General features: G+C 39.9%; 1 protein-coding gene and 1 long non-coding RNA gene across 10 annotated transcripts; one reads left to right on the forward strand and one right to left on the reverse strand.

Moving 5' to 3' along the window:
• Positions 1–8726: 8726 nt before the first annotated feature.
• On the reverse strand, positions 8727–406564 carry raraa (retinoic acid receptor, alpha a). 9 transcript variants are annotated; one of them, XM_073071422.1, is made up of 10 exons: positions 406412–406564; positions 316996–317055; positions 202158–202692; positions 88238–88386; positions 60007–60148; positions 38450–38610; positions 29337–29513; positions 26994–27198; positions 14967–15125; positions 8727–13495 (listed from the first exon to the last, which is right to left on the reverse strand). In XM_073071422.1, the coding sequence occupies exons 3-10, from the start codon at positions 202330–202332 to the stop codon at positions 13299–13301; spliced, it is 1365 nt and encodes a 454-aa protein (XP_072927523.1). In that variant the 5' UTR covers positions 202333–202692; positions 316996–317055; positions 406412–406564; the 3' UTR covers positions 8727–13298. The 9 variants fall into 9 exon arrangements, with proteins under 9 accessions (XP_072927523.1, XP_072927525.1, XP_072927522.1 ...); XM_073071424.1 differs by lacking the exons at positions 316996–317055; positions 406412–406564 and adding an exon at positions 311350–311632; XM_073071421.1 differs by lacking the exons at positions 316996–317055; positions 406412–406564 and adding an exon at positions 311143–311632.
• LOC140741335 (uncharacterized) lies at positions 316235–321883 on the forward strand. The gene is made up of 3 exons (XR_012102051.1): positions 316235–316337; positions 320119–320289; positions 321768–321883. It is a non-coding gene; the product is annotated as an uncharacterized lncRNA (long non-coding RNA).
• Positions 406565–443232: the final 36668 nt, after the last annotated feature.

Genomic DNA, 443232 nt, shown 5'->3' on the forward strand with positions numbered 1-443232 from the left:
TACTGGGAACATGAGTTGTAGAGTTCTTGAAAGTAAGTCTATAGGTTCAACTTGGATTTTTAAAAATGTTGCTTTAGTTCAACGTTCTAATCAGAGTCCGTTTGCCTTACAGAGGGAGTGAGGGAATAGGCTATTTGTTCCTGTTCTTGGGGGGGGGGGGGGTGGAGAGAGCATTTTGCAATGCTGGGAAGCATGTTATCTTTGTTATCTAAAGAAAACTATAAGACTGGAAAAGACTAGCATGTGGAATGAAAATAGATTTAACTTGTTAGCTATAAACCTCGGTACATCAGCCTGCCTGTAGCTTTCTAAAGACCATCATTAATTTCAGTGTTAAGCACAGTTCAACTGGAAAATCTCAAAATTCAAAGGAAATTTATTATCAAAGTACGTATATGTCACCATATACAACCCTGAGATTCATTCTCTTGCAGGCATTCACAGTAGAACAAAGAAATACCATAGTATCACTGAAAAACTACACACAAAGATGGACAATCAACCAATGTGCAGAAGAAGGCAAACAGTACAAATAGATAAATAATCTGTAACAGGACCAGCTGAACCAAGAACTCAATCTCATGCATCCAGTTTTGACCCTATTATGTGAATGGAAAATGAAACTTTTTTCCCAACACCTCTACCCTTCCCTCCATCATGCAACCATCTGTTCATCTCCTATTATTATCAAAATAGTGCAGATGCAAATCTATAAATCTCAATTAACTCTAGAAAAGGTGATTGACTTGAAATATTAACTCTGATTTTCTCTCCAAAGATGCTGTCTGATCTGCTGACTATTTCTAACATTTTCTGCTTTCAGCTCTTTTTACTACCTCAGAAATCCGAGGGTGCTCATCCTGTCTTTCTCCGAGTATGAAATTATCCGAGCTACAACTTGTGATCTTCCTTCTTCTGGGCAGTGTGGCCAAGATGATAAACACACCCAGTATTGAAGCTTGGCTTTTTAAAGTCAAAGTAAATTTATTATCAAAGTATGTGTACAGTATGTCACCATATACTACCTTGAGATTTATTTACAGGAAAATAAATAATACAATAGAATTTCGATAGATAGATAGATACTTTATTGATCCCAAAGGAAATAACAGTGTCACATGTCACATTTATGAAAAACTATATATTAATAAAGACTGACAAGGGTTTCAGCACAATGACCCGTCCTCACAATTTGGTTCATTTCATATCTATTTTGAAGTGTCACTAAATTGTTAAGAGATGATACTTCTTTAATATACAGAATAGACCTTCCAGGGGAATCCTAGAGAACTGATAGGAACTGTGACACTGAATTGACGTGTCCATTATTGTGATCACTATTTCATATACTCAATATTTTATGATGTAGGTAATTATCATACTACATTTTAGAATAGTTATATATATATGTGTGTGTATTTTATAATACTGTAATGTTTATGTAAGTTGCTTAACTAAAGTTGTGTGCCTTTAAAATTAAAAATAAAATTCTTGTAACTTGGGACTACCTTTATTTCATTCATTGTGCTTTCTGACCAGGATGTTTTTATAGATGTAAACAATCTTACTACACACTCATTAAGATAGTTACCTTATATCTCTCTCTCAAAGATATTTTAATGATTTACATTATTTAAAACAATGTTGAGAAGTAATTGAGGATAATTCACCATCAGCATTTAATTATCCACCAGTTCTTCTTTCCCTTGCACGTGTCAAGTCTCATTCAGGGAACAATTTGATATTTTCTACTTGACTCTGTCAGGGTTGCCATCTGACAGCATCTGCTTCAGCTGACAAGCCCTGGAAATCCCACTTTTATCTTCCTTTTTGACAGGGCTTGAAACACACTTCTTGCATCAAATATTTAGTCCTCTCTCCTACAAAGTCAAGGTTATTGCCATATGGCCAGGTACATGTCTGCTCAGGCTCAATAAGAACCATACCTACAGCAGCATCACAGATACACAGCATTCACAAGAACATAAATTATACACAATTTTTACAAGAAAATGCTATGCGATAATTGGCTCTTTATGTGGCTTTCTATCAAGCTGCCCAGAAAACATCTTGGGACATTTTACCATGCTAAAGGTGATATATTAATGAAAACTGTTGCCCTTGCACTCAGGAATACAGTCTTCCCTTTGGGTACTTCCTGATGTCAATCCCAAGAAGGTGAATGGGTATTTACTCTTTGGTTAACACTTGCAAAACCGAATATCTGATCATTATCTCAATGCCGCTGTGCGATGGTGCGAGTGTGGAATTAGCTGCCTGCGATAGTGGTCGATGAGAGTTCAATTGCAAAATTTGAGAAGTTTCGATAGGTACATGGATGGAAGGCATTTGCAGAGATATGGTCCAGGTCAGGTAGATTGGTCTAGGCAGAAGATCAGGTTGTCATGGACTAGATGGGCCTAATGGCCTGTTTCTGCACTGTAGCATTCTATGATTCCATGAGGGAATTTACAGATCCCTGAGTTGTGACTCTATTCTGAGCTCTGTAAAGGGAGATTACCAAGCAGACAGGAAAAAAATTTCAAGGATGTCCTCATATCCTTCTTGAGGAAATGTCAGTATCTCCATTTACTACTGGGAATCTGTGGCCCTGACCTCTTACTTACTGACTTAGTAGTAGATAGTCCATTTGGCCAATACCCATTAGCTCCACAGAGCCAGCAGGTGTTAACCTGATGAAGGGTCTTGGCCTGAAATGTTGACTGTTCACTTCCCTCCATTGGGGCTGCATGACCTGCTGAGTTCCCCCAACATTTCGTAGGTGTTAGTCTGTGATTGGAATTCATACCTTCACAATGTTACCCCATCAATTTAAAGACTAAGGCCTGTGGTTGGTGGATTGAAACGTGCAAGGTGGCAGATACAATTCCATCTCAGAAACAGATTATAGTTTACTTGTGGGAGTCCACCACTTGCTTCCAGCCACACTTTAATTCCTGTATCGCTGGTGCTCTCTGCTGCAGGGAGGTAAGGATTACAGTTTCTACAGTAGAAACAAAGCAGTGGCAAGTGGCATTCAGACAATGTTGCTCAACCAAAATAGCAAGTCTCTACATGTAGAAGACACAAGAGGTGCCGATGTGAGAAAATGGGGTAAAAAAAAAGCTGCTGGAGGAACTCGGGGGGGGGGGGGGGGGGGTGGAATCAAGTAGCATCTGCGGAGGCAAAGGGGTGATTGATATTTCAGTTTGAGACTGCAATGGGACTTCCTTAATACAAACCATTACAATGCGGAAGAAAACGAAACATAATAACCTTGTTCAAAAGTTAAAAGTCACACAATGCTGGAAGACTGGAAAAACTCAACCATCAAACTGAATATGAAACAAGGAAAAACAAGTTAACATTTTTCACCAACTTTCGATGAAGGTCCCCAATCAAATGTCGTTCAGGTTCTGAGCAATCTGAGAGAGTGTTTCCAAATACCGAGCCTGGAGATTTACCAGGGTGCTGCCTGCATTAGAGAACGTCTTATCAGGAAAGGCTGAGTGAGTGAGAGCTTTTCTCTTTGAAATGAAGGAGGATGAGGCAATTTGATAGTGATAATAAGAGACATTGATAGGGCGGATAGTCATTGCCATTTTCCCCAGAGTGGAAAGGGCATAATTTTAAGGTGGGTGGAGAAAAATAGATGTCAGCAGTATGCTTTTTATGCAGAGGCAGGTGCATGGAATGTGCTACCAGAGGTGATAGTAGAGACATAGATTGGGGACATTTAAGAGACTCTTAGACAGGTACATCCATGAAAGCAAATTTGGGGTCTATGTGGGAGGGAAGGGTTAGGCTGATCTCAGAGTAGGTTATAAGTTTGGCACAACACATAGGCTAAAGGGCCTATTGTGCTGTACAATTTTACGATCTATATCAGAACTGGATATTCCTGTTGCAGGTCTTCCATCTGTAACATTGGATCAGTTTGTTTTTCTCAATTGACGTGACCTGACGTGCTTAGCATTCTCTACAACTCGTGCCTTAAACAGGTTATTACATTCCTTCATTTGTGTTTTTTCCAGTTGTCCTCATTAATAAAGGTTCAAGTGTTCATTTATTATCAAAGTATAGAACTCTGAAATTATTCTTCTCCAGATAGCCAAGAAACCAAGAACGGCAGCACAATCATTAACCCTCAAATCTCCCCTCCCCACACAAAAAAATGAACAAAAATAGAACAGGCACATTGACTCCCAAATCCTCCTCCCACTCACACAAAAGAACGAGAAAGATCAGGTGAAAAGCACAGTATAGTATAGTCCATATCCAAAGTGCAGAAAACCTGGGTAACATTCTCTTGCACAGCTGCTGGCCTTTCCCTCTCCAGCAGCAGAGCGATCCCATCAGTGATCAAAAGGCAGCCTCCCCTCTCTGGCAGCAGAGCGATCCCATCAGTGATCAAAAGGCGGGCAGCCGGCGCTCATCTTCCACATTCGCCTCAATGTTTCAATCTCCCTCATCGCTTTAATCAGCGAAATGGAGTCGGGCAGCAGCTCGTGCTCTTGCCATGAGGTTTGCGCTAGCTGCCTCTGCCTTCTGGAATCCTCTCTGAGACACCCAAACGATCTCCACAGTGCTAATCACAGGCTCCAACAGTTCCAGATTCACATTCAAGACAAAAAAATGAAAAAGATATAAAAGAAGTGAAATATGTGGTTTCATAATCTATCCAGAAGATGTCGACTGAAGGATTGCTGTACACAGGTGCCATCTTGGCCAGAATTTTTCACCAGGAGACTTGGGTTCATAGAGCCGTACGACGAGGAAACAGGCTCTTCTCAAACTCATCCATACTGACCAAGATGCACATCAAAGTCAGGAAAGGGAAAGGGAAAGGGAAAGGGGTAAAGCAGCCAGTGCAGAGTAAACCCTGCGGCCAACAGATATACAGCTTTGGGTAACATTCCAACCGAGCAGAGGAAAGCTACAGTGGTCAGGTTTCTGGCATGGAGTCTAGTTCCGTGGCTCCGAAGGGAAGAGAGGAGAAGAAGTGAGCTGTGGTGATAAGGGATTCGTTAGTTAGGGGAACAGGAAGCAGATTTAGTGGATGAGAACAAGATTCCTGGATGGTATGTTGCTTCCTGGGTGCCATGGTCTGGGACCTCTCGGATTGAGTTCTCAGCATTCTTAAGTGGGAGGGTGTACAGTTGTGGTCCATGAGTTCAGGGTGTTAGGTGCTAAGCTGAAGGGCAGGACCTCCAGGGTTGTGATCTCAGGATTACTACCCGTGCCATGTGCTAGTGAGGCCAGAACTAGGAAGATCACACAGTCGTTCACATGGTGAAGGAGTTGGTGTAGGAGGGGCAGCGTCAGATTTTTGGATCATTGGGCTCTCTTCCAGGGAAGGTGGGACCTGTACTGCAGAGACAGTTTGCACCTGAACTGGAAGGGGACTAATACCCTAGCAGGAACGTTTGCTAGTGCTGCACCGGAGGTGGGGTGGGGGTCTGGTTAAACTAGAGTTGCAGGGGGATGGGAAGCAGAGTGCCAGAACAGTTAGTGGGAGGTTGTGGAGACAGATGCTGTTAAGACCTCAGACAAAGTCAGGAATCAAAAGGTTGAACATGCTGTGACTAGTGCCCTGAGCTGTGTATATTTCAATGCAAGAAGTATTGTAGGAAAGGCAGACAAATTCAAGGCATGGATCAACATATGGAATTCTGATATTGTAGCTATTAGTGAGATTTACTTGCAGGAGTGGCAGGACTGGCAGCTCAATATTCCCGGGTTCCTTTGTTTTAGATGCGACAAGTGGGAGGGATTAAAGGAGGAGGAGTGGTGTTACTAGTCAAGGAAAATGTCACGGCAGTGCTCAGTCATCACAGACTGGAGAACTCATCTGGTGAGACGTTATGGATGGAACTGAGGAATAAGAAAGTTAATGGGGCTATCTTATAGCCCACCTGACAGTCCATGGGATTGAGAGGATCAGATTTGTAGAGAGATCACAGACTGCTGCAAGAAACATAAGGTTGTTATAGGAGAAGAGTTTGACTTTCCACATATTGACTGGGACTGCCATACTGTAAAAGGGCTAGATGGAATAGAGTTTGTCAAATGAATTCAGGAAAGTTTCCTAAAACAGTACTTAGAAGACAACAAGAGTGTGTGCAATACTTGATCTACTATTAGGGAATGAGACTGGGAATGCTACAGACATTTATGCAGCGGAACACTTAACATCGAGTGATCATAATGCCATCAGTTTCAAAGTAAATATGGAAAAAAGATAGTTCTGGTCCTTGTGTTGAGATTCTGAATTGGAGAAAGACCAATTTTGATGGTATCAGAAAGGATCTGGCAAGTGTGGATTGGGACTGGCTGTTTTCTGGTAAAGGTGTACTTGGTAAGTGGGAGGCCTTCAAGAGTAAAATTTTGAGAGTACAAAGCTTGTATGTGCCTGTCAGAATAAAAGGTAAAGATAACATGTTTAGTTAACCTTGATTTTCCAAAGATATTGAGGCCCTGGTTAAGAGGGGAAAAAACGAGGTGCATAGCAGGTATTGGCAAGTGGGAACAAATGAGGTGCTTATGGAGTATAAGAAATGCAAGAGAACACTTAAGAAAGAAATCAGGAAGGCATGATATTGTCCTAGCAGACAAGGTGAAGGTGAATCCTAAGGGATTCTACAGATATGTTGAGAGCAAAAGGATTGCAAGGGACAAAATTGGTCCTCTGGAAGATCAAAATGGCAGTCCATGCATGGAGCAAAAAGAGATGGTGGAGATCTTAAGTAAATTTTTTGCATCTGTATTTACTTAGGAGAGGGATGCAAAGTCAATTTAAAGTGAGGCAAAGCAGCAGCAAGGTCATGGACCTGATACAGATTACAGATGCTTGCTGTCTTGAGGCAAATTAGAGTGGATAGTTCCTTAGGGTCTAACAAGGTGTTCCCTTGGACCCTGCGGGAGGCTAGTGCAAAAGTTGCCAGGGCCCTAGCAGAGATATTTAAATCATCCTTAGCAGCAGGTGAAGTGCCAGAGGACTGGAGGATAGCTAATGTTATTCCGCTGTTTAAGAAAGGATCCAAAAATAAACCAGGCCTGTGAGCCTGACATCAGTATTCTCAGGGACCGGATATATGGATACACCTGGACTAATTAAGGATAGTCGGCATGGCTTCTTGCATGGTTGGCCGTGTCTAACCAATCTTATAGAGTTTTTCCTGGAAGTTACCAGGAAAGTTGATGAAGGCAAGGCAGTGGATGTTGTCGAGATGGACTTTAGCAAGGCATTGACAAGGCCCCACATGGGAGGTTGGTCAAGGAGGTTCAGTCGCTCGGCATTCAGGATGAGGTAGTAAATTGGATTAAACATTGGCTTTGTGGGAGAGTCCAGAGAGTGGTAGGAGATGGTTGCCTCTCTGACCCGAGGCCTTTGATTAGTGGAGTGCCGCAGGGATTAGTGCTGGGTCCGTTGTTGTTTGTCATATATATCAACAATCTGGATGATAATGTGGCTAACTGGATCAGCAAATTTGCGGATGATACCAAGATGGGGGTGTAGTGGATAGCGAGATCTGGACCAGCTGGAAAAATGGGCTGAGAAATGGCAGATGGAATTTAATGGAGACAAGTGTGAGGTTTTGCACTTCAGTAGGACAAACCAGGGTAGGTCTTACACAGTGAGTAGTAGAGCACTGAGGAGTGTGGTAGAACAGAGGGATCTGGGAATACAGGCGCATAATTCATTGAAAGTGGCATCACAGGTAGATAGACTCAAAGAAAGCTTTTGGCACATTGGCCTTAATAAATCAAAGAATTGAGTACAGGAGATGGTATATTCTGTTGAAGTTGTACAAGACGCTGGTGAGGCCTAATTTGGAATATTGTGTGGAGTTTTGGTCACCCACCTACAGGAAAGGTAAATAAGGATGAAAGAGTAGAGAAATTTTACAAGGATGTTGCCAAGTCTGGAGGACCTGAGTTATAAGGAAAAATTGAATAGGTTAGGATTTATTCCATGGGAGATAGAAGACTGATAGGAGATTTGACAGAGGTATATAAAATTATGAGGGGTATAGATAGAGTAAATGCAAGCAGGCTTTTTCCACTGAGGTTGGGTGTGACTATGACTAGAGGTCATGTGTTAAGGGTGAAAGGTGAAATGTTTAAGGGGGACATGAAGGGAACAAGCTGCCAGCACAAGTGGTGCATGCAAGCTTGATTTCAACATTTAAGAGAAGTTTGGATAGGTACATGGACGGGAGGGATATGGAGGGCTATGGTCCTGGTGCAGGTCAATGGGACTAGGCAGTTTGAATGGTTCAGCATGAATTAGATAGGCCAAAAGGGCTTGTTTCTGTGCCCTTTGATACTATGATACTTTAATGAATTACATACTTCTCAAGAATTTACCATAATCACTGAAAAATAAGGCTGAATAATCCTATTTGCTCAGTTGATTGTCTCACACGTCTCTATGATCATCTGGTTACCAAAACAATTCTGTCGAAAAGCTGTAATGTGAAATTAGATCGATCCTCCTCTTTCTTGAGATTGACAGGTTCTTGGTTGGTGGTGGGGTTAAGGGTTATGGGGGAAGAAAGGATAATAATCAGCCATGATGGTATGGTGGAGCAGACTCAATGGGCTGAACGGCCTAACTCCGCTTCTGTGTCTCATGGTCTTCTGATCCTAGACGATTCTGTGGTGGCAAAGACATGTTATTGCAAGAGAAGTGTAATTACCATTTCAGAAAAGATTATACATAATTGTAGAATAAATATAACTTTATTCTTTTGCCAGTAGACTTCATGAAAAGTTTAACAGTAACATCTGCACAGAGAAAGCCTTGTTACAGGAAGTCTTACTGTACAGTCTGACCCAGTACACTAACACATCCATGAACAGAACAAGAACTCATTAACAGTGGAAGTGTCAGGTTATTGACTTAACAAAATGTGTAACTGTACCTTATCATTGTGTAAAATAGGACACTGAATTCATCCACATTGCCACTTACAGAGACAGGGATGTGCTGTCACTGGGCTGGGAGGAAGGTGGGAGAGGGGCGTGCCAGGAGAAGTTCACTCACAAAATAGAGCAGTAAGATACATCTGTGAATAAGGGGTAAATACACTGCACCCAGGGAGGGGGAAAAAAATTCATCACGACCTATAACTCACAACGACCCAAACACTTGTGCCCTATCAGCTCTGGATCACAAACAGGAATACAAGTCTTTCTCCTCTTATGCACTTCAAAAAAAAAGAGCAAGATACTACTTCCCGGTGTGCCTGTGTGGAGCAGTTTTAGGCGTTTGGTCACCCAGCCACGCACTGAAAATTAATCTGCAGTAATAACAATGACCAGCAAGTGGCAGCATTTGCTCGTTCTTGTGGCCATGTATTTACACAGCGTTTTCGGCAACAGGCGTAAGGACTGCATCAGTCAAATTGACAGCTAAAATTCAAATAAATACTATATATATATATATAAAATTATAATTTGCTGCAAATTCTCCTTAAATGAAAACTGGCGCAATGAGGGGGAGAATTTGCTTTAAAAATCTGCTCAGACTTTTAAAACTGCGAAAGAATTATCTCTGCACCACCTCCAGGCTAGCTTCCCAATAGAGGTACAGAACTGGAAGCTGGGTTTCTGCTGCATTTTTCAGAGATTATAGAACATGTAAACTGCAGAAATGGCATCAATCATAGGTAGCTTTTAAGGTGCCTTCACTGGGAACCCCAAATGAGATTGTCCAAACATTTGTCTCCAATCTGTCTCATGTAAGGTCGGCTGTATTGTGTAACATTCTTTTACCAATCTATGTGAACCTCTGAATTTGCACCAGGTTGTATCACAGCAGCAATGTGCTGGTATTCTTTGATGCATGTATGAGGAATGAATGAGCTGAATTTCAGGAGTCTGTTTATGGACAAGAGATCTAAGATGGAGATTTTTGGGAATTCTGCCAATTGCACAGACACTGGGCTTCCAAATTGCATGCTGCTGGTGATTAAGGGCCACTGAGAGACCAATGCTGCAGGGAAAGCATCTAATTCACATAAATTAATCCACTTGTGGCGGTAGCCCCCAAAAGATTACTGGCCTGAGGAGGATTGCAAAGGAAATCTGGACCAGTTGGGGACAGACAGGCGACAGAGGCTGACTGACGTCTGCGCAGGGAACCAGGGATCTGACAAGAACCTAGGCCTCAGGCAGGCTTCCAAGCCTATGAAGTGGAGCTGCTGAGCCCAGTGATGAGACCAAGGCCTTGTGCTATCTTCAGACTCTGCCTCAGAACCCTGCCCATCTTCAGATCTTCACCACTTATAAACTGGTGAAAGCTGATGGTACGCAGGCTTGCTCGGGGCAACAATTAGCTGGCTAAACAGATTGGGTCAGCTGCTGTGGTGAAAGAGCTTCTCTTCCAGTGTATTTCTGTGCCTGGCAGGTGCTGCCCTCTTCTTCCATATCAAGCACAAGATTCTTTAATCATTTTAAAGATGGAGGTTCGTCTAAATCTCAACCCAAACAGCGCATCCTGACAGCTCAGTTAGACAATGCTTAACCTTCACAACTGAACTGAAAACCTTGGTTCCTCACCCTCCTAGTTTTTCACCTTGTCAAAGTGATTTACATTCTGTCAACAACTGAAAAATCCCATATCTCCGGCCCCAACAGCTGCAGAATAAAAGACTGCTGGTGGCGAAGCAGACTTGGACCTATGAGTGGATTTCTAATTTTGATGACGGGTTGAAGGTCAAAATAATTCCTTCAAAGCTGATATTATAAAACCCATCAATAACAGCCCCCACCCCCAGCACTGGGTCCAATCTTCTTTCAGAGGAACCCAGATCGATTGAAAACGGTTTCAGTTTGCCCTTCCCTTTCAATGTCACACTTGCTTAAGGCCTTGTCTGAACTGTTTTGAAAATTTGAAAGGGGTGTTTTTTGAGCTGCATCCATTCTGACATCAGACAGACACAAGCTTTGGGAAGAAGTCATGTTACCGGACTCATCAGGGAATTTGAGTTCGACTCATGTAAAAGAATGGACATAAACATTGGTGCCAATGAAGGGCATTGTGGCCTGGCTCGAGGAAGCTCACTCAGCTCCTCTAGGGAAGCAAAGCCATCAGCCTTGCCTGGTCTGTGATTCTAATCCACCAGCAACTGAGCTAGTGGGTGGCATAGTGGAGAAACGGGCGAGCCGCTGCCTCATGATGCCAGGGACCCAAGTTTGACCCTGACTCTGGTGCTGGCTGTGAGGAGTCTGCACGCTCTCTCTATAACCAGGTGGGATTTGTCCGGGTGCTCTGGTTTCCTACCACATCCCAAAGACATGCTGGTCGAGAGGTTAACCGCCCACAGCAACTTGCCCCTAGAGTGCAGTCGAAGGAAAATAAGGCAAAAAAGTGGGAATCATAAAACTGTGGGGTAAGTGGGTTGCTAACAGCCAGGGCAGACTTGGGCTGCATCTCTCTGCGACCAGTTAGCTGTACTAAACTGCTCCCATTAATTCCAGATGGGAACATACCAATCTAGTGGTGGTCAATAAATGCTAACTTCATTGTGCAAAGCCCACACCCTCCTAAATAGATATCAAGGAATCCAGATCTGTGGAAAAGCAGCTTGCCTGACCTTAGTTCAGATCTGCAGGGAGGGTGAAGGATTAGAGTTTAGCGGAGAGGTGCTGAGCCCAGCCTGTGGCAGTGCACAAACCCAGTTACGCCTGTTTCACTCTGAAAACTGTGTGTGACTTCAAACTCGGCAGTCTCAACATTATCAAAAAACTCCAACGCAGTTTAAAGCTTAACTATAACAAGATAACTGAGAGTCGAACCAGCTGAGGTCGAAAGGCGACTAGTCATTCCTTTGAATGAACAATCGGAACATCCTGAGCACTGTGCAGGTCCACGTTCACGGTCAAATCCTGAGAAGCTCAAACCCTTTTTCTTTTTGTCTCTGGACGTGACTGACCCCTCTTGTGCAAGCTGCGGTTAAATTAATCCACTGATAGCTTCTTAAATTGGTATACGTGAGGGAGATGATTGCTTCAGTGAAGACTTTAAAAGGTTTGTTTTTAAAAAAACATTCTCTTCCCTCCCACTGACAGAATTCATGAAGGACAATTACAGTCCAAGTTGGCACACAACCTCATCATCCAGCCAATTAAAACCCAAGGATAAGGGATCCTTATCCGTCAGCAAGCCTGACCTGGAATTGTGACCCTCTCAGATGCCAGGCAGGGCAGCACCACCCAATCACAACAAGGGGTATGAAGTATGATCCCACATACATACTTTCACAACTCCCTTATCAAGCATTGTCCTGGGTGGGATATTTGAGACCTACACAGTACTTCAGAACCATGCCTTCTCTCAGAATAAATGTGCTTAAAATGAACATCCCACCAACAAACGCATAAAAGAACTTCTTGTGAGTACATTAAACTGAACAGCATATTTACAGACATCCCTAGTGTAACCTAGCTATCTTCTTTATCTTCCAGTTCGTATGGACCTCATTTCAAAAATGTAATGACATCATCATAGCTTTGTTTCTTCCTCTGGTAAATCCAATTTAAACAGTTCAACAAAAATAATCCATTAAATGTTTCATTCATATAAACTTTTCTTTGTTCAAATTCTTCATTTTTTTTGGGATACTACTGGATTTTGCGCTGGTGATCCAGTCTATCAACTAGTATTATATGAGATTATGATAGATAAACAAAAGGAGAGAAAAAATATTTTTTAAAAAACACAAAATGGTCTTCATAGTTCTCTCCTAGCAGTAAATCAAAGCATGTTCTAAAACCAGAAGCTAAAGGCTTGCAAACGGGAGTGCAGTCTGATTTAAGAACTGCTAATTCCTATCTTGGAGGGTGGATGTATTTCTGAATGTTTGTGTGTGTGATGCATGCGTACATGCCTGTATGTGCTTATATGTGATATGTATGTACTGTATATACATATGTGTGTTGCGTGTGTGAGAGAGTGCGCACATGTGCATGTGTGAGAGACAGTGTGCCTGTGTGTGTGTGTGGGCGTGTTATAGGGTGTGTTTTGGGGGTGTGTTATGTGTGTGCACATTTCATATCTGCTGGTCAGCACAGCCCCGAATTCGATGTCCACCATAGTTAAGGACTTGAACTCCAGCGTGGCTTAGTACAAGGTACAAGTTCCAACCCAGTCGCAACTGCCTTCCACAAGCTGCAGAGTATGTGGCAAACAATACTGTGGTTCTCCTGTGAACACTTCATCTTTTAAAAACACTTCAAACATCCAGGTGAGCGAAAGTCCGACCCACTTGTTCCTTGGTGTTCTCGGGAAGCTACGGTGACTGGGTGTTGGGGCTGCTGCTGGCAGAGCTTGGGGACAGACTGGGGCTGCTACACGGCCGGGCTGCACCACTCTTGCTGCAAGGCGAGGACGACGGATCGATGCCGTCGGAATTCTCCAGCATTTCCTGAATGAGCGGAGGCATGGACCCGGGAATCTCCATTTTGAGGGTAATGACCCGCTCAGCTCCTGGGGACAAAGGAACACAACCGTGAGACAGACTGGCAGAAGGGGAGCTCTTTCTGGCTCACTCTCGCTGTAATAACCAAACTGGCAGAAACCACTAACATTTTATATACAGGTCACAATTAGCTGGTTATCATTTTTAATTGTTTCTTCAGACATTGTTTGGCAAAATCGAGTATTTTTAATTATTACAAATACTTCAGGCAAATGCACTATATTTCAGTTTAAGAACACAGGAAGTGGTCCTTTGATCCATGATGTCTGTGCCGACCATGTTAAATTAAACTAATCCTGTCTGCCTGTACATGATCCATATCCCTCAATTCCCTGCCTGTTCATGTGTCTGTTACATTCCTCTTACGTGCCACTGTTGTGTCTGTTTTCACCTCAACCGCACATCTATCATTCTGTGCAAACAAAACAATACCCTTGCCCAACACATCTCCTTTAAACACAGCCTCTCTCATCTTAAAGCAATGCACTCTTGTATTTGACATTTCTTCCTTAGGGAGAAGACCATCTCCCCTATCCATGCCTTTCATAATTTGTTTCGAGATACAGCAGAGTAACAGGCCCTACCAGCCCAATGAACCCACACCACCCAACTACACCCATGTGACCAGCTAGCCTACTGACCCTGTACATCTTTAGAATGTGGGAGGAAACTGACACAGTCACGGGATGAACACAAACAGCAGCACAATGGAACCCAGGCCACCGGCGCTGTAATAGCATTATGCTAACTGCTACGCTGCTGTGCCATTCTATTTTACAAACTATTCTATAATCTTCTTTCAGGTCTCCCCATAGTGTTTTCTCTGGTGTGTTGAAGTCTAAGCTCTTCTTATAACTAATACTCTATTCCAGGTAGCATCCTGGTAAACCTCTTCCGTACCCTCGCCAAAGTCCCGACACCCTTCCTACTGAGAAATGCAAACAATACTCCAAATACCCAAGTTTTATACAGCTGCAAGAAATTGCCACTGAAACAGTACGGCCAATAATAACGCCAGCACATTTTGAGATTTTCACTGCCAGCTGACTTTCTATTTCTCTGAAAAGAAAATTACACATCCTAGATTTCTCAATTAAAAATGGAAAGTACTGGAAAAATTCCACAGCATCTACGGAAAGAAGATTCTTCACTCAAAGTGAGTATGAAAGGAAGTTGGTCTAAGTAATGGTGAAAATGACAAAAATAATTTAACTGTCCATTGGTAAGTCACGTCATGCCACCCTATTTCAGGCATTCCTTTGTTCCACTCGTTGTCCTCCCCCGCTTCTTCACAGCTTACATTGCCTGCTACAGTTTCCCTGTGAAGCTGCTCTTGGACTATAGGTTATGTTTTCTAATTTAGATTAGATTAGATAAAATTAGTTTTATTTGTCACAGGCATGTAGATTCACGCAACACGCAAAACATAAATTATACAAGACAGGAAAGAAACAGTAGGTGGATCAGCCCACCGCTCACCTTTGGCACTGATGCTGCGCAGATCTGTGATCTTCATCAACATTTTGGGGAACATGTGTGGCTTGTTTGGCCGCCTCTTCCTCACGTAAACCTTCAGAGCTTCCAACAATGGTTCCTGTAGCTTATCCACTTTCTCAGGCTCTTCCAGATCCTGCCGATCTGCAAAATAAAAATTTTATCCCTTACTTTTCTCCCACATTCCTCAGTTCACTCGTTCTCCCTGTTTGCCACTGAAAATTTAAATCAGAGTGGTGGATTGGGAAGTGTGTGTGTGAGAGTGAGGGTGAGGACATGTTGGATTTCAAAACTAAAATAACACAAATGCAGAAAATTGTAAAGAAAACCTATAATGTTGGAGTTTAAAAAAAAATCAGCAGGTCAGGCCATGTCTGCGGAGAGAGAGAAAAAGAGGTTTAATGGTTCACCAGGATTGAAGCTTCGTGTCTGACAAAGCCTCGGTTTAAGTCTCATCCTCCATTGCCTTTTTGGAATTTTCTCCAGCCTTTTGCCTTCGGGGGTCTCTGTACCTCTCCAACTCTAGTCATCTGACCATCCTCAGCCAAAACTTCTGGAGGTGCATCCCTGAAGCTCTCATCACGTTTCTGATCAGCTATCTCAATATTCTCCTCAACTGCATCAGAGTCGACAACTCTGCTGTGAAGTAGTGTTTGTTTTATAGCAGCAAAGATGAAATCTAAACAAAAGGTATGCTGTTGTGGAAGATAATAGGAATAGTTTGCATATTTAGTAATTTTCACCTAATTGGGCGCAGTTCAAGTTCAAGTGGTGAGTCACACCTATCCAAGTGATCATTTTTCACTTGTTAAACTCCGATCAGTCAGCATCATATGACCATTTAACTTGTCAAGTTTATTTCACGCACATGGCAGCAGGTAACCTCACAACGATCAAGGCGAGAAGCCTGGAATGAAGTTTGTTTTCATAGTCATATGACATGGAAAAAGGCCCTTTGCCCCAACTTAACCATGGAAACTATTATCCAGCGAGCTCGTCCCATCTGCCTGCATTTGGCCCGTAGCCCTTCAAACCTCTTCTATTTATGAACTTATCTAGATGGCTTTTAAAATGTTATTAATGTACCCACCTCAATCACTATTTCTCATGGCTCATTCCAAATATGCATCACTTTTTGCATGAAGAAGCTGCCCACAACGTCCCTTTAAAATCTTTCGCTTCTGATCTTAAACCTATTCCCTCTTGTTTTTCCTACCCTCTCCCAAGGAAGAAGTACCTCCTCCCCTGTCTTCCTTATCCTTGGATGACCAATCAACTATACTTCCAGGGGTCAACTTCAACACAGAATAGGCATTGAAGAAGAATCACTACTTTGCATAAGTTAACTATGTTCAGACAGACATCAGTAAGTCAAAGTCTAAACAACTTCAGATACTGAAAATATAAAATTAAAGCAAAATATGCTGGAAACACTCAGCAAGACAGTCAGCGTCTGTGGAAAGAGAAATAGAGCTAACTTTTCACATCTGGGACCTGGTGTCAGAACTGGGGAGAAAGAGGAAAAAAAAGCTAACTTCCTCTCTTCCCAGATCTATTCCTCTCACTGCAAATGCAGCCTGACCTGCTGAGTGTTTCTGGAACTTTCTTTTTTTTTGCAGAAACATCTACTTATAAAAGATTTACATTTTTGGAAATGTTTATAGGTAGAATCTTGAACAAAATTTGCATTTATTCAAAAGACGTTCTAAGGTATTTCATCACAATTTTGTCAAATAAAATTTGAATCTGACACAAACATCTCGTCAGTAGACTGGGAATAAAGATTAGACAGATCTTGCCACCTCACCCCCAGCCATAAACCCTTGATGGGCAACCCATCCCTTAAATTTCTGCAAGTTCCACAACCCCATGTTAAGCTTTGTTGACTTCCTAAAAGGCATAACCTAACAATATAAATGGCAGCGAGGAGCTCAACACCTTTCATGCACACTTAGAAAGTGACAATAACCCTATCCCTGTGCAAATCCTCACAGCATGTTGTCAGCGTAGGAAGCCAACATCAGAACATCCTTTAAGAGGGTGAACCCTCACAAGTCATCAGGCCCTGATGTATGGAGGCCCAAATGCATAGAATCGCAAGAGGCTGCAGAAGGTTGCAGGCTCGGCTAGTTCCATCATGGGCACAACCTTCTCTGCCACAAAGGACATTTCCAGGAGGTAGTGCCTCAAGAAGGCAGCATCCATCATTAGAGATCCTCACATTTGGGAACTATCTGCTTCCAATAACGACCATTGAGGAGGAGGCACAGAAGCCTGAAGACCCACACACAGTGATTTAGGAGTACCTTTTCCCCCTCCGCCATCAATTTCTGAACCGTTTATGAACCCATGAACACTACCTTGCTATTCCTCTTTTATACTTATTTTTCTACTGTAACTTAACAGTACTTATTTTAGGTCTTGCACTGTACTGTTGCTGCAAAACAAATTTCATTATATATGTTAATGATAATAAATCTGATTCTGATTCTCTAAAAGCTATAAGCAATTTTTAAAAGTTCTTAAACGTTTCTGACATTAAGAACATCTAAAAGTTGCTGTAAGCAATTATTTACTTAAGCAAGCAACTAAATAAATCTTATTAAAACATGTTTTAGAAAGTTAGGCTGCCAGGGCTGCAGGGCTCCATTCCTGTGAACCGTTCTTCACCCAAACAGTCTGCAAACCACAAACTGAGTTCCCTCCTGGCAGGAGATGCCTACAGTGCTGCAGCAGCCAGCAAATCAATCCCACCAATCTCCCAAACACTCGCTCATGTAAATGGGGTGTACCTAAGTCAGGAGTTCATAAGCTGGGAATCAATCATCTAAGATGAGTACTGTGTTCAGGAGTGAGAAAAGATTGAGTACTGTTTAGTTCTGCACATCTCATTATAGGAAGGATGTGGAAGCTTTAGAGAGGGTGCAGAGGAGATTTACCAGGATGCTGCCTGGATTGGAGAGCATGTCTTATGAGCTAGGGTTTTTCTCTTTGGAGTGAAGGAGGATGAGGTGTGCAAGATTATGAGAGGCACAGATAGAGTGCACAGCTAGCATTTCTCTCCCAAGGCAGAAACGGCTAATACCAGAGGACATCTCTGGCAAAGGAGGAGGAGCTTAGGATTAATGGCACCTAATGGCGACTCCTCTGGTTGCATCTTCAGAAAGAGCTCTATTTCCATCTTTACTATCTCTATTTTTCCCTATCGGGGTTCTTTTGAAGACCCTGACCTGGAGTTACACACTGACTATGGTCCTTTGCAGGAATGGGACCCGCTCTCAGGGCTATTCGGCACGACAAGGGCTCAGCCTAAGAGCTTCACTTGCCTTCGGAGGGCCAAGAATTCATGGCTCTGGAGACGGGGGGATCGGAGGTCAGTGTCCGGGCAGAAGATTGGTGAGTCGTGGGAGATGTCAGATCTAAGGCTCTGTGCCCAGAGACCCGACATCTTTGGGTACAGAGCTTGGATACAGCAATGCAATGGACTTTTAACATCGTAAACCAGCGAGTTGTTTGTTATGACTCCAACTCTCGCTGTGAAATGGAGACACCTTTTTCTCCCTTATTAGGGAGGGAGAGAGAGAGCCTGTGGTATGTTGAATTACCGGGTGAACGAGTAGTCTTTGGGGTACTGCAAGTCTGTGTTTTTATTGATGCTTTGCTGCACGTTGAGGGCTCGGTGATGGGTTCCGATGCTTTTGGCTGGTGGGGGGGGGGGGGAGGGGTGTCGTCGCTTTGCTGCTGCTTACGCATGGGGGAGGTGGAGCTGGGGGTGAACTTTGGGGTTCTAACATTTAACTGTCAGTCATTCTTTGGGGCACTCCTGTGTTTTCGTGGATGTTTGCAAAGAAAAAGCATTTCAGGATGTATATTGTATACATTCCTCTGACATTAAATGTACCTTTGAAACCATCTGTTTAAGGTGAGCGGAGAAAAGTATTGTGGTATGTTAAAGGTAAACAGAGTGGTCAGTGCCCAAAACCGACTGCCAGAAGTGGTGATAGAAGCAAATATATTAAGGACATTTAAGGGACTCTTAGATGTCCCTAATGTCTCTAGGTATCTTAGATAGCCACATGGATAAAAGAAAACTGGAAGCCTATCGGCTACGTAGAAGGGAAGAGTTAGATTGATTGTAGAGTAGGCTAAAAAGTTGGTACAACATTGTGGGCAGAAGGGCCCATACTGTGTTGTACTGTTCTATGTCCCACGATTTAATAATTAAAAATGATTGACATAAACCACAACCATTTTAAAAAATAACTTATATTCTTACTCTGCAGCCATCCCATCCCACCTGAAACCAAAGGGGTCATGGATCACCCACAAGAACTGATATCTAACTCCAAAACATAATGAGGCTGAGTGGGTTGAAAGGGATAATACATCGGCTACGATGGAATAGCAGAACAGATTCGATGGGCTGAATAACCGAATTCTGCTCCTAAGTCTTATGGTCTTATAAACCTAGGGAATGGATATGGAGCTGCACTCCACAGGTTCATCCTTCTGAATATGTCAGTAACCCCTGTAATTCTGTGGCTGACAGTGCATGTCTGGGGCTTAATAGCATTTAAACAGGCACTGGATAACAAAAGCTGGTCCATTGTACTTCTCTTAAACATTTATATCATCAACAGTAATGCTTACAAGCAGCAGCCGATGACAATGACCTTGCAGCGTCTGTGCTGCGGTCAGTCTCTGATGAAGAGACATACCCACTGGGAATTGAATGGAGAATGTGCTAAAGCTCATTTCACTCGTGACCCTAAATAGCCAGCAGTCAGAAAGGACAGTTCACCACATCCATCTGGGTGTGTTTGAACCTAATCCCAGGAGTTAAAAGGACAGCATTTGGAGCTGATCCTTCTTGTAGGTTTCAAAATTATGCACAACTCAATTTATCTGCCAACAATTAATTTCATACTTTACATTAACAGAGGGACGTGATCATCAGATTCTATATAAACGTTACACGTAGGTACAAAAGATCAAGATACACCTTCAATCCTTGTGTGACTGTTACACAGAGATCAGAAAAAAAACTCTATAGACAAAGACACATTCAAATACAACAATTTTTCCTCCTTTATCTTTCTAATTTTCTTTCTTTCTGGAGGTCGACTTTGTTTTGGGTATGTTGCACACGTAGCAGGGATTTTTAACATCTTTACCTGGATGCCACTTTTTCCAACCTTTTTCACTTGATCATGTTACAATATAGTAAGATTACTGGACCAGCACTAGTATTAATTAACTTGGAGACAAGTGCTTGAATTCCATCACAGCAGTGGAGGAACTTGAGTTTAAGTACTTAAATAAAGTTGGAATAAAAAGCTAGTTTCCGTGATTGTGACCACAAAACTACTGGAATGTCATAAAAGTTTGCTCTCTAAAGATCTTCAAAAAAGAACAAATACCATCTTAGAGACACAAGCGACTCCAGACGCTGGAATCTGGAGAAATAACAAACTGAATTGGGTTTATTATCACTGACCTATGCCATGAAATTTGTTGTTTACCGGCAGCAGTACAGTGCAATACATATGTTACAATAATATATAAAAACAATTAGAGCAAAAAAGAGCAAAATAGTGAAGTTATGTTCATGAACTGCTCAGAAATCTGACGGCAGAGGGGAAGAAGCTGTTCCAAAAATGTTGAGTGTGCATCTTTAGGCTCCTGTACCTCCTCCCCAATGGTGGTAATGAGTAGAGGGCATGTCTCAGATGGGGAGGGTACTTAATTATGGACGTTACCTTCTTGAGGCAATACATTTTAAAGATGTCCTCAATGGTGAGGAGGCTTGTGCCCATGATGGAGCTGGCTGAATCTACAACCCTCTGCTGCTTTATCCAATTCTGTGTACTGGAGCTTCCATGCCAAGCAGTGATAAATGAACCAGCACCAGTATTAACTTGGAGACAAGTGCTTGAATTCCATCATGACAGCAGAGGAACTTGAGTTTAAGTACTTAAATAAAGTTGGAATAAAAAGCTAGTTTCAGTGATTGTGACCACAAAACTACTGGAATGTCATAAAAAAGTTTGCTCTCTAAAGATCTTCAGAAAAGAACAAATACCATCTTAGAGAAACCAAATGCTCTCCACAGTACGTCTGCAGAAACTTGCTAGAGTCTTTGGTGACTTATCAAATCTCCTCAAACTCCTAATGAAGTAGAGCCTTCTTCGTGACTGCATCAATATGTTGGACCAAGGATAGATCCTCTAAGATGTCAGAGGAACTCAGTGGGTCGAGCAGGGTGAGGATGCAGGTGTTGTGGCCCTCTACCGGACAGCACCAACTTGGTTTGCTCTTCGCTGCCCTCTCAATCATTGAAGTTACTGCCCCGACTGAAATGAACTCCTGGAGACAACAGAACAAACTTCAAATCTTTCTGTTCTGCATGGTTTACTTCTTAACCTGCAAGGACAGCGTTACCCTGGTCTACAATAACAACAAATTAACGGGCATTTTATAATAATCGATAATTAGATGACTAATCTGTTATTGAAGCAATACAATGGGAAGATGTTTTCTAAAGACACTGGGAGAATTTCTTGTCTGTTCTTCAACTATCTCCCTAGAATCTGATAATCTCATATGAGACACACAGTGAAACCCTGTCCTCTGACAGGAGTCACTTCCACTAATATGGCAATCACAGGAAATGTCAGGTTAGATTACATTCTCAGATTCTGGAGTGGGACGTGAACCCTCACCGAAGAATGTAACTGATTAAACTAATACTACTGCAAGTGAGGGGAATTGATGAATACATGTCATCTTGTGCTGTGCTATTTTATGTGCCATTCACAAAGTACTGCAAATCCTTCACTAGGCTTCGTTCAAATAAAGTTAATATTATTATAGAGCCTTGAAAGGAAGCATGTTCGGCCCAAGCAAAGATGTACTACAGATGGACACTAGAGGGTGATATCAGCACACACAAGGCTGGTCTATAGAAAACAAGTAAAACTGGCCACTGTTCGACTAACACGCACAAAATGCTAGAGGAACTCAGCAGGCCAGGCAGCAATAGAAAAAAGTACAGTCGAAGTTATCACACCATCAATTAATGGATTCAAATGACCAGTGGGGAGACAAGACATTTTCTCATTGCTAATCACAGGTTGGCCCAAATTGGGCAGAGTTTTAAAAAAAACTGACAGAATCTTCATTTAAATTAGGACATTCAAAAACACTTGTGTTTTTTCACAGGGCAATTCAGGTGTAGTGAAGCAAATTTAACATAAAGCCCGTAGGGATCAAATTAAAAACCAAGTCAGTTTTATTTCTGTCAATGAACTGGCTTTGCCAGCAAAAGCATTATACCATCTTTCTCTTGCTCGCACAAGTGAGTTTCTCCATCTGACCATCACTACTCCTCACCTGGATCCAACTCTTGCTCCACCCTTTTCCTCCACTTTTTTATGCTGGCTATCACCCCTCCATCATTCAGTCCAAGTGAAGGGTCTCAACTTGAAATATCAATTAGCTGCTTGACCTGCCGAATTCCTCCAGCATCTTGTGTGCTACTCCAGACTCCAGTATCTGATGAAGTCTCTTGCGCTCTGACTGAGAGACCGCAGACTCCTGCATCTGCAATCACTCAATCAGCAACAACAGTACAAAATTCTGATATTTCATTCCCCTGCCACCCCACACGGAATTAAAGAGGGCAAAAATAATGTGTCCTTAACTCAGCTCCGATCAAAATCAGTTATGTCAGTACATACACAGATTATAACACCATTGAATTAACAAGGCCACCATTTTTAAAGCAATGTCATATCTGGCCATTGCTATCTAGAGCTTGGGGGATTGTAGGCTATTAAAGTAATAAATTTATATTATTAAATTAATATTAAATTAGTAGCCCATTAAATCAATACACCTTCCTTCACAAGGTTTACTGAAACATAATGAATTATTCAAGCCATTAATCGATGTATACTGTCATATTACTGTGACTGTAATACTATTAAACAATAGTGACATTATTTTATATAGTGCTCATGCTTTCTTAATAATTAGATTTAATAGTAATCTAATTATTATGATTTGACTTAAGAATAATAACTGTACCAATTAGACGGGATACAAAGTTGGTCACTTTTACTATAAACAGCATACTAGTCACAAACTGGTTACAATCACTACAATAGTCACATCTGTTCTTTCATTATTTTATCGGCAGCTAAACATTTTCCCACATTTTGAACTGATGAACAGTATTAAATATTATGATTCAAGTTCACTGACCAGAAGAACTAATTCTTGCGTTCCTCTTGCTACTGACATTGTCTGACCTTCTGAACATTACCCATGTTTTCAGTTTCAACTTAAACATTCTAAGATTAAAGTGGATAATTAGATAAATACTGGACACTTCTCTGATTGAAGGGTCAATGATCAGGGAGGTATCAGCTGAAAATTATCACTGATTATGAAAATAGTGAACTCTTTGAAATTGTGATAGGACTGAGTGAACTGAATGTTGGCAGATATTTCCTCTGCTTGGGCTGTCTAGAATGAGGGGCTACAGATTTGAGCAAAAGAACAAGAGATTTAGGACAGCAGCGAGGAACAATTCCGTCTCTCAAAAAGTGGTGAACCTGTGAAACTTAGTAGCACAGAGGACTGTGCAAGCCAAGTTGGTGAGTATATCAAAGTTTGAAGTAAATTTATTATCAAAGTACATAGGTATATGTCATCATATACTTCCCTGAAATTCATTTTCTTGCAGGCATACTCAATAAATTCTCAAAATAATAACCATGACAGATTAATTGAAAAAACACACCAACCTGGGTGTTCAATTAATGTGTAAAAGACAACAAACTACAAATACAAAAAAAAGAAATAATCATTTATCTGCAAACCAATGCAGATAAATGCACTGAGAGAAAGTGGGAAGGTAGTATTAACACAAGAGATTCTGCAAATGCTGGAAATCCGGAGCAACACGCGAATGCTGAAGGAACTCAGAAGGTCTGAGTCCACTTACCCACCAAAAATTCACCCGATGCTAAACAGTGATGATGAGGCACAGAGGCCAAAGCAAATTTATACCACCATCACAGCAACTAGAAATGGTGAGTATAGTTGGCATAGTAAAAGTGGTGACAATGGCATTAATTAAATATGCAATTAAAATTACAATTAACAAATTGAAGTATGTGATTGCAAGATTAATTATAACTTTTTATTCCCCCAAGTAGACTAACAGCTCTAATTCAATGTGATCTTTCCGAACCGGTCACGTTCCAGATGACAGCAGTTACATTTTATCCTCAGCAGGTCAGACAGCGTTTGTGGAAAGAGGAACAGTTAATGTTTTGTGTATGTGAATTGAGAAAGAGTGAATCAAATGCTCTAATGATTACGGCACTGCCAGCACAGCCTATGTGTTTTGTTGCCTAGTATTTCAGCTTCTACAATCCAAGAAGTCAACATCAGATTCAGATTTGTTTATTTATCACATGTACATCGAAATACTTGAGTTAACAATCTAAGGACGTGCTGGGGGCAGCCAGCAAGTGTCGCCATTCATTCCTGCGCCATCATAGCATGCCCAGAATTTACAGCAAAACAACACAGAACACAATAAGCAACAAAACAACAGCAGCAAAATAAGCCCTTTTCCTCCCTCCCACATAGACAGTCCTCCAGCCCCAAGACAGGCCTCTGGCAGACTCGTGGACTTCCCCAGAGTGGACATTGTAGAATCATCTGCTGTACAATGCAAGGTGAGGAATAGGACTCAAATTTTAGTGTGGATTTATCCTTGGCAGAAAAAGTAAAGTCCAGAGCTAACATGAATTAATATTTATTTAGGGGAATCTATCCGTGTCCTTGATAATCTTATCAATAATCAATTAGCTCTGCAGCCTGGGGATTCTTTTTATTTCTCTTCAGAAAACTTGCCACTGCTTTCAGTTGATAAAAGGGAAAGTATGTTCTTCATCTATTACCCATGAATGCACAAGACAAGACAAGATTATCTCATCTTCTACAAACTTAGTGCAAAGAAATAATATGTACATCACTTTTTTATAATATACTTAAGGCATTAGTTGTTACTGTATCCAGTGTGTTAAATGATGGGGAGAGCTGCTTAAGTGACACTGATTGATTTCCAATGTTATGACGACATTACCACTTACACTCAGTGGCCATTTTATTAGGTACAGGAGGTATGTTTGTAGTCTTCTGCTGCAGTAGCCCATCCAATTTAAGGTTCAACATGCCATGCAGAGATGCTCTTCTGCACACCACAGTTATAACATATGGTTAGTTGAGTATCTGTCGCCATCCTGTCAATCTAGCCATTCTCCTCTGACCTCTCTCATTAACAAGGCATTTTTGCCCACAGAACTGCTGCTCACTGGATGTTCTTTGTTTTCCACACCACTCTCTGTAAACTCTGACACTGTTATGCGTGAATATCATAGGAGATCAGCAGTTTCTGAGATACTCAAACCACCCCATCTGGCACCAACAATCATTTTCTTCCCCCGTTCTGATGTTTGGCTGAGCAACAAATGAACCTCTTGACCATGTCTGCATGCTTTTGGGCATTGAGTTGCTGCCACATGATTTGCCGATTAGATATTTATATTAACGAGCAGGTGTACCTAATTAAGCGAGCACTGAGTGTATTTCTCAACATGTTCCAATTTTCAAGAGGCCATTACTGAGGAAATCCAATGAGCAAATCTCAATGTATGCAGATTTTACTGATATACACTGTGTATTCATTGTTATAATAGATTTTTATTGCAGCATGTGTAGCTTCAGATCAGATGGTGTTCCTGAGCAGATAAGGGCTCCATGCCATGATTGAAGATCGGTGTTTTTTTCCCTCATCTTCTTCACCATTGCTCCACTCCTTTTCTCATACGATACTGCTGCTCTAATTTCTACACTTCTGTTCCATGTGTATGTAACATTCTATTCTTGCAACTGCTCAAAACAACCTTCCACATTAAGGGCAGCTTCTAAAGCATAAACTAACCCAAATCCATTTTATACAACATTTCTGCAGTTTACAACACTAATTTACAGGACTTAAGGGATCTATCCATTGTGATTCTTGACAAGTTTCTTATTTCAGACTGTCTTTGCTCCAACAGAATTATAACTATTAGCCAAGAATAAGTCAGCTCAGTTGGAATCACTTTTGTCTCTCAAGTAGAACTCCCCCTTGTAAGCCTAATAATCCTGCAAGTTATTTTCCAGGTCTAAATTTCAGCAACAATAAAAACAAATGAATTGGTCATTCATCTTATTTCTGCTTTTTGGGATCCAACTAGAATAATTCATCATGTCAATAATTCATGGTATCATGGTAAAGCACCTACAGAGCCTTACAAAAGCATTTTGTCCTTTCTTTTAATTACATTCTGTTATCATTGCCCAGCCACAGTATCTCATTCCCAGCCACTTTGCTCTTATATTTTAATAGAACATATACTCAGTGGTCACTTCATTAGGTACACCTACTCGTTATTGCAAGTATCTAATCAACCAATCACGCGGCAGCAACTCAATGCATAAAAGCACGCAGACATGGTCAAGAGATTCAGTTGTTGTTCAGACTAAACATCAGAATGGGGAAGAAATGTGATCTGAGTGACTTTGACCATGAAATGATTGTTAATGCCAGACTGATGGTTTAAGTGTATATTTCAATTGACAGTTCCCGAATATACTGCCCTCTGCTGTCTAGTATCTGTTCCTACTGTTCTGTTTACCTCTGTTCCACCCTCATCGGTCGCCTTCTCACTCCACATATTGTACTTATTTCAATTTCCTATTATGGTTGTCACTGTCAATCATTAACTTAAACATTATACAGTTTTACTGATACCTAAATAGTCTTTATTTGCTCTCATCACAATAATCAGCAGAAAACATCTGTATTCATATAAAAGTATTTTGTAATTTCAGTCTATAACTCCAGTTGTAAAGGAAAAAGGCGAGGTTATAGCATTTCTCTTTCCTTACCTCCACAAATGAGGCAGATAGCACTAAGAAGGCCAGTCTCTGCATCATCCATCTCCAGCGGCAGTAATTGATTGGCAAATGCAAAAACCAGATCAGTAAGGGGACCAAAGCCTGCATTATGCATCTGTGTCCTGTTCAAGGTAAGGCCATCCGAAAAAGTCATGGTATCCTGATCAGGTGTGTACCTGGTGCAGATTCGCAGAATCTGAGAAAGCAAAGAAAGAATGTCAAAGCGCCCTTCAGTAGCACACACAAAATGAGCAGGTCAGGCAGCACTTACGGAATAGAGTAAGCAGTCGATGTTTCGGGCCGAGACCCTTCATTAAGACTGGAAAGGAAGGGGGGGGGGCCAGAAGCCAGAATAAGAATGTGGGGGGATGGGAAGGGGTACAAGCTGGCAGTTTGCGCGCGCGTGCACACATACACGGTACAAAAGATTAACTCTTGATCTCTAAATCTACCTTTCCATGGTCTTTGCGCCTAATTTCTACCTGCACTGTACTTTCACTCCAAATGTAACACCATATTCTGTATCTGATTATTGCTTTTCCCTTTGTATTACTTCAAGTGCTTATGTCTGGAATGACCTGGCATGCATAAAAGGCTTTCACTGTATCCCGTTATATGGCTTATATGCGACAATATTAAACCAATTGCCAAATGGTCCATTGGTTTGCTAGCTCAGACGTCTTTAAGTATATTGACAAGCAGAGATGGCTATACTGGTGCTAATATTATTGGGGTATGGTTTTGGAGGTGCTTTCCAAGTTGTTGTTGTTCCTTTTCGCACCTTGTGGCACATCGGGCGGCATTTCTTTTTACCATTTCCTTAGCATTTGCCTGGTTTCTTTTTACGAAGCTGAGTTGCTAGCTTGGTGCTTAACACAGCATGCAAGGAGTCGACTGGATTCCAACCTGTGACCATTAGCCTCGAAGTCTGGTGCTGATGCCACTACACCATCGGCTGGCAATACTGCATATTGTCAAACAGGGATGACTATAGTGGCACTAATATTATTGGGGTATGGTTGTGGAGGTGCTTTCTAGCTTTCTCAGTTTCTTGCCCAAATTACCAAATGTTAAACCATGAAGGCTTCACATTCGAAAGGCTGAGAACTAATATTTATTTGTACTTTGTGAGGGATATCAATGGGCAGCAATTAGAGCACTGGCTTCCCTTAGTTCTCTCTCCAGCTTAGGAGCGAAGGTGAGGATGGCTCTACTTAAGACTTAAATAATATAAATATAATTTTGATGTTGCCTGCAGATACTATCAGCTTATTAGCAACCTTGGATAGGGTACTTCGTGGAAGATACAGGAAGATACGAGGAGCAAACTGTAAGTCATACCTAATGACGGACCATCTCAGCTCTGTTGATACTTCCTTTAGTTGTGATTTGGTAACATAAGATCTCAGTATTGGTTACTTTAGTGTAAACTCTCTGAATATCAGCTTTAGAGAGTGTGCAATGGAGTTTTACCAGGATGCAATGTGGATTAGAGAGCATGCCATCTGAGGAAAGTTTGAGCAACCTCGGGTTTTTCCCTTTAGAACAAAGGAGGATGAAAGGTGACTTGACAGAACAATATAAGATGATAAGAGGCATAGATAGAATGGACAGCCAGAGACTTTTTCCCCATGGTGAAAATAGCTAATATGAGGGAGCATCATTTTAAAGTGTTTGGAGAAAAGCAAAGGGGGGCGTGATGTAGTTCTTTGTAAACACAGGGAGTGGCAGATGCATGAAATGTGCTGCAGGAGTAGTGATAAAGACAGATACATTAGGGACATTTAAGAAACTCTTAGATAGGAACATGGATGAAAGAAAAATGGAGGGCTATGCAGAAGGAAAGGGTTAGATTGACCTGAGAGTAGGTTTAAAGGTTGGCACAACATTGTGGGCCGAGTGACCTGTCGTGTGCTGTATTTTTCTATGTATACTACCTAATTCAAGCAAAGAGCAGCCCGAGTTTAGCCCAACAGGGCATTCTCTGTGGGGTTTTAATGTTTTGGCAACTTTTCCCAATTAAAATTGGCAATTTTTCATCTGGATAAAGACTAGAGGATGACCATAGATACCTCAGTAACTCAGCTGTTAAAGGCAACATGGAATAGAACTTGGAAGAGCAGAAGGTTGCAAGTTGAGTTCCCAGCTTGAACTGAGTTAAATTCATTCCTTTGGGTAGGGAGAGGAAAATCAGCCCTACGGTCAAAATGCTGCAACCGTATGTGGAGAATAATCAAATTCTTGGACTATCTCCACAATATCAGTATCTATGAAAGAGGAAAAAAGAAAGAAATTTGAAGGAAGTACATTATGAAATGGGAATGTAGTACTCACCAAGATGTCTAGGCAGGCAGCTTTGAGGAGGGTAATTTGGTCAGCGATGGTAAGAGTGGTAAATCCAGGAAGATGTTTGGCAAACTCAACTGTCTTGATAATGCATTTAGTTGAGAGTTCGCTAAATTTGTCCCAGAGATCAATGTCTAATGTTACTCGCTGTTCAGCGCTGTTATTCTGAAAAAGGAGCAGTTTACATTAGAACAGGAAAGGTGCTTATCCTATCAGATTAATTTCCAAACTTGTGTTTTCATGTCCTCTAGAGCAAAGCTGCAACTAGATTTTGAAATTTTGGCATTAAGTCTTTTCATCCTGCATTGGAAATTCAGCTCCGCTCCTCCTTTTTTCTTCCCCCTCTGCCTTTTGCTGTGACACTATGAAACTGGATACTGAAATCAATCTACACATTGTTATTGAGTTATATTCATTCCCATTGACTCAGTTTATGCTTATACTTCTTCCTGTTTACTCAACAAAACAATGGAGCAGAGATTTCCTTTGCTTGACTTGGCCATGTACTTTCCTGGTGCTCTCCACACTTGGACCTTCAAAGCTTCCAACAGAATAGATGTAAATGATCGAAGTGCCAAGGCTTATTTGTAATGGAAAGTGCAGGAGTAGTTATCTTCTCAAATTGAAGACAAGCTGATATAATTGTTTGGAATATTCAATACTTAGCAATAGGGTCATATTGCAAGATTATTTATTAAAGAAAAGACAAACAGTCTGTTTTGCAATGAAAAACATTGTCCAGTAAACCTGGACAGTGATGATGTGCATTCATTAGAACTGAACCTGAAACTTCCAGCAAAATATCAGAAACTTCCTTCACATACCAACTTCCTTTGGATCAAAAAATTTAATTATTAAACTTACATATTTAATAATCATTTTTGAATTTTTGGATAAATGAAGACGAATGAAATCATTAAGTGAATAAAAATCCAAAATACACACACACACAAATAAACATACACGCACGTATTTTCTTTAAAGGGATCACACACACACAGTCTTTTCACAGAGTGCATAAGGTGTAATTTTACAAATTCTTGCTCCAGCAACACATTTTTGTGTGAAGTGTGTACTGTCTGGCTTGGGCTGCTGTATGACTAGAATGGATGGCCTTCCTCCTTGTAATCACAAAATGGAGTGCAAGCATACACCAGGAGAACAAATTTGGTGACTGAAGCAATCAATCTGTCCCATGTTCTAATAAAATCACAATCATTCAAATGCTGGGAAAAGTTGTCATCATTTTTAGAACCAAAGGGGAAAGGGCACCTTATCTTAAATATATAAATAACATAGAATTGAAAGAAGAATCCTGTGGTCTTCAGCTGGAAGTGGATTATTTCAAAAAAATCCACTCTGCATGGCTGTATGCCATATTATGTTCAAACATCTGCCCCATACCTCCATATCCTCCATATACCTTCAAGAGAAATATAGAGATATTTTACCATAGAAAGTGTATCCATTCCTGTTGAAAAAAAGGCTATTCACAGTAAAACCACATTTCAGCTCTAGGTCTCATAGGATTAGACCATAAGATATAGGAGCAGAATACATTCTGCCTATTGTCTGCCCCACCATTCAATCATGGCTGATTTATTACCCCTCTCAACCCCATTATCCTGCCTTTGTCCATTAACCTTTGATGCCCTCACTAATCAAGAACCTATCAACATTTGTTTTAAATATACCAAATGACTGCCACAGCTGTCTGTGGCAATGAATTCCAGAGTTTCACCAACCTCTGGATAAAGAAATTTCTCCTCCTTTCTGTTCTACAGGAACACTCTTGTATTTTGAGGCTGTGCCCTCTGGTCCAAGACTCCCCTACTAAGGAAACATCCTCTTCATGTCCATTCTATCTAGGCCTTCAGTATTTGATAGGTTTCAATGAGACCCCCTTTCATTCTTCTAAACCAGGGGCCCACGGACACCTCAGTTAATGGTAGTGGCTTATGGCATTAAAAAGGTTGTGACGCCATGTTCTAAACTCCAGCGAATACATCAGATGCTCAGAGTCATCAAATGCTCCTCATGCATTAACCTTCTTCATTCCTGGGTATTGCACAAGATATATGGCACGGAAACAGGGCATTCGTTCTAATCATTCCATTCCTGAATTGATTTCAACCCCTTCTAAACCCAACAAAAACCTTGCATTTCTATAAATGAAAAATCTCAATTCCATCCATAACCCAAGACGGTGCTAAGTTAACTGATTTCATCGAAGCATTACCGAATTCTGTTTCAATGTTTCCAGGTTATCTTTAGATGGCCATCCTTCTTCTCATCTTTTGGTCTCAGTTATTAAATTCTGAGTTAAGGATAGCTTCAGGTTCTGCTCTAATGAATGCACGCAATCACTGACCTGGTTCTCTTAAGAGAAGTGAAGAAATGCAGGTGTTCAAGAAACAAAATCCTCTAATATTTATGTATTTTCCTCAGAATAGGGAAAGATAAAACTAGGATCATTCTTTTGAGTTGCAGTATCAGGAATTAAGTATAGAACCATTAGCAAATAACTAATACCAAATGGCAGCTCTTTCTAATAAGCAGACCAGAAAATATTCACCGTATTGGAGACAAGGACAGTGAGTGTAACTGGTTTCATTCTTTTAACCACTTTCAGTCGGTGAAAGATTATGGCACATTACTTCAGGAAACTCCATCGCAGTTACTTTTTCTTCCTCTAAAAGCCCTTTGCTGTCACTTCTGCCCTTGCACATGTGATCAAGGACAGAACAACTTAATAGATGCCACATCGTTTAAGGATCAGTTTTAATGGAATGCTCGTTTCTGCTTGGTTTGGCAGTAACTGCGTGCAAGCAAGAAAATAAAGTGCTTAATGCAGTTTGTTCCATGCGTGAGACACTGACCTTCACAACTGTCATCCTGGGATGACAGTCTAGGACAGGAGAATGGCACAGGGAGTGGAAAGCAAAAGATTGTAGCAGGCACTCACTTGACACACAAGATTAAGAAATAAAATGAATGGTTGCAGCTGCTGCCAAAGCACAATGTAATTATTACAGCCAAAGGACAAATGATTATTTTGAACTAACCCACCCTGAACATATTGTTTGTATAAACACAGCATCTGATTTTTGATCTTCCTTCCTTTTCCTCACAATGCTGAGACAGTGTGGCTACAATCTTATCTGTGAATAGCATTGGAACAACTTCAGTGACTGACTTAATTTCATTCCAAAATGCTGCCCACCTTGATTAAAAAGTAATGACACTTGCTGGAATGACGGCACTCAGCAGCATCTGATCAGTTTTCATTTCCGAGCTAAGGTAAAAAACTCGTGATCATTGAGAAAACCACAGCTTGAGGTGAAATGGTTCGATTCTAATGTAATTTCTTAATATTTACACACACACACACCAGTGATTGGCAGTGTGAGATATAGGACAGGGCATACTATCTAAGAAGCTTAAATAATTACTTTCCAGCATAACCAAAGGTATTTCTTTTTCAGCACAGTATAGCATTGCTGCACTGAAAGTAATTCGTCGCAGTATGGTGTTGCTGTACAGATAGTAATCCTTAGGAATGTGGTATTGTTGCGCAGACAGTAATTCATCGCAGTGTGGTATTGCTGCACGGACAGTAATTCAGCACAGTGTGGTATTGTTGCAGACAGCAATTCAGCACAGTATAGCACTATTGTATAGACAGTAATTCGGTGCAGTGTGGTGTTACTGCATGGATAGTAATTCAGCACAGTATAGCATTGCTGCACAGACAGTAATTCATTGCAGTACGGACAGTAATTTAGCGCAGTGTGGTATTGCTGCACAGACAGTGACTCAGCGCACTGTGGTATTGCAGTACGAACACTAATTTAGCGCAGTGTGATATTGTTGCACAGACAGTAATTTAGCGCAGTGTGGTATTGCTTCACAGACAGTAATTTACTGCAGTGTGGTGTTGCTGCAGACGGTAATTTAGCGCAGTGTGGTATTGCTTCACAGACAGTAATTTACTGCAGTGTGGTGTTGCTGCAGACAGTAATTTACCGCAGTGTGGTGTTGCTGCAGACAGTAACTTAGCGCCGTGTGGCTTGGCTGAAGAGTAATTCATCACAGTGCAGTATTGCTACAAAGACAATAATTCATCGTGGTAATGTGTCGCTGCACAGACAGTCATTTAGCGCAGTATGGTATTCTTGCACAGACAGTAATTTAGCGTAGTGTAGTATTGCTGCACAGACAGTAATTTAGCGCAGTATGGTTTTGCTGCACGAACAGTAATTTAGCGTAGTGTAGTATTGCTGCACAGACAGTAATTTAGTGCAGTATGGTTTTGCTGCACAGACAGTAATTTAGTGCAGTATGGTTTTGCTGCACGAACAGTAATTTAGCGCAGTGTGGTATTGTTGCATAGACAGTAATTTACCACAGTATAGTATTCTTGCACAGACAGTAACTTAGCGTAGTGTAGTATTACTGCACAGATAGTAATTTAGCGCAGTATGGTTTTGCTGCACAGACAGTAATTTAGCGCAGTGTGGTATTGTTGCATAGACAGTAATTTACCACAGTATGGTATTCTTGCACAGACAGTAACTTAGCGTAGTGTAGTATTACTGCACAGATAGTAATTTAGCGCAGTATGGTTTTGCTGCACAGACAGTAATTTAGCGTAGTGTAGTATTGCTGCATAGACAGTAATTCAGCGCAGTGTGGTATTGTTGCACAGACAGTAATTTAGTGCCGTGTAGTATTACTGCACAGAAAGTTATTCATCATAGTATTGTGTTGCTGCACAGACAGTAATTTAGCACAGTATGGTATTACTGCACAGACTGTAATTCAGCACAGTATAGTGTTGCTGCACAGAAAGTAATTCAAAGCTCCAGAATATGTGAGGGATTAAACCCAGGGCAAATCTCTGTGACATCTCACCAGAAAGGAGATATTCCTTTTTGAAAACAACCATCTCACATTGACGGCAGGAAAACAGCAACAAGAAAAATCAAGACCCACATATCTGTGGACTGACCTTTCTGTCAACAATCGTCTGTGGTGTCTGACAGAAAGCCTATGGTTCAAGGATCAGACCTTCCATCCATCAATGCACTCAACAACAGCCCTCTAACAATCATGGAGGAGACTGGCCGCAGCCATGAGGAATTGTAGACAATGATGGCAATGATCATATTACAACACTTCAACTAAGTACTTCTTACTCAAGACCAATCCTTCCATAGTGCTTATTCAACTGCAGGGCTCATTTTCTACTAAAATTCTTTTAAAAGGAACAGAAAAAGAAATATGTCCTCTTTTTTTTCTCCTTGCCATTTTGGATTAGTATTCCAATTGCAGCACAATTAATTGAGCAAAATCTGAGAGCAGCTGTCTTATTACAAGAGATGAGTCACAGAATGCTGTCGCACAGATACAGGCCCTTTGGCCCATCTTGTCTGTGCTGAACTGTTATTCAGCCTAGTCCCACAGACTCGTACCTGCACCAAAGTTCTCCATATCTTTTCTCATCCATGTACTTATCCAAATAAGTACATAGTAGATCTTCTGAATTGCCTGAATTTATCTGCCCTCAAATCTGTTCTTTCTTCACCAATCCCCTGGTTGTAGTCGTCCATTGGAAAGTCAGCTCCCTGATATTGGTGCAAGCTTTACTTCAGTATATAACAGGCTCTCCTCAACAATCCCCAGTTACTTTGCCTGTTGTTGACGCACTGTCATCACGTTTACCAGCAGGCAGAGATCATTGAGATTGAGTATTCAGAAACTATTTAAAACTACCACTAAAATGTTGAAATGGTTAAACTCCAAATCAAAACTAAAACACTAAATAGACCAAAGCACAAAATTTTAAAATTTCAGAATGTATTTAATCAACTGAACTAAATTGAATAATAAGGAAGCAGTAACACACAATTTAAGACTATTAAATACTGTACATTTCATCAACAAATTTAGATCAAAATTCATTTGTGTATGCAGTTCACCCCTCAGCCATTCTTCCCCATTTTAATAAATGGGCCACTGGACACGAGCCAGGCAGTGGACAGACCTCCCTGCCTGAGTGTGCTGGGAAATCCATACAAGTTCATGCCTCTCTGCTGGACTTTATGAGAGTCCGACAGTGTAGTGCAAGTGCCCAACAACATTGAACAGCTGAGTGGAAGTGGGGATCCTTGCCTGTGCTTGGAACCCTTGCCCAGGTAAGTTAGTAAGGATCTAGCCCCAGAACTGTATGATGCTACTACTTACTGAATAAGATCACTGCAATTAGCAATATTTCTTTTAAATTTATACTGACATGACTGCATCATAATACTTTCATCAATTTAATAAAACTGCGATAATTACCAGTGTTTAAAATTAATTTCGACTGCCTCAATTCCCCATAACCATTCTGCAAATAAAAATTGGTCTTTGAGATTACACCACAGGCTCTTTGTGTATGAATAATTAAGACATTTTATTCTCTTTCCTTGCAGACATAATTTCATTTCATTTAAACTTACTTGAAATGCTTTAAATTCTCTAAAATAATGGTGAAATAAATTTCAGATTATGGCTTACATGCTTGAACAGTACTATCCTGAGTCATGGGTTTGGGGTGGCTGTAACAGAATGGATAACATGCTCAAACCTCTCATGACTGGTTCCTTCATTTGTTACACAGTAGAACTTGGTAATTTACAAGTCTAGTGAAACTAAGGTACATTCTACAGCAGTATATGGCAATAGAGCATCAGTTTGGAGAGTTACTTCCAGAGATCTTAGAAACTAATTTACTGTCTATTAAAGGTTTTGTTCGCACCACTGAAAAATAAATCTCAAGTTGCTGAATTGCACTGAAGGTCAACTCACTGCTTTTCAAAGATGACTCATACTTGGTAGATTCTCTTCTTGCTGCTGCCATCAGGAAGGAGGTACAGGAGCCTTAAGTCTGACAGTATCAGGCCTAGGAACAGTTATTACCCTTCAACCATCGGGACCCTGAACCAGTGTGGATAACTTCACTCACCTCAACTCTGAAATGATTCTATAACCTATGGACACACTTACAAGCACTCTACAGCTCATGTTCTCAGTATTAATTAACTATCCTTGTTTTTGTATTTGCACAGTTTGTCTTCTTTTGCACACTGGTTGTTTGTGTGCAGTTTTTCATTGATTCCATTGTATTTCTTTGTTCTACTGTGAACGCTCACAAAAAAATAGGAATCGCAGAGTAGTATCTGGTGACATATACCTACTTTGATAATAAATTTACTTTGAACTTTGATTTCACTGTAAAATGTGCCTAACGTTGATACTCAAAGCAAAATCCTTATACTTCTGTTAAACTGCCTATTCGTTTATGGTACCACCACACCTCCAAATGTTTCTTGCAATGGTTACACTACAAGCCTAGTACAGGAAATAATAAAGATTGAGCAGGGTAATGACAGCTTAGAATTTGCACTTGTGCAGGTGGCCTTCTCACCTGTGCCCACAGTGCTCCAGAACAAGTTGAAAAGCCCCAGAATGGTGACTTAATCCATTTCTCATACTACTGTGGAACCTGTTCACTAGATTTAGATACATTATACAGTCATATAGCACAGAAACAAGTCCTTCTGCTCAACTGCTCCATGCTGACCAAGATTTCCATCAAAGCTAGACCTATTTACCTGCGGTTGGCCCGTATCCCTCTACACCTTCCCTATCCATATACTCGTCTCAGTGCCTTTGAAATGTTGCAATGTGCCCGCTTCAACCACTTCCTCTGGGAGCTGGTTCCATATACTGTCCACCTTCTGGTGAAAAGGTTGCCCTCAGCTTCATTTTGTGGGTTGTATTCTTATTAAGTTATCAAACCCATTTTTAGCTGGTCTTTTCATGAAATGCTTCTGCATCTGACCACAAAAAGGTGGCATCCAACTACTACAGGGTCTCCTTCATCAATTCCTTCTCTATTTGGTAATGCAGTTGAGGTTAATGGAATTCCATCACATGGAAATGCTAAACTTGGGAGTGCTTCTTACCCATTTTCACCTCCCAAGCTCCTCTTCCCTCTGCTTGGCATTGACACATGCTGTGTCTTTTCATGTTAAACAACCGCTTGTGCCTTATTCAAAGCACCCACTGTTCTAACATTAGTTCTACACCAGGTGGGTTGCTAGGCCTACACCCCACTGGGATTCTCTGTTCAGATCACATCTCACCTCCACATCACTGAGGGGGCGCGTTCCTAGAAGAACAGTCTGTCACAGTCAAAGTAAATGTATGCCACCATATAGTACCTTAACATTCATTTTCTTGCCAGCGTTCACAGGAAAATAAAGAAATAGAACAGAATTTACAATAAACTATATATAAACCAAGACTGACAAACAACCAATGTGGAAATGTTCAATGTGTCTGTATCTCGATCATCATCACCTGCGATGCTGTCAAAAAATAAGTTTAAAAAAACGTGTATTTATTTTCATAAAATTCCAAGAGAGGGAAATTTTCTTCTGCATCTCAGATTTTTGAATATTCAATCTTTCAGAGCAAAGATCCATTATCCAAACTGCTGCAACACAGGGGTGGTCTGTACTAAATTTGCAAAGGATGTGCAACTTCTATTGATGTGAGACAGCATATTGTTTGCCACCAGGTCCAGTATATTTATCAGTTGTACTAACATTCTGTTCAGACTAAATCTACTAATATTAACAGTGGAGCAGTACAGTATCTAAGTAGTGACCTTAATATAGGTCATAGAGTACGACAGCACAGAAACAGGCCCTTCAGCCCATCTAGTCCACGACAAACTATAACTCTGCCTAGTCCCGTCAACCAGCAACTGGGCCACAGCCCATGCATCTATGTACTTATCCAAATCAATTAAGTATCAAAATTGAACCCACATCCACCACTTTCGCTGACGGCTCGTTCCACACTCTCACAACTCTCTGAGTGAAGAAGCTCCCCCATCGTATTCCCTTTAAACATTTCACTTTTCACTCTCAATCTATGACTAATTCTAGTCTAGAGGTCCTTGCAGTAGATATTTAAAGTAGCAAATGAAGTCTGTTTAACAGTGATGCTTGGTGTAATTAGTGTGTATGGTTAACATCAATACTTACAGTAGTGTATTTGCCAAGCTGACACAGTGCTGGGAAGGTTTCCTGATGGGCTTTGCGGACTTTCTCAATTAAATCCTCAGTCTCAGGTGTGATTGTATAGCTTTCTGAGCACTCCTGCTTGGGAGTCTCCTTCTTCTTCTTGTTCCTGTCGTTTCGCACAGCTGAGAAAGGCAGAAAGACAGCTGTGGTTAAGATGCCAAGATAGGGTTTTTATTTCTAAGCAGAATGTTAACATGCTGGTTCCAGCTTCGCAAGACTCTCCATTTGAACAGTCTTGACCTTGCAACCCCTGCGACTAACAATAATACGGTCTAGGATTGGGTCATAAACACAAGAAATTCTACAAATGCTGGAAATTCAGAGTAACAGTGCAAAATGCTGGAGGAACTCAGCAGGCCCTGATGAAGGGTTTTGACCCAAAATGTTTTTTCTTTATTCCTTTCCATTGATGCTACATGATTTGCTGAATTCCTCCAGCATTTTGTGTGTGTTGTTAGGATTGGGTCAGCCATCCTCCTCTTGTAAATGGAAAGCTATGTGAGGCAATTCCATGAAAAGGGACGGGACTGAGGGAAGAAATATTATGGTTTCAAATATTAATTCATGTTGGAATGCCAGCACAGGACAAAACTTTGTTCACATGTACACACGTAAAAGATATTTGCTTAAAGGCCACAAAATAACATTTATGGAGAGCCAAGGAAAAAGAGACAGGAAAACAGACAAAATCATGAAATTTACATCCAAAAATAACAGAAGGAATCCTAATTAATAAAATCCAATTGACTCAGTTGTTGTTGTAAAGCAACACTGCTGCCAATGAAGTGGGAGTACCCATTTTCCTTTGGAAGTTTTCCATCACAGGCTTATTGAAAGCTGTGTGCAGACTCCTGACTTATAATGACGTGGGGCCCACTAAACTTTGAGTCATGGCAGGCAGGCAGGCAGGCAGAGTGCTTGATTCTGTGCAACAAAATATACCTACAGTGGCAAGAGTACACCAGGACGCCACTGAGAGAATGGGGCTGAAGTGAAGGGACAATTAATTCACAAGGGCGGTCAATAAGAGGTCCAGGAATGGGAAAATGCAATGAAACAGGGAGGTGAGCCGGCTGTAACGTCTCCAACATCTAATTATTATTGTAACTGAAAAACGACAGCCAGTACCCAAAGCTGTGCAGCCTGATCCACAAAGGAATGAGCTCATTACTAAACTATTAGACTGCACATATAATCACTCATGTCTGCTGTGTGAATTCAATAACAGGGTAGAGAAAAAGGAAAAAAAAGAGAACAGAAAATTTAGGAAGAGAAATTTGCAGCTGCACCATGTCGTCAATCATTGCAAAGATCAAATTAAATTGACCCATAATGAGTACAGCCTGATCTTAGATCTTTGAGGATAAAACTCGACAGAGGGATATATCATCTTGTAGTAATGCAGTAAATCCTCTTAAGTAAATAACCTCTTTGCAATATTTTTTTTTGCTCTTCAGAGTGTCAATGGTTCTAGGCATGTATAATTTTTTTTTAAATTGTAGGGAGCTGAATACCTCAAACCTTTGAAAAAGGGTCTAATGTTACACCTGGCTAAAATGTCAGCAAGAAAGTATATTCCAGACACCAGGTTTATGCCATTTCACTAATTGGGCAACTTGGAAGAATTAATCTGGAGGACATCAATCAGGTGGCAATATTCCTTTACTATGGGGAGGAATCATTTCACAAAAGAGCTCCATAACTGGAATGTAAACTGGTCTTACTCTTTTCTTGTAAGCATGATCTTATTGGCTTATTATCCTGGCTATACCCCCGTTCTATAACATAAGAACATTTCCTGGCTCAATATTGCTAATGTTGGCATTGATGCTGCAGTATCTTGCGTTGACGGTGGTATGGTAATGTAGAGGCTAGCTTTACAGTGCCAGCTGTAAGATCGGTGTTCGATTCCTGCCACTGTCTGTAAGGATGATGTACATTCTTCCTGTGACTACATGGGTTTCCTCCACAACTCCACAGGCATACAGGTTAGGGTTAGTAAGTTAGCATGCTAGTGCTAGAAGCATGGCAACACTTGCGGGCTGCCCCCCGCACACATTTCACTCTATGATTCTACGTACATATGACAAGTAAAGCTAATCTTTAAGCTTACTGGGGGTAGTGAATGCTAACTTGCACCATTTTCATGAACACAGCAGACAACATCAGTCCTGTACCACACAGTGTTTGGTCAGCAATAAATAAGCTCTCAACTTGGTATCGTGGGATGTGTCCCCAAAATAAAGCCAGCAATTGAGACAGAGGCATGGCCCAGGGAGAAGATTTTTAATTAAGAAATTCTCTTAAGCTGGACTGGTTGAGAATTACCTTGTAAGAAAATGCAGGTATGGTATATCTATTTGGTGACTTGAAGGAAAGTTAGGATTTGACTTACTCTTTATGTAATTCCAGTGCCTTGGATCAAAGCAGCTAATGGAAACCAAGAAAAACATATCTGAAGAAAGGACATCCCGGAAACTATAAGAAGCAGTACATTCTAGTCCAGTTTGTTGACCTGTAGTTAGGCAAGCAACTAACATCGTTAGTGCCCACTTGCTTTATCCAATCCAGCAAACAATGAGTTGAAGCAGTGGAATTTTGGTTCAATAGTCTGACTCTGTCAGGATACATTACTTGGTATCAAATACAGACTGAGTGGGAACATATAATTAGCTGTAATATGACTACAGTAGACAGACCATCAGTCCTCAATGCCAATGGACTTGTACTCTAAAATGATGGTGAAGGTAGTTAGTGGCACATATTTCTACCATTAACATGAAAGTGCTACTTAGTCAAAACTACAATAGCATGTTGCAAGTTCAAATAATCCAATAACTAATTAGAAGTAAATACAGTATAGTAATCATCAACTTAGATCGTAAGTGCTCCATAATTATTCATGTCACTACCACATAACTATAGTAATAAGTGCAAACGTTGATTTCTGCACAGGGCTCTAGGTCCATAGCATGCACAGAAAAATTTTGTTGCAAAAGCCTTTCGTGCAAAGGTCAATTAAGACTGACCCACAGTCACAAGGGCTTAGCAAATTACGCAGCAACCTTACTGAGATGTCTAAGATCTTGGCGGGCACTGCTTCTCCGTGAGTGAGAAAGAGAGTACAATAGAGAGACAGAGCGAGGCAGAGAGAGTGAGGGGGTGTGAAGGGGGGAGGAGAGAGTGGAGGGTGGGAAAGGGGAGGTGAGTGAAGGAGTAGGGGGAGAGGAGGAAAGGATGGGGGAAGGGGGGGAGGAGCCAGATGAGGGGGAGGAGGAGCTGGGGAGAGGAGATGGGAGGGGAGAGAGGAGAGGAGACGGAGAGGAGAGGACAGGAGACGGGGGGAGAGGGGGAGAGGAGACGGGGAGGGGGACAGGAGACGGAGGGGGAGAGGAGAGGAGACGGGGAAAAGAAGAGACGGGGAGGGGTGGGAGTGGAGGAGCAGATGGGGAGGAGGGGTGGGAGTGGGAGGAGGGGTGGGAGTGAGAGGCGGGAGATGAGTGGGGGAGAAGGGGGGGGGGGGGAGGAGAGGAGGAGACTACCCAGGGATTACGGGACAGTCATTTAGGACCAATCAAGGTCAGCTGGCATTGTTGGTCATGCCAAAAACATGTCATGAAATAAGCTTGGAAATGTTTGGTGTCTGTAGAGGGGTTTGGGCCACTTACCCAGAGAAATACATAGCTGCAAGTGTTAACAGGGAAAACTAACATTTTCACAGGCAATTACTTCCCAATTGCTGAGATACAACAACACCCCAAATGTAATTCTGTGCAGGCTAAAAAGGTCACTAATGTTTAATGGAGTAAGCAATAACAATCAGTGATTATATGTAAAGTTAGAATTATTTATGTCATCAATTTCTAATAGTCAGCAATAATAAAAATAATCAGCTCTAAAATGACACGTGTATTTAATTGTAGCATTAATGGGTTATTAAAATAAGTCATATTTCAAACCGCAATTTGTTCAATTAGAAGACAAATCATTTAAATATTGTAAAATTTGTTGCTAGAACTATCTCATTTAACTTCTTGCATGCCCACTTCTCAACCCATTCAACAAACATGAATGTTTGTGCATGTTCTGTGTCCATGTTGTGCATTGAGATATGGTTGTAATATTTTAGCAATAATGAGCAGCCCTTTTATGTTAATACCAAAATGAAATTCAACAGAGTACCATACACACGCAGTACCTTTGTCAAATCCAAATGTGCTTTTATTCTGGTGACAGAAGAGAGTCCACATGCTATAAAGCAGCAACCAATCTGCTGGGTTGAGCAGCATCTGTGGATCACAGGTAAAGCCCTCCCCACCGCTGAGCACATCTACAACGAGTGCTGCCACAAGAAAGCAGCATCCACCATCAGGGACCCTCACCATCCAGGCCATGCTCTCTTCTCGCTGCCACCATCAGGAAGGAGGTACAGGAGCCTTTGGCCTCATGACACCAGGTTCAACAAAAGTTACTACTCTTCAACCATCAGGCTCCTGAACCAGTATGGATAACTTCACTCACCTCAACAATGAATTGATTCCACAACCTGTGGGCTCAATTTCAAGAAATCAACAACTCAAGTTATCAGTATTATTACTTTGATTGTTTATTTATTTAGTATTGGCACAGTTTATCTTATTTGGCACATTGGATTTTTGACAGTGTTTGTGTCGTTTTTCATTGATTCTATAGTATTTCTTTGTTCTTCTGTGAATGTGCACAGGGTAGTATATGGTGACATATATTGTATGTACTTTGAAAACAAATTTACTTTGAACCTTGATCTGTGGGAGGAAAAGTATAGTTGATGTTTCCAGTTGAGACACTGCATCAAATCCTGAAATGTCAACTGTTCCTTTCTGCCTGGCCCACTGAGTTCCTCCAGCAGATGAGTTAATGTTTGCCTTGATTCTGCCTTCCTACTGAGGCACGATCACAGGATACAAGCAGGAATTCAGATGCATCTTTCCTTCCTTGGCCCTGGTCTTGTGCAGCTCTCTAATGCACTTCCTTTGCCATCTGAGCTGTCAGGCAGTTGAAGGCTTGCTGCTGAACCCATCTTCATGAAGTGCTGCTCTCACAGGCAGCTGCTTACACTCATCAGTTAATTTTACTTGACAAAGTCCACTAGCAAAAACGTTTTCTATTGAAAAAGGAAATGAGGAGGTGACTATTGTGTATGTTGGTAGCCAAACATCACAACTTCCAGCTGTGCTGGGCTCCAACACAGGGCCAAAATCCAACAGAATTAATACTGTTCACGGTTTTAAATTCCAGACTCCAATCCATCCAGTCTTTTGCCAAGCAATTCATGGGTTTTTTTTTCACACACTAGCATTTTCCATGTTCATAAAAAAAATGAAACATCAGATTGTGCTGTGTTTTGAATGCTTGCTTTCCTGTCATTACAAGTCTCTCGTTTTTTTCATTATTCATACTAAATTGAATGCCACCACCTCTGCTTCCACAGTTCAATAAATGTGCAAAAATGATCATGCAAAGGTGACCAAACCCATCGAGGATGCTGCATGACCTGCTGAGTGCTTCAGGATGTTTGTTTCTGTTTCAGGAGGCAGCATCTGCATGCTCTTGCATCTCCACCTAACCTTTCTTATCTTGCGATCTCAAAGCCCTCTTCCACCACTTATCCTCCTCCATCCAATTGGGTTGGGACTGCACCCAGCCACTTCCACTTTTATCCATCCCAAAGTAACCAGCAATGGCTTCTCCTCCTCTATTTTCACAGTAACATTTTGTGGCCCAAAAGGTTCTATCCTTGGTCCTTTCTATTAGCTATCACATATTCTCCTGAGCAACCACATCTGAAAACACAGCATCAGCTTCCAAATATAAACTGGAAACAAACAAATCTACCTCACAATTATTCTCTTTGAAACCTCCACCATCTACAAGTTATCAGATGTCTTGTCTGACATCTGGTATGGATCGAGCAGATAGTTCCACTGACCACTGGGAAGACAGAAGCTAGAAGCTCAGGAGGCCGGAATGCAACCTTTCACCAGATGCTTTCAATATAATCTATTTTCATATAATGAATTTACCACTTCTAAATTCATCTTTTCTTTCCTGCCCCACTACCACTCCTCTTTGCCTTGGACCGTCTTCCCTTTTGCTATCTTGTCACATCTACCTTGCACCCTGTCCTCCCTCCTCGCATTGCTGAACCTTATAACTTAATTTCCAATTTTCTCTAGTTCAGATGCAACCTGAACAGTTAACTTTGTCCCTTTCTCCACAGGTGGCACTTGATCAGCTGAGTATTTCTTTGTCTTTATTTCAGTTTTCTACCAGCCACAGTATTTTGCCTTTTTTTTAAAAAAAACAGAGCCTCAATACCAATGTCATCATTGCTTTCCAAAACTGTGTCCTGTCACTTATATTCTGCAAGGATGCCTGTCAAAATCTTCGCATCCATTTTGTAACATACATAAGAGATTGATAAGGGCAACAGTCTTTTAACTTTCAGTTCAGTGATAGCCTTAATTTTATATTGAGTATGAAGAGAGCTAGATGGACTATCAAAGGAGATATTTGCACTTTGTGCAATTGTACCACTTCCTCATCAATGCCATCAACGTGTCAAGTTAAGTAAATTCTTTAATTATATTCTAATATAACTGATAGTTGTCAGTGTCAATATATGACTTCCCAAGAAATCACAATAATGATGGAAAAATAGAGAGCTATGTGGGAGGGAGAAGTTAGATGGATGTTGGAGTGGATTAAAAGGACAGCACAAAATCGTGGGCTGAAGGGCCCGTACTGTGCTGTGCATCATTTTGGCGTCAATGACCAACACAACCCAAGGATTATGCTGGGGGTAGCCCAGAAATGTCGCCATGCTTCAAGTGCCAACAGAGTATGTCCAACAATCACTAACCCTAACCAAACGTCTTTGGAATATGGGAGGAAACAGGAATACCACTACCGTCATGGGGAGAATGTACAAACTCCTTAAAGACAGCCGTGGGAATTGAACCTTGATCAATGAGCTCTGGTGCTGTAAAAAGTGGTGCACTAACTGCTATGCTACCGTGTCACCCACATACGAGTTAACTTATCTAGGTAATGGCTTACCTTATCCAGAACTGCTGGCCTTAGGAGAGTAAAAACTAATCACATCTTGCTCTTCTGATCTCTATCAGTGATCACTGATGGAAAATATGTGCGTGAACATGTATCCTTTTTGAGCCAGGAAAAGATGGGCCCCACAACGAAGTCCTTTCTGGTTTTGTAGCTTCTGCTTGCTCATTTCCTGAGCTCACTCATGAAAAATAACTTGGAGTGAACTACCCGGGGTAAAATGTTCCAAAATATACAGACTCATCAAGAAAGATCAGCTCTAACAGCAGCTGAGAGGAAGTTGGGAAAGGTGAGTAGAAATAACGTAGATCCTCTACAACTCACTCAAAATGATAAGTGCAGTAGTGCCTTTCCTTTTGTGGCCTTACATTGCCTACAATCCTGTACTAAGTTTAATTGATCTCAACTGAAGAATGATCCTAACTGCAAATACACCAATTAAATTTTAAAAACGTATGAAGTATTGAATAGTTAATGTCCCAAAATATGCTAGCTACATAAAACACTAATTCAAATGCCTACTCAACTCTTCCCTTGCATTGAATGATATCAGATGAATCTCTAGGATTGTGTTCAGTTTACAGCTTTTGTCAACTGCTGTTGTGTAAGTATCAAGCAAGTGCTGGCAGTTATATAATCTCACCAGGAGTTAATGCATTCTGCTTTCAGTTGAGATTAGTTTACAAACCAGGTGAAGAACATAAAGCACAAATACTTGTGCCAAAAAAAACTCCAATTTACCTGCAAAGCTGGTATGGACAAGTATTTTGAGTGAATAACATTTACTGGAAAAAACTCAATTGGACCACTTGAAGAGTGAAGTATTTAACTTTTATTGCAGTGCAAATGACTAGCTAATTAGTTAAATAAATGTCATCTTCAGCATGCAAACAAATGGCTGGCTAATTAGTTAAGCAAATATCATTTTCTGTAGGCAAACAAAGGTTGAAGCTTTCATCCAAAAGCAAACAGTGCCACTACCATTTTTAGTTCAACAACACCTGGAGGGAGCATTGCCCAGGCTGGACATAAATGCCATTTCATTCGCAGCCCATCATTTTGTTTTTAAATCCAAACAAAAAAAAATGCTGTCATAACATTCTGCACTAAAGATAAGTCAGGGATAACAAATAGCCAAGAATATGCTACCAAGGAATTTTTTGTTCTTAATCACAGGGTGGCTGACACCACCAGAAATCCATCAGTTTGTTTAAGAGACTCCAAAGCAAGTTATTCAGAATCGACACACATTGAATTTCCCAACTTATTAATTCAGTTATTTGAAGAGCCAATAACAAACTGAACCAACTTAATGTAGGTTCAGTGCTGATGTTTATGACTTAAGTCTGTGAGGGTGGTAATTACCTTAGAACCATGCAGCTCCGTGTGCTCCCACTTACCTGTCCAGGTCCATTCTGGTCTTTGGGGCATTCAGCTTAAAGTTATCCAGAGCTGAAAGCGAACAACTGCTTCCCTCAGCTCCATGTTCCACGAATGCAATGGATGATCGCAGAATAAAATTACCAAGTCATTGAGAACTCACCTCAGTTCCATCCTTGTGTCACCAAGTCTGTCATTTGGATTCAACTCTAAAAATATTCCTGATATTTTTACTCTGTCAAGCCCCCAAGACCATAAGATACAGGAACAGAATTAGCCCCTGCAGCCCATCAAGTCTACACTGCCATTCAATCATGGCTGATTTTTTTTCCAACCCATTCTCCTGTCTTCTCCCTGTAACCCTTGACCCTCTTACCCATCAAGAACCTGTCAACCTCTGCCTTTAATACACCCAATGACTTGGCCTCCACAACTCTTTGTGGCAACAAATTCCACACATTCACCACTATCTGGCTGAAGAAATTCCTCCTCAAGTCAGTTTTAAAGGGACATTCTTTTAATCTGAGGCGGTGACGAGAACAAACAGAAAATTTATGACTGTGTTGCATTTTGAATGTGAGGAAGTCAAAAGCATGTGATAAATTGATATAGTATTAGTATACTATATATCAATACTATATATATACACACTATATATCAATACTATATATATACACTATATATCAATACTATAAATGATACAGTGTGTAGACCAAGGAATCTGCACACTCACAATAACTTTCTCCTCCACTGGTCATAGGAAAGGAGTTTACTAACTTTTCTTGAAGCTGGTAACAGCAGCCTATTTTGCTCTTTTTTAAAAATAAAATCGTGGAAGTATATATTTTTTTAGAAATATCTATTTTCTGAGAGCAAAAGTTTATTAGCAGATTGAGGAAACAAAATGCAGGCAGGCACAGCACATCAGCAATGAAGATCTTTTAAACAATTAACATGCCACATAAGTATGTTAAATACCTGAAAGTTTATTAACTCATCCATGTGAGCACGTAATATGTGTGACAAATGAATCCCCAGAAATGGAGATAATGCCTAATTACACAACATGCACTATACATCCAGGCACATTTGCTGTTTATAAGATGAAGGTCATGAGAGTTGCTGAGCACTCCTTCATGATGAATAATGCAATCCTCCCCGCAGACTCATGGTAGAATGAATTTCCCTTTTTTATTATTTTAATAGTAATATTAGGGTAAAGCAAACCCCGAAAATGATTTTTTTTCAGGATAGATACCACACGACTGCAATATTTGACACATTTCTTAAGATTATTATTAGGGATAAAGACCACATTCTCATTCTATTGTACGGTATCTTAATAAATGTGTTTATTGTATATGCACTTCTCACAGTGGCAATCCTTAAGGGTAAATCTTATGAATTTTCACTTCTGGCACTGAGCTTTGTATAGTGAGGATGCACAATGGGAATTCAGAGACAGAGGTCAACATGCCTTGCAGGATTTTCTGTCCGTTAAAATTAATGGATGGAAAATCTCTCAGGGAGTGCTGACCTCTGCACCCAGATTCCTGACATGTGATTCCAGTGTGCACAGTTCTGTGTCAGAAGCAAAAATCCTTAAACTATATTTTAAGAATTCTCAGAGAATAACTACTCTCTTTGGTGAAACATATCATTGATTTTTTTTGTTTACTGTAAAATATGAGTTATAGATAATACAGAAATTTGCAATATTGCAGGACAAGCATGGAATGGATATATATATATGTATGTATAGAAATGCTTTCAAATAATATATCAATTACTCTTGCTAGGATATGCTGCTTTCCTCTTAAACCTTTCTTCTCACTACTCTCTTTACCATATCTTATATTTCCAGTTAGTTTATTTCTTTCTTCCATTTCAATTTCTTTTTGAGCTTGTTCCCCATTTCTTCTTAGATCCTTTGTTTGCATTAGCAATGAATAACCACAATCCAACTGAAGCTATTTGCCCTGCAGAACTTGCTTCTTCAACCAAATTCCCTACATAAAGACAGAACATTAGAACGTGTATCCCTGTGATACTTCACACACAAGATAAAAGTCAGGTGTTTACACTTAATTAAAAATATTTTAGTCTCATTGAGGCAGCAAGTTCAATTAATATTTAATAAGAATCAGAATCAGGTTTATTATCACCGGCATGTGATGTGAAATTTGTTAACTTAGCAGCAGCAGTTCAATGCAATACATAATATAGAAGAAGCAAAAGAAAAAAATATAATAAATAAGTCGATTACTGTATACATATATTGAATAGGTTAAAAATAGTGCAAAAAACAGAAATAATATATATTAAAAAGTGAAGTAGTGTTCATGGGTTCAATGTCCATTTAGGAATCGAATGGCAGAGGGGAAGAACCTGTTCCTGAATCACTGAGTGCGTATCTTCAGGCTTCTGTACCTCCTACCTGTTGATGACAGTGAGAAAAGGGCATTCTCTGGGTGCTGGAGGTCCTTAATAATGGACACTGCCTTTCTGAGACACCACTCCTTGAAGATGTCCAGGGTACTTTGTAGGCTAGTACCCAAGATGGAGCCGACTAGATTCACAACCCTCTGCAGCTTCTTTCGGTCCTGTGCAGTAGCACCCCTCCCCCATTCTGACAGTGATGCAGCCTGTCAGAATGCTCTCCACAGTACATCTATAGAAGTTTTTGAGAGTATTGAGTGAATAGAGGCGCTCTATTCAATGAATATCTACATTAAGCTTGGAGAGACCCAACATTCCACATGTAATGAATCTTAATACCACTGCTTTGTGGTAGTTTTATTAACCACAGTATTTTTTGGGTCACTCAGTGTTATAGTCTACTTGCCTTGATTTAATGGTTTGTGTGCTAATTAAAAGACAGTTTAATTTTATTTTTTTAAGAAACGATAAACTAGAAATTGTTCTGCACCTTGGGTAGATCATCAAACTACTGGGATGCCTGGGACTGAGGAGGGTGATGGGAAATTTCTACTAGTTCTGCATGTGGACAAACACAGAAATATCCTGTTAAGCATATGATGGTCCAACCCATTGTGTGCAACAGGATTAGCTGTGCACACAAAGAAAGCAAAGACCCTTCCACCACTTATTCCATAGGGTGCAACAGAAGGTAGGTCATGATTGAGAGTCATGAGTGAGATTAAAGATTAGGTTTATTTGTCACATGTTCTGTACATCAAGCCATACAGTGAAATGAGTCATTTGCGTCAAAGACCGATGCAGTCCGAGGATTGTGCTGGGGATAGCCCGCAAGTGTCGCAAGCTTCTGGCAGCAACATGGCGTGCCTAAAACTCACTAACCCTAACTGTACATCAGAGGAATGTGTGAGGAAATGCACGCAGTCATGGGGAGAACGTACAGACCGTGGCGGGGATTAAACCTTGATCGGTGCTTGCTGGCACTATAAAGCGTTGCGCTAACTACTATGCTACCATGGTCGTGTGGAAGGCGAGGAAAGGATGGCAGGGAAAAATAAGAAGCTTGGAGCTTAAGTTAATTTGTCAGGAAGAAGGGGGCATTGTGATCAGCTGGTTGCGGCAGTCGGGATTGCAATGGATGGGTTATGCCAGTGAAGAAGCTGGGAAGTTGGGGACAGCATAGTGCAAGGATCCAGTGGTGGGGAACCAAAGGACTTCTATATCGTGCCAAGTGTGGGTGGATCTGTGGTGGATTTCAGAGCCAAGGACCAGGTCACGGTGTTCCCTTTGAGCTGCACAGCAGATCTCAGCCATCCTGGGAAAGCTTGAGTGACATATCTGAGTGGCCTGGGTATTCATGATCAACAAGACATAGAGCAGAATTAGGTCATTCAGCCCATCAAGTCTGCTCCACCATTCAATCATGGTTGTTTTTTCCCAACCCCATTCTCCCCATAACACTGAAACCCCTTACCAATTAGGAACCCATCAATCTCTGTCGTAACTACACCCAGTAATTTGGATTCCACAGTCCTCCGTGGCAGCAAATTCCACATTCATCATCCTCTGGCTGAAGAAATTTCTTTTCATCTCAGTTTTAAAGAGCTATCCCTTTATTCGAAGGGTGTGCCCTTGGATCCTTGACCCTTTTACTAATGGAAACATCCTCTCACCATGTACTGTATCCAGTCATTTCAGAATCCAGAAGGTCTTAATCATATCCCCCTGTCATTCTTCTGAACTCCACTGATTATGAACCCAAAGGAATCAAACGCTCCTCATACACTTAATTCTGATCATTCTTGAGAACCTCCAGTGGACCTTCTCCAGGACATGCAATCTTTTCTTAGATGTGGGGCCCAAAATTGCTCACAATACCCATGCAGACAGTTCTGCAGTTCTATGGGATCTACGTAGATTGGCTTTTTGATGAAATTCCTCTGAGTTGCACACAAAGGCACTGTATTATGCTGAAGAATTTCAGTTCTTTAACCTCTCCTTTAAGTACAGAATGCAGAGCTCTTTCTAAACTGATTTTAAGAACCAGAAATAGGCATTTGAAACAAGCAACACTAAAGGTTTCATATTTTTTTATTTAAATCTCATCCATATTAATGACTATTGATATAGCAGGGTTTAAATTACTCAGTTGTAATAAGAGTATAATCCAAAAATGTGTATGGAAATAGGATATTGTTTCCAGAAAAAAAACTACATCTTCTGTGTGATTTAAGAAGGAGAATATGAGTGTTTTTTCTGACAGCTGGATCTCAACCACTCCTTGAAGAGAAACTGCATGGTTAAGTACAGAATGGGAAACCACTTACTTGATAATAATGAGTTGTAAGTCAAATCTCATGTTTACTTTCTACCTAATGAAATAAAACAGCTAATTTCAAAAGAGAGCATTTGTTAAATGTTGCTGACTTTCTGCAAAATGAAGCTAACTTCACTCCGCACATTAAAACTGCAGACAGTAACTGCTTTAGTCAACTCAATCCAGTCATACTATGCTTTCGACACCTTACACCAACCAGCACCAGACACAATCCTGTTCAGTCATGCCTACCACACCCAAATGACTGTCTAGATTTTGTCTTGAAAATGCTTGTGTCTGCAGCAGTTATTTGCTTTGACATTTTCGAGAACAAAACACCTACCAGACACTCCCAGCTAAGATATAAATATGATCGATGACACCAAGTGAGACATTAAAGATTTGAAGTAATGGGAAATGTAGTAAAGAACAGAATTATAGGAAGATTGTTGACTTCATTAATGAGACCTTTGTCCTATGTGAGAATTTTATGTCAATCATGACTAAAGTTGTTAGGTTTGGAATATTTCTGCTTCAGACTCCTGTGGTTAGATGCAGTTAAAAAAAAATCCTCCCTTTACTTTGGACCAATAATGTGTCAATGCAGGACACCATTCTTCATCAACTGAAGAATGCATGATATATTTTTGTTTTATGTATATATTTTTATTTGCCCTCGCTTTACAGCGCCAGATGATCACTGACCAGGATTCAATTCCCGTTGTTGCCTGTAAGGAGTTTATACACATGGGTTACCTCTGGATGCTCTAGCTTCCTTCCACATTCTAAGTTGGTACCAGAAGCGTGGTAACATATGGGTCGCACAGCACAATCCTCATTGATTTGATTTGACACAAAACAATGCATTTTACTGTATGTTTCTATGTACATGTGACAGATAAATACGCTAAATGTGTTACGCAGTAATATATAGATGTTCAACTGCACTATGCATAAATTATTACTCTATGTGCCTGATGTGGACATCACACAATGAACCTTGACCTCTCAAATTTCTAGCAAATGATTAATTGATTAAAATACAGGTGATATCCTATTAAACGTTACTCAAGTTGGCTTTCACTGAAATTAGAAAGCTTAAACTCTTGATCTCTTCTGGACTCTAAATGGGATTTAGCATTACCACTGATGAAATGGGAGCACTGGAACACGGTGTGACCATCTCCACTTTAAAATGAATTCAGAGTGACTATATTAATTTCACATAGACCGGCCAGCCAGCATTTCAATAGTACCTTTCAGGACCTGAGGACAAGGTAGACAATAAACTACTACTGAAGTTAAGTGATGCAGAAATACATTTGTACACAGTAAGTTCCTATAAAATGCAAGGCAGAAAAAACATCTATCACTTTGTAATGGTGATTAAGATATGATTGTTGGCCACTGCATAGGAGTTACTCCACTGCTCTTTTGCTCAAAATTGCAAGGAATTTTAAAATTTACCTGAAGATACAGATGTGCGTGTGGGGTGGTGGGGTTACAATGATGGAATAATGTGAATGAAGAAACAAGAGGCAAGGAGTTTTTTTTGTGTATTTTGAAGTCACACATCAAACTTTCAGATACCACCCCTATAGAACACACCTTCATTGTTACATGGAAGCTGGACTGGTGGTATTATTTCTGATGTATCATTAAGAAGCAGAAACTAGATAAGAAACAGAAAAGGGTCACGCCTAGAAAGGCTCCAACAGTAATGACATTGAAGTTGGAAGAGTAACCATTCATTTTCTTGCTAAAATACCACAGACTCTGGCATGGTTCTGGAGGAGTGGATGGTCGCAAATGTAGTTCCGCTGTTTAAGAAAGGAGGGAGGCACCAAAAAGAAAATTACAGACCTATTAGTCTGACATCAGTAGTTGGAAAGTTATTGGAGTCGATCCTCAAGGACGAGGTTATGAAATACCTCGAGGTGCATGACAAGATAGGCCCAAGCCAGTATGGTTTCATGAAGGGAAGATCCTGCCTCACCAACCTATTAGAATTTTTTGAGGTAATCTCAAATAAGATTGACAAGGGAGATGTGGATTTGGATTTTTTCAAAAAGACCTTCGATAAGAGGCTGCTTAATAAGATGAGAGCCCATGGAATTACAGAAAAGATATTGGAATGGGTGGAGCATTGGCTGATAGGCAGAAAGCAAAGGGTGGGAATAATGGGATCCTATTCTGGTTGGTTGCCGGTTACTAGTGGTGTTCCGCAGGGGTCAGTGTTGGGGCCTCTTCTTTTTACACTGTATATCGATGATTTAGATTATGGATTAAATGGTTTTGTGGCTAATTTTGTGGATGACACCAAGATAGGTGGAGGAGCAGGAAGTGTTGAAGAAACAGAAAGGTTGCAGAGAGACTTGGTTAGTTTCGGAGAGTGGGCAAAGAAATGGCAGATGAGATACAATGTTGAAAAATGTACAGTTGTACATTTTGGAAGAAGAAATAATCGGGCAGATTATTATTTAGATGGGGAGAAAATTCAAAAATTGAAAGTGCAAAGGGACTTGGGGGTCCTCGTGCAGGATACCCTAAAGGTTAACCTAAAGGTTAACCACCAGGTTGGATCGGCAGTAAGGAAAGCAAATGCTATGTTGGCATTCATTTCAAGAGGAATAGTGTATAAGAGTAAGGAGGTGTTGATGAAGCTCTATGGGGCACTGGTGAGACCTCATTTGGAATACTGTATGCAGTTTTGGGCCCCCTATCTTAGAAGGGATGTACTGATGTTGGAGAGAGTTCAGAGAAGATTTACGAGGATGATTCCTGGAATGCAGGGGCTAACATATGAGGAGTGTTTGTCAGCTCTTGGACTGTATTCATTAGAGTATAGAAGAATGAGAGGGGATCTCAGAAACATTTCAAATGTTGAAAGGGTTGGACAGAGTAGATGTGGAAAGGCTGTTTCCCTTGGTGGGTGAGTCCAGGACAAGAGGCCACAGTCTTAGAATTAAAGGGTACCCATTTAAAACAGATGAGGAGAAATTTTTTTTAGCCAGAGGGTCGTAGATTTATGGAATTTGTTGCCACATGCAGCTGTGGAGGCCCGAGCATTGAGGGTGTTTAAGGAGGAGATTGATAGGCATCTAATTAGTCAGGGTATCAAGGGATAAGGGGAAAAAGCCGGAAATTGTAACTAGATGGGAGAATAGTTTAGCTCATGGTGGAGTGGCGGAGCAGACTCGATGGGCCAAATGGCCTGCTTCTGCTCCTTTGTCTTGTGAGATAAGAGAACCAGGTATGGGCAATTCCACACAGCTCAATGATAGAGAAGTGCTAAAGATGGTGCAGTCAACTGGGAAGAAGCGAGCAAATGGATCAGAAAGGACTGATAAGTTTACCATTCCACAATTACAACTGGTGGTATTCGAGACTTTGATAAGGGTCATTTCTTGAGTTTGAAACATGGGCACACACACAATTAAGAGATGGACATTGAAGAGAAAAGAAAGTGGGAGAGAGGACAATTTCTAAACATATGTAAATTAAACAACTCCTCATGGTAGGGTCAAGGAATTACTGCTCAAAATGGCTTATACTCCTCCATAAGCTGTGCTATGCCATTATCCCACCAAGAGCCTTATCACTGAGGTATACGTAATCGAAAGATATTGCTGTAACTTACCAGAAAACGTTATGGACTGCCTAGTAACTTTTCAATAGCTGCACTTAGCTTTATCAGCAAATTAGTTTCCACTTTGCAACTTATTAATCTGCAGAATCTTACTGCTTCATTCTTTAATTGGTGGAGATTACTTTCAAAATTAAAAATAATTTATTTTTCATCACTCTTGAATCAACCTTTCTCAATTTCATATCCCGGTGAGTTATAATGAAATACTTACTGACTGACTAGTGTAGTACAGTATACAGTTGCCTGACCTGTTCACATAGGGCTCTCTGTAGAGGGTGCTGTTGTGTTCAATGGTTGGATGACAAGCACTTTCACAGCTCTCGCCCCTGGAAAGTCTATGGACAAGTAGGAGCTGAATGAATGACTGGCACTGTTAGTTTGCCAGTGACCAAGAAATCCAATATGCGTAATCTCCAAAATTTAGGATCCATTCCAGATCACAGGGTGGTAATATCAGTTCGTCACAAGAGGGGACTGTGCGATTGCCTCATCTTGGCATGAACGGGTTCACGTTACAGAGCTTAGCACTTGCAGCTGTGTTAAGGAAACCCAATGGACAGAGTTAATTTGCTCTTTGCAGTGCTTCATTATTTGGTGATGTGGGCTGCTACTACCAAACACCATCTGGCTTGACATCCAACTGCTCTCTGACCTGCCTGGAGCTAGGCAGGGGCCAGTGAAACAGAAATTTGTTTGTTTCCTAACAGCACTAACTTTTTTTAAAAGAAAGCATTCTCCTTTTCCAGCTAATCATGAACAGTCAAGAGCTGGACCATCAGAATAAGGTTTATTATCACTTACATATGTCATTAAATTTGCTGTTACGTGGCAGGAGTACAGTGCAATATGCAAAATAAAATTATAAATTATTTTCACACTCTCTCTCTCTCTCTCTCATATATATATAGTAAGTAGTACAGAAAGAGCAAAATTGTGAGGTACTATTCATGGGTTGGTTCATTGACGATGGAAGGGAAGAAGCTGTTCCTAAAATGTTGAGTGTGTGTCCTCAGGCTCCTGTACCTCCTCGCTGACGGTAGCAATGAGAAGAGAGCATGTTTTGGGTGATGGGGGTTTTAATGATGGATGCCACTTTTTTGAGACATTGCCTTTTGAAGTCCTTCATACTCATGAGGCTAGTGCCTGTGATGGAGTTGGCTGTGTTTGCAAACCTCTGCAGTTTTTTCCAATACTGTACAGTGGTGATAATCCATACCAGACGATAATGCAAAACCTTGCAAAGCTTCAGGTTCTCAAGTCCAAAATTATTTAACAAATTGCTGCACGCTAAGAAATCTACACTGCACTTTTCGCCAATTTAAGCACTACAGAAGTAAATATGTTGGCCAGAATGCTAACATATATAGTAACAGGATTTTTAATTGCATTATTTCCTCCCCCTCCCCACCACAATCCATTTAACTTATCTATAACAAACATGGATACCTACCCAAAAATATCACTTCATGCATCAGGTTTCATGCATTTCAGGCATCAACACAAAAGTAAATAATTTATTTACACACATCCCAACCATGTACCAGGATGAAGATCAGGAGAAGTAACGATTATTGATTATTCTTCTCCTCCTTAACTTAGGGTTGTCTAAGACAACAACTGCATCTGTGCCATTTGCCCTCAGATCAAATAATTCAGCACAAAGTAGATATAAACTCAATCTGGAGAAAAGAGATTTCATTATATTGGTGCTAGAAGACAGATTGGATGTTATGATGCTGGCAGCATCTGGCGCCTGGTTTTCATACTTCAACTAAATGCTGAAATCCACACTGCCTTCTCTGCAATTTAAGTCAGTGAGGTGCTTTTGCAGCTCTTAATTTGTGCAGTAATTGAGTCATACAATAAGATCACTGCTTGACATGGAGTTGGGACTAGCAGGTATGAGGGCAAGCAAGCTATGGCTCCCGATGGAAAGGAAATGGCTGATGTTGAATCAGTAGGTCGGGCAGCATCCGTTGAAACGAGCAGTCAACGTTTCGGGCTGAGACGTTGACTGCTCGTTTCAACGGATGCTGCCCGACCTGCTAAGTTCATCCAGCTTTTGTACATGTTGATTTGACCACAGCATCTGCAGTGTACTTCGTGTTTGATGTTGAATCAGGACAGGACGGTTTGCTCCTACACTTTTTGTAATGCAAGAATTCAGTCCACCCACTGTCCAAGCTGATGCAGAAGGAACTGCTGAACACAGCATCACTGCCAGTAGGTCAAGGACAGAGAAAATAAATGAGAGACCTGGAACACAATGCTAAAAACATAAAGAATGGGTATTCTGAAAAGGTTTTTAAAAATGATTAGCTTTATTGTCACATGTACATTGAAACATACAGTGAAAAGTATCATTTGTGTCAATGACCAATACGTTCAAGGATATGCTGGGGGCACCCCACAAGTGTCACCATCCTTCCAGTGCCAACACAGCAAGCATGCCCACAACTTAAAGTACAGATTAAAGTACTATAAATTATCAGCCTTTTCCTCAAATTGGCCACCTTTGAGAAAATTCAAATAACTATATGATAGATGGAGCTGACAAATTAGCTTCTTTAGAATTCTGACAAATGTTAAGTACCTGTAGGCAAAGCTCAATATGTACAAGACCATTTTAGGCTTCTTTAGGCAGAACTCATTTAATTTCCGTCATGGTTCAGTTAAGCAAGAATCTGACTGGAAGCTGCTTTGCAAAATGCCTAAAACTATTAGGCTTTCGTTCAGCAACACATTGCAACCTGTCACAAATTAGTGTTCTACTAAGTAGGAAAGGGGATTCTATGTATGGCTATGGGCATAAATTGGGAATACCAGCATTGCTGAAGATGGATCATTTGGGTCTCGTGACTAATCCTTTACAGTTCTTAACAAGATGAATTCCTTTCATGGTTAGCGCTATGATCTCAACTTCATTACAGCATTTCTTATTACGAGGCTACTGCAGTGTAGCTGGTAGAGCTGCTGTCTTATGGCTACAGTGACTTGAGTTCAGTCTTGATCTACAGCGTGGATTCCACACAAAAACACATGGGTTCTCGTCCACATCCCAAACATATGACAGTTGGTAGGATAATAAACCATTCCTCCCTGTCTGGGTGCTAGAAAGGAACGGTTAGGTCTTGAAGTGACAAAGGCATAAAGGAGTCTTCAGGAACAGGATTATCTTGCAGACAAAACCAAGTGGTCTTTATGATGGAGAATAAATAGATTATAAAGATAAATAGTAAAGATTACCTTTATTTATCACATGTACATTTGACAATGTACACGTACTCACTGGAGTTTGAACAATGAGAGGGGGATCTCATTGAAACCTAGCAAATATTGAAAGTCCAACGTAGAGTGGACATGAAGAGGATTAGCGGGCGAGTCTATGACCGGGGGACACAGCCTCAGGATACAAGGACATCCATTTAGAACAGAGATGAAAAGGAATTTCTTTAGCCAGAGGGTGCTGAAACTGTGGAATTTTTTTTTGCCACAGGTATCAAAGGTTCTGGGGAACAGACAGGATAATTGGGTTGAGAGGGTTAATAAATCAGCCATAATGGAATGGCAGAATAGACTCGATGGATCAAATGGCCTATATTCTGCTGCTACATCTTATGCTCTTATAGATTGCCCCAGGTATGTGGGTGAGTGGTAAACTCTGGAGGAGGGCTGAAAATTCACTTCAGAATGAAATACAATAAACGTCTTGTAGATTGACTCTCTTTGGGAGCACGACAATACTTCTAGGAGACAGAACCAGTTACGTCAGGGATCTCCAGAACAATGTGAATTCACAATGGATATGAGGGGTTCCTTGAAAAAAGAGAGTCTGGAGGTAAGCTTGGGAAGAAGTCTGAGTTGGATGGATTGGCAAAGTGGGAAGAAAGACATGAGCTCCTCAAACTGGTTTGAGATAAGGATAAAGAGAGCAGGAGTAAGGGCCTAGTGGAAAGTTTGAGAGCTTTGAAAGGAATCTGAGGGTTCCCTTGCTCTCTAGAAGGAACCTAAAACACAGTTCGTTTGGAAAGACAGTAAATGTTTTCCTGGCTGGCAAAGGAGACTTCAGAAAGTGTAATAAAGGAATGATTAGAACAAAGAAACTAAGGCATTAGAATACAAGAAGTAGGAGCAGCAGTAGGGCTAATGTCCTACCTCAATACCATTTTCCTGTACTATTTCCCTCAATTCCCTTCATCTCCAGAAAACTATCACAATCTATAAATTGCAGACTGAACCACTGCAGGAATTTAGGATAGATAATTCCACAAGTCCCCCACCATCTGAGAGAAGACGTTTCTCCTCACCACAGTCCTGAGCAGCCTAATCCTCTTTTCAGGACTGTGACCCCAGGTTCTAGATTCTTCATCCAGGAGAAACAACATCCCCAACTCCAGCCTGCCAAGCCCCGTAATAATTCCAATGAAGCCTTCTTCTCATTCCTCTAAGCCTTACAGAAAACTTGGTGAAAAGGCATAATGAAGCATTTCACAAAATGCTTGCAATTTGGTGAACATCCGATTACTGCAAATCTCGCTGGTTCACTCTGTATTCCATCACTTTCACGCGACAGCAAAATCAAAATGTTAAGTGTAAGTTTGTCAAGTCAGATGGAGCACAGAAACTTACATTCCTTGGACATGCCAACTTCCAGGCACTTCTGCAGACGGCAGTACTGACACCGATTGCGGGTGACTTTGTTGATGATGCAGTTCTTATCTCTGTGGCAAGTGTATACCATGTTCTTTTGGATGCTTCTTCTGAAAAAACCCTGTAAGTAAACATAGAAAGAGAATAATATATTACTGCAGAGATGACAGACTAAATCACTAGGCAACTAGACAGTAGCATAGCGGTTAGTGCAACACTATCATAGCTCGGGGCGTTGGGAGTTCGGGGTTCAATTCCAACGTCATCTGTAAGGAGTCTGTACATCGACCCCATGGAATTTGTGGGCTTTCGCTAGGTGCTCCAGTCCAAAGACTGGTTAGCAGGTTAATTGCTCACTGTAAATTGTAACATGATTAGTCTGGGGTTAAATTGGGGGTTGCTGAGCAGCACAGCTTGAAGGGCCAAAAGGATCTATTCCACAATGTATCTCCATAAACAAACAAGCAACACCAAATCACTATTCCAAGGTGGGAAAATATTTCCTTTAAAGGTTCAGCTAGAAAGACAGCAGAAACTACATTTCATATGCAGGGTTTACCTCTTTGTGGTGTAAAAGCTATCAGTGAACTTTCACTGCTGATATGACAAAACCCACACCTAAAGCATGATATAATCCTTCACCTGCTTCATATAAAGGGTCAACCTGCCTTAAAAGAAATTTACATGTAACAGATGGGACACTGCCTGCAGACTGCTTGTGCATCAGCCAGAGCATGGGCTACTTTGATCCCAATGAAAGGACTTTGTGCAGATGACAGCAATTCAAACAAACTCGCGGAAGGCATAACTTGTAATTTGCTCTTCATAGTATAAGCTTCTCATGCAACACACACAAAATGCTGGAGGAACTCAGCAGGTCAGGCAGCATCTACGGAAATGAATAAACAGTCGATGTTTTGAACCGAGACCCTTCATCAGGACTGGGGAAAGAGAATATGTCAGAATAAAAAAGGTGAGCGGAGGGGGAAAGAGGATTAGCTAGGTGTTAGGTGAAGCCAGGTGGGTAGAAAAGGGAAAGGACTGGAGAAGAAGGAAGCTGATAGGAGAGAAGAGTGGACCATGGGAGAAAGGGAGAAAGACCAGGCACCAGAGGGAGGTGATAGGCAAGTGAGGAGAAGAGGTAAGATGCCAGAGTGGAGAATAAAAGAGGGATGGGGATGGAAATAAAAATACATTACTGGAAGGAGAAATCGACATTGATGCCATCAGGTTGGAGGCTACCTAGACAGAATATAAGGTGTTGCTCCACCACCTTGAGAGTGGCCTCATTGTGGCAAAAGAGGCCATGGACCAACGTGTTGGAATGGGAATGCAGATAGAAATTAAAATGGTTGGCCACTGGGAAATTCCACTTTCGGAGGATGGAATGAAGCTGCTTGACAAAGCAGTCCCCCAATTTTAGTCTGGTTTCACCAATGTAGAGGAGGTTACAGCAGGAGCACTGGATACAGTAGATGACCCCAACAGATTTGCAGGTAAGTGTTGCCTGGTAAGACTGTTTGGGGCCCTGAATGGAGGTAAGCAAGGTAGTGAATGGGCAGGTGCATCATTTCTGTTGTTTGCAGGAGTATGGGCCAGGAGGGAATTAGTGGAGATACAAATGGTCAAAGGAATCACAGAGCAAAGCAGAGGGGGGGAGTGGGAGACAAAGATGGGTTTGGCGGTAGGATCCTGTTGAAGATGGCAAAAGTTACAGATAATGATGTGTTGGATGCGGAGGCTCATACCCATGGTAATTGTTAGGTTTATAAAAGATGTCAGTAAACAGTTTGTTTCCAGAGATGGAGACAGAAAAGTTGAGAAAGGGGAGAGAGGCGTCAGAAATGGACCAAGGGCAGGGTGGAAGTTGGGGGCAGCGATAATGAAATTGACGAGCTCAGCGTGGGTGCATGCAACAGCACCAATGAATGCAGTTGTCAATGTAGCAGAGGAAGAGTTGGGGTGCATTACCAGGGAAGGCTTGGAACATGGACTGTTCTATGTAGCCAACGAAAAGGTGGGCATAGCTAGGGCCCATGTAGGTACTCATGGCTACTCTGAGTCTGGAGAAAGTGGGAGGAGCCGAAGGAGAAATTGTTGAGGGCGAGGATCAGTTCCACCAGATGGAGGAGGGTGGTGTTGGAGGGGAACTGGTTGGGTCTTTTGTTGAGAAAGAAGCTGAGAGCTTAAGGACTTATTGATGGGGGATAGAAGTGTATATGAAAATGAGGTGGTCAGGGCCAGGGAGCTGAAAGTTATTGAGGAGATCGAGAGCATGTTAAATGTAATGGATATAAGTGGGAAGGGACTGAACCAAAGGGAGAGAACAGGGTCGTGGAATATGGACACGAGTTCAGTGGAGCGGGAGTAAGTAGAGACAATGGGCTTACCCGACCAGTCATGTTTGTGGATCTTGCGTAAGAGGTAGAAACGAGCAGCATGGGGGAAAGGAACTATAAGTTTGGTGGCAGTGTTCATGTATCCGAATTAATGCTTTTCACTGATACATCAACAGGTTATATTCTGTATGTAGGCAAATTTCTTCAATAATAAACTGCAAATAAAAAATATCAATATCTCTATAAAATATCCCTAATAAGGCAACATAGAATTGCCCTTCATTATTTAGCTTTAGAGTTAGTTGCTAACCCTTATGAATGTCAATCAATGTATGAGTGAGATGCTGTCACCAACCTCTCAGGACCAGGATGGGAAAGTCAACAATAGCTCTAAAGAAAAAGATTATCTTTGTCATATGTACATCAAAACATACAGTGAAACGTATTGTTTGCACCAACTACTGACACTGTTCGAGGATGTGTTGGGTCAGCCCACAAGTGTCGCCATGCTTCCTGTGCCAACATAGCATGCCCACAACTTACTAAGCCTAACCCAGATGTTTTTTTGGAATGTGGGAGGAAATCAGAGTACCTGGAGATAAATCCACTTGGTTACAGAGAGAATGTACAAATCACTTGCAAAAACTGAACTCCAATCTTCCAGTTGCTAACACTGTAAAGCATTGCGCTAACTACTACGCTACTGTGCCACCCCATTCTTTACTCTTGATACCGAGTCAGTGAGCATAAATGGAAGAGCTCACACACAAATACTTGGTGCGGGCAATATCAGACTTTGCCCTGAGATTTCTGTTTGTTACTAGCTCAATACCAATAGAAAGCTGACTGATTATCAGTACGGCACACAGCATCAACATCAATTCTACAAAGCAACATGATGGTTTTCCCTAATATATTCTCAAATTCTTCCACCTATGGTATTGTGAACAAGCGGAAAATCCGACAAGGAAATTTAACTTTTATTATGTGTGCCAACGGGAAAGAGAAATAGACAAAAAACAGATGCTAAATCAAATTAGTCCATAATCATGGAACTACATGTGGTTAACATCAGCTGCTCTGAAACTCCATCTCACTGGTATTTGTTTTTGCCTTAACAATGAAATGAAACAAAATAAAGATTTATAAGTCAGAGATTATAAAATAAATTGAATATTTTTATATTTGGTAAGTCATTCAGGAATATAATAGCATTCATCCATGTTACCTCCCAGTCAAGCAAAGTTAACACTCTTTAGCAGTTTCTCATGTGAAGACAAACCACCTGGGTAAGGCATTCAACAACGACCAGTGAAACTAAACATTTACCCCACGCATAATGTTATTTTCTTACAGTTTTACTTTCTTGTACATTCTTGATTTCAGTTTCCATACTTTGCCAGGGAGTCTAACAGTACAGCCACAGGCCATTTGGCCCACCATGTCAACCGCTGCACATATCTAGCAATATTCTGGGCCAGTAGTGCTCAGTAGTGGTTTCTGTCTTGGCTAGCATGACATGATGGGCCAAATACTCTCCTGTTCTGCAGAAACAGAAAATAGCAGTAGCTCTATTCCATCATTCACGATAATTATAACTGATGGCCCATATCAGCGTCACGTTCCTTCCTTCACCACTTTGCTTGGCCTCTTTAGCATTAATAAATAGATTTACTGCCTTCGTGAATATGCTTAATGACTCAGCATTTCCAATAAAGACATTTTTGATCATGGTTCTAAATCAGGCGTTTCCAATCTGGGGTCCACAGACTCCTTGCCTAATGGTATTGGTCCATGGCATAAAAAAGGTTGGGAACCCCTGTTCTAGAATGTACACCCCATATGCCAGGGTTGTGTCCTCAAGTTCTGGACTCGCCAGCCATTGACAAATTTATCCTACAACTTGTTTGTCTAGCTTTGTTAACATTTTAGATATTTGCATGAGATCCCTTGTTATTCCTCCAGACTCAAATGGACACAGGCCAAATGAACCCGATTTCTCTTCATGTGCCAGTTATATCATTCTAAGAATCGATCTATTTACCCTCATTGCATTCTCTCCATGGAAAAAAAAAAGCTTCCTTAGAGGAGACCAAAACTGCTCACAAAACTCCAGATGTGGGTCCCCACAGCTGCAAGATATCCTTGCTCCTGAACTCAAAACCTCTTACAACAATGGCCTCGTGAAGGGTCTTTGACCTGAAATGTTAACTCAGGTTTCTCTTCTCACAAATATGGTCTCACTTGCTAAACATTTCCAATATTTTCTGGTTTTTATCCAGCACACCATTTGCCTTCCCAGCTGCTTATTACACCTGAAAGCTGCTTTTAGCCATGTCTTTAAGGACATACCTATATGCAGATCTTTGTTGCACCTTTTGTTTTCCCAATTTACTCAACTTGTCTATGTCATATTGGAGCCCCTCTGCATCCTCCTTACAGCGCCCACCGCCCCCCATCTCCATCAGCTTTATGCTGTCAGAAACAATGGAAATGTCACATTTAACACCCTCATCCAAATCACTTGCAAATAGGTGAGACCCAAGCACCTGATCTCTGTGGAACCTGATTAGTCACTGCTTGCCAGCTGGAAAAAGACCCATTTATATCAACTGCCCATTTCTGAAAGTCAATCAATGGCGTATAATGCCCCAAATCCATGTACTTTAATTCTGCACACTAATATATTGAACAGGGCCTTCTCAAAGGCCTTCTGAAAGCCAAAACACACCATGCCAGGCAAAATTCAGCACAGATTAGATGGGATGTAGGGGCTGTTTCTGTGCTTTAGAGCTCTATGGCTGACATCCACTGGAACTCCCTCATCTATTTTACTTGCTACATCCTCAAAACCTCCAGTAGACTTAATAGGTATGTTTTCCCCTTCATAGACTCATGCTGAATTTCTCCAATCCTGATAATGCTATCCAAGACTTCTGCTAGGATGTCTTTTATAATAGATTCTAGCATTATGGTGGCCTTGTATAGAGATGAATATGAAGGGCGTAGATAAGGAGAATGCCCAGTCAAAAAAAAATTAAAACTGAGGGCACAGGGTTAAGGTAAGGCGGAGAGATTTAAAAACATGGATAGGGAAGGTTGGAGGGTTATGGGCTAAATTCAGGCAAATGAGACTAGCTTAGATGGGCACATTGGTCAGCATGGCAACTTGGGTTGAAGGGCCTGCTTCTGTACTATATTTATCGATGACTCTATCACAGTCCTTGTCCCACACTTGGCTCTCTGGAAGCTAATGCATCTGTCCTCGGTGGTGCAGCAAAAACAAAGTGTCTGTTGATGTGCTTTGAAAATGTCTTGACATGTGTTACCATGATGATTAGACTATCAGTCATATGTGCATCAAAACATATAGTGAAACGTGTCACAGGAACCATGCGGCCACAGGGAGAACATCCTTACAGACAGCAGCAGGAATTGATCTATGCTACTGTGCCGCTTGACGTGTGATATAAATGTAAGTTACTTTTACCTCTTTGCAAGGCTATCATGTGCAAAACACAAGATATTTTTCTTCTCCACACTGCAGTATAACTGAATACAACAAGACTGACCCTCAGAGCCTGTGTAGCTAGGAAGTTTTCCCAAAGGGCTGCAAATATTTGGCAGTTGTGGTCACCATACCCAATTTGTGTCACTGGCAGGCAATAACCCCACCAGCAGCACGAACTTGGAAAATTGGCTCAAATATTTGTGCATTCCTGCCTCTACTTCCCAAGTAGGCTGACCTCATTGCAGACAGCTGTTTTCAGTGGGCTGTCGATAGGACCAGATTCTTGCAAATCCGTTAGGCAGCTGTCTGTAGCCAGTGCTGAATATTTTCTTTAACAAATACATTGAATATGGTTACTGATAATTTACATTCCCAATTCATCCAGAAAGCTTCTGATAATTACACACCTGGCCTAATTTAATTCCCATTGAGGCAAAGAGCTTTTCTGCAGCAAATAACTTCCCCTTAATTCCTCTGCCTAGATCCGAATCCAATATTCAAATCCAAAATCGACATCTAAACAGACAAAAGATGCTGCCAAGAGTGCTAATTTTTCAACTACTCGGCGCATTATATATGGTTAGCTCAGTCCGCTGCCAAATTTCCTCTACACACTTTAGCATATTTTTAAGATATATTGCCAATCTTCTGGGAGCTTTCAAATGGGCAGTTCAAAACAACATCTGCTGCTACCCATCAACTGTAATATAATTTTAGGTTGCAGGTGTTTTATCCTTTTATTCTCCCTTCCAACCTATTCTAAAGCCACATACATTTTCCCATGAAACAGCCTACACAGTGAGCTTCCAAGGGGCTAATTGACAAAAATCTCTATCAAAACTGGTCCTGCTCTCAACAAACATCCAAACAGTGGCTTTCTTGTAAAGTCAAGACAAAACTGGGTACCTGGATTAATTCAGCACAGCCCTGGATAATTGATAATTAAGTAAATTATCTGAGACTACAGGATTGTTTTAGTGCGCACTTCTATATCAACTTTACTAACTGGACAATGAGGGCAAAATATGGCTCATGCTATTGTCTCATTTTGCTGATTCAAGATTCACAGCATATAGCCTTCTAAAGAATTTTAAAAATCAACTTTAACATGAAATTTACTTCAAATTGAGCTTGGTTGGAAAGGCCAAGCCAAGAGCCCCACTGCCTCTCCCAGGAAACCTCAAGAGGGACTTTTTAGCTAGCTATCTGGCACAGTCAGCAGATGACAACTTCCCGAAACTTTCAAGTGGGTTGGCGAGGCCCAGTACACAATTTGTCAGCAATGGAGTGGAATTTATCCTGTAGAAGCATCTCATTCATCACTGACCCTAATCTTTGTCTTCAAAACTGTTTTCTTTTAACTCTTAGGACCCCTTCCACGCGGTCCTGCCTTTAATGACGTTGTATGGGTTGAACTAAGGAGCAAACAGATTAGTGGGATTATATTACAAATCTGCAAATAGTCCAACGTAGATTAACCAGTGGTGGAGAGGGAAAAACGTGTGTGTGAGTATGAGTGCAAGTGTGTGTATAGTTGTGAGAGTGAAACTATCAAAGACAAATGCAGCCGTATGTTCCAGACAGGGTCTCCAGAAGACAGCCAGTGAAATAAAGCAAGGAATCGATATACTTGGCCGTGTCTGCAGCCATCTACCTTTGGCAGAAGAATCTGTCCACAATAACTTTGAGAAAAGTGAGCACTGCGCTGTCCTTGTCGAGAAAAAGTCCCATCTTCACAAAGTTGTGTTATGCTGCACCATAATTATGCTGATGGGACAGATGCAGAATAGAATTGCCAGCTCAAGACTGGGTATCTCGAGATGCTATAGACCATGTAGAAGCAACAGAAATGTACACTACCACAATCTGCAGGCTCAAGTAGTATATCATTCACTCTACCATTGGTATCAAGTCAAGGTTAATCACTCCGGTCCCCTTAATCTACCAGAATAGCCATGCAGAAGTTATTTCCCCAAATTATTTCTCTGCATATGAAAACAAAAGTCACAGGCTGAGCTCTGAATCAAAGCCTTCAGTGCTGGCATAACATGATCCAATGAAATGAGGCTACGTACTGCTGAAGAAAGCTGCCAAGCCACAAGCTTTACGGACTACTTGTTTCAGCTCGAACACCTGTATCAGCATGAAAAGTTCACAAAGTGCAGACGTTGCTCTTCCCATACTTTATCAGAAGGTAGCTATTTACAATCTCTTTCAACATAATGTGGCTGCTTCAAATACCTGACGTAATGTCAATGGTGTAATCAGACTGTTGCAGAATTAACTTTCCAGGTTCTTTGCTTCACTCATTCTCGTAATTCAGATATAAATGTAATTATTTCTGTAACTCTTAATAGTGGAGTTATCTGCAGTGGAGAGTAGTGGGAAACATTGAATGGCAAATTAATCAAAACATTTGTCATTAGAGATCGTCAGCTTTTGTAAATTTTGATTTTGCAGAATATCAAATATAAACCTTTGTATTATAATAATTAATTAGTTGCAGCAAAAGTCAAGGAATAAGTAGTCTAATCCGGTATCTGGGTGACTGCCCATGTTTGCTAACTTGACCTTGACTCGAAATGCGAGTGTCATTTGTACAAATGAACATACAAGTGAGCAGCAGGAATAGAACACTTGGCCCTTTACATTTGCTCTATTTAATCAGATCACAGCTGATCTGATTGCAATCTCAATTTCACATCAGTAACCTTTCACCTTTTTCCTTATCTATCTCACTCTGCCTCAAAAACTCTTCCACCACACTGAATAACTCACAATGCTCGGAGGAAAAAATACAATTTCAACTCTGCCTTAAATTGGCCACCCCTTATACTTAAGTGATGATTCTTGGATTTGCATTTTTCCTTCAGAGGGAACGCCCTTTCCACACCAATCACCAGGAACTTCCATGTTTCAATAAAGCCACCTCTCACTCTACTTAAGTCCAGTAGATACAAGCCTAGTCTGCCCAACCTTCCTTCATAAGATAACCCACCTGTTCGAGCTATTAGTGTAGTAAACGTTCTCTGGACTATTTGTACAATTTATATGCTTCCTTCACCAGAGTAGGAAAAAAGTACAATAAGGGACTAGCACAACAGAACATTTTAAAATTATATTGCACCTACAGATGGAGGAAACATTCACCCAACTAGTTTAACAAGTGTATTCAAAGTATTTGGTAACCTAACTACTGAACAAAAAGAAACTTCCCTTGGGCATTATAATTTACCTGGGGCTATTACAATATTTATATTTGCAAGACATTTTTTTTTCTTGTCAGTTCCAGATATGGAGTATATGGGGTTGGACCTTTTACTCTAATGTCAAGGTCAACCACTTGACAGGTGATCACTTTTACAAGACTCAGCCTATTAGCTTTTCCTCACTGTCAAAACACAGCACTCCATTGCTGTCAAGAGCAATTTAAGTCTAAGCAACTGCAATGAAACCAGGAAAGCTAACACAATCAAGTCTAAATAATAGTCACAGCTGGCTATTGAACATGGGCCTGAAGAATAAACATGTTCAGCACTACTGGTAAGGTTAACCAATAGCAACTGACAAACAAAAGTCACTTTGCTTTAATAGGTTTAGCAGCACTTCAGCTGATGTGTATAGATACAATCAAGGAGCTTAATTTACTACGCTTCAGAATCTTCTGGTTTAAAATTTATCAACATACTGAATTAAGACTGACAATGAAAAAGCAACCAATATATAAATATTCAGAAATGTTCTTGAGTGTAGTATCAGATGTGGAACTGTCAAACAGTGGTGAAGAACTGATTACAGAAATGAAAAAAGGTCACGCTGTCTTGCCCCCAATAATGCAAACTTTAAGGACTTCAATTGACTTAGGAACATCAGCTTTGTTCCTCCAGCATGGCTAAGCTTCCATACGGTTTCTAAATATACACAGCTTAAGCCCGTGACACATTTGACCTGTGGCACGGAATAGCAGAAAAGCCAATTACTCTGTATTTTCCATTTAAAGTACAAACACGTCTTTAAACAGATCGCAGTCCTTATAACAGAGTTAATTATAAACCACTCACCAGAATCTCTACCTTCTTCTCTTCCAATTACCTGATGAAAACATAAGGACAGAAACAGGCAAAGGAACCTGGCCCTTTCAGACACACTGCTGCTCAAAAGACCATGCCTGATCTTTCATTCAGGTCCGCCTTCTGGCAGTTATTGCTGATTTACTCAATATCTAAACTGTAATCTAAGCTTGACTTGAGTACATCCATGGCCAAGTACCAACAGTGTCTGGGATTTAGAAATCTAAAGATTCATAACAACAGCAACAAAAGCATTTCCCGTCAGCTTGATACAAAATGGCCACGTCCCTCTTCAAGTTTTAATCACTCCACTGAATCTTCCCTTCATTGATAAATTATCCATTTCTTCATACAGCTGTGAAGTACCTTATAATATTTTTCTGTGATAAGGGCACTAAATAAGTACTACTTGTTTTTTTGGCTGGTCTTGCCACCTCTTAAGGATTGGTAGGTTTACGAGCAATCTTAAGAGATATTCCCTTTAACTGTATGGTGAAACTTGGAGTGGGCAGCAAATTGTTTGCAAGGGGGATACCACTCGTATCCAGTTCTTGGATCAATTAAGTAGCAACACTGATAGTAGAACAGATATGCAAAAATTAGTGTTGCCATCGCATGGCTTCAGCTACATAGGTTCAATCCTGACCTTGGATGTTGTCTACAGGGAGTTCACATATTTCCTCCGTGACTTTGTGGATTTCCTCAAGGTGTTCAGGTTTTCTCCTACATCCCACAGATGTGCTGGTTAATTGGACATGGTCAATTATCCCTTTGGGTAGGTTAATAGCAAAGTAGGTTCAAAGGGAAGCTGATAAAAATGAGTGAGAGGGAATGACCTACAGGTGTATAGGGAAGTAAGCAGAGATGGAATGAGACAAAAGGGATTGCTCCACTGTGAGCCAGTGTAGACTTGATGGACAGAATGCTTTGCTCCCATATTATTATTAGTATAAGACTGTCACAAAATTGACAAGGATATTGTGGACTGTAGGCAAAAATAGTGAAAATCAAAGAAAAAATCATTACTAATAGTTTATATATATTATAGATCTTGAAAAATTCTCTATCAAGCTAACTTACAATACCAATTGATTAACTCTGTAATGATATTCATACTTTGTGCCTGGGAAAATGCATTACAAACAGCCTTAAAAGGATCATCCTTTTGTAACGCTACACTACAGAAAAGTGCAAAGTATGGAACCAAATGTATTGATGGATATATCAGAAATGTATAAAAGTCAGACTCTAGACACCAAAAAAGTTCACCTAACTTGCCATCTAAAGTCAGGGGTTAAGAACTACAAAAGACTCAAGAATATTCACCTTGTATCTCTATCACTTCCTGAACAAGACTCCATTAACAGTTGCTTGTTTGGATCTTAATGTCTTGAGAAACACAAAAACACTGCAGTTGACTTAGGGTAAACACATCTGCAATTCCAGTGCAGTAAACCACTTCCATTCCCTTCCCTTACACTAAACAAAGTATTTTTAACATGACTGCTTCCCACTGATCCAAGATGTCTCATGGGATTCCTTGCTTAATTGTATATGTCCCATATATTTTTGTTTCTCCCTGACACTTCCCTTTCGCACATGGTGTACTCAGAAGGCATCAATTCTGTTTCACTGTTATCATGTTGGACGTGACTGAGACAAAAACATTAAGATCCAATTTAAATGAATTCATATCAAAGGAGGAAAAAGATACAAATAACACTTTGGAGTTAGATTTATGAGAGCTTTGCCTTCAAAGTATTCTATATTTCATTACATAGTCTTCATTCCTGTTTTTTTTAATTACTCAATTTATACATTTGCTTTAAAATGCATGGATTTTATACTGATGTGCATGATATAAAGCACACACACTTGGGCCCAAATGACACAGTTCAATCCATGCTAAGATATTCAGTTTTCTTAGATCTCTACTCCTCCCGCTCATAATTTCACCCTGACTAGCAGTGAAATCTGAAATGCTATTTCTAGCATAAATAAGAGAAATTTGGATAGGTACATGGATGGGAGAGGTATGGAGAGAGCTATGGACGTGGTGCAGGTCAATGGGACTAGACAGATTAATTGTTCAGCATGGATTAGATGGGCCGATGGGCCTGTTTCTGTGCTGTATGACTCTATGACTATGACATCTTCAAAAACAGTGATCTTTCTGTAAAATATTCTACCCATATTGCATTTTCAACAGGCACTTTACCTTCATATTTGTATAAAGTTGCTGAAATGACCATTTCATTAATTTTTCAGGTAATGGTTTCTTGGTCTAAAACAGGGGTTCCCAACCTGGAGTCCACAGACCCCTTGGCTAATGGCATTGGTCCACGGCATAAAAAAAGGTTGGGAACCCTAGCCTAAGAGATAATGCCACATGAGAGTCATAAACAAATACAGATCCACTGACTGCAGGTGTCATCAAAGCCACACAAAACGGACATTTCTGATAATGAATCACACAATGAGGATCACAAGACCCATAAGACATAGGAGCAGAATTGGGCCATTTGGCCCACTGAATCTGCTCCGCCATTCCATCGTGGCTGATTCTGTTATCCCTTTCGACACCATTCTCCTGAGTCCTCTTGTCTTAGATTTCCTCACCATTAAAAACACCCTCTTCACATTCTTTCTATCTAGGCCATTCAATGTTTCAATGAGACCCCCCCCCTCACTCATTCTTCTAAACTCTAGCGAGTAAAATCAATGACAGAAATCATTAGTTTGCTTTTCTTCCTTTCACTACCAGTTCTGAGTAAACCTTGAAAACACCAAGTTCAAATCCATTAGATCAACTAATTTAATACTGTACATCAAACCTAGAATATTCCGTGTCTGTCTGGCTCTCAAGGGGCAATTTAGTTTGCTATTGAAGGAAAAATTGTACTGAGAGCTCTCAGCCCCAAAATGTTAGCTTGTTGAAACTACTACTGTCAGCCATAACTTAGCGGTAGCGTTTTTACATGCCAGAAATAGAGAAAACAAAATAGAATTAGGATAAATAAATCTCCAGAGTTTGAAGCCTTCCACGCCAAAATATTAAAAATGGTAGCTGAAGAAACTGTAAATACTTTCCACTTATTTTTAAAAGCTCTTTGTGTGGGAATTCAGCTATCAGAAAGGTAAATTGCTTCTCCAATGAAGAAGGGAGAAAGGAAACAACAGAACTACAGGTTTGTTTACTGCAGAATTACTAAAATCCATACTTGGCTTGGGTTCCCATGAGTATCAAAGGCTGACAGGTGATTTGTTCATGAGAGTACTTAAGTTAAAAGACTCTTTGGTGGAAAGCTCAAGAATAAGTGGCATGACCTTAAAGTTAAAGGCAAGCTCTTAGTAGTAATCAGAAAGTACTTAATACAAAGAGACAAATAAAAACCTCGAATTTTCATCATAATAGGATAACATAGCAGTTAGTGTAATGATATTACAGTGCCAACTGAAAGATCGGGTGTCAATTCCCGCCACTGTCTGGAGAGAGTTTGCACGTTCTCCCTGTAACTGTGTGGGTTAGCTCTGGGTGCTCCAGTTTCCACCCACATTCCAAAGAAGTGCAATGTTGGGGTTAGTAAGCTGTGAGCATGCTACACTGTGCCCCAGCACATCTTGGACTGTGTTGACCCAAACTACACATTTCACTGTATTCTTTGATGCACAAGTGACAAAGCTAATCATACCTTAATCTGAATTGTAGAGTGTATCAGTCACAATACAAGTAAATGATGGAACAGACTCAAGAGGCTGTCTAAGTTATTCCCTTTCTTAACATTCATATGTTCTCACTTCAGTGGCTTTAAACACAGAAGCTGATATCTGATCGCAACACAGAAATTGTATTGCTCTGTCTAAAGCCTTTTGGATGAAATATTAGATGATGTTTGGTTTCTCAGATGCTAACAAGAAATCCCATGCTTTGAAGAAGAGCAAGAGCATTATCCCACTGTGCTGTCAATATTTATCCTTCAACTGATGAAACCGATTATTTGGTTATTGTTTGTAATTTTGTTGGTTGGGCTCTTACAGTTGTGCATGTATAGGTCATATCTAAAAAAGTACTGCATTTACAGCCAAGTGATTTGGCTACTCTGAACAAAAACAAAATGGCCTTGTACTAATACAAGCCTGTAGTCTTCTATTGGTATTGAATTATTATTTCCACATGTAATGAGACACAGTGAAAAACTTTTGTCTTGCAAGCCATTCATTCAGAAGTACAAATCCTTTGAGGTAATATAAAGTTGAAAGATCGAATTTATTATCAAAGTACATATATTTCACCTTACACAACCCTGAGATTCATTTTCTTGCAAGAATTCACAGTAGATACAAAGAAATACAATGGAATCAAAGGAAAACTACATACAAAGACAGACACCCAGTGTGCAAAAGATGACAAACAGTGCAAATACACACAAAAAACCACAAATAATAAATAATACCCAGAACATAAGTTGTAGAGCCCTTATAAGTGAGCCCATATGTTGTGAAATCAGTTCAGTGTTGAGGTGAGTGAATCTGTCCACACTGGTTCAGGAACGTGATGGTTGGGGGGTAATAATTGTTCCTGAACTCTGGTCAAGAGGAAGGCAATAACAGAAAGCAGAATATAAAGTGAAAATGCAGTGCAGGTAGACAAAAAGGTGCAAGGGCTATGACAAGGTAGATTATGAGGTCCAGAGTTCACCTTTAACATACAAGAGTCTTGTTCCAGAGACTTGAACAGATAGATTCTAAAAGTAAAACTTAGAGAGATATAAAACTTATGCATGCCACAAGCAGCCATAATATCCACACTTGCAGAAGACAATGGAGAACATTCAAGAGGAGAAAATGTGATTTACTCTCTTCCCTTCCATATCCAGGGATGTGTACCCAGTGCATCACCCAACCGCTATCCTTGTTACAATCAACCTTCACATCTGTATGACCTAGCACATATGCACGAAAGAAATTGTGAAAAATAAAGGATCTGCCATGATAAGAAGACTGCGAGTTAAACAAAGAAGCCAAATCACAATATAAGATACTGCTGGAACACAATATAAAATACGGTAGGAAGATGCTAATAAGCTTTAACCTCAAGGACAGGCATGTGAGCAGACTGTAGAATATCACATGATAGCAAAGGTTTTCCTTATTTGGAAATAATTCAAGCTACCAATGAAAGGGTATGATTGTGGAACTAGGAGTCTCCAAAAAGCATTTACAGAGGATATAAGGACACGCTGTTCTATATTTCTATATGTGTATGTGTTGTTTTGCACTACTGAGTCCCTCAGTTTGAGGCTATATTTCATTAAAATCATGGTACAAAATGATCTGAGTTAACAGACAGATCAAATTCTTTAATTATGAATACTGGCTTTCTGCGGCTGGCGACCGTAAACAAATAATCTAATGATCGAAAATGCCTCTGCCTAAAGATGTGGAACTCTACTGTTAATTGGTAACTCCAATGCATAACAGAAAATCAATAACTTTATCAGATATGAAAATAGTGAATTGTTGATTACAAAGAGAGTGATTGAAGTTATTATATTTAGTTTTGGACTACTCAATTATAATTCAAATCTAAAGTAGTCTAGGTAAATGTTTGTCATCAGTGAAAGCCAGCTAAGATTGTGCCCCTTTAACTCTTGATAGATTTAATGTTGTGGCATTTTGACTCATGCAATTTGTCTCCTTTTAAAGAAATTGGATAAACTCATTTGCACTAAATGTATTGGATTAGTCAGTAATAAAGCTTTGGAGTTTGGTGATTGATTAGTGAAAAAAGGATCTCCAAGTTCCTGGGTTTTTCTGCTATCCTCAGTAAGTAACCAGAGATTGTGTGATTGTGTCAAACTGACTGCACCAAACACCAGGTTTATTCCAAAGAATTAATGAAATAAGAGTTACTGGATTGTTCCTAAGCACAAAACAAGAATAAATACTTGAGCAGAACTTAGAGATGAATTTTAAACAGATTACAATATAGGCAATTGCTTGTATTTACATGAAATATGCTTCGATTTCTTTAGTCATAGAACACTACAGCACAGAAACACTATCAGTGCCTCATCTAATCTGCGCTGAACCATTAATCCGCCTGGTCCCATCCATCGACCTGCAACCAGACCATAGCCCTCCATACTCCTCTCATCTACGTGTCTATCCAAATTTCTCTTGTAATCATTAATGTAAACAAAACTTTTGTCTTCTTCAACAAGATTTGCTTTCACAAATATACAAAAGTTAAAATAGTAAAGCTGACAATCAACTATTAGCTTCTAGTATTTTGAAGAGATTTGCACTTCTTAAGAATTGCTGTTGTTGTTGTTGAAGGTACCGATAGCAAATACTTCCTTGGCAAATGGTGGAGGAATCTTAATCATTTTAGGCTGGAAATTATTTTAACAAAGTTCATGTGCATTTGATTCAGCAAATCACATGATTTAAATGTGCAATTTTCAGTTAAATTGTTGCTGTAAGTTTTATATAACTCAGGAAGATACACTGTACTACTTTTAAAACACAAGGAGATAAAAGTTAAAAGGATAATTGGGAGAGCAGAGAGAGGCTGATGCCTTGGTGTGAATCAATTCACACTCTCTCTAATCACTCCTTCTTTGTTTGCATAAAGCAAATACAAAGCTGATGTTGTGGTGATTGACTGCACCATCCCACTCCCAAAGGTCTTCAAAGTTTGTTTTGCTAAGAGATAATTAATTGGTTACTTCTCCTAAGATTTGAATAACTATAAATCAGTATTTTACTCAGGTGTAATGCTGAATGTGAAGACATCATACTGCATTAGCAATATTTTTTATAGAAGCTAAATCTAAGCTAAATTTACGTAGGTATTTCATGTTACAGCTTCTTCCCCCAGCTATATATATTTCTTATTGCAATTCACAGATTTTATGTATTGCAGCAAAACAACAAATTTCACAATATGTACCAGCAATATTAAACCTGATTCTGATTAAATAAAACACTTGAAGGGCAAAATACATAAATTGGTAAATTAGTTTTATTATTGTCACATATACTGAAGTAGTGAGACTGTTTTACAAGCCATCCATACAGATTGTTTCACTGAGGTGTTACAAGGGAGAAGAAATAACAATGTAGAATAAAATGTTACAGTTACAGAGGAAGTACAGAGTAGGATAAGGAGCAAGAGCCATGACGAGGTAGATCGTGAGCTCAAGAATCCATCTTATTACACTGTAGAAAGGTGCCCTGATCTTAGGAGTAGAAGCTGTCCTCGAGGTTGGTGGTACACGCTTTCAGTCTTTTGTATCAAATGCTTAATGAGAGGGAAAAGAGAATGTCCGGAGAGATGGGATCTTTGATTCTGTTGGCTGCATTACTGAGGTGAGAAATGCTTCAAGGGGAGGCTAGTTTCTACGATCTGCTGAGCTGTGACAACTCTACAGTTTCTGGTAGTCCTGGGTAGAGACACAGGGAGAGGTTCTTCCCCATTTGATCAGCCACAAAAGAACTATTATGGCTAATATTAATCCCTTCTAAGACCAGTTTTATGTCGGGTAAGACTTTTACCAGGCTTATTATAAATCTATATTGACCATTGTGCTTAGATCAGGTAATTATTTAGAGTTGGTTGAAGAACAAACCTTAGGTATGCAATGGTTAAAGTGGTTGAAGGGAATAAATTCAGATTTAAGTTGCCTCAGGCTGAAAGAGTTAGATAAATGTTTCCCTCTTGCAATATTTCTGTTGGGTGTGGTCACTGATAATTGAATGTTTTATTGGGTGTGAGGTGTTAACCAAATTGTCTTGGGTACAGGCACCCTGGCATCCATGTTCCAATACATCAGTCTAGAATAACCTTTGCTTGAAATAATATGCCTTTGTTAACGCAAGCTGTGTGCAAAACTTGAGAGGAAACAACCTTTGGCTGCAGTAAGTATTGAACACATGGTGCCACTTTCTAAATAATAGAACATTATGTGGTGAAATACAGTGCTTTTGATTTTATCTGATTCAGAATGCACAACTTGCCAATGACTTTGGATCTAAGCACTATTAAAAAAATCAAAAATAACAACATTGCCTGCAACTGTCACTTGGACATAGTCGCAAGAGACTATAATGAAGACAGATGTCTTGAAGAAAGTTTACTGAGATATCAAGAGCCAAATTGCTGACTCCCCATACCCTGAAAGAATGCTCTTGGACAAGTGATTAACCGAAAATCTAGATCAATAAAAGGAAAATTAGGCAGCTTTAAGGGGAAAAAAACTTTTAGAATGTTTCCAAGCAGTGGGTAAAAGGGAACAGAATAAATACTTGTAAGGGAAGACAATGAAGGCACGTAAGAACAAAACAAGAAAACAGCTTTAGAATGGAGTGGGAAACATTTATTTTATTTAGAGGGACTGCATGGTAGCTAGACACTAGAACACTACAGCACAGTACAGGCCCTTTGGCCCTCGATGTTGTGCCGACCCATATATTCCGTAAAAAAGTACTAAACCCACACTACCCTGTAATGCTCTATTTTTCTTTCATCCATGTGCCTGTCCAAGAGGCTCTTAAATACCCCTAATCTTTTAGCCTCCACCACCATCCCTGGCAAATTATTCCAGGCAACCACAACCCTCTGTGTAAAAAACTTAACCCTGATGTCTCCCCTAAACTTCCCTCCCTTAACTTTGTACATATGCCCTCTGGTGTTTGCTATTGGTGCCCTGGGAAACAGGTACTGACTATCCACCCTATCTATGCCTCTCATAATCTTGTAGACCTCTATCAAGTCCCCTCTCATCCTTCTATGCTCCAAAGAGAAAAATCCCAGCTCTGCTAACCTTGCCTCATAAGACTTGTTTTCCAATCCAGGCAATATCCTGGTAAATCTCCTCTGCACCCTCTCCATAGTTTCCACATCCTTCCTATAATGAGGTGACCAGAACTGAACACAATACTCTAAGTGTGGTCTCACCAGAGATTTGGAGAATTGCAACATGTCCTCTGTAGGCTTGAACTCAATCCCCCTATTAATGAGGCCTAGCATCCCATAAGGTGTTCTTAACTATCCTATCAACCTGTGCAGCGACCTTGAGGGATGTATGGATTTGAACCCCAAGGTCCCTCTGTTCATCCACACTCTTAAGTAACCGACCATTAACCCTGTACTCAGCCTTCTGGTTTGTCCTTCCAAAATGCATTACCTCACACTTACCCGGATTGAACTCCATCTGCCACTTTTCTGCCCAATTCTGCATCCTGTCTATACAGTATACTCTTGTAACCTTCGACAACCTACAGCTCCATCCACAACTCCCCCAATCTTCGTGTCATCTGCAAACTTACTCACCCATCCTTCTGCCTCTTCATCCAGGTCATTTATAAAATTCACAAAGAGCAGGGGGTCCCAGGACAGATCCTTGTGGGACTCCACTAGTCACCGACCTCCAGGCAGAATACTCTCCTTCCACTACTACCCTCTGCTTTCTTCCTGTAAGCCAATTTTTTATCCAAACAGCCAAGGTTCCACTGATCCCATGCCTCATGACTTTCTGGATGAGTCTCTCGTGGGGAACCTTGTCAAATGCCTTGCTAAAATCCATGTAGACCACATCTACCGCCCTACCCTCATCAATTTCTTTTGTTACCTCTTCAAAAAACTCAATTAGGCTCGTGAGGCACAACCTTCCCTTCCAGCTCAAAGAGCCTGCACTGCCCAATTACACCCATGTGACCAATTAACCTACTAACCTGTACAACTTGGGAGGAAACCGAAGCGCACAGTAGAAACCCATGCAGTCGTACAAACCCCTTACAGACAGTGGCGGGAATAGAATCCAGGTTGCTGGTGCTTTAATAGCGATACACTAACCACTATGCCATCTCACCGCCCTTAATTTGAAAGGCAAACACTGACAAATTAATGCTAGAAAATAAATAGTCAGCTCCTAAATTGTAACTTCTATGATTCTCCAGATTCAGGTGTTTTCCTTTTGGGCATGCAAGGTAAATGTGCTGATCAACCTTGGGGTTGGAAAGCAGATTGCACCAAGAGCTACAGCTGATGAAACATGAGAAAATGGCCAACTCTGCGATCAGAGAAATCAGTGATTCCGCAATTCCAAAGTCTATTGAATACTTGACCCAGGTTTAACAGAGCTTCAATTAATGTAGGCACGAGATGATGATGAGCTAATTCAGTTTCAAGATGAACATCTGGTTTCTATTTGGTATCTTGCCTGGTGGTCTAGCTGAGGACTCACAGCCTGGATATAAATATATATCCAAATCTTTGGGCAAAAGGAAGGTGTGAGGAGTTTTTTTTATATGATGAGAATAGTTACGATCTGAAATTCACTGTGTGTAAAGACATTGTAAGCTGAATCAATTAACGTTATCAAGAAATAACCTGACAGATACTTTAGGGAAAATAATTTTGCTGGGCGAGGGGGAAAAGACTGAGGAACAGGACTGATAAGCTTGCAAACAAGGAGCCACAAAAACTCAGAGCCATTTAGCCTCATTCAATGCTGTAAAATTTTTCTATTCAATTATTGTTGCTGAACAGTGCAAGAGCTGGACGCTTTACAGCGCCAGCAATCAGGGTTTAATTCACGCCACTGTCTGTAAAGAGTTTGCATTTTCTTCCTGTGACCACATGGGCTTCCTCCAGGTGCTCTGGTTTCCTCCCACATTCCAAAGATGCATGCATTAGTTAGCTGCAGGCATGCTACGTTGGCGCTGGTCATGGTGACACTTGCGGGCTGCCTGCAGCCTGTCCTCGGACTGTGTTTGTCATTGACGCAAATGATGTATTTCACTGTATGTTTCGACGTACATGTAACAAAGAAAGCTAATCTTTATTTTTAAAGACAGTATACCTACAAGCTTTCGAGAAAACTTCAATGTTATCACGCTTGAATATACCATAAGAATCGTTGTCCAGGTATTCGTGTGATGTAACGTGCACAGAGGACAAGATACCAAAAGGAATAAAAATTGTGACACATATCAATGATCAAAGAGTGGAAAATTCACAACATGAAACTGGCCAATATCAGGAGATAATGCAATAACTCTTTCCGTTTACCAGTAACACAAAAAATAGGCTTCATCACCCACTTTTTAAGGCTAAGTAACCATTTAAGTTTTGGGAAAGTGTGACTTTATGTCAAATATTCAGCTTGAGAACAGAGCACTAGGTTTGCCACAAGGTTCCGAAGATAATTGTGCAGTTTTATATCATTTTGAGAAGGTTCCATTTTAATGATTTAGTTGGCCATTGCTGATGCTAGCGACCTGCCAGGTTGACCAGAAAGAACCCAATCTCTATGGTTATGAAATGGAATATCAAGCAAGGAAGATGGTGATCTGTTTCATTACTGTTAGTTTGGACATGCTCTGTGGGCAGCAAAGAGTGGTCATTATTCACAGGAGCATTACCACTGAGCAAAAGCAGGGTTTTCAGTAATTCAAAAGTAGGAAGGGGTACTGGCCGAGTCTAATATTATCTTTCAAACCCCAGCCTTTTAGGTCAAAAATAGTAACTACCATTTACACAAAACATTTCACCTACAAATAACATTCCCAGATACTTCACGGGAGTATACAAAAACTGATAAAGTTTAATAACAAAATACTTTTAAACACCTCTTTCAGAGGAGGGAAGTACAGAGAATAATAATAAGGGATATAGTTCAAGAGCATTGGGCTATGAGGGCTAGGGCCACCAATGGGAGAACAAAAGAAATGAGGAAGCACTATCAACTACAAGTGTTTTGTAGGAAAGGGTAAGGTCCTTTTCAGCACAGAAGACCAGAAATGGCTTTCTCCAATTATATAAAGCCCTGGTGACACCACATTTGGAATATACTGTACCTACCTAAGAAAACTTGCACTGGAGGGAATGCAGCAAAGATTCTTTTTTGGAATGGTAGATTTGTTGTATGAGGGGACATAAAGGAGACTAGGCCTGTACACACTTCTGTTTTTAAGTTTAAGAGATGAGCACCTTTACTCTGCCTGCAACAGGCAGGATTTCCCAGTGGTGATCCAGTTTAATTTAACTTAACATTCCAACATGTTGGTCCTTGGCCTCTTCTACTGCCGCGATGAGGCCACATTCATATTGGAGGACCAACACCTCATATTCCAACTGGGTAGCTTCCAACCTGACAGCATGAACATCGATTTCTCTAACTTCCAGTAATTTCTCTCTCCGCTCCCTTCTCTCTTCTTCCATTCCTCATTTTGGCTCCCCTCTTACCCCTCTGTCTTCTCCTTAACTGGCTATTACCTCCCTCTGGTGCCCCAATTCCTTCCCTTTCTCCCACTGTCCACTTCCCTCTCTGATCAGATTCCTTCTTCAGCCCTTAACCTTTTCCACCCATCACCACCCCCACCCCACCCAACCACTTCCCCCCTCTTCTGGCTTCACCTATCACCTGCCAGCTTGTACTCATTCCCCTCCCGCTCCTCCTTATTCTGGTTTCTTCAACCACCCTTCTCTTTCTAGTCCTGATGAAGGATCTCGGCCTGAAATGTCAACAGTTTATTCCCCTCCATAGATGCTGCCTGACCTGCTGAGTTGCTCCAGCATTTTGTGTGTGTTACTCAGCATCCGCAGAATCTCGTGTTGTGTGTATGTTGAAATGGGACCTTTGTTAGACCATTGGAGAAACACAAACCTGCTATATGTACTAACCAATCTTATTTTAAAACAATTAGTGGCTTAAATAGATTACCAGTAAAGCCAAGATTTATTGTCCATCTCTAATTACCCCTAAACTGATAGGCAATTTCAGAAGGTAGTTAAGAATCAACTCCAATGATAGGTCTAGAGCAACCTTTCACAACCGTTTTGCCCTGGAGCAAACCTTGAAATAATTTTCAGGTCTCATGAAACCCCTGCATAAAAATGATCATATCTACAGCTCACAGTACATTAGTGTGATCAGTAAGCTCTAGACATAATAATCCAAAAATAATTGTCAATGCTTTTTTGAGTAGAGAATGAATTTTTAGCAAACCCTTCTTGAGAAAAAAAGATGTTAAGCTTAGCTTACCTTTCTTGAAACTACTCTTTCTCTTTCATAAATTTAAAAAACTCATAAGGTAAACATAATAAATTTCCCAACTCTGGGTCAAACTTGAGATAAGCACACATGGATTTCACCTTCAACTGAAGTGAGACGTTTTCTATCCTTGCTCTTGATGTTTGTTAAACAAGCAAAAGCTTGCTCACACATGTAAGAAGTTGGAAACTGCAGCAAAACATTCATTGCCTTCATATGAATGGCAGGATACTCGTCTTTCACAGAAATCCAGATCTTATCCAGGGGCAGGTCAGTAAATCTCATCTTGAGTGCATGATCAGAGTGAAGCTCACAAAGTTCTTGAACTTCTCTCAAAGTCAAGTTCTCAGGCTGAGCAGAAGGTTCAGAGAAAGGGTCCCTCACCCAGTCATACACTTGTGTTGAAAGGGAGAAAAAAATACTGATCAATTTTGTTCTGCAGTTCTTCCGGGTGGTTTTCAATAAGACTCGAGACTTTCTGATATCCTTCCTCACTCTCAAGCCCAAACAGCAGTGGAAACATTTCAAGATTTCCTAATGTAACATGATTTTTCCAAAGATTCAGTTTGCTTTTAAATCCAAGAATCTTGTCACTTGAAGTTAAACCATTTTCTCCAGGACCTTGCAGAGACTTGTTCAACTGGTTCATATGATGAAAAATGTCTGCTAAGTAGGCTGGTTTCTGCAGCCATTCTTTATTTTCAAAGCACTCAGCAAAATCTGGCCTACTATTTTCTTTTCAGTTTTGCTGGAACCATTGCTGTATTTGTAGGTTGTTTGCCACAGATGAGGCACAATGGAATCAGACAAGTGGGATCACCCGTCCATGTGAAACCCATCGATAAGTAGCTTTCATTGTAAAGATATGGTACCAGCTGATTACTTTAGTCCCACCCACTCACTGCTTTTGTCTCCAGGACCCAGGAGAGGCTGGCAGACTTCCGGGGCAACAGGAGGCATTGGGTCTCTGCTGTGGTCCTGAGTCTTCCAATTGCAGAGGGTAGTCAGTCACTGGCATGTGCACTCAGCTGTGGCTCCCCGCCTCAGGACCCTGCAGATATATCTGCATAGCGACCACACCCCGAGATGGCACGCGCTGGTGACACACTTTCTCCGCCGGGGACACTGCCTGCAGGAGGGCACGCGGCTTCCAGCGAACAGCATCGGCCACGTCGCTTTGAGGGAACTGCCTCGCTCTTACCGAGAGTTGTTGAGAGTATGGGGTGTATGGGGTGAGAGTATGGAGTATGTCTCATCTAGACAGGGTGCTCCCGCGCTGGTGGGGGACGTGCTCTAGCTTCGAGGGGGACTAGTCTCCATCCTGACACGGTGGGTGTTGAGGGGGTTCAGGGAAGTGGAGGGGTTCCAGCTGCACCACCACAATCTGATGGGCTGGGAGTGCTCGTTGGACCCAGGCCTCGGGATACCACACGGGAGAGGGTCCTGCACAACGTGAGCTCTCTCACGGGAATGCCTGCCGTGCCCTTCCTTGATGCTCCAAAGAGCTTCTTGTACGGGCTGCTCTTGCCCACCCTTCACTTCCTTGCCTTCGTCTGTCGAGCAGACTCACCTTGGCGATCTGTTTTACCACCTGGCGGCAGAGAAGGTCCCTAGTGGAAACCTCTTTATGCAGGAGTCCTTCCCCTGTACACTGGGGACCTGGTGTGGAAGGTGTTGCATTGGGCAATAGGCTTTTAAGCAGGTTCACTGACACCCGGTCCACCTGTCCATTCTGTGGCCGGGAGGAGTCGGTGTACCACGCTGATATGGAGTGTGAGAGGTTGCAGCCCCTGTTTGAGTATCTGAAGCAGCTGCCGCTCAGGCTCTGGTCGCACTTCAGCCCTGCGCTCCTTATATACGGACACCCAGTACAGAAGGGAGCGGGTCGCTAGCAAGATGGGCAGAAAGTCAAGGGCTCGGCCAGGGCCAAGTGCCTGCCCCTCTTTCGAGGATATACTGGTGCCCGGCTCTCCTTGGAGAGGGCGCATGTGGTCATGGTGGATACAGTGGGGGATTTCCAGGAGTTGTGGGCTCCCCCAGGGAACTGACTGTTTTATAGAAAGTAGTAATCATATTTTAATTTGAATTTATTCACTGTCTTGTAAATACTTAATGTTTGTACTTTCGTATATTTGTTGTAGTTTTGTAAAAGAAAGACTGACTTTTTTCTGTCTGTTGTTGCACTAGTGCAGTGAAATGATTCAAAAGATTGTAATTCTTCATCATTAACCTCATCAGAGCTGTCCGTAGACCTAGACCTGGAATCCTCTTCCATCTCACAAGGCCTCTTCAAAAATCACCACACAGGACTGTCTTTAGAATGAAAATTTCCCTCCAATCTTCTGCAGAGTTTGTTCTTTCCCATAAATTAGTCGGTGGCAGGTGAGGGGAGGTAACTCGGGAGGGACAGGCTGACATCACAGCCCAAGTTGGGCGAGTCCATTCTATGCTTGGAAAACACACTTCATGTTCAACAGCCTACCATCCACCCCTCCGTGCAATACAGTGCTCACCAATTATCAACCTACTGTCCTCCCCTCCTTGCATCACAGCGCTCATCAATTATCAACGGCCTCTCCTATCTTGCGTCAAAAAATGAGAATGAACATGGTTCTACTGCCCACTGCGATACTTGGCTGAGAGACCTTTAATGAGATTGCTAGGGGGGCTGCTCGGTCACTGCCCACCACTGTGAGCACTAGCGTTGCGCAAGTTCAAAAAACAGTATCTTTAAATCACAATCTGTCGCAAAACCCCTAGCGACCTCTCACAGAACCCCGGTTAAGAAGCCCTGGTCTAGAGTCTCATATGCAAGACTGGGTAAGGATAGTGGATTTGTTCCCCTGAAAGACATTAGTGTGCCAGACAGCATTAACAAAACAGTGAATAAAATAAATTCCTATCCTATAAACACTGGAAGTTTGGCATAAATCTTCCCATTAACCAGTTAAGATTATAAAGCATAAAGTTAACACTTGAATATGTGGAATGGTGTTATTTGTTAAAAGAGTCCAATATACTTAAATTTTCAACTACATAACTCTTACTCAAACATTCTGGCAGTATTGTTTGTGAAATGCGCCACAATGAAACTCAGATAAATTGTTCTCTGAAGTCATGCCAAATGACTTAGGAAAATACAAATAACTTCTTAACATTTTTATTTTGAAACTCTTTCAGTCACACTTTTCCCCAAGTAAATGCATCACTTGGCACATTTCAGATCAAAAATTCAAAATTAATTTAAGAACATGCTTAATATGATTTGAAATAAGTCTCTGCTCTTCTACTCAAACCACATTGTTGCTGGGGCACTCGCCAAGAACCAAAGGTTCTTGGCAAATGCCTCAATAATCCGCCAATAGCAGCTTAAAAGCAATTTTGCCCCAAAAGAAAATTACTGAAAGACTCTCTAAATCAAAAGGAATGTCTCCCTTTCAGCTCCACAAGAGATTAAGTCGCTGAAAGAAATCTTATTTTTTACGTTTTCATTCAACAAAACATGTTGCTGCAGTTTTGCAAACCCACCAAAACAATTCCTCTACAGGCTGATTATAATGATCGTGTTTCTTTTCTCAATTCCTTTGCCAAAGAACTTTACTTTTTCCACACTCATCTTGGCACATGCAACAAAGACATGGATATATTAATCCTTTGTCACAAAGGGAAGGGACTAACAGCTTTTCCTGGCAAATAAATCAAATAATAGGTTAATTCTTGACAGACAAGCAACTTTTCTTTTAAATGTTTCAAGACACAGAATTTGAGGTCGCCCTATACTACATTAAGCCTCATCTACATCATATACAAATAATTATTGACTTTGTGCTTCACTGCATTACATGCAGACATGGCAGCCATTTTGCAGATGGTAAAATTCCACAAATAGCAAAAGCTAATGCACACAAAGTGCTGGAGAAACTCAGCAGGTCAGGCAGCACCTACGGAGAGTTACAAAGAGTCGACGTTTCAGGCCGAGATTTCATTGCATTTAGCTACACCCTCCATTTGAAATGGTCACTGCTTGGGACATTTGTGGCACAAAATGCTACTTGCTGCTTATCTTGTTGGATTTTGTCATGTTGCACTCAGACTCTGACCACTTAAGTTGATAAAACTGAATATTGTGCAATCATCAGAACCTTTCCCACTTCTGATTGCATGTTGTAAGAAAACCGTAAGTGATGCAGCTGAACATGGCTGGGACTAGGGTTCTGCCAAGTATTTCCCGCAGTGTTGCCCTGAGGCTAGGATGAATGACCTTTGCAACCATTCGCCTTTGAAGTATGACTTCATCTAAAGGAGCATTCCCCCCACCCCCAATAAATATTTGCTCTGATCAAGGACAGTGGTGAATGTATGGATTTTTATGACAATCCAGTAATAAAGGAGGTAATCAAATTGAGACATTTTTGAAACATTCCAGATTTTTTTTAAACTGAGTTTAAATTCAGCAGCTGCTAAAATAGGATTTGAACTAGCATCACTGGATTATTAACCCTAGACTTGGATTACTAGTCTGGAAATTTAACCATGGTGCCATCACTAAAAACAGTTTTTTTAAAATTTATTGAGATACAGTGTGGAATAGGACCTTCCAGGACTTTGAGCCATTCTGCCCAGCAGATTTAATCCTAGCCTAATCACAAGACAATTTATAATGGCCAATTAACCTACTGACTGGCATGTCTTTGGACTGAGGGAGGAAACTAGAGCACCCAGAGGAAACCCATGCAGTCATGGGGAGAATGTACAAACTCCTTACAGGCAGCATTAGGAATTAAACCCAGGTTGCCTATACCGTAAAGCGTTGTGCTTAAATCTACGCAAATGTGCCAATATTAGGGTGGGGTTGAATTTTACGCTTCTGTCAGGTATGTGTTTGGGTTTTTTTCTTGGAACAGATGATATTTAAGTGTTGGGGTAGTATTTATTAAGATACAGTAATGTATAGTATGATTCAAAAATATTGCTGGTGCAAAACAATATTTTTCATGTTAAGCACATTTTAGAGAAATAAGACAATTCGTTTTCTTCTCATGGTGAGAGGCCACTATTATGTTCCAGGTTTCAGGATTTGTATCTGGCTGTTCCGTTTGCAGTCTTCATTGAAACGGCACAGGTTAGGAAAGTAAAACAGTGTGTTACAAGAGCAGATGGCATCACATTTAGCACCACTCCCTTGAAACTGGCATAACGAAGTAAAAGTAACTGAGGTTTATCTCATACCTTGCATCCTTCACAAGCGCTGACTCCATAGTGGTAACCTGATGACTTGTCTTGGCAGACAAAGCAGGGTTTGTATACACGTGGAGGAGGGGGTGGAGAAGGTGGACTGGGCACAATCTCCTCTGAGCTGGTACTCTGCGTTTCTATGGCTGAAATACAAAATAATATTCTCTTTAAAAATCAGTCCAATTTTAAAGTAAAAAGAGGCATTCAATAAAATAACCAAGTTTTCAATTCAATTACTGTAGAAAAGGGGAATGAGAACAGAAATGGCAAATTTAGACTCTGACTCTGTAATCTACGGAACAATGGTATGTAGAAGGTGTCATTGAAATGACACAGTTTGGTATATTTAGAGATAATGGAAACCCTTGCAGAACTGTACTCAAAGGTACAGCACACTAGGAATTGGATTAAATATTGTTGTCCTTCCCCAAGCGTCATTTAATTTCCTTCTTGAAGATGTTAACTAAATGTTTGCAAACATTATTGCGTGCAATGTACGAATCATGATGCTTTTTCCTGCTTAACTTTACTTTCTTCACTATTTCAATTTTATCTTGCTTTTCACAACAGAAAAGGAAGAAAACGCCCACATTATTTTCAATATGTTGTGTACTTCTTCTTGACATCTGCAAAAGCAGATGATCGTAAATGTTTTCACTTGTGAGAGGTTCTATTACTCTTTACTTGGAACAGATCAATGGCACAATTCTTCTGCAGCCATCAACTTGTTTAATTTACCCATCTTTGCACTGACTGCACTTGTCCCTTGATTCTTACCTTGTCTCCCAATAAGGCCCCCCATTTTGATTTTAATGGATACAGTGCTAAATTAGTTCAGATGTCCATTGTCAGATCTTCCTGAATGTCAAGAGCAGAAATCTCCTGCTTTCCTCTCAAAATTACTCATTATCCTTACACCATCCAGAAGTGTGAATACAACAACTTTCCTAGTCTTATCCTGCTGCAGTTCTGCATTTTTAACAGTCTCCTCAAACCTCTCTCCCTTCCTTCCTGGACAACATGCGCAAGAAGCTCAAGAGAATTGAGATGATCCATTCAGCAGCTACACCTTGCCCACCCACCAAGTCAAGCAACCATGGACATTCCCCTGGATCTGGTCGGTCTCTCTGGCACCACCTCATCTAAAAGTTGCAAGGCTGCAATCTGTCAATCTTTAAGTGGGAGCAATGCTGGAGTTATTGAAAGCTGAAAATATTACGCCACTGGAGAAGAATAAACCACTAATTACTGACAGCAAGGCAGAAGTCAACCAACACCTCAGACTTTGTTTGCATTGTCTTGAAATACTTTTTAAAAATAAGCTTTATTTGTCACACTTATGTCGAAACATACACTGAAATGCATCATTTGCGTCAACAACCAACACAGACCATGGGTGTGCTGCGGGAAGTCCCCAAGAGTCACCACGCTTCCACCATTCCCACAACTCATTAACCCTAACCGCATGACTATGGAACGTGGGTGGGAACGTATAGACGCCTCACAGGGAGTGGCAGAAACTGAACTGCAATCGAGGACTGCTGACACGGTAAAGTGTTGCTACCGTGCCATCCTCAAATCCCTCCACGATCTCAACCCCTCATTTCTATAAGGCCTTCCTAACCTCCATGTTAAATATACCCCCTTTCATAGGAAAGCATACATGGGTAAAATGTGTCAGAAGGATGGAAATACACATTGTTTGCACACCTTTGTCTGAATTCTGTACATGCCTGCACCGCAGGCTCCGATTAATACCTTGTGACTCTCATTTTCCAATTATAAGTCAACATAATCTTTGAAAAATCTCTTGCCTCAATCGTTTAATTATGGTCTTTAAAGTAATTGGCAGAGTACAGAATCATAGAAAAACCTAGTCACTCAAAATTACCATAGGGAGGATAGACAAGAGCTGTTATAACACATTCTTCTACAATCCTGCTAAGAATGTGGGAAGAAACATGAGAATAAAACGTACAGTGCAACATTCACGAGCATTTTGCAATCCCGTGACTTTGAGACTAAGAACAGGCAATATCAAAACATCCACCAAAAATGCTTGCTGCTTTACAACAGGAAAAGCCAATCAGCCAAAGAGCAGTGAATGAAATAACTGGGAATATATTGTATTTAATTACTAATACTTACAGCACATTCATAAATCCCTGTAAAGAACATATATACAATTTTCCATCAATGGCAAAACAAAATAATCCTCCATATTTACATAAATTAGCGCCAGACTTGGTGGACTGGTCGTGATCTCACTTCTGAGTCACAAATCAATGGTACGTATCACCCTACCTCCAAAAACAGTCAAGGAAGGTCTGTGGATGCGCATCACCGTCTGAAGTAGCAAATCTTAAAGATGTAACATTAAACTGTTATATCTTTAAACTGACCTGTACAAAGTCCAGTAATGTGCATTAAAAGCACATTTTTCTTTGTTTCAATTATCTGGCCAACTTTATTCTCCAACCAGAACAACAACAAAAAAAGGATTTAATATCTCACTAATGTTCCAAGTAGTTTGCCCAGTTCCCCTATATTAAAACACAAATACACTTCAAAATTATTTAATTAGCTGTCGAACAGCTGGGATTGGGAAAATAAAAGATAAGAAAACAAATTTGTCTGTGATTGTCAGCAATAAATGTGTACTTGAGCTTCTCGTTTGTTATAGTTACCTCTGGATTCACAGAGAAGTCTAATTTGTGGGGATAGTATATACGGCAATTGATATTCACACTTGTCTTTGGGTGCTAATGCTAAGTACAAATGACCCTTCTTTATATAAGAAAAAGTAGTTCAATCCTCCTTCAGGGACATGGTGGAGTTAGAGGATAAAATGTCACAAATACTTCACCTTCACTGTTAATAACTTAAATAGATGATGGGAAGAGAGCAGGGACATTCATGGGGGTGGACAAAAGAATAAATCTTTCTGTTCGAGCAAGGAGGGAAAAATTGAGACGCTCTACAGTCAAAACTGCAGCTTGAAAACCACAATCCATAATCATATACATCATTCACTTAGATGATGTTTTAGCAGCTTGTCATTTACAATCCACTTTTGCCTGTACTATTTTAATCTGTGCGTCACAGCATTACACAGAACTGCGCAGAAAACTTGAAACTGTTCTACCAATAAAGCCAGCATTCTGCCCAAGCACTGACTGACGTTCCAATTGCTTTCAATGTGATGAAAGCTCAGACACGTAGATTGCTTTAAAACTACCCAAGTATCTTTCGATATTCTGTTTTCCCAGTCTCTCCTGCAACTTGCCCATGTCAAGGGTACACTGTGCATATGATTACTTTCACGTGCAAGCCAATGAAGTGAGATGCAACAGGCTATTCACCTATCATCATCAACATTTATTAAGATCACTAGACGGTGTAGCAGCTAAACCTTGATTTTATTCTTTGTAAGTCAGAGCTGCTGAGGCACGATAACATCACCCCATAGCTGTGCCAAACTATACTGAATAACTCTATGTTGTCCAGGTAACTCTACTGAAACATATGGCATGTGGCTTCTGCACTGCAAACCTTTTCAAAGTAAGAAAACTGTGTTGAACTTAAAAATAACACCTCTCTACATTGTCAATGTGACTGGATTGAAAAAGTATCTTAACCTAAATATATGGATGCTACAAATCTGAAATTAAAATGTTGGAAATACTCAGCAAGCCAGGTATTAACAGCAAAAATAAATTATAATGTAAATAAATACTGGGCAAAGCTTTCCCTGGGTCAGATAAAGTGGGTCGCTCAAATTTGAGCTGCAATTTTTTTTAATGCCAGCAGAAATATCTGAAGATGTCTACCAAAGCAAAGATGCCAGGGGACACAAAATCTCTGGAAACAGTAGCTTCAGAAATTTTCAGACAAATAAATAAACAGAGACTAAAAATAACTCACCAACTGAAGCCTGATCAGCATCTGGTTTGACTTTCATTATCAACTGAAGTTTGCTGTTTTTTTGCAAGATGATAGGAGGGAACAAAAACTTCAATAGTGCAGTGTGTGCTGTAAATTTAACTTTCCATCAAGCCACAAGTCTCTAAAGGCTTGATTGCACAGCATTCGGCTAATGAAGCTTATTCTTCACATATCAGGAAACCGAAGGGTTTGCTCAGGTATTTGAAAATCCAAAGCATCAGCTCCCTGATAGCTCAATGAGGTTATTCAGCAAGAAGGTAAGCCAGCAGGAATGTCCAAGGCTTAACAATGATTACAGAATCTCAGAGGTTACAGCAGCAAAGTCATTCGGCCCATTGAGCTAAACCTGCTCTATGCAGTAATAATCTAACTAGTCCCACTTTCTCTCCATAGTCCAGCATTGTTTAGTTGCTTTTGAAGTACTTACCCAACTCCCTTTTCAAAGCTACAATCACATCCCCTTGCAGTCGAACATTCCAGATCTTCAACAGTTGTTCCATAATTTAGAACAGAGATGAGGAGGAATTTCTTTAGCTAGAGGGTGGTGAATTTGTAGAATTCATTGCCATAGACGGCTGTCCAGGCCAAGTCATTGGGTATATTTAAAGCGGAGGTTGATAGATTCTTCTGATTTGTCAGGGTATCAAAGGTTATGTATGGGGAGAAGGCAGGAGAATGGGGTTGAGAAGGATGATGAAATGCTGGAGCAGACTCGATGGGCCAAATACTCCAAGAAATGAGATAAATTTAGATAACTTATATTTCTTGATTTAATTTAAATATATACACACTTGCTACTTCAAATATATTCAAAGACTCTGTGTTCTATTATAGTTAAACTGTATAACAACTATCGAATTGCATCTTTCAGTTCGCTCAGGATACCAACTGCACAGGAAAATAATTGATCTGGCTTTCCTTATCAATCTAAAGTTGTGGTTTGCATCATGAAATTGGAAATCGCATCAGTGTCACATAGATTGCCAGCCATCGTACACTTTGTCCCTTCCTAAATTACCGGTATAATGATTCCTGGGTGCACTGCAATGTAGCAGTTAGCGCAATGCTATTACAGCTCGGGGCAGAGTTCGGAGTTCAATTCCAGCGGCCTCTGTAAGCAGGTTTGTAATTTCTTCCCCTGTGCGCGTGGGGTTCCTCTGGGTGTCCCGTTTTCTCCCACAATCCAAAGATGTATACCTTAATATGTTAACTGGTCATTGTAAATTGTCCCGTGATTAGGCTAGGGTTAAATTGGTGGGTTGCTGGGCAGCACAGCTCAAAGGGCTGGAAGGGCCTATTCCACGCTGTATCCCTAAATAAAAATAAAACTAAAATAAACTTTCAATGCCCTACATCAAGCTACAGTTTTCTTAAAATAGGCTTCTGACTTCCAGCATAACTTCACACACCACAACTCTGAACTGATTCTACGACCTGCACACTCACTTTCAAGGATTCTTTACAACATGACCTCGGTATTACTTTTTATTTGCACAATTTGTCCACCCTTTTGCACGCTGGCCATTGTCAGCCTTTGTTAATGTATCGTTTTCTATAAATTCTATTTTCTTTCTTTATCTTCCTGTGAATGACTCTAAGGAAATGAATCTCAAGTAACAAATACGCACTAATAGGGTAGTTTTCTAAGAGTATGCAAATAACGTGCTCAATGCACACAACAACTTGATCAAACGTAGCTAAGCATCTCTTAATGTAATGGAAGTCTGCAGTAAAGGTGCAGAGACACATTCAAAATGCTGTGACATAATATCGGATTGATTTCACGAGTAGCCCAATTAATACTTCTAGCTAAAACATTTTGAATTTTTATTTTGCAATAGAATTATATCATGTAACACAAAGTTACCCTTTACAGCTTTGTTTTTCTGCCAACAGATGTAACAATGCATGGCAAAAGGAATCTTTCAGATTTCACCTCTGTTCTTTGCAAACTTTTCCAACTACCCCAGCAGTGAGTGATGAGAATAAAGACAGCAGGATTGTTATGGGATCACTAACCCATAAACTGGGCTGCAAATGTCCTTGTGTGGACAACCAATGGCAGTTATACTTGAGTAATATTGTGAATATATTATTTGATTAAGAATTCTTTTTGTTTGTTTAATAATTCATTACAGGTTACATGTAAAAGTACGTGAAAGGCATGTGTCGTTATGCCACCAGGACATATGTGCACACGTTGCTTAAAGTAAAAATGAAACTAGACATGTTATCTCTTGTCACCCCATGTTTTTCTTTCCATTAGTTTCACATTTTGGAATTACAGAACATAACAGTATGACAAGTATGGGATTGGAAAACTCAAAACACATCAACGGTAAAAGTGTTAAATGAAAATGCCACACCAAAGTTTTACAAAGTCCATCATTGATTAAGTAGCCAGTAAGCTTGATTGCCTGGAGGCAGAGGAGTTCTTTCCAAGGTTGAGTCGAGCTCATGGGTACCGCCAGTGGCCTCAGTAGCAAAGAAGAATAAGTCTATCAGGATCTGTGGTGATTTTAAGGTCTCCATCAACCCAGTACTGAAAGGAGATCAATACCCTCTGCCCAGGATAGAGAATATATTTGCAAACCTTTCTGGAGGGAAACACTTTAGCAAAGTGGACTTAGCTGAGGCATACCTACAGATGGAGGTGGAAGAAGAGTCCAAAGTGTTTCTCATCATAAACTCTCACTAAGTGTTTTATTGTTATAATAGGCTTATTTTTGGAGTAGCATCTGCACCTGTAATCTGGGAGAAAGCTCTGGACCAGGTACTGCTAGGCTGCTCAGGGATTTTGTTATCTGTATGACATCATTATTACCAGTAAGGATGACAAGGAACATCTCCAAAATCTCAAGACAGTGTTAAAATGATTAGAAGATTATGTACTCAGAGCATGATGCAACAAGTATGAATTCTTTAAATCAAGCATCACTTACTGTGGTCACACCATTGATGCACAAGAATTACACAAGTGTGCTAAGAAAATTCAAGCAGTGGTGAATGCCCCAAGGTCAAAGGACGAGTCGCAGTTACAGTCATTTTAAGGATTTGTCAATTACTACAACAGGTTCCTGCCAAACCTGGCTACTGTGCTCCACCCCTTGAACTCATTACTACAGATCAGGAAGAAATAGCAATGGACAAAAGCAGTGTGAGGTGTCTTTCCAAAAGGTAAAGGAAATGGTGATGTCAGATATTATACTCACACATTATAATCCACATAGTCCAGTGAAGCTTGCCTGTGACACCTCACCTAATGGTATAGGTGCAGTCATGTCACATGATATGAGTGATGGAAGTGAGCACCCTATAGCCTTTGCATCATGTTCCCTTACTGCTACAGAGAAAAATTATGCTCAGATTGACTGAGAGGCCTTGAGTCTGGTTTGGGTGTAAAATATTTCAACAGTACCTGTATGGGAGAGAGTTTACCCTCATTACTGACCATTAACCACTAGTGTCCATTTTCAATCCACAGAAGGGTGTTCCACCAACAGCAGCAGCACAAATACAGAGATGGGCTGTTTCTTGGAGAACACAATTACAAGATCAAATTCATTCGGTCAACTAATCTGGAAATGCTGATGGATTATCCTGTTTATCTTTGGGAAAAGAAAAATCACTGAACACTGCAGAAGAGGACACTCCTCTTGACGTATTCTCCCTAAATAAAATTGGAAGTCTCCCTACTAAGGCAGAGGTGATCCAAAGGGACACCAGAAAAGACCGCACACTGTCTCTAGTCTACATGGCCATCCAAAATAGCTGGAATGTGCAGCAGAAATCCCAGTTAACCCACTTTTACCAGCACCAGAATGAGCTCACCCTTGAATTATATGGGTTTTGAGAGGTGTTAGAGGAACTACAGTATAGGTCGGTCATCTAGGCATGGTCAAAATGAAAGCATTGGCTTGAAGCTTTGCTGGTGGCCTGGAATAGATCAGCAGATCGAGCAGCTTGTCATGTACTATTCAGGATGCCAACATGTCCAGAAAATGCCAAGAGCCCCGCCTTTACATCCCTGGGAATGGCCCGTATTTCCCTGTCAGAGTCAATTGTTTTTTTTCCTCACTTTTCTTTGAAAAATATTTTTTAAAAACCCTACTAATGCAATCTTTAAAACAATGTTTTTTTTTCCTTTGAGACATTGTAAGTGTTACCTACTTCAATGTACTCTTATTATTTTGGATAATAATAATAATAATTTGAAAAGAAAGAAAGAGAAAAAAGGTATCCAGGGCTGTCGAACCACTTCCCGTAGTTCCAGAGACAATTCCTACACCCACCACCGAGTAGGCCCCAGAACCTGAGACTATTTCACAGCCACAAGTCTCATCTGCCAAGCAGAGTGCCCCCCGCCCTTGTCAGGAAAGACATTATCCCACAAGAGTAAGAAATCCTCCACAGTGATTAAATCTTTAGGCCTGAATGGAACAATTTAAAATTTACTATGCTAGATACGTTATCTCCAGTATCCCTGTGTTTTTCTTTCAATTAGTTTTATGTTTTAGAGTTACAAAACATAATATTAGTCAGCCCAAGGATTTCCTCTCTGTGCTAAATAATGAAGTGGCTGAGGGTAGGGGTATAAAGACAGTGGACAAAATTGAAAAACCAAACTATGAAGGGTTAGAAAATTATGACTACCATAAAAGTATATTTTTCATAACACATTACTTGAAAGAGCCAGGTTAGGTAACAGTGCATATGGCAAAAAAACTTGACTCCGATTTTGTCCATCTATATTTAAATTTATTTTTAAAAATGAGGAAAAACATTTTGGTCTTTTTTTATTTTGTGCTGCAATGTTATTATCCTGTGTGAAATAGATGGTTAAAATGCAAAATTACTTATGACCTTGAAGAAAATGACATCATAAAAATCCATCTATTAGTTTACTACTGGCTCAGCACTATTGCATTACTGTCAAATTTTTGAATATGCTCTTGAGAAGTTGTCCCAGGAGAAATGCTTGTTCACTTAGTGAAGATACAGGTCAGGCATTAATAATCGGTCTAAATTTGTTAGTAGGATTTTGGCTCCAGCTGCTGTGGCCTTCCCATAGGGATTAAGAGCTACGTGACTTGTGCGTGATGTCTGGTAAACATCAGCATGTAATAGATGAGGGAAGGGTGGTGATGAACTCGGAGCAGAGCTGCAGAGTGCTTTCCTGAATGCTTATCTCTGCAGAATGCTAGAACATCATGTGCCAGTTAAAGAAATGTACACCAGTCCTAAACCAGTGTGCATTCATCAACCCTTTATAGACTTCAAAAATCAGCACATTTCAGAGAGGTACTCTCCTTCAGAAACAATCAGACTTTCTTAACATTAGCATTAATGTTTTCCCTTCCTCTTGATTCCAAACATTCTAGCTAAGTGACCTGCTTTGCACGGTTTCCCCTCTAGGACTGAGACTAGTTTCTTGTGTGGACTTGAGGTCTGTCGACCATCAACGATAATTCAATTGATTGTCAGAGTGTACAAGCCAAGCAGTGGATATTGACTTGTTTATCAGCTTTTTCTTCAAAGTACATTTAAATATCAATAAATTACCATTTAATACAGCCGTGAAATTCATCTTCTTCCAGGCAGCCACATAAACAAAGAAACCCAATAGAATTCATTAAAAAAAACCATTGAACACCCAATGTGCAACTAAAAAAATAAAAGAACAAATCATGCAAACAATTAAAAAGTAAACAAATAACAGTGCATGCAGAGATGAGTAAACCTTGCAGAGCAGCAAGCTGACCACCAGCCCATCCCTCGCCTCCGACCCAACTCCATGACCTTTTCGATCAGGCCACGCAGTTAAAATCAGCCAAACACTGGCTCGTTCCTTGCTCGCTGGACTGGGCCCTGCCTCTTCAAACGGCCCCAAGTCTACTCCAGGAAAGGCCAAACATTTTCTTGTCCTTGTACTTGGACAGTTTATTTACGGAGCAAGTTGGAAGTTCCAGGAATTTACCCAAAAATGCAAAGGTGGCAGGGCTAATAGATTCAGATTCATTTAAGTATCGTGTACAGTACATCGAATCATACAGTGAAGAGTGCGACGTGTTAACAACCAACACAACACAAGCATGTGCTGGGGGCTGCCTGTAAGTGTCACCACACGTTCTAGCACAAACGTAGCATGTCCATCAGAGAGCTAATCACTAACTAAATGCAGCACTAAGTGTTACTGTGTTTCCAAGCAGGTAACGCCAAGGATTAACCCCTAACACTGAGCTCACCAAGGCTGAATGCAGGGAACACTCACCTCTTGGTTAGAAAAGAGAGAATCTCCACAGCTCATTGTATTGAAGTGCCTTATGCACTGAAATACATACGCTTAGGCATGAGACAATTGCACGGTTAGGTTTAGATGTAACATACCCACAGCTAATTACTCTAACGACACTCAGTTCCAAGATTTATAGGTGCAATGTGACTACTTTAGTAAAGTCATGAAGTGCTGCCAGCTCTGGAAATGTATCACAATGAGATGGGGATGATTTCAGTGCACGGCAGATTGAGTGCCTGAATGGCATACTCTTGCTCCTTTACTTCTACAACCAGCCCAAAGATACCAATCAACACGTTCTTGAATATGGAGCATCCATAGCCCAATCATTTTGAAGCCATAAACATTCAGAGTGTTTGTAACTGCAAACACAAGGTGGAGATTAATGGTAAATAAAATGTGCAATAAACTTCACTCACTGAAATCTTTGGTTGGTTCTTGTCTGACACTGTACACCTCATTCACAGTCTTTCAGTGCAGACTTTGAAACCAAGTTCGTCTGATCCTTCAGGGTGAAAAGATGCCACAGCAGAAGAACAAGCGAGATCTCTGGTGTTTTGGTTAACGTTACCCAACTAAAACAGATTATCTGGCCATTATCATCTTGCTATGCAAAAAATTATGCTTTCATTATTACAACGGCTGCACTGGCTGTTATGTGACAAACATCAAACAAAAGTCATGCAATCTCTTATCTTTTTGACTATCATGGCAAAACACATTAACTCTTCATAATACCATTTTCCATTCTTCTTGCTCTCTCCTTTTTCGTCAGCAGTTTGTGTAGCAACAGTGCTCAAGTAAGAAGAGCCTAGAGTGCCATGGGTTTAGATTTAATTTTCAGCTTGGCATTAACTGGCAATCTCCTGGCTAGAATCTGAAAAGCTGCTTCACAGATTACAGTACACAACAAATTTCCAGTGCATTGAAGTTCTGTAAGAGGCATTGGATCTATGTAATGAGTATTAACCACAGGCAATGGGGTCAGCAATCCTGTTGGGATTTTACTGTAGCAGTAAAAGAAACAGAGAGGGAAAATAAATTAATTTTGTAAAAGCAAGTCTTATTAACTGTCCTTAACTTGAATAAAGTATCCCAAATGATGCAATAAAATAGCATGACTAAAGATGGGTTTCTATCCAACATTGGGTAAAATAACTCAAGGTTCAAATAAAATGTTTTATTGACATGCTTTACAGGCCATTGTCACTGTGTACTGTAGCAACAGACGGGATACAGAATACGAAAGCAGTCGGTGAAATATTGAACACACATTTGCCATGGCAGATTAAGGAACCAGATGCCATAGGTTTGAATTGTGTAAGTGCTGTAATGAAACAACAGCTGAGTGTACAGTCTCTTCAGTGGAACATTTTTTTTTATTAAAGAGATCCGCTCAGAAAGCCAAAAGCAGACTAATGCTCTGGCGACACGTAAAGCCTAAGAAACTGAGCAAACAGGTTCATATTTTTCCTGGGGTTCTCAAAATACCCACTAGAAACATGGAAAACACCAGACTGCTTCCCATTGGATCTCCAATGACCTCAAAAGAAGCTGATAAATGGAGAAAGGAAATGGCAGTGCTTAGGGTGCTCCAGTTTTCTCCCACATTCCAAAAATATACACCAGTTAGTAGGCTAATTGGTCACATGGGTGTAATTGGGCAGAGTGAGCTCATGGGGCTGGAATGGCCTGTTACCATACTGTATCACTGAATAAGATTAAAAACAGAAGAAGAAAAATTTGTAAGATGGTCAAACATAAAAGAGAGTGACAGATGGAATGTAATGCCAGTCAGTATAAAACTGCATTTTGCTAAACTAAAATAATTATTTTGGGACAGGTTCAGGTTGACTGATAGGAAAAACAGACAGGCTTGGAACAAAAAATAAGTTGCTGGAGGAACTCAACAGGTCAAGCAGCATCTAGGGAGGGGAATAGACAGTCAATGCTTGAGGTCAAGAGCCATTTCAGGACTGTTTGCATACATTGAAAGCTCACGTACATAAAAATCATTAAAAATGTTAAGCTAGATTTTATAAGTATAAAAAAATAAAAACAGAGATACAGAGGAGTATCTACAGGAAACCCAAAGATAAGATGGATTGTAATACTGTCTGAGGCTTTGGGCTCCATGTTACCACTGAATTATTATTGGGTTCCATTTGATTGTTGAAGCAATACGGTTGTGCAAGATATAACAATAAAGAAAGGGATTATTGAGTGAGTTTATACAGATGTGTACGGAAAAGCAGGTGTTTTTTGCATATTGATAGCAAATGTATGACATCACTAAATGTTGATTAAATTGCTAATTTAAAGAATAGGTCAGATGTATGGTAGAAAGAAGGGATATAGGAACTCAACAGACATACAGTGGCATGCAAAAGTTTGGGCACCCCTGGTCAAAATTTCTGTTACATACTGTGAATAGCTAAATGAGTAAAAGATGACCTGATTTCCAAAAGGCATAAAGTTAAAATGACATATTTCTTTAATATTTTAAGCAAGATTACTTTTTTATTTCCATCTTTTACAGTTTCAAAATAACAAAAAAGGAAAAGGGCCCGAAGCAAAAGTTTGGGCACCCTGCATGGTTGGTACTTAGTAACACCCCCTTTGGCAAGTATCACAGATTGTGAACTCTTTCTGTAGCCAGCTAAGAGTCTTTTAATTCTTGTTTGGGGGATTTTCACCCATTCCTCCTTGCAAAAGGCTTCTAGTTCTGTGAGATCCTTGGGCCATCTTGCATGCACTGCTCTTTTGAGGTCTATCCACAGATTTTTGATGATGTTTAGGTCGGGGGACTGTGAGGGCCATGGCAAAACCTTCAGCTTCTGCCTCCTGAGGTAGTCCATTGTGGATTTTGAGGTGTGTTTAGGATCGTTATCCTGTTGTAGAAGCCATCCTCTTTTCACAGACGGTGTGACGTTTGCTTCCAGAATTTGCTGGTACTATATTTAATTGAATTCATTCTTCCCTCTACCAGTGAAATGTTCCCCGTGCCACTGGCTGCAACACAAGCCCAAAGCATGATCGATCCACCCCCGTGCTTAACAGTTGGAGAGGTGTTATTTTCATGAAATTCTGCACCCTTTTTGCTCCAAAAATACCTTTGCTCAGGGAGGCCAAAAAGTTCTATTTTAACTTCATCAGTCCACAGGACTTGTTTCCAAAATGCATCAGGCTTGTTTAGATGTTCCTTTGCAAACTTCTTACGCTGAATATTGTGGTGAGGACACAAGAAAGGTTTTCTTCTGATGACTCTTCCATGAAGGTCATATTTGTGTAGGTGTCGCTGCACAGTAGAACAGTGCACCACCACTCCAGAGTCTGCTAAATCTTCCTGAAGGTCTTTTGCAGTCAAACGGGGGTTTTGATTTGCCTTTCTAGTAATCCTACGAGCTGTTCTCTCGGAAAGTTTTCTTGGTCTTCCAGACCACAACTTGACTTCCACCGTTCCTGCTAACTGCCATTTCTTAATTACATTACGAACTGAGGAAATGGCTACCTGAAAACACTTTGCTATCTTCTTATAGCCTTGTCTTGCTTTGTGGGCATCATTTATTTTAATTTTTAGAGTGCTAGGCAGCTGCTTAGAGGAGCCCATGGCAGCTGATTGTTGAGACAAGGTTTGAGGAGTCAGGGTATTTATAAAGCTTTGAAATTTGCATCACCTGGCCTTTCCTAATGATGACTGTGAACAAGCCATAGCCCTAACAAGCTAATTAAGGTCTGAGACCTTGGTAAATGTTATCTGAGAACTCACATCTCTTGGGGTGCCCAAACTTTTGCATGGTGCTCCTTTCCTTTTTTTTCCCCACTCTAAAATTGTACAAAACAAAAATTAATACACTACTCTTGCTTAAAATGTTGAAAAGAATATTTCATCTTTAACTTTATGACTTTTGGAGATCAGTTCATCTTCTACTCACTTCACAGTAACAAAAATTTTGACCAGAGGTACCCAACTTTTGCATGCCACTATATGGGATCAGGTTTAAATAAGAACACAGAAAATCAAGGCAGGAATAGTCAATTTATTTCCTTGTGCCTGACCTTTCACTGCAATATCACTTTTCTGCACTGGCCACATACAGCCTGGTTCCTTTAAAAATATATCCATTTCGTCCTTGATTATCCTTTGCAATTGAACCTTGCTAACCCCTCCAGCATGGAGATTTCCGAAGTTCATTGCCTTCTGGGCTAAGAAACCGAGTCGGGAAGTCAGAGTCTTGGTGGCCCACAAGACCAGGGCAGAACTGGAGGTTGGAAGCCTGATGTATGCAAGTCTGAGAGCCCGAGGCCCAGGGGTGGTCTCAGTGAGTCTGTTTGAGTGAATGGGTGGGTAGGGGAAGGTGGGAAAGGGGCTTGATTTGCTGTTTTTGTTGTTTTGTTTTCTTGTTATATTGCTGTCCTGCTGACCATTGTAGGCATGCTACGTTGGCACTGGAATGATTGTTCATGCAAACAACACATTTCACTGCATGTTAAATGTATATGTGATAAACAAAGGAATTTGAAATTTCTTCATCTACCCTTGAGTTAACTTTCAGTGATTTGTGTGTAAAGACACTTAGGTTCTTCTGAACAGCAAGACCTTGAAAATTCTCACTGTTTAAGACACGAATATGGACTGCTTGGACCAATCAGCTTGATTCTACATTAAAATTGTGTGAATTCTACTTGAACAAATTAAGACAAGATCTCTTCCCTCAGAGGACTTCTTGTGGAGTAATTTTTTTTTAAATCGGCATCATAGGGATAGCTGCTGTACAAACAGCTGGAAAAATCACTTCCAGAACTGTTGTTGACATTATCAGAATTAAATCTATAACTCTTAAACATGCTTTTCAAGTGGAAGTGATAAGAACTGCACATCCTGGTATTGTTAAGCAATTAAATAATTTGATTAGGTTGTTTTTGTTTTACTATTTTTAAACAGACCCCACACATCCAAGTACATTTAGCTATTCTGGTTTATTTAGAATATGGGAACAAGCCTAAATAGATTACAACCACAACAGATAGAAGTGCCAAGGCCAACTATGTTCTACAGCTAACACAAGTATCAAACAGCACTGCTCAACCAATATAGTTGCCTGCTCAGAGGGCCCATCTATGTTAAAAGCTTTAGACAGTGCAAGGATTTAAACTATGAATTTCAGCATATAAGACTTACTGACGAAACCTCATGTGAATTACAAGACAGTACATATTATTTCCTCTGTGAATTTACTATCTTTTACGCATACTTTATAATACAAGTTGCTTAAAATAGCATCTATGTTATACACATAGGAGAACATAGAAAAGTAATTGAACATAAGGATGCAATAGCCAATATTATTTCAGTACCTTACGCATTATCAGCTCATTCTAGCTTGGGGACCAAATTCTATATATAACCTGTGGCTTTTTTTGTATTTTTAAGAGTCCAAAGTATTACTGAAGTTATAAAATTTATCCCCTTTATACTGCAAGGTGGTGCTTCCTGTGACATCCAATTGCTGCTGTACAATTTATCTTCCTACGAAAGCAAACCAGTAACAAGTCTCTCGATGGGTACGGGATTCAAGAATCCAGGATCAATGAAAAACTACGCACAAACCAAGACCAACAGACAACCAAAGGGCAAAAGTCATCAAACTGTGCAAATACAAAAAAAACCCAAATAAAAATAAATAAGTACAGGGAAAATGTATTGTAGAGTCCTTGAAAGTGAGTCAGTAGGTTGTGGAATAAGTTCAGTGTTGAGGTGAGTGTAGCTGTCCACGCTGGTTCAGGAACCTAAGACTCTTGTACCTCCTTGCTGATGGCAGCGGTGAGAAGAGAGCATGGCCTGATGGGTGGCACTGGAATGGTAACAGATTTTATGTTTTGACCATTTAAAACATGCAGATTAAAGAAATCTAGAGAGACTGTTACTTTATTTACTGAGAAGCACATTTATCTACAGTGGCATTCACTTGGTTTCCAATTTCAGGTCCAAGTATGTCAGTTTCTGTAATATGAGGGTAAATGGCTGTAACTTCCTCCTGACAGCCATCTCTTGTTGTAGATATAAACAGAAGAGATTCAGAGTAACACACACAAAATGTTACAGAATAAGCGATCAGAAAGAAAACTAACAAACCTGATGGCCTTCTGATCACTGGTGGGATCGCTCTGCTGTCGAAGAGAAAGACTGTGTGGCCTTCCGCTGTGCCCAAAGTCTCTTTCTCTCGATAATGCTGGCGAATGTTACTGAGGTTTCTACATATGGATTTTGGACTATGGACTTTTTTCCCCAGTCTTATGGTTTTTATATTGTGTTTTCGCCGTGCTTTCTCATTTTTTGTGCAGGGGAGAGGAATTTGGGGGTCAATGTTTTTCTTGTGTTTCGTGAGGAGGAGGGTGTACATGTTCTTGTTGTGCTTCGTGTGGGAGGGGGGTTGGGCGTCGATGGTCTTGTGTTTCGTGCAAGAGGAAAGGAGTTTGGTGGGTTTGCTGTTTCTCTCTGAACTGACTTCCATGACTCCTCTTTGTTTTGTGGCTATCTGGAGAAGAAGAATCTCAGAATTGTAAACTGCAGACATACTTTGAAACTTTGAAATTGACAGAACTAGTCCAAGGATAAAAGGGCAGCAGCCCTATTTAGAACAATGACCAGGGCTCAATTTATAGAGACAAGCAGCAAGATCAGAATGCAAGCAGCTCTTATTTATATGATAACAAAAACTAGCACTAGATTGCTCAAGGCATTTTTACACTGACAGTGTGTTGTACATCTATCATCAAAACTTTCTAAAGGGCAGAGATTTCAGAGGCAGAATCCCACATTTTTTATGGTTTCTTGAAACCAAATCATGATCCATTTTTTCTGTACCTGTCAGAATTTGACCACAAGTGCAGTGATATGTGTAATAACTGCTCTGCCACAATATCAGGCTCCCTACATAGGTGGTGTAGTGGTGGTGTGGTTACATTACTGGACTTGTAATCCAGATAATATGGTCACAAAGGAATTTTAAAATTTGGATTCAGTTCAAGAATATCTGGAAATAAAAAGTTGGTATCAATTAATGTTGGAATCTCATATAGCACAATTTTTTTCACAATCATTCACTGGGGATAGAAACACGCCATAGTTTGGCTGGAGTACAAATCTGGACTGACTTTGAATTGTCCTTTGAAATGGCAGCTAACCAGCTTTTGAGGGCAAGGAAATGTCCCCATGGGTCTGAGTTTATCTGGAGGAAGATTTTGGAGAGAACCATACAGTTTACAGTTTTTTACTTACCCACCAGGACAACTGCAATTCAGAGGGCCCTTCACAAAGGGGGCATCCAACTATACAGGTGGCACTCGTGCATAGTAAAGTCGACAATGTGAAATACTCAACAATTGAGCAACGTTGAAAATATGATGATGTGTAGTCAGGATTTTTAAATTTCTTGCCAGTATATTAAAGGATTTGTCCTGGGATAAGTGCCATCACAAAGAAGGCACAACAGTGCATCTAATTTCTTAGCGGCTTGTATAGAATAACTTAAAACCTTTATCTAAAACTTCACACAGCCAAGAGTATCCTAACTAGTTGCATCATGGTCTGGTATGGGAGCACCAGTGCGCAGGAATGGAAGAGTCTACAGAAAATGGTGGATACAGCCCAGTGCCTCACAGGCAAAGCCCTCCAAATCATTAAGCACATTTACATGGAGCGCTGTCACAGAAAGCAGCATCCACCATCAAGGACCCCCACCATCCAGGCCATGTTCTCTTCTCACTACTACCAATGGGAATGAGGTACAGGAGCCTTAGGGTCGGCTCAGGAACAGTTATTACCCTTCAACCATCAGGCTCCTGAACCACTGTGGATACCACAACTCTGAACGGACTTCCACAACCTGCAGACTCACTTTCATGGCCTCTGCAACTTGTGTTCTCAGTATATGTCTTCTTTTGCACATTGGTTATTTGTCAGTCTTTATGTATAGCTTTCTACCGTGTTGGCGCATGGCCAAATGGTTAAGGTGTTCGTCTAGTTATCTGAAGGTCACTAGTTCGAGCCTTGGCTGAGGCAGCGTGTTGTGTCCTTGAGCAAGGCACTGAACCACACATTGCTCTGTGACGACACCGGTGCCAAGCTGTATGAGTCCTAATGTCCTTCCCTTGGACAACATCGGTGGTGTGGAGAGGGGAGACTGGCAGCTTGGGCAACTGCCGGTCTTCCATTAAAAAAACCTTGCCCAGGCTTGCGCCCTGGAAACTTTCTAAGGTGCAAATCCATGGTCTATCGAGACTAACAGAGGCCTACACTACACAATAGCTTTCCAAAAATTCTATTGTACTTTTTTTTAAAAGATCGCCAATTTGGGCACACACTCCCAAAAATATTCGCCATCGCTGGTATATAGTTTCAATCTACAACAAGTTACTGTAGTCAGCCAGTTCTGGCTTGGTTGGATTGATGCACAGTGGAGATCTTTGAGATATAGCCATTGTTTTAAAAGCATCTTTCATCATCTACAGGCTGTATCCATCAGTATCTATTTACCTTTCCAGATTAAAATCAGAGCAAATACAGCTGTTCTGTCAACACATCATTACCCAAGGGATTGGGACTCTTCTTTGTTTCCACTTGAGAATACTTCAAGAACCTGAGAATTCTTTATCTTTTTTAAAGTCCACTCCAAAGTTAAATACTGATACTAGGTAGCTGATAGCTTTCTGAAATAGCAAAGTGTACATTTTAAGTGTTTTACACCTGGTTCATCACACCAGCTCAGAGTTTTCAGCTTTTGAATGTACTAATCCTCCTTTTGGATTGCCTCCCAAACTGTGGCAAAGGATCAAAAATGCCATTCCCAGATGCAGGATAGAATCAGAATCAAACTCCAGTCCATTATCACTGACGCGCATCATGAATTTTATTGTTTTGTCGTAGCAGTGGAGTGCAAGGCTTTTCTCTTTGGAGTGAAGGAAAATGATAGATGACTTGATAGAGGTGTTTGAGAGGCATTTATAGAGTGGATAACGAGCGCCCTTTTCCTAGGGTGGAAATGGCTAATACGAGAGGGCATAATTTTAAGGTGATTGGAGGAAAGTATAGCAGGATGTCAAAGGTAGCAGTTTTATTTTACGCAGAGAGTGGTAGGTGTGTGGAACACACTGCCGGGGGTTATGGTAGAGGCAGGTACATTAGGGATATTTAAGACACTCATTGATAAACACATGGATCAAAGAAAAATGGAGGACTATGTGAGAGGAAAGGGTTAGAAAGGTTGGCACAACATTATAGGCCAAGGGGCCTCTACTGTGGCTTATGCCTGTAACGGATAGCTGAAGGTCCAACAGAAATGTGAATACCATTCTTGCCCTTTTCTAAATTCCAGTCCATTCAAAGTTTTTCCGCAACTCATGGGTACTTGAAGTCATATTAGCATGCAGGTTTCATTTTGTTTTGGGATCACCTGTTCCGATTCCTTCTTCTGGAATATGGCAGTTGGGAGTGGCTGGGAATGGAGAAACTTTAAGATAGTGACTATAGTCCTATAGTTCACCAAAGCAAATGACATATTAACACCATTGCAATTTGTAGTCATTAAGGACCCTCACCATCCCGGACATGCCCTCTTCTCATTACTACCATCAGGGAGGAGGTACAGGAACCAAAAGAAACACACAGATTTTAGGAACAGCTTCTTCCCCTCTGTCATCAGATTTCTGAACGGGTAATGACCACCACCTCACTTTTTGCACTACTTATTTTTTATATGTCTTAGTTGTAACTTACAGTAATTTATGTTTTATACTGTACTGCTGCCGCAAAACAACAAATTTCACAACCTACGTCAGTGATAACAAACCTGATTCTAATTACTGGTGTTGGTGAGGCTACTCCCAGATCTTTCATCCTGCTAACAGGTTCAATAATGAACGAATTGTGAATAAAAGAACCAGACCTAGCACTTTGGGTATTGAGAACTAGCTTTGTTTTTTATAGTTCATTTCAGGCAAGCAAGAGGGAGAGTAGCTACAATGACTGCTACTGGACAATTAAACAAGAGGTTGCCAATTTAAACCATGTCCTATTGAGCAAGCAGGCTCATTGAGTCAGATTTTGCCAGCCGCTTGGCTGTTCAAACAGCAGTAAGTCCAGGACTTGCACACAAAATGCCAACGTCCTAGACTCATGACAGATTAGGACGAATATATCAGCTTGTTCTATTGATGGACATCATATGGAATCCAGTGGCAGAGCCTTGCCTTGCTGTGATTCTGCAGCATTTATTCTCGTAAAGGTAGCAAGCAGGAAGAGAAAAACAAATGCCTCCCAATCCTTTGCTAGCATCTGAGAATTTATTGATTTGAATGGGGATTATAGGGTTGCAGATTAGGAGGCAAAGAGGAAAGCATTACTGTTAAAAATAATTTTGCTGTAGTTGTCTGTCTCAATTGTTTATTATCTTCCAATTAACTTTTTTAATTCAACAGTTGTTACTTCTATTTAATTACCTGTATTTACTTCAATTTAAATCATTTTCAAGAGACGTTTGAAGACTTTAAAACAAAACAAACAAGCATGGGGGCAGGTCTTTGCTTACTTCAAAGATGGAGCCTCCTCACTGCATCACTGGAGGGATCTTGCCACTGCTTAGGCCACACAGCTAGATTAACCGGAGAAACTCGCTCTCTACAGCTGAAGCAGCTAAGTATGAATGTAGTGGGGGAGGAAGGCAGGCTCTAGATAGAAACTCCAGGCAGTAGGTCTTACAACATTCACTGACTAGCACCAGGAATCAGAATCAGGTTTAATATCACCAGCAAATATCGTGAAATTTGTTTACTTTACAGCAGTAGTTTAATGAAATATATGGATAAATAAGTAAAGAGAAAAAAACTGAAATATAGTAAATATATACATGTTTATTAAACAGTTAAGTTAAAATAAGTAATGCAAAAAAAAAGACATAAAAATGTAGTGAGGTAGTGTTCATGGGTTCAACGTCCATTTAGAAATCAGATGGCAGAGGTGAAGAAGCTGTTCCTGAATCACTAAATGTGTGCCTTCAGGCTTCTGTACCTCCTTCCCAATGGGAACAATGAGAAGAGGGCACGTCCTGGGTGGTGGGGATTCTTAATGACAGATACCGACTTCCAAAGGCACCGCTCCTGGAAGATGTCTTGGATACTAGAGAGGCTAGTATCCATGATAGAGCTGACTGATTTTACAAGTTTCTGCAACTTACTTTCATCTTGTGCCGTAGCCGCCACCCCCCCATACCAGACAGAGATGCAGCCAGTTAGAAACATTCCCATAAACTGTCATTGAGGTCATTCACTTATGCTGTTTTGGGAAAATAGCTTGCTAGCCATTCTCAGTTTCACAACAGTGCACAATGCAGTCTCAGATTATGTAGTTAGTCTTGAACTCTCTCCAAGGTGGTCTCATTGGACTAATCATTGACAAACAACAAACGTGGATATCCATGCATCAAATGCACCCAAACAGCAAGTATTTTTTGAGGATTCTTTTAAATACTAATAAAGACCCTTGATCAGCATGGATGAGTTGAGCCAAAGGGTCTGTTTCTATCTAATTCTATGGCACTGTTTTAATACTTGCTCAGTTTACCCTTAACATCTCAAATTGGTATAAGATGATTTGCACAGTGCTGTGATCAGAATGCAATTTCTTCATAAAGCTGTCAAACATTCCATTAAATTTATATAAAACACTGTGCTAAATCCTAAATTAACTGCGTAATTCTATGATCAACCATGACAAATGAAAGGACAGTTTAGAGAACAACCCCCCCCACCCCCCCAGCTTTCTACTTATGCTATTACTTTGCACAATATGTTCTTAAATCTCAAAGAAGTAGAGATGCTGAATGCAATGTTGGCTGCAACTCTGCCTGTCTGTACACAGACAAAGCGACAGTTTAGTTGTTGTTTTCAGTCCTGAGCCTGGAGGTGCTCAAGATGTTAATCAGTACCTCAGGGAAGGCGGGAAGCCTGATTTCGGAATAAAATGACAAGCCTGCTCTTCTCATCAAGCATGCATCTTTAGCGCCCTTGTGACAGTTGTTCTAAAGTTTCCAGAACCTTGAAAACACAACGGTCCATTGTCGAGTCAGTAGATGTTCAATAATACCTAGATTAGTTGTTTGAATTTTAAATTGTTTTAATATCTGTGATTAAATTAATTCCTGAAATCCCTTTTGCAAGTTACTCATTTTCAAGCAGAAAAAAGATTGTTTCGCTCACATGAAACCCATGGCTTCTGTTTAAATAGCTATGTTGTAAACCCCTTGAGGTACAGCACAGCAAGATAAAATAAAGAATTTTTTAAACAACCAGTACGTTGTTTGTCAGCATTCTCAGCAAACAGGGGCTCAAAGATTATGCAGAAGACTTGCACCTAAAAGAATTTTAAATGATGTCAAATTTTCACAATTTTAAAATGAAAAGAAGATGTTAAGAAATTAAGGATGCACCTGGCTTCCTAAGGGAACTAGAATCTCTGTAAGTGTAAAATACTGTTAAGAACTTAATTAGCAATTGAAGAGATTACAACTAATCTATCTTTGCACTGCAGAGCTCTGAAAACCATGAGGACACCTCATTTACTTTACAGTGGTTGTTGCTTTTGATTTCAAGAATTTGGCTGGAAGAAAAACTGCAGAGTAAACAAAGTGACATTTGCATCACCAAGACTTCCTGAGGGACCACAAAGTTTTGCTCCCAATGCCAGAATTGAATGGCCAACATAAACAGAGGTTGCTTAGCTCAGTTTGTCAAGTTTGGCCTGGCTGCAGCCTGGCCCCACCAGAGCATGCAAGTAATGTGGTCTTGATCATCACTGGACTCAGCAGTTCAGCAATGTTGACAAAGTCTTCACCACAGCTTTGGGCCGTCTGTACTAGTTCCACATAACACTTACAACCGTGGCTCCTGAGCTACTGAATACACACAAATATCCTGTATGTAGTATTGCTTTTGCATGATAATAAGTCAACTATTTTCCCAAGTGGTGTCCCGGATAAAGACAGTTTACAACAAAGTCTTGTTGTGACGCAGCTGTTCCTTCAAAATTTTCCCGGCATCTTGTTGTGCTGTGGGGATACATTCCCAAGAATGACAACACTGAAATGCTAAACACTAAAAGGATGACATGGTAGCATAGTGGTTAGTGCAACACTACTATGGTGCCAGCAACCCGGGTTCAATTTTGTTGTTGTCTGGAAGGAGTTTGTACATTCTCCCTGTGACAGGTTTGTAGGTTAATTAGTCACATGGGTACAATTGGGTGGCGTGGGCTCGTTGGGCTGGAAGGGAACATTAGTGTGCTGTCTCTCCAAATAAATAAAAATAATTAATGGAAACAGAATAAGAATCAGGTTTATACCATTGACATACACTCAGTGGCCACTTTATTAGATACACCTGCTTATTAATGCAAATATCTAATCAGCCAATCATGTGGCAGCAACTCAATGCATAAAAGCATGCAGACGTGGTCAAGAGGATCAGTTGTTGATCAGACCAGACATCACAATGGGGAAGAAATATGATTTAAGTGAGTTTGGTCTGTGGAATGATTGTTGGTGCCAGACGGGGTGGATTGAGTATCTCAGAAGCTGCTGATCTCTTGAGATTTTCAGGCACAGCAATCTCTAGAGTTAACGGAGAATAGCATAAGAAGCAAAAAACATCAGCGAGCAGCAGTTTGGTGGGCAAAAACACCTTGTTAATGAGAGAGGTCAGAGGATGGCCAAGCTGAAAGGAAGGCAACAGTAACTCAAATAACCACACGTTATAACAGTGGTGTGCAGAAGAGCATCTCCTGAACACACAACACATCAAACCTTGAAGTGGATGGACGACTGCAGCAGAAGACCACTCTGGGTTCATTACTATCAGCTAAGAACAGGAAACTACTCCTGAAAAATTAGGATTCATGAGGGTAGCTGAGGTCTGTGGAACCATACCTCAGTACGAGTCTGAATATTCTTATGTATGAAGTAGCAGGTTTAACCCTTGATATCCGACTGCCTTCTTTTTAGTTCACTAAAAATCATGGCTGATCATCTGCCCCAGTTCCATTTTCCAGTACTAACATCTCATTCTTAGTTTCTACGGCTATCAGATTCATCAGAAGAATGCGAGAAAAATTAGAAGGCCTGGTTTTGATGCCTAAGGTATGGTAAAGGAACGCAAATAGAAAATTGATAAAGCCAGTGCCTTCCTGGAGTAATTCTGCTTTGATCAATACAGTTGACATCAGTTAACTGCTTTGTGGTTAACTACAGCTGCCTTCTGTCACAAAAATCATTTAGACAAGAAAAAACAATTTGCAGAGAATTTAAAATCACTACTTGAGGAACCTATGGTTCTGATAAAGAAAATGTTTGCATTGAAGTCTCTCAGTCCACTTTTACACTGTATCAGCACAAAGGGTTAAAATGGTCAGGAAAAAATATCCTGAGAATGCTGGGGCACCGAAAGCAACGTGATGTTTTGATAGTTCTTCCATACAGGAAGCCCAAACGGATGTTGCTGTTTTAATGTCTAGGTGTTGAAGTCTGGTCTTATTCTTTAATATCCTGTTGTACAGCTTCACTTTGATTTTATTTTCTAAAAACATTTAAACGCTCCTCCCAACAAAGAGATTAACAGGCCATATTTGGAAATTAAAGTGGTCTGTTTTATATGAAGACATTTCCTGGGCCGCCCAGAGCAGTACAAATAGTGTTCTATGCCCCCCGTGACACAAACTCATTTAATCCAATTAAACTGTATTGGACAGATGTTAGCTACAACAATATCTCATTTATGTTGGCAGAAGCTACGAGACCAAAAAAAAAGCAATTTCCAATTTTTCACTGAGGCACAAGAGAGAGCGTTTCCGGAGCTGGAGAGAAAGGAAGCAAGAACAGCGAAACATGAGGACAGAAAAACATTCAGTCAGGCCTCATTATATGAATGCACAAAGCTAGCCAAGTAGCATTATTTTTTTCTGTTCATGTAAAACCCCTGCACAAAAACTAAGTTTAGTTTTCAATTTATGTCAAGTTTGAACATAGAACACTACAGGTCAGTAATGGCCCTTCGACACAAAGTGCTGTACCAACCTTTTAACTTAGTCAAAGATCAATCTAACTCTTCCCTCCTACACAGTCCTCCAGTTTCCTATCATCCATGTGCTATGTAAGAGCTTTTTTAAAAAAACAAAATAAACTTAGATCCTTTTTTAAAATAAACTTTAATCATAATAAAAAATTATTTACAAGAACAGCTTTTCATTCTTTACATTCATAGTCAGTGCCTTCCATACTGTCCTATTGCATTTGTACACATGAACAGCACTACTGCTGCTCATGTGACACTCTGGGGTGGTATGATGCTACAATAATAATTGAGGGGCTTACTCCCCCCAACCCAGTCCTTCACTCTACAGTAGGAGAAGCACTCTACATTGTGGTCCTTACCCTTAAATGCCCCTAATGTATCTGCCCCTACCACTACCCCTGGCAGAGGGTTCCATGCACTCACCACTCCCTGTATAAAGAACTTACCTCTGGCATCTCCCCAATACTTTTCCTCCAAATAGCATTAACAAAACTGCTCCACAATTCCGGTTACTATCTCCAGAAGTGGTGAGGCATGCATTCAAAGTGAATTTATTATCAAGGTATGTATATGTCACCATGTATCCATTTTCTTGCAGGCATTCATGGCAGAACAAAGAAATGCAATGGAATCAATGAAAAGCTGCACACAGACTGACAAACAACCAAAGTGCAAAGGTCAAACTGTGCAAATACAATAAACAAATAAACAAACAACAAACATGATATCAGTTCAGAGTTCAGGTGAGTGAAGCTATCCACGACTTTGAGTGGAGGAAAACTGAGATTTTAGCTCATCAACTTTATAAGGGCTCAGCTTTCAAATTGATAACACATGTGATTTACGATACACTTTCCAGGTGTGAAACACAAGGGATATGTCCGCTATTCACCAGAAATTATTAGCTGCTCAACTGTGGCATTAAAGATGTTTTTTTTTAACATACTAAGGTATTTCATGCTCCCAATTTCCTCACACATAAGGAACACAAAACACCTCCCTCTATCTGTAACTTCCTGGAACCTTGCACCCCTCCGATATATTTGCGCTCCTTTAATTCTAGCTTCATCATCTTAATCACTGCATTAGAAGCAGTTACATCTTCAGTTGCCAGGATAAATTCTGGAATACTCTTCCTCAAGCTTATCCACCTTCCCCCTAACACTTATTCCACTCCGAACTCTAGTCATTAAGCGTTCTGTCTTTGCTCAAGCTTTTGCTATTTGTCTTAATATCTCCATATGGGGCTTAGTGTTAAAATTTGTTTGATCAAGGCCTTGTGATGGTATTTCGGACATATGTGAAGTTAAATGAATACAAGATGTTGTTGCTGTTGTGTGGCTAATTGGTCATTTACTCTTCTCCATGTCCATTTCTGGAATCTTTCCCACTCACTCAGATCCAATGCACAGTTAATCAAAAGACCATAAGCTGATATTTATTTCCTTTTCATATCTCTTGGTTAATGAGATTCCATTTTCCTACATTTCCATTTTGATTTCAGACCCGCAAGTTTTTTTTAGTTTATTGATAGCTAACACTTACAACTGTCCCTGTGGGCACTTGACAATTCAGCATGACCTAGAAATCGAAACTGAGACCCGAATTATAGATAGAGTTCCATGATTGGGCAAATTTATTGAGCTGAAAGGATGACCCAATATTACTTTGCTTGAAAGTTCATTTTCAGCTGCAATTTCAGATTGATTTTCTCTGCTTACCCTTGGAAAGATGAGTGTAATTTTGGCTGCAAAGCAAGATAATAAAGGGCAAAAAATACATATTTCTTAAAACTCGTCCACTTTACCACCATCTACTGTACATCAGCGCCAGTCTTATCCGAATGATTACTTGCTATCAATAAATCATCTGAATCCTTAGTCTCATTTTAAACACACTGAGACGGTACATCAATAATTGATTTCATGTCAGAATTAATGCACGACTGAACAAATGTATAAAAATATGGTACTGCTCACTCACTGACTTTGAATTACTTAATCATGTCAAGCAATCTTTTTATAAAACAGGTTTTTCTTCACAATCTGACACCTACGCTGTTGACATTGTCCCATGGACAGAGGTCCTTAAGGCTCAAATTAACAGGAAGTAAGAGCAAGCTACTAGACAAATAATGGGAATCAACTGTACTTTAGTAACTTGACATCAGAAGGCACTAACTGATCTTCATGGAGATATCAATGAGAAAGAGGATTTGCTTGCAGTGACATATTATTTCACATTGATCCTCTTTCAATAAAGGTAGCATCGGGTACTGATTTTCCCCCCTTCTCTACCCATTTGGAGTGCCCTGTTTGAAATTAGCCAATCTGGAGTATGTCAGGAATCAAACTTGATCTGCAGGACACAATGATCCATAAAGACACCAAAAACTACAAATATTTACTTATGTTCCGAATATTGATATTAATATTATGCTCCATTAATAGTAATATAAAAATCAAAGTTGATTTCTGGAATATCCCATTACTTTCGCCCGATGCAATTCCAGCTACTTGGCAAATTTTGAGGCACAATTTTTTAACACTCAGATTCAGTTAAAAAAAATACATCCAAGCAAAAACAACAAGGGGAAAAAGACTGATAGACCTTCATTTCATAATGCAGGTATTAAACTGTCTTAACAATAATGCTGCTGAGTTGTTGAAATCTCACTGTCCCTGGATATAAGATTGACTCTCTTCTGCTAGATTTGTTCTGGAAATATTTAGCTCTCGTCTCCAATGGGTAATGCCAGTCTGCCAGAGAAGGAACCCCGACCAACCTCTCGATGGCTCCTGCCAAAAACTATCAATTCGGCTCAATTTGCTGTGTGCAAACAGGGTGTCCTGTGCATGCCTTATAGCAACAGTGATCGTACTTCAAAGTAATGCATTGCCTTTGAAGCATTTTGAGATGTCCTGAGGATCTAAATAACAATGTTTTTTTAAATTCAAATTCCTTTTGTTCCCCTTTCCATTGAAATTGACTTAAGGTTCTTAAAGAGCTATCAGATGACTGAATAACAATGGAAATATGTCAAATCAGAAGAACAATGACAAATGTATCACAGATGGTTATCAACACTTAGTTCCACTGGAAGAGATTATGTGAGTTTTGACAATTACTCCATTTTTTTTACATGACTTATTCTATTCACAAAAGGATAGCTTTTCAAACCCTTTCAGGATAGATTTTCCAAGTTTGTGCCCAATACAAGGAAGTATGTAGAATGCTTTGGATTAAAGCAGAAGAACATCTTTAGAACAATGCACTCAGAATATCTTATACAAATAACACAAGCCAGTATCATGGGACGTGACTATTTTTATCTGAATAGTGGCATAATCTCTTCCCCTTTTGTATTCCAGGGTCACAATGCTTTTGTGGAACTATTGTAGCTTTGATGACTTGTGTTGATTAAATCTCTTGGATTTGAGGCTAATGAGTTAATTTGTCATTTTATGATTCACATCAAAGGTCCTAGGTTAACATACTATTCCAGAGATTTGACCACAACAATCTGGTGTGATACCTCACTGCAAGTCTGATGACGTCACAAAAGATTCTACACACACACACAAAATTTTGGAGGAACTCCAGATCAGGCAGCATTCAGGGAGGAAAATGAACAGTCGCTATTTCCAGCAGAGTCCTGATAAAAGGTCTCAGAAAAGGGCAGACAATGCTTTGGACCAACACACTTCGTAGATACTCCCCTGTCTATCTTATTAGTGACATCTTAACAATGCCTTGATTAAATTACTCAGAAATGAACCACCTTTTCAAAATCTATATTGATTATCTGTGGTCACCTCACACTTGCTCAAGTGTTCAGTCATTGTCCTTGATGGTCGACCCAGTAACCTCCCCACAACTGATGTTAACTGGTCAAGAGTTAACTGATTTCTCTTTCCTTCTTTCATTCCCAAAAATATGTGACACTTATACTTTGCAATGACCTCTTGACACAGTAGAATAGGGAAAGATCTACAGTGAGATAACACTATATACCTCTCCCGATTCCACTGTGCAACGATTGGGAAGACTCGTGGAACAAATGAAAGTGAGTAGCAGGATTTCCTTTTACATGGAACAGATACCTACAGTCTCTTTGTCACCCAACCCGACCCCCTCACATTCCAGTAGCAAAAGAATCCGATTGTGTGGTCCTTCCCCACCAAACCCTTGCAACTAACTTCAGTGTGTTCCTGATGCACATACTCCTGCAGCCTGGAATGTGCCAGTCAGCAGCATTGCTCCATGAAATTTATTTTAGGCAGTCTCTTGGGTTCGAGGAAGATTTTCCAGCTCTTCAGTCAGTGGGAGGATGTGGATGAGGAGGACCAAGGCAATCTGTGGTAGCTGTGGACGTGAGAGTTTGACTGTAGTAACTACAGAAGGATCTCACCGTGAGATAAACATTTTGCAAATCTCTCAGAAATGTGGAATGCAGATGAAACGGTAACAAATAAACCCTAAGACAGAAAATGTCACAACATGCTGAAAGAGCTGGCTCGTATATCTGGAATGTGAAAATGGATAAAGGAAAAAAACAGCTATTTTGTGAGATCAAAATGGTGCAATGGGAGCAACTGGCCACATAGATTAAACAACATATACCACATCAGGTCCAGGGACTGACTATAAAACTTCAACCAATGTTAGTCAAATCAAAAACAATTCAATCAGAAACATTTTCTTCCCTTCCACCATCAGATTTCTGAATGGCCGTTGAACACTACTTCATTATTTTTTTCACCATTTATTTTTGTAATTTATAGAAATTTTATATCTTTGCACTGTACTACTGCTACAAAACAACAAATTTCATGCCATATAAGGCAGTGATAATAAATCTGATTCTGATTCTGCAAGAGCAAACAGAGAACTAGTTCACAAAGAAGCTTTGTTATATAACTCCTCAGGATTACTGCACAGTAACGAGAAGATTGAACAACACATTGAATAAACGGGGTATAATCTGCAAACCAATCCAATCATAATTTGGAAAAAGTATCAGAAATCTTTGTAAACTCTGCCACAATAATAATACAAGAACTGACAGAGTTATTGGAAGGTGCGTACACCTAGATGCTGAAAGGCATCTTAAAAAGATTCCTCATCAAGTGTAAAATAGTCCATAATATACTATGCATTTATACTCTTTACTGAACTAGATCTTATCCCTCATACACTGAAGCAACTACAAAAATTGCTTCTAATGTTTTCATTTCACAATGGCCAGAAGTACGATAATGAAATGCAATTCAGAAAGATACAGGCCCCGGTATACCCCTGTCGTTAAAGACTGGATACAAGGGCTCAGTGTTCTGCTGTCAACGCTGGAGGAAACATTTTTTTCTTTTGATATCAGTCCTGCGCACGTGTTCACATTGATTTTTCCAAATGCTTTTTGTCAGTCCCACTTGGCAGTGTGGCTGTTCATAAACGAGGATGTTGTTGGCTGCAGAACAATATCAATGGACTGCTTATGTGAAGACAAAGAAACAAATGGAATTCAATCCAAGGAAATGGAAGTTAATGTATTTGAGAGAGCAAACAAGACAAGGCAAACAAGGCTCGAGTGGCTGTAAACACAAGAGATTCTGCAGATGCTGGAAATCCAGAGCAAACATGCACAAAATGCTGGAGGAACTCGGCAAGTCAGGTAGAGTCTATGAAAATGTATAAACAGTCAATGTTTCTGTGCTGACGAAGGGTCTCGACCCGAAATGTCAGCTATTTATTCATTTCCATAGATGCTGTCTGACCTGCTGAGTTCCTCCAGCATTTTGTGTGTTTTGCTTTAGTGGCCGTGCCACTTTGCCACTCAAACAAGCTAGGTGAGCAGCTAGCAGCTGCTGCCTCACAGTACCAGGGATCCAGGTTCAATCCTGACCTCAGGTGCTGTCTGTTTGGAGATCGTATGTTCTCTTTAGATATCCTCCCACATCCCAAAGGCATGCACGTTGGTAGCTTAATTGGCTGTTGTAGATTGCCCCTTGGTCGTAGCTGAGTGGTACAATCTGGGGGAAGTTGATTACAATGAGGGGAATTAATAACTGGGATTAACGGATGGTTAAAAGGCCTGCTTCTGTGCTGTATGACTCCGCTATTGCATCAATACACAATAATGGGATGGTAGGTAATAGATAGAAACAGAGGTGCTATTGTATTGCACGAGGAGTTTGAGAATATTTGGTATGTCAGGCAAATTTCTACAGCTGCACCGTGGAGAGCATTCTGACTGGTTGCACCACCACCTGAAAAGGAGGCGTCAATGAGGCTGCACAGGAGCATACACTCATCCAGCTCCATTACGGGCACAAACTGCCTTACCATCAAGGCCATCTTCAAGAGGCGAGTCCCTCAGGAAGGCAGTATCCATCACTGAAGACTCTCACCATCTGAGACATGCCTTCTTCTCATTAGTACCATCAGAGAGGAGTGACAGGAGCCTGAAAACATACACTCAATGCTGTAGGAACAGCTTCTTCCTCTCTACCATCAGATTTCTGAATGCTCCATGAACACTACCTCACTATCCCGCTTTCATACTATTTATTTATTATTGTAATTTTTACCTGTTGCACTGTACTGCTGCTACAAAAGAACAAATTTCACAACATATGGCAGTGGTAATAAATCTGATACGATTTCTGAAAACAGCTGGTAAATAAGGTGTTTAAGACATACAATAACCATATAACAATTACAGCACGGAAACAGGCCATCTTGGCCCTTCTAGTCCGTGCCGAATGCTTACTCTCACCTAGTCCCACCGACCCGCACTCAGCCCATAACACAGGCCTTTTATCAGCTGGACCACAAGATGATGGAGGTCACCCCAACTGTACAAAATATCCTGGCTAGGCCAGAGTTAGAAAACTGTCTGCAGTTTTGGTTACAATTCTATAGGAAGGATGTGACAGCATCAACAGGGTACAAAGATCTACAGGCATGTTAGCAACAAACAATCTGCAGGATCAAGCAGCATCCGTGGGAGGAAAGGAATTGTCGACATTTCGGGTCAAAAGCATGCATCAGGACTGAGCATGTTGTCAGGGTCAGAAATTTTTATTTTCCACTGCAGATTGGGCTGTTTTCCTTGGAAGAAAGTACAATGAAGGAAGATTTAATTAAGGATCACAATGAGAAGCCTAAACAGGATGAAGTGGACCTTTAGCAGAAAGACCAATTAGCAGGAGACACATGCTGAGAATCTATGGCTCTTTCTTGTATATAAATTGTGCACAAATTTGCCACATTAGAAATGTTTAGGTCCATTACTGGCAAATGTCTCACCCACTGGAATATTGGACTGGGCACATTTATGCTTTCTTTTATCCTAATGGAGATTTCATTTATTTGCTGTATTTCCTAAGTCGATGTCATAAAATTGTGCAGCTTATTTTAATTATTTAACAAGATAAACTGGATAATTTCTGGGTTAACTCAGAACAAAATAAGAACCTCATTCTAAAGTAATAAGCATGATTTAAGGTGCTTCCCAAGTTAAGATATCAATTTTCTATTTAAAAGACAGTCTGAGTCATACAACATGGAAGCAGTTCCTTTGGACTATCAGCCAATGTTGGGTAGATGAGGAAAATATGTTACAGGGGAAATTAATAGGTGAATTGAATAACTCTGAGCTGGCACAGATTTAATGGGCTAAACAGGCTCTATGTGGAGAGGGAAAATATGTATTTTTGAAATATACATATTTCTAAATTTATAGTAGAGGATGTCAGTGGGGATAACCTTCTCAATTAAGCTTTGTGAAACACATCCATGTTACTGACCAATCGCTCAGATACAGTAGGATTGTTACAATGAGAGGTTCAAAATGCAGCTCACGTTTGTTGTTATCGCACTGTCAACCAATGCACTATGAACTCAGCCCAGTGGCACAGCAGGTAGAGATGCTGCTTCACAGCCCTGGTGAACCTGGTTCAATCCTGACCTTCGGTACTGTCCGTGTGGAGTTTTTAGATTCTGCCTATGAATGCCTGGGTTTCCTAGGGCAGCACAGTAGTGTAGCCATTAGCTTAACACTATTACAGCACCAGTGACCTGAGTTCAATCCCCGCCACTGTCTGTAAGGAGTTTGTACATGAATGCATGGGTTTCTTTCAAGTGCTCCAGTTTCCTCCTAGGTTAGCAGGTTAACTGGGTCACTTGCGGCAACTTGGGCAGTATGGGCTAGTTGGACCAGAAGGACCTGTTACTGCGCTGTAACTCTAAATAAAAAATAAATAAAAAATACAATAAAAATAAAATAGCTTAGCAAAGTAAAGGAATTCCAGATGGAGCAAAGCAGAGAGACAGCATTGTTTCATCAGCCCGTCCTTGTCTCTTGCATCAGAACAATCTGTGGAGAAAAGCATCACTCCAGACCCAATACGCATTCTTCCAACATGAGGGAAGATCTTTGTAAAGGTTTGCCAGAATTACGTTCGACAGGGATCTTGAAAAATGTTTCAATCTGAGATTTTTTGGGCTTGGCAAAAAAAAAAGAAAAATAACAGCAAATGAATGAAAAGCAAAAAAGGTGTAGATGCTGGAAATCTAAAATAAAATGGTAAATGTTAAAACTACTCATGAGCTCCCATTCACTCATTGGACAAATAACATTGCTTACAGCTTATCTCTATGATCACCCCTAGTTTAACCCTATCCTGCTTCACCCTCATTGCAGCTCAAGAACATTTTTTATCCTTTCCTCCCCAATCCAAAGGATCTTTCACCTGAAACATTAATTCTGTTTCTCTCCTCACAGATGCAACCTAGTCTGCTGACTATCTCCAATATTCTTTGTTTTTAAAATAACACAGCAATCTGAAGTGACTAGCCAAGAAACAAGCAGGAAATTCTGGGGTCAGTTTGATTAGCATCATGAAGTGAACTTCCAGTGTCAGGAATGTGTTTCTCCAACATTGGCAGTATACCAGAGAATAAGACTTGGCATAGCTTAACTTTTGTGTTTTCACATAATCCTGATGTGTTTAAAAGCCAAAATGAATTTGAATTGGTGGCAGATCTGGCTTTGTATTGCTACTGGGAATTCTGAATATTTTACTGGTAGATTTCAACCAGTAGTCGATAACTTGCAAGAGTAAACAGTTAGGGTATATAGCAAATTATTAACTTCAGCAACCATCTTTAGACTGAATGTGGATTGTAGATTAAATTTTAAATGCAGCTCTGGACGACAGCTTTCTGGAGCTGGAGCTGTGGACACCAGTTAATTGAAAACCAGGGAATGCTGATTATCACTCATTATGAGTGTCTGGAATGTGGGTGTGATGGAGGTGGTGTGAAAATTGGATGTAATTCAAAGGAAGCATTGTAGATACATTGTAACTATAGAATTGTCCTGCCACTACCTTTGTTCTTTAGCATATAAAATGTCATGTAATATTGGGTCAAACAGGTCTCTTCCTCTGAGAGTACCACATTTTGTTGAATTAACCACTTCTGTATCCACTAGCTCAGTGTCTCTCCCGTGCCTTTGTTCATGATACAACAAGCACATTAAATAGACCTGTCTATCCATGCTGACCACAGATGTACACCCGTAGTTTTTAAACACAGAAAAGCTCCCAGTCAAGTTTCCTCTCCAACTATTGCAAAGCCAACTTTAGCAATCGATCAAAGAACAAATAAAAACATATAGTAAGAGACAAGTCACAAAAACGCAGCACCAGAGGGTGTGTGCCCATCATGTTCTTACTGTAGCATTGGTAGAAATGCTCAATAAGTCCTACTCTGATGGTCCTGTACATTCTCCTCCTTTCAAGTACCTGTATTTACCATTTCCCTTTAGGATATTACAACTGAACCTGTTATAATTATATGACTAAGGGGCTCAGATTGAAATTGTAGCTGCTAAAATCACCTGGAATATGCAGGTACCAGTTTTAGTTTACATTTTTTGCAAATGGAGTGGGGAGTGGGGAGGGTCTATCAACAGAACTGCATTTAGTATCGTTGAGATCCACTGGCAAGGAATAAGAGAATCACTCTCACCACCAGAGACAGGCCTGCTTCTAATCACTCCCATCAGGGAAGAGGTACAAGAGCCTGAAGACACACACTCAACGTTTCAGTAACAACTTCTTTACCTCTGCTGTAGATTTCTCTATGGTCCACAAACACTACCTTGCCATTCTTCTTCTGCTCTATTTATTGTTTTCTTGCACCTATACTTTTTTTTCATGTCTTGGGCTGTACTGCTACCACAAAACAACAAATTCTACAACACATTCTCAGTGGCTATTTTATTAGGTACACCTGCTCATTAATGTAAATATCTAATCAGCCAATCATGTGGCAGCTACTCAATGCATAGAAGCATGCAGACATGGTCAAGAGGTTCAGTTGTTGTTCAGACCAAACATCAGAATGGGGAAGAAATGTGACCTAAGTGACTTTGACTGTGGAATGGTTGTTCGTACCAGACAGGGTGGTTTGAGTATCTGAGAAACTGATCTCCTGGGATTTTCATGCACAACAGTCTCTAGTTTACAGAGAATGGTGTAAAAAACATAAAACATCCAGTGAGTGGCAATTCAGTGGGTAAAAACACCTTGCTAATGAGAGGTCAGAGGAGAATGGCCAGACTGGTCCAAGCTGGCAGGAAAGTGACAGTAACTGAAATAACCACACGTTACAACAGTGGTGTGCAAAAGAGCATCTCTGAATGGATAACATGTTGGGCTACAGCAGCAGCATGCTATGACATAGATACAGTGTATGTCAGTGCTAATAAACCTGATTCTGAACTAAGAAAGGTAATTCTAAAGTGCAATGAAGATCAATGTTCAAAGTAAATATTATCAAAGTACATATATGTTACCTATAAAATTCATTTCTTGCAGGCATTTTGGGTAAAAATTGATTCTACTGTATTTCTGTGCATCTACCTTGAATGCCTGCAAGAAAATGAATCACAGGGTAGCATATGGTGACATATACCTACTTTGAACTTTGAATTTTACATGAATAGACAAAGACTGACAAACACTAATTATGCAGTTTAATACGCTTGCCACAAATCTGATCATTAATTATAATTTTTTTTGCTTTACTCAAGGGATTAGGTTCAAAAGACAGCCATTAAGCCCATCAAGTCTCTGCTAGCACCCTGCAGAGCAACCTATTCAATACCATTCTTCCACTCGTTCTGCACTGTCCTGTTAATTATGTTTCCTGAAATACCTATTCAATTTCCCTTTGAAAACGCTGCCACATGTACGAGATGCTGGTGTTCCCATGGCAAGAAAGAAGTGATAAAGAAGCCATTCTGAGTATACTGAACTACTTTTACGCAGTTTCATATGGTACCATGCTGTTGATTCTAAAGATAGGCTTCAAAAATGTAACTGTAAACAATTCTAACTTCCACTTGTGTTCAGTAAACACTTATATGACTTTCTAAGTAACAGTGTAAAAAGTTTAAATGGGCAAAACCAGTAGGAAGTCCCTGCTAAAAGTGCAAATTCCACTTGCCAGCATTTTCTGTGACCTTCAGTCTACATCGATGTCTTGGAGTTTGTGTCAAAATAAAGGGCCATTCATCTCTTGTTAAAATGCCACAATGTTTTCATTGAATTTTGACTGCAGTAATCCACTTATTCATGGTGCTTCTCCCAATCCAGTACATAAAGATCATTGCCTGGGTCACCGAAGCAAATTTAAAATTGACAACCAGGCTTTTAGATAAAGGGTGGTAGAGATCATGGCATAAATTTTTTTTTAAATCAGAACTACTGAGGGGTCAGTTTTCCAATTTCCCAAAGTCAGAAGCGCAGTACAGGTAAAAGCAGGGAACAGGCATCAATTTATATAGACATCTTTCCCTTTACACAACTCTCCAATGAACTGTGCACGTGTATGCACACACAAGTATGCGTGTTTAAGGCATTTACAAGAGGGCCATTCTTAAGATGAACAAAGGGTTTAATCGAAGCTTAGACTATCAATGAGCCTACCATTAGGTCTTAATTTCCTAAACTCGATTGTTGGATCCTGGAAGTTATTTAACCATTGCTTAAAAATAAATCACACTGAATTCCAAGTTTTCCAATTCTGATCACATAGGTGCTTGGTCCTAAAAATGGAACAGTGGAGTCTCTCAGTGACTTCACAGTTAATTTATTCTCAATGACAAGCTTTCACAAAGACCACGATTTCTCCAGCTATGTTGTCAGAACAGCCTAACAGAGAGATGCATTTGAAGTGATACTCATACCCACAAACAATATACAGAATGCTACTGGTGATAAAATACTGTTATTATGAAGGTGTTAGCCAGATAAGTAAAGAGGGTAGTTTTAGGATGACAATTCGATTGAGTTCATATGGGGCATCAATTTTACATGAACAAAGACTGAGCAGCTTTTATACCTCACCAGAAACAGTTGGCCCCATCCTGAAACTTTTCCTTTATAAAACAAACACACAACAGCTGAGTGGGTTCCAGGCTCTGACGGCTGGTCATTTGAATAAATATAACATCCGAAGCAGAACTCCATTCAAAACCACAGCAACAATTATAAATTATATCTGAGGCTTCTAAAAGGGAATGGATGGCAAAGTAACAGACCTGGAATAGTCCTTAATATTTGTACACTGACTCAGTGAACCTACCTTAAAGAATACTGAGACTTAAAGAGCTCAAAAGAGAATCAAAATCAGGTTTATTTTCACCAGCATGTGACATGAAATTTGTTAACTTAGCAGCAGTTCAATGCAATACGTAATATAGAAGAGAAAAAATAAAAATAAATGAATAAAATAATAAATAAACAAGTAAATCAATTACAGTATATGTATTTTGAATAGGTTAAAAACATGCGAAAGTCAGAAATACTGTATATTTTTTAAAAAGTGAGGCAGTGTCCAGGTTCAATGTCCATTAGGAATCGGATGGCAGAGGGGAAGAAGCTGTTCCTGAATCACTGAGTGTGTGCCTTCAGGCTTCTGTATCTCCTACCTGATGGTAACAGTGAGAAAAGGGCATGTCCTGGGTGCTGGAGGTACTTAATAATGGAAGCTGCCTTTCTGAGACACCACTCCCTTAAGATGTCCTGGGTACTTTGTAGGCTAGTACCCAAAATGGAGCTGACTAGATTTACAACCTTCTGCAGCTTCTTTCAGTCCTGTGCAGTAGCCCATCCATACCAGACAGTGATGCAGCCTGTCAGAATGCTCTCCACGGTACATCTATAGAAGTTTTTGAGTGTATTTGTTGACATCCCAAATCTCTTCAAACTCCTAATAAAGTATCTTTATTAAAAAAAGATATGTTTAATGCCATACTATGATCGGAGATACAGAAGCCCGAAGGTGCAGGAACAGCTACTGTACTTTCTTGCAACCATCATGTTCTTGAACTGAGAGTAACACACACAAAATACTGGAGGAACTCAGCAGGTCAGGCAGCATCTATGTAAAGCAATACAGAGTCAACATTTCGGGCTAAGACACTTCATTAGGACTGCCCGAAACGTTGACTCTTTATTCCTTTCCACAGATGCTGCCTGACCTACTGCTTTTCTCCAGTGTGTTGCTCTGTATTTCCAGTATCTCGTGTTTAGGTTCCTAAATCAACCTGCACAACCCTAATCTAACCTCACTATGGACCACCTCTTGCACTAAGATGGACTTATCTCTGATTGTGCTGCATTTTCTGCAGGTTGTTTTCTTTCACTTTCATTGTAACTATACCCACTATACTTGTGTACATAATAAACTCGACTTGACTTGTTCTGGTTAATCAGGGCAGTAATTGGGACAAATCTTAAAGAATAAAAACTAATCAAGAAAATAGTTGGGATTCCCTTCGTTTACTTGGAGCACAATGCAGCTAAATTCGAACAGGGGACTGTTGCCGACCAGTTTCTAACTAGCATCAGTCATATGCATTTTGTGTTGTTGTTAGGTGCTACACTGTACTTAGAGCAGTTTTTTAAAAAAGGGTCAGTTACATGTGTTCGTCAGCAGTGATTTTTGTCATTGATAGTGGACAAGAAATAAGCAGCAAGACAGTTTGTAACTGTTCTGCTCACTGAAGTTTCAAGCATTCAGGCTTGGAAATGCCAAAAACAGACAGAAGTGAAATGGCTGTTGGGCAATAACTTTTCCTGAACCTTGTGGTGTGGGACCAAAGGCTCCTGTATCTCCTTCCCAGTGGTGACTAAGTCAGGCTGGTAACTTGTCTATTGCATTTGGCTTAGTCCATCACAGTCACCACAACAATCCAGAGCTTGCCTACTGCATCACATTTTGGTGGGGCTTTGCCATTCTCAGAACCTTACCAAAGTCAGACTGTCCTGATGCTGTTGGACTGTGGCTCAGTACCTAAACGCTGCCACTGATTTGAGAGCTAGAGCAATGATTTTTCAACTGTTGAACAGGTTTGTAAAACACGTGATTCATTATGAATCTAGCATTTAATGGGTGTCTTCAATGAAGTGTAGAACCTTTATTTTAGCTCGATTCTTTTCTTTTTTCCTGAAAGGGGCAACTCGTACTGAATATCAGTTTTAGTGTTTTAGTGTGATCCTTCTGAATGCCAGGAGGCTCTCTGCCTGTGAGGTTATCAAGCCCTGCCCCACTCATGATCCAGTATCCATGTTATGTGCTTCCTAACTGGGCAGTAACCAGTGCGAATTCCAGTTGTGTTTTGCTCTCTCCGTTTCCAGTGATACTGAGACAAATTTAAGTACAGTAGATTCCTGTTAATTGGGACACATCATACATCTTGGCCCAATTAAGTGGCTGTCCCAATTAGCCGAAGTTTCATGGAAATAGTTAAAAAGTTATAAAAAGTCAACATGAGTAACAAATTATGTATTTAAATGAAATACAAACAAATAGAACATCATCAATAGTACTACACTACTATAAAGCGGTGTATTAATTCCTAATAGTTATAGATGGAGTGTGCACTACTGTGATCTTTTGATTGACTGTAAATGAACAAATTTAGCGCAGACACCTAGTGCAGGAAAATGGAATGGACAGCCTTCATACAATGCTAATGACGACTGTATCCTCCAAATCTTCATTTTCATTGTAACATTCTAGATGATTGCGGATACCGTCAAATTATTTGTAATTCCTAACTTGTTAAAGTAGTGAAATACTCTACAATCACGTTCTCAGTAGTATTTATTTATTGTAATTATACATTGGTTGTTTGTCAGAATTTGTATGTAGTTTTTCATTGATTATATTATATTTCTTTATTCTACTATGAATACCCTGCAAGGACATAAATCTCAAGGTAGTAATGTATGGTGACACGTACTTTGATAATAAACTTACTTTGTACTTTGAACCTAGAACCTGGTTGGTTACCAACCCTGTGTTCAATGGGACCCATCTACGCACACCAGGGTTGAGTTAGGACTGGTGGACACTCTGCCTAGACATTTGAGTTTCTCAGAACTTCAATCAGGTCACCTTGACCCAATACCTGGGATTGGTGGTGATGTCAGCTGGACACTGGCCAGGAAATGAGTAAGGTATTTGAGATGGCATTGAAAAAGTTATTTTCAGGTGTTTTCAAATTTGACTCAGTGTTAGGAACCATATGTAATACCCAGTGAGAAAGTGGACAGGTAGATTTGCCCAGAGTGAGGGACTGCTCATGGGTGTCAGCCTCCAGTTTGTTTTGATGCCACAGCCTCATGGAGCCTCATGGAGACGGCATGGAGGTCACCAAAGCCTGAACCACCTTTTTATTTTGGGTGTGAATCTCATTTCTGACTACATGTCAGTGCCTGAGCACTGTATTCTGCAAATGCTTCCAGGTGAGCTTATGCTGGCTAAGGAAAAAGAAAAGGACTCAGACTGCTCAGGTTATGCTCAGGTTTTAACTTTACAACCAAGCAGCTCTTTACAAAGGCGGGGATCACACTCAGGATCTTTACATCTCAGTCACTTGCTGAATAAACTTTCTGATCCACTGAGGGAAGTGCATGAATATTGACCATAATAAAACATGTACGAGTTGAGAAAAAAAATAGCTAGTTCACTACACGCGGCACAGTAGTGTAGCAGTTAGCATAATGGCTTATGGCACCAGTGATCGGAAGTTCAGGGTTCAATTCTCATCATTATTTGTAAAGAGTTTGTACATTCCCCCCTGACTGAGTGGGTTTCCTCCGAGCGTTCCAGTTTCCTCTCACATTCCAAAGATGTTCTTGTTAGGGTTAGTACAACGTTTGTAAATCATGGGCCTGCTACGTTGGCACTGGAAGTGTGGCAACACTTGTGGGCTACTCCCAGCACATTTGGATTGTATTGCTCATTAACACAAAAAGATGCATTTCACTGTATGCTTCGATGTACATGTGACAAATAAAGCTAATAAAGATCAGGCTAATAAATACAGCCAATCTTTAACACATAAACAAACTGTATCCCTATATACAATGTATAGACATCCTAATACATTTATAGGCATACTTTCAAATTAATGTCACTTTTCACTTAAAAATGGACATAGTGGAGGTATGACCATAAGCTGATGACAGATTTGGCAGTGAGAATAATAATTTCCCTGATTGTGCAGGGTTGTGAGCCGCCTGCTTTGTTTCGATTGGCCTGTGCTGCTGTCAGCACAGACTCTCGAGCAAGACTTACAGAGGGCACGGAAATGAAGGCAGGGTTTCCTCACTCTATGTGGTTTGCTCTAACATCAAAACATCATCACCAATAGCCAGTATAAACAGGCACATTTTCACATTTACTTCCTGGTCACCAGCACCGCCTTCTTAAAGCTGCGTGCAGCTCTTTTCTGAGAGGGTGTGAGACTTCTGCTTGTTGTACAAGTTCTCCCCAGATTATGGCAGAATTCCATTCCGATGAACTGTTTGTAACTCAGATAGATCACAAATCAGAAAAGCGGCCACAAACCGAGTCTATGTACAAGGCACCATTGTCACTCATTACTTCTTTGGACGATACACACTTCAAGTATTTGAGCGGCTCTTCAACAGGGATGAGCCCCTCAAAGTATAGTGGCAGAATAACCTTAGTTTGGAGTCCTTCCCCACAAAGCTCTGCACCTCAGTGCATCCCTTAGCAAGTACTCCTTACAATGGAGTTGTCATATTAGCAAATAGTTATCTGCAATATGCAAATATAACAATGAAAAATCTCCCTCTCCACAGTCCTAAAGCAGTAATAAAAGTTGTTGTGTGCCCTTCATATCCTTGTGTGAAGATCCTGTTTTTCAATCCTATTATCATACTAGTTTACTGTTTGGATTATTTATTATCTTGATTACCTATGACACGAATTAGCTGACTAGGATCAGTCGGCATTGTGGAAAATGGGCTAATTTATGTCTTCATTGACCTGATAGCGGTGCAAGGAGTAAGGAGGAGTGGACGGCTAAGGAATGGTTATAGGAGAAGAATATTTTTTTAAAAAACAAAAACCTAATAACAAAAACATAATTTTTAAAGACAAGAATTCTACCAAAGAAACTAGTCACATTTACACCAGGTCAGCATCTGAAAAAGGAGGCTGTATAAGTGCTTTATGTCTGTTCTGCTATTCGAAGATCTTTTACCGATACACCCCTTTCCTGTATTAATTCCATATGCCTCAAGTTCCTTAGTATCTAAATATCTAACATGAGCACAAGAACCTCAACAGCACAATCTTAGCAGCAAGTTCCTCAACCATATTGTCCTACAAAAATGCAAATGCTTAATTCATACAGATTAGCACAAAGGCATCACAGTTCTGCTACTGGCAGAATACTTCTGCCCAATTTCCAAACATTTCAGCTACTCAAACATTTTTCAATGCATCTTCTGACGAGTGTCAAATCAAAAGCCAAAAACATAACACCATGTTGACTCAATAATTGAAGCTAACTGGTTATGCATTTGAAACTTTGTAGCTGTCATCTATTTGCCACAAATGTCAGCAAAAGTGTGTATTTTTCTGGGAATAAAGAGCATGGAATATTCAAGCAAGAAGGCACTTTTGCTTAGCAACATTATTTTAAAAAAAGAATAAAGTGAAAAAGTGCTTTGTTCAGATAGAAATCAGTGGTTAAACAGTCGCATGCTGAAATGCCAGGCCTGCAGGCCTGATCAGCCACAGACACGTTTTTTTCACTGCACCACAAACAACAAATGGTCCTTGAGGAGTGGGGGATAACAATCTGTAGTTTAGGTCAAATTTCAAAAAAAGTAAACACAGTTTTAACAATTACAAGCCTTTGTTCTTTATAGAAATATCCTGAAGTCCCTTAACTATCACCTGCTCAAGTGAACAATTGAAAGCAGAAGCCCATGCTCTAAAGTTTACACTATTGTGGGGTGCAATGCTGAAATTACTTAACTGTGTTTGGATTTTATCTTTACTAAAACAGATAAGGTTTAATTGAGAAAGCGTAGCATACTCAAGAATCAAATTTGATGGAGTGAAGTTAAATTATGTAATCTTGACAACCTTTATTTGAAAATATTTTTCTTTGCTTCTTTTTTGCCATTTCTTTACAGTAACTTCTCAATTTGTCCATACTAACCAACTTCTGAATAGCTACAGAGCTAACCAAAAATGGAACTATGAGATATCTTTAACAGTAAAACCATTACCAGGTGAAAGAGCTGCACAAAAGGAACCAACATAAGCACTATTATAACTCTGGCAAGGCTCTGATTTCAGAGATACAGGGCTAGGGAGGTGGGGTGAGAAGAGTGGAGATGGTGGTTGGCTGACAAAATTATACTGTTGCTGCTTCTGATCATTGTGAAGCAGCAACTTACAAAGCAAACAGGAGAAAACGCGAATTACATTGTTAAAATGGTACAGTACCAATCTGATCGTTGTGCTCTGGAAGGATGCAGTCAAACACAGACTCTTAACTGATAAGCAAGAGATAGTTAGCTTCTGAGAACAATTTGATGAACAGTCACCAAGACAGATCTCCAGTACTGAGAAGATTTGAGTTATGAGCGAAGACTAGATATACTTTGCAAACTTAAAAGCATATGTACAATAGAAATATATACCAAAAGTACAGAAAAGATAGACTTCTAAATAAAGCTAAAACATAGCTCAGAGGTTACATGTTTAAGAAGTGTTGGTTTCACAGAAAAAGTCTTGTTAAAATACATGGGCCTCAAGATGGATTTGTGGAATTTAAAAAGCCTGACATTGAAAGAGGAAATGCCTCAAGCTATAACTGAGTATACAAAGCACAGTCTGCATTCTTTACTTATGAAGTCCACTTATGGCCTGAGAGACCACTCTTTATAACTATGTCTGGTTTACTTATTTCAGCAGAATATTCCAGAAGACATCACACCAAGCACAATTATATTCCTCAAAATGATCAAAAAGGATTCTTCCCTTGTGTTGCTTGGATTTCCAGCATCTGCAGATTTTCTCGTTTGTGATTGGGTCTTCCCTCTAGGATTTTTAAAAATATATAAACCGTATCCAGCTTGGAAACCTTAAGGCACTCATTGCTACTCTGAGTCCAGCCAACTCAAGAAAGATAAAAAGCCAAGGCTATCTTGATGTGAATAGCTAACGATTTGCTGACTGAAACATCTGTGTAGCAGAAACGAACTTTCAAAATATTGCAACAGGGAGTCTACTGCAAAAGACAACCATTTGAATGTGACTGAATCATCATTGGGAGACTATTCATTCCATGTTGGTTTCTAGAAATTTCATATGCAATTTCAGATTCAATTTAAACCTGTGACAAATTTCAAATTGTTGCCTCAGATCTGAACCTTCAATGGGTCTGTTGTCTGTCTGCTGATTGCTTCCAGCATTGTTTCAGACTGCTAGCATCAGCAGTTCTTTTGCTCATACGGCAATTAAATGTCTATAGATGCACAATGGAGAGTATCCTGACTGGCTGCATCACGACCTGGCATGGAAGCACCAATGCCCATGAATGGAAAAGCCTACATAAAGTAGTGGATATGGTCCAGTCCATCACAGGAAAAGCCCTCCCCACCATTGAGTACATCTACAAAGAGCCCTGCCACAGAAAGCAGTGTCCATCATCAAGGACTCCCCCCCCCCCCCCCCCCACCATCCAGGCTATGCTCTCTTCTCACTGCTGCCATCAGGAAGGGGTTACAGCTTTAGATTGCACCCCACTGGGTTCAGTGCAATTACTACCCTTCCACTATCAGGCTCCTAAACCAGCATGTATAACTTCACTCACCGCAACCCTGAACTGTTCCACAACCTATGTACTCACTTTCAAGGACTCTACAACTTATGTTCTCAGTATTATTTATTATTACTTGCTTTTTTGTAATTGCACAGTTTGTCTTCTTATGCACATTGCTTGTTTTTCCGCCTTTGTGTAGTTTTAAAATTGATTCTATTGTGCTCCTTGCGTCTACTATGATTGCCTGCAAGGAAATAAATCTCAGGGTAGTATATGGTGATATATACATATTTTAAAAATAAATTCACTTTGAACTATCTAGTCAAATGACAGTCACTAATTTTTATGGGTTAACCAGGCATTACAACAGAAACCCCAAGTAAACATCTAGATTTGCCAAGGCCCACTTTACCTGATGATTCCAGCTGCTGACAATAACTAATCTGTACAATCTACTTTTAGATACACCGATGGCTAGCCTCACAAGCCCTGTGTATTGTGAGCTAGCCTCTCCTAACACCCAGCACAAGCTAAGCAACCAACAGCAGCATGACACAGAAATGCTTTGCTTATTGTAAAGCATGGTGTTGGGCTACATAATTTGCATGGAATTGATTTGACCAATCAACCATTAGAATTTCAGTATGGGGCAACATTTGCAGTACACGTATGTGAATTCATCTCCAATTTTTTTAAACCATAGTGTGGCAAAAGAGGAATGGGAACAAGGGGGAGTTACTTGTAATCTCCATCCAGAACTTTCTTATATAAAATAGTAGGAATAGATGCTGGATGAGACTAAGCTTCACTGACTAGGCTTGCTTATGAGGATGTACCAACAAAGGAGTACTGGGTCTTGTGGAACACTACCCCCAAGCAGGGAGCCAATATGCTTGGAAAAGTAAATTGGAAAATGAGAGAAGAAAAATTAATTGATGCTTGTGTTTTATTTCAGCAAGGCTACAGAGTCAAACACGACAGCCTTTTGTCTACAGATAGATAATACCAGGAGGCCAGCCTGGGAGATTTTTGCATCCTGCTGCACATAGTGAACTACACAGCAGATAGTTCTTGCTGAATGAAACTTGAAAATCTAGCCCACATCAAAAGGGCAACGAACAGAAATAGAAACTCTGTATACACCAACAACAACAACAAACAATGCCCCCCCCCCACCCCCCAGCACCATCCTGGCTACAGTAAACAGTAGAAATCAAGAAAAATAAATCTGTTAATATGGTCTGGTGTCCTAGTAAGTTTAAATTTATTGTAGAAAAGTAATCAATTGAAAAAAACAATATTTTTATTCTAAAAAAACATGGTGCATGAATATGGTTTTATGAAAGTACCCAATCAAATCTCAGAAGATATTCTAATGCATATGGCATCCAACAAAATACCCATATTCAATCCTTGCTATGGAAGTAAATACAGCACAACCTGTACATGGTAAAATCCTATAAATAGCAAATGAGGTTGGTAACTAGTTCATCTTTCATTTGGTTGTGTTGGCCGATGGAGGAGATATTTTCAAGAGGTAGCCCTGTTTCTTCACTTTGTGGTATTTAGCATCTCAAGCCTGTCCTATCATTCAAGAGGTCATTACTGATTTGTATCTACACTCTATTTGCCCCACAGTGCCCACTAAGCTGGTAGCTATAAAAACAATGTTGTGTGCATTTAAAATTATTAACTGGCTTGGCATCCATTGCTTTTTATGTGAGTAAGTCTGATACTTCTACCAGAATTGTGAAGAATTGTTTCCTAACTTCCCTCAGAATAGTTTGCATCCAATTTTAAGGTTGCAATCCTTTCATGCAGGCTCTCTATAAGAGGATAAAAAGTCCTATGTTCTTAATTCTTTTCAAACTTCTATAAACCTCATTGCTGTTTCCATTTATGGCTCTATATTCAGGAATAAAAAGCATTGTCCGGGGCTGCTCCAGATGTAGATCATCCAGGGCTTTGTACAGTTGCCAAAAAATCCTTTCTTTGATACTCCGGCCTCTGTGTAATGATTTACATCCCAAACCAGCAGATGGGGCCTTGGCTTTAACTACTCTTCCAAAGGACAGCATGCCTGACGAAGTAGCACTACTCGAGACTGGTCTACAAGTCATACAGCACCATTCAGTCCTTGCTGCACGAAAGGGAACTATTTAGACTAATGCCACATCTGAAATTTGAACCCTTAATTTTTTATGCTTTGGTGCGTAGTAACTGAGCAAAGATATGCTAGAATGAAATGTAACCTAGCTAACACAAGAGTACCCAATTGTATGCTAGGCCCTCAAGTATTTCAAGAAATGCTTTGGTAGTTTTGAATAACTTTCTCAGAAAAGCAGATGAATATTTAATTTAAAACCTAACAACTGTGTTTGCTCTGCATTGTATGTACTTCCGAGGTAGCATTAAGAATACTAATGTGTAGTTAAATTCATAAAGGAAATCAATACTCTGAAGCAAAATATTTTCAAACATCAAACTGCATTCTCATACATCATTTCACTTTGCTCTTTCCTCTGATTCAGATTTATTACACGTACGTTGAAACAGACAGTGAAATGCGTCGTTTACGTTAAATAACCAACACACCCGAGGGTGTGCTGCAGGCAGCCCACAAATGTCACAACACATTGCAGCACCAACAGAGCATGCCCACAATGCTCAGCAGAACACACACAACAAAACAGCAGCAGCAAAACAAGCCCCATTCCTCTCTCCCACCCATGAGGACACAAAGTCCTCCCAGCCATGAAGACACATAGTCCTCCAACCCCAATTCAAGGCGTCTCCAGTGGACTCAAGGATTTGCAGACATTGGGCCTTCAGCTTCCCCAGTGGACCCACAGACTTAGGGTTCCGGTTCGTTAGAAGTTCTATCTCTACCAAACTACTAAGTCTGCCAATTCTTTAGTAAGTCCCAAGTAGTATCCTACACTCACTGTAAATTGAAGTTTATTGGCTAATGGGCAGGAGTTACAAAGGTAAAGTAAATGGGAGATGTTTGAAGTTTAAAGAAAAATAATGGTATTAATACCTCTGCCTCCAACTGTCAACCCCAAACCTGGCTCCTTCTGACCCCTTTCTTTCCTCTCTCCTAATCTGTTGCTACGTTATCACCCACAAAGCCATGAACTGCCGCCTTCCTCTCCTCGAATTGACTATCATTTCCCTCTTCACCTGGCTGCACCTAACACCTACCAGCCCCCGCCTCACTCTTCCTTCTCCTGCCCACCTCTACCTTCTCAGCCCTAATGCAAGGTCTCAACAGGAAGTGCAAACTGTCCCTCTGCATCCATAGATGCTGACTGGCCTGCCAAGTCCTCCAGTATTTTTTTTTGCTCAATAGTAACAATATTTCAAATTGGTTTACCAGTTCAGACTATTCCAGCCAGTGAAAGATGTTAGAACAATAGCAGCTTTCAACACAACTTTTGAATAAATAAAATATTTTCAAATATTACGTGTCAAATTCCACTCTCAAACGAAGGACATGAAACTATTGGCAACATCAGCCTGGTAAGCATTTCCGTAGTTTAGATCTTAGGAGGGTTCAGCGATGTACCAATTCTGCATGTTTATACTTTTACAATTCACTTCCTTTTGATGACAACGGAAAGTGGATTTATGATTCTCCCGTCAGAATAAGGAAACTGGGCTTGGCAAAATAAATCTGTAGAGCTAGCATACTAAACGGGCTCTCGCGTGATCTGAAACACAGGTCCAAACAAGCAAGAATTCGCCGTATAGAATAAAGATGCAGCTTCCAACAACCCTGCGTCATTTTAGTCATGATGTTTTGTTACGTGAAAGTAATCCAATGAGAGATTTATGACGTTGCAATGTTTCCACAATACAACTAATAGAATTCTCTGTGTGTGCTTTTAAACAAGAGAGAGAAGTTTTTCAAAAGACTTACAATAGCTGCAAGGAGTGTATTAAACAAGATAAGGCTTGCTGTAGTAAACTACAATACAAAAACCTGAAACTATAAAAATGTTAAAAGCATACACCGTTGCTACGCCTTCACTTAAAACATCAATTATCGCGCAAAGCATTCGTATTTACACTGGCACGAATTACAAAGCGTCTCTTACTGTGCATTTTCTATTTTAATTTATTTATTAAAATTCAGGTCGGGAGAACGAGGGACATCGCTGATCATCACTATGAAAGTGGTTAGCATAACTGCACGAAATTCACAAACTCGGGAAAATAATGGCAACTGCACCGATCACAAACAGTGGGGCGGATATTATTACATTCTAGTCAAGAACACGTTTAAACTGTTCTAATTTTCTGCAGCCAAGATACTTCTTACAAATTAGATCGAAGTTTATTACTGTCTGTAGTGCAGGAATGTGCAGGCTCTGCATTGAGATGAAAAAAAAGCGGGTGGAGCAAAGGGGAGCTTTGTAATATCTTTAATCCTGTCGATGTTCTCTTTTTTTAGTCAAGAATTCGTGCCTTCACTACACTGCAACTATCGGTTTCCAAAGACTCTGAATATGCACGCCGACAGTATGAATATTCTATCGACTCTTACAAAACCTTGATCACTTCTTTCGAAACTGGCGTTCACGGCTTTGTTTAAACTTACATTGTTGACTCTTAACCGCAAACAACTGCTAATCCTCATTTACTTCAAAAACTTGTGCAGTTTGGTGACTTTTTATCGCCGAAAATCTAAAATAGTTTTCAGCATCCTTCGCTAACGTGTTTTAAACAAGTTTAAATAACTGAAGGGCTCAAAATCGAAGAAATCTACTGCACGATACACGCTGCTCAAAAAATCCCTTAAAATCAATACCAGTTCCTGGAAAAAGAATGGTGTGGATGAAGTGAGTTTGTGGTACCTACACTGAGGGTTGGGCAGCCTCTGCCATTCTTTGTGTCTGATCCCAATGAAGCAGTGTGGGCTCGATCCTTTTCCCTGGAGCATGCAGGAGGGACTTTGGGAGTAAAAATCCACCAGCTGTCCTGGATTTACTGTCAACACATCCATGCAGTCAAACATTGCGGAACAGGACAGAAATCAAAACGGAACAGAATAAACGGCAACAATCCACCGTGCTCTTTTCTCTCTCCCTCTTTCTTTGCTTCAGTCAAACAAGGGTCGGTAGATTGCAAATTAGCATCACGCTTCACAGCAAGACCACTGAGTCAGAAGAGGACAAGGTGGCCAGAATTAGAAACAGGGATCATGTTTGAGTTCTGCTCCTGTTGTTGTGACTGGGACCCAGAATCATGGTCAGTCCCAGCTGCTGAAGTCGTGATCCTGTAATCAATCCAATAGTTCATTTACTATTTAAATATCTCGACACGACCAAGCCCAAAAAGGGAGGCGCAGCCTTGCTTAATCAGAATAATATCACCGATTCCACAGCTTCGCTTCTCTCGACGGCCTCGGAGTCTCAATGCAACTTTTTTAAATGCTTCTTCAAATGCCTGGGTTAGTCTTGACGAAGTAAAACACTCAAGTTTAAACCGTATTTGCAGTCGTGTCCCCTTCCCTCCGATGTTAGGTAAGATGCCTTGGTGCTCTCTGCTGGTATCTCTCCTCCCTCCCTCTCTGTCACTGGGTTAAAAGGATTCATTTGCTTAATATATGCGCCTGAACTCTCACTGAACCCTTTCCCTGGCAGCTAACCTTCAAATGACCCTTCGCCATTCTGACATCACATTCAGCCCCTCTCAATCTCTTCCTTTTCTCTCTCTCAGCGCTGCAAATATTCCTGTCAATCAAACCAGAGACAGCGAGGACTCCTGCAGCCAGCAACGGGGGGAGCGCAGAAACAAGGATAACAAGAAGCTGATGGGACTTTACACTTTGGACAATCCATACAAAAGATAATAAATAGCTTTTCTGATGGGTCATTTATAATTTTCACGCAGCAGTTTAAAAAAAATAAAATTAACACAAGGTCTGGAAAGGAATATTGGAGACTGGAACTGCTTTGTTAATGTGGGAGCACAAACTGGGAGGTTTATAAAGTTATTTTCTTTTAAACAATATATGGAGAACTAAAGCTCCCCCCCCCCTGCATCTCACACACCTCCTAGCATTTCTACATTCAGAATTAAAATTTTGCAGTAAAATAACCTGATTTTATCAAGAAGTATTAAATGGCTGCATAAAATATAGAGAACATAAAATATTACTACTACTCTTTGCACTATTCTGGGAATGCAATTGGCACAGTTGTGATTGAAGATGCATGTGGTTCTGTTTTCAACTGTACCTGTTTGTGTTTGACTAGTTAGGTCTGCTGATGCAGTGGTAAGGTACTGAGTTGAGAGTTTAAATTGAATGCAGTGTCAAAGTTGATAGCATGTTGGTTGTGTTTAAAGTTAAAGGTTCTTCAGGCAGAATATATCATACATTACAGTAACTTTTTACAGAAAGCTGACAAAACTAAATGGAAAGCCAAAGTTCAAAACTGAAGACATCATGATTGCATTAGTGAGAAACTAGAGATCAAGGTGAATGAACAGTTATTACATTTTCCATTATTCACATGAAAGCTTTAAGATTTTAAGAGGACACAATGACAGAGGCATGCAAAGAATGAAATCAAAGGTACAGGGATAAACATGCATTTGAATCCTTTCAGAACCCCAGGGCATCCCAATGGTGCATTCACAATTGTAATGCATCCAACTTAAGCTAATATCTTGCACAGCAAGATTGTTCAAATGTCAATGAAACATGGTGAAGATCTTATCCACTGTTCTTCAAAATTTTCAAGGAGTTTACGTACATCTGTCTCTGTTAACAATGCGGTGCACTGTGATATTGTTTGTTAAACCTGAACCCAAAATCTTCTGATTCAGAAAAAAGTGTAACTGTCACACAGAATGTGAGTAGGTTGGATGATGTATTTGCACCTTGGGAGAAAAATACTAATATATTGACTTATGATAATTTTGTAGAATGATCGTACTGTTATTAGAGACTATGTTACATGTCTGGGAGTGGGAGTAAACCCTTAAGTGTAAAAATAGAAGTCAATACAGCCTTATAAATTTTTAAGTTCCTTCTATAGGGTAAACACTGCATTGGATATTTGTCCACAGAGACTCTGACCACCATATCTAAAATAAAAACAGGAGCACAAGAAAGATGAAAACTCTAATTTGCTTGCAGACATTCAGATAATAGCCACAAGATATTTGTAGTTTTCCTTTTCAAAATGGTACTGTAATTTAACCATCCTTGGGATATTTGTTATTCTCAACTAAGAACGCCTTATTGAATTTCCTAAAACAAAGCAGAGTAACATTCTTTAATTATTCGTTTTTGAAATCACTTCAACATTGCTTAGCTTTGACCACTTCAGTCAGTAAAATATAAGTTGTAAAAGGTGTTTACAACTTTTACGTCGTGAGTGTAACGACAAGTTGATATTACTATCTGGAGTGACTGACTCTATGAAACCTCTGAAGAGAGCGGTCACCTGTTCCTGACTGCATCATGTCAAAGGCATTCATCATATGGCTGAATCTTTTATTTTTGTATCTCCCCGGAATTTACATACTTGCAGGCGTAGGAGAGTCTGAGCATCCTGCTTCACCCATGGTCTACCAACACTACCTTGCTATTCCTCTTTCGCACTATTTTTTATTTTTTGCAGCTTATAGTAATTTTTATGAATTGCACTGTACTGCTGCCACAAAACAACACATTTCCCAACATATGTCAGTGATAATAAAACCTGATTCTGATGGTTGATATGCCAACTATATCTACTAAGGAGCTCAATCTAATTTAAGATGAAGTGTGAAACAACCACTTCCTTGCAATTAATAATATCAATCTGAAAGAAATGTTGCACCGAATGAAATTGGGTTTGTGCAAACTGCCAAGATTGCTTTCCCTCAAGTTTTCTTCATAATCATTTTTCCTTTTTTTTTTGATATGGGATACACTCATCAGCCTGTAGCATTCTTTCGGAAAAACGTGTCCTTTCCCCCCAGCCACAATAGCAGTGAGCTGCTCTGCAGCCATGTCCAGGGCCATGGACTGCAGGCCCACAGTCTGTATATGTGTGAGGGGTTTGGTGGGTCAGAGGGTGGGAAAAAGGCTTCTTTTGTTCTGTTCTGCTGAACATTGTGGGCATGCTACACTGGCACTGAAATACGTGGCGACACTTGCGGGCTGCCCCCAGCAAATCCTTGAGTGTGTTGATTGTTAATGCAAATGATGCATTCACTGTATGTTTTGATGTATATGTGATAAATAAATGAATCTGAATCTAGTGCAACGTAACAAGACCAGAATAATGGGACAGCAATCACCTCTGGTATTCAGTCAAGACACTGAGAAGCTACAAGCTAAATTTCAAGTGCTCCTAATAGAAATAGAAAGATAACAGTTATCTCAGATAATGAGTAGATTCTAATTGTATAGCAGTATTGCCGAAAGACCATTTCCACCCTTAACATGGAGTTAAATGCAGTTAATGGAAATGAGTGCTGCATTTACAACTGCATTTGGAAGGTGCCTCATCTTCATTAAAAACTTGCTAGCTTAAAGATTTACCACTCCCTAAGATGACACAAGGCATGTCTCAAAGGATGGTTCTTCACCATGTTGCTGTCAACAAAAATATCACAGTAAGAAAGAAATAGTGGCAAGGGCTGCTATTTGAAGCTAATTCTTTTGGCAATGGGGAATTTGTGCTTCCATACTGTTTGTCAAATAGAGAAGCGGTACTTTCACTGTTTTTCTACATGGACTAATATCACAAAAATTCTGTGTTCAGAAGATGAAACAGAATCATTTTGCAGCTGTATTCTGTCTTGGCATAAATCGTCTGAATCAGATTTGGAATACAATCAAGTTAATGGCTAGGTGTCCAAAACAAGAACACAGTAAGCAAAATTACAGAAGAAATAAAAAAACGTTCTTGGCATTAACTTGAGGACAATGTAAGAAACTAATCATTGATTTACATAGTTTATGCAGTAAAGGAGTGCAAACATCCCACTGATATCAGAGGGATTGTCATGTTCACTGCTGAGAAGAGCGATTAGCATGTTTTCTGTTTAAAAGGTGCTCGTCAGGCAGAAGCTGTGACTTTAAATTACCATTTGAACAGGGTCTATGGGGTTCCTAATGTATTTGCAAGCTGGGGGAAAGAAAATCTCCCACCGCTTGCCACAGTTTCTTCAGAATTGGCTGGCCTTGTGAATGGGAGGCCTGTGATGGGTAATCGTCCTTCAGCTCTTTATATCTCAATAGCAAATGCCCAGATGAAAAATACTCTTTGAAAATCTCATTATGGAACTTGTGAACATACAAAATTAATAGTGACATTAAAAATAATATGGGGCTAAAGACTGTCAAAATTTCATCCTTCGTTTTTTTAAATGAAGGCTTTTTTTATTTGTGTAACTGTTCTCTTACTGAAGAGGGATGTGGAGTGGTGAAGAATAGAGAAAATCCTAAATCACCCAGAACAGGTATGCTGAAAACAAGCTATCATTTTGATTCAAATTAAACTGGATTAAAAGATCCAGTACACCTCTATATTAAACATATATGGTAGAAATTATGGAACTGGCAAATTCCTGCTAGGAACAATGGTGCTTCTCATGTGGCCTAGAAATAGCAATATTCATACATACGTCAAAAACACAGGAGAGTACAGCACAGGAACAGACCTTTTGGCCCATGATGTTGTGCTGAACTAATTAAGTTAATTAGATTCACTCAGCTCTCTCCAGAGAAGTTACTTTGCAATGCAATTCTGTATTTGAATGAAACATGACTATTGAGTATTGGTGGGGGAAGGGGATAAATAAATTGCTCAAGAAACTTTGATTAACTCTTTAAGAAGAATGTAAAATAGTAACCACAGCAATTGCCGGTACTCCCATTTACGCTGATTTATCAATCATACAATGAAAGATTTTGCTAGATACAGCATCTTTGACTTTGGAAACCAAATAAATTTCTAGACCACAAAGGACTAGAAATTAAATATAACTGAACAGATTGGACAAAACTTACTTTTGTTTGCTTTCTCTTCCAACAAACCACAAACTTAACAGCAATGGAATGGAGACAACAACAGTTGAAACTGCACGATATCATATTATTGGGGACTAGGAGTAGGGATACAAATTTGAAATGGCCATGTGTGCAACATGTTTATATTTCATTTTTCTGCAAACAATATACTCTAGGTGTTAGCCACACACTTGCAGTAGCACAACACTTTCTGTCCCAACCAAATGGATAACTCCACTCATACTCTAACAACAATGCTGCCCCTGCCTTCAATACAAGAAATAAAAACATAATCACTGACAATTGATAAATATATAAATTTTAAGAGCCATAACCACTTTCAGAGTAGATGCACGACTTAAATTGATGCTCATGGAATATTACAGAGGTATAGGTACATGGGATTCAGTAACATACCAATAAATTAAAGTTTCCCATTGTATTCACCAATCAGTCACAGGTAGTTTTTGGGTCAAGAAGGGAGAATACAACAGTTACCAAAAGGTAATTAAAAATGATGATATAAGTTATGAAATAAATCACTATCTTAAGTAAATCAGATTACTAAAGTTGTCTGTCAAAACTTCAGCTCCTGCACCATAGAATTTTCCATTTGTTTGTGCAGTTTATCCTAAGTTAAAATTGCTAAACAATTATTTATTTTAAGAATGAAATAAAATAAAGGACTATTCTAGATAAAAATATACAGATACAGCCAGCTTGGCTAAAATCTGGGATTGCCACTCCCAATGTTGTGAAGGTCAAATAACACAGGCTGTGTCGGTAAACGATACCTCAGTGTGTGCGAGATCACCAATGGGGCTATTTCACTGCTCATCAACAAGGCTGAAGAAAGCTTCAATATTGTTTGTTATCAAAACCCACAGGAAAATGAGTAATCCTTCAGGGCACCATTAAAGGCATAATGTGATCAGCAGAATTAGTCCACCACTGCAGCTTTACTCAGTTTCCCAGACAACAGTGGGTTCAGTATCACGCGCAATAGGGTCACTCCAGTGTTTGGCACTGAGGTTGACCTAAGATTGCAACGCAGGCTTCCCCATCTATTGGGATGCACAACCAAGATGGTTTACACACACAAAGTCCAACAGCCTAAAAATTCTGGTTAAATATGACGGGAATCATTTGAAACTAATTACAAAATTTGACATACACACTAATTATTAGCATTTCTTAGTTAAAAAGAAAATAAGAACAAGAAAAAATTTCAACTTCAGTTGGTCATTGTTGACGAAATACTTTAGCAGTAAATCTTGCTTATCCAAATCCTCCTTACCCCCTTTCTCATTACTCATACAGGCCCAACGCAAGGGACAGTGCAGTGACAACAATGAATAGTGGCCATTAATCATACAAAGAAAGAAAAAAATAAAGCTAAACCAGTTTACCATTCATCATGGGGATGGACAAAAGCATGGAGACGATGACTTTTATCCTCAAACACATCCCAGATTTTTCATAAAATATAAAAGAGAGAAAAGAAAAGAATTTGAAGGGGAAAAGACTGAAATTCTTTGTTGGATCAATGTTTTTTAAATCTTTCTTTTTAACTTGAAATGTCCTGAATAATATTTAACTTGATTCTCTGTTCCACTGCTTTCTCATCAATCTACCTTTCACCCCTTCCTTTTATGTATTTCATACTATTGTAATGCACTATTCAATCAGTACCCCAATCAAATATTTAGGCCTTTGTGCTTCTCACTATCTGTGCCCTTTGGTTCAAAGGATGTCATTAATCCAACTCATCGTGAACTATACAAAGGAGTTTCAGAAGAAATATTCAACGTATCCAGAACCCACTAATAACAAAAGGATAAAACCCAGTGGCCTTCCTGTCACCACTCTACTACAGGGGACTGACGGAGGCCATTGGGCAAAAGAGCTAAATGTTGCCACTGGGCTAATCTTGCATTCTGTTACCAATACATAATCATGAGGGGAAGGTATTTCCCTAGTTGCTTCATACTGATGCCCTGCCCAACTATACGTACAAAAGCAAACACAAAAGTGCAGCCTTAAAGCCTCCCTACAAATTTAACTCAAATGTGACAAAACAATGACTTTTACTAGTATGTGTATCATACCAGCAGAAATGATTTATGAAAATTTCCAAATTTCACTTCACTGACACTAGTTCACAGAAAGAATCCGAATCAGGTTTATTATCTCTGGCATAAGTTGTGAATTGTTGTTTTGTGGCAGCAAAACAGTGCAAAACATAAAAATAGCCATAAGTCACAAAAAAGGTAAGATAATACAACGTGCATTGTTTTTCATTTTGTTTTATTTAGAGGTACAGTGCAGAATAGGCCCTTCCAGCCCAAGCTGCCCAGCATCCCCTAATTTGACCTTAGCCTAATCATAGGACAAGTTAAAATGAACAATTAACCTAATAACTGGTACATCTTTGGGCTGTGGGAGGAAACCGAAGCACCCGGAGAAAACCCACGCATTCCACAGGGAGGACATAACAGACTCCATACAGAAGACTGTGGAATTGAACTCCAAATTTTGGAACACTCTGCTGTAATAGCACACGATGTTACTATGGTGCCTAATTATTTCATAATGCCTGGTTGTTCCAAATTATTTCACAGTACAGTTTGAATTGCAGTCAATATTCTGGTGTAGGCAGCCAATTTGCAAACAGCAAGTCTCACAAAAGAGAACTGAAATAAATGACCACGATCTTGTGTTTAAGGTGCTGGTTGAGGGTTAAGTGTTATCTAGGAAATCATTAAAAAGTGCCTTCTTCTCTAATGCTGTAGTGGGACCTTGTAGTGGGAAGGCAGTCTGGACCTTGGGTTAATGACTTACCCTGAAGGAGACAATTCCTCAGTACTGCATTGAAGTGCCAGACTAGCCTCTGCACTGATGCCCAGACCAATGACTGCTTTTAAAACCGATCCAAAATCGATAAGTTATGAAAACTTTCTTGATCTGTAGCACAAAAGGGTGATTCCACAATATATTCAGTCTGATGACTGCAAGAAATAAATTAAAACTATCTGTTGATATTTCACACCTTTCTAATATTAAGTGCATGAAAGCCAATAGTACAGCAGAGAAGAATCTGTATCAATAAGAATAATTCAGTTAATCCCAGTGGCCCTACTCTCTCCTAGTATGGCTGCAATCTTTTTCTCTTCAGGTATTTATCCAAATTCTTTCCAAGTCTATTTTCATCATAATAACTCAGTGCATAAGAACATTTTCCTTCAAAGTTGTTAAACCCTTCAGCCATTGGAAACAGTTTATTTATTCTAACTTGTTTAAGGCAAACATGATCAAGGGCAACATTAATACAATCCTCAGGATGCAGCTGTATATGCAACACAACTTTGGAAAACAGATTCCCTACTCCCTGTACCATAATAGCAGTCTTGGCAACATATGGGATGCCCTTTTCAAACACTATTCTAGACAACAGAATACTTAATGCACATTTTTATTAATCACTTTCTATTAACAACCCTGTCAGGTGACAGGCCATTCCTTTTTGGTCAATCACATGGACAGATAGAGTTCACATGACCAGGGTAAGTGCAGATATAATTGAATAAGTTTTAAATAGTCTCAATCACTCTTAATTATTTCACTAACTCTCCCTTCAGTCCACTAACTTGCTGTCAGCTGTATAACATCTATTTAACATCCTCAGTGGTAGCTTTCATTTACCAGAAATCCTCTGCAGTGTGACTGAAAATTGAATTATACCGCTCAGGCAAAGGCATATCTGAGCATAGTGATACTCACCAGTGTTTTATTCTTCCACATATTCATCAAAGAAGATAACAAGTCATGTCATGCACAGTAATTAGAATCTCACTTTAAGCAAGATCAGTTGTCTCACTCCTATCCTTATATAAATCATAGATGTCTCAGCATGCCATATTGATGTAAATAACCTGATACAGAGAACAGATATCTGGGAATGAGGTAACAGAGGACAACCCCAGTTGTGTAAGGGCGTCAGCATCAGATCAGTTGAAGCTCAAGGATACAAGCAAAATATAACAGAATCTGAATCTGGTTATATCTTCAAAGTGCCCTGTGAGCATAGTGCTTGACTTAGGTGGGCAGGATTCTGCACTATGTAAGTGGAGGGACAAGGATAGGACAAGATAATGGGAGGCACCACTGGAAGTTACAGCATCACCAGCCACAACAAAGATTAGGATTAGCTTTATTTGCCACATGTGCATCGAAACATGCAGTGAAATGCATCAAGGGCCAATGCGATCTGAAGATGTGGTGGGGGGGAGCCCACAAGTGCCACCACGCTTCAGATGCCAACATACAGAGTATTGAGAAAGTATTCAGCTCCCACAACTATTTTCACATTTTACCATCTCATTTTCTAAATTTTAAATATAGTGAAGTAGAACTTTTTTGAGCTAATCTACAAAACATTGTGCATCACGTCAAATCAAACGAAAATTTCCAAAACTTGTCAACAATTTACGAAAAATTAAAAACCAAAATTGTGAAGTTGAAGAAGTATTCATGCCCTTTGTAATTACTATGCTAACTTTCCTCAGGTGCAGTAGTGTATATTAACTTACCAACTCACACAATTTGTTGATGTAGAAAATTGGAGAATCACCTGTTTTCAATTAATTCATAAGAATAAACACCCCTCCCTCTGTAAAGTTCAACAGCATGGCAGATTTTCAACAGCCCAAACCAAAATGAAGACAAAAGAGCATTCAAGACAAGTCAGAGAAATGGTAATAGATCTGGGGGAGGATACAAGACCATCTCAAAGGCACAGGATAGGCTCAGTGCAGTCCACAGTGAAACTGCCTCGATCAGGCTACCTCTCTAAACTTATTCACTGGAGAAGAATGGCACATGTAAGAGAGGCTACTGTGACACCAACAGTCACTCTGAGTGAGCTACAGAAGTCAGTGGCTGCAACTGGAGATGGAGTTCACAGCTCCACAATCTCTTAAGGCCTTGCACAAAAAGGGTATTTATGGCAAAGTGGCAAGGTAGAAGCCCTAGCTTAAAAAAAACACATCTTTGCCTGTAAAGACTTTGCAAAGTGTCCTTAGAAGGTACTGCAAAGATGTCGACTGATGAGAATAAAATGGAACTTATTGGTCTCAACATTAAGTGGTGTGTGTGGCATAAATCTAATACTGAGCATCAGCAAGATAACACCATCTCTTCTGTAAGCTATGGTGGAGGTAGTATCACACTGTGGGGATGCTTTTCAGCAGCAAGGACTGGAAATCTGGTCAGGATTGATGGGAAGATGAATGCTGCTAAATACAGGGAGATCCTGGATAAAAAACCTTCTAGCCTCTGCCAGAAAGTTTTAACTAGGGAGGAAATTAAGACTTTCAGCAGGATAGTGACCCAATGCACACTGCACTGCCAGAGCAACCATGGAGCGGCTTCAAATGAAGAAAACTGATGTCCTTGAGTGGCCCAGTCAGAGTCCTGACCTTAACCCAATCGAACATCTCTGGCAAGACCTCAAGATTACTGTCCACCCAACCAACCTGGCACAGCTTAAGCAATTTTGCAAGGAGAAATGGGCAAATCTTGCTCCATCAAGTTGTGGAAAGCTAATAGAGACTTATCCAAAAAGACTACTGGCTGTAATAACTGCAAGAGGTAGTTCAACTAAGTATGAGCAAAAGGGGATGAATACTTTTGAACTGCTTACATTTCAGTATTTTAATTTGTAGTTTCTCTGGCTTTACAATTTTCTGTTTTTGGGCTCTACTGTGAAAAAAGAGAGCATGTGATTCACAAATAGAGTTTCTCAGTTAAATTGATCAATATCCCTGGTTATAATACTCATTGATGTGAACTACAGGTTGGGGGCTGAATACTTTTACAAGGCACTGTAGCATGCCCATGAATTACTGAACCCAACCTGTACATCTTCGGCATGTGGGAGGAAATCAGAGCACCCAGAGGAAACCCATGCGGTCATGGAGAGAACATCCAACCTCCTTACAGACAACGGCAGGAATTGAACCCCAATTGCTGATCGCTGGCGTTGTGAAGTGCTGTGCATGAACTATTTTGTGGACATGTTACACTTTTTTTTTCTCCTGACTCATGCTCAAGCACTAACATAAAGCCAGAAGCAGGCCTTGTGGTCTAAGCAATTGGCATCAGTGGTCCAGACTAGAATGAGCAATAAAATTGATCACTGCCCATGAATACATTTGGTCTATTCCTCATAAGTCAAATAAAACACAGCACTTAAAACCTTTCTGGCACAAGAATGAGTAAATTGCATTGGAAAGTAATACCAATATGACAAAAGTGATATAGCAAAACACAGCTACACAAATATTTAATTATAAGATTTTTCAAAATGCAGGCAGAATAAATAATGGTAAGCAGTTTCTGAAATAATATTAAACAAAATGCTTGTATCTTTCTTCTCCATATTCCAACGTCTGCAGTCTCATCCATCTCCATTTGAAAATAATGTTTCTAGTTTATTCATTCATACGTGCAGTGGAAATGAAGAACCATGTCTTCTTGAACTGAAGTTCTAGCTTAGTATTAGAACCCATGATGTCCTATTCCAGGGACTGATACCTCATTGCAGCAGTGAGGAATGGAACTGTCAGGGGTGTCTTTTGGATGTTAAATTGAGTCCCTGTATTCCCTCCCATATTAATGCAAGGTGTTCCATGACATTATTTTGAAAAAGATCAGGGGAGAACTCCCACTGTCCTAATCAACATTTTTCCATCAACCAACATCACTAAATTATCTGCTCATTTATTTAGCTATTTATGGGAGCTTACAACTAGTCTCCTTTCACATACGAAGCAACACTTTGGGAAAGTGAAGAGACTTGTTAAAATACAAGAAATTTTTCTACACACAGGAATAAACTATACTGCACATCAATGTTTTTCATACAGTCATGCCCTGGATTGGTATTGCCTTGCAATTTTACATACACCTTTAGATGATCTGCCAGTTACAATACACATATACACAGCAAATTGGGTTGACTATTATTGAGTGTTTGACCCCTGTCTTATTCACTTAACTCTGAACACTGATAGGTTTTTTCAGCTACTATAGTATGAGTATGTACCAAGCCTTCAAAGCACTCCAAGGATGAATATTGAAACTAAATGAGGAATCTAGATTTTGATTTTGTTTAAATGATACTGCAACACTGGGGAAGCAACAAATTATTGAATTCACAATCAACTAGCTCTGCTCTCATCATTTCTGTTTGGCAGCATTTAGCTAAACTAACTGGGGTTGAGGGGGAAAAAAGCTACATAGTTTATGTTACTCTGAAAGCAGCTCAAAATTCTAACCCCTTTTACATTGTTAAAATGGTAAAATATCCTCACAAAGATACAACTGTAAAAGAGCACTCTTCAGACCTAATCCATGTAATCCATGCATGACAAACCAGAGCCTGTAAATCACCTTTTGGACCTTTGGCAAAGGAGAGAAGACAAAACCAAGGAGTAATAGGAGAGGATTCACAATACAGAAGAAATCAACTTTAAAACTTTGTGATGTTTGTCTGTAACAGCTTATTTAAAGCTGACCTGCACACCACTCAGTTTGCATCATCTGTTCAGACAATGCCAACGAATTAAAAGTAAATGGTTTGAGATTCCAAACACATTCTACTCGGAGTCAGGATTACACACGTGGGTTAATTCTGTAATACTGACATGTACAGAGCATGTCTGAGTGAGAAACTATCAGTGCTGAGGGAGTAGTCAACCACCTTCCCTGAACACCTTGCCAATTCAACAATAAATCATTCTGAGCATGTGCATCAAATTGAAGTCACATACCCTTTCCCCAGTACACATTTGGATTCTGGAAAAGATCATGCCTAGTTGTTTTTAATTTATTACTTTTTCCCAGTATTTCCACTGCAATTGATTTCTTTTCCACTCTTGAAGACAGACATTAAAAGTCTTTCAATCAAGAAAAAGACATTCCCCTCTCTTCAAGAAAGAGATCCTCGCAGAAGGATCTTGTGGATATTTCAATGATCAAGAATTTCCAAGATCCACTGTTCTTAACTTGACGGATACTGATTCAAGCTAAGATGTGGACTGGTAAAGACAGTTTACAGTGCTTGTTCATCACTGCTCCTGAGAAGGAGGGGGGTGACAAATCACCTTCTTGGACTGCTTGTTATCTTTCTAGAGAAGGTGTTCACACTATTTTGATGGCGGGGGGGAATACAAGGATTTAAACCAGGAATTAATAGAAAACATTTCCAAATGAGGAAGGTTTCTGATTTAGAGAGGAATTTCAGGTGCTTTTGCTTCCTTATCCTTCTTGGCAGAAGTGGTTGCAGATTTTGGAGGTGCTGTTGGAATAATCTATGTGAGCAATAGTAGTGCATTCTGTAAACACGCAGCCACAATGTACCAGTAACAAAGAAAGCGTATATCCAAGGCGTGAATTGGATGCCAATCAAACAGGCTTTGACCTGGAAGCTATTGAGCTCTATAATGGCTTTTCTTTACATTTGAACCTCGAACAGCATGTGGGCAACCTATTTAACAGTGGTGGGCTTTACATTTAAACTTGAAGTGCTCTTATTTGAGGCTTGCCAACAGGAGTCAGCAGGTTAGAAGCTGAGAGTGGAAACTGCATTTGATATATCTCCCTCTCCAGCCTCCTACAACAGTCCTTCTCCCCAGGGGACAGGGGTCCTCTGCTCTGGGCAAATTAAATCTGGTGCCATAAAAAACAAACAGAAAATTGTTGGTGTAGAGATTAGAAGAACAAAATAGCCTTTGTACTTGAAAGTGTTGTACAAGTGTGTAAATCACCGTTACAAACAAAATATTCATTTGATTTCTTAAAAGGGTGGCGTGGCCTGTGATTTTTTTCTTTCTGATTCACATAGCTTAAGGGTTTAAAAGAAATGAAAGAGCTTAAGTATAATAAATATTTCACCAAGCTCAGTGGAATATAGAGAACCCCTGCCATAGCAGGGGGCCTCAATCTGATTCTGGGCTGTCGAAGGTCATGTATAAAATAACATATAAATATCCACAGACACACAGGCTGACCCTTCTTTTTTCCTTAAATTGATAGTAATATTAAGGTCAGTTAAACCTATCATCAACCCCTCAGCTGGCCCAACAAATTCTTTGTTCGGGGTGAACCATCCACAAGGTTCTTCAGTAAGATCGCTCATTTGCTCCTGTGAAGAATGGGGAATTTCTTATTGTGTGACGGAGCAGTGAGTGCAGACATCCAGGCTCACTAATGACTGCCTTCAATAAGCCTGACAAGTCTCATTACATCAATTACTGAATCCATCTACAGCCCGAGGCACCGAATGTTTGATTTTATTTCAACATTATCTCAGTTCCAGAAGCAGAGAAAATGACTGGAATACTGAATCAGAGAACGGAGGCACCAGGAGGAAGAAAGGATCACTTGCCACTTTGCATTAGGCATATTGGATTCATTCTTTTCCACTATGTAGCCACAGTATGAACATTCAAAATATTTCATTCAAAAGGCTTTTGGCTGGCTGCAAATTCTCTTTACCTTGTGCAACATCCACCTCTACATGTAAAAAGCCTATTTTTCTCAGTGCTTTCATCAGGTTATGTCTTTTAGTTTACTTGGACATAATTATCTCAATATACAGTGCCTTGTAAAAGCATTCAGCCCCCAACCCTTTGTTCACATAAATGAATGTTACAACCCAGGATTTTGATCAATTTAATTGAGAATTTTAGTTCAAAAGTATTCATCCCTCTTTGCTCAGTACTTAGTTGAACCACCTCTCACAACTACTACAGCCAGTAGTCTTTTTAGATGTCTCTATTACCTTTGCACAACATGATGGTGCACGATTTACCCATTCTGCCTTGTGAAATTGCTCTAACTGTGCCAGATTAGTTGGAGAACAGCTGTGGACAGCAATCTTGAGATCTTGTCAAAGATGTTTGATCAGGTTAAGGTCAGGACTCTGACTGGACCACTCAAGGACATCAATTTTCTTCATTTGAAGCCACTCCATGGTTGCTCTGGCAGTGTGCTTTGGGTCACTGACCTGCTGAAAGACAAACTTCCTCCCCAGTTTAAGCTTTCTGGTAGAGGCTAGCAAGTTTTTATCCTGGATCTCTCTGTATTTAGCAGCATTCATCTTCCCATCAATGCTGACCAGATTTCCATTTCCTGATACTGAAAAGTATCCCTATGGTATGATGCTACCTCCACCGTACTTTACAGGGGTGGTGTTACCTGGCTGGTGTGCAGTAGTAGCTTTACATTACACGTACCACTTAGTGGAGGCCAAAAAGTTCCACTTTAGTCTCATCCGACCACAAGACCTTCTTCCACATCTTTACTGAATCTTCTGATTGGCACTTTGCAAAGTCATAACGAGCAAAAATATTTTTTTTAGCTAGAGCTTCTTCTTTGCCATTCTTACATAAATACACTGTTTGTGCAAGGCCTTGGAGATTTTGGAGCTGTGAACTCCATCTCCAGTTGCAGTCACTGACTTCTGCAGCTCACTCAGAGTGACTGTTGGTGTCACAGTAGCCTCTCTTACATGCGCCATTCTTCTCCAGTGAATATGTTTAGAGGGGTGGCCTGACCTAAGCAGTGTGGTTTAATATTTTTTCCACTTTTTCATGATAGACTGCACTGAGCTCCGAAGGTATGTTCAGTGTCTTTGAGATGGTCTTGTACCCTTTCCCAGATTTGTGCTTCTCTATTATCATTTCTCTGACTTGTCTTGAATGCTCTTTTGTCTTCATTTTAGTTTAGGCTGTTGAAAATCTACCATATTGTTGGATCTTACAGAAGGAAGGGGTATTTATTCTTATGAATTAATTGAAAACAGGTGATTGTCCAATTTTCTACATCAACAAATTGGGTGAGTTGGTACGGTAATATACAGTATAGCACCTCAGGAAAGTTAGCGTACTAATTACAAACGGGATGAATACTTTTTCAGCCTCATAATTTTGGCTTTTAATTTTTAGTAAATTGTTGACAGGTTTTAGAGCTTTTCTTTTGATTTTACATGATACACAATGTTTTGTAAATTAGCTCAAAAAAGTCCTACTTCAATACATTTTAAATTTAGAAAACAAGACAGTAAAAAGTGAAAATAGTTGTGGGGACTGAATACTTCTTCAAGGCACTGTATGCATGTTAAGAATGCTGCCAATTGTTTTTCTGCTACGGCACAGCCACGCTTTCACTAAATGAGTCTTTTGCTGGGAAACAGGGTAGACAGGCAGGCAGTCATGTTTGAGCACCCATCCCAATGCCCTCAAATTGCTGATCAGCAACGGTAGGGTAGCAGTTAGCACCACGCTTTACAGCGCCAGTGATCTAGATTCAATCCTGCTGCTATCTGTAAAGAGTTTGTACGTTCTGCCATTGACCATGTGGGTTTCCCCTGGGTGCTCCAGTTTCCTTTCACATTCTAAAGACACATGGATTAGGGTTAGTGAGTTGTGGGCATGCTATGTTGTCACAGGAAGTACAGCTGCCCTCAGCACATCCTTCAGACTTTACTGGTCATTGAAGCAAATGATACATTTCTCAATATGTTTTGATGTACCTGCAACAAAGCAAAGCTAATCTTTATTTTTATGTTTTGGAAAGGGTTGTTTAAAACTGGGTGAGGAGGGGGAGAAATACTGCCCTACCTCCCCTATCATTGTGATTCCGGTGAGATAGTAGTACTGGGATCAGATACAAAGATTTCTGAAAGGCAAGAAACGTGTCAATATTTAAGGCTATTGTCACTTGGGGTAGCTCAATGGCATAGTTTGTAGAGCCATGACTTACACGTTCTCTTTGTGATTACATGTGTTTCCTCCTACATCTCAAAGATGTGTGTATGTTGTTGGTCAATTGGCCACTGAAGTCCAGTGCTAGTGTATAAATGAGTGGGAGAATGTTGGGGGAATTGATGGGAATATGGGGAGAATAAAATGAGATGAATATACAGTACAATAAAAGTAAACAACTATTTGATAGCCAGCGGAAGCTTGGTGGCATGAAGGGGATCCTGATATACAGTATACTTTTATCTGACCAAGAAACAAAATTTCACGAGGGAAATCTGGAGGGTTAAGATTTACCCCAGCAAAAGAGAAAAACTTGTAATAAATATACTTCCAATGAAATAAAATTCAATCAATGCTGAGCAAATACTGAATGCAGAGCTGTCCCTTTCTCTTCCACTCTCTTCGATAACACATTAAAAAGTTAACAAGGTATGGCTTTTACAGGGTATTCACTTCGGTAAGGACAATAGTATAGATGAGTTTAATTAGCAATGCAGCAGCTTTCCTGCTTTGTGTGACCACACAACACACTGGTATGCTTGGGAGTCAATAGACAAGTCAATCTATTCATGAAGGTTGCACAGCAAAGTATATATGTTTAATAACCCTGTCGGCATCAATAATTAATTATACCAGTACATGATCACAGGCAAATTGGAAAGATACCCCTTGCACAGTTGTTGGACTGCTCATTTTCCACTTTCTAATTCTCGCCACATTTCTTCTTTTATTAAAAATAGCTTGATTCATCTGTCAAGAAAGTGACAGAATCAAACATTTTGTCCAATTTTCCATGGGAACTTTTATTTTTATACTTGAATGGGCAGATGGAGGTACATCTTGTAGATGACTCCACCAACACTGTAAAACGTCCTCAGTACTACACAAAATTGTCAATTAAGTGCTTAAGTCTTTGGACTGGGGTTCAGGCTGAAAACCTGTTGATTCAAGTGCAAGCATGTTATCAACCAAACTTACGTTGACTTGTTTACATGGACCTACAGTATTAGTGTACAATAACTTCATAAAAGTGTATATTTATATGTGTAAAAGCTTAATGAAATGTAAAGATTTACATTTTTGAAAATGCAATAAAAAGAAGTAGCTTGACAAATATGGAGTCTTTCAACTTGCGGCTAAACTCACTAGTTTATGCTTTTGGTAGGAAATTGTAAACTTCTATTGAGTATGTTTTTTTGTGTAACTTGATCTGCATGTGCCAAGCTGTACAAATCCAGGGTTGCTCTTAATGTGTATAGTGAGGGTTGCTACAACAACAGAAAGGGTTGGTCTTACAAAGGTTCCTAACTGTGCATTTGAGGTAACTTAGCCAAAACTACAAGTCCATGCACAAGATAATTGTGATTGAAAAAGGAAAAGGAAAGTATATATCTATATGGTTTGCACTTTTGTTTTGACAATGAAAAATGTCTGTAATATAGGAAACATGGAAATCATGAGCAACAAATTCACACAAATGATGATTTTTTAAATGTCCAAATAGAGTTAAAGAGCATTACAACACTGAAACAGGCCATTTGACCCACCTAGTCTGTGCCAAACTATTATTCTGCCTAGCACCTACACCATAGCCCTCCCAACCATGTACCAATCCAAATTTCTCTTAAATTTTGAAATTAAATCTGCATCCACTACTTCTGATGGCAGCTCGTTCTCTGAGTGAAGAATCATATTCTGTTTTAGTGATGTGGTGAAATAAACCTTGGCTTTACTACTCTCCTTCAAATTTCTGTCTTTGAGAAGTTTCCATTGATTCAAAGCCTCATTTGACATGCATTGTCTGAGAGTACAACACCAAATTAATACTCCACCTGAGCAACATAACAGATTTTTGTACTGAAGTATTTGGAAATGGGGCGTGAAGCCACAGCTATCTGACTCAGAGAAAGACCTGGGCACTATCAACTGAGTCACAGCTGGACTTATATGCAAAGATGTGTGTATAGGATTAACTCACATGGCATTGGACAGGAACCTCAAAAGCTGAGTGGAAGAAAGAATAAATTAATTTATTAAATAGTCCTGAAACAAAGTCTACTCCTGTAAATCTGCCACTGCAGTGCATAAAGGCTGACAGACAGTGTCTTATCATTATTTAATAATTCAGATCCACTCAGAACTCTGGCCTTTTAATAAAAAATATGACAGCTTCAGTATTAATCCCTACTAGATTGGAGAAAATTTGATCTCCTGGCACAGAAAAAAAAGAGTAACTCAGGAATTTTAATGGGACTGTATAGTTCATATATTTATATTCCCCCAGGCAAATGATTGGTTGAGCTTTTATGTAACAGACTAATGAATGGATTTATCAACATGTTAAATTATGCCCAAGATTAGCTAACAGGGGTTTCCCTTTCCTCTTATCTCCCTGGAACAGTGTGTACTTAAGGTAGCCCATTTATAACAGGGCCTGAAAATAAAACTGACCAAATCCCCATAAACAAACACCTCCTGATATTTTTGACTTGGTTTCTAGTTGTACTGTTTGATTCCACAAATCCCTGGATTTATAGAAAGGATAACTGTAATCCTGAATCAAAGCAGGTGTCCTGCATGGGAGGTAGATGTTGTCAGTGCTTGCTTCTTTCTTGATTTCATGCCCTGGCTTTAAATTCAAATTAATGATCAAATATCTCGATTCTACTGTCAAAAAATTCTAATGGTAGCAAATTCAGAATTGGAAAAATATATTTAATCTTTAAGGAATGTAGAAAACTAAACTGAAATAGAACATATTAACCTGAAGCCTTTACGTCTGGTCAAAAATCACCCAATTCAAATTATGAGGTGTTTAGTCAAAATGCAGATTAACAAATATTTAACTCCCCTCTTTTTCCTCTCTTTCTTCTGCTCCACCAGAGTCTTCCAATTTTTGTTCTCTTTTCCGCACCGTTACCATTATCCCCAACTCCCTGCAGTTTATCTCCCATTTTTGTACCCTTCCCACCTCCCTTGTTGCATCCACCTATTATCCACACACTTCACTAATCAGACCCTGTCCCCCATTTGGTTCAGATTCCAGCATTTGTGTTCCTGCTAATCACCCTCCACCTGCATCCTTTCCCACATCCCCCCCTCCCCCCCGGTGGTCTCACCACTGAAACCCTGTCCGATCTGCCCATTACTCACCTCTCCACCTATTGGTCCTTATTGCATCCATCCCCCTCCTTCCCTCTTCACTCTCAATCCAGATGCACAGTCTCAACCCAAAGTCAACAATTCCTTCAGCTCCACAGATGCTACTGAACTCGCTAACTTCCTCTAACAGTCTGCTTGTTGCTATTGACTGATACTTCTCTGCACAGCAGCAATTAATTCATTTCAAAAAAAAGTACTTTGTGATATATGAAAATAAACACTGAAGTTGTCATCAATAGGGAGCTTGTTACTGAAGACTTATAAACATTATTCAATTAAAATTCTGAGCACTTTTGAAAATTATTTTAACACCAGTTAATGGGTGGTAAAAAAAAGGTTTATAATGTGCATGTGTTCCAGAAATTACTCATGATCTATATTTCAAAATTAGATAATTTAACGTATTTTACAATAAAAAGATCAAGATAGAAATCTCTTAAAGTTCTAATCATAAATTATTTGAACTCTCTTTAACTTCCATTTTTCTCCCAACTCTTCTGAAGCTGATAATTGATCTCAAAAATCTGCTCTGAGGAAATCAAATAGAACTTACATTTAGTAATGTTGGTCATTATATGATGGATACAAGCTGACAACCCACAAAAATTTTTTGACAAGTTTTTAGTAATGCATATGAATTCCACAAAGTACCACAAAGCCGGAGGCACAGAGGCGTAGTGGGTAGCGCAATCACTTTACAGTGCCAGCGATCACTAATCAGTGCTTGATTCCCTCAGCTATCTGCAAGGAGTTTGTATGTTCTCCCCGTGACTGCATGGGTTTCCTCTGGGTGCTCCAGTTTCCCCCCACATTCCAAAGACCTATGGTTAGGGATAGGCTCAGTAAGTTGTGGGTAGGTTATGTTGGTGGCAGAAGCAGGGCAACGCTTGCAGGCTGCCCTTGGACTATCCTTGCTGATTTGATTTGACGCAAACGATGCATTTCATTGCATGTTTCGATGTACATGTGACAAACAAAGTTAATTTCTTCAATCTTTTATCTTATTAATAGTTAGCTAAACCATATGCAGTTCAAGGCTCAGGTAGACAATAGAAAAACTGTCATATAAAAGCAAGGAACACCCCTAAATGCTCATATAAAGCTTCCTTCAAGATGGTTTGAAATTGGTGAAAGGATACAGGTTCCCCCAGGCAATCAAAAACCAGCACCATGAACAAACAATGTAATAGTTCCTAAGAACTACTCCCTCAACTCTCTCCACTTTGTTAGCAAATTATTATGCCTGGATAAGAATTTTTGAAAACTATCAAGAAAAATAGCCAATTAAACATGCTGATTAATCACACAATTCAGTCCAGTTGGAAAGTAACCACAGAAAGCAGAAATTTATTTTGTCCCAAGGGTGACCAAATTAACATTTGCTATGATTCTCTGGATAAAACTTGGCAAACAGGTTTGTAGAACATTTATTCAAAACAGTTGTAAATATTCTGTGCTCTGATTACAAATGCAAGTTTATTTTTCCTGCATTGCAAGTCATACAACAAAGGGGAACAGGAAGTGAATTGCTAAATTCAGGCCAGACGGCTAATTATTTCTTCAAAAGGAGCAGTAATATTTATAGTGAGCCCCAACTTCACTCATGCATTTAATGTTAGGTCATGCATTCACTGCAGAACTTGTAAAAGATGCCTGTTCTTTTCGCAATATATGCATGACATTTCTTTTGGAGCAGGGGTGTCAAACTCATTTTAGGTCACGGGCCGGATTGAGCAAAATGCAGCTTCATGCAGGCCGGATCAGTCGGACGCGTGCGAACGCAGCTTTCGTTGCCTCCATTTTTTCAGCCTGCTCTCATGTGTCTCAGTCTCTGCTATAACTACAAAGTGTTTCACTTTACAAATTCCGTTTCTTATGAAGAAGACTGCCGAGCAAGACTGCCGAATAAACACTAAAAACCCTGAAAACCTGGTACCTGAATAAACTCAGCATTAGCCATATCATACGCCATAGGCGCTTCGATTACTGGGGCCAGCTTTAATAGTAATTAGATATTATCTCGCGGGCCAAAGATAATTCCACCGCGGGCCTTGAGTTTGACATATATGTTTTGGAGGTAAACAGGTTATCAGACATAAGTACAATTTTGCTTGGATTCCCTCTAGTACTTGTTTGGGGGGGGGGGCATTTTGTGTAATGTGTTTACGAATGGCTGAGCCCAACATCCAAGTATACACATACCTTCTTGCCATGATTGTTGTTGTCAATGGCTTTGTGGATAGCACTCTTACCCAAGTAAGAAAGTTATGATAGCCCTGTAGATCAGAGTTTATGGTATTGGTCCATGGCGTAAAAAAGGTTGGAAACCCCTGCTCTAGATACTTAAACGCTTCATCAAGATAGTACTGTAGGAAAGCAGTGTTGTTAGAGGTGCTGTTATTTGGGTAAAAGATTCCACAGTACTATCTGGAAAAGGAAGGGAGTTCTCCACAAACTTCCTCAGAGTCAGACTTATTTATCATGTGTACATCAAAACATACAGTGAAATGTATCGTGTGGTAACAACCAAGTTGCGGGGCAGCCAGCAAGTGTCACCACACATTCCGGTTCCAACACAGGATGCTCCCAATGCTCAGCGGAACAATACGAACACAACAAGCAACAACAGTGATAAAAGCTCCATTCCTCTCTCCCAATCCACGTGCATACACAGTCCTCTAAACCCAGGACAAGCTATCTTTGGCCTCCAGTGGACTCGTTGATTCACAGACACCATTTACTCTTGAACACAAGTACAAATCACCTGACCATTACCTCGTATTGTCGATAAAGCAAACAGACTTGAGAGGAGCTGCATAGGTGCAAAGCCAATTTTATAAAACAGATATCAAGGTTGCACGTTCCAATATAATTCTATGTACAGTGCTTGGAGACATTGCAAGACTGTAAAAGGCACAATATGAAGTGCAAGTCTTTTTATTATTGGATTGTGAAGAACAGCAGGAGCCCTTGCTAATTTAGTTCTCTCGAGCCCAGGAACATTAAACTTAATTAGAAAGTCCCAATTGTTGCAATTGCTTCACGGGTGCTCAGGAATTAAACCTGAGATCCTCTGGCCTGTACAAATTGCAGACTTGTAAGCTCACTCCCTGCCATCCATCTCCTGGAAATTTTTGCACCTGCTACATCTAACAGACATCAATATTGAATCCAAGCAGTCCCTCAGCAGCAAGCTTTCTGTTTTTATCTTGATGTAATAGTTCATTTGAATTCCATCAGAGAATCAATTCATTCCATCAACTGGCAGTCAGCTTGTGCATTGACAAAAAATTGATCAGTTCATTAAGCATCTCACTGTGGAGCAACAGTAATGTTATTTTAGCAAATTACTCATAAAAGCTTATATTGAGGCCATTTTCCTTGAATACATGATTCTAAACATGAAAAGCTAGCAATTCTATTGCACAGTGGAACATTTTTATATAGTGCATAACTGAATTACCTTTGAAAACTGAATTGCCAACTCCACGTGCACATGTTGTGCATTGGAAAATACCAAAATTGTGTTTATTCACAGGGACATCAAGCCATCAGTATGATAGTCAATCAGTGTGCAAGCATGATTGATGTCATGGCTCCAATATTTTATTAAATGGTGCAGGCTTTGAAAGTAGGAGCAGGCTTTCATTAAGGTTTCAAGGCCTACTCTAGCATTGCTTAAATGCATCATCCCTTCCTGCCCACTGTTGGACAGTTTGGTTGCTTGAAATAGTGGCACACGTTCTTAGAATTTCTGCACCAGAATTTGTAATTCTGATGCCATTTTTTGTCCTAATGCACATTTAGGAATAATTTGATACAGAATGCCCAGATTAGATTTACTTATCACATGTACAGTGAATGGCCTCATTTTGTGATATCCTTGGCCATGTGCTGGGGGCAGCCTGCAAGTGTCGCCACACTTCCGGTGCCAACACACTAAGCCTAACCCATACGTTTTTTTGGAATGTGGAATGTGGACCAAGTAGAAATCCCACAGTCACAGGGAGAACAGACAAACTCGTTATGGCGGTGAGAATTGAACCCGAATCGAATTTCTAAAGCAATACACTAATAACTATGCTGCAGTGCCCTCTGTGTGCTAGTACTACGTACCTTGTCTATATCACTTATCTAGATGACACACATAAGGTACTGTACTAAAATATTTGTCTCTACTCTGGGCATGCATAACCTGAATCGGCAGTTGTTGGCATTAGGCTCCAGGAAATAGGATTGAGCATTCTGAAACTGAGAACGAGCAGCAAGTCATTCTTAGTGTTACTGCCTTACTTGTATAAAATTTCAAAGACTCTCTCATTTGATATAACTTGCAACTCTATTCGGGTACAAGGGATATGGCTACACACCGCCCTCAAATTCTACTCACCATTTCTCTTTGTGCTTACAGAAGCTGCACTTAAAGCTTGGTGGAACACATGCATTTGGTCTGCAATTGTGACCTTGACTTTCACATTGCCTATCACTTGAATTCTCCATTCCACTATGACAGATCAGAGCCTCTTGTACTGTTATAATGAGACCGAATGCAAGCTTGAGGAAGAGCACTTCATCTTCTGTCTAAGCATATTACAGCCTTCCAGTCTCAATATTAAATTCTCAAACTCAAGTAACTTAACTTTTCTCTCTCTCTTTGTACAGCCGTATTGACTCAGCTTGTTTGTTTTTGTCCACCTTTTATGCTTTATTATTGCCTCTAGGAGTGAAGAACATGCCCAAAGACCTGCCAGGCATGTCTGTTCTGCATTTTGCAACTCATAGAACTTAGAACATAGAACAGTACAGCACATTACAGGCCCTTTGGCCCACAATGTTGTGCCAACCTTCAAACCCAACATTCTTTTGTCTATGTTCTTACTCTCTTATTTGCAGGTTGAGTCTGTGGTGAGGAAGGCAAATGCAATGTTGGCATTCATTTCAAGAGGGCAAGAATATAAAAGGATGTAATGCTCAGGCATTATAGGGCATTATTCATGTGGAGTATTGTGAGCAGTTTTGGGCTCCATATCTAAGAAAGGATGTGCTGGGATTGGAGGGTCCAGAGGGGGTTGATGAGAACGATCCCAGGAATGAAAGGGTTGACTAATGAGGCACACTTGATGGGTCCAGGCATGTACTTGCTGGAGTTTAGAAGAATAAGGGAGGAACTCAGTGAAACCTATTGAATATTGAAAGGCCTACATAGATTGGACATGGAGAAGAGGTTTCTGATAGTGGCAGAGTCTAGGACCAGTCTCATTATTCAAGAACATCCCTTTAGAATAGAGATGAGGAGGAATTTCTTTAGCCAGAGGGTGGTGAATCTTGGAATTCTTTACCACAAATAGCTGTGGAGGCGGGCAACAAAGTCATTAGGTTCTTGATTAATAAGGGCATCAATTGTTACACAGAAAAGGCAAGAAAATACGGTTGAGAGGGATTGTAAATCAGCTATGATTGAATGATGGGCTAAATGGCTTAAATCTGCTCCTATGTCTTATGATTATATGGTCTTGAATTCTCCACCCCACTCTCACCTGTCAACCTGTAGCCACCTGTGGAAGGAAAATATGAGAAAGATCTTTGAGTCGGTGATAAGGTCAGCACAACATCATGGGCTTAAGGGCTTGTACTGTAAAATGCTCTTTAATGCAACAATGTTAATAAATAAAATGTACCACCAATGTGGCTGCAGTTTCCTTAGGCTATAGTTTCTTATCAGCATGACTGGGGAAGGCACTTTGGGGTGGTGGTGACATTTAATGCTACTAACACATTTTAAAGCAGCATGTGCAATTTTGGATAAGCCTGCCTGGTCCTCATGCAAACAGTACCAAGCTGAACTGCAATAGTTGCAAACCCTGTGCAAAGTGGCTTAGTGAATTTGGCACATGATAAATTCCACTGATACAGAGTAGAGATGGATTCTGCAATATAAATTGCACACACAAAAGACAGCAATCTAACTGATGCAAAGCACCTCAAATTCTCCTGCAGATGAGGGTGGTAAATGGAACCGGTCTAACAAATATTGTTTTTCTTGATAGCAGGTAGAGCGCTGACATCTGCTGAAGTCTAGTCTGCAGCTACGCATACAGATGGAGGAGTTTCTGCCATTCACATTGTTCTCAACATAAAATAAATATCAGCTTCTTGCAAGGACAGGCAGTTAAAACTGCCTCTAAACTTGCTGCAAGCACTATCATGCAATAACTATTAAGCTTTATCTCAATTTTTTTTTATCTCTTTTCCCATCAGAGATTCTACTTGATATTGGGAACCCTCCAATCACTTTGACCGAAGTAACTACTGTGTACAAAACAGTCAATGTCAAAAGCATACTCCTCCACAGAAGGTATCAATGCCGAGTCCAATCTTGGCCTCGCATGACATCCCAACATAACCACTTTCCAGCTGGATTCATTGGATGATGCTGAAGCTCAAACCTAAAGTTAGAAAGTCAGAAAGTCAAGGCCCGTTGGACGGAGCTGAGTCGGTGAATCCTCTGGAGAGGTCAAAGCCCAACGCCTGCAGGTCCAAGTCCACTGCAGACTGGAGGCCAGAGGCCAGTGCTGGAGTTAAAGGTCTGTGTATGTGCTTGTGTAGGAGGGAGGAAAGGGGGTGTTCTGCTGTTGTTGTTTTGTTGCTTGTTGTGTTCTGTGGGCACGGTGGGCATGCTGTGTTGGGAGTCAGGATGTGTGACTACACTTGCAGGCTGCACCCAGCACATCTTTGTTGGTTGTTTATGCAAACCAACACATTTCACTGTATGTTTCAATATACACATGACAAATAATATTGATTCTTGAATCCTGGTGAATGCTTCACTCTCTCGCTAACCCAGGAGTTTGAAGGGTTGTCTTACTTCTTGTGCCTGGGATAAATGTAAACACACTGTGGGATGTAACCTTAGATGCTGCTGGTCTGAACGAATCAATATGAAATCACTTGCTAAACCCATCGAGTGAAGGAACTGGAGTATATTTACACCTGAACATATTGGGAACAGATTTTGAAAATATTGACTGGAAGCCTCGCAGTTTACCCTACCTGTGACTGCCTGAGTTCTTTTCAGCCAATAAGTATTTACTTGAAACGTATTCACTGTTGCAATGAAGTATGGCAATAAATGGCACGTTGCAAACTCCCACAAACTGCTTTTTTTTTCCCCCACTAATGTTGAATGAGGGTTAAAAGTTGGATAAGACTCCCTGCTCCTCTCAGGAAAAGTGCCATTTATGTCCCTGTAATGACATCTGCAAACAGGCACTAAACCCTTGGTACTGTACTGGAGTCTCACGGTAGATTTTTATAGATCCATAACCTTCAGAGGCAGAAGCAAAAGGTGCATCCAATGAGTCGCAGCTGCAACTAAGCCTGTGGTAAATGATCACGATTTAGTTGTGCAAAAGGAGGCAACTAACTGGTTCAGGGGAACTACTCTCCAGGAATCCAAAAAAAACCCACTAGGAAGGCACTTCAGTTAGCACATTTTATTTGTGTTATTTGCATTCTGGGTTGTTTCATTCTCCACCTCCTCAATAAAGTGATTCGCCTTTTGTGTTGGGATAGCGAACCAGACAGACAGTTAACAGGCCTATATCCCCAGCCCACCATAAAGCAATTGACAGGAATGTGCAGAGATTAAGGAATTCACACAGCACTCACGTTACCCATACAATAGTAGCTCACAGAATCATTTACCAGTCCCATATAATATTTGGTCATCAGTAAAGCTGGTCAATGCAATTTACACCACAAAATGTGACTTGATATCAAAGGAAGAATAAAATAGTTCATCATATATAAAGCACATATCCAGGCTTGTAGATTCATAGTTGGCTTTATATCCGGTATTTAACTAAAAGCACTGTTAACCTATTTTCTTCCATTTATATTTACATCTACAGACTCCCACCTTTTGACCTCCTGGGGTAGTTTAGGCTGAAATGCAAGAGGTTTGGATCAGACTCCTATAAGTAAGTGCCTTGTTCGTCATCAGCAAAGATCAGAAAACCACTAAGATGGTTGTTTAAAATCACCCTCCAATTGCAAAACTCTCCTCTGTGAGTTGGCTGTCTGGGAGATTTTCAAATTTAAATTATACATCAAAGGACAATATTGAAACCTTATATGGTGCCAATATCTGTGGCATTTGTATCTGTAGATGAATTTGACTGACATTGCTTGACAATTTACAACTGCATCACTACTTCACCCGTCCTGCACAATGTGCTGAAGACAACGGAGCTGCATTTTTTAAGTGCCAAAGCCTAATGAAGGGTCTTGGTCCGAAATATCAACTGTTTATTCCTCTCCATAGATGCTGCCTGACCTGCTGAGTTCCTCCAGCATTTTGTGTGTGTTACCCCTGTAAACAGTTCTGGTTTTCCTAAGTACATTCCCTGCCTGTGAAGCCATCAATTTGTTGAGAAAGTGAGGGTTGAGCAACTGAAGTAGTGGAATCTCCATTCCAGTTTTTAAACTCATGGGCTACTTAGATACTCCAGCCGTATTATGGGGTAGATACTGCTTTTAAAAAGGAAACTCAAAAATGTAATGAATTTACTTCCCAATTTATGAACTGGCTCTAAATTGACTATTGTCTCATTAAATGGAATTAGGAAGCCTCTGTTCTATTAACACCACAACATGTGGATTTAAAAATAATCTTTTTAAAAATTTCTTCTCCCTGTGGGTCGGCAAGCTGTTGTATTGTCCAATAAATTTTCATCCTAACCAAAATTAGGCCATTCGACCCATCGAGTCTACACAATTCCATCATGGCTGGTTTATTATCCCTCTCAACCCCTTTCTCCTGCCTCCTCTAGGGTTAACCTTTGATACCCTGACTTATCAAAAGCCTATCAACCTCCACTTTAAATTTACTCAATGACTTGTCCTCCACAATGAAATTCCTCCTCATCCCCATTCTAAACGAATGCCCTGCTATTCTGAGGCTGTGCACTCTGATCCTTCTCCACGTCCACTCTAACGCCTTTCAATATTATACAAGTTTCAATGAGATCCCCTCCCCCTCATTCTTCTAAACTTAATCTTAGAATTCAATTTGTGAATTCATTCGCATCTCTGCTGCTTCACTATTGTAATTGTAATCTGGTTTCTGAATTGCAAAATACATTCAGTGGCAACTTTATTAGGTACACCTTACACCTGATCATTAATGCAAATATCTAATCAGCCAATCATATGGCAGCAACTCAATGCATAAAAGCATGCGGACATGGTCAAGACATTCAGTTATCGTTCAGACCAAACATCAGAATGGGGGAGAAATGTGATCTAAATGATTTTGACTGTGGAATGATTGTTGGTGTCAGACAGGGTGTTTTGAGTATCTCAGAAATTGCTGAGCTCCTGCGATTTTCCAGTCTCTAGAGTTTACAGAGAATGGGGTGAGAAACAAAAAAACTTCACAGTTCCGTGGGCTAGAGTGCCTTGTTAATGAGAGAGGTCAGAGGAATGGCGAGATTGGTTAAAGCTGACAGGAAGGTGACAATAACTCAAATAGCCAGAAGTTACAGCAGGTGTGTGCAGAAGAGCATCTCTGAATGCACAGCACATTGAACCTTGAAGTGGATGGGGTATAGCAGCAAAAGACCACACTGGGTTCCACTACTGTATCTAATAAAGTGGCCACTCAGTGTATATAACCTTGGGATATCTACTGCCTTCATGTATTTTCACAGTCGTGAAGTTTTATTACACCAACATAATTTGTAAAGTGCTATTGCAAATGCTATTTAGATATTGACTTCACTTGAACTCTTATAGATTTTGTGGCAGTGTATGCAAGGAAAGAAAGGAGGTGAAGCATTGTAAATTCTAAAAAGATAGAGCTAGAGCACAGAATACAGTAACAAACACAATATGCCAACAAAAGGAAGAGGAAATATATAATGTTGAGAAGATCAGAAAGCATTGATGAACAAACTAAAAGAAAATAGTATTTCAAGTATGTTTATAATTGGAAAAAATTTCTAATAAATCAGACAAACAATTTGACCTATCATGAATCCAGTTGCTGAAAGGGTGAAGGAATAAAGAAAAAAAGGTGGGGGCCTGTAGAAATCCAGGGATAAAATGACAATAAAGACAATAGCATAATGCATTTGGTAAAATATGAGCTTAGCTTTATTTGTCACATGTACGTCAAAACATACGGTGAAATGTATCATTTGTTTCAAACCAAATCGGCGAGGATTGTTCAGGGGTTAGCCTGCAAGTTTTGCCATACTTCTGATGCCAATATAGCATGCTCACAACTTACTAACCCTAACTGTATGTCTTTGGAACTTAGGAGGAAACCCACATGTACAAGCTCCTTTCCAAACAGTGGTGGGAATTGAACCCCGATCGGTAATCACTGGCGCTGTAAAGCAATTGCACTAACCGCTACACTAAAAGGGGCTGGCTATGACAGCTAAAGGGGACAGCAAGAAACTGACCCACAAGAAGTTAAAAGAGAAATCTATGTCTACATCTGAGGACCCCAAAAATGGGAGGCAAATGATCAAACTCTGTACCTAATTTGAATGGAACTGAAGTTTGATTCATCTACAAAAGATGCGTGGTGAGGGACAGTAAAGATAACAGCTTACTTATTGCAAAAATAGACTCTGTTGGCAATCAATCATTAACTGTGGAACTAGAATCTGTACAGTAAATAGATACAAACTAACAGAATGATAAGGGAATTAGATAATTATTTACACTTATGTCAACAAAACAGTGCATATTTGCTTAGAGGTGGAGATTAAGGAAGTATTCCAACACATATGATTATGACAAATTTATTTCGGAAGATTGCGCTAAGTTCAAAATTAGCAAATTGTAATTATCCCTCTAAATGAGAGAGCTCCTGTGCTGCTTGCAAATGCATTCGCTTTCCACAAACAGAACATGCTCTTTCTAGCTAGGGTCACTGCATGGTTATTATTAACTTACCCCCCCTCCCTCCATATGTGCATATTGGCCCAGAAAGTTACCCCAGTTCAGATCAACAGTTCACTTGCAAAGGGATGTTGAGTTTAAAATCAATATTCAATGGCTTAGATCAGAGTCGCTTCACAAGAAAGGAAAATCCAGTCCAATAAAGTCCTTTCATTAAAGCAACATCACAACAGAGCTGCAAACTCCTTAAAATACATAAGTACATTGAATACTGCTATTGTGTAGTGACTTTGGGATGATACCAGTTGTAATTACTATCGGGACAATGTATACCCTGTTCGTGTTCCATAGTCATTCAATTTCCTCTTTTAATTCAGCGTATTTCTGGAGTTTCTCACTTAATGATTTCTGTGTGCTTGGAATGGTTATATCTATTAAGTCAACAGCTCTTGCTTATTTGTCTTGTAATATTATATCTGGACAGTTATTATTGATTGTCCTAGCTGTAATAATGGACTGGTCATAATATAATCTAAAACTGCATCAGGCTTGTATTTAAAGTAAGTTATGGTATCTTTTATGAGTTTGTATCTTAAAGCAAGATTTTGGTGAATGATGTTTGCCAATTGATTGTGCCGGTCTAAATAATTAGATTGAGTTAAACTGCTTCAGGATCTGTCTAACGTGTTGGATTGTTTCTGGTTTCTTTTGGCATTTTCTATATTTATCTTGAATTTGTTGGTATTTTATTATGTACTTTTGATAATGTTTTTGTGTTCACCACCTGATCCTGTATTGCCACAAGGAAGCCCTGTTTCTGGGAAGAGGTCTCCAACTCTGAACCAGGCATTTGACGCTTTCTCGACATCTAGTCTGCTCCAGTCGTGGGGATGTCTTCCATTGGCTAACTTTTTCTTCTATAGTGATATGCCCAAAGTTCATTTTTCTGTGTTGTGCTTTCCTTTACGTTTAGTGGTGTACTTTTTATCAGTATTGCATACACTCACATGGAGTACTGAATCCTGTTTTTATTGATGAAAATATATCTTTAGAAGTTTTATCTGACTGTTGTATAAATTTTTTATATCTATTATTCCTCTTCCACCTTCTGTCTTAGGTAGTGTTAATCTAAGTGCATTTGAGTGTATATCTGTCATTTTAGTTCTTGCTTTTCTTTGTAAATTTTCCAGATTGGTTTCAGACTAAGATAGTATGCCAAAAGAATACATTAATATGGATATGGCAAAAGCGTTTATATTTTTTTACTATTGAGCTCTGTTCGGCAGATTTTCTGAAGCCTTGAAGTAAATTCTGCCAAAAGTTTTCACTTTATCGCACTATGATCTATTTTCTTTGCTTGTGATTATCCCAAACACACATTACATATTCATCCTTCGGTGGTATTGTATCCTGCTGCTGTTTTATATTCTACTAGCTCTATTCCACTTTTCTTTATGTTTAGTATTCTGCACTTACCTTGTCCAAAGTTAATGTTTATATCTTTAGAAAACAGTTCTACAATTTGAATTAAATGCTTTAACTTTACTAATGATGGAGCAAATAATTTCAAATTGTCCATGTATAATAGGTGCGCTAGGGTATAATTCATCTGGTTTTCTCTGATTTGATACCTTATTTTCATCCAATTCAGCAAATTAGAGAGTGGGTTTAAAGCTAGACAAAACCATAGTGGGCTCAGAGAGTCACACTGGAAAATGCCTTGTTTTGTTTTAATAACAGTGGTTGTTCTTTTTTGGTTGTTAACAGCTAGGGAGATTATAGTATACCAGTGCTTCATCAGATGTTGTAGGAATTTCTCAGGTATTGGGTGTAGGTTATGCATATTAGGAGCGTCTATTAGCCGTGAGTGTGGGACAGAATCCAATGATTTTTGTTAGTCAATATAACACATAAAAGATTTCTAATTTTCTGCCAGGCTCGATTTAGAATTACAAAATCTATCAGTTGCTCTTTACATCCTTTCATATCATTACAGCACCCTTTCTGCTCTTCTGTAAGCAGATTGTGGTTAGCTAAATGAGTGATGATCAGTTGTGAAATGCATGATGTTACAATTTTTATATATAATTTGTAGACAAGTAATAGGACGATATTTTGACAGGTCATTTGTGATTGTTCCTTTTGGTAAGAGATATGTTTTACCTTCTGTCAAAAAATTTCGGTACTTTCTCAGGACTTGTAAGAAAATTGTTGATATGTATTAATAGGTATGAATGAAAGCAAGTAAATTTTTAATACCAATGATTATGAATATTATCACTGTTGGTACTTTTCAAGTTATGGGTATTTTTTATATAACCACTTTTAGCAAATCCATCATAACTTCAGGTGTTTGCATGTCTTCAATTGTATGAGTACATTCTTTTTCGTCCCTAATCCATCTTGCTTCTTGATTGTGCGTCACCCTGATTGACCAGATATTAGACCAAAAGTTAATTATCTCAGTGCCCGTTGGTAATTCTGTGCTAGGGTTGGTGACATTTTGGTGTGTCAAATTTAGTTTCAATGTCCTGTATAAACTTTTTTCATTGTTTCAGAACTGATAATTCTGTTTTCTTTGTCTGGCGCATTTCCTGTGTCTATTTAGTCTGGCTTTGTATGCACCAAGCTTTTGTTTAAGCCTGAGGTACAGGAAAAGCCAAGCATGCTCATTTCTCAGCTGCTAGAAACTTTCAGATTATTCTAGTGGTGTTTAGTATTGTGGCTTTCTAAAGATGTACATAGATATTGTTGTGTAGGTCCTATTGAAAAATGCTATTGTGCAGTGCCTTTGGGATAATGCCAGTTGTAAATCGGGACAATATGTGCCCTGTTCATGTTCCATAGTCTTTTAATTTCCTCTTTTAATTCAGCATATTTCTGGCATTTTTCACATAGATTTTTGTAATTTATTTATTTCGTTATTGTTATTGAGTTAATGACATGTGTATTTGGAATGGCTATATCTATTTTGTAAATTGTTCTTGCTCGTTTATATCCAGATGATTATTATGGATTGTCCTATCCATAATAACGGATCGGCCGTAATATAATTTGTAGGATTCTGACTCTAAAGCTGGATCAGGCTTGTGTTTATAGTAAGGTGTGATTTCTTTTATGAATTTGTATTTTAAAGCAAGATTTTGGTGAATGATGTTTGCCACTTAATTGTACCTGTGTAAGTAATCAGATTGCGCTAAACTGCTACCATATCCTGTCATCTATTGGAGTGTTTCTGGTTTATCTTGGCATTTTCTACATTTATCATCTTGAATTTGTTGGCCTTTAATTATGTATTTTGATAATTTATCATTAATGGAGAAAATTTTAAGGGATAGGGGTCATGTACATTTGGAAAGGTAGAAATTGATATGGGGTAGGCTTTATGGAGGAGTAATTGTGCTTCACTAATTTGAATGTGTTTTTTGAGAAGGTAACACAGAGAGTGATGAAGGCAGGACAGCAGATGTGTTCAAATCACTTTCAGTAAGAAATTTGACAGTTTCAGCATGATAGGATCATCCAGAAGGTTAAATCACCCAGGACTCAAAGGTGAACTGGTAGTGGAAGGATGCTCTTTTGAGTGAAAATGTTTTTTTTACACACAGAGGCCAGTCTTGATGAAGGGTCTCCGCCCAAAATGTCAACTCTATTCCTTTCCATAGATGTTGCGTTCCTCCAGCATTTTGTGTGACACCTGTCTCTCACAACATTAGACATTGAGCATCTGTTACTTGGAGTATGCGGCATTCCAAAACAGCAATCTTTACAGAAAAACAAGCAAAACTGCAACCCGTGCTTTGAATCAGCATTATTGTCCAGCTGATATTTATTTCAGATTTCCTTTGTTACAAATTTAATACTGACTAGAGTTCATGCAACATTGCTTATGAACTGTCTGCTCTGAAAGTCTTGACAAAATGCTGTTCAAAATGCAAAAGTGCTTAATCTAGTCTAGCCCTTCAAAGTCACAGGTCTGACACTTTGTAGGGAAATATCAAGGAGGTAATTAGAAGCAAGTTGTCAGGCCAGGTTTCTCAAGATTGGCAATGCTTATAAATTTGTACAGAGTCAAGCTATTAAAGATGTGTAAAAAACAAGCAGTTCTTATTTTTTAAAGTACTCATGTAAAGATACTTTCAATGCAACTATTTTACTCCTTATATTTGTAACAAAGTGTGATCCTGTGTGACTGATGTGTAATAACTGTATAAATACAATAGTGAACATCGACTTAGAAAATATTAAATTGTGGTATGGAATTTATTTTCGGATAAAGGGAAGAGAGGAAGCCTCCATCAAAATCTTTTCAAGCATCCGCACTGCAAAAACCTCCATGTATTTGAAAGAAATAATTTTTTTTTGAATAATCCTCCTTCGGGGATATGCTTTTTAAATAAACTGGTGCACATTATCCAGACTATTAAAATTTGACTGCAGGGAGTTTCAAATATGCAGTTACACTGCTTGATAATTGCTTTCCATTTGAAAACATATTTGATAATGATACCTTTTACACACTACCAAAAATCCCTGCTGGTTTTTATGTAAAGCAGCACTGGCTCAATTAAGACCTTTCAGCACTATAAACTTAATCTGAAAGTTATCAATTACAAATTTCTACCATTTCTAATAGTGTTATCAAATTAAGCTCCAGCACAGTGTAACTGGAAGAAACAAAAATGGTTGTATCTTTGATTTAGAAATATGAAACTATCAGCTAAACTTCCAAAATTTGTTTTTTTAAATAAAACCGCTTCTGAAAGTGAGAGAATTTATGGATTTGGCAAATTAGAATTACTTGAAAATTCATTAACTGCTACCTACCCACACACCCTCTCCAAACCTGCAGTTTGCTTAACTGATGCTGGTGTTGCCTATTATAGTTTGAAAGGGATAGGAAAAGGAGTGAACGGATTTATATAAGTAACCGCGACCGAATATTTTTTCTAAAAATAATTTAGAAGTTTTTGTTCTTAATATCATACTGAGACTGAAAGTATTTGGAGTAACATGCATTCAGGCTTTGCCCTTTGTCCACGCAAATTCCCAACCTCATACACAAAGGGGGAAAATTGGTGGGATGACAATGGCTGCCAGTTAGTTTAAATGTGATTGTCAGTATGCAAATCTTAGAGCTATAATAAAACACGAGGTTCAATTGTTCTATTTGCCATTTGTCCAAAAGTCATTGTGAATGCCATTAAACTAACCATTGTTCTCATCCCTTACCACTTCCCAGTCTTTACCACGCTCAGTCAAGTTCCTTATGTCTAGCTCAGTCAGTACTCTTTCTTTCACTCACACACTCACTCATATACTTTCAAAACAAATAATACCACATTTGTTAATTTCAGGGGTAGAAATAATGATAAGTGAGAAGGCACTTATCTCTAATAACCTTGGTTTCCCTGTTCAACTGGACAACCTCAATTTTTCCCTGTGCCTACTATGAAAACAAGAGAAAATCTGCAGATGCTGGAAATCAAAGTAATACATAAAATGCTGGAGGAACTCAGTAGGCCATGGAGCATCTATGGAAAAGTACTGTAAATGTTTCGGGCTGAGATTCTTCATCAGGACTGGAAAAAAAGAGATGGAAAATCAGAGGATGGGGGTGGGAGGAGGGGAGGAAGAGGCACAAGGTAGTAGGTGATAGTTGAAACCGGGAGAGGGGGAGGGAGTGAAGTAAAGAGCTGGGAAGTTGATTGATGAAAGAGATAAAGGGCTGGAGAAGGGGGTATCTGATAGGAGAGGACCTTAGGCCATGGAAGAAAGGGAAGGTGGAGGAGCACCAGAGGGAGGTAATGGGCAGGCAGGGAGACAAGGTGAGAGGGAGAAATGGGAATGGGGAATGGTGATGGAGAGGAGGGTGGTCAATTACCGAAGTTCAAAAAATTGATGCTTGTGCCATCAGGTTGGGCACTATCCAGGTGGAAAATAAGGTGTTGCTCCTCCAACCTGAATGTGGCCTCATCACGGCAGTAGGGAAGGCCATGGACTGACATTTTGGTATGGGAATGGGAAGTAGAATTTAAATTGGTGACCTTCGGGAGATCCCCACTTTTTCTGGTGTAGGTGCTCAGTGAAGTGGTCTTCCAATCTACGTCGGGTCTCATCAATATACAGGATGTCACACCAGGAGGACCAGACACAGTATATGATGCCCCACAGACTGACATGTGAAGTGTTACCTCAACTGGAAGGACTGTTTGGGGTCCTGAATGGTAGTGAGGGTCGAGGTGTAGGGGCAGGTGTGGCACTAGCTCCACTTGCAAGGATATGTACAAGGGAGTTAAGTTGGGAGTGATCTCTGCGGAAAGCGGAAAGTGGGGGAGAAGGAAAGATGTGCTTGGTAGTGGCATCCCATTGGAGATGGGGGAAGTTATGGAGAATTACGTGCTGGATGTGGCGGAAAGAGAATCCCAGAGTTGTGGAAGTGACTAGGATAAGGTCCCCAGGTACCTCCTCATGGCATGTAGAACGCGGCAGAAGAAGCAGTTGATTGAACGTGAGTACCTAGGGTCCTCAGAGACCTCAAAGGCTGCAACTATACAGAGTATGGTTCCATGGAATCTGGATGCCCTTCAGTAATATTGGTCAATATATGCTGAAGTTATTGTATCTTCCGTGTTGAATACAAATTGTTTGATGGTGCGGATGGCAACCCTGGCTGGCTTTTCGGCAAACTGACTCTACACAGGTTAGACCATCCTGGACTTGATGGATTAAAGATGGTGAATTTCCCTCAGAACTGTCAGAGATCAGCAGTTTACCTTCAAATAAAAACCACTACTTCTTAATAAAATCATCATGGATCCCTGTAAGTACCCAAAATTGCATGTTGTAAATTATGACTGCATAAAGCCAACTTACAAGAAATTAAAAATCCATGCATTATTTTATTATAGGCACTAGTGGATGTTAAATACTGTTGATCATCCTTTACTTAGTTTTTCCATTCTAAGAAACAAATTATTGTTTCAGTGCAATAAATCACTACCTGCACCAAAATAACTTTATGTTCTCTTGTTTATGTATTCTCTCTCTTGCTCTCTCACTCGCTCACACTCACGCATGTGCACAAACAGTCTGGGTTTCAGCAAAGAGGTAAAAACAAACTGTCCCATATGTGGGTTTCAAAAACTGGAGTTGAGGCAACAGATGAATTAGATTTTAATAAAGCTAGTCATAGGTGAGAGAGTGATCTGAATGCTGAATACATTTAGATGTAGAATTGAGGCTGGTGAGCTCAATTAATTTTTAGAGACTTGAATTTGTGTACAGGTAATGAGCAAGTTCTGTTTTACAAACATTCATAAGTCCATTTTGTCAGTAAGTTGGAAAATACACAAAAATTACTCCATATAGTAACCACACCACCATCAAAAAGCTTAAAAGACTATTAAGAAAGAACAATGAGAGAGGGGGAAGAGAGAGAGAGAACGAACGAGAACTAGTTCAACCATTTGTAGGAATGAATATATGTATGCATGTCAGATTTTTGAATTTAATAATAATATGGGAGCTCATTTGTATGCAAGGGTGCCTGTAAGTTGGCTGTTCATAATCTGCAGATGACTTGCATTTAGATATTAGAAGTATCTGTATAAAATGTCATTACTTGGAGGGTTGAGATATTTTTTCGGCTAACAATGAGAAAAATATTGAGAGGAGGAAAATAAAATAAACAGTCAATTTGCCCCCTTGATGTGTAAGCCTGCATTTTATCAGAATCAGAATCGGGTTTAATATCACAGGCATATGTCGTGAAATTTTAGTGCATTTAATATAAATAGCATGATGCGGATCAAAGGCTAATCGGTGGAATATTGCAAATCCAGATGCAATACAGGCTTTTAAATCAAGGAGATAAAAGGCCAAAATGTAATAATTGAAGTTCGGGCTTTTCTGTGTATTAAAATTAATGGATGGATACTCCTGAGCGGCTGATGCCCAATCTTTCTATTATGTCATAAATTATTGCATCCTAGAACTGAGAAAACAGTTGTACAAATTTCACAAGTTTATCAGCATCCAAAACAAGAAAAAATTCCCAGACAAGGCTGTTCTTTAGTAAAAGACAATTTAGTGAAATGGTAACTTTGGAGGAGTTTCATGCTCTTGTCTATTGCCTTTCCTGTAGCTGTAAATTGATATTAATTATCAGGAGCAAATATCCTCCATCTACTCCAATAAGACAAGCATATTCAGAGTTAGTGATGCACAATAAAATAATCAAGTTTATTCCACTAAACAATTAGAATTATAATTTGACAATGACATGCTTTACGACGTATGCATAAGTGTAACTGTTTTAGTTAATAACACATGAAATCTCATTACTACTTCATTACTAGTTCTCCATCACATTAAGGGCAGGCTGCTCAATTAAATATAGAGGAACAACACACACTGAAATGCCTTTTGTGGAAAGTGCATACCTTTTAATGGTTGTATTGGCAGAGAAGGATTTAAGTGGATATATGATGCCTCTACAGACTCTCATGCTATTAAATGTCCTATAGCAACCTGTTCCATGCATTGGAAACTTGAGTATTAATCCTTCAGGAATGTTATGTATCTGATATTCAAAAGTCTCCACAAGACTTTGTTTAATGTAATTGTCATGGGTGGCATGGTAGTGTGGTGTTTAGCACATTTGCTTTACAGGATCAGTGATCACCAATCAGGACTTGATTCCTGCCGCTGTCTGTAAGGAGTTCTCTCCAAAGCTGAGTGGGTTTCCTTCAAGTGCTTTGGATTCTTCTCTCATTCAAAGATGTACATTTAAGGTGAAGGTTAGTAAACTGTAGGCATGCTATATTAGTGCCAGAAGTGTGATGACACTTGCAGGCTGCCCCCTGATGCAGGCTGATTTGACTTGACACAAACATTACATTTCACTGTATATGTTGATGTTTCAATGTACACATAACAGATAAGCTAATTTCTCTCTTCAGCATTAATCCTGCTGATGTATGATCTGTTATGATGTTCCTCTTGACCAGTATTTTTATGTTAAATATGTACATTTATTGAAGATGAGTGGAAGGAGGTTGTGCCCTCCTTCAAAGTATTGACTAATTCAATCATCACTTGAATCACAACTGGAGCCCTCCACCACTTATCTGACAGATATATTTTAGCATCCTCAAGTGTTGTCCTTCGTGCCAGAGTTATGCAGCACATACACAGGCCCTTAAGCCCACCTAGTTTTTGCCTGCTAATGAAGTTTGCCTGCATTTCACTCACATCCCTCTAAACTTTTCCTATCTACTGTATATTTGTGTCCAAGTGTCTATTATATACTGTCATTGGTTCAATGGCTCCATTTAATATCAGAGATGGGTTAAAGTTTGTACCCACCTCTACAGCTTTCTCTGGCAGCTTGTTCTGTATACCCACCACACACTATGTGACAAAAAAAAAGTTGCCTCTCAGGCAACTTTTAACTATTTCCTCTCTCACCTTAAATCTGTGTCCATTCGTTTTAGACAATGACCATCCAGCTTATCCCCTTGTGACTTTACATACCTCTGCAAGGTCACCCCTCAAGCCTCCTGCAATCCAAAGAACAAAGTCACAACCTATCCAGCTTCTCCTTATAACTCAAGCCCTCCAGTCCCAGTAACATCTCTGTGAATCTGTTCTGCACCCTTTACAGCTTAATAACATTCCTCTCATAGCTGGTGACCAGAATGATATACAATACTCCAAGTATGGTCTCACCAAAACCTACTATAATTGAAATATGACATCCCAACTCCTGTACTTAATGTCCTGACCAAAAAAGGCAAGTGTGTCACCAACCTGTCTTCCTATGTTGCCACTTGACATGAAGTAGTAATTCTACAGGGGCTTAAAGCAGGGCTTACTGCTAAAGCCCTGCCCTTGTTCAAATTAAAGTTGAACGCAGTGATGATTATATGGCCAACTATTTATTAGATAAACTCAGTCTGACATCTCTTATATTCAGTTTTCCATCCTAAAGGCTGTCTATGATAAATATCACCACTGGGCTCCATTACTACGACTGAAAGCAAACACAATTATACAATAAAGTTCAGACATTTCAAATAGCAATGACTAAAAAATGAATTTTATGGAATAGCAAACAAGAGATTCTGCAGATGTGGCGCTATGGTAGGGTAGCAGTTTGCACGACATACTATAGCTTGGGATATTGGAGCTTGGAGTTCAATTCCAGCATCCTCTGCAAGGAATATCTGTATGTCCTCCCTGTGAAATGCATGGGTTTTCTCCGGGTGCTCCGGTTTCCTCCCACAGTTCAAAGACATACTGGGTAGTTTAAATGGTCATTGTAGATTGTCCCGTGATTGAAGTAGGGTTGTCGGGGGTTACCGGGGCACCGTGGCTCAAAGGGCTGGAAGGGTCTGTACTGTATTTCTAAATAAAATGCTGGAAGTTCAGAGTAATACACACAAAATGCTGGAAGAACACAGCAGGTAAGCAGCATCTAGGGAAAGGAATAAAGAGTCAATGACTGAGACCCTTCATCAGAACTGTTTTAATGAAAGAGGTATGGAATGATATTTCATCTTATGGGACTTGAGAATCACTCAGTGACCAACCAGCCAAGCCAAGTCCAATTGACCTAGATGTCCTTAGTTCTCCGCTCTTTTGGTAATGGGAGCAGTTTTATCCTTGTTGCAACCCTTCATAATTTTATATTCACTGTTGACTTCCACTGTTCCAAAAACGATTATCATTTTTTTCCAGTTTACCGGAACAAAGAGCCTCATTCCTGGAGTCACTGTAGCGAATGAAACAAGTTATGAATGGGAACATTCTGCTTCTTTAGGTTAAAGCTGTCTCTGAAATTAATTGATTTTTCTCCCTTGATATGCAATATAAATGTTCTGTTAGTACTCATAAAAACAAGTTTCAGATCTCTCTCAATTCAGTGTACCTGATTATCTGTTATAAAATTAGCAACCACGTTAATCATAAATCATACATTTTTTAAACAACAAGTAGTTCACAAGTGAAAATTTCTGCTCATAGATCTCAGACCTCTGTTCCTACACAGCAGCCAAAATATCAATGGCACAAGGCCTAAATATCTGTAGCCTCCTCATAACATTAGCCCAGCATTCCAGCATTTTCACTTGTGCCTCCTTCATTGCAAAAGAAATAAATGTACAAAAACTAGTGGAAAAATGTAAGTTCCACTCCCTCCTTAGTGGAAGAAGCAGCAAAGATATTTTCAAAGAAAATACTTCATGTTCGCAAGTTTGCACTGCATCCATTGGGACAGTTCTGGAAACTAACTACTTTTAGTGGCATTCCAAATGTGTTCTGGAATATCTCCTCTCACCAGCAGTGATCAAAGTGTTTTTTCTGAATATTTGAGAACAAATAGAATAATACTTTTCCTTTGTATCAGTGATATTGAAATGCGGGGCTGATATCTGCCATGATTCCTACAGACAGACAGAAGTCTTCCAGCCACTCAGATTAACAGGATGACAGCAAAAATCAACATCCTATTCAATTTAGAGCCCTTTAAGAGATAATTAGTGCAGCATGACATTAAACTCATCCCACAGTAATTTCATCACACACAATGATTTCCTTTCCTCCCGACTGATATTGGGGAGGGGGAGAGGTGGTGTCAGGGGTGATGTACTGATGCTAGCTGCCTTTGCCAATTAAAGGGTACTTCAAATCTGGGACCCAATAATTATTGCAAGGAACTGCTTCAAAAAGGCAGCGTGCTCCAGAATACAAATAAACGAATCCTGAAAATACAGAAAAGCAAAAGGAACCCAATGCTAAAAATGAGAAAATAATGAAAAAATTCAAGTGAATAGTCAGTATCTGTGTAAGGTGAGTTAATGGTGACAAACTGAAATGTCACCTGTTTTCCCCTTCACAGGTGCTATCTGACTGAAAGTACTTATTTATTCTAAAACTCATATTTAACTTGTGATAATCTCACTCTCAATTTGACAAGTTCATTCTTACACATTCTATTTGGGGGACCCGACTGCATCCAAATTAACTACCTTGTATATGTGAATGTTGTGTAGGCAGAAGGGATTAATTTAGTTAGGTGTTTAATTACTACTTTAATTAATTCGACACGGCATCATGAGCTAAAGAGCGCGTTCCTGAGCTGTACTACTCTATAGGGTGGCACAGAAGTTTTGCGGTTAGCGCAACCCATCACAGTGGCAGCCGTAAGATCGGGGTTCAATTTCTACCACTGTCTGCAAGGGGTTTGCACGTTCTCCCTGTGACTGTGTGGGTTTCCTTGCACATTCCAAAGACGCATGGTTAGGGTTAGCGAATTGTGGGCATGCTATGTTGGAAGCATGGTGACACTTATGGGCTGCCCAGATTTGGTTTGACGCAAACAATGCATTTCGCTATATGTTTTGATGTACGTGTGATAAATAAAGCTAATCTTTAATCTTCAATGACAGCATCTTGCAATTCATTGCTTATATATACCGTAGATTCCGGATTTTAAGCCGCTACTTTTTTCCCACATTTTGAACAGCTTTGAACTTTGCGGCCAATAATCCGAAGCGGCTAATGCATGATTTTTTTCATGCCGCCTCGTAAACATTTTGCCTCGTAACAGTAGACCAATAAAATTGATGAGTAGTTCACAGAGGTCCAATGAAATTGTACGATAAATCAAGCGCACTTTCACAATTAAATTATTGTAAATCAGTCATTTGTACTCACCCTCATCAACATGGAAAACACTCGAAGCATTGTGCTGCCTACTTAGTTTAAACTATATTTGTTTTCTGTACTACATCGCGGGATGCTATGACGTCACACCCGGTTTCGCGGTGTCTTGTGGGAAAATGCCGGTTTGCGATGAAACGGGACGGAGGGAGGGAGCGCATTACGCGAGCGGCTTTGGATCTGAGCGAACTCTGCTTTTAAGTTAAAGGTATCAATAACTTTTCCTGGTAGGCTGCAATATATATATTTTTTTACCAGTCGTTAGGAGATATTGGAATGTTGTTCAGTAAAGAAGTATACGCAACGTATATTTAAAAGTAGCCGCGTACGGGCACGGTTCGAAAAAAAGCATTTGCAATATGTATTTGTTTTTGTTACCATATGGATTTAATTAAAAGTTAAAAAAATCCTCACGTGTAATATCTTTCTGTGTAAATATCTCATATTACAACGTGGGACACCTGCGGCCGAAAATCCGGTGCGGCCTAAAATCCGATGCGGCCTTTACAATTAAAAAAATGATTTTATTTCTAAAATTAGAGCCAGCGGCTTAAAATCAGGTGCGCTCTGTAGTCCGGAATCTACGGTATATATAGATATTAGCTCAGTTTCTCTCTCCATGGATGCTGTCTGACCTGGTGAGCATTTCCTGTATTTTCCAGTTTTTTCTCTCTCTTACAAGATACACTTTGGTCTACTAAATCTACTTCCACTAACCCCACCAAAAAACAGTTTCACTGGTCATTTGCCTTTTTGCTGCTCGTTAAATCTGTGCGTGCATTTACCAACTTTGTCTGAATCTACTGTGCAGCAAAATAACCCAATTAGTTGCATAAAGCTCAGCTGTTAATGCTATGTGAGAAGGTGCAGCAAGTCTTTTGGCTTTCCTGCTTTACCCCCTAATTTCTTAAATCCCCGAACATCAATAGTTTAAAGTGGTGCAATGTCTTTCTGGTATTCCAAAAATATAATTTGCTTTTCCTTAAACACCTGCTACAAAGTTGCGCACAATTTGCCATCTGCTACTTTTAGCATGTCATTGTACAATTCCCAATATTAAATTTTTATACGGGATTTCACTCATTGTAGTGCTGATTTTTTTTTGTGTGTCACATCTTGGTTTTCCAAATAATTCAGTGGTGTTGGCACAGTGGCATAGTAGCTAGCATAATGCTATTCGAGCACCAGCCGTAAGATTGGGGCTCAGTTCCACCGTTGTTTGTCAGGAGTTTGTGTGTTCTCTCTGTGACCACATGGGTTTCCTCTCACATTCCAAACGTGTGGGTTAGTAAGGCTAATTGGTCACATGGGTGTAATTGGGTGGCGCAGGCTCCTTGGGCCAGAAGGGCCTGTTACCATGCTGTATCTCTAAACAGAAATAGATCTGCCAAATAAGGTAGTAAAACCCCCTTGGCTTCCTCCCCTCTTCCCCCCACCCCTTACTGAAATAGTTTACAAGCCTGGCAAAGACAGTCTGCTTCCAAATAATTGCCAATATTACATATCAGTTGACTAGATAAAGTGCTCTTGGGAGTTTCTATTCAAACTTCCCTCATGGCAACTCATCCTGTACATCACAGTTCAGATTAGAAATGGTGGAAACCAGATGAATTGAATCCGCATGCATGGGCTGTGCCCACGCTATCCACAAACTTAAGCAGCTTTTAAGTAGACTCACCAATTTGTCTGTAAGTAGTATCAGTCATAAAATCACAGATGCTGGCGTGCCTACTTCTCATTTTCATCATGACTGATGGTAATATTAGACCCTAGAACATTGCACTTCAAAGAACTCCACTATACATGGATCACTTTGAAACTTCTCTGAGAAATATTAACCATACCCTGAAAATCCAAAATAGACATAATTTCTAAAATCATATTGATTATCCACTGACATTAGAACATCAAAGAAATGAAATAATTCCAACAAGAGGGCATCACTAGCTTTTCAGAAAGAGGGAGTCATTGCTCTGTTAAATATGTTTAGACAACTTCCTGTAATGGATCCAGCTGCATCAAATTATTCTCTGGCTAATTTGCTCCTGCAATATGTAAATATTCACATTTGTTCACTCCTTGCCCTGTTGCGTTTGATCACGTCTGCAGCTTCTAATGTGTACTAGATTCCCAATGCTTTGTTTGATTTATTTTTCTCTGCCGCTTTTAAGAATCTGACCTCCAGAGTTATTCTCCTTCACATTCTTCTGTTCACCTGAAATATGACCAATTGAGATCAAATCTAATTGCTTCACTATTGGTCTGAACGTGGCTCATGCCCTTTGCTCATCCCCATTTGAATACAAATTAAATGCAACTGCACACCAGTGTAGTGGTTAGTAAAACATTTTACAGTGTTAGCAGTGATTCCTGCTGCTGTCTGTAAGGAGTTTATATGTTCTCCCTGTGACCACGCTGTTTTCCTCCAGCTGCTCCAGTTTCCTACTAGGGTTAGTGAGTTGTGGACATGATACATTGGGGCCAGAAGCGTGGTAACACTTATAGGCTGCCCAGCACAATCCTTGCTGATTTGATTTGACACAAATGGCACATTTCACTGTATGTTTTGATGTACATGTGACAAGTAAAACTAATCATTCATCTTTTAATCAATGATATCCCTCAACTCCAGCTACAGAAGAGTATATTGAAGACACAAGAAAGGTTGCAGATGAAGAAAATCTGGAGCAACGCACACAAAATATAGGAGGAACTCAGCAGGTCAGGCAGCATTGACAGAGGGAAATGTGAAGTTAACTTTCAGGTCAAGGCTTTTCATCAAGACCTCTAATTTTGGGTTATACTTCTGATAACCCGTGACTCTCCGACTGGGAACAGCAATTTTGTGTTTTTGGCCATATGCTTTGCAGGTCCATGGGTTCAAACTTCTCCTAGTCTTGCTGTGGTAGTGATCTGCATTTGGCATTAGGCCTGAGGTGGGGGGCTCAATTTTGAGTATAGTGATGTGGTGAGAGGTTACACGTACAGCCATCGGACTCCAGGTCATTCTACACTTGTACTTTGCAATGCATAACAGCGGTTGACCTACAAAATGAAGTTAGCTCCTCATTCTTTATATAACCATTACTATACAAGTAACACAATCTGATCCACAGTGTCATTACAGAAGGGAACTAGTTACTCCCATGTGGGCTGGCCAATACATACACAACACCATTACATAATCACCCTTTAATGCCCTAAAAAGTGACCCGGTAAGCAGTGAAGTAGTTTAAAAATAAATTGCTACCTAAGAATTACTGTTCAGGGCAACTTACTTGCAGTGCCTTTTCTGGGGAAACAATTCAATGTCAAGTGCACGTAGCAATAAAATACTTAACATAGACCCCCGCTTGCCCATTTCCAATCCTAAGTTTGATGTTACTATAAGTCCATGTGTTATGCAGTACATCTAAAAATCATCCATGCTGCTTTATGTACTTGGGAGTACAAAAGTTCAATGCACAGCTTTTATTTTAAGCGCAGTCACTTTGTACTTCTAAAATACAATATTCCTCAATATTAATACTTCATCATAAAAGTTAATAACCTTCCCCACAGGTACATACATGTCAAATTTTTGACCTTCATAACGTGTAGTGCTGCTGTCTTGACAGTGCTGCCATTTTGAACATGGAGAGGCTGGACAAGGTGTAGATGCAAAGACTCACCAACTTATAGCCAGGAGCAATTTCCCAGACATGCTATGTGATAAAGTGTCAGGTGTGATAGGTTGTTATGGCATTTGCTACAGAGGCAGCATAAAGGGATGTGGGACCAGCTGGGATGAAGGATCAATTTCCTAACCCTCTTAAGAAATGCACCCTTGGGAGCCATGTGGGTACATTAAATAAAAATGAACGGCGGTTCTTCAAGCAAGTTATAGCAAACGCTTGAGCATAATGACAGTGGTGTACATATTATTTGTCAACGTTTTGCCTAGAAAGACTTCAAACATTGTGGCAGATTTTACATCTTGAAACTGCAAAACAGATTAATTTGACAACCTACTGCTAAAGGTCTACAAGTTCACATAACCTATCCCTGTAAGTACAAACCCAGCTGCATATGTAATGGTATACATATTCTGAAACATGTACTGCAGAAGACTTCTCTTCCATTCCAGATTTTTAAAACTACACTAAATTCAAATAAAGCAGGAATCAAACGGCCACGATCTACATAACTTAGCACATCAGGCAGCAACTTTGAAAGATTTATCTTCCCCTAGGGAAGTCCTGATGAAGAGTCTCAGCCAGAAGCATCGGCTCTTTACTCCTCTCCATAGATGCTGCCTGACATGCTGAGAACCTCCAACATCTGTGAGAGTTACTCTGGATTTCCAGCATCTGTAGCATCTCTATCTCCAGGTCCAGCAATGCAAGACACTTTCAAAGTGAATCAGACACCTTATCTCACATGCTAACTTCTTTTAGTCTGTGAGGCATTTTTATCCTGCAGATATAATGATAAGTTTCCAAGTAACAGAAAGCAAAATTTCAGTTGCAGTGTGTTCTGAGATCATGAAGAAAAATTCCAAAGGGATATGGAACTAATAATCACATAGATCTACACCAATATCGATTGAATATAAACGTAGAGTTGTTTTCTCCATTGGTAAGAACTCATGTACCCCTGCACATATAGCTTCTTTAATTGAGGAAATACTAGCAAAGGGGATTCGCATTAGAGCAATAGTTCTAGTGCTGTGCACCTTGACTTCATCCACATGGTGTAACAGTAGCATGAATCAAGCTTCACAAGGTATCAGAAAGGAGGTGTTCTAATTCAACTTTGCTCAATACCTTGCCTCCCCACTTAACACCCCCACTGGGAGAATATCAATATGACCTTTGCTAACACAAAAAGAAAAATGGTATGCTCACAAAAGTTTAAAGGTTTGATATTATGTTTATATTACAGCCACATCTAAAAAAAATAGTTACAGCGCAGTACTTGAGGCTTCTGGTGTGGTGGAAACTGTTCCATTTACCCTGGTTACACGTGCACTTGCCCAAAAGCCACAAGGAATGAGAGTTTTTAATGTACTTAATATGTACAAGAGGAGACAGCCCTGTGATCAGAAGAAATAGTAATTGTTGCCTTCAAAGTCAGCAATTACTGTGATTACATGAAGTCAGGGCTGCCAAAGCACAAGCAAAAAGTATGCAAGTGTGTGTGCATGTGTGCAAGCGTCTTAACCTTCCAGAGGTAAAAGGACATCATTTTGGCATTTTGATCGTTGCTGAAGCTCATCTAAGTTGCCTTTCTTCATATATGAGTCAAACTGCTATTTTGGCTCACATCATTGTCTGTTCAACTGACCCAGAGAATGGTGCTAAGTGGTTTGAAATCATGAGCTATTGAGACTGGTGGGCAAAATTTTGGAGCGAGGTAGTTTTTAATGAGCACCACAAAAGAAGAAGCAGTTAAAGAGGCAAAGTGGCTTGGGGAATGAGTTTGAAATTAGATATGCAAAATCAGAATCAGAATTAGGTTTATCACTGATGTATGTTGTGAAATTTGTTGTTTTGCATCAGCAGTACAGTGCAATATATAAAAATAAGTAACCAAATTTTTTTTTTAAATTAGACTAAAATTTAAAGAGGACAGATTTTGCAGGGGTATAAATTTCAACAATCCTACAAAGACAGTGTGAAGCAAGGCCACACAGAGGACTTGAAGACAAGAATGAGAATTTTAAGTTGAGGCTTTGTTAGCTGCAGAGTCAATAAGCCCTGAGGGTGAGCAGTACTTTGCACAAGTTAGGGCAAAATGGAACAACATTAGAGATAGCTAAATCCTCTGTTCCCATAAACACTGGAGAGTGCATAGGGCAAGAATCTTGGCTGATTTCATATTTTTTATTTCCTTGTTCTACAGACTCGCTTGCAAGGACTCCACAACAAGTCTACAACTCATGTTCTCAGCATTATTTTTCTTGTTTGCAGAAATTGTCTTCTATTGCACATTGGTTGTTTGTCAGTCTTAGTTACATATAGTTTTACACAAATTCCATTGTTTTTCTTTATTTTCCTGTAAATGCCTGCAAGAAAATGAATCTCAAGATAGTATATGGTGACATGTATGTACTTTGATAATAAATTTACCTTGACTTTGATTTTTCCTTTCCTTGCCCAACGGCACCAATCTCCATTTGGTGTCTTAGCTGAAATCAGTTTATGGATCTCAAATCAGTAAGCTTATTTAATTTCATGTAATAATATAAGGCATTAATCCCTCAAGAGAGGCAACTCTTCAAAATTCTAAGCATTCCCCACAGTCAATATCCATATTCCAGTTTCATCTGCCAGGAGAGAAAAGTGGTGCAGAATTACTGGCCTGCTTGACGAAGATTAATGTTGCTTGGGTTCTGATATTATTCATTTCTTCCAGACGCCGGTTTCCTTATATTGTTTATTCATAAATAAATTGTGACAAGGTGATGGATCAGTTTCATTGCCTGTTGCTAATGATGTATGAACCTAGTTTGAAAATGCTCCAAAATAAATAAAAAGAAAGTAAGTTTTTGCCATGATTATGTGAAGTCAAGAAAGTTTCTCCTGAATGGACTGAGTTGCTTAACTAAAATGTCATTAAGCATTAACATCCAGGACAAAGCGTTCAAATTGTTTGTTTATACTGTGGAGTTCTTCTGGCAATAAAAGTACTGTGGAAGCTCTGTGATTCAAAACCCCCATACACAACTCTAAAGTATGTGCACATGTGGAAATCTTCAGCTGTGGCATTTATGCTTCCATCAATTTGTTCTGGCCATGCAAAATGACTAACACTCAGATCAGTGGTGTAAATACCACCAAATTCATCACCAGAGGTCCACAACCAAAGCCCATTCAGAGAGTCATTTATTGACAACCAAAGGCTCCAAGTATAAATTCTGACATATCTCTGCTCCAATCACATTCTAAAAACATTATCAAAAAAGATCCCCCGGCCAATTCAAAATGCTCTGTCCATCACTTCAAGTGCACTGGCTTGGAGCTTGTGACTTTATAATGCACAAGGAGTACTCCATAGGAATTTTTACTGAAGCTGTGAACTAAGGCTGTACTCTTGTTAAGTGGCATCTATGTTAACTAGTTCGTTTTGCCTTTCCTGTAGACATTTTGACTGAAAAGGTGAAGTCATGGCTTTCTACAGTTGAATACTGAATACTAAACCTTCCAGTTTTTATTGTGATTCATAAACAGAGTGCAAGTCCATTTTAACATAAACCACTCTCCACCTGAACTGGATGAAATAATGCAAGGTTTCTTCCTGCTGTGAGCATATGCCAAAAATATTCAACACTATTGACTAAATTAAATAATTTACATTTTCAAGAATTTGCATTGGCCTGAGAGTGGCTATTTGGACAGGGCAGGCACAGCAAATGGAAAACTCTCCAAGGTTCTCCAGTTCCTAGATCTGACAGATCTGCTCAAGAAATCATCTTTATTCCACCTGTTAATATAAGTTAGGTTCTCTGGACTTGCTATCATAACACAGTATAATGCATTTGGATAGGGTACAATTGCTCTGTTTGCTTTGTTCACAATATTGAAACAGATAGAATTTGTCTGTGGCCCAAACAAAACTGAATCCCAACCTACCTAAGGAGATGTTAGGACAGATGACCAAGAGTCAAAGAAGTGGATATTAAGAAGTGCCTTCACGTAGAGTATTACGGAGCTAGAGATGTTTGGGCAGCAAATTCCAAAGCTGAAAGCTTTCAATGTCAAAACTATCCACATTAAAAGTTGCCTTAATGCTAGAAAGAGGGATGGGGGGGGGGGGGGGGGGGAGAGAGAGCAGGGAGCACCTGTTGGCAGAATTTCAGATGGTGACGAGGGGGCGTACAGGAGCGAGATAGATCAGCTGGTTGAGTGGTATCGCAGCAACAACCTTGCACTCAACTTCAGCAAGACCAAAGTGTTGATTATGGTAAGACGAAGGAACACACATTGAGGGATCAGAAGTGGAAAGGGTGAACAATTTCAAGTTCCTAGGTGACAATATCTGAGGATTAATCCTGAGCCCAAAATATTGATGCAATTACAGAGAAGGCATGACAGCGGCTATATTTCATTAGGAGCTTGAGGAGATTTGTTATGTCATCAAAGACACTCAGATTTCTACAAATGTAGCATGGAGAGCACTCTAACTGGCTGCCTCAACTTCTGGTATTGGGGGTGGGGAGGGCTACTGCAGAGGATCGAAATAAGCTGCACCCCAGCATCCAGGACATCTTCAAGGAGTGGTGCCTCAAAAAGGCAGTGTCCATCATTAAGGACCCCTATCACCCAGGACATACCCTCTTCTCATTTACAGCTGTTTATGTATTGCAATGTACTGCTGCCACAAAACGACAAATTTCACAACACATGCCAGTGATATTAAACCCAGTTCTGACCTGTTCTATTATGCATAACTCAGATGGTGTTGATTTAGCTGACACCAAAAGCTTGCAAGTCACCATGTACACAAGCTTGTGGGCAGCTCAGGGACATTAGAGAAACCAGCAATGTTGAGCATTCTCACATACTTCCTGCATACACACATGTAGATTTCCAACCATCCTCAGCAGCTGGGCATGCGGCTGCTGAAACTCCTCGGAGCGAAACAATACCACTCCACCATTCATGTAGATAACCACACAGATTTAACTCGGATGAGACGCCCTGACCTGAAACACAGATGCTGCAAGACCTGCTGAGTATTTCCAGCATATGCAATTTTGTTTGGATTTTAGAAAGTAGTTTTCATCATGGTTGCCTGTAATTATTTTAAAATTATTCACCCCACATTCCCAAATCACTTGTCTCTAGCAGCCTCTTCTAAATTCAGAGATTGAACACCCAGCCACTAACCACAGCCAACACTTACCCACAATGCATCATAATATGTGATCCCAGATCGGCCTCTACAGCCATCTGAGGATCCACCAATAGACAACCCTGTTAGGAGAACATCATACGCAATTCGAGTGATCACATTAGTACCAAATCAAATATAAAGTTACAGGTTTATTCAAGCAATTTTGACATGTGCAAACTGACTGTAGGAACGTCCTTCCTTTTCTTTGAATTTTAAAGAACACATTTGGAACACCAACAGTCTTATCAGTCTTGCTGTGAGTGTATCATTACAGCTTTGGCCTTTAGACTCCTTTGCAACTTAATGCTTCCAGTATTTTGCTGAGGAACTACTTTAAATGCCTGAGCAATGGAATGACATGAACCCAAAAGAACAATAGGGTTTGAAACCTTCAATCCCATTGCAAACAGAGATAAAGTATTAAATAAACAAACAGTTAAAACGTGTGCACAGATCATTTGCTCAGCATCTCCCTCCCTCCCTCCTTCTCTCTCTCTCTCTTCCCCCCCTTCCTGCCCATGAAGCTAAAAAGCTGTAAGATATTTACAAAGCACAATCAGGAACAATGTTCCCTGGAGGAAGGGTTGCCATGCCAGAAGATAAACACAATAATGGCTCCACACACCTTTCCTCTCTCTAGGGCCAAGGCAGATAAACAGGCTTGCACTGTTTTTAATCCTTGGGGGTTTACCAAAGAGATTAGACTGACAGAGCATTTCCCGGGTCTTTACTCATGCTGTTTCTACTCAACTATGTAAAAGCTTTGCAGAAACCAAAGGCACATCTTTCCTGTGCAAGGTTATGAAGATGTTAACTTTTGAATTCTAGTCACTGCTTACAGGATGTGGATATGAGAACAGACCACAGTTGGAAAACCTTCCAAACTTTTCTAAATTGTAATTCTGCGGGCAAAACTAATCCGCGCAGATCAGCTGTGTAATTTCAGAATTGCAAAGTCATTTGAGCCAAGAAGTTTTCTTCATGCTGAGGCTATGACAGCACCATTAATTTGAATTTTTAAACAATGGTGGAGCTGGTCTGGATCCCTTTCAATATTCTGAAATGGCCGTTGGTGTTTCACAGCTGGCAAGGCTCTAGAATGGCAGAACCACCAGGCAAACTGGCCACCAACCTTAAAACTGCACAGCAATATGCCAGAATGCTGTGGGGAAATGTAGTAAGAGTACAGAAACAAACACCGTATTGCCAACCAAGGCAGGACTTGTCACAGTGACGTCTCAACCCAATCTTAAATTATAATATTGGCTCACAATAGTAAAAAGGGAATTTACTGTGTATCCGCATGACTCTTCCAATCTTCTCCTCTTTATTCTCAAAAGTAAAACACAATTACCCAGTAATTACCTTCACTTCAGAGTGTTTTTGCATAATATAATCGAGTCTCCTTTTTTCCCATTTTTAAAAAATTGGACCTTTTTTCCCAGGCACGTTTTGTATTTTTTGTGATTGATGCAAAAAACGTTTGTTTCCAGCAAGGTCACCAGAGGTTTGGTTTCTGGGTAAGTACCAATGGTGCTCTGTGATCAACTGTAGGGACTTGGAGCTGCAGCACAGCACTTGATAATTACTCATACTGTATTGTCTTCCCTCTGGCCAGGGGCTGAGTTTACACTGAACCTCCAAAACAGGAATCCTGGGATCAGTAATCCGAGTCTAAATCCTTACCGCCTTGACATGTGTCAACATCCGTGATATATGCTGACATCAAACTGAGAATTTGCAAAAGTGATCTTTTGGTGAATTTGCCTCTCATCAGTTTCAAAGTATTTCTTGGTATGTGACAATCCTCCTTCATAATCTTGATCAGAGGAGTCACAGTCAAAATAAAGCCATTTCATCCTGAGCCACTTACAGTCTCTGAAAAAGATGATTATTTAAAAATTCTCACACTTATTTTCAAATCCCTCCATGACCTATCCTTTTCCTATCTCTGTAGCTTTCACACGTTGTCGCCATTCAATTTGGGCCTCGCTCGCATCTAACAATTTCTACTGTCACCAACTATGTTTTCAGTTTACTTGGCCCTTTGCACTGGGAAGTCCTTCCCTAATCCTCAGTGCCTCTCTGGTCTCCTTCCAATGTGCTCTTTAAAAGCTACCTTTATCAAACTTTCCGTCACCTGCCTGGCATCCTTCCAGTGGCTCACCGGTAAATGGTACTTACCGACCGGGCAATGCTCCTGCGAAAAACCTTAAATCACTTAGCCTACGTTAAAGGTGTTTTAAAGAGGTAAGCTGTAGTTGACCTAGTGAAATACAAGGAGCTTTAAAGAAAAGGCAGAAAACAAATAAATGTGCTTTACTAAGTAGGAATACTGTCATTACCATAAATACAGAAAACCTAGAATATTTGCAAAAAAAATCATGGACCTGCCAAGATAAAGATTCTTATTATGGAAACTTCCCCAAACTAAAGACATTATTCTGCCAAATAACGTACAGTGCCTGGATCATAGCAAAACCCATGAAGGAATATGTCTTAGGAAATAGAATCTCAGTTGGCTGTGTATGTGTTCGATGTTCTCCATGGACTGAGTGCTCTTGGCAATTTTCAGAACAGGAATGTCTCCAGTCACATACACCAGCATAGCAAACATGATTTTCTGCACATTTTATTTTCACTGAAGATTAGAGTACAATAGCAACAGCTAGTTGCCCGATAATTTGATGGGCGCCCTAAGTTATTTCCTCTATCATGCTACCTAGGAAGGCACCAAATTCAAACCTGAACTTATCCAGAGTTTGCTAATCCACAATTAGGATAGATGGCAGTGAGTCTCAAGGTGGTAACATCCATCATCAAGGATCCCCACCACCCAGGCCATGCTTTCTTCTCACAGCTGCAACTGGGCAGAAGGTACAGAAGCCTGAAGTCCCACATCAGGGATGCTACCTCCCTTCAACCATTAGGTTCTTCAACCAAACAGCACAACACTAATCACTATAGTATGGCATCACCATAACCACTTTGCAATCAAATGGACTTCTTTCTGCTTTGTGTTCTTTCTTGTAAAAATTGTGTCTAATTTACGTTTAAGTGATTACCACACAGGAAAGGCATTATGGGATGATGCAAAGGAACACACTATGCTGGCTAAACCGAGACACAAGAGATTCTGCAGATGCTGGAAAGCGGGTCTATGAAGGGAAATGTACAGTCAGCGTTTTGTGCCGAGACCCTTCATCAGAATTCTGAATTCCTCCAGCGATTTGTGTGCGATGCCGGAAAAACATTTTTCATATTGCAATTGAAGCAAATAGTCGTGGTATTTAAGGGGAAGCTAGTTAAGAGTATTAATAAGAAGAAACAAGCAATAATAATGACATGGTTTGATATAGGCTGGATCTACCTTTTGTGCATCTCTCCTGACATTTGCTAACTGGACTTTACATGAAAGTGTCCCATTGAGGAAAATCTACAGGCTCAAAACCTTAGTCATGTTACATTATAGCAATGACTACACTTCAAAAACAATTTGCCAGCTGTGAAGAGCATTGAGTGCATCACTGTGAAATCTCCAGGCCCCTTGTAAATGTGGTCAGATAATGAAATCTTTATCAACATTTATCCCTTAACCAGCATGTTTAGTTACATCTCTTATTCTCTGTGACACCACGCTGCCCAGATATTAGCTCCTGAATTTCCGCACACAAAATTACATACTTCAAACGTACTTCACTTGTCTACCCTGTCTTCACTTCATGTCCACAGACACAACACATTGACAAGAAACTACTAGAATAGCAAGTAGGAGCAGGAATCCTGCTCAGTTCTCTCCATTGTAAGCTAGGATGTTAAACACGGCTGCAATGCTTATTCATTGTTCTAGCTAATCAGCAACAAAATATAGATTGACGATATTTTTGCACCTTGAGGGTTCCCAGTCTGTATGGGTCAGTAGCATGCTCTGTAAACAGTTACATTATCAAGGGAAATCTACTTACTTACAAAATTTGTGCTCCGATTTAAAACTGAATTAATTACTGTCCAAATAACCCTTTGTAAGTATTGGCACAGAGTTGTGTTGATTACATTTTGATTTAATCATCAGATCTCATTCTCCTGCAAACAGCTGACAGAATTGTGATAACATGACAAAGAGCGAAATGTGATTTAGCTTTTCAGCTGTCACCTCAGTTTGCATAATGGTTGAAAGCAGACACTTCAAATAACAGAGGACTCACTCAAACCTGTGATAAGGAGACATTAGTGTTCAAAATTGAAATCAAGCTTTCAACCAACTAGCTTTTTTTTGTGTAGAAGTTCAGTTTTAGTTAAACCTATAATAATTTATTCAGCACATTCCCCTGGCTTCTTATTAGTCATATTTGTCATTTTGAGAGCCAAAGAAAATGGCAATATTTAGAAAACTTACATCTGGACCAATGCAGTTAATTAATCATTTTACACTATACTAGCAAACACACTTCACAAATACTTCCTTGGGTAGAAAGTGATCAGGGATGTTCAGAGGATGTAAAGGGTTCTAGATACATGTGGGTCCTCTTCTTCCAAGTTGCTCCAATTACCGGTAATACCTTTAACCCACAGTACTGCAGCCTTTATGTTTAAACAGATCGCGTGCTCAGGCAGACACCTGTGGTCTGCAAACAGGCCAATCTCAGGTAATAAAGGAGTTCCATTTTTACAGTTGACTAAGTCAATTTTGTGCATGACCTACACTGCATTCCATCTGCCACTTCTCCCTATCTGTCCAAGTTCTTCTACAGACACCCTGCTTCCTCAACATTATCTGCTCCCTATCTTTGTATCGCCTGCAAACTTGGCTACAAAGCCATCAAATTTGTCATCCACATCATTGACATGTAACATGAAAAATTACTAATAATAGAGAGGGAGAAGAAAAACTGGTTCTGCTGCTCAAAGGAATGAAGGTATGCCTGTTGGGCTTTTACATTTAATAGTATCATGGGAGTTGGTTCAAATGAAAGGGGTGACAAGGAGTCAGGCATTCTCAACCTGGTGACAGCCGATCTATTTGCTCTTACCTTTCGCCATCTCCTTGTCAGTTCCATTCCCAATCCAGCACCTAACTATAAAGGTTAAATGGCAATGGTTTACCTGGAACCAAAAGAGTCAACTGGTACTTCATTCCAAATCACTGTGTCCAGATGAAACCCAAATTCAGAAAAACTAAGATCTATTTAAAAAACATGAATTTCACATGCAATCTATTTCAGAAATCTTAATTGGAAAACTGCCATCTCACTCCCTACTGAAGAGATCAGAAATTGGAAATATATGTAGGTGGTGAGTAAAGAAAATGGGGAACAGCATTAGCAACAATCTAACTCCTTAAGTGGTCAAAGCAGTAAGCTTTGGGATACTGCCTACTTATACAGAGGGCAGCCATTACATAGGCTTGCTGCCCATTAACTGGATGGCATGTCTGTAAAGTGTAATCTTTATGATCTCATAGCTTACTATTATTAAACTGCCCACATCATTAAAAAAAATCTCTAAATATAAAGATTTGACAGAAATCTAAAATTAACAGCACTAAAAAATAATCATTGGTGCCATTCCAAAATGCCGAAATAATAAGGCTCTCAAACTCTGTCTGCAGGGAACTGTAAAGTACATGTCACCAGGAAAAGGGGATGCCTTGTCCCTTGACCTTTAAGAAATCACTGCTGCACTGAGAGACATTACTGTAATTGTGTTAGCACTGCAACCTGAGCTGACAGGCATTCTGTAGCTCTTAATGGTACCTTTAATTTTAATCAGACTGAAGAGGACAAGTGGGACCCTGGAGATGTCTCATTTTATAACGAGCTGCTTGTCATATTACAATGCGGCATAACACCAAACTGAACATTGAATTTTTGACATGCAACGTGGTCTCTTGAAGACATATTATACATTTAAAAGATATACCCAAGCATTAAGTAAGACTCAGATAGAAATCCTTCAAAGCAAGACTAACAACTTGTTTTTACATCAGATTAAATTAGGCCTTTGTTGTAGACTTTTGTAAACACAAGGGATTCTGCAAATGCTGGAAATCTTGAATAACACACAACAAAATGCTGGAGGAACTCAATATGTCAGGCAGCATTTATGGAGAGGAATAAAGAGCCAACTTTTCAGGCCGAGACCCTTCATCACGACCAGGGTTCTTTATTCCTCTCCATAGATGCTGCTTGACCTGCTGAGTCTAGATTTTTATATTGTTATATAGTACGCTTCTCCTTCCTCAACCCAATACAAAGCTCAGCTTTCACTATACATAATGCATCAGTTTTAATGAACTGTGTCTATACACATTTTCTTTAGTCATTGAATGTGAGGGCAAATATTCAGCACCAAGAGGTGGCTATATCATTTTAACAAATAAATGGAAGTTTCAACTTCCAAGGAGGTTAAAATCTATTCAGGCTTTGTAGGTAAAAATGCAGATTGGACAATCCTTGACAGGGGTTTGATTAACATATGAAAGTAGAAACAATGTGATTGGGTTGAGTTCCTCTGGACCTCTGGAGTGAGCAACAATTAACTGAAAATGATCAAAAGTAACTGTAGACTCAAGGGTGAAGTAACTGATTATCTCACTAAGACGATGAAATCACTAATATCGCTGTCTTAACCTATTTGTACTGATTGCATCAGCCACTTTCTTACCAGTATGACATCCTGGACAGCAGAAGCCTACTTTCACCTTTATTAGGTGTTCCCAACTTAGGGGTCCACAGACCCCTTGCTTAAAGGTATTGGTCCATGGCATAACAAAGGTTGGGAACCCCTGCTCTAGTTCAACATCAGCTAAAGCAACAGAATCTAATTTAGCTATAATTCACCCCATAGCTATATGTCCATATGCTTATTTTAAGGGTTATGAAGACCACTATACTAATATGCATTTTGTGGAAACAGCTATAAGTATTAAATACACTATAACTAAATACAGTTTCTAAACTCAGGAAAATAAAGTGCAATAGTGATAAAATCTGAATATTTCTGTGAATTCACATTATTTGGGGATCTGCCCCATATGGCTTTGTCTTTTGTTAATCATTTGGTTGGTAATAACACTCACTGGGATTTCAATGGTGTGTGCCCATAATGTGGGCACTCCACCAACTTTAACCAACAGATGTATTTACAGCCCATTACTGGTGTCAGAGAGAATGTATTTTGTTGACCACTAGGATTCATTCTGACTTTAGGAGCGTTAATGAAGATATGTAAAGATAGTAGTCTTGCAAAAGAACATTGATACAATATCATATCTCCCTGTGAGAATGTAAAATTAAGGAGGCACTGAAATAGCTTTTAAATTGTTCCAAAATGAACTTTAAAGGAGGAAAATTGTTTTCCCCTTTGGAGACAGCCAGGGAGAAGTGAAGGAGCACAGCTGACATACTGACAGAAAAAGAGCATAATTCTGTTTCCTTGGACTTTGAACCATGCTGAGTTAACTATAAAGCTGAAATGCTTACTGATGAATGGATTTATGCAAAGGAGAAAACTAACACAAATTGTAAGCAATGTGGTCCCTCTTCCCAATAGGTTGGCACAGCTGGCATAACTATACTCCAGCTGGCAACACTCTCACCAATGCAGTGATTGTAAGCTCATATTGTACTCTACAAACCTATTTGACAGTCCAATGCAGTACTGAGAGAGTGCTGCTCTGCTGAAGGTTGTGACTTTTGAACAATACATTAAATGGAGGTCTGTCCAGTTTCTCAGGTAGGTATGAAAGATCATAATTTGGGAATAGTCCCAGGGTTCTGGGCAATATTCATCCTGCAGTCAGTGTCACTCAAGAACAGACTACCTGATCTATATCACATTACTGTTTGTGAGAGCTTGTTCTTCCTTTGATTGCAGCTATGCCCTCACTAATAAACAGGAGCTTCAAAACATTTACTACACAGAAACAAGAATAACTTTTACAACCTTTGAGCCTGTTCCATAATTCAATTAACTTTATTTACTTGAACTAGTTTAGATTCATAGAGTACAAGAGTACAGAAACAGGCTCTTCATCTCATCTAGTCCATGCCAACCTGATTTTCTACCTTGTCCTAAATACCTGCACCAGACTATATCCCTCCAAACACCTTCTAATCATGTACCTTAAAATAACTTTAAAACAATCTATTTAAAGTTTACATTGAAACAGCTACTCTAGGAGAACGTGTCAGATTTCCACAACTCATAAAAGCAGCAAAATGTTTCAATATACTGTTAACCTTTTCAACAGAAATCACACAGTTTGAAATAGGCCACTGTCCCTCAGATCCAGAATGCCTTGCTTGCACCAGGGATTTGTGGGTTCTGGGGTGGCCGATGAGGTCAACATGGAAACCGTGGATTCTTCCACAGACGAGGCAGATGACTAATAGGGTAGCTAATTTTAGAGGTGGTGCACTCTTCTGCTGCTTAGGTAGGGCTTCTGTGTGCTCTTGAAGCATGTCCTTGAGATCCTTAATACCATTCAAATGCTTCTTTGCCATGGAGCAGTCAAGGGCCAGATAGTCATAGGTGTCAATAATTTTTTTTAAGGAAGCTTTATTTTGAATCATTTTCTCTATTTGTCTGTTAATTCCCCTACATGGGAGAAACTGCAATGAAGTGTGTGCTCCGGGAAACTGGGGTTGAGCATTCGAATGACATGGCCAGCCTAGGGTTGCTGACCAAGAATAACTAGTGTTTCAAAGCTGGGAAGGGGATGGATGTTGGCAGTGAATTTGTGATGACAACACTGGTGATATTTCTCCAATGTCTTGATATGCCTGGTGTAGATGGTCACGTTCTCAGAGGCAAGTAGGAGGGCAGTGACCACTACCACTTGGCAGGCTTATACAGTGAAGTTGCTTGAACTCATAAACTTGCATGTTAAACACATGCACTCATTTCAGAATTTCCCTCACTATTGTTGTCGGAATAAAGCTCGAGGCCACAGTACAGATGATAAAGCTTATGTTTATGTTTGCATGCTCCTTTAGTTGGAGCAATGCTAGCTTTAGCAAGTAAAATGGCTGCAGTTTAATGGCAATTGACAAACACAGCGTTCAAAACATGCCACACAAAATTCAAACGTAGCATTAATTGGGCAGGGTCTGCGTGATAAAGATTAAATAGCACTGTTAGCTGCCAAAAGAAATATCACACCAAAAATATCAAAGTCAGGGATATCTTCCTTATCCAATATCCTTCCATTTATTACACAATGCATTCCATGTTAGCTGTCTTGATTTGATGGCAGCAGGCAAGGTAAATATGACAGCATTACTGATTCCAGAAATGCAAAGAACCTCACAGACAAGATGATTTTCTCCATGACTCAGGTGGCAGCAATGTAAACACTACCTTTGAGCTTTCCAAGCATGTAAATACTCAGTTCCTACATTACTATACTGGCCACACTTCAAAAGATCTTTCAATTACTGTAAAGGACTTTGGGATATCCTGAACAGCACTAAATAAATGCTCGTCTTTCTTTCTTCATGAAGGAGCCATCCTACAGTTACCAATGGTGTTTTCTCTTATCTATCATGCCAGACTGTTTTCGGGAATCAGGAAAACATTATTCAGCAATTCAGCCAGACTGGGTCATTACACAAGAACTCTTTTTTCATAACAAGGTTCTGCTGTATAAATTCAGCTCAAAGCAGTCCTCCAGTTTCTCTGCCTCTTCTAGGTCCCCAGGGCAAACAGAGGTGCAGTTGCACTGTGCTAACAACAGGACTGATGAAATACCTTGAAAGATAAACAAACAAACAAAGTGCACACTCCATTTCCTGTTGAAATGGGCATGAAATAGGTCTGATTTCAAACTATTCATGTCTGTTTGTGATCCAGGCTACAGCTTTAACTCTGAAACTACCCAGGTCAAACAACTATATCTTTAACATTATTATTTAGAAATCTCACCCACCTCCGAAGAAATTCACCATCCATGAGGGATTCACCAACAAATGAGTTGTAATCATGCAAAATATTGGTTAAAATATTAACATTGTTAAGGAATAACAGTAATAAGTTTATGGCCCTAATTACTGAGAGATTAATGCACTAATCAACATAATGGAATTGATTTCACCTTGAGTTTGCGCCATGTTAATATGAACAATTGCCAATGAGTCGTCTTCAAAACCAGCAGAAATCCCAGAGATGTTGGGCAGTAAGGAAGCGCAGTGGTTAGCACAACGCTTTACAGTACCGGTGACTGGGGTTCAATTCATGCCGGTAAGGAGTTTGTACGTTCTCTCCACGACTGCATGGGTTTCCTCCGGGTGCTCTGGTTTCCTCCCACAGTCCCAAACTTGGTAGGTTAGTTGGCCATTGTCCCATGATTAGGCTAGGATGAAATCGAGGGAACTGCTGGGCGGCATGGCTCAAAGAGCGTATTCCATGCCGCATCCCAATATAAACAAACAAATAAATAAATGCTGGGCGATTTCGATCAATTTTAGTTATAATTAGCTGCACAAAATCCGAATGCTAGTAAAAGAACACAAGAGCAACATAACAAGTATCTTTTTTTTCATTTAGGATTAGATGGTCAACTTTCTCACGAATTTCAGAAACATAGTTTCATCGCACCTCCAATTTTCTATCTGCAAACTAATACATAGTAAAATGTTTCAAATTAAAATAAAATGAAAACCAATGCACAGGTAATTCACTAAGAATGGAAAAATAACCTTGTACATTATTACAGAGGTGATTTATCAGGTCAAATACTCTGCAGTTATAATCCAAACATTACAAACCCTGTGTACTTATTAACAACAGGTGCAAACTATTTACCCCCACCCCCAAACACAGAGAGGAAAAACATATGATGTTATGTTACTTACTTGCAGGTGAAGGAGTACTGTAGCCACTGACTGGAAGCTGGTGTTGCAATCCATTTATAGATGGTGGTGAAAGGCCCCCGAGGACCGGTGGGAAGAAGAATGGATAATGGGGCACTGGATAGCCATTTACATGTCCATTACCAGGTGGCGTGCACGAACTGCTGTTGGTTGACATGATGACGCAAGGCGCGTTGGGTCGTTCTTTATAAGTGCACAATGAACAATCAGCGCATCAAACAGGAGAAACGCCCAGAGAAACTCAAGGCAAAGCTAGCCTTTCTTGCAAAACTGTTCTCGGAAACACAGTGTTCACATCAAGAAGTGTATAAACCAGTAATTCAAATATAAAAAACTTTAAAAAGGCAGTCTGTAATCCTTATGGATAGCAAGCTTGATAGTCCGTAAAATCTATCCAAGTGCTGTCTTAGCGCGCATTGCAGCTGAACTCTGTAGGAAACCGCTCTTCAAGATTTCGGAGATTTCTTGAGCAGGCCGCCTTCTCCACTAAATCTGGGCCAGATCGAGTGTGCTGGCACTGGAAAAGAGCACAACTGTAAGTCCAGAGGAAAACAGGAAATAGCCACAGCTTTAAAGTTAAATCAAATGGTAGAAAAGGCAGGCAGAATCATCTGGGGCATCGAGTTAGGGAGGAGAGCAGCTCTTGTATGTGCATAAATGTGTGGGCCTTGTGAAGTTGCGTTACAGCATTTAGAATAATTGCGCCTTTTGTTCTGAAACATTTGAGTTCCAGACCTACCGCATGCAAATTAAAAATGTGCGTAAGTTGAATGGGGATGCTTGAAATAGTAGAAATTCATATTAACCACTCCCCTCCATGAACTTATTGTTGGTATGATATACAAGCAGCAATATTTTTCTTGCAGCATGCAGAATGCATAATTGTTTTCTAAAGCAATTTAATGTCCAGTGGCATTAAATTGTGGGACATTTTTAAATCTTACTAAACTGATTCAATATATGCTATATTTTCCCTTGTTTAAAGGAACTTTTCTTTTAAAAAAAATAGATTACAGAAATACCCAATTTGTGTAACAACTTAAATTCTAGTAATGAATATAGGAGCTTATACCCAAGCCATTAGCTATATAAACTTACTTGTGATTATTGATCAATTTCTAACAGAAGAGAAAACCAGCATTTCCATGCCAGAGTCCCTCTTCCACTAGCTGCTCACACACAGATCAAAGGTGTCCGTAACTGAAATATGAAGCTCTCTCACAGTTCACAATGACCAGTATTGCTAGTAATTGAGGGGAAGTGCAACAAAAGCTGTTCAACAGCAGGGTTGACAGGATCTGAAGTGGCCAGACCAAGGTAACCTATCCTTGTCAGGCAGTCAAATAGAATGACAAAGGCAGAGAATGCTGCCACTTGACCCATTGAGCTTACATTGACTCTTTAAAAGTGCAATCAAGTTCTTCTCTGTAACCCTACAATATTCTTCAAGTATTCTCCTACACGCTTCTCAAATTTACTAATGGATTTGCATCCACCATCCTTTAGTTAGTACATGTCAGATCAGAACTTGCTGTATGAGAAGACTTCAAAATCAATTGCTCTTTTGGCAATTATCTTAAGCCCTACACTTTTGATTACTGATCCTTCAACAGGTGGAAACACTTATCTTAAATCTCCATTTAGCCATTCCTGTTTGAGAGAAGAGCTAATTGACTGCCTTGTTCCACAGCCTGGAGACACAAGAGGCTGAAGATACTGGAATACAGAACAGAAAAAAACAACAAATTCTTGGGGAACTCAGCATCTATGGAGGGAAATGTTTGAGGTTAGAGTGCAACATGGTAGCATAGCGGTTAGTGTAACATTATTACAGTGCCAACTGTACAATCGGGGTTCAATTCCCACTGATGTCTGTAAGGAGTTTGTAACTTCTCCCTGTGGCAGTGTGGGTTTCCTCCGAGTGCTCCCGTCTCCTCCCATGAGTTAGGGTTATTAAGTTGTAGGCATGCTGTGTTGGCACCAGAAGCATGGCAACACTTGTGGGCTACCCCCAGCAGTGTGTTGGTCCTTGACGTAACCAATACATTTCTCTGTATGTTTCAATGTACATGTAACAAATAAAGATAATCTTTTTAAAAATCTTCATCTTCATCTGGACTGGCAAAGTGTCTCTACCCAAAACATCATTTTCCTCTATGGCTACTGCTTGGCCTGCTGTCTGTTTTTGCTCTACAGGCTGGTCATTTTCTCTTTACATTAATCATGAGAACACATATATGGCATAAAACAGTTCATTTCACACAAGATTTTAATGCTTTTTCTAATTAATAATGGAGTGAGCCACGGTTTTAAAAGATGAATTACATGGAATATCAGCTTAAAATCACATAAGAACAAAAGAAGAATTTGACCAGTACCCAATATAGGGTGCCTCCATATCATTCAAACATTCTTTATTCCACGTTGAAGTAGGTCACATTTGCAAATATGGCTATAAAATTTCCATTCCAATTAATTCCTGACCACTAAATTCAGAACCAATGCAAGGTGACTCCCATGACAAGAGATTTTGCAGATGCTGGAAATCTTGAGTAACACATACAAAATGCTGGAGGAACTCAGCAAGTCAGACAGCATCAATGGAGAGGAATAAACAGTCAATGTTTTGAGCCAGTCCTGACGAAAGGTCTCAACCCAAAACATTTAATGTTTATTCCCCTCCATAGATGCTGCCTGACCTGCTAAGTTCCTCCAGCATTTTGTGTGTGTTGATTTATATTCTGCACTCTACTGAATGTCCATTTTCATTGGAAGTTTATAAAGCAAATTGATTTACAAATGTAACCCATAGGAGATTAAAGGCATGCATGAATAGTTGCTGGAAATTTAGCATAAAAGAGAATGTTGTAAATAGATCAGAGAACATAGGCCACTTCTGATATGAACTGGAAAGGCTGAATATCTGAAATAGTTTTCAGCCTATTGTGTTTCGCTCTGATCATCTCATTATAGGAAGGATACGGAAGCTTTAGAGAGGGTGCAGAGGAGATTTAACAGGATGCTTCTTGGATTGAGAACATGTCTCATGAGGATAGGTTGTGTGAGCTAAGGCTTTTCTCTCTGGAGCATAGGAAGATGAGAGGTGATTTGACAGAGGTGTACAAGATGATAAGAGGTATAGAGTGGAGAGCCAGCGTCTTTTTCCCAGGGTGGCAATGGCTGATATGAGAAGGCATCATTTTAAGGCGATTGGAAAAAAGTACAGGGTGGATGCCAGAGGCAGGTTTTCAGTATAACTTTGGCAGAGCAGTGGAAGAGGCCAAAAACAAAGAGCTAAGGGAGTAAGTGGGAAGAAGAATTAGTGAGAGCAACTGTAAACTCAGGGTCGCTACTGCAGATGGAATGGAAGAATTCTGAAAATCAGTCAGCCAATTTGATGTCTCCATTGTAGAGAAGGCCACATCATGCGTACTGACAGGAGTACACTAAACGAGAAGGGAAACAAGTGACTTGCTGCTTCACCCAGGAGGAGTGACTGGGTGCTTGGATGGTGAAAAAGGTGAACAGGTGAAGCATCTCCTGTGGTTGTATGGGAAAGTTTTGTGAGAAGAGGAGTGGGCGATAGTGGTGATGAATGATCCAGGGAGTTAAGGGGTGAACAGTCCATTTGGAATGCAGAAGGGGAAAGGGAGTTGAAAATATGTCTGGTGATAGGATATGTTGTGGAGGATAACCTCCTGAATGCAGAGGCAGGGGTATAGGGATGGTGTGCTGCTGTGGAAAATAAAGGCAAGGGCAACTCTTACTTTGCTTTGGGTGGGAGGAAAGGTGGTGAGAGTCTACATGCAGAAAATGTTTTATGAGAGTCCTGACAACTATGGTGGACCAGAAAAGACAGTTAAGGAAGAATTATGACATACAGAACTGTATGGAAGTATCTTCATCAGAATAGATTCAAGGGACCCACAGAAACTGGGATAAAGGCATGCAGTTCATTTCAGAAGGATGGGAAGTAGTATGGTCACAACTGCTGTGGGAATCTATGGGCACAAAATGAATATTTGTACTTAAAACCTATGCCCTGAGGAGAAACAGCAGTCAAAGGGATGAAGAAGAATCATGTGAAAAAGAAAGCAGAGGCTAAATTGGCAGCAAAGGTGGTGAAATGCTCAAGTTTGTGTGAAGCTAGAAAGTAATCATCAGTGTATTGGAAAAAGAGGTGATGGAGAGAGCCAGAGGGCAATTGAAACAAGGACTATCAAATCGATTGCAAAAATGTGGTGAGTGCACATGTGGCCAATTGATCGCATGGTAAATTGATTGGGTCTCCTATGTGCAAAGGACTCTGTTTTGGGTGCCAGGTTTCGAGCGTGTACACGCCTTTCATCTCAGCAGGCCTGGTTTGTAGCTCCCACACTGTAAATTGCCCTGCGGGTCTGTTACTAACATGACTCAGTAGTCATTGTTCTTGCCCCACAGATACGTCACGTGTTCCAAATAGCCACAAAGAGATAGGCATACTTTTTTATTGCAGGTTATGTTTGTGTGCAGCCTGTCTAGTCATGGGCATAAAGCTATAGCAAGAACAATAGAGGGAACAATTTCCTATCACATCTTCTTGTTGTTCGTTTTTGTACCTTGTGGCGCATCGGGTGGCATTTTTTGCTGTATCCTTAGCATTTGTGTTTTTTACGAGGAGTTGCTAGCTCAATGCTCAACCCAGCACGGATGGAAAGTGTGCAAGAAGCAGACCGGACCATTTGCCTCGAAGTCCGGTGCTGATGCCACTACACCACCAGCAGGATCACATATCACATCTTGAGGATAATCAAAAATATACAATGAAAAATCAATCAGTATTATCAGCAATGAGATGGGTAATTTCTTTTTAAAAAAATTTCTATAAAGCCATGTGTAGTTCTATGCGAACCTTACAGGCATAAATGTGCTTGATTCTCTCAAATGCCACACAAAATAATAACCAGGTTGTTGAATGACATGTTCCCATTTTCAACATGATTATCATGTACTCTAAAAATGGCAGATTTGTAATTTTCAAATTGGGGGTATAAAACCTGTCAATGGCTCACTTTCAAAACATTTTACTATATTCACTTAATCTAAACTCTTTATTTTTCTACTTGAAATACAGTGGATTCTAGTTAATTGGGACATATCAGGATAAGTACATTCTGGCTCAATTAGCTGAAGTTTCATGGAAATAGTTAAAGAGTATAAGGAAGGCAAACTATTGTTTAACTAAGTGACAATTTATGTATTTAAATGAAATACAGAACAAATTAGAACACTACCAATACAATGACAGTACGACAAAACTGTATATTAGTTCCAAATAGTTATCAACATTGGAATTCATCCAGTGTACACTGCCGTGGTCTTTTGATTGATTTTAAATGAACAAAATTAGCAAAGACACCTATTGCAGATAGTGGACAGCCTTCATACAATGCTTTAGATGACTGCATCCTTCAAATCTTCATTTCCATTGTAACATTCTAGATGATTGTTGATACCTTAAAATTCTTTGTAGTTGTGAACTTGCTGAAGTAATGAAATCATTTCATTTTTAGTCCCAGACATTTCTCTCAACTCCAAGCCTGAAGGCTTGAAACCGCAATGAGCAAAACAATTCTAAATTATCTTACTGCTTATTTCTCACCAACTATCAGTGACAACAATCACTGCTTTTTGAACACAAACATCAGCAACTGATGCTATTTAAAAACTGATCGCTCTAAGCACGGTGTAGTGTCTAACGGCCACGCAAGTGCACACGACCGACACCTATTGGAAACTGTTCGGCAACAGTTTGCTGCCCTATTTAAGCGACATAGTGTCCCAAATAAACAAAAGGAATCCAGGCTATTTTGCGTTGCCCCAAATAAACAGCTGCCCTGATTAACTGATGGCCAAATTAACCATAATCCACTGTATTTTTTTCTTGATTTTTGACAAATCATGGAACACATTTAGCCACTTTTAAAGATGTTTCTTTAAAAAAAAAAATTGAATATAAGCTTCTCTTGTGTTCAATTTCAATATGAAGTGCAGTGGTTCTCACTGGGGGTTATTTTGCCATTCTATCATCCACAGTGCTGTAGAGGACCATAAGACATAAGAAGCAGAATTAGGCCATTTGGTATTATCAATTATAACTGCTGTTGATTTGTTTAGAATACTAAAGTGCTTTCATGCTGACTAAGGCTGCATTGGACTCCATCATAGGGATATGCACGCATAATTTGATAATGTCCTGCGTTGGGATGTTACATTTTGTTTCAATTCAGTGACCACTTTATCAGGTACACCTGTACACCTGCTTGTTAATGCAAATATTTAATCAGCCAATATCGTGGCAGGAACTCAATGCATAAAAGCATGCAGACATGATCAAGAGGCTTAGTTGTTGTTCAGACCAAACATCTGAATGGGGAAGATGTGTGACTTTAACTGTGGAATGATTGTTGGTGCCAGATTGTTGGTTTGAGTATCTCAGAAACTGCTGATCTCCTGGGATTTTCACACACAACAGTCTCTAGAGTTTACAGAGAATGGTGCATAAAACAAAAAAAAAATCTAGTGAGCTGCATTTCTCAGTGAGTGAAAATTTAATGAGAGAGGTCAAAGGAGAATGACCAGGCTGGTTCAAGCTAACAGGAAGGCAATAGTAACTCATATAACCACACGTTACAACAGTGGTGTGCAGAAGAGCATCTCTGAACACACAACACATTAAAACTTGAAGTGAATGGAATACAGCAGCAGAAGACCATGAAGTACCCCATAAAGTGGCCAGAGAGTAGAATAAAGTGGTGACAGATGGGATCATGCCTTAGGACCACTGAACATTAGCCAATCAACTGCTTAATTAAGCTAGCTGCTGATGTTAATAGGACAATGTTGTATCTTATATCCACTCCACTTCAATACTATCTCAATATTAAACAGCAATGATAAGAGAAGCAGCACCAATGTAAAAAAATAATTCTTAAACTGCATCTCTGACATAATCATTTAGCCTTAAACACAGTGGAACCAGTCATGAGGCTGGACAGGTTGAATCACCTGGACTGAGGACATAGAGGGAAATCAGGTGGGGATGACTGTACTATGTGGCAGAAAAATTAGGCTCGCTCCATTATGAGAATGCATTTCTCTCCATTCAGTTGCCTCTAAAACCTAGTATACAACACAGTTGTAGAAAATTCTATCCTTGTACTTGATATGTTCACATGTTGCTCAGTCATCCCTCTTTAATTCCAAAGCAACATACCATGTGCTGGAGGGACTCACTGGGTTGGATAGTATCTATACAGGGAAATGGAAGTTGATGTTTCCAGTTGAAACTGTTCCATTTGCCTCCATAGATGCTGCCTGGCCCGTTGAGGGTTGCTCCAAATTCCAGCATCAGCAGTCATTTAAATCCCTGTTTATCCAAAAATATTTATACAACTTGGCTGACTCTGTGGTTAAGAAGGGGTACAGTGTATTGGCCTGCATCAATCGTGGAAATGAATTTAGGAACCGAGAGGTAATGTTGCAGTTATACAGGACCCTGGAGTACTGTGCTCAGTTCTGGTCACCTCACTACAGGAAGGATGTGGAAACCATAGAAAGGGTGCAGAGGAGATTTGTAAGGATGTTGCCTGGATTGGGGAGCATGACTTATGAGAATAAGTTGAGTGAGCTCAGCCTTTTTTCCTTGGAGTGAAGGAGGATGAGACCTGATAGAGGTGTACAAGATGATGAGAGGCATTGATCATGTGGATAGTCAGAGGCTATTTCCCCAGGGCTGAAATGGTTGCCACAAGAGAACACAGGTTTAAGTTGCTGGGGAGTAGGTACAGAGATGTCAGGGGTAAGTTTTTTTTTACGCAGAGAGTGGTGGAGTGCGTGAAATGGGCTGCCGGCAATAGTGGTGGAGGCGGATACGATGGGGTCTTTTAAGAGACTTTTAGATAGGTACATGGAGCTTAGTAAAATAGAGGGCTATAGGTAAGCCTAGTAATTTCTAAGGTAGGGACATGATTGCCACAACTTTGTGGGCCAAAGGGCCTGTATTGTGCTGTAGGCTTTCTATGTTTCTAACTATAAAAAGGTGGATATACAGTCCTGTGCAAAGGCCTGAAGTTTAAAACTTTTGCACAGTACTGCAGTAATTTTATGTATTGCACTGTACAGCTGCCACAGAAAAAAAATTTCATGACATATATGAGTGATGATAAACCTGATTCTGATATGGGTCTCTGTTGTGGACTGAGAGTGGGAAGGGGGCAGGGAGAGGGGAATCATGGTTAGAATATTTTCGCAATGTCCTATTATTTTAGAACTAAGATTAGGCACAAAAACAAAAAGTTAACCCAATCTGCAGTTGGTTTAGAAGCAAGTGGATCATGAGATAATCCAATGTGTTCCCCAACTGGACGCAGCCAGATTCAGTTCTCAATGTTGACTAGCTGACTGATCTCATCTGGAATATTGGCTGGTATATTGCAACCAATTTCGATGTTGCAGAACAAAGGGGAGGATTTTTAAAATTTCATTTAGAGATACAGTCCAGCCCAACAAGCCTGTGCTGCCAAATTACACGCATGTGGCCAATGAACGTTTTTGGAACACGGGAAGAAACCAGACCATCTGAAGGAAAGCCATGTGGTCAAAGGGAGAATGTACAAACTCCCTACAGACAGAAACAGGAATTCAAATTGGGTCACTGGAGCTGTAAAAGCATAACACCGACCGCTACATTACCATGCTGCTCATCAACCAAGATTTCCATTCCTCTCCAGTGATTTGGACAAAACAATAGCTATATTCAGTGGGGTAAAATATCGTGCTCTTACTGTAATTTCACAAACAGTGTATGTTGATCCACTTGAAGAAAGGCTCCAGCAGGTAAACGATGCCTGTAAAATCTCATTCTAGAATAAAGTCATTGCCTTCAGGGCAGCAAGAGTGCAGGAAAAGAAATGGCAAGCAGAAAAAAAAGCGAGTAGTGTTTCATTTTTTTGTACTATATTAAATCTGATTCCCAGACCAGTCACACAGGAATTACATCAGAGAATATTGCAGACATTACAGTAATTGGCCAAAACAAAACCATAATGAGCATAGTTAAAAATATTCTTACAAACAAATGTTAATACAGTTATCATTATACGTGACCTTCCTTCCCTAAATAATTCAATTTTCTTTCCCATTTTGGCCTTCTTGATCTGTCCTAGAGCAGCATTCTTTCCCATGATTTGATTTAACAGTTTGGGAGATCGTGTGCACAAATGGTTGCTAAGTTTCCTCCATAGAAAATGAGCTGATGTTATGGAGCTACATAACTGTTGCTGGTTAAATTACTTGCCTGAAACAGCTGGATATTGCAAAGGTTAACTCACCATTCAGGTCCCACAGAATAATATTAATACAGGTTAAACACACAAGACTATTACTTTACTACACTACAGAACAATGTTGCCATATACGAAGGAAAAAGCTTCTCAGTGTACACGACTGACAGGCCAAGGTCTTCAAAGTTCAAAGTAAATTTATTATCAAAATACATATATGTCACTATATACAATCCTGACATTCATTTTCTCGCAGGTATACTCAATAAATCCAATAACCATAATAGAATCAATGAAAGGCCGCTTCAACAGGGCAGACAACCTGTGTGCAAAAGACAATAAACTGTGCAAATAAAAAAAAGGAAAAAATAAATAAGTAATAAGTATTGAGAACATGAGATGAAGTGTCCTTGAAAGCGAGTCCATTGGCTGTGGGAACAGTTCAGTGATGGGGCAAGTGAAGTTGAGTTAAGTTATCCGCTCTGGTTGATGATTGAAGGGTAATAACTGTTCCTGAACCTGGTGTGGGTTCAGAGGCTCCTGTACCTTCTTCCTGATGGCAGCAGTGTGAAAAGAGCACGGCCTAGATGGTGGGGGTCCTTAATGATGGATGCTGCTTTCTGTGACAGCGCTCCATACAGATGTGCTCAATGGTGGGGAGGGCTTTACCCATGATGGACTTTGCCATATCCACTACTTCTTGTAGGATTTTCCATTCAAGAGCATTAGTGTTTCCATACCAGGCTGTGATGCAGCCAGTCAATGTACTCTCCACCACACATCTATAGAAGTTTGTCAAAGTTTTAGATGTCATGCCGAATCTTCGCAAACTTCTATGAAAGCAGAGGCGCTGCCAGGCTTTCTGTGTAATTGCACTTACATGCTGGGCCCAAGACAGGTCCTCTGAAATGATAACACTGAGGAATTTAAATTTGTGACCCTCTCCACCTCTGATCGGTCTCTGATAACTTTTTATTGAAAAACACCAACCTGAACAGGTCGTGGTATTAAACATTTCTTATGCAAAGAAATCAAACTGAATGAGTCCCAAGCTCAGAAAGCCTTTCTCAAAGTGCAATCTGTGCATTAGGCAGTGAGGGGATCGGGTTCCAGACAGCAAGGCCAAAATAAAAAAGTTACTCTTTTTGTTCATCAGATGCCAAGCAATCCTTCTCAGTGCACGTACATACACAAGCAGCAATATATTCCTCACATCATTCCAACCCTGCAAGTAACTTGTATACAGATCAGAGAAAGACCACACAGACAGAAATGTTTCTCCAAGTATTCTGTTACTTGTCTTTCTTCTCCTCCCCTTCCTACCTCACACTGTTCTTAAGAGTTTCAGCCTCTCCTCCCTTTTGCTGCCCTCACATGATGGAGGCTTTTAATCAAAACCGTCAGAAGAATTACAGCAAAGTAAATCCTTTCAAGGTCATGTGGCTGAGCATGTCTTTAGTGTGGGAGTTAAATTGTTAGAGGATTGAAATATGCTGTATAATGTTAACATTAATAAATGTGACCTATAATCGGGCATTATATTAACATTAAAACTTCACAGGAACGTTGTAGTCTTATTTTCAACCTTGCTTCATGAAGACACTAACTTTGCGTGATCACCAATATCATATGCAAACAAGCAGACTGAACATCAGAAAGCTATTCAACTGTGAAAGAGATTAACTTACAAGCCTGGACCATCAGTTCACTGCCTTGTCTACTGCCAAGCACTTATTGAAAACTGGGAATTTGATTACCACAATTTCTATCCTTTAATTTTGGTGACCAAGGATGAGGTGCTTTGTTGGTATTCCAGACTCCAAGAATTTGGTGCACATAATTTCCTTGTTTAAAACAAAAGTTAAGAAACCGCAAGGGTAAAAAGACGCTGATGCCAAAGTATGATATATTATCAAAGTGCGTTGCTTGTTATCTTCAGATTCATTTTTTTGCAGGCGTTTACTTGAAAATTAAGTAATGCAATTGAATTTATGAAAAAAATATACATTAAGGCTGATAAACAATGTGCAAAAGACAAATAGTGCAAAGAAATAAAAAAGTACTGAGAATGAGTTGTAAAGGGTCATTGAGAGTGAGTCTGTAGGTTGTAGAAACAGTTCAGCTTGTTAAATGAGTTATATACAGACCCCCGAACAGCAGCTAGTTTGTAACAATGGGAAATAGAAAAGGCATGTAAAAGGGCAATGATACAATAGTCATGGGGGATTTCAATATGCAGGTAGACTAGGAAAATCAATTTGGTGCTAGATCCCAAAAGAAGTAGTTTATAGAATGCCTATAAAATGGCATTTTAGAGCAGCTTGTGGTCAAGCCCACTAGGGAAAAGGCAACTCTGGATTGGGTGTCATGTAATGAACCAGACTTGATTAGGGAGTGTGTGGAAAGGAACCCTTAGGTAGCAGTGATCATAATATGACAGCATTCGCCTTGTAGTTTAACAGGGAGAAACTAAATTCCGATGTATCGGTACTACGGTTAAGCAAAGGTAACAACAGAAGCAAGAGAGAGGAGCTGGCCACAGTTGATTGGAAAGGGACACTAGCAGAGATGATGGCAGAGTGGCAATGGCTGGAGTTTCTAGGTGCAATGTGGAAGGCACAGGATAGATACATCCCAAAGAAGAAGTAGTATTCTAAAGGGAAGATGAGGTAACTGCGGCTGACAAGTCAAAGACCGCATAAAAAGAAAAGAATAGCAAGATAGCAAAAATATGTGGAAGCTAGAGGATTAGGGAGCTTTTAAAAAGCAACAGAAAACAACTAAAAAAGCAATTAGGAGTATAAAGAAATTAGGTAAGCTAGCCAATAATATAAAAGAGGATACCAAAAGTTTTTTTCCAGATACATATAAAGAGTAAAAGGGAGGCAAAGAGTGGTTATCAGACCACTGAAAAGGTGGTAATGGGGAACAAAAAGGCAATTCAGCCATAATCTTGAATGGCAGGGTAGGGTCCAAGTGGCCTAACCACACTTCTTATGCCCTAAATGTGAGGTCAGAAGACCCACTAATATAGTTTGTATGCATAGTTGTTGTAAATTAGATAGTCAGGACTATAATTATTTGAAGGATACACCAGTCACCAGCAAGTTTATGCAAAATGCTGTTACTTCGTTTGAAACTGACACAACACCAGTGAAAGAGCTAACAAAATGAAGGGCAATTTTCAAGGTTTTGCTCCTGATTGTAATCCATACTCTCACAGAAAGTATATATGTATGTTTATTAAAGGAACACAATTGGTGTAGGCATAGAAATCCCATGGATGTGTAATAGCGAGTACCCAGCATCTACAGAACCATTTCTGAGCAAACATTAATGCCTTGAAGACAGAGATGAAGTAAACAGAATTTGAATAGAAAGTTCAGGATTATAGACACTAACCAACCAGATGAGATATTCCACATACCATAACCAATGACAGTAATGCAAATTGAAAAGTTTACAAATAATTTGGGAAGCATTTGTGTAACAAGATGCAAATTTTTACAGATATTTGTGTCATAAAGGATACCATTCTTGCAAAAATTGCTAAATTTTACTCCTACACAATAATGGGCTGGTCCTGGAGGCATAAACAGGGAGATGTAATGTGGCTTGTATCTTGTTTGAAGTTATTTCCCCTCCTCCTCTCCTGGGGAAGCTGGCTCCAGCTGGAGTCTATTTCCATAGGGCTGGGTGGGTTTTTTTGAACCACATCCAACTACTCATTCTTCATGAGTGAATCTGGACAACAAACATTCTTCTCCAGCATCACATCTCTGAAGGCATATTTTCCACCAGGGGTTACTGGATGTCTAGCAGGAAGCCTTCATCTCTCTGGCCAAACTGTCAGTTACATCATACACCTATTGTCACCCAGTCAAGCCAATTCTTGCTGACATATATTTCCGTAGGTTGTCAATGTATTTCTCTCAGGACCAGCATGAGATGCAATTATATTAAATTACCACATTTCTTTGTGATACAGCTAATAATTTACTCTATACAAAGCTATAATATGAAACATGATTACAGACACTCCACAAGCAATGTGCAGCTTCTTTCTAACTAATGCAAAGCATATTACTTTGTTACTATTAATAATACAATTTCTAAAGCAGACCTGCCCCAACAGCTCAGGAATTACCTTTCATTATGTTTTGGTATGTATGTTCTGCAACAAAAGGATGCAAAACCACAGCTAAAGGAATATTTCAAATCTTACTAGTGGGCAGCACGACAACAGTAGTTCAGGAATGGAGAATACAAGAGGATGCAACTGCTTGTCATTTCTCAGTTCAACAGAAGAAGGACAGATTCTCTAGTGCGTGGAGCACTGCAGAGTGGTGAAGTTTTAATTTTTTCCCCTAAATTCCTCCTGACATTGAATAGGTAAATCTCACAATCAGACACACTGGTTAAACTACTACCTGTCGCAACAGGCAGTGGCCTATTTCAAAGGAGTAAGCCAGAAATGTCCCACAGCGCACAGGAGATAATAAGAGCTCAATTTGAAATAAATATCGCTGCTAAAGTGACTGAGGCAGGAGTTTCTAATTACATCCATTACCACGATGTATGGACACCATGGGATAGCTACGAGGAACAACGCAGTAACACTGTATCAGCTCTGATGGATTTTATATCGTAGATTGAAAAATTGAACAGTGTGATTCGAAAGGATCTATAAACCCCACCAACTCCAGTCTAAGCATTTTAACTCAGCATAGAATATCCCTGGCCTTCCTCACAAGCCAGGAAATTAAAATTCCTCGTCATTGGGTTCTGGATTAAATGTACGATTTCATTAAAACATCATAGATCATTGTCATGGCTATTGCAAAGAAAAAAAGCGCACATGCCAAAATCTCTTAATGAGTGCCAATGTGATTCTGAATTCATCATCTGAAGCTGTTCCCACCGTATCTACCACCAGTTACAGATCGGCAACCAATACTTCCAGAGCCTCCAGTCACAACACAAGCAATATTCTCAAAGCTAACTGCATTGCTCAGTAGTTTCAGTTTAAGTGTGAACGTACTAAGACATCCATCATTATTTCTTAATATCTCTTTCTCAGACACACTTATGTGTGCGCGCACGTATACACACACACACGTAAAATACTACTGCTCTGCTCAACTTAACCAGTGCAGATGTACTGAAAATCAAACTGAAGGAAACAAAAGCCACACTCGAGGTGCCAAATGATACATTTTCTGAATCTTCTTTTCTAAGAGAAAAATCAATAACTTCATGTTTCTGCTGATTAAAGGGGTTAAGTCCAAACCCTTAATCAAATGTGACCTTTCTGAGTGGAGGAAGAGATTCATCAAACCCATCTGTTACAACAACAAAGGGAATGAGATGTGACAAGCAGCGCAAAGTAACAGAGAAGATAAATGGCATAGACTGAAGAGACAAGAGACAATCCTTACTACAGACTCCTTTCATTTAAAGGAAAATTCTTAACCTCCTGAAACTAAATAGGTATTAGCATGTCCTTGAGCTCCTTACCACAACTCCTAAAATGAAACCTCAATTTTTGAATGAAATGTTGACATCTGCAAATAACCTTTAACCTCCCTTAGAGGATACTTCCAGCAAAATTCAACAGACAAGGCATAACCATGGAATACTACCAGTTAAAAGCTTCATTAGTCTGGAGCCATTTGCAGGCAAGCACTTCCTGTTGACAAACGTTCAAATAAACCATTTATTTTGTTGATCACACTCTAATAAAATGCAAAATCGCTCAAGAAGCATCCCTACAGTGCTCCCATAGCAACACAAGGGCAATAATTATTACATCCAATGCAGACCACCCTGCCGCCTTCCCCTCATCACACCACCCCCCACAATGACCCTTCCTCCTGCAAGTTAATAGCACTTGAGACCTGCCAATTTCATCCATTATCTGATCTCAATGCTGGTACCAAATTGCTTTGCCTGCTAAGTCAAACATTTAACTGAACAATCACATAATGCATTTTCAGCTAAAATATCTTTCAGAGCCAATAGGAACACTGCTGAATTCTTTGTTAACGGTTCTAAAACCAATCTCTGACTCATAGTTTTCACGTATTACTTGTTTAGTTGTTTGTCGTTCTACATCTAATAATACAATGGAAGATCTTCTGTTTGAATATCCTCAATCTAAAAATAACCAAAATGCAAATGCTCGCATTTAGAATTTCAACTAAAAGGGATTCGATGTTTCTGTGGATTGCCAGAACTCTGGTATTTAGATAAATGCAATAAAATCACACATTGAACATTTTACACTGCATACAATAATTTGAATTAGCAACCAATGACAATTTAAAAGTATGTGGATATACAAAAATGTCACTGTCAAAAATCAATGTTTATAGCATGAATCAACCTATACTTTAAATGCTGCTTAGTCCCAAAGATTTCAGACATACACCCTGTAATCTTTCCCACTGCATATTCCCATATCCACATTTATAGTAGCAACTGCTTAAGTTTACGCTATGCCATAAATGTGTCTCGTATCAAGTAACAAACAGTGCTGCAATGCCTCAGTTGCAGTTTTTTCTAACATTTGCTTTTAACTTGAGTATAACTTTTTTAACTTGACCCTCACCAATTTTTATCAATACACCACAGAAAGCATCCTCTCCTGGTGCATTACACCTTGGTACGGCAACTGTGCTGCCTGAGACCACAAGAAACTGCAGAGAATTGTGGACATATCCCGACACATCAGAGAAACCAGCTTTCCCTCCATGGACTCTGTCTACACTTCTCGATGCCTTGGTAAAGCAGCCAGCTTCATCAAATACCCCATCCACCCCAGACATTCTCTCTTCTTCCCTCTCCCATAAAAGCCTGAAAGCACATAATATCAGGCTCAAGGACAGATTCTACCCCACTGTTATAATGGACTCATGAATTCGCAACCTACCTTGTTATGGCCTTGCATCTATTTGTCTGCACTGCACTTCCTCTGTAACTTTGACACATTATTTTGCATTCTGTTCTTGTTTTCCCTTGTACTATGTCAATGCACTGATGTGATGAAATAATCTGTATGAATGTCATGCAGAACAAAGTTTTTCACTGTACCTTGCTACATGTGACACAGATAAACCAATGAATAAACTAGTGATAACACCACACTTCTAGGTATTATGCCTCGTGTTTATCCAGCTTCCCGTTTAATACACTAATGTAATTTTTTTAACTGTATCCTGCGGTAGTCAGCTTCACATTCCAACAATGTTCTATTAATGCAATGATACATTCCGAGTAGGAAACAACTTGTACAATAACCACAAATATGTAAGATGCTTAGCTTTTTAAACTACATTGACATGTTTCCATTTCTGCACCAGAATAGATGGCTAAACTGTTTGGCAAACAACTTCTACCCATCTGTAACCTGTAACTAGCAACTAACAACCAGTTCCATTTCAACAGTATGAAGGTACATCACAGCAGTATTAGCAAATAAGGTTTGACACCATACACCAAAGGAAAAAAAAAGGACATGAACTAAACACTTAGTAAAAGAAAATAATTTGGCCCTGTAGGAGGAATTAGCAATTTCGAGTAAGGAGGAAATTCCAGTGAAGGAATGACAATTAAGTGAAAGGGGTGAAGTGTGGCATGGTAGAACAGTGGTCACAACATTGCTTTACAGTGCCAGCTATAAGATTGGTTTGATTCCTGCTGCTGTCTGTTAAGGATTTTGTACATTCTCCTTGTGACTGCATGGGTTTCCTCCGAGTGCTCCAGCTTTCTCCCACATTCCAAATGTATGATTAGGGTTAGTAAATTGTGGCATGCTATGTTGGTCCTGGAAGCATGACGACTTTTGCAGGCTGCCCCAGCACGAATCCTAGCAGATTTGATTTTATGCAAACAATGCATTTCACTCTATGCTTTGTACATGTGACAAATAAAGCAAATTTTTAAACCTTAACTAAAATCCACTATTTAATACTGGAGATGTACAAGGAACTACCTGGAGGTACTCAGACTTTGCTTCTTTCCTTCCCGCCACCTGTGTTCTTTAATAACTAAGGTACACTCACTTTCTTCAGAACATACCAAGGGTGATTGATAAGTATGTGGCCTAAGGTAAGAGGAGTCACTTTTAGAAAACCTAGCACGTTTATTTTTCCTACATTTACACACTTAGTCCAGCGGTCGTGGAGCATACGGATCCCTTCTTTGTAGAAGTCGGCATTTTGGACCTCCAGAAGTGGTCCACAGCAGGGGTGATTGATTAGTTCATGGCCTAAGGTAGAAGGAGATGTTATTAACTTCAAACTTTCTGCATTTTCACTCAAAGAGTTGAACTGCACGTGCATGTAACAAGCGCTGTATAACTCATCTCCCTCTACCCTAGGCCATGAACTTATCAATCACCCCTGCTGTGGACCACTTCTACAAAGAAGGGATCCGTATGCTCCAGGACCACTGGACTAAGTGTGTAAATGTAGGAGGGGCTATGTTGAAAAATAAATGTGCTAGGTTTTCTAAAATTGACTCCTTCTACCTTAGGTCACGAACTTATCAATCACCCCTCGTAAAGACTGGCATTGACCTTCTGGGTGAATGGCCTATTTCTGTGCTGTAAACAGATGACAAGGTTAGATGGTGAAAGTTAATTGTTTGTGGAATTTCGGACAGCAAGTTTACTTCTAGCACTTAAGTGCAAAAGCTTCAATATTCCAAAGTCAGAAGAAGAAAAAGATTGCATTTTGCCAAGTCAGTACTCAGCAAAGTTAAATTGAGCATCTGACACACCCTTTTTAGGCACAGAACAATACAGCAATTAGATTTCATCTGACCCTCGATGAAACTACAAGGTTCCATCCATTTCACTTCCAAATATACTTTAATCATATTTATTATGTTGTAACTACACATGAAGTACCTCAAGTAATGGTTGATAATAATGTATGTGAAGAACTTTTTAAAACTTTTCCAGTTTTGCTCCAGACTAAACACCAGTAGCACCCTCAGTACCTGAAGGCCTCTATCTAGAATAAACATTGTGAACAATGCAGCACCGTGTTGGATCATTGTTACAACAATACAAACTGATAAATCCCAATTATTCTGGATCCCAGCATCGGCAGATTTTCTCTTGTTAACTGTAGATCCCTGCTGACTTCAAAGGATTGAATTACAGTACGGTATATCAAAAATGCTTTTATTCAGAAGATTGAAATGAGTTGGAAATTATTAATAAAATAATAGACTGATCTGAATAAAAGCACAGAAAATGCAGTGTCTGCTTGGAACAATAGTCCCCCCACTTCCCTTTCTCCTATGGTCCACTCTCCTCTCCTATCAGATTCCTTCTTCCCCAACCCTTTACCTTTCCCATCCACTCAACTTCACCGATCACCTTCTAGCTAGCCTCCTTCCCCTCCCCCCACCTTTTTTTATTCTGGCATCCTCCCCATTTCTTTTCAATCCTGAGGAAGGGCTTTGGCCCAAAACGTTGACTGTTTATTAATTTCCATAGATGCTGACTGACCTGCTGAGTTCCTCCAGCATTTTGCGTGTGTTGCTTGGATTTATAGTATCTACAGACATACTCGTCCCTGGATAAGTCTGATTTTTTAATATATATTAGTTGGTTATTCTGATGATTCAGTGAGTTTCCCTAATGAACAAAGGTGATTCCAGGATAACTACCTTGCTTATCCTAATTCAGCAAAATAAATTCAGTTGAAACATTAAGGATTGACCATTGTGCAAAGCTAATGGAAGGAACAACACCATTCCTATTACTGATTAAATATTTAGAATGGTCCATACAATATTGAATGGAAATAGGTCTGGATTATGCCATAATCTCTCAGATGTGAGCTCCTTACCCTCTCCATTGCCCCTTGACTCAATGGCTTGGCAAGATGCACTAGTATGCCCATCAGATTAATACTAGCCACTTGGGTGAAGTGAAAAAGCCTGCACAGGAGCAGTGGAACAGTGGCTGGTAAGGAGTTATGAAAGCAAAGAATTGTTGTCTTCAAGAAATGAGGAGAGAACAAGGAATTTGAAATCAAATTGTCCAAGAAACTTGGATTAAATATTAATGTGCTGAATTGTAACCGGGGAAACATTCCCCCAAAATGGAGTGCAGCTGTGCACAAATAGGGAGCCTAAGACTTTTACGTAGTACTGTAGTAATTTTATGTATTGTACTGCAGGGCTGTCAAGCCAAGGAGTGCTAATGGGGACAAGCTCCCACTACCTAAAAGTGCTCCTCACGGCATGCGCCTCAAATAGCCTCTGACAACCAAGTCCAACTCTTGGCCTTCTCATGTGGCTTAGCCACTAAGCCCGGCAGAACCGTTTCTACTGACAGGAGAAGGGGCAAAGGCGGGTTCTGGCGCCTTAAAGCCAGTGCTTCGGGTAGATGGAGCTTGTCAGCCTGGGAAGGCAGTCCATCTAAGAGAGGGAAAACTCTGATTTCAAACCTCCGCTGCCTTGCGGCCATACCCACTCATGGGAAAGGCTTCAGGAGTAAACCCGGAGGACAAATCCGGAGCTGGAGTCCCTAAGGCAGTCCAACATTGCCTTCAATCTCATTCTGGCAACTCCTGCGACAACAGTGGTGTCAAGCTGTATCGGCCCTTGCCCTTCCCTTCCCTTGGACAACATTGGTGGTGTGGAGAGGGGAGACCTGCAGCTTGGGCAACTGCCAGTCTTCCATTCAACCTTGTCCAGGCCTGCGCCCTGGAGAGGATACTCCAGTGTTGCCTCACTGCGACAGCACAACATGGAAAGCAGCAGTCTACCGGTTATAAGCCTGCGCTTGATTGGCGTAGAGCAAGGTCCCTTGTGGGCCTCTACAGCCACAACAGACGCTGCTCTACCAACACAGACTGAAGCAAGACTTTCCAGGCGCAGATCCATGGTCTCACGAGACTAACGGATGCCATCATCACTGCAGTGCTGCCGCCGCAAAAAAATTACAAATTTCATGACATAGGAGAGTGCTGATAAACTTGATTCTGATATGGGTCTCTATTGTGGATTGAGAGCGGGAGAGGGGGCAGGGAGAGGGGAAATAATGGTTGGGAAAGAGAGAAGGGAGAAGGGAGGGAGCGGGAACCACCAGAAAGACTTTCTATAATGATCAATAAACCAATTGTTTGGAATCAAATGTGCCTAAGACTTTTGCACAGTACTATACATCATTAATGACAGAAGTACCTTAACCTCTGCCATTTGGTCCCCTGTGATGCATCTTGTTTTTCATAAAATACCTTTTACAAGTTTCATTGTTCATATCTGATTTGAATGTATTAGTTTTACAACCAAATTCGTTTACTGTAATCATAGATGTCAAGACATTTCTAATATATAATATGTAGAAGGGAGGCACAGTAGTGCAGCAGTTTGTGCTGTTGTGTTGCAACTCCAAATCTCCAAGTACCATCCCCACTTTGGGTACCGTCTGTTCTTCCTGTGACTACACGAGTTTCCACTTGGTCGATGGCTCCCTCTCAAGGGCATGCAATGGGATTAACTGGCTCACCTTCTGTACAAGTGAGTGGCAAAATAATTAAAAGGAATTTGATGGGCATGTCATAGAGAATAAACTGAGGGCATTAGAGAAATAAGACTGAGAATGGAATTGATGGGATTGCTCCACTGAGTGCTGGCATGGACAAGATGTGTCAAATGGCTTCCAATCATGAAATATTTCACAACCCAGTTCATATGAAAGATAAATCTTGGGAAGGCTATGGGAAAGCCAAATAAATTTAGCTGTAAAATGAAAGTTAGGAACAAGTCACTCTTCATTTAACAAAATTGTTTTTTTGATCTCATTCCAACTAGTGAAAAATTGTGAGGCAATGAAAAGGAGTGATGGTGAAAAGGCACCTTGCTTCACCCTTGTGAAATGTCTTGGAAGGTATTACTATATTGCAGAATTATGTCATAGAAATTATTTTTGTGAAATTGAAATTCATGTGAATAATTGTATTAATTATAATGTGAGCATGGTGTGAAAGAGATGAGGTGAACATTCGTGATCATTCTGGAGGAATTCCAGTTTTTCTTCTGGGGAACTGGATCTGGAATAAGCTGATACTCATTATCAAAAAACTGTACACCTGCCCAAGTCTAGCTTCAACCAAGCATACTAAACAGAAGTATCATAGCTAACTCTATTTACATTACAATATAGAGACAACATACAAGATAACAGACGGCTTGTAATATATTACATACTGGGTAATAAATAACCTGGATAAGTGAGTGGCATTATTACCTACTCAAATATCTTGGTCCATGTGAATGAAATACACAGATATACAAATGGTTCAAAATTAGAGGCTCTTGTGGTTACATAATTCAAATTGCAGTGATAAAACTGCTAACTGATTGGCATGGCATGCTTGTTTTGTGTCACATATAAATTCTGCACTTGGAAATATTAGTTCTTATTTTATCTTTGCACCTATATGACTCACAGAAGTAATTAGACCTATGAATATTCCTTTCTTTCCTCTTGCAGTACAATACTCAAGAAATCTAGAATGGTCACCTGCATTTGCCTTGTCCCTTCAGTGTTATATTGAAGTCATAATTAATGTCACTATCCACTAACAATTCAGTTTCACAACTACAATGGACACAGTGATTCTGAAGACTTGCAGTAACAAAAGCATGGATAAAAGCTTTGGTAGGGATAGAAAAGGGCAGCCTGAATGCTGGAAGAGGTTTGTAGTCCATAGCCAGAATAAGAAGGTTGGCCTCCTTCCCTCCCTCCACCTTTCTTTTTTGTCTTCTGCCTCCTTCCTTTCTAGTCCTGATGAAGGGTCTTGGCCCAAAATGTCAAGCGATTACTCCTCTCCAAAGGCTGCTGAAGTTCCTCTAGCATTTTGAGAGTGCTGACAACTCTGTTGACAGTGTTCAAATCCCTCTATGACGATGATGATGGAATACGAATTCAGTTAGTAATACAGAAATTAAAAGGCACATCATTAGTAATGACACCAAAACTATTTTCACAGAAACCCATCTGATTCTCAAAAGGATTTCAAGGGTGCCCTATCCAGTTTGGCCTATGTGCAAATCCAGACTTATCAACATGGTTGATTCAGTTCAGGGTCACTGAGAGATGTTGGCCTTGGTGACAACATCCAGAGCTTGAAAATTTAACAAATTCAGGATTCATGACTTTGATCAATGGCACAGAAGGAAAGGAAACCTGATAGGATGGATAACATATTTGTCCGCAGACGTCTGATTTTATTCAGAACTATGTCGCCTACACCCTCATTCTTGTAATCTACAATGTTAGAAATCTCAGCCAAGAGGGATTATGCTTGTTGGCCAAGAGAGATGACAGTAAAAGCTCATAGTGCAGCAGCAAGAAGATGCAGCAGAGATTTGGGAAATGAATGTTGAGGGTGGTTCCATGCTGATCATAGATGACAGGATTCCAGAGACCTGCTAATGATCATCATTGTGAGGGAAAGATGCCTGGACAACCTACAAGCTCTGGTCAGTAAGAGGACAACACTGAGTGGTGCAGCAGTGAACCCAGTTCAATCCAGACCTTGGATGCCGCTTTTGTGAAGTTTCCATGTGACTACATGGACTTCCCTGGTACCTCCAGTTACTCCCAAAGATATGCTGCTAGGTCAACTGGCCACATAAATTACCTCCAAGTGACATAAGAACTGTGGAGGAGAGTTCATGGACATATGAGCGAATAGATTATAAGGAAATAAAGAGGAAAATGGGACTGATGGGAATACTCTAAGAACTGGCATAAACTCAATGAGCTGAATGGCCACCTGTCCCACAACAAACATAACATGAGCAAGCATGACGAACGAGAGACTGAGGAGAAACACTTATGTTCCTCTCTATCCGCAAGTAATGCTGTAAAGACACTGATTTATAGATTCAGCCTCCCTGTCCCTGTTCCACAACACTCCAAAGTCCAGAGCATGCTTTTGGGGTCTGCCACCCACTTAAAATGGCTGAATCAGCTCCTGACCCCAAAGTGAGTGTTATCCCCTGAAATTGTAAGTGGTTACATTTGAGGACAGTTGGGTTTTGGATTGAACATTTTTAAGCTTTAATTTTCCCAGTGTTTATTTGAACACAGCATCCTACAAAGCTGACATAGCAATCAGTTGTATGGATAATAATCCTTTTGATTATATTGGCCAATCAATATTCACATTATTTAACACAAAACAAATGCAATGTTACTTATTTCAATGCAATTTTACTTGAAAAAGCAGCAGTACAGCGAAACGTGAATTGCTAAACTACCCAGCACACTGTCAATCCCAATGTCTGTTGAGGTAGATTATTAAATGTTGCAGGCTCAATAATAATTCAGTAACCATGAAATAATTTCATTGTCAGGAATACTTGCACAGTAATGGATGTGATTTCATCGTGCTAGCCTCCAGTGGTGATAGATTGGCACAGAACATGAAGATAGAGGCTGTGGGGGTGGGGGGGTGGGGTTCGTAGGCAGGAGGTGGAAATAATCAAGGGTGTGAAGCAAGAGAGATAAGGTTTTACAGCATATGAAACATTAGATAGGCAGAAAACAGGAAATGCTCAATATCACAGAAAAGACAGGAATATTTGATGTTAGTCACAATACGAGTTCCTAGAAACTCTATTATCTTGATTCATTCATCAAGCACAGGTTTCATATTCACTTGTCTTTTCACCATTCTGTTTTATTGAAATCAGTAAAATGAAGACTATATTGCATGCTCTCTCATGTACCGTAGTTCATTTAAATGCAATATCAACAAAATGTGCTCGAACAAGCTGATACTTCTAATTATAAACAAAAGCTGTCAGGTTGAAAGATACAAAGATTAAATACTAATCAAAGCAGTAGGACAGTGAAAAGGAGGAGAAACTACAGTAGCTCACTCAGTGGTCCGACCATATCTATCTTCTTTTTGTTAGAGTCTTAGAGTCATGCAGCACAGAAACAGGCACTTCAGCCCACCTCATCCACGCCGACCAAGTTGCCCACCTGAGCTCGACCCATTTGCCTTCGTTTGGCTCTTACCCTCTAAATCTTTCCAATTTATGAACCTGCCTAAATGTCCTTTAAAAACTGTAATTGTACCCGCCTCTATTTTCCATAGCTTCGTCATTTACAGCTTCTTCCATTTACTCATCACCTTCTGTATGGAAAAACTCATCTTTAAAACTTTCCCCTCTCACCTAAAAGCTATTTCCTCTGGTTTTAGCTATGCCCACTACGCTATGTTGGAGATTGTGACCATTTACCTTATCATGCCTCCAATGATTTTGCATACCTCTTTCAGCCTCCTATGCTCTGGAGGAAAGAACAGCCTAGTCAGTCATTCCTTATAATTTAAGTCCTCCAGCCTTAGTAACATTTTTTGGAATCTTTTCTCTATACTTTCCAGTTTAAGGATATATTTGCCGTAGTGAGGAGAGCAGGACTACATACAAACTGCAGTCTCACCAAGATCTTGTAGATTTGTAAAACGATCTAACAACTCCTGTACTCAGTGTCCTGACCGATGAAAGATACAAACACCTTGGGCAGATAGCCAATTTTGCTTTTGTACCTGCAATGATTGGACTATTATGCAAGTAGCTGGTAATAAATCTTCCATTTATTTATTTCAAAGAGATGGCAGAAATGCCATTCTAATGCAAGAATATTTATTGCTATCAAGTGTAACTTAACACAACCTGAATATGATGAGGTTTTAGCATTTTCATTATTTGAATTATGAGTCAAATTTTCTTTAAGTACAGCAGCTCATCATTTACACAATGGTTTTCGTTCATTCTGCAGAAAATACTCCACACACTCCACTAAAACTTGGCACATTTCTTTTTCACATTAATGTTAGTTGACTGGTTGAATTAATACTTCAACAAATGTCTATGCCTAGTCTCATCTATAAAACACATGGAACAGCTTCAAGCTCAAGAGCTTTGCATTAAAACAGCAGAAATCTTCTATCCAGTAACTCTGATCCTTTATATTCTTTCTTCATTTACCATGATGCAATAATATTGTAGAAATATTCTGACTTGCATCATCAGTCCAATTCTTAAAAATGAGGGAGAGTTCACTCTCTTCTCTGTCTTCATATGGTAAAATGGATGTTTGCGCATTCCAGGTAGAAACGTGTCAGCACAATGTCTCCGTCAAAGGCAGCGTTGCTGATACTGCAATAGTTCCTCAGTCAAGCATCGGAGTGTCAACCTAGATTATATGTTCAAGAGTGGAGTGAGGCTTGACTGCAATATTTAGACTAGCAGAGAAAAGAGATTCTTGTGCTTCAATACCACATTTTTTCCCAAAGGGCCATCATTAAGGACCTTCACCATCCAGGTCACGCCCTCTTCTCATAACAACCATCAGAGAGTAGGTACAGGAGTCTGAAGGTGCACACTCAAATGTTTTAGGAACAGATTCTTCCCCTCCACCATCAGAGTTCTGAACAGTTCATAAAACCTATGAATACTCTCACTATTTTGTTCTCTTTTACAATATTTATTTTAATATATTCCCTATTGTGATTTATAGTAACTTTATTGTATTGCACAGCAGCTGAGACCCAAAACATCAACCAGCAATAAATTCCATTAACATTGCACCTGTACACAGTGGCCTCTTTATCAGGTATTTCCTGCACTGAATAAAGTAGCCACTGAGTGTACGTTCGTGGTCTTCTGCTGCTGTAGCCCATCCACTTCAAGGTTGTGCATTCAGAGATGCTCTTCTTCATATCACTGTTGTAATGTGTGGTTATTTAAGTTACTGTTGCCTCCCTGTCAGCATGAACCAGTCTGAACATTCTCCTCTGATCTCTCACTTTAACAAGGCATTTTTGCCCACAGAACAGCCACTCATTGTTTTTTTTTGTTTTTGCACCATTCTCTGTAAACTCATAACTAATTCTCTGAGACTGTTGCGTGTAAAAATCCCAGGAGATTAGCAGTTTCTGAAATACTCAAACCACCCCGTCTGGCACCAACAATCATTCCACGGTCAAAGTCACTGAGATCACATTTCCTCTACATACCTGCTGCTTTGATGTATTGAGTTGCTGGCATACAATTGGCTGATTATATATTTGCTTTAATGAGCAGGTGTACAGGTGTATTTGATAAAGTGTCCACTGAATTGAGACAAAACACAACATCCCAATGCAAGATATTATCAAATTATAACCCCCATGCTAACCACATTTGGAGATGTGGAGCCACATAAACAAAAACTCAGTCAAAGAGGTTAAAGTCAAAAAGAGACAGGGTGAGATTCGAGGAAAGATTTTCAGGACTTAGAGACTTAACAATCAAAAGCAATTTGGTCATTCTGGAGCATTTAAAGTCTGGGATGATTAGTTCATGGAACCACCACAATTAATTGCAAAGACCAGCATCTGAACAGCTACAGCAGATGATTTGCTTTAAGTTTGAACTTCTTGGCTTCTGGTGGAAGGTGTTTGCAAATGAAAGCTGCCAATTGGCACTTTCTACACTGCTGGAGTGCAACGTTCAATCTGCTGGAGGAATTCAGTGGATCAAACAGCAGGTCAAAACCCTGCATTAAGACTTGAGTACATATTGAGGGACACAGTGAGGTTTGGTGCAGCCACCTCTCAGGCTCGAAATGGAAAGACAACAGTGCAGGGTCCAGTGAGGAGCTGGGCCAGGTATAACAGCCTCTTCAACATTTCCCTGATGCAACATTCAACAATGAAACATTGTTGGCATTGACTCATTGTAAATTAATCTCTTGAATTGATTGGCACAGGGAATAAAGAAAATAACATGTCCCAATATTAAATCAGTGCATATTTTAAGAATAAAGCATACTTATGGAAAATACATCAGCACAATCTTATTGAAAGGTGTGGACAAGGGAGTGAATAGACAAGTTCTTTTTTTTATTTTATGATTTTCAAATTACCTCATACATCCCTTCACATATACCTGTGATTGCAATTTGTACTTCAGTATAATGTCCCATCAAAAAAGATGATTTATTTTTAAAAAATCCTTCTGAGTAAATTGTCTTGTGTTTCAGTGTAAATGCAATAGGGATACAAGGTAGGCCATGAGAGCTATATGCAAAGTCTCAGATCTTATTACTATGCACTTGAACAAGACTGATATGATTTTTGAACAAGAGCCAATTCACTTAGACCTGAACAATGCCAATCCTAGAGATCTGTAACATCTTCCATTTACAAAGCACCCTTAACAATGAGAAAGTAGACAAATCTAAAATAGTGTGATATCTCTTATTGCAAACATCTTGCAGGATATTGCTATCCATTACATTAAATACAAATCATTCATAAAGTGTTTTAAGTCATGTACATGTAAATGTACAAATACTTCTCAACTGAAAAATTATGTCCATTGCATTACTGTTTCTGTAACTGCCTAAAGCAATGCAGTTCCAGTAATATTTTTCACAGTTGTCAACTTGCTCAAAAGTGGGGTGTAGGCAGGGAAGTGGGGAGATGTGATGTTGCTGAATCCACTATCCATTACCCTTTCAACTCAGCTAAGGAAAGCAAATTAAGCTATTGAGATGGTTTTATTGCATATTACACTTCATTTATCTGGTTTCCAAGGCCCCTTCCCCTCTTGTATTTGTGGCTTGCTCATTATTGCTTGTTATATACAGAAGTATATTGCCTATATGATTTTCCCCTCTCGAGTCAGGAGTATGTCATCCATCTGATAAGACATCTTTTGTAAGGCGTACCCTCCAGCTACTTTACTCTCTCACAGAATATTGCAAATCCAGCCTTGTTTTTTAAAGACTTCCAAATATGCTTTCTTCCCTCCATCATTGTCAGTTTTCAAATACTGCAACATAATGAAACTCCTCAGCTTGCAGCCTGGAGCCCTGTTTACATGCAAAGGTTTAATTTGGGATTGAAGCTGGATTAACCTCTTCCAGCCTTTTAGATCACCCAAGATTTTCTTTACTCAGAAAGCTCAGCTGCAGACTGTTTCACAATCTTCAATATCTACAACATTTATCAGTCCAGTTTATAGACCACATAGCAACTTCCCACCACAAACTGTGATCAAAAGATCAGGGAAAATCTGTGTATTAAATGTCATCTAAAGCAGTAATTTAATTTGAATCTCTTAATTTCAGGCATTAGTGCTATCTAACCCACACAACACAATGCTATTTTTATAGTTCTAAACTATACTGCAAGATCAAACTGTCAACAGCAGGTTCAATGATTTGTAAAACCTTGTTATATTCATCACAAGCATTCTGAAATGATATACATACACACTCAAATCAGGCTCAAGAATAGGTCACACTCAACCCCTCAAGCCCACTCCACCATGTAATAAGATCACAGACCATCTGATTATCACCTCAAATCCACATTCCTATCTCCCTACAGCAAGCCTGCACCCCTGTGCTTTATCAAGAATCTAGCAAGCTGCCTTTAAAAGTTTCTGTTGTCATCCCTCTTTGAGGAAAGGTTTCAAATAGTCATTACCCCATGAGAGAATGCATTTTACTTTATCACTGTCTTAAATGGGTGACTACTATAATTAGATTCTTCCACAAGGGGAAGCATCCTCTACACACTCACCATATCTGGACCTTTCTTGTTTTTCCACACTCTCACAGATATGGACCCGCCCAGTCCAATGCTTCCAGTAAAACAACACATCCAATACAGAAATGAGACTTGTAAAATTCCTCAAATTGTTTCAACACATTAACATCCTTCCTCAAATAATGGAACTAATACTGTACATAGTGCTTAAGATAACTGAAACATTAACGCTCAAAGTAAATTTATTATCAAAGTACATATATGTCACCATATACAATCCTGAGATTCATTTTCTTGTGGACATACACAGTGAATCCAAGAAACACAATAGAATCAATGAAAGACAGTGCCCAACAGGTCAAACAGACTGTGAAAATACAAAAGGAAAAAAATAATAAATAAAAAAGCATAAATATCGAGAGCATGAGATGAAGAGTCCTTGAAGGTGAGTCCATAGTTTGCGATGGGTTCAGATGTGGTGGAACAGTTCAGTGAAGTTATCCCCTCTGGTTCAAGAGCCTGATGGTTGAGGGGTAATAAATGTTGCTGAACATGGGGTGGTGTGGGTCTTGGAGCTCCTGTACTTTCTTCCTGATGGCAGCATCAAGAAGAGAGGATGGCCTGGAAAATGGGGGTCCTTGGTGATGGATGTTGTTTTCCTGCAACAGCGCTGTGTAGATGTGCTCAGTGGTGGGGAGGGCTCTACCCATGATGGATTGGCAGTATCCACTACTTTTTGCAGGATTTTCCATTCAAGGCATTGGTGTTTCAATTGGCTGTGACGCTACCAGCCAATATACTCATCACCACACATCTATAGAAGTTTGTCAAAGTTTTAGATGACATCCCAAATTTCACAAACTTTGAAGGAAGTAGAGATGCTGCCGTGCTTTCTTCGCAATGGCACTTGGACAGATCCTCCGAAATTATAATAAAGAGGAATTTAAAGTTGCTGACCCTCTGTACCTCTGATCCTCCAATGAGGACCTGGCTCATGGACTTCCAGTTTCCACCTCCTGAAGACAATAATCATCTTCTTGTTGACATTAAGTGAGAGACTGTTTTTGTGGCACCTACCTCCCTCTTTTGCACTCAGTACCCTCAGCAGTTAATGATAACAATCTGTTGGTTTTCTAAATGTCATGCCGTAGCTGTGAACGAGCCTCTTGCAAACTATTTAGGACAGCCAAATTCTTCTGTACCTCACCATTCAGAAAGAATGTTTCTTCACAATCTTGTGCCTAAATGGACAGTTTCACATTTTCCTCCATCAAATTCATTTTGACCTGAACATTTAAGGGGTACTTGGTCAGGTATATTGACAGGAAATACAAGGTTTAGAGGGATATGGATCAAATGTGGGCAAAAGGGACTAGCTGACACTGTGTATGTCCACAATTAGGTCAAAGAGTTTTTGCGCTCTCAGAATCTGCAATCCATTTGCCAGATCTTTGGCCTCTCAACCTAATCACCTTCTATCTCTTTTTAGCCTCCTTATATGTTCTTCAGAATTTACTTTTATGTCATCAACAAATTTAACAGCCATGTCTTTGGTGCTTTATCCAACTCATTTCTGTATCACAGCATTTGTTACATGATGCCAACTGGAAAAAGACCAACGTATGCCCACTCTCTATTTCCTGCTACCACAGCCAACATTTTATCTACACCAAAATGTTAGCTCGCATACCATGAGTTTTCTTTTCCATAATAACCTTTAATGTTGTACCTTATCAAATGTCTTCAGGAATTGTATCAGTTTTCCCTTAATCCACAGCATCGTTATGTCATAAAACTTCCTTAAATTGATCAAAAACGATCTTCCTTTCACAAAACATTATTTTCTGTTATTCCAAACACAACATTTGTGTCTTTTAGCTGGCCTGTTAGTTTACTGCCTTACGTCTCCCTCGCTCTTTGAATAAAGGAGTTTTTCAAACACAATGATTCAGATGATCAGGTGAAGAGCTTAGGGGGTGGGTGGTAAAAAGTAACTTGGTAAAATTAAAGCCGTGGATCTGAAAGATGGATTCCAGGGAAGTCAGGCCCTATGACTAATGCCAAAGCAGGTCCTAATCCCCCAGTAAGACATGGCTCACTGCTCTTGCTGGCCTTATATTTTGTGTAAGGCAACGTCAAATGAACATTGAATGTTGTTTGATGAGAGCATGTGTGCCTAACTTCACTGCGCACTAGCACATCATGCACAAAAAAAAAGAGGCCTAGCAGATTTCAGTCTCTGATTTTCTGTTCTGGTCTTAAAAATGGTCTTCCAAGCACAAAAAAAATTGAACATCATCTAAACATATACTGTTTACAGATATACTGAGACCGAAGGCATTATCTCCCATTATTTGAGTCCTGACGAAGGGCCTCGACCCGAAACGTTGACAGTGCTTCTCCCTATAGATGCTGCCTGGCCTGCTGTGTTCCACCAGCATTTTGTGTGTGTTGCCTGAATTTCCAACATCTGCAGATTTCCTCATGTTCGCATTATCTCCCATATGCCTTTGGTCTCTCGTGGCAGATGTTATCAAACCCCGTTCTGGAAATCCAAGAAAATTTGGAACTTCAGTTCTTTCACACTGGTCAGCATTTTGGCTATGATTTACCACTGACTTTGAAGAAAATTCTCCAAGGATCAATGCAGCATAGAATTCTTCCCAACTGACATTAATTTCAGGCTAACGCAGGGGATCTGTGGTAGTCTGCAATGGTGATGTGATTAGATAGGCTGGGCTGTTGTGTATTTAATAGTTCAGTAATATTGTAAATATATTGCTTGATTAAGCATTCTTGGTTTACATAATTCATTAGTTATATGCAAAAATATGTGAATTGTATATGCCATTACTCTATACCACGTGATAGAGCGCGCTTCGCTTAAAGTAAGCATGAAGTTAGACTCAGACTCTCATGTCTTCCTTTGAATTAGTTTAATGTTTTGAAGTTAAAAAAAAAACGTGCTGAGTTAGCTGACTCTGCAAACAGTTTACTGAGAATGAAATAAATAGCAGGACTTCATGGGCGAAAGATGATAAAATATATAATTATTTTGAAATCCCTGAAAATATGAAATATTTATGTTAAGGTCATTTGATTTCACAAATAAAATTGTTTTCTCACTGCCAGAATAGTACTCCACAGTAATCATATTCCAGTTAATATGCTACTGCTGCTCTCAAGAGTTTGAGAGCAGAAGTAAGATATTTAAGAAAAGTTCTTGTTAATTCATTGAGTTCAGAAGAGTTTCATCTTCAAGTTCAAATTCAATTGTCATTCAACCATACATTAATCATAAATAGCCATGAATACAGCTAAACAAAAGTGTTTCCCCAGAGCCAAGGTGCAAAACACAGTACCAACAGTCATACACAGCACAAGGCACACATAACACATATAAGACAGCAGTAAACATACAGTCACACAAAAAATATATAGTCCAAGTCCGAGTCCATGAATGTTGCAGCAATCTGCAGTCGAACACAATACAGTTTGTCTTCTGCCGAGGCTGTGGGGGGCAGCTTCAACTCCAGCATGGATGCCACACCACACTGGCTCCGGCATTCGAGTGGAGCACCCAACTTCAACGCATCCTCCTGAGCTGCAAACACTGCGGCAACTTCCCCTGCCGTCCATCAATAAACCGATGAATTGGACTTGCAGCATTCCACACCCACCAATGTCCAACAGGGTCTTACGATCACAAGAAAAACAACCAAGACGATCACTGGTGGTTAGAGTGCATACTGACGCCTCTCTGCCCCAGGCAGCATCACGGTATGCACAAGTCCAGCTCCTTCAGTTTCTCTGCTAATGAGCAACTTGCTGATGGGGTAGACCTACAGTACTTTAAGTTCTTAATGTCCAGCATGGTCTTGCAATCATAAAAAAAGTTTTAAAAAGCCAATAACACTATCGGTTGACCCTGTCGAAGCTGCCGTGTCTGAGCGCATCGGCATTCTACTGGAAACCTGCAAGTATTCTCACAGCCCATCCTGTGGAGGAGCAGAGAAATATTAACAACAACCCTGAAGTACCAATGTGCAGATTCCAGAAGCAACAGTCAGTTTCACAGTTGTGGATGCCGACAGTTTTGCCTTCATTAGAAATGCAGAATCTGAGACTATCTATACCGTAGGGTCAGCAAAGGAAGTACTTCCTGTCAATGATAACCGATCAATGCATGTTTATTCCTAATTCAGCAGTGCTGTTGGGCTGGCATTTAACAACCTGGCACATGAGCCAAATCTATTCTCAGAAGTACCTTGAAGGCACATGCTTAGAATCATAGATTTGTTGATTCCAGGCAAATGGCGCAGCATTTATTTTTGTCAAGAATATGCTCAGAGCTTTAATCTTCTTGGATAAACACCAGATTCCTTCTTCTGTTATTGACAATTGGAAAGTACCATCTATCACAGGTTCTATTATTCTCTGAACCAAATGCCTGAGGTAAAAGCAGCAGGTGGGAAGGAGCCCATTGTCCAGACAATCTTGACATTTAACTTATTAAGAAGGAAAAATTGATTTTATAAATCTGTGAAAATATCTATGAATAAATCATTGTTATATTGACTGACACACATAAAATAAAATCTCAGTGTGGTGTCATAAAGAAGCTGAACTTGCTGGATCCCTTAAATACCTTAAGAAGGCATGGATTCCCTACGTGTATGTGACTTTAATTGCGGATCTAAGCACTCTCTGACAGTTTCAGTAAGAAAAAATGATAATGCGATTGTCCATTAAATTTAAAGCTGGAAAACTGTTTCTTAATTAAAAAAAAAATCTGCTCTCCTCTTTCCAGTTTGCTCCTCTGTTCAGAGTGAGCCAAGCGACTGGGGCTGAAAGATCAGTCTAACTGAAATAAGCACTCCAGTATACACAAGGGACTGGATTGTGTTCCGAATACAGGTGATAGATTTTATTAAATTAAATTTCCACTGTTTATTTGAAAAGATGCTGGTAAATTCAGGAAAATTCCCAGCCCCCCCAACATAAACAGCTTCTGTGTGTCAAGTGAACACGGTTTAGAATAAAATTCAAGCATGCTTCACAAAACCCCTCAACAGCTCTTCCACAAATCTTGGGTCCTGTGACTAACCTCAGCAAGCCCGACTGTATTTTGGTTAAAAAGTTCTGAAACATGTAGCTGTGCGTTCTGAGCGAAGATGACAGCAGTATTAGACGCAGTCTCACTCTGTTAAATAGCAATCAATGCTTACAGAGACAAATGTGACAACAAAAATGTACATTGGTAATATGCCTTTAATGATATGTCGCAATACTACTGCGCCACTGAAACAAGAAATCTGCTGCTGTGAAATCATATTTGAATAGCAGTTTTAAAAAAAATTTTGGGGAGGTCGAAAGTGCTGAAAAGAAAAAAATTCAACTTGTTTTAAAATTTGCTCAACCCACAAGAAACACAAATGATTTGTCTTTGGATCACTCTGTGAGGCTGTTAGCTAATTTTAACTGAAGAACCAGACAAGGAATTACCATTAATTGCTTTAATAGCAAGAAAGGGTACAATCAGCCAGGAAATCTCCCCCCTCCTGATCAATATCCTTTTGGTCACAACTGTGCTGAACTGAAACTCAAAAAGTGACAAGTTGTGGGCTTTGCTGTACTTCTCTGATACAAAGAACTTATATCAACCAGCAAGAGATCCGGGAAGGCTGTTTGGATTGCCACCTAAAAAGAGCGAAAGGCTAGCTAAATTCAATTCATGAACTAGGAAAGTATTCTTCCTGTTACATTCATGAGGAAAGATTTGCTTTCCTAGCTCCAAGCCACATCCATTTTAGGCAGACTCCAAGCTCTAAAATGAATGCCCGCTGCCAATGTTTCCATCAGCTCAAGCATTGCTGACACAGCAGGTCCAAAACTGACATTTTTTTAATGTAGCAATAAGTACATAAATCTAGGCAAAAACATGGTTCGGTTTAGTTAGTGAATTTACACAGGTGTATTTGCATTTCAGACTGACTCCACCCTGCATTCATACTGAAACAATAATCACTCTGTAGATAGAGTTTAACTATTTCAGTTTTATTTATTCAAGTTCTCTTTTGAATAAGAATTAATATTTCTATTCTATGCATTTAAAGTGAATTATTTCTCATTACTCTGAACAGCATGCTCAAACTTCCTTTTGTCCATGAATTATTTCGAATAAGCTCCAATTAATGCAAAAGTTGAAATTTAAGAAATAAATGGTTTTAAGCCTCTCCTTTTTGAACTGTTAATATATTAGATGTTTATGTTTAATATTAGATGTTTAATCAAGTGTCAGGCACTACTTTGGTACTGAAATTGGTCTTATTAGTGATTGTGACAAAGTAATAGCTTATCACTCCTTATCCTCAAAACTAATCAATAAGCTTCAAGACCTAGGCCTCAACACCACCTTGTGCAACTGGATTCTCGATTTCCGCACTTGCAGATCCCAGTCAGTTCAGATTGGCAACAACATCTCCTCTACAATCTCCATCAGCACAGGTGTACCACAAGGCTGTGTGCTTAGGCCCCTGCTCTACTCGCACTATACTTATGACTGTGAGGCTAAACACAGCTCCAATGCCATATTTATGCTTGTTGATGATACTACTGCCGTTGGCTGAATCAGCATATGGGAGGGGGATTGAAAATATGGCTGAGTGGTGCGATGACAACAACCTCTCACTTAATGTCAGCAAGACCAAGGAACTGATCATTGATTTCAGCAGGAGGAAACTGGAGGTCCAAGAGCCAGCCCTCAGCAGGTGAATCAGAGGTAAAGAGGGTCAGCAACTTTAAATTCCTTGGTGTTATTATTTCAGTGGATTTGTCCTGGGCCCAGCACGTAAGTGCCATTATGAAGAAAGCACGGCAGTGCCTCGATTTTGTTAGAAGTTTGTGAAGAATTGGCATGACATTGAAAACTCTGACAAACGTTAACAGATGTGTGGTGTAGAGTATATTGACTGGCTGCATCAGAACCTGGCATGGAAGCACCAATGCCCTTGAATGGAAAATCCTAGAAAAAGTAATGGATACGTTAAGTCCATCACAGGTAAAGCCCTCCCCACCATTGAGCACATCTACACGGAGCAATGTCACAAGAAAGCAGAACCCATCATCAAGGACGCCCTATCTTCCAAGCTATGCTCTCTTCTCGCTACTGTCATCAGGAAGAAGGTCAATAAGCCTTAGGACCCACACCACCAGGTTCAGGAGCAATTATTGCCAGAACCTATGTACCCACTTTGAAGGACTCCATCTCATGCTTTCAATATTTACTGTTTTTTTTTTCTTTTGTATTTGCAGTTTGTTGTCTTTTGCACATTTGTTGTTTGTTCATCCTGTTGGGTGCGGTTTTTCATTGATTCTATTGCGCTTCTTGGACTTTCTGAGAATGCTCACAAGAAAATGAATCTAAGCGTTGTATATGGTATATACTTTGATCACAAACATACTTTGAACTGTCAGCAGCCTTTGAATAGTTGAACACTGCACTCATTGGTTTCATTCTTACCTGTTCAGTGGTTGCAGTAGACTTACTTTTAATAGCTTCTTTTCTCACTCCCACAGTTACCTATTCGTTTAGGAGTTGAGGAGATTGTAGTTCAAAGAACAAATTTCTACAGATGTACGGTGGAGAGCATTCTGACTGGTTGGATTACAGCCGTGCATGATGGATCCAATGCACTGGACCACAAGAGGATGCAGAGGGTTGTAGACACAGCCAATTCCATCATGGCACAACCCTCCCCAACATCTGGGACATCATCAACGGACAGTGACTCAAGAAGAGTGCATCGATCACTAAGAACCCTCTTCTTCTTACTCACATTTGGGAGAACGTACAGGAACCTTAAGACTCACACTCAATGATTCAGAATCAGCCTCATCCCCCCATCAAATTTCCGAACTGTTCAGGAACACTATCTTGTTATCTGTTTTTTTGCAGTGTTTATTTAATTTATAGTAATTGATTGTCTTCGCAAAACAACACATTTCACACCACCCAAGTCAAAATGTGATTCTGATGTCCCCCACGAATCAATGCTTGCATCCCATCTCAACATTACCATTCAGAAGCCAAGAATCAGTTTCTGTTCATAAAATGTAATGTCCGCCATGCCACTTCTTTTGACCCTTCCAAAGTTTCTATGTCATGACATGTAATGACAATTAAGTAGGTATTTCTTTGAGCTAAATAAACCAAAACTATTGTTAATACCATCTCCAGCAAATGATTCAGTACCTCTCTTTGGCTTCTTTTCACAACTTTTGGTTTCATACTCATCCTCAATTTTAGCAATTTTTGCTTCATGGACTAAGGGTACTCGTGTCCACCTTTGTAACATTGCCTTAGTCTACCAATTCTTCAACACATGTATTGCAGACACCTGCATTACCTCTAAGTTTGCCTGGTAACATCCCACATTCTAAACTCCGAATCCAAACCTTCGTTGCTCATTATTCTAATCTGAATCAAGATTCATCTAACCATCTTCACTTTGTTTTCATGGACTTCCAGTTCACCAATGCTGCTTTTTTTAAAAAAAAAATTACCACACTTGTTTTCAATTCTCTCTAGGGCCTTACCACTTCCCATCTTTCAGCTTGTAAATGTCACAAATACATCTACTTCCCCTAATTCTGTCTTCCTTGATTATCCTCCACTAATGACACACCTGCTACCAGCTGCCATAACCCTGTACGGAAATCCTCCCCAGAAACCTCTCTTTCCACCTTAAAACCTCTCTTTTTGATCAGACTTTAATTCTAATTAGATTAGATTAGCTTTATTTGTCACATGTACATCAAAACACAACGTGAGATGCATCGTTTATGTCAAATCAAATCAGCTAGGATTGCACTGGGCAGCCCGCACATGTCGCCATGCTCCTGGCGTCCACATAACATGCCTACAACTCACTAACCCTAACCATGTATTTGGACTGTGGAAGGAAACCGGAGCATCCGGAGGAAACCCACTTGGTCACGGGGAGAATGTAAAACTCCTTACAGGCATTGGGCAGGTTTTGAATGCCGATCAGTGGTGCTGTAATAGTATTATGCTAACCGTTATGCTACCTGCCGCCAGGCTGCAGGACATTCAGTATGCCTAAGTGAAACTATTTAGAATTCCTACAACAATTAAAATTGTTCACATCCATAAAGTTGCCCATATTTAGATATTCCATGGTAACAAGAGACAATGTTGCTCTGCGGTTTCTAAAGTCGGCCAAACATTGGACCAATAGAGAACGCCCTTATTAAGTTGAAGGTGTATTATATTGCCCAGATAAACAACGCTGCACTCTGCATATGGTCATTATACCCCACCCAGAATGCTTAATGTTGATAACCAAGCGCTGAAACTCAGAAGTATAACATTCTCCAACAATAACATTCCTCAACTTGATTAGTACAAAGGCTGTACAAAAGCTTGTTAAACACACGATTTCTACTATGGAGTATATTTTCCATTATCAGCCAAGATGCCCATTTGAAATTGGAATTGGAATACAGTGAAAAGGTTTTTGTTTGCATGCTATCCAGACAGATCAATCCATACACAAATGTAATCAAGTTAGTAACAGAGAACACAGAATGGAAGCTATAGTGTGACAGTTACAGAGAAAATATAGTTCAGGAAAGCAAAGGACAAGTGCCGCAGTGAGAGAGGTTGGGAGATCAAGAGTTCATCTTTTAGAGTTGGCTTCCAAAAGTCAGTTCAAAATAACTCTTCACCTGGTTTTCAACTGCATTAAAGTAGCCTGGATTCTTTAGCTCAGTGCTGCTTGTATCTTTGCTCGGGGATGGTGGGCCAGACTTGCAATCTTATCAACTTTGAGGACTATTCAAGGGAAAGTCCCAACTTCCTGTGAGCCTTTTTACGTTGTCACCCTGACCAAAACTCAACAGTGACTTCCTTCAATCTACTGCATTTCTGAACATTTAAACCGGGAAATTAGCACACTGAACCGGCACCAGATTAGAGCTAGTACAGGTTCAGACACTCCATTTATTTCAGTGAAGAATGGCCAGAACAAAGGGCAAGTTTCTCACAATTTACATGTATATGAAAGGAGTTTATTTTATTGCACTTCAAAAGTCAAAGTCAAGAATATTGGCATGAGCACTTAGAATTTTTTTTAGTATTTTAAATGCTTAATAACTATGTTTTTAAAAGTTATTTTAACTGTTTTTAGTAATTACTAAATTAATATTCCAAGTACTTTGACGTTTCAATGTCTTGGGACATTTACAACCAGCAACAAAACCACTACTGGAGGCAGAGCTTCAGGTTTACTACAGGAAAACACTGTGCTCCACAGAACCTCTGTGGTTAGGAGCGACTTCAGAGACCAAGATGTCAATGCAGGTAGAAACATGCAAAAAAAAGCAGCAAGCACAAGCAGCTCACCAATTATTGAGCTGTGGAAACCTCCCATGGGTCGAATCTGCCCTGCAGACCAGATGTTATGCATCATTGTTTTATACAATAAAACCAAGTCTGCAAGAGTACACCAAGTCTCCTTGCTCTATGATAGCACTTTCTTTCCTCACAGACTGAAAGAAAATACACCCGTAATGCTATTTATTGTAAGTTTATCTTCAATTAAATATTAATTTTAACAAGACAATGTATAGCTTTAAGCAGACAGTAATGGACGACATACTCTGAATTCTTCTGATGGATTATTACCTTGTAATTCATTTAGCGATAGCCATTACCCTCAATTTAATTTTCCTGAACATCTTATTAAATCTCATTCAATAAGATACCGTCTGGTTAGTGAAATTTGTCTGAACATTCAAAATAAACTTTTATTTGCAATGCGGAAAGAACATAATGTTCATTGCACCTGAACTGTAGCACTGACTTGCATTTTCTTTCATGAGACTTATTGTTGGAGGGAGTGATTACTTAAGTTGGTAAAAATAGGGTAACTAATTAAGCAGGCATCTTTGTTGTGAATATCATCATGCTTAAAGTTGTTAGCACCGCACTCAGCCAAGTGTGGAAAACATTCCTTAGCAGTACTTGCTTCTTGCAGATGGTGGAAAGGCTTTGGAGAATCAGAAGGTGAATCGCATGCTGCAGAACATTCAGTCGCTGTCAAGTTATTATGGCTGAAGTACTGAAAGCCATGTGTTTACCTAGCATCTTCTACAAACTCAGCTTTTTCCAAAATAATTTAGTGCCAATTACTTACTTTACAAAGAAACACGGGAACCAATGAATGCACAACTAAGTACCACAAATGGCAATGCAACATAACTAGATCATCTTATCTCCCCCCAGTCCTGATGAAAGGTTTCGGCCTGAAACGTCGACTGTTCACTCTTTTCCATAGATGCTGCTTAGCCTGCCGAGTTCCTCCAGCATTTTGTGTGTGTTGCTTGTGATCAAAACAACTGTTTTGATAATTTAGCAAACACTAAGTTTGAAACACTGGCCACAGCTGGACTAAATGCTCAAGTTTGCAAATGAGAGCTTGAAATATGAGTTTTCCAACCACATGACTGTACAAATGCACCCCCATCATCATCAAAGACTCATTGGCCAGAAGCCATAATTAAACATGCAGTGAGAATTTAGGATGAATCCAAAGTTCTGTGTTCAGCGCATGTACAGTACATTCATCCCAAAGTTATTTTAAAAAATAACCTTCCACTTTCTGGTTCCAGAGAAGCTTTTGTGGGTCATTGGGAATACGTTTTTTGCTTACTGCCAATTTTACAGCTGGTGAACTGATAAAATGGCTGAAAATAATTGAGGAAAAAATGAAGTAGAACAAAAAACCACACCTTCAACCACATAAAAATATAAATAATTCTAAATATTTCACAACACATCCAAATCTTCTTTAAAGAGTAAATTTGCACCAAAAACTGTCAACAGTGTGTTTAGGAATGCAATCAGAAGATTGCTTAAACACACATTCCCTCTTAGACCTGTCATTATCTTAAATATAACTCTCTCAAGATAATAGTCCTCATGCACAAACAGAGCATATTTATAAACTTTAAATTCTACCTTCCACATGCAGCAACATAATTAATTCAGGAAGGGGTGGAATAAGATGCCAAAAACACACAAGCAGGGCATCAAGATCAACGTGTATGTTGCTTGTCAGTTTCCTTTCCTTTTCTCTAGTTGCACCACATTTCATGAGGCACCAGTGTTCTCCATTACCGTACTCTCGTGAGAACTTTCTGTGTTCAAGTTTAGGATTGAATAACACAACAGTATTTACTCACTTGGCTTGTATTTATCCAGAACAATAATGCTGGAAGGTCAATCCAAATTCTGTCCACTGCGGCACTGAATTGGTTGATATCAAATGAGCTTAAATTCCAGTGACTGCAGACAAAAGAGTTCAGGCAGGACCAGAATAAGTTGCTCTTTAAAGCAAGCTCATTTATACACTCACAGGAATTCCCCACCCCTTTCAAGCAAGAAATGGAAATAGGGTGACTCACCGCACTCATTACACAGTCATCATGCTTACTGTCCATGTGATAATTGAGATGCGTTGTCAGCCTTAACGTCAACACCCACGATTTACATACAAAAAGCAGCTCCACTGCACAGTCAGTTAACACTTAGTGTACCAACTATTCAATATGGCTTTTAAAATCCACTCAACTTTTTTTAAAAAAATCAAAACTTTAGAAAGGATGTTCTGGTAAATTTTTCATGAGAACTAAATGGCAGAATTAAAACATGCTCTCCAGTAAGATGGTGGCACGTTCAGCCTCTACAGGGCCAACCAAAGGTCTTATTGTCTTTTTTTAAAACATTTTTTTATGATCGCAAGACCCTGCTGGACATTAAGAACTGAAATTACTGCAGCTCTACCCCATCAGCAAGTTGCTCGAAGGTAGAGAAACTGAAGGAGCTGGACTTGGTGCAGACCGTGATGCTGCCTGCGACGGAGAGAAGTCGGTGAGCGAAGGTGACGTGCGGTCTAACAGCGAGTGGTCGTCTCTAGATGTTTTTCTTGTCATCCTAAGACACTGTTGGATATTGGTAATGTAGAATGCTGCAAGTCTGATTCACTGCTTTACTGGCTTATGGTGTGGGTGGAAGGCGGGGGAGCTGTGTGGCCTTGGTCGTAGTGAGGACTAGGCCTCAAACCGCAGTGTCACCTGTTTTGCAGCTGCCCAGGAGAGAGGCGTCAGAAACAGCGCGCACCACCGGAGTGCCAGAGGCAGTGTGGCACAATGCCAAGCTGGAGTCGGTGCTGCCCTCCAGTGTTCACTTAGCAGAAGACAAGATGTATTGTGTTCAACTGCAGACTGCTGCAACATTTATGGACTCAGGGACTTGAACTATATTTTTTGGTGTGACTGTATGTTTACTGCTATCTTATATGTGATATATGTGCCTTGTACTGTGTATGATTATTGGCACTGTGTTTTGCAACTTGGCTGCAAAGTAACGCTACTTCATTTGGCTGTATTCATGCATGGTTGAATGACAATAAAATTTGAACTTAAACTTGAATATTTTCCAAATTCAAGGGCTACAGACTTGGTGAGGACTACCCAAATAACAGTGTGCACGTTTCCTGCCAAGGCCGAAAATTAGGGTAATCTTGCAGAGCGAAAATAGCTCACTTTCCAATCTTCACGAACCTCATTTCCATAAACTGAACTAATATACTACTTCATTATTGCTTTATTATTATCTGTCATTAAGGACCCTCAGCATCCAGGATATGCCTTCTTCTCATTACTCCCATCATTGAGGTGGTACAGTTTCCTCTCTTCCGCCATCAAATTTCTTAATGGTCAATGAACACTAACTTGCTATTTTGCCACTTATTTGGTTTATTGACAGCTGTCCTCAATCCATTCCGGTACCCAATCTCTGGAATCCCTTCTCTCAACTCCTGCTTCACCTCTCTTAACATTTTCTAGTCTTTATTAAACACTACCTTTTTTGTCCATGATAACATCTTCTTTAGTTTAAGATTCATTGTTACAAGTGTGAAACACTTTTTAAGGACTTTTTTCCATCCTACAATTGCCCCTAGACCGACATTGGTGTTGTGGTAATATAAGAAAATGAAAACTTTCTTTTGATTTATTGGTGAAAAATCCTACTTGAAGGCACAACTACCATTGGACAATATTATATGAAAATTATGGAAAGAGAGGTGAAAGGTAGGGAGGAGGGGGAGGGAAGGAGAGGGGAGGGGAGAGGGGGTAGAGGGGAGGTGGTGAGGGCGAGAGTGGAAGGGGGAAATGTCTCAACTCACTCACAGGGCTCTGAGCTTTTTAGAATATGATAAAACAATTTAGGTACAATGTATTTTCTAAAGTTGCTTATTTTGGAAAATTCATATTTTTAATGCCACAAGCTTCAACTCAATTGTTATGAAGCAACAATTTCCTTTTGAATAAACACTAAATGTAAGAATTTGCAAAATAACCTTGTAGATCACTTCCTGTTGATTGATGTAAGCGGTTTTTTTTGCAACAATGCCATCTCCTTCCCATTTTGTGGAGGATAAGTAATGAAGTAGGCTGACTGAGTCTACGTATTTGTTGTAACTTGTTTAGCAACAAATATCTATTGTGACCTGCAATGTATCTTCAGAGTGTGGGTCAGCGAGTAGCACTTTCAGTGTTGATTCAAAAGTTTTTAGGTTCATGCAAAAACCTGCAGATGCTGGAAATAAAAAGTAACAGAAAACACTGGAAATTCTTGGGTCACTGAAACCCAAACTCTGCTGCTCTTACTCAGATGTGGCCTGATTTACTGTGTCTTCTCACCTCTTTAATTTTTAATTTAGCTTTAGAGTTCAAATCCCTGTCTGGAAATTTGAGCTCAAAAGTCCAGCCTGATTCCCCTTTCAGGAGAAGCTTCAAAGGAAGGTCCAACTTGGATAATATCACATTGCTCTTTGCTTTGAGTTTCTCAGGACATTGCTGGGACTTGAGGACCCGAGGTACTGGGAAAGGTTGAATAGGTTAGGACTTTATTCCTTGAAATGTAGAAGAATGAGTAGAGATTTGATAGAGCGCTGTAAAATTATGATATAGATAGGGTAAATGCAAGCAGGTTTTTTTCACTGAGTTTGGGTGAGACCAGAACTAGAGGTCATAGGCTAAGGGTGAAAGGTGATATATTTAAGGGGTACCTCCTCACTCAGAGGGTGGCATGAGTGTGGAACGAACTGCCAGTAGAAGTGGTCAGAATCAGGATCAGAATGCAGATTTGATTTCAACACTCAAGAGAAATTTGGATAAGTACATTGATGAGTGGAGTATGGAGGGCAATGGTCCATCTGCATGTCGATGGGGCTAGGCGGGGTAACAAGGACTGGATGAGCTGAAAGGTCTGGTTATATGCTGTCATGCTCTCTAGCTGTATTAATTGTACTAGTTGCTGTTTCTACAAAGATACATTACTGACTACAAAGTGGATTGAGTTGACCTAAAAGAGTTGAGAAACATGCTATTCATCACCAAACTCTGGACCCCTGGGAATCAACATCACCCTCTGCAACTGGATGCTTGACTTCCTGACCAACAGATTGCAGTCAGCAAGGACCAGCAGCAACACCTCCACCACGATTCTAAACACTGGCAGTCCACCATATTGTATCCTCAGTCCCTTACTCTACTCCCTGTACACTCAGGGATTGTGTGGCCAAATTCTCCTCTATCTACAAATTTGCAGATGATACCATCGTAGTAGGCCATATCTCAAATAACAAATCAGAGTACAGGAGAGAGCTTAGTGATTAGGTTTCATGACAACAACTCCACCCCCCCCCCCCCCCCCCAAGTCAACAAACTAGAACAGCTGGTCACTGACTTCAGAAAGAGAGCTGACACACATTCTCCTGTCACATCAGTGGTGTTGAGGCTGAGAAGGTTAGAGAGCTTCAAGTTCCTTGGTGTGAACATCACCCACAGTCTGGACTGGTCTAACCACAATGATGTTACAGCCAAGAAAGCTCAGCAACACTTCTACTTCCTCAAGAGGCTAAAGAAATTTGATATGTCCCCATCGACTCTTACCAATTTGTAATCAATGTCTGGATACGTAACAGCTTGGACTGGCAACTGCTCTGCACATGACCATATGAAACCACAGAGAGTTGTGGACACAGCTCAGCACATCACAGGAAACAGCCTCAACGGACTCTGTCTACACTTTTATGCTGCCTCATTACAGCAGCCAGCATGATCAAAAACCTCACCCACCCCAAATATTCTCTCTTCTCCCCTCTCTCATTGGCAGGAGATACCAACAGGCTCAAGGACAGCTTATATCCCACTTATCAAGACCTCTTGTACAATAAGATGGACTCTTAGCCTCACAATCTACTTCATAATGATCTTGCACTTTATGATCTACCTCACTGTAGTTTTTCTAGCAGCTTTTACACTTTATTCTGCATCATTATTGTTTTACCTTATTCTAGCTCAATGCACGGTGTAATGGCTTGATCTGTATAAAAAGTATGCAAGATAAGCTTTTTGCTGTATCTTCGTACATAGAAACCTACAGCATAATACAGGCCCTTTGGCCCACAAAGCTGTGCTGAACATGTCCTTACCTTAGAAATTACCTAGGGTTACCCACAGCACTCTATTTTTCTAAGCTCAAGGTATCTATCCAGCAGTCTTTTAAAAGACCCTATCATATCCACCGCCTCCACCACCGTTGCCGGCAGCCCATTCCACACACTCGCCACTCTCTGTGTAAAAAACTTACCCCTGACATCTCCTCTGTACCTACTTCCAAGCACCTTAAAACTGTGCCCTCTCGTGCTAGCCATTTCAGCCCTGGGGGAAAAGCCTCTGACTATCCACACGATCAATGCCTCTCATCGTCTTGTACACCTCTATCAGGTCACCTCTCATCCTCCGTTGCTCCAAGAAGAAAAGGCCGAGTTCACTCAACCTATTCTCATAAGGCATGCTCCCCAAACCAGGCAACATCCTTATAAATATCCTCTGCACCCTTTCTATGGTTTCCACATCCTTCCCATAGTGAGGCGACCAGAACTGAGCACAGTACTCCATGTGGGGTCTGACCAGGATCCTATATAGCTGCAACATTACCTCTCAGCTCCTAAACTCAATCCAACAATCAATGAAGGCCAATGCGCCGTATGCCTTCTTAACCACAGAGTCAACCTGTGCAGCTGCTTTGAGCGTCCTAAGGACTCGGACCCCAAGATCTCTCTGATCCTCCACACTGCCAAGAGTCTTACCATTAATACGATATTCTGCCATCATATTTGACCTATCAAAATGAACCACCTCACATTTATCTGGGTTGAACTCCATCTTTGCCAGTTCTCAGTCCAGTTTTGCATCCTATCAATGTACCGCTGTAACCTCTGACAGCCCTCCACATGTGACAATGCCCTTCATACATGTGACAATAATAAACCAATACCAATATAAAGGCAGAGCTTTCTTTTAATAGTTAGAGATAGGACAGTTTAGGGGAATGGGCAAAGAAGTGGCAAATAAAATACAATGTTGCAAAGCGTATGGTCATGCACTTACCGTAAATGTAAGTAAACGGGCAGACTATTATTTAGATGGGGAGAGAATTCAAAATGCAGGGATGCAAAGGGACTTAGGAGTCCTTGTGCAGGGTACCCTAAAGGTTACCCTCCAGGTTGAGTCCGTGGTGAAGAAGGCAAATGCAATGTTGGCATTCATTTCCGGAGGTATAGGATCTCAGAGCAGGGATGTGATGTTGAGGCTCTGTAAGGAACTCGTGAGACCACACTTGGAGTATTGTGTGCAGTTTTGGGCTCCTTATTTTAGAAAGGATATCCCGACATTGGAGAGGGTTTAGAGAAGATTCACAAGAATGATTCCAGGAATGGAAGTGTTACCGTATGAGGAACGTCTGGCAGCTCTTGGGCTGTATTCCCTGGAGTTCAGGAGAATGGGGGGGGGGGGGGATCTCATAGAAACATCCCAAATGTCAAAAAGCCTCAACAGATTAGATATGGCAGAGTTATTTCCCATGGTAGAGGAGTCGAGGACAAGAGGGCACGTCTTCAGGGTTGAAGGACATCCATTTAGAACAGAGATGCAGAGAAATTACTTCAGTCAGAGGGTGGTGAATCTGTGGAATTTGTTGCCACGAGTGGCTATGGAGGCCAAGGTCACTGGGTGCATTTAAGGCAGAGATAGATTGGTTCTTGATTGGCCAAGGCATCAAAGGGTATGGCGAGAAGGCAGAGGAGTTGGGATGACGGGAAGAATTGGATCAGCCCGTGATTGAATGGCAGAGCAGACTCGATGGGCTGAATGGCCTACTTTTGCCCCTGCATCTTATGGTCTTATGGATAAGAATCCTGAATGAAATGCAGCCACAGTAAGCACAAAACATATTGGTGAGGAAAGTTGAAATCAAGTTTTGGCTAAAACAACACTTTAGGTAGTTTTTAAAAGAACATTGCGTCAGAATGAGAATTATGAAATTCACTTGGAGTGAACTTTCTCAACTATAAAAATTACACCATTCTGCTTGTTGTCCAAAACAGCAGCTGTGTGGGAATGCACTACTGCCTTCAACACAGCTTCATGGACAAGATCACTATACAAAGGAAAACAACATTACAGTTAGAGATAACCACGGCACATAAAATGTGTTACCACGTAAAGAAAATTCACATTTTATCTTAAACAAATATCCAATATTACAGATATATTAAAATTTGTTAATTTCCAGTGTACAATAAATTACAAAAGAAAAATTTCACTTAAGCCAAATATATGATCATTTGTATTTATTATCTTTAGCTCCATTCATCAACAAATTTTGGGCAAATGCCATTTTAGCCAAAACTTGATTTACTGGGCAATGATAAATTAACAAATAAGTGTTCTGGTGCTAAGTAAAAGAGATTTACATTTATAACAAACAAGAGAAAATCTGCAGATGCTGGAAATCCAAAGCAACCCACACAAAATGCTGGAGGAACTCAGCAGGCCAGGCAGCATCTATGAAAATTTATTCTCACAAATCAATGAATCTGTTGTAAAAAAAAAGATCACTCCCTACTTGTACATAGTTCTTTCCTTTTGCTTGTTTTTTCTCTCCACTCTTTTCTATAAGTGTATACCTCAGACAAATGCTTTGTGGAGGTTTGTGATATATATGTACAATGTCTGAAATACATCTTATGGAAATGTTTGTTTGATGATGAACTTCAATAAAAAAATAAATTACAAAAAAAAATACAGTCCTGCTGAAGGGTTTCAGCCTGAAACATCGACTGTACTCTTTTCCATAGATGCTGCCTGGCCTGCTGAGTTCCTCCTGCATTTTGTGCTTGGATTTATAAACCAATTTTCAGCACATCTTCAAGTGCTTTATAATCAAATTAACAATTTGTAAGAATTGTCACGGCACAAAAATAACAGTTTTTGTTTGCAAAATCCTCCATAGCTTGCAAAACAGAAATTGGGTGTGTGCATTCCTTTGATCACTGTGGACTATAGACTATCTGGACCAAGAAAGGACAGTGACCTGCTCGACTGACCTTTACTATTGCTGCTCTGACTGGCCATCAAGAGATGGCAAACAGATTTATCACCATCATACTGTTGATCTTCTGGGTTCATGAATATTTCACTAGCGCCCAGACAGTTCTGCATTTTTATTATATAAAATTTTCTCCTCATCTCCCCCGAAAGGGCTGAGAACACTGGCAAGCCTCTGGCCCCTTGCCCCAAAGTAGATTTTTCACATGTCACCCTGGCCAGTGAAGGTCAACAAGCCAATCGACTGCAGGTGATGTCACCACCAAGGCCACTAATCCCTCACATGCATATTTTTCAGCACCAAGCTCTTGGTAACAATTATGAACAGGACCGTTGGTTGACTTCACTTCACTCTCCAGCCAAGAAATGCTGAGACGCATCACAGCTCCAGCATTGTTGCCTTAATGGAGTAATGCTCGTACAAAACAGACTAAGAAACAAAGCTGGGACTTTCTGCTCTTTGGCTTAATACCAACAACAGTTCACATTTAGTATCTTTGATGTAGTGTAATGATGAATAGTACATTCATTCACCAAAGGTGCAACTTTAACTCTGCACAAAAGCAGGCAGTTAAAATATTTTTATTTATCACCCTCTTCATTCTGCTGTCTTTCCAGAGATTATAATATTAATTTGTTTCTTTGAGCAGGCATGTAGCACAACCCTTGGCAAGCAGAGATCTGCTTTGAATATGCCTGTCATGCTTCAATGATGTCATTAGGCCCCCGTTTACAATATTAACCTAATCCTCCAGGCTACACAACGAAAGCTAAAATCTGCTGTAACCTGAGTACCATCACCATTACCACCACCCCTCCCCCTGCCCCACCTTTGACCAGGAAGCTTTCACAATCATACTGCTGAACCTTCACCTGACTGCTGGTGCTTCAAGTAACCACATTATCCTCAAGCAACCCAAAATCCTGCCCTCAAAACATGGAATTCCCCACCAGGATGGGGCAGAAGATTATGTCTACAATGATCAATTTAAAGAAAGGAGATATCATGAGCCTCAGAGTTCACCCTATCCACCTCAACTTTAAAAGCAAAGCATGAATCTAATTAATTAAAATCTGGCTTAATGCTTTCCCACCTCTGTTTACATTTATGCCCACTAATAGTTAACTGTTCCATAGACGTGTTATTGATATTACAACACTGTTGAATGAAATCAGTCTAGGCTGAGGGTTCTTCTGAAGATTTGCAAAGAGACAATGAAAGTTGTTTTTTATCAATTAAATACAGTATAAGTGTGACAGTCTTTGCTTAATATCACATGACATAAATCCGGGTTAAATTTACACTGGAAGAATTAAACTCTTCACCAGATTCTTTTTTCCCCTAAATTAGTAAAAATAGACCTTTTGTTCTCTGATTTTACGCAAGATTTTGGCCTAACATTGAGACTAGCAGCCGAGCTTAATGATCCAGAGTGGAAGTGTCAGCTTTACTTTACTGATGTTACAAACAGTGGCTGCAACTCCATATGGTTTCCATGATTAATTGAGACTTGGGAAGTGTGTTACTGCCTGCCATTCCGAGCCACTTTAGCATGTGGTAACCTGTAATTGGGAGCTGGCGAGTAGGTAGCTGCTCTGTCCGACCTTCGCTCATTTGTTTCACAGGGGCGCTGTCATTTATGTCTGGGAGCATGATGAAGTACAACATGGTAATTACCCCCAAAACAATAGGGTCAGAAGTGCTTGGAGAAGCAGGGAGCTGTGACAGAGTGAAAAATGTCAGGTATCTGTTACTGTCAGCCTCCAAAAAGACGCTATTCATCACCGCTATTAGGCATCAAACAGGAACTAGTGATGTGTAAATTTAATTAGATAGACAAAAGTCACAGGAAGCCAGGGAAAGGTACTCGCAACAAAGCAAATGCCGGTAACATGGGATTGGAGGGAGCAGATACATTTCTTTACAATTCAAAAGAGGCCAACAGTTTTATAGGCTCCTCCATATTGGCTCCCTGAATTTTGCACTGAATGGAACAGCTTGCTATTGCTTCTTTAAATGTTCAGTTATCAACATTCATTGACATCTGGCTGTTTTTCAGCTGTGATTAGAAATCACCCTCCGTGAGAATGGCTCTGCAGTTTAAAATCTCACATGCCATTTGAAATGCTGTACTTTTATCCATTTTCATTAAGAAAACTAAATTACTTGAGTTTTCCTGGTTAAGTTCAATAGTCTTACAATTTTGATGGTTGACATCAACTAATGGAGATGCAGCCAGTGATATATCCCACTGCAATGAATCTAAGAATTTTAATAAAAGAAAAACGGTATTACACTGAAATTGCTGGTTTATTTTCCTCCAGATTAATTGCACATATCCCTTCAATTTATATTTATAAAGCACTCTGAACTTAAGAAAACACCTCAAGGTACTTCAGGAAAGAGCAATCAAACAAGCAGTGACACAACCAAAGGAGGTATTAGGATGAATGATGTAAAGCTTGGCCAAAGAGAGTTTAAGGAGGATCTTAAAGGAGGAGAGGGAGGTGGGCAGCTGTCGAGATTCATGTGTGGAACAGCACAGCTTGTGATCCAGACAAACTGACGAAGCAACCGTCAATGGGAAGGAAAAGTGAATGGGAACAAATAAAATCTATAGTTGAAGGAATGCAGTATTCATGGAAGACTGTTGCTTTGAGATAGATTGCAAAAGAGTAGAATAGAGGTCTGGAAGGATTTAAATACAAAAATGAGAATTTTAAATTTGAGGCACTGGTGAGATAAGTGAGTACACTGTTAATGAGTTAAAGGGTCGTTGCTTGGGCAAGAGTACCGGAGCAGAATTTCCTTACAGTTGCACAAGTGGATGATTTTGGTTTTAACATAAAGTTGAATTGTGTCTGCCCTCAGCGGTACAACTTTAACTCGAACATACTTTCATTCAAAGCAATAGGAATACTGTGTAAAGACTATGGCAGAATTTTCACTGTAATCCTCAAACCTTTACATATTCTCAACATATCCTTCAACAAAAGCAGTAGAAGAATCATAGCTTTATGTATAAACTAGTACGTTGGTGCAGCATAAGGAAAAGATATATGTAACACCCTGGTAAAGATTCTGCAGCTAATGTTGTATGGTATTTCATGTAATGGTTTTCTGTAGAAGCAGTGTGTTCTGCTGGTAGTGTTTGAGTTACCGTTAAAGATAAAGGATGCTTAGGAATGTTGTGTCATCCAATCAGGAAGGTGGAACTGGGAGAAGGTTCTAGAGAACATGGGGGAGAGGTTTTGTGACGCACTAAGATGGGTCGAGGCCTTTATTGGTGAGAGATGGAGAGAGAAGCTCGAGAGAACTGGCTGTAGGATTCAAACTGGCGGGAATGTGTGATTCAATGCAGCCCAAGAGGGGGAATTCTACCGGGGATCGGTGAATAGGAATTGGTACCATGAGTACATCGGACACAAATTCTTTTGGAAGGTTTGAGCTCCAACCTGTGTACATATAACTGTTTAATTATGATGGGCCCTTTTGGCTTTTTCTTTATTAACTGTTTGGTTAAGTTGCTTTCTTTACAATTGCCTGCAGTGTACAATCTGTCACTTCTTGCTGACAGGCGATTGCATGGGGGCAGTAAATTACACAGTATTCACACATATTGGAGTTTGGGTGAGCAAAACATCCCAACCTCATGGATTTGGCAGGACTGAAGTCATATCAACCCTAGACGTATGGAGTTTGAGAAAGGTTGTTTTCTCACCATTGAATCCGATGGCTGTTAGCAAGGGGTTAATGAGCTGCATCTCTAAAGATGCCCAGTAAAAAGGGGTTTCATATGCTTTTATAATAAACACAAGATATTCTGCAGATGTTGGAAATGCAAAGCAACATACACAATATGCTGGAGAAACTCAGCAGGTCAGGCAACATCTATGGAAATTAATGTACTTAGAGGAACAGAGCGAACCTACAATGTGATACTGACTACTAAGATACCAACATTCTACTCCTATCACATGATAAACAAGCCAACATGGTGAAACTAATTCATAGGAATATAAAACATTTGCAGCAGAGGAGGCCATTAGATCCATAGTGGTCCGAAAGAGCCACAGCTTGATCCCACGGTCCAGCATTTGGTACATAACCCTGCAGATTATTGTTCTTCAAGCACATATCCAAGTATACTAGAAAGTACATTCTTTAGAAGAACAAGGAAGGGGGGAATCTCATTGAAGCCTACTGAATATAGAAAGTTCTAGATAGAGTGGACGTGGAGAGGATGTTTCCTATAGTCCTGGATGAGAGGGCAGAGCCTCAGAAGAGAAAGGTGTCCCTTTAGAACAGAAATGAGGAGGTATTTCTTTAGCCAGAGGGTGATGATTCTGCAGAATTCATATTGGCTGTGAGAGCCAAGTCATTGGCTACATTTAAAGCGGAGTTCTTGATTAGTAAGGGCATCAAAGGTTACAGGGAGAAGGCAGGAAAATAGGGTTGAGTGAGATGATACATTTCTATGATGAAATGGTGGAGCAGATCTGATAGGCCGAATGGCCTAATTCTACTTCTATGTCTTATTGTCTTACCTTTTATATGAGATAAGGGCCACTGCCTGTATCATCATGTCCTGCAATGATTTCCGATTCCAATCAGCTTCTGGGAGAAAATACTTTTCTCTCATCTCCCCTCTACCAATCACTCAAGATTTCCAGCTCTGAAGGATCTTCTCTGACTGTTTATCTATACCCTTTCATTTTTGACTCATCTGCTGAGGGAAATAGGTCCTTCCGATTTGCTCTAAACATCTCCGGATGTTAAATCCCTCAATTAAATCTTCCCTCAATTTCTTCTATTGCAAAGAAACAACACCAGCAATATTGCAAAGAAACAATGCTACTTCACCACCATTTCCAGTTTTGGCAACATCTTCACTAATTTGTAATATTAATAATCTGTAATACTAAAACACTACATGGTGCTCAAGACATGGCCTAACATCCTATTAGAAGTTCCCCGATCTTATAGTGCATGCCTCAACTAATAAAGGAAGGCATCCCAATACACATTTAACCCCCCTTTATCAATGGGTCATATTATGATTATAGATATGCATAAATATACACCAAAATTACTCTTTTTCTTGTACATTTCTCAGTATACTCCTATATGTTTTGTATGCCATTGTTGAAATCTGACTAAATTCTCTGACACTTCTCCAGGTTAAGTCCCATTTACAACTTTTCTAGCCAATTAATATGGTCGTGATCCACAGCTCCCTTTTGTTGTCAACTGTGCCACCTATTTTTTTGTACCTTGTACTGTGTGCAAATTTTGTTAGTATACCTACCATAGTTAAATCATTAATTCATGTTAGATACACTAAGTACTAAACTCTGTTGAACCCTGCTTTTGACAGACTTTCAGTTGCAAAACCACAGTAACCATTACCCTTTCCTTAGAGCAGCTGAGCCACTTTTAAATCAAATTGCCACTTTTCCTTGGATCCCACAGCGATTTACTTTATTCAACTTGCCAAGACATTGTTGAAAGCCTTGCTGAAATCAACGTATACTCCACTGAATGGACTGCCCTTGTTATCTCTTCAAAATAAATATTCTATCAAGTTTGTCAGGCACACTCTTCTATTAACTCCATGTTGACTCTCCCCAGTTTATCCGCACCTTTCTAAAATAAGGCTCAATCTGCATCTCAGAACGATTCCATAATTTCGTCACCAGTGAAGTTCAATTAGCTGGTCTTGATCAACAACTCCCTTTTAAACTATGGCATCATGTTCGCAGTTTTTCAGTCAGCTACAGCCACAGACTGTTGAATATTGAAGGCCAGAACCTCGACAATTTCTTCCCTTGCTCTTTCTAACAACTTGGAATATACATCATCTGGTCCTAATGACTTATCTACTTTCAAAGATGCCAGACCCCTAATATCTCTTCCTTTACTATGCTTATCCTATCCAATATTTTATATTCTTGTACCTTAACTAAAAAATCAGCTCTTTTGTGAAGACAGCCAGAAATTATTCATGAAAAAGTTTACCCCCATCCTTTACCACCAGACACAAATTAGACCTCTTATGGACCCAAAAAATTAATTAACTTCTTGTTGTTTCCATACTTATAAAGCTATTCTGCATTTATTTTTCAATAATTTTCATATCCTCTCTTCACTTATCAACTTTCCCTTTTGATTTCATTCTAGGGGACAGTGCATATGCTTCTGTCTACATCAATGGTGTTGAGATTGAAAGAGTTGAGAACTTCAAGTGCCGAGATGTGAGCATCACCAACAGCCTGTCTTGGTCCAACAATGTTGATATCATGGCCAAAAAAACTCACTAATGCCTCTACTTCCTCAGGAGACTAAAGCCAGACTCTTAACGGTTTTTAATCGATACACCATAGAAAGCATTCTGCCTGCGACTGCAGAGCTGCGGACACAGTTCAACGCATCACAGGAAGCAGCCTCCCTTCCATGGAGTCTGCCTATACTTCTCGCTACCTCAGTAAAGCACCCACCTCGGACAATCTCTCTTCTCCCATCTACCATCAGACAGAAGATACAAATGCTTGAAATCACGTACCACCACAGCTTCTATCCCACTGTTATCAGACTCCTGAATGGACCTCTTGTATGTTAAAATGAACTCTTGGCCTCATAATCTACCGTGTTACAATCTAATTGTTTACCTGCACTGCACTTTTTTGGTAGCTTTTACACTTTATTCTGCATTGTTATTGTATTACCTTATCCTAGCTCAATGCACTGTCTGATCCATATGCAAGACAAACCTTTCACTGTATCTTGGTACGTGTGACGATCATAAACTAATACCGATCTATATTCTTCACACTTTTTTGAAAAATTAAACTCTATGTCTATGTTTCCTTTTTTCTCTTAAACACTCCATACACCTCGTCATCCTTGGAGCTACATACATGACAATTCCATTCTATCTTTGTGGGGAACATATTTACACCCAATAGGGCACCACAGTAGCATAGTGGTTAGCATGACGCTATTACAGGTCGAGGTATTGGAGTTCAATTCCAACACCATCTGTAAGGAGATTGTACATTTTCCCAGTGAGTGCGTGTGTTTCCTCCAGGTGCTCCAGTTTCCAACCACAGTTCAAAGACGTACCAGTTAATAGGTTAATTGGTCATTGTAAATTGTCCTGGGGCTAGGGTTAAATAGGTGGGTTGTTAGGCAGTGCAGCTTGTTGGGCCAGAAGGGCCTGTTCCATGCTGAACCTCTAAATAAATAAACAAACAAATAAATAAACTGAATTTATCTCCTTACCAAGGCACTCTCCTAGTAGCGGATCCCAGTCCAATTTTTCTAATTGGCATACCAATCTGGTAAAAAAAATTACCCTATTGCTATTTAGAACCCTTACACCTTTTGTTCAAGCTTTGTCATTTCCACCACTGTACTAAATCCAAACAAATTATGACCAACACTACAAAAATGTTTCTCCTATTGACACAAAATCCAGGCTTATGTTGCCTGTTGGTTTATCATGAAGGTTTCTAAAGGTTACCTTCAAAGGTTTCTCCAAATGCACTATGGCATTTCTAAGCCTTTTACACTGGTTGTTTCCCAAGCTAATTGAAATTACTCAGTATAAGCATGCTTTCGTTTTTCACTTGTCAGAAATTTACCTACAAATTTGATCCTCTATTTCCTTTGCACACTTTGGGGTCCACAGCACACAGCTAGCAATTTTATTGCCTTTTTTTTGTTCTTCAGTGGGATTGGTAGAATTTTTCTGCAACATACTCTTTGCCATAAAGAACCATCCAAACCATTTGCGATCTGCCAAGTGAACAAAGCAACTCCCCCCCACCCACCTCCCGAGTCATCCAAGTCATCCTATCCAATCAAAATCAATGTAACAGTAGTGGAGCTCACTTGCAATCTGCCTGTGTAATATGACCAAGGAGTATTCTTCCAGTAAATTGAGGGATCTGCATCTTCAGCAACATTTTCACACAAATTATATTTAATGCATGCGCCCTCTAGTGGATTTGCAGTGTGCCAGTTAATAATTTCAGTCAATCTCAATTTGGACTAGTGTCAACCAAAGTTATACCATTGCCCAACTCCTTTCACACCATACATACCTCATCTCCATAAGACCATAAGATACAGAAGCAGAATTAGACCATTGAGCCCATCAAGTTTACTCCACCATTCAATCAATTCTGATTTTTTTCCAAACCTATTCTCTTGCATTCGCCCAGTAACACTTAACTCTTTTATCAAGCAAGAATCTATCAATTTCTGTCTTAAATGCACCTAGTGACTTGGCCTCCACAGTCCCGCATGGCAATGAATTCCATAAATTTACCACCCTCTGGCTGAAGAAATTTCTTCTCATCTCAGTGTTAAAGGGACATCCCTCGGATCCTACACCCTCCTCCTAATGGAAACATCCTCTCCATATCCACTCTATCCAGGCCTTTATCTGGTAGGTTTCAGTGAGATCCCCCTTCAGCCTTCTGAAGTTTGTTGAGTACAGACCCAGAAACATCAAACTCTCTTAAGTGGAGCTGATCTGTAGGACAAGTGGGAAACTGTTCAGCTTACATTGCCTATACCAACCACTATCACCCCAACTTAAATCAGTACACAAACACTGCTCTATGTTACACTGTGTTTCGATGTACGTGTGATAAATAAATGTTTATTTATCACCTGTAAATGAATGTTTGCCTACATGCACCTTCAGTGGTCAAGTTCTAAGCCACTGTGACTCATTCTCTAAAGCAAATGAAAGTCCTTACACTTAACATCTGCAAAAACAAGGCCATTACCAACATGCCTCCACTGAATGTTCCACTACTCTGTGATTATAAAACTTAATAGCGAGACAACAGAAAAGTTAGTTCTGGAACTGTCTCTGTGCAAAGGCAGACATCCGCTAAACACCTTCAACGAGTCAGCACGCTATTTGGCACAATGCTCATAGTCTACCAGACAGTAATAATGTTTGTCCTTTTCTATGCTTCTGAGAAATGGACTACTTACAAGCTGGCACCTCAAAGCACTGGAGAAATACCACCAACATTGTCTGCAAAATCCTCCAAAGCCCACTGTCAGGATGTTAAGTTAACTTTAGCATCCTCTTCCAAACCAACATCTGCAGCTTTGAGGCCTAAATTACACTCAAGTTAATTCCAATGGTCCTACCAAATTGCTTGGATTTCCAAACAGACTTCCAAAAAGATTTGAGCATGCTCTGAAAGCTATCTGGGAAAACTGCAACATTTCCTAGACTCATGAGAATCTGAGCCCAGAAGCACCATGAATGAAAACAGCTTTCTGGATGGTATTAAGAAACTTGAGTTCATGCATTAGGAGCACGCAGAAACGCAGTGGTTTAAGGAGTATATGACCTCCAAATCTGTAAGCAGCTCTCCCATAGCAGCATCTACAAGTCTCACAGCCACCTCGGAACTGGAGTAGAAGTCATGTGCAATCACGTGCCTCTTAAGAAGCAGGGAACAGATTTAGTAACACTCTTGTTTGCAAGCCTCCATTCAAACAAAAATGGAAGTATGTAAGATTATGGGTATGTCAGATTAACGGGTGGTCAAAACTGCCCAACACGTCACTGGCACCAGCCTACCCACCATCAAGGTTATAAATACAGAAAGGTGCCAGAAAAGGGCCAGTAACATCATGAAGGATCCCACCCACCCTGCTCATGGACTGTCTGCCCCACTCCCACCAGGGAGGAGCCTATACAGCATCCACATCGAGACCACCAGAGTCAAAAACAATTACTTTCCCCAAGCAATAAGGCTGAGCAACACCCTCATCCATTAACCCACCACCACTACTTTATCATTTCCTGTCCTGTATATACAGACACTCCTGTACCTAGAATCACTTTATGGATATACAATCAATGTATATAAGCTATCTTATGTATTTATATTTATTGTGTTCTTTATCACAGTTCTTTTTTGTGCTGCATCAGATCTGGAGTGATAATTATTTTGTTCTTCTTTACGTGTGTGTACTGGAAATGACATTAAACAATCTTGAATCCTATATGTGTGTTGCAAGGTTATTTTCTTGACTGTCTTTCACAATTTGTGTTCAGGTGTAAAATGTGAGTTGGCTCATTTGCTAGATTGCACATCGCCTGTTAGTTCCCACAGTCTGACTAAATGTACTTGGCACAAATGTTGCGAGAATTTGTTTCACCATATGGATTTGCTTTTGAAAAGACAGAGTACATTGTCAGTGTCTCAATTATCAGTAATGCATTGCTTTAATTTAAACTAGGTTCTTCTCTTCCTTCTCAAAATCTATTACTCTACCATTCCTCATTGAACTGCTGAGTAGGACTTGCTAACTTTAATTTGATGCTGAGGCAGCAGCAGACTATGGAGAGTCGGAGGGAACGGAGATTTAATAATTTCATATATCTGCTCTACCTTTTGTGAACCATACACAGACACACAGAAGCATACATCTAACACAAAAATCTGTGACACACTCATTCCTATACTATGCTCCATCACTTTCATCTTTAAACAGCAACAGAATCTGGGTCACAATGATTAGAATTCACTCATTCATATTTCTCACATGTCCACTGTCTTATCAGATTCCTTCAGCTCTTTAACTCTTACACCTATCACCTCACAGCTTCTTAGATCATACCACCTCCCCCACCCACCCACTTCTCCCCTCACCTGATTTCACCTAGCATCTGCCAGCTTGTACTCCTTCCCCTCCCCACACCACCTTATTCTGGTTTCTGCCCTCTTCCTTTCCAGTACCGATGAAGGATCTTGGCTGACAATATCAATTGTTTATTCCTCTCCATAGATACTGCCTGAACTGCTGAGTTCCTCCAGCATTTTGGGTGAATTACAAATACATCTCTATTCTGAACATAGAGGGATGCAAAATCATTGGCAAAGTCAGCATTTTACCATCCTTGACCAATATCCCTGAAATGAGCTGGTAATTAAAAATGAATTACATTAGTGGGTCTGGAGGCACAAAAACCAGACTGGGAGATCACAGCAAATGAGGAAATCTGGACACCTTTGCTGTTATGGTGTTAAAGGTACTGTATCCGCATAAGTATTTTGTCCAGAGAGTGTCTTTCTATACCTTATCAAGCTTCATCAGCTTCAACAATCAGTAAGATTTTGACAAAGCTTGCTTTAAGCACAAATTACTATTTATCCAAAATGACAAAACGCATTTCACCAGATTAGATATTTGAATGTTTGACAAAAGACTGGCATTTATCCATTTACTGTATATTTCTATCTATTATTTAATCCAAAATTTCTAAACCAATATAAAATCAGAAAAAATTGCCTCTGAAACTGCCCCGTCACTATGGAGTGGTGAATATTACTTTTTGACTTGTTACTAATTTCAGTCTGTCAATGCCAATAAACCCCTTTCTTCCCATAGATGCTGTTGACCTGCTGAGTGTTTCCAGTATTTCGTGGTTTTATTTTAAATTTTATTGTATCTGCAGTTCTGTTTTGATTTTCTTTAGAAGCTTTAGCAAAAGGTTAAGTCTTAGAAACCATCTTCCCAAAGCTGTACTGAGAACATCTGAGAAGGTTGGGATTGGCAACTCACAAAAGCTGATAGACATAATCTTGTCATCTCCTGTCTGAAATCGATCAAGCCAGTGTGCAGAAGGGAAATAATCAATCAACAGGTAGTCACTAAAAATAATGTAAACAATTCAACTACCCGGACCCAAGTTACAACCAACACCTATTCATAATGAGCAGTTGCACATCAGATGTAATGTATTGACCAGCAAGATCACATTTCATTACTCCTCAGGTTTCAGATGTCGATGTACATGAAGCGCTATGCATTTCAACTCCAGGTTTGCTTGTGTCTTGAGTACATGCATGTGCAGTTTATGGTCAATGCTACTTAACTAAAGTACTTAATTATGTAGGATGTATTCTCCCTCCCTTATCTAAGCATTGTACTTCTACTAATTGCAGCAACTTGTGTATGGACATCCTAGCTTTGAGTTAATGTTTAAGTGTACCAGCTAAGGCTGTAGGACTGTTGGTCTTCTGCCTTGGAAAATAACAGAGGCGAGGGTGTGGTGTGTGGGGAGGGGGGGGGTGGAATGGTGATGAAGGTCAGGCTTAGGTTATTATCATCAACTTCCATTGTTTCAGCGTGGTTTGAACATGATTGAGTTTCTACTGGTGTAAAAGATGACCACATAGTTGTTTATCCTGTTTTCATCCAGTATATGGCTGCTCATTTATTGTGAAGAAGGTCTAAGTGATAGACCATTTCTGCAGAAAAATAACGATTATCGATTGGGGTTCAATTCCTGCCGGTTGCTGATTGTTGAAGCTGATGAAGCACAAGGTATAGTAGCCTAATGGTTAACACATCACTTTACAGTGCCAGCAGCTGGGATTCAAAACCTGCCACTGTCTCTGTGACGTTCGAATTTCCTCCAGGTGCTTCAGTTTCCTCCCACAATCCAAAAGTGTATGGGTTCGGGTTATAAATTGTGGGCATGCTATGTTGGTGCTGGAAACATGGCAACACTTGTGGGCTGTTTAGCACATCTTTGGACTGTGTTGGATGTTAACACATATCACTATACATGTGACAAATAAAGCTAATCTTTAAATCTTCAATCTTATTGAAGCATCCATTATCATTCATTATACATAATAATGATGATTTGCTTGATTTCAGCTGTAGCTTTGGCTTCCTTCCATCCATTGTGGATTAGCGGTGGGTTCATGGAGATGTGGATTAACAAAATGGATGATGGGGGAAACCACTAAAGGTAGCTGTCAGATAGGTTATAAGTACATTATAATACATTTATAACAATCCTGAGCTGTACTGCTTAGAGCCATCAATCCGGATGAAGGGTCTCAGCCCAAAACTTCAATTATCCATTTCCCTCCATAGACGCTGCCTGACCTGCTGAGTTCCTCAAGCATTTTGTGTGTGTTATGCAAAATTTCCAGCATCTGCAGAATCTCTTATGACACTACTGAGGAGATTCCTTCTGGTAGACTGCCAGTACAAGTAAAGGGCCTGTTGGATAGCAATAAACCTTGGTGGGATCCAAAAATATATTTGGCCCAGGACATGGGACGCAGTGGGCATGACTGCTGGTTGCCCCGAAAGCTGACTCGCTAAGTCAACAGCCCATGCATTTAATTATCACATTGCTTGAGAATCTAGAATACTGAATACACATCGGTGGCCCCTACAAGAGAAAGGTTTCCAAGTCAGGAAATAAAACCGGAATTCCAGAGATTTCCACCAGATTCTGTTTTTAATTAAAGCAGCCCTAATTGCTTCAGGAAGAGTGTCAAAGTATTAAAGAGTGTATGGAAGAGATTTACTGGAATAGCACCTGGAATGAGCCCTTTCAGTTATGTCAAACTTAAAATGTGTTCCTTTGAGCTGATGAGATTTGAGCAAGGTGCTCAAAATCACATTACACCCAAATCTTTTGAAATCACTCTCCACTTTTCTGCAGATGTTGACCAAATTATGACTTCAGGAGAAACCTAGCAGACCTAATGTGAAGAATATACTTTCACCCTGACAGTAAAACTTTTGAAGTTGCTCAAACAAAAAAAGGAATCCAACCCAGGTCCTGTTCAAACAGGTTGCCAAGAGAGAAACCATTTCTGACATCTTTGTACTGCATTATATAAAAAAAACAATGTTGAAAAAAAAGTATTACCAGGTTTTGCTGCTTTTGTTTGATCACTTGATAAAGCATACCAAGTTGATAGCTATGTTTCAACATAGATCTTGGAAATGCTCACATCAAACTGCCAAACAGGAAGCTACTTGTGGAGGACAGACAGACACATCCTTAGACACCTTCAATTTACCATTCTGTAGTCAAAAGTCAGCTGGATCAAATACATCTGTAGGATAATTAAAAGCATATTTATTCAGTATTTCTGTGAACTTCATATCACTCATCACTTTAATAAAACTTACTGAGACCATCACTCAGAAATAATACTCAACAAAATACAGAAAAGCATATTGTAATAACAGCACCTTAGTGTGACTGTGCCTCAGGATACTGAAAGATTGCAAGGAACATCTGACTGATTGAAAACAAATCCCAGGATGTGAGAGACTAGACTCGATTTCAAATGATAATGTTCTGATAAACCCAACAAAGGATGAAGGAACAAAAAATTAAACGTTTTTATCTCATTGAATATATCCCAACATTAATGCATAGTAATCTCCAATTTATATTGTTAATCCACTGCCACTAGCTTGTAATCCTAGAGGTCTGTTCTTAAAATGGACATTTGTTTTTTGCCCATGGATGAGGGTCAGCAATTTTAAGGCAATCCAGAGTCACAGAGTCAAAATTGTGGGCAATTTTAAGCCCACAGTGGGCCATAAATGGAATGGATTGAAGCCACACAAGTAATGCATTATTTTGGACAATTTGTGCAGAAATATATCAAATTTTAGAACAGCTTGTTGTTGAGCCCACTAGGGGATTGGCTGTGCTGGATTGAGTTTTGTGCAATGATCCGGAGGTGATAAGAGAGCTTAAGGTTAAAGAACCCTTAAGGAACAGTGATCACAATATGATCGAGTTCACACTGAAATTTGAAGGGGGGGGGGGGGGAAATAAAATCCACTGTGTCATTATTTCAGTGGAATAAAGGAAATTACAATGGCATGACAAGGGAACTGGCCGAAGTTGACTGGAAAGGGACATTTGTAGGAAGGACAGCAGAGCAGCAATGGCTGGAGTTTCTGCGAAAAGTGAGGGAAGTGCAGGACGGATATGTTCCAAATAAGAATAAATTTTCAAAGGGAAAAAGGACACTACCATGGCTGACAAGTGAAGTCAGTGCCAAAGTAAAAGCATAAGAGAGGGCACACAAGGAAGCCAGAGCTAATAGGAAGATAGAGGATTGGGAAGCTTTTAAAAACTTGCAGAAGGAAACTAAGAAGGTCATTCAGAAGGAAAAGATGAATTATGAGAGGAAGCTAGCGACTAATATCAAAGAAGATACTAAAAGCTTTTTTAAGTACATAAAGGGTAAAAGAGAGTCGAGGGTAGATATAGGACCAACACAAAATGACGCTAGAGATATTGTAATGAGAGATGCAGAGATGGCAGAGGAACTGAATGCATATTTTGCATCAGCCTTCACAATGGAAGACAACTGCAGTATACCGGACATTCGAGTGTCAGGGAAGTGAAGTTTGTGCAGTGAAATTTATGACTGAGAAGGTGCTCAGGAAGTTTAATGGTCTGAGGGTGGATAAATCTCCTGGACTTGATGGAATGGACTTTCTGGTTCTCAAGGAAGTAGCTGGAGAGATTGTAGAGGCATTAACAATGATCTTTCAAAAATCGATAGATTCTGGCATTGTACCAGATGACTGAAAAGTTGCAAATGTTACTCCGCAATTTAAGAAGGGTAGGAGGCACCAGAATGGAAACTATAGACCCGTTAGCCTGACATCAGTGGTTGGGAAGTTGTTGGAATCAATAGTTAGGGATGAGATTATGGAGTACCTGGAGGTACATGACAAGACAGGCCAAAGCCAGCATGGTTTCCTGAAAGGAAAATCCTGCCTGACTAACCTACTGCAATTTTTTGAGGAAATTACAAACAGGGTAGACAAAGGAGATGCAGTAGATGTGGTATACTTGGATTTTCAGAAGGCCTTTGACAAGGTGTCGCACATGAGGCTGCTTAGCAAGTTAAGAGCCCAGGGAATTACAGGGGAGTTACTAGCGTGGGTGGAGCATTGGCTGGTTGGCGGAAAACAGAGAGTGGGAATAAAGGGATTCTATTCTGGCTGGCTGCCGGTTACCAATGGAATTCCACAGGAGTTGGTGTTGGGACCACTGCATTTTACGATGTATGCCAATGATTTAGACTACAGTATTAATGGATTTATGGCTAAATTTGCCAATGATACAAAGATAGGTGGAGGAGCGGGTAGTGTTGAGGAAACAGAGAGCCTGCAGAGAGACTTAGATAGTTTAGGGGAATGGGCAAAGAAGTGGCAAATAAAATACAATGTTGGAAAGTGTATGGTCATGCACTTTGGTGGAAGAAGTAAATGGGCAGACTATTATTTAGATGGGAGGAGAATTCAAAATGCAGAGATGCAAAGGGACTTGGGAGTCCTTGTGCAAGATACCCTAAATGTTAACTTCCAGGTTGAGTCTGTTGTGAAGAAGGCAAATGCAATGTTGGCATTCATTTCTGGAGGAATAGAATATCAGAGCAGGGATGTGATGTTGAGGCTCTATAAGGCACTCGTGAGACCACACTTCAAGCACAGTGTGCAGTTTTGGGCTCATTTTAGAAAGGATATACTGACATTGGAGAGGGTTCACAGAAGATTCACGAGAATGATTCCAGGAATGAAAGAAATGAGGAACATCAGGCAGCTCTTGGGCTGTATTCCCTGGAGTTCAGGAGAATGAGAGAGGATCTCATAGAAACATTCCAAATGTTAAAGGCCTGAACAGATTAGATATGGCAAAGTTATTTCCCATGGTAGGGGAGTCTAGGACAAGAGGGCACGACTTCAGGATCAAAGGATGTCCATTTAGAACAGAGATGCAGAGAAATTACTTTAGTCAGAGGGTGGTAAATCTGTGGAATTTGTTGCCACGAGCGGCTGTGAAGGCCAAGGCAGAGATAGATAGGTTCTTGATTAGCCAGGGCATCAAAGGGTATGGGAAGAATGCAGGAGAGTGTACGGAGAGAACTGGATCAGCCCATGACTGAATGGCAGAGCAGACTTGATGGGCTGAATGGCCTACTTCTGCTCCTATATCTTATGGTCTTAAAATGGATTAAAGCAAAACAAGGTGTGGGGAGAGTTAAAGCATTCAATTAATTTGCAGATGCCATTTCTCTTAACTGTTTCAAATTAAAATTAAAAAGTTCATCTCAAGCTTTTGAAAAAGAGAGTGGCCAGAGAGCTTCCTGAGCCAATGAGTTAACAAATAGGAAACATATTGCATAAATGACTTTTGAGTTAAATAGGTTTAATAAATGCTCCAAAATTTAAAGTGCATTATAGTCATCACTCACTTGTGTATGATCAACAAACTTAACTTAGCAATGAAAGGCAATCCAGAGTCATAGAGTGCATTTTGCCAATGTTATGGGATATGTGAGGGCATTTTACAAAACTCAAAGGCAGTCTATAAACACTGAAATAAAAATAGAAAATGGGGGGGGGGGAATCAAGGGCTATTGGTGTTAGAAGAGAGAAAATGATAGTTTAACTTCTTTACTGGAAGACTGACATGATGTTACCCAACATTTGCCTGCGTATGTGAAAGAATGGGAGGATCAGAAAGGTGCTGGTTTTGTTGTTGCCTTACTTTGCTCGGTGCCAGAATTTTATTTTGGTTTACAGATTCAGCATGGAACTGGCCACACAGCAACCCACCTATTTAACCTTAGCCTAATCATAGGACACTTTACAATGACCAATACATCTACTAACCAGTACATCTTTGGATTGTGGGAGAAAACCAGAGAATCCCAAAGAAACCCACGCAGCCATTGGGAGAACGTACAAACTCTGTACAGACAGCGCTGGTATTGAACTTTGAATTCTGATGCCTCAAGCTATTATAGCGTCGTTCTAACAACAATGCTACTGTGGTGCCTCAATGTGTGGCGACACTTCTGAGCTGCCCTCAGCACATCCTTGGGTGTGTTGGTTGTTAACACAAATAACACATTTTACTGTATGTTTCAATGTACATGTGATAAATAATTCAGAATCTGAATTTTACAGATATTGACAGAATCAATTTCTCTTTTGCTAGGTTACAATTATATATATTTTTGTGTTTAATCTTCGCTACCTTGAGAATGTGAATGCTGTCAATTAGATGCTTCAATACTACCACTTGGATGTGGGGATGAAGAAAAAAATTGAGTTTGGTTATGATGCTCCTGTTAAACTAATGAGACCTTTATGGAAATGACATGTGTTTAGATAGGTACTGACCATGCCCAGTGTCCAAGAAACAGCACACCTGCAAGAAATCACTGCTTTTATAATGAAAGGTTATCGCCCAATATCACTCATATCTACTATAATGAATTGGTTTGAGAGGTTGCTCATGGCTGGAATTAACTCTTGCTTAACTAATCTCACTGAGATTTGCCTAACGCCACAACAGGTCCACAGCAAACACAATCGCTCTGGCTCTCCACTTGGCTTTGGGGCACCTAGGCAACAGCAAAACATACTTCAGACTCCTGTTTAGTGATTATACTTCAGTGTTCACTACTAATCAACAAGCTTCTAATCTTGGTCCTCTGCACCTCCCTCTGCAAATGGATGGAAGACCATGTCAGTGCAGATTGGTAATAACATCTCCTCACAGACAACATCAGCACACCTCAAGGATGCATGCTTAGCCTACTGCTCTACTCACTCTACACTCATGACTGTGTAGTTAGGCACAGCACAGACATCATCTATAAATTCACTGATAACACCATTGTTGTTGGCAGAATCTCAGATGGCAAAAAAGTGGTGGATAGGAATGAGCTGGTGAAGTGAGGCTGCAGCAAAATTCCCATACTCAACATCAGTAAAAGCAAGGAAGTGATTATGGACTTCAAGAAGGGGAAGTTGGAAGAAGAGAGAGACACACACACACACACACACACACACACACACACACACACACACACACACACACACACACACACACACACACACACACACACACACACACACACACACACACACACACACACACACACACACACACACACTGAGGGGTCAACATCTCCGAGGATCTATCCTGGGCTTAACACATTGATGCAGTCATGTAGGAGCTGCTGCAGCAACTCTACTTCATTAGGAGTTTGAGAAGATCTGGTATGACACCATGGGTGTTTCCTCTGGGTGCTCCAGTATCCTCCCAAATTACAAAGACATACAGGTTAGGATTAGTAAATTGTGGGCACGCTATGTTGGCAGTGGAAGCATGGCGATACTTGTGGGCTGCACCCAGCACATCCTCAGACTGTGTTGGTCGCTGGTGTAAAATTGCACATTTCACTGTGTATGTTTTAATGCATATGTGACAAGTAAAGCAAATCTTTAAACTCTTTATCTTTATTTGACTCTAGCAAATTTCTACAGGTGGATGTATGGTGGACAGCATTCTGACTGGATCATCACAGCCTGGTATGGAGCCTCCAATGCACAGGATTACAAGAGTCTGTGGAGGTTTACAGACTTAGCTAGTTCCATCAAAGGCACAACTCTCCCCACCATCAAAGACATCTTCAAAGGGTGGTGCCTCAAGTAGACAGCATCATTAAACACCCTCACCATCCAGGACATGCCCTCTTCATATGACTACCACTGGGACTGAGTACAGGAGCCTGAAGACCCACACTCAATATTTTAAGAACAACTTCTTTCCCTCTGCCATCAGATTTCTGAACAGTCTATGAATCAATGACCACTATATTCATCTTTTGTAATTAGTCATTTTTATGTCTTGCACTATACTGCTACCACAAAACGACAAACTTCACAACATACCGTATTATCTGTGATAATAAATCTGATTCTGATCCTGCAAAAGATCATGAAAATGTGTAGGAGAGAGCTAATAAGATTTTTAAAAAATGTATAGTATCCACAATCCTACATTAGTCTTTAAGAGTTCACAGATGGCATTATTGCTCACTCAAATTGCCTAATTCTTGGAATAAAATTGCACAAATTTTTATTTCCATAAATATTAATCAATGTTTACAATGTTTATATTAGATTTTTCAAAGCAAATTTCTTGTCAAAGTTAACTTGTGTGTTGAGTTTTGCACATAGACAAGTATACAAAGCTCTACATAGAAAATTTAAACTGACAAAAAAATTGACTCTTACCCAAATGACAAGTGATTAAATAGCAGCAAGGGCAAGCTTTAAGGAGAATCTTAAAGGATGAAAACTTTGAAATGGAGGACTTAGCCGATACTGAGAACAAATGCAAACCTTCTGACCTGAAAAATGTACTTGTTACAGAAGGAATGAATGAAAAATTCTTCGGACTAGTATTTGGGATGGCAGCTCTGTCTTGTGAGCAGAGAGCTAATCCTCTTTTCAGTAGAGTTTAAAAGAATGAGAGGTGATTCCACTAAAACATCAAACATGCTTAGAAAGATCGATAGGGTAGATGTTTCCCTCTGGTTGAGGAGCCTCGAATTAGGTGGTCACACTCTTAAAAGGTTAGGGTATATAGGCTTGAAATAATGAGAAATTTTACTCAAAGCATGACAAATCTTTGCAATTTTCTTCGATGGACAGCTGTGCCAGCTTGGGCACCGAGTTCATTCAAAGTTAAGGTTGACAGATTTCTAAATATTACAAGACTTAAGGAATGTAAAGATAGGGGTAGAAGACCAGGAAAGAACTTATTGAATGTCAGATCAAACTTGAGGGGCTGAATGGCTTACATTCACTTCTGTTTCTTATGCTCTAAATGTCAACAACACAGTTTCCATAAATTAATATGGGTCATGGTATAGGCAGCAGAGATTTGAAAAAGGCCCTTTCTGGAAGTCACCAGAAAAGAAACAGAATGGTTATACTTGAGGTAACAAAGGCATAATTGCCACTCAAATAAGAAATTACTGCTACCTACTTTATTCAGGATAACGAGAACAGATTAAATAGCAACTTCAAAGAAAAAATTGATATATATTTGAAAAGGGAAAAAAAATCAGACCCGTGGTGGAAAAATGCTGGCTCGGAGCTGTATGATTCTATGATACTGTTGAACAGCCAATTATTATCAAATTATGACCATGAAATTCTTACATTTAAAGCTTTACCCTGCTGAAAAAGAAAGCAACTAACCTCACATTTGCATACAAGTAACTATGCATCACAGAGTTTAATTTGAATAAGATGAACTGAATGATAAAAGATTAAATTGGATCTAAAATTATCTGCTGACTTTCATTTTGGTGGATAGTCAATATTCCAGTATATTATGTCCACTGGATTTCAGACACTTAGGTAGCTGCATTGTCAAACTAAATGCCATCTTCTATGGGAAGGACAAATAGAACTAATCTGCAGGGGCTGATGCAGACATCAGAGGCAGAACTTTCTATTACTCTTGGAATCATTCTAAGCTTTTGACATGAATACTCAAAAGAGTAATGATGCACAGTATAATAAATTTTCAAACTTTATCCACAAAATAGTCATTTATGTATCCACTTCAACCAAGAGCAAATTGCTGTTAGATTTTGTAGTAATTTCAATGAGCAACATGGACTCTCACAATAATTATTAGTAACACATTTAGTCACAGAAAATACATGTCACAGTACAATGCACTGTGATTCAGTTAAACACAGTACTGATAGGAGACATGACAGCACAACTCAAAGCATCTCAAGAAACACAACATAATAAAGCCTGACAGAATGCAGTTCAACAAAGTATTGCTACAGAAAACATAAAAACTAAAAGCATCTCCAGACATTGAATTACACAACCTTCCAGCATAGCACAACTGCAAACCAGAGGCTTACTTCAGATAGAACTGAAGGCAGTTCTGCAGGGGTCAGAATATTCCTGCCTTCCATGTCTGACCACCCTACGTTACCACTAGGTTCAGCATCAAGTCCAGGGCTGGGGCTCAGTATTGCCGAAAAAACAGGCTGGATACACTTTGCATCTAGCCCCTCCGATTCACACAAGCCATTGTTGGCACATGTAATGGGACCCCCCCCCCCCCATTCAAAGTTGAATCAAGGGCAGCTGGTGGATTGGTTGCAATACATTAACAGATGAGATTCTACAGATGCTCAAAATTCAGAGTAACACACACAAAATGCTGGAGAAACTCAGCACATCAGGCAGCATCAATGGAGGAGAATAAACAGTTGACGTTTCAGAACAAGACCCTGCAGAAGTGTCATGACCCAAACCGTCAACCGTTTATTTCTCTCCATTGATACTACCTGACTTGTTGGGTTCCTCCAGCATTTTGGTTGCAATATAAATGTTTTTAATTTATATTGATTAAATATGATTTTAAGTCAATTTATACTTTTAAAAATAACTTTATGCATTTTCAAGAACATCAAAACCCACTTCAACGTTTTTAAATGTTTCTAATTGTCAAAACTGTCAAAAGGTTATTTGTAGCAGACTCTCAAGATTCACCACCTGAGGCTTAGTTCCCACTCAGATTCATTCTGTATTATGGAATAACTGTGGCTGCATGGCCAAGAGCTCAGTTTATCCAGTAGAACTGCAGAATGTGTACTGGCATTGCCTTGGTATTACTGGGAGGAGACAACCAGACAATGCTTGATCCAGCCTACTCACTCACAGTGGCACAGTTTATGTCTCCAGGTAATAAACCACTGCACAATAAGCCTGCACATTTCAGTACATTAAATCATTCCAGATACCAGTTTAGAAAACTTCAGGCAGTTTGTCCTCTGTAGGAATTGCACAAAACAACAGTGTCATCAGTTGTTCAACTGGTACTGCATAAATTTAATCTTTTCTCCGGTGACACAAACTATTAAAACAAATTTGCAATTTTACCATTTCATTTTAAACATGATCATTTTTCACCACAGTTGCTTTAATTAATGCAAGCCATGCCACAACACAGGGGTGTATAACTAACAAAAAGGCTTTGTCCAAAGCACTGGAAGGATCTTAATCGACAGTGGAAATCAACCTTTTAAAAAAATGAAAATATCTACTCTTGGAAGTCAAAGACTTAAATCTGGATATCATTACAGCCACTGTACATCTAAATTAATTTTATCTTTTAAGTCCTGCTGAAAATTACATATTTAACAGAGATTGCCAGCAACATTAAGGATTTCCTGTCCCTTGCCTTATTATCCCCTTCCCAGGCGTCTTTCCTGTCGTGTGAAGGCATTCAAAGCCGTCTGCAGCCTGTCGCTCGCTGAGCATGTTCCTGTCTGGCAGCTCAATTCCTCAACTTGCTTCCTATTTTACATGTCTAACAAATATTTTGCCAGTTACCAAGTGGCTCCCTGGCCAGTGATTAATGATATTGCACAAATCCACCCAAAAAATCCCAGGTCAATTCCCCTGAGAACAGCTACACTGCTTTAACTAAGGGCCAGAAAGCAAGAGGATAAGGCGTGGTGGGATGCACCTTCTAACCTTTCTGGTTAAGCTTTTTTTTAAAAACATTTCAGATAAATTGGCTAAAACAAAAGCTCCACTTTCCTGCTTTGTTTTGGCAAAATAAATGCAGAGGGTTTTTATGTGCCATTAGATGAGTGCATGGACTTACAGTAAGCTCTCTTCTGAGAGAAAGATAAGTAATCAATTTGTCTCCAAGTGGCAGATTCAAAGCTATCCTACAACAATACAAGTGTAAAAGATGAGTTGGCTGCAACTTCACAGCAAAGCACATTCTATCTCTTGACATAAAAGACAACGCTCAACCGCCCAGCACTTCACTGGGTCCTGGAGCCCCTTCTGTACAACTCGTTTTCACATTGCAGAGGTGGAAAAAACTGCAATAGTAATTCAGGAGGGTAAGACAAGAATGGATGCTTATTGAGGGAGTACCTCTCGTTGAAATAAAGATGGTGGTGAAGAGCCGAAGGTCCGCATAAGCTTCACAATTCTGAACATGGGAAATGCTTTAAACTTATGAAGTGTGGTTTTGCTGTTTCCATTCTGTTCCAATTCTGGATGTGGTTCCATTTCTTTCCAATTCTGGACACGCTTCCATCCTGTTCCAATTCCAGACAGCAACAATGTGTGAAAAAGCGCAAGGCACTTGAGGTGTGCCAGTTTGGCAATCAGAACCATCACCAGGAAAGGCAAAATCCATTGTGGATGAGCTACTGCAGCTGACACTCAATCAAAGACAAACCATTTTTAAACCATTTTTACCAAGTCATAATGGTTTTCTTTTATTAAAGCTCAGTAAAGAGGCACTCCCAAGCACAAACCAGCCTTTCAGTAAAGTGTCAGCAATAATTCAAAGACATTCCTGACTCAAGGTCCTCTGGCTACAACACAATCCAATGCCTCTCCGAGCCACATATCCTTTTGCCTCGTATAGCTAAAAGTGTTGTGGATTGTACTTGTTGCAAATACACTCCACAAATCCAGGGCAATGCAAAATGGATAGACCAACAAGCAAAAACAAAAGTCTGCCTCCTTCATCCTAAAACACAAACATGAGAACACAGGCATTGTTCAGGTGTAAAGGACAGAAAGACAACCTTGTGTTCTCATTAGCTTCACTAGTTATGGTGATAACCAGCCATACTGAATTTGAAAGCTCCACCCCTCCCTAGTCTACACAGAGTTTGCTGACTTTTAGGTATGACCAATTGGTCTCAGGATCCCCAGGTCAGGAAAGGGAGAATCAATTTGGAATCAGACACTTGATTATCAGTAATTAATTCCATTTAAAGTACATGCAAATAAATCTTTGGGCATTACTGTAATTCTATGTGAACCATAGATCTCCACCATTTTCTCTGCACCACTGCAGTCTTAACTTCAATTTCTGCTCTTGCATTCTTAAACCCAGATTCTTAGCTCTGAAATGGAATGGGCTACATAGAAAAGATGCAGATACACAGAGGGATACAACTCAATGAAAGAACAGAGTCTGGGCAATGAGAGGAAGACAAATGATGAGAAAGACAAAGTGAGAGAAATAAGAGCAAAATCTGAAGTTTTGTCGTTTCATTATTAAGATCACAACCGACTTTAGCCCTCTCAAATTGTACTTGATAATGCTAGCCTGCCATTTTGTATCAGAGAAATGTTGCACAATTTAGTCACTTACAATTGTATTCCTAATAACTACAGTTACAAATCAAAGAGCAACAAGTGAACTATGCCTCATCTATCCTGAAAGCAATACTACAGAAAATCTCTTCCTGTCTCAATTTCTCAACTTCAGTTAGGTTATCCAAAAGTAAACAAGAAAGATTATTGCCCAGAAGACAGGTTATGGCAGAGGTCTGCACTTTGAGCGCTTTCATGCCTCCTCATGTAATGATACAAGTAAATTTAAAATAGTGAGACATGCAAACTATCAGGGAAAAGGAGTCCATGGAAATACAGAATAAGTTTTAAAACTCACTACTTCCCTATCCCATAGGAGGTGATGTTGAAACCCAATACTATCTGATGCACAAACTAGTTGACATCAAGGGTTAGTGAAAACCATATGCAGTCCTCAATCAATCAGTTGAAGCTGAACAGCATGGGCAATGAATCTTTGCAGAATAGCCACACTTTCAAACCTTTCACTGCTAGAGTTCATAGTATGGCTATGTACCTATACACTCCCTTGGACGTAAACTATTTTCTGAATCATTACCTTCTGCTAAACGAAAAATACACAACTTTTATTTTTAAAAATGTCAACCATTATATTATACAGGGCGAATGACAGGCGAAAGGGTCTCAAGCAGCTGAGTTCAATCTATGGATCCAATTAGCAATTGATTACAATTGCAAGTCCACAGACTGTATAAACAGATGATGAAAGTGGACTCCAGGGAGGGAAGGAAGCACATCAGTCATCTTTATTTATATTTACTTCAATGATAAATGTTTCAAAAACATCAGAGGAAAATATGTTTACTAATAATCTTTCATTCTTGGGTTTTGGAAGTAGTTCTGAAACATAACTGTGGTAATTTAGCAAACAGGACCATATTCTCACAGTGCAGTCTTCTGGACCCGACATAGAGTGTACAACACTAATCTAAAATGGATACTTTGCTGAAAATCTGTAACATTTTTGGAGGCTGGTGAGCAGTGAGTGGTGGGGGTGGACATACTGTTACAGAAATGCAACAGAAATCAAAGAATGAACGTGGGCAACAAAGAAGCCCTCAAGATTAGCTTTGCCTTGATCTGTACAATTGACAGTATTTCAAGAAGTCACAATCTTCTCTAAAATACAGTATCTAATAATGCCTGGGTGTTATACAACTGATAATTTACTGAAATTGATTGAACTAATGCAAAATGTTGCAGTTATCAGGAGACAAACCATTTCACAACAGCTGCCATTTAAATCTGCACTGTGCTTTCAACATCAAACGTGATCACGTTAACACCTGCCTGTAAATGATACTGGCAAGGATCCTCTTAAGAGCTCACACAAAAAGATCATCTATCAGTAAATATTCTCTTAGATTCAGATAGTATTGTTAGTAGCCTACTGACTGCAATGGTAGCAATAATTAAGGGAGAAGCTACAATGCAAGCTTAAGATCCTTCCAGCAGGGAAGAACCATGAAAATCTTGCTTTCCCTGATACTGTGTGGTCCTTGGCTAGTGTCAAGTTAATTGATTTCATTATGATAATGGTGTTATTTGTAGTGTTTAGTTCTTGAGTTTGAAACCTGGACTCTACTTCTCGACATGTAGATTAGAACATTAAATTGATCTGGAGAGAATTTCTTTTTTTATCATACATGTTGGTGCAGTTACCTATAAATCCATTCTCTATAAACAGGTTTAAGAATTATTTCATCACTCATTGTCAATGTAGTGAACGATCACAGATTTCTTAAAATTTCCTGATTGTAGCTTCATCAGCTAGCACTGACAAATCACTATTAGGCAGTGTTTTAAACCAGAGTACGAATGGAATTCCTTTTGCAAAATGTAATTTAAAATCGCCATATTTAAATAAAAAGTGCTCATAAAATATTGAAAATCTTGTCACATTTTTCTTACACCAAAGCACAGAAATCTGCATGAGTAATTTGTGTTTTATGTGCTCCAAGCATGCTGCCACATTTCCCAAATTCTGTCCTCAATTTATGTTCTGAAAATAATTGTCAAAGTGTAAATTGCACAGTAACAAGTCTTATTGCTCCAAAAACAACATTAAATTGATCTGGACAGAATTTCTTTTTCTTTCCTGAAAATGGCTCCAAGGTTTGGTATATAATCATAGAAGGCAAACCTGAAATAAATGCTAGTCTTAAGCATCAACACTGTTCAGAATTGTAAATCCACTATGACATCCTCCAGTGCATTTTCCATGTTTTAAAAAAAAGAAACCTCTCCCATGACGATAAGTTACTTTCTTAAGATTTAAAAGCTTGTGGGCTTAAAGGGAAAGTGAGTTATAGCTGTCTCTTGCACTTCAATCTCTGTCAGACCTGAGGCATCCTATTATTTTGGTAGTTCAGTTTCTGGGTAAAGCCTGGAAGGTGCCCTGCAAAATGAATTCTGAATCACTGCACAACAGCTAAAACTATAATTTTTAAGTGGGGGAAAAATCTGAATGCTTGAACATATGAAATAGCAATCAAATTAAAAGAAAATTCCCAGGGAGCTCCTGATGGTCAGTAGTTTATATTCAATGCCGAGAGAAAGAGCTCTGGACTTTACAAAAATCAAGGTATATGGAGAGCGGGAGGGAAAGTACAAATAAGGGAGCAAATCAGCTGTACTCTTATTAAATCACAGAACAAGTTAACGGAGCCACAGGGCTTCCTCCTCCTATGTTCCCATATTAATATTAAAACTCTTAATTCACAGTAGTATCCAATACGGAGTGTTTATTTATTTATTTAGAAGTAGAACGCGGAATAGATCCTTCTGGACCTTCAAACCACACTGCCCAGCAACCTCGATTTAACCCTAATCTAATCACGGGACTATTTACAATAACCAGTTAACCTACCCGATACATCTTTAAACTGTGGGAGGAAACCAGAGGACCTGGAGAAAACCCACACATTCCACTGGGAGGATATACACAGACTCCTTACAAAGAACATTGGGATTGAACTCTGAACTCCGACACCCCAAGCTGTAATAGTATCACTCTAACCGCGACACAATCTTAATAAGAACATAAGAAATCAGAGCAGGAGTAGGCCATTCAGTCCGTCGAGCCTGCTCCGCCATTCAATAAGATCATGGCTCATCTGGCCATGGACTCATCTCCACCTCCCTGCCTTTTCCCCATAACTCTTAATTACCCTACTATGCAAAAATCTATCCAAACTTGTCTTAAATATATTTACTGAGGTAGCTTCCACTGCTACATTGGGCAGAGAATTCCACAGATTTACCACTCTTTGGGAAAAGCAATTCCTCCTCATCTCTGTCCTAAATTTATTCCACCGAATTTTGAGGCTATGTCCCCAAGTTCTAGTCTCACCTACCAGTGGAAACAACTTTCCTGCCTCTATCTTACCTATCCCTTTCATAATTTTATATGTTTCTACAAGATCTCTTCTCATTCTCCTGAATTCTAGTGAGTACAGTCCCAGGTGACTCAATCCCTCCTCATAGTCTAACCCCCTCATTTCTGGAATCAACCTGGTGAACCTCCTCTGCACCGCCTCCAAAGCCAGTATATCCTTCCTCAAGTAAGGAGACCAGAACTGCACGTAGTACTCCAGGTGCAGCCTCACCAGTACCCTGTACAGTTGCAGCATAACCTTCCTGCTCTTAAATTCAATCCCTCTAGCAATGAAGGCCAACATCCCATTTGCCTTCTTGACAACCTGCTGCACCTGCAAACCAACCTTCTGCGATTCATGCACAAGCACTCCCAAGTCCTTCTGCACAGCGGCATGCTGCAACCTTTTACCATTTAAATAATAACCTCATCTTTCATATTTCCTTCAAAAGTGAATGACTTTGCATTTACCAACATTGTACTCCACCTACCAGACCTTTGTCCACTCTGCAGACTCTCTGTATCCTCTGCACAATTTCTTTTTCCACTCAATTTAGTCTCATCAGCAAACTTAGATACACTACACTCAGTCCCCTCTTCCAGATTGTTAATATGTATCGTGAACAGTTGTGGGCCCAACACCAATCTCTGTGACACAACTCTCACTACTGATTGCCAACTAGAGTAACACCCATGTATCCCAACTCTCTCCTTTATATTAGTTAACCAATCTCTATCCATGATAATACATCACCCCTAACTCTATGCATCCTTATCTTATGGATAAGCCTTTTATGTGGCACCTTATTGAACGGTTCTGGAAATCCAAGTAAGTAACGTCCATCTGCTGCCTTCTATCCACTGTACTCATTATATTCTCAAAGAACTCTACATTTGTCAAACAGGACCTGCCTCTGCTGAATCCATGCCTGATGGATCCATTTCTTTCCGGATGCCTCACTATTACTTCTTTAATGATAGCTTCAAACTTTTTCCCAAATACAACTGTTATACTAACTGGCCTATAGTTACCTACCTTTTGCCTACATCCTTTTTTGAACAGTGGCATGACATTCGCCATCTTCCAATCTGCTAGGACCTGCCCAGAGTCCAGAGAATTTTAGTAAATCATCACCAAAGCCTTTACTATAACTCCTTCCATTTCTCTCAGTACGCTGGGATGCATTCCATCAGGACCAGGGGACTTATCTATCTTCAGGCCCACAAGTTTGCTCAGTACTACCTCTTTAGTGATAGCTATTATATCAAAGTCCTCACCTCCCATCACATCCATAACATCTCTTTCTGGCATGTTAGATGTGTCATCCACCGTGAAGCCATTTCCTCAGTATCAATTTCCCATTCTCGTCCTCCAAGGGACCTACACTCACTTCAGCCACCCTTTTCCACTTTATATAATTATAAAAACTTTTACTATCCATTTTTATATTTTGTGCTAGTTTCGTTTCATGATCTATCTTCCCTTTTTTTATTGCTCACTTAGTGGTACTTGATGCTTTTTAAAGTTTTCCCAATCTTCCAGTTTCCCACTACTCTTGGTGACTTTGTTCACACGAGTTTTAAGTTTGATGCCTTCTTTTATTTCCTTAGTTATCCAAGGCTGGCTCTCCCCACCCTTATTGTCTTTGCTTTTAACTTTTGTTGAACACAGTGAAGAATCTCTTTGAACGTCTTCCACTGTTCCTCAACTGTCCCAGTCTACACTAGCCAAATCCTCCCTCATCCCATTGTAGTCTCCTTTGTTTAGGCATAATACATTGGTTTTAGATTGAACTGTTGCACCCTCCATTTGTATGAGAAACTCAGTCATACTGTGATCACCCTTTCCAAGAGGATCCCTAACTACAAGGTCACTAATTTTACCTGTCTCATTGCACAGGACCAGATCTAAGATAGCACGCTCCCTTGTAGGTTCAGTAACACGCTGTTTAAGAAAGCCATCATGGATGCATTCTATGAAGTCCTCTTCAAGACTGCCTCGACCAACTTGATTCACCCAATCTATGTGCAAGTTAAAGTCCTCCATGATAACTGCTGTTCCATTCTTGCATGCCTCAAGTATTTCTCTGTTTTTTTGGCTGTGCCACTATAATGTTATTATTTGGTGACCTATAGACAACTCCCACCAGTGATTTTTTTCCCTTTACTATTCCTAATCTCCACCCAGATGGATTCAACAATCTACTCCTTAGATCTTATATCGTCTCTCACTATCATCCTGATCTCATCCTTAATTAAGAGCGTTACCTCACCTCCCTTACCTTCCTGCCTATCCTTCCATATTGCCTGATATCCTTGGATAGTTAATTTACAATCCTCTCCACTCAGCAACCAAGTTTCTGTAATGGCCACAAAATCATACCCCTTTATATTGATTTGTGCCACAAGTTCACTGACCTTGTTTCGAACACTACAGGCATTCAGATACTCATTGTGCATTTGCACTTGACTTTTCTGCACTCCACCCTAATTTTTTTCTTTAACTTTTGCTTTTACTTTATCTTTATCCACAGTGTTCTCCTTTACTTTATCCATACTTCTCCAATCAGTTGAACCCACCACCCTACTATTTAGGTTAAAGCCATACCCATAGCCCTAGTTATGCAATTCACCAGGATCTAGATCCCATCACGATTCGGGTGGAGCCCGTCCCAATGGAACAGCTCACTCCTTCCTTAATACTGGTGCCAGTTTCCCATGAATTCAAACCCACTTCTCCCACACCAATCCTTGAGCCACACATTTAACTCTCTAATCTTCTTAACCCTGTGCCAATTCACACGTGGCTCAAGTAGTAATCCAAAGATAACCACCTTTTTGGTTCTGCTTTTTAATTTACCGGTAGTTGCTAGCTACTCAAATTCCCTCAGCAGAACCTCCTTCCTCATTCTACCTACATCGTCGATACCCACATGGACCATGACAACTGGATCTTTCCCTTCCCAATGCAAATTCCTCTGCAGGTCAGATAAGAACCCAGGCACCAAGCAGGGGACACTCCCCTGACTATACTATCCCCAATTACCTTAAAGTACTTTATTCCTTAAAGTACATACCGTAATTTAAACTGAACATAAATATTCTTCATTTATGTCATACTTTTATTATCACAAACACTTCTGAATATTAGAAGAGTTTTGTATAGTCATCCCACAATAGCAGAAAGACCTCGCAAACCTCCGAAGCAACACACACAAAATGCTGGTGGAATGCAGCAGGCCAGGCAGCATCTATAGGGAGAAATACAGTCGACATTTTGGGTCGAGACCCTTTGTCAGGACTAACTGAAAGAAAAGACGGTAAGAGATTTGAAAGTGGGAGGGGAAGGGGGAGATCCGAAATGATAGGAGAAGACAGGAGGGGGAGGGATGAAGCTAAGAGCTGGAAAGTTGATTGGCAAAAGGGATACAGAGCTGGAGAAAGGAGAGGATCATAGGATGGGAGACCTAGGGTAAAAGAAAGCGGTGGGGGGGGGGGGGGGGGAGCTCCAGAGGAAGATGGAGAGCAGGCAAGGAGTGATTCTGAGAGGGACAGAGAGAGAAAAAAGAGAAGAGAGAAAAAAAACAGAAAAATAATAAACAAATGAATAAATAAGGGATGGGGTAAGAAGGGGAGGAGGAGCATTAACAGAAGAGAGAAATCAATGTTCATGCCATCAGGTTGGAGGCTACCCAGACGGAATATAAGGTGTTGTTTCTCCAACCTGAGTGTGGTTTCATCTTGACAGTAGAGACAGCCATGACAAAGACAGTAGAGGAGGCCAATGCAAACCTCAGAAAATGGCTCCACATCAAGCACAAGTCCAATTCCCTATTTGAAGTTATTACTGAATCTGTTTCCACCAGTATTTCAGGCAAAGCATTCAATCGTAATTCATCACGTAAACATTTTTCCTTTGACAACACAGACTCTGTTCCCAATATCTTTAAATTTGTGTTCCTCAATCTGATCTGCACTGAAAATTATTCCTTTGTTACTCAAGATGACATCATTCAGGACACTACACTCAGTCGGGCCCTTTGCCAAGTGTATACTCTTTTATAGGAAACACAAGTTTTTTTTCTCACCAACTTTTCCCGGGACTGTCATACTTTTTCCTATAGTCCCTATTTTTCTGTTGACAAGTAGTTCAAAGGGACTAACAATTTAAGTAAAAATGCACCTGTCAATGATCTGAATACGTACAAGTACAGATTTCCTGTGTAAAATTATCAACTGGAGAAGTTTCTTCCTCTTTCTATTCTTCCAGCTACTTACCTTCATTGAAGGTAATGTGCCCTGTTTTGTTATCTACCTTAAAGATTAAGCATGTGTCCTGAAAAGTTATATGGTGGTACTAGATGCTGCTGTGTCAATGCACCAGACTTTGGTCTGTATTTACCAAATATTCATAGAATGGGTTCTCAAACCAACATTGGAATCAAGAGGAGGCACTGGCGTGCCTCTCCTTCACAGAGAGGAAGTGAAATTTATGGGCAAGCTCTGAGAGAATGTCTAACGAGAATAATAAAAGCTATGATGAATTTCACTTACCTGATTCACAGTACAAGGCTGAACATGAAGAAAAATGGATTCAGTTTTAATTCTTTAGTCTTCCTCTCTCGAACACATGTAGCTGTACTTGAATAATTAACTGTAATAACGTGAGCTTACAGAATGAATGACATTAGGCAAGGGAAAACCATGATCGGTCTAATACATTCACACACATTCCTTACCCCCAGGAATCTCAGTTAAACTTCCTATGATAAGCTCACCTAATACCAATGAGTACGGTAACTGAAATGAGAATTTGATAGTCAGTTTGGGCCAGTGAAGGACAAGTAGTTTATTAAGCCATGGACACTCTGAAGAGATTGAGGAATAACTTTTGCAGTAATGCATAATTTTTAGTTTTCTTTTCTCCAAATTGGCAGCTAGAGAACTGAGTCTTGAGTTTTGTGGAGTTTTAATTTGTCAATTAAATTTAGAATTTTTTTCTGGCCAAGTGCCTAACTGAACACAGTGGCTGGAATAATAGTATCTTGAGGAACAAAGAAGCTATTTTCAGTGAAGGATTAAATAGCACGAATATAAAGGCATTGGACATGGAACCAGTACTAACAAAAGAAAATGTGTTTACGTAATAATCAAATGCTCTGCCTGAGAAAGGTAAGCAGACTGAATAATAACTTTATGCTAAAGTGTAAATGTTCTAACCATCCCAGAAAATTGGAAGTAATAACAAAAAACTTCTTCTTTAGCAATCTTTCACTTCAGATCTGTCAGGAGGCTAATGTGGGGCCAGCCTGATTTTTCTCCACATCTTTCCTGTGAAGACCCCTCAGGATATTGTGCATATCAATCAAGTTCCCTTACTCTCCTGAACTCCAATACCTATAAAGCCTTGTCTCCCCAACCTTCCTCTTAAGAAAGTACACCCATTCCAGGTATTGGCCCAGCACCTTGAAGGTAGGCTGTGAATTTCATAATCACTGTCCAGATCCAGATGGAGACAGGGAAAGTGGCCAGTGTTTTACAGGGCCTAGCCAGTTCTGTTTATTGGTGCAGCACAGATTTGTACAGTAAGACAGGCAATTACAGGACCTTTGCTTTGCAGTCATATAGTGAAGGGTCCAAGCATTTGTTACTTCAGTGGACAAGATACCCATGCCTTGGTACTCAGACTCCAAACTTGTACATACACAAGTGTCATCTATGTACTCCACTTGGTGGCTGAAGCTGGAGCAACCTTGTTTCTTGAGAGGAGGTGATGTAGGTTGGACCTTTTCCCACTGATCCACTACAGCAAAAAGCTTGTTGAAGGCAAAGGGCAATACTGTGGTATGAGTGATTGCGAAGATAACGCAATGGTATATTTACTAAGTGATTCAGAGTGATACAAAACTCAGAGCAATTATGGAAGTGGGTAGGTGGCCAGAGAACCTTCCTAACTCTAGCCAAGAAATTCATCTGGAAAATGACAAGATTTCTATGTGTATGCACACTTCTCCATAGCTTTAACCACACCCAATGCTATTCATCCAAAGGTCTGCAGATTTAAACTCCAACGCATGCTCCTGCTTAGACCCAAGAGTAAATTAAGCCTTTTGATGGTCATGAAGCTGGACATTACAGAACATAATTTACTGGAAACACCCAACTGCTGCATTTGCAGAAGCATACCAGCATCACATCCAGATAGATGCTGGCTTTATTCTTCATTCCCTGCATGTTTCACATGAATTCATCTGCCACATTGTATGGCAAAATAATGAAAAACTAGTCAGTGATGAAAGAGCAATTTTAATCTTTCCTCCCAATTGTGTATTAGGACTTTACAATTTACTTAGAATTTTGTTGCATCCCACTCATTAGGGCAAAGATTTACTTTGATTAGCATAGCTGAAAGAAAAACAAAGAAAGAAAAAGAAACTTGAAGGGGAAAATACTAAGTGAGTTTAATGGAATGCTGTCAAATGAAGAGAGATTAATGGGTAAACAGTTCTCAGAACTGCTAACAGTGCTCACTGGGAAACAACCATGACCTACAACAGTGCAGGGGAGGATTCATTCTATGAATATCAATCTGTTCTGTTTGCTCCAGCAAGATTTTTAGCCCAGAGGGTGCAGGGCCAAGATATTTTAATGTTATATTTACTGGATTAAACAACTAGAGTGACATTTACAAACCCATATCATTATCCTTTCACATAACAATTAGATAGATAGATAGATAGATAGATACTTTATTCATCCCCATGGGGAAATTCAACTTTTTTTCCAATGTCCCATACACTTGTTGTAGCAAAACTAATTACATACAATACTTAACTCAGTAAAAAAAAAATATGATATGCATCTAAATCACTATCTCAAAAAGCATTAATAATAGCTTTTTAAAAGTTCTTAAGTCCTGGCGGTAGAATTGTAAAGCCTAATCACTGAAACTGCTTCTCTGTCTCTGGATGGTGCTATGTAGAGGATGTTCAGAGTTATCCATAATTGACCGTAGTTACCAAACATTACAAAATACTCGAGGTGGCTGAACCAAAAGCACTGCAAAGAATATCATCACCTGAATGAATTGGGAAATGCAAGTACCATGACTAATTGGGAAAGCAAATGAAACACTAGTCTTTATTGTAAGAGATGGAACATGTAAAAGTAGGTAAATATTTCTGCTGCCTGGACTTGAGGACCTGAGTTATAAAGGAATGGTTGAATAGGTTAGGACTTTATTCCTTAGAACATAGGAAAATGAGTGGAGATTTTTGACAGAGGTATACAAAATTATGAGTATAGATAGGTTAAATGCAAAGAGGCTTTTTCCACTGAGGTTGGGTGAGACTAAAACTAGAGGTCATGGGTTAAGGGTTAAAGGTGAAATGCTTAAGGGAACATGAGGGGGAACTTCTTCACTCAGAGGGTGATGAGAGCATGGAACATGAAGCCAGCAGAAAAGGTAGATTCAGGTTCAATTTCAATATTTGAGAGAAATTTGGATAGGTACCTGGATGGGAGAGGTGTGGAGGGTTAAGGTCTGGGTGCAGATCAATAAGACTATGCAGATTAATAGTTTGGCATGGACTAGATGGGCCGAAGGGCCTGTTACTGCGCTGTGGTCTTCTATGACTCTAAATTTACAAAAAGCACTGGTGAGATCATACTTGAAGAACTGTGTCCAGTTTTGGTCTCCTTATTTCGTAAAGGATATATTTGCTTTGGAGGCAGTGCTGAGAAGGTTCACTTGGTTTAGCTCTAAGAAGGGTTGATGCATGAAGGAAGCTTGAGTAAGTTGGAGTTTTGAAGAATGTGATGTTATTTTTCTTTTAATATACAGTATAACATTCTGAAGAGGATTGAGAGAGTGGTTGAAGAGAATATATTTCCTCTAGTAGGACAATCTAGGATTATGGTGCCTAGTTCCATTTAAGAAAGAAATTTAGAAGATTTTTCTCTCTCTGAGAGTTATGATGCCTTGGATTTTTTTTTAACCCTCGAAGAGCTGTGGAGGTGGACTCAAGGCAAGATTGATATGTATGGGATGAGTGCTCAACAGTTTAATAAGTACTGAAGTTAATAGTGCATCAGCTACGATCTAATTGAGTGGTGGAGCAGTCCAAGAGACTGAATGGCTAGACCTCCTTCTAGTCTTACAATGTGTTTCTATAATCAAATCAGTCAAATGTAACATCACAGTGTATGATACAGTCATTTTCTGACAAATAATTTATCTATCACTGTTTCAAATCTAGTTTAAACCAGGTAAAATGAAGCAACACTACCAGAAAGTACCAGCATGCAATAGATTAACAGCAGTGACTATATTAGTCCAAAGATTAAAGATTAGCTTTAATTGTCACATGTACATTGAAATATACAGTAAAATGCAATGTTTGTGTCAAATCATATCAGTAAGAATTGTGCTGGGGGCAGTTTGCAAGTGTCGGCGTCAACATCATGCCCACACTCACCAAGTCAAACCCGTATGTCTTTGGAATTTGGGAGGAAACTGCAGCACCTGGAGAACATACAAAACTTCTTACAGGCTGCAGTGGGAAGTGAACCATAATCAGTGATTGCTGGCACTGCAAAGCAATGTGCTAACTGCTATGCTACCATGCCGCCCATTGCACAATTTACAGTATCACAGTCTGCAGTTATGGAAATATTTCTGGCTATGAAGTTAAGTGTATTTTAAACCTGAACAAAGGTCCTGCACTTGTAGTGCAAGAAATAAATCTAGCACTGAACAGAACTATAAAAAGCAAGACGTCTAGTCAAAGTGATGAAATCCATGTCACAACATTAATAAGGCTCCAATCAACCCTGACTGCTACCCAAGGACCATTCCCAGAAGGTTATAGATATATTGGTAATGAGTACTGTGTAGAACTCTGGGGAGGCTCTGAGCAGCACTCAGCTTACTGCGACCCACTCTTGGGCAGATTTACGATGAAGTAGTTTCTTATATAACGTGTGCAAAAGATTAATCTGGGACATGAAGGTAGAAGAGATTTTATAATAGGAGTATGTAGGCAGATAGGAAAGGTTTAGAGGGATATGGGCCAAATGGGACCAGCTTGGGTGGGCACCTTGCTCAGCATTCACAAGTTGGGCTGAAGACCCTGGCACCCTGCTGTATTACTTGAAGACTCTGGATACCCATTCAATTGCATTTACAATTTTACTAAAATTGGTTTTAAAAAAAAACAAAATTTTGCACAACCAATCTATTTCAGCTCATTTAATCCACAAGATCTAAGAAGATTTTCACACACAAAATGCTGGAGTAATTCAGCAAGTCAGGCAGCATTTATGAAGGGGAATGGAGAGTCAACGTTTTGGGCTGAGACCCATCATGAGGACTGGAAAGGAAGGGGAAATAAACCAGAATAAGAAGGTGGAGGAGGGAAAGAGGATGAGTACAAGCTGGCAGGTGATAGGTGAAGCCAGGTGAGGGGGAAGGTAGATGGGTGGGGGAGGGAGGACGAAGTGAGAGCTGGGAGGTGACAGGTGGAAGATTTTATTTTAAACGTTCAACACTTCATACTTTCACCCCCTTCTTTGCAACTAAATCAATTGGTAAGAAGTGAACAATTCTTTAGGTTATGAAAAATCTTTAATTTGATGGTCAGCAATTGCCTTGCCTATTTATTGCTGCACACTCCCTGTATTAAATATTGGAGGACTACAAACTTGGCATTTCCCATGCTGCAACAACACTAGAAAATGGAGTACGTAGACACAATTCTGCTTCAACAGGTGACTCTGAAAATAATATTCTTTGCCCCCCCCAAGATATTGCTCTCATTTTTGTTCTAATTCTCTTACATTTAATCTAAGTATTAAAAGCAGTCAACTCATAACTACCATTTGTATCTGACCCAAATGCTAAATACTTCAATCCCAATACCTTGTAATCTACAGTATGTATTTGTAAAAGGCACTCCAATTTTTCACAATCCCTTCTCATTGAAAACCATACTCGCAGAGGGCATCTTCTTGACCTCTCCTTTAATAACAAGTTGATTAAACTTTAAACCATTGCCTTTTTCATAAAAATGTTACTAAGTCAGGGTATCCTCATGTTTGAAAGGCATAATACAGATTAGGGAAAGTAGAACTTAGTGATAAGAATGCTTTAGTGTATAAAAATATGCCATCTGAAGAGAGTGAGGGCTGAGGGGAAAGGAGAGGGCAAGGAAGTCCACAGTTTTGAAGTCCTGTAAAAGACAAAGAAAACTAGTGAGGTTTTGATTTCAGTATCATGAAGTTGCGAGGAGGAAGAAAACTGGCCCAAAGACCAAAAGAGATTACAATTGTATGAACTGACACTGCAGTTAAAAAAATTCTTCCCAAATACCATGCAATCTCAAAGTTTTGCAATGCAGCCATGTGATGTGGCCAGTTAACCTACAATACTCTAGAGCAAACTAAGTATGCTTGAACTAAAGAAAGAAGGAACACTGATTTTCTACCATTTTTACTAACAAGGGATTATAAAGCTTTGCAGCTACATCTTGATCTTAAACCAAAATTGGTATGTAAAATAGGATTGTGGTTAAAGCTACTTCTTCAAAACTTTAGACCACAGCCCTTTTGCACTTCCTCTTTTTTTAACCACTTACTGGTGTCCATCCAACTTTGAGTCTGAAATCATTTGTTCAATTATCCTGTTTAGCTGAAGGGAACCATACCCCTCACTTACACCACAAATAACCTGAAAGGAAATTGTTCACGAGGCTCAAAAGGCAACTAAACTCTTAAGTCAGGTATATGGCTTTGTACATTGGGATTCCATTTTGGATTACCCTTGGATAATTATGGACAAGAAAGGTCACTCTTTGCTCATCCAGTCCAAAAAATTAAACCAAATAGTTCTTAAAAGGATTCAGCCGTTTTTTTTTTAAACTGCCACTCCATCTGGAAATCTATTTCATATGTTGATCATGCCTTGTCAGAACTTCCTAATTACCTTTTATTAGCTCGAATCTGCATCTCATCTCATACACTTACAATTCAGCATGTCCATTTTGCGATTCATTTGATTTCCTGCTCATTAATTTAAATAGACAGAACACCCCACAGGTTGCATAACTGGAGGGTTTATTTATGCCACGCCTCATTTTCTGATTCCCACTGAAGATGTAAGAGAATCTGAACTAGGCACACAACCTCAAATGTTCCCTCTATGGCATGTCATTTATCATAATGCTCCAAGGAAACCAATGTTTTGCTGTGTCTGTGTGGTCCTTTTTTGCCTCTAGATAAGTATCTGTAGAATTGTACAGTTAGCCAAGGCCAGCTCTGGAGGGATTAACCTTTTTTTTCTTCCATAAACACATCTATCACCGTAAATGTGATTCTACTCTGACTTTGTAATAGGCCTAAAAGGAGTTTTTGTTCCTTCTCAAGCTGCACTAGAAAAGGCCTATCCTCTTCTTGTGAGTTGGAATCACTGTAACTAAACATACTATAACCAGTCATTCTCAGAGTCCGAAATGCTTCTGATAGTGGAACCATATTATAAAATTAATACTATTATTACAGGAATTTATATCATGCATGCTAAAGAGTACACTCTAAAAATTGCATTGGCAAATACAGTATGTACTACATTGAAAAAAATCCCAATAGTGCCAGAAATGCTCTCTTCAACCATACATGAAATTAAATAAATAACCTCTAGGCCAGGTTCCAGATTCAGAGAACTAGAAGATTCCCAATCATCCCTGCTCAAATAGAAATTCAACATTGAGAAAACAAGTTATTTGATGACACCATCATTTCTGTAGCTGTTTAATGATTGTCCTGAATGCTAAAAGAACACTTGTGAGTCCATCATTCAGGTTGAGCCAGATCCTCACTATATATGGGTGGCATTCCTATATATTGAATTAATAACACCTACAAGTGAGAAGTGTTCCATTTATGTCATGCCTTTTACCATCTGAGGATATCCCAAAGCAATTGACAGCCAAAGTTCAAAGCAAACTTATTACCCAAAGTATGTATCTGTCACTATATACCACCCTGATATTCATTTTTGCAGGCATTCACAGTAGAACAAAATAAAATAAAATCGATAAAATGCATACAAAGACTGACAAACGACCAACGTACAAGAGGAGATAAATTGTGCAAATACAATAATAATAAAATAAATAAATGCATGCATACATACATACATACTGAGAACATGAGTTGTAGAGTCCTTGAAAGCTGGTCCACACATTTTGGAAAAAGTTCAGTGTTGAGATGAGTGAAGTTATCCATGCTAGTTCAGGAGCCTGATGGTCAAACTGTTCCTGAACCTGGTGGTGTGAGACCTCAGGCTCCTATACCCCCTTCCCAATAGCAGCAGTGAGAAGAGAGCATGGCCTAGATGGTGGGGGTCCTTGATATACATTTTAAACCAGTCATTATTGTAAGATTGTCACAAAATTATTCTTCACTCATACCATTCAATAGTGTACTGTACCCACATACATAAGAAAAGCTTTAAATACCTCAGCTTCAAGTACTTACCAAATAAAACCTTAATTAATTTTAATACCAATGGCTGCAGTAAAACCACCTATTATGATAACACACTTGCAAAGTCCACCAACGCTCCCGCCAGAGCAACTTCAAGTGCTGAATGTCACAAAGGCCTCACTTCAGACTGAAATAAATTTGTTATTTTCTGTCAAGGTAATGTGAAACCATTGGAATAGACATGCAGAAATGTTGTTAAAATGCAATGCTCTCTAATGTGTACATTAGAATGATACATATGCTTTTAATTTTCAAAGCAATCAGCTTTCAAACACTTCACATATTTTGTTAACAGAGGCTGTCTTGTCAATCACTACTGATTCACAAAGGTCAGTAATAGGTTTCCAATGGCAAAAAGAAACAGTTGCATTGTAGGAACAACAGAACTAATAGACACTTTTATACTGACATTAAACTACGATTTCCATGGCGTGTTGGCGCATGGCCAAGTGGTTAAGGCATTGGTCTAGTGAGGCTATTTCGAGCCTCAGCTAAGGCAGCGTGTTGTACCCTTGAGCAAGGCGCTTAACCACACATTGCTCTGCAATGACACCTTGCCCTTCCCTTGGACAACATCGGTGGAGGGGAGACTTGTAACTGCCGGTCTCCCAGACAATCCTGCCCAGGCCTGTGCCCTGGAAACTTTCCAAGGTGCAAATCCATGGTCTCTCGAGACTAACGGAAGCCTATAAAATATGCTTGCATTACTAGCACCTGAAATGTCAAATTTGCAGCATAAGGAATACACCATATAAATTTCCTGGATGCCCAGTAATGGAATAGTACAGAACAAAAACAGGCCCTTTGGCTCAACTTGCTCATGCTAACTCCATTTCTCTGTGTTTGACCCATATCTCACGAAACCTGTACAATATAAGAAAACAAAAAATAGGAGCTGGAGTAGGCTATCTTGCCACCAAGTCTACTCTACTATTCAATAAGATTATGGCTGACCTGGCCGTGGACTCCACTCCACTAACCTGTCTTTTCCTCTAACCCTTAATTCCACTGCTATGCAAAAATCTATGTCATAAAATCAAAAAACCGTGCCTTAAATATATTTAAAGAGGTAGACTCGCAAGCTTTTCTGGGCAGAAAACTACACAAGTTCACCACTTTCTAGGAACTTTTTTTTCCAGTTTCTCCTCATAGCTGTCCTAAATCTGATTTAAGATCATGCTGGTGAAGCACAGTGATGACATGCTGGCAGCAAACAAACGAAAACCATAAATTACTGTATTACTCACACTTTTTCTATTGATCACTGCAATCAATAGCCTGTAACTTTGTTTTTGAAGTGGAGCTTTTGAACCACCTGCACGACTTGGCATTTTTGCAGTATGAACTGAAGTCTCGAAGGTGCAGGATGGTTATGGCATGGCGGGTATTGGTCAGATTGAGGTGGCAGGGCCCAGGCCCAAGAGTGGAGAATGAGCCAATATTTGGCTATTTCTGGAGCAGACGTGAATGCAATTCAATGCAGCAGAACCAAGACGAGGCGAGGCTAGGCTGAGTCAAGACAGCAGGGCCCAGGCCCGAGAGTGAGGAACAATCCGCTGATTGGACGATTTAAGCACCAGGCCAGAATGGAAAAAGTCAGGGTGTCAGAGTCAAAGGAGAGAGACGGGCCGGTGTTCAGCTCGTTGCTCCACAAAGTACACTCATCTCTGTGCTGAACTGAGGCTGTGGCCTACAACCAACAGGCTCCTGGATCAGCTTCAGTGATGACTGGCTTCATGGCTGTGGATTCCCTTTTGTGAACTTCGGTTCTGAATGTTACTTGTTCACTTTTATTGTTTGCACAATTTGTCTTTTTTTCCTCTGCACATTGAGTGTTTGACTCAATGGGTCTATTGGGTTTCTTTGTAAGGAGACAAACCTGAAGGATGTATATAGTATACATACTTTGATAATAAATGTACTTTGACCTTTGAAATCTATTTCCCCCTAACCCTGAGGCTATGTGCCCCTAGCTCTAGTTTCACTTACCAGTGGAAGCAACTTTCCTGTCTCTATCTTATCGATCCTTTTCAGATTTTTATGTTTCTATAAGATCCCCTTTCATTCTACTAAATTCCTGTTCGTATAGTCCCAGGTGGCTCAATTTCTCCTCATAGGCTAACCCCTTCATCCCCAGCAACAACCTGGTGAACTTCCTCTACACGGCCTCCAAAGACAGACATCTTTCCTCAAGTAAGGAGACCAGGACTGCACACAGTACTTCACGTGTGGCCTCACCAGTACCCTGTACAGTTGCACAATAACCTCACTAATCTTAAATTCAATTCCTTTAGTAATGAATACCATCATTTGCCTTCTTGTTAACCTGTTGCTCCTGCAAACCAACCTTTTGTGATTCACGCACAACCACTCCAAAGTCCCTTCACACAAAAGCATGCTATGATATTTCACTGTTTAAATACAAAATGAAATTCTGTTTTTCCTTCCAAAGTGGAAAACCTTGTATTTACTTTTCACCTAAACACCTCTGTCTGGGTGAAAAAAAGTTCCCCTCAGATCCTCACAAGATCTCCTACACTCTATCCTAAATCAATGCCTTCCGATATGAGAAAATGTTTCCTGCAATCTATGCTGTCTCTCTCCCAATGATTTTATCCACTTTAGTCATATCCCCTCATAACCTTCTCTGCTCTGGAAAAGAGACCTAATTTATCCAGTCTCCCCTCTTAACTGAAACACTTCATGACAGATGACATCCAGGTGAATCTCCTCTGCACCCACTCCAGTGTTATTACATCTTTCCTATGGTGTGGTGACCAGAACTGCATGCTGAGGTCTGACCAGTATTTTTTAAAAATATATAAAGAAGGCATATAAAACCCCTGCTGTTGTATTCAGTGCCCCAACTAATGAAGGCCAGCATCCCATTAGCCTTCTTATCTACCTGCACTGCCACTCTCAAGATCTTTGGACTTGCACACCACTTCAGGTATCATTGGTCTATACTGGTTTCCTCCCACATTGCAAAGACATACTAGCTGGTTGATTAAATGGCCACTGTAAATTGCCCCTTGTTGATGGGAATGAAGGGAAATTAAAATAGGATTAGTGTAACCGTCCGTGTGAGCTCTGTAGGCCATTATGTTGTGTGACTTTGGAATTAATGATTTTGCATATTGCATTTTAAGCACACTTTGTTTTTACAGTCCTGCACAGCATTTTACCTCCTACGTACAGTTATGCAATTTAATACGTTTAACTGGAGGAGAACACAGTTAGATACAGACAAGAATTTAAAACTGAACCTTAATTGCCTTGTCCCAAACTTTGAACTTTGTACAAATGGAATGCAAGTGGGAATGTTGTAGAATAATAGAAGAAACACTGCATCCAGCTGCCAAATCTTTATATCCATCAACAATTTTCTTTAAGAACCTTCAGTAAGATAGTTACAACCTTGTACTGTCATGGAACATTGTTATTATCCTCTGGAGAGCAAGGAACTCTAATATTTTACAATATCATCAGTCTGACTGGATTACTTCTTGCCAAAAAAAAATCACCACTGCAAATAAAATATTCTCTGTAAAGTGATAACTAAGCTACAGGCCCTTGAAACTAGTTATAGTGAGAAAGCCTAAACTAAAATGCTGTTTTGCTATGCAGTCTGACATAAATTATTTTAATCTTCCTCATCCCGCAGCAAGATGAACTGATCAGGTTGAAGGTTGGATTAGAACCCTGCACAATGAGGCATTGGACAACAAATTCAGATAATCCCCGTGTTCAACATGAGCTGGTTAGTGTATTGGGCTAAAACTGTCTCCAGACTACTATAAACACAAGAGATTCTGTAGATGCTGAAAATCTTGACAAACACACTCAAAATGCTTGAGGAACTCAGCAACATCTGTGGAGGGGATTAAACAGTCAACATTTCAGGTTGAGACCCTCCATTCCTTCCACAGTCCACTGTCTTCTCCTATTAGATTCCTTATTTTTTTAGCCCTTTACTGTTTCCACCTATCCCCTCCCAGCTTCTTACTTTATCCCCCAGCCCTTCTCCACTTACCAACCTTCCCCCTCACCTAGTTTCACCTATCCCTGCCAGCTTGTACTCCTTCCCCTCCCTCACACCTACTAAACTTGGCCTCTGTCCTATGCTTTCCAATCCTGATGAAGGATCTCGGCCTGAATGTCAACTGTTTATTTCCCTCCATAGATGCTGCCTGACCTGCCGAGTTCCTCCAATATTTTGCATATGTTGTTCAAAATTTCCAGCATCTGCAGAATCTCCTGTGTTTATCACAAATGTCAGTTCTTTTTTTAAACTTTTCCTAACCAAGAGGAATGGAAAATAATTCTCGTGCTCTACTGCCATCCCTGCTGAGACAGGCTAATTCAGCAGGGGACTGTGGTAATTACTGAAGAATACTGCAACATTTCTACACCATACATCTTTCTCATATTCATCTGAATGCCACTAGCAATGAAAATAATGGACAATAGAATCAGTTTCACTCAGACACTGAATAAAAACCTGTTTTCATGCTGCCTTGAGTCAACACTTTCGTCACCTGATTTATCTCAAAGGGTGGAATGTGTGATGCAGAGAAGAAACTTTCAATTCTGTAGGTGTAAACATTTTCTTGGTGCAGTAACCACAGAAACCTTGCTTCATTACACCCACAACAAAGAAATTTGTTAATTGCCCATGTCAAAGAATGTGCGAGACAGTCAAATTAATTGGGAAGATATTGGGTGATATGCTAAACAAAAAAGCAGGTGAATTAGAGAGGAATTAGAACAATATTCTAGGTTTTGCTATTACCACGCTCAAACAAAATGCATTTGGTTTTCTCATCACGAACAAGAGAAAATCTGCAGATGCCAGAAATCTGAGCAACACTCACAAAATGCTGGAGGAACTCAGAAGGCCAGGCAGCATCTATGGGAAAAAGTACAGTCAACGTTCCGGCCTGAATGCTGCCTAGCTTGCTGAGTTCCTCCAGCATTTTCTGTGTGTTGCTTGGTTTTCTCATTCCAGGTAGTAAAGGCTATTGCCTTAATTTATCTGAAAATCTCTACCAATAGAGAAAAATTCAAAGGCAGGATTTGAATTTGCTTCAAAATCTATTTCCAGAAATTCTGCAAACAATCCAAAATGATTATTTTTTAAAAATAGAGAAAATGTTGATACTCTTCCATACGAAATCCAGCATCAGTTTCAAGGCTGAAAATTACAAACAACAAAAATCAGAAACTATAGGACAGGAAGCACTGTCTAATAAACTAAATATTTCCCTTAATAAAATCTTAATTTGTACATTTCTAGAATGCTTTCCCAGCGAGAGCATTTTCTTCTGCGCAAGATCGAATATAGTGCTTTTCCTGACTTTAGAACATCCCATACAAGAGATGGGATGTTATCATGTTGAAGTTGTGTAAGACATTGGCGAGGCCTAATTTGGAGTACTGTTGGCAGTTTTGGTCATCTACCTACAGGAAAGATGTAAGAAAGATTGAAAGAGTAGAGAAAATTCACAAGGATGTTGCCAGGTCTGGATAACCTGAGTTACAAGGAAAAGTTGAATAGGTTAGGATTTTATTCTTTGGAACATAGAAGATTCAGAGGAGATTTGGAAGAGGTGTACAAAATTATGAGGGTTACAGATAAGGCAAGCAGGCTTTTTTCCCCACTGCGGTTGGGTGGGGCTACAACCAGAAGTCATAGGTTAAGGATGAAAGGTGGGAAGCTTAAGGGAAACATGAGGGGGAACTTCTTCACTCAGAGGGTTGCGGGAGTATGGAATGAGCTGCCAGCACAAGTGGTGCATTCGAGCTCAATTTCAATGCTTTAGAGAAGTTTGAATAGGTACATGGATAGTCAAGATATGGAGGGCTATGGTCCTGGAGCAGGTCGATGGGAGTGGGCAATTTAAAATGGTTTCAGTATGGACTAGATGGGCCAAAGAGCCTGTGTCTGTGCTGTACTTCTCTATGACTATACAGCCAATGAAGTACTTTCAAAGTGCAATACAGGAAAATATTGTCTGAGTAGCAACAACAAATGTCTACATTCAACAAGCCAAATAAGTGGGATTTACAAATGTTCCTGCTCCCTATCCAAGTCAGCATCTGTCACTCTAGTGTCGAAGTTTGCAATCGTCTTGATTTTTATTTGCTGGAACTCCTGCACTACCTTTAAAAATGCCAATTTAAATCTGTTGTGTTGAATGAGTCTAATAAATTTTCTGTAGTTTAGATATCATTCTTGTTGCAAGCTACTTAGATGCTGAACTAAATGCATTCATTAGTGGAGATGTTTGGGTAAGTTTTCTAATTGGGGCAATCAAGCTGTCAATTGGGGAGATGGCCCCAGACAAGTTGCAACATCCAAGTCACTGCCTTAGATGATGTCATTGAAATCAATGCAGACTGGAACCTTTTAATCTCAGGTTCAATACAACACTAAGGAACATGCTTAACCATTTCACTAGTGGAGCAGGTGATAAAATGCAGATTTAAAAACTGGAGATTTTTCACTACTCAATTCCATTCAAGACTGTGACTTGGTCAAAATGCCAACTTGAGAAGATGTGACAATCTCACGTTCTCAAATCTTTGACCCTCACTCATCATGAACATGCTGCAATATGGCAAGGCAGCTATTTGCATGAACAATTAACTGACTCACATGTCTGCTATTCAGGAAATTTCAGCAAAATTTGCTCTTTGATGATCACGAGGACAAGCAAATATTTAGTTTGTGGCTTTCAAACTGGTTTTTAGAAAGATGAATGATCAAAACCCATTTTGGCTGGTGGAAGCAAATACTGGACATGGACATTGCAGTTTTTCAAGAGCTGTGTTTAAGGCGAATAGATCGCTTGAACAAATCTGCAATGCTGAATGACACAACTGGGGAAATCTACACAGCTGTTTCTGAAGTAGTATAAAAAACGTACTGACACAGAGGCAAGTAACACATTACTTGTGAATTTTGATTTTTTTTAAAAAAACTATCAATTAAATTCTCTCATAAACTGTATCACCATGTACACAGGGATGTAGTTGTGCAACTGATTGACCTTCCATCTTGCAAGGTATTTCTGACAAACAAGGGCAGGACCTGAAAATTCTAAATAGCGATTTCCATTCTAGCTTTGAGGAAATAATGCAATATGTTGTGAAATAGCTCATGATACAAAAAATAATAATGCGTGTTCATCATTTCCTACCATTCCTAATCCTGAGCATGGTAGCACGACCATGTCACACCAGATTTCTTTTGTTTGCTTCCTAGAACTGAAAGCCATCAATACTCAATGGTTTAGGAACTGTTCCACACTCTACTCTCAGCCAGAAAAACAGACCAGCCTAGCTAAGCAAAAATGAGACAACGTTCACAAATCTCAGGCTAACCAAAGGCAACAGTAAATAAATAAAAATTACTGAATCAAGTCAAATAGTAATTAATGCTTGTGGAGTTTGCAGTGAGCAAAATGGCTGATGTGCTTACTACCTTAACACTGAATGCATTTCAAAAGTACTTCCACAGTTCTAGAGCATTTGGGACATCTTGAAGACATGAGAGAGGGAAGTCCTTCTCAAGCCTTCCTTTATTTCACAAAGGGCACTCACTGCACTCAAACTAGGTGTACTTCCACTTACTACTAAAAAGTATAACCTTGCAGGGAATTTCTACCAGTAGGTCAAAATAATTAGGATCACCAAACAATGATTGAAAACTGGCTATATTTTCAATTATCTTGTATTCTGCACTGAATATAAAATAGGGTACAGACAAAAGGTTGTTATAAAAAGGCCAAATGTCTTATTGACAACTATCAAGAGCACAATGAAAAGTGAGAAAACATTTCATTGTTACACGTAAGCAAACAAGAGATATTCTTTAGCGTACAACAGTGGTCAACTGTGTCTGGTAATCACAGGTGATAGTCCTCATGTCACAAGATGTTAAACTGAGCTTCCATCAGTGCCCTGACAGAAGCACACAAGGGATGTTACGACAATATTTTGAAGTGCAAGGCTATTATGTCTTATGCCCTGGCTGATACTTACAAGTCAACATCACCAAAACAGATGATGTATGCAAATTAGCTGCTAGGCTTTCCATATCGCAATATTGGCTACACTTCAAACAGAATAAATTAGCTTCAAAGAATTCAAGCACTTCCTGAGGTTGTGAATGGTCCTTCATAAATGCAAGTCTTTCCTCTCTCGAAAAGCATTCAGTGTTCTTCCCTTTTCATAGCTACCAGTTTTATATCAATAAATATTACAACTTCGAGTTTGGTACGAACATTGAATATTCAATTTGTTTTCACCTCACAAGGTAAACCATGGAGATGAACCAGAAACTTAAATGGGTGCACAAATGCATTGTATAGCCATATAAGAGCACTGTCAAAGCTCTGTACATTCAGCCAAGTTTGGTCCTGACCTCAGCAATATCTAGAGATGCACTGGATTTGCTCCAGAAACTAGCGTAAATGCAATACATAAGCTTTTTCAAAAAAAAAACAATTTCTTGGCAGCCCCTTAAGTAACTGCGATAACATGAATACAAAATTCCAATCCTAAATTGATCCCAGGGAGAAGTGGCAACAAGCCAGAGGTAGGCTTCTCACTTCATTTTTTTTTCCAACTTCGGGCTACATTTTCTTTAACACTTCCAAAATTTAGTACATTTATCATCTGAAGACATTTTTTGTGATATTTGATGTGCACTATGAAAACTTTGATGAGGAGAAAGCAAGAGCACAAGCCTCCCTAAAAATCATGTGAGAAACTACGTGTAACTTGAGATTAGGGTGTGTATATACTTAGTTGAGTTTCCAAATTTATTTCTTCTCCATCTGCTTTGTCGACAAGATAATTCACAGTGAACTCTGTCCATCTGCTCTTGAAGACCTCATCTCTGCCTTTCTCACTTCAAGACCCAACCATTCTTTACCAGGGAGGAATAACATTCAGGATGTATGGGTGCTCATAAAAGATTTAGTGGGAGGGCGAAGGGGAAGAGAGGGGGGGAGAGGGGGTGTGTGTGTGTGTGTGCGCGCGCGCGTTTTGTTTACTACAGCCATCCAAACACAATCACACAACCTCCCCCAAACCTCCTAACACATCTCCTAACTTGTAATTCTTCACTCCAATCTTTGACAATGAGTTTGGATGGTGCATTTCAGCTGAGTTTTGATCCTACTTTCTGTAAACAACTTTGCATCAGCTGCCACTGAATAGCAATCATGAATAAAAACCTTATTTTCCTTCTCTCTCTCACCCAGCAACCCGAGTGCTGTCACTTAGTCAGCATATTGGGATTCTCAATGATCAAATGCTGCATTTTTCCTAAGGTTTTGAGACCACCTTTGAATTGTTTCCTCAGTCTAGCTGGTAATGTCTTACTGAGACAGAGCTCAAAACAGAGTGCCTGTTTCAGGACTCCAGTGTCAGACATGTAGCTGACAATGGCCTGCCTGCCTAAAGGAATGTACTTATCTGGGGTTCCCAACCAGGGGTCCATGGCATAAAAAAGGCTGGGCATCCCTGACTTAGGATCTTCATCATGGTGAAGTTGGCCTGGAGAGGATGATGATGGTGGTTCTTTATGCTGCCAGTGGATTAGGTGGGTGTTGCAAAATGCAGTGTTGATAATTATTTCTCCACGTGCTTTGAAATACTAGTACAAGTCTCAGAAGCCTACGGGCAAGATCATCTGCCTGTGCCATCGACCAAACCTAAATTTCCCAAACAATCTCAATCACTTATGAAGTAGTAATTTTGCTGGTTCTGTTTGTTCCTCATACTCTCTGTAGATAAGCATTTCATCCTCAATGCAATCATTTCATTCTTTCTATGTAATATTTAATTATCTCTTCAAAGTATACAGAATCACAGAAAGGTTATGGCTCTGAAGGAGGCCATTACTTCCCAACACCAGATCCATGGCACTGCAGGTCCTGGCTCTTCAACTGCACATCCAAGAACTGTTTGAGTGTGAAGAAAGCTTTTGTCTCTATCTCCTTTTCAAAGAGCAATTTCCAGACATCCTAACAAAAGAGAAGGCTCATCTGACATCTAATCCTACAGCCAATTACTTTACATTTATGCCTTCAGGTTTGTAACGTCTTTGCTAAGGGATACAAGTCCTTCCTATATGGTCCAGCTTGTCCATCTCATTTATGTCTTTCCTTAGAAATATCTGCTGCACAGAAAACATCCCCAGGTTATCCAATCTTTCGTCTCATTGAGAAGTTTTGTAACCCTGGAACATACTCATAAATACTCCTGAATACAATCACATTTTCTGTAATGTACAGTGCTCAAGCCTAGTACTTCATACAATTTTAGCGGCAGCATGACAGCATAGCACTTTATACTGCCAGGGTCAAATTCCCACTGCTGTCTGTAAGGAGTTTGCACAGTCTCCCCATGACTATGTGAGTTCCTCTGGTTTCCTCCCACATCCAAGGTTGTGATAATAGGTAATTTTAACTTTCCACATATTGACTGGGGCTGACGTACTATAAAAGAGCTGGATGAGTTTGTCAAATGTGTTCAGGAAAGTTTCCCTAATCAGTACACAGAGGTCCCAATTAGAGAAACTGAGATACTAGATCTCCTCATAGGGTAGGGGTTCCCAATCTTTTTTTATGCCATGGACCTCTAAAATTAACCAAGAGGTCTATGGACCCCAGGTTGGGAAACCTTGTATCATGGAATTAGATAGGGCAGGTGACAGAGGTTTGTGTAAGGGAACGCTTTGCAGCTAGTGACCATAATGCCAGTAGTTTCAAGATAATTATGGAGAAGAATGGGTCTGGTTCTCAGGTTGAGATTCTAAACCAGAGTAAGGCCAAGTTTGATGGTATCAGAAAGGATCTGGCAATTGAGGATTGGGACCATTTGTTTTCCGACACAGGTGTACTTGGTAAGTGGGAGGCCTTCAAATTTTTGAGACTAGAGTTTATATGTTCCTATCAGAATAAAAGACAAAGATAACAGATTTCTGGAACCTCGGATATTGAGGTCCTGGCTAAGAAAAAAAGCAAGTGCATAGCAGTTATTGGCAGGAAGGAGCAAATGAACTATGAGTGTAAGAAATGCAAGAGAACACTTAAGGAGGAAATCAGGAGGGCTTAAGGAAGTCATGAGGTTACTCTAATAGACAAGGTATAGAAGAATCCCAAGGACTTCTACAAATATGTTAAAAGCTAAAGGATTGTAAAAGACAAAATTTATCTTTCTGGAAGATCAGAGTGGTCAACTATGCATGAAGCTGAAAAAGATGGGAGAGAACTTAAATGAAATTTTTGCATCTGTATTTACTCAGGACATGGACACAGAGCCTATAGAGTGAGGCAAAGCAACAGTAAGGTCATGGGCCAGATACAGATTAAAGTGGAGGTGGTGCTTGCTGTCTTGAGGTAAATTAGAGCTGATAAATCCCCAGGGCCTGACAAGGTATTCCTTCAGACCCTGTGGGAGACTAGTGCAGAAACTGCAGGGGCCCTAGCAGAGATGTTCATAACATCCCTAGCCACGGGTGATGTGTCAGAGGATTGGAGGATAGCGAATGTTGTTTCGTAGTTTAAAAAAGGCTCTAAGAATAAGCCAGGAAATTATAGGCCAGTGAGCCTGAAAAGTAGTGGGTAAATTATTGGAAGATATTCTAAGGGACCAGATAAACAAAGATTTGGAAAGACGGGGACTGATTAGGGATCGTCAACATAGCTTGATGTGTGATAGGTCGTGTCTAACCAATCCCATGGAGTTTTTGAGGAAGTTACCAGGAATGTTGATGAAGGCAAGGCAGTTGATGTTGCCTACATGGACTTTAACAAGGTCCCACACAAGAGGTTGGTGGACAAGGTTTGGTCACTTGGCATTCAAGATGAGGTAGTAAATTGGATAAGACATTGGCTTCATGAGAGAAGCCAGAGAGTGGTAGTTGATGGTTGCCTCTCTGACTGGGGGCTTGAGACTAGTGGTGTGCTGCAGCAATCAGTGATCGTTTTGTTGTTGTTTGTCATCTATACCAAAGATCTGGGTAATAATGTGATGAACTGGATCAGCAAATTTGCAGATGACACCAAGATTGGGGGTGTAGTGGGCAGTGAGGTTGACTATCAAAGCTTGCAGTGAGATCTGGACCAGATGGAAAAATAGGCTAAAAAATGGCAGATGGAACTTAATGCAGACAAGTGCGAGGTGTTGCACTTTAGGAGGACAAACTAGAGTAAGACTTACACAGCGAGTGGTCGGGCACTGAGGAGTGCAATAGAACAGAGTGATCTGGAAATACAGATCCATAATTCCTTGAAAGTGGCATCACAGGTAGACAGGGTCATAACTAAAGCTTTTGGCACATTGGCCTTCATAAATCAAAGTATTAAGCATAGGAGTTGGGATGTTATGTCAAAATTGTGTAAGATTCTGGTGAGGCTTAATTTGCGGTATTCTGTGCAGCTTTGGCCACATACCTACAGGAAAGATGTCAAAAAGATTGAAAGAGTGCAGAGAAAATTTACAAGGATATTGTCAGGACTTGAGGACCTGAGTCATAGGAAAAGGTTGAATAGGTTAGGACTTTAGTCCTAGTCACACCCTACCTCAGTGGAAAAAACCTACTGGCATAACTTTGTATACCCCTATCAAATTTCCTCTTATTCTTCTACGCTCTTGGGAATAGAGGCAATGAATTAAGGTAAAAAGGTGAAGTGTTTAAGGGGAACATAAGGGGGATCCTATTCAGAGGATGGTGAGAGTGTGGAATGAGCTGCCAGCAGATGTGGTGGATGCTGGTTCCATTTTAGCATTAAGGGAAATTTGGACAGGTGCATGGATGGGAGGGATATGGAGGGCTATAATCTGGGTACAGGTCGATGGGACTAGGCAGATCAATAGTTCGGCATGGACTAGATGGGCCAATGGCCCTGTTTCTGCGCTGTTATTTCCTGTGATTTCTATGACTATGACTTCTGTCCCAAAGACGTACAAGTTAGTAAGTTATTTGGTCACTTGGGTGTATTTGGGCTGCACAGGTTCATTGGATCAGAAGGTCCTGTACCCTGCTGTATTCCTAAACAAAAAAAAAATGAAAACACATGGTTCAACAAAGATCGAGCTATCCTATTAGGGCAGAATAGTAGCATAGCAATTAGCACAACACTATTACAGCACCAGCGACCCAGGTTCAATTTCAACACCGTCTGTAAGGAGTTTATATGTACATTCTCCCCGTGACAGCATGGTTTTCTCCGAGTACTCCAATTTCCTCACACATTCCAAAGACATATGGGGTTAGTAGGTTAATTCATCACGAGTGTAATTAGGCAGCACAGGATCATTGTCCGAAAGGGCCTGTTACCGTAATGTATCTCTAGATAAAAATAAATAATATCCCTGCTCTTAAATTCTATGCTGTGACTAATAAAGAAAGACATTGTATTTCTCTTTAGCTACCCACTGGCCTATCCTGTTCCCTTTAAAGATCTGAGGGACACTACCCTTGCAGTATTAAGAAAATAAGCTGGAGGAGCAGAATTAGGCCATTCAGCCCATTGAGCCACCATTCCATCATGGCTGATTTATTATCCTCTCAACCTCATTCTCCTGCCTTCTCCCCGTAACCTGATTAATCAAGAACCTATCAACCTCCACTTTAAATATACCCATGACTTGGCCTCCACAACCGTCTGTGACAATGAATTCCACAGATTCACTAGCCCCTGGCTAGAGAAATTTCTCATCGCTGTTCTGAATGGATGACTCTCTATTCTGAGGCTGTGCCCGCTGGTCCTAGACTCCCCCACTATAGTAAATATCCTCTCCACATCCACTCTATCTAGGCCTTTCAATATTCGTTAAGTTTCAATGAGATCTCCCCCCCCACCTCATTCTTCTAAGCTCCAATGAGTACAGGCCCAGAGCAATCAAGCGTTTTTCATACGTTAACCCTTTCTTCCTAGAATCATTCGTGTGAACCTCCTCTAGACCCTCTTCAATGCCTGCACATTTTTTCTTAGATAAGGGGCCTAAAACTGCTTGGAATACTTCAAAGGTGGTCTAATCAGCCGATATTAAACTCAGCTGAAATAATATACTATCCATTGAAATACATTGAAAAAAAAGTTTTCAACATCAGAATTTTAACCAGGCATGGCACCAAAACACAATTTTACTGCTTCCACATCCCAGTGAGTGTATTAAGTTGCAACTTCAATATTCGGTACCTCAACTATTGTCCATATATTAATATACCTGAACTTTATTATTTTAAATACTATATGAAACACTATTGCAAGAGGAAAAATATGTGCTGAAGCTATTAGGAAAAGAAAGGCCCTAAATTGTTCCTGAGGCTAGTTTATTTTATTTATCAAATATATTGGCCTTTCCATGGATGATCATTCTGCCCAGAGTGTCTTTTTCGTAAATAAAGATGTTGAAAGATAAGGCCTTGTGAATTCTACCAATGAAAAAACCCAAGGGCAGCATTAAAGAGCCATGGGTCAAATGTGGGCTAAAGGGATTAATGTAGACAGATATCATGGTCAGTATCAACCAGGTGGGTCAAAAGGGCCTGTTTCTCTACTGTACAATTTGAAGTTAAAAATTGGCCCGTTAACAGCAATTGTAGCAAATATTGGGTAGCAAGTGGACTCGGGATATCTTTTATTTAATGTCCTTTTTTAAAACCAATGCAGTCTGTAAAATCTACGTTAATCAGGGGAAGTCTTCTGTTTGCTATGAACATAGACAATACCAGCCACTAAACATGCACTAACAAGCAACTGACAAATCAATAACAACTACTTAAATCAAGAATTCTAATGCTTTATGATGTATTATTCCTTAATTTCAAAACATCCAAAAGTTCCAACCTTTGGTAAATAATCTGGCAGCAATTTACTGAATCCATCTTATTTAAACTTTCCAAACATCATTATAGTTCTTATTCTTTTATTTGCCTGTTTTCACTACACCATTTCTGCTCCAATGCCACACAGAAAGTAAAACTATTGCTGCAGGCAGCACATCTTGGCTCCAATCTTAAGTTTTTAAATCAATTTGTGCGATACCCCATTCTCAAATGTACTTGGCAAAACCTATACAAGTGAAAAATATCCACCTTGGAAAAATGCTAAAAACAAGCAATCCTTGCCACACCAGTCAAATCATTTTAAAAGTATTTTTAGGACTTCATTCTTTTACCAAACTTGGATGTGAAAGAAAAAATTACTTCCAAGCATACCTTTCTTTTGAAAGGGGCAAGAGGAGGAGGTGGCCAGTGAGAGTTAACTTAAAAAGTAATTGCATACCCACTCTAAAATCTTCCACAAGTCATTGGTCCCTTTCCCAAAGTCAAAAGAAATAGTCTCCAGAAGGTGCTCACAACCATGTAGAGTGTAGGACAATATGTTGATATCAGACTCACATGTGCACTTCCACCTCAACCACACTCAGTCCAAGGGTCAGCTGCAATCCTGCAACAGATTATGAACAATAGCTCTGAGGACTCTAGTGTGAAACATGCCACAGGGGACAAAACAATTTCACACCCAAACGTTCCATCATTGATTGCAACCGTATACTGATCTCAGAATGACAGAATGGCTCCAGCCCAGGAGGCTACAATTTAGCCGATCTAGTCCATTTCTATCCCATGTTAGAACAATCCAGCCTGTCCGACACCCCGTTTCAATAGCCCTACAAATTCTCTCCTTTCTAATACATGTCAAGCTTCCTTTTGAACACAGTTGAATCTGCTTCTACTCCTCTGGAAAAGCATTCTGGATTCTAATAACCCTCTGGGTGAAATAGGTTTTCCTTGTGCCATTTTTGGTTCTTTTGCCTCTCATCCTCATTCAATGATCTCTCTCAGAGAACATCAAAATAATAAAAGTTGTCGTCCATTAGAATCTTAAAAAATATTAGAATAGAAAATATACAAGAAGTAAGCATTACAAAACATCTCTGGCATGGAAGGGTTAACAGTTTCCACTGAAATCTGCCCTGTTTGAACAGTGAACATGCACTACATTGTCTGAAGCATGGATGAAGTTCTATGTGAATTATAAATGTACCAACACCAGTGATAAATTCACCTTGGCTTGGATCTCTGGGTACAGTTCAAAGCCATTAAAAACAGTAAATACTTTCCTCTCTTAACATTATTCAAACCTGTCCGTCTAAAGACCCAGTCAAATCCAATCCATCAGAGAGCATGTGGTAATCCTTTTGGAATGTAGAAAATTACTTCCAGATGTGGACCCCAGTAATATTTTAAAAAAACATTTGCCCCTTCTTCTAAAAAAATCATAAATTACCCAAACATATCAAAGTTGAGCTTTTTCTTCTTTTGTACTCAAAATCAGTCATAACCATCTGCAAAGTTGTCTGCTGAACCCAAGAGAATTGATGTTTGTGTTAGAAAAAGCTGGCACTTGGTAATCTGAGTTTAATAGAATATACTGTCAACTTTCTGGTTAGAGCATTGGATTCATGCTCCATCACTTGTTTGGGGGGTGGGGGAAGCAGTGTTGTCAGACATGAGTGAGAGAGAGCGAGGGGGAGAGGGAGGGAACGAGGGGAGGGTGAGGGCGTGAGAAGGTGGTGAGAGGCTTGAGAAGGGGAAGAGGGGTAGAGGGGAAGGAAGGACAGGGGAGGGGAAAAGGGAGGAGGTGGTGGGGAAGGGGTAGGGGAGGGGAAAGAGGGAGGGAAGCAGACACATAGATGAGAGAAAGACGAGGGAGAGAGAGAGACAGACACAGAAACAGAAAGACAAAGACAGAGTGAGACAGAGATAGAGAGAGAAGTAGAGAGAGAGACAAGGAGAGACAGACGGAGAGACAGTTAGATAGATATAAACATTAAACCTGGAATTCTGGCAGATTTAAGTTGGCTATGAAACATTGTGAACAATGACTTCACATCCCATTTTTATAGGGAGTGCACAAATTAGCCACTTGGATTTACAGGAGAAGGTGGCTGGCTGGTTTGTCATTTTATTTGGGCTCCAACATGCATCCTGGCTGAAATTATGACCCTAAAATAAGGTTGAATTGCATTTTGATATTAGAACATAACTAAAATATTATGAAATGCAATCCCAAAAATACATTAACTGATCAAGAACAGAAACTAAAGCAAATACCACAATGAGTTACTTCGGATTTCAGTTTTCGCAGATGGCCAACTGTAGCATAGCTACAAATGAGCCTGGGTTCATGGTTCTGTGCTCTAGAATGCACAATGCAAGTATGTATAATACACCAGGACTGACACTGGGGCAATCCCAAATTTGTAAATGGCTTGAATCATGTAATCCAATTCTAATGCAACAGAAGAGATTGCAAATGCTTGGTTCCTAGGCAATGTAACCAGGAGATAAATTTCAAACAAACAAGTTCAGAACAGTAAACAGTATTTCATTGGGTCATGTTGAGGACTGCATAACTGGTGTTGGAAGATTGGGATTAGTTGATCCATAACAGGAATTCTGGCAGTTATGTCACATCCAAGGCACAAATGGCAATTACAAATTAGTAAATGGTCATGAATACTACATCATTATTCCTTATTTTATGCCAAAAAACAACACATTTTACATCATATTATACACTGATGATAAACCTCATTCAGATGCTGGCTCGTTAGCAGGACTTGGAGCTGTAATTATCTGACAGTTCTTACTGAACCAGTAAATCATGGCCAGAATAGGTTGAGTGGTCCTCGGTGAACACCCACACACCTAAATTCTCCCTGACCAGGTCTCACCTATCACCTGCCAGCTTGTACTTCTTCCCTTCCCCTCCCTTCTTATTCTGGTTTCTGCCTTCTTCCTTTCCAGTCCTCATGAAGGGTCTCAGCCCAAAACATGGACTGTTTATTCCCTTCCTTAGATGCTGCCTGGCTTGCTGAGTTCCTCCAGCATTTAGTGTGTGTTGCAAGGAATTATGAAGCTTATTTCTGAAAATTATTTTCTCCAAGAACGTTGAGGCCATCCTTTTTGCCTCACCACAGAGCAGTATATTCATTATACATTTTCCCCACTGCTTTATTGCTCCGATTCCTCCTCTGTGTTCCTGAAATTGATGAATTTCACAGGTGACAATCCCCCTATAATGCCTAATTGCTGGACTATTCTTTATTTGCAAGTCCACTGAGTAAACTAATCATCAAAATGTTTGATCACAAAGAAACCATCAAGTCCAACACTTGGTCTCACCTAAAGTCCACTTATGCACATTTTTATTGGAAGTGATCTACTGTATAACAAATAATATGACAGATTTATCTCCTAGTTCTAAATTATCTCTTCCAACTGAGAACAAATAAGTGAGCAGACCAAACATCAAATGTACAACTCTTCTGGCTATAATCTTATCTTACTGTGCAAATAACAAGAGATCACTAATTCTGTAGGAGTGCACTGCTTTGAACAAGACAATATAACCAATGTGAAAGAATCACTACAGAATTTTTTTTTGATAATTGAAAAATTGGTACAATACCTCATTCTTTCAATATATTAAATAAATCTAAGATTAGTATTTTTATGGTATGCTTCAGAAGCACAAGGCATTCCAAAGTCTTCAGCCAGACTGCTTCTGAAATGCTGCCATTGTTGTCATGTAGGAAGTATTATAGCCAACTTGCGCACAGCAAGCTCCCACTGATTGCCAGTGACAATGACCCAGATAAGTGATGTTGATCAATATTGGTCTGGATACTGGGAATGATGCCCCTACTCGCCAAAGCATGCACTTTAATGTTCATCTTTAACATCTCTAAAAGTGCAGCCAGTCTGCACTGGAGAGAGTAGGTGTTTGTGCTTGAGCCTCCAACAGATTACGCACAGATCACCCCTCACTTTTCCTATATTATTCAGTGGAGTAACAGCCAAAGGACAGGCCTGAAAATCAAGCATCAAGCCTGATCACAAGAAAACTGTTCTCCACTGTCTCTTCCTGCCATTGAGTCCCAACAAATCCCAGTTTCCCAGCTTCTAATTTACACTTATTTTACATGTAATTATATCTAAATACACAGGAACAAGGGAACAAATATATGGGACAAGACCACTGTTAACCATTAGTGCAGCGACACCCCCCCCCCCAGAAAATTCAATGTGAAAGCAGCTTAAATGGATCCATTTGTAACTATCCCAGGCACAGCAGTCTGATGAATCCTTTATTATGCATACCTCATAATTCAATCAAATAATATATTCATTTATCAAACTTTTCTTCTCCCCTCCACCACGCGAATACTCAACAAATATTCCTTTTACTTTGAAAATGGAACGCACATGTTGGACATTTGGGAATTGTACAATTAGAAGAGAGTTGCAGCGCTACAACTCTCTTCTGTCTCCCTCTCTCCCTCCCAACCCCCCCCCCCCCCACCCTTCATTTGTATTTGGCACAGCAGTTGGAAAAATATCAGTAAACTCTTCGTCTTCTGACAGACTGGGGCCAAGAACCAGGCTTCAGACACAGCTCCGATTCCCACAGGCGGACAGACTGATCGAAAACAGAACAGTCTCGGCACTACCAGACTTGAAGCAGGGCCAGTGAGTAAACATGCAGCCTCGAAACACAAGTTATCCACATCTCGCTTCTCGGTAACGTCACCACCTACCCTCGTCCCCAACCCCCTCACTGCCCCCCTCACACACACACACACACACAGAGGAGTATTCACAGGAAGGAAACCATAAACCAAAGTTTGCACCAACCTTGTGCCTGGAATCCTAACAATACAGTGGTATCAAATCCATTGAGCAGAGAGCAGGGTTTTGAGGAGGGGAAGGCAGGTTACCGTGTAAACTTTAGGAACAGGAAAAACAAAACTGTAACACGAGAACTCTGTCGATGTCATCAGCCAGTAAGCCAGTTGGAACGCTCTGGCCGTAGACTCCCAGCAAACCAGTCCCTTCACCCACCTGTCGAGCGGTGCTAGGATTTGCGAGCTTCTGTGATTTCCTGTCTGTCCCGCTGGCATTACAGTCTGCGCACTAGCACAAGGATTACAGGGTGTTACGGTGCATCAGCAACGTTGTGAAACACGAGAGATACCGATCAGCACGGGTGTGGGGGGGGGGGAGAGAAACACTCGATTACTTTGGGGGACTTAACCTGTCAGTTGCTGAGCCGCATAAAACACAGAGATTGAGAGGTCCCGGCTCTAAAGCGAGACAGCGATTCTCTGAGAAGTCAGTTTGTGGAGGGAGCAGGGGTGCTCTCAACAGGAAGTGTTAGCTCGAGTGCAAGGCGAGGGGAGGGCCGTACACGCCGAGGTGTGATACAGCCCACAGTGGAATAGCTTCCCGACGCGGAGGGTGACCGCCTCTGCATTTGGAGCAACCGTATTCCCCATAGAAAGAAGATTTCTAAAGGAAGACGAAAGTTCAGAGGAACAGTTTTTCAATCGGGCTCGCTTCAGATTCCTGTAATTTCAAACACTGACTCGGAAGGTTCATAGCGGGAATGGGCATTTTAACAAACATCGGCCAAGCAGAGAGAATACCGCTTCAAGCGCCAGATTAAAAGTGATGAAAACACAGCCACCTAAACTGCTCCTTTACATGCCCTGAAGATCAGCCTTTTTATTTCAGCATCCAGAGGAAATCACACTTTGAACAAATCGCTTTTCTCAATTAGTTTCGCTCAACCTAATAGACATTCAAATTTCCCGTTTACCCAGCATTAACTTTCCATTTGAGACTAAACATTTGAACTTCAGAACATAGGAACAGATCCTTCGGCCCACGATGTCTATACCGAACACGATACCAAATTAAAATAAATCTCTTCTGCCCATACATGATCCAAATCCTTCCATTCCGTGCATATTCATGTATCTACGGAAATACAGCCACTGTAAATTACTCCTTTCTCAAGTTTACATTTAATTCCCCTTTGCAAGCTATGATTGCTTTCACTACCCCTTTTAAGAAGTGTATTCCTGGTTTTAACAACTCATTGCCATGGCATAATCAATAGTTCCCATATCTGGAATCTAGATTCTCTTTTTACAAATTCTTTTCCAGTGGAAACAGATTCTCCCTATTGACTACTAAAGGTTCTCAGAAGGATATGATCGCACTGGCGAGTATGCAGAGAAAAGTCACCTGAATGTTGCCTAGATTGGAGGATTTTAGCTATGGGGAGAGATTGGATAGGCTGGGTTTATTTTCCCTGGAGGAAGGAAGCTGAATAAACTAGGCATAGATAAGGTAGATAGTCAATATCTATATCTTATCAAAAACAAGAGTGCACAGGATTAAGATGAGAGGAAGGAGTTTTAAAGGAGATGCTAATTTTCTTTTTACTCAGAAAGTGATTGATATCTGGAATGTGCTGCTAGAGGTGGTGGTGGAATCAAATATAATTACCATGTTTGAGATGCTTATACATTGGCAAGTCAAAGGAGGATGCAGTCCTAATGTGGGCAAAAAGGGCAGCATGAACTTGAATGGCCAAAGGCACGTTTCTGTGCTGTATGACTCCATGAAATTAATATATCCAATATATAGTTATTCAGTCCAATTTTATCTTAGAATACATGCAAATGGAGACATAATTATCAGATTCTAAACCTACCAGTTCAGTTGTACAGAGTCCATCATTTAAATCCTTTCTGACACAAATGAACTGCACTACACATAAACTGGTCAAAATTTAAACCCGTAGTTCGTATGCCTTATAAAAGTGCCTTCATTTCATTACCTAACACATAAAAAATTTAACAAAGTGAAATTTTTGAAATATTTTATTGCTGATTGCAAAGATAAGGACTTCAGAGGATTTTAACGTCCCACTATTTTTAGAGTGGAATAACAAACTATAATCCTGCTTGAAGTCTTGGTGAAGGGTGCTCATGTGGTTCCAACTGATCCAAGTATGCAGTGCTTGGCAGCTGTAATATGGCATTACACTCCAGCATGACCTGTCCCGGGATCTGACTCTGAAATCTAAAAGCAGCTGCTATCACCTGTGCACCATTAATTATAACAGCACATGTTATGCTCCAAAAGATTTACCCCAACCAGTTCAACTTCCATTACATACTAATAGTATGGCACCCCCAGCACCAACAATGCAATGTGATATAAAGTTAAGCATTCTGTTTCAGTTGCCATATGAATTACAGATTTTCTTGAGCCTGACAGGACAGCAGTTGTTGCAAAACCCTTCCCAAGAGCAAGGAATGATGGCAGACTGGCTTCTCTGGAACCCAATCTCAAAGTACCTGTAGACTCCATTTCAATTTACTCTAATGCATTCTGGTGAAATGGCCCAAACATGAAATTTCAACCTATTTTTGGGTATAATACAGCAAGCACAGCTAACTCTATGCAGTCTTACAAAAGTAAATATACAGAACTGCTATTTTATTCAAGTGGTATTTATGAGAATATGAGCAAAATGTTGTCTTTTAACCATGTGGTTATTGTCTGGAATACATAATACCACACTAAAAGGTGGTGTCAAAGGTTTTTGAAAGGGAATCGAATGAGCTACAAGAAAGTGTGGACTCCTCTACATGTTGGAAACATGAATGGCCTCTTCCTTTGCCAAAATAATTGTGTGATGCACAGCTCTTTCACTATTGTTTGAGATACTTTTATAAAAAATATAAATGGATAAAAAACATCTTAGATATTTTGTAATAAGTTTGCTGATCACTATATTGTGCCCATCCACACACTTGATGGAATATATCCATGTTTGACCTGTAGATGAGATTCCTTAGTGATGCTTTCTATGGCCAACTGTGTTCATAGAGAATCGCTACTAGGCCTCCTTGGGACAACAATCCAGCAAGAATCAGAATATTAAGAGAAGAACAATAATTACACCCTCCTGAGCTCAACAACCTCAAAAGCTTGTTGCTCTGCACATCAGACACCCAGAATGAACATCTATTTTGTAATATGAACAGAAAATGGAATTCAAATCACATTTTCCTGGGATCTCTGTGGGCAGGACTAATCAGTTTAAGGGTGGGTGGTAACTTCCAGTTCAGAAGCTTTCTAGAGGTATATTCAGCAACAATTTTCATTTTTGTACCAAAGTGCTTAATGCTAACTTTGGCAAAATATCAACTGGGGCCTGGGGCCTTTAATAATTTTTAAAAAGCAAGGCACTGAGCTACAATATTTTCTTTAGATACTTGTTTCTTTGTTTGGAGAGGAAACAGTTTTACAATATAACATAACACAAACAATGATTTCCTGAAAAGATCTTTAACTTTGTTCTTATATATACATTCTGCAATATTTTAATCTTTGACTTGACACTGTTCCTTTGACAATGCCATAACATCAAATACAGACATCTTTTGCTTTTAAAATATGTAAATACAATTGCTAATCTGAACTGGTTGGAGCTGAAGATGACATGGACCCAGCAATTCATCAATCGCTACTCCAAGAGAAGTAACAGCAACCATTGAATTTTTAAGTTGAAAGAAGAAATGTTATTTAATTACAGCATCACAACTTAAAATTAGCAACATAAACTGAATCAGAAAGCTGCAGTTGATAAGGAAGAATTGCCTAGTATCATAGCATTGGAATGAATGGCATGCACTTTGTTCCATCTCTGTTATAAGATTCTCTTCTCCTAGGACCGTCACCTTGTCATAGTTGAGAGGCTTGTGAGTTCCTGAGATCCTGAGAACTAAGCTGTCTGGAGTTTAGCTAACTTGCTCTTAGTAGGGCCACCCATGGCAGTAACGAGATCTAAGAGCAACCCAACCAAGACCTCAATGGAGGAACTGGCACAAGATGATGATACATCAATCCAGCAGTGAAGGGTCCCCAGTCATTTTGCATTCCATACCACTGGACACTGACATGGATCTGTCAAATCAGCCTCCCCACATTAAACAAAGCCGTGCACAGGCGTTCTCCACCTTACACCAGACTGTGCATTCTGGATTGGCCTCTACAGCCACCTAAGGATCCACTAATAGGCAACCCCTTAGGTGAACATTTTACTTGACTCGAGTGATTGCACTACTACTAAAAGGTTCAATTCCGTTGTTGATTTTACATTTCAGCACATGAACTTGAAGAGCAGTATTTGTTTTACTGACCAACCAGTCTTCAAAGCAGCCAGTCCATTCTGTTAAAGAGTCTGCTCTTTCAAAGGTAACAGCCATCATTGTTCAAAGTTGTTTAACATTTTACTTGGTCCACTTATAAACTTTTCAAGCTGTGCTGAAACACTGCTCTTTCAATGATAACAGCCCAGAAGGAAGTTATTTGCCCCATCATACTTGTATGATGCTCTGAAAGAATTATGCACAGTGTATGTAATTCCTTTGTCCTTCAAAACTTTTAATTTTTTGTTTGTTGTCATTTATCCATAAATCTTTTGAAAGCTATTTTACTACAAAGGTTCTTGCACATCCAAACAAGCAGCTGCACAAAAAAATACTAATCCTTTCCTACTTGAGCTAATTTTAAACTATAGATTCCTATTAGTGCTGGCCACTCAAAGTTTAGTTTTAAGCAAAATTCCTCTATTTCCCATTCCCTGGCCTGATTAGGACAGAATATTCATGTTTCTAATCTTTTCTCAACAAGCTTCTCATCGTTTGTACCATTTAATAAATCTCTGCCTGTCCTTCCTAAATAGGGCATCCTGACGCAATATATGCTAATATTTATACTTTAGTATCATTCTTCTATTGTATTACCCTTTCTCATCCTGCTTCTGCAGCATTTATATTGTGTGTTAATATGATCAGCTTCGACCACTCTATGTGCGATTCTAATGTTTGGAAATAAGTTCCCTTTTATTTTTGATTCACTAAGCAGGTGAACACATTTCAGTCTTTGGTAACCTTTGCCAAACAATGCCAACTGATGCAAAATACAGCTAATGGAAAACAAAGTAACAAAAGCCCAGTCCCACACAGGTAAGTCTCTTAAGGACTGTCCCACAATTCATTCCTTAACCCACCATCCACCCATCTCAACTATTTCAGGCTTTGTTTTAATAATGCCTACAGAATCAAATCAGTCTGCTTATACTCTAACAAACTTTTATCAAGCTTGCTTCCATAACCTATCTATTTTAGTTCCCTCAGGTATAGATCAAGTCTCATTTTGAATGTGCTATCATCTCTTGCACCTACTCCACATGGCAGCAATTTCTTCATTCCCACCATTGAACTTACTGGTGTCCTGCAATGGGACACTTTTGACCTCAGTTTCCCATTTCCATCTTACTCTCAGATTTAGAAAGCTGGCAATAAAGCCAATAAAAAAGGAATCCTGGGAACTATCCATCTGACAGTCAACCTGCTTCCATCGCCTTTCTGCCCCTGGTGAATGTGAAAATTGCCCACAAACTGTTCAGACCACAACATCCTCCCACCAGAGGAAGTATCACGATGGCTCACAACAATTAAAAACTAATTGAATGAAGATGTGCACTCAGAATTCTGACTAAGGAAAGAAAATATTTTCAGTTTCCCTCATCAATAATAAAACGTCAGTTCCATCCCCACCTGAAAATTTAGTTCCATGTCTCTTGATTTGTTTTATAAGAAAATGAAGAATAGACAAACTTACCATGTAACTGAAAGATTTATTGCATTTCCAGGAGTTCCAACACTAAAGCAAACAGGAGTCCTGTAAATATAAAAATGGCAGTTAGTGACATATTATTTTCTAAGATTTCAACTACTTCTCTAACCAAAAAGCTAGTAGCTATATTGAGATATTTTAATTACCTATATATAGATAGGTATGCAACATTCCTCAGTAAACCATTATTCTACAGCGTTCCATAGAGATTGATCAGTTGTATGCATGTGAGCTAAGCAGTCCATGTAGATTTGTGAGTATATTCATTGGGAGCCTGGACTATACAAACAGAAGAACTTGGTTTTAATACTTAGCATGTGCTGATTTTGGAAAATGTAGCCGAATAAACCATAGGATTGCTATTTTTGGCTTTAACATTTTCAGTTTAGAGAGATGAAAACTAGCTGGGATTGCCATTCTGGTTGCTGTTCAACAGCATCTAGAACACATGTATTGTTTTAAACAGCGGAACCAGACATTGTTGAGTTGTGTCCCAACAATAAATGGATTCCTGATAACTGGAAGCATCTTGCATGGTTGCTTTGATAACATTGTGGTGCAATAACTGCCATCCAAATAACTCATAAAAGTTCATATTTATAAGGCATGAAAGAAGAAAACTAGTAAGATAAAAAAATCTAAGATATGCACATTAGATATGACCCCTGTAATGGTGATTCGAGAGAGGTATGATGACCCAGATCCACTGATTCTAAAAGTAACTGAGAAGTGAAATGAGAACATCCCAAATAATGTTTGACAGTTAAGGTGAGTCACCTCAAGCTGCACTTGGCGGACAACGTAACAGAATGAACCAGGAGTATAAAACATCTTGTTAACCAAGTAAAACAGAAGTATGCCTGCAATTGCTGCAATAATTTAAGAGCATGGCTGCACTGAAATTTTAACATTTCATAGTAAAACTTCCCTCAACAAAGTGAGCATACATTTTTATAGTACCTCTGTATACTTAGATGCACTGGTAATTCAAAAAGGAAAATCAAACATTTGCCCTTTTCTTTTCAAGAAGAATTTCAGGCTTAGATCAAACCTAACTGGTAAGTGGTAACCTAATTCACAGTGAACAACCTCATAACTCCCTCCCGATGCCTTGGCCTGATGCATGAAGAATACCCGGTAAAAAAAAGTTATATGAAATTCATCAAAAAGGAACATACGATATTTACTAGTCCAGGCCACAACCTCAAGCTGACTCCTCATTTCTTGTTCTCTTCCAAGTCACTAATCTAATCAACATATTTGTAAAGCCTGTATATATGGGCATTCATAGCATTGAAGAGATGGCTTCAGGATTCTATCCTCACTCTCTCCCACCCCTGAACAAAGCTATCCAGGAAACCTGAATGTACAATCTGGCATACCCAGGCACAGTGGGTAGCACAGTAGCACAGCAGTTAGCGCATTGCTTTACAGTACCACCTGTAAGATCGGGGTTCGATTCCCACCGCTGTCTGTAAGGAGTTTGTACATTCTCCTCATGACTGTGTGGTTTTCCTCCAGGTGCTCTGGTGTCCTCCCACATTCCAAAGCTGTACAGTTAGGAATAGTTGCTATGCTGTACAGTTAAGGTATGCTATGCTATGTTGGCACTGGAAGCATGGCAACACTTGTGGCCTGCTCAGCACAATCCTCAGTGATTTGCTTTGATGCAAACAATGCACTTCACTGTATATTTCAATTTACATGTGCCAAGTAAAGCTAATCACTGGAGAAATTTCTGGTCATTCCAACCAATTCCCACCAAAATTACAGTAAAAGAAAACAACACAATGCCAAGCAATTTTGGTTCAATTCTGAATGTCAATTAACTAATTATTCACACACTGATTATCCCATGAGTCCAAGTTATTTTTAGTACCCTCATAGTACCTGAAAGGCTTAATGTATGAGGAGCTTTTGATAGCTCTGGGTCTATACTCGGAGTTTACAGAATTGGGGGGAGAGGGAATTCTAACTGAAGCCTATCAAATATTGAAAGGCCTAGATAGAGTGGACGTGGACAGGATGCTTCCTCTAGTGAGGGAATCCAGGACCAAAGGGCACAGGCTTAGAATAGAAGGAAAGATGAGGAGGAATTTCTTTAGCCAGAGAGTGGTGAATCTATGGTATTCATTGCCACAGATGGCTGTGGAAGGCAAGTTATTGAGTATATTTAAAGGAGAGGTTGATTGGTTCTTGATTAGTAAGGGCATTAAAGGTTACAGGGAGAAGGTAGATTAATGCGTTTGAAAGGGATAATGAATCCACCATGATGGATTGGCAGAACAGATTCGATGGACTGAATGGTCTAATTTGCTCCTATGTCTTATGATCTCTTTTTTATTATTGTTAATTAATTAATTGACTAGTGGAGAGAGGGTGTGTGTAATAACTTAGAATTACCACATGTGCAATAAATTAAATAGTAGGTTTTTTTTGCAAAGTTCACTAAGAAAGTGTGGGCATAAAACCACATTCCTTTACTCCAAGGCATGGAATGCTGGAACTTGTAGCTGCCATCTCTTTATTTTGTTTATATTTTGGTCTTCCGGACCATTGGCTGGCAGAGAAATTGCTTCCAACTTCCAAGTCCTGCCAAGAGTGCTCTTCAGCCAGTGGTTAGGAAATTCAGACATTAGGATGACTATCCTCTTGTTAACCTTTGCTCCCTGTGACAAAGTACTTGTCTTATATTTGGTACTCAAATTGGTGCATGAACTACAAGACTGAGTTCAATTCAGTGCAACACAGTCCACTCTTTCATTTTTTCTTTAATTAAGCTTCCTGCATATACCCTTAGGTCTCTGAGAGGCATTCTCCTTCTCAAATCAGAAGCTGGTCATTTTTCCAGAACATAAACTCAAAATGTAGAACTGACACAGCAGTGCAAAACGGAAGGAGTGCTGAGTACCTGCTTGGCTATTCAGCAGAATTAAAACAAAAGCTTTCAGGGCACTTCCTTTTGAAGAGGTTCATAGAGGTTCTTCTCAGCTCCTCAACTAATACCATTAGGAATTTCAGGCCACATAAGAGGCATTTAGAATGACAGAAACTGTGATCAACAAGCATGCATTTACACTCATCCAATTTATTCTCTCCACATTCTAGCACTCACCTACACACAATGGCCAATTAACCTTCACACCACACATCTTGTCCAGATGACAGAAGACAGATGTGCAGGAGAACATACAAACTCCACAGAGACAGCACTGGGCGCCAGGATTCAACATGGGTCGCTGGAGCTGTGGCTCTGCTAATAGTGCCGCTGTTCCTGAGGTAGGTCGGTCACAAACTTCTTTCCTGAGTTTGTGATGATTAATTGTACTGCATCATACAGACCACAAGTCTCGACCCATTATTACAAAATACATTGCAGGGATCTTGGATTGGTCACATCTCAATATTCAAACACACAGATATAACTTAGATTCATTAAGAATAAGTACCTTAAGCAGAAAAAGAATTCCAAGAAAAAAGAGTAAACAATGGAAGTTATTTCCAGTATCTTGCTCAATACCCCTTTCAATTAATATTCCTAAAATTAGACTGAATGATCATTAGTACTTTTCACAGTGAAATATCCTGTACATAAATTGTTATGTTTCCAACGTTACCTTATCAAGTACGTTTCATCATTTCAAAGGGATGACGAAGGTGCAATATGAATGCAAGTCTTTTGTTTCTTAATAATCTGTGAACTGGATAACTGGTCATTTCAATCCAATACACCAAGGATTACTTCATCAAGCTATCTTCACATTCTATTTACTGCACCTAGCCCGTTAGCTCTCAACTAGTTTCTCAGGTGTGATTGAATTGGCATTTACATAAATCCTATTTGTTTAGTTTCATATTTGAACCACAGCAAAACACCATGAAATTATTTTCTGTTGCCAACACTATCCCAATATTTTTATAATAAAATTAATGCCAACTTTATTAAATAGAACCAGGAAATCCTGGAAACATTCAGTAGGTCAGGATGCATCTGAGGAAAGAAAACAGATTTAGCAGTTTAGGACAAGGCATTCTGGTAAAAGATCATTGTCCTGAAATGCTAGCTCAGTTTTTCTCTCTCCCCAGATGAAAGTACAGTGACAGAGTGACAGGATTACTGCAACACTGATCCAGAGGGCTGGGGTAATGATCCAAAGGCAAGTTCAAATCCTACCATGACAGCAGAAGAATTGGAAATCAGTTAATTAAATAAATCTGAAATGAAAGAGCAAATTTGAAACCATTAGATTGACATATAAACCATCTGGCTCACTCATGTCTTTCAGGGAAAGAAATCCACTGTCCTTACTCAGTCTGGCTTATGTGACTGAAGACAAACAGCAATGTGAATAACTCTAAATGGTCTCATGAAATGGCTTGGGAAGCCACTCAGTTCAACAAATTAGGGATGAATAATAAATACAAGCCCACATTCTCCGAATGAGTATAAAAAAAACTGGCTAAGCTGCTAAACATTTCCACTTTTTCAGATTTTAAATTCAGATTTTCAGCATCTGTGGTACTTCTATTTTTATTCATTTAACTTATCTGTGATTCTAGAAAGTGATCCTACTCGAGTCATGTGCTCTGTTTCTTGCCACTCGCCAATGTTTAAACAGAATAAAGTTTGCTTGATATTTTCTAATCAAGAGGTCATACATCTGACCAGTTCCTTCATCTCTCTGATTCCAAGCTTGAGGAATGAATGCAAATTGCTTAAAATAATTCACTTATCAATTCCCTTTCCTTCACATCAGGAAGCAATTGGCCACTGACTGATGTCAGTCATTGCCAGCCTTGCCAAGATCAGAAACAGTATGGAGAAGTGCACATCCTGAACTTGGACGAAACCCACTGATGGTATGGCTCATTTTTATCCTACATTGTTTCATCATTCAACAGTGAAAGGCATTAAATTTAGCATGTCCTTCAAGAAGAGCAAAGGAATTTCAGTCTACCCTTTTCCTTAATCCACCATTATCTTGTCAAGGGTACCAACCCAACTGGTTTATATTTGAAACTAATTCATTTAGTTTAGTATTTGGCTATCAAGAAAGTATTCTATTTTATACTACAAGCAAAAGAGCTTCTCAGTTTCACCTCTTGATAGAAAAGAAAGTGTGCAGAGAAGTAGGTATTAGATTGAAACAAATTTGATGAAAGCAGTGTAAACTGACTACAATTTCCCCCCTGGAATTAACAGATGATTACAACAATGAATAGTAGCATTAGAGATTTAATACAGAACCATTGCTCTCCCCATCCCTTTGTATTAATTTTTAAAAATAAATGATAAAAAAAATAAGTTGCCCCCTCTTTCAAGTGTGGCTGAACTCCAAGGATGTATTAACCATTGGTGTGAGTTTCCACCAATTGCACTAGCTTGCAGGCATTCAGCAAAGTTCTAAAAAGCAAGCTGCTTCTTTGGATAAGAAGGCACAAAGTGACATGTTTTAAATTCCTTTGAAAGTAACTTAAAAATGTTTATATAGCTTTTATTAATAATGTTCATAGTAATAATCTGCCATTTTAAACTGAGTTTCTAACAGGTGCTGGAATGACATCGAGATTAAAAATTCTTAAATTAATGCTATTTTAGCCACAAATTATCAAGGAGTGCTTTTAAAAGCAAATCTAAGAAATAATTAATCATGCTCGAAATGTTTACTTTGTGCTGGCTCAGGCACAGCAGATTTTGACATTAAGCTGACAGAAATGAAGTTGTACAAGAACAGAACACCTCAAGTTACGTGCAATTTTGGACACAATTTGTGCTAGGCTCACCAATTGTGCCTAAAGCAATATACTGACCATGATCATCTTTATCAGTTCTCAAAAGGCAATAGAGGACGCTAATGGAATAGAATGAAGTAGGTCTGCACGACTATAATCCTAAATGTTGCACATTACCACTTAGTATTAAGTTACGGCCTACACTGGAAGGGATCCTTTGGGGATTAATGCCTATCTACAAATTAATCAGGTAGCCAGATTTTCATTATCTTGCTTACTAATGTACACTGTTTGCATTAGAGCAGTTTGATGGGAATCAGATGACTTGTACTGAATATGTTGCTGCATTTCACAAATTTGCTCCTTTGTAGCATAACTGCACCAGTTAGAACACTACACTGAACATCAGTAACAAAAAGACATTTTCCACAGAACTAGCAGCCACCACAAAAGCCTTTCTCTTTATTTTCGGTTTGGCATGAAACTGCTGATAGGGCACGTGCAAAAAACTAGCATGTACACGTGAAAGCCACCATCAACTTCCTTCCTAACAGCATTTTCATTTCACTGTTTAATACTAATATCATGTTCAAACTCAGATCCACTTTGTGGCTTTGAAGTTAATTTCAGTTCAACAGTAATACATGCAGGTCAGTGGATGTTGAAGCTGATAAACGTTCCAGACCTGCAAATATCTGCTTTTACTTTGATAAAATACAGCTGATTTTAATAGAAGTCAGCACAGCAAAACCATGCCAAAATGTTCTTGTTTACTGTTAATTATTGCCAAATGTGAGGCTCCTTTTGTACTCTAAACTAACATCCACTAAACCTGTCTTAGAGCACTCTGATACTCCATTTATATGACAGACTTGCCTTTGAAGGTAGTTCTACATTATAAACAATGTGCCCTAAGTGCCTCTGGAGGTAAGGAGCATTATTATGCAATGTGGTTTATCTCCTTCCTCCAAAGACAACGTGGGGTGTAGCAAATTTCAGACAAGTTTAATTCAGTATGGCAGTGGGCTGAGTATCCATGCATGTATAAATATGTGAAAATGGACAAAGGCAGAACTGGATTAGATCCAGGTGTGATAGTCAGCACTTTCAAACTGTTCACTGACCCTCACTTGTGAAGAGCAGCCACTGAATATCCCGCAGACCGCTACCAGGACCGGTGAATGCAGATTTGCTGAATTTCTTCCAGCCAGTGTCAGGCTGAAGCAGAGATCAATGGAAGTCAAATGTTTCGGTAGCGCGGTAGTTGTCACCAAGACCAGCAGCCAAATTTCTGGATCAACAATCCAGGCACAACTTCCAAATTCCCTCATAAAATCGGGGGAATTTATATTCAAGCAAGTAAAGCTGGACTTGCCAATGGATCGAGGGCGGCACGCGTGCATAGCGGTTAGCGCAATGCAATTACAGCATCAGCAACACAGATTCAATTCTCGCCGCTGTCTGTAAGGAGTTTGTACCTTCTCCTTGTAATCATACGGGTCCTCCGGGTGCTCCGGTTTCCATCCACATTCCAAAGACATACGAGTTAGGGTTAGTAAGCTGTGGACATGCTATGTGACCCCAGCATATCCTTGGACAGTGTTGGTCGTTGACACAAATGATGCATTTCACTGTATGATTCGGTGTTTCAATGTACTGTACATGTGACAAATAAATCTTTAATTTTTTACCCCCATCTGGTTCACATGTCATTTAGGGGAAGGAAGTCTACTGTCCTTACTCAATTTATGCATCATTTAGGTTTGGCAAACTGTTTGATTCTTACCTGCCTCTTCAGTTCAGGAATAAATAGGGATGAGCAACAAATCCTGGCACTGCCAGTGATGCCCACATCTATGGATGAATAATATCAATAAGTAAATAAGTAAACAGAGGGAACTTTCTGGACTAATTTCAGTTGACAAGAGAAGAGGACATTTTTTGATTTATTCCTAGCTTTTTATAAATCTGGTTCACTGCCTCACCAAGTTCATGTATCTTGCCTTGCAAGTTGGGTGATTTAAAAGACGAAGCAGTTGTGAGGACAGACTAGATGGATTGTTCTTCTTTTTCAGTCCTTCTTTGTCCATTAATACTGAAAGGGCTTGAGGTGCCCTTGATATCATGGCCCAAACAGGAATCCACAGTTGCAGAAGAGAATCATGAAGAAAACCGAAGAGAAAATAGGACGTTTACTTGGCAGTCATATGATTTAAAGAACTGAGCTTCAATAGTTCTAACTGGCCACTTCAGAAGAAAGAAAATCTTGCTTTGATATAGCTCCAGTATGTCATTAGATGCTCCAAAGTACAGTGGATTCCAGTTAATTTGGACACATCAGAAGCAGTACATTTAGCTCAATTAAGCTGCTGCCCCGATTAACCAAGTTTCATGGAAGTATAAAAAGCTATAAAAATAACAAATTAATTTTAACAAAGTAAGAAATTATGTATTTAAAAGGAATATAGAACAAAGTAAAACACTACAAATACTACTACAGTACTATAAAACTTTGTATGGTTATTGATGGAGGAATTCATTCAGTCTACACAATGGACAAAATCAGCATAGACACCTTATGAAGATAATAGACTACCTTCATACAATTCTTTCGACGACTGCATCCTCCAAATCTTCATTTTCATTGTAACATTCAAGATGATTGTCAATACCTTAAAACTTACTTAATTTGCTTAACTAACTTGCTTAAGTAATGAAATTGTTTCAATTTCACTCCCAGCCGTTTTTGCATCTCCAGGTCTGAATGCTTGAAACTGCAGTGAACAAAACACTGAATTGTCTTACTGCCTATTACTTGTCAACTATCATTGACAAAACTCACTGCTTTTTTAACACAAACACAAGCAATTGACTCTTTTTAAAAACTGTTTGCTCTAAGCATAGTGTAATGTCTAACAGCCACACAAGTGCACGTGACTGAAGGCAGTTAGAAACTGTTTGCAGTCTCCTGTCCCAATTAAGTGGCATAGTATCCCAAACAAATGAAGGGAATCCTAGCTATTTTTTTGATTAGTTTTTGTTCCTTAAGAGTTGTCTCAAATAAGTGTCTGTCTGCCCCAATCAACTGATGGCCCAATTAACCAGATTCCACTGTATTGCATTAAAAATTAATATCTTTATAACAGGAGAGTTATTGGAAGGGTCTCATTTTAATGTCTCATCTGAAAGGCCAGCACTTCTTACAGTACAGCATAGTCAAATCCTGCATTCGAGTGTCAATCAAGGCTTTTGTACCACATCTTGCAAGTGGATCTTGAATCCATAATTTCTGATTTAGAGGTGAGAATCTTGCTAACATAGTAAATTAAAAGGAAATTAATCACTCCAAATCTCACAACTCCTTTGCAGTTTTGGAAATCCCATGCAATTACAACTTCAGGATAACCAATACACGTGCCAGTGCAGTATCAACGTTAATTGGTAACATGACATCTTACAACATGTCATGAAAGTAGGCACAGAAGAGATTGTCAGGGGTGAGCTTTTTTTTAATGCAGAAAGTGGTGAGTGCGTGGAATGGACTGCTGGCAACAGTAGTGGAGGCGGATACGATAGCATCTTTCAAGAGACTCCTGGATAGGTACATGGAGCTTAGAAAAGTAGAGGGCTATTGGTAACCCTAGGTAATTTCTAAGGTAAGGACATGTTTGGCACAGTTTTGTGGGCCTTTATTTCTTTCATATTGCCACCACACCCAATAGGAAAATCTATCACATCAATACTCAGTCTAACACCACTTCACAGATAAAACCAGTAGGAAAAGTTACTTTCAAGCTTTAATTCAGTTTTGTTTCTCAGTGAATTAGAAAATGCACTGTTATAAGTCAAGTTAAAAGGGTATCAGTTACTGCCTTAATGAACAATTTCTCTAGTTGCTTGGCTGAAATGAAAAGCCCACAGTCAATGATTGAACCATTGGAACAGATGCAAGTCACTTAATATCTCAAGTATTTTCCACGGTGATCTAGCTGCACCAATGCACTCTCCCACAAAGTTGTCCTAATCTGCAATTTCAAATCAACGTGTGTCTTATCAGATGCTTCCAAGAAAAATATTTTCTTTTGTTCAAATATCAAGGATTACAACTTCATCTGTATCTCGCCATCTCATTCTCACTGTGACCTCTTCAGGTTCCTTCACAAGCTCAAGGAACAGCATTGGGCACATTACAGTCTAGATTCAACACTGAGCTTACTATTCCAAATAATCTGAATTTCCAGCATCCACACTGTTGTCCTTTTATAATTTAAGAAAATAACCATGTTCTCCTATTTACTTCTCTGTTTTTTTCACTGCCATTCCTTTTGTCATTTACTTTACTTTCCTGCAAATTTTATGACATATCTGTCATTCTTTTCCTTTCCCACTTTGTGATTTATTCGGTTTTTCTTTCTCAGTCTTAATGAAATGTTATTGGTCTGAAACATTAACTGCTTGATTCACCACAATTGTCTGGCAAAAGTAAATACAATTCTATTTACAGCAACACACACAAAATGCTGGAGGAAGTCAGCAGGTCAACCAGCATCTATGGAAATGAATAAACAGTCAACGTTTTGGGCTGAGACCCTTCTTCGGGACTGGAAAGGAAGGGGGAAGACACTTGAATAAGAAGGTGGGAAGAGGGGAAGGAGGATAGCTAGAAGGTGATAGGTACAGCCAGGTGGGTAGGAAAGGTACAGGGCTGTAGAGGAAGGAATGTGATAGGAGAGGAGAATGGACCATAGGAGAAAGGGAAGGTGGAGGGGACCCAGGGAGAGATGATAGGCAGGTGAGAAGAGGTAAGAGGTCAGAGTGGGGAATAGAAGAAGAGAGAAGGGGGAGGGAATTCTTTTTACTGGAAGAAGAAATCGATATTCATCCTGTCAGGTTAGAGGCTACCCAGGCTGAATATATAGTGTTACTCCTCCAAGGATGGCCTCATCTTAGCACAAGAGGGGGCCATGGACCAACATAACGGAACTAGAATGGGAGCCGGAATTAAAATATTTGGGAAGTTCCACTTCTGGCAGATACAACGGAGGTGCTATTTTTAGTTTAGATTTCAAGCATCAAGTAGTTTCCTTCTGTTTTAAAACAGCTCTGACCTATAACTCAACTCCACCCATTTGCCCCATTTTTTAAAAAAAACACTGATAATCCTTCATGACAGTTTTTTAAAAATAAACAGTTATAATCCTTCATGTCCTAGTCAGAGCAGATGAATGGGTGGCTGAGAAACTGGTGCAGAGAGCAGGGTTTCAGGTTCTTGGATCATTGAAAACTCTTCTGGGGCAGGGGTGACTTATACAAGAGCGATAGTTTGCAGCTAAATTGGAGAGGAACCAATATCTTGTTCAGGAAATTTACTGGTGGAGTGAATTGGGAGGGTTTAAACGAGTTTGGTCAGAGGATGGGAACTAGAGCACCAGGTCAAACAGTGAGGGGATGTAAGGGCCAGTAAAAACAGGCAGGAGACCTTGTGGGAGTGTATTAAGTTGGAGCAGGGCAAATTACAAGAGCATTAGGCAAGAACTTGGGAGAGAGTTAATTGGAAACAGCTGTTTTTGAGCAAGTCCACATCTGACATGTGGAGGATATTTAAAGACTAACTGCACAGAGTACAGGACAGGCATGTTCCAGTCAGAAGGAAGGACCAGGGTGGCAAGGTAAGAGAACCTGGGATGTTGAGGGAGGTGATGAAGTTAGTCAAGAAGCAAAAGGTAAAGTATATTTATCTCAGGAAGCTAGAATCAAACAGAGCTCTTGAGGATTATAAAGAAGCCAGGAAAGAACTCAAGAAGGGAATTGGGAAAGGGCAAGGCATGTCATATATACATACATCAGGAGCAGAAGGTTAATTAGGGAGAGGGTGGGATCATCAAGGATAAAAGGGAGAACATTTGCTTGGGTGAGGTTCTTAATGAGTACGGTACATAAGTATTTACCAAGAAGGACATGGAGGATAGGGAGATCAGTTCTATGGCATTTCGAGGTAAAAGAGGAAGTAGTATTGGGTCTCTTAAAGAGCATTAAACTGGATAAGTCCCCAGGACCTAATGGGATATACCCCAGGTTATTGAGAGAGACAAGAGAAGAGATTGCTGGGGCCTTGACCAATATCTTTGTGTCCTCTCTAGCCACAGGCGAGGTCCAGGAGGACTGGACTAATGTAGCTAATGTTGTTCCATTTTTCAAGAAGAGAACTAAGGATAATCGTGGAGTCTCACATCAGTTGTAGGGAAGTTACTGGAGCGGCTTCATAGGAATGGGATTTATTAGCATTTGGAAAACCATGGCCGAATTAGGGAGTGCCAGCATAGCTATATGCAGGGCAAGTCATGTCTTACTAACTTGATTGAGTTTTTGAGGTGATAAGAGTGATTGATGAAGGTAGAGCAGTGGTTGAGGCTCAACCAGAAAATTAAGATGCATGGGATCAATGGTGAATTGGCCATTTGGATCCAGAACTGGCTTGCCATGGAAGACAGGGTAGTGGTTGAAGGGAGTTATTCTAGCAGGATGTATGTGATTAATGGTGTTCTGCAGGCATCTGTACTGGGATGTCTAAATGTTTATGATATACTTAAATGACCTGGATGAAAATGTAGATGGGTAAGTTTGCAGATGATATGAAGATTGGTGGTGTTGTGGATAGTGTAGATGACTGGTAAATAATACAGCAGGATGTAGATCAGTTATAGATATGGGTGGAAAAATGGCAGATGTAGCTTAACCCAGGCAAATGTAAAGTGCTGTACCTTGGTAGGTCAAATGTAAAGAAACAGCACGCTGTTAAGGGCAAGATCTGTAACAGTATTGATGAGCAGGGGGACTTTGGGGGCCAAGTTCATGGTTCCCTGGAAGTGACTACACAGGTTGATAGGGTAGTTAAGAAGGCTTGCCTATATTAGTTGAGGCATTGAGTTCAAAAGTCAGGAAGTTATGTTGCTGCTTTATAAAACTCGAGTTTGGCTGCATCTGGAGTATTGCATGCAGTTCTGGTCAACCCTTTATACGAAGGATGTCCATAAGATACAGGAACAGAACTAGGCCACTTGGCCCATCGAGTCTGCTCTGCCATTCCTTCATGGCTGATTTATTATCCCCTCAACCACATTCTCCTGCCTTCTCCCCGTGTCGAGGCTTGGGAGAGGGTGCAGAAGAGGTTCACCAGGATGCTGTCTGGTTTAGAAGTCATGTGCTATAACAAGAGGTTGCACAACATTGAGTTATTTTCTCTGGAGTTGCAGAAGCTGAGGAGAGATCTGATAGAGGTTTATAAGATTATGAGAAGCGCAGATAGAGTAGACAGACAGTATCCTTTTCCAGGGTTGAAGTGTCTAATACCAGAGAGCATGCATTTAAGGTGAGGGGGGTAAGTTCAAAGGAGATGAGAGGACAACAGACATCCCACCCTGCAAAAGCTCATTTCAGGGAGGTAGCACCAATACTTGAGCAGCCTTCCCTGTGCTTAGCCTCCCTAATATGTTGTGGTCCCTAAAAGAAATAAAAGCATAAGGTGTATCCTTATTATATTGTCTTATGCAGAAAATGTGACATTAAAATATGCACTTATATTATATTATCATGGAGTCATTTTTTAAAATTCTATTACAACTTTAAGCAAGTCTACAGGGAGTTTGGCCTCATCACGTAGGACATCAATAGAGTAGCTCCTTAGCAGCTAGCCAGCTAGTTTAAATAACGTTAGCTATGCCAATGAATGAACGAGACCTGTTAAACTCACCTCAACATGTCTTTTACAGTCATTTAACCCACCATGGACAATAGAAAAGTCACTGTTGCAAACAGTGTAGCGAGCAACAATTGATTTCCGGGATATTGTATATAATTTGCGGGCGTCAGGGAGCCGCTATCAATATGCGGGAGACTCCCGGAACTTCCGAGAGAGGTGGGATATCTGGGACAATTTTTTAAAACGTAGAGTGTGGTGGCTGCCTAGAATGCACTGCCTGAGGTGGTGGTAGAGGTAAATATATTAGGGACTTTTAAGAGATGTTTAGATGGGCACATGAATGTGAGGAAAATGGAGGGATATGAACATCACGTAGGCAGAAGGGATTAGTTTAGTTGGCTATTTGATTACTAATTTAATTAGTTCGGCACAATATTGTGAGCTGAAAGGCCTGTTCCTGTGCTGTATTGTTCTATATTCTATGTTCTGTGACCTAGTACAGAACAGGAAAATTCAGGAAGTTAAGAGATTGAAAGACACAGGAAAGTACATAATAAATACAGAAGCAAAATCAATATTCTGACAACCAAATCACAATATCAGTGGTCCAGCTCTTCATCAAATCAGGCAAAATTGAGGAATTATTCCCAAATATCATCTTCTTGTTTGCCACGTTCATCACAGGAAAAGCCTTCCCCACCATTGAGCACATTTACAAGGAGTGCTATCACAAGAAAACAACTTCCATCATCAAAGACCCCCACCCCCACCATCCAGGCCATGCTCTCGTCTCGCTGCTGCCATTGGGAAGGAGCACAGGAGCCCCAGGATCTGCAGCACCAGGAACACTTCAACCATCAGGCTCCTGAACCAGCTTGGGTAACTTCACACTATAACTCCACAACCTATGGACTCACTTTCAAGGTCTCTACTAAGTTTTCTATATTATTTGTTTACTACTTTTATTTATTATTATTGGTTTTTCATGTATTTGCACATTGGTTGTTTGACAGTTTTTGTGTGTGTTTTTTCTTTGATTCCTTTGTATTTCTTTGTTCCTGTGAATGCCCCCAAGAAAATGAATCTTAGTAGTAAATGGTGACGTGTATATACTTTGATAATAAATTTACATTAAGCTTTTGAACTTTGAAGTTGCAAGACTATCTCCTCACATAATAGTGTTGCAATGGTCACTGGAAATCATATGATTGGGAAAGTATGTTATTTAGATGGATTTCAGAGCATCAAGAAAATTTTGTTCAAATATAGACACATGACCTTTGGGGAAAGAGAACTTTTCAAATCTCGCATCACCAAACTGAACCCTACCCTTACTGAAGTACTTTGGGGATCAAAGCTACTACGGTGTGGTGTGTTCTGCAGTTCATAGTTCAATTCTGGCACCATCTGAAAGGACTTTGGAAGTTCTCCCTGTGAACCACATGGGTTTCCTCTGGTTGCTGCAGTATCCTCCCACAGTCCAAAGACGTACTGGTTAGTAGGTTAATTGGTCCCGTAGTCCTGTGATTAGGCTAGTGTTAAATAGGTGGGTTGTTGGGCAGTACAGCTCATTGGGCTGGAAGGGGCCTGTTCCATGCTTACTGTGTACTTGTGTACTTGGCAATGACAGACCATCAGTAATAAAAACACTCAGAAGCATTCACACCAAGGCCTTAATCTATCAATGTGAAATCCGATGAACCACCTGCTGAGTTTGGAAAGTGCAGCAACTATCAAACCCCTGCTGTTTCTGAGCAGATGAAAAGAATTCTAATGTGAACAGTAATAGGAGAAGATAGCATTCTGCATGGCTGCTGATCCAATAACATAGCTGCAAAATTTAATGAATATACAAATAACATTATTTCTCTTATACCTGTAATTTTAATTGGTTACAACTAGGAAAAAAGGATCAAATATTAATGAATTTTTTGAGGAAATCAATGAGCTTGAACATTCACGCTAGCTACACCAACTGTTATAAGAAAAATGAATTCATGACATATAATTAACATTAAATTATTCTCTGGGGTATGATAACTAATGGAGGTTTGCAAACTCCATAGTGACTAGCAAGGGTATATTTTCACACATTAGATTCTGAATCTTCAGTCGAATAAGCAGTCTTCTGCAATCAAACACTGCAAAATATGCAAAGCCAAGAATAAAATTAAAATATTAACAAGGTTAACGTCATTCTTGCATGCAAATTTTGTTTGAAGGAGATGTACAAATAAGTGATGTTTAGCCAATAACTATGGCCTTTGAAACAGCATGATGATAATTTCATGATGATCCACTAGTGCAAAATATAGAGCTGGGCAGGTTCCATACTATAGTTATCATATTCCCCCATTGTCAAAGCTTAGTAACAAGTCAGCTCATTACTAAAGGCACCTATAACTACTTGCACTATTTAAGTATGAATACAATACAAATATACTTTAGAAATTTACACAGACAAATTCACTTCATGATTCTATTACTGGGTAAGCAACTGAATTCAATAATGTCTGGTAGTCCCCATTCGGTTTAAGATGGCACTGCTGAAGATGGGCAACAGCTTACTGGTGGTTCATACAACAAGAAATACCACTAAATGCTTTATTAATAACACTTTTTACTGTGGAAAATTGTGGTAAATAATCACTGCAAACAATGAAGAAGCAAACAAAGACAAGGCTGACTCGAGGGTCAAGGCACGCAAGTGTGATACAAAGTCGGACTGAAGTCGAGGAGAAGTGATCGGAGCGAGGCCGAGGCATATTCAAGATGAAGTCGGGGGTGTGTGAAGTGGAGAAAAGTCAGAGCGGAAGAGTTTTGGAGCCCTTCCACCTAAATCAAGAGCAAGTTTGAATCGATCCAAGTGTTGTACTAATTTGGAAAGGTCGGATGTGGGCTAAAACGTGGCAGCGGGGTCCAGGCACAGAGTGTATTGAAGCGACAGGGCCCAGGTCCTAGTGTGGACAATTTAAACACCAGCCAAATGGATTGAAAAGACATGGGGTCGGGACAGTTCTGCTCGCCTTTCCACAACATTTACTCCACTCTCTGCGGCGCTGAGGCTGTGAGCCTGCTCCGGGCTCCACTGCATGATGGACTGAGGCTGAGGGCTGGCTCCAGGCCGCGTGTCTATGGACTCATTTTAGTTCTGAATGCTGTTGCTTGCTTTTATTGTTTGCATGATTTGTGGGTTTTTTCCTCTGTGCACTGGATGTTTTTACATGCACTGGTCTTTTTTTTAATGGGTTCTTTTGGATTTCTTGTTTGTGGCTGCCTGCAAGGACATGAATCTCAAGGTTCTATAATTTATACATACTTTAAGAATAAATGTACCTTGAACTCCAAATCAAAATGATTAGAACACAGAAATTTTGGTGGATTTAATCCCTATTATTTTCCTTCTTTTCTCATTTTGCCTCGGTTGACTTTTATTCCCCCCCCCCCACCAATCACCCACAAATGGTTTTCCCTTCATTCTGAAATGCATATATATATAAACTTTCAGGGAACCTCTCAACATTGCAGTCTGCTTCAAAAGGCCAGTAATCATACCAGTGCCCAAGAAGAGCAGGGTTAGCTGCCTCAACAACTACCAAACAGTAGCACTCATGTCTACCATTATGAAATGTGTTGAGAGGTTGGTTATGACTAGAATTAACTCCTGTCTGAGCAAGGACTGGTCCCTCTGCCACATCAGGTGGATCTACAGCAAATGCAATCTCACCGTCCCTCCACTCTGCTTTGCAGCATCTAGACAACAACAAAACACACCTACACATAAAGCTGTTGCCTACTAGTTAGTTACAGCTTTGTTTTTAGTACCATCATCCCCTCAGTAATAATCACCATGCTTCTAAACTGGATCTCTATACCTCCTCTCTAAATGGAACCTTGACTTTGTCATTGGAAGACCATAGTTAGTACAGATCGGTAATAACATCTCCCCTTTGCTGCAGGCATATCTCAAGGATGCATGCTTAGCCTGCTGCTCTACTCTCTCTACACTCAAATGCCATTTATAAATTTGCAGATAACACAGTTATTGGTAAAATCTTGAGGCGGTGGACAGGACTGAGCTAAATTAGCTGATTGAGTGGTATTGCAACAACAACAACCTCACACTCAATGTCAGTGAGACCAAGGAATTGATTGTGGACTTTAGAAAGGGGAAATCAAGGGAACACACACCAATCCTCATTGAGGGGTTAACAGTGGAAAGGATGAACAGCTTCAAGTTCTTGGGTGTGAAATCTCCCAGGATCCTTCCTGGGCCCAACACATTGATGCAATTACAAAGAAGCCACACCAGCAGCTATATCTTGTTCAGAGATTGAGGAAATTTGGTATGTCACCAAAGGACTCTTAGCAAATTTCTCTAGATGTAAGGTGGAGAGCATATTGACTGGTTGCATCACAGGGTGGTATGGAAGCTAAAATGCACAGGATTGAAAGAGGCTGCAGAGGGTTGTGGACTAAGCCAGCTCTATCCTGGACACAACCCTACCCACCATGAGGACATCTTAAAGACATGGTGCCTCAAGAAAGCAGTATCCATCATTAAGGACCCTCACCATCTGGGCCATGCCCTCTTCACATTACAACCACTAGGGAGGAGGTACAGGATCCTGAAGACCCACACTCAATGATTCAGGAGTAGCTTTTTCCCCTCTGTCATCATATTTCTAAACGGTCCACGAACACTACCTCATTAGACTCTTTTGCTCTAACTACAATTTTGCTCTAATTAGTAATTTACATTTTTGCACTGTACTGTTAATTCAAAACAATAAATTTAGTGACATTTAAGATAGCTAATAAACCCAATTTGGATATTGAAATGTCCAAGAATCCAAAGTGTTAAAAACCAAACAACTCAAATAACTGTAGTAAATACCTGAGCAGAAAGAGGCCACAACATGCCAACCTTTCAACTGTACCTGACACAAAAATCTCAAACTACAATTAACCTCAGTCTTTGGCTAAAGTTCCAGATTTCCACTCACCTCTACAGTTCAGGAAGCACTTTTATCTTAGAGAAAATATAACCCTTCTCTCCCCTTTCTTATACCAGGAAACAATTTCTAAATATTAAACATGGTAAAATAAAATTACTGATTAATCAATATCCTGCTTCTGCTCAGAGCGATATGTAAGCAATACAGAAATCAGAAATAAGTACAGAACTGTCAATGACAGTATGAGATTGTTGTTTTAGAGCAAGTTTATGAATTCATGCTTCCAGGTATGATGACACAGTTTCAGGATTTTGAGTGTGGAAATCAGTACATCTTGCTAAATAATCTACCAGAGAAAGTAAATCAACAGAAGATCACGCAAGAAGGATTTTTCTGTTAGTTATGTTCAAGTTGCACAAGCTTATAAAATCTCCCCGCTCATCTATACAATTACTAAAAGGTGCAATCCTTGTACTTTTAAACAGCCTGCAATGCAAATTCCTTATTATCGTTCTCATGACCCTGTTTAGCACAATCAACATGCATCTTCCTTGTCTATGAATCTAAACAGTTACTGATCAAATTTGTCTATCTCTTCAAAAAAAAAGTGAATGCTGCTGCTCTGGCACAAACCTAGTGAACAGCTTGAAAATGCGTCAAAGATCAGAAAAGGCAAAAGGAACAACTTACATGAGTACATTTTTATTGGGTATATTAGCTTCCGCCATCTGTTTTGCTGAAGCTAGATATTATCTAATTTGGGAGCATGTTGGGTATGGGCATAAATGCTGGCCTTACCAGCAAAGCCTACATCGCATAAGTTAATATTTAAAAAAGCAATGCTACTCTGGTCCACATGTTATTCAGCATGTGTGTTATCAAGTGTCATCCTACACAGAAACATGGGCATCCTCGTCACATCATTATTCAAAATTTAATAGTCATCTTCAGATGAGTTCAAAGTAAATTTATTATCAAGATATATATATGTTACCATACAATACCCTGAGATTCATTTTCTTGCAGGTATTATAGGAAAAAATACAATATAAATTTATAAAAAAAACTACGCATAAACAGACAAAAACTGACAACCAGTTTGCCAAAAAAGACAAACTGTGCAAATAAAAATGATACTGAGAATGAGTTGTAAAGAGTCACTGAAAATGAGTCTGTTGATTGTAGAATCAGTTCAGAGTAATGGTGATTGAAGTTATCCTCGCTGGTTCTGGAGCCTGATGGTTGTAGGGTAATAACTGTTCCTGAAACTGGTGGCGTGAGAGCTCAGGCTTCTGTGTCTCCTGCCTGATGGTAGTAGTGAGAAGAGAGCATAGCCTGGATGGTGGGGTCTTTGACGATGGATGCTGCTTTCTTGTGGCAGCGCTTCATGTAAATGTACTTAATAGTGGGGATGGCTTTGCCTGTGATGGAGTGGGCTGTATTCTGCAGCCTTTTCTACATGAATGAGAGAGCTAATGGTGATAATAAAACATGTGGAAGTTTCTGAAGAACTGTTTAGCAGACAAAAGCCAAAGTTTGTGTTGAAAATGCCGAATGGACTTCATATTTGGAGATAGGGACACAGAATCCCCAAGTATCTTGTTTTATCTATAAAAAGGGCCTTCAGTTGCACTTGAAAATTAGAATAATACTGATGTCGAGAACCTGAAGTCCATACATCAGGACCACACAAAAGCCCAGTGCAAGCAGTAGGAGCTCGGCCACCCTCTCGGTCAATCAAACACCACCTGCTCATCTCTGAAAGAGCCTACAGTACCCTCTGGAGACATGCTCAACTCCAAGGGATTGCTGAAGAAGAAAATACTGTAACATTACCAAAAGAGCAAATTTGCACAAAGGTCAAGTCTCCAGTATCAATTTCACCTTCAAGCAGGTATAGTCACTCAATTAAACTGGCACCTAGTGGTATTTTATACCCCACACCTGATTGCAGTCACAGTTTGTAAAAGTAATCATGACTCTGCTCAGGAGATACAAATTAAACCAGGTGCAGCCTCCATTTACTTACATTGCTAACCTGTCATTTTAATTCTAGCATATACAAGTTCTAATAAATTAAATTAGAAACCTGTTAGTGTTTGAGAGAGAACAAAAGCAGCTGCTGAAGACAGATGGCTGGCTGTTTAATTAAGACCGAGTGAAATGTTTAAAGAAAGCATGCTTCTTTGTGAACCATCATTGTGATGCAACTTATCAGAAAATATTTTCAAGTTACACTATTATCTAGAAAGCGTCACAGTAATTAAAATCCCACTTTGCTATACTATTATACCACAATCCAACATAAACAAACAGACTTTCAATCCTGTTAGTTACATGCCCAACAATTAAAATAGCAAATTCATGAAGCTTATCATGGTCTGAAACAAAAATAACTTTAAAGAAAATCTGGAAGCTCCTCCAAAACAACGCGTATTAAGCCCCATTAACCCATCAAATATAGTATTTTTTGAAAAATATTTGAACAGAAAAGAGGGGCAAGAATGGGGAAAAAGAATGGAGATAAAAAAAGCGACACTGCGGAGCCTGCGGCCAAGAGGAGTGCAGTGAGCGGCTCTCCTACCCAACCGCGTGCTAGCGAGGTGGACACTGGGCCTTGCTCAGGTGAAGCGGTGAATATGATCGAAATTCTGAAAGAGATAAGGGAGTTCCAGAAAGATATAAAGCAGCAGCTCCGTGATATTATGTCAGAGCTCGCTAACGTCAATCATAAAATAGCGGTGGCAGAGACTCGAATTGAAAAGGTGGAAGATCACGTTCAAAACGTGGAACGGATACTGAGTAAGACAATAAAAATATTAAATCACCAAGAAGGTAAACTGCTTGACCTGGAGGGAAGATCACGGCAGAAAAATATCAGAATCTACAACATTCCTGAAGGAGCGGAGGGCTTGTCTATGACGGAGTTTGTCAGAAAGTTGCTGCAGGACGCGCTGGAGCTTCCCTCGACTACGGAGCTGGAAATCAAGAGAACGCATCGCGTGTTAGTCCCGAAGTCTACCCAAGATAAGCCACGCTCAATAATAATTAAATTCCTTTGGTATAGTACCAAGGCGGAGATTCTACAAAGAGCCTGGGGTAAGAAGAGGGTGTTTTTAGGCGATAAATTAATACATTTCGACCAAGATTACCCACCCGCGGTCCTGCAGAAGCGTAAAAAATACTCTGAAGTAAAGCGAATACTAAAGCAAAACAAGATTAGATTTCAAACTCCGTACCCTGCTAAACTTCAAGTGTTCTATGACAACGGGACGCGGTTGTACCAGACAGTGGAAGAGGCGACTACAGACATGAAGGCCAGAGGGTTGCCCGTCAATGTGATCAAACCGAGGGAAAGCCTGGCAGAGGAATTATCCCGCTCCACTTGGGAAATAGTGCGAGAATCAAGAAGGCAGGAGACGGGAGGAGGCCGAGGGAAATATATCAAGAAGAGACTGGGAGTTTCCCAAAGACAGTCCTCACCCCCTTCAGAAGAGCCATAAGGTTTGGCTAACTTTAAAAATGTTGAGAAGCTTAACCGGAAGCAAAAGTAGATGGTGATATACCTATCTCGAGAAATACTTATTATAATGTGGATTTTATATTACTTAGTTGTTATTCTTTATTCGCTCACTTACACCTTTTCCCCCACCAAAATGAGAATATATATGTGTGTGTGTGTGTGTGTGTGTGTGTGTGTGTGTGTGTGTGTGTATATATATATAGGAGGAGTACACAGGGAAATCTTTTCTGTGTAATGGATTTGTTCACTGACTTTTATGAATACTGCAATGGGGGCCCTCAACTCACAAGTAGGAGGGGTTATCCCCCACAGCTAGACATTTCCTCTAGCTCAACGCAGGGTCAGTTACTAGAGACCTCAGCCTTGGAATCACACATTCGTTGCCATTTTTGTTATTATTTGCGTTTCTTGGTTCTTATTTGTTCAGGGAGTAGATCGATTAAGTTTTATTCTGCTAATTTCAATGATACATTGACTGATAAATACAGATGGCTAAGGACAAGGTAAAATTCATTTCTTTTAATGTCAATGGGCTATTAAATCCAATCAAACGTAATAGAATTTTATCCAAAATGAAAAAAAGAACAAGCCCATGTAGTATATTTACAGGAAACTCATTTAAGTGATAATGAGCATAGAAAACTAAAGAGAATGGGCTTCACTAATTTGTTTTTCTCATCATATAAATCAGGACATAGGAGAGGAGTTGCTATTCTTATCTCAAGTAAGTTAAATTTTGAAAAAGTAAAATTCTGAGACCACAAAGTTTGTATTTTCTTGTCAGAATAAAAGACAAGGATAATAGGTTGAGGGAAACTGCTTTTTGAGATATTGAGGCTCTGGTTAAGAAAAGGAGGTGCCTAGCAGGTAGGAACAAATGAGGTATTTGAAGAGTACAAGAAATGCAAGAGAGCACATAATAAAGAAATCAAGAGGGTTAAAAGAAGGCATGAAATGACTCTGAGAAACAAGGTGAAAGAGAATCCCAAGGGCTTCTACAGATAAATTAAGAGCAAAAGGAGAGCAAGGGACAAAATTAGTATTCTGGAAGATCAGAGTGGTAATCAATGCGTGGAGCCAAAAGAGATGGTGGAGATCTTGAATGGATATTTTGCACCTGCATTTACTCGGGAGATGGACACAAAAGTCTAAAAGAAGTGAGGAGGTGGTGTTAGCTGTCTTGAGGCAAATATGGGTGGATAGATCCCCAGGGCCCAACAAGGTGTCCCCTCGGACCCTCTAGGAGGCTAATGCAGAAATTGCAGAGGCCCTCGCAGAGATATTTAACATGCAAGGTTTCAGCTCATCCTATCCCAAAGGTTTCATGCCAAGAACATATACTCTGCATATGGACACATTTTCCACTGGAGTACTGCATTCAATATTCGAGGGAGGATGTGGAGGCTTTGGAGAAGATGTGGAGTTACCAGGTTGCTGCCTGAATTAGAAGGCAGCTACTATAAGGGATCTGGATCTGAGGGGGTATCTCCACCATCACCATTCCTGGGTATGTACTGTCTCAGCAGCAGGACAGACCTAGCAGGTGATGGCACAGCGGTATACAGTAGAGAGGGAGTTGCCCTGGCAACTCTCAACATTGGCTCTGGACCCCATAAAGTCTCATGGCACCAAGTTAAACATGGGCAAGGAAACCTCCTGCTGATTACCACATACCGTCCTCCCTCAGCTGATGAATCAGTACTTCTCCATGTTCAACAGCACTTGGAGGAGGCATTGAGGGAGGCAAGGGCACAGAATGTACTCTGGGTGGGGACTTCAATGTCTATCACCGGGAGTGGCTCGGTAGTACCACCACAGACCGAGCTGGTCGGGTCCTACTGGACACGGCTACTAGACTGGGACTACAGCAGGTGATGAAGGAACCAACGAGGGGAAAAACACACTTGACCACATTCTCACCAACCTGCCTGCTGTGAAAGTTTCTGTCCATGACAGCATTGGTAGAAATGACCACTGCACAGTATCTGTGGGGACTAAATCCCATCTCCACATTAAAGAAACCCTCCACATTGTTGTGTGGCACTACCACCACACTAAATGGGATAGACTTTGAACAGATCTAGCAGCCCAAGACTGGACATCTATGAGATGCTGTGGGCCATCAGCAGCAGCAGAATTGTACTCAATTACCATCTGTAAACTCATGGCACGGCATATCCCCCCACTCTAACATTACCACCAGGCCAGGGGACCAACCCTGGTTCAATGAAGAGTGCAGATGGGCATGCTGAGAACACCACCAGACATACCTCAATATGAGGCGTTATCCTGGTGAAGTCACAATACAGGACGACTTGCATGCCAAACACCATAGGCAGCAAGTAACAGACAGAGCTAAGTTGTCCCACAACCAACAGATCAGATCTGAGCTCTGTACTCCTGCCACATCCAGCCGTGAATGGTGGTGGACAATCAAACAACTTACTGGAGGAGGAGGCTCCACAAATATCCCCATCCTCAATGATAGAGGAGCCCAGCACACCTGTGCAAAAGGTAAAGCTGAGACATTAGGAACAATCTTCAGCCAGAAGTGCTGAGTAGATGATCCAGCTCCCCAGCATCCCAGATATCAGTATGCAGCCAATCCGATTCACTCCACGTGATAGCTAGAAACAGCCGAAAGCACTGGATACTGCGAAGGTTATGGGCCCAGACAAAATCCCATCAATAGTCCTGAAGACTTGTGTTCCAGAACTTGCCGTGCCACTAGCCAAGCTGTTCCAGTACAGCTACAACACCCACCAGCATTTACCCGGCAATGTGAAAACTGCCCAGGTATGTCCTGTACACAAAAAACAGGACAAGCCCAACCCAGCCAGTTACTGCCCTATCAGCCTACTCTCAATCATCAGCAAAGTAATGGAAGGGGTCACCAACACCTACTTGGCAATAACCTGGTTACAGATGCCCAGTTTGGGTTCCATCAAAGCCACTTAGCTCCTGACCTCATCACTTCCTTGATCCAAGCATGGACCAACGAGCTAAATACCAGAGGTGAGGTGACAGTGATAACCCTCGACATTAAGGCAGCATTTGACCGAGAATGGCATCAAGGTGCCCCAGCTAAAATGGAGTCAATGGGAATTAGGAGGAAAACCCTCCACTGGTTGGAATCGTACCAGACACAAAGGAAGATGGTTGTGGTAGTTGGAGATAATAATCTCATCCTCAGGACATCACTGCAGGAGTTCCTTAGGGAAATGTCCTCAGACCAAACATCTTCAACTGCTTCATCAATGACCTTCCTTCCATCATAAGGTCAGAAGTGGGGATATTTGCAAATGACTGCACAATGGTCTGCACCATTCGTGACTCCTTGGATAGTGAAGCAGTTCACACCCAAATGCAGCAGGACCTGGACAATATCCAGGCTTGGGCTGACAAGTGGCAAGTGACATTCGAGGCATCAAAGTGCCAGGCAATGACCATCTCCAACAAGAGAGGCTCTAACCATCGTCCCTTGACATTCAGTGGCATCACCCTTACTGAATCCCCTACTATCAACATCCTGGAGGTTACCACTGACAGGAAATTGAACTGGTCTAGCCATATGGACACCGTGGTTACCAGAACAGGTCAAAGGCTAGGAATCCTGCAGCATTTAACTCACCTCCCAACACCCCAAAACCTGTCCACTATCTACAAGGCTCAGGTCAGGAGTATAATGGAATACTCATCACTCACCTGAATGAATGCAGCTCCATCAACACTCGAAGGTTGACACCATCCAGTACAAGGCCACCAACTTGATTGGTACCCCTTCCACAAGCATCTAATCCCTCCACCATCGATGAACAGTTGCAGCAGTGTGTACTATTTACAAGATGCACTGCAACAACACACCGAAGTTCCTAAGGCAGCACCTTCCAGATCCACAACCACTACCATCTTGAAGGACGGAGAACAGCGAAAACCTGTGAACATCACCACTTGGAAATTCCCCTCCAAGTCACTCACTGTCCTGACTTGGAAACATATTCCTTCATCGTCGCTGGGTCAAAATCACAGAATTCCCTCCCTAACAGCACTCAGGGACTGCAGTGGTTCAAGACCTTTTCAAGGGCAACTAGGGAATGGGCAATAAATACTGGCTTAGCTGGCAATGCCCATATCTTGTAAATGAATAAATACAAAAGAATAGAAATTTGTAACATTACAAGAAGCATAGATAGATAGCTGATTTCTTTTCCTCAGGGTTGAAATGTCTTATTAGTAGAGGGCATGTATTTAAGGGGAAGGGGGAAAGTTCAAAGGAAATGTGCAGGGCAAGTTTCTTTTTTACATGAGGCGCAATAGGTGCTTGGAAATGCACTGCCAGTGGTGGTGGAGGAGGCAGATATGACAGGAATTTAAGAGGCTCTTGGGTATTCCTAAATTAAATAAATAAATAAAATGCTGTAAATACTCTGCAAGTCAGACAGCATCTGTGGAAAGAGAAACTAATAATATTTCAGCAACACACAAAATGCTGAAAGAACTTAGCAGGTCAGGCAACATCTATGGGGGAGGGGGAATAAATAAAGGGTCTTGGCCCAAATGTTGACTGTTAATTTCCCCTCTTAATGCTGCCTGATCTGCTGAGTTCCTCCAGCATTTTGCATGTGTTGCTCAAGACTTCCAGCATCTGCAAAATTTCTTGTGTTTCTGCTAACAATTTCATGTCAGGGACTCTTCGTCAGAAAATTTTAATGTTATTGTTGAGGACAACAGGAGGTTAATTTCACCAGTCTTCTTAGAAACAGTGCAATGGGACATTTTACACCCACCTGTGAAGGGTGACATCTCTATTTAACAGTTCATCTGGAAGATGGTGCCACCAATATTGCACCACTTCCTCACAAGGTTACTAGTGTGTCAGCCTGTTTTTTTTCGCTCAAGTCTGGGGAGTGAAACTTGAACCTGCAACCTCCTGACTCAAAGGTGAGATTACTGCCAAATGAAACACAGCTGACAAATGGGAAAAAATCTGCACACAGCAAGATTTCACAACTAGTCAAACAAATTTTGTATTTAATCAATTTGCTGATGTCAGCTGAAAGAACATTACACTGGAATGATTTTTTTTAATTTTCAAGAAAGAAACGAACAAACTTTTGACATCTCATCCAATAAACAGTATTTCCAGACAATGTGGAACTCTATTCAATACAAATGTAAGGCTAAGGTTTATGTTTAAGTTCTGCAGAGGGGCACCAACCCACAATCCTCTGACTCAGTAATGAATGTATTGCGACAAAACAGTTTAAAAACCGAACTGAAAAAGACATGGGAAAAATGATGAAATTGTTTTAAACACTTAACTTCAAAATAACCATGACATTGTCTGGATTGAGGGTGTACTAGCTATGTGGAAGGGTTGGACAAACGTAGATCATTTTCTCTGGAGTGGTCAAGGCTGAGGAGCAAACTGACAGAAGCACATAAAATTTGGAGAGATGGGATAGATGGTCATAGTCCTCCCCCTCCCGCTCCCCCCAGGTGGAAATGTCAGACATACATTTAAGGTGAGAGGGGTAAAGTTTAAAAGCAAAGTTTTAAAAAAAACAGAATGTTAGGTGCCTGGAACATGCTGCCAGGAAGAAGGCAAAAGCAGAAATGATATCAACATTAAAAAGACACATGAGCAGGTGGGATAAGAGCTGCACGGACCAAGTGCAGGAAGACAGGATCAGTTAGACTGGCATTATGGTTAGTGTAGGCATGATGGACTGAAGGACGTGCTACTGTGCTGTACAGTTCTAGCGCAGATTTAAATACTTGCAGCTGTAACACTAAGATTTGTGCAAAAGGGAAACTTCAGAAAAGCCAACCCAGATGTTTTGAGATTTGCATTATTCTTTGGTACCCAAAAGGTTAAGGTGATGTAAAGCTGTGGAGAGTGAAAACATTTTTCTTTGGTGACTGATTGAAGCATGTTTTGGACAAAGTGCTCACACATTAAGATACCCTGAACTAAATTCTTTCTCTCTGCCACCTTTGCTGATCCACAACCAAAGTTGAAGGCTCATTCTTGGCATGCATTTCATGAGTTGCACATTGTTTGCATTCTAATCTGTAATCTTTTTTCCCCCTTTCTCAGCCTTCTGGCAACTGACACTTGTTCAACCAAAAAATTCAGTGTTAAACCTTGCCAGCTTGGTTTACAGTCCTAACCATGAAGTCCATGTGTAGCTAGACTAAAATAGTTAAGGAATTACTGACTGTCTATATTATCTCCTGGCTTGGACCTGTGTGCTCCTGACACAGACACAGACAATCAGATAATTCACTTTGTGACAACCTCGATCAATGCTGCTCTTGAACAAAGTAAATTTAATTCTGATCTTAAGTATGATCTCACTTTGTTTCACACTGTTTTAAAAATGTTGAATCCATCAAGAGAGGCAATGTGACAGCTTAGAAAAAGCAGATGATCAGTGTCATATAATTTGAATTTTAAACCACTATGTTGGACCATCAAGCAAACACCAATAACTTTGTTTTCAGACCTGCATATTGCACAAGTCCATCAAATGGTTGAAAACTAGAGTCACACCCATGAAACAGGAAGCAAAACTGACCACAGCAAAATGTGTAGATCAATTCCTTCAGGGGTTTATATGTGACGCTGCCTAGTCTTTCTCCACATCCTGTCTACTTGCACACAATAGTAAAGAGGAACTTAACACTTGAGTGGTTATTTGAAGCTGTTAAAAAAGCGAAAGATCACATTTAATTATTTCAAACAATATGTAACTGATCATGGCTTGAATTCATTTAATAAACTGTAAGGAAAAGTAGTTCAAATTTCAACCATGAGCCTGTGATAATTTACTGTGGCCTACTGAGTTTACTTAACATCGGAGAAAGCACATACAAAGTGTTACAGTTTCTTTGCAAGGGTACAACAGCTCAAGGTAACAGCTGACTGCATCTTCTCAAGGGCATTCAGGGATGAGTAATAAACACCGGGGCAATGCCTGTAACACATTACACAAACGATACTACTACTTGTTAGCAAAAATTGTGTGAATACAAATAAAATTATTGTTGAACTATTTTCATTCATACTAATTAGCACAGTGTAAACCTCTGGCACCAAGACTAGTATTTCTGTATCATTTGTATTCATAATTTGGTGCTCAAGGTAGTGATGCTGAGAGAGGGTTGATTTTAAGCTTCCTGTCAGGGTGCAAAATTGGTATTGTAGATTGGCTGGTTATTTTCAGAAACTGCCATGTTTTTCATTTACATTAATGTACAGACATGAAAGAGAAGTTTCCCAAACAGACTGTTATTCTACAGCATCACCTTAAAAATCCTTTTCCAATGCAGAACTGAGGGAATGCTGCATTGCCAGAGAAACCACTTTTTTGATAAGACTTTAAGGTGACGTCTGTTCTGTTCTCTCAGCTGTGTATAAAAGACGCCTTTGTACTTTGAAGAAATACTTTGAAGGAAACCTATAGTTGACGTCTTGTTCACCAGTTAAATTGCACTCAACTTTGCTAACAATGGAGATGATCTGGCCATTTTCACATTACTATTCATGGAAACGCAAATTTGCAACAGAATTTTTCAAATTGACAACAAACTCTACTTCAAAAAGACCTTTATGAGACTTTAGGATGTCCTGAAAGGGGTGTAGAGGCATGGTATAAATGGAAGCCCTCTTTTAAACTAATCCTCTTTTAAACTAAACTTCATGATATTTATGAAGATACCTGTAATGGTGCAATGTAGGTTTTGTGAGTCCTGCAGAAACTTGTTTGCCAACTCAGCCCATGCTTATTCTTACAACTATAGGAGCAATGGAAGTACAATTCCAGTATTGGCCTTTGAATCAGAAAGCAGTGACATTTTTTAACCATTGCTATCTCTTGTTAAAACTGCCCAACACGAAGTAGGTCATTTCAGTTGAGAGAACAAAGCACCTGATCATGATCAACTGCAGCTTCCAGTACCAGTGCACTGATCAACCATGACTCTTCTCATTATTTATGCTACATTATTTGGAAAAAGATATCACTCCATTAATACATGCAGGCACATACACATGATCTTCATGAATTAACAAGCAGCAAGTAGCATTAGCACCAGTAAAACACAATGTCAGAGTCTTTGAGACAATTTGGTTTAATGTTCAGGAAAATGAAGTTTACAAGTCTTGCCTGGTACCCCTGACCTTTACATACACATCAAAAAGTCGTACTTCACATCAAGCAGACGGTAAACTTATATTGGCTAAAGAGAGCCGACACATCCTGTTTGTTTCTATAAAATGAATTTAATCACATTACAAACTGAGGGTCCTGTTGCCAAGCCCCCTTTGAAGCTTACAGGAAGAGTGAATTACCAGCAGCAAAAATAAAAGGGGTCTTTTTTTTAACCAAACGTGCTGTGATTCCTGAGCAACAATGTTTGCTGCCCAAGGCATCCTCAGTAGTCAGTCAGTTCAGCAATGAAACATATCTGCACGCCTGAGAGACTCCAGCCTTGAGGCATGTACAAAAATATCAAAGTAGTGGCATACCTGTATAGACATGGAAGCTGCTAAGTTTTGTCAGGCAACTGCTACTAGCATTTACTAAAAGCCAAGGGAAGGTGAAACATAAAGACTTGAAGTTCAGTTTATTGTCATATGCATAAGTACATGTGTGCACAGGTGCAATGAAAAACTTACTTGCAGTGTCACAGGCACATGACATCAGATAAGCAGCATTCACAAGAAAAAAACATAAATTAAGCAAAAACTGAACACAATTAGAATAAAAATAGCTCACTTTAGTGCAAAGTGATCTAAGTGGTCATAGTGCTGCCAAACTGTAATGATTAGGGTTGTGCCAGTTATTTCAAGAACTAGACAGTTGAATGGAAATACAGTATCTAGTTTTGAACTCTTTCTGGTGTGAGGCTTCAAGCCTCTGTATCTCCTACCCCATGGTAGCTGTAAGATAGCATGGCCTGGATGATGGATATTACTTTCTTGAGGCAGTGCCTCCTCTAAATACTACTAATGGTTTGGAAGGATATGCCCGAAATGAGTTGGTCTGAGCCCACTCCTCTTTGCATGTTCTTAAACTCTCTGTATTTGAATTGCTGATTCCAGTTAAGGTTCACTTTGGAGACAGACAGTGCTCTGAATACCCATCCTCAGCAATCATTCTTCAGGTAATAGCCTAGATAGCAATCACAGTTTCAAATCAAAGCTCTGGTTCAGTAATGACTGAGAAGATTCATCAGACTTAATCATAAAATATAGGCTGGCATCATTCTAGTACAGGCACCAGAGTCCTTCAAAGGACAATTTAATCCATGAATCCCAAGATTTTTTTTAAGGTAGATGCAAAACAAAATGCCATCGTATTATTTTTAAGAGAAAGAGAATTTGGAACTCAACCAATATTCAAAAAAGTAGTAGATTTTCTACTCAATTAATGCTTTGTTATTTCTTGTGTACAAATTTCCTGCTGTGTTTCCTACTTTACAAGGCAGAATGACGAACAATTGATAGAGAGGCATACAGTTGGGAGCTAAGTCAGCTGGTCGAATGCTGTCATAACAACAATCTTAAACTCAGCATCAACAAAACTAAAGAAGAGGAAGTCAAGTGAACTAATACCAGTTCTCACTGAAGGATCTGCTGAGGAAAGGGTAAACGGCTTCAAGTTCCTAAGTGTTAACATCTTGGAGGATCTATCCTGGGCTCAGTGTCATGAAGAAAGCAAGTGTTTCTACTTTCTTCGAAGTTCAAGGAGATTTGGAATGTCACTGAAGACTGACAAATGTCCGCAGATATACAGTGGAAAGCATTCTGACTGGTTGCATCACAGCCTTGTATGGAATCTCCGATGCACAGTATTGCAAGAGGCCACAGAGTGTGATGGTCTCAGCCAGATCCAAAATGGGTATAGCTCCCTCCATCAGAGGGCATCTATAAGAGATGATGTCTTAGGAAGACAACCCTCCTCATTAAGGACCCTTCACCCTCTACTCATTGGTGTCATCAGATCCCTGTACAGGAGTCGGAAGACTTGCTGCTCGAGATTCAACAAAGTTTCTTCTTGAACCAACCTGAAAGACTATAATTCTACCTCAGACTATTTTTGATCTCAAATGGCACTAATGTCTCTATGTTATTTTTCGATCTAATTTATGTCTGTCATATACTGTACTACTGCTGCAAAAGGCTGATTTTCATGGGTATGTATGCCATGATGATAAACCTGAATTTGAACAGTGCCTTCAAGCTTTTTAGGATAGCCTGAAATTGTGGAAGTAACTACATGATGCACTTTGCCAATTCCTTTGTATGTAACAACACATCATTGGTGAACCCACTCCTGCCCTGATCTGATATTCACTCTTTAGTTGGAAATACCAAATGAGGAACCTGGACTCTCCAACCCCAAAGATATATAGCTAATAACCATCTCCACAGAGAACAGTCAACTCTCGCATTAGAATCAGAAACCAAACATTTCATTCATCTGATCTCTACAATTGAAAGGTTAAAAACCTACAAAAGTAAAAAGTTTATCAATTGCTTTTTGTAACACAAATGTACAAATGGAGGAACACACAAGAAAACTGCAGTTTCCGTTATCAAAATGTAACATAGAAAACACAATTAACACTTCAGGTCCACAACCTTTCAACAGAACTGGGAAAAATTAAAATGGAAATAAAATTAGGTTGCAGAGAAACCAGAGTTGGAGTCAGAGTTGGAGATATGGACCAGACAGTCACAGAGAGAACAGTCTGTCCAATGATGAGAGAGAGGGAAGAAGTCTGTCTAGGGGTGCCCTCATATTCTGATCTCCACCATTACCCAATCCCATAGTACCATCCTGTGCTACACAGAATATGTGACACCTGCCCTGTCACCCCTTTCTGTCCCAGAGCCTACAGACCCAAACAAAATGCTGCAACTGCTTATTAGACCAGTATTTCTGAAGAGAGGGAAACGGAATTAACATTTGAGATCAATGAATTTTCACTAAAACAGGAGAGTGCTGGAAATTAACTGTAAAGAGAGGTGAAACAGCAATTTACTTGAACTTATTCTACAAAGTAATATAGCACAATGCATTAAAAATGATAATGTGGTTTCTTCCATTCCACCTGCAAGAGTGGCTTAAGGTTAAATCTGCCATTCGCTTTAATTCTCCATTCTACACCCGCACGGATTTCTGCCTTTGACCTCCTACACTGTTCCAATAAAACCTAGTTTAAGCTTGAGGAAAACTATTGTATCCAACTTGTTACATTACAGTCTTCAAGGCTCAACATCCAAATTAGCATTTACAAATATTCATCCTTTTGAGTTTTATATCTTAGATTTCCAATATTTGTCCCCACTCTTATGGTATTTCAGATATCACTTGTTGTTTCATATTGGCACCTAATGGACATGCTGCAACTAGTCTTTCAGCTGGCTACACCACTATAGTGTCATTCAGTACCCCTGGTTACCACACTTCCACTGAAATGTTAACTGTCTCTCTTTTCATAGATGTTTCATGGGTTACTGACTATACTCAGCATTTTCCTTTCTTTTTGTTCCAGATTTCCATCATCTGCAGTATTTCACTTTTGGATTACTTTAAGCATGGAATTGCTAAAATACGTAGAAATACTAACATTGCCAATCAGTCTGGCTACCCACATAAAAAACCGACTGTTCAGACCGTGTCTGGAATGTTCTCTGTTTATGAATATCTTCTTGGGTAAAGTACTTTAGAGTAGACCAGTTTCTTTTCTGATTAAATCTACTTCCCAGAGGTGGATTATAACAGTTCTCCTCCCTCCACCCACAGTCCAGATACTGGAGACTAAAAGCATTACCGAAAATGATTTTGTTATTGAGTGCACCCTGTGATCCCCCATTATGAGAAAGTTTTCTCAGCATTTTCCAAAAATACTCAACCTTAAAAACAATTTTTGACAGTCCCTCCATATTTTGTTGTTTTGCTATAAAAACTCTACAATTTTGAAACTTTAAAAAAAAACCTATTAAGATAGCAGAACTCTGGCAAGACAATTGTTTTGAGATTGAGTATATATTGAAGAGATGGTAAATTTAAGACATGGATATTTTTTCATCCCATTTTCACCTCTTCTTCTCAACAGAGAAACAGTCGACAGAGACCCTTCATCAGGAGTGGAAAGGGAGGGGGAAGAAGCCAGAGTAAGATGATGCAAGGTGGGGAAGGAGTTCAAGTGGCTGGTAATAGCTGAAACCAGGAGAGGTGGAAGGTGGGTGAATGGGTGAGGGTGGATGAAGCAAGTTGAGAGGGGAGAGGTGGAAAATGTTTGTGGGATATTCAAAGATCAAAGTACATTTATTATCAATGTATATTATATATAACCTTGAGATTCATCTCTTTACAGCTAGCCGTAAAATAAAGTAATTCAATAGAACCCATTAAAAAACGACTGACAAACATTCAATGTGCAAAAAAAGAACAAATCATGCAACCAATAAACGTAAGCAAATAACATTCAGAATGAAAGTTCACGAAGCCTGTCAACACTGCATGTTAGTTGCAGGCCGCAGCCTCAGTTCACTGCAGAGACGAGTAAACCTTGCCAAGCAGCAAGCTGAACACTGGCCCATCACTCACCTCCGGCTCCAACACCCTTACCGTTTCAATCTGGCACGGTGCTTAAATAGGCCAAACCTCAGTTCGTTCCTCGTTCTCAGGCCCAGGCCCTGTTGCCTCGACTCTGCTTCAACTTGGATATGCCACTTCAGATCAGCTCCAAGTCTGCTCCAGCAGTGGCCATACATTGGCTTGATCCTTGCTCTAGGGCCCATGCCCTGCCACCTCAATTCGGCCTGTACATACCACGCCACAACTGTCCTGCACCTTTGAGGCTTCAATTCACACCGCAAAAATGCCAGGTCATACAGGCAGCTCAAAAGCTCAACTCTGAAAGGGAGGTTACAGGCTGTTGATTGCAGTGATCACTTTCGAGAAAGAAGTGTTATTAATAGAGTGGTTAGTAGTCTTGTTTGCTGCCACTAAAACATCACTGTGTTTCACCAGCGCCATCTTAAACCAACAACAGATATGGTTAAACGTTCATCAATCTTTACCTGTATTTATAAAAATTATTGGACAATGTTTAAGCACCAGAAGCTATACTTAAAAACATGCTCCACCTCTCCTGGACTAAAGTACCCAAACTGAAATGAACACACAGCCAGTAAGCACTATACCATGTAAGGGCACTTACTTTCTAAGCCAATGTATGTCCATATGGTAAATCTTTATCAGGGTAAGTTTTTTATAACCGAAATACATGATAATTCAATGGTGAATAATCAATGAGCAGTTATACTAGTTCACTAATATTTAAATAGACAGATGATGGGCTCAATTTACAAAATCAACAGTCAACCTGGTGCCAAAATAAAATGAATGACAATCAACACATCATATGAAATTCAATCTACAAGAGCCAGCTGTGAATGAAGCCAAAGCTCAGGAATCAAGTGCCTCTCCCCACTAATTGGTGAAAAAACAAAGTTCAATGAGTTCGTTCTTTATTCAGTTCTCTCAAAAACAATAATGCAAAGCGTAGAATGATCTAAGACAGAGAAATAGTGTTCATACTCAGTTACCTATGCCTCAACAGTGAATATCAGGAGCAGCATACAATTTGCTGAAGGAACTCAGCGGGTCAGGCAGGTCTCCAGTGAATATCAGGAAGCTATTTTTATGTATTGGCTAAAACAAATGACTACAGAGGCATATTCCCTTGGCCTGCAATTAATTGTGAGCATCCATTGACTTTTAGTGTGCTGCTTCCAAAGGCAAATAACAGGTATAACTATCAATAGAACAATGTTCATTGAAGCCAGTAACTCTCTACCAACAGAAATATTTGGCACGCAATTTATGAAATGTCATATCCCATGAAACAAATGCACACATTGCAATGCTTCCCAATAAACTGATAGTAACCATTAACAATTTACAGAGTTTTACATCAATGTACTGCTGTAAATTCAATTAAATATGAATTCACTTGGTTTCTTAGTCTCATCATTCATTGAATTCTTCACCACAAGTTGCAATTGACACCTCTGAAATATTCCCCACCCACCTCCACACCCAGAGTCTAAACACTCTATTGTCTTTATTGCCAGATTTTTCCTTAAAGAACCTGGTGCACTAAAGCCATCCCTCCTTCCCAATAATCCCACATACACCACCCACCCCAGTGCAATTTTCCCTAATACTGTGACCAATTGTCATTTTGAAAGAGCATTGACACTGGTATCAATTTCATGCCCATGGAAAGGCATTGTCACTTTACAGTCATATGTCTTGCAGCTTTTGGAATTTTTGTATTCAAGTGAACTACTGGTCTTCTGATAACCTCATCGGCTTTGCCACTAAGAAAGCTATTCTGCCATTACTACTTCTGTGGCTTGTTTCCAGCAAGTAAGTGCCATCACGAAGAAGGCATGACAGCACCTCTACTTTCTTAGAAGTTTGCGCAGATTTCGGCATGCCATCTAAAACTTTGACAAACTTTTATAGGTGCACAGTGGTGAGTATCCTGACTGGTTGCATCACAGTCTGGTTTAGAAACACTAGTGCCCAAGAATGGAAAACTCTACAGTGGCAGATGCAGCCCAGTCCATTACAGGCAAAGCTCTCTCCAAAATTGAGCACACCTACAAGGAACAGTGCCAGAAGAAATCAGCATCCATCATTAAGGCTTTCCCCCCCAATCATCCAGGCCATGCTCACTTCTTGCTGTTGTCATTGGGAAGCAGATACAGGAGGTTTAGGTCCCACACCATCAGGTTCAGGAACAGTTATTAGCCCTCAAACATCAGAACTGGGGGGGGGGGGGGGGGAGAGAATAATTTTACACATCTCAACTCTGAAATGATTCCACAATCTATGGACTCACTTTCAAGGACTCTACAACTCATGTTCTCAGAAATATGTATTTATTTATTTTGTATTTACACAGTTTGCCTTCTTTTGCACTTTGATTCTTTGTCAGTCTTTGTGTGTACTTTATCCATTGACTATTGTATTTCTTTGTTCTATAATGAATGTCAGCAAGAAAATTAATCTCAGGGTAGCATGAGGTGACATATGTACTTCGATAATAAATTCATTTTGAACTTTGATTGTATCTTAGGATCATGCACAGTGCAAAAGTGCTTCATAGTTTTAAGCATCTTCATTCTGGAAGCAATTTGACATAATCATCAAACATTAAGTCCAGTATTTCAATTAGTTTCAGCTTAATTCTCTCAGTCACTCACCAGGCATTCTGCAATGCTCAATTTGAGGAGTAACTTTTTTTTCTGCTCATCTCAAAAAAGTTCTAAAGCAATGGAACATCTTATTTTTGTGAAAATGTTGACAAAAATAACGCAAATGTCACCATGTCTTCCTGATGTATTTGACAGTAATGTTGCAAATGTGCCATTGTAATTATTTTTAGTTACTTTGCTAGCCAATAGTAATACAAATATCCAAACATAACAGCAATTGCATGGGGCCTTTCACATATTAGGGGCACTCCAGAGTTTTAAACCAAAGTACTCATTTCTGCAATGCGCCTTTTACTGTTCTGTAGACAAACAAGGGGGAAAACACAAAGAGCTAAAGCACTTAGATATGTAATGTTCACGATCTCCAGATGTCCCAGAGTGCGCAGCTTGTTTCAATCCATTGTCGCTGTTGGAATGTAGAAAAGAGCAGCCAAATTGCAGCAAGTTCCCACAGATAGCAATAAAATAAATGACAAGCTCAGCTGTTTTGTGTTGAGTGAGGAATAAATGTTGACAAGAACACCAGGCCCCAACTTTTCTTCAAATAGACACTCAGATTGGATATGCAGTAGCTGCTAAGTGCACAACCCCAATAATATTCAGTGTGAGCTTAGGCGATATTCCCTAGATCTGGAGTGGAACATCAATCCACTACCACATAAAATAGCTGGCATTAGCTGCTCTTCCATCATCTAGTCATACAGCACAGAACAGGGACATTGAACACTATGTCCACACCAGACATCAAGCATTGGTACTATTCCCAGTTTCTTGCACTTGGCCCATAGCCTTGTACGTCATTGTATTTAAAGTGCTCATCCAAATGCTTTTATAATGTTGTGAGTGTACCTGGTGCCACCAACCAATCAAAATTCTTCCTCAAATCCTCTCCCAATTATCCCAAGCTTCTTCTAAGGGAAACACCTCTTCTAAGGGAAAATGTTGCTCACTGCCTAGGCCCTTCAAGCTTGTATACCTCACTAAAGGTCCCCACCCCCTCAGCCTTCTCCACTTCAAGGAAAACAATCTCAACATATCCAGTTTTTCCTCATAGTTGAAACACTCCATCTCAGACAATATCCTGGTGAAAATTGTTCCATACTGTGAACCATTTCCTCCTTGCTCTAATATTCTAGTAAAATACATATCCAAATGTCCTTAACCATTTTTTTCTGCTTGTGCTACAGCTCCAGGATTCCTTAGACATGTAAACCACAGTCCCCATGTTTGTCAGTATTTACCATTCACTGCATACACTTCTATTTTAGGCCTCTCAAAATGGCTCACCTCAACTTTTTTCAGGATTAAGTTCCATCTGCTGCTGCTCAATCCTCCTTACCAACTCATCAACATGTATCTGCAGTCAAACAGTGAGTTCTTTTCCTCACTTTCAACACCATCAACTTTCATGCACACAAGCAGGCCTTCAGCCCATTTAGTCCATGCTGAACTATTCATCTGCCTAATCTCATCTAACTGCACCTAGACTATAGTCCTCCATACCTCTCACATCCATGTACCAATCCAAATTTCTCAATTTTTGACATTGAACTCACATCCACCACTTCCATTGGCAGCTCGTTCCACACTCTCACCACCCTCTGAGTGAAGAAGTTCCACCTCATGTTCCACTTGAACATTTCACCTTTCACCCTTAACCTTTGACATCTAGTTTGAATCTCACCCAACTTCAGTGGGAAAAGCCTGCTTACATTTACCATACCCCTCAATGGCATGTGCGAACTTTCTAATTATACCCTCATTCACAAAGAGAAGAATATCAGTACCAATCTCTGATACAGGCTTCCAATTAAAAAAAGAATCTTCAATCATCACCCTTTTCCTGATCCAACTTGCCTGGAAGTTCTTACTTTGTGGGAGTTAATTTCCTACTTACTCACTGACTTTCTTCTCCCAGATAGGACTTGTCAAAGGCCTTACTGTAGTACATGTAGATTACATCAACTGTACTACCCTCATCGACACTCTTTGTGAGCTCCTTGAAAAAAATCATTCAAATTAATCCAATAAGATGCCTCCTTAATCAGGCAGCAGAGTGATGCAGCCAGTAGAGCTGCTGCCGCACTGTGCTGGGAACTCAAGTTTGATCCTGACCTCCCCTGCTGTCTATGTGGAGATTTCACATTCACTGTGACCACAGGGCTTTCCTACCGCTGTTCTGGGTTCCCCTGACATCCAAAAAAATGTGACTGTTGGTATTTTATTTGGCCACTGTAAATTGCCTCTGGTGTGTAGGTGAGTGGTAGAATCTGCGAGGGAGTTATTAACATAGGCTCACATAGGATTACCGTAAAATAAAAGAACAGTTGATTGTTGGATCCAGTGCTCCAAAAGGCCAGTTTTTGTGCTGCTTCTCTCTATAACTCAATGACTCTTAACAAAACCATTGCTGTCATGAGGCAATTAAAATCACAAATATGTGGCTAGAAAATTGAGATTTCTGTGTCCAACTGCATAGTTTCTGCCATGAATTGTCCCCAATTTAAATACCCTGAGCGAAGTGAATAGTGATCATTAAGCTTACAAGTAGATAAAATCAAAAATATTTCTCTCTACTCTCAGATTTACCTAGATAGGAAATCTAGGTCATCGATCTTAATTATTCAGCTGTGCTTGCATTCTGAATTTGACATTTCTACCATCCTAGCAAGATTGTAATCAGTGACATACAAACACTTGATAAACTCTAGATACATTCATGTCATTGCTAAGGATTCAGAAAGATTTCAAAAATCAAAACTTGCAAACTTTCGCCACATTTCTCCACTTCAAACTTCTCAAGTGTCCCCAGAAACCATGAAGACAACAGAAAGAGGCAATGTTTTTTTTCTTCTTTCTACCATGGCATCATAAATGATTTTGCCCAAAGCACAATGTTCAGTTTCTTTAAACAATTTAAGAGCACTGGGTGCCTACTCCAACATTTTTATCAATGCAAATATGCCCTGGCTATCTTAATTGTCCTTATAATATTCAATTACTTTGTTTTTTAAAAAGTTACTCAACACAGCTTTAAAATGCCCTTAAAAGATGTCTATTCCAAATAACTGCTTGGGGATAAAATAGAAACACAAGAGATTCTGGAGATGCTGGAAATCCAGAGTAACACACACTAAATGCTGGGGGAACTCAGCAGGTCAGGCAGCGTCTATGGGGAGGAATAAAGAGCCGACTTTTCAGCCCAAAACATCAGCTCTTTATGCCTCTCCATAGATGCTGCAGGGATATAATACATTTCTTCTAATGTTGACATACTCAAGGTTCATTAATTTTGTTCTTTTTCCCTTCACACAATCATATTTTAAATTTAACAAACTACACGTCCAACAATTTAAAACACTGGATGCTGTCCCAAATTAAATCCATTTTTAATTACAAGTGTTTATTGCAGTGTATGTAAAACCTCTTCTAATGATAAAACTTTGAAACATCCTGAAGTGCAACATAAAATTAATTACGTATGAGATAACCTGAAACACTGTTGTGCCAAATCTTTTGAACTTCGTTCCTGATTCTTTGGCTACTTTTTCAAGCTGAACCTGTTAGTGCACATTCAGCCTTGAAGCTGAGCTTGAACCCCATGTTCCAACTGTTACCCAAATTTCCATTTCAACCTTTTTTATCCATTTTCACTTATGCAGTTTATAAGTTGATTCCTGAAAAATTCATTCATGTCTGTGAAACTACAGGATTGCGTATAAACCTACCCAGTTCATTGCAAGGTACTCAGCAGGTCATGTAACATCTATGGAGAGGAATAAACAGTCAATGTTTCAGGCTGAGACCCTTCATCAGGACAATCCTCTTGGATCTACCTAGTTCACTGATGTCTTTCAAGAAAGAAACTCTCCCATTCTTACTTGGTCTGGCCTCTGTGAAACTCCAGATCCAAGCAATACAAGTCATCATTACCCATAATACCCATGGTATTACAGGAAAGATACTAGCATGACTGATTGGCAGGAGGCAAAGAGTGGGAACAAAGGGAGCCTTTTCTGGTTAGCTACCAGTGACTTGTGGTGTTCCACAGGGGTCTGTGTTGGGTCTGCTTCTGTTCATATTATATGTCAATGTTTGGATGAAGGAATTGATGGCTTTGTGGCCAGGTTTGCAGATGATACAAAAATAGGTAGAGGGGCAGGTAGCTTTGAGGAAATAGAGAGGCTATAGAAGGACTTGGACAGATAAGAAGACTGGGCAAGTAAGTGGCAGATGGAATACAGTGACAGGAAGTGTATGGTTATGCACTTTGGAAAAAATAAAAATGCAGATTATTTTCTAAATGAAGAAAAAATTCAAAAATCTGAGGTGTAAAAAGGACTTGGGAGTCCTTGTGCAGGATTCCTTAAAGGTTAATTTGCAGATTGAATCTGGGGTGAGGAAGGCAAATGCAATGTTCGCATTCGTTTCAAGAGGATTAGAATATAGAAGCAAGAATGCATTTCTGAGGCTTTATACAGCACCGGTAAGGCTTTACTTGGAGTATTGTGAGCAGTTTTGGGTCCCTTATCTAAGAAAGGACGTGCTGACATTGAAGAGGGTTCAAGGGAGGCTCACAAAAATGATTCCGGGATTGAAAGGCTTGTCATATGAAAAGAGTTTGATGGCTCTGGGCTTCCACTCACTAAAGTTCAAAAGAATGAGGGGTGACCTCATTGAAACATATTGAATGTTAAAAGGCCTCGACAGAATGGATGTGGAGAGGATGTTCTCTATGGTGGGGAGTCTAAGACCAGAGGACACAGCCTCAGAATAGAGGGCATCCATCTAGAATGGAGATAAGGAGGAATATCTTTAGCTAGAGAGTGGTGAATCTGTGGAATTTGTTGCCACAGGTGGGTGTGGAGGCCAAGTCATTGGGTATATTTAAGGCAGAGGTTGATAGATTCTTGATTTGTCAGTGTATGATGGGATACAGGGAGAAAGCAGGAGATTGGGGCTGAGAGGGAAAATGGATCAGCCACAATGAAATGTCAGAACAAACTTGATGGACCAACTGGCCCAATTCTGCTCCGATATCTTATGACCTTATCCCCTAACTGTTCTCTGAAATGGCTTATCAAGTAAGGCTCAGGGCCAGTTACAAATAGATAACAAATGTTAATGGGCAGAAACAACAACCCACGATAAACAAAGGGTAAAATATTGCTACTGATACTTCATCCTTTCAGCCAAAATACTACTCATATACTGAAACTAACTGAATCTTGGATTGTCACTCTCCTGCTGAGAATTCTGAATAGATCACATAACTGAGGCACCTGTAATTGTACAGTTATTTGAGTGGCCTTGGAAGAGTCCTGGCCAGCTGCCCTCTCTGTGACACCAATTGTTTCACCTCTACCACATGAGATCAGATTCAAGCGAATGAAACCACATCCGTCACCTCTTATACATGCATGCCCTTATCCTGGGGTTGTATGTTCCTTTGAACTGATGCTGCTGATTAATATTCTCTATTCCACTTGACATCTAGTTTGGTCTATCATTTAAGAAATGTGGCATAGATTCCATATTTCATACACACACGCTAAGCAGTTTTATTTACATTAAAACTCTTTTGAATAGAAGGCTTTTACATTCCAGTCACTATGGTAAAGTTACTGGACCAGCTCCAAGTCTGATTGCATGAGACCTGATGACTCCAAGCTAAGAACTGGAGTCAGGCCAAGCACTAAAATATACAGGACTTGTCTTCATGTAAACACAACACTACATAATACTACATTAGAGATAGGCACAAAACTTGTGTTTACATGAGAAGTCAGTAGCAAATTCAAGTGTTCTTGATCCAATATTTCTTAATGATTTCATACACTTCCTCTGCAATTTGTTTATGTTGTGAATAAAATATTTCCCAGTTCCATGTAAACTTTCTTCCAATCTCCAATTTAAATATGAAAATAAACCAGTCAGCAATAGCAACAGAGATCGGTCATTGACCTTTCATCCGTTACATCTACTTGAAAACTTGCTTTTTTGCAAGGGTCAGGCAGGAAAGTGGGTTTGAAATTTCAAAAATTCTGAGTTCATATTCTAATAGATGGTTATTGAAATAATAGCTGTCTTGAAGTAATTTAAAATACCAATACAACCAACAAAACAATCACTAATCACAGCACTAATGACTAACAAAACCACTGCTACAGACAATTCAAATACATTTCAGAAACACATTACTATGTAAACATTAAGAGGAACATTTTGCTGAGGTATATTCCAGATTTAAACACATGAAATGTTGGCTACTATCAAAAAGGATCAGATTATAAGAGAAAAACAAGTCCAAACAGATCGAAATACATTCTTGATGAGGCCACACACACTGAGTACCACAGACAGATTTGGTTTGATCTCATAACTTCAAAAATATATTTGCTTTGGATTGATGTCATTCAGAAGAACGAGGGGGCATCTCATTGAAACCTATCGGATACTAAAAAGCCTGGATAGATAGGAGGCTGCTTTTATTAGTTTCAGAGTCAGGATTCGAGGGCACAACCTCAGGATAAGGGGATGCCCTTAAACCTGAGAAGAGAGGAAATTTCATCAGCCAGAGGATGGTCAATCTGTGGAATTCATTGCAACAGAGGGCTGTAGAGGCCAAGTCACTGGGCTTATTTAAGTCAGAGATTGACAGGTTTTTGACTGGTAAAGGGGTTAAGGGTTACTGGGAGAAAGCAAGAGAATGAGATTGAAAAAAAATCTGCCATGATTGAATGGAGGAGCAGACTCAACGGACCAGATGGCCTAATTCTGCTGCCATATCTAATGGTGTTATAGTCAGGTACATTGATCCCAAAAATGTAGAGATTGTTCTTTATGATGAGATTAATAATGTTGGAACTCAACCAACTAAAATTGAGAAGAATGAAATGTGAATTCATTGAAACATGTGACATTAAAGGGCTGAACTGAATAAATGTTGGAAGGACGAATTGCTAGAGAGATGGGAACAAAGACTTGAAGCAGAGGTCAACCATTTGGGATTAAGATGAGGAGAAATTTCTGGACAAAAGATTCTGAGCACTCGGAATTTCCCACCTCTGAGGCTTATGGGGGCACCACACGAAAGATCAATCATTGTACTGAATTGAATGAATCAAAGGATATAGGAATAGGGCAGGAAAGTGAAGGTCAAAGAACAATCCAGACTCAATGCATTATGGTGCTCTGTCAAAGGGTCTGTTTATTCCTTTTTTAAAAATGTTTTCTGAAGTACAATTATTATTTAGTTGTACGACTGTATAAATGATAAAAATGTTCCAGTGCACCTCATTTATGCAATGATGTGATTTAGCAAAATATTCAAATGCACATTTTTCTTTCAACTTAAAAATTATTTCATTAAATGATTATTTTATAAATCAAATAGGTTGAAAATAAGTTAGTTAAGATGACCAAGAAAACATTAACATTAAAGTAAAAATTCAGAACTGTACCAAATAAATTACACAAGCTCTGTTGTGGTAACCAGGGTGTATTTAACAACTTAACTTCTAGTAATACACACAAGTCTGTTTTGCATTAACTGAATGACACCGAAATCCAATTCCATGTCTGTATGTAACACAATAAGCCATCTTTCGTTGCTTTAATACATTAATCCTCAAATTAACTGATTTAACAAAGGTGATTGAAATTTCAGAGAAATTTGATCTTTATTTGGATTTCTAAATGCTGTACTTTGATAAAGAAGAACCTTTACATGTGATTCACAGGAACTGTATTATTTATTTATTTGGAGATCCAACACACAGTAGGCCCTTCTGGCCCTTTGAGCTGGACTGCCCAGCAACCCCGACAGCCCCGATTTAACCCTAACCTAATCACAGGGCAATTTACAATGACCAATTAACCTACACGGCATGTCCTTAAACTTTGGGAGGAAACCAAAGCACCCGGAGAAAACCCACACATTCCACTGGGTGGACATAAAGACTCTTTACAGGAGATGCTGGGATTGAACTCTAAATTCCGACATCCAACTTGTTAACAGTCTTATAAAAACCACTGATGAGGGTAAGTTCATCAATTCCATAGTCTTGCAGGTATTCATGCTAGAACACAGGGCTACAGCAGTAAAGTCATGACCCTGTGATGCCCATGAGGAACAAAGGGTAGAAGAATCCATGGAAACTACAACATTGCTGATGCAGTATGTCTGTTTAGTACACTGCCAAACTATTAAACAGTACTAGGCAAAGTACAGCAGAAGTATTGCAGAAACATTAGAAACACAAGGGATTCTGCAGATGGTGAAGATCTTGAGCAACCAAATGTCCAATGGAGGAAAATAAACAGTCAACGTTTCAGGTTGAGATCCTGATGAAACGTTGACCTTGGGCCCAAAGCATTGACTGTTTATTCCTCTCCTTATAAGTATTAGAACATGGGCTGCATCTGCAAAATGGAACAGTGAACTAAAATCTCACAAGTGGTTCTTCACCCCAATGGATTTGATCAATACAGAAGCCTGGCTAATTTTCCTTTCCATTAAAAAAAAGAGGCAAGACTGTTGGTACTTCTGTAGCCAAACTGACTGATGCCATTCAGTAAGGCACAGAACAGGGAACAAACTATCTAACTTGTAGCTTGCATGACTCAGTCACTGACTTGATATTGATCTAATGGGACCATCCTAATGGGGGTCCTGTAATGGAAAGACCTGTCAAAATGATACTTTAAACAAAATGCAGATTTGGCAGCACCCAAAGAACTTCCAGTGAGCTGATTTGCTGGAGATATCATTGAATTCACTGAGAAACAAATTATTAAAGATAGGTCACACCAATAGACCAAAGGCATTCAGTGTTCAATCCAGTATCATCCTAACTTCATTCTTTCAAATTCTTAATGGTTGAATCACAAAGCAATCTCAAGCAGACTCTGGCAATTCAGTAAGAACTCAGTAGCTTTTCCTGTTAAGAGTGCTTTTTTTAAACACACCCTAAAATAAATGACAAAATAGCTACTGGTTAAATCATATGCCAACAGCTGCACCTTCATTAAATGTTGTAGAGTGAGAATTTGCTGCATGTAAACACCATACTAAAAAGAGCTGAGAGATTTACACAGTACTTGCACCCCTGTTGCACTCTGTCAAGTTGCAAAATGACAGTTTATTGTTGAGAATAGTTGGTTTTTGCAGTTAATAACTGTGACTTTTGTACCCAGATTGTATGAACTCATAAAAGAAAGGCGAGTAGGAATCTTGTTGCTGGAGACACATATACGACCAAGCACAATACAGTTTTTCCATAACTGTTGTCAAGTTGCCGATCAATAGCTTTTTCAGCTGTTGGGTTAGTCACCAAGACTGCCTCCAATGTCAGTATTTCCATATGAGAAACTTTGCAAAGAAAAACATATAAGGTTTCTTTACACTACACTGTATGCTACAAAGCAAACAAGTTATCTCAGGCACCACCAATGAGTTTCTGACCTGGGACATTTCTCTGTCAATCATCTTTGAAATTTTAAGAGCAACAGGCTCTCAACTTGTTTACACTAATTTTAGTTTAATGCCATGTGCAGACTGGAACAAATTAGCATTTCAACTTTTAGACCTACCTTCATAAACTTAACCAATGCCTGTCAAAATTTGCTTTCTCATGCCTTGGGAAATTTGCAGCAACAGAACTTGGGAGCTCACATGCTCCAATAATGATTCTATTGGAGCTTAATCCCTGACTGGAGAAACTCCAGTCACTGTACCCATTGAGTGAACTGAACAAGATCACTGAATGGTGAAAAAAATGGAAAGAAGTCATTCACCCCATCAAGTCTGTACCAGCTATTCGCAATAAATAATTCAGTTGGCCCCACTTCACCACCCTCTTCCCACAGCCCTGAAAATTCTTTTCTTTCAGATACATACTCAGTTCCCCTTTGAATAGAACTTTTCAATCTGATCCAACCACAACCTCTGACAGTGTATTCCTGACTGAACCACTTGCTGCGTAAAATAATTACGTCTTTGTCACTTTTAGTTCTTTCACCAATCACCCTCATTCTAAATCCCTTGAATCTTGACCTCTTCACTAATAAGAACAGTTTCTCGCTACGTACTGTGTCTTTGGCCTTCAGAAGAATGTAAAAAACAGAAACAGGAGTAGGACATCAGCTCTTCGAGTCTGCATTGCCATTCAATAAGATCCAGCTTTTCTACTCATCATACCCTTCAACTCTATTGTAGTTTAAATGTCTGTGAACCTTTGTTTTGAAAATATTCCATGATTCTGCCTCCACAGTGCCTGGGGTAGAAAGTTCCAAACAATCATGCATCTCTGAGAAGAAATTCCTTCGTCAAAGTCAAAAGCCAAATTCGTTATCAAACTACTTATTATCGTATATTACCTTGAGATTCATTTTCTTGCAGACATTTACAGGAAAATAAAGAAATACAATAGAATTTATGAAAAACTGTACATAGTAAACATAGACCGATAAACAACCAATTATAAAAGATGTATTGGACAGATAGATACTGAGAAGATGAGTTACAGAGTCCTTGAAAGTTGTGTATGTAGGGTGTGAATTAGTTAAAAGTTGTGGTGAGTGGTCATCCATGCCGGTTCAAGAGCCTGATGGTTGTAGAGTAACAACTGTTCCTGAACCTCATGTCTGTCAACTATTATTCTGGAAGTATTCCACTCTGTTCTAGAAATGACAAAAGCTGAAAATACTGTAAGTGTTCAGTGGCATAATCAGTGTCCATGGAGTGTGAAACAAAGCAATTCTTCAAGTTGAACACTCCTCAACATTTTAGAAACACTCATTTACTACCATAGCAATGTCCACTGGCTCTGTAAGTAAATATCTTTTTTAAAAATCTTTTTATCACTTCTCCATTAACAAACCTTTTTCCATTCACATGTTATTAAATACTTTTGGATTTCCCTCTATGCTCATCTTTTCTCATGCTTTATCTTTGCATCTCTTATTTCCATTCTCACGCCCTTTGAATTTTCAATGATCAGCCCAGTTTTCATGTGTATTAATAGCTTGTCCACTGTCATATCCTTTTGTTTCTGATTCAGATTTGGATTTATTTAATCCTCACAGAGGGATCAGAAGTGGAGAGAGTGAGAAATTTCAAGTTACTGGGTATCAATATCTCTGAGGATCGAACCTGATCCCAACATATCGATGCAGCTGTAAAGAAGGCAAAACCGGCTATATTTCATCAGGAGTTTTAAGAGATTTGGCTTGTCATCTAAAACACTTGAAAACTTCTACAGATGTACTGTGGAGAGCATACTGACTGGCTGCATCACCGTCTAGTATGGGGGTGGCTACTGCACAGGATCGTAGTAAGCTGCAAAGAGTTGTAAAATTAGTCAGTTCCATCATAGCTACTTGCCTCCATAGTAACTAAGACATCTTCAAGGAGCAGTACCTCAGAAAGGTGGCGTCATTATCAAGGACCCCCACCACTCAGGACATGCCCCCTGCTCATTGTTACTGTTTGTAAGGAGGTAAAGAAGCCTGAAGGCACACACTCAGCAATTCAAGAATAGCTTCTTCCCCTCTGCCATCCGATTTCTAAATGGACACTGAACCCATGAACACTACCTCACTACTTTTTTAAATTTCTGTTTTTGCACTACTCAGCTTAACTTAACTATTTAATATACACATATTATACTTAATGTAATTCAGTTTTTTTCTGTATTTTTATCATGTATTACATTGTACTGCTGCCACTAAGTTAACAAATTTCACGACAAATGGTGGTGATGTTAAATCAAATTCTGATTCTGAAATGCACATCAAAACATAGAGAAATGCGTCAATTATGTTAACAACCAACACACCTAAGGATGTACTGGGGGCATCCCATATGTCACCACACATTCTGGCACCAATATAACATATCCACAATGCTCAGCTGAACAACACAGAACACAACAAAATAAAACATCCCAAACAACAACAGTGAAGAAAGCCCTGGTCCTTCCTAAGAACAACGTTGTTCTCAGTACTATGTATGTATGTATGTATGTATTTATTTATATAATTTGTCTTCTTTTGCACGTTGGCTGGTTGTTAGTCTTTATTTATCATTTTTCATATTTTTTTGTATTTCTTTATTTTCCTGCACATGCCTGCAAGAAAATGAATCTCAAGGTAGCATATGGTCGAATTTACATACTTTGAGAATACGTTTACTTTGATTTTGGCACGATAATCTAAATCCTTGGGGTTAATACAGTGTTGATTCACTAGACTGATTCTGGTAATACACAATAAGACTGGTCTCACCAAGGCCCTGAACAACTTATTTCACTCCTTTCCAATAAAGGCTAACATACCATTTGCCTTCATAACTGTTTATGGCATATGTTTAGTTTCCATATCTCTTGAACCAGTAGAACAAGATCACTCTAGATTCCCACATTTACTTGTTTCTAACCATTGTAACTTTATTTTAAGTATTCTTATCAAATTCTACAAGCCTAACCTCACGCTAACATACATTGTTCCATTTCCCACTCAACTGTTAGAACCAGAACAGCACACAATACTACAGATTAGACCTCACCTAAATCTTATACAACTTCAACATAGCATCCCAACTCCTGTGCTCAATACTTTGATTTATGAAGGACAATGTGGCTTCGACTGTATCTACATGTGATGCCACTTTGAAGGAATTTTGCATCTGTATTACCAGATCCCTCGGTTCAACCACACATCTCAGAACCCCGCCATTCGCTGTGTAAGCCCTACCCTGGTTGGTCCTACTAAACCGCAACACCTCACACTTGTCTGCATTAAACTCCATCTGCCATTTTCCAGCCCATTTTTCTAGCTGGTCCAGATCCAACTGCAAGCTTTAGTAGCCTCACTCGCTGTCCACTACGCTCCCAATCTTGGTGTTATCTGTAAATTTACTGATTCACTTTACCACATTATCATCTAGATTATTGATATAGATGGCAAACAACAGTCAACTGTCTGTCCCTTCAGTTTCTTTGCGTTTTCTTCACACTATTTTTTTAACTCTGATCACCAGCACATTTGTATATGTTTATATTTTGTCTTCTCTTAGTTATTAATGCAAACTGTGAACAGCTAATGCACTTTTGTATTATATAGCACATTTTATGCAGATTAATAATAAACATTCTTAAGTCCTTCACAGACACAACAGGGAAATATATAACTACTGAGCCAAAGGGGGGTAAATCAACAAATTGGTCAAAGGGCTGGGCATTAAAAGGAATAAGATGGAAGCTTCGGGAAGAGATTGCAGTTTGCAAGGCCCAGTTGGCTGAAGGCACATCAGGCAAGGGTAGTTGGGATTGAAATATGTACAAAAGAAGTGGAACACTGCTCGTAGAGATGGAGGGGGAGCAGATGGTGATCAGGTCATCATGGAAAACCCAAGGAGATAAATCCTACGGGAGAAACACGCAAAGATAAGATTAAAATATTTGAGGTGTGGGGAAAAATGCAGTTCAGCTAGAATCTGACTGTAGTTCAGTTTGAAATGTCTGGAAGAACTTTGAATGAACTTACAATTAGAGAGTACAGAATGAGAGGCTGGCCAGAAGAGCAATGCAAGAGTCAAGATTGCACGTCACTAAAAGACTTTCAGCGATGGAAGACAGGCAATATTCAGAAGGTGGGGGGGGGCAGGGAATGCATAAGAATGCATATGGACTTAACTCTAGGTTAATCAAGCTGCTGAAGTTGTAAACAGTCTTGTTCAACCAGAAGCACTGTGACAGAATGGAATTGCTGCCCAGGTAGGGTGTTTGCTGTGAAACCGAAGAGGAGCAGTACAATTTTATCAATAATTCGATGCAGGAAACTGCAGCTAATGCAATGTTTTATTTCAGAAAATCAGCTTGATAACAGAAGCAGAGCAGATGTAGAAGAGGGAAGTGGAGCTGGATGCTATCAGCTTATCAATTTCAACAGAAAAGAATATCAAACAGAAATTGCTGATTAAAAATAAAGGGTCTTCCATTTAATACTACAATGGTGCAAATTTAGCTTTTACGATCACAAGTCTTTGGATCTCTTGTTCTCAATGAGTATTGGAAAGCACAGTCTTTAAACGTTTTTAGGGCACAATGGGTGGATTCTTTCAAATGGGAATGGAAGGTTACCTGGAATTAGACATGAATGCAGAGTTGAGAGTGCAATCAGATCAGCTACGTATGATCTTTATTAAATGGTGACACAGGGGTCTAATGCTCCTAATTTGTATATGCCAATGTCTAAATCACAATAATTTCATTTCAGCATTTACAACACACTAGACAAAGATCTATTTTACCCTGAGATTTCATTGATTTTAGGTTTAAGGAAGACAGGAGGTGTTAATTAATTGGTTTGTCCATACGCAGAGCTATTCTGATATTTTAGAACACATCTAAGAGCCCTAAAACTAAACCTGTGTGTTCATTGGAACAGTCCTTCAGTCTCTGCCTAACTGTTCTGTTGATCAGAACATGTATCTTTGAATTCCTATTCGTATTTCTTAATCAAAAGCAACATAATCAAAGATCTCAACCACCCCAGAGATTCTCTCTTCTACCCCCTTCCATCAAGTGGAAGATACAAAACCCTAAAAAGCAAATACCACCAGGTTCAAGGACACCTTCTATCCTGCTGTTATAAAACTATTGAATGGTCTCCTAGTAAGATAAGGTGGACTTTTGACCACACAATCACCTCGTTGTGGCCTTGCTCTTTCTTGTCTGCCTGCATTGCACTTTCTCTGTAGCTATAACACTTTATTCAACATTCTGTAATTGTCTTCTCTTATACTACCTCAATATACAGTTGCAATGAAATGATCCATATGAATGGCATGCAAAACAAAGTTTTTCACTGTACCTCAGTACAGTGACAAGAATAAACCAATTTACCAAATGCATTGGTTTCATTTTTACTAGTTTCAGTTTTGATACTTCTCTACAAATCAAACCACACCCATCAGTATTTGTTTTCTTTGCTGGTTATATATAATTGAAAACTTTTCCTGTTGTTTCTCAGAAGAGTCAGAACTATGAGGTACAAAATTGTCTTCAGTTCGCTCATGCAATCATTTCCCATAATGCACTTTTTAGATGTAGCAATAATTTGACTCATGCTGAATTATTCAGCTAATTTGGAAAGGGGAAGTGATCTATGTTAAAAACTTTAAAAACATCACTCCTATGACATCAAGCCCTCTGAATGTTCCCACAATCTACTTGCTCATCGGTTCCTTAATGTTCAGTTCACATTTTAAAAAATTCAATTTCCAGTCCAGTAGATAAAGGCAGTATGAAAGCAATATTTCAAGGCTTCAAGATATTATAAAATAAGTGAAAACCTTTGCACTGTACTTTCCTTTCACTTGTAAGACTTTCATGACTGTTGAAGATGAAATCTGAAAATACACAATTGCAGTTGCATGACTAAAATATGAACATTTTGCAACATCTGTGAACTCAGGCTGACAAGAAATGTTTTTTTTACTCCATGTTTGGATGCCTGAACTATTAATCCAAACCTTAAGATAATACAAGCGACAATTTTGCGTCTATCAATCAAATACACCAATCTAATGCGATACCCAAAACCAGTGGTATGCAATGTGTGTGGTCCCTGGAGTATAGAATGTCACAAGTCATATGGCATTGAATGTCATATGATCTCAGTCAGCAGCATTTCACTGACACAGTATTCCCATAGGTTCATCCTCAATGCTTTTCCCTCACATCTGTACTGACAGCACTCCATGCCACTGTCTCATAATTTCAATTTATTGACATTTTTTCTTGCCTGCTGAGAAAATGTCAATTCAAATTTCTGGCACATCTTAAACCAGTTTGTCAGTCACAATGCATCAAACATTATGATTAATTTGTTTATTTCTGGCAATTTTACCTTGAAATGATGGATAAGGAACAAGTGAAGACATGTAATTAATTAATTTTGTCTAGCGTATCTAATAACAAACTGCATTGATGTGTCAAGATAATCTTCCTTTTGCCTTTACCATCTATATTACAGGAATTAGGAAAGAAAAACCAGACTTACCAGTAGTTGTTTAGGTTTATAAAGAGCCTGGGTCAACTTGCATGACAATCAGACTGATGCCTTTGCCATCTCCATATCATCTGTCCACACAGTCGACTTCTCCCTTCCTCAAAATCAACCTCTGCACCTGCCCATTTTGTTGCCAACTCGGTGGGTCTCTTACAAGCACATTTTAGCTCTGTTGTGAACTTCTGACAAATGGACCTGGGTGGATCTTAAAGGGAACTACAGAGCAACTTGGTGAAGCTTCTACCATAAAAATTAGTCGCAAATGCACTAAACAGCATTGATAACCAAGTGTGATTGCAGGCCATTAAACAGGAGTTGACAGATGTCAAGATACAATTATGGTGAAGCACACTCATCCTGCATGTTATCTCAGTAGAAGTTCTGAAATGCTGTCTGTTTCTTCCGTGGAAGACGACAATACTGCCAATGAAGAGTTACATCCTCAGCAAGAGATGCTCATTAAGGGTCCCCATCCCCCCCGACCCTTACCAGTGGGAACGTTACTCCCCTAGCCATTGTGGGTGGCATGGTAGCATAATGCTTAGCGTAGCGCTTTACAGCGCCAACGATCAATTGGCAGTTTGGTAAAGTATATTCAGTAAATTAATTATCAAAGTACATATATGTCACCATATACAATCCTGAGATTCAATGGTGGTTGGATTCCTGCCATTGTCTGTCATGAGTTTGTACATTCTCCCCATTACTGCACAGATTTCCTCCAGGGGCTCCAGTTTACTCCCATATTCCAAAGACATATGGGTTATGGTTAGTAAGTTGTGGGAATGCTATGTTGGTGACAGAAGTGTGACGACACTTGCGGGCTGCCCCCAATATGTCCTCAGATGTGTTGGTCATGAAACAAGATGACACATTTCACTGTATGTTTCAATGTACATGTGACAAATAAAGCTAATCTAATCAATTGTCTTTCAGTCCTTCATGTGCTGCACTTCCTCTTCAATGCAGTGGAGTAGCAGTTAGTGCCTCTGCCTCCCAGCTCCAGGGTCCCTGGTTCAGACCTGACCTCCGTGTGGAGTCATAGAACTACAGCGCAGAAACTTCTCAAATACTGAAATTGAACTCACATCCACCACTTCCGCTGGCAGCTTGTTCTACACTCGAAGCATCTTCTGAGTGAAGTTCCCTCTCATATTCCCCTTAAACATTTCACCTTTTTCCCTTAACCCATGACCTCTTGTTTCAATCTCACCCAGCCTCAGTGGAAAAATCCTGCTTGCATTTCATATATATATACACACACATATAGTGTGTGTGTGTGTGTGTGTGTGTGTGTGTGTGTGTGTGTGTGTGTGTGTGTGTGTGTGTGTGTGTGTGTGTGTGTGTGTGTGTGTGTGTGTGTGTGTGTGTGTGTGTAAATAAATGTGGCATGCAAAAGTTTGGGCACCCTGCATGGTCAGTACTTAGTAACACCCCCTTTGGCAAGTATCACAGTTTGTAAATGCTTTCTGTAGCCAGCTAAGAGTCTTTCAATTCTTGTTTGGGAGATTTTCGCCCATTCTTTCTTGCAAAAGGCTTCTAGTTCTGTGAGATTCTTGGGCCGTCTTGCATGCACTGCTCTATTGAGGTCTATCCACAGATTTTCGAGGATGTTTAAGTCGGGGGACTGTGAGGGCCATGGCAAAACCTTCAGCTTCCGCCTCGAGGTAGTCCATTGTGGATTTTGAGGTGTGTTTAGGATCATTATCCTGTTGTAGAAGCCATACTCCTTTCATCTTCAGCTTTTTTACAGACGGTGTGATGTTTGCTTCCAGAATTTGCTGGTATTTAATTTAATTCATTCTTCCCTCTACCAGAGAAATGTTCCCCGTGCCACTGGCTGCAACACAAGCCCAAAGCATGATCGGTCCACCCCCATGCTTAACATTTGGAGAGGTGTTCTTTTCATGAAATTCTGCACCCTTTTTTCTCCAAACATACCTTTGCTCATTGCGGCCAAAAAGTTTTATTTTAACTTCATCAGTCCACAGGACTTGTTTCCAAAATGCATCAGGCTTGTTTAGATGTTCCTTTGCAAACTTCTGACGCTGAATTTTGTGGTGAGGACACAGGAAAGGTTTTCTTCTGATGACTCTTCCATGAAGGTCATATTTGTGCAGGTGTCGCTGCACAGTAGAACAGTGCACCACCACTCCAGAGTCTGCTAAATCTTCCTGAAGGACTTTTGCAGTCAAACGGGGGTTTTGATTTGCTTTTCTAGCAATCCTACGAGCAGTTCTCTTGGAAAGTTTTCTTGGTCTTCTAGACCACAACTTGACCTCCACCGTTTTTGTTAGCTGCCATTTCTTAATTACATTACGAACTGAGGAAACAGCTACCTGAAAATGTTTTGCTATCTTCCTATAGCTTTCTCCTGCTTTGTGGGCATCATTTATTTTAATTTTCAGAGTGCTGGGCAGCTGCTTAGAGGAGCCCATGGCAGCTGATTGCTGGGACAAGGTTTGAGGAGTTAGGGTATTTATAAAGCTTTGAAATTTGCATCACCTGGCCTTTCCTAATGATGACTGTGAACAAGACATAGCCCTAACAAGCTAATTCAGGTCTGAGTCCTTGGTAAAAGTTATCAGAGAGCTCAAATCTCTTGGGGTGCCCAAACTTTTGCATGGTGCTCCTTTCCTTTTTTTCACTCTGAAATTGTACCAAACAAAAATAATACACTCATCTTGCTTAAAATGTTGAAAAGAATGTTTCATCTTTAACTTTATGACTTTTGGAGATCAGTTCATCTTCTACTTACTTAACTATTCACAGTAATAGAAATTTTGACCAGGGGTGCCCAAACTTTTGCATGCCACTGTGTGTGTATATACATTCATAATTGTTTATCTCTATCAATTCTCCTACACTCCAGGGACTTAAGCCCCAACTTATTCAACCTTTCCCGATCACTCATATCTTCAAGTCTGGGCAACATCCTTGAAAATTGTCTCTGTACTCTTTCAATCTTATTGATTACTTTCCTGTGGGTAGATGACGAGAACTGTACACAATACTCCAAATTTAGCCTCACCAATGTCTTATACAACTTCAACATAATATCCCAACTCCTGGAGTTTGTATTTTCTACTGGTGACTACATGGGTTTCTGCCGCAAGCTTCCGTTTCCTCACACATCCCAATGGTGGGTTTAATTACTTCCTAATGCTGAGAAATCCTAAAGTAATCAAAGGAGGAGCTGAAGGACATTTAATAAGTTGAAGGGCTACAGTAAAAGTAAGCTGAAATGACAATACTATTTGCTCTACTGAGTGGCCTCCTTCTGTGCTTAATCAGAAACTCATGATAATAGTGCACTGGTCCTACTTCAATATTAATACTTAATGATTGAACGTTCCTAACTAACCTTCTTTGTGGTGCCTTATCAAAGGCCTTACTGAAGTCCATATAAACATCCACTGTTTTACCCTCATCAACTTTCCTAGTAACCTCTTCAAAAAATTCAATAAGATTTGTCAAACGTGACCTTCCACGCACAAATCCATGTTGACTGTTCCTAATCAGACCCTGTCTATCCAGATAATTATATACACCATCTCTAAGAATACTTTCCATTAATTTACCCACCACTGACGGGAAATTGACAGGCCTATAATTGCTAGGTTTACTCTTAGAACCCTTTTTAAACAATGGAACAACATGAGCATACGCCAATCCTCCAGCACCATCCCCGCTTCTAATGACATTTGAAATATTTCTGTCAGAGCCCCTGCTATTTCTACACTAACTTCCCTCAAGGTCCTAGGGAACATCCTGTCAGGACCCAGAGATTTATCCACTTTTATATTCCTTAAAAGTGCCAGTACTTCCTCCTCTTTAATCATCATAGTTTCCATAACTTCCCTACTTGTATCCCTTACCTTACACAATTCAATATCCTTCTCCTTAGTGAATACCGAAAAAAAGAAATTGTTCAAAATCTCCCCCATCTCTTTTGGCTCCACACATAGCTGTCCACTCTGATTCTCTAAGGAACCAATTTTATCCCTCACTATCCTTTTGCTATTAATATAACTGCAGAAACCCTTTGGATTTATTTTCACCTTACTTGCCAAAGCAACCTCGTATTTTCTTTTAGCTTTTCTGATTTCTTTCTTAAGATTCTTTTTACATTCTTTATATTCCTCGAGCACCTCATTTACTCCATGCTGCCTATATTTATTGTAGATATCTCTCTTTTTCTGAACCAAGTTTCCAATATCCCTTGAAAACCATGGCTCTCTCAAACTTTTAACCTTTCCTTTCAACCTAACAGGAACATAAAGATTCTGTACCCTCAAAATTTCACCTTTAAATGACCTCCATTTCTCTATTACATCCTTCCCATGAAACAAAATGTCCCAATCCACTCCTTCTAAATCCTTTTGCATCTCCTCAAAGTTAGCCTTTCTCCAATCAAAAATCTCAACCCTGGGTCCAGTCCTATCCTTCACAATTATATTGAAACTAATGGCATTGTAATCACTAGACCCGAAGTGCTGCCCAACACATACCTCCATCACCTGACCTATCTCATTCCCTAACAGGAGATCCAACACTGCCCCTTCTCTAGTTGGTAATTCTATGTATTGCTGCAAAAAACTATCCTGCACACATTTTACAAACTCCAAACCATCCAGCCCTTTTACAGAGTGGGCTTCCCAGTCAATGTGTGGAAAATTAAAATCTCCCACAATCACAACCCTGTGCTTACTACAAATATCTGCTATCTCCTTACAAATTTGCTCCTCCAATTCTCGCTCCCCATTAGGTGGTCTATAATACACCCCTATAAGTGTTACTACACCTTGCCCATTCCTCAATTCCATCCAAATAGCCTCCCTAGACGAGCCCTCTAATCTATCCTTCCAGAGCATCGCTGTAGTATTTTCTCTGACAAGCAATGCAACACCTCCCCCTCTTGTCCCTCTAATTCTATCACACCTGAAGCAACAAAATCCAGGAATATTTAGTTGCCAGTCACACCCCTCCTGCAACCATGTTTCACTAATAGCTACAACATCATATTTCCAGGTATCAATCCATGCTCTAAGCTCATCCCACTTTCTTATAATGCTCCTAGCATTAAAATAAATGCATTTAAGAAATTCTCCACCTCTTCCCCTCTATTTATCTCTAACAGTACAAAGAACTTTACTGTCTTCTTTTTCTTCCTTCTCCCAAACATCTGTTCCTACACTCTGGTTCCCCTCCCCCTGTGTATCTAGTTTAAATCCACTGGAGCCTCTCTAGCAAACCTACCTGCAAGAATATTTGCCCCCCTCCAGTTCAGATGTAAACCGTCCTGCTGGAACAGGTCCCACCTTCCCTGGAAAACTCCCAATTATCTATAAATCTGAAGCCCTCCCTCCTGCATCATGTGTTCAACCACGTGTTGATCTGCGCTATCTTACTATTTCTAAGAACAAACACGAGGAAATCTGCAGATGCTGGAAATTCAAACAACACACACAAAATGCTGGTGGAACACACCAGGCCAGGCAGCATCTATAAGGAGAAGCACTGTCGACGTTTCGGGCCGAGACATCGACATTGCTTCTCCTTATAGATGCTGCCTGGCCTGCTGTGTTCCACCAGCATTTTGTGTGTGTTGTTACTATTTCTAAACCTGCCTGCACGTGGCACTGGTAGCAATCCTGAGATCGCTATCCTGGACGTCCTGTCCTTTAACTTGGCACCTAACTCCCTAAACTCACCTTTCAGGACCTCCTCACTCTTCCTACCCATGTCATTGGTCCCTACATGGATCACGACATCTGGCTGCTCACCCTCCCTCTTGAGAATACTGAGAACTCGATCCGAGATATCGCAGACCCTGGCATCAGGGAGGCAACAGACCATCCAGGATTCTCGATCTCTTCCACAGAACCTCTTATCTGTCCCCCTAACTATCGAATCCCCTATCACTACTGCTCTTCTCTTTTCCCTCCTTCCCTTCTGAGCTGAGGGTTCAGTCTCGGTGCCAGAGACGCGACCACTGCAACTTGTCCCTGGTAGGTCGTCCCCACCAACAGTATCCAAAATGGTATACTTATTATTGGTGGGAACGGCCACAGGGGTGCTCTGCTCATTCTGTCTATTCCCCTTCCCACTCCTGACAGACACCCAGATGCCTGTCTCCAGACCCTTAGGGGTGACTATCTCCCTGTAACTCCTGTTTATTTCTGCCTCTGCCTCCTGAATGATCCGAAGTTCTTCCAGCTCCAGCTCCAGTTCCCTAACACGGTTTGTCAGGAGCTGCAGCTGGATGCACCTTTTACAGGTCTAAACATCAGGGACAATTGTGCTCACCCTGACTTCCCACATACTGCAAACGGAGCACTCAACTGCCCTAACTGCTGCCTCCATTTCCTATTCCTAAGATAATTAAATTAATTAAAGGAGCTTACCCGGCCTTACCTCACTTGGAGTGAAGCTCGTCCTCAGCCTCTGCTCGCCGAAGCCTTCCTACTCTGTCTCCCTCTACTACGTCGCCCGCTCTGTTAATCTGCTCGCTTTTAAAGTTCTCCCGCTGATCTCAGAGGCTGACTTTCACACACTTGCGCAGTTGTGCCCCGTTCAAATCTCACCTCTGCTTGTTCTCGCTGAAGCCTGTTGAGCCAAAGCCGTCCCACTCTGCCTCAGTCCACTCTGACAATGGCCGCTATGACAATGACTGCTGTATATGGTGGTTTTTTTTTAAACCTTTGGCGCGCTACGTCATGAGCCTGCACAGTCTAGCCTCTTTTCCCCGATCAGTTAAAAAAAAACTGCTTCTCTCCGAGATGCCTTTACTTCTTCACTTTCCGCCCCTTGCTTCGATTTAAAAGACTGTTGAAAAATTCCTCTCCTTTTTAAACCTTTGGCACGCTATGTCACGCGCCTGCGCAGTCTAGCCTCTTTTCCCCGATCAGTTAAAAAAAAAGGCTTCTCTCCGAGATGCCTTTACTTCTTCCCTCTCTGCCTCTTGCTTCGATTACCACTTTCCTTGGAAAACAGAAACTTTGCAGTAGCAATATCGAACGTTGCAAGTTCATACAATTTCCTTCACTGGCCACTCAAAGTAGAATTGAAAGATGATGATCTGGTTGTATATATTGATCGTTTGAAACAACTGCACACTGATAGGAAATTTCTGTTCAGAAACCTGTTGAAGATGGATATTCATGCAGATTGGGTGGTGGATCCATTTCGGGTGAATGTGAATGATGTTGACACCACATTGCAAGAATGTTTTCTTGAGCTGCAGAGTGATAAACAGCTCAAGCAAAATTCAAACGCAGCAAGCAAAATTTCTGAATAACTAGTGATATTCAAAATAAGTTTCCACAACTCTGGGAGAAAGCAAAGTTGTTTTTTAGTTTGATTTCCCACCTCTTATCTAGTTGAATGTGGTTTTAGTCAAGCTCTTCACCTACTTTCTAAAGCTGACAACCATCACGATGTTGTGAAAACAGGTGAGCTTTGATTATCTTTAACCAAATTGCAACCAGATATTCAAAAACCTGCTAGTTTGCATCAGTTGTAAAGATCTCACTAAATACCCAACATAACAATATTAAGCACTTCTTCATTGTTAGTTGGAAGGTTATCACATATATTTTAAATAACATATCCTTTTCAGAGCTTTGAAATGGGTTTATTTTTCATATACACCTGCAGCATATTTAACATATAATACCTATAACTTCTTAAAAGATAAATATTGATGTATATTAGAATAATTAGTACAGTTGACCAAAAAATACTTACAGAAACTCTGTAGGGACCACAGAGGTAAAATAAGTCACCATTTGGCCACAAGCAAAAAAAGGTTGAGAACCATTGCTCTAATGCATAGGATCATCCCCACCATCGATGATATCGTGCCTCAAGAAGGTGGCATCAATCATGAAGGACTCTCACCCTCCGGGACATGCCCTCTTCTCATTACTACCACCAGGGAGATTATTAACTGTAATTTTGCATATTTTCACTGTACTGCTGACACAAAAGCAAAAAATTTCACAATGTCAACACGAGTGAATCTGCAGATGCTGGAAATAAATAAAAACACAAAATGCTGGCAGAACTCAGCAGGTAAGACAGCATCTATGGGAGGAGGTAGTGACAATGTTTCGGGCCGAAACCCTTCACAATGTTTCACAATGTTTTCACTGTGCTACCTCAATGCATTGTTGCAATTAATGGATCTGCATGAATGATGTGCAGGACAAGTTTTCCAGTGTAGTTCAGTAGCTGTGACAATAATAAAACAATTTACCAAATTGGTGATAATAAATTTGATTTTGATTCTTCTAAAACATCACAGTCGTTGAATCAGACAGCACAGAAGCAGGCTCTTTGGCCCACCATATCTATGCTTACACTAATCTCATTTACTAATGTTAGATCTGTAGTCTTCTATACCAGGGGTTCTTAGTCAGGAGTCCAGGGACCACTTGGGGCAAAAACTTGGATGGGAAAAATCTTACATCTTTATTTTTGCCTCCAAATGAAATTTAGCATTTCCTTCCATTATGAATGAAGGTAACAAACCACAGTAGTATTAGTAGTACCTGTGATTGTCACCAATAGAAAACACAGATATTTTCATATAACATTACAGTTGTTACAAGTATCTGAAAATAGCATTCACATCATGCTGATCATGACTTCAAAATTACAATAGCAATTAGTCCTGCCGCTAGATCGAACGTGATCACAGTCTTCTTGTCTGCAGACGCTCATGCGACATAGATGGCCAACAATCAGGCAGCCGTGTGCCCAGTAGTAGTTCAGCCACCAAACGGTAAAGTCGCATATTCTCATATTTATGACCCAGACATCTACGATTGCTTGTTGATCAATGCATAGAAAGAGGTAAGTAATTTTTATTGTCCATTAAAGGTTTTGCAAAATTGGACAGTTCCAATGAGAATTCTTAACTCTCCGTAAGGCCACTGGTCTTTTGTTACACCACGCGACTCCATGTGCAACAAAAGCTGAATTCCAGGAAAGTTACGATGCCTGAGCTACTGCTGTAATCCTTGTGTATCTAAAAGCCATTAAAAGTGTTAGAGCTTTGGATAAGTTGTAAAAACTGTCTTATTTTACTTACTTAGCATACAAAATTCTTGAATATCTTACACTTCACTTAATTAACACACAGATTACTTATTTCTTTGCAGATTTAAACAGATTATTTAAAAGCTATTACAAAAATATTGAGTTTCAGAAAATGTCAATTGAATCAAAAATTTTAAGTTCAAAGTATATTTATTATCAAAATACGTATACATAACACAACCTTGTGATTCGTCCCCTTATAGGCAGCTGCAAAACAAAGAAACCACAAAAGAGCCTGCAAAAAAAAAGACTACCAAACACTCGATGCACAGAGAGAAAGAAACATGCAATTAAAAGCAAACAAATAACATTCAGAACTGAAGTTTTATGAAAGCCAGGTATCAGTGCAGGTGGAGCAGGACACAGCCTCAGTTCAGCGCAGAGCTGAGTAAATATCATGAAGCAGCGAGGAGAACTGGCCCATCCCTTGCCTCCGATCCTGACACCCTGACCTTTTCAATCTGGCCTGATGCTTTGATCATCCAAACATCAGGTCATTTCTCGGTCTCTGACAGCTCTGGAGCCAGGACCCCACCATCACAATTTGACCCATACCTGACCTTCCATAAGACTATAAGACATAGGAGCAGTTATAGGCCATTTGGCCCATCAAGTCTGCTCTACCATTCAATCATGGCTCATTGTTTTCCCCCTCCTTAACATCCGGCCTTCTCCCCGTAACCTTTGATGCTATGTCCAATCAAGAACTTATCGATCTCTGCCTTAAATACACCCAACGACCTGGCCTCCACATTTGCCAGTGGTAACACATTCCACAAATTCACCACCCTTTAGCTAAAGAAATTTCTTCACATCTCTGTTTTAAATGGATGCTCCTCTATCCTGAGGCTGTGTCCTCTTGTCCCAGACTCCCTGCCATGGGAAACATCCTTTCCACATCTACTCTGAAAGGTAGATGTGAAAGGTTTCAATGAGATCCCCCCTCATCCTTCTAAATTCCAGCAAGTACAGACCCAGAGCCATAAAACTTTCCTCGTATGATAACCTTTTAATTCCTGGAATCATCCTTGTGAACCTCCTCTGGACTCACTCCATTGCTAGCACATCTTTTCTTAGATAAAGAGCCCAAAGTTGTTTGTAACACACAAGGTGAAGCCTCATCAGTGCCTTATAAAGCCTCAGCATCACATCCCTGCTGGGCAGCCCAGCACTTAAATTAATCAAGACATTGGTACTGTCTTTGCTCCCGTCTCCATTTGCCTTTGCCATGCCTTGTTTTCGCATCCTCCCGCCTCCACTCACCTAGCCTCACCTCTGCCTTGTTGTTATTACTAAAATGTTATTAATAAGGTGTTTAGTAGTTTTTTAAATAATAAGTAGTTGCCGGGCATCACCAGTGCCATCTTAAACCAACTTAAGTTGAAATTTCAAAGCAAAAGAAGTGTGATGAAAACTCTGTATTATGTGGTTTCACTTGCATTAATGGACGTAATGGGACACAAAGGTCAGTGTTTTCAGTGAAAGAGCACCTCACGACTGTCCATCCTGAAAATGCATCTAAAGATATAGGGTTTTTCCGTGCGAAGAAAGCTCAATTCGAAAAAACTGGGACACTTCCAAAATTTGGATTTGCTAGTTCACAAAATCCTTTTCTTGAAGCATCCTATAAAGTTGCTTACTGGATTGCCAAAGAAAAGCCGCCCCACACTATTGGAGAGACTTTAGTAAAGCCATGTGCACTGAAAATGGTTGAGCTGGTTTGTGATCTGGAACAGAGGAAAAACTAAAAGTGGCTCCCTTATCAAATAATGTGATATGTTCTAGAATAGTTGATATTTCTTTTCAACATTTTGAAGGAGGTCATTGAGGAATTAGCAATCTCGCAATTCCCATTCAGTATGCAACTGGATGAAACTACAGATATCTCTCAATGTAGTCACCTCCTTGTTTTTGTTCGTCATGTGCATGCTGACGTCACCAAAAGAAAAAGAAAACCCACTCTTGGAACAGTTTAAAAAAAAGAATGGTATCCTTGGGTTGACTTACCTGGCAGATATTTTTAATGATATAAATGAAATAAATCTTTCAATTCAAAGTCCTGAAGTCACCATTATGAACACTACTGAAAAATTACAAGCTTTCTTGGCTAAGCTGCTAATATGGAAGAAGAGTGTCAAGGCCGACAAATTTGCAAACTTTCAAATGCTGGAGGAAGTGCTATATCAAGATGGAGTTGAGATACAAAATTCTGTCAATTTCTTTGAAGGGAAACATCTGTGAACACCTGAAAACACTTCAGAACTCTTTCAAAAGTTATTTCCATCTTGATGGCGTTAAAGTTGAACGCAATCCTTTTCTTTCTGATATAAACTGTATCAAAGAAGTTGATCTAGCCAAAGATGAACTCATCGATCTTGGGTCAAAAAACTTACTACAAATGGAGTTGAACTCGAAAAGCCTTGGAGAATTCTGGTGTTCCTTACGAGAAGCCTACCCTCGCCTTGTAAAGTGAGCTACAGAAGCTTTAATTCCACTTGCAAAAACATATCTTTGCGAATCAGGATTTTCAACACTTGTAACCATTAAAAACAAAGAAATTGAAAACCATTGGATATTCAATATTACATGCATGTTGCTATGTCAAAGACCACCTCACAGTTTAATGTTACTATTCAAGCTAAGCTGCAACAGCATTCACACTGATATGGCGTTAAAAAATAAAATTTAATTTTGCCTATATTATTTATATACAAGTTATAAAATTTATAACTTGCCTATATTTTAAATTTATAGTCTTGTTATTTATTGCATTAAAGAAGCACATATATTATTGTATCACAAATTTGATTTGTTAATGTTTTGATAACTATTTCAATATAATTGGTTTTTGTATCCTATTTTATTTTATATATTTAAATACATTATTCTGTGAAGGGGGGTCCATAGGCTTCACTGGACTGCCAAAGAGCTCCATGGCATAATAAAAGTTAAGAAGCCCTGCTCTATTCCCTGACAAGTACTTACATTGCCTTGCTGTTGTCTATTGCAGCCAAACCACAAGTCTCAGTGGTCACCCCATACATTTCAAGTACAAATAAAGCTACGTGAAATATTTCATAGCCAATGTCAAAAAAAGCACAAGCGAATTCAAAGCGATGAGCACTTCTGTCCAATTTCCCTGAAACAAACTGTACTTTATCCAACTTGCACTAAAATGATAAAAATGAAAATAAAATTCATACCTATCACCTTTAACCTGGTCTAACCCAAGCATGTTTTCATCTTTAATGAGTAACAAACATGAGCCGCTTGCTTCTCAGATGCCATAGAGGACCCTCAAAACATTTGATTGACAAAAGGAATGAGGATGCCATCAATGCCACCATTCACTCAGCTGCCGAGAAAAATTGCACACAATAAAAACCATTCGGCTCCAGGCTCACATTTCTGTTACATGAGAAAGTTTTCTGTTCTGCTGTCAGAACCTATCACAGTCGGTTTTGCATTACATGAAAGATTAGCAAGAGGCTTGTGATGTGAGAATGAGAAATAAAAAGGAGTGCATTGTTTATTAATTTAAAAATGTAAGACTGAGCCTGATATAGTTACTTTCCTCATTTCCTCTGTTACCTTTAACACACATTTTACCCATTATGGATCGATGGGGAAGACGGAACACATGACACAATGTCAGGTTTTAAACAAACAGTTGAACATTAGAATGTTTTATTATGTGCCATTATTATATGTCATAATTATAATTAGGTATTATTATATACTATAATACCTTAATTAATATTTTTAATTCTTTCATCCATTTTAGGCTACTTTATCCTTCCACTGCATTGACAGACAGTGACCAGTATCTGTGTGCTAACTACTTCTCACATTAACCACTGAAAAATCAGCAAATTTAATCAAAGATGAATACATCAGATTTTGCTGATGCTGGAAATCTTGAGCAATCAAAGGTGATGTCCCTCCTGGTTGAGAAATATCTATCTGCTCACTGTCTTCCAAACGACGCAACTGAAATCAGAACTGTGCCTTCAGAAACCAAAGCCCTGAGCTCCAGAATTCCCTCCTTAAACGTCTTAATTTTGAAACCTCTTTGAGGATGCTTCTAAAAACTTACCAAGCTGATCAAAAAGGATCTTGTGTCTTACTGACATCTTACAGTTTCAAGTTTATTTGCGAATGCAATGGTGGCATTCATTTCTCGAGATATAGAATATAAGAGCAGGGATGTGATGTTGAGGCTCTATAAGGCACTCGTGAGGCCACATTTGGGAGTATTGTGTGCAGTTTTGGGCTCCTTATTTTAGAAAGGATATACTGACATTGGAGAGGGTTTAGAGAAGATTCACGAGAATGGTTCCGGGAATGACAAGGTTACCATATGAGGAACATCTGGCAGCTCTTGGGCTGTATTCCCTGGAGTTCAGGAGAATGAGGGGGGATCTCATAGAAACATTCAGAATGTTAAAAGGCCTGAACAAATTAGATATGGCAAAGTTATTTCCCATGGTAGGGGATTCTAGGACAAGAGGGCACGACTTCAGGATTGAAGGACGTCCTTTTAGAACTGAGATGCAGAGAAATTACTTTAGTCAGAGGGTGGTAAATCTGTGGAATTTGTCGCCACGAGCGGCTGTGGAGGCCAAGTCATTGGGTGCATTTAAGGCAGAAGTAGATAGGTTCTTGATTAGCCAGGGCATCAAAGGGTATGGGGAGAAGGCCGGGTAGCAGGGATGACTGGAAGAATTGGATCAGTCCATGATTGAATGGCAGAGCAGACTTGATGGGCTGAATGGCCTACCTCTGCTCCTATATCTTATGGTCTTATGGATTTATAATAATTCTGAAGCACCTTGTGACATCGGGCTACATTAAAGCTTCTAAATAATTACAATTTGTTGCTCTAAATCAGGGGTTCCCAACCTGGGGGTCCACAAACCCCTTGGTTAATGGTAGGGGTCCATGGCATAAAAAAGGTTGGGAACCTCTGCCCTATGGGGAATGTAGAATGCCTTCTGGTTCTTTACTCCATTAAATAAAATTTTCAGCTGCTAATGCAGAATGATGTGTGCAGAAGCATTTCTGACACAAATCCTGCTGAAGTTGAATCTAACATTAATAGTCAAACACTTTGCACTGAAATTTCAGGGTAGTAACAGGATGAGAACATTGTTAGTGTCTGGAAGTGAGGACGAGCATGCTCCCACTTCATCAAACCAGAACAAATTAAATCTTGTTTTGTGTAACGCCATAAAATTCATATACACAGAGCCAGTAAGGCAGTGGGATGAACATGAGTGACATCCAACAAAAACATCTCCCAGGAGCATACATGCTAATAGCAGTAATTCAAACTGTTGAACCATTGCTTTAATGGTAACATTTGCCTCTTGCTGCAACATTTAACACTGGATTATTTATGTTGCAGTTCAACCATCAACACATCGGCATTGTGCAGAAAGTGGTCTACATTCAGTAGCAGTAACAATTTTGTAGTCTGCACCTTTTCTTCACCCTTCCAGGTAAAATTGTTAAGAGGACAACCAACAAGATGCTCTTGTAAGATATACACAGCTCTACCAGCTGGAACCTACCAACTTGCCCAGAGGACAATAAAAACATTGATCTGATAATGCTAGGCAAGCAGTTTCTTATTATGTTTTGCAACTCCAAAACAAAACTAACTGAAAGAAAAGCACAATGCCAGTGATAACTCATGTACATCTCATTTTTACTTTTAGTAAGGCGGTCCTTATGATGTAAAGGTGTAATGACGTCATTCACGTACATACTTTTACATATAACCCATAATGAATTAGCTAAACAAAGAATCCTTAATCAAATATACAATATTACTGAAATATCATTTAATATATACACACCACTCCTCTCTGTTTAGCTATAAGTTCCAACAAAATATAGAATGCAACTCAACTCAAATACATATTGCTCTCTAGTGATTGTGTGTGTGTGTGTATATATAAAATGACTTTTCAAACACAAATTTGATTATTTTATAAGTATATGGCCCAGTGCATGAATAAGCAAAGATATCAAACAGGATGCTAATGATCAATGACATAATGAGTTGGATGAACTAAACTGATTAACTGAAACAGAAAAGGGTACAGAAGGAAGGAAACTGAGTGAAGAACAAAGATGAGGGTGTGGCAGATGTGACAATTTAATCTTCAAATAATTAATTCTTACACTACGGCAAGAGTGAGTATATATTTTGCTTTGAAAAAGTATTCAGCCCCCAACCCTTTGTTCACATAAATTAGATTTACAACCAGGGATTTTGATTTAACTGAGAGTTATTATTTGTAAACCACGTGATCCTTTTTTCACAGTAAAGCTAAAAAATAGGGAAAAACTGTAAAGCATGAAAAACTAAAAACTCAAAAACTGAAATGTCAGCAGTTCAAAAGTATTCATCCCTCCCTTGCTCAGTACTACCTCTCACAGCTATTACAGCCAGTAGTCATTTTGAATAAGTCTCTATTAGCTTTCCACAATGTGATGGAGCAAGATTTGCCCATTCTTCCTTGCAAAATTGCTCTAGCTGTGCCAGGTTAGCTGGGGAGAAGCGGTAGACAGCAATCTTGAGGTCTTGCCAGAGATGTTCGATTGTGTTAAGGTCAGGACTCTGACTGGGCTACTCAAGGATGTCAATTTTCCTATAAAAGACAACAGACAATAGGTGCAGGAGTAGGCCATTTGGCCCTTCGAGCCAACACTGCCATTCACTGTGATCATGGCTGATCATTCACAATCAGTACCCCGTTCCTGCCTTCTCCCCATATCCCTTGACTCCACTATCTTTAAGAGCTCTATCTAACTCTTTCTTGAAAGCATCCAGAGAATTGGCCTCCACTGCCTTCTGAGGCAGAGCATTCCACAGATCCACAACTCTCTGGGTGAAAAAGTTTTTCCTGAACTCCGTTCTAAATGGCCTACCCCTTATTCTTAAACTGTGGCCTCTGGTTCTGGACTCCCCCAACATCGGGAACATGTTTCCTGCCTCCAGAGTGTCCAATCCCTTAATAATCTTATATGTTTCAATCAGATCCCCTCTCACCCTTCTAAATTCCAGCGTATACAAGCCCAGTCGCTCCAACCTTTCAACATATGACAGTCCCACCATCCCGGGAATTAAGCTTGTGAACCTACGCTGCACTCCCTCAATAGCAAGAATGTCCTTCCTCAAATTTGGAGACCAAAACTGAACACAATACTCCAGGTGTGGTCTCACCAGGGCCCTGTACAGCTGCAGAAGGACCTCTTTGCACCAAAAGCGTTGGTTCAACTAAGCACTGAGCAAGGTGGGAACTGCTGACATTACAGTTTTTGAGTTTTTAGTTTTTCATGTTTACAATTTTCCCTTTCTTTGGGTGTACTGTGAAAATAGGAGCATGGGATTCACAAATAAAAATTCTCAGTTAAATTGATCAAAATCCCCAGTTATAAAACACACACACATATAATGTTTTATTACAAACATACATACACAGTATACTGTATGATGCAACTGCTATAGAGCCATCCACAGCAAAGTAAATTTTAAATTGTCCCATTCAGGTCTAAAGATTTAATCATCGTGGAGGCTTTCTTACTCTTGTGGGATAATGCCTTTCCTGACAAGAGGTGTCACTCTGCTTGGCAGGTGAGATTTGTGGCTGTAAAACAATCTCACATTCTGAGGCCTCCTCCTTGTGGATGTAGGAGTTGACCATGGGACTGCAGGAAGTAGTTCTGACAGCTCTGGACACCTTTTCTCTACTTAGATGCTACAGTTTTGTTCACACTCTCTTTCATTCCTGACTGCAACTCAAATTGCAGTTTTGCCTGCTGTTTCCTTTGATACAGTGATTTCAACAGCACTTTTAAATATGAGTAGTGCTTCAGTTAGGAGCTATTTTTGAATGCTTTCTTATAAGATTCCACAAACTAAATAATCTCTCAGGGCATCATTAAGCCCATCATGGAACTGACAATGCTCAGACAATTTCTTCAATTCAGCCACGTAAGCTGAAATAGATTCTCCTTCCTTTTGATTCCGCTTATGAAACCTAACACATTCTTCAATCAACAATGGTTTTGGTTCTAAATGTTCCTGCAATACGTTCACTATATCAGCAAAGTTCATTTCAGCTAGTTTGGCTAGAGCAGTTAAACTTCTAAGCAAACTGTGTCTCTTCCACCAATTGCACTCAGTAACACTGGAACTCGTTTCTCATCAGCTATTACATTTGCTTTAAAATAATGCTCAATTCGTTCAGTATACCTAACCCAGTTATCCTTTGTGCAATCGAAGGTGTCTATCTTTTCGTTGTAGCCAGCCATTTCTGCTTTTTTTAATTGATTATCATCATCACCCAGTACTCACTGTTTATGAACCCGCAAATTTTGACCGTTTTCTGATTTCTTTATAAATGAACCTCTCTTTCTCTCACCTCTTCTGAAGAAAAAATGTACTGTGCTTCAACAGGTAGGTCGTCTTCTCTGGTTCGTTTTAAAGCTTCCTCGTCGTAACTGTTATGTTTTGTAACTCCAAAATATAAAACTAATTGAAAGAAAAGTGAAAGAGCCGGGTATAAATCACGTACGTTTTATTTTTACTTTTAGAAAGGCACACACTTATGACACGGTAGCGTAATAGCATATGTCATTCACGCAATTTTACATATATCCCGTAATTAATTAAACAAAGAATGCATTATCGAACAATATATTTACAATATTATTGAAATATTAAATACACATTTCCCACCTTAGTAATGCACTAAGCACATTACATTCACAATATTTACAATTTGTCAAAAATTCAGCTTTTTTTAGACACAAATATTCTGCTAATGTATTTGAAATTTTTATTCTGCAAGACCTAACAAAATATCCATACATTTCCTCAATAAAACTACAAGCAACAATTTTTTTAAGGTTAAGCATCAAATATCTTATTACTTTGAAACTCCATTTCAGATCCAGTTGATTATCATTAAATTACAGCAGGTGTGAGCTTTGGTTAAAATTATGTTTCAGCTTAATAACTGATCAACTTTTAACAAATTTTATGTGAAATATTTTTGTCTCACTTTATCCTGTCTCCCTCTGCTCAATATATCAATAAATGATGGATACAGTGCGACCCCTACAAGGAACCAACATTACTCCATGAAAGGCCACAAGAGAATACAAGTAGTGTAGCAGTGACCTTCATAACGCTGTGGTCAAAATTAAAAACTTGTGAGAATTTACAGGGATTGACCTAAATAATATAGTAACCAGCATTACCAAAGCAACACATACAAATTGCTGGAGGAACTCAGCAGGTCAGGCAGCATTTTTTGAATAAACAGTAGCTGTTTTGGGCCGAGACTCTTCTTCAGAACTGTTTAATCATTTCCATAGATGCTGCCTGACCTGCTGAGTTCATCCAGCATTTTGCATGTGTTTCTCTGGATTTCCAGCATCTGCAGAATCTTGGGTTCATAACAGGTGTTACCACGATGGTTAAACAAGATTTTCATAATCTTTAAAAATCTGGATTTGTATTAAGAACAATGCAGACTGAAACTAAATATTCGAGAGGTTTTATGCAATTGTATCTGTTTCACGGTTGCTTGCTAATTGAACAGTAAAAGATATAAAAATTTGATTGATTGCACTTAAAAATTAACTCAACATCAAGCCTCAATACAAGCTAATGTTGCCCTTGAGACATTCTGAAGAAACCTTTTAACAGGGTAATACCAGCAGGTGGACTTCTTAGTGTGAATATTACATCTGCTGTTTACCCAAGTGCCTACTATAAAGCAAGCATGATACTTTATTCAAAAGCCTGTCACTCTCCCCACCAGAGATGATTTTATATTAATTCATGATAGACTAAGAAGAACAGGTGTCCATGCGATAGGATTTTACACCCACTCTGTCTAGTACTGGTAACCTGGGGACAGAATCATGCACACACAAGAAAGCTTAATTCTCCCTGAATAAGAAAACTGAATTTTACATTATGCTACATTTTTGATAGCACCATCAACTAATTGGTCAAACAATTAAAACCATGAGCAATCCCAAAGTAGACTCCCTTGATTTGTCCATCAGTGACTAGATCAGATGTGGTAAGCATGGATGGTATCAGGGGATGTGGAAAATAACAATACACCCAAGCAGAGTGAAGAAGATTTTATTAAAGGGGAATCACGCTTGACAATTCTATTGGAATTTTTTTCAAAGATTGTAACCAGCAGAATAGATAAGATCAAACGAATTGACTGGTGTATTTGAACTTTCAGAAGACCTTTGATAAGGTGCTACTCAAGAGATAATGAAAAAAGATTAGTGCACACAATACTGGGGGGTAAATTACTGGCAAGGATTGAGGGTTGCTCAGTGAATGAGAATAAACGGTCGTTTTCAGGTCGGCAGGCTATGAGCAGTGGCATGTTCTTGAGCCTCAGCTGTTTACATTCTATATTGATGATTTGAATGAGATGATCCTAATGCTAAAAATCAGAAGGCAGTCAGGAGGCTGTACACAGATTTTCAGGGAATAGAAACATGTTAAGTGAGTGGGCAAGGAAATAGTAACTGAAATACAAAGTATAATATATTATTTCGTCACCCACTTTGGTCAAAAAAGGTGAAAGTGGTTTCAAGGAGTTAGTGTTCAAAGTAACATGGGTGTTTTTTTGGCAATTAGAAAAGTAAATGATATGTATGAGATATCTTGCTCCAATTATACAGACTCGCGGAATACCATGTACTAGTCTGGTCTCCTTACTTATGGAAGGATATCCAAGATTCACCAGATTGATTTGATGGTGTGTTTGTTCATGAAGAGAGCTTAAACAGACTGGGCCTATACTCTCTGGAGTTCAGAAGAATTTGATCCCATTGAAATACACTAAATGCCTAAGGGCTGGGATGGGTAGATCAGGATTGATGTTTTAAGATGTTGGGGTGACTAAAACCAGGGATCACAATCTCAGAAAGGAGCAACGATTCAGGACAAGGATGAAAAGAGATGTCTTCAACCAGAGGGCGGTGAAAGTTTTGGAATTCAATACAGAAGGGGGCCAAGGAAGCTTGGTCACTGAGTTTATTTATTTGTATTTAGCAAGACAGTGCGGAACAGGAGGAAACACGTGCATTCACGGGGAAAGAAGTACAAACTGTTTACAGCCGGCGCCCAAATTGAAATCTGAACTCTCAACATGTCGAGCTGTAATCGCATTGCTCTGACTGCTACACTATGTGGCAATATTCAAGACAAGTAAATAGATTTTTTTAAGTATTCAGGAAATCGAGGACTGTGGGGTTTGTTAGGATGGCCCCAAGTTAGATCAGCCATAATCCAAGAATGGTGGAGTACACACTAGTGTCTGAGTGACTCACTTGTTGCTTCTACTTCTTATTTCTGAAAAGTTATGAAATTAATAAAATGCCTCTTAAAATCCATCATTTAAAATCTTGACTTTTTCAATTTAATTCTTACTGAAAAAGATATGGAACAAAAATGCTCTACTAAAAACAGAGTACAAGTAGATATTAACCATTCACATCTCTGAGATCCACTCAAATATATAAATGAAGGTTATTTAGAGCAATCTGAACAATATAATTTTATTAAGTGACTTGCTTTTTATTATAAATGTTCTTTCGATGGAGGGGTTGGGGATTTCCTATCATGGCTGTGCTATGGGAACAGGAAAAATACAATCATTTCCATTCAGAATGACATCAGACAGTGATCAGGGAACAGATTGTGGTGTAAAAGGTTTTGGTACACCCACTTGACTGCATGCCAATTGCAACTTACATTCTACTACCATGTGAAAATAATATGGCACCTCTACAAACCGGTTCATTTTCTAATTAATGTGGATTTGTGCTAGAAGATGATGATCCATTCTGATACAAAGTTATAACAAAATTCACTATGCTTTTGAGAAGTTGCAGATGCTGGTAAGGACAATGAATGCATCTTTTCACACTGACCAGTTGTATAACTGAAAGCTTCTTGGAGCTTCTGCTTTTCTTTACAGGATGTAAGCTTTGATCGCTGCTGGCTACCACATTGTTTTAATTTAAGTTCTCCAGGGTGCAGAGTTACTGCTAGCAAATCCAGCCGGCAATGTACTTGCACAAAGAATTTAAGCTTGAAATAAAGAGTATGATCCTTAGCAAACCAAGACAAGCAATGAGATGGCTCTTAGACCTGAGTGGTATTCTGTGAGCCCTGCTGAAAGTTCTCAATTCCATTCACCTAAGGTAAGTACAATGGATTCGGAGTGTTATGCCCAACATGGTCAAGTGGAAATGCTCCTCACTTTAACAAGAATAACATGAAACAAGAGAATGGGGTTGAGTGAGAGGAACAATACATCAGCCACAATGGAATGGTGGAGCAGATTCAATGGGCCAATTGGCCTAATTCTGCTCCTATCTCTTATGGTTTTATGACAGAAGAGCAGGTAGACGATCAGAGATTGAGGCCAATCCAGGAGTCACATTCATCAGGGGTTCCTTTCAGGAAATGAAGTTTAACATAGAGAAGAACATTTACTCCTTCAAGCCTGTCCCACTACTTAAATAGTTGATATTTTAAAGATATTTGTCATGTCCATTCTGATCTACAATTCTCATTTCCATTACATAATAAAGATCAAGATTCATCAAATACTTCAAATAACCTTGCATTCAATCATTCGAAGAATTGATAGAGATAGACTGTGGTGCAGAGGAAAATTAAATACATGACAACAAAGATTTCATACCAGCTATATTGATGGCTTGGTTAAGCAAAGTAGTGGGTGTCATATACATTGAGATATTCCCATTTATGGTCTGTGCACAATTAAGTGATCTCAATCAGGATGATAGCATTGAGATCTCAGGTTGATGGCCAGTTAGAAAAGGAATAACCAGCTAAGGTTCCTGCCCCCAATTACTATCCTGTGAACTTTTTTTTAGAAAGAATACATATTAAAGTCCTTCATGTATGGAATAAACAGTTGGCCCAATTAAAGGGAGATTATGTATATGGTACTAAAGCACTTCAAGGAACAAAATCATCCAAAAATGTATAAAAGGAAGAAAATTGTAAATGGAAATAGTCAAGCATTTATTTCAGATTTCTGCCATCTTTCTTGCTTGAAAGTTCAAAATAAAATACACATACTTATAACACTTAAAACCTGAATCACATTTTATTCGACACCAGGAATACATTCATGAAACTACACTGTGCATTTGCCTGGATTCAATCATACTTGGTAGCAATTGAAAGACAGCTAGTGCATCATAAAAATGAGGGATGTTTTTTTAAATAATTAAATTCAGACAAACCATTTACTTGTTTGAATTTATGATCTAAAGACTCCATGAACTAAGGAATGAAAAACAAAATCGGTTCTGCAGTACTAAAAGCAGCATTTTTGGTTAAAAGGAAAATATAATACACAACTATTTAAAATCATTCAAGTAAATCACTCTTTAGAAAATGTACCACTGACCCTTTGGAACCAGCCTACCATGCTCATGTCCCTGGGGCCCGAATGTAAATTAGATGAGCCATCTCACTGAGCAAGCCTAGTTAAACATTTTCAAAATGAAAATAAATCATTGCAGCTGCCATGGTTGGCAACCATCCTCATAAGAAAGCTTTTGACTAATTCAAAACTATCTAAACTGACTTTAGTGCAGAGTCATAGTGCGAATAGCCTAGAGGTTAATTTTGTTCACAGGACATCACTAAACTTATACAAAAACAAAGCTTGAAATAATTTGAAAAGAAAATGCATTCTTGTCAAAAAGTTGTACATTTCAACATCAGTATAGCACTGATATGTATGGGATCAGAAAGTGCAATTTTAATTCTGCCAGCTCAGTTTAAATTTTCATTATATTAAAACTTCCATATATCTAGAAGACACAAGGAGGGTTTGAAGATGCACAAGATTATATTTGCTTGAAATATTTCAAAAAAAGGCTGAATTCAGTTGGGGTATATAATTTGTTCCAACAGAAATAGGTCATTCAACTCTGAGTCCATTCTATTTGATTAAGTGATGGTTTATCTGTACCCAAGGCTGCCTTTTGATCTATCTCCTCTGGTATATTTGCATAATCCAGTTTTACATTCTGAATTAACCAAGCATCCACAGCCTTTTGTATGAGCGTGTTCTACTCTCTTCTAAGTGCTATAATGCCCTGATTGCCATTCTTGTTCTAGACTTCACAGATAAAAGGCTTTTCTTTGGCCACCTTAACCTTACGTATCTCTATCATATCACTCCCAGGCTTCATTCTGAAATGGAAGGAATACAAGTAAACTTTATATGATTATCTAAAAAACTGCTCACCAACTTCTTAAGGTTAACCTTACCTTGCTTGTTAGACCTAAGATGTTAGCATAACTAAGACATTGTAAAATCACTTCTAAGATGTAGGAAAGTCAATTCAGTGAGTTATTTTCCCTTTCAGAATGGAGATTTTGCTCTTTTCAAGGAAGAAATGGGCAAAAAGAATGGCAATACAAAATTGCTGAAAAGAAATGGGAAAGCTACCAATTCTCCACTGGAACTTCAACTAAAATTATGTGCTGACAGAGGGTAAATCTTCTCCTTTTCCATTTGTTCTAGTGTGTCTGAAGTTAATTATTTTTTAAAAATTCCCTCAGCACTCATCACAATCTCTGTCCTCAATCACCCTCTTCCCATGTCTCTGCGAAATGTGTCTGAAATGATTTCTTGGTTATTATTTTCCACAACTGTGACGTCACACATGATCCCAAGACGAACTCAGGCACATGTCCAGGAAACTTCCAGCACCTTCCATTTTCACTTGTACAATGTCAATTGAATTCTGTTCCTATATTTCAAACCCAAGTGAGATCAAGCAACTCAGCAAGCTTAGGAGACTGATTTTTAAAAATGTTTTACTGTCGAAAGTTAGTTTGAAAAGAAAATGAAACTATACTGTGATTGTTTCAATACAAACTGGTAAGAAGGAAGCCTACTGAAAAGCTGCGTGCTTTGACTACAGTAAGGGAAGAAATGGTTGTAAAGAACAAAGTGGCTAAACTCTCATACCCATTCCCTTTTGCGCTAAACCAAAATCTGGTGAGTATGAAATTTAGTCACAACCACTTTAACTGGCTATTGATCGCACTTCTATTTATGGAGCCTTGCTGTATTCATAATGGTCGCATGATTTGTCCACAAAATTACACCAATCAGTAATTAATTGATTTATGAAAACCTTTGGCCATCATAGTGTGCAGGGATATAAGCTAACAGGCAAGACTTTGGTTTTTGTTCATTCTGATTCTGAAATTAAGCAAAATTTAAATTCTCAGTTTACTGTAAATGTTTTAGTCTTGACCATCCTTTAATATAAAAAGAAATTGGAGCTGCTATAAATGTGTGAAATCTGGACTGGTAGTGAATAATAGTCTCACCGTAGCAATACAAGATGACAGTGTAAGTTGAAACTGATCCATTCCTATCCCTTTCTTCAATTTAGAAATGATTCCCCCTTTAGGCTCCCCTAATATCATGCAACATTCCTCATCAAAGAGGTCATTCAAGTGACCTATTCCTTGACCTCTGCCAATCCCACGCTGGACATGACTACTTGAAGCATTAAAAAAAATGACTTAAGGGATTATACACATTTTTGTATTCCCAAATGACTTTGCACAACAAATTCTCTTGAGTGAAATTAAGCAGCTAAAAACATTTATCATAATGGTCTATCACACATATATCAGTGCAGTATAATCACAGAATTTAACACCTAATCCCATTTACAACTGTGAATCTGAAGAAAGATTAAATACTTCCTATAAGGCATTATCATTTTTGCTTGGGTGGATTTTCTACTTGTTAAATATTTCAAAGGAAGTGAAACAAGTTTTCTAATCCTAGTGGTCTCAAAGAATAGTATAACTGTTAATGTTGCCTATTCTAGGAGCAAATAGCTGATAATACAAGGTTGCACTTGAGATAGTCAGACCGCCTCTCCCATGGGTACTGTGAAAGCAAACAAGTGAAAGTCCTTCATAACACCTCCACTTTGGAAGGAGTAAACTGAAGTAACAGAGCCACGGTGAGTGCTAAAGACAAGATAACTAAAGACAAGAGAACTCTACTGTGTATTTCCACTCCACATGATAGTTATGCCAGATTAACAGAAGAAGCAATAAAACCACCATGTTACAGTTTTGCACCTGGGGAGAAGAAAAGGGGCATGGTTTGGCCAATCAATTACAGTGGTAATTGGTTAATCTTCCAGTAGGTTCAGTGTCTTGAGCAGAAGTGCATTCACATTAAAGGAAATGGGCCAAATTGTTTCAAATTACAGCCTTTCAGCCAATACACAAGTAAATTAGGTAGTTAACAAGCAAAGGACAAAGTAGGAAAATAAACTGATGTTTCCAAAGTTCCATCACAAGTCCCATCCAAAAATAGAAGTGCACCATTAGTTCTGCACAAGATCAGTATCTCTAAACAGCTGCCCTAATGGCAATTTGACAAATTGATTATTGCCATTGGTTTGTCACAGCAGATTTATAATGAATTGGAATCATTTAATCAACACCTCTCCACAAAGGTGACGACATCTGCAGACAAAATTGCAGCTGGGTGCTCTATTGCTGTCAACAGTATATTCCAAAAGGCAATTTTTACAGACAAAGAATATGCTCATTGTAATTGTGTCTGTATGCGACTGAAGAACTGGCTGGAGTGATTTGGGGAAAGGATCCATTTCATTAGAAAATAACAGATACAACTTCTTTACTCAAATGTAGGGGTACATGCTTACATGTAGGGGTAATTCACAAAAAGCTGCAGTATAATTTAGTAGCCAAATAAAATGTTAAAGAGGCAAGAACTGAATCTACAGAAAATTTATAGAGCTTTTTTGACAGATAACAACTCTTCTTAAAATACTAGGGTACAGTTTTTAATGTGCCTTGATGGCATCAGGGAACATTCTTCCTGAAAAGTAAAATTGAGCAACAGTCCACACTATTATCTCAAGCAAAATTGGTATTAATATACGCTTTGGATTAAATGTAAGCAACATGGCTGATTTTGCTGCTTCTTCCCTACAGGATACGTTTTTATTGAATTTCCAGCAAAGTTCATGGCAGGCGAGATTGCATTTTTGCGGTCCCAGGTTTAACTCATCAGGTTTCCAACAGTGCTTCAGAATCATCATTGGTAAATTCACCAGCACAATTAGGGCCAAATGGTGATATTTCAGGGTTTGTAAGATTCACAGTTTAGAAAATAACTCTTCCATATTAATACTCAAAGAGTTGTAACAATAAGCAGTGTCACACATTCTAATCAGAAATGGTAATAGTATAACTTCAATTGAAAATATTTCATTCACAAGACCCTCCCCAGAAGAAGATTCTAAACTACAGATTGCTACTGAATAAAACAGAACATGACATTTCTTTACGAAATGAGACACAATTACTTCCATTTAAATTATCCCTTTCCTTCACATTGTAAAATGCAGAAAATACAAACCATGATCTCGAACAACTGTGGCAATGCAAAATATACCATGAAAAGGAACCTCAAACAAAACAGTGCATGTGCTATCTAAAATGATGGTGTGTGAATTATAGGATGCAAAAGTGATAAAAGTCACTGTATTCCATTCTATTCATTTCTATTCTTTTAATCAGAATCACTTTGTTGTGTCAAACCATTTGCAATTTGTTCCTACCTTTCATTCTACAGCCATTTAGTTTTAAACTGTCCTCAAAACAGGAATCCTCCACTAACACACACCATTTCAAATTAAATCCTCAAAATAGCATGGTGCCCTTAACAGTTAAAGAATGTTAAAAGTGAATCAATATTTAATTATCAGTTAGCACAATGACAGATAAATTAGATTGCTTCTGACTTTCAAATTGCACTTTTTTGTGCCTTAGAAATATAGTAAAGAAACTGGCCATTACATCCACCAGTTGATGATACCATTTCTTCTTTTAAGGGTTTCTGATTTTTCTGTTCATCAAAAGCTCTGAGCAACTCTTCAGTAAATAACCTACACTGACAGCTCAGTGCAGTACTGTGGGAGACGCAGCTCATTCTCATGAAAAATTAAACTCAGCTGCCATCTATCATTAGAACTCCAATGATACTGGTCACAGCAGCAACGGATGCTCCCAGTGGTCAATATTCCTCTCTCAACACCATTATAAAAACAACACATGAACTGGTAAAACAAACCATTACTGATAATAGGATCTTTATGTGTTGAAATGGCACATTAACTTAACTACCTAACTGCATGCCAAAGCAATTCATTTTATGCAGACTACTTTAAGATAATATTAAGATGGTTTACTTCCTTTTTTTTAAAACCAGAGGGTAGTTCATTCCTATTAAACTATGCTTACATAATTTAAAGTGGACTAGGGATCAGAGAGAGAATAAAAACTACAAGTAGAATAAAATAAATTGAATGACCCTGAAGATAAAAAATAAACCCAATGACATCTTAAGACTATTCTTTCTAAGTTTATTTGTTGGCAGTTTCATGATCTCCTTGTTAATTGTTTGTTGCATAAAAGCTTCAGGTATAACACAAAGGTGTCTTGTGAGCAATCAATAAATGCTGATTAAAGTGTCAGTGTTTCAGCACAGTGGAGCACTGGAATGTTTTAGAGTGCTGATGGGATACCTGCCCATTCATTCACACATGATGTCTGCACCATCATATTTTTGAGAGGAAATTAATTATAAATTCCTTTAAGCACCGGCTAGATGTAATAACTGACTTATAATGACTTAATCAGAAGTATAATCCCACTGCCAGTAGACGACCCTCCCTCATGGCATGTCTTCCCCCACCACTGTGCCTCATCTGCAACAAACCCAGACCACAATGTTTAAAAGCAAAATAGAAACAACAATTGTTGTAAATAAAGATCAGAAAAAGCAAGAGATACGCCCAGCAGCTCAGGTAGCATCTGTGGAGAAAGAAACAAAGGAAAAGTATAAAAACTGCAGAGGCAAAAACTTTGAATGTTAATTGTATTTTTCTCCTTATTTGCTGAGTATCTACTGCATTTTCTGTTTCTATATCATATTGCTTAATACTATCAGAAAAATATTTTGCTCTTTTTTTACATTTGGAACCCTGTACAGATGACCAAAAACTCTCTTGGCAAAAAAAGTACTGCTGGAGCACTTACATTCTAATTCTTATCCATATGATGATGATTAGAGTTGCAAAAAAACTTTTTCATCTGTTCCATGAAAATGGATTTGTGCACATCTGAATACTTGACCTATTTTAATAACATTTGCCTTTGCCTACCTGAATGCAGATGCTGGAAAAACTGATCACACAGAAAATATCATGAAAAGCCTCTGCCTTTATATAACACCTCTTTGACCGAGATGATGCACTACACAGTAAGTTTAAAGTAAATGTATTATTAAAGTACATATACTGTATGTCACCATATACAACCCTGAGATTCATTTTCTTACGAGCATGCTCAATAAATCCAAGAAAAACAATAGAATCAATGAAAGACTGCACCCAACATGGGGGACAACCAATGTGCAAAAAACAACTGTGCAAATACTAAATAAATAAATAAGAAATAAACATCAAGAACATGAGATTAAGACTCCTTGAAAATGAGTCCAAAGGTTGTGGGAACCGTTCAGTGATGGGGCAAGTGATGTTGAGTGAAGTTATCCTCCTGGTTCAGGAGCCTGATGGTTGAGGGATAGTAACTGTTCCTGAACCTGGTGGTGTGGGTCCTGTGGCTCCTGTACCTTCTACCTGATGGCAGCAGCGAGAAGAGAGCAATGTCTGGGTGGTGGATTCTTGATAATACATGCTACTTTCCTGCAATAACACTCTGTGTAGATGTACTCAATGGTAGGGAGGGCTTTGCCTGTGATGGACTGGGCCGCATCCACTATTTTCTGTATGATTTTCCATTCAAGTGTATTGGTGTTTCCAGACTGTGATGCAACCAGTCAATATACTCTCCACCACACATCTGCAGAAGTTTATCAAAGTATTAGATATCATGCCGAATTTTCGCAAACTTCTAAGGAAGTAGAGGCACTGCCGTGCTTTCTTCATAATGACACTTAAGTGCTGGGCTCAGGACAGATCCTCTGAAATGATAAGACTGAGGAAGTTAAAGCTGCTGACACTCTGCATCTCTGATCCCCCAATGAGGACTGGCCCGTGGACCTCTGGTTTCCTCCTGATACAAAGTATTCACTCCTCACAAACTATTCTAAAAATTATGCCATGGTGACCGTAGCCCTTCAACATCTTTCTCAAGTGGTTCTCCCTCATAGCTAAGCTGAAACAAAGGCCAGTAACTATAACAACGTGAAACATCACAACCAAGTCCCAACTTATTTTCGCTACACATCCATAAGTGTACAATCCAGTAAGGGACTGGGGGAAAGTGGATGTAGTGAACACATTGGGGGGGGGGGGGGGGGGAATGGAAGGGAAAAGTTAAACTTCTCCCAATGCAATCAAATACAAAATTATAATAGAAACACTCCACAGTTACTATCAAACAGTGCATCTAAATTCCTAATCCCATTCTAGATGCTTACACATGAGAACCATAACTTGTAAGACAAATAAAAAAATTCAATGCTAGAACATGATATCAGACATGATATGAAAAAAAAATCACAAGAGGTATTAATCCAAGCTGGTGTAGTTTCAAAAGTCTGGTCAATTAATTGGTATCCATTTATCCTTGAAGAAAGTAGTAAGGAACAAAAATTCATAATGTCTTATTTAACAATTTTGAGATGGTGGATGAAATCCAAAATTAAAATGTACTATTTTAAAAAAACTTATGTTCTCAATCCTAATGAAACAGAAGTTGGAATAATTAAGATTAATAAAAAGGAGCAGTACAGTGGCAGAGTGATTAGTGTTGCTCTGGAAAATCTCAGGCTGGGTGTTATATTGAATCTGGACATTCTCTCTGTGACCATGTGGATTAACCCTGCATGTTGGTTTCTTCCAATGTGCCAACAAAATAGCTAGTTGGTAACTTACTGATGTAGGAGGGTGGCAGGAGAATGGGGGGGGGGTAATTGACTGGGAAGTGGGTGGTCAGTGGTTGCTGTAGACATGGTAGACCAAAGAGCCTGGTTCCATCTGGTATATCTATTTTTAAATACATGGGATTCTGCAAATGATGAAAATCCAGGGCAACACACACAAAGTGCTGGAGGAATTCAGCAGGTCAAACAGCATATATGGAGACATTTTGGGCCAAGGAACTTCGTCAAGACTGGAAAGGAAGAGGGGAGAAGCCAAAGGTGGGGTGGGGGAGGGGAAGAGGAAAGGAGTACAAGGTGGTAGGTGTTAGGGGTGGTAATTATTTTTAGCTCACTTTTAAATTTTTGGTATTAAGTGGATAGTTAATTATACAAATAGTCTTTTGCCCCTTGTTAAGTTTGAGATACAAATTCCCTCAACGGTTCAATAAGTAATCCCAGTGACTAGCTGAATCCTGTATACCAGGGCCAAGGACAACAAAAGAAAAGTTATATAAATAGAACGGAAGCAAGAGAAAGGATTAAAGAGGACAGCTGTGAAGAATAGGAAAGGAAATACATAGAAGAGGGAGAAGAGAAAGGAAAAGAAATCAATAGTTTTGAAAAAAGCCCTACCTTAACTTTAGTAAAAGCTGAATAATCAGATAGGAGAGCTCATAAGTAAGAAAGACTAGCAAAAACACAATGAAATAGGATGCAGGAGTTGACAGGAAATGATAAATTAGTGGTGGTGGGGGTGTGAAGGGTGGAGGTGTTGATCAGCCTTATTTCTTGGGGAAAGTGACTGTTTTTGAGTCTGGTGGTCCTGGTTTAGATGCTACATAGCCTTCTCCCTGATGGGAGTGGAACAAACAGTCCATGAGCAGGATGGGTGAGGTCCTTCATGATATTGCTGGCCTTTTACTGGCACCTTTCTGTATATATGTCCTTGGTGGTAGGCTGGTGCCGGTGATGTGGTGGGCAGTTTTGTTTTGACTGCCCGTTGTAGGGCCTTCCTGTCCACCACAGTGCAGTTTCTGTATCGTGTGTAACTACACAGGTATTCGAAAGAATAATAAGCCAACATCAATCCTCAAATTATGACTAGTTGTACATTTGTGCTGGAAGTGGAATAAGTATCATGAAAGTGGATACAGGAAACAACTGAGTACAGCAAAGATCTTTTAGATTAGTGACAGTGTACAGTGACAGTATGAAGCAGTAGCATAGAAAATCATGGTATCAGGATGACAAATAGAAAAAGTGATTTTTGTTCTCCCCAGGAAGCATTTGTGTAAGTCACATATCGGCACTGTTAAATTGTATCAGTTAATCAGCAAGTAATAAAATTCTAAACGCAAGTTTCAGCAAAGACAGCCAAGACCTCTGAGCTTCATATTCCAACAGTAGCTGATGGCTTCCAAAGAAAGTTTCTGTATGACCAAACCAATACATCATTTGCCTTACATAAATATACAACAGACAATTAAAGGAACTAGGCCATGTTTTGGCTAATTTTGCAATACACAAGACCGGTTACAATAATCAGACAAAACTTTCTTTCTCTAAATTCTGTTTTCTATCATGTCCCTCTCCTTGGTGTGATGGAATCAATTTGTCGCTGAGTTACAAAGTCCTACATGCCACAAGATGCAGACATATTAAGAGACAGTGAGAATTAAATCAGGGCAACATTTTTGGGAAAAACCTCATTGTGAGCAACGGTAAAACAACTAAGAATATTGACTTCTATTCAAAAATCTTCAGAAAATGGATTTTAAAGGTTGATTTTCTTTTTCAAAAAGGCAATATCAAACATCATTTAAAAATTTTGTAAATATAGCCCAGCTGAACAGGAGATAATAACAATAAAAATTGGGTAAACTTTTTCAGGCTTGACAGGCCACAAGTCAATTTCCTTTGGAGTACATTTTTCTATAATCATAACAACAAGGAAAATGTGTGTTGGCCCCTTTTGTTCAGGGTAGATGGAATGCATTGGCACAGCACAGAAAAATACAGGTCCACAATTGTCAGTTTTGCTGTGTGGATGCAATAAGAACATGCACACATACAGCCAATATAAAATGTGAAAACAGATTGTCCTGCACAGAAATTCTCCATCCAGTACCCCAGTTTTCTCTACCTCCACCCTTTTTTCTATAAACAGAAACACAAATTCTACAGACAAGTGCCCTGTAGCATCTTTACTAACAAGCTAACAAATGACGTAACATTAACGACCACGGCAATGCTAGAAATAGTTCCCATTAAAAGTCCAAGCTAACATTTCAATGAGAGTCGATGAATATCATCCAAAATTGTAATCACAACAGATTTCAAATCTAGGAATGCAAACACTAACAATAGAAGCCCCTGTGCCTTTGCTCACTCTAAGTATCAGTACACTTAACATGGGTCAATAACTGAACTTTGCACTTACCAACTTTGGATGGTTCAGTTCATCGCCTTATAAAGGGAAAAAAATATTTTATTCACTGCTTTCATCTGGTAGCAATGTGTGGTATAAATATTAGAGAGTAGATAAGGCTCTCAACAGCTTCACTGGACCAGTTGATAGATAAGGCAACTGGGAGTGGAAGCCAGTTTGGCTCATGTGGCGTCCTTTCAATTTTAGGGTTATTTATATTATTGATTTTTTTAAAAATTAGGAAAGCAGAAAATCGCGTGACCGACCACTGCATTCAATTGCCTGATGTGACCTTCTGTTGAGTGAGCATCAAGACTGTAATTTAACCCAATATACTGTAACATGGAAAGTTATTGTTTCGGTAAAGTCCAATCCAACTTTATTTCACTTCTGTCTGAAATACTACACTACAGGCAAAACCCAAGACATAATTCAATATTTTCTATTTTGAAAACAATTTTAAAGATTTACTATTTTAGAAAACTGATGCTGATGTGCTGAAACAGTTAACTGAATAGATGAGTAAAACATTAAGTAGGTTTTGATCTTTTATTTTGGTTGCCAGCCTCCAACTCCTGTGACAGTCAAATGTTGCTGGCAACAAAGCTATGAACAACTTGCCAGGTTCTTAAGATGTACAGCCAAGAAAATCAGGTTTTTAGTGGCCTCCTGATTATAGTGGGATTTGCCATTCCAGTAGCAACACATTTTGGTTGTTACATTTATACAACAGCGAAATATCACACATTAAAAAAGATTTTCTCTGTAGTGACTTTAGCATACTGCATGCAAATTGCTAAAATATTACAAAACTTGCAGAATGAGTGTACTACAATCTACTGATTTTCAATGAAAACTTGCTGCATTATTGCAAGCGCAGGAAGAATGCACAAGTAGCTCCCAATATTCCAGCTGAAGTATTATAACAATCAAATTGTAGAAAATTCTCAATGTGGAAGGCCACTTGGCTCATCAGGGCTATGGACAAAGAGCTACTTGAGGGAAAGGAAAGGGTTAATGTATGAGGAGTATCTGATGGCTCTAGGCTTGTATTTGCTGGAGTTCAGAAGAATAGGGGGAGGGAAGAGATCTCATTGAAACCTATTGAATATTGAAAGACCTAGATAGAATGGATGTGGAGTGGATGTTTCCAATAGAGGGGAAGTCTAGGACCAGATGGCACAGTCTCAGAATAGAAGGGCACCCCTTTAGATCAGATATAAGGAGTAATTTCAGAGGGTAGTGAATCTGTGGAATTCTTTGCCACAGATGCTGTGGAGGCCAAGTCACTGGGTATACTTAAAGCAGAGGTTGATTGGTACTTGATTAGTAAGGGTGTCAAAGATTACAGGGAGAAGGCAAGAGAATGAGAGTTGAGAAGTATAATAAATCAGCCATGATGGAATGGTAGAACAGACTTGATGGGCCAAATGGCCTAATTCTGCTCCTATGCCTTACAGTCTTCAGAACTATCTAACCCTCCATAATTCATATTATTTAAATCAGTAGTTCCCAACCACCGGGCATGTGATTTGGTGGTATGAAGCGATATGAGTCAGCTGCATATCGTTTCCTCGTGGCCCGGCAGCACATGCTTTGCGGCCCGGTGGTTGGGGACCACTGATTTAAGTGACATCAGTTGCAGAGGAAAGTCTAGCTTATCCAATCATTCCTCCGCTGTACCTTTACACTCATGGTAACATCTTCATTGATCTCCCCTGCATCCTAGCCCATGCAATTGCATCTTTCCTGTAATGAGGTGATTGGAACCGTGCACCCAAAAATAGTTGACTAATGAAGTGTCATCTATACAGTAATTCACCCAAATCCTACTCTGCAAGCCTCACCTAATAAAACAGAACACTGCATATATGTTTTAACCACCTTTCTGACCCATGTGACCATCTCTACATCTCTGTGGATATGTACTCCACAATTCCTTTGTACCTCTATCTAACCTAATAAAGCTCCAGTAATAAAACAGTCTTTGATTTTGACAATTACTACACATTGCTTCCTTTGAAGGAGGCCATGGATCCAATTTGCTACTTTCCCATAAATCCTTTGGGGTTTAAAATTTTGGACTGGCCTACCATATGGGACCTTCTCAAAAGCCTTTCTGAAATCAAGGAGATGTCAGAAAATTCTGACCACTTCTTGTATTCTTAGATAAATTAAAATTTTTGCATTATAGGATGTTAACAAATCCATGCCCAACTTATGTGAATTTCTAAACAAATGTCAAACAGCCTTTTAAGAACCAATGCCAATAATTTTGCCATCTGACAGGTATGGCCTATGGATAGCGAGAGGCTGCTCCCAATAGCAGAGGGCTATAGGACAGGATGTTAAAGAAGAAAATAGAATCATAGAACACTACAGCACACAAACAGGCCCTTTGGCCCATCTAATCTGTGCTGGACCATTTATCTGCCTACTCCCATCGACCTACAGCCAGATCATAGCCTTCCATAACCTCCCAACCATGTACCTATCCATATTTCTCTTAAATGTTGAAATCGAACCCACATCCACCACTTGCCTTGGTAGCTCGTTCCACACTCTCACCACCCTCTCAGTGACTTAACACAGCAAGAGATTGATAATCAGCAAAAACACAAGAGACTGCAAATGCTGGAATCCATCGCAACAAACAAACTGTGAGAGGAACTTAGCCGGTCCAGCAGCATCTGAGACCGGGCCGGGGGGTGGGGGGGAATATTGTTGATGTCTGAGGTAAACACCCTGCATCAAACAGTTCAGTCCAAGTTACATTACTAAAAGTTAATATACTATTTTAAAAACTTAATAACAATAGAAATCACTACAGGATAAATTCACCAATTTTATTGGACAGTCTTGCAGGTTTGATAAACATTCCCTTACCTCATTTCCAACTAGCACCTGAGTATCCTTCCCAGTGGGAATATAGTGGATTTACTGTAATGAACAACACTTTGAGAACTGCCTACAGTAGACCCCAAGTTACCATTTTCAATGAGGCATATCACCAAATGCTCCCAATGAAATAAAATGATGAATCTGAATTAAGTATCCTTTCAACCTCTAAAAACTCATTCACATGCCCAGAAATACAGCAATACGGCAAAGTATCAAGCTTACACATTTTCTTCAACAACACTGTTCAAATTCTAATCTATGACTAAAAGTACTACACATCTATTAATGGAGTTCACAGACTTTGACAAAGTATTTCTGAAGAAAGTTGCTGAAGCTTCAATGCTAATACACAAAAATTAAATGCAACCAACAAGTAAAATGTGACAGTCCTATAGCTGATAATCTAATAAATATAACACTCATTCATTTCACAGGACAAAAATTTATTTTCATTAGCCAACTCCAGCAAACTTAAGAAAAAGAACTGGAAGATAGTGAGACCTAAATCATTGGAGCTGAGTAATGCACTTCGATACAAATTTGCAACCTCCAACCCCCAACCTCCCCACAAAAATGCCACTTCCCAGAGAGCTACATACCTTCACAGGCCTTAGAGACTTACTGAATAAAGATATGTGATCAAGCTGAAACATTCACACCTAAATCACTATATTTTAAAAAAGCCAAAGAAAAGTACAGCTGTCAGACCAACACAGGCCGGAGAAGGAAATCTGCTTCACCAACTCTTCAGAATCTGCCATTAATCTGCACATCCTGTATTATGCTCCACCTCTGCTTCCTAAGGACAGCAGAAGTCATGAGACCCAAACCTGCAGTGCGCATGGGTGCCAGTAGCAGCAGAGTCTTGTCTGTGTGCCAGTGGTTCTAGTGTGGCGTGCATTCAGCCGTAAATCACAATGTCAGCTTGAGTCACAGTCACACTGTTTAAGCGGGTTTGACATTTACAGAATAGAGGAGGGTTCTGGAGGAGAGAAGCAGGGAGGGGAGTGGTGAGGGAGGGGAGTGGTGAGGGGGGAGAGTGGCGAGGGGGGAGTGGAGAGAGGGGGGAGTGGAGAGGGGGGAGTGGAGAGGGGAGTGGAGAGGGGGGGAGTAGCGAGGGGGAGAGTGGCAAAGGGGGGAGAGTGGAGAGGGAGAGTGGCGAGGGGGGAGTGGAAGGGGCAGTGGAGAGGGGGAGTGGAGAGAGGGGGGAGTAGAGAGAGGGGGCGGCGAGGGAGAGGGGGCGGCGAGAGATAGAGATATCTGAACACAACTGTAAATACAAGTGAAGGGTACTATGCTTTCATTGACATAAATCGGTCACTGTTTGACTTCTGTTCCTGGTATTTATATTGACTTGCTCTACTCTATTTCTGACTGAGCAATAGCAATATTGTAACATGTTTAGTGCTGCAGGAAGGGAACAACCCTACTGATTAAACCACAAGGTACAACTGAATCATTTCTCAAGTAGCCTACTCCAGCAGCACAGCCACGACAGGACGTTTATTATAATCATTAGTGGATGCGTGGGAGGAGTAGGGTGCACGGAGCAAGGAGAGGGGGTTGTGAGCAAACACGAATCAAAAGAAATCATTTAACAATTCGCACAGCCTCACCTCTGACCTCTAAACTTGTTCCAGGTGTGATATCTGTCGTAAACGACTGCATCTTTATATTGATCAGATTTTCTTTTCTGCTTCTGAAGACTAGCCTGCGCGTGCTGTCATTTCCCTTTCCTTTTAAATATCTGGAGTCGAAACTCATTATACTGGGTAGGGCTTCTGAAAGGCCGAACATATGGGACTAGTTTCTAAAGTTTATTTTAATAAAATTCACAGCTTTAACCCAGCAGCATATTGATATCACACATTTTTAAAATCTACTCTGAATATTAAGTTTCTAACACAAAAGAATGCAGCCAAATCAGACAGAGCACGTGTTGCATGCTTGTTCTGTAAAAATCGTAAGACCATCAATTCTTCCTGCTTCTGCTGATATCAAGAGTAATCAGAGAAACTCTTTTGAACAGCTATTTCCTTTTGGGTGCATGAGGTGGGGTACGGGGCAGCTCTCATCTTCATGGTTAACACATTTTTGCACTTATTTTCTTAAGAGATTAGCACTGTATGTGGCATTGAAATATCAAAATATGAAATTGATATATCCAATCATAGTGAGGCAGCAATGACAATGACAAAACAAACAGAATGCTGAATATCTGAACAGTACTGTTGATATTAGTGAATGTCTTTAAGCACTTGCAAATCTCTAGAAGGAACAGTATAATGGGGAAAGGATATTACGTGTCCTCTGCACCTTTTGCTAAATGTGATCTCTGCTTTACTTTGAAGTTGCATATTAGTGCTCCTTGGTACTACAGCTAAAGCAGAGTTCCAAATGTTCTCCATGCGTAATCACACTGCATCATTCCGAACATCTCCCTGATCTCTTCTGCAGCTAGGAGCAGCTGCATCAGTATTGAGATGCAGCCAATGGGCATGACACCGCCATTAATTGCACCAAAATTCTCAAAATGGTTGCAAAGAAAAAGCATTTCAGGATGTATATTGTATACATTTCTCTGACATTAAATGTACCTTTGAAAAACGTTCTCTGTTCTGGATACTAGCTAGAGTGATCCATGCTACCATTATTATACATTTCAGAAACCTTGTTTGATCAGAAGCTTAGAGACTGTGGAAAAGGTAAGATGCAGATTATGTTTGAGGAGGAGAGTGAACTTGTTCTCTACAGCACACCCCCATACCAATATACTTGCAAGTAGGCTGCTTTTAAAAATACAGTATGCAAAGTGGAATTTGCCTGGTGCCCAGGTCACATTAGTCTGGGCAAGCAATTTAATTATCCTTTTATCCTGGATCATATCAGTCAACCCAACCTAATTAAGAAAGCCACCAATATTTTTAGTAGTGTCCTATGAGGAATGTAAAGGAAGCAACAATCCTTCCTAATGGCAACATCTTTGTACAGGTTAGAAAGGTCTGTCTCAACCTGACCAATCCAGATCTCCAAAGCCCAAAGCAGAAATACTCCAGTTACAGTAGGTGTGTGCAAGAAAAAATGCAAATATTTGGGAGCTTGGGATCTGTCAAAAAAAACTCTTTGCATTTTAGCCAAATGGATGCTGTTTTTATTCAATCTCATTAAAAGCTCTTTACATTGATGATAGGTTAAGGGTATACAGTGCATGCAGTGTGAGGCATCTAAAGAACATGCTGTGCCAAGTAATACACTTTGATTTATTGTTATTGCTCGTCTTACTGTTTGGTTAAGAGTTTTCTGCCTTCAATAAGGATTTCACTCAATAGCTCTACCTCTGTCATTTGCCTTAACAAGTATCAGCAGAAAGTATCTATAGACACAACAGTGCATAAAAATGAATTAAAGTGCTCAGTGAAGGGAAAGAGAATGCAGCTATTATTATTAAATGAGCTAGAGCACAATAGTCACTCTTTTATTTCTTCATTCTACGTTATAATAAAGAGGATCTGTGGACTTAATAGCTTTCCAAAGACTTATGGATGAAGCAACATGATCAGAATAGATAACAACCAATCTGAGGTGCTTCAGGCACAGTATTGTATGGTTACTGACAATGGAACTGCACTGCTACCAAATAGCTGTCATCCGGAGGAGCGAATCTGAACTGCATAATGAACATCAGTAGAGACACAAGAAGCTGCAGATGGTGGAGCAGCTTAGTGGGACAGGCAGCACCTGTGGAAGGAAATGGACAGTCAAAGTTTGATAGAACATAGAAATTTACAGCACATTACAGGTCCTTGGGTCCACAATGTTGAGCCGACCATGTAACCTACTCTAGAGACTACCTATAATTACCCTAGCACATAGCCCTCTATTTTTCTAAGCTCCATGTACCTATCTAAGCTTGTAAAATACCATATTTTATCCTCTTTCACTGCTGCCACCAGCAGTGCATTCCACGCACTCACCACTCTCAGTGTGAAAAACTTACTCTGACATCCCCTCGGTACGTACAAAAAAGCTGGATGAACTCAGCAGGTCGGGCAGCACCCTCAGTAGCTATTTCCAAGCAACTTAAAACTATGCCCACTCGTTAGCCATTTCAGCCCTGGGAAACAGCCTCTGGCTATCCACACGATCAATGCCTCTCATCATCTTATACACCTCTATCAGGTCACCTCTCATCCTCTGTTGCTCCAAGGAGAAAAGGCCAAGTACACTCAACCTATTCTCATAAGGCATGCTCCCCAATCCAGGCAACATCCATTGTAAATCTCCTCTGCACTCTCTCTGTAGTATCCTTCCTGTAGTGAGGTGACCAGAACTGAACACAGTACTCCAAGTGGGTTCTGACCAAAGTCTTATATAGCTGTAACATTATCTCACAGGTTTTGAACTCAGTCCCAAGGTTGATGAATGCCAACACACCATATGCCTTCTTAACAACACTATCAACATGCGCAGCTGCTTTTAGTCTCCTCTCGACATGGACCCCAAGATCTTTCAGATCCTCCACTCTGCCAAGAGTATTACCATTTATATTATATTCTGTCTTCAAACTGGACCTACCAAAATGAACCACTTCACACTTACCTGGGCTGAAGTCCATCTACCACTTCCTAGCCCAGTTCTGCATCCTATTGATATCCTGCTGTAACCTCTGACAACCCTCCAGACTATCCAAAACACCCCCAACCTTTGTGTCATCAGCAAACTTACTAACCCACCCTTCTACTTCTTCATCCAGGTCATTTATAAAAATCACAAAGAGGAGGGGTCACAGAACAGATCCCTGCGGAACACCACTGGTCACTGGCCTCCATGCAGAATATGAACCATCTACAACCACCCTTTGCCTTCTGTGGGAAAGCCAATTCTGGATCCACAAAGCAAGGTCTCCTTGGATCCCATGCCTCTTTACTTTCTGAAGGAGCCTTGCATGGGGTACCTTATCAAATGCCTTACTGAAATCCATATACTACTTCCATTGCTCTACCTTCATCAATGTGTTTTGTTACATCCTCAAAGAACTCAATCAGGCTCGTAAGACACAACCTGCCCTTGACAAAGCCATACTGACTATCCCTAATCAGATTATGTCTTTCCAAACGCTCATAAATCCTGCCTCTCAGGATCTTCTCCAACAACTTGCCCACCACTGAAGTCAGACTCACTGGTCTATAATTTCTTGGGTTATCTCTACTCTCTTTATTGAACAAGGAAACATTTGCAACCCTCCAATCCTCTAGTACTTCTCCCATCCCTATTGACGTAAAGATCATTGCAAGAGCTTAGCAATCTCCTCCCTCACTTCCCACAGTCACCTGGGGTATATCTCATCCAGTCACAGTGACTTATCCAACTTTATGCTTTTCAAAAGCTCCAGTATATCCTCTTTCTTAATGTCTATATGCTCAAGTGTTTCAGCCCACTGCAATTAATCCCCACAATTGCCAAGGTCTTTTTCCCTGGTGAATACTGAAGCAAAGTATTCATTAAGTACCTCCGCTACCTTCTCTGACTCCATGCACACGTTTCCACTATCACACCTGATTGGTCCTATTCTCACATGGTTCATTCTCTTGCTCTTCACATACTTGTAGAATGCCTTGGGGTTTTCCTTAATCCTGCTCACCAAGGCCTTCTCATTGCCCCTTCTGGCTCTCCTAATTCCATTATTAAGCTCCTTCCTAGCAGCCTTGTAATTTTCTAGAGCTCTAACAGTACCTAGTTTCTTGAACCCTTCGTAACCTTTTCTTTTCTTAACTAGATTTTCTACATACTTTGTACACCATAGTTCTTTAACTCTACCATCCTTTCCCTGTGACAATGGAATATACCTATGCAGAACTCCATGCAAATATTTCCTGAACATCTGCCACATTTCTGCTGTGCATTTCCTTGAGAACATCTGCTTCCAACTTATGCTCCCAAGTTCTTGCCTAATAGCATATTTCCCCCTACCCCAATTAAATGTTTTCCCAAATTATCTGCTCCTATCGCTATGGTGAAGGAGATAGAGTTGTGGTCACTACCTCTAAAATGCTCTCCCACTGACAGATCTGACACCTGACCAGGTTCATTTTCCAATACCAGATCAAGTACAGACTCTCCTCTAGTTGGCTTATCTACATATTGCATCAGGAAACCTTCCTGAACACACCTAACAAACTCCACCCCATCTAAACCCCTTGCGCTAAGGAGATGCCAATCAATATTAGTAAAGTTAAAATCTCCTATCACAACAACCCTATTATTATTGCACTGTTCCAGAATCTGCCTCCCTATCTGCTCGATATCCCTGTTACTATTGGGGGGGGGGGGGTCTAAAAAACACTCAGGAGAGTTATTGTCCCTTTCTTGTTTCTGACTTCCATCCACACTGATTCAGTAGACCATCCCACCATGACTTCCTCCTTTTCTGCAGCCAAGACACTATCCCTAATTAGGAATACCACGCCCCCACCTCTTTTGCCTCTCTCTCTGTTCTTCAAAAGCCTGGCACACTCAGCAGCCATTCCTGCTCCTGAGACATCCAAGTCTCTGCAATGGCCACAACGTCACAGTTCCACAAATTGATCCACGCTCTAAGTTCATCCGCCTTGTTTATGATGCTTCTTGCATTAAAATAGACAAATCTCAAACCATCAGGCTGAGTGCATCTTTGCTCTAACATCTGCCTATCCTTCCTCACAAACTCCCTACAAGCCATCTCTACTTGTGCTCCAACCTCCGCATCCTCTCCCTCTTCACTTCGGTTCCCACCCCCCTGCGAATCTTGTTTAAATCCTCCCCAACAGCATTAACAAACTTCCCCGCCAGGATATTGGTCTCCCTCAGACTTAAGTGCAACCCGTCCTTTTTGTACAGGTCACACCTGCCCCAGAAGAGGTCCTAATGATCCAAAAATCTGAATCCCTGCCCCCTGCTCCAATCCCTCAGCCACGCATTTATCCTCCACCTCATTCTATTCCTATTCTCACTGTCGCGTGGCACAGGCAGTAATCCTCAGATTACTACCTTTGAGGTCCTGCTTCTCAGCTTACTTCCTAACTCCCTGTATTCTGCTTTCAGGACCTCCACCCTTTTTCTACCTATGTCATTGGTAGCAATATGTATCACGACCTCTGGCTCCTCACCCTCCCATTTCAGGATATTGTGGACACATTCAGAAACATCATGAACCCTGGGACCTGGGAGACTACCATCCTTGTTTCTTTTTCGCGTCCATATAATCGCGTATCTGTCCCCCTAAATATAGAGTCCCCTATTACCGCTGCCCTCTGAGCCACAGGGCCAGACTCAGTGTCAGAGGCACGGCCACTGTAGCTTCCCCCAGACAGGTCATCTACCCTCCCACCCCCCACTGTTGGACGAGTGTTTTGAACAAGTTCAGAGAGCAGAGACAAGATTAACCAAGGAAGCACAGGTCATGAATAAATAGAAAAAAATAAGGTTTGAAAAACAAAAATGGAGGCAACTGACTATCATCTGGAACACGGAATGATAAAGCAAGACACAGTTAAATAGCTTATCATTCTGGAAAACCCAACTCTACAATAGTCAAAGATTAAATAAAGTGCTACTGAAATTACAAAAATCTGATAAAAACCTAAAAAAAAATCTGTGTCTCTAAGTTTAGAAACCATCTTGAGTCAAAGGAAATGACTGGACATACACAGCATCTGTACAGATTTTTATAAATAATAATGGTTATTTAGTTAGCAGCTACTGTGGAGCACCTCTCAAATTAGGCCACCCACAGAAATTCATCTTGAGACATACAAAATAATGGCATCCAAACTGAGATCTTAATTGGCTCACAACAGACCTAATCACTGTGTAAACTGTTGTGAAGTATCACTGAACCATCTCCCCAATACTTGTTTTCCAGACGTTCTCATCTCCTACAAGCTTCCCCATGGAGTGAAGCTAATTTGCAAAAAAATGAGAAAACATTCAATCTATGTCACCTCCGTGCCAGAACCAAGGTCACTCAACTTTAAAGGTCATCCTACAGCACACAGACACTAGTAAAATACACAGAAAAAGGAACAAGAATTCATACTTTCTGGCTGATCCACCACCTCAAAACCACATTCCTGCTCTGTTTCCAAGATTCTTGATGCCTTTAGTGTCTCTTAATCCACCTCCATCTTAAGTATATTCAATGACTTAGATGCTACAACCTTCTGAAGCCACCAACTCAACAGAGGAACCACAGAGAGTGAAGAACTTTCTCTCTCTGGTCCTATCATGGTTCAGATGTAGTCAGACCTCAAAAGATTGTGGCAGCCAAGTTATTGAATATACTATACTCACAAAAGAGATAGACAGATTTTGTGATACAAAAGACATTAAGCTCTTTCTTTCCCCAATACTGACCTCACTGCCCTACAAGTGAAAACCTGCTTCACCTGCATTTTTCATTTGTCACACATTCATCTTGTTACTCACAGTTCATTTATGCCTCAAGGTAGGGATCTAAAGGATACAAGCTTTGGGGTTCTAGATTTCACCTTAGACCCTAGATTTCAACTCTCAGTCCTACCTATAGCACTGTTACCTACATAGATCATAATACATGAATCCTCTCAACTCGCACTTCAGGTTCCTTCCTAGCGTGAAGATGTTCCTTACCCTGGCACGAGGTAGACATCATAGCTTTTGTGTTTTAGGATGCAGAGAACCACACGGACTCCTGCTACAACCACTTTTTGTTTTACTCTCTTCATTTGATCAGCTTTCTGCACTATATAGTGGCAGTCAGTAAGCCTGTCTTCCCCATAGCACCACATATGCCTTCAAGAGCAGGATAAACAGCTACAAGCATAGAGGCCCTTGTCTCCTGAATCCCTGTCCTTCTCTTGTTTGCAGTCAAATCCTCCTGTCCCCAACTACATTCAACAGTAAAATATTTAATCCAAGGAGTGTGATGCCTCTTTAAGCAAAACATCCAGGTAAGCCTCTTCCTCCCAGACTTTTCATACATACATCTGTAGGCCAAGTTTCAATTCATTGTCAATTCATTCACTGAAGCATTCAAGAGAATAGGCCTTACATTTATAATCCTCAAGCAACCTGCTCCCGTTATACAACTCAATAAAGGTCCACAGGAGAGCAATCGAAAGTGCCAGCCTACTTCCTATATCAGGCGAGAACTCTTAGGGATAGGAATTATGAGCATTTAGAAAACCATGGTCTAATTAGGGAAAGCCAGCATGATTTTGAGTGGAGTAAGTCATGTCTTACTAACAAGATTGAGTTTTTTTGACAAGGTGATGAGGGTGATTGATGAAGGTAGAGCTGTGGATGTTATCGACATGGATTTTATTCAGGCCTTTGACAAGGATCCTCATGGGAGGCTCATCTAGCAGATTATGATGTATGGGATCAATGGTGAATTAGCCATTTGGATTCAGAACTGACTTGCCATGGAAGACAGGGGGTAGTGGTTGAAGGGACTTATTCTAACTGGATGTCTGTGATTAGTGGTGTTCTGAAATGATCTGTACTGGGACCTCTGCTACTTGTGATGTACATAAATTACCCAGATGAAAATGTAGATGGGTAGGTTGGCAAGTTTGAAGATGATACAAAGATCGTTGGTGTTGAGGATAGTGTCGATGACTGGAAAAGAATACAGCGGGATATAGATCAGTTACAGACATGGGCAGAGAAATGGCAGATTGATGACACAGACAAATGTGAAGCGTTGCACCTTGGTAGGTCAAATGTACAGAGACAGTTCACTTTTAAGGGCAAGACCCTGAACAGTGTTGATGAGCAGAGGGACCTTGGGATCCAGAAGTTCATAGCTCCCTAAAAGTGGCTACACACATTGATAGGGTGGCTGAGAAGGCATATGGCATACTTGGCTTTGTTCTTTGAGGCATTGAGTTCAAAAGCCAGGAAGTTACGTTGCAGCTTTATAAAACTCTAGTTAGGCCAAGTTGTTTCTCTCTTTATTAGACTTCTATAACTGTCTGTTCAATGTTCCTTTATTCTATCAACTCTTCATAAAATGATTGTGAAGCAACAAACTTTGTGCCTCTTTCCTGACTTATGAAAGAACTTCGAACCAAGAACATCAGAATCCAACAGCAGCGTCTGGAGTATTACACACAGTTCTGGTCTTCCATTATAGGAAGGATGTTAAGGCTTTGGAAAAGGTACATAAAAGGTTTAGTAGGATGCTGCCTGGAGCAGATGGCATATGCTATAATGAGAGGTTGGACAAACTTGGGTTGTTTTCACTGGAGCGAAAGAGACTGAGGGGAGATCTGATAAGGTTTATGAGAGGCATAGATAGAGTAGACAGACAGTATCTTCTTTCCAGGGTTGAAATATCTAATATCAGCAGGCATGTATTTAAGGTAAATTCAAAGGAGATGTAAGGGGCATATTTGTTTGTTTGTGGGTTCCCCCGCCCCCCTCCACAGAGTGTGATAGGTGCCTGGAACGTGTTGTCTGAGTGCTGATAGAGGCAGAAACAGTATGGACTTTTAAGAGACATTCAGATAGGCCCAGAAAATTAGTTTAGTTGACCATTTGATTATTAATTTAATTGATTCAGCACAATATTGTGGGCCAAAGGGCCTGTTCCTGTGCTATGTTCTCTGTTCCATCTCAGCAGTCGACCTTCAAGAAAGCAGACATCAATGATGAAATTCACCATCACCTTCAGTGCACTAGACCCGTCTTTGGCCATCTCTGAAAAAGAGTAAAGATCAGTTCCTTCAGCCTGGCACTAAGTTCATTAACTACTACTCAGCAGTGATCACTACCCTCCTCTACATTTCTGAAACGTTGCCTTCCATTACAGCAGTGAACTGAATACACAGGATAGACAACACTGATGCAAGTCAAACAGTATCTATGGAGAGAAGTAAACAATTGACAATTTAGGCTCAGACCTTTCAACCAGTACTTGATTAAAGGTCTAGGCCCAGAATATTGACGGTTTACTCACCATCATGGATACTTCCTCACTTCCTCCAGCATTTTCTGTATGTTCTTCAAGATTTCCAGCATCTGCAGAATCTCGTGTTTGTCTCTATTAATGTTATCTTTGCAAAATTCTACAAACCACTGGAGGAAAGCAAACCCATGTCAATGTTCTAACCCAAGCCGACATGCCTAGTAACACACCAGAATTGCACTCAGTTAGCTCTGGTGGGTAGGCAATGTCATTTGAATGGTCAGTCTCCAAAAACAAATGTGCTACATGGCAACACACATAAAATGCTGGAGGAACTCAGCAGGCCAGGCAGTATCTATGCAAAAGAGTAAACGGCCAATATGTTGCGCCGTGACTCTTCATCAGGACTGGAGGAAAAAGATGAGAAGTCAGAGCAAGAGGGTAGGGGAGGAGATGAAGTAGTGCAAGGTGGTAGGTGATTGGTGAAACTGGGAGGGGAGGGAGGGGTGAAGTAAAGAGCTGGGAAGTTGACTGGTGAGAAAGGTAAGGGGCTGAAGAAGTGGGAATCTGATAGGAGAGGGTGGAAGAACATGGAGGAAAAGGAAGGGGGAGGAGCACCGGAGGGAGGTGATAGGCAGGTAAGGAGATAAGGTGAGAGAGGGAAACATGGCCTCCTCTACAGCTGCGATAAGACTACACTCAGCTGGAAGGAGCAACACCTTACATTCCATCTGGGTAACCTCCAACCTAATGGCATGAACATCGATTTCTTGAATGTCCGGTAATTCCACCCCTCCCTGCCACCCCGCCTTCACTATTCCCTCTTTCCTGTTTCCCTCTCTCACCTTATTTCCTTACTTGCCCATCATCTCCCTCTTCCCTTTCTTCCATGGTCTTCTGTCCTCTCCTATCAGATTCCCCTTTCTCCAGCCCTTTATCTCTTTCACCAATCAAATTCCAAGCTCTTTACTTCACCCCTCTCAGTTCCACCCATCACCTACCACCTTGTATTTCTTCCTCCCCTCCCCCCATCTTCTTGTTCTGCACTCATCTTTTTTCCCCAGTCCTGATGAAGGGTCTCTGCCCAAAACATTAATGCCTCCTGGTCTGATGAGTTCCTCCAGCATTTTGTGTGTTGCTTGGAGTTCCAGCATCTGCAGATTTCCTCGTGTTTATGCTACACAGCAATTGATTCAAGGATTTTACTCTTTACGAAGTGTAACTTTACTACTGATCCATGGCCTGTGACCTCTCAGAACTGAGAAGTAACATTGGGAAAGCATTGAGAACCTAGATTCCATTCATTGGGAGCAGACAAAAATCCAGGTTTAACAGCTCATCAAGAACCATGTGCATCAGCTGTGGCAAAGATCCCAAGTTCCATACCATCCACTACAGAACCAGAGTGGAAGCAAGTGATCCTCACCTCCAAGGAACCATCTAAAGAAGAAATGATCATCAGCTAAAGATTAATTTATTTAAAAAAAATGAAAATAAACAAAAAAAACTCTCAATATTGGGATACAAGCCTTCAACTATTACGCAAAGCCATTCTGTGTCTTATGACAAGAAAATCTGCAGATACTGGAAATCCAAACAGCACACACAAAATGCTGGAGGAACACAGCAGGCCAGGCAGCATCTGGGAAAAGAGTAAACAGTCAATGTTTCAGGCCGAGACTCTTCATGTGTCTTATTCCTACCAAAGCTTTACATTTGAGTACATTTAGAAAATGCAAGGCCTTTGCACCCAAGTTAGAGCTTCTGATGTCAGCTTCAGTTACATATGCAAAATTATATATTTTCCCCCTTTCTCTTGGGTTTATCCTCTCATCTTCTTGGCGCCATATTCTCTGAACTTACACATGCTGTGTCTTGATCTGTTTTAATTTTGTGCAATTGTTTATACTCTGCATTCAGATCACTATCTCACTCTCTCACTCTAGTTTTTCTTCCTGCCCAGATGTGCTTTCTCTCTTACAATGACTAGACTGAAAAATTTAGTATAAAAGATATGGTTACAATTCCATTGTGCACGTAATATTTTCTGCATCCTTTAAATCTAACTCTACTACTGTTATGAATTATTCTGAAATATGCTTCAGGCATATTGTACTTACTAATCCAAAACCAGGTTGTCAGCAGCCAACAACTTGCTCCCTTGCAACCAATAGGAACTCCAATTTTACAGAACATTAAAAATGTTCCCATATTATTTTAAGTTCTCAAAAGTTCCTTAAAACGGAGACAAACAAACACGATGTTTGGATATCTCTGCATCAGACTGAAGTCAAGCTGTTAATGAAGTGTACCAAAGTAATCGAGGCAGTCTTTGAAATGGAGACATTTCGCCTTACTTTCTTTGGATTTAAAATCAAAACCGGACACCTCAAGTAATACAGCTGTTTTTCATGTCAATGTACTTCTGCAATCACAGAATGAAGAATGTGTGATGATCTCCATCAAGAATAGTTCATTGGAAAAATCAGTAACCACGTTGGTAGATATCTAAAGGGCACAGCTGTCAATCTTGGTCTCTAACAGGTATTGAGAGAAATAACACAGGGGGGAAAATCTCCATTACATCAATCAACACCTATCATTGTCACAAATGCACTGCCACAAGCTGTGACCCGTTTTAAGCACCATATTGTAATGGCAAAAGCAGTTCTGTGAAAAAAGAGCCAATTGACATAATTCCCAGTTATTAGATCAGAGAAAGCCTTCACCTCCTGATGCATCCAATGATGATGGACAATTAATAAAAAGTGGGATAAAATTTCTTAATATCCCTTTCCCCAACGAAGACCAATCCCAGCCCAACTGCAAACGATGAGGCTAAAGCATTAGCAACTTTCAGCAAGAAACGCTAACGGAATACATCTCAGCCCACTTGCAAGGTCACTGTTAGCAAAGTAGACGGGCTTCAAGCAATTTGAGTCACTCCATGTGACATCAGCAGATGAATGGAATGATTAGAATAAAGATTATCGGATACAGCAATGTTCTGGCTTCAATGACAAAGATTCATGCATGAGAACTGGTTATGCCTCTTGCCAGAATATGCAAGGACAAGTATTGCGTTGTAATCAGCCAAGTATGTGGAAAATCACCTAACCTAGCCCAGTCCACAAGACTCAAAATGTATCCAACTTGGCCTATTACTGCACCTTTAGCTTACTCTTAATCATCATAATTATAATTATAGGTCTCATTGATAATGTTAGTTAACTGTATTGCTGATTTTCTCACTGATAGTCATTATAAATTCCATCCAGATTATGTGGTTCACACTTCATGGCATACTAGACCCAAACATAATCATGTAGAACATTGGCTAATCTGACAGAAAGTAGTCACAAATAAAATGTAAATAATGGAATTGAGGGGAAAAAATTGGCTGGAATCACTACTAGTGCAGAGGATGATGTTTGCAATATAATGAGGTAAATTACCTCAGTTCAAAATTATTATTATAAGAGTTTCTTAGGAAACCTTCCCATGCTCAATCACTTCAGCTGCTTCATCAAGGTTCTTCCCTTCATTATAAAGTGGGAAGGAAGATTATATCATGTACATTCGTATCTCCTTAAGTCCACAAAGTCACACCCATATGTAGAAAGTCAATATTCAGTCTTGGACTGATCATTAGCAAATGACATTCAACCCGTAAAAGTCCCAACAAATGAACACGTGCAAGAAGAGATTCCAACTACCTCTCTTCATACCCAGCAGGACTACCAAATCACCCAATGTTATTACATTAAAAAAGTACAAAAATATAGGAGGAACCTAATTACACATGGGATTAAGCAAAGTAATCTGAAGCATGTAAAGCAGTCGGCCTCAAGACAAGTCTGTCTTGTTTAAACTCCTGAGAGATTTAGCGATAATGGATAACTAGGCATAAGCAAGACTGGCACAAGCTTAGATGCTCTCATTCAACAAAGCCCAAACAAAGCCCAAGCAAAGCAGCAATATAAAAAAATTCAATTGTTGGCCTACCTAAACAGTCTAAAAGCTGTCTATGGCATACACTATAAAATGACAGGCTTAATATTGTCGCCACAGCTGATCACTGCTTATGTTTATCCCTATTAGCATACAAAGGTTGCAGTTACTTGTCAAAACCTTCACCTCATGGTGCATCCTGCTGCCTCTAGTGGCACTGTCATCATTATTTTCATTTCATATTGTTGCTTTTGATAGCAGCTTCATAAAGAAAGATCAAGCTTGAATAGTCAATGTGACATTCTAAAAGGAATGAGTGCTTGATGAGCAATTTAAATTTAATTACATATTTTAGCATCACAGTAACATATTTGTGCTGTCATAACATTGAAGAAAATATAAAAATAGAATATTCAAACAAATACTTCAAGTTTCCTTTAGGAACTTAAGAGAAATTGTTCATGTTTCCATAAAATAGTTACAGCACAGAGGGTGGCTTTTGGCCAGTTGAGACTGTATCAACTTTACACAAGAGCCACCCAGCTGAGTTCACTTTACCGCCCTTTAAATTGTTCTCAGAAAACTGAACCATCCTTTATTAGCACACACTGCTAAACAATTTTAATGTATTTTCTGGAAGTAAAAATATGATAAATCACACTGGTCTGCTAATGACTTTGGGAAAAAAATAGAACATAGGAAGAAAGCATAAGCCAATTAGCTCCTGAAGTTTACACCAGATTATAACCAACCTGTACCCGAGCTCAATCACCATCCTACTTGGCTCCATATCCCTGAATTTTTTTATTGTATATTTTACAAGGATCTTTTCATATTTCTTTATAGTATAGGAATTGACCATTTAACCCACTGTCTACGCTCTCATTAATCTCATTTTCCACATTTCCTACTACTTATATCCACACATGCCCATTAACCATTGCACTCCTCAATTCTCCCACAACTCACCTACACCAGGATAATTTACAACTGACCTAACAAGCAGGCCAAATGAACAGGCTGAAAGCAGCCTTTGGCCAACACATCACAGGATGCAGAGGAAACCCGAGACCCAGGTTAAACCCACAATGGAGAACGTGTAAAGTCTACACAGGTATCACCCAAAATTAGAAGCAAAACTAAGTTGTTGGAGTTGCAATACAGCTTCATTACCTGTAGAACCAGTGTGCTATTAATGCCCCTTGGCCTCGAAAAATCTTTTCCCCGATTTAAAAATTGTTCATCTGTTTACAACTATCCCAAAAGGCAGGTCCTCCTGCCATGTCAGGGCAGCTGGGAGTGCCCAATAATTCAAGTCTTTCCAGTAATAACCACCACCGCAGAATTAACAGAACTAACATTAAAATTAGTTTATCTGCATTCACCTGGCAGCTATAGTGGAAATCAACAGTCCACATGTGAAAGTGAGACTAGATTTCTATTCATCTGATTTACTTTTTTATTACAGACACACAGAGTGTTGTCTTGTAACAGCAAGCAGTCTAATCTGTCTTGCCATCTGATAGAAATCCTTCAAAGCAAGAAATCTATAAAGGCAAGAAAAGCTATTCCATGCAATAGCATGCCTGTAGACATTAACTTTGCAACCTGGCAAACTGAGAATAGCACAGGCAGGCTCACATTATCACAGATAAAGGAAATTCAAGATGATTGATGAATTAAGAGATAATGTCCTCTGACACTCAGACCTCTGCACTCTCCCGTCCAGCAGCTAACCGTATACTGATCAAGTCCTCAGCCTAGGAAAAGATCCATTTATTGCTGCTTTGCTTCAAGTCACAGTTTTTAGGAATGCAAATACAACATTAAGCAAGAACCTGCTGTAATGGCTTTCCAAAAATCTTGTTCTTGCCCTCTTCTTTGGTTTGATTCTGGATATTGCTAAATAAGCCAAATTAACAAACAACAGGACTCTACCATACTGCTATCTCTTTTTAGGCTAAGAGCCTGTGGAAGAGATGGCAGAAAAATAACTGAAATAATTTATTATCCAGGCTCTTGTTGTCTTTGAAAATTTAAAGCAACGAAAAAAAAGTGTTAGGAAACTGAGGCAGACGGAACAAATCAGCTACCCCAATTGAGAAGGTGTTCAGTATAGTATTGAGAATCTCTGAGATATACAATGAGAGCACGCAGTCACCCTCCATACGCAGCAGAAGGAACGCAAAGACCACCTCACTACCCACCTGGCTGTCCTGTCAGACACTTCCTGTGCCTGAGTGGAAGAAAGTCAGTCTTAATCCCAAGGAACATCAGTAGTAGCAGTAGTAGTGCTAGTAGTAAACACACACCACAATAAGAAGACCTATGATAAACCTTCACCCAACCTTGGATAATGAGCTAGCAGAATTAATACCATTACAAATGCAAACTCTACATAGAGTGCCTTGTAAAAGTATTCAGCCCCCAACCCTTTGTTCACATAAATATTACAACCAAGGGATTTTGATCAATCTAACAGAGGATTTTTATTTGTGAAGCTATTACAGCCAGTAGTCTTTTTGGATAAGTCTCTATTAGCTTTGCACAATGTGATGAAGCAAGATTTGCCCATTCCTCCTTGATAAACTGCTCAAGCTGTGTCATGTTAGTTTGGGAACGGCAGTGCAGTAACCTTGAAGTCTTGCCGAGATGTTCAGTCGGGTTAAGGTCAGGACTCTGACTGGGCCAATCAAGGACATCAGTTTTCTTCATTTGAAGCCAGTCACAGTTACTCTGGCAGTGTGCTTTGGGTTGCTGTCCTGCTGAAAGACAAACTTCCTCCCCAACTTAAGCTTTCTGGTAGAGGCTAGCAGGTTTTTATCCAGGATCTCTCTGTATTTAGCAGCATTCATCTTCCCATCAATTCTGACCAGATTTCCATTCCCTCTGCAGAAAAGCATCCCCACAGCGTGAAACTACCTCCACCATACTTTACAGTATGGATGGTATTACCTAGCTGATGCGCTACAGGCGCCACTTTGTGTTGAGGCCAAAAAGTTCCACTTTAGTCTCATCCGACCAGAAGACTTTCTTCCACATCCATACAGTATCTTTAATATGATGCTTTGCAAAGTCTTTATGTGCAAGGATATGTTTTTTTTAAGCCAGAACTTTCTTCCTTGCCACTTTTCCATAAATATCCTTTTTGTGCAAGGCCTTAAGAGATTGTGGAGCTGTGAACTCCATCTCCAGTTGCAGCCACTGACTTCTGTAGCTCACTCGGAATGTCTGGTGGTGTCACAGTAGCCTCTCTTACATGTGCCATTCTTCTCCAGTGAATAAGTTTAAAGGGGTGGCCTGACCTAGGTAGTGTGGTTGTAGTTTCATATTTTTTTCCACTTTTACATAACAAATTGCACTGCACTCCATGTGCTCTTGAGATGGTCTTGTACCCTCCCACAGATCTGTGCTTCTCAATTAACATTTCCTTGACTTGTCTTGAATGCTCTTTTGTTTTCACTTTGGCCTGGTCTGTTGAAAATCTACCATACTGAGAGGGGGTATTTATTCAGGTGATTCTCCAATTTTCTGCACTCACAAATTGGGTGAGTTGGTAAGGTAATATACAGTATTGGACCCAAGGAAAGTTAAGATAGTAATTACAAAGGGGATGATAATACTTCTTTAGCCTCACAATTTTGGTTTATAATTTTTAGTACATTGTTGACAGTTGTTGAAATTTTTCTTTCAATCTGACATGATACACAATGTTTTGTAGATAAGCTCAAAATACTATTTCAATATATTTTAAATTTAGAAAATAGAACAGTAAAATGCAAAAATAATTGTGGGAGCTGAATAGTTTTTTAAAGGCACTGCATCTGTGCATACAGAAGACTTAGAAGTGACTGAATAAATTTCATGCTACCAAATATACCCATCAGTGCAAAAACAAATTTAACAGCAAGGGAATATAAGGAACACTGAAAAAACCTACCTCGCCTAGATGCCTACACTATCCATAGAGAATCCCTGAATTCAGTACTGTGGGAGTACTTAACAGTTCATCCAATGTTTTTAGAACACAAAATAGTGTAATTGAAATTAAATATTTTCTAAGAGAGTATGTTTGTTTTAAAAGCCTCTCCTTCCACCCATGTGCTTAGCACATAAGCAATTTCTACTGCTCTATGTAATACCCAAGAATTAATTTGCCTCTAATTACTTTGCAATTCACAACACAATTGGTCATCACAAAATTCCTCAACAGTCACAATATAGGTACAGACACAGATGGATGATTTCCCCCCCATTTATCCCATTAAAAAGACTCAATATGTACAGTTTATTAGATAACATTGTTCCTTCAAAGAGGGCTTTTAAATTTGAGCTTTTGCGGTGAAGTAGGACTGTTAAACTGAATGCATATTCTGAGAACAATGGAAACTGAACTGAAAAATGGCTCAGGCAAAAGGTTTATTAAAAATTGATATCACAGCATTACCAATATCCTGATTTATAGCAGTACTGTGTTAAACCTATAATATCCCTATCATTTTTTCTTCTCTGCAGCGATAATCATAAACCAAAGGAATTAAGTTCCTGTCCCTGGGGCTACCACTGTAATATGGAATTGCTTTCAACTGACATGGACCATTACAATGATGATGAAGCTGCTATGCCACAACAAAGACAGCTGTACCCCAGTTATAGGGCCATTGGTATATTACTGGGTCAATTGATCAATGATATATGGGTTAAAATGTTGGCCTATTGAATGACTGTTCCATAGAAAAACACCACGAAAAGACTCTTATCAAAAGTAGATCCAGATTTACTTCATGGCAGATGATTTTAGTAGGGCATTTCGGTTAGTTTGAGTTTCCTGGATGAGAGAGTTGAGAGCAGGATTAGTTTGTTGACATCTAGTTATCCCTGCACTTCTCTACTTACGGTAATTTCATAAGAGGCGCTCAAGCCTTTTAAATGTGGAATGCACAGCTGAGTAGCCAGCCTACATACACAGCCACATTCAAGCAGGAAAAGTACCAAATGGAATAAACTAGAGGAATCCAAGCATCTTTGGACCTGTATTCAAGAACAAAATAGCAGTAATGGATTTTAAATTTTGTGGATTGGGGGTGGGGGTGGTCATTGGAGGAAAAATGAGTGGTAGAAACCGAAGAGTGAAAACTCATTAAAATGCAAACAAACGTGATACAGCAGCTCATATCTGAAACTAATGTCCCAGACACAGTGTAACCTTCATTCTTATAAAGGTCACTGTTATAGGAAACTGATAAGGCAGCATCTATTTTCATTCCCAGTCAGGCATGTTTTTTCCTGGATCAACCTGGAACACCATAGAAATGCATGCAGTGCAAGAACTAACATGAAGACAAACTGGAAAAAAATGTTACAAATAATTTTTCTTCAGTCCTTAAAGCAATAATTTTGAACCTCTACCACCAATCATAACATGAAAGCCAATATTTCACCTGCTGAAAATTTCATTTTGCACCTACAGACCCACAACAGGCAGAACTACACATCAAACTAAACAAAGCTCATTTCAGCCCTATATTTTCTCCTTCATAATCTACACCTCAGTGTAAAATTAGCTTGCCTCACCTCATTCAGCATTGAAATTAGCATCAATTATTAAATAGGTACATTAATGCAAACCATAAAAATTGATTACCTCTTAAAGATGTCAAGAGGCCTGCATTTAATTAACAAATGGCATAGGGAAGGTTGTGCTTAATGGAGGTCACGCGTACTTAGATCATAAACAGCAAACGGCCTGCTTAAATGAAGTGGAATTCCAAACCACAATCGGGGCTTTACATTAAACATTAATATGTGACACAGATAGAGCATTTAGCTCATTTAGAACATTTTCCAACATATTCAAAGGTGCCTTTTCCCAATATGCTTTATTGGTAGTGGTACGACAATAATTAGTAGTGCAAATTTTGCGGCACAATCTCAGTGGTTACCCAGCAAACTGCCAATATTTCTCCGAGTAAATGATAGCAACTTTGGGATTTTCTCACAAATGCAGTAGTTCCTAAGTTAATATCAGCTGTTTGTAGTCTTTTATAACAATACAGCCTGACTTGGGCTTTTTGTGGAATTCAGCAGGTAGTGTGAAATTGCAGCAATTTCCTACTATTTATGCAGGAATTAGCCTGACTGTCTGATAGATTGGGCCCTAAAGTAGTAAAACACTTCCATTGATAATGGCAACTGTGATTAACATATTCTGTAATTCCTTCAGACTATTTTAAAACTTTTATTCTGTTTTAGGTATATTTGACATTTTAAAATTATCTTTTAAAACTTATTTTTTCCAGAAAGTTTACAATTTTAACATTTGTTTATAATGTTTATGAATCTCTCTGAACATCAAGACAGAGAAACTTCCAAAGTTTATGGCAGATTTGACAGTTGACTAAGCTGGGGCATGGCTTAGCCTGTCAACTTTTTCATGCGCATCACTGCTCCTGGAATCCTTACCTCTATGACATGACAGTATTCATCAAGACAGTGTTGTGAGCTCCTGTGCTGAAGATCACACTGTCTTGGAAGCAGAAGATGATGCTGAAACATCCACCAAAGAGAAGTGCAGACTCCAGTGGATTAGAGGCAAGTGTGGGCGTCCGACTGCTGGATATTATTTCAGGGCCAATATCTGCCAGATGGTTCCCAATCACACAAATTCACTTTGTATTCTCGACATTTATCACTAGATACAGCTCGCTGTAGTCTTTCTACTGAATTACCTCAAGCACTGAACTTTATTTTGAAACTAGATTTCTCTTCTATTTGTAAATAAAGCTCTATAAGAAATTTTGTACATATTCATTTATCTTAAGAACTTTCACTCTTCAAAGAGCCAAATCAAAGTAACTGTTAACCTTTATATCCAGACAGAAAATAAAACTGTCCATAAAACAAATGATTTTTTGATGAAAATAAAGTCTTTCAATATGGCCAATAGATTAAATTAGGGACTTTCCTCACTTACTGTAAAACCAACACTGAAAATATTTCATGGAAATTAATATATCCTAGGCAGATGATTTGGCTGAATGATGCAATAAAATGTCACTTTGGATTGGCCAGGAGTGATATTGCTATTGCACTTTTATAGAGTATCCATTTTCAACATTCAGAGGATAGGATTTATACCACACAAATGGGCTGAACTGGTAATTCATTTGTAAGTTATGGTCTACACCGCGAGTAGAATAGAAATGGCCTATAACAGGCCTTCTGAATGTTTTCTGTTTGCAGAATGCATAAAACATGAATCTGCTGCACCCAGTGCAGTAAGTTTATAAGGGAATTATGGAATAATAAAAACCAAATAGTTTCAATCTTAAATTCCAATTCAATGCTGACCGAGTGCGTCCACTGGTAGGGGCATTTCCATTCATTTCAGTTCTCCCAGCTTGTGCCTCCTGACATAGGTTAAAAGTGCTTGTGGAGAGTGGGCAAGGACAAGGCTTAGTTCCATATGCTAAAACATTCATTTCCTAACTGAATTAAGAATGGTCATAAGGCATTAGAAGGGCATTGGACTTCATATTGATGTCCACATTGATGAAAGCACCTAATGGTCAACAGAGAATAAAGGGAGAATTAGTGCAGTGGTTAGCATAATGTTTTACAGCATCAGCAACCCATGTTCAATTCCAGACATCAGAGTGGGATGGGAAATCTGGATGGAGTTTGTATATTCTTCCCATCCGTGGCTGTACAGGTTTCTTCCAGCAGCTCACATTTCGACCCACATTCCGAAGATGTACAGGTTAGTAAGTCAATTGGTCACATGGGTGTAATTGGGCAGTGCGGCTTTATTTGGCCAGAAGGGCCTGTTACAGTGCTGTATATACACATACATACATAACTAAGCATCTCGTACTCCCTTACTATTTGCCTGCCTAGGTGGCTGATTCTCTGTCCCACTCCAATGTGTGGAACCCCATTTTCCCAATTATTTGTCCAACCCTATTTATCTGAAGATCTCATATTCTCACATTTCATTACAACATAGTAAATGACCAATCTGACCATTGCATCAATGCTGGCTATCAGAATAACAACATTAATACCATTCCCCTGCTTATCTCCAAGTTATCTATCCGCTCTTCCCAATTCTTCTGCCACCCACCTACATTAGGAGTATTTTACAGTAGTCCAATACCTACCTCCATATCTTCTCTGGGTATCCCTGTCACCTGATGACTAGCCTTATCCTATCCTTCATTCTGTCTGACAATCACTCCCAGCTTCCTGCAATGATCAACGTTTTGCAATTCGCTGGGGATTTTCTCACCAACAAACTGACAAGTACTGGGTGTATTTAAGGCAGAGATTGATAGGTATCTGAGTAGTCAGGACATCAAAGGTTATGGTGAGAAGGCGGGGGAATGGGACTAAAGGGGAGATTGGATCAGCTCATGATGAAATGGCGGAGCAGACTCGATGGGCTGAATGGCTGACTTCTGCTCCTTTATCTTATGGTCCAAGTCCATCAAAATGATCAATGTCCAAGCACAAAACAAGAATTCAGTAAAATTATAAGGCTTTGGTACAAGATGTGGAGGTAGGTAATGGGCTACCATAAAATACTCCTAATGTACTCCAAACTCCCAAGTTCCCTGGAATTCCAGGTCCTACAGCTACCAGTCCTCAACCTCATCCCTCTTCCCCGGAATCACACCATACCTTACAGCTAGAATCAGTCATTTTACATTCCAGTAAAATGTTAACATAATTTTCTGGATTCTAAATAAATTATTTCATCAAATTAGAAAAGAGCCCTGTCAATTAAATATAAATGCATTTGTTAGAGCATTGGTTAAGCTTGAATTATTTATCATACTGGCTATTGACGTGAAACTTGCAGTAGTGTACTTGGACAGATATTTCATGTAAACTTATACCCCTTATGTTTATATCAGTTTATTTGCCTTATATGGCGCAAAATTTAAGAAAAGAACATTAAAATTTTAAAAAAAGACAAAAGTACTTTGGGCGCCACAGTAGCGTAGTGGTTACCATGACACTACTACAACTCAAAGTTCTGGAATTCAATTCCGGTGCCGTCTTATAAGGAGTTTCTGAACATCCTCCCCGTAGAATGTGTGGGTTTTCTCTGGATTCTCTGGTTTCCTCCCAGAGTCCAAAGGCGTACAAAGTAGGTGCATTGGTCATTGTAAATTGCCCTGTGATTAGTTTAGGGTTAATTGGGATTGTTGGGTATCGCTGGGGTGGAGTGGCTTGAAAGGAAAGAAGGGCCTAATCCACGCTGTATCACTAAGTAAGTTAAAAAATAGATTCATCTAAATACCTCAGATTTGTTGTCGATCGTACAGTTCACAATGGCCTTTAGGCAATATACAAATTATGCAGTTTTAGGTGAAATATAAATATTACACAATATAATAGAATGCAATTAGAAAGAAATAATTTAAAAGAAAAATGACAAATTTTAGTGCATCACTTGATTGGGCAATAAAACAAATGATTGATACAAATGATTGGCTTTATATTGTTACCTGGATTTCAAAGTAAATCATGCAATTTCTTTGAATCACCAAAAGAATTGCTCTAAACCAATTCTCCAATTATTCAAAACCAGATATATGTATATTTCAATGAATTATGTTAAACTTAACTCTCATGATTTAATCTGACCTAATATTGTGAGTATGATCAATTTTTCACCTCATCCATTTTTTGAAAAGCCCAAATAATAAGAACACATTGTTGGTGTACTTAGGCCAATGAAACTGAGAAACAGTCCTTTTAGAAACAAACCACTGAAGCAAACACAAAGTACACTGTTTACCATAATAAACATAGGAATATGTTATTTGGAGGTTACTGCCTTGCGATTACTAAATCTGTACTTGTAACTGAATAGAACATCAGAAACATTAACTAGAACTTTGCACTAATATCATAATTTCATAATACAAAATTTAAATGTACAACCCTGACACAGCATACCCAGTAAGGAATAAATACCCTTATTTTTAGGGTCAATGAGAACATTTTAAAACAAGCCTAATAGCAGTGACATCAGTGCCGGACTCCAGAGCGAAGGTTCTGGAGTTCGAATCCAGTTGGGCTGCTCCCAGACACGCTTTCCATCCGTGCCGGGTTGAGTGTCGAGTTCGCAACTCAGCCTCATAAAAAAAAACAACTGCGCTGTGAGAAGGACGTTGGGGACCACTCACAGAATCTTTCCTCCAAGACAGCAACTTGAAAAAAAAGTGGTCGCCGAGGCTCTGGCAGAGTACGGCACACAAAAAAGAATATAAAGGATGTGAAACTGGAGTTTGTTGGATCTCCATCCATAATAGGAATCTGGGGCAATTTTGGTGGGTGGACAGGCATATCTAGAGAGGCAAGTAAGAGTATAAACTCTCCAAACGAGTAAACATTGACTCACATGAGATTATGTATTTTTCATGCATTCATCAGGAGGTGGTCACATTTAAACTCTTGTGCAAAACCCCGTTAAAGAGTCAAATTTCCACTCAAATGGATGCACAATTAACAATGTCTGCAGTTTAACAACTGGGTCTTTCGAATGAAGCACACACTCGTAAAACATGCCTCTTTAAGAGGAAAAGAGGGAGAAAATGGGATTCTTGGAAGCTGTTTCAGCGACAGATTATGTGGGTGTTCTACTCAAGACTAGAGAGGAAAATAGTGCCATACATGCAAACACATGAAAGATGAGAGGGAAACAAAGTGCTGATAAAGTTTTTATGAAGCAGAAAACTGAAACTGGGGGGTGGGGGGGAGAGAGACTAAAAGAAATAAAGAAGATTTAAGCCAGGTAATCACTTTAGATCTATGTATTTGAAAGAGAAATGTACTTCCTTAGAAGGTTGGCGTCATTCAATGTTTGTAGTGAGATGCTGAAGATGTTCTATAGGTCAGTTGTGGAGAGTGCCCTCTTCTTTGTGGTGGCGTGTTGGGGAGGCAGCATTAAGAAGAGGGACGCCTCACGTCTTAATAAGCTGGTAAGGAAGGCGGGCTCTGTCGTGGGCAAAGTACTGGAGAGTATAACATCGGTAGCAGAGCGAAGGGCGCTGAGTAGGCTACGGTCAATTATGGAAAACCCTGAACATCCTCTACATAGCACCATCCAGAGACAGAGAAGCAGTTTCAGTGACAGGTTGCTATCGATGCAATGCTCCTCAGACAGGATGAAGAGATCAATACTCCCCAATGCCATTCGGCTTTACAATTCAACCGCCAGGAGTAAGATATGTTAAAGTGCCGGGTTTAGGACTCAATGTATTTAAGTAAACTACTTAAGAACTTTTTAAAAGCTATTATTAATGCTTTTTGAGAGGGTGATTTTAGATGCATATCATATTTTTACTGAGTTAAGTATTGTATGTAATTAGTTTTGCTACAATAAGTGTATGGGACATTAGAAAAAATGTTGAATTTCCCCATGGGGATGAATAAAGTATCTATCTATCTATCTATCTATCTATCATAAAGGAAATAAAGTTAAAATGCAAGTACAGCAAGTACAAGCTTTTATATAAAGGAGATGGCTTATAAGAGATGATTTACAACTGTAACCATAACTGTATTGGGTGTTGGTGAACTACACCTGGGGTACTGCATATAGTTTTGGTCTTCACTTGAGAAAGGATACACTTGAACTGGTACCAATTCAGAGATGCCTGAAAACAAATGCTGCCAGCTGGCACTTTCCAGGATGCAGGAGTACATGCTGAGAAATGCACTAAGGCTTGGTACAGCCACACCAAAGGTTCTGTGGGTGTATCCAGAGATACCGGCCACGTGACAGACGCACTGCCGCCTGGCTGGTCGGAGGACACACCACACGCCAATCAACATTTGGTCCCTCCCAACTAATCAATGCACACCTAAATTATTGGTCACCTTAATTGGATTATCTCTCCCAGCCCCATGCTATAGAAGGTGAGATGTGCCTGGCTCGCTCTCTCTTACAGACCACCTCATTGAAGGTAAGTGCATTGATTTATGTTTGGGAAGGTCTATCGTTTGTCCTGGTAAGGGAGCTGCAGCTATCCAAGGTCAAGGGGGATAGCTGTCGTAGTGCTTTTCCCTTGGGTTGCCATTCCGGGTAAATCTGATTTGTCCTGTATACATACCCGGCATTTAACCAGACAGGAATGAGTTTCCTCCTACACCTACCCCCACCCACCCCCTGTCCCCGTATCCCTCTACAGGACAATGGTGCGACTCCAGTCCTCCCTCCTGGTCGCTGCGATGCTCGGCTCCGTGACAGCTGCCAACACCTTCCTCAGGGTCGCTTACGAGTTTGCCAGCAACGCCAACAGATCGGACTGCTGGATCTGCTTGCGGGCCCCAGCACACGCTGATGATGCGCTGCCACTCACGCTGATCCTGCTGGATGACATCGAGATGAACTGTTTACACAGACTGTTTGCTCCTGCTGGTTTTGGCATATCTGTTTGGGGGGGGACCCTGCTGGCAGTCCCCCACCACTCTCCTCCCCACTCCACAACATCTCGTCCCTTGACCCCCGATGGGGTGGGTGCTTCAGGAACTGGTATTTCCCTCCCTACAATTTGACCTCCACCCGAGTCCCCACCCTCAGAGTTATTCCACAGCCACTGAGTAGGCCTAACGAATGCTGGTGCAGACTCCGCAATGAGCACACTTCTAACTTTTCTGTTGGTCACAGCAACTGTCAGCAAAACTGGCACCCGGGTGTCCCAGTGACCACTGCCAATGATGCCGCTAAGCTGGGAGCTCCCTGGACCCTGAACGGGACCCACTGGATCTGCGGCCACCGCGCCTACCCGTGGCTCCCCACAAGCTGGTACGGCTGCTGCTTTCCAGAATATGTGGTGCCCTTCATCCACCCCCTGAATGACCTTGGGGAGCATCCGGCGTACAGCGGCCACCGAGACAAGAGGGCCATACAGAGGCAGAGGGGTTCTGGATGATAGCCTTTCCCAGTTAGGGTATGGCCCAGCTGTCCCGGGAGGTGATCCAGATGACCAGTGTGCTCGAGACTCTGGCCAACGAGACGGCAGTGGCACTGCAACACACGGAGGATGCCCTCACCCGTACGGCGGCAGAACTGACCCCTGTCAGGATGGTCGCCCTGCAGAAGCGAATGGCACTGGACTACCTACTCGCTGCTGATGCTGGAACGTGTGCAGTGGTTGGTAAGGAATGCTGTACCTTTATCCCTGATGAGTCCAGCAATATCACTCACTTGGCCGCTCACGTTCGGGACTCGGTGGCTAAAATTCAAAAATCAAGGGACCAGCTCCTCCAGCACAACACCTCATGGGGCAATTGGTGGCCATTTGGGTCCCTAGAGGGGTGGTGGGCAACTGTTTCTTGTAATCATAGCCATTTTTATACTATGTTGTGCATGCCAGATGATTAAGAGTGTCTCTGCATTTAACTTAACTGCTTAAAAATAATTATTTCTGGTATGTGATATTGTTTCACCCATTTATGTGTGTTGGCTATGTGGTGCGTCTTCCGAGGGGTGGAGTGTATCCAGAGATACCGGCCACGTGACAGACGCACTGCCACCTGGCTGGTCGGAGGACACACCACACGCCAATCAACATTTGGTCCCTCCCAACTAATCAATGCACACCTAAATTATTGGTCACCTTAATTGGATTATCTCTCCCAGCCCCATGCTATAGAAGGTGAGACGTGCCTGGCTCTCTCTCTCTTACAGACCACCTCATTGAAGGTAAGTGCATTGATTTATGTTTGGGAAGGTCTATCGTTTGTCCTGGTAAGGGAGCCGCAGCTATCCAAGGTCAAGGGGGATAGCTGTCGTAGTGCTTTTCCCTTGTTCTTTGTTTGTGTAACCGTACCCTGTCCCCACACCGCTTTATGTGTATTGTAGTTGCTTGTGTTGACCCGACTTCCCCTTGTAAATAAATTCCTTATTATTAAAACTGTGTGTGTCCAGGCCTCTACTGTTGAGACTCAAAGAACCAGTTATTTTCCATCACAACAGTGGGAAAGGACTACAGTCTGCGGGCCTGCCACTAGAAGAAACTGAAGGATTGGGTCCAAATATGCATTCAGGATGTGCTTAAGTACATCAGTGACACAGATGCTTTGTATTGATTTGATGGTGCAATGAAAGTGAAGAAAGGCACATACCAATTATATTTCCTCCATTTAATATTGATAAAGCATATTTTTGAAATATATATAAAAAAAATTAGAAACACCATTATACTGATAGAGCTTTGTCTTTGTTCTTCTGAATTCCAGAGAGTGACATTAAATTCTAAGCAGGGGGTGTGACAAGGTAGGTATTGAAAAATGCTTCCTCTCATGGGGGGAAATCAAGAACTAGGTGGCTTTGCTTTGTTATAAGGAGTCACTCCTTTAAAATGGAGATGAGGAGGAGTTTCTACGATCTGAGGGTTGCAATTCTCAATTCCAGATAGGGGTGATGGAGGAATTATTGAAAACATTCAAAGCAGATTTAGAAAGAATTTTGGTTTATTCAGGGTCAAGGTGATATGGTATGGTCATCAAGATTAGATCAATCACAATCTTATTGAATATTCTACTCCTCTTCCTTAAAATAAAACTTTTTTTTGCTGGAATGATTTTTAAACATTAAATGTTTTGCCAAATAATAAAATGAAAACATATGGCACTCTGCGTAGAAAATAATCCTCCAGGGCATGAAAGTTGAGTTATTACTCACAAGATACTGGGATGAATTAACAAGTTCAGAGTTCATAACAACTTTCAGAAGACAAATGATATAATTTTATAAGGCTTAATCAGTACTCTAATATTTTTTCCATCTAAGAAGGATGATTCTGTTCCATAAACCAGTTACACAAGCACGAAGCCTACATGCTACCAGGCCAAATAGAAAGGCTGAATGGCCTATGCTGTGCTGTAATGTTTTATGTTCTATGTTCAAGCATAGGATAGTTCCTGGCCTACAACCATCTAATAATTGAGGAAATGGAGGGGCAGAGCAAAGCTAGTATATTTACCAGAATACAACTTCCATTCCTTGGACTAAAATGGATTAGTTTGTAGTACAGTCCAAATTTTTCAATTCTTAACAATTCTGAGCTATGCAGAGGCTGAACAATGGATAATCCAGAAGGTGTACACTGGCCGTGATAGAAGAGGACAGTCCTCTGAAGAAATTGCTACGGGTTCGTGCACATTGGCGGAAAACAAAGCAATACCACCTTTAACCACAATGATATCATTGAAGCAGACTTCAATAACAGAACACATTGCTGGATCTAGAGACAATACTGACCAGAAGGCTATTTATTTACTTATTGGGGTACTACACAGAATAGGCCCTTCCGACCCTTCGAGCCACACTGCCCAAGCAACTGCCGACAACCCTGATTTAACCCTAATCTAATCGCAGGACAATTAACAATGACTAATTAACCTACCTGGTACATCTTTAGACTGTGACAAGAAACTGGAGGATCCAGAGAAAACCCACTCATTCCATGGAGAGAATGTACAGAGACTCCTTACAGAGGATGCCGGGATTGAATTCCAAACTCCAGAACATCCCGAGCTGTAATCGTGTCGCGCTAACTACGGTACTATGCTACCATGGCACCCCTTCAGAAGTCAGGAATCAGGCCCAAATCTTGTGATTACTGTAACCAACTCACTCTACTGTAAGTAAGGAAGAAAGAAAAAAAAAGAGAACAAATGAACTTGCCTTGCGGTCAGGCTTTATACAGTCGGCCCTCCTTATCCGTGAGGGATTGGTTCCGGGACCCCTCGCGGATACCAAAATTTGCGGATGCTCAAATCCCTTATTTAACCTGTCTCAGCGCTGTGGACATTAGGACCCAGCGGCAGAGATCTGAATCCGCAGTGTTTCCGTTCACGAAAATAATCACGATAACGATTGAAAATAAAGTGGAAATAATAGTGATCGAAAAGAGGTGAAATGCCATCGGTCATTAGAAAAGCGTTAGGCTACGTCGGTCAACGATCGGAACAATTTTAAAGGATAAAGTGAGAAAGACTGTGCCCCGATGAAAGCTACAATTATTACTAAGCAACACAGTGGTTTAATTATTGGGTTTTGGGGTTTTGATCCTTCACATCAACCCGGCATGGTGGAGAGCACACGCCATAGCGATCTGTCACTAGATCGAACTCGCGAACTTCCCGACCCGGTGCTGAAACATATGTTCTTAAGTGTTTAATATGCATAGAAAGGTAAAATATATACTATATACGAATGCAAACGTTTGACTAACTGACGCTAAATAATACCGGATGTACCCATTCCGACTTACTTAGTAAGAGAACTTCCGATTTTTTTCGATCCCGATCCACAATAACCCACACACATCCTCCCGTATACTTTAAATCATCTCTAGATTACTTATAATACCTAATACAATGTAAATGCTATGTAAAATAGTTGTTATACTGCATTGTTTAGGGAATAATGACAAGGAAAAAAGTCTGTACATGCTCGAACAAGTGCTGGAAGAGCACTTCTGGGTTTTCGCGATTCGTGGTTGGTTGAATTCATGGATAAGGAGGGCCGACTCTACTGAAAACTAGTTCAAGCTGGATAGATGGATAGGATGTTCTGATAAGAACACCCGATGAGACTATAAGCACAGTCTCTGATTAACTTGCATTGTCATGACAGAGGCTTACAGATTTTAAAAAATGACAAAAATACCTACAAATTACTTAAAATCCTCTGAATATTTATAAACAGGTGATTATACAAACATATAAGCAAGCATAAAGAAAGTTAAATTACAAGAAAAATTATAATTTGGATCCAAATCCAACACTATTTTATAAAGCAATCCTACTTAGAAGTACCAGGCCATCATCTCCCACACCATCACCAACCTTATTAACTCTGGGGATCTCCCATCCACTGCCAACAACCTCATAGTTCCTTTACCCCCCCCCCCCCCCACCTCCCGCTTTTTCCTTCTACTGAAGATCCATAAAACTGCCTGACCAGGTAGACCCATTGTTTCTGCTTGTTCCTGCCCATTGAACTCATACCTGCATACCTCAACACTGTTTTATCCTCCCCCCCCCCCCCCGCAGTTCAGCCCCTTCCTACCTACATCCATGACACTTCACACGTTCTTGATCTCTTGATGTTTTCAATGATTTCAAGTTCCCTGGCCCCAAGCATCTTAGTTTCACCAGGAAAGCCTCGAAGCTCTCCACTTCTTTCTGGACATCAGACCCAACCAATTCCCCTCAAGCACCACTCTCCTCCGTCTGGCAGAACTTGTCCTCACTCTCAATTTTTCCTTTGACTCCTCCCACTTCATTCAAACAGAAGGTGTAGCCACGGGTTCTCACATGGGTCCCAGCTATGCCTGCCTTTTTGTCAGCAACATGGAACAGTCTATATTCCAAGCCTACACTGATGTCCGTCCCCAACCTCTTCTACATTACATCAATGACTGCATTGGTGCTGCTTCCTGCACCCATCCCGAGCTCGTTGACTTCATCAATTTTGCCTCCAGCTTCCACCTGGCCCTCAAATTTGCACCATGCCTCAATCAAAGCAACCTTCAGAGGACCTTGGAAGAATTGTAGAGGTGCATGAAGCTGGAAAGGGCTACAAAAACATTCCTAAAGACCTGAGTATTCATCAGTCCACAGTAAAAGAATCTGTCTACAAATTGAGGAGTAGTGTTGCTACTCTCCCTTGCAGTGGGCATCCTGCAAAGATCACACCAAGAGCACAACATGCAATGCTGAAGAAGATGAAAAAGAACCCAAAGGTAACAGCAAAAGACCTGTAAAAGTCTCTAGAACTTGCTAAATCTGTTCATGTGTCCACTGTAAGAAAAACACTGAACAAGAATGGTGTTCATGGAAGAACACCACGGAGGAAACTACTACTGTCTGAAAAAAAACATTGCTGCATGTCACAAGTTTGTAAAAAATCACCTGGATGTTCTACAATGCTTCTGGGACAATGCTCTGTGGACAGATGAGACAAAAGTTGAACTTATTGGCAAAAATATGTTTGGAGGAAAAAGGGCACTGCACACCAACACCAAAATTTCATCCCAACGGTGAAGCATGGTGGAAGGAGCAACATGGTTTGGGCCTGCTTTGCTGCCTCGGGGCCCGGACAGCTGGCAATTGTTGAGGGAATTTTACAGGAGAATGCCAGGGGTCGCAGTCCATCACCTGACGCTTAATAGAAGTTGAATATTACAACAAAACAATGATCCAAAAGACAAAAGTAAATCAACAGCAGAATGGTTTAAAAAGAACAAAGTTTGTGTTTTGGAATGGCTGAGTCAAAGTCATATTTGATCATATTTATGCAGAAATAGAGAAAATTCTACAGGGTTCACGAATTTTCTAGTGTCAGTGTATACATCTTACTCCCAACCTGTGGTGCTCCATGTCATATCAGTAGCCCCAGATTTAGAGCCAGTCATGCTATGTCGAAGCAGGCACTTCAGTCTACCATGTCCACACCAGCCATCAAGCAACTACTTACACTAATCCTGAACTAATCCTATTTTATTTTCACATTCACATCATTCAGTTCTACTGCTCACCTGCATACAAGGAGCAACTTACAGTGGTTAATTAACCAACTAAAACACAAACCTTTGGGATACAAGAGGAAACCAGAGCATTCAGGTTAATCCACATAGTTACAAGGAGAAAATGTAAACTCCACACAGTCAGCGCCAAAGTTCAAAGTTAACTTTATTATCAAAGTTCATATTCGCCACCACATACATCCCTGAGATTCATTTTCTTGTGGGCATATTCAATAACTCTATAGAATAATAACCATAACAGAATCAATGAAAGACCACCCAACTAGGATGTTCAACCAGAGTGCAGAAGACAACAAATTGTACAAAAACAAAAATAAATAATAATAATAATAAATAAGTGTAAAGGGGGTTTCTTCTTTTTTCTTTGTTACTGTGTATGTAATCAAAATGGTTTCTTTGTTTTGTTAAAAGCAGGAATGCTTCTTTGTTGCGAGAGAGTGCTGGAAACTTGTTTGGGTTAAAATTTACTGATAACGAGAATTGTATTCCTTTGTAAACCAATTGGGATTAATGTTGTTCTTTCTTCTGAGTCTGTAAGCTATTGTTGGCGGGCTTTTGGGGAGATCGGCGCGAGGGGTTGAGAGAGAGAGGACGCGATGCTGTAAGCTGGGCGAGGAACGGACCCCAAGCGGGGGTCCAAGGCCAGGAGGTACTCCGAGGAGAGGAGATAAAGCTAGATGTGCTTGGTTGACCACTTCGGGTGGTCCTAAGCTGCGAGTCGAGGAGTTCGAAGGGGATCGAATGGTGGCCAGAAGACTTCAGTAATTGAGCTCCAACGGTTGTGCACGAAGTGGTTTGGACTTTGATAAGTTTGGCGCCTTTTCTTTATTGTTTTTCCTTCATATACTGTATCGTTATTAATCACTTAGTTATAGTAACCTTTATAAATTGTACTCATTTAATCGCATATGGTGTACTGTCTGTTTTTGGGCGAGGCGGGGACATCACACAGCATCCACACCAGCTGATTACCCAGTTTGGCGGGGCCGAAGGCTGCTCCCCCTAGACGAGAACGAGCTGAGCGAGCCTGAGGCGACCCAGGTGGTTACATAAGCAATAAATATCAAGAAAATGAGAAGAAGAGTTCTTGAAAATTAGTCCATTGGTTGTGGGAACATTTCAATGATGGAGCAAGTGAAGCTGAATTAAGTTATTCCCTTTGGTTCAAGAGCCTGCTGGATGAGGGGTAATAACTGCTGCTGAAGCTGATGGTGTGAGTCCTGAGGCTCTTGTACCTTCTTTCTGATGGCAGCAGCGAGAAGAGAACGTGCCCTTGAATGGTGGTGCTCTCTGAGGATGGATGCTGCTTTCCTCCAACAGTGTTTCACGTTGGGAGGGCTTTACCTGTGATGGATTGGGCTGTATCCACTACTTTTCATAGGATTTTCCGTTCAAGGGTATTTGGTGTTTCCATGTCAGGCTGTGATGCAGCCAGCCAATATACTCTCCAGTACACATCTATAGAAGTTTTACAAAGTTTAGATGTCATGCCAAATCTCTGTCAACTCCTAAAGAAGAAGAGGCACTGCCGTGCCGTCTTCATAATTTCACTTATATGCTGGGCACAGGACAGATCCTCCAAACTAATAGCAGAGGAATTTAAAGTTGCTCACCCTCTCCACCTCTGATCTTTCGATGAGGACTGGCTCATAGACCTCGGTTTCCTTCTCCTGAAGTCTTGCTGACGTTAAGTGAGAGGTTGTTGTCATGACATCACTCAGCCAGATATTCAATCTCCCTCCCATATGCTGATTCATCACTAATTTTGAATCAGCCCACACTAGCAGTATCAGCAAACTTGAATGGAACTATGCTTAACCATACAATTACAAGTGCAAAGTGAGCACAGCAGGGGACTAAGCATACAGCTTTGTGGTGCACCTGTCTTGATGGAGATCATGGAGGAGATGTTGTTGCCAATCTGAACTGACTAGGGTCTGCAAGAGAGGAAATTGAGGATCTAATTGCTAAAGGAGGTATTGAAGCTAAGGTCTTGGAGCATATTGATTAGTGTTGAGGTGATGAGCTGTAGCTGATAAAGAGCATCCTGATGTATGCATCTTTGCTGTCCAGCTGTTCCAGGGTTGAGTGAAGAATCGGAATCAGAATTCGTTTTAACATCTCTGAAATATGTCCCGAAATTTGTTAACTTTGCGGCAGCAGTACAATAGAAAAAAACTGAATTACTTTAAGTACATTTATGTATATTAGTTATATTAAGATAAACCGTGCAAAAACAAAAATTGAAAAAGTGAGGTAGTGTTCATGGGTTCAATGTCTATTCAGAAATCTGATAGTGGAGGGGAAGAAGCTGTTACTGAATCACTGAGTGTGTGCCTTCAGGCTTCTGTATCTCTGTCCTGATGGTAACAATGAGAAGAGGATATGTCCTGGGTGGTGGGGGTCCTTGATGATGGACGCCGAATTTCTGAGGCAACGCTCCTTGAAGATGTCTTGGATACTTTGGAGGCCAGTACCAATGAAGGAGCTGACTAATGTGACAACTTTCTGCAGCTTACTTTGATTCTGTGCAGTAGCTTCTCCTCCTCCCCCCCCCCCCCCCCCCCACCCCATACCAAACGGTGCTGCAGCCAGTCGGAATGCTCTCCATTGTACATTTGTAGAAGAGTGTTTTCGGTGACAAACCAAATCTCCTCAAACTCCTGTGAATGCCACCTCCTCAAATGCCACAGTCTTGCCTATTTTATAGCTGGATCAATACGTTGGGACCAGGTTAGATCCTCAGAGATATTGACACCCAGGAACTTGAAATTGCTCACTCTCTCCACTTCTGATCCCTCTTTCAGGATTGGTTTGTGTTCCCTCATCTTACACTATCTGAACAGCCAAAGAGATGGCATCTGCTATGGACCTGTTGTTCCGGTAGGCAAATTGGAGTGGATCTAAATCACTTCTCAGCCAGGAATTGATATGTTTTATCACCAACCTCTCAAAACACTTCATCACTGTGGATGTAAATGGTACTAGATGATAGTCATTGAGATCAGGATTGACTCCAGGCTGCTGGAGTTGTGAGGAAGTAGTGCTACTAGCTGTGCCCATGACCCCTCCCCCTAACTGTCAGATATCCATTTAAATCCATGGACAAGCTTTTTGGCCAAAATATTTTTTTTTAATCTATTCGCATCATGAAGCAGAAGTGTAAATTTCTCTTGCTCTTTTTTTTTGCCTTAAATACAGTTTTGAGATGATAACTTTAATTGGGATTTACAATGTCGATATATTTGTCAGTCTGCATCCAGATACAAGTTAGGAATGAAAAAGCTGAATGTTTCATCTGGGAAAAGAGCCAGTTAAAATCTCATCCAACAAAAGTATGGAAAATTAGTAATGATTTGAAAATAATTAACTCACTTAGCTGTAGCACTGAAAATAACTGGCACAGGCTTTGACAAGGGGAAGATGATCTTTCCGAACAGATAATAGAACAATAATCTTCAACACTTTCAAAAATCAATCAGAAATCTCAATGGAAGACACACCTTAGAATTTCAGCTTATACTTAACAACTGTCTCGTTCATTGCAACTATAATCAGTTCAAGTTTATAAAATCTAAGTGTTAAAACTTCTTGATCACATTGAAAGGTCCAATCTGAAACAGAGACTGCTGGACTTACTGAGTGCTTCCAGCATCATCTGTTTTATTTTAGATTTCAATATCCGTGGTATTGAAGATTCGTACGGCCAGACTTGGGAACAGCTTCTTTCCAACTGTGATAAGACTGCTGAACAGATCCTGACCCGGATCTGGGCCGTACCTTCCAAATATCCAGACCTGACTTGCACTACCTTACTTTCCCTTTTCTGTTTTCTAATTATGATTTATAATTTAATTTTTAAATTATATTTTGATTTGTACTTCAGGGAGCGCGAAGTGCAGAATCAAATATCGCTGTGATGATTATACGCTCTAGTATCAATTGCTTGGTGACAATAAAGTACAGT

Source organism: Hemitrygon akajei, chromosome 18, assembly GCF_048418815.1.
Source record: "Hemitrygon akajei chromosome 18, sHemAka1.3, whole genome shotgun sequence".
NCBI lineage: Eukaryota > Metazoa > Chordata > Chondrichthyes > Myliobatiformes > Dasyatidae > Hemitrygon > Hemitrygon akajei.

Bases quoted from the DNA above. Each gene is read 5' to 3' on its own strand.
- raraa (XM_073071422.1), bottom strand. From the start codon at position 202,332: ATGTCAACCAACAGCAGTTCGTGCACGCCACCTGGTAATGGACATGTA. The intron at 60,149-88,237 runs GTATGAGATAAA...GTTTACTTACAG, and splicing joins GCGCTTGTGAAGGATGCAAG to GGTTTTTTCAGAAGAAGCAT. The intron at 29,514-38,449 runs GTAAGTATTGAT...CTCCTTTTTCAG, and splicing joins AGCTTGGCAAATACACTACT to AATAACAGCGCTGAACAGCG.